Genomic DNA, 570,226 nt, shown 5'->3' with positions numbered 1-570,226 from the left:
AGTGGAAACAGGACGCCCAAACAAACTGTTAAACCTTTTGTAAACCGGGCGAAGGTGCACACGGCGTAGACATGGAAGAATGCAACCGAAAGGAATTGCACCGCAAGAGACGGTTTGAAGGTGTTGCACAAAGAAGAAAGGAAACGATTAACGAAATCTAGCGAGCAAGAAGAGTAGGAGGCAAAAGGAATTTAGAAGCACACCAGACACGAATAACAAAAAAAAAAAGGTGGAATGATCAGAAAATGTGCGAGAATAAGAGCGTTCTAGACAATTTTGATCAAATCTGTTTATTCCGGAATGGCTTTCAGCAAGGGCAATTTGCTACCGGTTCGTACGTTTCGGGAGCATAGAAATGGATAAATTAAAGTTTAGAGATTGATTTGCTCGTACGGTTTTAAATTATGATTGATTTTTGATTTATTGGAATGCTTTTTTGGAAATATCTCACATAATTTTAATTGTCAAAATTAAAAAAAAAAGATGCAAATTTTGATTTGCATAAACGGCATGAATAAAGCATCCCCAAAAATCCCACATTAACCCAATTTTTGCATGCCTTTTGTTTCCGTAACCATGGTTACTAACTACGCACGTCCTAGCGAAGATGATTCGTCCAAACGCGCAGAAAGCTCCAAGCACAACGTTACATCCACCGGACGGAAAAGGTGCAGAAGTAGACCATTTTACACCTTGCGCTCGTTTGCGTGCACACGCTGCGCGAGTGTGTAAAACTGTGTGCGTTTTTAATCAAGCCCGAGAGAGCAGAAAATACTAAGCCACGGAAGTGCACGGCATTGCTACACATCGCCAATGCTCCACACCGCCGTATATACTACATAATACGTCGTGACCTTGAAACGGTAGAAAGAGAAATTCTGTAACACGTTACACACATGTGACCACAGTGACCGAAACGGCTGCGTATCGACCACCGTTTTTCCCCCGTCGACGTCGATCGCCAGCAACAGAAATAGGCGTAATAGTGGTGGTTCGTGGTGTTTGTTGATGATCGTGGTTTGTGCGGCAAACCGTCCGGAGCAGGTGGGTGGGAAAGAGATAAAAAACCTCGGCACAGTGTGGCGAACAGTTGGTTTGCTCTCACGTGGAAAATGAGAGTCACGGCGGTACGGGAAGCAACGCAACGTTTTTAAATTTAGCAAAGCAGAAGATTCGATAAGTAAATCACTGTTAAGGCAAAAGTTGTTTAAAAACAAAATAAAGCAGTAGTATTGGGTTGATGATTTGGAATGCGATCGCCCAAAGCAGAACATTCAATGTGCATAATCGACGTTCAACATTAATGATAGAACAGCCGGCAGTTTCGAAGGATCATACACGTTGATTAATGATGTATGTCCTTTTTTTTAAAGAAATGGGAGCAACAAGTGAATAAAGGAGAAAGTCTTCAGCCGCCGTTTGAAGGGATGATGACTCAATTTATCATTAAACGTACCAAGACGGTGAAAATAGATCGACGGTGGGAAACGAATGTCCTTACACAGGTAGATTCGAACGAAAAGCCGAAAGTCGTCCATTCAACGCTAGACTATCTGCTCTTGCCCAATTGAAATAGAATTTATTTAAATATTCTTTGTAGTTGGATTTAAAGCCGTCATTTGATGATCAAATGTAGCGAACAGTGTGAACCGTTCACTTAAATTTCAATAAGAACTCAGCTTATTTGATTAAGCCCCCTGTTAACGATGGTACTATTATCATTTTGAATTGATTATTGAAATATTAACTTAAAAAATACAATTAAATATTGTTTTTTTTAAATTTAAACATTTAACTGTAATTTATACTACAATAAAATAATAAAATTTAATTTAACAATTGAAATTATCAGTGTCCCGGTTTTCAGTTTCACCCAGTTTAATATAAAAAACTGTGACAAATAAAACAGTAACATCATTCATTGAACAAAGAAAAACGCTTCTTTCTTATCGACGTTAAGCATCAAACGAGGCAGAGTTTTAGTTTCTTTAACAAAGCCCACAAACGGGCGAGGCGAAATTATCGCGGATCGGTAGCAAAAGTGTGTGTGTGCCGGTGGTGGTAGGCGTGAGATTCGATTAGGTAATTTCCTCTCCATTTCTCTGTTTCTTTTCTTCGCCCGTTTTGCTAACGCTGTGAACGACTAAAACAATGAAATTGTACTGCTCGCCCGCCTCACCGTATCCCCTTCCCCAACCAGCCCCCCCCCTCCCCACCGCACCGGTTGCACAATGGACCTTCTTTCCTAATCCGGTTCCATTGCCTAACTGTGCGCACTTTTCCTTCGGAGCGCGGGCTTCGCGTTGCTGCCAGTTTTCCTTTCGCTTTTCTTTAGGAACCCACCGTTTTATTGCGCTCGTTATTGCCTGTTATTGCTGCCGCTGCTTTTAGTTCCACGTGTTGACTGTCAACCGACTGACTTTCTGTTGCCCTCGCTTGTCGCTTGATATTTTTCGTGCACGTTCATGGTAGGTTACGGGTTCGGAAGACATTCTACTTCTCTTCGGAAGGTGTTGGCGCCCATCTATATGTACTCAAATAGGAATGATTTTTTTTTTCGGTAATCCGTCAAGAACCCTCGGATAGGATCGGAGAAATTGTGAAATAGTTAAATCGCACCACAAATCTACCCTGCATCTGTACGAAATGTGTGCCCAGAAGCCCAGAAAACCTTTTGTTTAAAATTTCCCATTTCCCTGCCCAGCGGCACCCGGTGACCGATAGCGAGTGCTAATGGTGCTGCTCTTTTAGCCGTGAGAATGAGTTGCAATATTTGCAACAAAAGCACCGATGGCGTGCGGGTACAATGAATTGTCTTGGTAGATTTATAAACGCTGATTCTGATACAGTTATTGTGAGGCGTTTAATGACTTAATGATGAGCGGGTGTGGGTATGACAAATCGGTTTGTCGTTCGCCCCGATAGAAAAGAAATACTTTGGGCCATATTTAATGGAAAATATTCTTTATTAAAGTTATTCAAAAAAGGCTTGTTTTATCAAAAAAATCAACATGATTAAACCGTACACGTGTTGTTCAGCAAAGATCGTGTACGAAGCAATTTGAAACATTAAACATTTTGCCCATTGCCCTGTGTGCGGTGTAGTAGGCTGCGAATTTTACCCAACACACACACCATTTCACTTATCTCCCTTTCACTTACTACCGAACGCACGCTAAAAAGTGAAAAGGCAACGGTAGCTTCCATCCCTCTCTCACTCTCTCTCTCTCTTTTTGTTGAGTTCGGTTAACGATGCGCGGTCCCTCTCACTTGACTCACGCGCACTCACTCTTTTCGCACGTTTCACTCTCACTCTCCGTTCGGTTTCGGTATCAACCCACTCTCTTTCTCGGTCGTGTTCCGTTCGGTTCCGTGCAAACTGTTCGCTGCTAGAACTGCGGAAACGTTTTTCAATTTGTGAGATTTAGTTTAAATTTTGAAACGTATGTAAATGATGGATGCAATTTACAGGTATAAATAGAACAATGGATAATTTAAATAATAAAACTTACCAAGGAGAACAGTATTTTATTTTATATTAATTGCACGAAATAAGAGTCACACAATATTAGCAGAATTTTACACTAATTCGACACATTACCGTACTCGTGAAACACAGCGAAACGGGCACTCGTTTACCATCACCTTAAGCACATTTCACCGCACGCGCAAGCGGGAAAGGACGACCACTGTGCGAACAGCGCGAGAGAGGAAGAGCGAGAGAGAAAGAGCGAACAGCGGGTGGGCTCTCTCTTCCCCATCTCTCTCTTTCTCTCTCTTTCATGCAAGAGCGGCACTTTCTTGGCAGCTCGCGTGCTGCAGGAAGGGGATGCAACACGACGCTGCCTGTTTTGGGCCGACGCTGTGCGCTGGGGTTGCTTTTTTGCTCTACGCGGGCACTCAGAGCAGTCGAGAGAAAACAGTCGTGATCACCTCAACAGCGGAGTGCGTGCGCGCGCGCGATATTTCACCGGAACGACAACGACGACAGCAGGCGACGAACGTCCGCCTCGAGCTCTCTGCAACTATTCGGTTCGATCGCATCCGTTGGGCTGGTCCTGGTGTTCCCGGTTTTTTGTTTGCGGTGGAAGAAACACACAACACATCCCGACCGAAACCATCCCGATTCACCGATCGCACACGGGACGTGTGGCGGCGTTTTGGCACGGATCGTGCACGGTGTTGGGGTTTTGCGGGGGTTTTTTGCGTGCCGTGGGAAAAACAATGTTTATTAGTGCGTGCGACATCGTCAACACCGGGCGTGCCTCACAGTGGACCCGTATCTGGTGGTAAAACTCGCGTATGGGCAAAATGTGTGCGTAGCTGATCGCGATCTGAAGAAATAATGCATGGAATGCTGGTGCGAAGTGCTGATGTTACTGTCCTGAAAAGTTGCCCGTGGAATACGGTCCTCAAGTAAGGAGAAGCAGAAGAGCGGGAAAGAGAGAGAAAAAATACGTGAAAACCTGTGTGAATTCGTGCAATTGTATTGCTAGCAATCAATAATATATCGCAAAAAAAAAAGAAATTATTAGTGAATTATCAGTGCAAGAATAGTTTGGTGGGCTTGGCTAACTTCGCCAACAACAACAGCTACAACAGCGGGGCCACCCGGTAGATGGTGTGCGCGAAGCACCCACTGCTGCAACTGAACCTGCCGAAACAAGCCGCAATATTGCTCCAGCAAGTGGTGTGCCGCAACAACCATCATCACAGTTGGCGGTGCTAATGATCGTGCAACGTTTGACAGTGCGCGCTTAAGTGGTGGTGCCAGGTTGACATCGCAATCTGTTCTGTTTTTCTGAAGCACAAACGCGACACGCAGTAGGCGCGAAAACACCAGAATCGAGTGCAAATTTCCACCCAACCATCCTCTAATTGAATCGGTGAGTGTACCTTTCGGTGGGGTTTTTTTCCCCCCCGTTGCAGCAATATTGCATGTGCGCATATGAATTTTACTAACACCGTGCGTCGGATGCTGTTAAGTTCAATTCGTCAACAACACTTTTCTTCCCTTAAATGCATCTCATCGTGAGCTTCTCAAGGGGGGAACAAAAACGAAACACAAATTGGTACGAAGTATAGTGCGTACGCGGCTCCCACTGTCCGGTGTGTGTATGTTTTGCTTGCGAAGAAATGGAAATGAAGCAGGGAAAATACCAACGTGCACAACAAAGTTACCGAAGACGATTACGCAAAGCCGCATCGCCATCCGCACGGGCGCGAGCCGGTGGTACGCGAGCGCAAAACGAACGATTCGACAAAAAAACCAGTTTGAAGTAAAAGGAAAAGTGAAGCTGAAAATGTTTTGCTGGCGGGTTTGTTGTTGATGGGGGGGGGGGGGTCGGTCGGTTGTGGGTACTGGTGATCCTTCCACTGTGACCTTTGCGTCCGGTCCCAGACGAGTCGTTGCGGGGTAGCACGCACTTTTCCTTTTGCCCGGTAGCGCAAACTCTTTAACGTTCGGATGTTGCACACCAAATTCTGCTCCCTGCTCCGAACACGTCCAATTGCCTGTCGTACAAAAAAATAAAGGATGCCTCCCCGAGCAAATGGCCGGCGAGCTGCAGGAGTGAGAACGGAAATGATAATGCAAGGACCCTCGTCTGCTAAAGTGTACAAACGGGCCGCGAAATTGCCCAACGCCAGCCAGAGCCTGAGCGGTGTGAAACTTGAAACTGTATGTGTGCCAAATGTGGTACAACGAAAGTGCGGCAATGTTGGGAGGTTGGGATGGAGAGTTCGACATGCGAAAAAGGGGTTGCTTGGCCGGGCATTGTGCATGCAAATGCAGGCAGCGGTGAGCGAAAGGCTGAGAAAGATAAATCTCATACCAGCCCGTTAGTGGGAAGCCTCCGCGGGGTTCAATCTCACTCTTCCGGCTCAAATAGTTCTAAAACACAACGGAAGAGCTCGATTTTCGTTCCCCAAAAGACGTGTGTTGTTGCATTTTGCCTTATCCTTATGGTATTTTTGAAACAATTTCTCCACCATTGCAATGGTTTCCGGCTTCCGATCGGTTGCGCTTGCGATTTGCGTACAACAGCCGCGATACGCAGCCACGAGGCGGGAAGGCACCAGCCATTGTTTGCGCAGCGTTTCTTTTTTTTCTCGTCGATTGCCTTCGGAACGCCTTTCATTCACCTTTACATCTTCAGCGCTGGTTGCGCGTGTTTGTAAGCGTCTCACGATGGTTCACCCTCTGCCCGATGCCTTATTTAATGCCGATTTCATGACGTAACACGGACGCTGTGGAAAATCGGGCTGCTGTTTGGGTGCAAATCGTGGCGCTTTTGGCGTGTTTCAATACTTTGCATTTTGTTGCACGTAAACTAACGCATCGGTTAGAAAACAAGTACTTTATGGAGTGCTCCTCGTTGCTATAAAAAAGAAATTAGTACATTAGTTTATGGTTCAGTAAATAAAATTCGAACCCTACGAATAAGATATCAAATAAGACATTAGAATGAGCGACAGATTTCAGTTGAAACAAGAACCAATCTTGAAGGATACAATTTCTAGTTGTGTTCAAGCTAAGGCATTTGAAAATACAAAACTATTTATATTTGAGCAATATTTTATGGTTAACAGAAATTATGGCGCAAATATCAGAATATTTTAAACACAAAATGTCGTACAACTGCTTAAAAATGACTTATACTAATTGACTGAAGAGGTATTGCTTGCCAAGCCCAACGGTCTTAAAGGTGCGATTCAAGGTGTTTTATAAAATTGGGAAGGTCCTTTCTCATATTTATTCATCGTCAACTGCAAACCTCACAATTTGAGTCGATTTAGGAGCCTTAATTGTAAGGCACAAAATATAAAGCAATAGCTAAATATTCTTATATTTATGTTTGTTAAGCTATATTCACATTAAACCTTTGGAAAACTACATCCACAACAGTTCAGAAAACCATTCTCGTCAAATAATTCAACTATTTAGATAGATTTTTTTCCAACGGTTTTGATTGTCCTTGAGGAGTTTTCACCGTTTGCCACCTGGAATCCTTAGCGCGGGAAGCTATTCCCGTGCCATTGCTCCTGCAAAAAACCTTCGTAACAGTAAGGAGAAATCAACAACAAACAAGAACATGAAAAGTGTTAAACAAATTCACTATCAACCGAAAATTACCCATCCGGACAGTTGTCCTTGAAGGTGTTCGAAACGGCGTCAAAATCAGCGCGCTGGTGGCAACTGCTGTTGCAGTGTTCGTCGCCGTTTGCCCGTCGTTATCGGTGCCGTTTTGTTTATTTGTGTGTTTAATTTTGCTGCTGTTGTACCTTTTACCACAACGCTTGTGGCCCTTTTTGGTGAGAGAGTCGAACCTCACGATGACAGGTGGGTGTTTTGGAGGAAATGGATTACTCTTGACATTATGTTAAAGGTTCCCGCTGTCCCTCACAGCTGGTTGGTAATTGAAAATTGTGGCGTCTAAGTGTTTTAAGCAGCGGAAATAGTAAAAAGCACAAAAATATGATAAAACAACGATTTTTAAGTTGTTTTTTTGAAAGATTTTCTAGTCAAAAGAGTGAAGAATAACAAACGACCTTAAAGAGATGTTTGGTTTTGGTAAATTTGTAAATGATTTTTTGTCTATATGAGCTAATCTAATGTACTAAAAACAACAAAAAAAATCCACAACCAATGTTTTTGCATTGATGAATAATTTCTCTTCGCGTTATGATTTTCGCATTTCGTGCAATCGCTCACAATTCACACAAAAACGCAAAATCTTACTATCGACTTCGGGCACATTTGGTGTGCCGTTGTTGCCGATGCGTTTAGAATTTTGTTTGCTTCGTTCCCTTCGCCTAAATGCACAGCGCTCGATTTGCGCCGGGGCTGTCGCTTTAGCGTTAGGTCCCTTTAGTTTTTAGAAGCGCTGCATGTATGCGTACGCCATGTACATGGGGCCCGATTGAAGGGTAAAAGTGAACATAAGGAGGATAGGCAGGCAGCGCAAGGGATGCAGTTTTTCTCTCCCTTCTTTGTATCTTGCACCAAAAGTACACCACACCCCTTGCATCTTGCACTCGCCCATCGGCTGCACTCCTCCTCCTTTTTTTCCCCCTTTAGCTTTCCTTTCACTTCGGCCCGGCGGGACACTTCCAGGGCACGGTGTGCTCGGCACTAATACACCCTTTATTCGGTGAGCGTTTTGTTGTTTTTTTTTTTTTTTGGTTGCACCGTTTTTGGGACACATCCTATGTTTGATGAAGCGAGTAAAATGAGAAAACGGTTGATAACTAAAGCCCACACACGGCAACAAGGGAATAGCGAGCTGCCCCCCGGCCGCTACCATCATCGCCCCTTCGGCGAACGGGCGGAACGGGAAGAAACCGGGAGCAAACAATGAACCGCCGGGGAAAGGAGAAAATCTAAAGGCGTGTGATTATCTAATGTGAAGCTGTACTGCCGTGGGGTGTACGCTGGAATCGTTTTCCTTTTGCATAGGGCGTTTTTTTGCAGGAAATGGCGGATTTTGCGATAAAGGTTCGTTAAAGATTTCAAACACTTATGCTTGCAAAGGTTGAGCAGAGAAGGAAACGATAAAGGAGAAAACAGAAATGCATTTGCACATCATTCATCTCTCTCTCTTTAGCTCGTTGATATTAAAGAGTGTTAAAGAATTGATGATTTTGACTCTTTCCGCACTCAAAACGATCTAAATAGTGGAGTTATTACATTTATTAAAATATTGTAAAGCTATATTCACTATCTTCATTACAGAATATAATGCATTACTATTTGAGATCGTTGTTTGATTATTTATTGACTTCTTATTTAAATAAGTAATCATCAATTGGTTTCTTCAATAACAAGGGTGAGCGATATAAGGGTTTTAATATTTTGGCTCTCAAATCCTGACATTTTGCGATTGTGCTATAATAATGAATCAGATGCAAGTGATGCATAAACGCATCTAATTCACAAATGCATTTATGCCTCTGCAGTCACTCCTATTAGAACTAAAATTACAACAGGACCTAACCGATTTGATAGAGGACGAGCTCTATCTTGTGACAGTTGTGTCTCCACTAACGGCGTTAGTATTTAAAATATCAATTATAGCTGCTTTTAGTACACGAATTTTAAGTAGTCCTGCAGATGCACGGTGCCTGCTATACGCGAGTTTAATAAGTTGATAGTTCTGTCAAATAATTCAGGCATGAAGCAAAAACATTGGTTAAGAATATCTCATATTTTGAAAAATCTTTTAGAAATTAGTAGCAAGGTTTCTGTTAAAAAAGATGCCTAATATATTGAATATATTACGATTAAAAAAGGACGAGTGGTGGAAGCTCTTGAACATTCAAGTATAAACGATATTGCACACGTATGCGGCCTATGCGGAAATTCGAGATATGTGGATCTATCCTGGACTGTAACGCTTCGCTATAAAAGTATATCTTGGACTACTTCTACCATCTATGATTGGTTGTTACAAACTCTTCGGATAGTTTTGCGTAATATTGCGAACAATTTACTTATTCCTTTGCTGTTTGTGACTAGAATTCTCACCACCGGTGGCGCCCTCTTCCGTTAAGCTAGCACAACTGTGGGGGCGACCGATTGCTTCCAATCTTTGACATTTCTTCTTAGTACACTAAGTACTACCGCCTAAATATGGCATGCTATAAAACCGTATGTGTTGCCGATTTTGCTATAATATCTTCGTCTCTGTTTAGCAACAAGTATAGCTAGAGAAACTTTCCTCCATTGCCCATCTTTACCAAGGGCATGAAGAATTGGGCTTCCCCAACCCGGCAGCCAGGACTGTGCTAACATTGAACCAAATGGTCAACCATTGCGTGCGTTATGTGAGGATCGCACAGTATGCGGCGTTCGAAATACCCCAGAGCAAACCCGGACCGGAAGATGGTTCGTTACGTGCGATAGGGCTCCGATGCGGGGCCTAATGCCGTTACGTTACCGTGACTGTCTGCAGTTTCGCCTCTGCCTGCCGATGTTTGCACAGGCGGTTGAGCAAAAGTAGCCATTTCAAGGCACCCACGGAAGACGCTCGCGGTCCTGTGCGCGAGGTGTGCGAAGAGCGAAGCACACCGACCCCGATATAGCATCGAATTTGCCTTTTTTTTTTGTTTTTGCTCGCTATCGAAACTATCGAAAGTGCAGAGTGCGAACGCCGTAAGTGGCTTAACCTTCGCTAATCCACTTTCACCGCACCGATCTCGACCACTGCGCCAGAAGTAGAAGAAGGAGGAGGAATACAACCAAAAAAACACACACACACATTGCGAGCACGACGCAATTGTATGGAAAATGCGCAGACCGGACGAAACAGAAAGCAAACCGAACGGAACGGAACGGATGAGGCAACCGCGAAATAAAACCGGGCCAAACATAATCAGTTCGGTGCGAACGGCACGAAGAGAACGTTTCTGCGTGCCGCAGCGATGGTAGTAGTGGTGTAGCATACGGGTTTTGCTGTAGTTGGCCGCTTCGCCATCGCTTTCCTTCACCACCACTGCGGTCCCGCTTGCGTTACCCACTTAACAAAAACACAAAAAAAAAAACCGCTCGATCGGTTGTGCGTGTGTGGGGCGCGTAGTTCTCGTGGGGCAATGTGTCACTCTCTTCATTGTGATGCGACTTTCGCTTTCAGCAGCGTCGCGTGAACAGAGTCCACGCACCGTGCGGGATCGCGCGGTGAAAGATCGCTCGATCAGACGCTGTTGCATAAGCGGTGGCGGCTCGTTGCACGTAATCGACAGTTGTCTGGCATTTCGGGGGTCTGGCCGACGCAAACCGACAGATGTGGGTGAAATTTTCGGTTTCGTGCACCGGCTACTTTCACTCGGATGTAATTTGCAGGGTTACATTCGCGTGTGCAGGGTTTGTTGTTAAGCGGAGTGACCATTAAACAATTTCATGCCGTAATGAACGCCATCGGGGAAAAGGCTACAACGCCGTACCAAATGCAAATTCACACCACACACTAATTCGAAAACTAACAAGCGTTTGTCGACCTTGCTTATTCAGCGTCCAATCAGCTAACAATACACAATAGCCAGACACTTCATCGGTTGTTTGCGTAGTGTTGACAGGCGAAAGTATTAGTGTGCCCACCGCGAGAGTGTGGAAGGCACGGAAGGTAAAGGTTTGGAAGGTTAGCGAGCCAAACGGGGAATTCGAAATAAACATGTGGACCTCGTTGTTTTTGTTCCTCTCTCTCTAGCAGCGTAGTTTGGCCCGATCGACAAAACACACATCTCGGAAACAGCCAAAACCAATACCGAGCCAAACGCGTGACAATACGGGTGCACGCACGCAAAGTGTCGCAACAACCTGTGTGACGGGCGGATCCAATGTCATCGTCAAATATCCGGCGATACCAGCTGCGTTCACAAGCGATGCGTGCGTGCGTGCGCTGGTGAGCGGTCCGAAACTCGTCTGCGGCCACTTATGCCGCTTACGCTTACCACGTTACAGCTCAGCTTGGGCCGAAACTCTCGGCACGAAAACAAAACCCGTCATCGACCCAAAACAGCGTGAAAACTTTGACAAACAAAAAAAAAAAAAACCGATCACGAACGCATTGGTGGCCCTTCGGCCACGGTGCGACCCGTCCTTTAGTGCGTTGTTCTCCTGTACGCCAGCCCCGGGGACGGTTTTTTTTTCTCTCTCTGGTGACATACTGACTGACTGAGTGTTTTGCACCTCCCCGCCCGCTAGCGGTGTTAGTTTAGAGCGGGAAGCAATTTGGGGGGGGGTTTAGTTTTTGTTTTGCCAGCGAAGGTCACCGATTATTCGCTTCCTTCCAATGGGGTTTTCCCTCCCACACGGTGCGCGCGCCGCGAACCGATCGTGCCACGAAACGCGCACACGCACCCCAAAAACCCGTTCACTCTTTCCGAAGCCAAGCGCGCTGCCGTCGGCCCTGAATTGGGAAGGTGATTGGGCAATCGGGGGTTTTCATAGATAATCATTGATACGATGTGATCGGGGCACCCGTACGGAGGGTTGTGTTCCCCGTGTGGTTCGAGCCCTACGAGTTGGTTGATTGGTGGCACGCCGTTGACAGCCAAAAAAAAAAAAAACAGCTTGTTGTTGGAGTGTGATAAGCAAACATTAATCGGACATTAATCGTCGCTTGGGTTTTTGACTGACCGGCCAGACAGGGATGGTTCGCTCCGCATTTTCCTACACACGGAACGGTGCCGTGGCTAAAGGTTAATAAATAATAAAGAGTAAGAACGGCGAGCGAAAGTCGAAGCGGCGGTACCAGCAGCAGCATGTATGGGAGGAAACGCATGCCGATGTCGCAACCAGCTGACAGAGCTGATAGTAGGGTCGTGACGCTGGATGACGGCGTAGCACACATACACTCGCGTCCGTTGTCAATGGCCTTGGGGGTGGCGCATGCGACACTTGGCAGTGCGTAAGGATAGGAACTTCGAACGCACCTCGCGTGAAATCACCACCCACCCCCCCCCTTGGAAGGAGTGTGATTGTGAGAAAGCACACCTCCAGCGTTATCTTCCTCCAGCCAGTGTTTGGGGAGAGACTGCCCGGTTGTGGGACTTCCGACAGACCACCGTCTTACGGGTCTGAGCCGATTGACCAGTCCCATTCCCGCACTATCTTGAGGGTGTTTAAGGCGGTTTAAGCAATGCTTATCAACCACCCACCACCCGCCAGGCGTACTCCAACATATTGGTCAAATATTTCCTCCGAAATTCTTTCTTCATCCAAAAGCGCCATCGTCGGACAGGTCGAACACACGCACCGCACTGTCCATAACACATCGAGCTGCACCCGGGAAGGGGAAACATGAAATCAGGGGGGGTTTTCTCCCTTCCTGTGGCCAGTGCCGCACTGCTTCGTGACCTTGGGTACCGATCATTATGCATTCCGGTTGCGCATGAGTTACAACAGACGGGCTGCCGCGCTCTTGAAACCAAGGATCGGCACACTTTGCAAACGCGTCAAATGTGTCATCCGCTGTGTCGATAGGTTTTGGATGAAATTAGACCACGTGTTGAGCTCGAAGCAAAACCAAACCAATAAAAAAGAACAAGATCCCGAATAGTTCACACTTGTTTGATGATTTTGAAACATGTATTTGCGGCTTGGTACACGTGGTGTACGTGTATGCTTGATCCCCCGTTTTTGCTTCTTTCACAAACAACGAGATTGTGGCAGGAAAACGCCACCCGGCACGTGTTACTTTTGTGCGAAATGTATTTCCGTATTATGTTTATTTAAATTCGTGACGATTAGTTTTTGTTTATTAAACGTTTTTAAACGGAGCATCGCTGACCCCTTTTATGGACATCCATAGAGACTCTACGGGGGTTTTTTTTGCATTATAAAATACTATTTTAGTGTGCAACTATTAAAACGTTCCTCACGGTACTATTCAACTAAGTAAACCTTTAACCTAAGCGTGCTATAAAATCCGATAAACATTAATTATTATACCAGCTTTATATCACTCGTCGTTTTATGTCTTCATCTCACAGCGCGCTTCCCAGGGTCTGTTACATGATTTTGTCAAAACCATTACTAAACGACCAGCGGCTGTGCAAAACAGATACACTTTTCACAGCCAGTAGGTTGACCAACCGCTGCCGATGGTGTCAGGTTGCGGCCGCATCGGTTGGAAACCGACACCCCGGTAACCGAACGCGTCTGCCAGTAACGCCAGAGGTGAAAGTGCCTACCATCCCAAACCGGCCCCCTGTGGCAGCATTATGCAACCGTCGGCGAAATACTTGCCCATCGCCTGACTTGTCAACAAGTTCGCATCGGTTCGGCTTTTGGCGCATCTCCCCGGCGCACGTTGGATGGCGCGTTGCGCCTTGCCGCAATATGCAATTGGCACGGTGCACATATCGGCCCGACGGTTTCGGTCGCTCTGTTCCCCACACTGAATGTCCAGGTTTTCAGCCCGATGCTCAGCTACATCAGAGTTTGGTGTTTACGCAGGTAAAATTGCACGCTGAGCTGCGCGCTATCAAGTGTTGCGAATTAGTTTGTGAAAGTTATTTGCTGCATTGCATTAAGTAATGCAGAGATTGAGGCCTTATTCCAATGCAGATAGTGCCTTCGAGACACGCCGGAGAATTGGGTACTTAGAATTTCTGGAAACAATACCGATTAAAGCCGAAAGTATCTTGCATTTTGGACGACATTTTGGAGGTGATCGAGTTAGAAGTTGGTTAAAGATAGTGCCTCCGAGACACCTCGGAGAATTGTGTACTTCGAATTTCTGGAAACAATATCGATTATAGCCGAAAGTATCTTGCATTTTGGACGACATTTTGGAGGTGATCGAGTTAGAAGTTGGTTAAAGATAGTGCCTCCGAGACACCTCGGAGAATTGTGTACTTCGAATTTCTGGAAACAATATCGATTATAGCCGAAAGTATCTTGCATTTTGGACGACATTTTGGAGGTGATCGAGTTAGAAGTTGGTTAAAGATAGTGCCTTCGAGACACCTCGGAGAATTGTGTACTTCGAATTTCTGGAAATAATATCGATTATAGCCGAAAGTATCTTGCATTTTAGACGACATTTTGGAGGTGATCGAGTTAGAAGTTGGTTAAAGATAATGCCTCCGAGACACCCCGGAGAATTGTGTACTTAGAATTTCTGGAAACAATATCGATTATAGTCGAAAGTATCTTGCATTTTTGGACGACATTTTGGAGGTGATCGAGTTAGAAGTTGGTTAAAGATAATGCCTCGAGACACCCTGGAGAATTGTGTACTTTGAAGTTCTGGAAACAATACCGATTATAGCCGAAAGTATCTTGCATTTTAGACGACATTTTGGAGGTGATCGAGTTAGGAGTTGGTAATACCAAAATTGTTTCTTATTTGCTGGAATTCTCCAATGTTGGAACCGTCAATTCTCGGAGCTGTCAAATATCGGCTTTGGCATGTCTTTAATCTGAATCTGAATCTTTAATCAAATCTTCTTCTCAGTCTTGACCTCAATTCTGACCCAAAACAGCTGGAGCTATCTGTGACTTCCAGGAATTCCATAAATAGTCAATGAATTTGACACGATAAAAGTCGAAATTTGAACTCAGAGCTAGACGTGTTGTTGCACCATGCACCATTAGGTATTGCTATATTCTCAAACACACCGCAATACCTTGCCCTCTTCAATAGCTTTTCTCCACCAAAAGTATTCTTCAATGCGACCCCTATCTCCCGATGTCTTCTTAAGGTCTAACCCTCAAAACATGCACCTGCTAAGCAATGGCATCGATGTACATCATCCTTTGCACAATGTTTATCGGAGCTAATACCGGTCGCTTCGGACTTCGTTTCTAACACAGCACCAGAATAACAAGACGGCAACGGAGCCACCAACCAATGTACGCTCCCTAGAATCGAGACGTGGATTCCTTATCGGGAAGTTTAGTAGGTCAGCTACAGTTTGATTAGGCTGTCGCAAGAGCTTATGTAGAGGGGCACGCAATGAAGAAAGTCGCCAGTCGGTATTCGCACCTTTTGCCACTTTCTATACACGCTCAGAACGGACAATTGTTATCAATGTGGAGCAGATGTTCGAGCGCGGTAGAATGAAATCGTACCGCGCGTGGAGTGGACGCGATCAGCATTAATTGACAGTAGACGGGTTTTGAACAAAACTTCGTGGAGTTCCACACGCGCGAGCCTATCCCTCTTTCGCTCGAGGGTCAGTTCGATGGAGAGTTGGCCGCAAACATTCACATAAAGATCAACCAGTGGTTGCTCCGAATAAGGGGGCAATAGGACGCCTAGTACCTGGTGACGTTAGTAAATGTGCTTCATTATATGCTAAGATGACGCCACTGGGCCCCACCCCCACCCCACCGCATAACAACGCCATAAGAACGATCGAGAAGAAAGGGAACAATACGAAACAACAAAAACTCTCGATCCCTTCCGCTCCCTGTACGCTGTACCCATAATGTCGCCCGTGTTGAGGCGCCGCCGCATGCTTACAACACTGCTCCCATACAGCGACACCGATCGTCTCCCGCTCTCCCCTGCCCCCCTCCCCTCCCGTTGCCACCCTCGCGCGTGGGATCGCTGTCGGCCATGTGGAGAGCAGAGCTGATGAATCGAAAGTGAAGCGATTATGCAACGAGCATAAATTTCATATGGGGTCTCAGCGCTACAGTGTAAAAGTATCTTGATCTTTTCCCTCCCCCCATTCGCGCCACCCTCTCCGCCCACTCCGCATGCACTCCCTTTTTTGCTGTCACCCTCGTACCCTCCGCTTCCTCTCGCCGTGGGGTGCGCCACAACCCTTTCGCTTACTTCCACATCATCCCCCCAACGCCTCCCCCCCTCTGCAACCACCCACCCAGTAGCATTACAAAAAAAAAACAACAAAAAACCTCCTTCACTTTCCGCTTGCCGATGAATGATCTTTACCGATTGGCCGTCCTGCTCGAACGATGTTCAGATCGCCCTTGCTCGCTCGCTCCTCACGTGCGTCTGTTTTAAACCACCCCAAAACGCGCACACACAAACACCCCCCCCCCCCCCCCCGCCTCTCTCTCTCCGGAGCATGGAGCATTGAGTCACAGTTGGAGGCGCATACGCAGCCATTGCTGCAACATTTTGCTTCCACAACTCTCTCGGCTCTCACTTCCTCCTTTCACCGCACGGTTTGGTCGATCGTGCCTGTGAGCCGTGTCGTGAATGATCGCGACACTCGATCGTGGGGGTCGATGCGGGGTGGGTGGTAGGGGAATGCGAAGGGGGAAGGGAGTTCGGTTGACCGCGTCGTACTGTATTGCGCGAACGTTGCGATCTATGCGGCTCTCGCATACACCTCCCCCCCCCCCCTCCCCTTTCCTACCCCCTTGCGGGGAGCGGCGTGTGTGGAGGGTTTGTTGAGCATTGGCCAGCTATTACATTTGAAATCGAAGTGTCGCTTGGAGCCGCACGACGATCGGGGGTCGAAGGAAGGGGGGTGGGGGCGGGCGAGATGGATTGGTCGACGAGTTTTCGACTCAACTAGGTTAAACCGCATTTACTTGACTCCATTTAGCCCGGGTACCGAGTCTGATACGTCTGCTACCCCTCCCTTCTCCTGCCCGCACACACACACACACACGTGCGGGATAGATTTTCTCATAGCTCGTAGAATTTCGCTTACTTTACATTTCTTTTCGTCGTTTCCCAAAACCCTGTTGGCTGCGCTATAAATCTCTCTCTCTCTCTCTCTCTTTCTTTAGCTGTTGCTCGCTATCAAACAGTGCGCCCTCAAGGCTTATCAATCGGAACACGCGATACAATGTGTGTCCAAATTCTGTTCGTTACCCTTCCCGCACCTCCGCCATCCCAGCTTTGCTACATTATGCGTGTGTTTCTGCTTTGGGTTTACTTTCGCATCATTTCTCAGGCCCACCGCCAACGGTTGTTACTTCACTGCTGTTCCCATGCGTTTTGGGGAGGTAACGCGGCACATTTGTGCGTGCCACACGCTGCCCGCCGTTGCTTTGGCGTTCCCCCCACCCAGGCGTGCGAACTCGGCCACCGAAAGCCACCGCTTCGTTTCATTCTCACTTTCACACAAAACGCTGGCTGGCTTCAATGCTGGAGCGCCGATGCGCCCCGAACGCATGCACACTTTCTCGCAGCGGGTTCGGTTGCGTCATCGCAAAACTATCACGACCGCCTTTACAGACGGAAGAATCGAAGTGTCGTCATCGAAGAGATTCGAGGCTCGGATGTTTTCGGTTTGCGTCCCGTAGGAGCGTTGCTGTAAGAGACATTTCCCTGGAAGTTTGTTTGCATTAGTATTAGTATTCGAAGCCAAACCGCAGATGGTTGATCGGACGATTTTACGTCATCTATCGCACGTTCCAATGCACCATTTCTCCGGAAACAAATGTCAGATAAGCTCGCGCAAAGCAGCATTACTTGCTGTCACATTGTTCTGCTGGGAGGGGGAGGGGAGGGGGGAAGAGCTCCAATTTTCGTATCAGATAAGATACACCCAAATTCTCTCGCCCTTGTACAATCTTACTCTCCTTGAAGCGGAAGAGAAAAAAAATGGACGTCAACGACCACAATGCTGTTGCTGCTGATTGGCAGGATAAACCCCAAACAGGTTGTCGGCAGAAAAAGAAGAAGAAGAAGAAGAAGACAAATCACCCCTCGCCCCCCTCCCCCTCTCCTCTCCTTTGCCGCAATGAACAAATGAATTGCGAAATGGTCCGAAAGTGATGCATTGCGAACGGGTGACGACCGTACGCCCTTAAGAACCCTGCTGCAGTTTGGCCTGCAAGGGCCAACATTCCTACCTGTCACTGTGTACGTGTGTGGCCGTCGCCATGTCGCCCCAGTCGGGGTCTGTCCTATTATTAATAATTAAAATTAAATTTCTCAAATTGTCCACTGCCGAAGATTCGTGTTTGATCGGCGCGAGCTAGACGCGGCCAAACGGGTTCGGTGCATCAACCCGCGATGCACCGCACGCACGCAGCAGAACCAGACGGTAGCCAGCTTCAATCTAGCCCTGCCAAAAGAAATTGACCAATATTGTGCCTGTACCGTGTGCGCGTGGTGGTCGCCGATCCTTGGCGATCGTTTTGGCGAAGGGGGGTTGTTTTTTTTTTTTGCCCATCCGACGCGACCGATCTGGTCGCGCTTATGGCTTATGATTTGCGAGGTTGTGATTTATGTCACTGCAGACACGGGCCCGGTGGCGGACCTGCACCGGCCTTTGACCAACGATCGGCGCGGTCTTGTAGTGACGATTTTGTACACAAAAATAAATGATATAATTATAAATTACACCCGGGTGACGGATCCGTTGCTGTTGCGGGGCGTCACAGAACATCGTCTGTCCCGCACCACAACCCGCCCTGTCCGAGCGCATACAGAACGGATTCGAATCGGGCATGCAACACCAGTTCGACAGCAAAGAATTGCTCATCTCAGTGCGCTATGGGTGTGTGTGTTTTTTTCTCCTGCTGTTTCTATGGAGATCGTGCAAAACTTTTCACTTTTCACCGCATGCAATTTTGCTCCCTGCGCCCGCTGTTCTGAGACAGAGGCGAAAACAGAGCGTGCACTATTCTCAAGCGTCATCAATTTTATGACAGAAGCGGGCACGTATTTGCGTCACCCGTATTTGCTGCACGCAGTGTATGTGCACCGTGTGTGACATCACTAAGAAACCCGCTCAAGAACTCAATCAGTTCTAGGTTTGCTATAAATATTTATAGCAAAACTTACACCCCGAATATGTACCATGAATGCTGATAGGTCATCTTGGTTACTAACTAGCTAGGTGTCTACTATTTTTACCCCTCTGCTAGCTACTACTTTCCAGCAAAAGCAGTAAGAACACACTGCACCAGATGGTCAAATCCAATTTCGATTAGTAAATGAAGTCTCTTGCCTGTTATCGCGCATGATAACACGATAATTCACGAAAGCAGGCCGAAACCACCCCGGTGCGGAACAGTACATCTAGCCCACGCCGGTGCGACACTTGTGGAGAAATTTAAGGTGAGCTAGCAAAATGTAAAAATACACCAACACACGCACACGGACACGCTGATTATTGCAGCGAGACACAAAATCGAGGCCATAAAATAGCAGTCGTAATCAATCATTCGGTAGCTTTTGCGCGGACAGTGTCCACGGCGCGGAACGCTGGTGGCCGTTGTTGGCCAAGGGAGGGGAAAAAAAAAACGGAGACAAAAATCGACACGTCTGCACATTCGGATGTATATACATGGGCGGTTTGTGATATTGGACGGCGATGACCTACGGCGAAAGTCGTTTACATGCGTTTTCCCGTACGGCATAGCAACAGTGCGCCGGGGGAGCCATTCTAACCATTCGTGTGTCACGTGAGACTGGCAGTGGTTGGCAGGGGCTTGTAGTGCTGGGAGGAAATGAAGAGCTGTTGCAGCTAGAGTTTAAGCTGAACGGAATTGTAAGTTGAAGGGCATGTAATTTGTTTATCATGATGCTTGCAGTATTTCTTCTGGAGTTCTAAAGTTTTGAGCTTCTTCTGAAGCTCTGGAGGATCTCGAAACTACTACTGTTAAGTGTTGACGTTACTGAGTCAGTCAGATGATGAGAACTGGGCTGTTTGATCGACCTTCTGGCATCAGTCTTAGTGAAATTGACCGGAATGAAGGGTTACGAATGAAGAAGGCGATCGTTCGAAAAGTTGATTCATTTGGACGATCTTCTAACACTGCGCGATTAAAAACTATAATAAGAGTATTATACTAAGCTTGGCCACCACCACCACCACCACCACCCCCCTCCCGAACACGCCGAAACGTCACATTCGTCAAACAGTATCATCCAATTATTCTCGTCAGCACGACAGCAGTGCGCGGGGCAACGATGGTGACACGATCGAGCAAATGCATGATCGTCCCTAGCTGGCCAAACTCCCCGTGACCGACCGAATGTCGACATTTGTCCGCCGTGCCAATGAATGTGTGAAAGAATAGACGACGCTCGAGAAAGCCAACGAAAAAAGACGTTGATCGCGCGTCCGGGGCACGCTGCCGGGATGCGGTGTCCCGGGCGCGCTGTCCGCTTGGCCCCACAGAACACACGCCGATGGTCCGATTCTGTGGCGCGCGCGAATGTGTGCGAGAGCGTACGTTATTGGCGCTTTCCGAATCGGACGGGACGCTCCGGCTGCACCCGGAGCGTGAGGGGGCGCGCATCGAGACGTTCTGGTCCGGGCAGGTTCGTAGGTTCGCCGCACGTCAAAAAAAAAAAACGTCACTAGGCCCACCGTGGTTGTGTGCAGCTGGGTGCACTGGTGATCGAATAGCAGGCGACACAGCATATGGCGTGCACAATTTGGGGAATTTAGGTCGAATACGTTCACACACGATCGAAATGCAGTGCTTGGAAGCAACAACAACAGAAAGAAAAAAAAAAGCGAAACAAAGCGACCGGCAGGCGGGGGTATGCTGGTGTTGGAGGGGCACCAATGGGTGGCACTATGGTGCAACCACTCTGTTTGCTTTCTAGCAAAAAAAAAAAAACCAAACGCTCCGTTCGCACCGTTCGCAAGTCGATCACGTGAAAATCTCTATAAGGGAAACTAGAAATGCTCGGTAGCAGTTTCCACCTCCAACCACCTCTTGGAACGATTGGCAATGTTTAATAGCAATGAAAGCGATCTGGTATGTTTATGTTTCTGCTTTCCTGGTAAAGTGTAACGTACGTACCGTGAAACGTAACGAATTCGTTAGAACTTGTCGCACCGAAAAGTTCTCGGGTGTGAAGAGTATGAGTGTTTGCTATAAAGAAAAGTACTGCAATTACTTAATTATATCAGCTGCCATAAAAACGTGGTAGTGGAGCCCCAACCCCTTTTTTTATACACGGCCAACGATGGAAATCGTTCCATCCATCATTCCAATTCTGACGACAGTTGAGCGGAGAATTTTACGATCGAACCACACAAATCAGCTAGCCGCTGCTCGTATTGCGTAGCAGTTGCGCAGACTGACAAACAAACCGCGCCGCTAGAATCACCTTGAAAGATAGTGAAATGTGACAAAACCACATGTGACAGATTACCCCAAAACTGGATGATGAGCACTAGTGTGTGAGCCGTGGTGCGGTGAGTGTCGGAATGGTTCCACACACAGCTGCATACACTCACACCACTGTTGTTTGATTTCTTCCGCTTAAGATCCAAGTGTGCCAAATGTCAATATTGTTCGTAATCGTGCTTTGGAAATTTTGCTATAATTAGCTATTATAGCATAATGTAAGGGGATCTTCAACCCTTGAAGCACCTCTCGGAAAAGGTTACAGTCGTTATATAATTCTTTTGCTTTTAAACGATTGTAATAATCTCACCCCAGCACACACACACACACACACACGAAGAAAAAGAAACACTTCACACTACACAGTCACCCACAATATCTCACTACACCTGCGAGCATAACGCGCCACAAACAAACGATTACACCTTTCAACGTGGGGCAAAGGGAAAGAAAGAAAAAAAAAAACGAGGCGAAAGCATTAAAGGCAGTCAAAATTAAGCTCCAAGGTGAAATGTATTTACCTTTAAATAATCGCGCTATCAACGGCGAGTAAGGTGCGATAAGCGAGGCTAGTGCTGCCACAGCGGCATCAAAAGTCTCGGAAGTTTACCCAAGAAGGTGGGGCGTACTTTGGTTTGGAATGGTTCGCCTGTGGGTTTTTTTTTCTTGCTCCTTTTTTTCCCATCTTACGTTTGTAGATTTTGGTGTGATAATGTTTGTTTGTGGGGGTTTTTTTTTGGGGTTGTTATTTGTTGTTTTGTCATTGAAAATAGTTTTTGAATTGAGAAAGGGTTAAGGTTTTCTTCAAATTCGTGCAAACAGTCGAGAGTGATTGATTTGGTTTGGAAATGTTTAAATATTATTTAGTAATCAGGCAGTAAAAAAACTTCAACAAAAAAGGTACTAATTGTCGCAACAGTTTGTAATTCTGTTGTAATCGATAGTTGGCTTATTTTGGTTTGAAACTGATTGTCTGAAAGTTCATTCGATTCCAATAGAAAAGTTCATCCGAGTAGCTCAATTCATGCTGTTCTAAAACATCAGTCTATATTCAATAGTTGAGTTCCTGCGAATTTCGCTTTTCTGCCTCCATTATTTCATTCAGCTTCTAATACTTTGAAGATTAATCTAACAGAGAGCTTAGTACAAGCGTCACCAGTACACCTTTCGCCTCGAAAACGATGCACTTTTGTGCACCAAACGCTACCTTCCGACTTCGATCGGTGGAGCGTTTATCCGCAGAACGATTACATCACCCAGCGAAGCACACCCTTCTATACCGCCCAATGCTGTTCGCTGTAGTGCTCATCATACGCGATCGTGGCTGTAGTGTAGCCGTGTAGTAAACAACTACCGCATTTTTAAAGGCAACATCACGATCATCTTTGTGCCCTTCCAACGTTGCCGGAGTGTCGGTACCAGCACACTCTCCGCCAGCGACGGGCCGGGCGTACGGGATAAGATCTCGGCTGGTGGCTAGCGGTGGCACACACGACTGTGGCGTCAAATCACGATTCCTTCCGTGAATGTGTTTTAAGATTTCACGTACAGCAGCGTACGTACGGTACCGAAAGGCACCGGGCGCAGAGGAGCGGATATATTAGTACACACATCGATCCATTCACTCAGGGCGGGTGATGCACCCTCGCTCCGAACGAGTGGCCGTTCATACGCGAAACAAAGGTTGCGATTGATCCGACACAGCTCCAGCGACTGTAGGAGCGGATAATTTCCTAACCAAGCACACGGTGGCCTTGATTTCCTACCTAATGCCCGGTTCTTGTATTAGAGCACCGCTATTAGTGCTCCGGCGGGGTGCTTAAGGGTGATTCTTTCCTTAGTAACAATGTTTTTTTTTTCTCCTTCGCAATCCAAAGGAAGCGATGCTAAATGATGCCTCAAAGACTGATTCTCTCCGTTTGGTAGCTGCACCCTGCTTTTGCGTGGCTGCGAAATGTGCATTCGCAAACACGTTTCAGACACGCGCCAATGCGCTTACTAAACCTACGCGATAAACCGACCTCTTTTTCCGGTAAGTTTCAGTTTGCGGGCAAACCGAAACAGAATTACGAAAACCATTAAGCTTACGCTGTTTTTTTTTTACTTTGCGGCAAAATTTAATCTACCAGGTTCGATAGAGTGCCCGAACACGCGCAAACAGCTAGTGCGCGAAAACTAAAAAGTAAAACACACACACAAAAACTGAACTGAAACTCAAAATAAACAATGGCGGATATTTTACAAACGTGTGAGCATCTTCAAAACTTGTGACCCGATCGTTGTCCAAATGCTGTCCATTTTGTTTTTGTTGCCTTCCCTCGTCCATTACGCGAGTTTAACAATTGGGTAGTGGCATGGGATACGTGGTACGTGTTTGGCGGTGGATTTACCTATCACCCGTCGCGCCGCGCGGAGACACTAGCCCGAGAATGTAGCAAAACATGCCGAGAAGACTTCCTCAAACGATGGAGCGCACCGGTGTATCGATTACACGCAGCAAACGGTTGCGTGTGTGGTTTGCGGAATGCAGAAAGTTACGTTCGGTTTGGTGCGTCATGCGTATTAAATCAATGCTGTTACTTTGTATAAATTTCACCAACTCTTTGGAAGTTGTAGAAAGATTGGCTACAATTAGCAAATGGCCGCTTACTGTTGTCTATTTCCATTGTTCTAAAGTCATTGTCATAGGAGTTCGCTTTTAGTACAAGCTTCTTGTTCTAAAAGGAGATCTTGCGTTTAAGCTGTGACATCCATTACTTATTTGAATTTCAAGCGTTCACCAGTTTTTGCCCTGTAAGAGATACACAGGAGTTTATAATGTTTTTATTTCGAATTATTTCAATGTTCTAAACGATCTAGAAGAACCTTTTAATGAACAGTCGCAAAACTGACCGTCTAATTGATTAACCGGCCACATGGTATTAAGTGGTTAATACTACGAGTTCGCTTTTAGTACAAGTACGTCTTGTTCTAAAAGGAGATCTTGCGTTTAAACTGTGACATTCATTGCTTATTCGAATTTCAAGCGTACGCCTCACCAGTTTTTGTCCTGTAAGGGATGCAAAGAAGCTTACAATTTTTTTTTCGAACTATTTCAATGTTCTAAAAGAAGAACTTTCTAATGAACAGTTTCATAGCGGACCGTCCAATTGATTATCCGGCCTCATGGTGTATTAAGTGGTTAATACTTCACACCCCAGAACGAAAGCGAAACGCGACTCGTATGATACACGCCTGGCCGTTATCTTGCTGGCGCTCGGTGTAGATTGGATGATGTTATCAACCATCTAGGGGTATGGTGTACCCGAAACAATGGAAACGCTGGTACGTGTGTTCCAAAATTCCATCATGTCTGAAGTTGATAAAGCAAACAGGCGCGCACACCCGGCAACCGTGAAAGTGTGCGCGACACAGAAAAGAAGCCCGTACCGAACTCCATGATTGGTTTTTGGGGGGGGGGGGGATGCTAGATGCTTTCTTCGCTGCAAAATCGACGTAGTTCGGCTCTTATCGTAACAAATCGACGAAATTGGTCCCAAAAATAGAAACCAGGTGACTAGTGTGTCTGGTGTGATTATGTTGCAGATAAGTACACTTTCGTGCTTTCAATTCCACTGCAGAGGGAGGGGAAAGCTTCACGCTATCACAATATCTCAATGCCACCATGAGGGGGTGTTGGGTAAGCGGGGGGAAGGGAGAGGGGGAACGGTTTTGAAGGTTTTGTAAAGTGCGTGTGCGTAAGAAAAAGTGAGAAGCCAAACCGAATACCAAAAAACCACGCAAAAGACACATCATTTGTGATAAAGTCGCCCCAGGGCCCGCTAGTGGAAGTTATTAAGTCACAACAGACCGGTGAAGATATGTGTTATCATTTATCATTTGGGAAAAAAGAAAAGAAACAAAACCAGTAGAGTACTACGTCTGTTTGAATGTTTGAGCCCAATTTGTGAGACCCAGCAGGGATTTACATGATTCATGTTATTTAATCATTTTGGGACCATTTTTTTCCGGTGCACCAGCTTAAATAGTAACTGTGTCAGTAGAATTCACAAACAACCACCCACACTCGCCCCGCTCACGGAGCGCATTGTGTGCGAGATCGAGTAAAGGTCGAGCGTGATAGTTTCTATATATTTTTTTTCCTGCGTGGCGCGAAAGCGTGCTACATCACGGCAAATCAATTCATTTCCGCTGGATTGTTACATGCCGACCGTTGCATTCGACGGCCAGAGCGATAGAAAGTGTTGTGTTCCTCGTGCAATTACGTAACATGAATAACGCGCACGGGTTGGGTGTTGCCCGGGCACTGATTGTCTGCGCTTTTGCCGAGCGCACGCTCGTAAAGATCGACCTCGCAGTGGGAAAACGAATCGATACATAAAGGTACCATTACCTACCGCACCCTAGAGCGGAAGCTGGCAGCCCGTACGGTGGCATTCTACTGTCCCCCGGGGCGGGTGCTTATGCAATGGGTGGTCGGTGTTGGTGCGCTAGATCAAATTCTACCCCGTCTCCCTTGTGCCGATACGGCTCAACAATGAAGCAAATGAGCTGTGCTAAAATTATTATTGTTCGCTTTATGCGCATCTAAGTCTCCGTGCACGTGTGTCCTCCCTCCAATCTCTGGGCGATTGAAATTCTATGTGAAAACAGTACCTTTCATCTATCGAAATCTAGCCGTGCCGATGTATCTATCGCTATGTTTGCAAAAACCGAGCATACAAGGGCATGCGGTGATGATGCCGCTTCTGAACTACTGATCCAGTTTCTTTCCAATAAAGTGCTGCCTCATGTGCTGCCGTGCAGTTCGATCAATTTTCTACACCACTGCCTACGGACAATGGCATTCCAGCAGCGGCAAAAGCGGTGCTGTATGTAGAACAGATCGAAGCCTGCCGCTTGGCACAGTGTCCAACGATTGATAGACAGCTAGGATGAGACTAGTGAACGATTTTCTTTACTGCCTCCTTGAAACGATCGTAAAATAATTCACATCTAAATGGACCAGCAACTAACCCCAAATTATGTACTATCTACCAGCGAATGTCATCTGCCGGTTAGTGCTAAAACCTTAACAGCAAACCAATCTTACGAAGATTTCGCTTTTCTATTGCAGCGTTCCGTCGGCGGCCTGCAGTGCGAAGGTGTTCGTTAGTGTGGCAACTCTGTCCAAAAAACCCAGCCCAAATGCACGATAAACATCAATATCTGTCGCCTTGTCTACCTTCCCTATCCAACACCAACCGAACGTACCGCTCGGCAGGATTGTCACATTCCCAGCATTATACAACGTCCCAACAGCAATAAGCGTATCAAAGACAACAATCCAAAGATAGCGTGGAAGCGTGCAAATTCTAGTAGTAGTAATAAAAAAAAACAAGGAACCACATTTCGGGTCCGGGTACCGACATTCCACAACGGAACAGCAGCAACCGGTTGTACTAAGCAGCTGTAGTACGGCAGCAAACCAACCCACCGTAGAGGACGCGGTACTGCTGGTACGTGAGCTGTCTCGAGAGCGGGCCGTGCTGTATCCCAGCGGCATCCCGAAGGGAATCGGTTTGGTGTACAAACCACCTTCCTTCCCTCATATTTCAACGCTGTGCCCGGAGTACGAAAAGCAGTGCTTAAATGCTTGGAGGTAAGTGTAATGTTGCTTCTCGCACCACACGTGTGTGAGTTGCATCTTGCCAGTTGGGTATTATCATAAATTACTGTAATCATATATGTTTAACAAACTGAAACCTGTCGGTGGACAACACCGGTTGCATACATTTTGCAATACAAATTCTAGTCATGTGGCATGGATACAGCAGAAGCAAAGTTTTTAGCACAATTTCTTTAGAACAAATGATGTCCTTCATTATAGCAACCCTAATATATTAGTTGCAAATGTTAAATATTATGAAAATTTAGCATAAAACTGAAGTCCAAGTCGAATCTTCATTCGAGGCATTATGAATTCCCTTCATCTGCCCAAAGAACGAGTTGTTTTTTAGCACAATTTCTTTAGAACCAATGAGGATTCATTCATTATGGCAACCCTAATATATTAGTCGCAAATATTAAACATTATGACAATTGAGCATTAAAATTGAAGTTGAATCTTGATTTGAGGAATCATGAATTCATTTAATCTGCCCAAAGAACGAGCTATTTTTTAGCACAATTTCTTTAGAACCAATGATGATTCATTCATTATGGCAACCCTAATATATAAGTTGCAAATATTAAACATTATGACAATTTAGCATAAAATTGAAGTTGAATCTTGATTTGAGGCATTATGAGAAAAAAAGAACGAGCTGTTTTTTTAGCACAATTTCTTTAGAACAAATGGTGATTCATTCATTATAGCAACGTTAGTATAACAGTCAAATACTTAGCACTCTTTAATACTTTGCTTAGTGATTTGTTCTATGACAAAACAGTGTGACAAGAGCACAGATGAGTATGAGAATGGGATTATTTGCACACTTTCACAGGCTGCTTCCCATGTACATGCACGTCCAAGCATTCTTCCAAGCGAAGAAACGATCAGTGGCAGAGAGGATAGGATTTTGTTGTTGTTGTTGGGTTTAGTTGTTTTTCAAACCGTCCCATTAGCCACCCGCTAGTAGTGCTGCCAAGAGGGGGGGGGGGGAGGATAGTCCGTGTTCTGTTCCGTGCGAACGATCTTTTCCCCACCATTTCCATCGGAGCACTAATGACAGCGACGCCAAACAAATACATGAAAAATATAGGCACAACCATTTCTATCTCCAGTCCTGTTTTCTGGCCCCCCATCCATCCCTTCTTACTCCCCCCCTCGGGTACTCAGTAAACGAATGTAGCGAACGAATCATGGAAAAAAAAATCTGCGCTTTTCGCGCGCGCAAGCTCTCGGTACCCACACACAACATCACCACCACCACCACCGAAACGTCTCGCGTTTCTCCGCATTCCACCCAAAACCCGGACCCATATGACTAGCTAGGTCAGGTTCCAATCGTTGAGTTTTGTAATCTTAGTTTCCTTTCTCTTTTCCATAGCGTGGCGTCTCTCGAGTCCGCCGCATCGCGTCAACCTCCCCGCTGACCGTGCGATCGCTTCCACACAAACACAAGTTTCGCAAAGTAAAAAAAACAAAAAAAAGGGAAAAAAGCCACGCGCAAATAGACGCAACGCGCTCAGCGTAGCCGTGGCGTTCTCGCGTACGATCACTCACTCCGCCATTTCGCTCACTGCGGACCGTTTTGCGGGATTTGTTTACAGTAAAGGTGTGTACGGAACGGCTCGCGTGCATCGCCTACTAGCATCGCCGCACAGGTAGCAAACGCGCGGCAACGCGATACTCTGCGGGGTCTAGCATCTCGCTCTCGGTCAGAATCACTTTCGCATCTGCGGCACTCAACGGTACGGCCGCGGTTCTATATTGGCGATGGTGGAAAGCCCTACCTTGGAAGCGTTAGATAATCTTCTGATGCCATCTTTTTTTTCCCCCTCATGAGCTTCACAACCCGCTTGCGTCACCGTTTGGCGGGAAGACTTGCTTTGGGTTGGGCAGGGGGTTCTTGCGGAACCCTACAAATGTTCGTGTTATGATCTTTCACAATGAAGCTTATCCATTTGGAATGATTTCCTTATTATGGACATCGAGTTTTCTAAGTTATATCCAATTCTGAAGTCTAACCCCAAACCAGCGAAGAATTCGGCTCCTTCTTCAATGCTTTCGGCTTCATTCCTTCACCCACCTGTTGTGGTACACAGACCGCTCACACTTCTCCAACGCGTGCAGGTGATGATGTGCTGCAAGCCCGATTGCATGTAAGTGTGACACGAACCTTTCGCTGTGCTTTGAGCGATCAATCGAGCGAAATTTCAAGCACTTCCGGTTGTTTTTTTTTTTATACTTCAACATTCATTCCCCGTCCTGCCAGTGTTTTGGGGCCCTTTTAAAGGCTGAAGGGGTTGAATAAATTGTAATACATTTTGTTGCGCCCGAAACGAAATCCAAACACCGGAAGTGCACCCGATGAAACCGATTTTCTCGTGCTGTCTCGGGATAGATTGGCCCACGCGCGAGCACGCGACGTGCACCGAAAGTTGGAAAGTATTCCCGGCATTGTTTGACACCTTATCAAGTGTCTTTGCTGCTTGACGGTTGAGAATTTTTTATGCCTCTCTGCTTGAACAGTCATTTTAAAAGATGTTGATACTTAATACCATTATAGGATGAAGAGCACGTCGCAGTACGGTTCCGCTAGCCCTAAACTATCCTCGCTGTTTTATGCTGGTTCTGAAACATTTCCCGTCCTCTGCTCGGACTTAATTTCAGCGTCGTCCTTCTACCTATGCGCCACCGTTCTTTTGTCATACGTCTTACGCTGACCTTCTTTTCGTTTGCGCTCTTCGCAGTGGCTAGGGTGGACAGGGTTCTTGGTGGCTGTTTTTGCACTCCATCTTATTTGCTTCTTCTTTTACTCCTCACTTTTGCACAGCCTTTTCAACTTTTACTTTCATTTCGAAGAAATAAAACCGGTTTTTCTTTGCTTCTTTTTTTTTTGTTATTGATATTTTTGCCACAAAGTTGATCCGCATCGTTGTGTTTACTTCACTTTTCATTTCTCCCGCTGTGCAATACACACGCACACGGTGTTTACTAGAGTATGTGTTTTTTTTTTCATGCCTTTCGGGACAAGTTTTTAATGCTATTTTTAACATTTCCACATCGTTCCATCGCTTCCGAACAATTGTATCAAGTTGGAAGAAGGCTTCTGCCAAGGAGACTACAAGTATTTAAACGTACAAAACACAAAACAAGAGAACAGCTGTAAACAGCACATTAGCCCTTCCCCCTTCCCCTCCCCCCTTCCACCCCCTTCCGTATAAGGGTGTACAATTATTAACGGGTAATGATCGTATGCATACCATTCGATCGGAATCGTGCGCGTTGCTGATCCCTGATTTGCATTTGCCACACTAATCTGGATTGATTCAACCTGTTGCCCGCTGGAGAACACACGCCGGAGAACCATTTAGACAAGAACCCAGCGGCCTATTGCATCCCTTTGTTGTGTGTCTTGTGGGTCTTGTCGATGTGAATCATACCAATATCGCTTCGATCGATGAAGTCATTCGTGGGAATCAGATTGACTATTCCGGTTTCGGATGGAGAGGAGGGGGGGAGGAGGGATGGTTCCGGTTTTAGAACCATTTTGTTTTTTTTGTTTTTTGCTGTTTTATCACCAAAGGCCATGCGTCTCCATTTCCTCATTGCAGAGCCATTGGTGCAACATTGTGTACGCAAACAATGGTAGGCAACTGTTCGAAAGAATAACGCTCAACACTTTATGCTCGCAAAAAAAAACACCGAAAACAATGACACTATCGTATTGTAGCTGATGCATTAGAAAAGGGAGATGATCGCATATCGCATTAAACCGTTCATTAATCCTAGCTGCGAAGGATGTCTCGTGTGGTGATGCGCGAAGCCAAGCTGCTACGGCTTACATAAATAAAAGCATTAACCATTCCGTCGGTTCTAACGAAGGGAATGTGGGAAGCAAAGAAGAAAAAAAAACATCCAACGATGGCGTAATCAGCTGGCGAAACGGGTAGCTTTGCCGTCACCCTTCTCATCTCGCACGAAAAGCTTTCCCCCCTCCCCCCCCCCCCCCCCCCCCCCCCACCATCTTGCGACCCGATGCATTTCAATGCACCGAGATTCTGTGCGCCCCGATTGAAGTGAAAGGAAGGGAGCACAATGAGAATGCTTTATTAGAAACCAGCTGAAACGTGATTCCATCTCGTAACTTCCCAGCTTTGCAGGCGAGCAAAGTGGTTTCCGACGAGCGCTGACGCTGAGAGCACCCCGAGGCACGTACTATTACAAACGAAACGGATTCCAATCGTTCGACAAGATGAGATCTGGTGAGTGATCCGCCTTCGCTCGTATGGCTCGTGGAAGGAACGAGGAAGCACACCGCAAAAAGGGGGCTGCAATGCAAAATTTGCATGCGTTATAAACCGGCAGCGCGGCCGAGGATTTGCATGTGTTCTATTCCGAGTGTGGCGATCTGGCACCAACATCGAACAATCTTCGGATTGTTTCAAACGTACTTGTGGGGGTAGTTAAAGTGCGGTCGCCCTTTTCGTAGCGGTGTGAGAGTCGATAGTTTATCCGATCAACCAGGGTATAGCACACTTTACACATTCTGATGTACACTACCCATGCACAGTGGTCCAGCGCACCGCTAACGGGCGGACATATGTCGCGTGCATTTTATTTACAAGCTTTGAAGTTTGATTAATCTTGATTTATTGCTAAATAGCATTGAAAAACACTTTTCTTCATCTTATTAATGTGCGTTGAATGTTTAGATAACTCTAGGGTATGCAAGTGTTATATGACACGGGAAGTAATAATATTCAAGATAAGGTACACATTTTCAAGCTTTTCCGCACAAGAAAAAGAGAAGATAACTAATGAAAAAGTGTTTTCTATTACCTATTAACTTCGTTTTTCTTTCCCTCTTACATGCAAACTTAGAATTAATAACTTAAAATACACTTCATCAACTTCAAATAAAATCAAACTTCTAATTGCATCTAACTAGGAGAGGGACAGCTGCAGGGGCAGTTGTAATTTTCACTGCAGACACAAAAACAGTTAAGCTTTGTTGCAAACAACGTGGGAAGGGCAGCAGGTCACAAGAGAAAAAAAGTGATCTTCATTAATCTTCAAACACAAAACATTACGATAATGGCAGGACTTCTTGGGACAATTTTGATGCTAACGCTAATAAAATCGATAGGAAGGTTTATTCGAACAAAGTTTATAAAAGTAGACTAAAAACCCTTTCCAATGAGGTGCTATATTCAGAGTAAATAGTTTCATAAGTATATGTAACATACAGGCAAAAAGTGTTAAATCATTTCAACCGTTTCGTTCATTTCCATTGAATTTCCATTGAAAAATTGGAAATTGGAGCCAAATTTTGGATTATTTTTTTAAATTAATTATCCTATTTTTAATAAAATTTCTTGGTTTTTAAATTTAGACGTATAAATTGGTTTTGAAACCCTTTGTCCGCCCCTGAACCATAGTGCCGTGGAATGGCGGGAATGGGTGAGAACGGGAATAGAATTACGATAAATAGTTCGCGGCAGCTTTTTGCACTGTGACGCTGGGCAATCAACTCCTGGTAACTCGTTTTACAGTGGACGCTGTAAAGGTACAGTCAATTAGCGTGTAAAACGTGTAGAAATTCCATAACCAGGATTAATTAATTTCCTGAGGACTTTCTCCATGAGATAACCCCAAACGCGGTGGTGAAAGTGATCAATATCGTTTATACTTCACCGGAGCAGTATGCAGCTTTGCATGACTCAACGTAAAGAAAAAAAAACGGCTGCAGCTTCACCAGTGTGATTGTTATACCGTTGCACAACGTTACGTAACGTTCGATACTCCAGGGAACGCCAATGCAATGCGCCATTGACTCGGTTGTTTCCCTTTGGTACGATCGTCGCGTTCCCACGTGTTGCACAAACGATCGACCGGAGGGCAGAGTCAGCGTGAGTGGCAGAGTGAGAACACAAGAAGAGTTACGCCCGGTCGGCGCAGGGAACCACACACCGTACCTGGTCGTACCGGAGGGAGGGAGTTGCTGTTGCCGATGCGGTGGCACAGTGGGCGCTGTCCCACCCACAAGAAAACCCAAACCCAAAATGCCTAAATGGGTTGGATGTGTATGGCTTTTGGCGTATTTGTTGAGTGCCGCGTCGTAAATGCAAACACTACCCCCCCCCCCCCCCCACCCCCCTCCTCCCCTCTCCCCGGGGGTTTTCCGAAACGTCGCGTACGCAAATTGCAAATCTTTCTATTGCGGGAGCGTTTTTCGCCTCATTTTTCTAACTTTGCGCGCCCTTTCGAGCGAGCGTTGGCTTTCATGTTCGGGGCCGCCGCTGCCATCGGGGTTTGCGCGGCAAAATATTTTAATTCCCTTCCTCGTTTTTTTTTTTTTGTTTTGCTTGTTTCTGGTTCGCCAATCGCGCGCTGGCGGTACCAGCTGCTGGATGATGACGGGGATGGTATTACCCCCTGCGGCCAACCACTCCTAGAACTCGGAGAAGATTTGCAGGGGTGGGTGGGTGCGAAAGGGAGCGATCCAATTTTAGTCATTGCAAAACCCGGCGGCGTGATTGCGCTTCGATGCAATCCAATCCGGGAGCGGGTGGACTCCGTTTCCGTCGCGGTTCGGTTCGAAAATGACACAAAATTCTAATTCCATTTTCCACTTCCAGCTTCCAATCAGTCGCCCTATTCGTGGCGCGTTATGAGCACGAGCGCGCCCGCTCAAGCACTCAAGTAGGAATCTTGAAGCAGAACCACCAAACAAACAAGCAAAAAAAAGGCAGGACATTCTTCTTTCGTGGCATCGGCAGGGCGAGAGGGCCGGTTTGCGATATGAAATGCAAAACAATTGCATTCGTAATTGTTCGGTTCCCGGGGGCGGCGAAACGCGATTTTCGATGCGCAACACCGACCGGTCCGGGGGGGGGAGGATTGGGGGCTGGTGTGCTGTCCAAGGGAACTAAATTGACCGTTCGGTGGATGCTGGTCGATGGTCGCCATTACGGGCGGCTTTAATTTTGTGCGTTCATTAGAATGTTTTGCACCGTTTTTGGACGAAAACCGACGTTCCGCGCTCAGCGATGAACAGATGACAGATGTGTATCTGGCAGCGGGAGTTAGCAATAAAAAAAGCAAGCAAGGGCGTTTATAATGATCATCACGATACGGGCTCAGCTCACCTCGGATCTTTTTAGCTGTCGGGAAACGGAAATCAAATTGGCGCGTAGAACACGGCTCTAACAGTCGTGTCGTTCTGGTACCTACAGTGACACTATATCGACCTACGTGGAAGAACAATAGACGCTTTATTTTAAGTTAATTTGTTGTTAATAAAAATTACAAACATCAACAAAAATATTGACAGTCCCTATTACATTAGATTTGTCGGGTTTGTTTCTCTATCGTTTGCTTTTTTAGTTTATCTATTTTAGGTAATTAAACCCCTATTAGTATTGCTTATTTTTTCGTTGTATATTGATTTGAATCCTTTGATTTTTTTTGCCGTTTGCTTTTGTTCTCAGGGGTTTCTACTTATTTTTTTTTTGTGTCCGTTTGTTTTAGATTATGATTTTTCTTGGTTCTTTGTTATTATATCACTTTATTTGCCATTTTTTTCTTAGAGTTGTTGTTAATTTTAAGTTAAATTATATTTTCTTTTCTTTTTCTGTTGTTTTTCGTTTTTATTTCCATTGTATTTACTTTGCCAAAAAAATGCTTCATGTGCTTCTCTAATTCAAGTTTTATGTTTTTATATTCTTTCCTTATGTGTATTTGTATTATATTTGCTGTTAGTATACAGCTTTTTGTTATTTTCTTTAGATTTTCGTTTTAGTTTGTGTACTTTCATTGTAATTTTCGTAGAAATTCGTTCGTTTATATTCGTTTAAACGCCCAGTCATTTTAGTAAATCAAGAATTTACAAAAATTTGTCAAAATTTAAATTTCATCGCTCGCTCAAGTTTAAAACACACCAAACACGGCAGGAATATTTTCACCTCGCAGCAAAGAACGAAAACCGGAGCAGACAATTGTACAATACAAAAAAAAATCGCATATTCAAACTGAGCAAAAACAAGAGAAGGAAAAAAAACACGCACACAAATCCAGGGCAACTCTCCTTCGGTGTGCTTTCCACTGTGCGTCCGAAGCGAAGAAATGTCAGCCGAGGGTAAACCGGTTCCACAACATGCGGTCAGTCTTAAGAAGTGCCTGCTTGCTTCTCCCTGCATTCTCTCGATCATCCGCAACGATCAGAACGAAACCCCACCGAATGGGAAGGAAAGGGGTGGGGTGCGGGAGAGGGGGTCTATGCGGCCAGGATCGGGAAATGCGGCCAAGATGGATAGGTTTTTTGCGCAAACCGACAAAAATCAGCACCGAAATGACCGAAGAAAGAAAGAAAAGGAAAAAGTCCAGACGGTCGGTGCGCAGGAACCGGCGCGAGGACGTGTGTTTTGGTGAGTGAAATAATCGCCGAGAGGCGGCCATAATCTCTCTTGTGCATCTACTATACGCGCATCGGCCACGAGATAAGCGGGCAGGAGAGGGACGGAATGGAATGGATTTGAATAGAAGATTGGCAAAAAAACAACATACATCCACCAAACCCCCGAAACATACGCTCCAAAGTTCTGCGAAGAGCGGCGGCCGCAGCAGCAGGGCCCAGATCGCGCAGCGACAGAAGAAAACTGCGAAAATACGTACCAAGAAAGGGTAGAGAAAGGCCAAAAGAGCAGAGAAGAGGTTAGAAAAAGGGGGGGAGGAAGAGGAGTCTGCTGCGTCTAAGTCGTGCGAAGAAGCTGAGCCCCGTGTCTGAAGGCACGCTGGCCAAGTGTTCGCTTCGTTCGCTGCACATCGGCAAGACCGAAAGCAACAACAGCGAAAAAATGGAAAGACGCGGCTAAAACGAAGCAGCCGAACGAAACAAGAGAATGTGTGACCTTGAAAAGTCGGTGCAAACCGTGAAAGTCTGGTTGTGCGGGGTGCCACAGACCCACAATGGCGGGGTGAAGCAGCCAACAGCCCTCCCCTTCTCCCCCCCCGTTCACTCTCTTCTTCGTTTCGCTTGTGCAACAATCTCACATGTTGCTCGCTGCTCGCAAACCGGGCAGCGTTGCGAAAGGGTAGGGTTTCCTGTCTGCCGCTGCTGATCCGCACACACACACACACCCATGAGTGAGTGCGCGTGTAATGAAGAAATGAAGCAATTTGGGTGTGTGTTGCGTGGAGGGGTTGCGAATGTTCTTTGCCCACCGAGAAATTGTTCCGGCAATAATCATAAATGCATTCGCGAAATGCTATAAAAGTGCTGCTATAAAAAGAGTCGCGTGACTCACCTTCCGCGTTCGAATCACTGGATGCTGGCAAGCCAATTGGGTGACGTCCGTCGTCCAGGTTCCGTGATTCATGTGGTGTGTTCCATAACCCCCCCCCCCCCCCTGATGATATGCGGGCGCTGTGCACCAAAAGGATGAAGAGACCTACATTATATACGCCTGTCTAAATGTTAGTGTGTGTGTGTGTGAGCGTGTAGTGGTTCCGCCAACACCGCCCATCCATCTACCCGAAAGCTGGCCATCACAGCAGGCTGCGATGTGTTAGTCAAATTTAAACAGCCCCAGAGCAAGGGTTTTGCACATCTAAGCACACCGCGATGATGGTTGAGTGCATCTCGCTAGAAACGAACGAAAAAAAAAACACTCACAGGGAAATTGAAGGACTGCTAGGGAGAAACGAATGAAGCGCGAAAGAGAGCACGTTGCGATCAGATGTGTGCGTAATAAACGCACATAAACCGGTTAATAGGTTACCGCAGGGTTGACATCCATTCGTGTGCCCCTTGCGTTCACCGCCACCTCACCTCGCTAATCCGACCCAACACCCAGCCTGCTTGTGTATGCGTCTATGCTAACAAAAAACTGTGCGAATAAATCATGTACCCCCCCCAAAAAAAAAATCACACACACTCACACATAATCATAGAGGAAATCAGATCGCAGACGGCGGCGGCGACGACGAATGTGCAAAAAGGCGCACCGAAATACAATCTCGCGCGCGGACAAAAAGTAAAAGCAACGTCGTGTGTTTTGCCAACGTTCGGGATAGACCCCCGAGGGAGGGGGACCCCGGGACAGGCAGGCTGGTCGGTGGTAGCCTTTCGATGGAAAGTTTTTCCTTTCCCGCGCTGTCCTGCGATGCTGGCGTTGGGTTCGAGACGCTCGCATTTTCAAGCGAGACGCAAACCAATCGTTGTGCCTTTCTCGGTAGGGTACGGCTGCAAGGAGCCCTGCAGAGCGAGTGACCTTGAACGGATCGGTTTCGCGAGACCATCCATTTGGAAGGACTAGTTTTTATTTGTGGACTCTGTTTGTACGATTCCGTACGAAGTTAGAAACGCGACTGCAACTAGTGAGTAGGTGAACGGTGCTGGACAACATGGCGGTGTAGTTGGGTTTTTAGTACAAGGGTTATATTTCATGTTTTGACTTACGACTGATCTGATTTTTGTTGGATTGTTAGAACATACCACAGCACAGCAATGAATTGTGCTTTCTGTTGATCATTTTTTTTTCAATCGCTGTTATAGAAACCTTTGCCACTCTACCAGATTTAGACAAGATTTAGGAAAAACCTCAAGGATTTATCGGGATCTTTTCTATAAAAGTTTAATGTTCAAGATAACTCTTGATTCCAACAATAACAACATATTATTTGTTTATTTAAGTTAGTTTTTATTTCAATAAAAACTTTCGTAAATTTAAGCTTCGTAACTTATAAAAACTTAATATTCTTTCCATAAACCCGAATGCAGAAAAAACCGTACAATTGTTCTAAAAATCCGGTCTCTTCACAACTCAGGAGTACCTTTCTTGCGGTGAGTCCAGGATGCTGGTCACAGAAAGAAGAACAAGAGTTGTACCTTTTATCCGTGTTGTCCGCTGTTTCTCCATCGGTCAAGTCCCGATGAGCACGGATAATCGACGTTCGACTGTATAAGTATAAGCCGTCCCCAAGATAGACGGTTCCTCTTAAACGCAGATTCGGTGATAGGTTAGTTTTGAAAATTTGACAGCTGAGTTAATTTATAGCACACAATTTGGACAAAAAGATAAAAAAAAATGGTTGAAAATCCCCTTCTTTGTCATATAAAACATTAGTTTTTGCGGAAAAGCGAGATACGCGGATGTCTCATAGATTATAGTGGGTTGCTATAATAGTGTATCTCGAGGACTGACTGTATTTAATATAAACGCAAATGAACAAAACTCTTTCACGACAACACATTGCCACCTTCATCGTTTCGTAGAGTGCATTCGGTGAAGCAGTGCACTGACAGTGACATTCACCTACGAGTTCCCAAGCCGCACAGTTTTAAGGCTTTTGCTCCAGAATTTGAATTCCATCAAGAATTGATGTGTGAATTGTCATAACAGAACATGCTAATAACTGCAGTTTTACTTTTTCTCCGTCTCGGACAGCACAAAGAAGCATTGGAGGGCACAAATTTTGTGATGTAAGCACTTCAAGTCTTTCGACTTCTGATATATAATGGTTTGCTATAATTTGTTTTACTATAAAAATATGTTATGATTGTTCTTTAAGTAATTTTTTAAAGCAACTTAGTTTTGAATTTGCACAAAAAAAAGTGCTTTAAGGCACCGAACTCGGCTACAGCACAGACAAAATGTTGTGGATGAATAATCCCGCAATGGTAAAGTGGCTGCTGGTTGCGTGTCTGGAGCAAAAATACCACAGACGTTCGGGCCAAAAACGAGAGGTCCACAACCAAACGGTGGTTGGCGGTGTGGAGAGCGGCACGGTACGGGTGGATCTTAAATTTGGTGTGGTTGGGTGAAAAGATCGGCGAAAGAACACTCACCACCGTATCGTTCGTCTCGCTTCAAAGCATTTCCTCTCGCAAGAAGGTTCATTATGACCTTGGACTTGACTCACCGTACGCTGCCGCAGATCTCGCCCCCTCCCCCCATCCGCATCAGCGAGTACCATACACATACGCAATGTATGTGGGCAACTCGGGGATGGGCGCACCAACAGCATTCGTGCTTTCGTGGCCGTCCTTCTTTCTTGTCTGCCTTCCTGGTCGTTGCCGCTAGCTTTTCGCTTGCAAATGATGATAAAAACTAGAAAGTGATCTCGTCTACCCTCATTCCGCACCCTCGAAGGTCACACACCCGGCTAGGAAGGAAGCTTGCCGACCCACCGATCCGGCAATGTGTGTCATATTGGGCCCTCCGTTTCTGCCCCGCCAGAAATGCCATTAATCGGACGTCCTTAGTGCGGCGTCCTAGTGACAATTTCAGTGACGAACCGAGGCTTGACTGATTGTGGAGTGACTTTCGAATTTACGCACCGTGAGACACATGGACGTGCGTGCCATGTTACGACACCGCCGTAACCGCGGCGAAGGACAAGCGTGTCACGAAGGTGAACGCGCGCGCGTTTGTGCTTCCCTTTTCGTGACGGCAATGCCCAGGACGATGGTGTGCGTTTTGTCAGCTTTCACGGTCACGTTTACCCAACAGCACACGGAGGGGAGGGGTGGTTTTCACCATTTTGGCATCGATGGCCCGCGTTCGATGCGGTGGCAGGTGGTGGATCACGAAGGAACTCTCCAAAATGCGATAAAAACGAACACGCACCGAAGGCCAATGTCGTGTCCCCATCGTGTGCAATCCATGACCATGAGCGGAATGTGATTTTGAGTGTGTGTGACACTCGTACGTTTGCTTTCCTCGTGTGCAAATAACACCGGCCACATCGCGGGTGGAAACAGCGCACGAAACGAACCGCGATCGGGAGCTTGCGCCTCACACAATCTCACCCACCGGAGGGTTCGCACGTTTGCATTGCATAATGGATACACTCGGAAAGGCGTTTGACCTCAAGTCCTTCGGGATAGCAGAGAATGGGGTGTTATTTTTTTTTTCGTTTTCAAGTGTCAAATTTGGTTATTCCTCTGGTGAATATCAATCAACCCCCAAAAAAAGCACTACCCCCATGTGTTGTGCCCGCTGGTGGTTTGCCTTGTGAGTGGCCAAAGACATAATGTACCCCTTACCATTACTGACAACGCTGGCGGTGCGCGGCATTGCGCCACGATGACATTGGATTTGGCATTTGTAGCTGCCGCACTTTGTGCACCATTGTTTGGGTTTTTGTTTGCTCTGCTTGCCGACACATTCCGCACCCATCGGCGTTAGTACGCGTGCGCTTGGCTTTGGGTGTTGATAATACGGCACGCAACGGGAATGCACGAAACGTTCGCCGAAATGCAACGGAAGATACTTACGACTGCCCGATGCACCAGAGTGGAACAAACATATGTGTGTACATACGCAGCCTGTATGTACTAACCAGGTTGACGGCAAATAGATTTCAACGAGCAAATGTGCAGGAATCGCTGAAATTGGTTCATGTCACTGCTAGTCGGGCGCGTCGGCGAAGGCTTGCATCCATTTTATAGCACTTGAGGATCACTGAAGAAATATCGTTTTTCCTGTTTTCAGTGAAAATTGTAACTATTATAGCATTTTTCATATAAAATATGGAAAAAAACTCTTTTATTTACCCATTTACCCATGCAGTTAATGATGCTAATTAGAGTGACACATTTGTGTCATGGTTTGTGCAAAAATTATAGCAACATTTAAAAATTTGCAAAAATTGATGGTAATTGTGAAAATTTTGCACAATTTTTCAGAAACCATTATAAATTATTGAAACTTTTTTCTAGTTTGGTCTGGTGATCTCTGCACTTATCAAGATATCAATATGAAATATTGAGCTGTTTGATAAAATTGTAAAATATATGATGAAATTGTAAACAGCGTAAGTTTTTCCAAAACCTTATAACTTTGCAAACAATTTTTATTATGTATCGCTTAAGATTTTACACGGTGGCTGTGCAATTATGGCACAGACTGCTTTAAAGACTTCACTAATAACACCTGCTTCTGTTGGAGTTTTATTGTCAAATCTATATTTAAAAGAGAGTATATAAAGAAGAGTCTATTTATTATTTATTTTAATGTAAAAAATAAGCATTACATTAACAACAGAGATTCCCAACTACTCTTGAAATGACTTTTATGTTTGACTCCATTATATATTACCGAACTGTCCATCCTAATCTTGCTGATGAAGATAAGAATGTACATTGTTTGAATAAGCAGTATATTTTTAACAAATAAAAGAACGAAGCATTAAAGGTTTGAGCTCGCGTGCTCGCCAAATGCATTAAATAGTGTATCACCAAAGCTAGTAGACCATCGACAATCTATGATAATCGGGAAACCACTTAGAAGAACACTAGGATATTCATTACTCACCCCAAATATCTCCTTTCTTTAACACGGTTTGTTGTCCTTCATTTGTTCCGCTTGCAGTTAGAATGCTGATGCTGCACTATAGCAAACACGGCGAGTGCATACTCCAGGAAATTGGTGCAGCATTTCGCGGAGAGCATGCGACCGATCTGCTACTCATCTGCGATGGCAAGGAGACTGTGCGGGCACACAAGCTGGTACTGGCCGCTGCCAGTCCACTCATACGGTAAGAGTCACCCGCCACCGGACCGAGCATGCGTTTGAATTGTAAATGGAATTTTTGGTTTTGTTTTGGAACTGTTTTACTCTGCGGTGCAGCATGATATTGGAAGAGACCCCGATGCTGGAGGGCGAAACGACCGTCTACTTTCCGGATGTGCAGGTATGCTACTTCCGGCTGCTGCTCGACTTCCTGTACTCCGGCCAAGTGTATGTACCCGCCAACGAGGTGCACCATCTGCAAGATCTCTTAGCGTTATTACAAATTAAGCCGAGCATATGGAAAAACTCCGACTGCTCCAATGACAGTGGTAAGTGGTGGCGGAAGTCAAAGACCAAGGATGTCGAGAACGGAAACAAATAATGTTTTTTCTTCTCTCTATCGCTCTGTAGAATCACAAAAGTCAGAACCCTTGGTGGACATCAACCGGAATGAGGGTATTGGCGCACTAGATCATCGTCGAAGGCGCACGAAAAGCCAGCAGGACCGTGCGGGATCCCGGGACGGTAGTCCCGCCAGCCGGAAGGTAAGGGTGAAACGGGAGCACCATTCCGCGGGCAGCTCGGAAGATGGCGGCGATCGCGAGGATACCGATTACATGGACGAGGTCGAGGAGGCCATCATCAAAAGCAACAACAACCTGCAGCAGATCAATCGGCACGATGAGGACGACGGTGGCGGGAGCGCACCGGGCGGCGGGGGAAGTGGAACCGTCGGTGACGAAGGTGGCAGTACGGTGGGTGAGGCAAGAAGTGAATCGAGCAGCAGCAGAGGAGGGGACGGTACGGTGGACGCATCCCGCACGTCCAACGTCGACCGACGAACCCCATCCGCCCGGCATAGCGGTGGTAGCGCCTGTGATCCCGACCCGGAGGATGACGAAGATTTTGAGCTGGACGTGGAGGATCGCGACATGCTGGACGAGGAGGCACGGGCCGAGGCGACCAGCCGGACGCCCAACAGTGCCGGTGGCAGCGAGACGCGACGCAGCCGAAGGCGCAGCTCTTCCGATCCCGTCAATCTGTCCATCGTGAAGCAACAGCAGCAACACCAGGACGGTGATTCGGACGATGCCAATATCGACGTCGAAACGATAGGCAACGCACCGACGAAGGTAAGGGCCGTCAAGTGTGCCGCGCTGCGCTGGCAGCCTCAGTGCTGGACTGACCTTTCCTTTGCTCCACATCTAGAATTTGCTTCCCACGCGATATTTGGACCCGTTTCGCACCAAGCGGAAAGCGTACTACATACAGTCCGATGCCGAATCGTTGAAACCGCTCGACCACGAGCTGCTTCACGGTTCGCCGGACAACTATGTCGTGACACCGCACCGGAAGCGGCGGCCCGGATTTCACAACTCGCCGGCACAGAATCCACCGTTCGTGCCCAGCTATTTGGAGGATCTGCGGACACGCAAGTGCTTCCTCTCGGCACCACCGACGTACCTGCCAGGTAAGGCCATGGCCACCGCACAACATCCTTGGGCTATTGCCAGGAGCTCTCCCTTTCGCTAGTTAGACAACCTCTAACCGACTCCGTTTCAACTTGATGTTTGCCTTCCACTAGATGCGCGACCTGGGTCACCCGGTACACCCCGTCCCACCGACATTGCGGCGCTCGGTACCAACCATTCGTCCAGCAATAACAACAACAACAACAACACCAGCAGTAACAACAACAACCGGATACGTCCGCCCAGTGCGGACAACAAGCTGGCGGTCGCACCGTTCGTGTACCCTTGGCCGTCCGCTGCCCTGGCGGCACTGCCCGGCGGGCCGGCGGATCTGCTGGCGGTGCCGTATTTGCACGCGGCCAGCGCCAACACCGACACGAGCCCCGCCGAGCTGATACAGCAGATGAAGAACTTCGAAAACAGTCAGGCGGAAGCGGTACTGAGTGCTCGGTCGGGCGGTAGTGGCGCGTGCGGTGGCAGCGGTGGCAGTGCTGCGAGCAGTTTAGCTGGATCCGGGTCTGGCTCCACGGCCAGCGGAGGCGGTGGTGGTGGAGGTGGTGGCCTAAGCAGTGGTAACACACCGGTGCGCGAATATCGGTGCGAGTACTGCGGCAAGCAGTTCGGCATGTCCTGGAACCTGAAGACCCACCTGCGTGTCCACACCGGCGAAAAGCCGTTCGCGTGCCGGTTGTGCGTGGCAATGTTTAAGCAGAAAGCGCACCTGCTGAAGCATCTCTGCTCGGTGCATCGGAACATCATCAACTCGCCGGAGGCGGGCGGTCGATACACCTGCTGCTTCTGTACGCTGTACTTCGAAACGCTGCAGGAGCTGGTGCGCCATCTGTCGGGGCACCACAACAACTTGCTGCTCAGCAAAAACCTTCACGAATGATACGCGATGCCACCGGTGGTGATGGCACTGTCCGGTGCCGATCGGCCCAACGTTCGTCATACGGTCGAGCGGGCTCCGATCGGGTACGAGCAGAGCTATCTGAGGCGTTACTTTCAACGTCACCATCGGTTCGAGCTGTACGCGTCACTGTAATTTCCCGGCCGTTGACGTCGCCTGGTAAAGGTAATCGCACCGGAGCAATATCTTTAGACAAGCCCAGGAGGCGAAGTATCAAACGGGAAGAAGATAGCAACACAACCATGCATCTCTTTCTAATATTTAAAACAAACTAGTGTTGATCGCTGACTTACTGGAGACAGACACAGCCACACACACACACAGAGCAAATACTCCGTCAATTCATTCCACTAAAGATAGCAATAGTGTTAGTGAAGCGAGGTAGTAGTAGCGGAAGTAATCTTTCTACGCACGCGCGGATGGATGCGGACACCGCAAATAATGGGTTTTCGAATTTTGCCTTGATTTTCCTCAGGAAGATTGAACATTTCAAAACTCGCAAACCGTTCGTTGGCCCCGCCGTACTGTGAAAGAGTGCGTCTAGCGGGGTGTTTGGTGTCCGCCATTTCGAAGCGATGTCGTATAGGTGTACTCCTCTTCCAGATTAATACCATTTTCGTCCGTACTTTCGACCGCCGTTAGCAATCGGTTTTGTGATCGCCGAAACATAAGCAACAAAGCAGCGATACTTAAGCGTAAGAAGACCCGCCGGGGCTAAGCCGTGGGAGATATTCTTACCGTTTTGCTGTTGCTGGGATACTAGTGTATACGCTTGTGGAGTGTGCCTGATTTGCAAAAGGGCAGTCAACGCAATGAAGTAGATAGAACCAGTTCCGAGATCCACGATCGGTGGAACGTAAAACATATGCAAAACTATACATCTTACTCTCCCCCGATGTGCTACGTGCCAACTGTTTTCTGCCGTCGTCTATTGTCGCATCAACAAATATCGCAACTCCCTATTGTACATTCGCATCCGTTAGCGTGTTTATGCTTTAATCCTCCACTTTATGCACTGTCCAGAAAAAAGGGGGTCAGATAACTCTCTCCTCTGCTTCGATACTATCTGCTTCTTTTTGTGTTGTTTCATCTGCAGATTGATTGGTTTTGCTCCAGTCGTTGCAATCAGAGTGAACTTGAATTATCTTTTTTTTTCGCACATGTTATCCCACTAAAACAGCGAGCCAAATTTAGGGCGATAAGCTTAAAACTGCTTGCAGAAATATATCTGTTTCTGTGGAAGCTTTTTACAAAACAATCCACTGCAACACTTTGTTGGTGGCATATGAAGCATGTACACACCTTGACGGCAACTAGTTCTCTGCGAGCCAGAGCAGTTTACTTATCCAAAATGTACATTAAAAACAAAATACTTAACCATTGTTCTTAAACGCAAGAACTTGTAAAAGCATTTCTAGCGGTTGAATGTGCTTCCGTGCTAAAAGAGAAAGAGAGAGAGATAGCAGGTCTCACAGAAAGGCTTTGGATATTGTGACAGTTCACTTCAGCAATACTCATACAGCTTGCATCGTGCGCTTTTTTTATCGGTTGCGCTTGTTTAAGGGGTTTAGTACACTCTAGCGATCAGCAAGTGATGATGATTTTCGGGCATGATTTCGTTGTTTTTCAGCTACAAAAACTTAACTATTTGGCGCCTATTTGACAACTCCTTCGACCACTACACCAGGTGGAGTTCGGTATCTCTGACAGCAATTTGCAGATCGGTGGACAATTTTTTGTCTGATTTTCGGATAATGAATGGGCACAATCATTACTAAAAATTTATTGCCACCTACTTTGATGAATCCGGTTAAAAAAGGCCCTTCGGCACGGTATCTCTTGCTTGCATAGATTGCGATCGGTACCGCCCTCTACCGGAACTAGCCGCAACTTTCCTGACGCTCAGGAGTGTCAAACTCGTTTGACGATATTTTAATAGAGCCGCCACTGTCGGAGATCGCACAAAATTAGTATTTTTTCCTTAGTTTCTGTAATATTATCAACCATCGTACGTAAGATTTTTTGATTATGTTGAAAAGTTAAATATTGTTATCGTTTCACTAACAGGGTTTCCCTACACAAACAATGTAACATAGCAGCTTTCTCCGTAGTGTTGAAATTAGCTTCTAGAAACTTGCAGAGTGTATTATCCCCTTAATTTAATGGCAGTTTTCCCACACTTTTGACATGCGGCTTCCTTAACCGGCCGGAACACCCGAATGATGCCATTTTGTTTTGAATGTTAAAATGGAAAACCTCCGTCTCATACTTTGCTAATACTCCTAATGCATGAAACGAACGGTGATTAGTAAAAAAAAAAAACATCAACAGAGAAAAAAACACACAATTTCAACAATTTTAAAGTAAAAAAGAACACCCACAATACACACGAAAGCTGGAACTCAAAGTTTCCGGTGAAACTGTGAAAAGTATATTAGTAGTACGGACTAGTAGCACCAATTATGCTGTTTAAAATTGACATTAAATGACAAAGAAGTAAGAAAAAAAAACGAGAAGAAAAAACGGAAAACAAACCCAACAAAAAACATACTTAAGTGTACGCATATTTTATAAATATACTATCAAACCGCATCACCATGTGTGTGTGTGTTTGGGATTGTATGCGTGTGTGATCTGCGATGGGCCGACTATTCGATGGATGGAGGGGGATTTGTTAATAGTAAACAGATGGTACAAATTATAAGTATAGGGCAAAGTAGTGGCGCTAAATGGCTACTTAAATGGTCGGCAAATCTGGCAAGCAAAAGAAAACGGCAGCATGGCGATGGTTCAAGCGAAAGGATATGATATTTAGCATTAATTTCCCCACTTTGCGTTTGTGTTGCTGGTAACGCCGCAAACCGTTTTCGGGCCAATGTGCCGTTTTAGACATTTCAGACACCTTCTTTCATTCCGTAAATGTTACAACGTTACATGGGGAGGGGCGTAAAAAAATACGAACGAAAAGACATGTTTGTGCCAGATTGGTACAAAGGAAAAAAACAAACAATCCCCGGCACACATTATGCATATAAACGTTCTCGTTATTGTTTCATTATCTTTTTTGTTAGCACATTGTAAGAAAAAAAAACTAAAACGCACGCAATATAAGATAACAAAAAAATCGGTGTCCAGAAGCATCTCCTCGAGAACAGGGATGGCAGCGAAAGGATCTTTCAGCGTCCCTGGTTGTATAGCGTCAATCAGTCTCAGAGAGCCCTGTTTTAGCCGCTTTAAAGAGCAAGCTGGGAAGGATGTGCTCCAAGTACGGTAGTGTACTAGGTGTAATATAGTAGCATATAGTTGATAATCCACCCATTAGGTCTTTTTTCCTCACCCACCCCTTTCCACCACTCGCCGCACTCTTCGACCGAGTGCGTGATAAATGTAAAAAGGCACCAAAAGCTGGCGAATAATGATGCATTCAGCATATGTTAATGCAATTCTTCATGAAATAAGCCTTTCCCTGTACACCTTTCCTTAACGTTACGTTCACACAACAGCACAGCACACACTGTAGGGTTCTATCGTAAGGACAATAATTTATAAACAAAAAAGTAATAACAAAAAGAAAGGAATAACCCAACGGAATCCGCGCACGATCCGGCAGGCCCCTGGACAAGGCGGACGCTTAGACGGTGGTAATGAGGAAAAACTAAGCTTAAATGCCAAAAAATATCATGAAAATATAATGTTTACAAAACCCGATTCACAGGAGGTGTATTTATAGCGTTTAGTTTTGCAAAACTACCGCGGCCCCAGGACAGAACATGTGTGTCCGTGTGCATCTTTTCGCTGATAAAAGCATTGTAGCATTGTAGTAAGATGTACACCGATTTCCACACACACACTCACACACGGAACCCTTTTTTCTAGACGCTTCAAAGACATATTGTGCGGAGCTTAGGTTGAATTTGTGCTAAACGTTGGAGAAGCTGCAAAGAATGATAAGTATTAGTAGGCTCCGCTCATCATTCCGTAAGCGCGAACACACAGAGAGTAGTGGACGCGTGTGTTGCACAGGACTCGTCACGTTACCGTTGGATAGAAATGTTCCGTGTTCGAATGTAAAATTAATCAGCTCGAAACACACACCATGGAAACCATGGCAACGTGCGACACTCCTTTGCCAGAAGCAAAAAGACACTTCGAGAGCGGTAGCGTTTAATTGTAGGTGTTAGTATACCTTCCCCCTTCAGAGCACACCGTCGTCGCTCGAGCGCAATATCGAGCCTCGAGTTTAAATGCAAAACAAACAAAAAAGCAAACCATACCCGATTATACTCGTAAAGAGTCGTGTTCAGTTTATTTTTTTAGCGTTTTAGTGGAATGTAAAAACTCGGCAGTAATAAGGCTTCCGGCCGGCCTTTAGTGTAATGATGGTAGTAGAGCCATTCTGTTTTATATATATAGTAATGCCCTGCACCCTGTTAGCCTGTAAGCGTAGCACAGATCGTTCAAACGCTGTCGACAACAACACCCACGCTTCTTCGCCTTTTCATCCATTCGTGTTTTCTCCTTCCCGCCCTTTCCCGCCAGCCCAAATTCCTCTGACGACAGTTCTAATGACTTACCGTAAGCTCCTTGTAGTACAGCGGCATACACACCATTTTGTTCATAGTAGACGTAGTAGTAAACTCCGGTGTACATATAGCAAATCGTTTTGTTGAACATACAAGAGAATGCGCCGAATGTGTAGAAATGTATTATTTAATAAATGCTTTATGAAACAGAAAAAAAATATACAGAAAATGTCCACGTTAAATACGGTTTTGTTGTTTAGTTTTTGTGTTCTTTGGCTCCGGTGGGCTGGTCACGTCATGAGAATGATACCAGACCAGTCAGAAAAGCCGCGATATCTCTGAATTATTTCTATGTGTCTGACGTCTTGCATTAAATCTTCAGGGAAATTCAGACGGTTCCCACCGCATATCAGTTCCGAACTAAAGTAGTGAAGTCAACAAGTGAATCGAGAACTTGAGAATCAGATACTCTTCGCAATTTTGGTCATTACTAAGATTGCACTTTAGTACACTTGGCGCCTTCACTATACTCCACAGCAATTTAATCTTCAAATCGCCGTTAGTGAATGAATTCCAAGAAATAGTTACCTTGTCATTTGTCTGCTTATGAACAATGACATTACATCAAGAAAAAAAGCTTTTAAAGCTATTCTTTTAATATTCCTTCTTAATTTTTAAAGATCGATTCCCATGAAGTTGGACACTATCAGAGAAGATCCCGAGAAATCAACCACTGATCAGATCAGCAACATGCAGTAGATCGGCAAGAATGTGACAGAGCAGCAAGTCACGAACAATTATCTCTTCATAAATTTAAAGTAAAACCATTTTATGCAATTTTTCAAGGCTAGAATGACAATGATCAACGGCCAGTTGAAGTTAGATGAAAGGATGTTTAGACCCTTTGTTACTACCATCAAAAGAGTTGTCGCCGGTCGTCTTTTCACCTTCGCAATTCAGAGAGTTACCTTAGCTCGGAAGTAGAAACTTCGAAGATCTTCTTCTACAAGTCAATGCAGAATCTGGTCTGCTGGTAGCACCCTTGGACCTTGGACGCTTGGACACATTGGAAATCCTCTCTGAACTCACTGTATCTTAGTGAATTGGTCGTGTTATGAGAGTACTACCTGGGCCATGAATCCAGTACAGTTTGTCACTAATACAGAGTAGGTGTAAGAATCTCCAGTTGAGATGGGCTCGTGATGTGGGTAAATGGTTGCCAGACACTCGATCTCCAAAGGTCCAAGGTGTGGTTTGTATTAAAATGCAGCTCGTCTTACACAGTGATGACAGAGAGTGACTATTGCAGCAACATGGCAATGGAAATTTCGGAATAACACCGTAAGGAAGCTGTAACCAATGCAGGTTATAGGTTATGTATTCACTACACTGGAATATTTCCCTTCATTATGAGGACCATATTCCCCTTTCAACTGGAGACAACCCCACAGACGAATGCCATCAAATTAGTTCAATGTTTCAAGAACCGTTTATTGAGTAGCTTCAATCTTCAATACATTCATCTTATCTCTCTCACTCCCCACGACGATTCTCTTGCACATTCCGTGTTGTAATCTACATGTAATATTTGCACACACTCCTCGTCCAAACGATCCATTTTGTGTGATCTTGATCTGCCGTACGGTAAAACACAACACTGAAGTAAAGGTAATATTTATACTTCAATTTGATGAATCTTTTCGTATATGCACATCCACAGACACGAACATGTGTGTGTTTTTACTTCATGCCTGCAGCTGCCGTTGCTTTATATATTTTTACGATTCAAATATAATGTATTTAATTATTTACGAGTGTTATAACCATCCTTTGTGTGTGTATGTGTGTTTGTGTTTTATTTGTCCCCCCTTTGACCTTGCCTAACATTCTATCTGCGTCCACCCCCCCCATATATGCGCTATCTGCCAGCTAAAAGTTCCACCCTATCTTTTCTGCTACCCTTTTGGTTGCTTCTAATTCTACCGTTTAATTCCACTTAAAGTTGTAAACCTTAAAGATTGTAGTTGTTTTTCGACACCACGCCATAATTATCTTCATTCACATTGTTTCTCCATTTATATTTTACTTTAACAACTATGTATTGTCCTTTAAGATGATATTTCAAAGTATTTTAGTATTGTTTGTTGACTTTCATTCGTTTCGATCATTCACGTGCGACCGATCAGAATTGTGAAAACTGCTCCAACCGTGCCCTAATAATGGAAAAGATGGATTGGAGCAAACTAAACCGGTTTCGTGAGTTGAGAAAACAGTTCGTAAAGCAATGCAAATCATTTCTTTGTTAAATAAACATTGTTAAACAAATATTACACGAAAAGGATTTAAATAATTCAACATCATTTGACTGAACGGCATGTAACAAAAAGGTAACTGTTGGGATACTTTTTCCCTTGCGCTCCACACCTGTACGCATGTATATAGCGTAACGAAGCACCTGTGCAGGGGTTCTCCGCTAAAGTAGAAACAATCAAACTTTAACGGAAAGCTCGAACGTGAAACTAACACACCGATACACCCTGTGTTGCAGTGATGCCATTACTAATGTGTTTTATCGCTATTGGTTTCATAGTGGTTTGATTCATTTGTAATTTGAAGGTGCTTGATTTGTATCCTACGGAAACGGTTACCATTGGGGTATTGCGCTTCTACATCTAGCTCTGTACCGATCAGTTCAACGTAATTGCACTGCATAATTCCGCATGGTTAATTTCTACCGTACTTTCACATTCGTTGGCTACGTGTAACGAAATATTTGCATTAGTGTGAAATGTTGTTTTGTGCATGAATTGTGTATTTATGGTTTTTGTTGGGTCTGTTTTGCGCGATCCTATTCACATCCGCAAAACGGTGTAGAGGGGTCTTACTAATGTACTTATGCAAAGTGTCGGACGCACAAGACATAAGTGTCCGTATGCGTCTCTTCAGTGCGTGGGAGTGTGCTGTTATTCATGAACCCATCCGAAGTATGATTCCATACTTGAAATCCCACTGCTGTTTTATTATGTACACAATTTTATCGTGTCTGTTTTGTTTGCTGCCTTTGCTGGACTTTGCACATTTAGTGTGAATAAAGAAGATCAGATTAACATGTCTTGGATTGCGGAAAACGAGTGTACTAATGAATAGTTTTATCATCACCGTCATCTTCTTCTTCTGCAGTGTTCGTCTTTCTCATGCACACGCTCATGTTCATTGGGCATTTCCTAAGGAACATCCAAAGTAAAGGGTGGAAAGTTTACACAAGAACCACGATTAACAACGATTACGAAGCTTATAAAGCTAGAAGGATATGAGAAAAAAGTCTTAGTTTTAGGTTGTCCCTTTGAAACACGCACAGTAACAGTAGTGTGTCGCGAATAAGAATTGATAACCCTACCTATATCTGCACCACGTTGCCCATTCAGCAAGATAACATTTGACTTCATTCTGATCTTCGAAAGCGTTTGGACATGTAGAGTTTTTGTTGTTTTGTAAATACATATATGTATATATATATAGTTCTGCTATAGTTCCCATCACATCGTCCACCATCACGCCGCAACAATATAGCCGACGGGCACTTGCAATTTTCCGCCGAATCGACGCGCGTACGATTGCGGGGAGCATGATGCGGGGAGCCATCATGTCATTGCTGCTGGTGGTTATCGTTAATAAACTCTATTTCGCGCTTTCGAAGGGTAAATATCTTTGGTTGTATATACTTTAATGTCAATATCATTGCACTAATATTAGTTCAAGAGGATTCATAGGCTTTGATAGTTCGGTGTACGTTAGTAAATAAATGTCTAAGAACTTTCGGGCACTAGTCACTTGTTTATGCTTGTTCTGCTTCTTCGTATTTCGTTCCTGTTTCTTTCTTCATTTCCCTACATTTCCTGTTCAGTTAGCAATATTGGCTTCACCAGTGTTTCCAACTCAAGATTAAATTCTACAGAGAAAAATAAAATACCAGAATAAACAAGTATGAACAAGCAAATGAATAAAAAAAATTAAGCAAAATAGAAGAAATAATGAGCAACAAAATGTATGTAAAAGAAAAAAAACTGATAATGTGATAATTCTCTTCTCCTTCAAGATTAAAGCTGTTCAAGAGTGAACCCCCGCCCAACTCGAGAATGTTATTTCGGACGAATGATTTGTTCATCTTTTACATTAATAACTGAAAAATGAATGAATCAAGAAAAAAAAAACAAACTTAAAACAGCATAAATGCAGATTGTTTAAACATTTTTCACTTTATCATAACTAATGACTCTGAGTTATTATGCTAAAGTAGGACTCTAAAAGTAACATACAAATCGCGTCTCGCTCTGTACAAATAATACTCTAAGCCGGTATCACGTTAACTTATGCATTTCTTATTATTACAACATTAGAGCAACGTATTGGCATCGACGAAAAGGAATACGGCTTCCTATCATCAGTGGCACACAACAACAAAAATATGTTAACCGAAATATTCGTGTGCCAAAATTGCAAAAATAATACAGACACGCAACGTTCGTTCTGCACCAGCATGTAAGCGAAGCTCGTGTACGCGTCCATAAAACTGTGAGGATGGAGGAATTCAGAAATTAAAATTAGTCGTTTTAACGGAAAAGCATGTAACCACGCCATACTATGAGTTTCCCCTACTGAAGTTTTTGGACATTGAGCAATGGTATTTTGTAGTACCAACCCACAAAGCCACTTACTGCCAAAAGGCTCTAATTGAACTGAAGGGATGTAAAAAAAATCCTAACCAAGCACATAGACTAACTAGATATGTGTATATACTTCTTACATGCTTGCTTTATATCAACAGAACAATATTGATACAATTATGGTTACACACGTTGTTCTGTTAGCCGCTCAATAGCATAATTAAAGTTAGCATTGGATATAAAATAAAATAGTAACAATCAACCAAACAAACAACCGCATGCTTGCATTGATTTCTATTGCTTACTCAACAGATATCGGAATAGAACGCTTGCTTTCCATCTGTGTTTTCTACATCTAATGGCCGAACAGTAAGCATTCTACCATGCTGTTTTCCCGCGACTTGCTAATAAGAGAGCTCTCATAACCGTAATGTCTGTAGCAGTAGAACAATGTAACATATTATTTCACTCGAAATACTTAAAACTCAGCAAAACATATACTCAACATGATGGATGCTTTTAACGCGTGGCTGGTGATGTTTAAAATATCAACGATGCGCTCTTTGAACGATTCCTCGAACTGCAATACTAAACAAATTATAACACGGCAACATGCTAATACGACAGAAACCATGGAACAAACGTAACTTTGTCTTAATAATCTCATAACATTCCCATTCCTGTCTCTCTTTCTATATGGCAAACATGGATGTTTCTACTATAAATACAGTAACATCCTACCAACCTCAACCTCAATCACGTCCTAACCCATTGGCTCTAATCAGATGAACGTATATAGGTTAATCTTTGCAGCTGAACTACCTTTTGCCAATGTGAAACCAAACTCGTCTTCCGCTTCACTAAAACAGTGAATTCGGTTATGAAATTAAAATTGTGTGTACTCTTGCGACAACAGTTGTGTGTTCGTTTGCATTTAAAATGTTATGGTTTGCTAAATAAAATGTTCGCCTCGATTTAAAACTTCACTATGAACTTCGAAATTCAGTGGGTATAACGTTTCCTCAGTGAGACAATTAAAATGCGCACTTATTTGCCCAACACATAATGACCGTTACGTTCAATCATGTCTGACTTACGTTACGTTGAATGTTATGTGAATGTTTCATGGTATGGTTAGACAAACCAAACATCGATCCTTTGCTGTCCCTTACTGTGTGTGTGTGTGTGTGTGTGTGTTAATCTCATATGATTCGGTTTAGACGCATCGTCGGAAGTGAGGAACGGTTTTTTTTTTTCGTTTTGTTTCTTTTCTTCATCCTATCAGTGATGCCATTGCAAGTAAACTAGTTTCGTAGATTGAAGACTAAAATTGCTGGAGGAGACTTAAGGTTAATATAGATTGTAATGAATGTTTTAGTTTTCCACTGTGACGATTTGGCGCTAGCTATTAAGATGAGTTTGTGTATGTGGTTCAATCCCAGCTTGTTCGTTGGATTGAAAAACAGTGCTTTGATTTTGTCCTTTTTTGCTTTTTGCTGTTCCTGCCAACACAACTGAGTAAATATACTGCTACCAGTGAACGTGTGAGTCAACTATCCCAACAAATTTTTCGATCGATTTTTTTCCACCGCCCGCGCGAGTGCGCCCGGCACCGTGTTCTGCGTCTTTAAATTAATATTTGTTTGCGGATTTTCTTCTGTCGTAAGTTGAACATACTATTGTTTGAGTAATAACCTTATGTATGCTTCGCTTGGTTGTTGACTTAATTGCTGGGCAGTGGTACGGTCACCTGTACGTACGACTGGGGGAAATAGCCGTTTCTTCCATTCAAACTGCCTTCAAACCAATTCTCATCGACGCGCTGAATGAGAGTAATGACATCATTTTCCTACAAAGTATAACAAATGCAAATCATGATCAGTTCATCCGCAGACAGTCGCGTAAGAAATGGGATGGCTTACCTTGAAACCCAACTCTCCCGGGTTTTCTGGCTCAAAGTCATACAGTGCTGTGCAGCACGGTTGTGTGGGTTTCGTTGGCATTGGCGTTCTTGCAGGAGAGCGCATCGGAGATGGCAATGGTGATGCTAATAAACGTAACAATATACATGAAAACGATTGGTTAAGTATTGGTTCGCTATGGGTACTGGGTCTGTTTTGTACAAACTACTATTAGCCTAGGTTAAATATATCGTAGCGGCATGTACTGGTGCATAATCCTTTGAAGGATTTTGGTTTGGCTATTTATGCAACTGATTTGCCTTTTCTTAGTACGTTAATTTGTTTATGCCTCGACTGGTAGTATACTAAACCAAACAGATGCGAGAAGCTAACAGAGCATTTGGTCGATGTCTAATTTTCTGATGTACACATTTACTTAGACAATGAAGATGTGAAACGTATGACACAACGAAAACTACGAAACAGATGGTTTCTAATTTAGATAATTAACCAAACTAATACAAACTAAAAATGGACGATTCATGCAGTCTTAAAGCGAATATTGCTAACACAATTTTAACGGAATTATATATTCAACACAAACAGCAAACTAAAGTTTATTGTAACACGTGGTAGAGGACTAAGCACAATAATTGATAACAAACTAATGATTGAAAAAACACATTAAAAGAACAACAACAAGCAGGCGTTTCATACAGATTAAATAAACCAAATAAATGCATTGATTCAACTTGTAAACACAGGCTACAAAACCATATCTTTCACGACAAAACAGTGGGACGTTGAGAAAGAGATTCTTGATTGTTTTTTTTTTCTTTTCATTCCACATGTACAGAATACGTGGTGTTATTTTGATTAAATTATGCCAAATTATAATATTACTTATGAGTTCCAAAAGAGATGATTCATTCTTTTTACCATTAGTAGAACGCGCCTGTGCTTGCCCATTGCCCAACAGTTCCAGATGTGTCGGTTTATTGACCGGCGAACTGAGATGTGATGATGAACCGCCTAGCGATAAGTAAGTCGTACAAGTAGCAAAAACACATTTAAGAAGAAAAAAAACAAAACAATGACGACAGTGATTGTGATTGTTTCCAAATCAGAGCGAAAGAGAAAGAGAGAGAACGGGAGAGAAGAGAAAGAGAGAAATATAGAAAGAGAAAGAGATATATAGGAAGATATATAAACAATCATTCAGAAAGACACACATGTTCATACCATTGATCGACAAATAGGGGACAAATAGTACTTCGTATGCCAATAAGTATATCATGTATAAAAGGAAAACTGTAGGTAAATATTCGGGACTGAATAAAAAGGGAGGAAATGGCAAAATTGAAACAAGCAAAAGTTGAAACAAACGATAAAGTTTAAATGTTTGCATCAAAGATTCGTTGCCAGAAAATATCATAGCATGAACGAGAATATTGCAATCTCCGACTTGCACTCGGGACACGATACAATCTGTTCAGATTTAAGGACAAATGCCAGCCAAAATCCACACGTGTACTGTATTACCATGAATAGCAAATACCACAAACGGGATCCAATAGCTGTTTTTCGTAAATTTGATATTTTTTTAATTTAATGACAACTTCTAGGTTAGGACAAATTGGAGCACATAAAGAAAATTTATTTAACGTGATGGATTTTTGCATAAACGCCCATTGTAGGGCTTATGTAAGTCAAATCATTAATTACCAATTATTGATGTGCCGAATAAAAGTATGAGATACAATGCTACGAGAAGTATTATGCAATCAAAATTTAACATACACAAACTACACCACATAATTGGTACCTCTTTGAGAACGAAACTGTTTAGCTAGCCAAAACAGCTAGAAAATTATTTAAAAAAAAAAAAAACAATTCGTAGCCCTTATTATAACCGTGACAAAAGTTTGCAAATTGCCAATGTACCAATAACAAATGATAAGTGTGAAGTTGGTGATGAAACATGTGAAGCAAAGGATTGCGCAAGGACTTCGAAGATCCTCGTCAGGGTCGACAAGAGTAACTAGCTTACAGTACTATAAATGCATTTTACTATAAATGTGAAGCAAATTCCCATCACCAGCATGAACGTTAACAGATAGGTGGTACGGTTCAGGACGGGAAGAGTGCACTATCGCATACTATTATGTCCACCTTCCGTAACATTGGGCGCGTTTTCGAACACATTTGCATCCGTACGAAATAGATCTGGATATTACTTTGTACAAATTCATTCCTACTTCATGCCCTCTAATAGTTTCACTAAGTACATCGCACGTGCAATGCATTTTAACATAGGTCTGTAATATGTTCTTGTCTACGTGAGTACGTTTGTGCGTATGATTCTTTGTATGATGGTAACCGTCTGCCTGCGTTCTTGTACACTACAAGGATGAAAGATGGGTATTAAATAAATTGTACTAAAAATCACCATTAAACTATAAATAGTTGCACCAAAGCACATAAACATGTTCCTTTATAATACATAATTTAAAGTAATAGTAAATAACCAGTGAATAATACGAGTCTTTTGACAAATTAAGGTTTCATTGTTCTATGTTGTTTGTATATGGCATGGCCGTCCTAACGAAAATAAAAAAAAGAATGTAAATTATAATTAAAGGAATAAAGAAATGAAATAAATTATAAGCTTCGACAATTTTATGGTATACTATTAAGAAAAGTTTTTAACTATCAATTATTCGATGTTGTCTTATTTTATTGTAGTCTTTAAATGTATCTATTGTTGATAATATGGAATAAAAAAGTGTGAATCTCAACGAGTTAACTCACATAAATTGACAAGTTTAGTGAAATACTCATTACTAACAGGAAAATCAATCAACTATAACAAACCACTCCCTCCATATGTAATCTACTAAATCAATGTGCCAAAAAAAAACAAAAACCGAAAACAATAAAGACGAAAAAATATCAAAATTTATAATGATTCAAATGATTTAAAAAAACGATTGTTCAAGAAAAAGAAGACAAACTGCATTACTCACTGGTCGAATAGTAAATCGAATAGTAAATAAAATCTTAATCATAAAGAATAAAAACACTAATAAATGAAAAATAACAAAACAAATCACCTGACCAAGGTACACTGAAGTTGTTGTTGTTAGCAAACATGGCGGTGCTATTGGTAGTAGCGGTACTGTACATCGTACTGTTACTGCTCTTATTATTATACCAACTGTTGGTCCCGCTGTTGGTGGCTGCAGTAATCTTGCCCGGTTTAGACCCTGCACCAACAACACTGTTACCGTTTCCGGCAAATTCCCCACTATTCGGCTGATCCCATGCGTTCAACCAGCTGTCTACGGACGTTCCACCGTAAGACGGCGGGCGCATGTCAGACCCATCGGCACTACTAATACTACCAATGCCGCTCGTGTCGCCTGTTCTGCCACCTACACCGCTAAATGCACTCGAGGTGCCACCGCTCCGCGACGACGCAAGGCTCTGCTGGGAGCCGTACAGTCGGTTGCGGTTAAAGTGGCTACTATTGTTGTTGTGGTTGGAAGAGTGGTTTTTGTTATTGGACAGATTTTGCTGGGAGCTGTACATGTGGTGATGGGAATTGTTCAACCTATTGGGATTAAGGAAATGGGGCCCACCGTTCATTCCATCCTGCGAACCGAGCATTTCGATGTTCAGATCGGCAAGCGTCTTGGGGACGAATTCGGACTTTGGCCTTGCTGCGGCTTCTTCACGTCTGTGGAAAACAGAGCACAAATTTCAGCTGCATATCTCTATACGGGTTAATAACATGATGGTGAACTTACTTTTCATTTAGTGTTTCGACCAATACCTTCAATATTTCAGAACATTGAGAATGATAATCGAGCATTCCCTCAGCGAATGTTACCAGCTGCGAGACTTGCTCAACCTTACAAATTAGCGTCGAATGTTGAAAGAACCGAATAAAACACCAGTTCCACACGTCCAAGAATCCACCACAAGAAAGGAATGCGGCATGCGACAAAAAACCCAACAGTAAATAATGATTTTATTACTATAGCATTGTGCTTTCCGTAAGAATTTAGTATAAAAACACCGCCATTATAACATTTCACCACTTGCTTTAAATTTAATCAACTTACATCATTCTCCAACAGATTGTACATTCCAACCTGTGCGAGCTGTAGCGATTCGGCAAATTTCTCCTCAGCGCTCCTAATTTCATCATCTGTAATTTGAGATCCTTTGATTAGCAACATAGAATTCATCGTTTTAAGTTTAACCACACGGGTACAAGGTGTAAAAAAGAAACACAAACAAAAAACAAGTATAACATCGAGGACAATAACAAACCATAGCGGGTCATTAAGCATTGGAATTTGAAACATAACACATATTTAAGTATCAGTTGGTTTGCGAGAGGGGGTAAAGATGATAGTGCGTGTGTGCATTTGCCAGGAATCGATATAGTATCATTTGCATTACATCAGACGACATGAAAATAAAGAGAAAAAACAAAAGAAAATCAAAATAACAAAATTCAAATAAAGGTAAATAATACAACATTATAAACTCGACCCAAACCCTAAAACATAAACCGATATCAACAAAGATTCAGTTTGATAAATTTACCAACTTATCCATTCGGTTTTTATAAATAATTTTGTGGTTATAAGTACCGAAAGTAGCACAATAAAAAATAAGAACATTTTTAAAACAAACAAGATTGATAAGGTTTCGATTCAACACTATTGGATAAGATTTATAAAAAAATATGTAATAACAACGTATATAGGAAACTAACAATTTTTGTAAACAATTTAAAAATGGGTTCCTTGAGTATCGTTCGGAAAATTGGATGTTTTTACATACCTTTGGCTTGTCGCCTTTTCTTACAGTCGAAATCAAGACGTCTGCCTTGGAGTTTTTTACGATGGTGCTGAAGAAAGGTATGGCACAACGTTAGGTTAGTGTTGATAGTAGCATTAATCGCCGCAACGGCAAACACACACTTACCATCACTTCCTTCAAATCCTTCGTCTGTAGCTGATGGAGCGGTTCGAGGAAGTTTTGTTTGATGTTATCATCGAGCGAGTATTTCACGTCAGCCATCTGCTTGAGCGAATCGCCCATTTCAACCAACGCCGACGCTGCAGAGGTTGGAAAACAGGCGAGAAGTTTGCGTAGCCATTTTGTTGCAAGTGTTTTGCCATGGCACCAAGGAACAAGAACGCATTAATCAATTGCACCGGATATGCACATGGGCGGTGGTGTGTGATTGTTGTGAGATGAGCAGAAGAACCGCGCGCCGTGTATCGACAATCGATCAATCGAAGAGTTGTACAGGAATGAAGAAACAAACAAATAGAAGAAATATTAGTTTATCAGAACGCAACACATGTGCCACAACTACATTCAATGGGATAGAAGTGTATGCTAATGTTTTTTTTTACTATCTATGTAATATTCAGTGACATCACGTTTGCGATAAGTATTTTTGTCATTATTCAAATTACAGTATATACACAAAAATGAAAGCTCAATAAGGAAAGTGTGCAAGAGAGCATTGGCATACATCATATACGGAAGGAATTCAGCGTTATTTGCTAATGTCTTGCTTAAAGGGTCATTAGTTTAGAGTAAATCCACCATCTCGTTTTCCATTTTATAACAAACAAATTATTTGAAATGTGTGAACGTTTACTGTAGTTTGTACAATTAGCAATAAAGATTTATTCCATTAAAATTTAATACTAGCCGCGAAGAATACGCTAAAAGAGTTTTATAAACAATTCCATACAACATTGATCGGGTGTGCGTGAAGAACGTTTTGCAAAAGAATAAATAGAGAGATAGAGATAGAAAGAGAGAGGACACACATCTAACAAAGATTGTTACTTTGCTTTTGTTTTATACTAAATTATAGACGTTATTAGATTTAAATACGTTTGAGCATACGTAACTGCTCATAAGCAAACAACAAAATCTTATACAAAGATTAAGAAAGTAACCATAAGTCAATTGTATCGGAGGAAACATACATAAATCTACTCTAATCTCCCTTAAGTCTTGGTTTAAAGAGGTGTAAAGAATAGCAAGCAAAAGACAGGAGTAAATGAAAAGAAATTGGCATACTCCTTTACTCTTCGTTCGGACTAAACGTTTGTGGAAGTGTGCATCAGTGTGGCACTTCCCGTAGTTTTTACAAACTGTAAACTTTAATTGTTATATAGTCCAGTCTCAAACCTCAAACAATGATACTTGTACGAGGAAATAATGAATTTGTGTGTAGGTATGTTTGTGTGTGTGTGTGTTTAAATTAATATCGTAAAGCACATATTTGCCATTGAATGAGCGACTTTTAATGGGTCTGTGATGTATGAATACAAACAAATGCAACCAAAAGTAAAACGAAAACACATCCAACAACAATCTTTGATTTTTTTCCTTATACAATAAGATGTGCAATGTAAAAGATAAGCAAATGTAAAAGACGCACTGTATGCGTTCCACTTACCGAAAATACTGTCCTCACCCAGCTTTTTACCATACGTCAGCATACAGTCAGCCAATATACCTTCTGGTTGTGGATAAGTATTACTTTTAGCCTGACCTGATAATTTAGAAATACCTTTGACCGCTGCCATCTTCGCTCTAGCTGTCGGGTTCGGTTGCAAGTACTCTTTGGTCTTGGCTTGCAACTCTTCGACTAGCTCGACCGTGACGTCCGTTTTCTGTATCCAGACATATTACAAGACATTGCATTAAAATGCGTGTTTACTAAGCTCCGATTTGATTGGGTGAGTGATAATCTACTTACGCGCTCCATCTCCATGAAATCCAGATCCAGTTTGGTGCCTTCAGCACCTCCCATCTTTTCAGTGACATACTGAAATACGGTAAAAGAATTAGTGTGCAAATAATTGGGAGCAAATATCTGCTTTGTTTGTTTGTTAATTAGCACTAAATAAACTATAGCGATAAAAAATCTAACACTCCTTTAGCGTAAAACACCAGGCGTCTCCTTTTCTTGCGTGCTGCAGAGCATAATCAATTTGTGAATCTGTAAACTGTTATATGCTTATGCCTTCTAGTTTTCTTAGCTACACCATCTTAGCTACACCTACACAACATAAGAAGTTCGAACATTATAAACGAATGATTAAGGGCTTTTTAGAAATGTTAACCTAACCCTTGTGCATGCAAATAATCATTTTAAACGTTTTACATGTAAATCCCACTTCAACATTCCCACGAAAAACGATTAATGGGTAGGCGTTACATTGCTCTGAACAGGTAGGTATATGCACCATCTTCAAATCTTGGTCGTGACCTATATTTTACTTTGAACTTGTCCTAGTACATAACACACAATGTAAATTGAAGTACTGTTGTTCGCCCCTTCTTTGCAGCGCATCTCGAACATTAAGTTGAATAGGTGACAAAACTACAGCAGTGTCTTACACACCTTTTACACAACACGTGCGATTTTTACGTACGATAATATGTGCATTAACAAAACAGGTACAATAGTAATGCTAGAAGGCAAGTTTGTTTGAGGAACAATCTCATTAAACGCTTAATGGTGTTAGTACGTTTTTGTTACAAGTGTGCAACGTTTACTATCCTTAAGCTATAACTCTGCTCAACCCCAAAACACGTTACCTGATTTGCTTTATTAATTTGCTTTTTTAGGCCCGCAAATGCCATGTTTTCGCCTTTGGAGAAAATGGTGGAAGATTTTTATTTTCCCGTTAGTGTCTCAAAATGTATCTCTTTCTCTCCCCTGCTAGCGCAGCAGCAACTTCTCAGCAACGAATATGTGCACACTCACGCGCGCACACACACACACAGACACTGGCCAAGAGCCTTTCCTTTCTTTTTGCACCCTTTTGCGTATGTCAAGATGAAACTCAACAATACTTCAGGATTTAGAACGTGATAGTTGCACTGGGAACTATTTTCGTAGTACACGGTTAATTATTATACAACACACTTTACACTGCACTGGTACTATTCACGGACACATTCACCTAAATATCACTTAAATTGGGGCTCCTTCAGGGCACTCTTGAATTACAGGTGATTTGTTAGCCTTTTTTAGTTCGAAAAACGGCAAATTTAGCAGGTGAATTTCCAATTTTCCAATAAGGTCATCCGTACCACCGCAAGTTGATAATTCGACAACGTCCCAGAGCATTTGTCAGTCCCCAATCCAGACGATGACGAGTAGCGTGCACATTTGTTGGACGATGAGCAGAACATGAAAAGAGAAAGAAAAGGGAAAAAACAATGCATTAAATTCGATTCCTAGTAAGTACGGACTGTGAAAAACACTGCAAAATGTATGATTTCAACGGTATTCCTACAGCACTAATTGCGCACTTCCAGCCAAAAAGTACCATGTGACGGACATTGGAGCCATGCCCCAATTGGAAAAAAAAACTCCGAAGCTAGCACCTAAAATTGGAACTTTTTCCTTACTTTGAAGGATGCAACAGTAGCAAATCGGCCGTATTATTGGGCTCGCTCCTCCAGAAGGTTCTCGGTTCCGAATTGCAACTACAGCAGACAAGTGCCTATAGCTGGGACAGCGCTGTTAATCGCTTAAGAATTGCTATCACACACGCGGTTGCTGAAGCGAGTTCAAGCAAAAGTTCACACGAGACGTGACCGAGACGCGTTCGAAAGGACTGTGTGTGTCAAGAAACTTCACCAGACCACTACCATACCAGTAAGTTTGCAGCAGGCAGTTAACGCCACCTTCGATTGAGGTTACGCGGCAGAGCTTTCCGACGACTCGGGGAAAAACTGAGAGCACTGCTCGGGTACAGTAAAGCTCAACATTCTCTCCCAGCAAGAGCCCTGCTACCGTTTTACTACAGTACGTTGATGGTGTTGGAATCGAACGACGCTCGGTAGCAGTGTGCGTGGTGTGCGCTCATTATGCTCGTTTGGTTGTGTGAAACAGTTAGCAGGATTTGCAGCATGAATCAAACAGGCGTTGGAAAGCGTGAAAAGCTTTCGCTTCCCCATAGACACTGCCAAATGTCAAGTCAAAGCTTGCCTGCTGGGTGGGGTGGGTGATGGAAGAACAATTAAATTTATTTGTGTTTATAAAAGGTTGTACGCGGACTCGTACTGCATACAGAACAAAATTGTAAGCGACAAAAACAGAGAGTGAGAAGAAGGATAAACAAATAATAAATATAAAAGTTCCATGTAGCCACACAAAAAAACATTTAAGAAGCCTTTTTACTTGTCTTTTTGGGGTATTCACAGATATTCAACGTTACCAAGAATTACACAAAAAAAAAACAAAACGCATTGTAACTTACACCAGTAAATCACGTGACGATGGTGCAAACACTTTTCTACGCGTATTGTATGAATCGGAAAATTCATTCATTCACGGCTATTCAAATCATTTTCCGGGAGCGTACGCATACCTTCATATATCCTCTCTGCTGGTGCACCTAAAAAAAACCAACCTGCAACGATACCAACTCCCGAGAGAAAGCAGCATACGGGCATATATAGCGCCAGTTACTTTTCCTAGAGCTAGAGCTACCGGACGGGTTCCGTAGGTGACGCTACTAATAGATGGACAGTCCAAACAGTCAATTTACTATCACACCCACAGCAATAGGTTCCGATTCGCACCGACACGGCCGATAGCTTTGAAACACGCGGTTTCGTCACCAGTTTCGTCATTCACTGGAGGAGAACCTTCCTATCGTACGCTTGCGCTCTTCCACGACTTAGAGTGCTCGTGTTGTAGTCTGCTAGTGTAGAATTGCATCGCCACACCAACTCCCTCATATGTTCTTTTCTATCTTATCCGTTAGAAACAGGGATCAGCCGGATTCCTTTTTAGCTATGCGTAGTTGAAAAGATGTTAATACAATAACTAAAACCATTCATAAGACATATTCGGAACTAAAAAATATTTAAAAAAGTAAATTCAGTTGAGAGAAATAAGGCAATCGATTCAAATCGTGGGTTTCATACTTTTCAAAGGCCCGTCTTCAATGCGTAAGAATTGGTCTCTTGGCCGTTTATGGTCGCTCTAGACACTAAAATGTAGACTTTGCGTCGCCCACAGTATTTTTTATCGCTGCTCTAGACACAAACTGCAGACTATTGGCGTACTGTCGCTTCTGGTCGGTACCACAAACCTTCGGTCACTATCGTTGGAAAGGGATGTGCTTGTACGCTGCTGATAATCGTCACGCAAGAAGTTTACCAAGAAGGCGAAACATCTGCGTAACTACGGGGGCATCTGGGGTAGATATTTGTATGTTCCAAATTTCCCTTATCAAAAATGAGCGAAACTTTGCACAAATTGTCAGAACAGTACGCAACGGCAACGTACACACAACAGCCTTGCGGTTCGATGAACCATGAAATCACAAGCGCCGAAAAGGTTACCATCATTGTTCATGTGGAACATTCATTACATTTTAGAATGTGGTACAGCTCGACATAACCCTCTTATAGGTTGCTATTGAATTGGTTTGCCAGACACACAGTCAAATCCGTGCTTGCAGCTCCAATAATGATGATGATGGTTGGGCGTTCAAGAGCACGGGAACATTTAATGTTGTTTGTTCTGTGGTGGAATTTGTTTGATTTTTTTCTGAACTGTTACGAAAGTGCGTAGAACGCCACACACTGTGTTGTTGAACTAATGTAGGAAGGTTTATTTCCGATCCGCCAGAATCGATGGCAAATCTCATCAGGATGTTTTTTTTCGTTTTCCTCAAGGAAATGACAGGCCGAGACCTCCGATATTATACTGTCTCAAAGAAGAGGCCTTTATATTCTTCCATTTTAACGCACCTGCTGTCGTCAATCCGATCCTGTTTAAGAAATGCGCACTCTAAAAAAAAGGTAGTTTTTGGAAATATTTAAAAGAAATCAAACCCAATACGTGGGATGGATAGTGTATTAGTTCAATTGAATCAAATGTTTAGTTTCAGAATTTGTTTGTTTTCCTCTTTTCCGCAATACACCATGCTTATTGATTGTCCGGCCTGAGTACAAAAATTGAAACTTGGTGCCGTGACCAGGATAAAACACGGTTGGACGGATGATTTCGTAGATCCGCTTCGGCCAGTCTGTCAAACCGAGTCCATTTGCACTGTTTGTTTGAACCCAAACAGATAATTTTTCCGTTTAAAAATAAACACATAATGATTTTCGCTACAAGTACTTTACTTTGTGTAAAGAATAGATGATGAAAATTTTAAAGTCAAGTTTCACAAAATTTTGCAACATTCTGAGTAACGTCGAATTGCAAAACGTTGCTTTAACAAAATCGCACTAGAGAACAACGAACATTTGTGATTTTCACACAAGGATGAGTTTTCTCTTTGGACTGTAATTTTGTGAAAAAAGGCTAATTTTGTGTAAGCCATATTTTCTGTAAAAAACACCTTCGAACCTCGAAAAAAACCTGACTTATGGGAAAATATCTTCCCGTAAGATCATCACAGGAATTCATCTTGTACGATGGCCACTTTTGTTGCTTCCCTTAGTTTAATTACTTTTACTTTGCACTCTTTGCAGGAATAATTCTTAACACTAAATATACGCAACTACGTTATAGATTCAATAAAAAAATCTATAATTCATTGGTCGATTCATATGTTTATGAGTTGAGCACGGCGATAGTGTATTAAAGTTAACTAATGGAAGTGCAGATAAGATAATGAAAAGGTATATTCTACAGAACATTCTTTTTCGGTGCAAAATTGGTAACAAGCAATATTTATCTAAAAATAACAAATGTACATCCTGTAGTAAAGGTATTATAAATATCACCAACTGGAAGGCATGTTGTGTGAGAGGAAATAACACTTAGACAATAAAATTACTAAGTTGCTGAGAATTGAAAATCCGCTGCAGTCGCTAAATATGTGCTTCCCTCGCCAAGGTTAAAAAGGCGTCACATTGAATGGAAATCATTAAACGAAAAAACAATCGATCGCAATGCATAAAACCAAATTTTATTTGTTTAAAAAGTTTTAAGTTAAGGTGTAAGCAAAAAAAATCGCTGTTATAAGAATATTATCCTTTGCGTTCTTACATGATACGAAGATAAATGTCGTGGATCTATTTTCGAATCGGAATTCCACCAAAAAGAAACAAAAAAAAAGAACCATACTTCCTTCCTTTCTTTTGCTGGACAATTACAAGGCAAATTTCATGATATTGTGTGTTTCGCCTTCGCGTATTTTCACTTATCTTATCTACGGCAGTGGACATTCTTGACTGTCTTACTTATGCGCGTATGAACACTGAATGCGTTTAGCTTTAGATACTACATCTATTACAAACTAAAGCCTTCTCGTGATGATTTTTAAAACGTTAACCCGGCATCGACACAGGGAGATATGTCTTATCGCCGTGCTTTAGAACGGTATCGCACAACAATGACAGCACTAGCTAAACCGCCCAACAAAGCGCCATAAAGTGTGTAAAACGCTCGAAACTACTCAATGATCCAGCATCGTGCCCGTGTGTACGCGTACGCGAAATCGGCCTCATTCCCACCGACAGGCATTAGCATTGACCTTGGGAAGTATGTGCGCAGAGACGGTTCACGGTTCGTGCGAGGTGCCAAACCGTACAAGAGAATGTGTTGTGTTGTGCAGTTCTCTCGTCTTTGCTATGCGTGTGCAGCAGCAACATCTCCCGAGCACAGCGCCACATCATGGCCAATCGATGCACATTATAGTCGCCCCCAAACCTGTCTATTACCGCGGCGCACAGCTTCCGTCATTCGCGCGCCGCAAATTTCACCTAGCCGTTTCCACACGTCCGTTCCCTGTTCGTGGGGCCCATCCATAGCGGCAGTGTGTTTCAACAAACGATAAAAATAGTGTCATCCGCTTCCTTGCGTTGTCGCATGCCTACTCCTCACGGTGTGGCGTTGGTTCGCTCCCCGCAGTTCACATCATTGCCAATTTTCCATCACCATCTACTTGGAGGTTATCATTCGTTTGCATTGGCCGGAACCACAGAACCTGTGTCGAAATCTCGTTCGCTTTTATTTATGTTCGAGAGATTGATAGACACCGCATCGGACGCCGCTCATTGAAAACCACTCGACATAAATTCGCGTCCGTTTTGCGCTTCTCTCCACGTTTAACCTTCTTCACCCATCCAATTTTGGAAAATAAATGCGAAACGAAAAAACGCACGGAAACGATCGATATTTTCTCCATTACTCGATGTTCCGACTATGTTATGTTTGCTGTGAACAACACACAAATAGCGTCGGCGGGGAGGAAACATACCAGAGCAAGATAAATATAATCCTTATCAATGGTACAACTGGAGGCTTCCTTATCGCTGCTGGTTAATGTTTTGCAGAGTCGATGTGCATTTTTCCCTCGCTTCGTTTGCTTACTAGATCAAAAAAGCGCTTCTTCTGCAAATAATCGATACGTCAGCCGCTCAGAAAACAAGGCAAGCAAACCAAGCTGAGCATGCAATCCTTATTGTACAGACATTAAGACTACACACTTACACTTTGTCGGCAATCGCGCTGTTGGTCCTTGGCAGGAGGTCGTCTTACAAACGGGCAATTGATATGCTGTTTTCCACAAAAGGACAATTCTTGCTTTCAACGGCAAACGGACCATTAATCAAACTGGACTAAAGCATTTGCTTTCATATGTACGTCTCTTGTGAAACAGACAACGCAGAGAAAAATACGCACGGCTCGCGAACTTTTGCACAGCACAACAAATAACACCACACTGGAGGTCGCTCGCGTTTTAATAGCTATGCGTATAATATGCACACGGCAACACTCGGGACCGACGATCTAAGCCAGGTTGGTAACACTTCGATAACTTTGGAAGCTAACCTTGTTGCGAAAATCCAGAATTCGGTATATTCGCGAACATTAGCTGAAATCGACGTTGAAGCTCTTCTTCTTCTGTAGGCGTATGGATTATTATATCCTCCTATGATGGATAGGCTGTACCGATGTGTGGTTGTGGTTGTGTGCTCTGGCGTGTCATCTGTTTGACAACTGTCATCGCAAATGCCAACAATGCAGCTAGTTTTTCGTGTGCAGTTCAATACTTGGCTGCGTGGTTTTTCGCTCTCTTTCCCGTTTGTAGCAGCAGCTCGCACTCACTGCTTTATTTCGGCTGTGGTAAATGGACTGTGGTAATTTTTAGCAAAACAAACAATCGATGTTTGGAATGTGAAAAAGGTATGGCAAATTGATCATTTACTTCTCATCGTTTGAAATACAGAACAGAGCTAAAAGAGCACATTTTCCTTCCAGCAAAATGGACAACTCGGTAACTAAATATTACAAATACTGCGATGATAATATTATCGACTGGACACAGGAAGCCGAAGCAGTGATAAAGGACATTACACAGCACGTTGAAGATATCTCGCTTTCCAACAAACTACCACCAGCACGCACCGAATCGTACATTAACATTACGACGTTGGATGGCAATCAGATGTGTGTGAAGCTGAATGCCGAAGGGTTACAAATTGTGGGTAATGTCCATGATGATAAAACTCAGGAAAGCTCTTCAAATACCCGCTACGAAACACCCTACGCTCTACTTTCGGATGTTTGTCCCGCATATGTTCATTCCTTCGGGAATTCGCTAGTAAATGCTCTAAGTAAACTTGAGCAACAGCTTGACCAAGAACACAACATGTCGGATGTTGAATAAATTGTAATTTATGGTATATTTCTTATGCATAGCTCGCTAACATACAAGAATGATCGTTACAATTTATCCAGCGCAACTTAAACGGCCAATCGCTTAAGATACAACGTTTGAGCTTCTCGCTCCAAACGAGCTAACTCACGTACGACCGGGCCCAGCTGCTCCACGTGGTCCTTGTAACCGGATCCAGTGTTCTTACGCTTTTCTCCATACACCACCTTACCGTCGAACTCGTTCAGCGGAACCTTCATATCCTTTTCAATCTGAGGAATAGTCACCGTCAGATGGTCCTCGATTTCGGCCAGATACATTTTCTCATCGTACCACATGCAACAACCCTTCACGTCAGTTAGCGCAGTGTTCCAACAGTTTTTGCCACGCGACGAGCACCAATTCCCGTGGTACCAAACCTTTTCCGGCACTGAAGCAACGAGCGAAAAAGCCAATCCCATACGATCAGCGCGACCAACGCGGCCGATACGGTGCACATAGTTAGATTTTTCATCTGGCAACGTCACGTTTATAATAAACGGCAGCCCGGTGATATCCAGACCTCGGGCGGCCACATCCGTGCAGATTAGGAATTTTACCTCCTTATTCTTAAACTTTTCCAAATTAGATTTTCGTTCTTTTGGATTTCGGTCACCATGTAAGCATACGCAAGAGTACTTCTGGCCACCCATTTGTCGCAGATAGCGTTCCATGTTATCGCAGTCCAGTTTTGTACGGCAGAAAATGATGGCGCGATCCATGTTATGCTCATCGATCGCTTTCAGTGTGTACTCTCCCTTCAGCATTTTCACCGCTTCGGAAAGTGTTTCCGCGGTATTCGATCCCGGGCGCACATTGTCCCGCGCATGCACACTATCGGTTTGGATGTGCGTACGCATCGACTGCCAGGTGGTGTCTTTCTGGGGATCGACCATGCACACCACATGATGTACGGTATCCGGAACAGCGTCTTCACCCTTCAGATCGACCCAGGTCGGGAAATGCATCAGTCTTTCTGCCATCTTTTTCACCTCGAACGAGTGCAGCGTGGCACTGCATACGACCATCTGTAGCCGACGCCCGTCGGACGTTATCTTCGGGATCTGTTTGTGCAAGCGATCGATCATTTCGGTGTAACCTTGCTTTAGCAACCCATCCGCTTCATCTAGGACGAAAAATCTACATCCATTCAACAGGACGTAGCCACCACCAATAAGATCCTCCAGTCTGCCGGGTGTTGCCACAATGATGTCCACGCCACGCTGCAGCACTTCCATCTGTTCGCGCACATTTACACCACCAATAAGCAACAGTTCGCGTACTTCCGGATCTTTCAGATGCTTCTTAAACTTACGAATCTGGTTAAACGTTTGCTCGGCCAACTCGCGCGAAGGTTCGATGACGATCGCTTGCGGCGCGTTCGGTTTCGGTTTGGCGGCCTCACCTTCGGCACTGCCCGATGGGCCAGTGTTGGGATTTTCCGACATATTATCTTTCACAACGCTACAAACTGGTGTGTATCCGGCTGGCAAAGGGTATTTGAAATCAGTTTGCCCAAAGTTGAATGCTATTTCCGCGTTCTTCAGCACAACGGCCGGGAAGTACGAGTTACTTTTCGCGTCCGACTCGTTCAGCGTGAATGCTGTACCAAGAAATACGCCGTTTTTCGAGAAACCTATTTCTCTACCGTCCAGATCGAGCATACATCCTATAACATCCTGCTTGCCGAACGCTTCCCCGTACACGTCGAACTGCTTGCAGTTTGATTTTCTACCCGTTCCGCCAAATCCATACCCGAAACGATCGGTGCCCAGATCGAGGCTGGCCAGCTCCGTCGACCACCCGACACGGCACAGACCTTCATCCGTGACGGTCGCTTCGTAATAGTATTTGCCTCTGCCGTGCACACCGGTGGTACAACGCGATCCGTGCCATTCCTTCATCTCACGCGACTGACAGCGCAAACCATCCGGTGTGATGGCCATTGCCTGGCCCCGGTCGGTGTATGAAAACGTCCACGGTTGACCTTTGTGGGAAGTGGCTCTTCCTGTTTTACCCTCCTTAATGTCACGCAACGTTTCCCACACGATTTGCAGAATTGGCAAACAAAAGGCGCCGGTTTTGCCGCTACCCGTTTCTGCAGCCATCAGTACGTCGCCTCCGCCAAGAATCAACGGTATTGCTTCGGCCTGCACATCGGTCGGCAGCATCCATTCCATTTCATCGATAGCTTGAGCTATCTCCGGCATTACACCAAACTCTGTGAAACAAAACGGGAGTTTTGAGGAAATTGAAACCAATGCACAAACATCCGAACAGTACCAACCTTCGAACGCCGTCATGCTGCTATACGAAGCACTTTATTTATACACAACTTATTCAATTTTCCAAACTGATTCACCCAAAAACACCCGATTGGAATTGTATTTTTTTCCTCGCATCAAAATCACCACAAAAGAGGTTGTTCAAATGTGCGCCATACCGTATTTGAGTAGAACATGTGAAGCTCAACTGTCAAAGCTGTCAGCTGTCGTTATTTCGACAGAACCATTTCTTTTGCACTCGAACAGACGCTCACAAGTTGCCGCCATTTAGCAAGATGGTAGAAATAACGCTAGAAAATCTAGAAATAAGGTTTGATTTTGTTTGTCGGTTCTGCCTTTCGGACGCTGATTGTTTCCCTGTGTTTCTTCCGGATGGAAATATCAACAATCAACTGCAAAAAGCCTTCGAAATCATTGCATCGAAAGTGGACGAGAACGATGGACTGCCCAACAACATCTGTGGTGGGTGCTTGCAGAGTATAGAAGATTTTGTCGAGTTCGAAGCAAATTGCAGCAAGTCATATGAAATTCTGATGAAAATTATTCATGACGCATCGAAAATTGTATCTGGCAACACAGCGTGTTTGGATTTTGGGTCGGAAAATCAGATCAAGAGTGAACACGACGATGAAATTGTGCTAGAAGACATTGAATCATCGCAGTACATCTATAATGATGGTGGAGAAATTCCGGGATCGCTAGCCCCAGAAGATGATTCTGCTGTTGCTCTGGAGGTTGATTACGAGGAGCTGCTCGATAAAGATGGCGATAAGTATGAAAATTCAACTACTCCTACAGGTGAAAGCACTGCCATACAGGTGGAAAATGTTGCTGATAAATCAGAAAATGAAGAATCCCACACCGACTTTATGGATTTGCCAGATGGATTACCATCGAATGATATGTACATTAAAGCCTGCAACGCCCCAGTGATGGATTATTGGTACCGTAAAAATCGAAAGATACCGATTGTCCAGTGCATGTTCTGTGATAAAACATACCGTGGTCGTAATACGCTGCGAAAGCATCTGAAGATACATTTCCATATCAAGAATTATTCCTGCCCGTCTTGCGAACGGACCTTCTCCGATCGAACTTCACTGCGCATTCACGAGTCGCGCCATTCGAACACAAAATCATTCAAATGTGATCATTGCGACCGGTGCTACTACAGCAAAGCGGAACTGAAACAACATTGTATCGTAAAGCACGGAACCCGGAAGCATATATGTGAGGTTTGTAACAAACCATTTCCCTCCCGGACAATTCTGCAAGACCACGCACAAGTTCATGCATCGGAACGGCCATTTGTTTGCAGCACGTGTGGTAAAAGTTTTAAACGGAGCCGTAACCTTGTTCGACATTACCAGAACCACGAGAAGAGCAAAAACAACACGGCGGAGAAAGAACCGACAGATGCTGGAAACATAGTTACCACCTGCCAGTACTGTAACGATGAATTTGGAAAACCATCCGCACTGCTAGAACATCTCATACAGAAACACCCGGATGAGTATGAACAGAGTCGGGAAGAGTCACGTAGTTGTTCGATTTGTGGGACCACATTTAACGATATGGAAAAATTCCTACTGCATCAGGATAAACATGTCTTATTGATAGTCACTGCGGGAGGCTACCAATGCGGGAAATGCGGCAAACAGTTGCGGTATCGATCGTTGGCAGAAAAGCATCTTCAATCGCACAGTACGGAACGTAGCTTTCAGTGTGATATAGCTGATTGTTTGAAAAGGTACAAGCTTAAGGTACATTTAACACGCCACAAGCGGTTAGCACACTGAAAATAGGCCGAACACGGTTGGTACGAATGATAGCAATCTAAATGTACTCGGTGGATTAGCACATGGAAACCCGTACCGTTGGGAAGAAAAGCTGGACTACACACTCGACCAGACAGGCTTATGTGTCCACAGCGTTCGGAAAGGAGGTAAGTTGAATTACAACACACACTTACTTTGCTATTAATTGTAGATTGTTTACCATTGTAAGAATTTAATCTTTCTCGCTTCGTAATCTGTCCGTTCTCATGTCCACGCTACGATACTTTCGGTGCTAGTCGAAATCAAGCTTCCGAAAGCTGCCTTCAACTCCGAAAGCATTTTTAGTATTACCACTTTTACCACCTGACCCTGGTGACGAACAAGGCTGTGCGTTCATTAGTGCCATATCGAGCAGGTAGCTGCGGTTATCTAGGAGTTTGATTTCGCATTGTTTAGCTATGCTGTCAATCGATTCCAGGTCTCCGCCATACTCCTTGGGAAGCACACTGGGTGAGAAATGCTCATGCAAAGACTTTAGATCGCGCCCATGTGTGTAAATCTACAGTAAAGTGGATTGGGACGTAAGCAATATTAGTATCTATTAGGTGAAATCAGTGTTTCCAATCGTTTTCAAATCCCATGACTTACTCTCTTATGTTGATTCTTTTCCGACAACAAACCGTTGAAGATGTTCAATGCGGTTTGTGCCCCGGGGGGAGGATTAAGTATGTGAATCCCTTGCATTCGCAGCGGCGAAGCGTCCTGATTCAGTATAGCCACCTTCTTCAGAAGCTCCACCTCGAAGTGCATTAAATGGCTGGCAGTTACTCCCTTGAGATCGATTATGAGCACCATTCCGCAGATCACCATTTGATCGTCCTCGCGCATCAAAATATCGTTGATCATTGTGCCGACCTTCATAATGTCAGCAAACGTGCAAATGCTCACCGGAAAGCACCCTACACGTATAAGAAATATCTTGGGATCCGTCGGCTTCACCGTTTTTGGCAGCGGTATTCCCACGCTGAAACCGTGATAATATGTAAGCAGGAGGCACTGAACTCTTCCAACAAAATCGACCACTTACCCCATGCGTATGATTTTGAGCACATCGGCATCATGTGGGTCACGGTTTTGGATAACCTCCGGAAGGTCGGACCGAATTTGATAAAATAGCAAAAGCTTCTTTTTCACCTTTTCCAAACTAAATTTGCAACCACGCAGGAATGCTATTAAAAACTGATCGTCAATAAGGGCCGTCTGGAGGTCCAGTTCGGCAAGCCACGATCTGATCACTTTCAAATGGCTTTCCACCTGGGTCGCATCCTCGTTGAGTTGGTGCTTCGCAACCTCTGCTAGTAGTGGAGAAATCGGACGTATGTGTGCCATCTCTTGAGCAGGATATCTAGACGTCTGGAGTACTACGCAATCTCAGTAACAGTGCCGTAGGTCAGTCAGACTCGAAGTAGCAACTGCCGTAACTCTCCTCCAATGATGAGCCGTTAACCCAAGAATGTCCTAATCTATTGATAAACCATGGCTACCGCGCCAGATAGTAGTTATCAGTGACATTATCCGATTGAACCTGCAAAATTGATCAATCTAAATAGACCATTGTGTGTTTTTTATACGATGATAGGCATTAGTAGGCATTAATTCTTGTAGTATTGCATATAGCCTCAACAACCGGAGATGAATGCACCCAATTTTTTTCGATTCGATTGAACGTACCGTAGCTATATGAATGGTAATCTAGTAGCCCCATTATGTATGTTCTTACAGCTTTGTTTTTATTCGTCAATTCGTTGCACAGTTTAAGTGGTATTCAGTTTATCGCACACCAACCATTGCATTCATAGTCATTCCCAAGTGTATATGAATACATTCGGCCCCCCCTAGCTGGCTATACTCTATCCTAACCCATTAGTGATTTCCACACTTTCCGCATAGTCTAATCAAACTCTAGCGTACGGAACGATCCATCCACACCGAACAGTGTGCTGGCATTTTTCGGTTTGCCTGGCCGCTTTCGCTCATCGTTCCGGTATTTGGCATCTTCCGCGAAAAATGTACGATTGGCAACCAAAGTTTTGCGCCAATCCTCAATGATATCATTTAACCGCCCACCGCTACCGCCGTACTCCTCTGGCAAATATTTCTTGGGCACCACCTTGTGAAGGGCTTCGAACGACTCGTGCACCTGTATGCGCTCTTGAATCTTTTTGCTTAAAAATCCATGAAACAGTTTGAAGAGAGCGTCAAACCCGGAGGACGGGTTGATGAAGTGTATGCCTTTGGTGCGTATCGGGAAGGCTTCAATGACGGAAGTCATTTTCCTATAGCAAAAAAAAAGATATCATTTTAAGTTATCAGCATCAATCGATTGTTGTTTGATCGTCCATTGCTTACTTGATGAACGTGGGACTGAACTGTGATAGTGTGGCGAACGTGAGACCCCTTAAATCGACCAACACCATGTGACCGGCGATGATGGAGGAGTCGTCATCTACCAGCAACAGATCGGTGATCATATAGCACACCTTCATGACGTCCACGATCGAATACTTGCTGGCATCGTACGCACCCATGCGCACCAGCATGAACCGTGGCCCGTCACTCTCGAGTGTATGGGGAAGGGGAAGATTGACACTGTTAAGAAAAAAGGAAAACAAAAGTCTTATCATCAACTGCTATCGAACTGTCCGCTTGGTCGGTTAGATTGCTACCCGAAGGACATGTAGTTCTGCAGCGACTCATTGGCGGGATCACGATTGTCGAAAAACTCCGGTATGGCTGTCTTCACCGTGTAGTAGTTGTCCAGCTTTTCTTTCGTCTTTTCCAAGCTGTACTTGCATCCACGCAGGAAATTCACCAAAAACTGATCGTCCGTGCGTGAGTTAAGGTGCGGTTGCTTAAGCAACCATGCTTTCAGCGTCACCAAGTCGACCGGGATGCGGTTGGGAACTTCGTTCAGCTCGTCGCGTGCTTTTGCTGCCAGTTCCGGCACCAGCGGTCTTAAATTAGTCATCGTTGTACAGCACGGTACCGGTGTCCTTGTTGCGCCAAAGAACTGTTGGGGTAAAATATGTATACTTAATTTATTCTTAGCGAAAAAGCTGTTGTAAATCGGCCGACCGCTGGTAAGACTAATCCGCTATCACCAGCAATGATGGCCAAGTCGATGATAGTTTATCGGTTGGCGGTGGGTAATTTTTGCCATGTCCATGTGGTGCTTGGCAGGTGCATGCGATAAGAGCCGGTGACGCGATAAATAGCACCAAACCAAGATATCACTTATCATTTATCAGGCACCTTTGCTTCATTTTCTAGGGCAGCATTGAAGCGCGTACGCTGATCCGTATTACCGCTCGGATGTACATGCGGCTGTTTTACACAAGTTTCGCCTCACATTGTCGCTGTTTGCTTAACAAGACATATGTCACCACCTTTTGGAAGATGAACTATTACTTCATCTCATTGTAACGAAATACTTACACTTGCTGAAGGTATAATTACACTTAATTGATGTAACTCAAACCGATCAGCTATATATGTTCTACGGTTCAATTTTTCTCCCGATGATAACACGTTCAGCTACTGCTGTGGTTTGTGCGGAACTGATTAGGTACGGTACGCGTGTGTTTCAGCCCAAGCAGCCAACCCCAAATCGCCCGCTTGGATGCACTCACCCATCGATGGCAAGCGGGTTGGGTGCCGAAGCTATCTATCGTCTTGTGTCACACGGCGGCCGTGACGCTGCACACAAACCCTTTCTCACAACTGTGCGGTGAGTTTGTGTCTCGCGTAAAAAAACGGGCTGTTTTGTTGAAGTTTGAACACCACGCAGACCAACAGCTGGCATCAAGAAGCATCAACGGGTGCGAAGAGGAAAAACAAAACCGCGGCCCAATCGCGGGAACCCTCGGTAGCAGACCATACAACGCTCGATAAGCAAACATGTCGTCATATACACGTACGCTAAACAGTTTGTTCCAAATGAGTGATTTTTCCCATGTTCTGATCTGAATGGTCATTCTTATGTTTTTAGCTGTGTATTACATTTTGGGTTATTTGAAGCTAATGTGTACAGCACTGTTCGCTGTTGATAGTGTTTTTAGAAACATATCACTACTAATACTAATGGGCCTCCTCTATCTTCCTGGGTTTCTATCAGAATCCCTACATTTCCGATTGGACTCTATCTACACGAGAATTTGGTTTGATTGTATTGTTAAGTTTTTTTTTAAATTGATATTGACCTTCTCATTGCTCTCATTTGGAGGTAGCTGTCGTATGGTACTGAAGTAGATCTTTGCAATATAGCACCACAATCATTTAATTGTTAGTTCTTGATCCTAGGGTTAACAAATGGGGCATTTGTTACTCTTAAAACACTCATTAAGTATTTATTTGCTAACAGTTTTTATATTGTCTATTAAATCTTTACACAGATCATTTGAAGGTATCATTAGACGTCACTAAACTTTAACGATCTTTCAGCATTGAAACATTTATTTAGACAACTTTTTTTAGCAACACAACATTGGGAAGATTTAACAAATTAATTCATTTGCTTTTCTTACCTTAATTCATCCGTAGTTGGATAGTCCCACACCGGCGCAGCTGTTGGGACTACAAACGATTGGACTACAACGATTGTTGATCAAGTGATCAAACTTCCCGCGCCCGAACAAATGGTTGGTAATTATTTTAGAGTAGAGGACTTTGAAAACGGGAAATCCATTCATGATGAAACTTTCAATATCCGGCAGATTCTGGAGAAAGCAACGGAGCAACAGTTCCACTTCCATCTTATCATCAAGGATTTTAAAGCCACGTATGGTAGTCAAGGTAAAACATTTACTTTGCACTAGTTTAAAACCACGATTGAGCTTATTATGCTCGTAAAAATGGCAAACATCAATTTCTCAAAGTCCTTTGCCCATTACGAAGATGGACTATGCACGATATTTAGACACACTTCGCATCCTTTTCGCTACAGAGCATCATCCGGGATTTAGTGATATGGGGACAACCTTCAACCTTCACGGAACGAATTCATACCCTGAAATTGGATAATGATTGGGGCACGTGCTCTACCAGGAAGGTACTCATCAGCGACCCGCTCGACAGAAGGCGTAGAAGAGAGCATCGATCTCGTTCTCTGGATGCGGAGAATATGTAATACTCCCAGGAGCGGAGAACAAGCTATGTAAGCGCGTTTCCTGGAATCAGACTCTGGTCAACACGACATAATGTGAAATAAGCAGAAGGAAATTATGTAAGAATGTTAATAACCAATTTTTCAAACCCCTTTGCTATTACCATGAGATGGTATGCCTAGATCCTGAGATAGATAGGAAGATATACTCGCTTACCTGCTCTTTATTATAGCACTAAAGAGATCATCCGGGACTTGGGAAATCGGGGACAACATTCTATAAGGAAATCCAGATTTTGGTGCGGAATGACCCTTCGGTCACGACATACTAATCTAATCTACCTGTCTAATCGACTCTCAAACATTGCTTTTTGCAATAGTTTTTTTACTCTTGATTGGGTAGCAGTCCTGCTACTCGCACCTATACGAGGATGATAGGGCGATTCCTGTACCTATTCGGCACTGTGGCGCTGACCTGGGGTCACTGCTAGGGCATTTTTGCACCTATATTATATAGGGGTGGTCCGGCGATTCCTGTAGGTTCAGGGATGGGTGCACGACAGGAAATACGTTGCATATCTAACACATAGCGCAAGGCAATCTCCTTTGGAGAGAGACGACGAGATCTTAATTGTCGGCAAAAAGGTGTAACCGTAGGTGGCACGCTTAACGTTGAGAAGAGTTCTTCCTTCAGTTGTTCCAGGGAGGGAGCACGTAACGGGCAACGATGGTCGCGCATCCTTTGAGTAGCCGACGAACGTGAATTAACTTGTCGAAATCTTCGATTCGATTTAAGGAAAAGACATGGTTTATTCCATCCAGCCATTGGATGATACAACTTTCGTCGTCCCTCGTGAAGAGCTCGATAGTTTTATCGAGTTTCATGTCAGCGAGCGGTGGTAAGATGCGTTCCGGTTGACGCTCCAAAGCCTGTATTTGATGGTGCTACTCCAACAGGTCGTTGTCGCAGGAATCGCATTTCTATTACTATTGTTCGACCCTAGTCTTTTGCTGCAAGCGTTTATCTTGCTGCTGGATCCTTTTTGGTAATCCATTCTTTGGAAGTCTAGTCTAGTCTCTATTCAGTTTTTTTTCTTGTTTCTTTGTTTCTTGTGTTTTGTTCTGAGACAGCAGCGTCCCGAACAATTTTCGCGAACAAGCGACACCATCTTTTCGAAAATATCCACATTTTTAGAGTATATCTTTTCTAGATATGTTTTTATCCTGGCTTTAAAGTTATCTCTATCGTTCCGCATTTGTTCACGAGGGATTTTGAAATATGCGTTCGTTTTAATCGTTTCCTTTGTGGCATCTATGTATAGCTTACCTAAACGCGTGTTGTCTTTTTATCGTGACAATAGACGGTTTTTGCGTGTCGATCAACATGGTCGCTGATCGATTACCATCCTTAATTCCCACAAATGATGATTGGCTTTCCCAGTAGAGCGTTTTCGTACTTATTCATGTACGACTTGAAGTCCACGTTGGAAATATTAGAAGACTGCTCCATTATTTTAACCACCTTAATGTTGTAACCATAAATAGTGGACTATTGTATTCCACTTTGTTAATAGCAAACACATGCTTATTGTCGTGGGCATCCACGAATGATCGTGCATCGCACGTTTGCTTCATTTCTACTACTCCCATCACTGCTACATTTAGTAGTTGAACTTTTTCCAGTTTCGCTGGATCTAATTCAAGCTTTTCCACAAGCTTCCCCCTTATTCGGCTTTTGGGTTAAATGTGTGCTTCGACGCCATATCGATTTGTTGTAATGATGTCAATATTCCTAAAAGTGCTAGATTACCTTCACTGGTGTCGAGTCGATGAGTTTGGTAATTTTCTGTAGCTGGTTGTATTGTTGTTGACTCTTGCATGTCGAATATTTCGGCAGATAAATGAAGAAAATGCGTGAAAATTGTACAAATTGCAGTACTTACTTTTGTCAACAAAACGTTGTCAAAAGTTTCCATTTTTGGCTACTCGCCTGCCCCTCCTCTACGAATGATCGTCCATCGCACGTTTGCTTCATTTCTACTACTCCCATCATTGCTACATTTAGTAGTTGAATTTTTTCCAGTTTCGCTGGATCTAATTCAAGCTTTTCCACGAGCTTCCCCCTTATTCGGCTTTTGGGTTAAATGTGTGCTTCGACGCCATATCGATTTGTTGTAATGATGTCAATATTCCTAAAAGTGCTAGATTACCTTCACTGGTGTCGAGTCGATGAGTTTGGTAATTTTCTGTAGCTGGTTGTATTGTTGTTGACTCTTGCATGTCGAATATTTCGGCAGATAAATGAAGAAAATGCGTGAAAATTGTACAAATTGCAGTACTTACTTTTGTCAACAAAACGTTGTCAAAAGTTTCCATTTTTGGCTACTCGCCTGCCCCTCCTCTACGAATGATCGTCCATCGCACGCTTGCTTCATTTCTACTACTCCCATCACTGCTAGTATTTAGTAGTTGAACTTTTTTTCAGTTTCGCTGGATCTAATTCAAGCTTTTCCACGAGCTTCCCCCTTATTCGGCTTTTGGGGTAAATGTGATTAATCTACCCTAAAGCTGTAAACTGTAGCTGGTAATGGCTTCGACGCCATCTCGATTTGTTGTCATGATGTCAATATTCCTAAAAGTGCTAGATTACCGTCACTGGTGTCAAGTCGATGAGTTTGGTAATTTTCTGTAGCTGGTTGTATTGTTGTTGACTCTTGCATGTCGAATATATCGGCAGATAAATGAAGAAAATGCGTGAAAATGATACATATTGCAGTACTTACTTCTGTCAACAAAACGTTGTCAAAAGTTTCCATTTTTGGCTACTCGCCTGCCCCTCGTCTACGAATGATCGTGCATCGCACGCTTGCTTCATTTCTACTACTCCCATCATTGCTACATTTAGTAGTTGAATTTTTTCCAGTTTCGCTGGATCTAATTCAAGCTTTTCCACGAGCTTCCCCCTTATTCGGCTTTTGGGTTAAATGTGTGCTTCGACGCCATATCGATTTGTTGTAATGATGTCAATATTCCTAAAAGTGCTAGATTACCTTCACTGGTGTCGAGTCGATGAGTTTGGTAATTTTCTGTAGCTGGTTGTATTGTTGTTGACTCTTGCATGTCGAATATTTCGGCAGATAAATGAAGAAAATGCGTGAAAATTGTACAAATTGCAGTACTTACTTTTGTCAACAAAACGTTGTCAAAAGTTTCCATTTTTGGCTACTCGCCTGCCCCTCCTCTACGAATGATCGTCCATCGCACGCTTGCTTCATTTCTACTACTCCCATCACTGCTAGTATTTAGTAGTTGAACTTTTTTTCAGTTTCGCTGGATCTAATTCAAGCTTTTCCACGAGCTTCCCCCTTATTCGGCTTTTGGGGTAAATGTGAATAATCTACCCTAAAGCTGTAAACTGTAGCTGGTAATGGCTTCGACGCCATATCGATTTGTTGTCATGATGTCAATATTCCCAAAAGTGCTAGATTACCTTCACTGGTGTTTAAGTCGATGAGTTTGGTAATTTTCTGTAGCTGGTTGTATTGTTGTTGACTCTTGCATGTCGAATATTTCGGCAGATAAATGAAGAAATTGCGTGAAAATTGTACAAATTGCAGTACTTGCTTCTGTCAACAAAACGTTGTCAAAATTTTCCATTTTTGGCTACTCACCTGCCCCTCCTCTACGAATGATCGTGCATCGCACGCTTGCTTCATTTCTACTACTCCCATCATTGCTAGCATTTAGTAGTTAAACTTTTTCCAGTTGCGCTGGATCTAATTCAAGCTTTTCCCCGAGCTTCTCCCTTGACCGCAGTTCATGCATAGCTTGCTGCGGTCCTCCTTGGTGCAGGCATAACTTAGATGCCCTGTACACCAACACTTGAAGCATCGTGCCATTCGCCGAGCCTGACGAATGTGGCAGACACTTCAGCCTACCTTAAGCTCTCCAGTCTTGGTGAGCTTTTCCGCTTCTGGAACACCCAATTTTAGAGAAGCCGTTTGGGTGCCAGCTTCCCGACCCTTGCGGAGTCGGATCATGCTTTCATCAATGGAGATCTCTGCCTGCTCCTTCAGAGCCTCGGCGATCTCCCCAACTGTCGCGATCTCATCCAGATCGCGTAGCTTCAACATCTTCTTCGGAGCTAGAGGCCGAATAGTGGCCTTCTCATTCAGCGCCTCCGCTAGAACAGGCGCAACTGAATGTGCGGATTCGCCCCGCTTAAGCTCAATCAGCATATTGCCGTTTTAGGCGCGGCGGATCTTCGCCATCTGTTGCCCGACTTGCTTCAAACTCTCGTTTGTGCGGAGGAGGATCTCCGCATAGGAGGCCGAAGCTTCAAAGCCTTTCGCAGCTTGACCGCATCCACCTTCTTTTGTGCTTGTGCGGCTGATTTCGAATGGCCTTTAGGGGGCTTTGGCACGCGCCCCTTTTTCGTCTGTACGACGAATTCGTCTTTCTGCTTTTGCGGCGTAGATGTCTACACCGCTTCGTCCTTAGCGGAGTTTGCCTTCTCCGCTCGCGCCTTTCGCGCTTCTTTCTCCCGGAGGAGATCCTCGAGTAGCTCCAGGACTTTGCGAAGTAGCTTAGGCCGGGCCTCCACTACTTCGTCCGTGCACTGTCCACTAAGACCCGGAACTTCCCAAGGACAACTGTTGGGCTGTCCTTTTTGGGCTTCTTGGCCTTGCGATCCAGACCCATGCTGGCTTTCGTTAAAGCCAGCATTTGCCGGATCAACACAAATAATTTGTGCTTCATTGCGCAAGTCTGCGTTATTCGCTTATGTCCCTCAAATAGTGCCGCTTGCACATGTCTCTTATGCGCATACGAGCATTTGTCTCGATCGCGCTGTGGGTCTGTTTATTTTCAGATTTTTATGATTTACGCTTATCTCTGGGTTCGTGCATCGGGCCTTTCTCAAATATTTTCTTTCGGCCATCGAAGTCGCCTCCAGTTGATAAGTTACAATTTGACACAAACCTAGCCGTTGTGCAATGAGCAGGCGTAGATCGGTATGTTTGCAGAAATATATCTAAAGCTAGCTCTGTTGATGAGATGCCAAATGATATATTTGTAAGAGCTATTTTAAAAGTATCGACAAATCGCTCAGCCTGGTCGTTTGACTGAGGATGAAAAGGCGGAATAGTTTATCTGTAATCGCAGCTGTACCTTCGGCTTTCAAACCTAGAAAACCTCAAAAAGGCAATACGCACAATAATCGTGGTTATGCAGAAATTTATTTTAAGTATAGTTGTGTGATATTAGCTGCGGAGAGCGTTACCGCTGGTATAATGACAAAAGATCAGCACCGAGAACTTGCAGTTTAGAACGGAAGCGGAAGTGGTTTGGCCCTTTCTTTCTCTCTCTGTGTGTTTCTTGATACGCCTGTTAGGATATTCAGATCATTATAGCTCAACAAAAAGTTATAGCTAGTTAAGTTAAGTTAATTTTAGTTTTTTTTTTAAATAAAATGTCATAATTGCATACACTTACTTAAGGTTTCATAGACGTTTTATTGAAAACATATTAATTACAATCTTGTTCCGAGAAAAACGATAAAAACAAAATACTTATGCTATCTTTTTTTTCCGCACATCAAATAGAGTTCTTTTTTTATTACTTTTGCATACCCAAATCCTTAATATAAAGAAAATAGCGCATTTGTTTCGGGAAAGAACTACCGCCATTGAAGTGAAATTGTTCATATAGTATCGACTCTGGATCTTGATTCATTCGGGGGATGGTCCCTCGAGAGAATGAGGGAAAACCTGCTGTTGCCGAACATCGCGACTGCGTTTGTGCGACTCGGTTCCAGATAGTCCGCATGATACGACGCATGCTGACGAATGCTGTTAGTTTTTACTACCAGCACGATTTCATCACCCGGTGCCATCGGCCAACTGTCAAACGTAGAAAGCCCGCGGCATGTAACAATTGACGGACAAGTTCTTCATTTTATCGCTCAAGCACAAAACCATTGTATCCGCGTAACGATTCATTATGCTTCTTATAAGTAAACAAAAGTTATTTTCTTGTGGCCGTTATCACTAGTGGAAAATAAAACGTTTTTTTAAAAGAATAAATAGTATATTGCACGACAGTGTCTATTAAAACGAACAAAAACAAAATTGAGCATAGTTGAGTACGATTCAAACCGACGTCGGCGCATTACCTTGCCCGGTCCGTAATCCTTTGCTAGTACAATCCAGACGGTAAGTCTGTTACTTTGGAGCCACCGATGTTCGTTTGGCTGCGGCTTGCTTCGCGTACCATTCCGGTGCCAATGGCGAAGGTTGGCTGGTGGTGCGTGGTGCCGGTGTTTGGCCGCAGCTTGAAATTGTTGTTCCCGGTCAGCTTGCTCGGGATGGCGCCGTTGGCCGGATTAGGCGGCCCGGTGGCAGCGGTCATGCGCGATTTAGCGTACGCGTTCGCTTTATTCAGTCGCTGTTCGTTCGTCATGACGATGTCTATCATGGAATCCACCCCGTACGCGCCCATTCGGTCCAAATTCTTGGTCACCTTCTTCGCCTCGAGGGCGGCAGTTATGTCCGGCTTCGGATACTTGCCGGCACTGTTCATGTCGGTCATGAAGAACACACCGTTAAACTGCTGTGGCGTTGCAGTCTGGGCGATGTGTTGCTCGCGCTCGAGCGACTGCGCTCTGAGCAGACGCGATTCTTTATCGCGCGCGTCCATTATGACGTTCAGTATGGCTCGGTTTGAATCTTTCGCCGAAGGATGCCGGCCGCGCGTTTGATGCAGAGCCGTAACGGACGCGGTGACTGCTTCCGCCGTTGAGTGGATCACATCCGGTCCTGGGACGATGCCCGCATGCACTTCCGGAGGCACTTCCATGGACGAGGCTGTAGCGGCGATATCGAAGTACCGGCTCGTACCATTCTCCTCACCGAAGGGATGCTTCGCCTTGCCGACACCCGTGTCGTCATCGTCATCAAAAAAGTCAACCTTCGTTTCGTTGTTGACCATCATCAAATCGTAACCCGACCCTTCACCGTCGGACGGGTTCGAGATCAAATGGGCCAACGATCGCGATTTGCGGGGCGGTTGGGGCAACAGGTTAACCGGCACTATTTCATGCTCATTCGAAATTTCCAAACTGTAAAGCGCCTGCTCGGGTATGCCATCCACCTGCTGGAACAAGATCTCGTTCTGGTCGGAAATTTCGCGCTCCGCATCGTTGACAATATTCTGCAGCTCCTCGATCACATCCTCGATCGTTGCGTTCGTATCGTCCTCGCCGTTGCCGTTCAGCTCGTGCATTGGGACGGTACTTTCCTGGGTTAGCGATATGCTGAACTTGTGCGAACCCGCACTAGAACCTCCGTTCTTCGCTGGGTACAGACGGGGCGGTTCCGGCGTCGACGATTGTCCGGTCTCCGAGCTGCTGATACCCTCGTCATCATTCTCCGACGTGTTGTTCCGTTTGGCCTGTGGCGGTACCTGTCGCGGCAAAGCCACCGGTCGCTTTTCCAAGCTTGACGTGTTCGAGCTTTCGTGAGGTTTCGAACCACCGCTCCCATTAGTGTCGGTACCCTTCAGACGTAGCACTTCCCGCTGCAGCTCCGCACAGCGTTCCTGCAACCGTCGCTCCATCGTCGTCAGGACGGTTTTTTCCTCGTGCAGTATTTGTACTCGACGCTCCAGGATGACCAAACGGCTGCGCACCTGCTCGGCGGAACGGGCCTGCAGTTGCAGCTGCTCGATATCGATCCGTATCGCATCCCAGCGCTTCACCTCGAGCCGAAGCCGCTCCAGCCATGGCGAGGTGGACGAGATGGTTTTACACATCTGGGACGGATCCAGCCCGGCCTGGTACAGCTCCGCCTGCAGGTACAACCGTGTCTGCACGTTTTCCGAACTCTCGAGAAACGTGTTGATGAAGCGCATCCCGATCGCTTGCAGCTCACCGGACCCACCGCCACTGTTCAGCATCCCGACCAGCAGCCGGAATCGTACCGGTTCGGCACAGCGCAGACGAAGCGTCGACAGTGCCTCCGACACGGCCGTATGCCCGTGCAGTTGCAAGCGCTGTGTGCCGTCGCCCAGCGCTGACTTGTCGCAGGCGATGGTGAGCAGCTGCAGGGCTACTATGCGCGATCGTATCCCCGTGCCGGTCGCTGCGGCGGCCAGCGGAAGCAATCCGATCGGCGTTGTGCCGAGCCGCGTACCCGCCTCTGGACTTCTCGTGCAGCAGATGCTTAAACATTGTCTGGAATCGGGACGAGAAGTTCGAAATACGTCATGAGGGGTTAGTAATGGGACCCGCATTCGATTTGGACTTTGGACACTACTCACAAGCACGCCAACTCATCCAGCAGAGCCCGCCGCTGATACGATTGATTGTTTCGTGCCATGCCGCCGGGTGGCATCGTGGTGGTACCGTTCATCGGTGCACTTTGGCTGAGCTGAACCGCTCGTAAAACTTCCAACAGCAGGCTGACACCGTCCAACGGGCTCGAGACAAACTCCTGCACAAAGCTGTGAAATGTAGTATGAGCAGTAAAGAAATTTGTTACAATCGCCATTGAACGATTGGGGGGATTTGGGATATTGAGGCAGCCGGGAGGATGTGTACCGCTCGTTAAAGTGTAAAGTGGCCACTTCGCAGCCATTTTGCGTCACCTTCAGGCCAGCAAGGAAAGCGACTGTCACACACTTATTGCGATAACTTATCGGTTCGACAATAAACCTCAACATGTTGCAATGCAATGTTTTTGGGCCTCACCATTGCCTGGAAAGCTATTTCCTCACACAGCACTTTAGTTGGGGCTTTTTGGCGCCCGGCACACCGGCGATGAAACCGATGGATTATTTTTTTGTGAGCAATTGAGGTCAACATTAGGCGAGATTGCTAAACTTTTTTTTTTTGTTCGAAAACCCCATCGTATTGCAACGATGACGGAAGCTCATCACTAACCCCCCCGGGGACCCTCATCGCGGAAACAGCGGCTTGAGAATCTTTTCTCTTTCATTCCGGCTCGGAACGCGATGGAAAATGCGGTATGTGCTCTGTATGCGCCCTCGACTTTCAGCCTCTTTTTGGGGTGTCCGACGGGTGCGTGCGTGTTTGACTTAAGTATGGAAGCACTTCGATTTACCGGGTGCAAGAAATTAGGGTTAATGCGCTCTTCGGTTAGTAACTTCCCTTCGATGAAGCTGCTAGATATCTGTTTTAGAGTATTGCGAACGCTTTCAAAACGGCATAATGATTGATCGTTTTCGTGCGAGGGGGAATTGTACAGCACGGGTTGAGACACCGGACATCTTGGAACGAGAGGGAAGGGGGAGAGAAATCCAAAATGTCTACCCGTACAAACCATCTTCTGACCGTACCTTGGAAACGATGCCCGAAGATCTGCGCGCAGCTTGGTGAGCAGATCCGTCACGGAGCCGAACTGACGCAGAGACATTTCTGCATCCATTTCTGGCGGCGCCGGTATTGGGGAACTGTAGCGAAGAAAAACAAAAGTGGACGCGCAAAAGGTTAATGCCAATCGGATTGATCATCGTTCCGTGCGACTGGTGTTTGCCCTTACCGGTAGTCCGAGTTTTTGTGCGGTAAGGTTTGCGATCGTGCATTATCGTTCGATTTGTCCTGCTTCGCCGACTCCTCATTGACGGTGGTGTCGTAGATGGACTTGAAGTTCCCGTTCGAACCGCGGCGACCGTACTTCTTGAGCGAAATTACATAGTCCTCTGGGTTGAACACCGGTGGTCGCTGGTTTTCCTGCTAATGGTTTTGCGATAATTCAGTGTGAGATGCGGTAGCCCTTCATAGTGCAAGAACCGAATTGACGATCCACCGATGTTCCACAACAACGTACCTTGACATTTGCATTCCATCCCAGCGATGCGTCGTTCGTATCCGGTGGGCCGATCTGCGTCCCACCCGGTGGACTTTTCCCAGCGCTCGGCGCCATCTGGTACAGGCAGTAGGATAAGTCACTGTTTGAAGAGAGACAGCAAATAAGCAAAGAAAAAAAATAAATATTAGACATAAATAGAAAAAATACATACATGGCTACATAAATTGCTACCCGTAGAGCATGAGAGAAAGTGAAAATTTGACCATTTTTCGTGTCTCTGTCGTGCATTTGCATTATGATTCGAAAATAATAGTTCGATTTCTATCCCATTATTATTATTAAAGATTGAAACTGATAGGTTATGCTTGGTGTGACATTAATCTGCAAAAGCTGTCCTTTATTTCGGATGTTTTAATTGTTGGCTTCTTTAAAGATATCTAGCACATAACATGAATGTCTCCTCAACGTATATCGTACAACTACCGACAGTCCTCGACTTACACCTTTATAGCGGACTGCAATAATGCGGGAAAGCCCCGCGTTTCTCGAATTTCCGCTTATGTCAAATGTTAGTGTAACATCGTTTATACCTCAAAGTTGCAGAGTCGACACCCCTCTCAGCACTTTATTCAGCAATACAGGTGACGTAGTGAAAGAAAACGTGAATAAAAAATGTAAAACATCTGTTTTATATCACAAATGAAGGAATTTTCAATCAGTTTTTTACTTTTTTTGTCATGATTTTATGCTGTAAACCTACTCAGCTGTCAAATTTCTACAAACTGTGTATCTCAGGGGCTTGGGGCTGCATAATCAGCTTTGCTATCCTCACTTAGGTCGAGTGTAGGTCCGTAAGAGCATTAAACAGACGAGCGAATGAGGTTTCAATTAAGCCAACAACCAATCAACCGGTCACCATGCGATCGGTCCGTTTAACATCCGACATAATATTTGCTACCGCGCTCCCGGAAGACACGTTCACCTGACGGGCGATAGCTTCCGTGCTGTGGTGCTGTGTGACATCCTCGTTCTACCACTGTTCGCGTTCGTTAGTGGAATTACAAACAGAAGCCCGAATCTCCACCGCCAAATGATGTAAGCAGGTTTGTTAACACGCCCATAAACAAAACCGAAAGCATTAACCATAAATCATCGTCGCACTGTTTGCCGCAGCCGTTTTGTGTGCGGCCGTAGTTAAAACAATCAAAAACGAATCATTCATTGTTGTGTGTGCCGTCAATGTGAACCGATCAAGATTTCCTTTGGCCCGCACCATTCCAACCACCATAAACTTAATTTGTCAAGATGCAATTGAAAGTTTCGTTTTATTTGTAAAAATGTAATGAAGCTACTGTACTGGCTGTAGTTTGCTGGCTGCCAACAAAAAAAAAAGCAAGTATCTGAGAAAAGCGAAAGAAAGATGTGGGGCGCAGGTTCTTTTATGATCGGCCTGAAGAAATTATTCCTCCAGGTACGTGTGTACTTAGGACGGCTTTAGGGGCTGTTTTCCTGTATTGCAGGGCTTTTTATGAGCTGCGTTCATTTAAAGTTCACTTTCACGTCCGCACCATTCTCTAAACATTGGAGCGCAATGTTGACTAATGAAGTTATGAAACATGCGTTTTTCAGAGTTATTTTTTAAATGGAACTTTTTTTTAACGATCCATTTCAACAAAAAGTCAACAAAAACAAGCTATTCGTTTTGAAATTTGTTCTACATTTTACTCTAAACCCTCATAATATTCACTTGTTTTTTCAGAATTTTTATTAGATAGCTACGGATGCTAAAGAATGAGCCATATCGTACGTAAAGTTTTATAGCAACTGATCAGATTTTATAGCAATCTTGCTTAGTACATAATCCGAGTTACACTATTATAGCGGACCGCTATAATTCGAGAAAGATCCAGGTATGTTGGTGTCGGTGTGCATTATCGTTTATACTTCAAGGTTATAAAGTCGGCTTCCTTCGCTGATCTTTATTTATTCAGCATTTTAGACGACAGTTTGAAAGAATACAAAGCTAACAAAAGTTAAAAACAATAGTTTTATATGACAAATGAACGCATTTTCAAACATATTTTCACCATTTTTGTCTAGACTAACTATATGTTACCGGAAAATTACCGGGACTGTGTATCTCGAGGACTGTATTTGTGTTCTTTGTGGACAGTTGATTAATCAAAACAGATCTACTTTAATGTTTTTTTTTATAAATACAGGCAGTACTCGAGATACGCAATTTTTGGAAATTTGCGACAGCTGATTTAGTTTAGAGCACAAAATCTAAGCAAAAAGGTGAAACATTAGTCGAAAATACCTTCCTTTCTCATGTAAAACATTTGTTTTTAATTTATTCTAATGTGTTCTAGCAAAAAGTTACCCGATTTACTTAGTAAATAAAGTGCAGAGAAGGAAGTCAACTTAGTAACTTTTAAATATAACCGGTTTTACTTCCGGATTCGACTTACGCGGACCTTCCTGTATTGCTTTCTTATTTGCAGATTGAATCGTACTCGAATCCAATCCAGAGCCAGAGTTACTAGACTACGTTTTAAGCTTCTGTTTATATTGTTTTCGAGACTAACTAAACTGACCATGCCATTTGATTTTTTGGTTGGGATCAAAGATTAGTGCTGATGAGTCAAAGATGAGTAGACGAGTGAGTTAAATCTCGCAAAGGAATGTATGGATGCAACTCAGCACGAAGAGCTTTCAGGAATGGAATGGCTTTCGTAAATGGGAAATTTATAGTAATTTTGTGCGAGTTCACACATAACACAATTGCTGTGCTGTCTGCTGCGGTACACACCGTGCAAACTATCGGCAAACAGCGACACCGACCAACACGCGGCCATCCAGCTTCTTAAGTCATGTTGTGGCAAAAAAAAAAAACAATCTTCCTCCGGCCGCTCGCTCCCCGTTTGTTTGGCAGAGAATTTTTCTTTTTTATTTGTTTGCTCCACCACGTACACACCTGCGAACGGCGGCAGGCGGGCATGATGCCAATACCGGGCAGATGCGTTGTGGATCGGCGGGGCAGAGTGTTACCGATGCTGGCAAAAGCAAACACAGTTTTTCCTCACTATTGTTTTACCACACCGAACGATTTGTGGCATGTCTGAATTGGCAGTTAGAAACGCGCCACGAAACTATGTGCGGCCCGTTTTTGTTTTCCTGCTTGTGTGCGGTGTATGTGTTTTTTTCCTGCCCGGAAGAATGACAACAATAGCGGGGTAGTCGAGCGCAATAATGTTCGATAGCATTTCACTATTTACATCCAAGGTGCAACGGGGGTCCGTAACGTTTTCCCGAACCGAGGGCGAGTTAAGACCGTGGAGATGTTTCGCTTTAATGTACATCTCTTTTTTTTTTAAACATTGATGCAGATTTTCATGAACATTTATGCTGTCTAGCTTAATCTTTTATCTTCGTGAAGGGGTAGCAAAAAAACCCCAAATCTGCGCTGTGAGGCATTCAAACATGCTTAGAATGCGCTGGAAAAGCACCGATGCGAAGGAGAAATGTTATTTTTAAATTATAACAATCAGTTGTAGGTCAGAAGAAAACCCATAAATATACATGATTTTATTTCGTTTTTTTTTAATAAAACTCATCTTTCACCGCGGCAAAGGTAAAACGAGAAGTTCTTGCTCATCCCCCATCTATGCTACCCCCCCCCCCCCCCCCCACCCGAGAGACGTGGTGGTGGTGGTATCGTAAATCATGATGCTATCGGTTTACCCGGGCGGTGTTTGGTTAGGATTGGAAGTTCCAATACCATCGCCAAGAATGCTTCAACAACCCGGCCCGAAGAAGCCTACGAGTTTTCCCCGCGTTCTTTTACCACCAATCCTCGAATGGTGTAAAGGGAAAAAACGCGATTCGTTCATTATGCGAGGCTCAGTGCCGTTCAACTCTCATTTCCGCCGACTGCCAGAGCCCGGGTGGAAGCGCGCTCGCGGAACGAACCGCCCCAGCAAACAGCCGTTGTGGTGTAGCAGCCATAAATTTCCTCTCGAAAACCGAACGGGACTTTGGGTGCCCGAATCCGATACGCGCGCGGGCTGTTGTGCGCTATTCGCGGGGCCCATTGCGCGGTGATCGTACGGCGTACAGCAGAAGAACCGTCGATCGCGGTCACGTGATTTGGAACCGGGCAGGCTTTCGGGGGGTTTTTTTTTTTTTAGTTCAACCGTTTTAATTAGACAGGGAACGGCACGGATCCAGGTGCCGGAGAGCAAATGTTCGTCCATATTCTACAACCCGCTTGGTTGCGCCGTTTTGCGTACACTCGCATGTTCGGGGATAAAAACATCATCGGCTAAGATGTATCTCCGGTCAACTGATTGATTCGGTGCGAATTGCTGTTGTGGCACGAACTCCTGACGCCAACAACCACAACCAGCGTTGATTGCAATGCTTTCCACTTCCAAACACAAATCAAACCCCTTGCAATCGTCACCTTCCCGCGGAAACAGCAGCAGTGCAGCGTGAGCTTTCATTGAGTGAGATAATAACCATTACCATCGCAACTGCTACTATTAACCGCTTTATGCCACCAGCAAACAATCTCACCGAAAGGTGTTTCGAAATTAGTTCTAATGCCTTGCGTGCACCAGCGAACCAAACTCACACCCACCGCGGTCGCGGGTTACACTATTGCGCGCTCGCTGTGCCCAATTATGGCAGCTTAAAATGGAGGTAATGGTTCCAAAATACTATGGGAACTCGCTCGAACGAATGTTTCAGCATGGTGGGCCAATTATTACTGCTAGGCATTGTTTAAGGTTTCGTTCTACCCACAACAACCACGGGCAAAGGTGGATGATCGCCGGTGTTGTTAAATTCTGGCGCGTTAACAAACGATAACTGGGCGGTGCTATAATTTTAGTAGCTCTTGAACGGCCACCGTGTTTTGTGGTCTGATCTTCAATCGCGGTGAATGATTGTTTTGAACAAATTTTAATCACTTTATTACACTTTCTCCCTTACCCTGTTTATGTAACGTTTTTTGTTTTGTCCTGCGAATTACATTATGGTGCACAACAATGTCGATAGCGACTGATATAGCATTTGCTATAAACACTTCTATTTATAGTAAACTATGCACTAGCGGTAGACTCACACTTTGCGGATAGCAGCACGGGAAACGGAAATGAATTCACCACACATTTGTCGATAGTAATCCACATTCTGGCCACTTTGCACGCCACAATGCGGTGGCCCATGGCGGCGGGTCTGTGACATGTTGGGTCGAACTGTGCGCACCGTGCCGATCAAAAGTGGGACCACCCACCGTGCCGATCACCAAGGAACTAAACAAACCACACATGGGGGTGGTCAGGGGGCCACATTCAGGCACGCGATTTTTTTTTTGCGCATAAATCATCTTATTGCGGGAGGGAGTGACCACACAACACTCCCCAAACATCATTATCGATCCGTTCAAGCTTCGATCATTATGTTAACGCTTGCACTCATCTCTTGGTTGCGGGGGGTTCATGAAGATTTTACACCCTCCAGCCCCCCTCCAACCCATGTTGATCGATTATACAAGCGCTTTTTCTTTGGCTTCCCTCTCAGCTGCTGTATTACCGCCTTTTGGTTCACTTTGTTCTCGAGGATATGGCCCGCAAAACAAGTAGAAATCGACCAGCCAGCCCCCCCTTTCCCATCGGTGGTGGGTAACAAACCAACGAACCGCACCAATGCTACGAACGCAAGCAGTGAACATTCAACCGAAAGACGCCGTGAACTAGTTTCACGTAAACGGTGCAATGTAATTGATCGTCGATCAATTTGAATGACGACGATTTCCATCGTTGAAGGTTGTCGTGGAAAATGCGACCAAAAAACACCCCCTATTTTGGGGGTTTGGGGGACCGGGCGGGGCGCGGTGTGCGTTGTGCAACGATGCGACGCAAAGCTGTGTTGAGAAATTGGGCTGGCCTTACAGAAGAAAAGCTAGAAAATGTACAAACGAAGTTCTGAGCCCGCGGTTTGCGGCACGCGGCCAATACTTAATGGACGATGCAAGAAGGTTGAACGAGCGCAAGCGAGCGCGCAAGGTTTTCCATCGGTTGCTGTCGCTTGTCCACGTTCACAGCTGCAGGGTTTCTTTGGTCGTTTGGGGAGTTCATCGTATAGTTTGCTATAATTTTTGCAGCAATAAAGGGATGCGCATAAACATAACACCTAAGTAATCTGGAGGGAGGGTTTAGCTTTCTTTCTCTCAACACGCACGCACGGCCAAAAATAGATTTACGCAATCGGTACATTTTCAAACATCAAATGCGTAAGGCGTAATCTGCAACCGTGCAGGGGGAAAAATTGAACCGGGCCAAATTAATTGATAACCGCAAGGAATGTGTTTGATAATCTGAAAAAAATAATTAATTTTTGCCTTTCTCTTTGCGCGGGGATGATAATGTTTTTTTTTTTTTTTTGATGAAAATACACCCATCCCACCCAGGGACCGGTGGGTAGGAAAGATACGGGAGGCAGACGACGCGGGTGCTGAGGTGGAAGAAGCAGGAGTGGAGCAAAAACAAAATCAACTCTCGATCGCTTCGTGATCCAAAATGCCGCAGCACCACACGCTGGCTAATTCCCCCCCCCCTTTCGATTAGCGTTGGAATTGCATTAGTGAGGAGAAATTTTCGCTTCGATTTCGGCCGTAATTGCGATTATGAATATTGAATTGGCCGTGCGTACGTTTATGGCAACCAACCACCAACACCTTCACGTTGCACGTGGAAGCGTAATCGGCTCGAATGATTTCGCAGCTACTGGCAACACGGCGGCTGATGATCCTGCTATCAAATCGCACCGAAATGGCGCGCAACTAGTAATTGGGGGAATTCGATTGTAATCAACAATATACTACACGAGTACGGGACGTTACGCGGCGTGCGACTGTAATTGGATTACTATATTTCAACACAGCACAGCAGCAGCACAGCAGTAAGGAAATGCAGTTTTCGTAATGCACTTCCGAGATGGTGATGTAATTTTTCCCCTGTATTACAGACTCCTATCGTATCCTTCATACACCCTAATGCATAATACTAAAGATGCAGGGTTCGTTTTATACAATGTTGTGATGTTGATAGTCTTTTCAGGCCCCTAGTTGCTCATTTAAATTAGAAATATTTTGAAGGAGTTTGGTTCGATTTTAACTGTGAAAGTTACAATTCACGAGTTTTGGAGTTCATGTTGGGCTGGAATTTGGGGAATCTAGAAATTTTTGGGGAATGTTTGGAATCTAGTGGGTTTGTTCTAAACCTTCTTCTTCATTAGCACAACAACCTCAAGAAGACAAAGGCCTGCCGTTTCTAGCTTTGTTTGATTTTATTAAGTACAGATTTTGTGCTGGAAATAACTTTAATCAATGATTTAAGTATTGAACTTCATCGTAGCAATAATTAAAATTTGTACGGTTTAAAACTATTACAACTTCTTCCTTTTAATTACAAGATCTCTTAAGATGTTAGCATTAGCAAAAGCGTCGCGGACCGCACTGGAGACTATCGAGGGTTGTAGTGTGTAGACGACCCCTGTTCTAAACGAATCTCCATTGATGGAAATCTTGCCGCAGCGACAATTTGCAAATCGTTCTCTATCCACTTAATCTTCGACCCACACGGGTCCATTGTTTTGAAAGGATCAAGTAAAAAAAAAAGAAATCAAAATCCACCAGCAATCACCCGTCGACCTCTTGACCTAAGCTATTTTTCAAAAGCACACCAAACACCGTAAGCACCAGTTTAGCTTCCGTTTTGCATAAAACAATAGCTACCATTCCGCTCAGCATATGTGACACGGATTTCCGCACACGAAAACGAAGCTGAATCGCGGGTTTCAAATCCCCAAACACACTCTCCTGTGGTAAAATGCTCTCCCCTAGCGATCTTAATGAAGCTCTTGACGCAGGCAGCTTATAATGGGCCCCTTACTGTGCGCGCACCCCCCCTTCTGTTTTAACATGCTAAGACACCGACAGGCTTAACGAATGTGCAACAGCAGCAGCAGCAGCAGCATCATCACCATGCTACAACGCCATTGTCCGCTAGAACCGTTACCGTTGATTATGAATCTAATAATTACTTTACGGGTGCAGGGGTTTTCTACCTATCTCTAGTGGACTTTTAACAGTATGCACAGTTCTCCTCCATCTGAACCCCGTTTTAGTTCGTCTCTTTCATCGCTTAGCATTACTAAAAGCTCTATCTCCCTCTCTCTCTCTCTCTTTCCCCTCATCGGATGCTTGGATCTTGTCATCATAGTAACAACAATAGAGGTATCGTGATCAAGCGATCAACCGAATGATGAAGTTAACACGTTTTTTTTTATGAGAGAAATGGAATTTATGTTTACCTCTGCCGCACATGTAATTGAGATCGTAAACGTGGTGGTGACGTTAATGTGGTTATTAAAATTAAAATCCTGTCTTTTGATCCGGCATAGTTGAAAAGGGACAAGATTTAAGGTTGGTTTTACAATTAACACAGCTCGGCAGTACGTTAGTTTTGTAAATATGCTTCTTTTCTCAAATAGAAAGCTCAACAAACAGGCAAAATTTCACATGGTGTAATTAAGTCTTTTACACCCGGGCATCCATGTCCTTAGTTGTGGTCTATTCTCTAAAAACCACCCGTACAATTATTGATGGAGAAAGTTCCAAAACGTGTCTATTTTACTTCAACGACACTAATGGAACCATCTCCCCCCCCATTGCTTGGTTTTATTTGTGCTGCCAAACACCCATCTTCTAATTGCACGCATTGGGCGCCTTGTTCCGAAGGGCAATTGCTCTGGAAGCTGCATTGCACCAAGATAGATCGCACGTACCACAGCATTTTACTCGCACCAAATAATTTAGCATAAACGTTAGCGATTATCTTGACAGCAAAATCAACCGTTCCGCCGAACGATGCACCGAGGAAAATCGGACCACGGGTAGGCCGCCTCACGAATGTACCGAGCCGAACGTGAAAACTAAGCGCGCGATGCTAGCGAAAACATAAACCGAACCGAAAGCTAATTGATCGCCCCGGTGGTGGAACGATGGCGGCCAAGTTCATGGGAGCGTTGGTTTTTTCCCCCCCCCCCCCCCCCCCTCGTTTGTCTGTCTGTCAATGTAAATCTGTAAGAAAAAAAAAATCGTTCCAACCCGCGGTACCGGTGTGATGGTTGACATCAGAACAACGTAACAATGCACGTACCTGTATGGGCGTCTAGCGCTAAGCCGACCGACGAACAACGATCGCGAGAAAATTAATCGAACCCAGCGCAAAAGGAACTTGTTTTGGGTTGCTGCAGCATTATGTTTGGATGGCCTCGTTTGAGCAGACCCGTACCCGGTTTCTTGTGTTATTTTCAGTCGGATGATGACGGCCAGAATGCCCTGCCGATTGGCATTTGCCTTCAGCGCGGGCTTGGGCCCGTCCGTCCCGTGGTGCCCGAGAGCATAAGTGGAGCAAATTCCCCGGTTTGTCCGGCGATACCGGTTGTGGGGAGCAGGTTCTTTGGAGTGGAAGGTGATTTTTTCGGTGTTATTTTTAATCCCAACGCACACGCGCATGCTGCGAACATGCAGTTGGTTGGGCCAGATTTAGCCCCATCGTTTCAATCTTCTCGATCGTCGCATCAATAAACGGGGGGGTGGGAAGGGGGGTGGATATTAAAAGCTGTGTAAACGAACATTTCGTCCTTCGGTGATCGGCATCGCTCGTAAAGCAATAAAAAAAACACACACACACAATACACCATCCAGCATCAACGGGGCGACCATTTTTGCCTAATGCTTGTTCACTGCTCAACATAACATACGACGCGACATACTTCCGTGTATGCGCGAACGCAACAAAACAAAACATCTCCACCAACGGCAGCATTAAGAACCGTTAGGTCTTCAGCGAAACCAGCGCGCTCGTACGGGTGCTGGGGGCTGGTGACCGGTTCGGAATTGTTAGGAATTTCTTTCGCTCCACAGACACACACTCCACTGCAGGGAAAGGTGACGGGATACACATGGTCCACATGGTTGGCACCGGTCGCAAGGAAAAGCAGAACGCTCAAGACTCAAGATCGCGCAAGACAGTGAACGTATTCGCTCACAGCTTCCTCGAATGTCCCGTTGTGCCGATCGTTAATTGGTCGCCAATTTCATTCCACACACACACACGCACACACAGCGAAATGCTGCAAATTATACAATACAGTATGCCTACATTGAAGTCCATTTCATAAAGTAAGGTTGCAGCAACGAAATAAAAATTAACATACTGCTTATGCCATGGACTCGATTTTCGATTGCATGTACTCTTGCATGATAAATAAAAAAAATTTAAATAAAAATTCAAAAAGCTCTGTCCTTTACCATTGTCACATGTGCTTCCAATATTATAGAACTATTGTAGGCACGGATTGTTTGAGGTTTATTAAAAATATCATTAGATATTATATCGTTCCTCGAAACTATGTACAAAATTGTTGAAGTCCAGAAACCTTCAACAGTAGTTTTTGCCATAGTGTTAAAGAAATTTTAGAATATCGTTTAACACAATTAGCGACCAAAGATGTCAAACTGTCAGAACACCACTTCGAATGACGAGTGTTGGATTTTCTATCCTTTGTTGGCCTTTCTTTCTTTGTGATCTCCTTTTTTTTGTAGCTATAATTTTATTACTAAACACTAGTTGAAGTGTCTACGAATTACTATAAATGATATTCTGAATATTACTGCATTATTAACTCGTTAAAATCATAGAATTGAACAGAAGACGGCATTGTCATGTTCGGCAGAAGTATTGAGGGACGGTTAAATGTTGCTGCTGGCAACACTGCTTCTAGCAAAGTGTACAGCAAACAGCAACGAAGCTTTTTTTAGCACCATAGCAACCGTGTTACCATCAACAACATTCAACCGTTGCGCATTACTTCTACCGAACATGTTAACGCCATCTTCTGTTGAATTCAATAATGTTCTTAACGTGTCAATTATTTGCCCGAACAAAACAACATCTCGCTGAACTTGTTGATACAAGCGCCGAAAACTCTGTAATATGGTTGTGGACAATTATTCTTTTCCCGGACGATATCAATCAATCTTACAATAGAATTGACTGATGTACAGGATTTTAAAATTTGACATTTCGCGGATAATTGCACGTAAAATTCAATTTTTAAATTAAAAATTTCAAATAAAATAAAAAAAACTTGTTACTCATTATTTCAATAATTATTTTCATTAATTAACTAATTAATTCCCGTTTTTCATTATTAAAAAAATAGTTTTCATAACATTTTACTATAAAGCTCTAAATACACAAAAAAACTGTACAATGAAATGGAAGTAGGTCTAAAATCCTGAAAAGAACTGTACCTTCATCATTATGCCAGAGCAAAGATCTTTAAATGGCCGGATGACGTTAGTTGAGTCATCGCCACCCAAAGAAACACCAGAACCGCTCGACAGCTAGTTCAGGAACGAGACAGATATAAATTATCATGAAACGTCAATCACGACCGGTGGCCGCTGCAGCCAAAGCAGGAAACCGGAAACCATAACTGCATCAACATGCATAAATTAATACACGCCACGCGTCAACCGTTAGATCGAGCGTCCCAAGAATAGCTGATCGTCGGACGATCATGCGTTACGTGACGTACATTTAAATTGCTTCTCACTCTCGTCTCCCGGCCCGCTGACAAGGGCGTGTCGAGAAAGACAAAGCGGTTTTGGGAGGGGTTGGGTCAGTGCATACGGTTACTTTAATAACGCACATTACAATTTCCCGCACTGTAGGTATAACATTGTGTGCCGTAACCGTTAGAACATGCGGCAAATTGAAAGTTGCCCGACGTGGCAATCAGGGCTCTACTATTGTGTTGCAGTTCCCTGCTCCGTGTACCGTCGTTTGGAAGATGCTGGTTGGGTGTGAATGTTATAATATATTTGTTTGGGGCCAGTTTTAAAACACACTTATCCATCATTGCTCGCGATCGTATATTACCTGCCCATTAAGAAATCTCTGTATATTGGAGAATTTACGTTTAGCTCCAAATCGGTAGCGGTGGTAAGATTTTTCTGTCGCTGTTTCTTCATGTTGCGTCGTACTGGTGGAAAATTTTCATACCCGTGACGGATTTTCACTTTGCGAAGCACCCTTTCATATTACACTGCACAGTTCCGCTTCGTTTAGTGCGTATCGATGCGCGGCATTGGTGAAACTTTTCCAAACGATTGTTTCGATCGATTTGGTGTTCCATTCGAAAATTAACACGCATCAACAAATGCCTCGACCAGCTGCTTTTGCCGATGGTTTGTGCCATACGCACAGCAATCCTTCACCAGCGAACGACGCACTAGACAACGCGCGTACTGCTGGCGCACAATCTCCACACTGCCCTTGAACGATCGATCGGTTTAAACGCACCAGACCAATCCACATTCTGGCCGATGCCAAACAAAAAAAAAAACACGTGTCAACACAACGGTAGCCCGGTGGGATTTAATACGGTGCCACGAAATCCTGCGCCGGGTACGGCCACCACATGTTATCCTATTCGAAACCAAGAGTGAACTGAACTCTGCACATCAGCAGCGGTGGCAGCGAACGCGCAGAGACGGAACAACATGCATCCGACAGATCAGTTAACACGCTGGCGGAACGCTGCGCCGTATCGATCTCCGCGCTTCGCAGCCACAATTTCTCTAATCAACGCTCATCTCGCGAACGCACACTGAAGCGGGCGGCACCCACCCGTGGGCTTCAATCGCTGATAAACCATACTGCCGGGAATGGGCGAAATTGTGGAAAATCAATGTCGGGTGGCGAACGGAAACGTGCCTCAATTGTGGCATATTGGGCTATTAGTTTTTTTTTTTTTTAAAGTCTCACCACACCAGGGTCATTGACTACGTGCTTAGACAGGTAATGAGGTGCAGCAGCAGTTTGGGCGGTGATTTTTACTAGTTTGGTTAAATAACAGCGAGTTGAGCGAGTGTGGTGTGCTGTGCACCAAAAACACATAATATTTAATACAACATTAGCATAACGCATCTCCAAAATCAATGCAACGCTTACTTTGACTATTTATTGAATATTCCTTCAATGTGGATTTTAGTTCGTCTAAACACCTCAATGTCTAGACATCACGTATTCACGGATGTGCATTTTACTGTGGTTAGGAAATTTTACCACAAACATCTCCTTAAAAAGTGCTCACTACAAGCACAGAGCAGAGTGCATCTTCAATGTTTGGCGTGCTCCAAATAAGCCACCACAGCATATAATAACAGGATCTTTCGCTCGGCTGTAACTCCACGCGTTTGCCATTATGCATATGCAAAACAAAAAAATATATATGATGCCACTCCCGTTGCAACATTCATTGAACCCTCTCATTATCATGCATTAATACTCTTGCACAAACACACGTACATCAACAAAAAAAAAACGCGATAAATTGCGTCCAATGTTAATGAACGCACCCACACCCACCCACCCATTGCCGATGAAGCCATCCACACACCCAACCCCATCGACAACTCCAAAATGAACAGTCAGTGACGCACGACTCCAGTGCCATGCACTTCCAAAGATGAGCTGTTTTTTTTTGTTTTTGTACGTTCGATGGAAACAAAAGCCAAACGCGTTAAGCCGAAACACATTATCGCCACTTTTCTCGCCTGGAAACTGTCTGTCTGCCCAACCTACGACCGCCGGGGGTTCATGCCGGTGGGTGTGCAATTGTGAGCATTGTACAAAAAAAAACCTCCCAAAACAGAAAAAGGAAAAACTATTCGCAATGCTTCTAATAAGGTCTTTTCGGTGGGGGCGCCCCCCATTAGCGAACGATCATCGTCGAACGGAGAGAGAGGGAGAGGGATTATCGGGAAAACGAAAATTTTTCGACTGTTTCGGATAGCTCGCTTTCGGATTTATGGGCGAGCTTTTTTTTTTTATCATCTTTGTGCCGCGGCCGGCTGGTGTGCGTGACCTTCATGCATTAGCGACGAAACGGCGCACAGTTTGAGCCATATTAAATAAGCGCATCGCTGGGGATGGTTTTTGCAGAAATGCTTTCATCACGCCACTTTCCCGGGCAATGATCATTTCGGGCGGCATCTGCACACGGCAAGGTAACGCCGCTACATTCTATTGCGATGAATACACTGCATTTCTGGATTGTTTGCCGGTGACGCAAGCAAAAAAAAAATCCGAAAATTGCACTAACAAGCATACAATGTAGCAAGTTAGAGCGTGGATTAGATTGGGAACGGTTAAGCGATTGAGATTCGATAGATCTTGGAGGAAATGGCAAAGCAACAGGAACACTCTGACCATTTCAGACAGAAAACTCGCAAGATCTTTTGCTGTCTTGCCAAGCATATCCACCGGGTTTGTCTACTTCTTCAGCAACATTGAGTCAGTGACTAAGGTCCTCCAAGGTTCGGCGCTGTTGATTGTTGAATTCAATGAAGATCTTGCCATATGCTGATGACTTATACAGCATTGATCTTAAGAAGGATACAACGTATCGTGCGCCCTGTGAAAAACCTGGAGAGATAGACGAGGTAACTCAGGATGAAGGGGATACTCTGGAGGATAAATGGAGGATATCATTATCAGACCATCAGGTACCTTACTTATAAATCATTGATCTTAATAAGGATACAACGTATCGTGCGCCCTGTGAAAAACCTGGAGAGATAGACGAGGTAACTCAGGATGAAGAATATCTCAAATGGAAGATGCCACTATCAGACCATCAGATAGCTTGTGAAATCATCCAAAACTTCATCTATTACAGGTTACGATTTAATATTGACGAGGCGCCAGAATGCTCCCAAAGGGTAGTAATTACAAAGAACCAAGTTAAGACTATACAAAATATTTATTGCCTCAGTAAGCATATACCCCTCGCTGAACTACGGAGTTGATGTCCAAAGCTGCACTATGTTTTGCGTAAGGAACTAAGCACGCCAGTCGCCAATTGGCTGATCATGTCATTGGAACGACACCGGACTACCGAGTCGGTAACATCTTTAAAGGTCATTCAATGCCCCAGAAAGGGTGTGTGAAACAATGATGATACACCCGCAGAAGAGGACACGGTTAAGCGGTTCCAGCAGCAGACGGCCAACACCGCTAACCGATTTTGTTTGCTGAATGAGCAAATAAATAAGCCATTCGCAGTCGTCCCTGTCGTTTGCTCGTGGTCAATGGCCAGTGAAAAGTGATCTCATTTTTGCGTACCGAGCTAAACAACAAAGCAACACATGCCCATAACACATCATTAGCCATCATTTTGCCATTGATAGTGTACGCTCATATCCGGCGGGGTTTTGTTTTGACTCGCTCCGGTTGCTGGTGCTCCGTTTTTTTTTTGTTTCTCGATGTTGTTTTATTCGCGAAGCTTTCACCACGAGCTGCATGTGCCGGCACACACCGTGCCAAGTCTGAAAAATGCAAACCACGATCTATGCATGACGAATGTGGCTGCGGGAAAATGGGTTTATGCTCGTTACCCTCACTTGAACCATACTTTTTTGCTATGAGCAACTATTGTAGCACATTTGCGACGGCGTTGAAGAGGGGAGGAAAAGGTTAGCGAACACTCTGGTTGTGACTAATGAGTAGCCATCTTGCTGCTCCGGGTTCGATTATGCACCGCGCTCCGTACCGTATGGGGCATTACTCGCCCGTGCTAAGTACGCGTGCTAGTGTTGATAAAACGCATGTTAATTGGATTTTACAATTGTTTCCAGGCAAATTCAATGCAGAAACGGTTTTCACTTTCTATTTTCCCCCCCAATACCATGGGGTATTGTACATCGAATCAAAAGTAACACACAGGAACAACAACAGGTGGAAGTGCGATACCGATCCACGCTGCATATATTTGTCTCCCATATTGTTTTGTATCTCTTAATGGGGTAGACCATCCCAAAAGTTAGAAAGCTTAAGCTTTAAGCCTGTATCTGCCATATAATCCAGGTACCGGGCTGTATCATTCTGTACAGATTCGTAAAGGACATAGCATTTTGCCATAAAGAATGACACAAGGGATCATTTTTGTGAAACTAAAATTTGAGAAAAATCGATTTAAGTTTAGTAATTTAATTTTAATTTCAATGCAATGAAATAATATACAAGTCTGATTATTAAAATATCCTTTTTTTAGTTGTTTTCGTTAAAAAAAATTTGTTTACCTTTTTCGCACACGGGAAACATGGCCTAACCTGGCTCAGACCAGCTAGCAAAATTCTTTGTTTTGACATTTGTCGAGTTTGGGTTTTGGGTACTTGGGTACTTTCATAGAGAAACCAATCTAATCCTTCTTTCCTAGGCTTGACTTGGCTTGCCATTTGTATGGCGAGCTGTAAGCGGGTAAGCCTGGAAACGTCAAAACGCATACAAAAAACTGGCTTAGAGCGTGATCTACCCCAATATCAGTATTCCAGCAATCATGTTCACAAAAAAAGTATACCACCGGTTTTTTTTGTTTATTGACGGTGTGTGTAAATCAGCACCTAAGTCCAAATGAAACCATCTCTGAAGTAACAAGAAACGCTCTCCGATCCGACGCTGACTGAGCCACACTCAACCTTGGGTAGCATGGGTAGCAATGTTTCTTCAACCGAAACAACTCCAAACCGCAATCTTGAAAATGGCTACTTTTCGGGTGGCACTCGAACGAAACGAAAGACTTCCTGTGTTGTCTCCCACAAAAAAAAAAAACAAAACCCAAGCCTGTCGTGGATTCCACAAGTTAATCTTGAGGGCCCGACAGAGCAGCACACAAAGCGTGAAGAATGTTTCGGTCGGAAAGAGCTTCCCGTTTAATCCAGAACATCTTCACTTGGGCTCGGTCCAGACGCACGTGTCGGTGAACGTGTACGGTCAATGGCAGCGGAGTTGACCCGTTCTACCGTTCTCCCATGCGGTGTGCCCGGGATTTGAATATTCTTTTCACACTATTGTTATTCGGCTTTATCGCAATCGGACACACCATCCATCGTTCGCGTGAACTCTTGGATTAATGAGCCTCCCGCAAGTCGTGCAAAAAAGTTAGTTAACAATTTATGGTCCCACGCTTAATGAAGTTGTCACGGTTCACTGCCGGCTCATCAGTCGTCAGCGGTCGGGTGAAAGAATCCCTGGCGAGAGAAAGAATAGCTGGTCGTGGTCGTAGCAAAACATCCGCCGGACAAGTTCTACCGAATCAGCACCGCCCAACGTTGCCAAGCGTAACTGGTGGTTGTTGTGCCGTGAAGAGCTGTTTTTCTCACTAATTTCTACAGCACGGAAATATAACGAGATGATGGCGATATTATGCCAGCGTCTAAGCGAGCAGCGCTGGGGCGTAACTGGGTGCATTTGTTTGCACAGCTTCATTTGCGCTTATTCTTGCGCTGCACCGAGAAGCGTTACCTTTCTCGGTGACAAATCATCGCACTTTGGAACACCGTTGCTTTCTTTGTTTTACTTGTTTGATTCAATGCCTACACGGAAAAAGGTATAATCCTAAAACAAAACAAAAAAATAGTTTAGAAGCAAACCCAAACAGTTTCGATCGAGTAGCCATTGCGAAGAAATGAAGCAACGTGTTCAAACGCAGGTGCTAGCTGAAGTTGATTTGTCTTCTTCCCGCTGGAGCGATTCCCGAACATAACGGCGCTCAAATACTTCACCTAGATGCGGTTCGGTCTTCTCGGTCAAATCTGAAACCGACAGTAACGCGCCGTTGCTGTTTACTTTTTACTCCGCTGCGCCACGGTTGCTTTTCATTCCCTCATTTCTTGTACTTGCTACAAACGCTCCCCGCACATTTTGCAGCGTTTTTTCTTCCTTTCGTTTGCTTGATGGTTTTATAATCTGCTTTATGGTTTTGTTGTTTTATCGAACAACTTTCATAATGCCAATCGATTGATCAAGGAACTTCGGGGTGTTACTATTGCACCACAAGTCGGGTTGTGTTCCAAACTTATGCCGTTCTTGTAAAGCAAAATGTAATTGATTGATAGAAGCCGCAACAAGTGACGATTTGCGTACGAAATAGGACGAGATTCTGTATCAATTAACCCTTCTAACAAGCTTCCACTGCGAATCCAATTGATCAAATGGGCCGTGAATGTGTGGCGAATATGTAGCTGTGAGGTGTATTAAATGCTACAGCCGATTGAAATTTTTCTTGCCTCATTAGGGCGAGCGAAACAAATGGCTGATTTGTCATTCAACGGTCAAGACAGCATGTTATTGGTTTCCTGGATCTATCAGACAACCAACCCGCCTCTCACCAATATCGCAACTTCGCAGCGCGTTGTTCAAACTCGCTATCATAACACACGATACATAACTGTTTCTGGTTGGAAGTTAAAATTTCTACAAACCCTTTCACTGGTAGCAGGGGAGCGAAAAAAAGACAACGGTATCGCGGTATGAAGTTGTTGCGCTGGATGTGATTTTTTCGGCAGAAACGGGATATATTGAGCTAGTGTCATAAAAAAATGAATCCTGTTCTCGCGACCGGCCCCACAGCCAATCGGGGCAAACATAACTGAATTAAGCTGCGGGTAACCGGTAAGCCTGGCGGGTTATCTGTTGCTAAACTGAGCGCCCCGGAACCCACCAAAAGTGCATGTATGTAAGTTTGTTGCAGGAAAGTAATTAGCGAAAGGGGACTTTTCAGGCGCATTATTTGAAATGGGGCCAGCCGGAGATGTTGCCCCGATGGAAGCGGCTGCTAGTCAACCTGTAATATTACAACATAATATACTGTCTACTTGCTGCTGCTTGATGGCTTTGCAATTGCGCGTCGAAATACGCCAATGGTAGGTGGACGCTCATGTTGAACATTTCCTTCCGCTTTGGCCGCTCATTAGCAAGGGGGGAAATTTCTGTTCAATGAGGTTTTGGAGAAGAAGAGGAGGGGGGGGGGGGGGGAATTATAATTGTTGAATATACCCTTCGGCTTCTTCTTATTTGGGGCTCCGTAATCGTTGTCCGGTTTTGCCCCTAATGACTGACTTTCGGTGGCTTGAAATTGTTCCTAAGTTGAGGCAAGACGGTTGAGTCGAGAATCTAACGGACATGTTTTTTTATTTTTTTTTGGTCGTACATTACCGACTTCGAGATATTTGGACAGTCTTGGATGTCCGGATATTGTCCTAATCCATATCGCACACAGTGTCTTCTTGTTCAAATTCTGAGGCTCCGATCGTGTGGCTAACGATCTAGTGTTGAGCTTAATGAATCTTTTGAGGAGAGTGTCATATGAATCTTTTGTGAATGTCTCTCAAAAGATTGAAGAATCCGTATCCGAACAGTGGTGGATCATAGATAGGGAGGGATAACGGACAAGCTCAAAGGTGGAAGTCATAATTCTTGAATGGATCTCGAATCTTACAGGATTCATTGAGAAATCTTTAAGAACTGGAGATTCAAATTCATTCATTCAGATTCCCCGATTGTGAATCAGATTCACCGAACACGATCGTTTGATGTGCTTCGCAGAAGCAAAACAATTCCCCACCCACACTGTTTATGCTCTCGAAACCTCACAAAAACAAAATCCATCAAACACCGGCTGAACATTCGTCGAAGCGGTTCGTGTTCTACTTTACTGCAAAGTGCCAATCCATTCCCCCATTTCAAACCCAGCGCCGACGCCCCGGCCAACACGCACATCCAAACACGGCCCACTAATGAACAAAGACGCATTGCCCACACTGGAGAAGACAACAGCAAAAAAAAAATCACCCATTTTGAAGGAAGTTACTGAAACGTATCAATGCGTTCGTGGAAGTGAATTTGAGGAAAAAATAACCTTTCAAGTGGGATCGTGACTACCATCTGGTAGCACTTTTTGTACATTTCACAACCGCACCCGCCACACATTTTGACTACGCAGCCGCTCGGAGGGGGGTCTTTTTTCCAAACGGTAGCTTCCAACTGTGTGCTCCATCAAACAATGCCTAGACGCGTTGCCCCTTTACTTTCACGGAAGCAGGAAAATTCACGGCACGGCGCAACAACAAAAAAAAACTGCAAACATTGCATTACTGGGGCTTTTTTTTACCTTTTCTTTTGTTTCCTCTATTTTTGCTTCCTTTTTGGTTAGGAGCGCTACATTTTTAGCGCGCCTACCTTCTTTGCATAACCTAAGCAATTAAGCTAGTTGCAGTAGACGGAAGGGCGAAACCAGAATGGTTGAACCCTGGCTTCAGTACGCACCGAACTCGCTTTCGAACGCATCGAACGAATGCAACTACTTACGATAATGCGCGGAAAAAAAAAAGCTGCAACTCCTAAAAAGTGCCCATGGGTGATATGCGTGGTGTGCAAGCGGTCACCAGCCACGATCAAACGTACACAACGGGGTGGTTGTGGATCGTCTGTGCAAAGAGTGAAACAGTCATTAAAAAAACATATTGATTACAGTCTGCTTAGAGCAAAGGAAGGAAATGCCCCGAGCATATCCGATACAACACTTGAGCAAGGAAATATTAGCACAGGCATTGACGTCTTCATCACGACACTTTCAGTTGCCATTGGGCCCCAAACTTTGAGGATTTCGTGTGAAAAATTGTTCCATAGTTGCTATTGAACGAATTGGTCATCAGAGACTTTAACTTGAAAATTATTAAAGCCAGACCTGAAGAAAATTATCGTCTCCTGAGCTCAAGAATGGAATTAGTCAATCTGTAAAACTATGATCTACATTAGAGTGTTCTGCATCGATCGGAACAAATGGCAATCAATTCGTATCAACTATGGAATATAAGGAGGTTCAGCTGGAATTAGACATCCACCATTCTCCAGGGAGAGTTCGATCAAGTTTCGGGATGTTCGGGTTATGTCCAGTGCAAAGGTGAAACTGAAATCTCGAAAACTTCTTCTCCTTAACGTCAAAACTGTCTGTTTCATGACGTTAGAACCACGACAGTATGGTGGTTGCTAAGGTTGATATAACCTTCTTCCTTTTTCTTCTTTCGCTAGGGGAACTTGACAGGCCATTATTTCTGGCATTCATTTCAGCTTTATTTACTCGGTCTAAGGGACCCAGATGAGATCGGATATTGGCTATGTAGTGTATAGATCGACACCGCTATCACTAAACCATGAGATCGTTTATGATCGAACAAGCTTAATTGTAAAGATAAGTTGCAACCCCCAATAATAATGAGGAAACCCTTCACTTTGCACCATATGAAAAGATGTTATGAAGATGATGTCCAACAAGTTGAAGGTCATTGGAACGTTACCGCTTTCAGGCATAATTTAGATTCGCTTCATGAAGAGTATATCCTCTAAACGCATACATCTGAATAGCCACAACACACATGACACTGGACATCCATACCACCAACGATCGATTTAACATCAAGGAGAACGGAAATTGCTGCCAGTTGTAAATGGCGTGATAAAAGCCGCTTCACTTTATAGCAGTTTAAACTCACCACGGTGTGTGACTTCACTTTGGATGCGGTCTACTAGTCCGAGCAATCGATTATCAAACACTGGCCGGCATTAAGCCTCTCACGCCGGGTGCGTGCGTTTACAGGCCATTTTCATTCCGGTTCAGTTAATTTACGAGGCCCGGAAATGTGCACACTGCACCATGACATCTAAATTTTTGGCGGAACACAAAAACCAGCGGCCAACGAGCAGTCGAATCAAAATCAACCTTGTGAGAAATAAACAAAAAAAAAGGAAGACGAACGAAGGGTTCCGAAGTAAAACCGTGATTGGACAATCACGAAAAAAATGTGGCATTTGGTCTGTAAACTATGATTAACACGTGGAAATGACACCATCGGCGAAATATCGCTTGCTTGAACGCAACCTCTTGTTTCTTTTGTACAAACATGCCATATGTTCACATTGGGTGGTGTCTGCAGAGCAAACATTTGTTCTTCACGTGTACAGAGCGAATCCGTGACAGAGAGGCAGAGGTAGGCCCAAATGTCTATATTGTTGTTGTGTCATTAATTCGACTTTCTTCGGTGAAGGTATTGTCTAAAGCATTATCTATTTAAATCATTGCCTGGCTAGGCCTGGCTGCAGGCTGCTTACTACATTAATATTTAAACGCAAACAGTTTTTTTTTATCAACCATTCATTTATCTCTAGCCTTGGCAAATTTCGCACACAAAAATTCAATTCAATTCTAACATTTTCTTTCCCGACCGGAACACCATTCGGCTGGAGGACCATTTCCTTAACAAGGTTCTGAATTATTAAAATTTAATGCCCCTGATTAGTTGTGACGAAGCAGCAGCACCATAAAAAAAAAAATATCAAACGCAGTTTTTCATTCACAACCCGGCCAGTAGCGGGGCCGTTTGCTTGAACATAAAAAAAAACCGCACCAACATTAGAGCAGCATTGCCGACGTTATAAAGCGATAATTGAAGATAACAAAAAAAAAAATACTAGGAACCAAGGCACACACAATTTACATTACAAATTTTTGACCACTTTTCCCTACCTGCGTCCACCGAAATGGACCAATAGAAATAGGAAAATGGACATTCACTAGGGTCTGCGCAAAAATCAAATGAGAGAAAATCTTTGGATAATGAGAATTTCAATGTGAAAAGTAGAAGCCCACGGGATAGGGGGCAGGTTTGGTACATTGGCGCACGGGACTAATGTTGACACGAGGGGGGGGGGGGGGAAATGTTAATTAATAATGACATTAAAAGTTGCTAAATTAGCTTCTGAATTTATAGCGCTGCGGAGCATCACAAATCTGTGCTGCTAGTAGCTGTATCGTAAATCATATTCTGTTTAAAAATGGTTCCTTTTAAAGTAGGATGAATGTTTGATAGAAATTATAGCCCAAAGCACACATTAAAAATATAGTAATTGTTGTTTAGCTAAATTAATTTTATAAAAGTACATTTGCAAAATATTTCCCAAAGCGACAAACAATAAACAAATGTGAAAAGATTAAAATTATTTAAAATATTTCAAAATTACCTTTTTTCTAACAAAATGTTCGACAGGTTGAAGGATTGTTTAACACCAAGCAGTATTTAAATGTAGTGCAAATTGAACACTAAATGGTATCCAGGACAGCATCGGTGGTGCAAACTTATACAATTCGATCCAACTTCCAATCGTAAACTCTCGATCGTCTCACGTTCCACGATCGCAACCGATATCGATATCGTTTCGCGGAACGATTGTGGTCACTTGCGGGGAGTTTTGCTTGGGGAGCTTTTGAAACGTTTTTCTTCCCGAACCGACTGCCAATAACGGTAATCTGGCCGCAGCGAGCGGCTGATGGAGGGCTAGGCTAGCCGTGACGATTTGGAGCGTATATTTGCTGTTGCACTAACCGAGCACACAATAAATGAACAGCAAAACCTCAAAAATCAACCACCGCAAACTTCAATCTCGTATTCGGCACATGGAGTGCCGATACAGCAACTGTTTTGGTGCCGAGGGTACACTCCGGTTGAAATCATTTGTGGAGCTCAAGCAATCAGCATATTGTTGAGTTTTTCATCTATGTAAAATTGGTCACATTATTTGAGATTTTTTCTCATTGTATACACCATTTTAGTAATACTTTTATGATGTTTTTCTTTACTGGTATTTGCGATCAAATTATTTCATTTTCACATTATTTCAGTGTATTTTACTTAAAACTTTTTTTGTTTTCTTCAAACACCTTCACTATTTGTATAGACACTGCATATCGATACGCACAAGAATGATGTTTATCATTGTTATTTTCACACGAAACATTTATTTACAAGCTTTTACACGAACTGAGCACCATTTCTATCTGGTAACCACATTCTGCACAACGAAAAACCGTTTATGTTTAATATTCGATCTTCAAATGACTTCTACGCTACAGCAAGCGACGAACCCGCAATAACCGTTTCAGCACCCGAAGCGCACACACCTCGTAATGAACAGTTCCGACCATACAGACTGGTGAGGGACCTCCGCACACGCGTCGAGCGGCCAAACTAACAAACTAGCTCTGAAGCTCTCCCCATCGTTACACATCTGCCAGCAGACTGTCGGACCATTTTCCGCCACGAGGAGAGCGAATGGGAGCTCAACTAACGCCGGGTGACACAAGGGTGCGGGGTGTGCTTTTCCACACGAAAGCCTACAGCCGAGCCTGACCGTAGCAAAACAACGGGAGAGTAACATGGGTTCGGGATTGCGAGCAGTAGGTTTCCAGATGCTCAGCGATTGAGAGAACTGGGAAGCACGAATGATGGTAAACTACTGCTACTAAAATGAGAGCAACACGTGCAAAGCGTGCTGCATAGCCCGAGGATGAAAGCTTTACTTGCACGATGTTTTTGAAGCGCAGGCGATGAAAAGCTCTCGGTTGGGGTGAAAAGCTCAACGCAGCAAAAGAGACGAACGTACTGCCCGAACCTTGTTTTGTCTTCAGATTGGCCCACAAACAATTCCAGTTAAATTCGTCACGGCTGTACTAGATTACTTTCCTATTGTTTTTTTGTGTCTTTCATTAATGTTCTTATCAACTAAACAAAGTTTTTCTATCGCATTCTAATTTTGTACTCGTAACATTGTAGTTTAACCATGTGAAGCTTCATAAAGCTTGCCTAATTACGACAGGCGAACAGCATGTAGCATAGTTTCAAGAAATTCTAATGGTTGAAACCATTGTTATCGACATTTTTATTGTGTTTTCGCAGAACTGCCGTGCATCACGTGTGTGACTCAAAGGTTCAACAAACCCAATTTCTTCCTCACGTCGATCAATGCTGACGGCTCGAGTGCATTTAAAAGGCAAACAATACGCCGGGTATGACCTATTCATGGATTACATTGACATCTTCGTGCAAGGTTGTGCTTGCGCTGCGAGGGCGCAGACGAAACCAATTAAATGTGATGCTGCGTTAATTAGTGTGGTTTGCCTCAGTTCATGTTGCATTTCAGAGCTTGGGCTCAGGTGTTTGGTGAATCTCTTGGGTAATTCAACTGCCATCGTAACCTACTGTAGTACTAAGCTATACATACATCTAGAGCGATAAAATAACGTACCTTGCTTCATGCTCTAGCAAAAATAATTACACTTCCACTTTCGTTAAAGGTTTGAATTAAATTATGTCTTCATTTAGCTACGGATATGCGGATGTGGTCTTTCTCTGGTTCTGACATACTTTTAACATCCTATTATTTTGCCTTATTTTTGACATGCATTTTTTGAAACTGAATTATTCCATAATTTCAAGCTAAATAAATCCCGAATTCACTATTTATCTTACATACAGTGCTTACCATAGCTACAAGAACACTCGTTTTGCGATTTACTTAAAATGCAAATAATACTTAATGCTTAATTAAAAGAGTTAGTTCGATGTAGAAACGTATTTTTAAAAATTTTGTTTCAAATATCCTTAACGATTCAAAAGCATGTTGCCTTTTCTCTGATCTGATTCAATGCCTCGATTAAATACAAAGTAACGTTTTTGTGAAGAATCCTTCGGTTAGTTTCATTTACTCCTATGAACTGGTTCATGAATGGTTAACAGCAGCTATCTAAAAGTGTAAGTACAAAACAATATAAGTAAATATTTTAGTACACAAAAGCACAACAAGTACTACAAAAATACTTACCAAAACAATTACTACAACCGCTGTGGAATGACACTAGAATGATAACTAGAACTCACTTGAATGATAACTTACAACTGTGATTTGAGGAGTTTGTCTTGAATTTAATTGATCGGACAGATTTTACACAAAAAGTGGCAGAATTCACTTTTAAACATCACTTTTATCTGCTAACTATTTGCTTCTATTACCTTTGTTAATGACAAAGTAAAATTATATTTTCTTAACATTATATTACTCAAAGAGATACAGAACAGTAGCAAGTAAAACGAGCTACACGTGGGGTAATTTTTCCGAATCGATCATGGTGCACCCACTTGACTCACATACGCTGTACGTGTATGCGTATTGCATAACTTTAGGCTCAACATTGAGGTGCAGATTTGTCTGATTAGCCAACAAAACAGCAATAGATAATCTGCGCGAGTCTGTTATTTTCACTTCAAAAAGACAATTTTGTCTATTACTTTCATTGTTTTGGTTCTTGAACTTTCACTCGATAGATAAATAAAAAAAGCAGAATAATACAGGAAAAAAGAAATGATCATGGAAAAACAAAAAAAAAAAAGAACAGTGCTTACAAAAAAACTTGGTAAAATTCAATTTGAGTGCAAAACTAATATATACACAGGCGAAATAAGAAAATCATTCATGAGACATACCTTTCACAAAAGGAAAATCGATTTCCGGCAACGTTGTTAAAGTGATCGCGTTCCGATTCTTCTTCACAGTAGCTGCAGGTGCAGAATGTGTATTGCGAACCGTACATGCTCGATTGATCGTCCAGATCCGTAAGATTGAGGTCGCTGTCGAAGTTTTCGTCGTACAGACATTTTGGAGGTCTTGAATTTTCCGACTCTGGAAGTTCCAAGCGTGTTCTAAAATGAAAAAAAGATGGTTTGTTGCAAAAGGGTTGACAAAATGTGATTAAAGGATAATAAGTTTTAAATTAATTTTAATATAATATATTATACATGGTTCAGACAGCATTTCAAGGGATTCCATCGGGATACGTTAAAAGTAATAAAATTCATTATTTATATTCGTTAATTCCTTGACAGTTGATATCAGATATGGCAAACCGTGGCCTCTTATCAGTAAAAAAAAATAATTAAGCTCAAAGTCCATTTGTTTTACATTTACAATTGGTCAATTACAGGAACATGTTTAGCAAAGATTATGTGTGTCCTGTGTTTTTCATCAATCTAAATTATCTTATGCCGTGCTTCCTTCGCTTCAAACTCGTTTCAACTTGTTTGCCCATCGATTTCACCACAGGAAAATGAAAACTTCCTGCTCTGGGCCGCATCGCAACACGATATTAAGTCGTAAAGCAGCCACGCAGAAAACAGAGCGAAACATAAGATGATGCTTCAACAGTGATTTAAACAATGTCTTCGCTATATCAATTCCAATTCAACAAATATTGGTTCAATATGTTTTTTTGTTTGTTTGTTGTTTCCTGTTCGATCGAGGCAATGCACTTCCTACATGTTCCGCACTTTCTTTCACCGAATGGGTGTTTGATTGCATTTATACGTGAATTTGCATGCTACATCATATTATCGTGGTAAAGGGCGAAACCGGTTTGCCAGCGACCATTGCCTTACCGTCGTCATTCTCCTGCCCATCGTAACTTTTCAATGTTAGTTTAATCTACCATCGACCGTTTGTTCGGTCGATGCCCAATGGAAACCATTTGATGAATGAAGAGCCTTCACTTAAAATATGCAATGAAAAACCTTCCAACATCTTTTACGCGGTTCTTTGTGTGCGTTTGAGCCGTTTTTTTTTTTCATCGCGCCTAGACTAACCGCTACGGAAGAAAGTGAAAAACAAAAACGAATCAAATCTGCAAGAAACTGAAAGTGAGCAATATATACCAATAATAGAAGGAAAAAATGAAGAACTGCTACCAATTAAACGTTTGAAAGGTGACAATTAATGTGCATTTATTATATTGAACTAGGCCGTCAAAAACGTGGGTTGTTAATGTTTATCTAATTCTTGCGAATTTTAATACTATACCATTAACAAAAAATTAATTAAATTTTTAAAATGCTGTTGACTAAATGTGTTTTTAAAATAATTTAGTACTTCTTAGTACATCGCAGTACTTAGTACTGCATCTTAGTACTAAAAATCATGCATCCAATCTCGAATCATGAACTGTTTACCAACAGCAATGTGAATAATACTTACTTTTTTCCCTTCTGGTCCACACTATCAACCACTACGTTCCACGTCCGATGGATCAGGTACAGCAAGAACAGCATGCGGGAACTTTCCGCATTCGGTGACTGTTGCCGATTGTGGCAAGTTTCATGACTATTTGGCTGACTGTGCACATCATCCTCAAAGTAGCATCGCTTGGTGCTAGTATAGTCCGTATGCTCGCGAGGTGTCGTTCGGTAGCGTCCGCTACCGTTTCTTGTCTGTTGTCTCGGTAGCGTCGAGTCGCTGCTGCTCATAATGTTCCCCATCGTTCTATTAGCACAAAACCGTGCAACGCCAACTGCATGTGCATGTGAGCAGTTTGCGTGTATTATGAGGCTGCCAGATTCGTCAATTAATCAACCATAACACTGCATGCCTGGTTCGCATCAATGCTAATTGGTGGCAATTTGCTTAGCATCGCAACTAATTCTGAACGTACGGTGCAATTATAGCAATCGGTCAATAATTTGCGCTGGGTAACAGTAACCTAAAGCTTATTATTCCTGCAGGAAGCTTCAAACATAATAAGGAACGTAACGAAACAAATTCATCTGACCGAAACCAATTGCGGGTGAGTCTTGGCTGGATTTTTATTCCGTGTGGTGTGTGCACAACCTGCAATGAACGTAATGAAAACAAAAAGCATAAATGAAAATAGTTTATATTTGTACATGCAATGATAAGGAGAAGAAAATATGTTTATAAATATTTACTGCTTGAGCTTTACCAAACACACCTGATCATCTTTGGTGGTGAGCCAAGTGATCCCATGAGATAATAAATGGGGGATCCAGCTCAACACAACAGCAGATGTAAGTGCCTGTGAGGTTATATCACTATGCTTATTAAGAGGCTCAGCCAATTGCAATAAATGCCTTTAGGCTTAAAATTCTTTGAAAAGTCTACTGCATTTCACACTTCACTCAAAGTCCAGGAGGATCAAAACTTCAAGCGCGGTTATGTCTACACCATGCATTCCAAGTTGGTGGACATGATGTTCAAACTTAAAGAAACGGCTCATCCAGTGTGAATCCAGAAGAAGTTGACCGTTGTGGACATTGTCATTAATTTATAATCATCCTTAAAAAATATCGAAAATCTAGTGTTGTCTTTAACGAATCTTTTGAGAAGAGTCATTTATAAAGCCTAAAGCCTTGTACCCTAAACTTATGCAGATATCTTCTAAATATAAAATTAACTGTTTAATTATTCATTAGAATAGCATGAAAAGTAAAACCACAGCCCTTCGCACAGGCCAAATCACTCAATCATTATCAACCAGCATTGGGATGTGATCGAATACGAATTGGTTCGCCGTCCAAATTAATCCAAAACCATCATTCTATTCAGGTCAAAAAGGTGCTATTAACAATTAAATTGCATTGCAAGATGAGAGAAATAAAAACGCAGCACAACTAGTTAACGTTTGAATGGTGCGGATGAAACATTCTTTAATGACCCTTCTAATGACAGCTTCACACCCAACGATCAAAACCCGATGGACATCTTTAAAACTTTCACCAAATTACAACCGGGCGCCGACGGGCACGGACACACAAACTTTTTCCGCGCTGTCTTCTGCCGCCGTTCGGCAAAATCCTAAAATTATGTTAATGGCACAACAATATCAACAATGATGAAAAATAAACTCGTTTTCTACCGCGCATCCCTGCTAGGAGAATGTACGCGCGGGCCTAGTGGCCGTACCGGACGACGGTACCGGCACTGGAAACCCCCACCGAGACGATGGTCATGGCTAGTTGATTACACGTGAATAAGGAGTACGAATTTCTCTTCCGAGATCATATTGGCCATGGTTCACCATTAACATCAAAATAATCGGACTGTAACCGTTGTCTTGATTCGACTTCACTTGCTGTTTCATCATGGAAAATTAAATGCCGGTATCGGCATCGGCGTCGGGCTTCGTCTTCCAGCAGCTTACGCGGGTGGCTTTACGAAAACGTCACACACAAAATTCAAACGACTCAGCTTTGTTTTCGAGTTTGATTTAATTAGGTATTAGAAGCTTGCAGCGGTGTTCATTTAGCAGCAATTCATGACTGTTGCTTTCAACATTGCGCTCAGAAAGGCTCAGTTTTTAGCAGTTTAATAGGGTTGGTTTAACCTGGTACTGTTAATTCACCTATGCAAATCATTTCGTTCGTATGGCTGTTATTTTGCTTTAACGAGAGTCCGTCTGCTAACGAACTTACGGTGATCAATTATATGAAGTATAGCAAAAATAGCAATAATTGCAAATAAGCTTAGACACGCTGCTGCTGACGCCTTCATTCCTTCGTCCGCTCTCGAACGCGGTTAGTGCGTCACATTAACCCACATAGTGCACTATTTCGAGACAGGTTTGCTGCTGCAGCTGAAGGGAAATGAAAACCATTTATGAACAGAATGATGACCTACGCTCATGTCGGGCAGGGAGTACCAAGTCTGCCAAGCCCACCGCAGCGGCATACTTCCTTGCAAAAATGAGCCACACCGCATTGCAATCCTGCTGAATGCTGCGTATTATGATCGTTAACAGTGCTTCCACTCCAGCCCGGTACGCTCTAGTATTATCAGTACAATCAGATGGGATGTACCCCTCGAGATATACCAATGGCAGCATAACCTCTTTTTGCACATTCCACACTGGATTGGTTGACGCTGTAACCTTTCGATGTTGGCAATGGAAAATTGATCGTAATATGCAACTAGAAGGTTCACTAGCGTAAGGTTTCATATATTTCGGCCATGCTTCTGATAAGAAATTTTAATATCAGGAGGGTACAGTGCATAACGTAACTATAGGATTAAAAAATAAGCAAATCGTTATCACCTCAGATCTGAGTCTTCTTCTTCCTTATGGGCACAACAACCTTAAGAGATCTAGAGGCCTGCCATTTCTGGTTTTCTTTGACTTTATTTACCCTTAGCTGGATAGTCAATCCTGCGCATGGAGGTTCGGTCCGGATGGGGTTTTGGACTGGTCCTGTTGTGTGAACCAGAAATTCGTACCAGACCAGATTCTACAGCACCTATTTTTATGATCATTCCACATGACAGTTACATTCGACTATTGAAATTCTAGACCTATTAAACAAGATTTATATCACTGCAAAACGTTTTATTTACTGAAAAATGTTTACAGATGCGTTTCAAATGACAGTGTTTATCAAATCAACAGCACCCCATTTTGATAGTCCACACGGCAAATGTCACAGGTGAGATATATTCCGATACCGATACAACATCATCAATTTCATGCTATGCATCTTTTGTCTTCCACCGTTACAATCCATCACTCAAAATAACGCTACGTTTTCATCGCTAATAAAATATGCAAATGACATGAAAACGAATATGTTAACAGATGGCATCCACCAATGCCATGAGTATGAGGCTGGTACAACGACATTTGGGAAGAAACAGGAATAACGGAACATTAACCATGGTGATCCGATGCAAAATATGTTGAAAGATCAAACAAACAGCCATAGAAAAAAAGACATAGAGGAAAATCTGGAACAAACATCACTATTAAGTTTTATAATACGCTTCCAATTGGTATGCATGTTAAAAAAACCGACGAAATACATTTATTGATACATCCCGGGTTTCTCTCTATTGACATCATTCATGGGACTCCATCATGGGAGTTTGCGTTTTTGGCACCATCATCTGAAGCTGCACGCACAGCTGTGAAACTGTTATAAATGTTTTGCTTCGGGCAAATTGTGGCATCCACTTGTGGACGAAACACGTTACCAGGTCGCCTCAAACCCCAAAAAAAAAAAAAACAACTGTGACTCCTCACAAATGGATCCGTTCTTGGGAATGATAATTAACTCTTTAGTTTATCTTTTATGTCTTCCCATAATTTACGATTTCGTGATCTTCATCTACCCACCTTGAACTTTATTCCTTGTTTGATGTATTGGAATTTTGCTGCGGAAAAATTCTTCAAATTTCATCAGCACTGCATAGTGCTGCCGACAACTCCTTTCCGCACATTGCACTTTCTTATTTATTCTGCGTACGATCACTCACGATCATCGGTGGAATCACATTCGCCAAAAAAAAACGACAACCACGGTTATACGGTGGTCTATACACTTTCGATTGACACAATTTTTCGCTCCAATATCGTTACACTTCCTAGTTTTTTTTTTATTGCTAGCGTCTGCCGACACATCGCACGCGAACCATTTGAGGTCACTTCCGCGGAGATCGGTCAGATCGGCAGAGTGCAAAATCGTCGTATCGTTGATATCTTGCCCGGAAGCATATGAACCACTTTTCATACCGAAGATGACCGTGTTAATGGGTGGATGTGCGTTTTTTATGTGTGTGTGTGTGAGTGAGTTTTTTTTGTCACAATTTCTCCTTTTTATATCTGGTCACTATTTTATTTGGCGGAATTGGGCAACACATGTGATTGCCGATATATAAAACACATCACAATTACAAATGATTGGCTTTCTTCACCGTTTTTTTTTTCAAATGTTGCTTTATTTCCTTTGCGCAGCGCCACGAACACTCAATGAGAAATATTTCCGGTAGTAATTCTTGTTACCTTTAAGTTGTTTCTTTTGCATCAAACACAATTCTTCTAAAGTAATTGTTTGAATAGAAGTTTAATAAAACAATCCGATTATTTTTAAACATACACTTTATACAAAGATTATAGAAACAATCCCTGTTACCGTTGGACAGAATGGTTGGTCGAACTTATTTACATATCGGTACCCGGTCGGCACCGCACAAACTTCTTCAGAGCGATACGAGCAACCCACAACACGCCGCGCTTACGTGCGACCGAGCGAACTATCGCTAAATAACAATCCAAGCAACGCGAGATGCATCCACCGTAGCAACCGGACAGCGTTCATGCCATCACAGTGGGCCAAAGCGTTGCGATCCCGTCCAAAAGCTCCACCGCCTGAACGCGTGGTGCACGAAAGTAGCTTCGAGCTTTGAGTAGATCCATTGGTCGTGATGCAGTGCAAAGTTACTTACAGTTTGCAACACATGAAAAGAATTAATGTAGGTTATATGCTTGTTGGTGTATAATATTGTAATGTATTTGATGGAACATTCTGTCATATAATTTCATAGATTTGTTTAAACACTAAATAATTAAACCAAATATCTTTCAAATATTTTTATATATAAAAAAATGCAAACCCAAAGTGCCAAGTGCCAAGTTCTCATAGTGCGATACCTTCACTTCCCGGGTGTAAACCGGTACGAGAAGTATCAGTGAAAGCCTTTCGCGAACGAAACCTTGTAGCGATTCTGTGTTTTCTTTCGAAAGGGGAAGAGATCACCACGATCAACATAGAAAACGTACGAAACATGTTATGCTACAGTAAGAGAATTGTAAACCAACAGTAGTGCTAAATATGAAAGATTGAGTTGATATTCATTGTAATATGCAGGAGCGTTTATAGAAGAGATATATTGATTGATGACTCTAGTGGTACTACAAAATCTCAAGAGATCTTGTTTGGTATTTTATGGACGTCTGTGACTTTAGGCTTAAAATTCGTCTTGCGTACGAGGGAATAATCCGGATGGGATTTGATACCGGTTCTATCCCGTAAAGACCATAAAGAGTAGCCTAAAGTAAACAAACTAAAGTAATGTCTTCTTTATCGGCACAACAACCTCAAGAGGGACCTGCCATTTCTGGCTTTCTTTGCATTTATTTACAAGGAGCGGGTCCTAAAGTTCTCCTCAATAGTCCCAAAGTAGTGTAAAGCAATAAGAACAATCCCGCGAAGTAAATACCAATGAAAACGAAACATATTTCGCCTCCATTCGACTAGCAGCTTATCTTTCGGGTACTTTTACTATTGTTACACCTCAACTAGGAACGCGGAAATCAACCGAGTTGAAAATGAAACCACAACCAGTTTCATTCCAATGCGCTTCTAATGCACCTTCCAAACTTCAACCAAAAACAACGTTGCACCCGAACCTGCTGCATAAATGAAAGTAGATTTATGCCACCAGCCGGCAGGTTCGCTAGAGTTGGCGTTACCGGTTATTTGCCTTTGGTAAGTGATTCTAAACAACAAAAAAAACACCTCCCGCCTGAGGGACGCACAAGAAATGGAACACATGCTGCAATCAAAAGTGACAAGTAGCGGAGGCCAGCGGAAGATACGCTGGCTTGCATCAGCCAGGTACTGTGTGGCAGGGACGCAATAAAGAAAAAAGCACATTGCAGACTATCACACCGAAGGTGACCGGTGGTGGATGGCACTGCTGATCGGGGACAAGCTGCTCGCTAGCCCGGCCATACGTACGCATCGCCGGCACGATTTCAGCTGCTAGACGATGTAGCCCGCGGGATCGGGATCGGTTCGTAAAATAAGAAAAACAAAAAACCCGTCCTGAAATCCAGCTCAAGACCTCATTCAATTCCCACAGGCACGGCAAATTCATCCGAACGCCGTCCGATTGCAACCAGTCTGGATGATAGCAACTGGGTAAATAGGTTATTGCCATCCAGGAAGCGAGTCGCGGGAGTATGGAATATCGATACCGGTCGCTTTAGAAAGAAGTATTTTGTTTGTAATAGTTATACGCATTTTAAAACAATCAGTGTTGTGGTGAATGAATATTTATTAATTAGTCGTATGAATCTTTAGCGAGGAGTCATTCAAAGCGAAAGCAGACTCTTAAAAGATTAATGAATCCATATATATATATTCATTAATCCGGAAAGATCCTCAAAGATTTGGGAATTCTTTTCAATTCATGCATCCTTATTCATGATTTTAGAAATTTTTTTAAACCTTATGCTTCTAAAATAAAAAATTTTACACAGATAAATAAGATTCAGGTTCATTCATCCGGCTCGACGATTCATTGGAATTCTTGAATCAAACACTAATAATGATTAATACACTGTCAAAAGTTGGTAGGAACTTCATTAAATAGCCTTTTTTCTGATAACTGCCTGAATCTGCAAACAAATTCATACAAATATGTTACAATGTATTTCATGTCATACAATCATGAGACGATCAAATGGTATAGTGATATTGACGACGATCTTTCAGGCAACAGAACCTATCTCATCCTGACCGTTCGCCAGTACGCAAATGCGATTATTCAGTAATAGCTAAATCAAAGACAACAGGAGTCATACATTAGAGACCTTTAAAGCTGTAGTACTATAATAAATAACAATAACTCGTAACTATTGAGCAAGAATGATACGTTCGATGTTCATCACTTGCGATCGTAACGACGGACTGTAATAGGAGTAGCTAATGTGCGAATCAACAACACCTCCGATCTTGTTTCAAGTCTAGACTGTGGCTGCACTGTGTCCCCCTACCCTCCCTCCCCATCCTATGTAGGAATGACTAATGGGGTACGGTTTACCCAATTCATAGATAGTCAGCTGTTCAACGTCCCTTTATTAACTGAAAGATCGATATCAAAAACAAAGAATATTCATTATTAGAAGCGTGCTTGCGGTCCCCCTGGAGGTTCTATAACTTCTATTGTGTATACACAGATCCTGTTGCACACATTAAAAAAAAAAAACACACTAGAAAGCTTGTTCAGATCAGCAAACAAACGTCAAACGGCCCTCCACCTTACACAAAGTCGAGTTTTCATTTGCCCCATGTGAGACACATAAGTCGGTCTGTTTTGCGACATACTTAAAAGTGTTTTGAAGTCCAAATTTTGGACAGATCCTTTCAAGATGTGGTCGTTGGTTGTGCTATCGTTCTATCTCTTCCATACCGTCAGAAGCCGTAAGTAAAATTTTGCAAAAACCGCAGTTTTCCCTCTATAACGCAGAGCTCATCTTGCCCTAGAATGTACGATCAATGTAAAAACTGATCTCACCTTTCCGGAACCGGTGTTTCTGAAGAACGGTAATCTTTGGATACCGAACAGTGGCCAACTTGTTTGGGCAATTGGGGAATCGAATTTTGTGGCATGCCCGAAGAACAACGTCGTCAATAGTGAGTACAAAGACGATTAATCTTTTAACGCTAAGTCAACTCAATTAATCGCATGTATTTGGAAAATGTATCTCTTTTCTTTATAGCTTTACTAGACAAAGCTTTGATCACATGTGTTGGTGGCAGCACATTCCTGCTAAACGGCCTGCCCGTGAATGTATCCAGCATCGTTTGCTCCAAAGCTGTGACTGGCGATCATCAATCGACCAGCGAAGGATGTGGTAACGGTGGTACGGTACGCAACATTGGATTTGATGTATCTGGAGTAGGGTTTGTCAAACATTTTTCTGTGTGCTACAATGCGCAAACAGCGTCTGCCATCTACACGAAACACACCATTAATGGAGATTCGATTTCCGGTAGGCATATATTCTACGTCCGTTAATTGTTTCGTTTGCCTTTTAATCGATAACCATCTTGCATTACACACACACATTATTTCAGCCAGTATAGTTGAGTCCTATCGTCCATCGTTTAAAGTTACCGGAGTTCCCAGCACTGTTCTGGTGGACACTTCTTACACCATCAAGTCGCAACAAACGCGACTAGCGGAACTGCTAGGATCTGCAACGCAAGCAGCCAAGTTTGTTAACACCGTGTCCTACCTTGCGCGAGGACACATGACACCGGATGCAGACGGTATTTTCCGTACGTGGCAATGGGATACCTACTTCTACGTCAATGTTGCGCCGCAGTGGCAGAAGGTGAACGCCGGTAACTGGTTGATCGTTGAAAAGACCACTCGCAACATTGCCGATCGGCTACAGAACGATGTAACAGTGTACACCGGAACGTTCGATACCCTAACGCTGCCACACGCGAATGGCACACAGGTTCCAATCACGCTCAGTGTCAACGGCATTACGGCTCCAAAATGGACATGGAAAGTTATTAAGTCACCAAGCACAAACGCCGCAATTGCTTTCGTCACCAGCAACGACCCGTACCGAACATCTGTTGCGTCAGGTGAACTCTTGTGTTCGGATATCTGTCGGGAGTATGGATGGTACAATGATTCGTTCGATACGTTGGCTAAGGGATTCACCTACTGTTGCAGCGTTCAAAGTTTGATAGCTAAAGTTGACAGTGTTCCAATCGAAGCGGTAGCTGCTAATATACTGTCATTTTAGGTAAACGAAAAGGAATATCTACAATTTATCTAATATCTCTACATCTATTCTGTTGATGTTATTGACATAATAAAAGGATAAAGTGGAACGGCTCTTATTTTCTTCAGTTGATCTTCTTTTTTGGAATCCTCTTTGTTAAATGCCAACTTTCTCTTCTATGAATGGGTCAAGTTGATCTAAGTGATTAAGTGATTATAAAGAGAAGGTTGTAGATAGTACGCAACAAACACAATATCTCTGTGACTGCTGCATCTTAGCATATCTAACTTCCTGGTAATTCATTCTTCTATTGTAGCACTTTTGGTCTGCCACCTCAGACTTTCCTTAGCTGCATAATTGCTATCTTATACACCACAATTTTACTATTCGTTATCGATTATTTATTTTTCATTAAGTACATTCAATTACAATATTGAATCTATTTTTTCCATTCCGACTTGTAGCTTTTATTTGTTATCCAGGCTAGCTCATTTGTATGCTTGTGCAGTGATGTCGGATCTTATTTTGCAGTCATTGTGAAGAAGTTTTTAACCAAGCTGCCATCTAAAATTAAAAACGTATACATGTTACTATCTTCATATGCACCAGATAGTTGAATAGTAAGTTACGAACCTCGGTTGCCTTTTCTATGGATTGGGTTCATCATCCGTTTTAAAAAAAGTATCCTTATAATATTTCATTTCTTTAATGCTCTCTTCGATATCATCCAAGGCTCGGTGAGCTAAAATTTTCGGTGGAGTTGACTTATAGACTTCACCATTCCATCGTTTGCTCAGTTCCTTCACCGTGCTCACATCGATCACACGATAATGAAGGTATTCATTTAACGTTGACATATGTTTTCTTATGAATAACCGATCCATGTAAATGCTGTTTCCGGCCATCGGGCAGCTTCGCTCCGGACAGTACTGCTTAACGAAATCCAGAACTTGTTGTTCCGCTTGCTCTAGCGTGCAGGTCGATTTTTTCACAGCTTCTATCAATCCAGACTTTGCGTGATGCTCCTTGCACCAACTGTTCATTGTATCCAAAACGGAGTCAGGCTCATTTATGATTATATTTGGCCCTTTGGCTATAATGTTCAGCTTGCTGTCGGTTACAATGCATGCGATCTCCAAAATACGATCCTTATCCACTTCCAAGCCCGTCATTTCCAAGTCCATCCAGACCAAGTTTTGCGATGATAGCTGTGACATCCTACGCATATAAACTTTTGATACAGCTACCAAATTGAAGCAAAATTTCTTCAAACATTTTTGATTGCTTAATGAAAGTAAGCTGCACAATAACAAAGACATTTACCGGGGATCTTCCTTCTTCTATTAATGCTGTACAAAAATGATCTAGCTGATAAAAAGGAAGTCTAGTTTCCTTTCCTTTCGTCCTGGAATTATTATATTAAGCTAAAGCTTTAGGATTGAACTACCGTAATTTAAAGACCACTAGCTGGGTTTGTTTGGGGAGAACTAAATTCACGTGGATCGAACAGCTGGTATTGTTTATGTGTACATCTTTCATACGAACTGTGTATATTATCTGATTGAGGGATCGAAATAACCCAGCAAGCGAATAGCCACCCAGCAATATACAGACAGTCCCCGAGATACGCGGTTCCTCTTATACGCGGAATCGGAGATAGGCCGTTTTTGGAAATTTGAGAGACAGTTAGTTTATAGCACAAAATCTAAGTAAAAAGGTGTAAAATTGATCAAAAATAGTTTCCTTTGTCATGTAAAACATTTGTTTTTAGTTTATTTGAATGTAATATATCAAAAAGTAGCCTGCTTTGTTGAATAAATTAGGTGCAGAGAAGGAAGTCAACTATCTAACTTTGAAGTATAGTATACGGATTTTTCCCGGACTATAGCGGTCCGCTGTAATAGCGTATCTCAGGGACTGCCTGTACTCACATACGCCTCTGGGACATTGACTTTTTCCAAAACTGACGAAACCCTCTTGGTCGCGTTCGAGAGGAAGATGCTCAGAAGGATTTTTTGCTCCGTATGTGTGGAACGACAATGGAGCAGCCGGTACAATGACGAACTGTACGGCGAGCTTACTGCTGTACAGCGCATTCGACTCGCCAGGCTCAGTTGGGCTGAATAAGTCATGAGAATTATACTGAATAACCCAGCTCGTAAAGTCCCTTTAGGTCAGAGGCGTGAAAGAATTGCAGAAAAAGCTTTCTTCTCCTGTGCGCATAAACTATTTGTGAAAGGGTGGAATTCGAAAAAAATAAACTCTTCAAACGCGTCTAACTCAATTGTGAATGTTTATTAAACAGCCAGACCTGCTGGTTTCATTTCGGTATTAGTCACCAAAAATCATCATCATCATCTTCATCAAAAAGAGAACGATGGTTCATAAAAGCTCTTCCCCAGACGTCCGGTACGGTGTTTCGAACCACAGGTCGTCTGTTGCTTATTAGGAAAGAGAAAAGCTCAGAGCGATCTATCGATGGTTCTCGTAACCTCGTGGTTCTCTCAATTGTTGGAAGAATAAATGCATTAATGGTAATTCCCTCCGTCATAGGTTCTGCACGCTCTGTTCTAACCCTAGACGCAGCTAAAGCTTCTTCATTCTTGGCCCGTAGCTTTTCTTCCATGGATTGCAAAGATCTGTTCATTCTTTCCAGTTGGGTTTTATGTTCGACAGCATCCATTCGCAATGTTGTCAACAGTTGTTGCTGGTTGCGCGTTTCCAATGTAAGTCTATTAAGTTTTCGCACCAGCGAACCATTCGCATCTCCTCCACCATTCGAACTGCCTCCAGTCGAGTTGGCTTCACTCGTTCCATCGAGATACATTTTGATTAGTCGTGCTGCAGAGCAATCTTTCCGGCATTGTGGGCAATTTGGGGATCTACAAGAAATTGTTGGCACGGGATAAAAGGATGCATCTTCCAGTGTAGCAATATTACTTAAGGCTTACTTACTGTTCTAGCCACCTCAACAGGCAATGGCGATGAAACATGTGGCCACATGGTGTAGCATTTACTTCGGCAGTTGGTAAAAATACTTCAGTGCAGATGGAACACGTTACACTCATGTTGATGGTTGAAATACACCATCCACTATAAATACACTATATACAACGGCTTCCTCAATTTGTAATCAACTTCACAAAGTCTAAAACTGGTGCGACGTTAAACTTGAACCATGCTTATCGACTTTCAAATCGCCACTGATCATGGAAATAGGTGTAAAGCGAATTTTATCTTATCGAGTTCTTTATCATGGCGCGGCCGGAGTAGGTGCTGCAAGATTTGCTTCCAGAAAGAATGACTTTTCGAAAAGTTTCTGCGAAAAATATCAATAAATTTCAAGGAAATAATGAAGCGAGAATGAAGAGTCATCAAAGCCCGCCCACCCATTGTATAAAAACCGAAAAATTTGGCAAGGCTTACTGAAACACAAGATCTTTTCATATGTATTTGTGACCGACAGGCAGTTCTAACAACGTGTGGGGGGCCCCGAAAAAAGCTGTTTACTATGAAAAACTGTATGAATTGCACAAAAATCGTCAGTTTGGTGATCGTAAGTTTTAACATCTTGTCGAAGATCCTCATTAATCGCTTCTTCGTCATCTCTGGCATGTTCTGAATCTATTTGCGTTGAATTTGTTAAAATCGCATGTTGGATCCGTGCAACGCTAGAGACGAAACGTATCATCTAGTAATCTTTGATAGAATGTGTCAGGATTACTACATAAAAAAGTTAGCATCGATTTAGAGCGCATCCTTACTTAATTTCCGAGTAACGGTATTGGAAATTATGCCAATAGTGAAAGAAAAAACTATCCAGAATGATTTGCAGAACGCATTTGAAATCAACTTACGGCGGAAATCCAGTAGAGCTTTTTCAACACATCTTGTTAGTCCGGAAAACCGAACGTAATTAATGTTGTAGTATTATTATCATTGCATTAAAAATCCAAATGTTTCCTGCACACTTCCAGAGGATATTATTTCCCTTCATGAACATTTAACCAAGAATGAATCAACTGAACAAAAACAACAAACAGCTACTATTGAATCCGTCGCATCGTCTGAGCACAATCTAGAACAACAGGAAGATGCGCAAAGCCGTCATGCAAGAGTTGCAGAATTTCAACTCCAGATACGATCACTTGTATCCGGAATTGTTGCCATGCGTGCGACGAAGATCAATGCCAATGACGATAGAATTACTCAAGTAGGTTTATCCTTTTTCGAAGCCGATCGCGGTGCTATGAATGTTGGGAAGCTTGTGCAGCTCATGGCCAGTGCACGGAAAACCCTATCCGATGAGCGAAAGAAACTTTTGCTAGCTATGAGACGATTTAAACGCTATCAAACGCAAAATTTCCAGCTTGACAATCAAATGCAAGACGTAAGCCTGGAACAGTATTATGAGCTGAAGGCGGAAGTCAATCGCATCGGAGAAAAACTCGAAGAAACGAACAAGCGTATGAACAATTCGAGACAACTGTTTGAAAACGACGTCGCACGAGCAACGCACGTGCGGGAAAAGCTCTTTGATTCACAAAATCAGATCGTCGCCATCAGGCAGCAGGTTTCCGAGGTTCAACAAGATTATTATTCGTTCAAGAGCGTCCTGTGTGAGCAGCTTCAACGAAAAAAGCAACTACGCAAGAAAAACGAACGCCTCAAACTAAAAATTCAATTGATAAAGCTAATGCCTTGGTATAGCCAAACTAATCAACAGGTACAGGCAGTGGTATACTATCAAATGGTACAGTCAAAAGGTATCCTTACCGAAATTCCTTTCGTTTCAGATCGAACTCACCAAATCCTTTATAGAAAAATTCAACTAAAAATGAAGTGCGCAAACAGTTTCCACCCGGTATGAAAAATACTCAACTGATACAAACTATTTTTTTAAGTGTTATTTTAAGTGGCTGTGGTACTCCGTTCGATTTTGCCGGATGTTTGAACATTTTGTATTGGTCCCTGGATTGTTGTTTTCCTGCGAACAATGTTGCAAGAAAATAAGACGCTCTGATTGCATTTCAAGAAAACATAACCTAAAAAAGCAAATTTAAACAAAAATTTGGACTATGATATACCTATAGATTTTTCTATTCTAATTTACTCTACATTTTTTCAACTTTTTCACATGGTTTTCCTTTTCATTCCACTACTTTCTCTATCTTTTTGAATAAAGAAACCGATGCTGAAGCGTTCAAAACCTTTTCAAAGCATTTCTGTAGCGATTTGTCAGCTGTCAAACGTTTCACCAAATACGCTCTGTCACGCCACAGAAAAAGACAACGAATGGTTTCTTTGATCGAATTGCGCCAGCATCCAAGATAAAAGGTATATAATTGCAAAATTTTACTCGTCCAGACCTGATCAAGTGCTCCATTCTGTGCAATATACTTCTTCCACGGCGAAGGACGCATAAATCAAGGTTAGTGAAAATGGGGACCGTTTGTTGTTGAAGAAGAGTTTTTCGTTGCACTTTGCGGATGATGACGAAAGTGCAGCCAGCCAGACAGCCAGCCGAAGCAATCATCTTTGTAACATCGACCTAGTTTTATCAATCTTCTTTGTACATTTAGCAACATGAGTGGACCAATATTCGGTAGCAGCAGTGCGCTGGGTGGAAGTTCTGGTGGGAACCGACATCTGGTCGAATTTCGCGCTGGCCGTATGAACATGGTAAACAAGATGGTTCATGCGGACAATCGTAAGGGATTGGTGTACGTGTACCAGGCGGAAGATGGGTTAATTCACTTTTGCTGGAAGGATCGTACTTCCGGGACGCTCGAGGATGATCTTATTCTGTTCCCGGACGATTGCGAGTTCAAGAAGCTCGATTACGTAAAGAATGGTCGCGTGTACGTGCTGAAGTTCAAGTCATCCAGCAGGAGGTTGTTTTTCTGGATGCAGGAACCGAAAACAGATCGGGACGATGAGTGGTGCCGTCGAATCAACGAAGTGATCAATAATCCACCGTCGGGCAATAGCATCGGGTCCGGGGGTAGAAGCAGTGGCACTGATAATGGTGACCTGCAATACATGTTAAACAACATGTCGCAACAGCAAATAATGCAGCTGTTCGGTGGTGTAGGGCAGATGGGTGGATTGAGCAGCCTGCTAGGGTCTATGACGTAAGTAGACTTCATCCGTCTGTGACATGCAATAAGAAGTTGCTTGTTCCTAGCATATAAACACCTAATTTCTTTGCTCCTTTAGCCGTTCAAATTCTGGCAATTCAAGCAGTCGTACCAGTGCAGCGACTCCATCGAATCGAACCTTGTCTAGCAGCAACAATGGCAATGGTAGCAGCACTACGACTCCAACAGCAGCATTGAACGCACCATCGACACCTCGCGCACCGAAGAAAACGAGCGGAACTACGAAACCCACCAGCGGATCCGGAAGTGCTACTTCATCTCCTATGAGCACACCCGTGGTACGAACGGCTGGCAACACCAGCAACAACGCTGCCGCTGAAGGAGGGTCCAGAATTTTGCTCTCAGACCTGCAGAACTATCTGTCCGGTATTAGTGCAACCGGCGTAGATGGATCCGGTTCGAGGCAGAACATCGATTTAGCTTCCGCCGTTAATTCACAAACGCTAGCCTCGATTATCTCCGACCAAGACAAAGTGGATGCGCTGGTCGCACACCTACCTCAGCTGGAAGGTGATGAGAACAAGAAGGAACAGCTGAAAGAAACCATCTCCTCCCCCCAATTCCAGCAGGCGCTTTCCATGTTCTCTAACGCGCTGCAGTCGGGCCAGCTCGGTCCGGTCGTTTCGCAGTTTCAACTCAACGCTGAAGCTGTCGCTGCAGCAAACTCCGGAGACTTGGAGCAATTTGTAAAGGCACTGGAAAATAGCGAAAAATCACCCGCTGATACAGCAGCTGCAACGAGCAAGCAATCGACGGGTTCTGCTACTGCTGCTGCCACTACTACCGAACAGCCGAAATCATCGGAAGTCAGCAAGGAGGAGAACGGTCATGGTAAAGCGCAAAAGAAAGATCAGGATGATGAAATGGCCGGATAGAATATGCAGCTTTGTTCGAACTGTTCAATACAATCAGCACCACACACACATACACAGAATTGTAAGAGGCTTTAGTATGAGTATGTGCCTCTTTTTGTCTTTTTCATGTTTTAACCTTTCTGCCTCGGCTATTCCTTACTATAATCACGAATAAAGGGTTATCCAAATGCATTCTATTTTGCAGATGAACTTGGTCGTACATGCATATCACTCATATGAAGGTGTTCTTCCCCCCAGCAAAAACCAATGAGTACGGCTCCGTTATTGTCCATGCTGGATCGGAACTAGTCGTATTGGTTTACATTGTTTCCAATGTACCATTTTCATTCTTAAGACGCTACCATACACTTGCAGCAAACGTGTTGTGCTAGATTATCTGAGGCGTCCGCTTTATTCATCGTTCTTCATTTCAGTTGGTTCAAAATCACCACAAAGAGGCTTGCCTGGTTCGCTCGTTAGCTCATGCTCTGACAGATTTAACAACTCCACATCAATACCAAGTTTTGCTGGTTGTATCGCATCAACTGCTTCGGGTCCCTTATTTCGTAAATCAGCTAAACTGTTGATAAAATCCGGATTACGGGACAAACTTTGCGAGTAGCTGAGGCAGCTTTTATAAAATGGTTCCAGCATGATGTCGTGTACAAAAAGATCCTGAAGCATTAACAGAAATACGGCGTGTTTTGCCGCTTCCTTCTTTGCCGCGTCGCTTAACGGGCGCAAATTAAAATCGATCTGTAAATATCGAAACATTATATTTTCAAAACTCAGTTGATTGTCAAGTTGTAGGTACATACATTCGCATCGAAGAATTTGTCCGGTAGATTAAGATAATTCCGCACGCATGTTTGCAACGAAACCGAGCCATTCTCCACTGTCTGTCCCGCGGTTTTGCTGATGGCGACATGAGCGACCATTATGTCGAAACATTTTCCCAACTGTACACCAAACTTGTGTCGCAGGACATCGTTCACCAATCGGCCGTTGTGAAGAACGCGTCTGTACCGATCGTTCCTCAATAGATCTCGCATATCGTCCGTTATCTTCATCCATTTGATGTCGAAAATGTAGATCGAATCCACAGTGGCTATCGATAGCAGGGACGATGCGTTAGAATGTCGCCCATTTTCGATGCATTCCATCGCTATCCCGAGAAGGTGTTGTTTCTTGAGAAATTGAATCGAATCGTGATACTTTGCGTCCGTTTGATGAATGAATACGTAGTTGTTTATCTGTTCCAGTGCATAGTTAAGTTTGTCGAGCGAAAGTTGTTTCGATTTGTTAACGTTATCCGTTGGGTTTGTGTTCAGCTTCTGCGGTGTATCATCGGTAGAGGCAATCTGAATATTCCGTACTTCCGAGTTGTAATAAGTTTGCACGCCATAGTTTTTCTTCGTAGCCATATCACGCACATCGGCCAATCGAACAAACGATCGGTCGGATGCAACGTGCAACACTTTCCCGAGCAAACATTCTTCCTCCAGCTCGAGTAAAATGGTTTGTCCGATTTCTAAACATATCTTGTTCATGTTTGCTGCGTTGCACTAACACAGAACACACTGGAATGATTACAGTCTTTGGCGTACCTCGCTACAAAACACAGTCTAGTCTTCCTTGTGGGCGATCTTATCCCCACGATCCCTGCTGCCGGTATCGGGGGTATCGTTGCTAGCCGCAAAGTAGGCCTTGTATATAAACAGAAACAAAGCCACGTGCAGCGCGACTACTGCGCTCACCGCCGAATAGATATTGCTTGTTACGCTGGACAGCTGCAGCAGCCCATCAAACAGCCAATGTTTGGAGGTGAAGAATGTTAGCACGGGAAGCACAATGATTAAAATGCAGTACGAGAACACGGTCTTGAAGGTACGATACTCGGCACGTTGCTCCTGGAGATGCGTGCGAAAGGAAGAACAAAAGTAAAGAGTTAAACTTAACGCCATCTTTGAAAAGATTTCATTATTTTTCTTGTCGCTCTCATACCGCTTTCGAGATGGTGTTTCTATTCAGCTTGGACTTAGACATCACTGTGTAATGGGACACCGACAGGTATTTCCGAGGATTTGGTCTTTTTTCCTTCTTCGCACTAAACACGCCGGTATTGGATACCAATTTACGAGAAGAAAAGCAGACCGGACAAAAATAAACCCGAAGAACGATTGACAAATAGGTACTCGTGACCAGGAGCTACAGGGCTCGTGCACACTTTCGCTAAATTTGTTCACACCGAAGGGCCATATTTCCACCTTTCCATTACAGATGCTTCGATGCGCGATGCAAATCTAATATAGTCATTATATTAAAATTAGTTTTAAAAACATGTTGCACAACACAGTAAAGCTAGAACATTTTTCCCCACTAAACTATTTTCGCCAGTGTGCAATGGCTCATATGGGGGATGACAGCTGAATGGAAGTGAAAAAAGAACGACCGAAAGAAAAACATAAACATTGCAATGCAATCCTAAAGTTTCCCAACAAAATCTATTTTAACTCGCTCGTAATGCCCAGTGAAAGCGAAACAAATTTAATTAGTTGCAGCAGCAAAAAGCTTTGTGATCTAGACGAATACTCCCTGGAGCACGTGTTTCTGTTTCTGAACGTAGCGGACCTTGATCGATGCGTGCTGGTATGCAAAAAATTCCAACACATTATCCAACGGTTCGTTTATCCGCACAAATGTATGCATGCGCTAGTGACTGGTTCGGGGCAAGCGGTCGCCCTAAGCCAGTACGCTTTTACGCGCCGGAAACGTATGAAGTTGGACGAAAATTGGCGTTATGGACGGTATGAGGAAAAGGCTTACTTTTACCACAACGTGATGTACATTTCGCAGCTGGCCATCGATAGGGAATGGGTGTACATGACACATCGTGGCCGGTTGCAGGCACACCGAAGGACCAAAAATCGACAGATGGTTGATACGAAGTGCTCTTGGGCGATCGGTACTGCACGGGACTCCGATGTTACGGGTTTAGTCAAACGGAAGGATGTTTTTTTCATGGGCCGTATGGATGGAAAAATCATGATCATCGATCATCCCGAAGGCAACCCGTATTTGCAAACAATTACCAACGATATCATCAAAGCGGTCGATTTTAATTCGGATGTATATGCGGTTACGACGAAAAATGAGTCAACTTACATACTAAATCGTTCGCCATTAGAGCCAAACCACCTGTCTGCAGATGATGATCACGCATTATTACAACATACCTTTGTTTTTCCGATTGCATATGAGACAATAAAGCTAAATAACACGCGGCTGGCGGCAGGGAAGTTTCATTGCAGCAGAAAACAAGCGCTACAGTTAATAGATTTGCCCAGGTAAGAAGCTGTAAATTCTGTAGAGGAACAAGAAGATAACTGGCACCTGGCAAAATGTACAAGTTAAACACCTTTATGTTTTATCGTTGCAGCTGTACAATGATACAAATGAATTCACCTTCGATGGCGGTTTACGATCTGCTATGGATAGACGAACACTGTATACTATCGGGTAATTTCGATACCACCATGCGCCTGGTCGATACGCGTACCGGAAACGACGAAGGCTGCTGGACAGATCCGTACAACGCATCGGTGTACTGCCTCAGCTACAATGGTACATACGCCGTGCACTGTGGCATGAAGTATCATCACCGCGTAAATCTGTACGATATACGAGTGCCAAAGCGCTGTGTTCAGATGTATTTTCCCTCGAAAAAGCAGCAATACTCACCGGTCTACAGGATAGCGACCGACTGTAGTCAAATGTTCCTTGTTACTGATCATAATTTACGAATACTTAACTTCGATGCAGATTGGGCCGCCATCAAAGATTATGCATCGATTTAATCCATATTGCTTTCGCACACTCAACAGTGCACGAATCTGTTCAGATAGAACCGCAAACCTTCGATTGATTCGTCGCGGCATAGCTGCCCAAAGCCTTCAGCTGTTAGTAAACGTTCACGGGCTAACAACAGCGATATACACTCGAGGCGCGCCAATTCATCAGGGCTCATGGACACATTCTGCTCCACTAATTCTACGGTGCGTTCCGAAACCAGCGCATCGTCATGCGACTCTAGCTGCAGTACCATTGCTCCGCTCGGAAATTCGCGAAGTTTAATAGGCCCCATTAGCAGTCGGCACGCCTCCAGTAAATCTTCGGGCGAAAGTAACTCTAAACCGCGGGCCCGATTTACGCGGCAGTAAACATCGGCTAGCGACATCATGCCGCCTGCTTCGGTGATCGGATCAAGTAGCATCTCGCACAGTTGTCGCGAGAGCTTGAGGAAATATTCCGAATTGCTACGCGTTCCATCCCTCGTAACAGGATCATCAATACCGAGGCTCAATAAATACGACTTGAAACGTACTGTTTCGTCCTCCGATATTTCGCCCTGGCGTTCGCGTATCTTTGCACTAACCGCATTCGTTATGGCCACCATATCCTTGGCCATTCCCATCAGCTTGCCCAGATCTTTGAACGCAAGGTTAATGTTGGCATCCGTTTGTTTTTGTTTTTCGACCAAATTACGCTCAATGCCTACTATGCCGATGCGTAACTGGCGTTGCTTCCCTGCATCTGTGCTGGGCCCGGCAGCAGCTGACGGGTCAGATGAAGTGCTGGATTGAGTTGAATTATCCGATACAGCCCAAATACAAGCCGCCAACGTAGAATGCAGTGCCTGAATGAACGCCTGTTCAACTCCATTGCGGCCGGATAGTTTCACAAAGGATGAGCAACTGTGATCCATGGGACCGGGTTTCTTGTCCGGTGCTAGTTCGCTCAGACGCAAAATGATGCGTTTCTTTCGACCGAACAACATCGAGCTGGCTTCCTCCTCATCCACGAACAGCACGTATTTTAACTTCATCTCCAAACAGTTGCCTCCTCGTGCAATTTCTCCGTTACGGCCCCACAGCAACCGGTGACTAGTCAACACGATTTCGCCATCTTCGTAGTTTGTCTAGAACCGATAGAGCCACACTTGCAATTCTGTCAGATCGTGTTCCTTTCCATCAATACGTACCTTTTCGTCGCCATCGTAAAGCTTTATGTTCCGATCTTTTGCCACAAAGGATTCGCCTTCGAACAGACGTGCCTGACAATATTCAAATCGGTTCATTTTTCCATCCAGAAACTCGTTGGCTAGCTTTTTATGATTGAGAAGGTTTTGTTTTGCAAATGTTTATGTTGTGCATCCCTTCAGAAACGTTACCCGTACTGGCGAAATGTCAAACTTGTTCTACAGTTCTGCAAATCCAAAATAGGCCATTCTGGTGTGTTAGTTTTATCATTTTACAGAATATTATTATGGGTGTACTTTTTCAGTGTCCTGGACGTCCTAGACAGCTTCGATATTATAGTACAGTCTTTTCCCGAGTTACGCGAATAATGCGTGCTCGAGAATTTCGCGTAACTGCACTGAAAAGACTGAACTTTCTTTGCTCTCATGTTTCAATTATTATCTTATTGCCGGATTACGCCTTACCATTAACAAATAAGGAGGGAAACTAACTGAGATGCTGAAAAGCATATGTTCGTTCCAAACCACGTGCTTCATAAGCAGCATGAAGAGGCATTTTTCTTCCTTACCCAGCTCTACGCATTTTTTTTTTATTTTACGAAGGTGTTGCAACAACAATTCAATAGATCGTCAGAGCACCAGCAGACTACAATGGAGTTGCTTCGACTTATAATCCAGGATCAACGCACAATGGCCACGGATAGTTATGAGGTGTACAATGAATTAATGTTCTTTTTTGACAAAGAAGTTTTATTTCAATGAACGTTACTCGAAAAAATGCTGATATTATACATTTCAATAGCGTAATGACCAATGTAATGTCAATGTAACGCTGTCTTATGATATAGTATGTAAAGTTAAAATAGTTCTTGGCAGCGCTCGTCAGAAACACTAATTACGAAATATCATCCTCTGAACATGTAAGGCACTATCGGATAAAAAAAAACTGTTTATGATCAAGATGACATGCTTCTGCCTACAACATAGCGCATATTTCTATAAATTATCCTTTCAATTTTTTTAAAATTAAAAAAATCACAATTCTGCCGGAAACTCATAATAGCCAGGATTTAAGTACAGTTGCTTGAAAAATCCTCTCTGCTCGGTGCAGATGGTCTGCAATGCAGCGGCCTCTGTGCGGTACGTGGCTGCATATTCGCCTACCAGCTTCATTAGAATCTCTACATCCGTATCGTGTGCGTGCTCGGACCAAATTTTGCACATACTTTCGACAAACCATGATCCCGTGTTGGTATCTCGATGTGCGGCAAATCCTGGTACAGTCGCGTAACACACCAGCATGTCACAGTAAGTGGCAATGTTTGACGGTAATGGTTTCTTCAAGTCAATCATACCATCGCGCTCCGTATTTGTTGATAAACGATACGATCCCAAATCGGATTGAACTCCGCTAAAATGCAAGAATCGAATTGAGACACACTATAAATTAGCTCGTCTGCGTGGACTGTAACCTTCCGTATCCACTTACCGACAAATAGAAATGAAAAACAATTTCGGTTTACGGATCAATTTGGTACAGTTAACGGTATTGAACTCCGTTAAAAGATCTTCGACGCGTAGGATTGAATTATCATGCAGGAAAATGTAATCGCTGCCCTTTCGATGATCTCCATGAGAGAGAATGTAAAAGGCAAAGCAATCGCAGGACAAGTATTCGGAATCCTTCAACTGCACCAACAGTTCTTTCAAATCCTGCAAATTGAAACAGAAATGAAACAAAATACTAGAAGAGTACACATATACAAGATAAAATAATCATGCTTACACCCATCGTAATGTCCTCATAATAGAATACAACGAATCCAAGCTGCTGGAATACCGAAATCAAATTCCTTCCATCGATGTCTGCCCCGTTTCTTTTAGGATGAACGTCTTTCACAAAGGTGATCACATTCACAATGAAGGCCACGCCCCGGTTGCGACTCTTCATTGGATATGCCGGAACTTTTGGGTGCGTTTCTGTTGGTCCAGCGGATAGCTTAACAGAGAAAGAGGTTGGCAGGATGTCAGGATAAACTTGCAAGACGTGTTTGCTTTCCTCGACCAGCGTGGTTGACGCGAGGTTGCTAATTTTGCCATCTTCTACATCGCCTGGACCCCGGTATGAGTACACCTTTGGGGCCACATTGCAGCTGACCGATCGTACACGTTGAGGATTGTGCGTGGAATGCATTTGATGGTCGTTCGAAGAAGGTTTCAGTATAGAATAAGCTATGGGAAACATCTGCTGACATATGCTCAGCAACGTATCGAACGCTTTTGGACCACGTTTGGTAATCTTTTCGAACAACTTTTTATGCCGAGAGATTTCATCTTGAGCCATGCTCTAGAAGGAAAACGAACACAAACCGTATGTAAAAACTGTGCAACAAAGCAGGTGCTACCAATAGTTGACTCACCTCAATACGGGACGCCATTGTCTGCGAGAGCATATTTCGTTGTATGCATTCAGAACGCAATGCATTATAGTTAGTGTTGTTCACAAGTTTTTCCAAATTGCTGTAAATAATGGCTCGATCCCTGTTGTTCATCTTACGGCGGTTTTACAGACTTTTATTTCCACGTATTAAATGTTATTCTCCAGCGCGTCCTTCGCTAGACGGATGATTAATTTCAAAAACAACAAAGGCACTGTGGTAGGCTGGCGGTCCATCATCACGGACTACAGTCGAGATAACTTGTTCAGGGGTTCAAAAGTAAACTCTGCAGCACAAGTGATTCAATATAAGATTGATCATTTTACATCAGCTTTTTAATGTTTCTTAGTAAGTTGGCTCACGACACAATACAAAATACTGTATTTTTCCTCAATTCGCTGAAAACGAACCGGAACTAATTTTTGTGATTTTTCGCATTTCTGAAACTAAAAACTACCTTTGCTCTATCGACTTTGGAAACTGTCATAACGCATGACAACTGTCAGTGGATAACGGACATTGTTTAAATTTATTGTTTTGGTAGCAGCGTTTTGTTTTGTGCGTGTTGCCCACCAAGCGATTAAAAATCCTCGCAACGATGAGTAATGCAGCATTTATAGAAGATTGGAACAGCATTGTTCCGTTCAAAATCAAAGCAATAGATTTGGAAAAGCCTACAGAACAGTTTGTGTACAAAGCAATACTCCATTTTTTTAAGCTCATGCATTACGATGTTTCCAGTTACGAAAACGTAAGCAATCGCCATTTTCCGCTGTTTTGCGGAATAAATATAGTGAAAATGTTAACATCCTTTGTGTTCAACCAATTTTCAGATGTACAGCGAATCTACCGAAACTATCACGTCGAAGCGGGTGGAACTAGTGGCGAGGATCAACTACATCTATCAGCTATGCTCAGATTCGAAACAAACTTCCTTCTTTTATATTGATCTCGTAAAGCCAAGTAAGATCGGTTGTGCATCTTCCATAGAGCGGCATTAATTGCCATAAGTCTTTTGCTTACAGCGGGTAAAAAAATAGTACATCTCTTGAAAATACTATTAAACTACCTGTTCTACATCAACATGGTGAAAGAAAGCGTACAGGAAAAGGCCAACCTTTGTACCGAGAAATATTTTGAGCTGAAAGTCAAACTCAACCAGAAACAAATAATGAAGGAAGAAACCAAAATTCGAGCCAACGATGTAGGAAGATTCAACGATTAATGTATAGTTAAACCTTTGTAGTACAGCATTAATCTCCAAAATTTTTCTTTCATTATCAGATCAATCGTCATATAGATGACTTGAAAAATCGGCTTCCCCAATTGAAGTCTCAAATTGACACTCTTCACCAACGCAAAAACGCGCTACAGGAAAGCATTGCTACATTGAAAATGAACGATCAAAATCTGGCTGATCAAATTATCAAACTAAAAGTTGAACACTCGGAGCTAACCGATCAGATTGTGACAGATGAAGAGGCCGCTTCAATGAGGAGTACAAAAAATTCCCTGGAAAAAGAAATCGAAACACTTTGTGATACGGAAAAACAGCTTCAGAAAACGTACGAAATTCATGTTGCATCTATCAATGAGATCAGACCGTGTAATGCGCTTCTGGAAAAATTGTTACAATTTGAATTCGATGATTCTTGCAAGTAAGTTGTACTATCGCATTAAAATTCCCTAGTCAGCATGCTGTATCATATTTGTATGTGTATTTTATATTATCTTTTTGATTGTTTCATTTTTATCTAGAAATTTGCGAAAGGAATTGATCGAATTGAACACCTTGTACGATAAGTTACAAAAACAACACACCAGTTTGATGAACGTTTCAGACGGTTTGCAAGAAAATTGTAAAGAAATTGAAGCACTTATAGCGGAGAAAAAACAAGAGCTAGATATACGAACAAAAGTGTCTGAAAAGAGTGATAGAAAAAACGATCAGTAAGTACTAATTAAGAAAATTACACACAACTGTAGTACAGCTCGTTGAATTAACGAATAATTGTTTGTTTATACTAACCTTCTTTACAGCAAACTTCTAGAGAAGGAGAAACACCTTAAAGCTTTGCAGGACACCAACGAAATTTTCGAACAGATGCTGGCAATTCAACGATTAGAAGTACAAAGAGTTGTTGAAATGACTGAAAAATCTTTAATGGTTATCAAACAAAATTTGATTGAATAACGTGTTCTGATAGTCTTTAGATATCTCACTTTAGATATGACACAATTTTGTGTCTTGTCTTTTTCTACATAAACTTTTATTAATTTAAAAATACATAACTGTCGTTTGCATTCTGTCGAGATTTACTTCCCAAAATTTGCTTTGCACGTGTGTATAATTGGTTAAATTTATTAACCTTCACATTCGCAACATATATCCGTCAAATTAATATTTTTCCTCCATCATCATGACTCTAAATTTTAATTTCAAATAATTGATACGTTGAATTTCATGTGCTTTCTTACGAAGAACGCAAGATGTTTAACAAAACTTTATTTTACCACTTAAACAACGATCTTCGACCATTGAATCGATCGATTCGGTTATTCATAACCTAGAGAAGATGGCCATAAATTTGTCTCCACTCATGCGCGTTACCTTTTGGCCTTCCTCGCTGCTGTCCAACAGCTTCGGTGCGAGTATGTCCTCCTGGGCTTCACTGTCTGACAAACGCGTAAAGCTGGGATGCTCCTCGATATGCTTGCACATCCATTCGTGAAGTTCGCGCACATCGGTCACGGTGTAAATTTTCCCCCCAGGACGCAACACGTACGCGTACTCACTCAGCAACGTGGAATTAATGATGCGCCATTTGTGTTTCGCCTTTTTAAAGTGTGGATCCGGATACAGGAAAAACAACTTCTCTAGCTGATGTTTATGGAAGTAGTTCGGTAAGTATTTCATGGCGTTCGTACGAATGCAAGCAATATTATCGTACTTTCCTTTGTGTCGTTGGCGTAACGCTTTAATTCGGTCCATCACATAATCGGACACCTTTACCCGTATCTCCATACCGAGAGCTAACTTGTCCGGATAAGTTTCGCCCAACGTTACCAGAAACCCGCCGTAACCACAGCCAATATCCGCAAATTCTACGCACCGGTTGCCAACAGTGGGATACAGTTCATTCCAGTTGCTCAATGCTGGCAAAGCAGGATAATCGAAACTATGGTCGGCAATGGGATTCGAGTGGGCACGTTGTCGATAAAAACGCTTCTGCGGTAGTTTCACCTGCTGATCGACGGGCTCTTCCACTGCTTCCATTATACAATTGTTGGAATAATGGTTTTCTGTAAAACTAAATTATATCAAAATGAGTTATCGTTGAACTGCTGGCAATATATGAATAAAAGCTAGATAATACAAATTAATCCACAAACTTACGATTTACATGCAGAGCCGGTATCGCGTGTTTTGTTTTCCGTGATGGTGTTTTGATTGCTGTTTGGACGTCAAAAATCTTATACGACAGGCTACATCGATCAGTTCAATACTTCGTTCGAAAATGTGTCGTTATGAACTTACAAAGTGGCGATCACTACGCTTTGAACAATTTTCAGTTGTCTACTCACAAAATCAATTTAGCCGAATTTAGATCCTTTTAGTCGAATTTTATTTGTTCTTGATTGACAAACTCATTTGAGTATCAATGTCTAACAATCTTTGGTTGTAGGTAAATGCATTTTCGTGAAAAAATGGTTTGCCGCCAGCATCCCAGCGCTTATTCACTTATACCGCCTCTAAATCTAACAAATCATCCGCGCTTTCCTCCTCATCATCGCTTTCACATGCACTTTCATCGTCCGATTTGTTTTTACCTGTCGATTGTTTGCTTCGCTTTCGCTTGCTATCTGTTGTACTGTCGATTACTTTCAGTAAGGATCGCCAAAAATTCATCGGTTTTGCAAATTCTACAAGCGTACGAAAGTTACCTGCAATCGCTAAGGACAGTTCTTCCAACCGTTTATCAACCAGATGCATTTGGGTAGGTGCGATCTTTTGTACATATTTTCTAACTTCCTGCTGGAACAAACAGTACACTGCGATCATTTTTTCCGCAATCGTTGTCTGTAAAACAAAGGTAATAAGTTAACATGTTTGTAAAACAACTTCATAAAACAGTGTGAGCGCTAATTACCACTTCAGTCTCGTGCTGTGTTTGTGCTGCTTTTAAGCGGGATTTTTTCGCTGAGGGTCCTTCGTTGCCGTCTGAATTAGTTGTGTGCGTTTCGTCTTCCGTTGTTCCTGCACCCTTCGACAGTTTGGCCTTATCACGGTTTCTTACACCGCACATACATTTAAATACGTATATTAAGTCGATGAGCGTACCAACACCCTGGGCACACTCGATGTATGTTCCTTTCGATAGCTGTTGGTGGATTTTGTTCACGTTCTTCAACAGTTTCAATAAACTCATGTCGTCAATATTGTGCACGAAGAAATCATAAATAGCACAACGCATCTGCTGCGATCTTTCATCACTGCCGGCCAAATCACAATCCTCATTGTCAAGATCCGAGGCGGGAAACATGTCGCTTGCTGCATATTTCTGTAAGTATTAAAATTTATTGTTAGAATATTGACAGTATTTGAAGTATTAAAAAGTTACCAAATAGTTATTGAAAACGTAAACGCATTCCAAAAACGATACTTTTAATAACTTCTCATTCTTTGAGTTGACGTAAAGTTGTATGACATAGAATGCCTGGGCCGCAATGTGGTCGTCCTCGTCGATGATTAACTTTAGGATGTTCAATAGTACGACGCCGCGCATCTTGACGTAATCTTGCAAGATCAGCTCATTTAGGTTGCTCAGCGCAACACTCCGTACGGCTAAGTAGCGCGAACTGAGCTGTCCGATTACGGTGGTAATGGATGAATCTACCAAAGATGTATGCCTAAAAATATATAACACATGATCGTTAATCGACTGCATGAATTCCAATTGTTCCAACACAACCGTACCTTTTGCACAGATCAGCAAAAGCTGTTATGAGCGTGCATAAAATACTATGGTGGATGTTTTTGAACTTTAAAATTTTGTTAAAGTCAGCAATTACCGTCGACGCCAACGATCCATCGCGTAACCCAAACCTTGCCAGCACTATTATCGTTACATTAATTTTACGCGTTTGACTGGTTTGTACTAATACTGTTGGATTAAATTAAAAAATAAGATACCTGTCGTGACATTTCCGCCATCCAACATTTAACATCGAAAGATTAGTAAACGCTAATACTTACAAACTTTTTCATCAGCTGCAATACGAGCTAAATAGTTTAGTAGTATACTTAGTATATTACTATCAGGCCTAACATTCAAATCGGTCGCTGCCTCAGCGTAAACGAGCAGGCTAATCAAATAACGCTCATTGGACACGTGGGCACTGGTATAATGGGAATGAAAGTGTAACAAATATTCCGCACTGCTATCACGTATCCCTGTGATCCACGTGTCATGTACGGCACCATCGGCCTTTTCCTTTATCATACAGCACAGACTGTATATGTCACCAACAAGCGAAATGTTTGTGCTGCCGGTACGTAATAAATCGCTCAGAATTTTAAACAACTGATTTAATCCAGGGCGCGTAAAGTCAGATAACCAGGATTTTATTACGGACAGGATGTACTGTAAACAGATTGGTGAGTTGTACTGCAAATGAAATTAAAATACAACGATAGTAAGTAAAACACGAAGCACAACACGTTAAATAACACGTTGAACAACGTTAAATAACATACCGTATCTTGTTGCAGAATATCGTTCATAGTCTTGATGACAAGATCAGGGTTTTTGGATTTCATTTTATTTGCTATAATCGCAAGAATAATCCATGCTTCACTACAGTTCACCGTAAAGATGTGGGACTCAATGATGCTAAGGTTTTTGGCCCTATATTTTCAGAAATAAAAAAGAAGGGAATTCCAGGTAGTTACATCTGATCATGTGTATTAAGTTACATTTGTTCCCGACATACACTTACGTCAGAATAGATTTCTGTATCCAAGAATCGACAGCTGATTTGAGAACATTTATTTTTCCTATCACCAGTATGGATCGAACGATCATCCACGGGGTGAATACTTTCCTGGACGAGGAATCTTCATACCGACAAATATTGTCGAACACGTTGGTTTTAAGGCTCTCCATTGCCGATTCCTTCAACTTTTGGTCGACATCGTCGAGGAAAAAGAGCAAACATTTCGACCATAGCTTTATCAGTGGCAAATAGTTTGGATACAGTGCGATCAGTTTGTTGAGCACGTTCAGCGTGGTACGACGCATTAACATAACAGGATCTTTTGCTAGCTTCGTAACGATGTGATCAAATATTGGTTCATCGATGCGATTCCGGCTCAACTCCACAATACACTCCAAACAGGACAGAGCAACACGTCTTATGGCGGACATTGGTGACTGCATGGCGTCATATATTGCATTCGGCAGGGATGTTAAAATGTCTTCAATCATGTTTATGCCTGGCACATCGGACGTTAGCTTTTGAATGGAGAGGGATTCGCTTACACCCGCTAAGCTTTTATCCCTAGATGATTCGTTAGCACCTGAAGATGATGGTTGATGACCAAAATTAAGAAAGTTTCTGGAAATACCTAGCTCCAGCTCGGCTGTTTGGAAAAGCTCCTCGAAGTCGTTCATCTGAAGGTAGTTTTTTTCATCTTCATCTGCGTTGGCGGAGTAGAAAGCATCCCGAAATATTTGCTTCATAGTTTTGTTACCGTTCTGGAGAATTTTCAGCAAGCATTGGAATGCCTTTAGCTTGACCGTGTTGGACTTTTCCATCAGCTTGTTGTGTAGCAATTTAATAAGCTCAATTTCCCGCGGTACGTTCGATATCTCCGACTGAAACAGTTCCCAATCGACGCTACAGTCAACCACTGCTAACCTGGCTATCATTTCAACGATATTAATACGTGCACTAGTCTCTGCATGTGTTTCTATCTGCTTAAGGTAATCGACGATGGAAACGTTACATTTTCTATACATAACTAGCTCGTAGCGTACGGCTGCATCTAGCAGTATCGCATAGTCATCCGGACGAGCGAAAACTTTCGGCGGGTTCGTAAGTACAGCTTTGATGAAACTTGATAACACTTCACATGTATCGGGAGGATTTTGTTCGAGCAATCGCAGGAAAACATTATGCACCCGAAAAGCGGACGAAACGTTTTTGTACTCCGAACTGTAGAATACGGCCGTCTTGTTTAGAATCATGCGTATGGTCGTCGAACATTGGTTGTGATCGTCATGCTCCGGCAAACAAATTATGCTAAGCGTTTTGAATATGTTCTCCGCCATTTGTTCCGCTTCTGGTCGACCATGTGCATGCTTTATGCAGTAAATGAGCAGGTTTTTAAACGTTTCAATCAATTGAATTTTTGACGATACACAGTTTTTTAACGTCATGCATCGGAGCAAGAGTTGCAAATCCTCCAGCATGGATATGTAATCCAGCAGCAGGCGGCTAACTTGGTTGGTACTTTTCATTCGTCCTTGCGATGCATCCGCCGGAAGCCGATCGATAAGCTTGAAAACATCTAAGCCTTTCGCAAACACCTGTTCATTGAACACTGTCGTTTGTTTCTGTCCCGGAGTGCTCAATGAAACGATGTACAATCTTGCCGAGCAAATGGCAAGGTTTCGATGGGTCGTTTCCGTTGGGTAGAGCTCAGCGAGACAAATCAATGCGTAAATAAAGGAAAGAAAATGGTCAATATTCATTTTTTTCGACAAATATTGCCAATTATCGTACTGATCGTATAGGCCAGCGGTGTTGCGAATGTTTTCCACCTCTCGAATCATGTCCCGCATTAAATCCAGCAACTCCGAATCACGTATCGCTCGTTTAACCATCGGAAGGCTTCGGAGATCCTTGGCTATCTTTCTTGGAACGCTAGATTCACCGGCGTGCTCAGCATCGCTTTCGTCACTGTTGTCGCTATTTGCCGGGGTTGTAGTGCTGCCGTTTTCACGCTCTTCGCACAGACGATCTATATGGTCGATAGACACCGAACCATCGAAATAACTGGGCAACTGGTTCAACAATAAATGTACGTGCGTTGGAGCCATTTTCAAACAAAACAACAAACCGTACAAATTTGAGAAATTGTCGGCAAATGAAAGTAAACAAAACTGCTGTCAATTCAGCGACAGTTCGAACTGCCGTTGCAAATGCGTTCTCCGAAATCCGTTGGTTGCACCTTCGAAACTTGCACATGTTTCTTTTATCCAAAATTAATGACACAACCGATGCAAAAATAACATAAACAACTGTGAATTGCTTCTTTGCGTGTGCAATTAAAGTTTTAATAATTTGCAATATATGTCCATTCAATTCTAATTCTCAAGTAGTAGAAGCGCCCCTTGAGTATTCGAACCTACCCTTTGTCAAGCCGGCTGTCAAACGAAGGTGAAAGTTTGATCGGCAATTTGTGTAGCGCACGACTATTTCTGTTATTGTTGTATTTTTTAACAAATTTTAACAGAAAAACTCACACAAAACCAAACCCGACCAACTCGAACACTGCCTGAGAATCTGTGGAAATGAGTTTCAAGTATGAATGCGCCGACTTCTCGCAGTTCCAGGTAACTAGACCGTTCCGGCCTGCCGTCTTGTGGTAAAGGCATCCGCAATTGCCAAGATTGTGTAATCTCCCTCGTTGCCGGTGGAATTCATGATCTTTCTTATCCTTCGCTTACACTTGCAGGAGCAGTTGAAAAAGATGCGAGATCTTGATGACAAAATTATCTACGCGCTGAACACATCCATACCGACGGAATCGTTCAAAGGTCAGGTGGACGCTGAAGCGAAGTGCCGTGAGCTGCATGGTCAGCTTGAATCAGGCTACGGACACCGGCAAGAGGCAATAAAGAAATGTATCGTCGTGTGCGCTGATACGGTCAAAACGCTCAAAGATAAACGCGAGGACAACAAGGACGACGTCACGCTGAACAAACAGTTCAAAACGGAACAACGGAAAGTAAGTAGTAAATGCAGCAGAGTGGATAACGCTGTAGACAGTGCATTCAGCACAAATTCACCTTTATTTTAGCTACGATTACTGCAGGCGGAACTAAGCGTGGAGGATATTATTCGGGAACGAACGCAGAAAACGTTCCGTGAACGTTGTAGGTTATTTTTCCGTTTTGATTCACTCTAAAGCACGGGGAACCTCACGGGAAGGAGGCTGTACAGCAACGTCACAAATGCAGCGCTAGATTTTCGGAGCAGACGATTCGGAAGGTATAGCAGCATTTATTCGCGAGCAGCGCATTTAATGGCAGGGTGTGGTAAAAACTGTGCGTGACTTACAGTCATCGTGGTTTTACCGATGTTTTACAAAGATTTTAGTAGTTTATCCTGATCGTACGAAGTGATCTTATGGGCGAACCAATATCACTTAACTCAGCAAAAATGTTATAAGGTGTTGTTTACTGTAGTAAAGTGTAACAAGTTGTCGAAATATGCCGAAAGCGCTTACGCCGAATTAATTCACCGTTTAGCAATGATCTGGAAAGAATAGTTGCCTCCTTTGATTCGATCGCCAATGGACGAATTATATCTTGTGAGCTACCTTGTATACAAGTTCGATCGTATTGCCTGCAGTGTTGTGTCTTGCATGCGTCGCGATGTATGCAAAAGTTGGCAAATTTCTCAAGGGTTAACGGAATTTTTAAATTATAATTGAATTCAAAACGATATTCCATTATAATCCTAATCAAAATACATACAACGGCGTAGATTAGAGCCAAATCTGTAAAAAGAACAACCATTTTCTTACCATTTTCGTCCGTATCTATACTGTGATTGGGGTTTCATTTTATTTATTTATACGATGATAAAATTTAATCTGTATGGTTTTATTTTTCACATTAGGTAAATTCCTTACAATAATTCAACTTTTTTTCATAAAGCTCTTGGTTTGTTTAATAATATAATAAGCCTTGAAGTTACCGTTCCAAAACGCCACAAACGGATATAGAAAATTTGAATAGCAAACCGCAAAGCCCATTTGGGCGGTTACTTTTGGAATGATAACATATACCCTACTGTTATTTTAAGACGTGGTTCCCAGGATAAACTGATTTCATATTTAAATTTTTTATTATTTTTTAACTCTCCCGGAACTGAATCATATTTATGGTGGTGGGACGTGCTAATAATTATTCACTTTGAGCTTCCCTAACCATATATAAGCATATGAACGATTCTAAACATACAATAATTACCATAATCATCTAAATATTAAGCAAATCTTCCAACACATACAAAAGTTTATTCACAGATATCCAATTCACTTAAATTTATTGCAGTATCGTGTTATTATCCTGTTGCTATGTTTACATTAATCTCATAAATGAAAATAAATCTGAATACTTTATTTCACAATGTAACAAATTGAACACTTTCACAAAATCACTCTTTTAACATTTGTATGTAATACAATCTTTTTTTTTCACAGCACACCATTCAATTTCCCATCGATGCGTATCAATCAATTATTAACTTCGGTATGCTAGCTTTATGACGTTTAAAATACACTCATACAGCTAGATAACCAAAGAGAACATTGACGAAAATGGTTTTGATAAAAATCAGCGATTGTATGTTGTCGGCCTCCGGGTGTCCGCGAGATTCGTGCAGCCGTTTGAAGGGATGTTTTGTTTCCGATGGTTTGCATGATCACGATGCGTACTTACCGGTGTGATCGGTAGTCGACCCGGCGAGAACCTCCCCCATCCTTTGCTTCCGGGCGATGAGGATAAGTGAGTTGGAGGTAGGACAATGGGCGCTCTCCCGTCCGTTGGTGCCAATTTGTATCAATATTTACATTTCAATTTATCGACAAAGCTGCAACGAACTTTTTCCCTCCAGGCTGCCAGATCAAACAGTGTGTGTCGATATATGCTATTGAGCGATAGGGATTGCCGTTCCGTTTTCAACACTATTAAGAATGTTTCGAAAAAATACGCTCCGCTCGAGAATTATCACGAAACGAGAATGTGGTTGGTGATGTAGTACTCGCTACTGTATGCACGAAATTAGTCGACTAGTGTTAATAGTGTTACCGGTTTTCGCATCCGCCTCTCAGAAGGGTCTGAATCGGAACGTGCGATGGACACGTTGCCAAAACCGCCCGCAATCTAACGGCCCCCGGTGTTGTCGATGGTTGCGTGTCAGCGGGATTGGATCGCGACAAAAGCATCGTGTGGCAATACACTCACAACCAACCAACTCGCGCTGTTATTGCCTACCGGAGAGCACCGATAGATATTGAACATCGTCGTCGCACGTCTTATCGCGCTCAGCTAACATTACCACCGCCGTGTTGTCTAATCAATATTCCTTCCAACACCACTCCCCGCTCCGCCGATACGATCGGTTTGATTGCGCGCTCGCATACTGATGCGGTGTGTAAAAAGTACAACAACTGAAAGGTAAAAAAACACCTTGTCAAGCTGATAAAAAAACCAAGCCCTCCACGTGCGCGATGCGTCTTGTATTTATCACCTGGTTCAACGTATATTTTGAATGATACTCCTTCAGTTTTGTTTCGAAAAAAAAGCATATCAAAATGGGTGAATCAAAATGTTTGTTGCAGAACCGGAAAAAGAGCCGGAACCATACCGTCGAACCGATGCGAAGACATTCCGTGTTGGTATAACCTTTACATTATTGTCTGATGAATGAAGGTGCTGTGTCGAGGGTATCGATCTTAACCGATCAGCAATCACATCAATGCAACCTAAAATGAGATCAAGAGAAAACGAGAAACGTATTGAATACATTCGACCGCTACACGAATCCCCTGTGTGAGGCTATTTTCCAATGATATTTTGCGTGTGTGTCGCTTAATGTATGTAAATCAAAGATCAACTAAGGGGAAAAAAAAACAAAACTTGTTCTTCCTTTTGCGGACGTACCGATTACATTTCAACTTTAGCAGCACAAAGCACACGGGGGTAAAACATCCGGGTTTGAGAGATGGAAGTAAGCGCAAACGGTTGTCTGGTGCTGCTTGCCGGTGTGAGTAAATCACGAAGATGTAATGAGTTTTTTTTTTATTCATCAAACAGGGCACAAAAACCCACACAAGAAGCAACGCTTTATTTACACACTATTCTCACATCGATCTTACACGCGCTGGGAAGGCTTCGAAACCGGAACGCAACCTGTAAAGAGAATGAGTTGGTGTAGTTAATTGTTGTTTCATACCCAGCGGCCGGAAACCGAATGCCACATATTCTGTTGACTTGTGGTCGAACTCGAAGAAGAAAAAGAAAGCACATGTGGCTCAACTGAACCGATCGCAGATGGAACGTTTTGCTCGATCGATTTGATCAATTTCTTTGTGGTTGTCGCGGGCAAACAACACATTGCCATCACAGTCCCAACACCGATCCGCCACCACCATGAACCAATAAACACACCGGTTGGATACACCGCCAATGAAGAAATCGTTCGAAACGGTATGAAGCATGTCTAATGCATTCAGCGCCACACGTCATCACGAGGAGGGGTCAAATGTTTCCACTTTTTTCCCTCTTAAATTCCACCATTAGACTAGACATTTCCCAGCAGAGACATACACCTCGTAAAACCTTGAAGTCGGACGTGAGAACCATTCCACACAGCTGACGATCGGACGCTCCATGATGATGGTTGGTCGGGTTCACGTACACGTTCGGCCAACAAACTACAACCGACGAAGAAAATTCAATCTTTTGGGGCCGAAAATTAAAAAGGCTAGCCAGAAAGGAAATACCTCCCCGAAATTCCACCGCATGTGTGTGTGTGTGTGTGTGTGTGGTTGTACTTTCACAAATGGAATGTAATTACCGACACAACCCCGTGAGCGTGTGTGTCTCTGTGGGAAAATGAAACGGTGCCGGGAATGTTTCCATCAGGAAAAGGGAATAGGGGTATTGGGAAGCGAAATGGTTGACTGCTTTTTAATTGACTGGTTTCTCGATTGGCCGGTTCGGTTGGGACGGGGTGGATAATATTCTGAGCATTTGTCACCTCCGCACGGTTCCCCACAGATGGCGCCATAGCGCATCGCGTACAATGTGGCACAAACTGGCTGACACACGACACACTTGCACTTGTCCTTGCCTTATACGTGGACACGACCGAACGCAAATATGGTTTCCCGGGCGGACTCGGGCCTCGAAGTACCGGAAACCGGGACGGCACACGTTTTATGAATCAGGCAGGTTATGGGAAGGCAGTTGCAAATGGACAAACGATTCGCACCAATCGAGGCGTACAGACATGGCCAACGACACGAACACGATGATGATGATGATGGTTGATAGTTCCAGGAAGATCCCCGCGCCAACTTGCTCGGCAATTAAGATTCAACAGCTGTCGTCATCGTTTACACGGAATCGGCACCATTCCAAGGCGGTCAGTACCTCTCGCCTACATTGGGATTGGGTTAAGATTCCTTCTTACTTCATGAATCACTTACCCCGCGCGCGAAGTACGTCAGCTTTTGGGGTTGTACGATTGGAGAGTGACGAATTCACAGCTCATTGCTATAGAGCACACACCAAACTCCGTACAACATGTACATCGAATATCCACAAGAAGATATTGCACAATGTAAGATAATTTGTAAGAAAAAGCACTCGATTGGACACATCAGCGTTAATGACAAAATCCCCCAAACGCGAGAGGTGCGTTAATCTTGCCCAGAACGACTAAATAACTCCCCTTCTCTGTCGCAGCCAATCGTGACCACGTCACATAGAGCACGCGTTTCAGCGTTTGGACACCGCCACCAGGGACGCCAAAACGGAGTGTGATTGATCGAGTGGACTTGAATATTCTTAGCCATTTGGGCACGATTCTTCGTCATGGGTTCGTTGCTGCTTCAGCGTACGGTAACGTGCCGGGGGCCCCTGTGTACACACTGCTGCTCAGTCGATGATCTCCAGCACAGTCTCGTGGTGCGCGTCCTTTTAGCGAGTCCACCGGTGCTTAGCCCACGCGGGCTACGAACGGAGCACCCGTTTCAAGGTACCGTGGGCGACGACGATCGAAAACACGGTCCAACCACCAAACGGCGTGCTGCACGAACTGAGTGTGCCCGTACACAACTCGTGTAGTTGCTGTTCCTGCAAATCACCGTCTATGGTTACGCTTACGTATGCAGATCACAAGAGCTGTTGGCGGTCCTTCTTCGCCATCATTCACCTCCGGCTGTGCAGCTGTGCTAATCGCGGCGCCCATAAAGTGCCGCGAAGACTCCACGCTCTGTTCATTTATAACGTGTTTGCACTACACAGCTTTTGGCCAAACCCACTCTGCGAGAGACTGCGAACGCACCGGCATAAAACCGGGTACAAGAAGCGACAACAGGGGAGAGATATATTTATGACCACCTGGGTCGTTTACCACACCACGGTTCACCTGAGGTTCAATGGACATTGGACTCGTACCGTGACGCAGACGAGTTGTGTACACCGCGTTTTATAGAATTTCTTCATCTTCTCAGATGCAAAAGGATAGCCATAGAGACAACGCTTAGACATGCACTCGCCCGCTATGAACAAATCGTGGTTATTGTCAACGTACCAATTGGAATGGTGGGTTTATGTGCAATAAGCACTGCTTAATGTCTGATATATTTCCATGCTTTCCGTTGTATTTATTTACACCTTTTCTCGGTCGGTTAGTGTACCATTCTAGCGCCCTGGACGTTAATGCCATCCAGTAAGTTAGACACCATTTCTCACGATCAGCTCAGTAAGTTTCACAATGCCCCGACAGCTCAGAGGCAATAAGTTAAGTCGAAAAGTGTCAGATCATCGTAACGAATCAATCACATTGCGTTTGGACGTCTAGACGTCCTTCAGTTACCCACGCATCCTGGGAAAATGGTACCTTCCAAAGTCACTCCACGGTCTAGACCCATTCGTTGTTGTAACGCCGACGAATTCTGGACGGTTCTGGACATCGGTGATCGTAGCAGAAATCTAATCCCTTTTGCAGGAGGCATCCTGCTTGCTTGTTACCTGTAGTAACCAAGTAATAAAAGCGCTTACTGCCGTACCACCGACCGGGACCTCGAGCAGGTAATAAACCAGAAACCCTCGTAGGAAACCTGCAGAATGTACACCATCATCATGATCACGGACTCAAACCGTTCCGGGAACGTTCTCATCCCCGTCGATGGAAATTCAAACTGACTTTAGAAAAAGCGAAAAAAAAGGACCAGGTACTACTCCCGCAGGGTGATGCACAACTCGGAGGGTGATCTTGATCGTAAAGGTTTACGCAGCCAGCAGCCAAGGGGTTCCTCGTTTTATGATCATGATTCCTGTGAGATTTAATGATGCTCGCTTTTATTCTACCTGTTCGTCTGCTCAAATTTTTTCTTTTAGCTGTTGTTGTTGTCGAACATCACAAAGTTAATTTTCGGCCCATTTCCCATTCCATCCCTCAAGGATTTGTGCCTTACCCGCAAAACGCAACGACAAAACAACCTGCACAGAACGGGGACGGCATATGAACGTACGGCTTAAGAGGACCAGGTTCACCGGGGTCTGCTCTTCCTTTTGTTATATTTTCTCATTGAACAATCCTGCTGGAAACCCTTTTTTTGAAATCCATTAGAACCTGGAACTACCTTTACCTTCACCACCACGTTGGAGTTAAGCACAGCATCGAGGTTCTTGAAAGGATGGTTAACTTTTTTTCTGAGCCTGTGTGAGCCGGGAGGGTTTTTTTTTACTCCCGTTGCCCAGCCGTCGCCCATCATTGACGCATCCACATCCTGTTGCACTTTTGAGTTTTCTGGGAACGAACCGCACGGTTGTGCTCACTTCTCTCGCTGCGTTGCCTGTATTTTGCCTCACATTTAACGGCCCCGGTTTACGCATTCCATACACGCAGTGTACCGGTGCGTGAGTACAGGTGAAAACAGCGACAATGGAAAGAGCGGAGCTCATTTTTCATGCGTCCCGGTACCGGTGCATAAGACGCGCCTGCACCGAAATAACGAAAGGTGGGACACATTCTGCATTGTTCTGCATGTGTCCGCCGCTGGCTGCACATTGAAGGTGGTTCACTAGAATGCAGAAACGGGGAACGATCGCACGGTAGGACTCTTGGCATGTGGGACATTTATTTTACGACCAGTTCTATTACTCCCCTGCGGGGCAGGAGTTGCGGATGCGAATGTTGGAACAGAGCTAGGTCGATGCCGGCTGCACAGAGAAAAATCATGGCTGCTCAGGTTTCACTCCAACTCATAAAAGATGTATGGAGGACTGTCTCGCATTGACAATGAGGAATCGTAATCGAGACCCGCCAAAACGCACTCGGCACACACACACGCACACAGAAAGGCACATCTTGTGCGGCACGTCCCCGGTTACACATTATGCATTCCGGATGAGGACTGGACTGGCTGGCGGGAGAGTTTTTATTCTACTTTAATATTTTGCATTACGCAAACACCGTTCGGCCGGCGGCGAAAAAAAAAACCCCATGGGCGACCATGTGGCATTCCCCTCCCCCCCTGTATGCCCGCCAAAATCCATTCCACCGAGACGGTTCCTCGGTTCCTCGGTTTCGGGTTGGACACATTCATGTTGCGAGCACCTGGGACACAATGAATAAGATTGTTGTTGGACATTGCGATTGGAATACTAAACCAAAAAAAAAAACGATCTCCAATCATGTGACCCCAAGTGGCACTACGCGCAAAATCGGTGTGATGTTCAAGCACACTAAACACACCGTACAGAGCGAAAGGGGTTTTGGGGTTTGCGATCCAAAAAAAAAAAAATAAATAAAGCACCAATTTTCATCAATCATTCGATCGAGCCTGACGACCTTTCGCTGCGGATATCTCTTCCCTTTCGCTTCGTCTAATGGGGAAGATTGAATGTAACCGAAAAGACGAAGTGTTCATACGGCGCGCTACTGCTCAAGGTAGCGCGCGTGGAAAAGAGAGCTTACAGCACTGAAACTTTGTACAACCTTGTTTGCGTTGCTGGTGATGTAGCAGTTTTTGGTTTGTTCCACCAGCTACCCGATTACTGTGCGTCGCTTTTCATGTCCCGACGTCGGCCGGACAATTACCAATTAGGTGGCTTAATAAAGACCTTGCAAGGCTCTCCGCTTGGCGCATTATGCGCACCACCGACACTCCTCACCGCCGGTGGCAATATGCCGGAGCGGTGGTCGGATCGATTGATTTTCGTCCAACAAATAGGCACTTCCATCCTTGAGCTGAATTTTGTTGGTTTGTGTAGCACGAGTGAACTGGCGCACGCTACCCCGGTCAGCCATTATAGGGACAAGGCCATTATGATGGTGAGGAAAATTTGGTAGCAGTTCAAGCCAGTGTCCATTTTGAGTTTTTTCGATTATGACTCGTTGAGGTCTCGAAAACGAACCTCTTTCTGGTTATAATTTGGCTCGGTAACCTTTGTTAAAAGGAGTACGTTAAACACCTCGGCTCTTCTGGTGTATTGCCACAGCAACCACAAGAGGCCAGCTATACAGGCCTGCCACATGTCTGGCTTTTTTTTTACTTAATTTTCCTGTTAGCTGGTTAGTCAGTTCTGCGTACGGGAGGTTGGTCCGGATGGGATTTTGGATCGGTCCTGTCGTGTGAAGACCGGCACTGTTACCACCGGACCGCCCCAAAAAAAAAAACCTCCACAGAAAAGGTTGTTCATCATCACTCTTGTTACCAAATAAGGCATGACAGCCGCTTCCAAGCGCGGTCGCTTTGGACCCCTATCTACCGGAGCAGAGCTTCACGCTATTGACATTATCTACAAATTCGATTGAATGTTTGAGGCATCTTGACGCAACGTCATCTACTTGGCCCGAAACCGAAACCAAAAACGCAAAAAAAATAAGGAAAGTGTCTTCATGAATGTGTACTGCATGTACCGCGTTCTTATCATAACTCCGGAGCGTTCCTATTTCCGCCCGATAGAACATACATTCGCCGGGCATTTGCGCCTTTGTCGGCAGGAACCGGCCCCGATTCGTGTACGTGTATCGTTTAAGTGGTTCCATATTGAACCTTTGCGTGCCTTGAAGCTTCTCCGACACGCACACCCACACACTGTGGCGGTTGCGTACCAGGTTTACGCCTACGGAGAGAACAAAAGCCAAACGTGTGTTGTATACTCACCGTTTCGCGGGTGCTAATGGAGGATGTACGCCCATGTTGGTTCTTGGGTCCTCCGCGCAGACGGAACTATCGTCGAAGCGGTCGAGTGCGGTTTGAGTGTAACCTCACAGTTTCGGTTACCAGCTTCCTTTCGTCTCCGCTTACCGCAAACCCGCAACGCTTGACCGTGTGCCTTCCTCCGTGCGTTTCCGTGCAGATGGTTACGGATGAAGAGGTGGAAATCAACACTTTTGTCGAGTCTTTTGGCCGCGTTTCGCTCGGCTTCTATCTCTGCCTATCTCTTCCGGCCATTTTTCGTTGTACACGGTGCGATAGAACAAATAGTTAACGAACAGAAAAAATACCCCCATCTGAGCGGTTGTTTTTTTACCATTCCTGTCCTGCTACTGCTACTACTTCACCTCCAATACTTCCTTCCCACTCGCTTGCTGTTTAGCTGACCTAGCCTCTTGACCATCTAATGACGTACAAAGGTAAGCAGTTCTTTTGCGCTCATTATTGTTGTATCTTCTCCACCTATACATTCCAACCCGACTTACGCACCGACCTGGCCATGGGTGTGAACATCGTATTCTACCTATTTCTATCTCTGTACCTTAAATATTCAACCACCAACAACAACAGCAAAAAAAAACTGCTCTAAAACAACAGGTGCACTGGATTTACACGATCTCGTAGTGTTGGTGTAAAAGCACGCGGGATGGTGTTCGAAAATGGCGCGCTAATACTTAGGACAAATACGAATCTCATCACACGCGTTGAAAATGGCCGCAATGATGAAGTTGGAATCGATCGAGGCATTCTTAACACCAAATGGTGAAAAATGGTGGTACGATGACGATCGTTCTAATTGACACGAATGGCACGTTACTATGCTGAAGGGTTTTACTAACAATTTGCTAGTGTTTTTTTGTTCTACACTCAAGCCATGAGAGTTTAAGTATTTCTAGAAGATGCTAGGACGCGCTACTAAATTTCATGCATTTTTGTACAAGAATGTCTAGCACCCTTTAAGCGGTTACGGTCAAAACTAATATACACTGAATGGATGTTTTTTTTGGATGTCATACCTTTCTGTTTGTTCCTTTACAAAATTCCTTCGAGAACGCTTCGGAAAAGCTCCTACTAGCGTACAATTGTCGTCACTTTCGAACCGAATGCTGTACTGTACCGGATTAACACACTTTTCTTGTATCTAACCGCGTAAGAGTTCTTGAAATCGGAGCAAATATAGATACTGCACTCAAGTTCCCATTCGTTGCGAAACGTTCCGAACGCACAGATGGCCACAGTGGCCTGAAAGTGGCCGATCGTACAAGCAGAAGGCAGTATAACACTTGAACGCTTGATCGGTCGGGATCGGTATTCCTCCTCTGTTCTGTTCTTCACAGCACAAACGGACTGTCACTACTACTTCGCATTGGCCGTGCGATCCAAAGCGAGTCCGGGCACTTGCGCACCTTTCCACAGCCAACAGCAAAATGACTCACACCGCAGCAGATCCGGCCGTTCGGAGCAGCGTGTGTCGCCGACTCTGGCAACCACGCGTGCGGTTTTACGTCTGCCGACCTCCCCATCCGCATCCGACCGTGCGTCTTTCGCACCGTACCACCAATAATCTACCTGGCTCACCTGTACGGGGCGCTGTTGGTGTTTGTGTACGCATTCCAGCTACACACACACACACACACACACGGTGCGACGCTGTACGATCGTAGAGCGTGGTCGTTTTGTAGCTTCCCTCTCCTTCATCGGTGGTGTGTTCTTCTTTACCTACGTACCATCCTTCACACCTGATTCCCTGCCGCTCGTCCTCGTCCCGTTCGCCGAACAACCGAGCACGATGGCAACCGCCAGTAAACGCGATCGTGAAGGTGCGTGAAGGTGCGGGGGCGCTGAGGCCGGGTGACCTTAGGAAGAGAAGCAGAATACAAACACACTGGAAGAGGGAAAAAAAAACCACAGAGCCCCAAAATTCCAATACCATTCGAAGAACGTTTCAGCATGAGCAAGCAGAATCCGACAAAGAACATGCTCAGTTCGAAGATTTGGAAATTGCTATGCACACACCACGTCCCGAAGAAACGAAAAAAAAAACCTGATCGGACCGCATACCGAATGCGCCCTGGTAGAAAATCCTGTTTTGTTTTCATGGGCCTCGTCTCTCATTGCACCAGCCGCCGAGCTCCCGGACAGCGTCGGATGCGATGCTTAGTTAGATCATCATAAATTTTCAAAGCTCGTTTTGCAGCTATCCGCCCAACGGCCACTCTGTTTCACCCGTCCCCCCCCCCCCCCCGGGGACCTCGTGCCGCGTTCCACTCCAGTTGCTGGCGAAAACGTGGAGCGTTTTTCGGTTGGCGCGCTTTTGTCCAGCATTTTTGCGGACATCTTCGTGAAATCCCGCTCCGCTACTCCGGTAGGGGGACGGGTTTAAGGAGACATCAACCGCATGTCAAGACGGTTAGGTGTATGGGTGCAGGCCATGATGGGTCGAGCGAAATAGATTGAAGTTGAACTAGCCGGAGGCAATCCGTTTTTTTTTACATCACTACACGTTCTGCTCGTTTTTTTTTATGGTTGGGTTCATATTTTTCTCGTCTAAATGCCAATACACGGTTTTGGCTTCATGGTAATCGGGAGCCAGGTGCGAATGCGGTGCAGAAGTTTTGCAATATCTCCCAAAAAAAAAGAGCAGAACAACGTCGCACTCTTCTGCTCTAGCGCCGCCATGGTTTTGACGGATCGTATCACTTCTCGAACCGGTTCACCAGCATCCATCCACCCGGACGGGAGGCTGTTTTTTTTTTGGGGGGATGGTAGAGTAAAACTTAAAGCTTTCTCGTCGAAAACAGCGCTGTGATGTAAATTTAAACGACTTTAGGATGTCTGTTTCGGGTTTTTTTTTTAAATACTGGCTTCATACTGGTTCTGCTTTCTGGCTTCCCAGGAGAGAACCGGTTATTTGGTGTATCGATCGACAACGTTCGATCGACGTTGGAAAGCTTCGACAAAATCGACCAAATATGCTATAGGCGTCCAGTTTTCATCCTCCTATCGTCTCCGCTCACACACAAACACACACACACCCAACCGTACAGGTTTCTTGGCATGGTTGTGTTCGTGCGTTGGAAGGAGCGATCGTGCAAAATTCCTGCGCTTGGCATCGTTCGAGATCAGGGCAAACCGAATCGGTGGGTAACGTCATTTTTAAATTTAACGTATACTGCATGCATGGTTGTGTATTTTTACGTATTTTACGAGTTGCAATCGAAGCCCATCGAACAGTCGTTAACTCAACCCGAAAGGAAAATGCAGGATAATCGTGATGTCACGAACCGAACAACACGCCCAATTTGAGTTCAAATATCATTTTCATTTCGATAATGCCTAGCGTGCGGAGGATGGAGAAGAATCTAAGGACAAATCAAAAGCAATAGCGGCTTTTAAAGCGAAATGACAAGAAAAATTGTTGTTAATAATTAACAACTTCCTGATGAAGTTCGCGAAAGTTTGTGAAATATTTTGCAGAACACATTTTCTTTTTTTTTTATTCGAATGGGTCACTGAGGAGCTCAAAACTTCTTATTAATATGCAAGGGTACATGAACTCTGTTCTAGATTTCGACTACTAAAGTCATATGCTTCAAGCTTCTTACTTGTCTATGAATGGAAAATGTCAATAAACAAATAGAAAAAAGTATTATAAAGCTGGGCCATTGTCCTTGTGTATCATTCATTATTAATTTCTTTACCTTAACGTTCTATTAGACAGTTTTGACAGACTTGTGAGACTCTTTTTTAACTCACACACCATTATTCAATTTAACCGATAAAGGGATTTAGCCCAATCAATGTTTCGTTAAAGTATTGAAAATTAAAAACTGGGAATCATTTAGCGTGTAAATACATTTTTTCATAGGTGTTATAGGTCCAGGACCTCTACTCGGGATCTATCAGTGCACTATTATATATAGCATTCAGTTCGTAGTTGAAATTGTACGAAGAATTTACCAATTGAATCTTTAAATTTCCAATCAATTTCTTCTTGAGGATCAATTTTAACGCATCCTTAGTGATACTTAAACTTAAGAATCGGTCAGTTGTTATATGGAAGCTTCTAGCAATCTTCTGTAATACGGATCGCATAAACACCATTCCTTGACAAATGATGAACGATCATATGCCCCGATTCGTATGGTGGTCATTCTGCGCGCGATTAGGAATCTCATGAGTGCTCGTTTTTCTCCCTTTTTTTTTACAAACATCGCATAAAAGACCCAAACGATAAACTCCTTCATTAGGCAAATAATCGCACATCCTGTTATAGAAAAGCTCATTTATCACTACGCTTTCCGTTCTGTCCCAAACAACGAACCGCCATGTCGCAGGGCTCCTTCCATATATGCCCGGCAAGCGCGATGAAAACGGAACATGGCACGCAACCAGCCCGGCTGGCTGTGGCCGATACTGTCCTCATTAGATAAAGCTCCCATCGAGTCGTTCAGCTACGGCGCTCGGAAGGTAGAAGGTATAAGACCATGCTCTACTCGATGGAGGGTGGACTTGCGTGCATAAATTATTCCACCGTATGGCGTCCGATCGAGTGTCATTTTACGATCAACCTTCCCGGCCATTGCGGGAGTGCACGTGTAACCGAATGCCCGCTGTCGTTGTGGGTTTCTGGAGAATTTAATCAAACTACACCCAGCTTTCAAATCGGCTGAGCGCTATCTAGCTGGTCGGGATTTATGTTTGCCTGGCCGGGGGTTTTACCGAACCGTACGGCCGGCCTGAAGTTTGTTCGACGTGCAATAGAGGCGCGTACAAATGTGCATCATAAGCTACACGCTGAGCCGTACCATGACATCGATGGAGGTTAAATGCTGCGACGAGTGACAAATCTATGTACCTGAAGTGCACCGGTGGAACCATTTGCAATAGATTACTCCGGTTTCGGTTACAACAAATGGTGCTCATCAATGGTAATGCTATCCTGGGTTGATCCATTCGTTTGTTCGTTATCGATGAAAGTGCAATAAATTATAGTAACTATTTACACAAACTGTTTGGCTTTCCTTCATAATCCTTCACTCCACAATGAGTAGTTTTCCAAGCAGCGCACGATGGTTGATCATAACAGCAGCAATCAAACAAAGGCTTTCGTTCGTGGTGTTCCTTCTGCTAAGATGCATCACAGCATCACTGTATTTGGACCAGTTTTGTCGATTTTCCCCGCACAAAAGTGGAATCCAGTTTTGGAAGCCGGAGATATTCACTTCGCCAATCAAGCGTGATAAAGATAGCCGATAGGCGAACGAGTAGGTAGGAAAAAGGCACATAATCATACTAATCGTCAACAATCATTATTAAACGAAAATAACCAATGGAATGAAACGAAAGAAGAAACAAAATAATGATAATTCGATTCCAACTCTTCACCGCCCGCTTGTACCTTTGCGCCTTTCGTTGCGCCTCTCCGCCGAATAATTGGTCTCTCTCTCGTTCTTACACACGTACACACAAACACACACAATTGTGGATCCCGGTTATCCCGTTACTAAGGCTCCTTTTGGTTCGACACTCTAAGATACAGTCCATTTGAACCATTCCAGGGGATGGTGGCCAAAGTTCTTTGCAAGATCGGGGAAGGGCCGCACCGAATAGCCTCACGGTCAGGGCCAAATCCTTGGCCTTTTCTTGGGGATGTACAAACAGGGGTAGAGGTTTTTGTGCAGGAATGGGGCACTTCCCAAATGGGGTCTTCTCTCCGGGTGCACACCTTTCGTAGGCAGCGCGGGCACGGTTTCATTATATAATTTATCATCATCCGCACCCCGTTGCGCACGGTGGAACAAGTTTTCTTTTGGGGGACGGAGGGAGGGGGGTCTCGAACATTTTCGAGGCAGCCCGCACTGGGGACGATTATGGCCTGCGGCAGTTCTGCACGACGGATCCGGGACCGTGTTCCGTGTGCCGGCCGGCAAATAAATGAGGAAAATTTCACCACCACTTCTCAGCGGTTTTCGGGGGATTCGTTTCGGGACACGTTCATGATTGGGCCGCCCATTTCGGTGGGGTTTTGCAACGAGGGACCGAACAAAGGGAAAAGAAAATATAGAAACACCTCTTGGTAGATTTCGAAAATTAAGCGTGGATGTTGTGTTGTTTGTGGTTGTTTTGTTTTTCGGTATTCTTCGGGGCACTTTGGTTGCTCTGCGGACAACCATTTTTATTCGCGAATCCGGTTGTGATCGAATATTAATACCTTTCCGCCTTTCGGAATCGGTCCACACTCTTTGCTGCAATCAGCGGGAGGAATGGAAAAATCGTGAGACTTTCCTCCTGATTGCTCGTACCGCGTTGCGACCCGAACCAGTGTTGGTACATCATAATTTGGGCCCGGGGATCACTAAAACACATCGATCGATTCGGGCAGAAATGCTGCGGGATTTCGATAAAGGAAGTGCAGTAAAGAATAGTTTATCGTCCCTAAATCCAGTTTGTAATAAATATGTTTTTATTTTGTTTTTTTAATATGCGCACCACCGACACATCCCGTTGTGAGAATATCGTTAAAATTGAATGACAGTTTTTGTCTATTTTTGTAGGATATAGAAATAGAACAGAAACATCCACACGATCGCTTGCTTAGATTGTAAGGAGGCTCTGTACGAGAGCGTTTGCACTATGGTCTAGGAGCGTACATTTGGTCAAAAATTTAAGATCACAGTTTTTTTAACCCTAATATTCGAAAGAAAAATAGTTTATTTAAAAAAATCCAAATTTTTTGCTCTATTTAATCTTTTAACTTGAACGATATCGTCACGTAATAGGTTAATCGAAATGGTGTCTACTTCTAAGAATTATTTTTGAATAAACGTTCCTTTTATTATAAACAATTCAAAATTTAACAATTCTTGTCCACATGTAAATGTGTTTGTGATGCTGATGTTGAAAACGCTTGTTATTTGTCACAAATATTTCAAATCAGGCAGCTTTGTTCTACTATCGCAAACAGTTTTCAAGGATACAATACAATATTTGTATCTCAAAGTGATTTTTAAACACCCTACGTACATTAGTAAGTTTATCGTGAAAAGTTTGATATCCTTATTTATTTAGTGAAAAGTGTGGAACCTATCGGATGTCCGCTCATAAACCTGAACTGGACCACTGTGCGCTGGTACGGAAAGCGCTTTTCTTCATTTATGCTTTATCCCAAATTTTCTTCCCATTCTTGAATGTTTAGACTTTCTTTATAAGGGTTGTAAATATTTATTGGACGAACCCCCTAGCAGTAGAACTTTTAACGGCCGATCACGAACTGGCCCCGGTAGGTAGCATTCCGTACGCGACACTTCTTCACCTCTCGGTGATGCTGGCTAGTGATCCGGGCAGACAAGACAAGCATCCCACGACGAACGATTCTTTGGATTTGAGCGTGTTTGTATGTGTGTGTGTGTATAGGGAAACAACAACTCGTCAGAAGAATAGGAAAGGCAACCAGGGGTAAAGGGTTCGAAAAAGGGTAAGGAAAATAAAATAAAACCACCGGCCAGCCATAAACACAACACGAGGTTCGGGAAGAAAAATAAAAGCCCCTTCGCAAAAGGCCAAAAATAACACGTACCAGGTTCGGGAAGTGGAATCTCGATCGATGGCCCAGTGGCCCACGGGAAGAAGCAAAAGAGGCAACCGCCAGGCAAACGATTTTCCTTGCGGTAGCAGTGCGCGACCCGATGACCTGTTCGTCGCTTGTCGTCGTTCTCATCGCTGCTGTCACTGATTTTTGTGTCCGTTTTTTCCTGCGTTTAAATTTTCGTTTCGTTTCACAACGATTCTGTTTGCTTCGCGGAACGTTTGCAGAATGTCCGCACGACGCTTACGATTGTCGTTCGATAAAATATGTAGCGCACAAATTTACAATTTTCGAATTTTTCCCTTACACGAAACGGAACCGTGTGGCAAAGATCGCTGCAAAGAAAAATAAACAACACCCGAAAATGGCCAGCGTTCGTCCACCGTTCGATAAGAAGGAAGGAACGCAAGAATAACAAGCCCACCTTGCCAAAACATGAACATCCTTTTAGTGCCCGGCTGCATAATTCCAAAAATAAACGAAATGCAACAAAATGGTTGCACCCGGTGGACGGTGGACGGTGGGAAAGAGCAGGATAACGGCAGGGCGCGTCCTATTTCCGCCTGACCGGCCTGTCGCAACCGCGCACCGATCGCAACAGGAAGGGCCAAAAACATTAACAGGCCCGAAGAACAAGAAGAGGAAAAACACGCCAAATCACAAAGCCTTTTTTGTACAATTTGGCACGAAATGTGGCCGCGGCATTATGTTTTGAAGGAGAATAAATTTTCCCGTTCCCGTTTGCTGCTTCACCTTCACCGTTCCACCGTCCAGTGTGTTCGATTGTCGTGTCCGTTATCCGTCCGTATCGGCGGATGCTTTCGTGCATCCGTGGAAAGGATGATTTTGCGAGATGCCGTTTGGGTATGGTTTAATGTTTTGTTTTTCTGGTACCCCGTTTTTGCGCCATTAAGGAAGGTTTCACTTCTTTCTGTCTCGCACGCACTGGAGACTGCAGTATGGCTGGTCGCCTACGTTGCTTCCAATTACAGCCCGTACGGAATCGGAACAGGAATCGAATAGCTATGAATTTATGAATTAATAAAATGTTTCGTCCTGTCTGTACGAGTTTTTTTTTTTGGTGTATAAATGTAAATGTAAATTGAAAGTATACATTTGTGCTTATCATTTTTATGGTTCGGTAGGACACCAAAGCCCATTTGATTTAACATTTTAAAATGTTGAAAATCAATACCCTAACATGGTGAAGTAATTGTAGGCCATTTTTCACAACTGTCTTTTATTATTCGATTAGTATCTTTAATGTTTTTAATTGAAATTTTATTGCTGTCAGTTAGTCTTTTAATGGTAAGAAAATCTTTTATCATCAACACTGTTACTAACCGACGATTTAAGCGAGGTTAAAGATAAAAGATATTTGTAGACTTTTAAAATAGATAACTAGAAATGTCTAATAAACATTTAATTGTTCTAGCAAAATGATTTTGTGGTCTGCATTGAGTCAGTTTGAGATATATTGAGAACATTTCCACTTCAAACAGTTTTTTAAACATAACAGAAAAACTTTGTTAAATTGTATTGTGTACTACCCCTTTGAGGGTATTTCTTATGCGGAACCATTTAAAGGCTTAACTTTAGGAACCATTTCCTATGTTTTTTTTTTGGTAAATTGAAGTTTGGATTTATTCCAGTCAAAATGGCAAGCATTGTAGTTCTAGTGTTAAACAAGTGTTTTTGACAACCATATATATGAAAAATAAAACGATATCACGGGGGAAGGATCACGCTTAATCGACTTTTAATATCCACATCCTACTCAAAGCAACTGGTTTACCGAAGAAAACAAATGGAATACTACAATTTCACCAAGAAAAACTCTTCCATCCAACACTTTCGGCTTGCCCCCATTCGTGAGATAACGTTTATTGAGTGTAATAAATCATTGACACAATGAAAATGGGATGGAAATTTTATAAACTTTCGTAAGATCGAACGAAAACAAAATGAATTCTTCCTGCCTCGATGCGTTGCGTAGCAAACCCTTCATCAGTGCCTTTCATTAGGCATAATCAATTCCGCTCGTAATTATTCTTTCAGCATTTTATCAAAACGAGATTTCCTTTTCAATTTTATTTCTTGAAAGTGGAAAAGGTGTGCGCAACGGTAAGGAAAACAAAATGTTAAAGAGGAAAAACAACACGCGAAAGACGCGCAGGGGACAGGAAAAAGATAATTCCCTCCCCGCCTTTTGAAACTATTCTGACAGCTTTTTGACAAAGTCGTTACCATAATCGTTTCTACCAACCGCTCCCATCCCGAACGTGGGGTGCGAGGGTAGAGGTGGTAAGGGGATTAGAGGGAAGCCCAACCATGTGGTGGGAAAGAGAGACCGAAATCATAAATAAATGGTCCATCCGTTTACCTGTATGATCATTTGCGGCTTCGATCGCGATCGATCGAACAGTTTCGTGGCTGTTGTCTAGGAGGAGGTTGAATGAACTGTTACGTATCTCTTCGACGGAAAGTCAACCCATTGTTTCTTCTTTTTGGACAGGTTCCCCGCTCCCCCCTCGTTTCTTCCATTCTGCTAGTGCCTTCCATGCCTAGCCTCCCGGCGGGCTGTAGCGTGCAGGACTACACCTTCATACCGTGCTTAAACGTTTATTGCTTCCCGCACGTCGTTCCACGACCACGCGGTTGCATGCATGAGGTTCCGATACGAACCGAACTTTCCAACGTGTCAGGTTCCACTGGCAACAGCGGACGACAGCATCCAACGGGACGTGGACGCGGTATCTGGGAAAATTTTTCCTTAAGGAGATAATTTTTTATTCATGTGCACACCCATGCGCCCATTAAATTGAACCGCGATCCGTTGTCGTTTTTTTGTGTTTGTTTCACCCAGCGTCCTCTTGTTCATTTTGAATATCCATTCTTTCCATGGCTGGTTTTTTTTTTAAATGTAGCATCAGCCAAGCTGGAGAAGGTATCTCTTATCGTGCTCTCTAACCTTTGCCGCCGAACGCCGCAAACGCCGAAGCGGGCAATGCAAACCAAACCGGAGAAAAACAGCAACCAGCGGACAGGCGACGAACCGGCCACGAAAAAATGGATTTGCATGGAATTTGGAAGTTAACATTTTTGCATTTTCCTGCTGCATTCTCCGCTTATCGTTGGATTGTTTCCTCGTTGCCGTTGCGTTTTTTCTGTTCTTTTTCGGATTGTTTCTGGCTTCGCCTTCACCTTATCTGTCGCATTTCTCGATACCGAGCGTTTCGAATAAATGGCGTTTGGCTTTACAGTTTCACGGTGTGCCGCTGCAGGCTGAATTGTATCGATCTGCAGTTCAGGTTGAGTATGAGTATTTTATTATCTTACAAGTAAACAATTTTTTCAATTAAATTTTCAATAATGGCATAGATAAACAGCGGCTTAAAGTCACAGGAGAAACAATCCCAAACTTGAGGTTTTTTTTTTAGTTTTTAGCGAACAGTTTTACTGTTTACTGTTTTTATTCTTTAATAGCATTTATAGTGAGTATGTTTTTGGACGTAAAAAACGATTCTTGTAAGTGAAGTTCGCACTTTATTTTCTGCTTCTTTTACAATATACATCGAAGAGAAACAAAAACAAAAGTTTAATTTAAGTACAATTAGAACGATTTTATTGCTACTCTATCGGATGATCTTTAGTTTGAATTGGAGCAAAAAGTTACGTTACATTTGACAGATTACAGCAGTATTTTAAGTTCTGTCAAGAATTCAAATAAGCTAGAAGCTATCCATCAAACTTATGCTTAAAGCCATTACGAAAAAAATGTTAAAGGGTTTGAAGAAAATAAAATCTTTTGCAGTGCAATCTGAATTCCTATTTTATTTGATGATTTACTGGAAAAGCAAATTTTGCAAACGGTGTGCTAATCGGATCATTTAGCATAGGAGATTAAGAGGAAAAAGGCAACCCAATAGACCGAATCACGCTTCAATGGAGTCCATTTCAATACGCCTTACCACAACAAACGCGCTGATTTCAATCGTAGAAAATAGGTTCCATTTTAATGCCATCACTTTGACAGACTTATCATTCCTCGATCTTCACCTTCCATCGACTACTCTCTCGTAACTCTCGTGTAGCTTAGCGATAAGGACGCCATCATTTTCCACCTGGAAACCCGTCTGCTTGTGCAGTTCGGTACAAGCCAATTGGTCGCATTTCGCATCAGCCAATGGACACTCGTGGTGGCACCGATTTGGGGGGGGGGTTACTCTTAATGAATGATGCTCATTTCTTGCGCATTCTTTCCATCCTTGATCTTGACTCGCTTTGTGCCAACGAAAAAATAAAAAATAAAAGATGCTGCTTACTCATCGTACCGTACCCATCGTGCCGAAATCGGACGCCTTAGCCAAGCGTACCGAGAGCCTATATCTTTATGGGCCTCGCTGTGGTTATGCGCCCTTATGCCGACGCAAATTCATCTAATGGCATGGAATTTTCCACTCCCCTTGTACCCACCCAATTTACCACCAAATAGGTCCCGAAAACATCATTCTCACTTTAGCAGGGCATCGTTTGAAGATGTTGTTGGTTGCGGTTTTATTCGCTTTCACATTCGCATCAACATTGAAAATGGCCAACGGTGGGCTGGAGGGAAGGAAAAAACAACACAGACTTTGTTCATTCATTTGCAAGAGTACAGCGCCCAGATGATGTTCTGATTATATTTTGCCTTACGCTCTGATCGTTTTTTTTTTCTTTACCTTGACAAGCTTAGTTTAGTTAGTTTGTTCCATCTTTTTCATCCACTCATGGACTTTATTTGCTGGCCATGCTGTTTTTTACCTTTCCCTTCACGAACGACCGCAAACCTTCTACGCTGTTTATTCTAGAAGCGATAGTGCTGGGTAGTACCGTACCCAACACCAGTTCGTGTGCATCACGAAATCTACGACTCATTGGGTTCGGAAGTTTCTGTAATGTGTCCGATTATGTTCGTTTGATGGCCAGCTTAAGCCATCTATAAAAGCGTTACGAGCCTGGCCGAACCGCTCCATCCCAGATGATGATGGGCTTCGGATTCGTAGACTTGTGCTTGTGAGACGACCGAGCATAAAGGCACTGCATTCGTAAAACAGAGCTATTTTGTTGGTTAACAATATAAGCGCTAATTTGCGTACGCTCATTCATTTTACTCGATCGTAAAGATTCCCCTTTTGCTGGGGTTTTAGCACGAGTAGTTTAAAGTTCTTGAGTAGCCCAAAATAGTAAAAGCTCTTTTAATACCTCGAGATAAGAATTGTTCGTAGCCAATAACTATTCATTATTAATAGGCTTACTTATTTACAACTTTTTTATGAGATAAAATTCAAAGATGAAATGGAATGGAAAGTTCAAAGTTATTGTAATTCTCGCACACAAAGATTAAAACATCCAATTCATGCCGCAAAGTGAACTTTTCGCCGCATGTCCCAGTAAATTCTATTGATTCTTTATCAATTTTTTCTTCTTCGCAACACCGTCTCGCTTCACTTTTGTTCGTGTTCCAAAAGGGAGTCCTGCGAAAAAGGGTGTGAAGGGGGGTGGCGAAACTGTACAAAGGGCAATTGAACACAAATTGAGCACCATTAAGTGGCGGAACGCGCGTTCCCTTTCGGTTCATCAGCTTAAATGAGGCAGGTTTACAAAAGAATGGCAAAAAAGCGTAAAGGAAACGACCCCAAAGCGCCTTCCATTTTTGCAACAATGTTGCTCACAAGACACCTTCAGTGCTTCGTCAAACCATTGCGAACCTCGCACGATCAGATTGTGCCGTTTTATGGCGACGTGAAGCGGTCGGCAAAATCCTTTTTCCAGTCGAGTGGTGGCCCTAGAGAATTCGCCCGGCTTTTAGACCGGGAGTGTGTGTGAGTTCATCAGTTTGCCGACGAATGGGGAACAGAAATGCAGCTTCCTCTCGTGGTTATGACAGCTATGACGTACGATCATTCGTGTTTGAGGTTTTGGGCTAATTGTATGAAGTGGTGGACCGACGAGAAATCATCGCTCGTGTCTCGACAAATGACGAATCTTTGAAAACAAAAAGATGCTCAAAACAACCACACCAATCGGCGGAAAGATGGCGTCGGTGGACTGTGCGCAAGACTGTTTACCAATGCGCCGGAATCTTGCCAATTCTAGTGGAGTTTCTCCGCGCAGGAATTATGTACACACACCGATCGGCGTTAGCGTTCTTCGCGGCACACACTTGACCTTTTTTTTTGCGCCTCTTTATCTCAAACGCCCTCAGTGTTCTTTTTTGCAAAACAAACGAAACCACTGAACGCGCAACTTGCGAAGATGGCTAGAAGCAACCCCCCACACACACACGCGCGCGCTTCATTTCGCAAAAGAATTTCGCCACAAACAACAGCTAAAAGTGTCCGCTCGGGGAGATGGAACCGTGCGGTCCTCTTGGTGGAAGGGCGTATGGCAGGCAGGGGCTGATGAGAGCTGAAAAGCTGAAACTCGCCGTCCGAAACTGGAAATGACATGCCAAAAAATGTATGGTCCCACTCCACAGTTGCCCCTGCTGGAATCAACCAACAGGCAGGATCGTCGAAACGGCTTCTCAGGATCAATGACCGATCTTTGGTGGTGGTGTGGTTAGGTTTTGTGTTTTTTTTTGGTTGAAAGTTCTTTTACTCACCATCCCGCTCGCACGTCAGGCACATTGTGCCGATCAGTGAATGCAAAGAGCTGCCCAAGAGGGATGCTGTCAGGAAACGTCAAGCGTAAACAAAGCTCCCCACACAACGAATCGAGAAAAAAAAATCACACAACGCCTGCGGTTAAGGCAGCTACATGTGAAATCTACTGCAAAACAGAACGAAAAAGAAAGGTTAAGTGTGCGGTCGCAAACATGCGAGCACAAAAGAGAGTGCAATAGAGCACGGCCTGTGAAAAAAAAACCTTGTAAAACTTTTATTTTTGTGGCGAAGCGGAATTTTTGGGACAATCCCAAACTGCCCAAAAGGAAACAAACAAAAGCGCACCACCGAGTGCAGCGACTCGGGGATCTGCGGGGGCAACAAGCAACGAACCGCCAGTACCAAAACCGCAGCAACCGATCCTACCAACGCGAGAATGGCAGGGGAAAAGAAATAGCGCAAAAATTAAGCGTAAACTGTCACATGCGTTCGTGTCGCCCCGTTGGAGCACCGTCCGTGCGGCATTTCTTCTCCTTGCAGCCGGGAGCTTAAAATTGTAAACTGTCATTTTAAATAGTAATAAAGCAAAACAACCGCTCGCGGACCGGGCGGCCGGATGTTGGCTGTAAAAACAAAAGAGCGTTTGACTACCAGAAATTATATTGATTATCGTAAACTTTATGGCGCCGTTTCGAATGTGATATTAAAATTGGCTATCTTTTTCTTTGTTGTGCAATTTTTGAAGCTCAGTACGATAGGGCTTTGGGTTCGTTGAAATAATGGAGTCACCCGGTGGGTAACTAGATGTATGCGAGGTAACGTAGTACGCAACGTAGTAACGTTCGTTTATTTGAGGGATTTAACTAATTAATGGTAATGTTATTGAATAATTGTGCTCCTCGCAATATTGTCCATCGTTATTAATAGTTTTTTCTTTTCTTTTTGCTAATTCACTGATTTGGCATCAAAAGAGCGAACGTTGTTGTATTGCAGAAACATTCTGTTTCATTAACTCACAATAGCTTACTTTGATCTGGTCCCACCATTACATCATCTTCACATATGTATTGACATTGTCGGCAACGTCGAAATTTACGTTTTGTAAGTGATAAAACCACTCCCGACTCTTTGTTTTACTTAAAGTAATATCTCCAGGATTCACCTAAAGTAAAGCTACATTGTTGACGTAAAGGTGGTTATCGAGGTTTGAGGAGTTGTTAGTCTGAAGTTGTTTCTACGAATCCCTGGACGTGTTGCCTTTATGAAGCTTCCCTGCGATGATTCTCTTCTCTGACAATCTAAACGAAGAAAGAGTCTTCAGATAACATTTCTAAAATAGATGTAAGTGTACATCTCTATGTTTGATAAGCTTCTGATGTTTTTTTTTGCCGCAAATTGATGTTGTTGAATTGAAAATATTGCATCAAAGCAAGTTGCTCCAAACTAAAAAGGATTTTTGTAGTAGGAATTTAACATAAAATCCTTATTTATATGGGAAAAAATTATTTCCATGCTAAGTTTTGTTACAAACGCCATTAAAAAGAGACGGACAAAGCCAAACTTAATCCTAGATCACGCTTCGGGCAATCGAATAAAAGAAGGTTGACGTAATTCGAAACCCTATTAGATCACCCGACCGTTCTAATCCGTCAACGCAAACCTGTTGAAAGGTTCGGACGAAACCGGCTGCCAAGTTCGCCACCCAAAAGACCAAACCCCAAAAATGTTGGTGATCGTGTCCGCAACGATGACGATTTTTTTGATGACCACTACGAGCGCGCCAGCGCGTGTTCTGTGACGATATCTAATGTAAATTAAAAGCAGCTCCACATAAGCTGGTAAACGTGTCGTAGGCGTCGTCGGCATTTTTTTGTCGTTTTGAATGTCAACGAGATCGATGAACGATCAACGATCGACGGCAGAGCAGCCGTATGGGTTGAGGCTGATAGTACGAAAGCAAGAATAATACAGTGAACACCTACCTGCGGGCAAATGTCCGCAGCGAAGAACGCCTGACGTATGTTGCCTGCGAGTGTTTTAACGACCCTGCTCCAAAGCTTTGGGCAAACCGGCGTGTTAGCTCGCTAATGACCGATTGCAATGGTGGGCCTGTTTTTATGTGGACGAGCACCCTTAAGATCAACCGAAACCGCACCTCTATTCGCATCCGTCTGCTTCCTGCAGCAATGGCCGGGAGAGAGTGCCCCATAGACGGGTGGCGCCTCTTAAGTGACAGCAAATTAAAATGGACACAGTTTTTTAGATGAAAAAAAAACAGTCCATTTAATTGTACCACCCAGCGTTGAGCGCAATTTTGCTACCAAATCAAGGACACTTGCTTGTTTTTACAACGCCCACATTTTAACGAGTAATCTGTTGTAATAGTAAAGCCTAGTTCCTTTCAGCAGCACGCATATTGGTATTAATAACTGCTCAACATATCCAACCGTTGCTTAACAAACACAACAAATCAAACGGCTTTAAGCGACAATAAAAAAGACACCGATATGCCAATGCCCCAAAACCTGCTCGCACTCGCACAAACCAGTTACCCAGTTGGTGGTTTAATTAATGCAAATTTCGCAGCCCATAGTTAAGCGTCTGCGAACTGTTTTTTGGGCATATTTTTAAAGCGTTACACCATGCCATTAGGCTGCAGACAGTGGCTAAGAAAAAAATCTGGCTTAAATTCGATCTTTGATTGACGCTCGCAAATGGGCAAGCTGGAGTCTGAATGGAAAGTGTTTTTTTTTGCAAGCTTTTTTAATTATGCATAAATGTGAAAAAGGTTTCATGGTTGGGCACTGAATGTGCAATGCTATAAATCAAGATTGATTGCTTTAATTTGCTGCACCTTTAAAAACATAGCTGCACTCAAAGGTGATGAACAATAAATGATAAAATAAAAGGTAGCTATAATTGCAACGTTGACAATTTAATCCCATCCGTAAGATGTAAGAGTTTTTTTTTATTTAAATAAATTCACACTCATAAGCTTCGAGGTAGCACCGACTGCATTTACTCGTTGCGCCATGCTAACGTGGTCGGTCGTTGACACCATTGGTTTTTTTTAATGCTTGCCTCGATTGCTTACGGGCAATGGGTTTGCCAGTCGTGCTCATGACAACTGCCCACGGCATCCTTGGTTGGAAGATTTGTTGCTTAATAAATTGGTAATAAAACTATACTACAAACCGTGCAATTGTCTCGGATGGCACAAGAGAGCAATATAAGTTAGGGAAATGATGATTTGATGGCCATTTTTATTAACCTTTTAACAGTGTCATTTTGTGATTTGGCATTGCTAGCGATTTTACCACACAGCTGTCAAAGAGACATCCAACTGTATTGCATGATGTCATGTCATGTAATGATGTTTATGTAATGATACTAAAACAAGTGGTTTGAATGGAATATGTTAGATGATTTGTTCGATTTTGTATAACAACAACATTTTCGTTTAGTAAAAATTAAATAAACAGTCATTTTATCACTTGCTCCATAGATGAACTCAACTCCAGCCTTTATCAGCCCATGCAGTAAAACATCGTTTAAAAATCAATGCGAATACTGAAAGGATTTTTTCTAGTCTTCTCTTCTTAGGATAAACACCAACAATAAGTGTTGGTTAAATCTGATTTAGACTCAAGAATCTGAATCTCTAGTCTGAAGATTTTTGAATCCTTCAAGATTCCATGAGATTCATGAGAGATCGATCGATAAGAGTCGATTCCGGATTTGAATGATTCCTCGCTAAATAATTATATCAAAGGCTCTTCTCAATATGTTCACACAACAACATAACACTATCAATTACCTAAAGAAAACAGAACAAAAGTTACTGTAACTTGTAAATCCATCAGCATTTCATCGTTATTTGTTCTGCAAGACAATTAAAGGATCTTTAATAAGTTTAAAAAAATTCCTTTATCCATCTATTGAATGCCGGGAAAATGTGTACCTTCGCGAAGTTTCCCACCAGTCCACACTTGTGGCATAAAATAAAGCTCCATCCCATCCAGGGCACGGTACCGTTCCCGCGCGCTGTGTGACAGCAATTATTGAAGTGTGTGAAGTACGTGGCAAAACAATTTAATTAACATTCACCGTGCGGCCTGAAATCGAAGTCACCCGAAACGAAGGGACAAGAATGTGTAGACTAGGAACGAATCTCCTCCAAACTCCATATTCTTTCACTCGCCAGCCGGTTGGAAATGGCGGGCCGGACTGGAAGCGTAAGAATCGCAATCACGTGAGCGGTATTTTAAATTTTAATCAACTGCATCGACTACGGTCACAATTTACGATGGTCGTGCTAAAATTTATGTGTACCAGCGAACGGGCTGTGTGTTGTGCACTTCCCGGTCACTAAGTGCGACGACGATGAACATTTTCCATGCTCCATGATGTTGCGTCCTGAGGGCGTGGAGAATACCTTTTTTGTATATACCCATCGTACGGTCTGCGCAACGCACTCTTGTTGTGCGTTAGTCACGCACACGGTTGTGTTGCAGGACGGTTGACAAACACTGCACCGGCACGGCATGTATTGGGCATGTCCAGTGCGCTGGTCCGTTCGTTTACTTTTACGGATCGATAGAGTGGATGATTAAAATAATTTGTCTTCCAACAAGCACTGTTTAGTGATGAATGCTTTATGAAGTTGCAAATGTTTTAATTATAAACATAATGATGAATAAGTGAGTTGTACTAAATGAAACCATTATATGAAAATTATAATAAAGCAATAAAACTAATCACTGCACACTAGCGTTGGATGAGTTTGATTCAGGTGCCATGAAACTGAATGAAATATTTCACTAAATGAGTTGCTCTGAATACCATAATAACTATGAATGAACCAAGAATCATTAAAGATTTTGCGGATCTTCGAAGAATGTTGAAGGATAATTACGATTCTTAAAAAGTCATTTGAACTTTTGAGAGTCGAATCATGAGTCGAATGACTCTTCATTGAACAATAATTCTCAATTTATACCGTTTCAGTTTACAATAAGCTTTAACTCACTCTGGTTCACCCTAAACCACTAGGACTTGTTTTACCTTATCTTGAGTTCTAACACATTTAGGTAATTTAATAAATGTTACCATAAAATTTAGTAGAAACTCCATTTGAAAAATGATACTCTCTATGCAGTTGCCTGAACCATCCTTGTTCCTCAAAAAGAAACGTAGTTGGAGCAACTTTTAAGCACACATTCCCAAGTTAATTGGACATTTGAACCACAAATACCAATAACTACATTATCGTCCTGCACGGGAGTTTGTTAATTGCACGCATCGAACTGGAATGAACCGTCAAAACAAAGGCAAACCGCCAGCCAACAACTTTATTCAGGTGCCGAAAGGCACTTGGCGTTAAATTGGGGCCAAACGGCACATCTGACATTGACCGTGCCCGTATAAGGAAATCCCCTTTCGTGTAGCTGTTCGGACCCAATTTACATACAATTCGGCCCGCGCTCCGGGTCCGGTGAAGGTGGTGCAGGTGTGGTAGGGAAATAAACAAAAAAAAAGCATCATCTACGCACCGCAAATAGCTGCAGAAAAGTTCCGCATTATCCTCTTACGAATATACACCTTTTGGTCGGCGGACGCTCGTTTTTTTTTTCTTCCCTCCATTTCATTGCCTTTTAATTTTGCCCACATTCCAAAGGCTACCGGGGCCGACCGTTGGCGCACAGATGTTGTTCAATTAATCTCTGCCCCGGCAGTGCGGCAACCCTGTAACGCACTTAATGTACGCAACGCGAACGCGCTTGCCTAGCGCTACCGACGCATTGCGCCAACCAATCGCGCTTATAAACGCCATCGTTAACGCCGAGAGCGATCTGCCACTTTTCCGTCTAGCTGTGTGTGTGTATGTGCGTTCATCGTTGATCAGCTTCTTCAGCGAGGACCTTGAAATCTACGTGTCCGTGGGGTTTCTTCCTGCCAGGCTTTGAACTAGCCAGGGCCATGGTCAAGGCGCCGCGGGTTCGCGATAAACTCCATCTATCGTCGCCTCTCCTTTGCCTACGATAGAAGCAGTGTGTCTGTGTGTGTTTGAGCGTGTTTTGGCAAGACTTTATCCGAACTCCAGAAGGGGATAGGCTCGAAACGCCTAACGTATCTATCCTCCAGTCTTACGATCCGCGCCGAAGCGCAGATCGCCCGAAGCGGTTGAAGATAATAAAAGAAAATAATCGTACACATAATGAACAAATCGTTAACCTTTTCATCAACGCCTACGATCGCCGGCTTTCAATGCGGATTTTAACGTCAGTCGAGGCTGGGCGAGTCATTCCAGCCATTCTAGCCACCAACAACATCCATCGCTAGCCCCTCCGTGGGAGGGTGTAGTGGATCGGACCTGAGGTTTCTGTCGTCAATTCAATTCGTGCCTACGCACACACGGAAAAAAACGCCTGATTTCTTTTGTCTGGCCAACAACGAACAGCGAACCGCGGATGTGACCCTTGGGGCGGTTCGGAATGACGGTTGGGACGGATTGGATGAGCTAGCGATTGGCTATCCGAAGCGTGGGGTCACACCGGTTTCCGCCGGGTCATACGTCAACGTGGCGTGATGGATGCTGCCAGGCTAGATACTCTTACCGGTTTATTTGTGACTAGAAAGAAAGAGGGAGAGAGATAGAGAAGAGGAGAGAGAAAGAGAAAGAAGAAATTTATGTCCAAATGCTAGAGCCAATGAATGATGGTCATGTTCTAGCTGGCATTGAAGTCTTTTGTTTGATTTTGCATAATTCCTACTTTCGAGTACTAATTCTTCCCCTTTAATGCTCTTTCGCCGCAACTTGAAACTGTCTTTTCTGGAATATTTAAGTAGTACAAATACTACATTTGCATGATTTATTTTTAAATCTTGTCACAAATTATCTATTCCTTTCCTTAAACAACTCTATTCCCAACTACATGCGCTCAACTACTCGCGTACGGTGGTTCTAGAATTGCAATAAAACAATAATTCAGTACAAAAAAAACGAGCCCAAATAAAAAAAAAAAAGATAACGTCAAGTGCGTCCAACGATTTCACGGACATTCATCCCCATTATATCTCGAAGGAAAATGATTAATGCCCGCCCGCATTAGAAGCCCACCATTATTATGTGCCGACCCGAACCGAAGCCACAGAACACGCCAAAACCGATCCGCTCGCCCGCGAATGGTGGCTGGCCGAGCGGGGGGGTTGTGCACGCAGGGCAGGATTGACCCAACCCGAACACGTGTAACGAGTGGGATCTTAAGGAATGCAGAGCGTTTGCTTTAAGTTGACGTCTTGAGTGGATCAACGGGACGTCTCTAGCGTTCAATGTGAGCGCGATGCGATGGGATGCTTCGTGATCTTTGACTGCTCCTAGGGAAAATGTTCGGCTTCATCGCCTCCCGCATTCGGAAAAGAAGCGTCGGAGGGTGTCGTACGGTGTAGAAGACAACAACAGCTTAGCGTGGTGTAGGAGGTTAGTGGAATGTTTCAACCCGGGAAGAACCCAATCGGAGGCTTCACACCGATCCGTGGGGTTTATTTATAACTCTTTTACCACTCCACAGTGAACCGGTAAAAGCAAGGAAAGCCATCTTGCTTTCTCACCCACAAGCACACATACACACACACACAAGGACCACCCCGCCCGCGATGTTTTCTTTTTATTGCGGCTGTCAAAAAGGCGAACGGGTTCGAAAAGTCACCGAAATGCCGTTTCATGGGCCCCCGTACGGGGGGCCTGTACTGTTTGCGGCCCTCCGACAAGAATTCAATTTAATGACGGAATGGAACGAATATTTCTTACGCTTACGAATTGACCGTGTACAGTTCCGACCAGTGAATGGCGGATCGAATTACGAATTACGATCGAATTAGCGGAGCTGCGCCGTTGCGGAATCGATATCCTTTCCGCACGATCATTTCCCGGTCGCGATGAAGGGACGTGGAATTGATATGGAAAAGGTAAGTGTTACTTAAGAACTGTTCAAGGTAAAAGTACACATTAAAAAAGGTTTTAGATGTGTGAATGTAATGTTTTAATATGTAAAAACGATCAATATGAATGACACTGTAACGAATTTACAATTTCCCATGTTACCGTTTCTGCGCGGTCCAACAACACCGTTATCGTTACCCAAACGATCTCCCCATTGACAGATGTAGCAAGATATCTTTCCGATATAATCGATCGCTTCCGTCCAACGGGGTATAAGAAACCTTCCATGTCCAAGTTCCAAAAACTCGAGATAAAGCTGCTGCAGAAATAACGCAAACCGTGGTTTGCAGTGGTGGAAAGTCTTTGCAAAATTCCAACCAACGAATGCACACAAGGGGAACCGAGCAGCACGAATGGCACCAGGATCCTTCTTCCCGGGTTTGCCCGCGAGGAAGCACCCCAAAATCGTTTATCTGGCGAGGTGAAACATAATAAATAACACACATTAAGCTGCTCGCATCCGGTTGGCAGGAAGATGGAGCTTTTTTTTCTGTGCCTTTTCTTTACGTTACCTGATGGTACCGGTTTTCTGAAAACCTGCCTCCCCCCTCCACTCCATCACTTGCTACCTCTGTAGCCCTTTTGTTGGTTTGCTGTCCCAAAAACAAAAAAAAACATGAACCCAGCTTCAAAATGGCGGAAAAAGTTAAAATTTTTGCCATGAAAGTGGATCCGCGGAACTGTGGTGCGATAGTGAAACATGATAGCATTTTCCTTTCCTTTCCCGGCGTTTCCTTTCCATTCGTCGATCCCCTGCTGGATAGCGTCGCAAAACGTGCAACCGATGCAGCCGAAAGTGGCGATGTTGTTTTGTGCTGTTATTTCGGCAGGGAGACGCTACACAATCGAGGCCCACCCCGAAAATGATCATTCCCCAAAAAATAATCTCCACATACCGGTTCGAAAATACGATCACGACAGCGTGGGATCGGGGCTGCTTATTATGCTTGGTTGCCGGGTCGCTTAGCAACAGAACAAACCGTCGAATGCTGCGATTGCATTACGCGCAACCGAGCGCCTCGTGCGCGGATCGTTGTCATCGAACTTGAACCAAAACCATCGTCCCGTTTTGGGATGGTTGCAGCAAAAAAACTACATTTCAGCCCCTTTTCACCCGATACCTACGCGTTCGTTCGGTTATCGCTGAATTAATGCGCCGGTCCCTTCCGCTGGTTTCATGCACTGATTATATCGCGCTCGCTTCACGGTACCGTTCCGTTTTAACTGTCAATTTATTTGCGCGAAACTCCCGTACGATCGGATGCTGTCGCCCTTAAACTTGGAGCAAAAGTATCGTTCCGAATTTAAATTGAATCCCTGTAGGATATCCTAACAACGGTAAGAAGAACAGAAAAAAGCACTTTACCTAAAAAAAAACCACTCGAAATTGCCATCGAACGAAAACGAAAGACTTCAATGCCCGGCTTTTTTTGCGTTACATATGCGCCATAGCAAGCGACGAACCCAAGACAATTTTGCGCTTTTGCCGAATACTGCTACCGGTTGATGCGAACGATCGGCGATCGAACAAAAACCCCGCCAAAACGTTTCCTTAAAAAGCCATAACATGAAATTTCCATTTTAGATCAACTTTAATTTCATATGTTCTCTTCGGGCGCATTAAATTGATTTCGGGGTGTTCCGCTTGCCTTATGCCCTTGGCCTTTGGTGATACATGAAACGGGATCACCAGGCAATCCCGTGACATTCAAGCGCTAGCGATTCGGCAGTGTTGCGCGAGGTATTAAAAAAAAAAACCATACGAAAGGTATCCCGCGTCTGATATCGGTGACAAAATTTTTATCCCATTACGAATGAAGCCAAAAACAAAAATCATGAACGATGAAGCAAAGCATCGAAGGAATGATTCGTGTTCGTGTAGTGAAGGCAGCGAGGAAAAGAACTCACATACACATTTAGCATTCGCGCAAAGATTTTGCACCAACCAACCATAGCGAGAAACGCGAGCCGGCCGGCTTATAAAATTATAATTTCCACATCACATCGTGGCGTACCAACAAAAAAAAAAGGAGCGTGTTCGAATAGTGTGAGCGTCCCACGAGATGAAATCTTGCCATGTCTGTTGCGTGTGAAGACATATTAAGAAGGGTTACGGTGCTAGAGGCTGCAGCGGGACACACAATCGCACGTTCAAGCCCACATACACACACACACAGACAAACAATCGGGATGGTTTTTTTATTATTTGCTCATGCTCTCAAGCAAGTATTACATTCAAGCAAGGGGGTTTGGGTAGGTTCAATCTTAACATCGATAAATAAACAAAGAAAAGATATTGGAACACGTTTGGCCGGGCGAACATGTTCCAAAAAAAAACACAAAGACGCTGTTTGAAGGTATCATCCAGCGTGGAGAACTGATACTAAAGCGGGCGATCGTTGCCAAACTTGTCGGAACTTGATCGCATACTGTATGGTGCTGATGAAGCGCATTGCTTTTGGGAATATGAACTTGATCATTGCTTGAATAGAATTTAGTAAGTTTATTTGATAACTTTGCTTCGTACTACAAAAGTAAAACCCTTTTAAAAAGAATATTTAAACAAAAGACTTCAATGCTTTTGTCTGATACTACAAGTGACAAAAACTAGACGACGAACTCTATTGAAAAAAAAAAGTTTTCATTATAATACTATATAAACGATCACGCATTGTAATCGGATTTAGAGAACATATTCTATTCACCGGGCGCTAATCACACCATGCCAAAGATGCAATCCGTTCGGGCAGTTTATTTGCTGGAATAAAATCTTCTCCCAGTTGAATATTTTTACAACGAAAAACATGAAACTTGCAGCAGCAAAAGAAACCCCAAAATAAGAAACCGATGCAGCAAAAACAAAACAGCATAACAAAACCCCCCCCTCGAACAGAATGTAATGAAATATAAAATTCGGTTGAATTCCCCTTCACGTTCCGAACACACATCGTTCACGTTTCCTGTGTGCGCACACTCTCGAACGACCGTTCCTCTATTTTATGAGCACACAGTCGAACCACTCGAGGTAGTAACAGAACCACCATCGGAACAACGCCACCAATTCGAAGGTACGTACGAGGATGATGTTATGATTGGAACGCTTGCCGCTCGCAGCATCGCTACTTCAAGCCACACGCATCTGAGCGTGGGCACACCGGCGTGCGTGTGTGTGTAGAGGGCGATGGGGCTTGTGGTCTGCATAAAGTGCTGCTCGATTGTCGTAGCATCATCATCAGCAGCATCACCGTGGTTTGCGAGATTGGTTCGGCGCAAGACGTAGCCGCATCACCTTCCCGTCCGCTACCGTCCACTTTCTGGTTGGAGTAGTAAGAACGGTGTTGGATGGTGCAAATGGTAAGATATTAAGTGAAGAAGAAAAACCCAACAACTTAGGCCATGTGGAATTTGCTCTTTTGGCCGCTGCGTTCTGCGTTGTTTACAGATTGTTTTGCCCGAAGTTGCAGGGTTTTTGGGGTGAGATTAATCTAAAATTCGATCATTTGAAGAGCTTATTGCATTGTTACAGGTTCGTCGCTTACAAAATGTAATTTCATTGGAGTCTATTGTGCACGTCTATTGTGCATTGATTTTAACCGTTTAATTTATTGTTTTCCTTCATATGGGATACAAGTACAGCACATAGCACTAGTATTTAGTCAATTTTATTACTTGCAGTAATTTGAGAATTGATCAACAGAATTTGGAGACAGTCATATTGCATTCCTTAGTGTTACATGTATAATGATGTTTCGTTTATATTATTGCTTCTCAAAGCATTACAGAACAAAACAGACTTGAAAAGCTTTTGAAAAGTTCTTGTAAAGGTTCGTCGCTTAACAAGAGATTTGTATGAAAGTACAAGCGTTGAAGCGTTGAAGTCTTTTGTTTAAATTTTACTCGTTGATTTAGTTTTTACAGTAGAATCATGTGTTATTTTTTTCTTATACTCTTTTTCATTAAATTATAATTGATTATTGAGAGAAAAAAAGATACTCAACCAAATTTAGATAATTTTAACCACATTGTACCTAAAGTTTAAAGCTGAATACCCCTGCATTGATCCAGAACAACCAGCTAGTATGGAGAGAAAAAATAGTTAATGATACAACAACCCATACTCTTCGCCTGCAGCATTAAAACACATGGGAAGAGTGTCCCCGAGATCGATTCGATGAAGAGGGGGGAAAGGGGAGTGGGTGGGGAGGTTCTCCAGAGCACCCAGCTCAAGTAAAGCTTGACCGTTGTTCGCTTGTTTTCTTTGCCTTCTTTCACACCCCACCCGTACAACACCTTACGCCCGTACCGTAGTAAACGGCAGCCGTCTAGCGGGCGAAGGCACCGAAAGTCAGTGGTCAGGACCTTCGGGGTAAAGTAGCACCGAGCATCCCATCTCGCTGACTGGTTCAGTTCGGGTGATCGTGCCGCGGGAAAGAACCGAACACACAAAATGGCCGAACCGAGCGGTGTTCTTGGGTTGATCTTCGTCCGTCGATGGTTAAGCCTTTTGGGAGATTTCACCCTTTGTTGTCTTTGGTGTTTGCTGCTTGTTAGGTAAGTGTAAGCGCGCGTGTGTGTGTGTGCGGACCCGGTGGGATGCTGGGTGTGCCTGTTTCACTCCCTTACAACCAACTCTTGCACCAGCTTAATGATTCCTTTTTTTAATGTCTACTTGGGTGCTGCCTCATCGCAAGTATGTTGCGTCTCTTTTCCACTTGTATGATGGTATAGGTGCCTCTTTCTTACGAACCTCCAGCATCTTCTTGACTTATGTTGTAGAAGTTCTTTCTTGCATTCTCGCTTGTGTTTTTTTTTTTGTTTTCGATGTTGCTGTTCTTCTTTACCAACCTGCCCGCACTTCGCTCCGGCTTCACTCTTGCCGAGGCTGGCTCACTGTTCATTTTGATAAAAACCTGTTTTCATACTTTTACATTCAAAAGTCAGTCAATTTATTGTACAAAATCCCAACCCAGGAACGAGTTCCCTTCGTTCGCCGGACCACCGAGCTATCGTACCTTCTAGATTTCGGTCCGCGCGCATTCAATTCGTTTCGTTTTCGATCGGTGAGGAATATTTCTTCTGTGTGTGTTTATTATGTTTAATACTTTTTTTTTGTTTTCATCCCTTCCCGTTTTGTTTGCGCTGCCAATGCACGGCAAAGAGGCATCAGTGTACGGCCCGACATTCCCAGCACAGCCTCCCTTGAGCTTGAGACTCCAAAATGAAGGATGTTGTTAGGGAGGATATACAATAACGAACGTTCGTGCCACAAGTTATCTGGCAGGCGAATCTAAAGGAGAAGTTAACTGAAGTTGAACAATAACAACAGCAAAACACGCAAAGTAGACGAACGTTAAACGCACGTATAAGTTTAATGCTTTTGTTTTTGCTCCATTTATTTATTTTGTACTTGTTTGAAACCCCCGAAGCATAATCGGATTTCAATCGAAGGCAAACAATGAAACTAAGTACGTTCAGCTTCGTTAATCCATGCTTAAGTCACTGTGACATTCACTTTAGAGATAAGTTAAGTAAATAGGAAAATTTAAAATAAAGAAGCAATCTTATGCTGATGATTATGTAAGCGAATTTCTCTAGAAATCAACAGAATTAGCTTGGTTTAGTTACACAAATAATACTTTTTCCCGTTCCACATTCATTACCCTACTAGAGGCTGAATCTCTTTCGCAATATTATGCAAAGCTTCAGGATGTTCAAGGTCCCTCACGCATAAATCGCCCCGACTGACAACTCAAGGTTTAGTTCTCGCGTACGGTACACCGCTGTTAAAAGCTTCTTTCAGATGCTGCATCGGAAAAATAACAATGATGAAAAAGTACAACTCGTCGTCGTTTTTTTTTTTTTGTTAAACAACAAAGTACACGATCGCCGTGGCTCGTGATGCAGGCGGCGATAAGATTTATTCCCTATCTAGACCACTGACACAATCGCCTAGCGATGAGTTATTGCTACACACGATCCCACCTCACCCTAACGATGTATTCCTGCGCCGGGTGTACCACGGCGAATGAAAACGAAAGCAACTCGCGTCGGATTATCTCGCAGCGACATTCAAGGACATCGGTGCAGTTTCCCAATGTACCCCTCCCAAAGGGGAATGGATAATCCTTTGGGACACTGCAGAAGAAGACGGATCATCGTACGATCGTTAAACCAATGCGAAAAGACACTGGCAACGCACAAACACCCCAGGCTCGGAGGCCTTGTCTTGTTAATGGTTTGCAGTAATTATTTATAGATATGCTTAATGAAATTAATGAAACAATTTCCCTGCCAGCGTAGCTCAGTATCCCCTTCTTCCGACTTCTTGGTGCCCTTTCTTGTCCGGAATACCCCTTCGATTCCGATTCGAGTCTTGTTTTTCGTGTCGAATTGGCAATAAAAAAGGGAAACCGAATGACGAAGATAATGGGTAGTTCATGGCGGTGTAGTGAAGAGGTTAATCAGCAGAAGGGAGTGTAGCGATAGGGAGAAGGTTGGTTACCACCCTTTTTGCGAAGAGAAAACAGAACTTACCCCAGCAAAGCAGCAACAGCGCTGCAAAACGGCATAAAGCTGCATTAAGGGAGGTTCGTCGCCTGAAGATATCGAACCGAACGCAGCAGTCGTTGAAGTCGTTTGTTCTACAAACCATCGGAGGTGCTTGCCTACTATGATCAGGCAGCAAGAAAAAAAAAACCAAAGGGATTTAAAGGCGCTCGTTCTCGTACATATCGACACACCGCCCTTTGTCCACCGTCCTTGTATGGTCCCACCAGCCGGCCGTCCCTTTCCCATCCAGTCGGTCGAATGCTCTCTTCTCAACATCTTTTCGTGTCAACTTTTGTGCAAATGAAACGTAACGTGCAGCAACGTTCGCTCGCGTGATTGTTTCACGTTGCTCACGCAGGGGGACACATCGATTACAGCCATCGAGTGCATCGCGTACCGTGTTGCTCGCTGCTGCAGACGGTCAGGATTTGTGTCACGCTCTATGAAATGGCAATCAAGGAGATTTGCATTTTTTTGCCTTCCTTCTCCTGTTTCACCTTTACAGCCTCTGTTTGATCAGGCACCACACACCACCGGGTACCATGGCTAGACGGGTTGGAGATCCTCCTCCTCCTCGGCTACCCTTCCTCCTCTTATTCTTCATCCGCGTAAACAAGATGCGAGAAGGGAAGCTTTTGTTGTCTTATTCCTTTGCTTTCCCTTTTCCCCTATTCCAACCGTTGGGGCTGGCATCACCGCGATATAACCGCATTACCGACTATTTGCATATCAGACCACGACAGTGAAAGGATACAGGATGGTTCGCGGATGGCCTGCGGATGGCCGGTGTCACGGTGTGTGGTGTAAGTAAACAAGCACAAATCCTCCCAAGGCTCACCCCAACCACAAAGGCAAGAGTGTGGTGACGACCCGAAGGGATGGGGAAAAGCGGCAAGGATGAAGGGAAGCTGAGGGGGCGTTTTATTTTCATTTTCTTTTGATTTATTCCTTCACATTAGTAGCGTCCAGCGGGTTCTCGCATTGTCGACCTCACCCGGCCAGCGCAGATCGGGTGAGAGATCGTAATCCTTTGATCGCAGTAGGTAAGGAGTATCCACGGATTGTTCGCGGTTCGGATCGAATTTATTTACGGAGGCCATGCAAACGGTTCGGGGCCACACCGGGAATGAATTACGGGTCGGGGTTTTTATCATCCAACTGCTTGTTCAGGATCTTTCATTGGGCAATTTATTTTGCCATTCAATTGTTTACCAGCGAAGGATCTGGGGTTTATAATTGCTTTTCCTCTGTTAGTTTTGAGAGTACTCCTTTACGGACTGTCTTGCCAGCAAAGCGCCATAAGCATTGCCCTACACATTGCCAATACTCCGTTTCACTAATTAAAAGAACCCGTTTTTACTCTCCGAAGCAGGAAGCGAACCTAATCACCATAAACATCAATCCCGAATGCTTGGGTTTTGTTACCGCGAGACTTTAAAGGCATTGCTATGCGCAAAGCCTGTGCGAAAGAAGTTGCATTTGTTTGGCTCCAAACGACGCGGTTATTTAAATTCTTCCGCCTGCAAGCTATCTGTCGAATGATTTACAGCCGCTTTATGGTCGTGCGGACATTAAAATATGTTGCCGTTTCGTTCGTACAAATCATCGCCACATTTTTGGATGTCCGCCGTCGAACTGTTGTGGGCCTCGATTGATGCAATCCTTTGCCCTGTCAGGATATCGGAACCGCACTGTGGCGCCGGTTCGTTCGTTTATGTTTTACGATCAAATAAAACAATTTTCCCGCCGATCGGCGGTAAGATGATTCGTACAAGGTCGTGCAGAACGTGGCATGTTTTATATGGGATCCTCTCTTTAAATAAAACCTAACCAATCTCCGGAGGGCTTTCTTTGCCGTAAAACTTTTCTTGGAGGAAGCTTTGTTGGCCTTATTTAATTTTTGGAGCTAAACATTTTTTTTCTGTTCGTCGTATGACTTTAATGCAGCTATATAACATAGAACATTAACTTATTTATCATATTAAAATGTTATGGAAAAAATAAACTCGACGGTTCTCTTACGCCACCGTGACTCAACCTTGAAATAATGCAGATAAAGTAGTTTTTTTTATTCGTATTTGGTATAGTAAAATGCAAATTCTTTTGATGATCCTGGTGCTGGCGCCACATTTTACGATCGGATTGTATAAATCCTTTTCCTCCTCTGATGAAGCCAATCCCCCCCGCCTCCCTATACAGGGACATTTTTGCTGGATCAATTTATGACATCAGCTTGGTAAATTGGTGATCCGACGTATCATTGCATACAAAACTCGGTGCTATAAAGTTTATACTTTTATCCCGTCCTGAAGGCAGACAGTTCGTTTACAGGCGTGCCCTTCTTCGGTTGGTTTAATGGTGGTTGGAATTTACAAGCGTTTCGACCTTTTGCGACTGACTTCCCAGGAACACATCCCAGGATGATCCTTTATGCGCTAAATGGCTGTGATGATGGCTCTAATTGGATTTACTTTCGCATGTTTTACGGTTAAACACGAGTTACAATTAGTGGTACACGAACAATTGTTTCCAATGTATGTTGTTTTATGCGTTATTGAATATTGAAATTCGTTGTGTTTTGTCCAGTAGGATAAGTAGTTTTCTACAGTTACTTTACGCGTGTAAAGTTTTAAAGGACGCACAGCCACCGCAGAGTTCGGGAAAGCAACCGGCAGCGTGTCATTGAGCATTAATTTCACATGTCATTTAAAAATGCTTTTAATTATCTTGCCTTGCTATTAACGCCTGACACAACCGTCAAATTATGTTTATTTTTATAACTGATCCTTTGGAAAACTCCCCACCATTAGCGCACCCAGCAAATGCAGATTGTAAGCAGTGAAAGTGTCTGCCATGGCTGGCCCACCATGCAACCAACACGGTCACGATCCAACGAAATGGTGGTCCTCCGCAACCACCCAACAGCTAATCGCTCATTAAACTAATTGCAATGCATTGCCATTGCGCAGAGGACATTTCAAATTCCACTCATTTTCAAATTAGTAACTCGCTTCCTAAGGACTCATCAACGTCAGCGCATACGCACGGAGGGTGGCTATTGCCGAATAGTGATTCGCGACCATCCCCGCCCGCAGCAGCAGCAGCACCAGGTAATGGGAATACCGTGAGTGTCAGCGTAAGACACTCGACGTCATAATTACGCGGGGCAGCGTTTCGTCGAAGACTCGCCGGTCACTGTCCTTCCTCTCTGTAAACATTAATCGTCTAATCGTGCATAACTGTGCTATGAAACGACAATCATCGCCATCCAAAATGTGCCGGCCCGTTTATGGGTGCGTGTGTGTGTGTGTTTTTGCAAATGGCAGAAGTGGCCCTTCGAGGCTTAGGAAAGGCTTCAATGGCAAGCGTTTAGCAATAGAGCCTCCAAATTTGGGTTTGAGCAACGATTGCGATACTCTTATACATTTGCCTCTCAATTCAATATTGCCTAACCGATGCTTACGATTTCGTGAGGATATGTGAGTATAGAAAGGTTTTGTTTCTTCTCTTACCTTATAAGAAACACTAGTTTTGGGGAAAAACGAATTTTAAATAATATTTTAAAGTTTGTTCATAACATAACCATGCTGATATATTATTATACTTACACTCATATATCAATATTACAGCAGTTATTGCTCGTCGCCCATGATCGAATTGTGAACTTGATACGCGGAACCCTATAAATGTCGCTCGCGCTGCGCTGTCGGTGCAGGGGTGTCAAAGCGTTCTTAGAGCTTAATAACGAGGGAGCACAGTTGTGTGTCACTTTAGTTGAATTCTATTTCAACCATAAAAAAATGTTACAGATGATAATAAAATAAATAAATAAATCAAAAATAAATAAATAAATAGCAGTTCTTGCCGCTTTCTATTGGTATTCTCCCTAATGAAAAGGTTGCTTAAACCGTTTAAATGTTTAAGAATTTAATGGAAGTTGCATCAAATCTATACGTGAAAATATTTCACAGGGTTTCAACACTACTCCGAAACACCACAGCATCCTTCAGATTCTTCAGAAAACACCAAAGAAGGATGTTAAGGATTGTAACTGTTATAAAATCAGATTAAAATTGTTAAACAAAAACTCATTGAAAATAAAAAAAATGATGCCTAAAAAAGGTCTAAAAAATATGTTGCAACTTAGACCCTCAAAACCCGATTATGAATCGACACGCACGGTGTCGATGGACGGAAAATCCCATTAACCGATTGGTTAACATTCGAAAAAATACAACACAGCAAAAAAAAAGTAATGCAAAAGTAACCTACCGGCGCCAAAGATTTGACCGGACCAGACCTGGCGGATGGCTGCTGCGTTGAGCTTACACATTCATCGACACCACAAACCCCCCAAACAACTCGCCGGTTGGTAAAAACCCGCCGAAAAATGAAAACTGGACTATGACTAATGCCCTTCCAACCCGGTGACCGGCACCACCTTGCGAGACTTTCGAATCACCTCGACAACCACACCGGAGAAAGAGGTTTTTTGTTTCGGTTGTTGCTCTTATTTGTTCGATTCCATCGCGACCAAAGGCGACATCGTCCAAGGTACGGTGTGTCATGAGGGCTTCCCAGCTTCCTTGCCGTGCTTTGTTAGTATGATGTAGGTAGGAGAGTGTGCGAAAGGGACAAAAGAGGAGACCGAGTGAGCAAACGTGTATGCGATGGTGGGCTCCGAGGAGATCGAAGATTTGGCTTATGTTGTCGCATTTCTGTTTTCGGATTAACGGAAAATGGTTCGGAACGGTAGGCGGGAGCGGTTAGGGGGCTTCCCATTTTGGCTGTGCCCTTACGGTGTGCCCTACGGTCCGCGGTGTATAAATCACCGGTGCTGGACAACGCGTTGCGGGAGGAATTCGATCACGCTCGGGTTTGATCTCGTACACCCGAAAGACACCCCGGCGATCGCAGGGTCCCGATGATCGATCGATTGACTTTTGGCTGGAACAGCCAGACAAAAAGGCAATCCCTGCTTGGGGCCGACACCCTAGGACACGGATTGGTAACAATCGCAGGAAAGGATACCTTTTTGGTGGCCCCGGCAGTGCGTGCCCACTTGAGCGACACACACGCGCAGAAGGTTATCGATTGGAAGCGTTGGCAACCGCAACGAAAAGGCACGAAGTGAAATTTGCAACGGCAAAACCATGAACGTTGAAAAAAAAAACCATGCCAATAAGTTTTGGAGATACCAACCCCGCTACCATGCTCATGCACACATCCCCGCGGGCAGACTTGAAACATGGTGGATTTTCCATCAAGTGACCAACACGCACGCCAGTAATTGATTGGAAAGGCAGAAGGGAACCGATTCCATCGGGCGAAAGCGACCGTACATACACATATCGTACCGATATCCGTACCACCTCGTGCGGTGGCGCAATAACAACAAGGGTGGAAAGTCGTGCTTTCGATTAAAGAAGGAAAACGACAGCTTACGGGACAAAGAGGTGGTGAAATGGCGTTGATTGGGTTGCTTGTCTTTTTTCTCTCCTTGTCTTGTCCTCCTAGTCTTGAACTCGGGTGCGACATGTTATACATAAGGTAGGATCGTGAAGAGGGCGTAGCAATTAATGCTGTAGCGGTGAATGATAAAAGGTGGCTAAAAACTCCTACTTAAGCAACAACAGTTACGAGAGCATGAGATGGTGCGGAAAAGGATTATTTATTTTCAAATTTAATTCGATCGTGTACGCAATTATACCAGCCTGCTTAGTAAGTTGCGCTAAAATGGTATAATAGAGCCCGTCGATTCATCCGTTGACAGCAAATGAACGCCTGGAAGCGATCAGGGCCACTACACACTGCACATTTGAGCTGCAATTTTCTGAGAGCCAGACAAAAGACCGACCAACCGAATGAAAACAGTTGAGATCGACAAATTTGTCAAACACCAGGGAGTTCATAAGAGTATAAAATGGCCGGAGAATTGAGGCTTAAGTCAAAGGATATGGTTATGCTTATTCGTGCAAACTAAGCCATGTCTTGACGGGAGAAGAATAAGTAATCTCTGAAAGGATTTGTTGAGGTCGGATCAAAGTGTAAAGAAACATTTTTGGGACCACTTGAACAGAACTGCTTCAAAACAATTTTAATTTAATTTTCTACATCACATCACAATTCTGATATATAAAAAGTTGAAGATCCAAAGATCGGTAAAACACGCATTGAAATCGAAATATACAGTGTGTCATGGTCCCATTCATAGTGCCATCGAATCAGACTGGCCGTTGTTCTTGAATAAAAAATAATACAACCATCAACTAACAGATCATCCCTATGCAATATGCACTAGATGCCAAATACATTGGTGCCCGGTTACCCGGGTGTCGCATTATCCGTACAACTGGGAAATGACGGTTCCAAAACAAAATTGACATATTCCCTGCAACATCGTTGACGGAAGAAATTAAAGACCATTAAACAGCCCTTCCCATGACACAGTATAGGCCTATTTTTATCATAAACAGGAGATGTGCCTACTATCCGTGTTATTCAATTATCCGCGGATAATCGGATTAAATGAGCACGGATAATCGACGTTCTGCTGTATACCGAAAGCACCGAGTATACTAATTGTTTACTTACAGTGTGTACTATATCTCTAACTTTTCTTAAAATATTCCTTAAAAAAGAATTTAATCGACGAAAATTTAAGATTTACAAGACCAAAACTATCGAATGCTCATAATGTTTGTTAATGAATCGGAAGCCAATCGAGCCGATCTGAAGTCTGAAAGCTCCCAACCCGATTTAACTGCCCAAGCGTTTAGTGCAAAAAGCGATCAGAGTTTTATCACTTTCCTCAATTTCGGTGTCCTTCGGTGTTTTACGCAGGCTAAATGTAAAGTTCTCAACAGCCACGAGCACGCTCACGGAGTAGCATCAAGATCCCAGCTCGAATCGAAACCAGAAGTGAAGGATCCATAATACCAGTTCTTTTTTTTTTCCTGCTCAGAATTAGCCCTCAAGTCATACCATAAACCTTTTTCACTAATTCCTGCCATATCCGGAAGTCGTAAACTTCAGCATCTTGCCCACACCGCAATGGCACCGGTAGGCATCTTACGGCTAGTTTTGTAGCCGTCGAGATTTTACCACCGGCCCACAGCGGAAGGCGGCGGCAGCATCTTGGTGCCGATTTTTATCGTTCATATCTCCCCTATCGACAGCAGCAGCAGTGTGGTGTACGGTTAGCGATGCTAATCCGTCTCGAATGGGTCCCCCCTCGGCGGTACGGTGGGGGCGCTTCACATGGAACATACATTGGTTTATGGTGATGTTGTTTCTCTGTTGTGGTTGTTTTTGTCTACTATTCGTGCTATTCTCGTCGCGTTGGTGTGTTCCGTACATGGCTATCTTATCGTTACACGGACAAACACTAACGACACTCGGGTAGCCCAGCCTGAAGATGACTATCGAATCGTGCGCTTGAATTGTAGCTTATCGATTACCAGCCGTGACTAAGAAATTGATCTTGGTCTCGTACAAACACCCCAAAAAAGAGGCTGCCTGCCTTACGGTACAGAATGATTTAAATTTCATTTTGTCGTTTACATTTCCATATCACATCAGACAATTAGTTCCCACGAGGGACAAATTTTACCAAATGTCCCCACAATAATTTATTACCCGCTTTAAAATCTTCCCAAGGAAAAAAAATTTCCCCCTTCACGATCATTTGATTTAGAGCAAGTGTTCTACTGCAGCAAATCTTGAGACCTACCATCACTGGACCAATTCTACCCAATAATTTGACGGACAATTTTTGACGTGGGAGATAGATTGCATAACATTTTATAATATTTAATTTATGCACCCCTTTAAAATTGTTCAAAAACCGGGCCCGCACGTGTAAACGATTCGATCAACATTTTAGTATCAGCGATCGCTACGAACACGCATCTTGCACGGCCGCCCAGCTAATTTGCGTGCAACCGAAATTGGTACAATTTCTCGCATGCTATCAGTTGCGTACAACTAAATCGCTAGCACACAACGCGTTGTTCTTTGCGACCGCAATGTCGGGTTTCCTCCTTTTTTCTGTTTTTTTTTTATAAAATAACCCTCATTGTACATTGTAAATCGTAGCAGACTGTTTATTTTCCGTTTTTTTTTTTCATTCGATTGTATATGGATGACAAGAAAAAAAAATCTCATAACTACACTAAACACAGCAGAACAACGTTGGAAACTCAAAGTCCATAAATATGGTGGTGAAAACAATCGCTCGAAACGCTCGCCTAAAAACGCGACCCCCGGGTATGCGATTAGGTAGGTTTTGTTTCAGTTTTCCTTTTTTTTTTCGATTAATCTCTCCTCTCAGTTTTCTTTTGCGCACATTGCCTTTAAGTAGAATGTTAGAAGTACATCCGGTGAAACATCTGTGTTAACTTTTTGAGCACCCCTCCCTCGGAATCGGTGTATAGTGGATAGTGGAAGCGATGGATAGTTTTTGGCCTGACAAAGTGAGAGCAAACAGCTACCGAGTGGTTAACATTTTTCCAGCAATTTAACAAAAGTTATTCACCGTACATACTACAGCAGAATATTATATCTATCATCTATCCTGTGCGATATTTGTCCATTAAACTTCTATTTCATTCTGTTTCTTTTTTTTTCTTTTGGAAATGGAAAAAAAACATTCGAAAATATCTTCAAGTAAGACCCTTGTTTCTGCTTACAAGGAATCTAAAATCATTCAAAAAAACAAATGGCGGTGTAGCTTTCCACAACGAAAATGTTCGTAATCCAATGCCACCAACAGCAAAATGCAAAACACTCAACATAATGCTTGGACAAAAACCAAAAAAAAACGGTGATCACGGTACGCATGTCTGTTGGCTGTCGAACGATCGTGATTGTTTGCTGCCAGGTTTTTGCCATTCATTTGTGACTGTTTGCTTGATCTCTGTCGCTCGAAACAAGCAACCCTCCACGATCAACGATCAATATAAGTTATTTTGCTAGCTAATAAAACTTTTTCGCCTGAGCCTCTCGACTGTCTCTGTAAAAAAAGGTGAGGAACGAAATGAGGGTAAGAATGAATTAGTTTTCTTGTTATCGTACTTGGTTGGTGCGGATAAATACTTACCTATACATACTGTAACCTAGCATCACCAGCAGCTGCACCACTATCGCCACCAGGAATGCCGTCAAGCTGAGACAGTTTTGCGTTGGGCACTGTACGGACCCTTGCGCCTGCGGTCCCGTTTGTAGCCTGTCCAAATGTTTCAACCATTAGTGGTCGTTCTTCAAATAAAATAACGTACTCCGTTCCTTACCTTTGAGCCACACCGGCAACACCTTGACGGACCTGGTTCATACCATCGCGCATCTCATTCATCAAGCTTTGCACATCATATCCGCCGGTTTGCACCTGTGCCGTTGGTGCCCGGGCCTGATTGTTCAGTATGCTATCCGTACGTGCGTGTACCTCACCGATGATGGAACGTATTTCGCGAACCGTTTGCACCATCACGTTCTGATTCTGCAACAGTGCGTCTACTTCGTGACGCATAATCGTACTACCGGCACCACCGGCAGCGATCTGTGGCGGTGGTGCACCTGCACCTGCACTTGCCGCACCACCGGCCTGAGCCGATACGGACAGCAAACCCAACGTGCGCTCCTGGCGGCCTATCACCTCATCCAGCTTTGAGCTAAGCGTACGCAACTGCTCAAACGTGTTCGTTTGCGCTTCCCAAATTTGACGCAGCTCACGTTCATTAAAGTCCTCGAACAAGCTGTCCAGATCGTCCTTGTGCTCATCCGGATGCTCCTTACGGTACTCTTCCTTTTGCAGCTCGAGCTTTTTCTGGTAGTCCTGGTACTCTTGCGTTAGCTTAGCCGCATCCTCGCCCGGTGCGGGTTCCTCCTTAAACTGGCCGGGAATGTGTAGCGACGTGGTCAGGAAGTGGAACACATCGTGATCGTCGGCGAGTCCACCGGTTGCCGCCGAAAGGCCAAAGTAACCCGACTTCGGTAGCACCACATTCTCCGCCCGGAAGCACATTTCGTAGTTCTGATCGTTGTTCGTCATGCCGTTGTGGAACAGGACCGTAAGAATGTTATTGTAGTACTCAATCTTTGCCCGTGTTGGGAACGGTTTGTTACGGAAGTCACGCAAACAACCGGATAGAAGTTGTGTTGCACCGTCACTAGAATGGGGAAAATAATGGATAAATAAGAGCAAGTAATCGTATTCAGTAGAGATTAAATTACAAACAATCATAAAAAAGAGGTTATATAATACTTTGAGTATTTACTGGAAATCTGCACTAGCAATGAGGAACAAATGTAAAACAATAAACACATTTGCTATCATTGGGAAACGGAAAACAAACTTGCGTCAGCAAAACAACACCGGAGTGCTTGTTTACATTTTGCTCAATCCTAAATTTGCTGACGGAAGTAGACTACTTTGGTTGCAGTAGCAAAACCAAACGTGACCATCGCAATCACAAACACTTAGAGTTTTCCTTGCGATAGATACTTACTTTTGATGGTCAAACTGTCGCGTACCATCGTTCAAGACGGCCGAAATGTATGGATTGTTGTGTTTGTTATCGTTGTCGAACGAGTCGAAGAAGATACCAAGACCGACCCATCGGTCGGATGAACCGAACACATCGCCCAAATAGCTGCCCTTCTCCGAGGTGTACCAGAAAGCCTAAAAAACATAACACAATGGTTAATACCATTGGAAAACCGTTTTAGTTTTCGGTCCCCGATATTCCCAACGTACCAAACCGTCTGCACCGATGCGTCCACGACCGGATACCCGAAAGACGATCTCCACCTCCCACCAGTCAAAGTTCGTCCTTTGCTTTGTCCAAATGGCTCCCTTCTGGCTGCGCAAGGACGGTGCAATGCGCACGTTTTCTGAGCTGGCAATCGCATCTGTAAAACACATGGAACGAGGTACCATGCATGACTATTCCTTTTCGTGTGCAAATATGTTGTGTCCTGGCTCAGGAAGGGGTGATTGTTTGGACAACCTTGTTACCGAATATCATGAAGACACTTTCACTACTTATACTTTCGTTCAAACCGGTTTTTCGACCAAAAATGCAATATTTTTCTAGCCAATTTGGAGCCAAATGTTTCGAAAATTTAGAAAAATAAGAAATTAAACTTCTGCTTCTTCATTCATAGTGGAATTTCTCCACTTAAGTACACGGTTCATTCCCGTTGTTGTTGGTTAGGCCAAAAAAATAACCCTCTGACGTGTAACTGTTTGCACCACGACCTGCGAGCGCCATCTCGTTCGCACTCTCACAATCGGTACGGATTTTCGGTACGCAGTCTGCCGAAACAATCCCTTTCCCCCTTGCACGGACTCGCTGGAAGAGATACTTACGACCACCGTACTCCCAGAACGGTACCGTGCCATCCTTCTGTGCCAGATAGGGTGGTTTGAAGGAATATTTGTACTCGAATCGCCGGTGCACCAGTCCCACGTCGCCGCTCACGCGGTCCAGGTTGGCGCCGAGGCCAATCAGTAGCCCTATCAGCAGCATAGAAGCCGCGGAGCCGCTACACGTCAACCCTTTGGGAAACATTTTCGGAAAGTGCTCGGGAAAGGGTGCGTAGAAAAATGTAAACGTTTCAATGTTGAGCTGTCAGTTTTGTTATCTTTTTTCATGCTGACGTCTGGCAGGCCGTGCATGAACGTTGTGTTGGAGTGTGGGAATGTTTGTGGACCTGGTGATGACATTTTGTTAAATAAATATGATTGAAATGGTTTTTTTTTCTCAAAAGATTGTATAAATAATTTAAGCATACATTTTCTGCATGAATTAATTTAACAATAATCCAATATCTTTCCGATGTTAAAGTTACTGCAGAACTTAGGCAATGGTCCAAGCCATTCATTTGCATTTCCTTATTGTCGCCGTTTTGGCCAAATTTGAAATCAGGTGAATAGGAAATGGATATAGGGCTCGCACGTCATAATGGTACATTGTAGGAGGTGATTCCTTCAGTATATTTTGTGAAAAGTTGCTGATTATTCACAGTATTCTAGGATCACGATCTGCCCTACATGCTGATATTGGCTTATTTACGTTTCGATTCACCCATGCATGGGTCACGCTTGACCATAATCATTGTACAATTTCTCAATGAAAATTTTTCAGTGGCGGCCGAAGTAGTAGACGCTAGTGACGGATTGTTTCTACCCTCTGCCACAAGCTGACTTTCCCGTGAAGCTCTTATTTTTTCTTCTAAACTCATTAACCCCTTATCAATGATTCGATCCAACTGGTAATACTGTTTGTGCGCGAAGAAATCTTTCACGGCAACAATCGCTGTCTCCATCTGTTTCACCACGGTTTCAATTTTCTCCCTCAAGTGATATTCTTCGGCTATATCCTGTGCTCTCCGATGTACGATATTCAGCTGTAACCACATTTGTGACGTCGCCCGACCAAGCGTTGAATTGGCTATGTTTAACTGAGGCGGTATTCCCGAACGAACGCTTTCCAGTAATTGTTTGTAGAGCCACTTCTTTTCCGGTGGCGGTGTTGGTCGATAGCAGTACCCCTTGCTGTTAGTATACAGCGGAACGACTGCAACACGGTTCAGTCTTACGGTGGGCTGCATGGCAGCGATGGCTGCATCTCCCAGCAGTCTTCTTACCATGTCGTCTATTTTCGTGCTAATAATTTAGATAACGCCAATGAAACTGTTCCCGGACGAACTGAAACTTTCAATCAAAGGTTACTACAATCACTGAAGTTTTCTCTCCTGTGGTTACTACTCGTTTGGCACTTGTGAGACGGATTAGAATATCTTTCAAATTAAAAATTCGAACAATAACCATCGGTTGGATATAGTTTTTGTTTGTTACTCCATCGTTTTCAGTTTATTATGTGTTGCCCGCTACATTATTTCAGAAAGCGTTAAAATAAAACGGATAGAAAAACACAATGAAAAATTAAAACAAGAAAAAACATCGACGACGCGCAAAAGACTACCAACATTTGTTATTCTACTTAAGACTATAGTGTTGTAAAGCAAAGTAAAGGTGTTTCTGATGCTGAGGTGAGCTGATTTTGTTTCTGTTCTTTTTTCCATACTATATTCGTAGTACTATCTATTTGCGCTATCGTGCCAAATGCTTCAGGATGCGTAAACCGAGTTACTAATTTAGCCACCTATAACGATTGCATACTCGAACGTTGCTATGTACAGCTGCAGAGAAATGCTTTACTTAAGACAGAACTGTTATTGATTGTAGATGATAATCTGTAAGTAGTAATTGTTGGCCGGTCGAATAGTATAGTCACATTACACAGTCGACTATTCATATATGGGTAATTCAAGTCACAAGACCGACAACTGCGGTTACAGTCCCCGATGAGAAGAAAACGTTATTCTCGAGTCTCAAAATAAAAAGATACTACGAACTGATGTACAAAAAAAAAATTAAAGTACCATCTAAGTACAACGTTGAAGCTGTGGACAATGAATTTCAATTGGACAATATAAACAGTGCTAAAAATTCTATTTTCAATTAGCATGTGTAAAAAAAAAACTGAATTTAAAAAAAGGTTTCCGTCATCAGTAAAATTCATGTACAATGCGCGCTAGAAAAAAAGTTAACAAAGTACTCAAAACCTTAAACATTATTGGCAGATAGATGTAAGGGGTGCAAAAACGAACTTAAAAATTAAGATAAATCCAATCCAATTAATTCAAATCTCCCAAAAGGGATGACACCGATTGGTGGACCAGCGTGCACTAATGTTGTACACGTTTCCAGATCATCCCATTGTTGTGTATGGTTGTGTGTTTATGTATGTGTATGAGTTTCTATTTTTTGTAGTAACATGCAATAAGTTTTGTAATACTTTTCGTGTTATTTATCTGAGCTTGAAGAAGCAATTCAGTATTGTTTTTTTTTTCTTTGTTGTGTTTAGAAAACCTACCATTCTACATGCTATTGAAGGGAAAATATGAAAACCCTACCAAAAGTTACACGAGCAAGTGTTGGTTTGAGCGGGCGGGAAAACATTTACAACGTTTCCGTCGCTCATCCACAACACGACTGCGGGGATGGCCGTTTTGACAATAACGCCAAAAACCGAAACTCGTGATGATACAGTACTGTACAAGGATCGCCATTTTGTTGACGTTAATTAGTAGTTTTCTTAAGGAATCAGTTCCATTTTTGCTCTTGATTATTTTGGTTAGGGAGAATGCTTCTGATCCTGATTTAGCGCAAATGATCACATTATTCTTAGACGCGGGAAGAAGCTTTCCATCTTCCTTGCACTTATTACTGTATATTGTTGTTTGCCAAATGGATTTCCTTTCTTACGATTTCACTTTTATGCCTTCTGCTAAACCTGATAAAACTGCCGAGAAATAGCAAAAGTAGTAGCTACATTTTTTTGTTTCCCTTTTCGATTTTTACCCAGGCTTATCGTTGCCCATATCTTAACTGTACAGGTGTATATGATGCTAGACGCCATTTATGTCTACGTATGTTATTGGATAGAGAAACTGGCGAGCTTGTGAAGACAAGCTTGAACTACTGCTTGATGTATACTTTCCGTGGCATGCCCCGCAGAGCACGAGGACGACGCTATGCGTCGAGGAACTGATCATTAACCGCTAGGCTAGAGAGGAGTGGTTGAGTTCTCATCGTGCGGACACTGTAACTTTTGCATTGTGCTCTACCAACCAACCCCCCAGATACTTCCAGATACTTAATCGACAAATAGCAGCATAAGATCGTGCTCGTACATAGCTATTATCATCATGATGCTGAACCCAAGCGTCAGTCCTAGGAACTGCAACACAAATTCGGATGTTTTGCAACGTTCCTCCGCACCGTGGGATGAGGTGAGTTCGGGTATCTATATCAACAAGAAGATGATAATTGTTAAACATGCTGGAAATGTCCTTTCCACCAATACTCACCATATCCACCATAGCGATATACAGGAACATGCCGGCCGCAACGGCAAACACCCAAGCGGATGCTTCCGGCTGGTGACCAACAATAATGCCGACCACCATACCGAGTAGGCTGAGCAGGGAGGAAAGCAGATTATAGTACACGGCTTCCTTGGCCGACATGCCCGCCTTCAGCAGCACCGCAAAGTCACCAAGTTCGTGCGGCAGCTCGTGGCAAAACACGGCAATAGCGGTCGAGAAACCGCCCGCAATGTTATTCGCAAACGCTGCCCCAATCGTCATGCCATCGGTGAAGTTATGCAATCCATCACCCATTACCACCATCCAGGCGACAGCCGAAAGTGATCCGGGTGGCGAATGGACGTGTCCGTGCGTATGCGAATGTCCGTGGTGTTTGGTTTCGTGCTCGCGCAAAATGATCGTGTAGTTTTCTGGGCGCAATTTCCCACTCGTTTGCTCCGAACATTTGCTACCCTGCCGACCGGTGTTGTGGTGATTGTTACCCTGCTCGCTCTCGATCGATCCTTCGTCCAGATTGGTCGATACCGTATTATTATCATTCGCGTCCTCCCGCAACGACTGATGGTTGCTTTGCGTGTTATTCGCATGATGGTTGTTCAGCCCGGTGTACTCCGAACCATGATCCGCGGATAGTTCGCCGTTATGATGATGGTTCGCACATTTGGCCAGCGCACTGTTGTGATTTTCGTTCGTGCCATTTGTGTTGTGCTCGTGATGATCGTCCTTCGTGTCCATCGCGATCTCATCGTAGCAGTACGGGTAGGAGCTGTACTTGTGCTTGCACTGTTTCTCACCAGCACTCGATGCATGCAACGAGGTCGACTCCGGATCGCGCATCACACGCACCCGGGACGGTGGTTTGTCCTTTTTCTGTCGCGTCTTGCACCATTCCGCGATCACGGTCAGAAAACGCTCCATAAAGTAAAAGAACACGATCCCCAGCACCGCCGCAAGGCCCTTGTACATCATCGAATCGTGTGCCGCTCGGGCATTATCCAGCGAGGACAGCATGGCGTGCGGTAACAGATGTAGCAGTGCATCCCCGCACAGCGTACCGATTGCGAGCGCTACCAGGAACTGTATCACGTGATGGTAGAAATGTTTTTCCATGCACGGTATGACGGCCACACCGAGCAACCCGCACAAACTCACGCCCAGTATCGCAACGGAAGAGTAGATCCATACGGCAGCCTCAGAGGAACCACCTTCGCGGTGATGGTGATGATGGTGATGATGTTGGTGAGGATCGTTCTGCTCTTGTAGACTGCTCACCTGTAGTGGTGGTACACTGTCCTCACCAAAGCAACCGGACCGTTCCTGTGGCACCTTCGACAGAAGATGACCCAGCAGCATCGGGCACACATTATAAAGATCGCGATCACCCAGCATAACGGTAGATTCAACGCGAGTGGGACGTTCCGATGAAGCGCTTTCGTTGCGGCTACTCCCATTGATCCTTTCATTCGGTACAACGATTTGGTCGTGCAGTTGATCATCAGTGTTACTGCTGTTAGTGTTGCTACCACTGCTATTACTATTAGTGCTGCTGCTGCTTATGCTAATGTTTTGTATATTATCGTTTGATAAAATAAATTTTGCTGTCGTGTCGTTAACGTTAACGTTACGCCCATCAGCGGAATTACTGTCTCCGCTCGACGTGCTATTGCTGCCTTCTTTTCCAAATTCGTAACTACTTTTATCACTTTTAGCTGCATCTTCCCATTCCTGGGACCGTATCATCGGTGGTGTAACGCGCCTTAGAAATTCATTACTGCTAATGCACTGAAAATAGTGAACAAATGTAAGAGAGCATTTCATTAGAGACTTTTGCTACATTCCATGACACGGTACTGGATAAGATACAAGAAACAAACTATACGGAATTGCGCATACGGTTATCATTTGTGTAGAATTTCGTAACCCGTTTGATATCTGAACTTCTTCATGAAATACATAACAATATCAATCGTTTGTTTCTCTGTTCATCACTAAACTGTGCACGCGATTCAATATTTAATTTTACACAATTTTACAACACTAATAAAGTGTTTTGGTGTTTCGGTATCAACTACCGTTATTATCTTATTCGTTGAGTATAGTGTATTCGCTCTATCTTATCTATTATGGAATTCTGGTTTGATTACCTTTAGAGAATCATCCTGCTTCGGTGGTGACACACTGGTACTAGTATCCTGGAGCCTGTGCTCTACGTCACCTGTTACTATGACTCCCGGTATTAGTTGAAACATACCCAATTGACGCACCATCCGTTCGAAACCTTGCACATCCATGGTCATTAATGCCGGATTGCCGTATTCGGTAAAAATTTTTCTCATCGCCTGATCCATCTTGTCTTTCATCAACCGGTCAAACTCTGTTTGCGTTTCGCCAACTGTTTCCTTCTCTTCATCATCATCGTGATGGTGGTGGTGATGGGCATGCCGCTTCATTATCCGATGGCTTCCATCGTTAGTGTTCCAACTATGATCGTTGGTCGCCTGGAATCCTTTGACGGCGTTGGCCACCGGCTCGTACCGAAGATCGATCAGTGATCGTACGTCGCGTATCGTCGGGTCCGACCGGCCAGCGGTGTCGCGCGATTTACTACCATCGTCGGCAAAGTGTTGCTTGCAGGGTACATGATCCGCACAGAGCAGACACACGACACACACTGCCATAAAGTGACGGGCCATCGTTGGTCCGTAGAATTGACTGATCGCTACTTGCCGGCTGGTATGATTCTCGTGTTTTATAGTTATGTTGAATTTAAACAATTTCCTTTTTGTTATGGTGTAACGTAGTGTACGGTATGATCAAACCGATTAAATTGTCTACTCCACTCACGGATCAACTGCTAAATTGGCTGTAAGAACTCCGATGGTACCGTGTTTCACCAAATTGCGTTCCACAAAACTCCACTCCGGACCCTCCGAACACAGCTGCTACCACCAGGAGCTTTCAATTCCATTTATTGTCCTTACTTAGAAGACATTACTGGATATTTTTCAATCTTATTCTACAAAAAAAAGAAGAACAAAAATAAAAGGTTTAGTTAGTACCGCTGCGGGTTGTAATTGATTGAATGCGCGAATGGAATTTAATACAATATGTTGAAACCGTATCATGCTGAACCTCCATTGTGCATGTCTCCGGATCAACAAGATACGGATAGTCTTCGATGATCGATATCTGGTACAAATGAAGGTAATTAATAATGACGGACAAAACTCCCCAACACAATGTGATCAACGCGACAACACAGCACCGCCACAATCAACCGTGAGCTCTCGCGTGCGATGGAATCGATACAAATAGCCTGTGTTGAATAAGTAATGTAATTACGAATTGTTTCGCAGTAAATATAGTTACACTTAAAAATCTATCGAATCAATTGAACCACATTTTTCACTAGCTTCATGTAACGCAACTCCTCGCTCAGACGACGTTGTGTGGAATGGTTTTTTGACGTACACCACTTCATTCGCCAGAATTCGCGCACCCCAAACCTCTCAACGGTACCAAATTTGGTGAACAGTACACATGTGCCAACCGACGACACTAACCTTTCATGGCGAATATGCGGCTAATGAAAAAGCCTGTAACACAGTTGCTCCCCGACAGTGTTGTACTATTAATTTCGGGCTTTTCCCGGGTTTACATTCAACAACTCAATAACCTTGACAGTGAGGAAAAAGCACTACAATGCTTTTGCCCTTCGCAAGAAACGTTAAGACCCCCGCTCCCCCCCACGCCCAACAGCACAAAATAGGAGGTCCCTTCAAAAGGACCCCTTAGTTCTAGCCGATGCCTTACGATGTGCGTGTCGCTGGGAGATGGAGAAATGCTTCGAGTGAAAATAGTATATTAGAGAGGGTTGGAGAAATTTGTTTGATCAAACTTTCACAAACTGCTGTTTATCGTGAACCAGAACCATCATCAGCGAAGCACACGGTGTAGCGAGCAGCAGCAGGTTGAGTATGTAAACGAAATCATTGGTCGTTTGGCCCCCGGGACACCCTTTTCTATGTTCTGACGGTTAAAGGGAAATTACTTTTTTGTTGTTTTTTTTTTTTGCCCTCCACTATAATAACTGCAGTTAATTTTGAATTTTGCTTTTAAGTTTAATAGTGTTCAACGGAACAATGCGCGCCAATGCATTGAAGTTTAGTAATTGAGGTTAGTAACGATCAATTTTTGAGCAATTCAAAGATCATTCAAGCACAATGTTTGCCAAAAGTAATTTTTTAATAGAGAAAATAACGGGTTTACGGAGGTTATTTGAAATTTCACAAATAAAATTAAAATTTGCCTAAAACTTCACTACACGAACAGCAAATTTTAATATCCGAGGGTCTGAAAAACCGCACAACTCATGTCCCAAGTAACACAGCAAAAGACTGTAATTGTTGCTAAAAAAATCGTTACCTAAGAACTGAAAATTATTCACTTCTCACTGTAATAGTATTCCACAAAGCCCAAAAAAAATCCAAAATCAAACAGAGCAATCTCCAGAAACGCCCCAAATTCTGGCCTACCGATGTTTCGTTTCACACTTGTACTACACATACGCCCGGCACTGTAAGCGCTGCTGAACTGCACTTAACGCTTGCCGTTGCTTCCGTTTTTATAATGGAGTGCGAGAGATCGGGTCGGGACGCCAAGAGAACCCACAGTTGAGCAAAGAACAAATCCGAACAACAATAAAACAAACTGACGCTGCGAAAAAATTCTTTGCCGTTAAACGACTCGGACACACAGCATGGACGTATCTTTCGCAACGATTTCTTTTATGTTGCCTTTTTTTAATTCTCTTTTTCCTCGTCCTATGTGGCCCAAATTATTAAAGAACAAATTCTGCCTCATACCGTCGCATTCCCACACATTTCCCGCTACTTAGTTTCTATCTGCTTCGGCAACAAAAGTTTTGACCAATCAGCGTAATTCTTCCGCACACCGTGCGCCGGTAGCGATTAAGTAGAAAGCGTGAAAGAGAGGGAAGCCCCTGCACACGCACACAGTGGGATTGAGTAAATGCGTTATGCGGAATGGTGGTAAAAAAGGGCAATGTGCAACGCCGCTAAACGGCGTTTCCCGCTTTCCAGTGGTGGATTTAGAACATTTGGGCGTTAACAATACAAACGGATTAAAAATAAAACAACACTTTGAGCAGTTGATATGAAAAACCATGCAATGCCTACTGTAAGAGGGAGACAGGGAAATAGAGAAAGAGAGAATAAGGGAGAGTTTGTTGATTGAACAGTGGAATATTATTAGCACTGGGTTTGAAAATGGGACCAAGTTTATTACTTTAAATTAGTAAAACTGTTTGAATTATAACTCTTTCTCACGCAATGATAGCCCTTTAGCCCTGTTTAACGGAAAGCTTAAAATTAGCTTCTAATTCAAAAAAATACTCTTGTCTTAATAGCATTCCAACAAATTCGTTGCTGAAAACGAACTAGAGGAAGAAGAAATTCAAGTTTTTAGACGTATTTATTCTCCAGAATCTGAAGAGCATCGTGCATAAAATCGTCTTGCTAAAATCGGATCTCGAATACAAGCAATCACACCATAGCGCATCATGTGGGGAAGAAATACACGTCCGTTAAGCCGATATGCTCTGCGCTTTAGCATCATGTTTCACAAAATCGACCGCAACGCAATATATGATCGATGCGCAAAATCTGCTGCATTCCATGGCATTTCGTGTGGTTTTTGAACTACCGGCCGAGACGTTCGGAAGGACTTCATGCTGAGCAATTGGTTTATTTCGTTTTGGATTTGGTTTCCTGTTGGAGCATGATAATTTGAATTTATGGTCATTTCAGAAGAACAATTTACTAACAGTGTTGCCTTACCGTTTTAGTACGCTTACGTGTGGATATTTGAGCTACAATTTGTAGTAATTTTTAGTAGAAATTTCGAAATTTGCAATCTGAGGAGCAAGAAGGAGCATAGATTGTTGAGCATAGCAAGATCTCTTACAAACGTTAAATTTAAACATTTAATATAATTATCAATTGACAATTTATACAGCAGTTAACTACATGTATAAAAATATAGTAGTTAAACTGACATAAATTTGATGCAGTACATCTAACGATAATTTAGTGTGTAGTGTGTAACGTCGATTATTCGTGCGCTTCGGAAATAACAGTCCCAAAGGAAATTTGACATATTCACTGTACATCCGTTGACTGAAGATAATACAAACAGAACTCCACTTTAAAAAAACACAAATTTTCTTTGAAAACAATAAACTAAAGAGTGATAATAAATTATACACTTCAAATAAACCCTAACCATAAATGATATGCTAACAATTATAACAAAACCAAAAAACGTGCCTATTTTCCATATTGTCCGATTTTCCGGCAACCGTCGAGTTGCGATAAGCACAAATAAACGGCGTATTATTGAGCAATATAATACAAAATCTTACATACGTACTTATTAGAAAACACTAACACACTTAGTGAAACAATTCGAAACACGAATCAATTCAAAAATATTGTTTTAGCCCTCAAGCGCCTTACAAAATCCACAATCATCCAAAACAGCACTAAACGGTAACGAGAATGTTTATTGTACGCCGTATCCGTTCCGAACCGAATGCCAATTAACAATCTGTAATCCTGATTTCAGGAATGATTTATTGAACACACACACACACACGCTGTTTGCTGAGCGGCGAAGGACAAGCCCGCACGATAAGCACCAGCGGTACAGGCACGCAATATTATATAAAACAAAACACCCCCATGTGCTATATAATGGCAAAAGCGTAATGGGGGTAATGAGTTAGATGATTTAAACCAATTTTAATAATGTCGAACATTTAGTAGGTAAGCTTTCTTATTATTACGGCGACTTTCTTTATGCAATGTTCCTGTGTCTGGTATTGTGCAATTCTCGCTAGACTTCCTCGTGTTGGCGCCTTCTTTTACAACAAATGTTACAACCGCACACACAATTATACGCGCCTTAACCTTACTAATCTTGGGTTTTGCGTACACCATTCATATGCTGCATGGAAGCTCGGCGCAAACACAATGCGATCCTTCATCGCTTCTGGGGGGACACCCCGTCATTGTTGGGTCGGTTTGGTACGATTGGCAAAACGATGTATACTCGGTGGGGGGGGGGGGGGGCTGTGTTTGAGCCACAACATGCGTCATATGTTCGTCACTTTGCCACTTTGATTTGCACAAATGTAGGTCTGCATAAACATTCGCAAACACACAACATAGCCCAACGTTCGCTCGTTCCTGCTAGAGGCACTTGTGATAAGAAATGTGTTTTTTTTTACGTTGTTTCACAGTTGGTGAATGTGTGAAGGTGTTATCGCTGGAAAATGAACTCCACACCATTCTTTATACACCGCTGACAAGTACCACCTTCAAACCGCACTAAGTACTGGCTGCTGATGATGATGGGTCGTAAATAATGGACCCAAACTATCCGAACCGGCCGGGGTATTATGTGCGCCACACATCGCGACCCAGTCAATCGTGACCGGACTTACCACTCCGGTGTACAGCGAACACGTACAATGCGTGTACTGTTGGGAAGCAACGTGGCACCGTCATATATCCTCATCACATAACCACATTAGCGCATGGGACAAATTCACTTCCACCCCACAGTGGATGGGGAGCACGTGTTGCAATTTGCAACATAATTTCCTGCCACCCTTCACCTCACATTTGTCGCTTGCGTTTAATGCGTTATTCATCGCAAAAGCGCGTTGTTATTCTAGCTCCAATTTCGCACCTCGCATGCTAGGCACCCCTTTGCCGGTTGTGCGCATCTAATGTCCGTTTGTTCGTTCCCATGTGTGGAACGGATTGTAGAACGATTTGACGGCTTGTCCACCTCCGCGGCTTACACCGGGACAACTGTTGTACCAGGGATTCTGTTTTTCGCCCGCTAAGCGCATTGATCCAAAACGGGACACAAAACCAGGTAGATCTGTGTTCGTACTGTGCGCGCCACTAAAAAAGGAGATCTAAGCAAAAACACAAATGTTAATGACGCACGTGAAGAAGGAAAAAAAGAGAATTAAACCGGTGACCATTGATCGGAAGATTACAATTAGGGCTGCGATCGTAGCAGGAGCGGGTGATCTTGTGAAGGAGTTATCTCCCAAACGTTCCCGTAAAAGGATCGTAGATCATGTCCAGAGACACGTCCAGCAAAAAGCAATAGATCCGGAATATCGCGCCAGTGACCGGTCGATGAGCCACAACCACTTCTACAATGTCCATCAACTCATGCAAATTCTGTTCCGAAACAATCGCCAATTAACTTCGTTGTGGGGCGACAGCAGGTTGCTAGAAAGTCTGGAGAATTGAATACAATTTAGCTGATAAATTGATAGACAACTCATTTGCCAACGACGTGCCATTGTACTTCGAATATCTCAGCATTTCGTTTTTTGTGCGCTATCGATCAGCAAGTTCAAAAGATCATAAATTTGATTAGGAGAGACCTAAAAAAAATTATCATTCAAACGAGCATGTTCCTAATACTTCCCAACATTCCACGTTCGGCGGACGTTCCACGTTGTTGGCCGTCCTAAAAATTAGATCTTCTAACAATTAACACAATTAGTTTACGAAGTTTAGCCTCAATTCCAACCAGTTCTTCTTCCATTTCTTTGCGCTATAGGAAGACAAGCCATCACCGCGTGAAGAGTTTGTCTGGACAATGACGGCGTTTTCTGCCGTGCCGTGACTCCTAAAACGCTCCCAAGGACGCCGTCCTAAACACGCACGCAAATTGCAGGAGAAGGACGGTGGCCATGATTCAATCGGTCAGTTCCCTGTCCGCTACTCAATTGATATCAACAAGTCTTAATTCGAACGCGTGCACGCGGTATTCCATACATTTATCGTCCTCTTCTGCCGGCCAGCCGTCGGATGCTATTTCCAGCGTCACGCAAAACACTTCGGACCTAATGGGGCATTATAACTGGCCGTGAATGGTCGTGGTGTGATAAGCACCACTCTAAGCACCTATGTGCTTCTCAAATCGGGTAAACACTCTTTCCACCTGCATGGGACGAGATAAGCGACAATCGTGTTGAGATATCACTAGCGGGAATGCTTTCCCATGACAAGGGGACCGGGATTTATTTGCACCGGATCCATTACCATACTAGAACCGGCAGGTGTTCACGCAATATTTAGAGTGATTTCAAAAGGAAAAGGAATTTTCGTTAGGGCTCTTCCGCTTACTGTACGAGGGCCAAGATGATCTACGTAAATCTACCTCTCTATCTCACACGTTTCTCAGATTAACGACCAACTGGGTCAGTGAACAACAAACTTCACGGAGTAAATAGTCCAATATCACTAACCATGAGTTAGTGATAATGAGAAATTTATGTACAAGGTTGTACATTTAACATTCGAAAATCATCCTCCCTTTTGAGTTGATATTCATACACCATGGACACCAGATGTATTGATGCATACTGATCACCGTATGCACATGTGTGTCACACGTGACTGTTGATGAAATGCTGATAGTAGACTGCAGTTTACAAGATCTACAAACAGTTTAGAATTATTGTTTAGAAGTCTTTCTTAACTCTTAAAGTATGTCGTCAACCAAGACTAATCTTGTGAACCAGCAGTGTCAATGTACAGGTAGTCCCCGAGATATGTTGATATATTCAGTATTTTCGACCAATTTTTTATCTTTTTGCTTAGATTTTGAGCTTTAAATGAACTCAGCTGTCAAATTTTCAAAAACCGTGTATCTTTGAATCTGCGTATAAGTGGAAACGCGTTTCTCGGGGACTGCCTGTAGCTACTAAAATTACTAAAATCAAGATTTCAGCAAGTAATGTTTGGATTAATGTCAGCGTAAAAACTAAACTAAACTAAAAACCAAGAATATCCAGAATTGACAGACCAATAGGTTCCCAAGATGTTGTAATGCCAAAACTGGGAATAAGAAGAAGGATTATATTTCACCCAAATTACTGAACGTCTTCTTCTGTCGTTTTAGGTAGGTGGATTAAAGTCGATGCGATTATATGCGATTTTACAGCTCATAATGGCTGTAATGGCATGGTTCCTGCGCTGACCGTGATCAACAAATCAAAAACTGGCGATAGGGATTTATTAAATAGTCCTGAGCAATTGCGTATTCTTTCCTTCCCGCATAAAGCAAGGATTTTCCATCCCATACTCTACCGAACATTTGCATTCGCCCACGCGAAAAGAGCAGTGCAGTTTAATGGACGCGGAACCAATAAAAAAAAAAGAAGCAAAACACATTGCGCAAATGTTTGTTTGTTTGGCTGGCGCGTTTTGTTTGATCGATTCCGGGCCGAGAGTTGGTACAGGTGTGTAATTGTAGGTCATCATCCATTCCACCGACGCAATCCCACCGACACACTTGGTTGTGCAATTTGCATTTCAACCCATCCGTGAGCCACGACAACAGTAATAAAAATAACCCGTGCTTCGAAGCCGAATCACAACGGCTCTTATCGCTATCAGCTGTGCTCGTGCCGAACGAACAGCACAGGAAAACATTGAAACAGTGAAGATATCGACAGTTGATTGCCGGTAGGGCGAAGAGAATCAATATTATACCACCGATTGTTTCGTGCAGGGCACGTGCCGTGAGGTATTTTTCTCACTCAGACAGCATGGCTCATGAACTTGAAAGCGCATAAGCCGCGCACCATCGGTTGTGTGGAGGAGGATGATGATGATGATAATAATACTCATAATAATAATAATAATGTCACAGTCCTCAACTTGACCATGAAATCAATAAACAAGTAAACATATTTATTACGATCGTAAAAATAAACCGGGATAAACAATGTTTTGCCTTTCCTTTCTGCACAGGATGAAATAAGGTACAGAGGAATGAATAAAAAAAATAATCAATATCCACCGGTTTGTTGTATAATCGTTTTGGGACTTTTAAAGGTAGCTTCAAATACTGAAGTATGCGACCAGCACAATCTTCTTTTGATCCCAATCTCTTATCGTTCTGGAAGTTTTGTAGTGTCATTAAAAGTTGATAAATGCCAGGTCCATACAATATATTGGACAAACCCACAACAACTCTCCCGTTAACAGGAGGATTTTTTTTTACTAATCGCTAAAGATCGTAATTTAGTTTTTGATCGCACGGAAACCGACTCATAGTAAACGACGGTTCCGTTTGGTCCCACCAAATACGCAGTAGAACTTTCATGAAAGTTAATCCTGCTTTGTTCGCCGTTTGAGCTACTGCACCACGGTTTGATCAGGACCGTTTTTGCATAATATTGTAAATTGTTCATTCGGATCCATCGTTTTTTCCTCATCTTTCCTTTTGCTCATTTTTTTCTCTCCTCAATCATTTTCGTCCTTAGCATGAAAATTCGTTCCATTAGCTCTGGTCATTGATGTGGCAATTGAATTAAAATTTAATTTTGGGCAAATGGCTTTAAGCTGTTTCGTAAAGGATGTTTAGCTACTGGGCGATGCTGCAGCTACTAATAAACCGATCAACTTCGACTGCAAATGCACATTTTATCAACATTTTCGATGGGTTGATTTTTCTCAGACCAAAGATAAGCCGCGGATCGGGAGGGGGTTGTGTGGGGCGGCTTGGTGGTGTATTGGCACCCGGCCTTCACACGAACAGACCAATCCAAAATCCCATCCAGCTCGATCCCCCTGACGCAAGACATGATTTTTCAGCTACGGGTAAACAAAGTCAAAGAAAGCCAGAAATTGCAGGCCTAGACTCTCCTGAGGTTGTGCCGATAAAGAAGAAGAAAGATAAGCTGTAACGTAATATAAAAAGCCTGGTGCAACCAAGGCACGGGTGTATGCAATCAGCCCACACAGAAGTGGTGCGTTTAATCGACATTTTTAAAAGGCGAATTTAAGCGATCGCAGGCAACCCGCATTGAAGGCTGGTGGTGTATGTCGCGCGCGCACACCGTATGGAAAGAGCTCAAGGTAATCACCATGGTGCGCGCACCATTGTGCCATGTCCCCCGGCTGATAGTTGTAGGTATCACAAACCACCATCTGCAGGCCCGCCAAACGGCATCAACCAGCACATCATCATCATCATTCATGTCCAACATATTGGTCACACCATCTGACGATGTTCAATATGGATAGGTTGTGGGGGTTTGCGATTTGTACGACCGGTATGTGGTATGACTGCAAAATGTTCGACCGAATATGGCTTCTAAAATTGTCCTTTTTTTGTTGATTTATTTATGCTGTATACGTATACGGCTTTTCTTCAATATATTTACAATGCAAAATCAACAGGTCATGTCACACTTTGTGATGCGTGCGCAAGACTTTCCTCCACAGCCTGCTTTTTCGATTCAAGGTTTTGATGGGCATTGGTTTGTTGGTTTTCGTCATCCAATAAATGCTTCAAATCCATGGAATAAAATCTGTAATGAAGTGTTTGACTGTGATGAATATTTAAAAATTGCTGGAAATATTCATTACTACGTTTTGTTGAACTTTGTTTTCTCAACCGAAGGAGAAAGTAACAACAAACTTCACAATGTAAAGAAGAAACATATTGCAACAAGAGAATGGATTTGTTCGCAGTATATCTGCACGTCTTTCCTTCACTTCGTGCTGTACACACAACCATAGTGATAGTTGCTTGCCGTGCTACTAATAACACCGGAAGCTTACCATCATTACCACTTACTAAACTTTATCAACCATAACAAAATGCTCGTACAATGTGTACAATAATGGGAAGGCAAAGCAAAAAAAACAGGGCTGTAATCACCACTTCCTTCGCGGAGAAAAACTATTCCACGCCAGTGAGAGTGAATAATTTATGAATACAATTACCATCCGAGTTAATGCTACATTGTGCATTGGGGCGTATTTTTTCCTGAAATTACTGTTAAAAAACGACTTCATGCATGGACTCATGCAATCGATCACAGTGCACAGGGCGTCTTTCCAGCTGCGACAAGTGACAGCAACACTACAATGAGGAAAATGCTTCCTGTAAGCAGCTGTGCGAAGTACGCAAGAAGAGTACTGAGCGACGAACGAGACAGTCTGCGAGATCCTGATCGGTTGCTTGCATCAGAAGATCAGCGAGAGGGCGCAACAGATCGAAAATAGAGTGACACGGATTTAGCACGCACGCACCACACACACACACATCCCCCGCTTCACCTGTTGTGACAGATCGTTGCCTTTTGCTGTTCAATTTTCCAACACACTAGCGCGGTATAGCGAGAACGCCAGAGTAAAAGTAGGAACTTTGCGCGCACAAATATAACTTCTTTGAGCGGAGGTTTTTTTTCGCAGTAAAACTAGCACTTGCTGGTTGGTAGCATGCAACATAGCCGCTCATCGGTATTCTGGACAGTAGTGGCAAAAATATTTTTAAAGCACGTTGAACATTGCCATCCGTGCGGCGATTATTTTCTCACTTGGATGTCCTGGAGTTTTTTTTATTGTGCACGAAATCACCACTTTTAGACAAAATTAAGTTTAATTCGATACAATTAATTAAATATCAATGCAACAAAGCATCCGATTACGAATTCTTCCGAATCAATAGCGAAAAAAAACTTTCCCACGCAAAGATGGCACACGAAAGCAAAAGTTGCAACCATTTTTGGTTGTTGCTACCACACCAATATGGAGACCCCCACCATCATTGCTGTATGTTTTCGTCGGTGTTGTTCACTTTTCACGACAGTGCTTTCACTTTCCATTTCCAGGCCGCTGATGGTTTTAAAAAATCAATCACAATCGTGTTGCTTTAAACAATGTGACCATCTTCGCGTCTGCTTTTTTGTTTTTTAACGACACAATAATTGACCGGTGAAATTATGCACTCTTGGGCTGGTATTATGCTTTGTGCGCCGTGCAGAACGACATAGCGTTGCTAATGTTGCTTTTCGAACGCATTATCCTTCTCGCACATATTCTATCTCACTTCACGCTCACGGCTGCAATGCAATTTGGTTTCCTTTCCATCAGTAATCACTCTTTTCTTTCCACCGGTAAATACGCATCCTTGCAAAGCGGGCGTTTGCACCAAATCTGACACTTGGTACACGGGTTTTCGTATCGCGGATATTCATCGCACGGCAAAAAAAATAGAAAAAATAAAACATACGGCCGCACTACCACTGCGGAAATTTACCCTTAACCGGAAGCAACAATCGTACATACTCCATTTTTTTCCATTCCTCCCTGATCTTGCACTACCGTTTCCTTTCCGAACTTGGCGCACAGCATCTACTAGGACGTCCTACTCACTTTTGCTGACTCTGTGCGGAAAACAATGACCAGCGCAGCACACACGATTTCACTCTAGACCGAGGCAGCAGCGTGTTCACCGTAGAATATCTGTCACGTTCTGCAGCTACTTTCAACGCATCATTTTCTTATCGAAATTTTATGACACAACCACCGTGCAGAACACGAGGCCATCTAGAAGCGGATGTCGCTAAAAACTATACCGTAATCACCACCGTGATGGAGACAACTCCGGTAGCAAATGGAGGAGACACCTTTGGTAATGCACCGTCTTTAGAGAGGATAGGGTTACGGGATGAAGTTTGCTTACATGCAACCAATCACGCACGCACGAACACCGTTCCACCGAGCAGATAAATGCGTAATGTGTATCTCTAGCGGCAACAATATTTACATCGCACTCCGCGGCCAGAAAACCAATTGTTCAATGTGCAATTATGCCATGTATGTGGGTGAGTGAGCGACTGTGTGTGTGGGGTTCGAAATGTCATTTTATTGACAGTGAACACCCCAGTGGAAATTGTTTAACAATTCTAGGAAATATAATTTGCTTGAAGAAGTTACCGAGTTTGACCGAAAGAGCGAACACAGTGCTGTCAAAATTGTAAACACAATTTACCATTTAACCGCCATTTATCAAACCGTTCCAGCTCGCATGGGCCGAAACTCGTGTTTTTCGCTGGCCTACTATAACAGTAGAGTAAATGAGTGCAAGAAATAGAACCACGAATAGGCCGAGCACCTCGAAACAATCGAGTGCTAACGTGCAGCGAGATATACGTGAAGTTATGACGAATATCAAAGCTATAACACAAAAACGCGCGCAGCATGTACAAAGTGTTCCGGAACCATCTATCGATCCGAATGTCGCCGATTTATCCACTGCTTCGTGTTTATCAAATATATCGCCTGCAGAAGAATTGATGCTGAAAAATGCGTACGCCAGGGATCTGTTTTTCCGTTACACTAACGTAAATGAAGTCTTGGCAAAAATGCTTCCACATCGCAGTGAAAGAACCCGTTTGTACTACGCCAAACGAGTCTACAAATTCTATGTACTGCAACCAAAATATCGGATCCGTGAAACCTTGGAGGATGTTCGGTTCGATACACGCTTCCACGAGGGTTTGTTCCGCATTGCCCTGAAGAAGCCAATTATTAGCGCGAAGGACCACGCCATATACAATCGGAATCTTGCAATATCGGGAATTAAAAAACAGTGCTTCGTTGATATGACACATGATAACTGCGTCCTCGAAGATCAGGCAAAGTTGATAATAACACTGAAGTCAAAATTTAAGCACTGGTCAAGTAAGTTGAATAAAATATCCAAGTACTTATCAATGATTCAAAGGCAACGTGAACTTGACAACGAAACATTTTTGCGCGACTTAGAGCATCACTCATCCATAAAAGGCTCTTATTTGCTAGAGTTGCCTGATGTGGTAGAGAAACTCCTCCAGGATGTATGCCTTCCAAGTGAAAAGCGCGAATATCCGATTTGGATCCAGCTGACGTTTGATGATGATGCGCTAAACAAGAAGTACGGTACTGGTACTTACTCTAAATTCAAATCTACAATCCTAGAAAACAATTCGGCAGAAATGATCGATTGTAGTGCTTTGAACCGGAATCATACCTTGAACCAAGATTTGCCGCTTCCGGATACTATGAGCTTTGAACCATTTATCTTCTCTACACAGAACCAGTCGCAATCGTATATACAACCAATCGTAAATTGCACGGAAGACTCTACTTCCGCCATACAGCCAACCGGTACGAGCGCTACCGTTGTGCCGAGCGACCACTCTATCGGCAATACATCGCCTATAATTAATACGATTAGGACTAACTTCGCTCCTCCAATACAAGTACCATCCAGCTCTATCGTTTCACCGTTACAAGCGGTATATCAGTCCCCAAACGGTTCAACGCCTACTTCCCATAGTGTATCCATGCCAATAAAACAAGAAAATCTCTACACGGCGGCGCCAAACGACCATAATGAGGCCGTTGATCCAGAGTATGTCGAAATTATCACGATTGACAGTTCGCAGGAGGGTAGGTATGACGATACGAAGACAAATTATGCTTACAGATACGAATCGGATATTAATGCAAATTTTTGATTGATTTTAGATTAAATGGACCAGCAAAAGCGGAGTCCACCATCAATCCTCCAAACATCGGACCATACATTACGATCGAAACTGAAAAAAAACGTAAACGGCAAGCATTATTTACCACCACCACATCACGTCTTTGCGATTCAAAATCGCACATGATTTTCCTGGGGTTTATCGACGTACAATCGATACGTTACACGAAAATTCCCACCACCTGGCCCCAATGTAACGTATTTCAACAGAATCAACTAACGTGTCACCTCAATCCGGGCCTTGCGGGCGTCTTTTCCGTTCCGATACGCGACCAGCAAGCCTGTCAGTTGTTGGGACTTTCGGCAGGTGGTAACGGAAGGGAAGCGCTGATTGCGGCACTAGCTAGCGTGGGCAAGTTCCGATATGGACTGAAGGAACCAGCGAAAGAGTACTACCGGCTGTCCGTGACGGAGAAAATATTGCATCTGTTTTTCGCTACTTTTCCACCATGCCCACAGAACGGAGGTTTTGTAATATTCCCCAAAAGTAAATCAAGCCTGCCGGCGGACGGTGATGAGGTGTGGCTCGAATGCTTCAACTATTATGCCCATGCGAAACGACCAAAACGGATAGGCGTTGAACAAAGAGAGGGAAACACAAACAACCGGCAGGATAGGTTGGCCAAACTACTGCTGCCTGGAATTGCAGAGAAAATGAAAACTTTGAGAGAAAAACTGATGCAAGTGAACAAGTCGATCGAGTGATATTTTGTTGTTTATTTTTGTTGATATTATAATCGTTGAATTAAAAACATTTGTTTAATGGTTTCTTGAAGAAAATCTTTTTTGCGAAAACAAATGAGTCGATGTAGGTAATGTATGGTAATTAATTGAATCCAGGTCAAACTTACCAGACTAGCATGAATGACAATACACAACGCCACATACCCTGTGATCTTCAGATACCATCTTTTATGAGCACGCTCTTCTATATACGCTGATGACATATACATCATTGGTCGAAGATGGCACCTTTCCAGTCCTCCAAAATTTCACCAATCTTAGGACAAAAATATATACAATACACACTAGAGAGCTGGCTGACAACCGGTGGACTGGTCATATCATTGAATTGACCATACGACCCAGCCCGTAAAATACTTTTAGGTCGTCCTCATGGACAGAGGCGTGATAGGCCCAATATGGTCGGCATAATGGAACAAAATAAAATAAACAGCTTGTTTATGTTACCCATCCAAAGTACCTTAATACCCTATTTCCATTGTTGCGCACTATTAGCGCCAGTACTAGTCAATCAGTAAACCTTATTTGTACAAGAATTGAGTACATAAAGTAAGAGTTCCAAAACAATTTGCAATCCGTCCGTATTGACCTTTCACAATGGAAACTACGTTACCAAAGTAGCGATTGCTACACGTCCTGAGTTGAACCATAGCAACGCGTATCGTTGCTACCAAACGAACCGTTGACGACAGACGTACATACACACGCGCCTTCGTTCAGCACACCTTTTGGGCCCTTTCTCCTCAAAATTATCCAGTGGCAAAATTGTTGCTGATGTCTAATCCACCGACCAAGGTGAAACCACCAACGCTAGCCTCGATGTTTACACTGTTCGCCAAGTACCGGCCAACGTTGAACTCTTTCCAAGGTGATGGAAAACGCATCCTGCTGTCGCAAAGTGATTGCTGGATGCAACAGGCCGACCTCATCAGCTCCAAACACTTCACGCTCACCCAAACCGGGTTAACATTTTTCGAGTTTAGGTAAGGTCATGGGTACGCTTACCGCCGTCTGTTTGCTAACCCGCGTATATCGCGTGATTACATCGCTTTACACAATTTTCCACCCTTCGAAACGAGACAGACAGCAGTAGGAAGTAGGATGTTACACGTGTGGAGCAAAGAAATAATTACTTTCCCACCTTCCTTTGGTGTGGTTTCTTTTTCGCAGGAAGTCAACGCTGGATTACGAAGAATACTTACAGTTTCTAACGTTGCTTTGCAACGAGAGCCAGGCAGATCTGGAAGAGGTTAAAGAAAAGCTTACCAACTGTGGCCCGCCAGGCATTAACTCATGACAGTTTGGAACGCACACGCTGATGTCGTACCTTAGCAGCATACTGGAAGATCATAAGGCGTACAACACACACGAACGTGATTTAGATGCGAGAAGTTAGATGATAATGTACCCTTATATATTGTGTGCACTGCCAGCGGCTAGTTATTAATTGCGGTGTAAAGTATCGTTCCATCTGGAATTTCACTAATCCATCAGGGTTATTGTATCGTATCTAAATTGCCTTTATTTCTGCTTCATGCATTATACAGCTCGCAGCAGAGCTCGTCACCTACTAAGTGAGAAATGTGGAAAGCGTATATTTATCTTTATCGGTTCGTGTATCAACCCCCTATCCCACCCTTTATCGTCTCACATGTACACGCCTATCGACACACCCGTTTTTTGCTCGTTTGCTCTTAGTTGCACAAATTTTACCAAACCCTTATAGCCCACGGGATCGTTCCATCTGTTTCTGACGAGACTCTGAGATGTTTGGTACGCACATTTGTTAGCTCCAGATGTTATGTGTAAGGTTTTTCATAACTAATATCATTATTAGAACAGCGGGATATAGCGTACATTTCTCGAGAAGATTAACATTGGGTTTAGGGACAAACTTTCTGTGTGTGTGTGTATGTGTGGAAAGGAGGCCTGGCACGATTTATAGGTTCGTGTTTCGATACGTAAATTAACTATGTTTAATCTTTAGTAAAACCATTAGCTAATAACCACTGTGTGTTGCTGTATGTCTGCAATTATGATCAGCTTGATCGACCCAAACACTGAAGGAAAGAACATATTTCGTTCAACTGCAGCATCCCACCACATTGTGAAGCCTTTGCCCCCGTTCCGTATGCTTATGGTACTTTATAGTATTACACATAGGGCATCCCCTATGAGCACGAATGCGTTCGTATGAAAAGTGAATGTGTATGAATGTATGTTTCATATGTATATATGGATGACTCCAGCTTTCGGTTTATGCCATTTACGCCTAACAAACATATCATTCAAGTCGGCATCCCCGGCATTCGCTATGGGCATTCACCGTTTTTTTTTATCCATTGGCATTGTTGCATTCGATCGTGCCTGTTATCAACTACTTCTCATCAATTCGGCTCATGGCCAACACCAGTATTAGTAGTACACAATTATGCGGTGTGGTTTGTATTGCTGCTAACTCACTTCTCCTAAAACGTTAGCAGTATATTATGCCTGTAATGTGGGTATTCATATCGTGAAGATAAGTTTTCTTCACGATCGCATTTTGTTTCCCTAATCATTTCACATTTTATACAATAATAATTAATCATAATAATATATGCTTGGCTATAAGTGCGATAAAAAAAACATCAAGACGGTTTAAACGTTTAAAAGAACAACACATAATGAAGGGAAAAGAGCGGTATCAGTAATCAAACCGGAAGATACATTAATAAACAGAAGTGCACTGCCATCAACGACATGACTGTAGGGTACACCCAAAAACACAAACTACAAGCAGATAAACTGCAAACATACAATTCATACAAACTGCATCATACATTCGGTGGTGTTGTACTCACAACATGTGTCTGTTGCGCATTACGCCACTTTTTGCCTCACACTTTTCGTTTACTATCAACCTAATATATAGTAATGTCTAACGTTTTACGGCAACTGCACGATTTCGCCTAGGTTTGGAGGTGTCGAATCTGTCTGCCCAAAAATTCTTCTACGTAGTTTTTGGTTAAACTTTTCTTGCCGGCGCAACTGTTCCTTCCGATCAGTTCCCTTCTTAAACTCGCAAATTGTTTGCTGACTTTTACCTTGCCTTTTGGTCGATCTTAAAGTGTACTAAACAAACCCTTCCTGTATCTACTTTTCCTCCCAATAACATACACGCCTCATATTTGCATCGGTATTGGTTTGTATGTTACCTACCGTTTATCACCATGCATCCATCCCGGTGCATTCATACACACCTACACCCCACCGGAATACAGAAGGCTTGTGTACGGGTTGTTTTTTTTTTTCATTCAGGAATGTGTCTGTGGTTGCGGCATCCCTTAAGATGCCACATTTGTGAACGGCCCATCAATGTTGCTAATCTTCAGCGAACAGTAGTAAACCGTCTTTGCAAACAGCAGCAAAGAGATGAGATAAAGGCTAATGTATGCCACAAAAATTCCACTATAATCCTGCAATGATAACAATCGCCAAAGAAAGAAAACATTCATTTAGAAGAGCAAATAGTAAAAGTAACCCACATGAATGGCCACAGCCCTTACCCGCACGTAGGTGTAGGTGGCAAATGTAACGCCGATACCGATAGCCAAAAATATAATTCCACCAAGGAAGTGTAGATTGCGTCGCTTACGGCAGAAGTCGGGCCCGACCGAAGACACTTTGCGACAATGCGGACATCTCGCCAGATTGTTCTTCAACGTATCAAACTGTAAGTATGTGATCAACAACAATTACAAATTAAGTATAAGAATGAATGCTGGTAGCACTTGTGATTAAAAGAGAGAGATACACACTAAGAAGCTCAAAACAAGTTTTTTGTTGCGTTGTAAAACGAATCCGGTTTACCGGTATATACTCCGGCATTCGCCATAAACTATCGGAATTTCAAAATTTCTAAATAATTTAAAAAAAGACACTTAATTTAAGTAGGTATCGTATTTGATTGGATTTGAGGAAATCAAAATAGAATTAAAAATTTCGAGCAAGCTGCAGTAAATTACGTGAAAGGTTTCTGATGAAAGTTTAAATCCAATCGCTTACAAGAGACTTGAGATATTCTGGACGCCAATCTTCAAAACGTTGTTGCGCTGTGGTGCATCAACTCCTTATACCGTATTTTCGTTGCTTGTCAGTACATTTACTTGCAATTTTAACCTGTTATTCTCGAACCCTAAAGCTTCGAGAGAATGCTTGAATGTTTTTCGAGACCTCTGACTGCATATCTTCCCTTAATTGACGAGCTACATACCAAGAACGTATCGTGACAGTGACCACAGGTAACGCGACACATGCCGGGCATCGGTAGCAACGGTGGCGTTACCGGACTCGGAGCCAAGTTGATAATACGTTTGCAGTTGGGCCGCGGGCAGGCAACCCGCTGGGAAGAGCTCTTGCAAATCAGCAAACAATTGCACGGGCATCGTACGTACTTCTTGCCGGCCGGTGCATTCCGAATGGGCTACAACAAAAGGCAGAAAGAGAGAATAGTGTTAATTTAGTGGTTGACGAATGCATTTGCTGTAGCATATTGTTTTCTCGAAGGAAAAGGAATTCATTATTCTTCAAGTTAAGTGAATTCCGTCCGGGGAGTTAAGACACATACACACCCACAGCCAAGCTCGAAATGGGCTCAATTTCAAGCCTAATGTTAACTTCTAAGGTTTGTCTTAAAAGTGCATTTATGGAAGGTAGACGCCTGCTCCAACGCAAAGCAAAACTATACAATGCAGTACACTGCTATTCCTCCCCGGAAGGCTCACACGCGCACTCCCCAGAGTCCCACAGGAAAGCCTACATTAAACAAAAATATCACAGCCTATCGTGCCGAGCCGAGACGGACGGTAAGCGTCAAAAGCTATCTCGTTCGTCACCATTCGTCATACAGGTGCAGGCGTGTGTGTGCTAGTATATCTTATGCCTGTCCGGAACATTTCAAACAAACTGGCTGGTCGGGTGGATTAAGTGGATCAAGTTTCATTGTACCACAAAGCAAAAACAACAAAAACCTCGCCGTAGGGATGAGATTCGTGTTTTACGAGCTAAAAAGGCTTCTCGCGTGTCTTTTCTTGAGTATCCATCCCGAAAAGAGATGTTCGTCTGGGCAAAACGGACAACACATTTAAACGCATAACATCTCCAAATGCAAGTCGTACCGTCGCTTCGTTACACTGCAAACACTTGACGACATGTTGTTCCTTTTTCCAGGAGATGTCGATCAGTGCCTGGCATACGCGGCACGTCACTATAATACTATTCTGTTGCTCCTGCTGATACGAGGGTGGCACCTCGTCCGGACCGATGGGAGATGCATTCACGACCGCTAAAAAGAAAGTAAAGAGAGGCACACATTAGAATTGTTTTATTACAATTTGTAAACATTAAATGAGAAACTGCCTTATTCATTTGTTTGTTCCTTCCTTAATCATGTTTAAAAAACAAATAAAGTCGATTAGCTGAAGTTCCAATTAATGTAAACAAACAAAAGCGTTAATCGCATGATGATCGCGGATGTTCTAAGTCGATATATTGGCGTATTTATTTATTTATGCAACAGTTGTATTTAAGTACTAAACATTTGAAGTAACATCTCCGATAGTAGATCTGGAATGATGGGGTGGGTCGATTGCTTTGCAATGTCGGAATGAATGTTTATGGCGTTCACATCCCAGATCACCACCCACGTTTGCAAAAGATCCTCTTCTATTCCGTATATCGCAGTGGGCCCCGCCGCTTGTGGAAATTCACAATCTCTTGGGCCTGTGCGCGCTACAGCTGATAAGAAAGCGTAATGTATAAAAACAAAAGAACTGGCGTTTCTTTTGCTCCATTCGTATGTTTGTTTCTCCCTGACTCATTGCCACTCCTCACGTCACCACCTCGTACCGCATCCTTCCAGCCGGTGGATTTGATTTGTCAAGCCCACTGCCTCTATTGCCCTGCAGCAGCAGTAGGCACGGTTTACTATTCGTTGGAAAAAAGAGACAACACATACACTAGGCTGACTCATCACATAACCACAGCTCGAGGTGGAAGAAAAAATGACAATTCATTCGCTCTAGAACCCCAATCGTTTCAAAACAGGCTACGTAATGCAGATTAAATTTTACCAAAAATTATATTCCAGCAGTTGATAACAGCAACGTCCTACTATTGATTGCTCCAACGGATGTGCATTAGATTCGATCGATCTTCTAGCACGAAGGAAAAAACATTCTTCCGGAAATGTTACGCCCTGTCCCACCTCCGTGTACTTACGTTGCAGTGATCCTGATTCTTGGGATTGTTGCTGTTGCTGTGATTGCTTCAGGAGCGGTTGTTTTTCCGATTCACCATCCATTGCAACTTCTGGACCCTGCCTGCCTGCTTGCCACTACACGATGGAAACTACACTTGCGCCGCTGTTTTGGTGTTGGTGCGACTGTTGCCAATTTACTGCGATTGCAGGCTTGCACACTGAACACCACACCACACGACCCGTCCGTTACCACCACCCACCCGTCGACTGTGGTTACCGTGCGTGCAGGGTAGGGACAGAAACAAAGAGAATTTCTCTACAGCACCCGTTCTATACTGGCCCGTTTGCAGGACAGGCTGTGCACACTGGGCGCACACGGGGGTATTACTTCACCGAACGAATCTCTAATCTAATCTGCGTCTCTCGTTGGCACGCATTCACTTGAGAATCCAGCGGCCCGATAGATGCAGACGGTGGAAGGAAACAAATTGTTCGATACTTTTTTCGCCTCACTTTGACATTTGCGATATTTGCCCTTTCTCGTACGCATCGAACGAAATTTCTAATGCTTCACTTCTTCACGCCCCTGTGCGCTTCGGGCGTTTGGGCAACCTTTTCAAGCTCGTAATTCCTTACTAAAACGCACTTTATCTCCGTACGTATGTAGGAAGCAACAAAACGCGGTTAGCAGCAATGTACCACCATGTTAATGCAAGGGCTGACGGACGAACTAATAATGCAATGGTAAATATAGACTGATGTAGCCGATTGGTGCTGTGGCCAGAAAGCTACAATTGTTTGTTTGACAGGTGCAGAATTCAATACATTGGTAGCAAACGGCAAACGTTTGAAAGGTTTTTACAATTCCGTTTGTAATAGGACCCAATATGGCTTCGCCCACCCGACGTGCAAACTTTTGACATCAGACGTTTGATGGTGTTAATGTTCGCACAATACACTAGATGGCGCAAGCGTGCTATTTGTTTTAGAAATGCAGCCATTTTTGCGCAGAAGCCCACATGCTGGAAAGTCGTTATATTGAATGGGAACTCAAATATATTCCTCTTTCTTTATCGGCTCAGAGGTCTAGGCCTGCAATTTCTGGCATTCTGAGGCATTCTTTCTTCTTTATTTACCCGCAGCTGGATAGTCAGTTCTGTGCATGGGGGATTGATAAAATGAAAGCGAATTTGGAGTTTTACTAGCCTGAAAATAGCAATTGATTTGTTTTTACAGATCTCAACATTCGATATAGAACGCATCACTGGACCAGGCGAGGTTTTCAATACTTTGGCAGCACGCTAAACAAATGTATACACCAAAACATACGCCACAATTGCTGATTACCAAACGGTAAATTCAAAATTTCAAACAAGCGTTGACCAAGCGAAAGAAGATAAACGTCAACCGATTGCGCACCGGGCCGTCAGAAGCTTCACTAGCTTCGCAACCAGCCCTGCACACATTAAAAGCGAAGCGACGCCAACAACAACAATAAACACTGCTGCCGGGATCGCGTCATCTGGGTGGAATGTTTTGAGCGGAATTAGCAATTAGCATCCCCGCCCTAAAACGCCGTATTAAAAGAAAACCACAAAACGGACACATTTGCTGTGCTACCAGCTCTTGCAGAAAGTGTTTAATTTACCACGATGGGTTGCTTTGAGAGCAAACCCGACCAGCAAGTACAGCCGGTTACCGTCCGATCACCTACGGACATCTTCTGGCTGGTGCTGTACGTCGTCTTCTGGATTGCATTGGTATGTAAAAGATCGTCGTACGGAACTTATTCGAAAATATTTGAAATTAATCATCAGTCTTTATGTTAATTCATTTGTATATACCAAACTGTGGCTTTGAAGGAATTCCCGTATGGTTCTATTATTAACCAATATTCAGTATAGAAGCGCGTGCGTGCGGTTAATAACAGTGTAATGACACGGTTGCAACGTTTCCTCCCCATAAGCTTACCCATGCGATCGTGTTTCAAGCCCCTTTTTAGTTATTTGTTTGTACCTGTTAAAACAACATATGGATTTTCCAACCCCTTTTGCCCTGACCTCGGACATCAAATTCAAAGCAAGGAAACGGTGTGAAGATGGCTTCCCGTTTTTTACATTTCAAATGCTCCCCTCCGCATTGACTGCGTGCACTCTTCAAGGTCAAACTTAATGATCCACAATACACCGGCTTTGAATGAAACGATTGACCCCACCCTGGCACTGGCTATTTAATTCCCCTTTACTTTTACGTTACAGATCGTAATCGCAATCTTTTCCTTCATCTACGGAAATCCGCTACGCATCATCAATGGGTACGATTCCTTCGGCAACACGTGCGGCGTCCACAGCAACAATAAGTTCTCCAACTTCAACATGTCCGGCATGAATACGGAGGATAAACCGTACCTGTTCTTTCTCGACATTAAGGAGCTACGCCATACGTTGAAAATTTGCGTCAAAGAATGTCCGCAGCGAGAAATTCTAAACGCGGCCGAACTGTATCGTTACTACGAAGACCGGAAGGCGAAATATTGTCGGTACGATTTTAACATGAGCATGCTGCAAACGCAAGATGCTAATGGTGCGAAGTATTTCGACTTTGCTGGGCCTTGCCCACCGTTTCCGGTGTATCAGTCGGCACCCGTACTGCACCGTTGCATACCGACCGGCGTAAATGCACCGCTGCAGCAGGTGAAAAAGATGTATGCGCTGATCAATTCCTGGGAGGCTACACAGCAGGTGTTTAGCGATCTGTACAAAGCGTGGCCAACGGTTGTGCTCGTGTGTGCGCTAAGCTTGGTATTTTCGATCATAATGATAGCGCTGCTACATTGGCTCGCCACGATCGTTTCGTGGCTGATCTGCATCATCGTCGTGGTGGCCAGCATTGGTATTACGGGTGTGCTTTGGTGGAGTTATTATAAGGCAAAGCACACGCTCGATACCGACCAGCAGCTGTCCTATCTGGAGGAGTTGGTACGCAATGAAACCACCATCTATGTGCTCGCGATCGCAGCCACCTGCATCATGATCATACTCCTCGTGGTGATCTACTATCTGCGGGAAAAGCTGACCGGGTTGGCAGCGCTGTTCGAAGAAGCCGGCAAGTGTATGCTGCAGCTGCCGGGTTTGGCCGGTCCACCGTTGCTAGCATTCCTGGCACTGTCGATCTTTCTCGTGTTCTGGGTAGTGGTGGTCGTGTGCTTAGCAACGGCCAACTACCCCGGTGTGAAACCATTGCTTCCGTTGGCACAGCTTGAGCAAAGCCCGTCGGTGTCGAACGACACGAAATTGAAGCCAGAATTTGTGGGCAAGAATGATACTAACTTTAAATGTGAGTATAGGCCCGGGCAGTCAATCTTCTTGCTTTATCTAACAAACACAATTGAACGAACTGTTTCCTTTTCCTGCTTCCGATTAAACAGCCTTTAAGTTGGTTGAATACCACGAAGTGAACGCATTGCGCCACATGCTGTGGATCTACATCATTGGACTAATCTGGACGAGTGAGTTTATTTTCGCCTGCCAACAGCTGGCCATTGCCGGTGCGGTTGCTTTTTGGTACTTCCGTAAGCCGACCGATTCACCGGTATTGCTTGCGATCGCCAAGCTGGTCAAGTATCATCTCGGATCCGTCGCAAAGGGTTCGTTCATCATAACGATCTTCAAAATTCCACGTCTCATACTGACCTATCTGTATGCCAAGTGAGTGTATGCCACCGTGGCGATAAGAGAGCATTTCTTCAACCCATCATGCCCATTCCTTGTCTTGCAGGTTGAAACGTCACCAGCAGGAAGGGTCCGAGTGTGCTAGCTGCTGTTTACGGTGCTGCATTTGCAGCTTCTGGCTGTTGGAGAAGTTCATCCGCTATCTCAACCACAACGCGTACACCGTGATCGCGATCGAGGGTGTAAACTTTTGCCCAGCAGCAAAGATAGTAAGTTTGGCGACACTGCGATCGTACTGCGCTAACGAGTGTTGATCATTGTGTGTCTCTTTCACCGCAGGCCTGGAATGCACTCGTGACCAATGCGCTGCAAGTGGCCACCATCAACGGTATTGGGGATTTTGTGCTGTTCCTCGGCAAGCTAGCCGTTGCAGCGATTTGTGGACTGATTAGCATTCTGCTGCTGCGTGACAATCCGGATATGCACTTTTACATGGCGCCCGTTATTATTATTACCGTGTTTGCATTCTTTATCGCTCACATCATATTGTCACTGTATGAGGTAAGGAGTACTTTGTTGCTTTCTTCGACCATTTACTTATCAAATTCTGCATCTTTCCACATCCATGTTCGTTGCAGATGGTTGTCGATACGCTGTTCCTTTGCGTGTGTGAGGATCGCACCATCAACGGCAATAGTGGCCGCTGGAAGGAAAGCAATCTGGCCCGGCTGCTGGGTGAAGCACCGGAACCGGACGCGGTTGAAGCACCGATGCAGGAGGTGCAGCTGACGCCCATCACGAAGCAACCATTTTCCGCTCAATTCCTGCAGGCCGAGATGGAAAACAGTAAGGCTTAGGACGTACGCGGCACAACATGAAGGAATGTGCATGCGATTAGAAGAGCATAAGTTTCAAATAGTGTGTATGATACGACGATCCGTATAACTTCACAACCCTCATGAATATTTATCTACATTGGCGTACATTATTCGGCGTAAAATCTGTACTTAGAACGAAGTATTACGACATACGCTACTACAATCTAGTTGATGTATGTTTGTAAAGCGATTACAGGCAACGTAAATCTCATACGCACAACTAAAGACACATACAATATTCATTCGCAGCTCAGGTCATCAGTGTCCAATTTTTGCTACATCTATTTAATTACTAAAAAATATTTCCTCATCATCGTATATTACACGGTTTCGGCATTATAAACCCTGTTCACAAGATGTAGTTTAAGTTTTTCGGTATATTAAAAAATGTAATCGGTATAGCATTTATACATTAAGACCAACGCAACAATCGAACGCGCTCAAACGCACGCAAAACCAATACGAACCAACGATACAATTGATTGCAACAAAACGTTCTTCTCAAACACTAGCGACGACGTGCTTCCCAAGAGTATATTGTGAGGCAAATGCAGCAGAAGGAGTACACAAACACATGTCCACCATTAGGAACGTGCGAACCTATTTACAATACTGATGCTTATTGCAACGTTAATACTGACTGTTGAATGTTTATCTTACACGCAGGATACGCGTTTTGTATTACCGATTTTTTTTTCTTAGTTTTGGATTAACTTTACATGAATTCTACATCACGATGGCGAGGAGAAAGATGAACTGTTTGCTATACATTGCTAAATGAAAACAATTGTGCTAATTGAATTAAGCTGAATAAAACTTTGCACTTGTCGTTGCAGTTAAGTGAGGTTTTTAAAGTAAAGTTTATTCTAATATACAACACCGCCAGTTACAGGTAAGTCGAGTTATACAAGTTTAGCTTAAGGTTGAACATCGGCCCGATGTGCATGTAAGATGAGGTTTTGCAGACAGAGCAATGCGCCTGTACCGTATGCTCCTCACGTTTGTAAAGCACGTGTCTGTGTATTATCGGTGAGCTGGAACCATGCGACGGAAACCAAAAAAAAATGAAGAAACCCGCGGCGCGGTCCAGAAGGTCCATTAAGCCTCGAGGTGGATGGGTACCCACCCACCTTGGCCTGCACATGGTGTTGACCCTCTGTCGGACGCCTTGTCCGGATCACGATTGTTCAGTTTTTCTTCGATCCACCGAACCCGGCAAATCCCATTATGGCGGCCATTTCCGAACTGCCCGCATCCAGATCGGGATCTGCATCATCGTCGTCGTGCTTTCGCTTGCGCTCTTTTCTCTTCTCGCGCTTGTACTCCCGGTACCGGTCTTCCTCCTCTTTCGCTTCACGCACCCGCGACTCTAGCTCGTAGTCTTTCTTCTTTTCCTCGGTTTTCTTTTTGTTTATCTTGAACCGTTCCTTCACCTGATCTAGCGAACTTCGTTCGACCTTCATCGACATACCGAGATTGCGCTGATGTTTCTTGCCATTGATGTGGTCGAGGAAGTTGATCGAATCCTTCACCACACAGTCGCACACGTTACAGTAGTACCCGCCGGACTGGGACGAAGGTGTGCTCTTGTTGATGACCATGCTCTTGCCCAGCTTGCTGTCCAGATCGACTTTGTACTCGCGCTGCTTCAGCAGCTCCTTCGTGACGGGCTCACCTGGTGGGAACAATCAACAGGTTAAAGCACGGCATTACTGGAAGCTGGTACATCGGGGAACACCACCAGTTCTTACCATCGTCCTCATTGCCTTTATCCTTGGAAAGAATACGCTCGTGCGCGAGCCTTTCGTACTCCTTGCGATCCCACTTCCGCCGATGATCGTCCGGTCGCATCGACATCGTGAAAACCTTGTAAAGTACGTGCAGGTTTAGCGTGAAACAATAATGTGATACAATTTTACCTCGGACAACAACTGTTTACACCGTTTCGCATATGTGCGGGGTATCGCAATAACAATAACAAACCAACCGAAGCGAACGAGACGCGGGTTTTACCATTTCGATCAGACTGACAACTGGGTTGTAGAAAAAGAAACGAACTTTTTAACATATTGGTACAATGACAATAAAATCGAAGCAAGACTGTTGCAAGATGTGCATGAATACTTGAGGAGTTCTTTTTATGCATTTTTAACCCGATTGCGGTTAGTAATTGACACCAAGAAACCCAGGATTCGTGTTTGAGTGTTTCCAGAATTTGATGTCAAACAGTAGCAGCAGAAAGGAATAGGAATAGGAAGCGTCCTTGCATCGCTAACTGATTTAGTATTTTACTCGTACTTCAAACTCACCGTCCAGCCTGATGAGTAGCCCGAGCTTAACTCTATCATTTTCCTGCAACGTTCTATTCAAGATCGTCCAACGTTCTTTTCTTTAAGAATTCCTCAACGAGGCCAACAGTGACCAACTCTGCTGAGTGCGTTCATCGAAAGATATTGCCTATTTAAACTTTGTTCTTTATAACATTATTCTATCTTTTCAAGCTTCCGTGTATTCTAATTTCAACCTCGGTTGACCATACACGTTTCGGGCTACTTGTGCACACATTATTCAAAACAACAAACTTTCAAAAATCACCAAAGACAGGGTTCGTTGGACAGTGTTTTGGAGCATGTTTGGTGGAAAAAAATATAGGGTGTTTCTACTGTTGCCTATCTTTCTTTGAAAAAGATCACGTGATGGAACTGCGTTAGTTATTCCGCACGCAAAGTAAGACTCGTTTATTTCCATGTGTGTAATTACGTAAAAAAACATTTAATCATACCTATATCCAGGAGGAATAACAAAAAATAAAACGAAACTTTTTCTCTCGTTCGTAAAATGCCAACAGCGAAATAGATAATAGTACATTTATTACCGATAGATTAAAATACAATAAATTCTTCGTCGTTGTTACCATCGCCGCCGGCACCACCAACGAAGTCACTAACGCGCGCTAGCCATTCTCATCTGATTGCTGGCGGCGGTTGCGAAAAACTTATAACCACACACATAAGACGAACGATAGCACTCCAATGCGCAGAAACCATTGCCAAATCAACTCAAAAGATATAACTAGCTCCAGCACACACGAGCGAACGAAACCGTACGCTTCCAAGATGTATGTGTTTATATGTGGCTGTACCCCTCCACTCTCCTCACCTTCAGATCCTGCCCTTTTACTCTCATTCACTCTAGCGCAAGATCTGTACCTTACTCTCATCTCCGTTGATAGCATGCCTTTTAAATTAGATAAATGATGACGCATATGGTTGTTTAATCGGTCGGTACTCCGGATACTGGAACTTCTGTGTTTTGTGGTGTGGTTGTAGGTCTGCTATTACTATTACCCTTCCCATAATCAATGTACGATAAGATGAATATTGGTGTTTCGGCATGGAATAAGTTATGATGTTAACGGTTTACATGTTTTTGGGCATCTTGTTGCACTGATTGTTCCTTGTTTACGGTACGCAAATCGTAGTAGAGTCGCTGGTTCCGCGGCTGGTTCTAACCGTTGCATCCTCACCTCAAATGTTCATTAATATAGCAATGATCTTTTTTTCGTTTTGTTTTTCCTTTCTGAGTGGGTTATTTTGATTCAATCTCACAAAAGCGTATTTCATTCAACTGAATAAGGCTCATCGACAAACATTCATCTCGGTACCATCCACCCTGCCATAGTCCTCGCTGCTTATTTTTGTCCGTTCAATAGAATACTTCAACAGTTGATTTTTTACCGTGCATTATTTTACCTTTCTGCGTGTGTAGAGTATGTGTGTGTGTGTGTGTGTGTTTGTGTCCGTGTTGTTAAACGATAGCGGTTAGGTTAGAGCGTCGAATCGGGTGCGAAGATCCTTCGGCCTGAACTGTCCCCGCTCGCACAATTTTAGGAACACATCGACAGCGCAATGCCTAGAAAGTCCTCGAATCCGATCGTGATGATGCCCTTTTGCTCGGTATCGCGTACGCGGAACGCATCGGTAAAACGTTGAATCTGAATGCACGTCACGATGAATTGGTCCACCGAGATTTCCTTCCGATTGACTGGATCGTTCTTCGCGATCAGGTACTGTATGAACTGTGGCGAAAAGCGAAAGCCCATCTGCGTCAATGCTTGGGTTAGTTCATTTTCCTCGATGTGGCCGGATGCGTCGCGGTCGAAATTTTTAAACACCTGCAGCCACTGGTTGATGTAGTTGTATAGCTTCTCAAAGTCGTAAATGTCCACCGTGCCGGTCTTGTTCCGATCGAACATGCCTGCAACATGAAGGTAAAAAACCATTTAGCTATACGACCCGTGCCCAATCGTACACACTATTGTATTGCCGCTCACTGATCATCAGGTTACAGGCGGTGTCTGAAAAGTGGTCGCCTCGTCCATTAATGAGTGCCTGCTGCAGTTCCCGGTTGTTGATGCGCCCCGTGTTGTCTTTATCGATGTTTCGGAAGATGTTCTGAATTTCCGGATTGACGGGAGGTTGCTGGGGTGGCGGTGCGTAACCACCGTAGCCACCACCGTAACCAGCGGCCGCCGGGTGTTGTCCATAGCCTCCGTACTGCTGTTGCGGAAAACCTCCCTAGCGGAAACCAACACGCATTGGAGCGAGAGAGAAAGACAGAGAGAAAGAGAGAAACAAAAATCCCAATCAAATCAAGCAAGCGTGCAGCAATGATTCACACCATTCCTGCTGGAGTTTCTTCATTAGGGCACTGAATCACGTAGCCTGGCATTGGCAAACAGCGTAAATACATCACCACAGTGACGGTGCTGTGCCCAGGATTTGCCCAAACGCGGAACCGAAAACAACACGTCAGCTTATCGATAGCCGAAATCTAATGCCACTCACCTGATAAGCCATTGCTAGATTTATATCTTAGTACGTATACGCAAGCACACGCGAATTCAGTACAATAACTTAATCACGATTAGATAAAAACGAACGCGAACAACACCGTACAATTACTTCCAGACGCGATTTTTTTTCGACGTAGCTGACGAACTGCAGCAGCAGCAAATGTCAAAAGATGGAAAAGATCTGTCAAATGAAATTTCGCACAACCCAGCTACTCCACGGACATGCTCTGGATTGAAATTTAGCCAAATGTGGGTTCTACTAAAGAGAGAAGAAGAATATGTGGTCAAATAATGTGATGTAGTGTTTATAAATTTTTCATTTAATGCCATATCTTCAATTTACTCATCACGTATTTGTAGGTAATTTGAATCTATAGAACAATCCTTTCTCAAGTATTTAACCCATGCAGTAAATGGTGATGTTGTTTGACAATTGTTTTCCAGAGAAATGAGAAAAAAAGTTTGTGTTGCTATATAGACGAGATCGCTTGGCGAAGATTGTAAATTGCAAACAGTTCAGCAAAAATAGTCGATTATCTGTTAATAGCAGGCCAGAATGGCAGACGATTTGCAGAACTACAAACTGCAACTGCAGCAGGTAATTTTAGCGACTAGCTACCAACCCAACATTCGAGAAATGCTTCGAAACTGCGATTTCACTCCCTACCCTTTGCCCACAACCGTAGGTCGAAGCTGCTCTGCTTACCGATCCGGAGAATGCGGAACTGCTCAAGCTGAAGGAAGATCTCAACGAGGTGATCGAACTGACAAAGGATCTGATCAAGGCGCAGCAGGAACCGGAACAGAAGAAATCGGCGTACATTGAGCCGGCTACCAGCAGCTACTACGATGGCGTCTCGGGAGCGGACAAAAAGCAAACAAAACCAGCCAAGGTATGGAAGGTGGGTGATAAATGTTCTGCTAAGTGGATTGAAGACGGTCAGTACTATGATGCTACCATAGAGTCGATTTCGGAAACCGGAGAGGTGAGCATCGTGTTTGAGGCGTACCAAAACCGGAGCAACACTACCATTAGCGAGCTGAAGGAACCAAAGTTACGGAACGAAGTTTTTCCCGCCAACAGTAACAAGTAAGTCACATGGACTAATGGCACGCAAGAAAACAAACCAGTAGCAAGCTCAATAACATGATAAATCAATCGTTTTCAGACGCTTGCGACACAATCAGAAGGAATATCTGAAGAAAAAGAAAATGAAAAAAGTTCAGCGATTCAAGGAGCTTGAGGAAGAACGCGAATGCGAGAAGAACAAGTGGCTCCAGTTTACTGCAAAATCGACGAAAAAATCGGGTGTGAAGGCGAAAAGTATTTTTGCTTCGCCAGAAAATGTTAATGGTCGGGTCGGTATCGGTACGTGTGGTGTATCCGGTAAACCGATGACCGAGTTTTCACATGGAGAGAAGTATAGGAAAGGTGTGTAAACACTTCTGCGTATGCGTGTGTTGCAAGATCGTTTATTTCGTTTTGCTATAGAAGCACTCGCCATATTTGATGCACACGTCTTAAGAACTTGTTCTACTGAATACTTTTTCGTCAGCACCGTGGTTCAACTAACAGCCACCGGTGAAGCTTTTTATGTTTTTTTTGGGTACCTCATTCATTCAAGAATTGAACTTAGGACGAGGGCGTTTAATAGCATGAGTACCAAGCATACTTTTGGAAGGGGGAGAAATCATATTAAACTAAAAATAAAATGAATAAGCTAATTATAAAACATTGATGCCTAATTGTTTATTGTGCGCTGTTTGTGATCAAATCTACTTTTCACACTCAACATTGGACAGGGTTACTCGATGGAAACTATACCCAACCCTATAAGTATTGCACTGTGCGTAATAAACTCACACAAGAGCAAATTGACTTTTGACGCAAGGGCAATCAAAACATTCATTCCCAAATAAATCTGCAAACTAAGTTTTCCAACGCATTAAAATGACTTCACCGCTAGAAAACCTGGAAAACCATCTGGAAATGTTCATCGAAAACGTGCGTCAGATCCGTATCATCGTGAGCGATTTCCAGCCACAGGGGCAAAATGTGCTGAACCAGAAGATACAATCGCTCGTCACCGGATTGCAGGAGATCGATAAGATGAAGAACCAGATCGACGTGAATGTACCGTTGGAGGTGTTCGATTACATCGATCAGGGCCGTAACCCGCAGCTCTACACGAAGGATTGCATCGATAAGGCGCTTACCAAGAACGAAGAGGTGAAGGGCAAGATCGACTCGTACCGCAAGTTCAAAAGCAATTTGATGAAGGAGCTCAGCGAAACCTTTCCCGTGGAGATCAGCAAATACAAGGCAATCCGAGGAGATGAATAGTAGTAATGGGAATGCTTTGCGGGAACAGCTTAACGCAGTGCCCCGGTCCCCACTAGAGTATGGAAGTGTGGCGGCAACCGGTTCATACAACACCTTCATCGTACGCAGAGGCCGCTATAATTGTATCATGAAAATTAGAAAGTAACTGTTTATATTATATACGACGTAACTTACTATGTACTACAAAATAAAGTTTTTCTAAAAACTAAATGCAATCCTTCTGAAAGCCTCCCAAATGCATTCACAAGAAGCTATCCGAACTTATATCGTCATCATAAGTAGATTCAGCAAAAGTTCCAGCCACTTATTTCTGTTAGCAAATTTTATGTTACCAGTTGTATTTATGTATCTTTACACAGCGTTAGCTTATCCCGCAATTGGTATGTGAGGGGATGTTTGGTTTGCTTTCATCACAAAAACAATAAAAGGAATCACTTGCATGTTTATTGTTCTCCGTTTCTGTTCGCGACGAAACGAAATGTATATATTAATTAATTTTACTTATCTAAGATTGGTTCCACAGATGCGACCAGGGGATGTTAGGTTGAATTAGAAGCAGTCTATACTACCACAAAATGGCCTTCTCGGTATACGGCTTACAGCGCAAAGTAAGGGGAAGCCAATGCACTAAACAATACTGAATAACTGGGCATTCCACGGCGAAGAAAACTGCCGGTACAAAGGTGTCCGGGTTAGCGGAAAATACAATATTTTGGTAATCTCAAATGTTGCTTCCATTAGAACAGTTTTAATATACAGCATCGTGAGAATTAGTGTGACCCAACATTGGGTGGTACGCGAGTACATTAATAAATTAAACGGGAATACATTATTTAAAACGGAAATTCAATTTACAATTCTTACGCTCTAAAATGTAAGCTGCAACACAATAGAGAAAAGAAAAACGAGACCTTATGTACATAATTTCATTTTGATCCTATACTACTTGTTTGTGTTCAGACGACAAAAAAAAATCGTTCATCGATGCTCTCTGATTCCGATCGGGTGTATCTGCGTGTGCAAACGATACGCACGCACTTTTTTCTTTGTTTTTGATGTGTAATGCTCGATATTGCTTGTTACGATCATTTTCCTACGATGGTCTAAATATGTTTCACATATACCTTGCGTTTTTTTGTGTGTACGATTTTACAACGACTCACTTTTTTTAACCAGTAACCATACACTTTGGCGATCGATTATGATACGGCGGGTTACACATTTAACGAAGAAGGGTTTACATTGTTCACCGCGAGGGCACAGTCACGGTACAACACGGTCTGTGGCTAGTAAGTGGTGTTTAGTGTTTAATTTTCTTCAGGCTACATCGTACCATCTGTACACCGCAAAACAAAATCACACACGCTGGCTCTCCTTTGTGCTTACCTTTCTATTCACACTTCATCAACATACCGTCCCTGAACGACTGCAGTCTGGTGATATCGTCGCCGTGAGGCAAAGTCTTCATTTTCTTCATTCAATTGAGCGGAGGCGAGGTTTACATTCGGGCACGTTTGGGTAACGACGACCTGTTCATAATCGTGCACACGTTTCCTAAAATACCAACCCAAACAGGATATAAATGCGGCGAACTGTTCAAACGAATACTAAAACTTACCCAAAACAACGGAAAACGACATTTTTCAACCATACAAAGAAGCGGAATTCATGCGCCAGCCCTGGTTTCACAGCTGGATTTGCCGTACCGACGTAGAACCAAACGATTAACACCGTGCCGATGCAAATCAGTGCATACACCCAGCTTACAAGCAGCATTACGAGTATTTTCACACCAGCCTAAAATGGGAACCAAAGTAAGCGTTGCAAAGTCTATCTATCGCCACTTGCGTCCAGCCAATACTCACCCCCAGCAATGAAGCCCATCTATTGCAAAAGCCAGAGTACCAATTTTTCGTCTTGGAATGAATTGGTGGTCGAATCGGTGCGATCGGTTCATCATCGGCCTCGCTCAGGGAATTGGCATTATTTGCACTGTTTGTGCCGTCTCGAAAAACTACTTCCGAATCCGCACTGGTAACCGATGCACTGTGAGGTATTCCATTTGGTTGCTGCGATCTTGCGCTCGTAGCGGCATTTGAAGGCACATGTTGTGGTGAGTTAGTTGGGGTCTAAATAAACAAAAAAAAAGAACAAAGATGGTTAATTCACACATTTTTACAGAAAGAAAGACTGTGTAATGTCACGCGTACTTACTCCCAGATTTTTGTGTCGCGTTCGTTCCGGGAACAACTGGTCGAGGTCATTATTTTCGTTGTAATCTCCAGTCGCACCGTAGTTTCTTGTTTCGTACAGTGGGCTTTGCGCCTGTATCCGGAAGCGCTCTTCGCGATTGTTTTGTATGTCGAACGTTTGCGCCAGTGCAAAGTATGAGTAGTCGATGCAGGCGTACGTGAGCAGGAACGGCATTGTGACAATCGGTGCGAGTGTGTTAATATCACCGATGATGATAAATGTAATCGTTACTCCTGCGACTACAGCCATCGCGTACAGCGGTACCTTGTTGGGGCCACGTCCTTTGCCCAGTTTACCGATGCCGGGAATAACGTTCTCGTTGGCAATGCTTTGAAGTACACGTGGCGTACCATACATAGCACCCAGACAGGAGGACATGCTTGAAACGTAAATACCGGCTAGCAGCAGGAACTCGACCGCAGACACTTTGACCGCGATTTGATAATCCGTTAGAAGGTGGCTTCGTTGGCACGTAGCGCCCAGGAACAGTATAAAGACCATGTAAAGGAACGTCGATGTACTAAGCGCAGCTAGCGTACCATTGGGAATGTCTGTCGATGGTGCTCGTAGATCCCCGCTCATGTTGATGCCCGAAAGGATACCCGTGATCGTTGGGAAGAACACACCGAACACGGTAAACCATGACGTACCGTCCGTGTAGGCAGACCACAGATTCAGTCCCATATTGCCCGATCCCCAGCCATCGAAACCATGCTCGGGCGCCTCACCGATAAAGCTGCCCACCATGAAATCTAGCGCGGACATTAGAATCACAATTAGCAGTGCGAACTGCAATTTAACGACCCACTTTACGCCGGCCACATTAATAACGCCGAGCAGCAGGACGGCTGTGATGGCAAAACCACGGATCGCCCACTGGTTCCCTTCCAGCCCGACCAGGCCCGCGATCGATTCACCGAAACCGAGCACATTCAGCGCACAGCCGACGGCCTGGCCGAAGCAATAGAGCAGCCCGAGCGATCCACCGAACCGTGAGCCCAGTGTGTGGGCGATGAGGAAATAAACGCCCCCACTTTCCACCCGGCATCGCTCACAGATACCGACAGCCGACAGTACGGACACCAGAGCAATGCCCACCGCACAGAAGACGATCAGTATGGCGTTCATGATGCCCGCCTCGGCGACGATCCATCCGGAACGCAGGAACACGATCACACCGAAGATGTTGATCAGACAGGATGTAAACACACCGTCCCACGTTCCAAACAGTACCGGCTGCGAGATGAAGAAGTTACTTCGCCACCACGGCTTATCGCCCTGATCTTCGGCAAAGATTTCATCCCGGCCCGAAGCATGATGTCCTCCTGCACCATAGTCGTATTCGTTGCCTAGATCAACAAATCCACCGCTGCCACCACCAGTGCGACCGTGCGCACGGTTTCGTTCGGTTGGTGATGAATCATCGCTACCGAGCCCATATCTGAAAATGGAATTTAAGAAACAAAAAATGTTAAAAACCGCAATATCTTTTTTTCCACACTCTGCCTCTCACCTGGACCAGTCTACATTCGTCCCGTTGGGCATTCCTTGCCCAAGTTAGTTCAGCCACGTCACAAACGAAAATAATAGGACCAGCAACAAGTACTTAGTGGTACAGACCCGTACTAATGGTGTTCGTATAGTGTTTTCTATTTGCTTCCAAAGATCTTCACACCAGTGCCTACAGTGCACACCCACTCTGCTGTTGTTGTAGATTTCTCCTTTCTTTTCCACCCCGTTGTCGCGCGTAATCCGTTGTTTTCACAGCCACAGCCACAATCTTGCCCGCCGCCTTCTTGTCCGGTACGGCGTGTATCAATCGTCGTCGTAGCAGGTTGGCGGTGGTTGTGATGTCATGTTTTTCTTAACACACACCTGCTCCACAAGTATTCCTTCCAGCGAAAATATGTTGCGTAGTTAATAATGCCAGCGATAAGGATATCATGGAGCCCTACACCTTGTGGGCGCGATACTTTCTCCTCTTTTCCAACCAGAAATGTCACTAGCAATAAAAAAACCGTTCTCGTTGTCACAACAAATAGCGCAAAAAGGAGGGTGGGAGGAAAATGCGAGGAAAATTTCTACGGAGTCACTGCGGGTTTGTAAATTGTGGGCTAAGAATTATGTCCATTCCGTTGACAATTTGTTGCATGAATTTGCGGGATTGGGCATTATTGAGAAACTAGAAAAATGAAATAGAGGAGTTGGAATGTTATGAAAAACTACAGTCACTTATGATGCTCACTGTACTTTTCCGAAGTTAGCCCAACGACCTAAAACTACACGTTTAAACCTTCTTCTAATCTAGTTCCATTGTGCAATAAAGTCACGGGTAATCGTTGTAAACGCCCTTTGTGGTTAAGTATTCCTGAGTAGTTCTTTTTACTCAATATTTTCCATTTCGCATTGAAATCCGTTAATTTTTATCGACATTTTATTTATTATCATCGGCCCATCACTAGCGGAATTCCGCTGTTCCCTTTGTTTTGATCAGTTTGACAGTTCTGAAATACAAAAAAAAAATCATATGTAAATAAACAGTTCGCCGCTTAGGAAAATTGTGAGCGAAAGCCGGAAAATCCATGTGTCGTGCGTAGATCGACAAGAGTAGGCAAAAGACGCACAATTCATATTGGCAGAGTGGGAAGCATTAAAAAGATACATTATAATGTATCTGAACTTAAACATCGGTATACTTGGTCATGTGGATTCGGGCAAGACAACGTTAGCGAAAGCACTGAGTGCGATCGCAAGCACGGCAGCGTTTGATAAAAATCCACAATCTCAAGAGCGTGGGATAACTCTCGATCTTGGATTTAGTGCATTGCAGCTAGATGTGCCTGACCATTTGCGGGAGCAATGCATGGAACAGGGGTACGAAAAACTTCAATACACCTTCGTCGATTGTCCCGGGCATGCCAGCCTCATACGTACCATCATCGGTGGCGCACAGATTATCGACATGATGCTGCTAGTTATCGACTCAGAAAAGGGAATCCAACCACAAACGGCGGAATGTTTGATAATTGGTGAACTAACATGTCGGAAAATGATCGTTGTACTGAACAAAATCGACGTGCTGCGAGATCCAATCCAACGGCAGAAAACACTAGAACGGCTAAAGAAAGGAATTGCGGGTGTGCTTTCCAAGATGTCTTTCGATGAAACGCCAATCGTATCTGTTTCAGCAACGACGGGAGAAAACATCACAACGCTAGTGGATGCGATGCAATCGAAGTCTTATGTTCCGCAAAGAAATCTCGATCTGCCGTTTATGTTTGCCGTCGATCATTGTTTCGCCATCAAGGGCCAAGGTACGGTTTGCACGGGCACGGTATTACAAGGAACGTTGAGCGTAAACGATGAAGTTGAAATACCGAAACTAAAACTACAGAGAAAGGTCAAATCGATACAAATGTTTCGCAAAAGCTACCAAACCATTCGGCAGGGTGATCGGGCCGGGATTTGCATCACCCAGTTTGATCCGAAATCGTTGGAGCGTGGTATCGTGTGCGCTGCGAAATATGTCCATTGCGTGTACGCAGCAATAGTACGACTAAATTGCGTAAAATATTACAAACGACCGATAAAATCAAAAGCGAAATTTCACATCACCTGCGGGTACGAGACGGTTGTGGCCACCATACTGCTATTCGCTGGTGAGGTAGAAACTTTTTCTTATGCAAACCAGTACGAATACGTAGAGGAAATGGCGATCGATCATGAAACTAAGGGGAACGTTTTCGCATTGCTCGAGTTTGAAACACCAGTTCTTGCTACGGAAAATGCGCTCATCATTGGCTCCAAGTTGGACAGCGACGTGCATGCAGCAGAATGTAGAATTGCTTTTTCCGGACGACTGGCACTAGCCATACGGGACAGCAAGTACACCGATACGGTACTGTCGGAGCTGCAAATATATAAACGGAAAGCAAAAACTGGTTCCATTCACCGTGTCGTAAATGAAAAGGAATTAATAGCGGTGGGGCTTTTTAAAAAATCGGCCAACAACCGCCAAGCTTTCGTTGGACTCGGCATCAGTTTGTCTAGCGGAGAACGTGGCATTATACAGGACACTTTTGGCGCTAGCGGGAAGGTAAAGTTACACTTTCCGGAACCCGTTGCAGCCGATGTATTGAACAGGATAGGTCAAAAAGGACCATCGTCAGCCGGCGAGGTAAAGGTGGAGCTTAGATTTAAAAAGTTCCTTTTCCGTAAAAATGCAAAAGATAAAAAAGTTGTTCAATAAATATTGTGCAATTTGCGAGTAATTATACGTGGTATTAATTAACGAAGTTTTGGAATATACAACGCCCAACTGTGATACATCACCGACCGATACAGGTTTGTGGAGATACACTCCGCCTCTAGAAATACAGAAGGAACACATTTTCCTTTTCATTTCCTTTATATAGTGTTGTTACTTTAATCATGAATTGCTACGCGACAAAAATATTACTGGGAATTTCAAAAACTTGTCCACACTATTTTGTGTTTTGTGTTCGAACGATGGTCACCCAGGGTTGTGCCGAACTTCCTACCACAGCAACGTCTAGTCGCGGGTCCTTACATCGTTAACGAGGGGAAGACGTTCTCCGGTTCTTCCCTGCTCTTTATCGCCCTGGTTAAGTAGCCGTTTCACCCCCTCAACGTTTTATTGCGGTACACCTACCCACTCACACATACTGCTCAATCCCTTCTTCTTTGCCCGGGTTTTTTTTTGCGTTCTTTGGGATTAATAGATTAAACGACACTCGTATGATAATATAGGAAAATTTGGCTGCATCATAAAAAACATAGTTGTTCGTTCTGAGATATTTAATACATTCCACGAAAAATATATTCATCGATACCTAGTAAATCGACTGTATTTGGTCGCCTGTGTTTCATCTACGGTTTTTCTTATTAATTGTTTATATGTTGTGGTATTTGTTATTTAAAAAAAACATAAACCTGTATCAATCAATATTATAAACCCTAACCAAATTCGAACGGTTAAGTGTATTATTTATAAACTACCTTCATCCCCACTGATTTTGTTTCCCTTTCATATTGTTTCACAATCATTAAACGTTTGTATGGAACCTATGACTAGAACGAATCCTTACGAGTCTCAGTGGAAAAATGAAATGATATTCGTATTGCTGATAATACGTCAATACCATTCGCTGGTTAGGAGTGTTCGATACAAATAGTGTACATATTTTATTATGCAATACGAACAAAAGTGTTCTTTATAGGAAAAATGCAAAATTAGACCGGACTATTAAATCTCTTTCGAGAACATCTCCAACGTAACTCGGTACGATATTTACAATGTTTTGCTATTCGTATTCTACACTTTTTCATAAACTTAGCTGTACGAAACATGCTTGACGTGTAGTTCACACACAACAGAGAATAGAGAAGAGCATAACAATTCAGACACATACCAGACATGTTAGCTTATGGGCGATATGCTTAATGTAAACTATAATAAACTAAATAAATTTACCTATATTTGCACATAAGTTAGGATTTAAAAAATACATCACTACGCTCGCCACTTTCCTGAAACGAACATGGGAGAACGTCGAAGCTAATCACTAATCTACATCATAAGTTATTCAATATTCTCCTTTTTGGTTTGTTTTGCGTACTTGCACAACTTCATCGCTACGTTGTTACGGAAACTAATAAAATATAAAAACTTGCACCACCCGACTACAGCTCACTTCAATACCCACGCGTACCTACGCTTCCATTACCCGAATAATTATTTTTTTCTCCGTACTGATACCGGTAGATATTGATTAGAGAATGATGTAAATAATTATCACAACTACCAGGGCTATCGATAGAACTACGATTGCCGTCCACTGTCGCCGATCTGCAACGAAAAAAAAAGTTGAAACACAAACACATTACTATTTGGTGAGATGCGAGGCTTCTGGTAGGGCGAAACTCGCACAAATACCCTTACCGTTGGACATGTGTAAAACCTTTGCTACCTTTTTCATGGTAGCATCCAACTTGGAATCAGTTTGCTCCAGCTCATTGCCAAACTCGTCTAGCATTCTGTTTGGAGGGAGGGAAAAAAAATAATGAAATCACACACGTTGATGAACCTGGTTATACTAAAACAGTTCCCTTACACAGCCTGTTCATCCAGCTCGATACCAATCTGGCGGGAGACCGTTTTTAGCGTCCCGATCGAATCGCTAATAATGTCCAGCTGCTCGTCCTGCCCGACCAGAATCCTATGCTGCGTCGCAAGCGTATCCTCCACGAAGCGGCTTGAGCTGGAATCGAGCACGGCACCACCGGACGACGATGGTACATAATGGCTCGGACTATCGTCGAGATTATTCTCCAACTTTGAGTACTTTGCACCGCTGTGTCTCGAAGCCATTGCAGCGCCGGCAGAGCTGATCAAATGTTTACCGGTTTCGGCAAGGTTAAGGTTGTTCACCTGACTGTTGTTGTTAAGGTTGCAGTTTAACGAGTTGTTGTTGAGCCCACCACCGACGGTTCCGTTCCCGGTCAGCACGGTCACACCGTTTGATATGATGCTGTTGTTGTTGATGTAATTCTTATTGGTCTGCGGTGACGATTCGACGTTATCGAGCAGCGGCTGGCGTGCGGTTATGTCTTGATCACGGTTCCGGCTAATGCTCATGCGATCCTTCATCGATTTCACCTCATCCCGGGTGGCGTCGATGAAGTACCGTCGGCTCGACAGTTCACGGTTGTCGATCTTAAATTTGTTTGGATTTTTCTCTACGATACGTACAGCAAAAGGAATAAAAAAAACGCTAAGGAAAATTGATCGAGTTATGGTAGAATCAACAATATGTTGCACAATTTTTGCATTTGGCAAAGGATATTAATAGTGTCCTCCAGATCCTCCAAATCCCATTCAATGCTGCGCAGTGAGTTCTTCAGTTCTGTTGTTGTCCAATCGGATTCGGCGGTGGAACCACCGGAATGTGCATCGTTTAGCTCCCGCCAGCGAATATACAGCCCACGTGTTTTATTCAGCGCTTTGAATACTTCGCTACAATTGTGAGAAAAAGAAAGGAAAAATTCAAACATTAATTTTAATAGTTGAAGTATTTAGCCAGTTTAAATCGACGATCGAGTCTTCCATTCTGTAATAAAGCACTGTTTCTTCATCCATTATTTCGACATCTCATGGGTCTTTTAAACATGCTTGTGTTGTGCAATTATGTCTAGCAGCTTTGGTTGTTTAAGCTGGGATGATATGATACGGAACGTGAAGAAAGTGATGCGTCTCAGTTTGTATGTCATGTTGACTTTCTTTCGTAATGTTGTGCATTTCATGCACTAGATTCTCTTTTGAGCCATCTTTCATAGGACGGAGCATAGCAAGATCCAAACCTATAAAACATGAATCGTTAGACAATGCGATGTTTAGTTGAGCCGCATCAAAATCATTCGGTAGAACGGGCAACAATGGCGCTACGATACATCTTTGTAACTGTGTTGCTATCAGCACTAATGGTAACATTCGTCACTAGCCAAGGTAAACCTGTTCGTCGGAAGAGGAATTTTGCTAACTGAATTTATACAAAGGGTATTACATGTTTAATTCTTCCATAGAATGTACCGAAGAGAACGAGGAATACTACAACTGTGCTTCGCCTTGCCGCAGAGACTGCGAAACCCTCGGGGATCCGTTAGATAACTGTGAGACCCTGTGCGTGGCGGGATGTTTCTGTAAACCCGGATATTTCCGCCGGAAGGATAACGCTTGCGTGAAGCCATGGCTATGTGCAAATGGTTCCTTGCTGGAAAAATTTCCCACCAAATTTCATCTAGAACCTCTGAATTAACCGCAAGGTCCAACATCGCAGCAATCTCTCTAGACGTCTAAACCAACGCACCAGATCTGTGCCTCATTGCAATGATTGTTTAAGATGTATGGAAACCCCAACCTGTACAAACAATTCGCTGTAAAATGACACAAAAGTGTGTCGCTCGTTTCGAAATAAAAAAATCCCCGATTTTCTTCTAAATTTCGTTTGATTCACCTTGATGGGCCGCATAGATGATTAAGTTAAGTTTTAGCTTATTCCTTGATGATTAATGAGTTTTCCCCTCTATGCAAACCGCATAATTATACCTTCTTGTTTCTGTTTAACATGTTGTTTGTCGCTTCACAACGAAAATAATCTCAATTCGCAAGAAAGTGACTAAAAACATTCGCGCCACGTACACCACACCACGCACAATCGAATTCGTCCCCAGTTTGTGGTGGAACATCTGTGCAAATATGACCCGACTGTGCCCAGGACGATATAATACGGGCTGGCAACCGTCGTGGAACCTAGTCTATTCCATTCGGTTGCGAAAAGAAGCAATTTCGTACGTCCTTCAAAATGCGCGCCATCTTTGTCTTGCTCGTTGTCGCTGTCTTCGCTTTCTTGGGAGTTTCAGGTAAGTGAAATTCGTGTCTGTGCCTGCTAATTTCTGGCCATCGTTTCTAATCGTTCTTCATCGTTCTCCGCCTCCGATAGCCCAAGGAAAGCAGCAGCAGCCCAAGTGCGGCGAAAACGAAAGCTTCCAACGTTGTGGAAGTGCATGCGAGCGCACGTGCAGCAACGGAGATGATTGGGAGAAACCATGCAAAGCGCCCTGCGTCGACAAATGTTTCTGCCTGGATGGATTCTTGCGTGACGATAGCGGCAAATGCGTCCGTGCCTGGCGTTGCAACCCTTCACTGTAAAAGGTCGGTGAGCTGTCCGCGTTCAAAATGATTTCCAACTTCGCCCCCGGCTAGCGGTGACCATGAGGCCAGTTTGCCTTCCAGCCACCTTGCTGCAAACAGTCCATCATTCTGGTTTTCTTATTACTTGGTTGGCGAAATAAAACATAATTAGGAACCGCATGCACATACAAAACACACACAGCCGTCAAATGTTAACTGTAGATTGTTTTCCTTTCTTGCGTCACTAGTTGGTACACGGAAAAATTGGGGTGATAAATTGGGCTATTGCTACCATACGGTCCGCAAATGTGAGGTAACTTCGCTGGAGGTACTGTTCCACATATGGGAGCCTTTGAGGTTTAAAACAGAACACACAGCCTACTAGCTCTCACTCCGTTACAGCATCATCGTCGATGGCATAGCGTTTTACGATAGTGGATACACGAAACGCCATAATCCACTGCTTTACTATTGGAACGATCAATACTAAATTCGCGTTGCTGACAATGCGAAGCTCATGTATACCTGAACGTAGAACCAAAACGAAACGAAATTTTTCTACGAAGATTTCCCTTACTCCCCACCCACCTTGAATCATTGTATAGCAAAAAAAAAACTTACTCTTTCACCACGAAAAATGGGTCTTCCATTCTAGGACTTTAAATGCGTGGTTGTATCACCAAAAGTTGTGCCCACACACTCGCATTAATGCATCCACCGACGTTGCTGGAACGTTTTCTTTTCTCTGGCACCGTCAACAAAATTTTTACCGATGGCGCTGGAAGTCATTGGACACCTTCTTTCCCCCTAAAAACCGATGAACTTTTTCACGCAATCGTTTGTCCTAGCCAGGCTTCGTGCATCCAGCTATCCAACCACTTTAAAACGGTTTGATTTCACATTGACCAAATGTAAGCGAGTGCGAGGAGAAGGCAAGGCCAACAGCAAAAGGAAGCAATTTGCTAATTTTTTCGCAATCACCTTAACTACAACACCGTCCGCTCTATTTGCATCACGGGAAAAGCTGCTGCGTCGACGATGGACAACGACGTTTGTGTGTGAGAGAATTTTCCTCGCGTCCTTCTCGCTCGGGAGAAGCAAGGAAAAACGTCACAAAACACCATCGGCATCGCCGATTTTCATGATTCCCTCTCGCTTTTCGCTTTTCCATCCACCCATCCCGTTTCCTTTACCTTCCTCTAGGTCGGTCCTTTCGGTGGGAGGGAAAGCCTTCGGTTGTTCACAATGCCGCTTCGCGCACGATTCGGTTTTGCTCCTGAAATAGGTATTTTTCCTCAAGGGAAAGGAAAAGCTTGCATGACAGAAATTTACCCCCGTGTGTTTGACATCATAACAACAATGTCTGTTTACGGTGTAGTGTCGAATGGTTACAAGTGCTGGTCTTGTGTGATGTCGTTTCGGTGTCGATTATAAAAGATTCGAAAGCGATTGAGTTGATCAAATAATTCTGTAATTGAAAAATCATACATTCAATTTTGTAGGCTTATGAAACAGGAGCACAGAAAAATACCTTCTATTCTTTTTCAGATTATGGAACGACAAATGACATTGACATTTTTTATCCATTCGATTAAGTTACTCCGGTTGATTGTGATTAGCCAGCATAACATTGATCATGCACCCGCTGTTGAGAAGTTTTGGACTAAGACCATGTCTCACCGTAACCTAGAAACCATTCAATTTCTAAATGTTTCGGATTCATAACAGCCCAATTTAAGACAGGTTATGATATTTACAGGATATTTCAAATCATCTACATTAACAGATATTCGAAGAGAAGCGATAGAACTCTTTTCAACCAACCTTTCGCGCAATTGTTGTGATATTAAAGATAAATGAACAACTTTTTCTGTCTAAAGTAATTGTAAACTTTTTTTTCTTTAATCGTAACATTCATTCAAAATTCTTATCTAGTAGATCGCAGATGAGTCGAGATAATATAATTCGACCAATATTTACGCTAATAACTTACACTTAGTGCTACTGGAGGCTCGAATATTCCACAAAATGTACCGTCATTTGCAAGTTATATACATTTTAGGATAAAATTTCGGTAAACAGATGAAAAGTGTTTGGTTGTTGCATGTGTGAAGAAGGGAGACAGTTCTGTATTCGCCAAGAAGTTTTAGCTTTCACTTGGTATTGCGTTCCCGTACGGTGTAAGACGGTAGAACGGTGGCTTGCGTAAAGGGGAATAAGGTTTCCTGTTTTAATTCAAACGGCGCTAGGTAAACTTGAAACGTTGTCAAATTGCTATGTACATTGTTTGTTCGCGTTCACGAAATAACGCAAAAACGATAGGATTATTTTCAAATGAAATTAAGTAAGTAGTGCTACCTTTTTTAATTTAAGTAACACTTTCGAAGACACCTAACATAAACAAAACATCGAAATGCAATATTCTGCCGATGTGAAGAAGAAAAACGCACACGATTCATGTTTAGTAGTAAAAAAAATTAAACCTTTCATTGCTCTCACCGTATACGTCCCTAACGTAGGAAAATCTTAAACAATTAACAACAAACTTCATTCTACTAAATTACCACAAACGCACACTCAGAAATTACACCAGTATTTCAGCCCATTTTCACACAAACGTGAGTGAAATGCTTTAAAAACATTAAAATTGCAAACAAAGCATGGAAAGTATATCCTTCAAATCTTTTTTGTCAACCATCGAAGGTTGCGCTTCTATCCTATTCCCAAGTAAATTTACTTCTCTTTCGCGGCAATATGATCTGGTCGTTCGCCACGTGCGAATCGTTCCCACATTTTATAGAAAAGCGTTTCCAAACCCTGTGCGTACTGCTTGCAATCGAACAGTGGACTATCACAACGAGCTACCCACACCTTGGCGCGGATCGCTTTCAGATATTCTCTGTCGGTGCCGAGCTTGATTGCGATGTCCTGATACTCTTGGCGGGATTCGGCAATCAGTTCCGGGCAGCCGAGTGTTGCCAGTTGCGATGCGGCAACTCTAAAAAATGAGGAATATAAAAACAAGAGTAAAAATTGATCGATTATTGATAACAGGCTTTGCATTGTCATCTGTAGATGACCGCTTACCTTGATGCCAATGTTTCAGCAGGAAGCGTTACTACGGGCGTTCCCGTCCAAAGCACATCCATCGATGTCGTGTGTCCATTGCAGAGGGGCGTATCCAGACATACATCAGCTAGTTGGCCACGGCGTACATGTTCCTCCTTGGCGGCAACATTCGAGAAGATGATGCGTCCCGCAGAAATACCCAGCTGCTGGGCGGTGGCTTGAATGTTAGCCTCACCGACCGCCGGGAACCGTAGCAGCCAGAGCACAGAGTTGGGAACGTGTTTTAAAATCGTAACCCAAGACTGCAACGTCAGTGGATCGATCTTGTATAGCTGATTGAAGTTACAATATACAATCGCATCGTCCGGCAAACCATACTGTTGCCTGGTCGTAACGACAATATTCTGTGGCACTTCCTCACCGGTTGCGGCCTTGTTGTTTGTTTGCGTTGTCGCTAGACCGTTCTGCACTACCACACCATTCAGGGAGGTTTGCACCTGACCGGATGCGATCATTGTCTCGATCGGCGTTGTCGTTGGTAGTTCGGCTACCTTATGTTGAATTTCGACCGGCTTGTTAGCAAGCACCACCTCTCGAACCGTCTTCACATCGGTGCTCTCGACCAGCGGTGATAGATCAGTCGCATTGATCACGGCTACGTTGTCTGCAAGGGAATTGCTTTGCGTTTTGTTGCTTACAATTACCCGCTCCTTCAGATGCGGGAACATCTGCCGATGATCGCCAATGAAGTATGTGTGCGGCATGTAGGCCAATTTTTCGCTGTACTGTGCTTCCAGTGCCAATGGCGATGTGACCGCATCCGTAATGATATAATCCATGAACGATGCACCCGACGTGCCCGGGTAGCCGAGCCACATAACCTGCACCGGAGCGGGCCGCAGGGCGAAGATTTCATTTCGCGCTCCCTTCGTGTAGCCATTCATGTTTACCAAAATGTGGATACCGTCGGCGTGGATTCGATCAGCCGCTTTCCCATTGCAGGGCGTTTGCGATAGATCGATAAAGTGTTCCGTTTCACGGCTTATTTTACCACGGAACGTCGTACCATCGTCGGGGCTAAGCGCATAACAGAAGATCTCCACCCGGTTGCGCTCGTGCAATCCAGGAATCGACTGCATCAGATGTGATGTCGGGTGGTTACCGAAGTCGCTGCTTACGTACCCGATGCGCAGCCTACCATTAAGCTCACGACCAAACTTGTACGGTGGCTTGTGCAGTACGTTTATCTTCTCCAGGCACAGATTTGCGTGCCGTGCAGCGATCGTCTTGCGGAACTCGTGTGACAACGGATAAAGCATCGAGTGATGCGGATGTACCGACGGTAGCCGATTCTTATCCAACTGATCGGCAACGATCGCTACCAGCTTCTTCATACGCGCCTCATAGTCCGTCCAGTCGCAAACGATCTGCAAACAGTGTGCAAGGTTGCAGTACGCGTCCGGGAAATCGGGCTTTAGCTTCAGTGCCGTCCGGTACGATTGTATCGCTTCCGGGATGTTACCCGAATCCTTGTGAATGCTCGCCAAATTGCTGTGCGCGTCAGCGAACGCAGGATTTATTTGGATAGCGCGCGTGTAGCACTGCAGTGCACCGGCCACATCTTGCATCTCTTTCAGCGTGTTGCCCATATTGGAGTACGCATCGGCGAACGTTGGCTGGATGCGGATCGCTTCCTTGTAGTGCAGCAGTGCTTCGTTCAACTTGCCCTGCTGTTGCAGCACCGATGCCAGGTTCGAGTGTGCGGCAGCAAACTCCGGGAACACCTCGAGCGCTTTGAGGTACAACCGTGTCGCTTCCTCGATGTAGCCCTGTTCGCGCTTGATGTTGGCCAGATTGTTGAGCGAATCGGCATGGTTCGGGCAGAGGCGAAGGGCGATGTTGTAGCATTCTTCCGCCTCCTTTACCTGCCCCTTTTCCTTCAGCGCGTTCGCCAAATTGCAGTAAGCGTCGGGGAAGTTGGGCTGCAGGTCGATCGCACGCCGGTATGTATCGATCGCCAGATCGATTAGCCCCTGCTCGTAGTATACGCAGGCCAGATTTCCATGCACAACGGCATTGTTGGGTGACAAATTTAGCGCACGAAGGTATGCCGCGACGGCTCTAAAAAGTTAACGAAAACAAAAGCAAAAACAGTTGATCAATTGATGGAAGAAAAATAAGGTACACTACAAATTTTCATAAAACAAGAAGTATTTGAGATAGCAATGTAACCAATGCAATAAATGTCCTACTCCTTATCTTGCTATTTTACGAAGAGTATTAAAGTGAACCCTTAGAACCGTGTGGAGTGTTAAACCACAACGAAAACCTCTTCTTAAACCAACGGTGTGGCTAATTTAACTGGGATTGCTTTCAGCGCCACAATAACGGTCACACTTCACAAATTCAGTCACAAAAACTGAAACCCTATCTTTTTTTTAAACGAAGCTTCTCGCCTCGGTTAGGTTAACAGCGTAAAATTGCTCTTCAAAAATGTCACCACGAAGGGACACCCACATTCGTTCATTTCAATTTGCTCCTTTACCTTTTACCAAAAGGACTAGGAGTTTTCTCTCCTTTATACCCTGTCCCACGCATAGGGCACACGCATACACACAGAGCTTTCTCGCTATCCCAAGTTCCGCAATTGAGCGGAAACATAAAAGTGGAATTGAAATTGAAAACGGCTTTTATCAAACGTTCCCGTTGTAACAGGATTAGAAGGATTATGTGCAACGACCACCACCACCATACTCAACTAGAGACAGGGGCCGCGGCGCGCGGTTTCAAATGCTAAGAATCAGCTTTCAATTTCTAACATCATTTCGTGACGGGAGACGGTACTGCAAGTGAAGCTTCCCTGACGACAGACAGGCATCGAATAGATATTCGTGTATTCGCAAATGGGTCGATACGGATCAAGCCGGAGCATGCTTCCCCTCCTAGCCATGTGCCATTCTGGCGGTGAACGACAGGAAGTTTAATAAATTCCATTACATCAATAAGATTATTTTTAGCAAGCGCGTCCCAACTTCGATCTGCATCTGCTTTTCCAACGACATAGCACAGATGAGACAACGGTAAACGTATGTCCCTGCTTTCGATGGGACATTTTGCTATGTTCGCATCAGTCTTGTGCGAGGCAAAACGTTAAAAAAAATGTCCATCAAACTGTAATAATGACGCTTAGAGTAAACTGGTCATCGCTGATATTAAATCGTTCATCTATAAATTATTGCGGATATTTACGATAAATCTAACGGAAGGGATTTTTAAACTGGAATTGTACTACATAAGCTTTAGGTACTAAAAGGTATTGTTGTAATTGAAAAAAAAAAACATTATTTAATACCGTAAAAGCGGGAGACATACAATCATAATTAATGTTTAATGGCTGTAATTTTGTATCTGTATTTTTTCTCTCGAATAACTTTAGAACCATGAAAACATTTGAAATGATCGTTTTTGAAGGGTTGAATTATTAAAATACACCATATATCATGCGATACATGCTCTGTATAATTATTTCTGACGTTTGAAAATTAATACTTAACACCAAGTTGAAACTTTCCTAAGGCTATTCATATGCAGGCAAATAAAAACCTCAAGTACAATTCGCCATTCTTCCACGGGCAAGAAAGACTGATTGACATCCATTATAACTTCTTCTTTCCAAACGGTAAAGCTTCCATCTCCACTGAATAGGAGAACTCGTGCGGAAGGGAGTCTTGAGACATGTTTTGTGCGTGACTATTGTGTAATCGGGATATTCACACACTTAGATGCGACAAGATGCAAAGAGCACCCTAATAAACGTAAACACAGAGAGAAAGAGAGAGGCACATAAATAGCATCCTCCAACTCTTCATTGAAATGCATCGTTGAACATCTTTCTGTGTGCTCTGTATGTTAAAGTCGCTAAAGGGAGGATAAATCATAACCCAACCGGATTAAACGTGATATGCTAGGCAAAAATGGAGTGTTGTCAAATGATGTGCCTGAAGCAAAGATGGCTCACGTACGTGCAAATTAACGCGCACACAAGAGATGTTGAAAATTATTCTGTAAAGGACGAGCTAGTTGTTGGGTAAAGATCACCATACAGGGTTTTACAATCGATAGGATATGGCGAGCCTAACTTACGACATCGTATAAGATAACCGGTGAATGAAAGTAAAATCAAAATATTATAAAACGTAATTTGGAATTCCTATGCAGTGCATCCTTTGTTTAGGATTTCGTTATTTTATATTTTATATCTCAACGCTGGAATCCTCTTATACGTAAACAACCTGTCCGATTTGGCATTCGCTAAATTACGCACGCGATTCCCGCGATTTCAGTTTTATGTGTTTCTCTATCTATCTTCCAGTCGTCTAGTTCATTTGCGCAATGCAGTAAGTTAAGCTCACTATTGTATCTATAGTAAAAACCCTGTAAAGAGAATTTAGGAGCCACTAGTAGAATGAAAATTGTTTAAAAATGCTTTGTTTTGAAGAATAATCTCTCGTGGGTGGCAGAAAAAGGTAGGCTCCCAGTTATGTGGGGAGTAAAAACTTCGTGGGCGAAAACATGAACTGAAAGCAGCTGATCGTGTACACTGACACACACTTATCGACGATATCGCTTTCATGCATAAAGCTTATATACTATGCTTCAAACCAACGCTCCACTAGCTTAGGTTTCGCCTGCAGAAATAAAACTCATCTAAGCGTTGGCATATCCATATAATCATCATGATGATTATAACTTAAGCGTACGTAGGAGGACGATTTTGTTTTCCCATTTCACTCGCACATCATCATAGACAATCTCACCCGCTTATAACTCTCTTCGGTCGTCCGAAGCACTTTTGCTAACCTTTTGATGTAGAACTTAATCCAATCCAAACATCCTTCCTGGCTCGCTTTCAACTCCGACAGGGAATTATACGGATGGTACGGCGTTATGCGCACAATGGTGTAAATTACAATGCACTGATAATCCATTGCTGCTAGGTGGTGCACCGGCACACGATGAGATTTTATGTAGGTTTACTGCTCTCGTATAAGTGTTACTAGCTTGCCGTTGACCAGCGCCATGGCCGATAGAGGTAATTTGACAAAGGGCGACGATGAGAGTCAGTTGTACGGTTACTTAACCGGTTTCACTGTTCTGTTTTTACTCACTCCCGATAATGCTCGAAGGGGATGATTTCTATTAATTATTCCGCGTCCGTTGCTTCTCTCGTCACGCTCAAGAAACAATGCTGGCAGGCAGATGATGTACGTACATACAAATGAGAACTAGAACATGCTTGTAAACTAGCACAATTTAACAGTTCGCTTGATCCACCCGCAAATTGGCAGCATCCCCGAGAGGAGGCACCTTCTGAATCCTGTTGGATTCTCTTTAGTGGATTGCGCTATTAAATCGCGCTGGCATCGTTAGCTGATGAGATGTTTTGACAACCCATTCACAGGTGCAATAGCTGGCAAATGGACAGACTACGCCTCTTTTTCGTACAGTCCGCAAACCACTATCGATAGAACTGTTGGGCACACACGTCCAGGTGGTGTATTAAAATAGGACATAACAGCAAACACACACGCAAAATGTCAAAGTGGACACCGTAACCGCAACGTCCATTTCCCGGGAGACTCACACCGAAAACGGAAGCAAATAAATCAACTACTTCGCCTTGTGATAGACTGCCGCCCTCCGGCACAATGAAACGCTTCGTTTCAAACACTGCTAGAGCAGTTCTAATTTTCTTCGCTCTTTCTTTCAATGTAATAGCAGACTAGCTTGCCAGGAGCTTTCCATGAAGGAGAAGTACTAAAATAAGATACACATCATCCTACGCAAAGGAATTACCTGCCTTTTACAGGGTTTACAATCGATAGGATAAGGCGTGCGAATACAAGAGTTGAGAAATAGAATGAAATGTTTAAGGAATAAATTAGTTGAAAACCAAGTACAAGTATTCGTTATTCTTAAATATAATTTTAAATTCCTATGCTGTACATCATTTGTTTACAGTTACAAAAAATATTAAATTTCATATCTCAACTCTTGAATCCGTCTATACGCAAACAATCTGGCCAACAATTTGACCATTTGGCCAATTGTGCATTTGGTTGCACTTGCATTGCATGTATTAAGTAAGTTGTGCTCGCTGTATCCTATCCATTGCAAAAACCCTGTACTTCGTGCTTCCCCGTTGCCTTTCTACGAATAAATTAAATGTCGTCAAGTTCAGTGTTAAGTTTGTCGTTAGGAGGCTGTTTTCACCCCGAGGGAGGAATATTTACGCCCGGAGTGTTACAATTAAATTTGCCATACAAATACACCTGTGCTTCTCCGCACTGATAATGATGATCCAATTAGAGATTAGAGAAAAAGGACCCAGCTGATCCGATCCTTACCAGATTTCAGACCAATGCTACGTTTAACAATCATGCCCGTTTGCTAAGGATTTCCCCAACATTTCCTCTAAATTGTAGCTCTCAATTTTGATTCATGAAATATTATCGCTTGAAGTGACGAAAATATAGCTAATTTGGCATGTTTTGCATGAAGAGAGGGAGCAATTACGAACGTGGCGATCACTTCGATCACGACCAAAAACGGAAAGCTGCATCTGTCATATATTAGTGTGTTAGAATTGGGAAATGGGTTGTCTGTCCCTAAATTTGCAACTGCATCTTGCAGTCGGATTCAATTTTCTACGGGCAATCAAAATTATTAGGCGTATCCACATATTGCCGCTCTTGTCGCCGGTTGTCACACTGCCACGGACAGAGAGAAATGTGATGCAGTAGAAATTTAAAATTAGATCATTTCCGCTCGGGACGAGCATTACACATGTGTGGAAAATGGTGTCAAAATGAGAATTAATTGATGTGGGTAAGCGTTTGGCAATGGAACAAAACTCCTAAACAAGGAACGTGTGTATCACTGAATGCACCAAACCATAACTGAATAGTCATAAAAATCGTATTCAAGAATGTCGTAACGAAAAATCATTAAATTGGCTATTGTACACCCACGATGCACACGCATTACTCCGCAACTGATCAGTTCACTGCATACTACATACTGGGCAAATTAACAAATTTGATGACAGAAGTTATAATCACGGAATATAATGATTTTACTGGTTAAATTGTACACCATGATATTGTTCAGCTATTCGGTACAAAACTCATCCAAATAACGTCACGAGAACCAAACACAACACGTGTTTGGATGAACTAAATCCACAATGATGACACGTTACTGTATGTACTTCCCCCACTGGTGGATCCGAACTTTTCAAAAACAGCTTTCCCAATGTTTACACTCATTCATCCAATGACGATCTACCATGTCGTCTAGTTTACGCTTGATAGACGACGAATTGTTCTTCGATATCAAAAAACTTTGAACAACGCCATGTGGAAGCGGTCTTTAATACGCCGTAACAATCAATCCTTCGCGCAATTATTTATCACTTTCATGGAGATTAATTCCGAATTACGCTCCAGCGGTGGATTATCGGCGATGGAAAGGTACCAGTGAATTACTAACGAACTAATAACGAACAATGTAGGATCCGAAACTCTGACCGAACGAAACAACCTTTTCCGGCATTAACCGAATCGACACTGTGCGCTCACGCTGCCACAAGAAAGGGCACAGCTGAATCCCTTTTGGGAAAAAGGACACTTTTTTTTCCTCTCTCATAAACCATTTTCCATGCCACCGGTTAGCTTCTCTCAAACTTTGTCGCGTACACACAGACGGCACGGCACATTGGCCCTCTATTTTGCTCTCAGTTACACCACTGTTCTCTCGTACGTTCCAACACGCTTTCCCACTTCCCGTATAGTACAGTGCGTCGTCGTGTAGGACCTTTTCCTCCCATTCCTCCCTCTTGATCATATGAGCGGCGTTCTTTCGCGCCAATGATGAATATGCGATGTACTCAGGCGATTTGCTACGCAAAGGGAAAAAAACCCAGCGGGACATGAAATAAAAATTGAGTGCTGTTTTTCAAGAGTTTTTCAAAACCTACCGTTAAAACACATCTCCTTGCTGTGCGTCTGCTACCTTGCCACTAGTGCCGGCAAATATGGGAAGTTGGCTGTAAGTAGCAGCAGCACTTCACTGCAAGAACTCGCTGAAGAGAAAAGCGAGCCATCGGGCTGCAGACAACGGCAAGAAGCAAGCAACGCAGCTGTTGCGGGGAAGAGGACTCCAAAACCTCTTTAGAATTCATAGCGAACGACGAATACACAGCATAGAAAAATTTGCTAACTTCTGTCAGGACCGAAGTCGCGGAAAATGGGCACTTGAACGGCTGAGTTGAACCGAATCGTGGAAGCGTGAAATATTTTGCGGGAGGAAATATTTCACCAGACAGGTTAGGCCAGCACCAACGCTATGGTAAACGGATCGCGATACGGATTACCTTTAGACAAACACAGACGAAAGAGAGGATGGCCGCCTCGGAGTGGTACGAAGGAATTGTTTCTACCTTGTTTTCACACCCACTGCTCCTGCGATGGAAATTCCATTCAATTGGATCCGACTTCCCTTTCATTCCGTGGATGGTTGAAAGATTATTGAAGCATGTTAGATACAAAATATAACGCCATCTGTCTACGGCGAATGAATGATATTTTGGATTTTCCAGAGCAGCCGTGGCACATCTAACATAACTCACGGAATCGAATCGATATTGTAAAACAAAAGTAGTACTTTCGTTATTACCCTGTACAACGTTTGGTTGAAAATGGATTGCCACTGTTCAAACTCATAATGCAATCAAATCGGTGGTCTACAACACTACATTCATCCAGCGAAACGGTTATCGAACCATGTGGCGTATGGCAGTGGGACCGCGAACTAAATTATGCAATGGTAGAAATGAAGGACAATAACTCAACTTCATGAACTGCTATCTAGATACAATAGACACATGCAATAGGACTATCACAACACGACTATAGTACGCGACATGTGTATAATGGAATAAAACGTCACCCAACCCAACGGATCTGTAGTAGTACCCGTGTCACATAGTTGATGGACGCACTTAGATAAAACATTATTAAAAATCTACCATTTTCCACATGATTTCCTTGCTTCTTCTTCTTCTTTATTGGCAAACGCCCTCAAGAGGTCTAGATCTGTCATTTATGGCATTCTTTGGTATTATTTTTACTCGTAGCTGAATAATCAAGCCCTGTGAACGAAGGGGTATGGCCTGGATGGGATTTTGGACCGTTCCTGTCGTGTGAAGAACGGCGTCGCTACCAAATGCACCACCGGATCGCCCATTCCATGTTTAATCGTGATAAAAATACGATGCTTTGCGATAGACATTCTACCGTGTCTAGGATATTCAGGCATCATTTTCATGCCATGCATCAACTCCCACATTCGCTGGATCAGAACGGATTCAGTTTCCTGGAAAAAATAATGCTCTGGGGATAAATTTTAACATGCCTATACGCCTCTGATAAACCACAATCCAACAAAGGAAAGGAATGCCGTATATTGTTCGTCTAATATACCACAAAAATAAAACAGAAAAGAAACAGACAGCACGTCGAACTAGATTTCACATATTTCTACATTATCGGTGAGCGAAACTTCGTCACATCGACCACACATCAAACTGGGACGGACTGTCCTAGCAAACCGATGCACAGATATATGTGGCGAACGAATTACGCACGCACGGGAAAGAAGATTACTCAAGTGGCAATGAGTTTTATTTTTAAATCCACACACCATGCCGGGATGGGATGCTAATTATTACCTTCATAGTTTTGTCGAAGGTTGGGTCTTGCCCGACACTGTACTCTTGTGATCGTATCGACACACATCTCGTTCAAACATCAGTCCATTAGAATTAAAGTAGTGCCGAGCATGGCAAGGATGATGCATCGTGGTAGAAATACGACCCGCATACCCAGAGAATCCCTCCTACAGTAACATAATTATGATATGGGCATCCTTCCGAACCTCTTCGTCATACACCGCCAGTCTTACTCACCTGTCGAAGATGCGGGCTTCCTTCAGCACGTTGCCCAGATTGATGTAGGCATCGAGGAAGTTCGGGTCGAGTGCAACCGCCTTCTCGAAGTGATGTATCGCCAGCCATATCTCACCCTGCGCATTGAAGACACATCCGAGATTGCTCCAGGCCACCGCAAAGTCTGGTCTAGTTTCGATGGCTTTCAGATAGCATGCCTATACACAACGGGTATCAAGACAACCGCAATACAATACCCCGCACGACACACATTCCGGGAGGGATGAGTGTGGTGTAGCGTGTTTTGGTGAATTTTGCGTGGGTTATATATTGTTTCAGGTTTACGCACATATCGGAAGTTGAGTTAATATCGGAAAAAAGCCAACAAATAACAGAAAAATGCACAATTTTTGTTCATTTAAAACGTGTAACGATGGAGAAAAACGATCGAAAAAGAACGAGAAAAAGAGAAGACAAAGAAAAAAGATTAGTACTACGGCCGGTTTCGGGCAAAACATTTAATGTGTGTGTGTGTGTATTGAAACGATTTATGGATCATATCCTTTCTATTCTTTTTTTTGTTGATTACTTATGAAAATGTGAACCAATCCGTGTGGTTGGTGTGAGCTTTTAATATTTTTCTTCAATGAACAAATAATAATGAAAATACTTAGAAATTATGACTATAACGTATGCTTTCAATCAAATAACCGAAAACAAACAAACAAACAAAAACTATGAAAGAAAAACGGAAAACTAGTGATTTGTAGAAACGCTTAGTGAGAGTAGAAAATGATCGCGATCCACGCTACATTGTGCTTGGTGGGGACTACGCCTTTTGATTTTCGATTCGCTTAACGCGTTCTTTAATTAATGTTTTCTAATAGTTATAGCCGAAATCAAAAAGAGGACACTTTAATTTTGCTTGCATAAATGAAAGACAAAACAACTATGCCAATTATGAGCAGTTTCTATATGATCTTTTTTTTGTCCACCAATTGCTGTAGAATGTTTGTAAGGTGCTGCAATAGCGGCACATCTAATGTGTACCAAAGCTAATCTAGCATCGGTTTTGTATCGTGCATTGCAACCACTTTCTAGCTCTCTCTTCCATTCCATCAGTAGTCACGTTTTCCCATGAGCAAATTGCGCTCTTATCCCACCCCTGCAGACTTCCTTCATAATCAAAGAATGTAACTGATTCATATTCTCCTTTTTTTTTCCTAGTGTCTGAATGCAAATCCACACGCACGCACGTATCGCGCCCCTTTTCGTTCGGTCGTAGCGTCTCACAGGAATAAATCGTCCCCAGTCTGGCTAGTTGCGAACCACACAGCGGCACATGCACAGTTGTAGCTGAGGTTTCGGGGTTGATTTAGAGCATACGAATACGGGTGAATGTACTGCCCGGGTCGGGTCCCGGTGCTGCTGCTGCTGCAACTGCTGCGAATGCTTATCCGCGAATAGCGACCCCCTTTTTGCTGGCAAATGAAGTGGCCCGGCATCTTTTCTTTATTTTCGCTAAAAGTGCACACACGGCGGGAAGGAAGATGTGGGCTAAAGTGTATGTTATGCAGTTGCATACCCCAAACCCACAGAACGGTTGCACGAAACTGTACATAGAGCAAAAGTGGAAAACAGTGAATGGAAATATCGTGCGCCGCCACGGGTTGTGTTTTAGAGGGCAGGATGTTGCAGAAAAAACCTTTAAAAACAGCTACCTTATGCCTAAGAAAATATTATGTTTGTTTTCCGGTTTTCTATACAATTCTCCTCCTTTTTTAAGCGTTCCGCTCCCAAGAGCAGTGGCTGTTATGTTTCCCGGCTGTTTTCAAAACGGTCGGCGGGTTTTGGATAGCTAATGATTAAGGCTGTGACACGCGGCGAGATTCATCAGCGGTGATGGGCGCCAACGGGAGGAAAAATATTTAAGTTCATAAATGCACTATGTGAAGCAATGTGAAGCGATGTAAAAGGACAAATATTACGAGTTGATCGAAAAGGCAGAACCAACAACTCAGTTAATGAGATGTTTGACAGATTTTCTCTGAAAAAGGTAATAGCTTGTTAATCGTTAAAGTGCATGATGATTTCTTCTTTGTATACAAATGTAGATATTGTGTTAGATAACATAAAATGATGAATGTCAACTGAGATGACAATCAGAAAACGGCACGTAATAATTTTAAACATTATTTTCGAAAACTAGCTCTGATCGACTACTGATCGTTACTTCTAAATGGATTTCTCAGATACTTAGAATAGATTCTTTTAAACATTTTTAACAATTTCGGGTGGCTCAGGACTTTGGATGATGTCCATTACTTTGAGTCGTATTGTTTCCAAAATTTGTTTTAATTCTACAAGAATTTTGTGTCACCTAATTCTATTTCTGTCATTCCTTCTTAAAGTTTGTTCACAGTTTTCCAACTTGGCTGATATCCACAGTCGAATAAATTTTTGTAAAACCATTTGGAAATATTTTCTTACCATCGTGAAGGATTTATCGATAAGGTTTCCTGAAGAGAATCTTGTGAATTCAAAAAGTTTAATGCCTGTGAATGGAATTATTAAACAATTTACTAAATATACAAATAACTGCTTAAAGTCATACTATTATCAATTAGTTTTCTACGTATCTAAGGAGCAATAGTCATTTAGTATACAAAGAATAGGAAATCATCATGTTTAATAGCAATTTAAATCAAAAAAAGTTATTATAAGATGTGAAAATGAACAGATTGTATACTAAATATACAAAGTTATGATTACAATATTGATACAATCGGTTCATTTTCAGAGGAGTAGAAGCCTAAAGCAAAATGCAGCTGCAATTGTTGTTTTCTCTTTAATAATTGCAATAAGTTATAGTACAAACATTTTGCATTAGCCTTCTTTAAGTAGGCACATTAAAAGAGCGATATTTCCTAGAAACTTATAACAAGAAATACATTTCAACATGCAATATTCAGAGAAAATCTGTCAAACAGGATCGGGATTCTGCACATCCTTTCCCATGGCTTCATCATTTGCTGGACTGCATCATCGGCTGCCATCAAACAATAGCTGGAAAATGTCGCCTGCATCTGTAAATTTTCTTAAGCCTAAGTAGCTGTTTAATAGTCAGGTTTTTTCGAAACATCCTACAGCATATCATCAATCACAACCCACATCAGTTTTCGCAAACAAATAAAGGAACGGAACAAGTTTCAATTTGAATTATTTTACGAAAATAGATGTGGGTTAGCAACCGACCATTTAAAATAGGAAAGATATATAGAAATTAAAAGTAAAAGAGTAGAAAAAAGAAACAAAATGCCAGAAAGTACAAATTCTAAAGTTAATCGTATAATGGCTCTAAACTTGACGAAATGGACCGTTGAAATGGCAGGCCGCTGTTGTTGATCGCTTCGACCAGATACTATGGTGGGATGGATACGTAAATACGGCGTGTGGATGCACATTTTGATATAGTTGAATGTGTTATCGAAACATATAATTAGAATAAATAAAGGTGGCTACCACATATATACATATAACACGTTCAACCGATTCCATTCTAAGGCTTCAGATGCTGGATGTAATAGTGTTAAGCCTTTTAACTAGGAAAAAAATGTTTGTTGTTGGGAATAAAAATCTGTTACAGTCTCGGAAGTTGTATGCTAAAAACAAATCTTATACTAAATATGTATAAATCCATGTTCGATACTAATTGGACAAGAACGCTTCTATTGGAATCTTCGTTGGAAATAGGTATTCATATTTCCAGCCAGCATATCATAATGCTCATCATCGTCATCCGAAATGGAAATCCCATAGGAGTTCTTGTCGTTAGAGCATCCAACATGTTACGTTACCTGCCGCGATCAGTGACCCGGAAGATGATTATTAAATTATCGTATCATTTCGATGCCACCTTGTCCCAGGGCCGTAGATATTACTGCAACAGCTACAACGGCTATATTATTGCTGCCCGATCTCTCTGACCGATCAGTAAATGATCGCGAAGGTTCCGTTTTGGAATTGGTACAACAGAAATAATAATGTGACGAACGTCTCAATCGGACACTGTCGACGTAAGGCCAACATTTGCATTTGATTTCATAATATAACTTCTGTGTAGCTCGATTGAAACGCTCACGTCATGCAATATAATAAACTAAAGTTATACGCGTGCCGCATCTCGTGCTGAAATAGTTTAGGCAAGAATCGTATATGATCAATCAGATTAGGTTTTTCCGTGTACGCCTGTCTATTCTTTCTCGGGCCAAACTCGTAACATCCATCTTAATGCCCCGTAACGTTACGATGTTACACATCTGTAGTGGAGGCTAATGCGATTTAAATGATATCTGAACGTTTTCTATTTTTTGTTGTTTGAAAAATGGATCAAAAACATAAAGGATGAACCGTGACGATAGTTGTGTTTAACGTAATGCCTTTCATGGATTTTATTTGCAATCATCTTTCGAACGAGCAAGGTAATGATAAACAATAATTTCAAATTTTAGATTCATATTTAAGGTTTGAGTAGAGAGCATTTGCAATTTCCAACTAATTTCATATTAATGTTTATTCTTTTGCGAAAGATTAGCTTGCAATGGTAAACGTAATCTTGTTCGGTAGGCACTTCTCCGTGGTTAAGCATCACACAACTACCGACACAACACAATCAATGACACGAAAAATGAATAGTGAAGATGAGCTACTTTTTGGGGGATTTACACACAGCACTTACCTTTGCTTCGTCAAGCCGGCCTAGTGCTTTCAACAAATTTCCCAAATCACTTCTCACGCAGTACAGATCCTGATAAAGACGGAAAAGTGGGAAAGTTGATGAGATTTGTAGCCTTGTAAAGTAACACAAATGCTGCTGACACTGTACACTGCAAACGATTGATACTAACCGGGTTGTATTGCAGGGCAGTGACGTATGCTTGGACTGCCTGTTCCATGTCACGAGCTGCAACTAACGCAGCGGCCAGGTTGATGTACCCGTCAATGAAATCGGGCTTCAAACGCACTGCATGTCGATAGTTTTCTAGGGCTTCCTGAAGCTGGCCGCGCTCCTTATAAACATTTCCCAGATTGCTACAAACGGCACGAAAATGTCATGGCGAAACATTCAGCGGAATGAAAGAGAGAGAAAGTTATGGTTTCAGTCATGGAGTGCGAGGCACAATGTTGCTTCAAGTACGGGTACAAATGATGCTCCGTTCCTTACCTGTAGGCTTCGGCGAGCAGCGGGTTTTGCTTGATGGCCAGTGTAGAAAATTGTGCCGATTTGTCCAGCCTTCTGCACTGAAAATGAATCGACGACAGAAGCAAAAGTACTCCCGTATTGTTGCTTTCCTGGCGCCAGAGCTGCATGCAGTGGCGTTCAGCATTTTCGTAATCAACCGCTTGATACTCTCGGTGTGCCAACTCCAACAGGCCTAAAACGTGCGCAAGGAAAGACAACAAAGTTTAGTAAAAAAAAAATAGATGTTCATTCCAATAATAGCACAGCCGGCTGTCACTAAAATAAACTTAGCAAGATGTTCACTTTTCATGGCCAACTGCGGTTTTGTACGGGAAACTACCAAGCGAGGATTTCGTGTTCCTGTTCGATAGTCTCTCTTCACTTTTGCAAGTCTAGAATGGAGTGGGGAATAAACGTGACTATTACATGAAATCTGTTCTAACCAGTAGCTTCATTCCTTCGCTCTGTGCATTGTTACATTCTACCACCACTACTGCGACTATCACTTATGGTTCTGAGTCACGTTGTAGCGAGAAAACTGCAGCAATATGTGCTAAGGAAAGAGCATCGGTACTAGCGTGAAAGAGAGCGCACCGAAAGCGCGTGACCGGGTGATTGTGGGAAAATCAATATGCGCGTCGTCGTATGACAGCGGTCTGTCCTTGAGGGACAAACACAAGGGACATTCATCGACAAAATGCAATTTTTAATTAGCTATTTCCAATCATTTCCAGATAACAAATCATGGGTGTACGCTACCGTTAAAATATGCAACGCAGCTAACCGCTCTCGTTAGTTCACATGATTTGGATTTCTAATCTATTAATCTCGTCAGATAGGCAGAATGCTCCTACTGCGTATTGTTTTATCTAATGTTTTTAAAACAACGTCCAATTCTGGAATTTTCTCAAATCTAAAGCCGACTAACTCACGCACAACACTTACCAGCAGAAGACAGCTGATTCGCTGGATCCATTTTTACCGAAATGCTTTGTTGCTGCTGCTGTTGCTGTGCTGCTAACGCAGCAGCCTGTGGTGAACCGCCCTGGGTCTGTACTGCGCCGGAAATTTGTCCTTGCATCTTAATTGCTTCGATTCTGCGACGCTTCCGCGTAAGTTCACTGTCGACAGCTGCAGTTATCTATGAGATCGCAACCGAACGGAGGTGTGTAGCAGCCAATCACCACATTTTACACCACGACGCGATGAAACGGCACCCAAAATGCAGAACACGGCAAGCGTTTGCGTTGTGTGGTTAGTATCAGTTTGTTATGTAAAAACTTCACTCCAGAGGTTAACACCTTCGTCTTGGCACTGATTGTAACGTAACCCTGCGGTCGGATTTGCAGCAGCAAAAAAGAATGCCTTTACTCTTTCCCGTAATATTTTGCTGAGCGTTTTCAATCAGCACACACCAACTCTAATCGCCATCTTTTCTCGGAATTATCGTCGTCAGCGCGATGCTTTTGCTCGCAGCTGCCGTCCAATAACTCCTTGTCCTGCTCTAATCGATGTGGCTTTCTCTTGCTCGCACGTATTAGCCGCATTAGAACACCTCAACAATTGTTATTCCTCTCTCTCATTGAGTATCGCTCGTTTTGGACGGTGCGCATTGGTGAGGAAACTTGTATGCGTTTATAGTGCTCACTTCAGCATTCCACGTCCATCAAGAGCAATGAACTTTTCATCGCTGCTATCGCACATCGTATCGAATTTTCAACGACGGAATCATTCTAGAACGTTTGATGCACATATGTTCAATAGAACAAAAAAAAATAAATTATGCATGCATCGCTGCTGACGCATTATTCTCCGTTTAATTGTATGTCACATGATTAAAACCCTTTCTTATTTCATGCTAAATTGCTAACAAAGTGTAATTCAACCTTGCAAAAACTAGCACAGCGTGAAACAAATGCTACGTTCGCTTTCACCTTGGACAAAGAGAGCTGGCTGACGAGACCGACCAATGGGTCATTTTTTTTCTTCATTGGCTAATCAGTGCTGACGAAAGGGTATTTCCTCACTTTACATTTCGTCCCATGCAACCCCATAAACCACTCTTACCGCATGTAAGTTTTCAACTTGTTCCGGTTCGCCTTCAGTGCTGTTGTTGTTGTTGGTAATGATGTAGTACACGGTCTGATAAGAGTATTTTCCTACACCGTTTTCTGCATTTTCCACAGAGGACATTGTTTCTTGCCACGATACGCGTTACCGATACGGTGCGATTCTCAGACAGGCTCACACTCCCAAATATACAAAAAAAAACCTGCACGCACCAGACGGTGGGGTGGGTTATGCCACTATCGTGATTGAGCTAAATTTGTCGACTGTCCCTTCGCCCGACGTAACTTCAATTGAAAACTGCAACCCTGTCGATTAGACGGATGACAGGGATGCAAGAAGGTCGGCACTTGCTTGATCTCTTTTCGGTGGACGTATGGAAAATGGAACACAACGGGGTTGGATTTGCAAATGATTTACTATTCACTCAATATCGATTCCTTCCGTGGGGGGTATTCTGTTTGGTCGCGGAGTTTCAACGATATTTCCACAGCAACCTCTATACGCACACAGTTGCTAATCAGGATAGAAGAGGAAAAACACTTGATGCATTCACGCAGCTGATTCCCAAGGAACAACCAATCGCAGCGAATTATGTGTACGCTGTCGGAACTGAAAAATGTCAAATTATATGGGAGAGAAATGTAAAGCCATGTTTGCACTAAAAACAACCAGCGTATTTGTTGAGCAAATTACATTTACTATTAAATTTTAAACAAAATCCGCTGAATATCATTGTATTAAATTGATCAATTTGGACAAAAATACATTTGTTTCGGTAAATTTGCATAGGTTACAGCCAAATAAATTTGTCTTCTATATTGAAAACAATTTCGGTTTTACGTCGTATTAATACGCGATTTTTCCTTTACTTCCGACACTCTCAAAAGTCGACGAAACTACGCCAACTGTCACCGCCGTTCGTCGATTTGCTTATGGTTCTGTTTTTTGATGAATCACAATCTCGCGCTCGCTGTAGTTGGCTTCGAAAAAAGTGCTTATGCCAGTGTGTGTGCGACAGTGTTCAAATGTGTGCGCTGTTTGTTTTCATCACAGATCGTGCCATTGGATTCGAGTGAATAAAATATTCGTTTGTGTGCATTTTCCTAACCAGAAAACAGCTAGGTACAAAGCATTATTAATCCATTGTCCTGTTTCGCATCCGTGGAAGGTAAATATTTTCCACCCAGCGATGCGCCATTGCGTTGCATTTTGGTTTGTGCTTTCCTTGCTGACGAAATCCCTCATCCGCAATGGTGCCACCAAACCGTGTGGGGTGAATGTCACAGTGTTGGCGATCAAAGTGCGCGCAACCAGTTTTGATTGATAGTTTTCGTTTGGGTTTTGCGAAACAATTTCGTCGCGCTTATGTAAGTCCTGTGCAGTGTGTGCGTGTATGTGTGTAGGTTTGCATTAGAATGAAAAGGCATTGATGGAAAATTGTGTTTTCCACAAGGGGCAACAAAAGTAGAACGAGTGTGAGGCATTACAAGAAATGGGGAAAAAACAAACATATACAAACACGCACACACACAGTCCACAAAAAGGCCTTCCTGTTTGACGTCACGTACATAGAGGGCTGACATTTGTAGCGCCTGTAGTGGGGGTAGGGTGAAGGAATACAGGAAAAAAAACAGTCAACATTGTGGATATGCATTAAAATTAAGTCTGTTTTATTGTGGTTGTGTTTACATATGCTCAAAGGCAATTCTGATTTTCCACAACTGTTCACACGAATCTCTGGCTCGCGGAAAAGACAGATGGAAATATTTGTTTCTATTGGCTGCGCAATCCCATAAAAGGTCATCCAAGTGGTCTGGTTGCAGCGGGTCCTTTTCTGGAAATTTCCACTTCCTTGTTCCGCTTTATTATTGCGGAAGTAGATGTGTGTGGCGCAAAACTCATAAGCTTGCTGTTGTAAAGTAGCAAAACCATCGATACCAAGTAACTGGCGTGCTTAATGAATCTGTTGAGAAGAGTCAATCTTATGAATCTTCCGTGGGGTTTCATTCAAATCAGGAGTCGACTCACAAAAGGTTGATGAATCCAAAAAATTCACCTCTGTCTCTATTTTCAAAATAGAGATTCCGTTCAAAGAATCTTCCCGAAACATGAATCTGGATTAGATTCACCAAATACTAATCACAACATTACCAGTATGCATTATTCATTTAATTAACACATACGTTTCCAAATTGTGATCGTGTAGCGTTTTATAACATATTTTGCTCATGTTACGGTCAACTGGCTTAAGTGAGGCAACTAACTGTGCAACTGCAACTGGCACGTTGAATGTGGGTTTTTTTTATAACCAAACTTGGCCTCCTTAAGTTGGCCAATATAAGTTTTCCTTACTTGTTCAACATTGACTTTTATGTGTTTTCTTAACTATTTCAGAATATTTGCTGATTCAGATATAGAACCTAGATACAAATTGTACTTGCCAACAAAGCAACCAAATCGCGACATCAATTGACGGTGATGTGAGATAATTGCTCTTTGTTTTACCCAACATCGTAAGGTAATTGTATAATAACTGCAAATCTTTATACGCTGCTGAACAATAATGGCGAAAACTCCTTTGTAATTGTAGCTTTCAGTAAGAAAAGCAAACACAATGGCTTCCGAAATAGACGAACAAATCCGGCTGGAAGATACGCTCAAAACGTTCCAGCAGCTGCGTGCCGATTCATCGATAAGCGGCAAACCTACGACCGACAATGGAAGGAATCCATTTCGGGCGGAACTGGACAGTGCCAGTGAAACGCGAATGAAGGATCGTCAATTAATAAGGAAAATTTTCGGTAATCGGTGCGAATGTGGTGCCGAACGGGCACCCATCGCTACGGTAGCAATGCACCACGGCAAACATAGCGCCTCGATGCACCTGGAGCACGGTATACGGAATCAACCCACCTTCAAGCACAAGCATCGTTCCGATCGGAAGACGATTGTGCGGGACTCGATGCTACGTAACATCGGCAAGTGTGTACATCAGAATCTTCGCAAGCAACACGAAGGAAAGGGAAACGCTGGTCCGTCCGGTGCCTCGCTCAAGCCATCCCTTTCGGAGACAAATCTCACCAAATGTTTCGCCGGCGAGGCTAGCGATGATATGCTCGATTTTAGGTTACTGATCACACAGTGTAACGATTTGACACTTGTGCCGGGTGCCTCCACCGGTGTGGGATCCACATCCTCATACCTGCCGGCGGGTGAAGAGCAACCGAATTTTTCGCACAACAGCTTCCGAGCGCTCCGCACGACAGACCTTACCTGGCAGCAGCTCAGCCGAACCACGGTCACCGCACGGCACAATCGTAAGCGGCAGCTGAAGAAATCCAACAGTACCTCATCGCTTGACAGCGACGGCAGCAGTGTGGAGGTGAACTTTAGGGGCAGCGGAACGCGTTGTGGTTCATCGCAAGGTACCGTCGCGATCGACGGTGATGGGCTGGCAATGGCGTCACTGTTTCCGGCGTTGCCCTCAGGTAATGCTACGGCCGGTGGCTCATCGCCGACCAGCAGCAGCAGTAGCAGCACGAACGCATCATCTGCTTCCTCGTCTGCTGCGGCTTCCTGTTCCCAGCAGGCCCGCCTTAATGCCATGCCCTGCGATGTAACGATCGACGAAATGGCAAGCTATTTCGAGACGCTCGTGTACATCCCGAAGAAAATGTCCAGCATGGCGGAAATGATGTACATCTAATGCGATACGGAGGCTTACCATACATTACTGTCTCAGCTTGTGACTTTATGGGGCGGGTAGTTTTTGTTCGTAACGGTGTCGTGTCCTGCTGTACATTTATTTCACTCTCCCTTTTGTTTTAGGTGTTAGAATTATAGCATACAACGCAAATGGGTGCCCTGTTTCTAACCAGCCAAACTTATTTGTTGGATGCGCGTTAGCCATGTGGAAATTTTTGAATTTTTTATTTACCAGTAGCAAATATTCATTTCGAATACGGTTTATGCGTTTGCCACTATACAAGCGCACTCCTCAAAATGCAAAGCAGTGCGGGAGAGTTCAAATTAAAGGCAACAATGCACATGCTCTTGAAAGCGTTATATCAATTAGTTTAAAATTTGCTCACAAACACAACGCGTACGCGTACAATAACTTCTTTTGTCGGACCGGATCGTTTGTATGTGACATGTATGTAGTGATAAATGGTTGTTTTTTTTAACAAAATAGTAGCCAAACATTTTCTTTTTAAGTTTTCACACTGAACAAATCGATGCGTGTCTATATTATCATTGCGGAGTCGTACGAGAAACTATGGGAAGTCACTCCGGTAAGCCACCACCGCTCGGTAGTGTGCGTATGTGTGTGTTGTTAGGTTTTTCTATTCAAAACCATTGCTAGTATCGGTGGTGAAAATGTAATACATCCGGTCCTATCCACAGTATATAGACGAAAAGGGAAACGTAAGGACAAACATACTTTATTCTACCCATTAAGCTCCATACATTTCATTGCAAGTAACGCCCCATACCCCATTATCATCGTGATCGTGATCGATCAATTATAGCGAAAGTGTATTTTCCAATACTACCACACTGTATGAGGTATTTTTCTGTCCTTTTTTGATAGTAAGGTTGTACTCCCTAGCTCATGTTTTATTTTTGTAATACCCACACCAGTCATATTATGCGCCGTAGTTACAGAAAAGTGTCTCTCTTTCTCCTTCCTCGGAGTGCGCAGCTTAGAAAGCATGAAGATGATAGTTGTAAGAAAAAGGAATGAGAATTTCGAGGAGAGAAACGGAAATATGTAGATCGAATTTATCAATCGTTCTTCATTTTGTATTGATTGTTTTATCTGAATAAAGGAAGCACATGATTCCAGGTTAAAGTTTGGTAATATATTTGATGTAATTTTGAGCAAGATCTCGACAAAGGAATAATAGAGATCAACGATGAAAATGTAATGTAGGAAACGATAATATCACGTCTAATAGGTATATTCTTGTGTCCCAACTGTATATGTAGCGGCTAAAGACCTGCAGGAAAAATGTCTTATTACTGATGACTTTGGATTAACTGTAACATCGCAGTATTAGACAAAAGGTCATTACAAAGAACCACATGACCCAGCCCATTAAGTCCTTTCAGGTCATTTATACGGACAGAGGAGGTGTAGTTGGGCCAAATTGTGATGAAGTGATAGCGAAAAGTATTGAAAATCTTATAAATTTAATCGATGCAATAGCTACTCCAACTAATACTTACCCGTGTATCGCACGAAAAGCTTAAATAGCTTAAATAATGTATAATGAAAAATCCAATACTCTTCCTTCATTTTTTTATGTTATTATTTATTTAAAGTTAGCTATCCTTTTTTATTTACAAAATACTTTAAACGCTATTAGTTTGCATGTCCCTTTCCAGCCCAGTTCCAGTGTCCCAACGCCCCGCAAAGGACAAGGACGATAATGTAATAACTTAACTCCTGTCTATATGCATTGCTGTCGATACAACAGGGGAACGATTCGCAAGAGCTTGGGGACAGTTTGATGCATGGTTTGGCACGTTTCCGTTTTGCACATACCTTCACGGTTTGGTGCGTATCCTTTCGATCTGTTTCCGTTTCTTCACGACAGTGTGCAAAAACGGCAGTACAAAGGTTCTTAACATGTAGAATAAATATTTTCCACCCATCCCTTCTATAGTCTTTTTGCGACATCGGTGACCACTCTCAAGCGAGCAAGTGTTCACGGGTGTCTCTCTGTTTCTGTTTGGCGGTTAACAGCGTAAACACGGTACGGTCTTGACCCTCGGATCGGAGGTTTCCGGCGTGTCTAGTAGTGGGTATGTTTAGTTTCTTCGCTACAGAAACGGAACTCGGCAAGCATGCGCAGAGACAGTGCCGTCTCGAGTGAGGTGAAATAGGGGTCTAGCTTATGACTTGTTTGTACAGACTTTTAACAACAACAAAAAAAACATTGTCGACATGGCCTTCCACACCGTTGACTACAGTGCGCCGTAGATAGGTTCCGTGTACAGTACCGGTGTTGCGCTACCATAAATGTCGGATCCAACTATTCGCTGCGAGTTGATCGTTGATCGAACCTGACTTTTGTACCTAAAAGCATGTGAAAATGAGACTTAATGTACAGCCAATTAAAAACATTGCACCAAGCTTACCTTTTCGCGAGACAGCACGCCGTCATGGTAGAGGCAAAGGCGGCAAACCCTATCAGTCCCGCCAGTATCACTAGCCAGGTGCCGGTGGACGCGATCAGTGCGGAGGCCGGCGGTTTCTTACCCACCGCACAAGAGTCGATCTTGTGCACCGAATATCGGTGATAAACGTCGGCCAGAGTTTCCTTCATCTCGGCACCATCCATGATGCGCATCATCTCCACGGGTGTTAGTGCCGACCCGTGGCGCGTCAGCTGGAAGCAGGAACTGGTCGAACTGAAGTCGAGACTGTGGTCCGGATGGCTCAGTACCTGTGCGTCGAACACGGACAGCTCGAGATTGGCATCCAGCAGCCGTTCCTGCATGTCGGCCGTAAAGCGATCCAACACACCGCTCACCTCTGTCGGAGGCCGGGAGAACACGAAGCGTAACAGTGACTTGTCGCGTATGACGAAGATCTTCATCTGCGTTTCACTGATACGATCCGCATCGTCCGAGTTGGCCGCACGGACACTCAGCTGGAAGTAACCGTCGACGAAGTTGGACATACTGCGCGTTGTCCGTATCTCGGCGGTGTCCTTGTTCAGGCTGAAGACACCGGTGTAGTCTTCCGTTCGGTTGTCTCGCCGATAGAACTGCGGCACAAAGTGGATGCTTTGGATCGAGTACACAATCGGGCGGGCGGTTGGATCGTCGTCAAAGGCACGTCCGTTCGCTATCGGTGTATCGATCGGCACGTTATGCCGGATGCCGATGGTTTGATTTTCACGCTCGAACCGTGGTGCGTGATCGTCGATGTCTGTGATGTGTACTAACAGCTGCAGTTGGGACTTATCGTGCCGGTTGTAGGTATCGTGCATGAGCGTACTCGGGGCGGTATTGTGTTTGAAGCATCGAACCGTCAGCCGTACCGATTCCAGTGTTTCGCGATCGAGCGGTCGGGTAGTGCGTATGATCGCTGCATTATCGGCCGTGCGTGTGACATTGAACAGACCCAACTCGTTACCCTCGAAGATGGTGTAGTCTATCGCACCGTTTGCACCAATATCTTCATCCAGTGCCGAGACATTACCGACGATCGTGCCGGCCGGTTGTTCTTCCAGTATCTGCAGCTCGTACGGTTGTGATTCGATTTCGCGCACGAACCTAGGCTCGTGGTCGTCAATGTCGAGCACGTTGATGCGTAGCACCACGGTCGATGCCTGTGGAGGTTCACCCATATCGCTCACCTCGATAATTACATTGTAGGCTGATTTTATTTCACGATCAAGCGAGCGGGTTGTAGTTATCAATCCCGTTTTCGCATTGATACTGAAAGACTTCGCGTCCTCAATATCGGATTGAATGCGATAGCGCAGCGTGCCGCTCGGTGTCGCTGGGCTGTCTGGATCGCTGGCGATCACCTGGAAGACTGGAGCGCCAACCGTAGCATTCTACAAGCAGGAAGTACCACGTTTAACAAGAGTTCTGTTCGATTTCTCCTGGAGAAGTGCTACAGGACACTTACCTCAGTAACGTTAGCTGTTTGACCGACCTGCGGTGCAATGAAGAAGGGAATTCCATCGTTCGCACTAATGTCTCCGATGTACAGCGTGAACGACACATCGTTGTAGAGTGAACTCTGCTTCGGCAGTTGATTGCCACTGTCCTGCGCACGGATCACCAGTTCGTATGGTTCAGCTCGTCCCTTACCGGTGAGCATTGCCTTTGTTTTAATTTCTCCAGTTTTAGGATTTATTTGCAGCAGTCCTGCAGGTGAGAATGTTGGAATTATTGCCTTATCATTCGGTTTACGGATGGCCACTATTGGGCCCACCCATTACTTACCGTTGGCTTCACCCTCGTTTAGGATGTCGTACCGTACCTCGCCACCGAGACCCTCGTCCGGATCGTGTGCGGTAATAGCGATCACAAACGTATCCACCAGAACGTTCTCGGGTATTACTGCCGTGTACGAACGCTGCCCGAAGATGGGCGCATTATCGTTCACATCCAGCACGTCCACCATTACCTCGACGGTTGCTTTCTTCGCATCCTGCGGGCGACCTGGTGCATCTTCCGCTACGACAACCAGCTTCAGCACCGACTGTTTCTCGCGATCCAACACCTGACCTGGCGCTATCCGTATCTCCCCGGTCCGATTATTGATAGCGAAGAGGTTCGAGTGGGAGCCGAACAAGCTGTACGTGATCACGTTGTATCCCAGCAAGGTGTCCTTTTCCGTACGCACCACGTCCTGATCGGTAGCCTTCACCGTTGCCACCACGTGCGGATGACGGTCAGATTCGAGGACTGTAACGTGATAAGACGCACGTTCGAAAACCGGCGCATTGTCGTTAACGTTTTCGACCGTAACGTTCACGTAAGCGAGCGAGTGACGCTTCCGGTTGCTGGTGATGGCTTTGACGACGAAATCGATAGTAGTTTTGTTGTACGTTTCGTAGTCTAATCGCTGCAGAAGCATAATTTCGCCCGTGCGCTCGTTTAGACCAAACAACCCGTCAACGTCAGGCATCACAAGCTCAAAGTCTGTGATCGGTACATCCGTTACCGGATCGTCCGCCTCAATGCGGAACACGACACTGCCGACGGGTGATTCCTCCTTCACCTTTACCTCAATCTTCGGACGCACCGTGGACCAACCCTTGTTTTTGAACAGTGGATTGGTGTCTTTAAACGACTGGATGTAAAGCGTTACCTCCGTTTGATCGAACTGCCGTTCCGGGTGTACTTCCGCCATCGTATCGGTGGCCCGCGCGGTGAGCGTTATGACTGCGGCATAGTTGTAGTTGAGCGTGTTGTTGACGAAGATCGTACCATCGTCACGATCGATGCGGAATGCTTGGCGGTAGTCGTAGGTCGAGGTCGTCAGCAGTGGAATGCCTCCCTTGGTGACGGCCGTGATCGGTTCCACCAGCGTGTACTCAATTCTGGAGTTCACGTCCGTATCCTTGGCAGAGACGCGCAGCACTTCCGAATCGATGGGGCTCCGCTCGGACACATAGGCGGTGTAGGTTTGCTGAGGGAATCTGGGTGGTTTATCGTTAATGTCCTGTATCTTCACATGCACCGTTGTGGTGGCCGTCTCGGGGATGGGAAATCCGGCATCGATTGCATTCACGACGATCGCGTAGCTTTCTGGGTTAGTGTCCCGATCTAGTCGGGCCTCCCGTGTGACGGTTATGAGACCAGTGCTATGGAGAAGAACAGAAATAGACGTAAAGAAGATGGATTCGGAATACGCTTGCTTTAGATATCCCAATATACTTACTGATCATCAATCACGAAATTATCGCTGGCACCCACAATCTTGTATCGCAACAGCTCATCCAATCCATCCGGATCGGTAGCAGTGACCTGCGTTACGTTATACCCTGCCGGGGCGTTCTCGGGGATGGTTGCTCGGTAGGACGGTGGCCCAGGAATGTCACGGTTCGTGGCAGTGACATGTCCCCGGAAGATGGGGCGCTGGTTGCCCGATAGTCCAACACGCACCAGTACGCGAGTGTCGTTCTTGAGCGGTGGAACTCCGTGATCGGTTGCGACCACCAGCAACTCGTACTGGCCACGGTCTGTATCCATCGAGCTGACGGGTCTTGTGATCTTAATCTCCCCACTGTCTTGATCCACCGTAAATACATGTCCCGAGATGCTGTTCTCCGATTCAATCGTATACGACACCCGCCCACCGCCTTGCGTTGGCCCGTCCACATCGATAGCACGGACGAAGAACTGTGGCTCAAATTCGGTCGCTCCCTCCCGAATGGTGCGGGTGTACTCGAGCGCCTCAAACGACGGATGGTTATCGTTTTCGTCCATCACGTCGATGAACACATTCGCATTCGTTTCACGACCACCACCATCTCGGGCCACCAGCGCCAGGCTGTAGCTCTTCTGCTCCTCATAGTCTAACTGACGCTCAACGTACAGCCCGCCTTCTGTGGGATGCGTGCGGAAAAACTCCGCTCCAAAGCCTTTTACCGCGTACGACAGCTGCCCGAACATGCCGGCATCGTGATCGGTCGCACTTAGGTCCGCAATCTTGAAACCCTGCGGGGAATTTTCGCGCACCTGCAGCGAGTACGTGGACTGCGGGAAGGTGGGCGAATTGTCATTGGCATCCTGCAATCTCACCGTCACATTGGCAGTCGATTTCTCCTCACCGTCGACCGACGCTACTAGCTGGAAGCGGAACGTTTTCGCATCTTCGCTCGGTACGTCATAGTCTAGCCGAGACGAATCCAACACCTTCACCACGATCGGTGTGCGACCTTCACCATGCGTCGGGACAACACCGAAGACGCCTTCGGAGTTGTGGATGTTGCGTAGCGCGAGGGTGTACCGACTATTGGGGCCAAGATCCCGATCTGTCACAACGATCGCCAGCCCTGGCAGTGGCGTATCCTGCTCAAGGTTCTCGGGAATCGATACTTCGTACGACGGTTGATTGAACTCCGGCACGTGATCGTCCACGTCGGTCAGCACGATCGTGATCTGTGAAGTCGTCGAGTCACCGGGCAGCTCGTTGTTGATCAGCTCCGTTGCCCGTATAGAGAATGTGTACGCACCGCCATTCTGTGTGATGATTGGATCCTCACGATCGAGAGGCTTACCGGTGGTGATCAGCTCGGCCACTCCCGACCGGGGATGGCCAATGTAGTGAAGGCGGAAGTGACCCATCGGTTCATTTTCGAGCATGAGCATTAGCGGATTCGGACTTCCGGTGTCACCGTCGGTTGCGTTGATGGTGAGCACACGCGTACCCTCGATCGTATTCTCCGGAATGGTGGCCGAATAGGGCGCGTTGATGAAGATCGGTGGCTGATCCTGCACGTCCAGGATTGTGATGGCAACGGAGGCTACGGCGCGAAGTGAGTTTGTGGGCGAGCCATCCCGTGCCTGGATGGTGAGAATGTACGAGGGTCTCGTTTCAAAGTCTAGCGGTCGGCGCAGTTCGATCCACGCACCGAACTTGCCCTGGGCGATCTTCTCCGTGTGCACGGTGAATACCTCGCAGATATCGTCCGCACCCTTTGCCGGGTCCTGATAGCAACTGAAGGTAAGTTCCGCGTTCATCCCTTCGTCCTGGTCGGTGGCAATGATATCCGGCGTTACCGTGACGTTGCTGCCCGGTTTCGTAGATTCGCTGACCGTTGCACTGTACGGGCGGCCTATGAATACCGGTGGATTGTCATTGAAGTCGCGGATCGGAATTTCGCGCCGCAAAGATACCGTGTTCGGTTCGGTTCCTAGTATGCCCTCATCTAGTGCACGAGAGTTAGTGGGAAAGTACGTAGAAGGTGAACATTTCAGTTTACAAATCATTGCAAATGGACTAGCGGGACATTTACGAACGATCACTCACCCGTAAGGCTGATGATGACTTCCACCGTGTCCTGCTGTTCGCGGTCCAGCGATTGACGCAACCGTACAACGCCACTATCGCGATCGACGCTAAATACGGGTCCGGAGATACTGAAGCGTAACTTACTGCCCTCGGGGTCAACACCTGGTGCAAAAGAGCAGACATCAAATGATTAGAACACATTGGCACATGAGCGGTGTGTAACGGGAGTTTCGCATTGATCTACTTTCTTATTACTCTCGCCTCTCTCTGCCTCAAAACGACTTTATTGCCATCCTCAAGGCGTGCCAGAATGAAGCAGCAAAACAGTACACAAACCACACACACACACGTCTTTCATCTATTGGACACGTATTGGAGTCGCAAAAAACGAGTGCCACAAAAACAGCACGAGCGTGTGGAGAATTCTTCTCCACACGAGCTACTACAGAAGCGTCGAACCGTTTGTGTGAGGCACTTGTCGGATCATTTCGTTCGTCATTCTGCTTAGCATTCTGAACGGTTCGCGCTGTGGCTCTACGCAGAAAATACGCGGGAAATGGGCGTAACGCACGAGGTGCTGACGATTGGTGCTGAATGTTTAATGTACATCTTCATGGAGGTTTTGTTTTTTTTTTGCACGCACGTAACATTTTAACACCCGCTGGTGCAAAGGTGCATGAGAAATGGCACACTGTCTGCCAAACCGCGTACAATGATACACGATGGCTTTCATCGTTCAGTTTGACGTGTTGGTTTGGTACGTTGGTTGGTAAGAGTTGAGATGTTTTATAACAATTTTACTCTATGTGTTTCAGAAGAATACAATGGTTACTTTCATATTTGGGGGTTTATTGTTTTGATTTCCGGTTGCATCATTCTTTCATTGCGTGTTATAAGAGCATCATTTCTTCTTTGATTGTCTGTTTATTTTACAATAATAATAAATGTATTTTATACTTTATTAAAAATATATTTTTTTATAAAATTTACAAAGGAGTTACTTCTCTTTATCTTTTTAGCAGACAAATTAAATTTTGACGTTAGTTTAAATCAAGTCTACTAATAGCGCTTAGTGTACTGTCAAAATGAATAGAATAGACGCCTAAAGTTAGGCAACATATATACACTATGGGCAGAATACGAACCAAGGCAAGTGCGTACGTATTAACAAGCAAAGCGACGAAATTTAATTTGCAGCTATTGCAGAAAATTTCCTCCTTTTATGTTCCTGTTTGCAGACACTCGCATACGCCTTGTACGTGACGTGATGAAGAGTGGATCGTTTGCCTCGGTCGTTCACGGTTGTTCAATAGCACGTGACTAATGGCAGCTATTGTTTATTTTATTTCCTTTTTGTATCAAGCTTTCAAGACGAACAAAAAGCTATATCCAGCGCTACAGAACGCATACATTAGTCCGATTAGCTTCAGTCTATCAGACAATAGATTTTCTTATTTTTCCTGTTAAGAAAAACTTCAAGAAGAATAACGTTTTTAAAGGAAATAACATTAAGAAAAGTAGGCGTTATTTTTCTATAGATTAATTACATTCTTCCGAATTACCTCGGTTTAACTGGTGGGGGTTTTATTCAAAATTTTTACTTTCAGAAAAGAAAGAGATCACTCTGGGGCAGGAATTTCCGTCAACTCATTCAGCATTGTCCCCCAACTTGGCCGTGGGAACTCAACCAGCAAACGGGTCTGAGTGTGTATCCATTTTCCACCACATAAACCGGCTGGAACAGCCGTGGAGCTCCGATATTTTCCAACGTGTCAGCATGAATAGAAAATACCTCTGGATACCATAGCAACAGTGCAAGAGCGCGAGAGAAACAGTGCACGACAGAGAGCGCGAAACCCGATATGAGTTGGGCTACTTTTTCGCACTGTAGCTAGCGACACCTGCAGTAAAGGTGTGCCTTGTGAGAGGTTTTGGGCCATGCCTGTGCCCTAAAGGCACCAGGCACTGAACTTCACGTTGGTTGTGATGACCTTGGTTGGGTTCAAATGGGTGGGGGGGGATTCGGGAAGGGATCAAATCAGGCCACCTACGATGCAATACTGCTCAACGCGTTCAAGAATGAAACGCATTCGAACTGGCGTCAGAACAAGGCAGTATATAGGTGAGTAGCTTCGAAGGTCACACGTCGCAATGCTACCGATTCTCGAGCGAAAGGAGATCAAGCTGACCGGTAACCTTTCCAGTGTACCTAAACGGCTGCGATGGTGAAAAATGTTACATGAAAAATACGGTACGTGCTACAAATGATCATCGTTTGTAGTAGGGTGGAAGATACATCATTTATATCACCTCCACTGCCCACCATCATCTCATTAAACCACGAGGGTACATGAGGTTCACTTTCGATTTTGTTGGATGAAGCCTTCGTTCGTTTCCTTCACGCCGGGTTAAAGATTGCTCATCAAACGATGGCGGGAAGTTTTCGGCACGGCTCACGGCGAGCTAATGGACATTGACGCAAAGGCCCAACCAGGTGGCCTGATGGATCGTTGGGTAATTCGGATTGGCAAGGTACGGCCACACAAGCAAAAGCCTATTGGTAACGCATCAAAAATCTTCCCTAACTGTAGCTGATTAATTATTGTTTGGAAGATTCTTCACCTTGGAATGCCTTCCTTAGCGTTGAAATTAGAGAGTTTACACGGAAAAGGGTTGGTAAAGATGTTATATTTCTTGGGAAAGGTTTATAATTTGCTTAAGCCCTTAATTAGGCAGCCTTATTACCACAAATTCTATGTCCTCTCTAATCTCCACAGCAATAATAACTGAACTTGACAGCTAATGCCCGTAGCCTACTTAGCATTGACGGAGAGTATTTATTTCGCATCATTAGACACCAATCGCACACGCGGCTACGGAGGTTGTCGCGCAAACCCTGCCCCAGACCGTGTCTGAGGGAGCTTTTTCTTTAGCTTTCGAAAATCCCAAATCCATCGGTGTCTCCGTAGAAAAAAACAACGTCTTGCGACGCAGATGAAACGAAACAAAAGATTTCTCCCGAAACATTCCGACGCTCGTACGAATTTGACCGGTGGAATCTGCCCCATTCCGTTTGCTTCCCGCTATTCACAACAAGTGAAAGCATCGTAACTTCCACCATCTAACCTTCGAGCGGTTTGTCTCCCGCGCAACCGATCCCTCCAAACATCTCGCGCGATCTCACCGAGCATTGTTGGGCGCGCAAAAGGTTCGAGACGCGGACGACAATCAGATGTTGCCAGCCCGTTTTGCTGCAGCGTTTCATTATCATCACCCACCCGGGAGGTGCTTTTTCCACCCCAAATGGCGGAAGCTTTCTGACGTGACCTACTTACGGTACGTACTATCTGCAGTTCGTTTGTTCGGCACGGGTGGAGTTGTTCGTGACAGTTTTGGGACGATTGGTACGATCGATCGTAGTTTCGGAATGTAAGCGCCCTACGAAATTGGCCCAATGGGAATTACAGCGCTGCTAGCAGGAAGGTGGAATGGAAGAAAAAGCGACGATAAACAAACTTCGGTATATTTTTAGAAATTAAAGACACTTCTTCTGAAGCTATTGCGGATGGGTTGCAATCAAAATGCAGCCCCGTCTATTGTTTGTGTCGGAGCCCAGGGTTTTTCTATTTTTCCATCCAATTTCCTGCTGTAACTTTCGTTAGTTTTGCAGCATCGATAGCAACGGGGGTTTAATATAGGCCCACTACCGGTTTTGTTTATTGTTGATCCGTTATTCGATTTTCTATTTTCAATATCGGCTTATGGAGGTATCCTCTCTTCGCATTGTTCGTACCACAAATCATCACTTTGGTGATCAATTATTCGTTTCAATTGTGATGATGGAAATGCAAAGTTTAAATCCAATTAGAAGGACGCTGAAATTGTATAGATCCTATACAGTTTCGGTAGTTACATACGCCTAAGAGCCATGAAATATGTCCAAAGCTGGTGAAGCTCCCTTAGTCGCGTTCAAGCGAAAGATGTTCAGAAGGGTTTTTTGGGAATCAGTCAATCAATTCAGAAGGGGAATCGACTTCGAGCGATTTAGAGTACTTCTGCAGCAGACAAGTCCACGCACTTATGGCAACAGACCAAGCGAGAGTTATAGCTGCAGTTCTAATATCCTATTTTATTATACAATCAGCTCAAGAATGAACGTATCGAATCACACCACAAAAAATCACCGAAAATTGGTTCGCTGTCTAATGGATTTATAATGTCAATAACGGACAAGACAAAGCGCAAAGGAATTTTCAATTTCAAACGCCAAACATAATGCCGAATAGCGTATTTTTCTGCACTCGTTAAGTCGATTATTGTAACCGGTCTATCGCTTGGTAGGCTAGCAGCGGAATGCCAAATTGGTGAGCGTTTTTAATTAGCAAACGGTGTGCAATCTTCCAACGGTTTGCGGCTCCGTGCAATGGTTGAAACGATATAAAGCGCTGAAGCTGATTAAAAAAAGCAAACATTCCATGTTTTGTGTTTTCCGGCAGAAAAATGCTAATTTTCTCTTCAGCGCTTCTCTTACCGTTCCGATGAAACACTTACAAACAAACCCCCTCAAAAAAAAAAAAAAAACGTTCCCTTCGGATCGTTTGCAGAGTGTAATTACACATCGCGCTTCTTTCGCTGTATTTGGCAATACGATTGGGGCAATTTTCCATTTCCTAATCAAACACACCACTAACCCACAAAACGGTTTTCGCTTGCGAGGAGTGTTTTGCCGCTACCAAACGGTCTTAAAGAGCAGGTGTGAAAAGTATAATCCAAAAATGGCTCACCTTCGAAAACATCCCCCGAGTATGGGGTAGCGCTCATTCATCAACCGATCGTCACACAGTTCGTACACAAACGGTGCACGCGCTGTCTAGCATGAAATGCACAATTATGCGATGGGTGTGCGTGTGTGTATGGGCGCTTATGCAACACATTTTCCTCTCGTTTTCGGTGGTAGCTTATCGGAACGAAACTGGACCTGAAGCATCGCCGGTTGGCGCCGAAAATGAAAAGGAAAAATCGTAACGCTAACCGTGCCGTTGCGTACCGTTTGTGGGGGGTTGGGTTTGCGCTCGAAAAATACAAGCTTCCTCCTCCCATTCTGAACAGCTTAATGAGCGGAGCAAATTTTCTGGAACTGATGCACGTCTCGTAACGGATCGGGAGCAATCAGTTGTGCTCGGGGGAGGGGAGGTGGCAGTGTCGGCCGATTTATCCGTACCATTTTCCAGTTTATCGATTTAACTGGTTTCAATCGATGGAGCAATTACTATAAGCTTCCTTCAAGCTTAGCTTGCGGGTGTTCGTTTCGGTTCATCCCATCCATCGGTCCGTTTCGGTGCTTGATCAAGTTTAATCAATTTCCGCTGCAGATTGAGCGATGGAGACGGGAGAATAATTGGAATGTTCTTTCTTTGCACGCTACGTAATAGAAATCTTATAACAATTTCATGATAAAAATGTCACCTCCGTTGCGCTGGTCAAGTCATGCTGGTGTTGACCTTACCAGCAACGAAATGAACTGGCGAATGTTTCCGTTTTTGAAAGCGTCGTGCGGCGCTCGGTTATTCGCTTACAGCTGTAACCACAAACCTGTTGCTGATTTGGGGCAATTTAGGTTTATTGTTTTCATAAGACAATAGTACGAGATGTATAACGTTTTCCTCCTACGGTAAGATGGTTTTCACTATTTTGACATTTTTTGTGTTCAGTTTCTAAGTAATAATCGGAGGGTGAATTATTGGTCACTACTCATTTAAAGTATAGTTAAAGAAATATGAAGTAGAAATGTAGTAAGTTAATAATATGAAGAAAAGTAAAATATTTTGCACACAAATTTCATTTAAATGAATGAATTTTTGAAATTGATTCGAAAAGCTCAAATTGTCACAAGAGGTTCGTCGCTTAGTTGGCTGTCGCAGTTTTTTTCAATAAAGAATTCTTATATAAATATTGGCTTTGGGAAATTATTTGTTTAAATACAATAAAGACATTTAAAAAGTGTTTTAGGTAATTCTTTAGACGACAAATTGTTCATAAAAAGTGTATTGAACTAACAACATGTCATGATCACTTTTCGTGAGAACCACCTTTTGACGTATTCGGGCAGAATTCATCTACATTTAATGTTGATTAGTATATAAACGATACTTCCGCTGGCACAAAATGATGACCATGAACTGTAGGTAGGGTTTCAGTGCAGTGAACGGGGGATAATTTTCCCAGCTCGTTCGCAAGAAACATTTCACTTCCGTTCTCCTTTTCTTACCTGCGCCCGGGACGCGACAGTGTGGAGAAGGATGGCGTAAAGCAATAGTGTGTATCATTGTTTCTTTCGTGAAGAATCATCACCAGACCGTAACCAATTGCCGGACTTTAGGGAGGTAATGAAACAAAGCGTCTTTCCATTTCGTGCGGGGGTGCCAGTGGTGGTGGCACTGTGTGGGAAGTTGCATGTCGAATGAAATGCCACAAACTGGATCAGGTTGTTAGCGTTGTTCAGCTGAATGCAGTGTATGCCAGCCAACTTTAGTCGACGGCTTTGTAGGGTTTGATGTTAACTGGTCAATCGATACGATGAATATTTTATGTTTTTAAATGTATTTTTTGTTGCCATTTTATATTTTTCAACTAAGAAGTAAAGGACAAACGTCAAATAAAGTAGAGGTTTTTTTGGTAGTATTTTGGGAATATTTCGAGCAAATTATAGAAAAAGCGAAATTGTACTAGTATTGTAATTTTACGGACAGCCTTATGGTCCCTTGTTCCCCACAGATCTTGTTCACCTTTCAGCCGATGCCATTAGCAGCTCAGCCGCAGACGGCGTCCTTTTAATTAGAGAAAAAAAGTGAAATGAAGTTTGCAGATTGCTGCGCGTTGCGTCCGTTGATGAACGGCAACAGTCGAGCCAAGAGACCTGTTCCCGATCAATCCGGATATCTAACCGGAATCGCAAAACTGCATAATTAAACGAAATCAAGAGTGGCCGAAATGGTGGTAGCGGTTGAATCATCTGTTTTGGGCGGTGTATTTCTTCTTCTGGGCGCTGAATTTCCACCTGCCTGCTAGGTCGTTTCTTTCGTGTCACCCTTACGCCCCGCGGGGTACTTACCGCGCAACTGGTAGACCACACTGCCGACCGGTGTGTTTTCGAGCAGACTGAACCGGGCCATGTCACCGCTGCCCGGGATAAAGTGTGGCGTTCGGTTGATGATCTGGGCCCGGGACTGCTGCTGCAGCAGCAATAACACCAGCAGGGAAACCAGTTTCACACCCGGGTGCATCATTCTGCTGCACGCCATGGTTGAACGGTTGCGCACTCTTGCCCGCTGTACCGGTTTTTTGGAGGATGTCTGGTGAGATGTTGCTGTTCCGACGGTGTCCACAACCATTCAGTGCGACTGCACACGCCTACCGGAACGATTTAGAGCCACATTCACGGCGATGCGATATTATTTTTTTTTTCTAGATGATCGTACTGCCAGCACTTTATTATGCCTGGAGTTTAAGCACTTGAAAGGTTACTACACTGTAAGCACGCACTAAAAGCTTCACGTCTAGGCCAACGATCATCCGATCACACTATTGCCCACCTGCTGCACTGTCATTCTGCGGGTCAGACTGACAGAGTATTGATGAACTTTTATCCCCTCACTAATCGTTTCGAAGGTTTTGGCCCGTTTTTTCTTCTCTTATCACACTTTATAGCACCGCAGTGATCGCACACAGCTCACGCCGAAACCTTACGAGCATCAAATTGCAACCACACTGATCAAACTTTGGACCGAAGATCGCGCTCGCTACCGATGCGGGTATTTTGCTATTCACCTGGCTTATGCACTTTTCTTCACCATTCCACACTACTTCGCTTCAGCAGGATGCACGTTCGTTATTGATTTCCTCACGCGCACGGTTTTCGCAAGCTGCCCTTAAAGATCGTTGACTCATTGCCAATCGGCGACGATCGAGTCGGTCGGTCCGGTCAGCAAACCGGGCGGCACTGCGTGACCGTCGCTTTTGCCTTTCGCCTTTCGCTCGTCACTACCACCACAGACGCAGCGGTGACCCGTCGCACGGTGGCGTTGAATAACCAAAATCGAAAGAAAGGAGAATTCAGCCAAGGGAGAGAAGAAATAACGCTGCCGTTTGCGTATCGTGTGACTCAGCGAGACCACGGGATGAGGATGTTGAAGTTTCACCGCTAACCGGTTCCTGTGCCGTTCCAACAGAATATGGGCCAGAGTGTACGATGGTGTGGAATTTCGGATGAAGAAGGTTCGTTTCTGGTAGTTCCGTTGAAATCTTTCTGCCGTTCACAACAACGAAATCGATATTAACCACGGTATGTGCTGAGCACGATCTTCGTTCACTGTAATTGTGCTAACCGATGCGCCTGGAATATGGCTTCCTCTTGCCTGCCTGACAGTCGCGCAGGTGTCTTGGCAAGGGAACACACGCACACAGTGCTTCCGATGCTCCGGTCTGAGCACACCACTTACGATCACCGACGAGAAGACGTGCGTTCGGCTCGGACGTCGCTCACTGAATGAGTTTGCCGTCGTGTGTTCTCCGGTCTGAGCATCCTACCCTGAGTCAAAGCTATGCTCCGCGTGAGAATCGGCCCAGTGTGGTCACAGGGAAATTATGCTCGGAGCTAAACGCGCTGTTGACTGTGGACCACTGTGGAGCTAAACATTTTCGCTTGCCGTGGCGATTGTTTTTCCTTAGCCAGAAGGTTTTGTTTTCGTTTACGGGGTCCCGCAACTTTGGTTCGTGCCTTTGCAAGGGAAAACATCGTTCGTTGGTGCGTGCTTCACCGACACGGGAACTCAGCTCATGCGCTCCCGGCGGGCTTTGATATGCCAAATTCCAAAGAGAAGCATACAAATGGGTGAAAAGAGGCGCGGAAACAGCGCACAAGAGCAGACGGGGGAAAGGTTTTTGTTTACTTTTGCGTTCGTGTACCGTGTCGAAAATAGTCGGAGATGCGTACGTTTGCTTCCGCGGAACGGTTTGAGAAGTGTAAATGCGTCCGCTTGATATCGGCACTGGATGTTTGTTGATGGTAAAGTTTTTAAATTTGTCAGGTGCGTCTGAGAAATGGAGAGCAGCTTGTGTATGATGCTGGTGCGGTACGTGGTGTTGGATGGTTCCAAAATTTCGAAATTTTGCATAACTTAATCCATAAATGCGTTTTATGTGGCGTGTGTTGTTATAATCAACTGGTTTTATATCGAAGAGATGTGTTTGTGGCAGCTGGAAGTTGGTTAAGAGAAACATATTTAGGGCACGTACAGCATAGTGGATTTGATGTCAACATACAGTTTCCCATGAGGTTTTAGCTATTTGAAGTATATTTTCAATTCATACTGCTCAAGGAACGTTAAAGAAAACCTTATTATAAATTTAGTTTTCACAAAAAAGGAAGAAACAGAGAAAGAAAACTAGCAGCTTGTTTCATAGATCCTTCTGGTGCAGCTAGTGGAATGTAGAGGGCGCTGTGATTTATGCAAATCGATAAACCTTTGTTTGCTTTAGTGAGTTTAATACACTATGAAACGTTTGTTAGGAAATAATTATTTAGTTAACAAAATTACGCTCTTTGGCGAATAGTCAAATAATGTGTAAAACGTGGTCATTATTTAGTTTCCTTGCCTGCCCTATCGATGAAGTCTTTTATAATGTGGGTTCTGATCGTTTCCAAAGGGAGCTTGAATGCAATTTATTGGTTGTTGTTGACGTTTTGCGCTTTATTGCACGCAAGATGCAAAATTCGTACGTTAACTGCCTGCCTTTCAACATAAATTTGATTCATAAGTCACATAAACGATTGGATGAAGCTAAGCCTCCTTTGTCTATGGGGACGACCTAAATTGACTATACGGGCTGGGTTGCCCGGTGTCATTCTCATGACTTGACCAGCCCACCGTAGCCTGGCGCATCTCATTCGCTGTACGATAGTGGGTTCATCGTGCAGCTTATAGAGTTCGTTACTATAACGCGTATTGTCCATTGTCCTTCCACATACACGGGACCAAAAATTCATTCTAAGCATCTTCCGCTCGAAAGTGACTTAGAGGAATTCGTTAGTTTGTCTGTTATAATAGTAATTTATAATTGACAAAGTATTGAACAGCGTTGTGATAAGTTAATAACTAGTAGACTGTGTATTTTTACACATGGTATATATAACGACGGTTTTTTCAAATTTCAAATTTTTCAAGATCTAGTATCAACGATATTGTCTACATAACCGTGAAGCACCACTTCAATATTATGTTCAGTAATGCATAACTCGATATTATGGGCGGTTTGGACTCCAATGTTGCGTTCTCTATACGCAGGACTGACTATTCCCAGATAGCGAGTCATTGAGCTAGGGTGGTCTAGATCAAAATCGGTAGCTGATGCAAATAAGATTGAAAATCGAGACTAATACAATGTGTATGTGTAAAGTTTTGGAACAGAAGCTATGAATAATCAATTGAATTTTGAATAATCATTAGACAGTAGTGCATAATTCAAGAAAGCAAAAATACCAATATATCTCACTAAATGCAGGTATGTGTCTGGTTTTATAGAGTTTCAAATAAAATTAAGCATTTTCTGTCATGTACATTTAATTTATTTCAGGTCCGTTACGAAACTAAACACTACTGTGGTGTCCGGATGCACCGTTTTCTCTCTTCCTAGCCTTGCCGGTAACCATTGTTTAGATGGGTTTCCTAAAGCAGCAAAGTACCTAAGGGTCATGGTCTTTCTAGCACGAATGAAGAAAATTGAAATGGAAATGAACTAATTAAAATGCATGAAATAGAAATACTTTACCTAAAAACAATCTGATCATCGCAAGATAGAAATAATCGATTTTTTTTAAACCATTTTTGAAACAAATGACATCGATCGTAATTGAAGTGAAAAATTAATCGTTTATTTATCCAATCTCGTGACACTTGTTACACATTTATAATTACAACCTTAAACCACTATCATGTAAAGCAATAATCAGCTGAAAGAAGGCCATCTCGGCCGGTAGAACACGTTGGATTGTTTCGTTTCGGCAGCTTTCCCTCGAAACGGATCGTTCGCCGTAAACTAGTTCGCATGTTAATTGGCTACGAGACAATGGTACAACGGAAGCCATTGAAAAACCTTCAAAAAAAAAAAAAAACAAGCATCATAATATTTAGGCACTTGCACACGAAGTTAATCGGGAAGGGAAACAGATGCACGCTGACCACGTCTTGAGCAATCAAACGGTAATTATAACAAAACGGGCTATGAATCGGCAAAGGAAAACAATACGCCCGAGACCATATTCCCATACTGCGTTTGAATGCATGCTTAATATTTGGCAACGACAGAAAAATTACGACCTGATGAGATGATCATGCCGTCCGTGATCAATGGCTTTTGTTGATGGTGTTCCTCGTCATATTTGTTGGCGCGCGTGCGCGGGAATTCCCCAGGTATGGTTGTGAAATTCATCAGAGCGAAAAGCGACTTGGTGAGGGGGGGGGGGGGGGGTGGGGCGGGGGGTGAAAATTTTGGGGTGCTGACCAAAGAAAAACCCGAACTCAAGCATGAGCAGAGCAGAGCCCTGCCGGACGGTGTGTGCTTTGTGATGATTCTATTTAAAAATGCATCCTCAAGGCTTTGCCGACAGACGACACGGTGTCGTTGATGATTAGCATTTTGGCGCAGATTGCATATGGCATTCTGCTGCTTGAAGGCACTGCGGAGGTCACCGGAGAGCGGGAGGGAATGGGCAGTGGGTAGGTAGGTAGGTTAGAAAGAAGATGAAACAAATCTGACACGCAGCACGATTCCGATGACCGTACACAGAAACGGTTGGGCTAAGTAAGCTCATCGGGGTTCGTCGCTTAGCGCAGTCGTTTGTTTCGATGGCTCATTCGGATTCGGGGCAGGGAGGGGACGGTCAGGCGCGCTTGTAATCTCGCTGCCGATGAGAAAGTGATCACGGACTCGATCGTTTCGTTTAGTTTTATTTTGTGTTAAGTGTCGTGTGATTGCGGTCCGATTTAAAACAGCCCGTTCGTGTAGCGCCGCTGGTTGTAGGCGGCGAGCGTGTTCTGCGGTGGCAGATAGGTCGGTGCACAGAAGGTCTTCGTAACGGCGGGCAGCGTTACGGTGCTGTAGATCGTTTGGGCCTGCGCCTGATCGCGCTGCACCTCGGTCCGGGTGACGTAGACGGTCTGGAAGCCGCCCGGCTGTGTGTAGACCGAGCTGACGGTGCGCGTAACGGCCGGAAGCGTTACGGTGTTGTAGATGGTCTGCGCCGGCACCGGGACACCCGGCAGCGTAACGGTACGCGTATCGGTAACGGTCTGGTAGACGGGTGTGGCCGTTGTGTAGACGGATGTGGTGGTGCGCGTGACCGGTGGTAGCTGTACGGTGGAGTAGATCGTCTGCGCCGGCAGCGTTACCGGTGGGATCGTAACGGTATCGCGCACCGTCTGCACAACCTGACTGGTACGCGTAATGACGGAAGTTTCCGTGCGCGTTACCGGTGGGAGCTGTACGGTCGAGTAGATGGTTTGTGCCGGAAGCGTTACCGGGGGCAGCGTTACGGTGCGATAGTCCTGCACGGTCTGGATGACGGGAGTGGTGGTGGTGTAGACCGAGGTTTCCGTGCGCGTTACGGGGGGCAGTTGGACGGTGGAGTAGATAACCTGCGGCGGCAGCGTTACGGGAGGCTGTGTAACGGTGCGGGTATCCGTCTGTGTGCGGTACACCGGTGTCGCCGTTACAACGGTCGTGGTGGACACGATCGGTGGCAGCGTTACCGTGTTGTACACCGTCTGGGTCGGCTGCAGCGGCGGTGTTACGGTGTAGGTAGCGGTACTGGTGAGGGTCTGGTATACGGGCACGGTGGCCGTATAGGTGCTCGTGATGTACACGGACGACACCACCGTCTGCTCGTCGCCGTACACCGGAGAGGCGACCGTTTCCGTGTAGCGCTGGTAGTTCGTTTCCGTTTGCGTGACGTACACCGTTTCGGGCAGTGGGCAGCTCGGTTTCGGGTAGAAATATCCTTCAAACTGCTCCGCACGTGCACAGCTCAGCACGGCCAGCAACAGGAAGGCACAGAGTTTCTGCAAAATAGGGCAAACAAATCGAAACAGACGACCGGAGCGGTCACTTAAATCATGCTTTTGACAGCGCACGAAACACCTGCTTAATGGGAAGCGATACAGCCGGTGGAGCTGGTTGGGAATTTGAGGCCATCGGGGGAGGTAGAAAGCAACCGCCGAGACGGTAACTAATAACCAAAGGTCTGCGGAGTGATCTACACCAGACGTTTGCGCGAGTTCCTTCGTGGAAGCTTAGCGCGATAGAAAAGAGCCGATTTGCATAAACGTGTCGCAAAGCTCCGGTTCGAAGGAATTTAATCAATACACACTTTTGAAACGGTCGGTCATTATGCTCATCACCCAGCGATTGTAGCGGTGGGCAGATAAGCGAACAAAAGGATAACCATAAATCAACCAAACTCAACCCGCCAGTGTTGAAAGCAAAGCTTCGGTTTTTTTTTTAACTTTTCCAATCACGCAAGTGGAATAGCGCCAGATGATTAACGCCACATTTTAGGTCTAGTGTCGTCCGTTGAAGGGTTGACATAGGATCAACAGGGGGAAAGTGAAAATCTAAAAGGGCGCTGTCCTTGGCCGTGGATTAGTTATTAAACGAAGACACGCCACAGGGATGATAATTAGTACACCATTCATCGATTCCATGCGTAAGGGCTGTCTTCGTGAGGATGAGATTGGTGTAATTAAGATACGGAGTTGTGCGGTCGAGTTTTCAATAGTTCGTGGGAAGATTTTAAAAATTTATCGTAAAGCTTATTTAGTACTAATGTACTAAGAACTTTAAAAAGTGATCTAATGCGTCTTTTTAGGTGATTTATGAATCTAAAGACAGGATCTTCTGGATCAGTATTGATTTGACTTGTTTACTTCGTTTAGTCATATGCTTCTTCGGGTTTTCACCAATTCTACCTTAACTGATGCCTGTGCTATGTCTATTTTGTAATACGGCGTAGCGGCCTGGTCTTCACACGAACGGACCGGACCAAAATCCCGCAGAACTGAATATCCAGCTGCGGGTAAATAAAGTCACAGAAAGCCAGAAGTGACAGGCCTAGACCTCTTGAGGTATTTGTAGACGATAAAGATTCTATAATACGAACTCCAAAGACATTTATAATATAATACAGGTCGTGGAACTACTTAGTAAAAATATCAGGAATGAAAAAAAAAACGCTTAAAACGCTTAGTAGATCTAGTGTATATTGAAATGTATATAAGATATTCCTGATGCCACTGTTACAATTTGATTTTTTCGATTTTTAGGTGCTTATGCAATTGTGATTTGCTGTGGCTGATCGCAAAAAGACACCGAACCGTGGATAGTTCTTAGGAATCACATGCACCATACAGATCTAACGTCTCTCCCATGTCTCTCCACATTCAACGTATGATATCCCGCACGAATTCAAGGACACTCAGTTGTTAATCAAACTTCACAGCACAAATCTACAAATCTGCCACTCTGTGCAAGATGTTCGTATGTTCGCGGGGCGTCGTTTCAAAATTTGCAAAACTTCACTACACGAAAAAGCACCCGATCCTTCGCAGCACCGATCGAATGAGTTGTGCAAACATCGCGTCCGCAATTGCCACTGCCGGGATGCATCCCGTTAAATCGCGACTCACCATTTTCGAGGGTGGGGGGGGGGGGGGAGGTGTACTCGCACTACTAATACTGCACTCGACGCACGTGTCCTAGCACTCACTAGCGATCACTTTCGATTGCAAAACTGCTGCTAGTTTTGGGCAGGAACCTTTCTTCTTCCTGCTGAGGAAAAACCTTTCGTCCACACGGTGCTGTTTATTGGCAACGAGAACGCCAGCTAACCTGGTCAGCGTTAGACTGATCGCTTCTGGTTCGCCGGTCGATCTTTTTATATGACAATGCGGTTGAAGATCGTCGATCGCGAGTGCGAATCTCGGCGGGTATTTCGGCGTGTATATACCGTTTCTGGTGCTCCATTCCGCATCGAGCGGGAGGACGATTCCGAGCGCATCGGTGATGATCGCTGTCGTTGGCTGCAAACTGGGGAGGGGTTGCCTGCGGGAAATATGCCGCTGGTCGTGGAGCCATGAACCGCCGGGAGGAGGGCAACCGAGCTGCCCAAATAATGGACCGACCGAGAGAGTAGAAAAGAAAAACCTCGATTCGGAAAGAAGTTCACTCAGAGCGGTGATCTTAGTGGACACCACCGTCAGAAGAACTTGCAGGCTTTTGGCATCTTCTCGCTCTCTCTCTCTCTCTCGATGTTGTTTGGGGGGATGTACCGTATTTCGAACGCATTCATCCCCTACCCGTTGGTTAGCCATTTTTAAAAGATCGTGTTGATGTTTTGTGACGTACTGATTATTTAATTTTCTGATTCCACCTGACATCACCAACCGGACCCGGGGACAGTTGACGCTGGCCGAAAAAGGGTAGGTAGTATTTAATTTTTTTTTGGTGTGGGAATATTTTTCATGGGGTTTTAACAGCAAAATGTACCGCGCGAAAGAAGCACCCCAAACTGTCAATTCTTCTGTTGGCACTGGCAAAACGGGGTAGCGGTGTATTTTTCCCGCCACCGGTCATAATCGAAAGACACACGTCACGGAATCGTGGTCTGGAGATGATCTGTTTAGCGTTCGCAGGTAGGCACAACCTTTAACGCCAATCGACCCTGATTTATTTCTGATGGTTTCTGCAGCATCTGGTCATGATGGTACGCTATGAAAATGTGTCGTCAGAAAAAAAAAATCCCCACTCACACACACACACAGTGAGCAGGTGGAGCAAAGTAAGCACACAGACGTGTGAACCGACGAGAGTGGCTACCGTGCAGAATTGGTTCATGTTTTCATGATGTTGCGTGCTGTTGACAAATGTTATCCAATAAAGATGACATCTTTGCAAAAAAGAAAAAAAAAACTACAGAAAGCAAAACGTTATGACAAATTGTGATGAGATGCCTTGAAAGTGATGGACAAAAAAAAAACGAAAATGAATTACAAGAGCTTCACGGATTCGACACAGACCCCAACGATCGCTCACTTGCGGAATGGAAATAGATCGTAGCCAAAAAAAAGGCCACTTTTCATCTCGATCGCTTCAAATAAATAGCTTTGCAAATATCAAACAGTACGGTACGAAATTTGTGTGATTTCCGGGATTGATTCATGCAGAGGCACATTTCGCATATGCCTTGGTACGTTAGCGAACGCTCGAACGGTGTGCCGTTTGCGTTTGATGTTACCACATGCTAAATTGGCGTTAGTAAAGCAATGATTTGCATCAAACAAGTGACGTATGCATGGAGTAGATGTACAACACATTGACATGGGAAAATGTCACCAAGTAAAGCTATTTTTGGAATGTTTTGATTCTTAAAAAAAATTGTTCAAAGTATTTAAATATTAGGTAACATCATTTAAAAGGAACGTTCAGTCCAAAGTTACCAAAGATTATGGTTCAATTCCCTTCTCGGTAGACATCTTTTTTAAAACCCCAAATAAATTTTGCGCTTTGTCTGCGAAGTACATTTAGGGATTCCCGAAATTGCGGATTTTACAGGGTTTGCAGGTTCAAGTGGTAATGTTTCGCGGAATCATTTCTAGTTTTTGCTCAGCATGAACTAGAATACGTCGAGGTATACCAGCAATTTGTCCCAATTTCTTAATATGTCACACCACTTGAAATGGTTTCTCTTCAAAGCCTCTAGTGTTTCAGTAGGGAATGCTTTGCGCTAAATGGATTTCAGTTTGAGAATGTTCCCAATGATGGAAAGAATGAATGAATGAAATAAACAACTAGTAGCCTCCCGAATTGATTCCAACTGGCCCTCCAATGCTTCTCCCATTAGAACACAAAAATATGAAGTTGATCTGGTCCAAGAAGCTTGAAGATGGCTGGTCTGCGATGTCTAAAGAATTAATTTAATTTTTACCAAGATGCAGAAAATGGGCAAAATTCCACATCTTCCTTAACCAGTTCCAGTTCCGCTATAAAAGATCCTTGATTTATTTTTTACTTAACATTTGAATACGAAACCCCTGTATTCAGATTACCTACTTAAATTATTAACATAACCTCACATTTCTGAGTCATCATTTGTTGTACTGTAATGCCTGCGAGAGAAAATAATTAAATCTTTTTCAAACTAATATGGACGTGGTAGGCATTGGAATGCAACATATTTGAGGTTACATTTATTTCCATTTCTTAACGGAAGGCTGATCAAATCCACTGCAAGGATGTGAGAATTTGCATAGAGCAATTTTTGCATACAGCGCGTGCCCTGTTTGGCACAAAAGACAACAATACATGGCTGATGTGACTCTGACCGGGCCATTCCTTTCGCCATTTATCGGGCTGGGAACGATCAGCACGCAGCAATGCCGATTCGCTAGCCGTTGTGATGGCATTTTCCCTTACCGAAAGGCGCCCTTCGGTTTCACAGCTGAAGGAAAAACCTTCAGCCACCGGTTCTTCAGACCGTGCACGCACCGTATCAATTATATCTTCATCAAAGCGCACGCCACGGTGCGTTGTTGTCCGGCTGAGGCGAACGATTTTTCACGGTTCCGTCCGCCGCAAACGGGGCGGCCGCTTTGGTGAGGGCTCGAAGAAACCCGGAGGGAACTCATCTGCCGAAGATGCACCGTCGCGAGAGTGAGATCAAAACAGAAAGCCTAGATGATTCGGTCGCATATGTCGCGCATAGGTAGCTGGGCATAGCCGAGTGAGACCCATTAGCGGGTATAATTAGTTTGCCATACAGCTCGGGGTGGGGGCTTGCAAGGGTGGCACACGGTTGCGGGACGTGCAAGGCTGCTGACGTGTGGCCGGCTCTGCACCGTTCGCGCTCGAGCCTATGATAATGTGAAACTAATTTCAATGCTAGTAAACTCGTCCCGATTCAACCCGAAAACCTCCCACCCCCCCTCGCGCTGGGCGAAGGTACACCACTTCGGTTCGGTTTAGTGGTACACCGAATGCCTGCCCACTGTTTGATGTTGCGCAAAGCTGCGCACCGTACGTGTCCACGCGCCAGGAAGATGCTGGTTGTTAAACAAGGTGCTCGAATTTCACGCCACAACGGTGGGGTTGGTTCGCGGGGCGCGGAAGCGTGGCTGGGGATGGGTTTATTTTGGGCGTTTTCTACATGCCTTTGACTTAGACTTTTGTGAACTCTGCAAGGGAACAATGGTAGGAGTGACCTTTCGCAGAACGGACCGGTCGGGGGAAGTACTCGTACTCGGCATGTCAATGCCTGGGGTGCTTCCCTATCGTTGATCGATAGTGTTGTGTGTTTGAGCAGGTGAAGTGTTTAGGCAAGACCCCAGCAGCGTTCTCAAGTGGAGGCGATTTGGCCATGTGGTTGTGAAATACTCCGGAAAGAGGCGCGGTGTGGATGAGCCGAATTGAAAAGAATCTTACCGCGGGCGGCCACACGCACCCTTCTCGCCCGGTGGGGATCCGTTACGCTACATCTAGCGCCAGGCCCCAGACCGCGCGGGGCGGTATACGGACCATCCCGCTAATGAAAGTCAAGGTCGGGATCATTATTATGCGGTAATTTTTGGCATAAGTAAAGCCTCGCTGTGCGCAAATATTTGAACACATCCTTGCGGCAGCACGCGGCACAGGCGGGGCACACTGTTTTGTCATTCGGTAGCGAATGGATGGTGCAAACAAATGTGTGTGTGTGTGTGTGTGTGTGTGTGGATGTACGCGTACGGTGAACGGGAAACCGGGTCCCACACAATAATTGATCGATCGGCCCATCGGGTTCGTTTTCTGTGCGATCGCGCAAATCTTTCGTTTGGTTGGTTTCGATCGTACGAGCAGGCCATCGCTTATCACGCTGCTGCAGGCCTTGGACTGACGTTAGCACCATTGCATTGGGTTTCGCAAATTGAGCATATCCTTGTTGAGCATGTGTGATGGGCTGGTACGGAATGGAGTTGCGAAAATTGTACACCATTTAGCACAATTGGCACAAATGCACTTACAGGCGGAAACCCCCGGAACGTTGTTGCAGATGGGAGTTTATAACGTTTGTATCGAAAACTTCCATTTTTGCTCTTGTTTTTATGCTATCGTTTTTTAGTTCTAAAGTATGAATGGATTTATAAATTAGTAGATAGATATATGGGGTGATATATTAATAGAAATACTCTTATTCCTGCTAAGTAATGTGGTCTTTTCGACCTTCCAATATGTACGGAGCTAAAAGCATTTAAAAAAAGAGTCAAATCAACGTCAAATCCCACACTGTATCCCTTTATCAGCATCAAGTTAAAAAGGGCCACCGATTATCCTTCAATTTGTTCGATGGCCACTTTACTTACATGAGTGCAGTCGCCCGGTGAAAAAAGCGCATCGAATCACTCCAACCGCAGTGGCTCCGATGACCCGATGGCATTTAGCGTGGTCATATTTTTTTGGCTCTCCCTTAGTTGTCGCCGTTCACTGAACAAAAAAAAAAAAACACGCAGTAATTTCATTAGACGCTCAACATTTCGGCTTGAAGTACAATCAATCATAATCTACCGCCGATCGCGGAAGGTCGTGGCGGGCCGGGCAACCATTTAGATGCACACGATACGGAACAATACGATCAAACGCGAGCGGCTAGCTCATCGTGCGGTTTTGACCCGTTTGTTTGACTAGGTGTTGAGCGTGGAAGCAGTTGAGATGAATTTTGGTGTAAGACACGAAGTATGAAAACTTCGCACACGCCGCATGTGGGGAAATTATTTTGACATTTCGAATCCGGGTTGAGTCAAATTTGTCTTCCAATTCGGTGGTTTGGTGTGTTTGTCCGTGAATCGTGCCGGCGTTAAACGTTTAAGAATGATTTATTTAATGTTTGATTTACAAAATTAGGCAAAGCGAAAACTGGTAGAAAAAAAAAAAACTATAATCCCACGGCACGTGAGGATGGCAGGATTTGTGGTTCTTTCGTCACCAACAATCCGGTAAGAATGATTTCTTTTCAGTGTTTAGTGCCGGCCTCGGTGGAGAGAAATATTATTCATTATGCAGACCTAAATCCGGGGAGCTTTAGAATTCGGAATTGCCCGTTGTTACTAGTTTTATGTTTATTTTTACTCTCGAAGCCCGGCCAAATGAGTGGCTCATCAATTCATTCGCTCCGGTGCTGACGTTCAGCCAACCGGAAGGTGTTAAGTTCAAATTTTACTCATGACGGCAAAAACTCGTAAATGAGAGAGATAAAAAAATGGCTGCAAAAACCCAGCGCGAAGTGTTGCTTGAAGTTATGTGATCATCTTCCAGCAGAACGCTATGCTGGGACAGTTGGCAGGACTTTTCACGAGAAAACCAACCGTGCCAAAAATCCCCGGAAGTGCTGGCGCAAAAAAAAAAAATCACTCCGGGGTGGATAAGGCAAACAGCTGAGCATTGAACCGTCGAGCGTGGAGCGAATTGTTTGCGGTGCTACTCAGTGCTCTCTTGACATTTGCGGCGTGTGTGTGTTGGCACGTGCATAATGCTGAATGAAGCAATCAAGAATGCGTAGAAAAGATCCCGGAGAGCATAATGGAGAAGAAGACGTATGACATTTTCGGATGAATTCATCATCCACCAGGAGCAATCGCAGTGTGCGGTGCGTTGAATTGAAGCTCGTCGCATGTACTTTGATGGAAGGCGGAAATACCATCTCGAGAGGCGGTTATGGCGGGATCATCAGGGTTGTGCAGAACGTCGATTTGAAAGGAAATGTTTGGCTAATCTCCAAATAGGCGAGAGAACTCGAGTCCATCTCGTACAATTCCGGCTCGAGTCAAAATTCGGTTGATGGGGTTTCCCAAGGATGGGTCATTTGCATTGCATTAGTTCAAATTTGATTACTTTTGAACTTGATGCCGTGCGCGCGATTTGCCAGCATTAGCTGGGAGTGATTTAGAGGAAGCTGCAGAGTGTTTGTGTTGCAAACGAGGTATGCAAGTAAAGGAGGAGCAGCGTGAACAGCAGCAAAGTTCAAACCAGATTGATTTGTTAATTGATTGCGCAAACGTGTTAGGTATGAGTAATTAGTTGAAATTTAGAAGTAAATGCAATAAATTTGTAGATAGATATTTATACTTACTTTATTTTGCTTTACTTAACAATTAAGCAACGGAATTACCAAATTGTAATTGGCCTATATTTTGATTAGAAAAATACAGTTGAAAATCTGAGGAGCAATTCCAAGCCTCACTGAAGATCAGACCAAAAAGATGTCGTCTATCAAGATTTTTCTTCATATAGCAATTAATTCTGATGTATCCAGGAATATGAAACAAGTGTATGAAAGATAGGTCAAAATATTCGGACAGTCGAACCATTGTCATCAATACCATCGGTTTGAGAGAAGCTCGTCTAAGATGTCCTTTTGTATGGCATGATAAATATTTACGTATACTAGGGTCCATGAGGGAGCGGCCTGGTGGCATGATGGTAGCGGCGCCGGTCTTCACACGAACGGACCGGACCAAAATCCCATCCGGACCACTCTCCCGGACGCAGGACTGACTATCCAGCTACGGGTAAACAAAGTCATAGAAAGCCAGAAATGGCATGCCCAGATTTCTTGAGGTTGTTGTTTCCGATAAAGAGAAGGCAGAGTGGGTCTGTTAAGTTAATTCACACTAGAATAGCGACTGTAACGTACAGCTCATATAGATATGATTAGACTTCCACACATTCTCATGAGCTAGTCCCAACTTTGGACCGAATTCAGAGATGTTAGAGGGGTAAAAGATCAACAAAGGTTTTGAATAGACCTAGTGGCGACCGTCATACTTATACTCTAAGCCAGTTTTTTTGTATGCGTTTTGACGTTTCCAGGCTTATCCGTTTACAGCTCGCCATACAAATGGCAAGCCAAGTTAAGCCTAGGAAAGAAGGATTAGATTGGTTTCCCAATGAACGTAGCTAATCCAAGCTCGACAAATGTCAAAACAAAGAATTTCGCCTGCTGGTCTGAGCCAGGTAAGGCCATGTTTCCCGTGTGCGAACAATGTAAACAAAATTTGTTTAACAAAAACAACTGAAAAAGTATTATTTTAATAATCAGACTGGTATATTGTTTCAAATGAATTGAAATTAAAATTAAATTACTAAACTTTAATCGATCTGCCCCAATAAGGGAAATTGCGGAAAAGAGATTTTCGATGAGTTGGCAGGTAAGATCAAATGTCAGTACTTCTTCTGTATCTAACAGGTATTTAGACCTCCTTAATACTTATTACTTAGCTACTAACTGGCTAATACCTATCCATTCTAGATGCTAAGTTAGTTAAACCGTGATTCAATGGTTCAGAAGAAATGATTGATTTCTCCAGCAAATTTACAGGTACTGGACGTGTATAAGTTTAGGTAACCTTCCATTTCATCGTGTGAAAATGCGCTGTTGCGCGTCGGTAGTATCCTCAAAACCCTAGCGCTGTAGGTCAGCTGCTTATTACGCACCACCCGGTTGGGACATCTTTTTCGCTCAATTGCAACAAATTTGTCCAAAAAGTGTTCATCACATTGCAGCACGCTGCTGTTTGTGAAGACAATTTTCACCTCCGAAACCCAGGTTTGTCCAACCGTATCTCCTCGTAGGGAAGGGTTGTGACAGTATGTCCTAACCCGCGCTCGAAGTATATAAAGTCTAACGGTAAATCAGGGATAGGTGTCACATCCGATCCGACCTCTTATCGGACCAGTACAGTTTTTACCTTTACGTATCCGAACGGTTTTGTTCAGCACCCAGCGCCGACCGCTAGTCACATTTTGCTGCGGATTAAGTGTGAGAAACTTGAGTGCCAAGGTCCGGTTCCGACATCGACGCGCCCGCGCTGGCAGCCGGTGAGCAGGTGTTAATTTGTTGTCGCTAATTGTGCCGTAATCGGTTGGAAAGGGAAATTGAATACGTAAGCAGTCAGCCGTGGCAAAGACGATGGCACCAAAGATGGTAAGTGATGGTGTTCTTGGCGCCCCGGATACAGTTCTACAAAGGATGCGTTTGTTCTTTTGCAGAGAGATCTATCATTTGCGTTGAAGGTACACCTGCTGCTGTTGGTGCTCGGAGGTGCCAAGTGTGTACCACACGAAGGATACTTTTATCCACGGCCAACGCCACAGTGTTTGCCGGAAATCTTTACCGAAACGGTCACGGATTATGCGACCGAAACGTTGAACCACTTCTTCACGGACGTCAACACGGTATACTTGACGGATTATTTGACCTCGACTGTGGTAAACCCGGTACTGATCACCTCCACCGAGTATGCAGTCTCGACGGTGTTTGTACCGCAGCTGGAATATGTGACCGAAACAAGCACGCTCGTGCTGCAACCGAGTCCCGTGGTGCAGTACGTTACCGAAACCGTGGTCTCAACCGTTTTCGCGCAGGGTGACTTTAGTGGGGGTGCGGTGAATACTTATCTGCCACCGGATCCGGTCCCCGTACCGGTCCCGGTTCCGAACCCGGTAATCATCAACAGCGGTCTTCAGGTACAGCATCCCCCGCCACCACCACCGCCACCGTACATTCCACCACCGCAGGTGTCACTCCCACCGGTGCTGGAGCACCCCGTGACCCATCAACCATTTCTGGCGCTTGGTGAAAGCTTCGAAGGACACCGATTGCTCGGTGAACCAAACCATGACGTCGATGAGTTTGGAGGAGTCCACTCGCTACCGAACGTGCATGCAGTACCGCCGACGTACGATGATCATGAGGGTTACCGGTACAAACGCAAGCTGAACGAAGAGACGACGAAACAAACGCCAACTCCGACCACTTCGCCAAAGTCGACGTGAAACCGTGCGATGGTTTCCGATTGCATACTGCCAGGCGTTTGTTACGGTTGTTGTTATCTCATGTGCCTTCTAGTGAAATTTTGTATAGCGATTTTTAACTTGTTTTGAATAAAATACTCATAGTGGGCCTAATGTAAAGGCTAACATTGTAAGAACAAAGGCGTGTTGAATGTATTTATCTCATCTACACTAAAGTGGGTGGTTGTTCTCGGTATCTGGCGTTACATCTTTTTGTGCACGATGTATCATCTTTCCGATCTCACACGATTTGTAATTTCTGAGTAAAGTATTTCTTCAGCTCACTCTCTCTTCGTTTGTTAGCTCCATTCAGAGCTCTTTAGTATTAGAGCAATAATCTGATAGCATACATGTTTTTTTTATATATAGTCTTCAACCTCTGAATTTCTTCAAGTTTGGCCTTTTTTGATACCAAGTTACTAGGACTAGGACTTAGTATATGATTCTAGGTTCACTAGTTCTATATTATTTTCACTGGTACTGTAACGTTCTTTTTGTCTACGTTTACGTTCTTCCTCTGGCTACACCTTAATTGAATGCTAGCAATCGCCTTAAATGTCAAAAGATGACAGTTACTAACGATTCTCTACTGCGTGTTTAAATGTGTATTTGAATTCTTCAGTGGGTACAGTTTTAATTCCTTCTTCTCCTTTCGGTTCCTTCTTCCAATTGAGATTCTCTCTTTCTTTATGATCACGATGCGTGTTGGTAGTATAAAGATAATATTTTCTCAATTTATTAAACTCCTTCGTAAAGCATACACGTGCGATAATTTTCCTTTGATACATCAAAGACTTTATTTTGTGAAATCATTATGAACACCACACGCACACACACTCACACTTACACGCACAATAACTAAAGTGAATCACAACCAGGTTGCTGCTATTGGTTTTCGCTGTTGTGTTGACCTAAGGGGCACAAGCGAGCAGTCGGTGAACGGTCCTGGTGTCAGTAAGGGGGGTTTTGCTTCCGTTTCGATTTTTTGCCAGCGAACGGGTCACAAGTAGAGTGATGTAAAAGGTGAGGATATAGGGATGCAACAACTCCAACGATCTAGTTTTGTCCTCGCCAAGGGTATTTATGTACATTGTTTTTAACGTGTCCTAAGCGACGGTCTTACTACAACTAATCACTGGAATGTGACGGTGGAATCGAATCCACGCTACAAGTCCACACTTAGCAACGAAGGTATGAGTATTTGTTTGTTTTTTTGTTTCATCTTCTCCTCCTGTCCTTTTTCTGAACGTTTGTCCGCTTGCGTATTAAGCGTTCCAGATCAAATTTTGGCGTTCATCGTCCGGCGGCGGTAGCACTTCACGGTGCAGATTCGGCACACGGGCAAACGCTGGTGACAGCTGGTTGGCGGCTACAGTTTCCCTAACCGGAAGGTACGCGTTGGTAGGCGTGCAGGCGATAACGGTGGTCGTCGATACTTCCGTTTTCGTTTCCGTCTGGGTGCGGGTGATGGTCGTAACGCCTGGATCGGGCAGATAGGTGCGGGCCGGCTCGCAGACGGTCTTAATAACCGGTGGCAGTGTAACGGTCGAGTAGATGGTGGGCGTTACCGAAAGCTTGGGCGTTACGGTGACGGTAGTGGAAGCTGTCTGCGTGATCGTACGAACAGGAGCCGTAACGGTGGTGGTGCTCGTTGCCTGCGGCGTTACCGTGCGAGTGATCACGTTCGTCGTGGAAGCCGTCGTCGTGAGCACGCTGGATGGAGTGAACGTGCGAGTAAGCGTTACCGTAGGTACGCTTTCCGTAACGACGAACGATGGCGTAAGAGTTCTGAAAGAATTAAAAAAAGTAATTAATAATTTGCTCCTTATCATCTAGCTACTAGTATGCGTTACTTACCTAGTAACGGTAGCTGTATCGGCCGTTTGCTGCACGACGTAGGTTGGCGTTACCGTGCGAGTCTGTGTGCGTGTCGTGTCGAGCGTAATGACAACGGTTGATGTCGGCACAACAGTCCTATCCACGGTGACCGAGTCGAGATAGAAAAGTCTAGTAGACGTAGGCGTTACGGTACGGTTCACCGTTACCGAGGCAACGTAGAACACATTGGTCGAGGTAGGCGTCACGGTACGATTGACCGTCGTCGATGGCAGATAGAACACATTGGTACTGGTAGGCGTTACGGTACGGTTAACGGTGACCGAGTCCGCGTAGAACACATTCGTAGAGGTAGGCGTTACGGTGCGGTTGACCGTTGTCGAGGGTAAATAGAAGACGTTGGTCGACGTCGGTGTCACCGTGCGGTTGACGGTGACCGAGTCGGCGTAGTACAGATTAGTGGACGTCGGCGTTACGGTACGCGTGATCGTCGTCGAAGGCATGTACGAGATGTACGTCGATGTCGGTGTGATCGTGCGCGTAATCGAAACGCTGCTGGCAGTGATAATGTTGGTCGAGGTAGGCGTTACGGTACGCGTCGCCGTCACAAAAGGCGTTTGGCTGATGACGATCGTGGTGGTCGGTGTGATGGTACGCTCCGTCGTGAATGGGGTCCCGCGCGAGGTGATTGTGGTCGTTGTCGGTGGCAGTGTTTTGGTGGTCGTTACCGGTGGCTGCGTTACAGTGACCGTCCTAGTGTCCGGTGGCAGGGTAGTGGTCGTATCCGGTGGCAGGTAGGCGTTGGTCGCCCCACAGAACGGAGTGGCACTGGTGAGCGTGGTCGTGACGGTGGTTGGAATGGTTTCGGTTACGGTAGCCGTTTCCGTCTGGACGCGTGTTTCCGTACGGATTTCGGTTGTCGTTTCCGTGGTCGTTTGGGCTTGACCATCCTCCCATGGACATTTGGGTGGTTCGTACACGTAACCACACTCGTCCGGTCCACCCTGACACTGGTTGGAGGGTTCTGGCAGTTGTTCCGTGGGCTTCTCTACAACATATCCACCAGATTGGAGCTGTTTCTGACTCGGTGCAACCTTAGTGTCGGTATCCGCTGCGAATGAACCAATTTCGAAGACCGGGATTTCTGCATGGCATAATGCCATCAGACAAAGCATTGGCAACAGTTGGCGTATCTAAAATAAAAGATAAAATTAAAAGAAAAATTACTATGAATGCATGAAGTTATGAAATTGTGTAGAAAATTCATACATAATTTATTTTAACTTGGAATTCTATTTTAGACTTATCACAATCTTGCAATTCCGTATATGTAAATAAACAAGCAATTCACAAAATGTCTTTCCACCATTGCAAATAAAGCTGGTTTGACCTTACGGTAAAGCATTCCAAAAATTCCATGCAAATAACTGACCATAACTACTAAATATCACTCGGTGAAGGTAATATGAAGGCGTTCCGATGTATAATATTGAACAAACTTCTTCACCCTTCGTGCAGCTTCCAACTTGAGCTTGAGGTTAGCTCTTTCATTCCGCCCTGCACCCGACGACATACATATATTGCGCTAATGGAATGCATGTGCTTGCACAAAGGTTAACTCTGTTTGTCTGCTACCGGGTGGACGGCAGCCGAAGGAAACGGTCAATTTATCTATCAATTAGACCCGTGCGAGGATGCGTGAGAAGTGATTGAAATGGCCCCAAAACCGGGTACTGCTAATCACCGTCCGCGTGAATGAATGACGATCGTTTAGAAGATTGTGGTTGTTTTCGGGGTGGGTTACTTTTCTGCAAAGCATGTGCTAGTGTTCAGGGACAAAATTCATTCATTACCATAATCGCAATACAAAGCGCAGGAAATGCCATCGAACAAGCTCAGCAAATAAGATCGATGGGTACAGAAGCATCGTTGCGTCACGGATTGGTGGTGGTTTTGTGTGTGGTAAATCCGCTGACGAGTTTATTTGCACAACTTGATCATCACTTACCGATCCCAACCGATCTGTGCGTTACTCTCATCTATCCGTTTTTTTTTGTTTTCGCAAAGATTTGCTTAGTCTCAATTAATTCTTCACCAATCTTACACTGCGCTCTGCTACATTGTGCGCCCCTGCCGATGTCAGGGTGGTTTTGCGATTGTGTACCGCCGATAGGGCGGTGTGAATAATGCAACTGCAATGCTGCTACCCTCCGTACATCTTCGTTACACCATCAATGACACCGTGTGTACGCATCCTAACAGGCCGCGTCCAGCGTCCGGTGTGACGGATCTACGCATGTAAATTGCACCCCGATTAACCAGCTCATCATCGGCCGAGACTCAAATGGACAAATGGGCAATGAATGTAAAATAAGGGACCCCCGGTGGGGCGTTAGCGTGGTTTGCGCTGTGTTACCGCAACGTTTTCACGCCCCGTTGCCTTTCGCATGCACGAGTGCTTCTATTTTGCCGGCTAGAACAAGCACGGCACCGGTGCGTCCCGAGAGTGACTTATCCGGTTTTGGGTTTCCTTGGGGCGTTGAATGTGGCTGGTTGCAGGTCGAGCTGCGAGTGTGCGATCGGTGCGAATTGATTAAGCACCGGTCCAACCTTGCCGACATCCTTTTCATTGCCGGCGGCAAAAGAAAGATGAACGAGGTGAAGATCACGACGGCGACGGGCGGGCAGCTAGACTCGTGACGGAGCGTTGCTGCATCTTCGATAGACGTAATTACATTTTGCGTGTAACGCAGCTGTAATACACTGCACATTAGGTGGGATAAGTAATTAAGTGGGCAGTAATTACAACCTTATCAAACGTCAAATGAAGCTGTGATGAAGTTGTTTATTTATACAATGTTGGAAAAGTTATTTTTGAGAAGTCAGTTGACTTTGATAGTTTCTGATTACTAAACGCGAGGAGATGAATATTTAATATGTTGAGTTTGAATTTCTGATTTCTTCGTCCGAAGTCGATCGATAAGCAACCATTAAGTGAAACAACCTAATCAACCTGTCTTGGTGGAAACTTCCTTCCACCATATTCTTGGAAGGATATAATGCGCGATAATGGTAGTCCGTGTATCAGCGAAACGTGCAATCAGATCGATGTACCGCACGCTTTATCGCAACATATCCGGGAAGCAGGATCCTAAAATACACAAAGGCCTCCCAGGGTGTAGGGTCCAATGAACTGAACCTGTTATACGTGCCAAACAACCGGTCGCAACCATGCGCGTTAGATGAAACTCCCAAAGTCAAGGTGTATCCTTGTGCCAAAGATGACCCACCTGGGGATGGTTTGAGATGTTTCTTTTTTTTCTCCTCTCTCGCTTTGATCGGTCGACAAATTAAATTTTTTTGTAAACGAGGAAAAAAAAAACAAGCCAACAACCAAACAAGCACCCTGTGAACCGAGTGTCAACCGGTTTTCCGTTTGCATGCCGTCAGCGGCCATATGGTTTTTTTTTGCCTCCATTCCATCCCAGGTATCTGCTCTGCTCATCTCTCTGCTTCGTGCTGTCTCATTATCACGCTTACACCTTGTGAAGCTAGTTCTACGAATGCTTATTTTCATCCGCCGTTCATTTCTAAATGCGTACCTTGCCGGTATCCGATTCGCGGGCGTTCATGCTAAAATTTGCATTTTATTATCACAAAAATAGCTCTTGTTCGGGGTTTTTTTTTGGCACAAAACAATCTAAACGAAACAAATCTGCCAAAAAAAAAACCATATAAAAAACGCTGCCCGGCCGGTGAATGTTTCATTTTGGAGGACGCACAAAACATGATATTTAATGGTAGACATGGGGACGCGATTAGTGCATACGGTTGTGATGGCATTCGCTTTGAACTTGATCGAAAGTTATCTACTGCATGGGAAAGTCCGAAAACCAATAGCAACGCAACTCCACCCAATTCACTGACCATGAAGTAAAAAAAGGGTTCGTCGCTTTCGATTCGGTTGCAGTCTAGTGTTTCGCGTTTGGACTGGGAGGGTTCGGGTTGTTCGAAATGGACGCAATATATTCCCCACACGCGAAGCGGTCGGCCAGGCATAGATTTATGTAAATGGTTCCGCAAGAAGTATAGATCGGAGGGTTTAACAACGGTTCATGCTGATGAGATCATAGAGCGAAGCGAATATTCCAGCGATCATATTGACATTTGAGCACAATCTGTTTGCATATCACCCGGCAGTGGAGTAGCATTTTACGTGGTTTTCAAAAGAAGATTTATATTGTGTAATCAGCACATTCCTTAATGTTGTTTTTTTTTCAAGATGGGAAGCAAAAAAAAAATACAACCCAAAAGGAAATTAATTACTGATGACACGAAACTGGTTACTCCTAGATGTAACAGTTGCTTAACGTCGGCACAAGTGCACACGGTACGCAAAAATGATTGTCTCCGGTGACGTTTAAAATAATTAATACACATTTATCACTGGCAATGTTGCACACATGCATGAGAACGCTCGTGTGCACATGTAATCGGTTCGATCGATCGCGCCTTATTATGGTGGCAGAAATGCAATAAATGGTACATTGTAATTTACCGATCGCCAGTATGATGATTTGCAGATAGGCCATCTCCATATCGTCGCATCTGCATAGCTTAACGCGGTAAGATGTTCCGTGTTGTATGCCGTTAAAGGGGGGGGGTTTCATTTTCGGGGTATGTACCAAAAAAAAAAGCTGCTCTTTGTTGCGCCACAGCGTGCCTCGGGTCGCGGGAACTTTGACCCAAAAGTGGCAACCGGCCAAAGTGTGGCATGGAGCGCGATAAGCACAAACATGTGTGCTCGATGTGTCCTTCGACTGAACGCTTCCTGCCATAGTGGTTGCCGTTTTGTTTTTCGTTGTGCCGAAAACCGATCGGTTAATGATCAATGGTGGGCAACGACGAACGGCTCTGTTGCTATTTCGGGCTGAGCTATTTACCTTTTGTGAGTAGCTTTTTATCATTAACACCAACTATTTTTGAGACCGGTATGGGATGAAGATGTTTAAACAGCTGGTTGTCATTGTAAAACATGTTTGGTTTTCTTAAGCCATGGCTTAACGTTTAGCGTACGTCGTAGTGTTGTTCCAAAAAAAACCTTTATTTTTGGCTGCCAACACACTAATGAAGGAGTAACCACGAACGGTAACTAATCTGCATTAGTATAAATGGAAATATTATTCTTCATACTGCCCCATCGAGTTTAACATTTAAATAATGTATGTATTTTTTGGTGGTGGTGTAGACTGTTATGAAAATATTCGTGTAATATTTAGTCGGATTAGCAGAATTTACTTAAAAACCGGCTCAAACTATTTCGATGAGGAAGATGTGAAAAACGAATTTCCAAACCAAATCGTATTGTTAGTGTATCTTTTAAGTCATCACAATTAAAATGATGATAAATCATCCACCCTCCCCTTTGGGACAACTCGTTGTATCTCTTTGCCCAACACCCAACATATCGTCGCTGGAAGTCGTTAGAATCGTGATAAAGTTTCGTGCCTCAGTCACCCACTCAAGTCGCCGGTGGAGTGGGATTAAACGGTTGACGAGCGGAATACTTCACGAATCATACACACCGCGATGCTTGTGGTATCTTCTTGTATGAGCATAATAGACGAAGAACAAAAAAAAAAAATAGCAAACCAAACGACAACCAATACTTTATTCCCGCGGAGATGACAGGTTGACATTGAGAGTGGAGTTCGAATCGGTTGAATAAATAAGCGCGCAAGTTCATCGGCAGCGCCCGTATCAGCCAGTTGGAGTTGTTATGCGTGAGGAAGCGACCACAGCCCGATTACGCACCCGCCCGGCATCGGGATGGATGGGCAGACGACCTTGAAGAAGTCTCACCTGCCCACGAAACTCTACCGGAAAACCTGTTCCAGCTCGATCGGCCCTCCATAGCGATGGAAGCCCGCTCGGTGGTTGTGTATTGTATTTAGCTAATAATGCTGGGTGTGCTTAGCTTGCGCTCGTGGATCGCAAAAGCTCACATGGATCACATGGATGGAGCATCATTTTATGGCCGTTACCGATGCGCAAGGATGTTTGCAAAATGGTGGGTGGAGGGGGATCTGTTGCATTCCATAATTAGGAGTGTACGAAATTGTTTCTCAGTATTTTTGCTTGCGGGAAGGTTGTAAAAGTTTATTGTTACTGCTGGATAATTTAGTGGCAAGACTTTGCGGTGAGGTAAAAACGTTACTAAAAATCGAGCAAATTAATGATCGATTGACATTTTGTTTGCTAATTTGGATTGATCTTTAGAACTCCGATGCAATTCAGTGAGATCCCTTGCCTTTTCGAAATGATTTTAACGAGTTTCCATTCACTCGCCATGTTTATGTCATAATAAATCTCTGGAATATCAAGGTTAGTTCGCAGTTTTGTAGATTACGATTTGTTTTGCTACAGTATTGGTAAAATCTTTTTAAATCTTAAACGATCTTAACTTGATATTAATGGAATTTGTTTGGAATTTCTATTGTCAGTAGCTCTAAAACTCTACTGAAATAAATTATCCTAATATGTTGACAAAAGAACTTTCACGTACATCGTTCTCAGAAGTAATCGCATGAAGTTTGCCATTTCGTTTTGCCTAATTTAGCATATGCAACTCCACAATTGGTATGAGCTATTATGCCATCTTGTTCCAGGTTGATGCTTTTCTCTAATCATATGCAAGTTTTTTGTTCTGTCTGTACCGTCCATTTCCATCGTGCTACTAATTAGCATCTCAACAAAAAAACACCGAAAACGCATCCGCCTCATAACTCATGCCGCGCGCCGAGAACAGCCAATGACCAGTAAATCAATTCGGGCGTAGTTTATTTTACCGCCAAAAGGGGGCGTAGTAGTAGTACGCCGAACACACCGACAATAAATATGACACCAATCGGACCAACATGGTGAGCAAAAACCCTCTCGTGCACTCTCGTATTGCAGCCTCCGCGGGGATGATTTGTCTGGCTCATTTTTATTGGGCGAAAAAATGCAAATTCGCCCGTTTGATGTATGATGGACCCTGGCGGATGCACGATTGCACGCTGCGTCGGGACACAGCTCGATTCGATTTCCGTGTGTTAGTTTTTGGTTTGTGATAAATTGTAGAAAAAAAGTACCATTCATCATTGAGGACCTTGATACAAATGGGATGGTAAGGTGGTACACCATTGCCGGTGGTATGCTTTTCGGGCGAGAATTCGTCATGCATCCGAAAATAGTGTCTAAGAACTCGAACTCGCTAGATGAAAGTACAAGATTGCTTATAAGAGACTTTCTTCGCCCATTCGAAGACCTCCTTTAGGCGATTGTTTTATATGACTGAGATAAATACCGGCAGATAAAAAGCGTCAGCGGAGACACGAATAGCCATAAGCGATAATGATCGCCGGTGTGTATCACATTTGGAAATGATAAAACATTGTCAGTCATCTGTAAAAACCGTTGTCGCTAAATGTCGTGCCAATTTTTCATCCGAACAACTCACACACTCCGTTAGTTGCGGTAGATGAATGGGAAGCGATTTATCTCTACCGTCTGCGTCCGTCAATTCTTGCGGGTTCTGGGGTGCGTGCTTTTGCAGGATTGGTATGGCGGTTTCTGACGGAAACCCTTGCCGGCGTGTACGTGACCTACCGCGGTGAATGTCGGAACGAATTTCCCTCAGGTTCACCGAGCAGGTTGTCCGCCCGGGAACACAAAAGGTAAATAAAAGCAAACGAAACGAACCCGTCGAACTTGGGAACGGGCTTTCTCGAGTTCGAGTTCAACCAGTTGTGCCGGAGATGATCATTTTAACGTTGTCCAGACTGCGGTTGCATCGGCAAAAAGATGAGGCTTTTTTTTGGGGCTTGGCTCTTTAGCTGCAAGGAATCATCAGCACCCAGGAGTTTGGCGGAGTGTAAACAGTACAGAAAAATAATTGTCTGCAAGGAATTTACGTCTCGGTGTTCGTTTTGCTGCGCTGCGTTCCCAGATGACTTGTTTACCGCGCACCATCCATATAAGGGTGAGTTGAGTGCAGTGCAGTGAGTCGTTAAGTATGATTTGTTTAAAATCACGTTATAGTTTATTTTATCTGACTTGTAGCTGAACGCTCCCTTTAGCACCGCTTTCGACCATTGCCTGACCTGATCTACCTGACCCTGACGGGCTGAACCAAAATAAAAAAAACCCCGAGATGACCAAGATACGGTGAGAGATACATTTCAGCATTGCTGTGTGGTGTCGCCCGCTGAATTAATATGTATGACGCACTGGGCATTGGGAGATTTTGGGACAAACTTCGAGGCTCCCATTGTCCCTACCGTGTCGTACACCACCTGAGGGCTGGAGCGTGATTTAGCAATGGAGCCAATTTACTCACGAGATGCGCTAAAGGTACAACGCCCAACTGCTTGCCCCACTCTGTCCCTCCGCTCGTGCTGTGTATGGTAATGTGAGAAAGACATGGCTTAAGGCCTCGGTCATCATCAGCAAAGGTTGGGTTGGGACCACACGGAGAATCGAACGGGGTTAGTTTTGTGTACTTTTTTTTCGCTTTTGCTGGAACTTGGAACCGTTTACAGTAAGCGTTACCGCCGGTATGACTGTGTCCGTGAATCTGTACAGCAACAACCTGAAGCTGATCGTCATGCAATGGCGAAATTGGCTTATTTGCATGATTTTTACGATTTATAACGTTCGTTTGTTTGACAATAATAAAACTAGCTTTATGATATGTGTCGAAAACTTCACTGTAATCTATTTACACGCATTCGTGGTGCACTAATCGTGTGCACTAAATTGTGGCGAAATATGATGCCGGCATGTTCAAACATTCTCAACACCTTCGCCACCACTCGCTAATGCTGTCCAACTGTCGCATTTTAAATTATGAAAATCCGCTTATTTATTCACCATCGGTTCGGCACGGAATCAAAAAGTGACTTAAGCAAAATGTCTGCGGTGCGATGTGTGAGAACGAACGAATCGTTTACGCCCCGGAGCCGATGGCTCTAGATTAGAGGCCTTGCCAGTGTGTGCGTGTGTCCTCCAAAAAAAGGCTACAGGAGGCATAAAATTAGCAAAATTAGCATCTACCCAAGTGGAGCTTGACTGATAGTCAGAAAACCTGTCAATTGCCATTGACAGCACACGTCACCGATTGATAGTTATCAGCCATCTAGCATTGTGCAGATATTCTGAGCTTCGTTGCACGATATTCGTCATGGGGAATTTATTCAGGCAGATGTCCAGGAAGTAGTCACTTTTTCGGACTGTGCGAAAACTCCACCGCAGTCTCATATTGTGTATAATAAATTTAGAATATTGTTGCACTACACCAGTGTGCTTGTATTCAAGTTCACTCAAGTTCACCCACGAGCTCGAGGTTCGAGCTCTCCGTGACACAGAATCCGTCACCTTAGCTAGTGCGGCTTACAATAGCCAAGGTAACAAGGTAATACTAATTGCCACCGCCTCGCAGGATGACGCCTTTCACGTGCATTTCACGGCCTGCCGCGACCGGTTGCACTTCGCTACCTGCACTCGATGTTAGATGCACGCTGACGTAGATGCACATTCCGCCGGTCTAGCGTTGCAAGACCTATTGACCTTCTCATCTTCAATGGGCAACCGATGCAGAACCCTTTCGGAAGCACTGGACATTTCACTTCCAGTGGTCGTATCGATTTGTCACTCACCATTTTTCACGCAACTGTGTCGTAGTCACCGCTTGTACTACTGCTGTACTAGTCCACTGAGCACGGGTATCCTTATGTTTCGCACCAGCCCTGCTAATATTCGACAACGCTATCGCGTGATCACTTCGCTGTACAATCCATTAAATACGCTACAATTCAAACACACAGGGACACATGGACTGGTGGAAAAGCACTCTCCCGTGTAGGCTGCGTCACGTACTTCGCCGGACGGGGAAAACCGGTCGCGCGGGCAGAACAGATGCGTGTGCCGGACTGTTGCTGACCGAAAATTAAGTGGTAAACTGAAATTTGTTCACCCGGCGCAGGATGCTTATATAGGTGCGCTACAGGTTACGGCGAAGCCGGGTGAAGCGACCCAAACGCTTCTCGTCGACGGCTAGATACTGCCCGCTGATAGTGGACGCACACTAGCGGGGATACTGGAGCTCGGAGGAGGCTTTTGTCACGAAGAAGGGTGTAAAGACAGATTTCCGTTTTAAATTTGAGTGTTTTTCTGTTCAGTCTATCTCAGTCTTGGTTGACAGACAATTACATTGATTGACAGAAATGAGGAAATAAACATAAGTAAAGTATAACAAACATATAAATGGAATATTTAGTTTATTAATGGTTTTTATTAACTAAAAACATAGATTAACGCCGTAATTTAAAGAAGAAATACAATAAACTACGAAAATCTCGGTACTCGGAAAAATAATGATGCCATTTTTCAAATTATTTTGTTTTTGTTTAAGCATTTGTGAACTTAAAAATGATATGTCTTTTAGTATTTTCAACACCTAAAATAACAATTAACAAGAAAAAAACGAATAAGATAGAATGAAGTAAAAAAAAAATTAAGAAGAATGAAATAATAAAAAATTAAAAAGGAATTCATAACATAAATTAGTAATTCTATATAATCGGTAAGAATGTTCAAACTTAAACTGAAATCGACATTATTGTCATATAACACCTTTTTACTAGATTCGAAAGTCTAAAAACATGTTTTAATAAATTTAAACGGTCGTGCAGAGTGATGAGATATTCTAAATCGAGAAAAAATAGTGTGCAATGATGTGTGATTCTCATCATTATACGCAACAAGTCATCACGTGCAACGGCTCATTCGAGCCCCATATCCCTTACGGTCGAAGTAACTTCTCCAACGGGGGTTGATTCTCCCTTGACGATCTTGAACAGAAAAAAAGAACATGTTGCATCTCTTTCGCACAGCTTCATTAATATGGTTGACCATACAGTCGCGTACCCTTTGGCCCCTTTTGAAGCTTCATTCCTGCTCAAGACTTCCCACCACTCACCAGCTCACAGGTGCGCATCACATTTCCAGCGTACGATTCTCGCTTCCCGGGTCGGACTGGCTGTAGGAAAGAAATTCATACACGCATTTTATGCACAATTTGCACCGAATTGCAGTACTTCACAGAGCGAAATTCAGACGACTGAGCATGAATTAACCATCCCTGAAAGGCTGTTGCTCCCGTGCAATCTCAAGGCTTCTTATCTAATGCAAATCGGGTATAAAATTCCCGCACGGGAATGAAAATGTGTCACATCGGTGCGTTTTCCCCGTGCTGATTTTTTGTCACCTGATTGCCAACCAAGAAGGATGAGTCATCATGGTTAACGCCTAGCCAGCAAAACACAGGTAGAGCTGTTCGGCTGATCTTGATATTCGTCGTCGCGTTAGATGGAGAGTGTGTGGCCGCAAACGTCTTCGCCCTGTTGATTATCGCTCAAATAGAAAGGAAGAAATAATTTAATACGCTTCAGGGTTAAGCCAGTTTGAATATCAAGGAGACGGTTAGACGATACGCGGCTGGTTCACAAGGAGCATAAACATTTCCTAGCATGTGCGACACCCAAACGCATGCCGGACTGTGTCATACCGATGGATGTCAAGCAATAGAGTGTGTGAATGCGTTTTTTGCTTCATTATTTTTGAAACTATCATAAAAGATCCAGAACGACCTGAGAGCGAAATGGCACGAGTTGTTGGATATATTATTCGCTCCAAACTTTCTACTTTACTGCCCCGGGCATGACTTTATTGAACGACACTTTCCCTAAAATAAGGTGAGTGCTAACAAAAAAAAGATACTTTATAGTCGAACAACGATAAGAAAGCTTTTTATTTCCGTGTTGAATTGGGCCCGCCATGTTTACGAGCTTCATCCTGTGTGTCCGCTCGTACACGAGGATGATCTTTGGCTGCTCGTCCTTGTAGCAAATTTTGCGTCTAGTTGATCAACTCCGTCGAATCCAGTTCTGGGAGGATGGGTTTAGAAGAGGCAAAATAAAAAAAAGATCACCTCGCCGATGGTTTTGGGGCGCGGAAATTTATGCAAAATGTTTAACAGAGGTGGGGATCTCCTGCCCCTGTTGCATGCCGTGCGTCGCCTCGCCCGTGTGTTCGATTGGGCGAATATCCAGTTTCTACCCATTTGACTAATTTTAACTCGATCGACAACCTCGACCATTTGCTGAATGGATGGCACGGAACAGCGCCCATGGGAAGAACGGCTTAGAAAGGAAACTCGACCCGACAAGGATGTCGTGCCGGATGGAATGACACTGGTCATGAATGTCGTTTGACGAAAAGAAAAAAAAAAGATTGCAAATTCTTCTGCTTTTAAAATAAGTCTCAGAATCGGGTCCGTACCCGGTGGCGTTCTATTTTTGCACCAGAACTGGATCAATCGGTGTGTAACGCCTCGTGCGGTAACGGTAAGCGCGACTCGTATGCAAATCGATTCCGTTTGTTGCGCTTGGTGGTGATGAAAATGGACGTAAAACTTGATAGCTAATGGTTAAATTAAGATTTGCGTTTTATTGTTTCAACCGTCGACGCGATGGAGGAATCGCGATCATCTTTCTTTCGCTCATCAACGCGTCCGAACGCCGATAAGTGTTACTCACCATGCCTATCGATTATTTATCATGCGTTTGCGGATTGTTTTTTTTTTTTTTTGCTTTATGCTGTAATTAACTTCAAAGACAAAATAAAAGATGGGAGGGAAACAAAACAGACTCATATTTTCTGCGTTCCGAAAGGTCAAAGTTGGAATATTTTGGGTGTTTGAGGATGTGTTTTTTCTTCATATTATTATTCCACGACGCTCGATCCTCATATATCATCATTAGTGATAAAGTATAAACGATGTACCGATAGGGAGCTTTAGGCGAACTTCTGCAGGAAGTGAGTGGTCTTCTGCGAGCTACAAAGAATTCGGTGAGTTGGGAACTTTTTTTCTCTTACAGACATGCGAATGACACAATCCTTTAGATCATATAGCAAGTGCATCTTGTTTGTTGTTTTTTTTGTGTGTCATCGGGTGAGAATAAAGATAGAAGCTCTCCGCGACGCTGAAACACTGAAGCGGTCAAAAATGTTTTTGTTTTAAAAATAATATTGATGGATTTCGATCGAACAGTTGACAGTTGGGAGGATAGAATATAGAATATATTATACGCCCCAGTGTTCACTACATAGAACTGAGGGAAAACAAAAGGGATAACCGCTATGAGATTTAGCTCATTAGAAGCTGAAGTTGACTGAAGTCCACGATCAGAAGCGTTCGACCATCATTATCGTTTATCATTAGACGCTTCACTCTCGTCACTTCACTCCATATCTTAAGCATAGTGTTCGTTCGTTCCGACGCAATCATTTCGCCTTCCACTTCATATCAATGAACACACACAAACACCCACAAACACGCCATCAGCCATCTCGTCCCTGTTGAGAAGCAGCAAAGGGGTGTGCATAGGCCGCGCTTGGGGAGGTGATAATTTTATGCGAAAATGTTTGATTATTTGCTCCCGGGCGCTGATGCTGTTTGACATCATGGGTTTACGGTTTTTGGTGCGGCTTTTTACGCGTTGGGGGTTGATTTTTTTTACTCTCCTTCCTGCGGTATTTCAGTGTGTGCGATGTTCCTCGGCAGGCGTACCGAGGGGCTTCGTCCGACTTCGATGCTTCTGCAGCACATGCACCTGAGATCTACAGATCTTGCCGTGGCAGATTCTAATGAACTCATTGGATGCGTGAGACGCTCGAAACGCTAGCCATGCGAACGTGTGCACGGTTTGAAGGTTGTTCCGAGTCGTCGAGCATTTAACGACCGGACAGTTCTGAGCATATTATTTTTGACATTTATAATGCTAGCCGAAACTCCCAAATTCCGGAGGTGCGGTTTGTGTTCAGGGGCACGAATTCTCTTTTGGGGATTTAAAACTCCGATTTGCAAAAAAGTTTGTTAACGCTTGCCATAATTGTTTGCTGAGAAGTACTTACTGACAGCGTTATGCGGGTTCATTTGAAATGGGTGATTACTTCTATGTTGGTGAAATTATTACATACCCATTAAACAGATAGAGAAGAGTATCAACAATAGCGATATAAGTCATTATGAAAGTCCTCCATGGTGAGAGAAGTTACTGTAAAGAAGTGATAAATTTGTCTATAACACCGGGCATTGACGAGAAAAGATAATTAACTCGGTCTTTGTTATATATCTGGTCTTTAGTTCGTATTTTAGTACATTTAATCTGCTCTCCAAGATTTCTAAAACTTCGATTTGTGATGTGGTTTGAGGAAAGATTTGAAAAATAGTAACATTTTGGCTTAACTTGTTCAAAACAATCTCAATCCAAAGTATCTCTAAACTATCTGGACCTTAAATCTAAAGATTTCAAGACATTATTATAAACATATTCCATCGCATACCGTCATCATTGACCAAAAGTCACTACTGTTGCAGTAGAATTTGTTACTCTGGAACACAACTTTTTGAAGGCGAATGTCTTTTAGGAGCTCTTCTAACAGTTGGTATAATCTGAGCTATAAACAAGGAGATATATAACTTAGAATTCCGAACCTCAAATCCTTTATGGTCTTAAGTTCCCAAAACATTGAGGAAGCAAATAAAGACCCAAGAAACTGGAGTTTTATACCATTTCTTCGAAATCCTACGCCGGGAAACGAAGAGCTCTGAGCATTTTAGAAGGATTCCTCCCTAACATCGAATTCTAATTTACTAAAAATAAAATACGACTCTGTAGAATCAGTTTATTTGTTCAAGATTATTATGAGATGGCATCACGTTTTAAAATATATTTAAAGATGTACAAATAACCTGTTCGTACAATTGCATTAGGTCGTAAATGCCGCAATGGTACAAATGGTAGGCGACAACATGAAGTAACGCAATGATTTATGACAAAACAATTTATTCCCTTTCAATAGGAATGCGGTTCCGGGCGGTATCTATCTTCAATACAGCCTGATAATAACGACTTTATTACCTTCACACGCGTAGGTGACATTTCACCAGCACCAACACCAGGATCTTTGTGGATCACTAATTGCACATAGGAATTCTGGAGGTTCTGGTCGAAATAATCGAACTTGTCGAGGTGGTAGTGATCGTGGTCCGCACCACGATGGTGGACGACACAAGGATGGTGCTGGTGGTACTGATCGTCGTTGATACTAGCGGCGGTGTTGAGATGACCGTGTTCGTCGCGGTGCTGGTAACGATCGTGCTCGGTGTGACGGTGGCAACCGTGGTCGATAGCGTGCGGGTGGACATGTCGGTGAGCAGCACAGGGTTGGGTGTGACGAGGGCGTACGTACAGGCGGTATTTGTGACGGTGGCAAAGTCGGTTACCGGAACCGTTTCCGTGACGGTGGGTTGTATTACCGTTCGAAAGCAGGTGAGCGCGGGCGGTCGGTACCCGTGGTGACAATGGTCCAAGTGGGCATGGTGGTACGAAAGGTGCGCTGCGCATCCTAAGCTTTGTAGTAGGAGCAGTACCACCGCAGGTGACAGCTGGGAAAGAGATTCGTTTGTAGTTTGGAAATGTAAACCACAGCACGCAGTACCTTATGTAACGTGTTGTTCGCCATTGTAAGTCGTGCCCTCTGATGTAGCTCGAACGAAGCTTTAAAGGTGACTAACCCAACGGTCGTGGTGCTTTCATCAGAACCCTGCGCACCGGGAATGTGGTTGCACCAGGTCATAAATGGAGAATACTGATTGCATTGCAGCTTTTTGTTTTTTTTTGGTTGACGTTTTAAAACAAATTGGGCTTAAATCCGGTTCTTTTGCTGGAGAACGGGAAAGTTATTGGGATTTGTATCCCCCTGCAGGTGGGTATTTTGTGAGGCAGATCTTTTTTGAGGAGTAAAATGTGAATTAAATGTCTAAGATTTTTGCACAAAGACTACAAACTTCACTTTAAGAAAAAATTATAATTATTTACAACTAAATAAAATAATCAGAATTCCTCAATTTTTCTGTTCTTTCTTATAAGAAACGAATGTCAGAAGAAGTTTTTTTTGACCCACTTCTTTTTAATGACGTGATCCAGAATAAAAAAAGGTCCACCAAGAAGAAGCCAGCAAAGATCGTTAAACTGTTCTGCAGAACCGGCCTCTTGCAGTGCGTTTAGTCGAAATTTGACATTGTGCAAGTGAATATCGTGTCTCACGCAAAATGCAACCCTTGACTCGCCCAACCAACGTGTACAGCTTGTGGAGCGTTTCGGTGTTGCTGCTGATCGGCGTAAAATCAACGGATCTTCATGTGTTACATAACCACCACTTGGTCCATCAACCGTCGGTTGTGCCAGCAGTTTGTCCCTCGACAACTTCCACCCTCGATCCATCGACGGCAACGGTTAGCAGCACGAAAACCGATACACTAACGGCAGTAGTTACGCGGACCGATACTGTCACGCTAGTACCGAATACGCAGCTAACGCTATCACTCTTCACATCGACGGTCCCGATAACGGCCACGTTACCAACGTCCACGTGGACTGTATCGAGTACCACAACCACGACCGTAACGCTGCCAACGCCAACCTCAACCTCCACCGCACGGTTCTCGACCACGGTAACCGTGCCGGTGACTTCCACCTCCTCCATAACGGTGACAAACGTAGTAACGACACGAGTCACCATTACCGTAACGGAGTCTTGCACGCCTACTATGGGCTAGGAATGTTGCAGAAACAATTTTAACACTTTGTCGAGGAAATTAAAGTTTCTTTATTCTGCTTGTTTATTTTGCGAGAGAAGTTTCAGAAAAAAATGTTCAGTTCCGTGTGTCCAATGTTCACCGCAAACGTAACCTCAAAGTTAAGTGCGCGCGATGACGGTGTTGTTAAACTTCACCTGCACCGTGGCCGACTTCATGTTTGCGTTCGGCGTGATAAAGTCCTGGAGCGTGCGCACGGTTTCCGCCGTGCGGCGATCGAACGGATACCCCATCGAGCGACGATCCGGGTACTTCTTGTCCCGCAGTCCACAGAACGAGTGAGCATCGTTACACGGTGCGTTACTGTAACGGGAGTTGGGCAAAGGTTAGTCAGATATCACAACCGTGTTGGTTTGCAAACCGTGCCGGGACTTACGGGTCGAGCTCCTGTTCGACGGAATCCTGCTCAAAGTCGGAAACCATGGCGAACAGATCGAACTGTACGCCCTCGGGCGAACCCTTCGGGACGAGCATGTGCTGTGGCCAGCCGCAACCACAGAAGCGGAACTGGGCCAGATCGTCGTCGTTGGTCGGGGTCGATTTCGTACCGATGGCACGGAACGTTCGCTCGTACGGGATGGTAACGCTCGATTGGTCCGAACGGCGCACGATCGTGTTCATGCCCGGGTTCACTGAAAGAAAGGCGAGCCGTTGGAATCGATCATTTGCCCCGTCAAATGGCACCAAGCGCTCCAACACTTACACGTCACGGTGGAGGTGTCCATCTCGACGAAGTACTGACGCTGCTCGCGGAAGCTAAGCGCCGTACCGCGCTCGTCCACCTTCGGTGCGATCCAGATACGCAGCGTACCCTTTCGGGCCGCGCCCGATTCGTTGTTAACCTCGACGCGGAACGAGAACGGTGCGTGCTGGAGATGGGTGAACGATGCAAACACGTTGCCCTGCGGACCAAAGTCCAGCCCGGCGGCGAGATCGACCTGGGACCGCTGCCAGAACGTCAGCAGTACGTTGGCGGGTGTGTTGGGCCGGGTCAGCTGGACACCGACCGAGCTCACGGTGACACCCGGATTGCCCAGCTGCTGGGCGGTGTAGGGCGTCAGGAGATCCTTGTGCCGGCGGAAGATACCGTCGATCATACCGTGCCAGCGGTAGAAGATTGGATCACGCATGGCCGTCGTCACGTCGCCCATCACACCGTAATCCTCCAGGTACCGGTAGTCCGGGTCGTGGATGTACGAGATCACATTGTGGCCCATGTTGTGCAGGCTACCGTACAGCTGACGGTTGGGCGTGAGGCTCGACGCTTCCACCACATCGCCGAGCACGTCAATGCCCTTCACCTCGTCCAGCTGGATGCGGTTACCGGCGGCATCCAGCACGAAGCCCTGATCGATCGCCTCGTGGATGCGATCGCGCCAACGCTCGAGATCGTTCACCGATACGATCGTGCCGTTGTCGATGCGGTCAATATCCTGCAGCGAGATGTTCGCCGCCCGTGCCGGGTAGGCCCGGTTGTTCGAGCTGCGGATCATCTTCGGGAAGTACCCCTCGACGATCGGCTCGCGGAAGTTGGTGAGGTGGCGCACCTTCTTCAGCTTGGCACAGAAGCGATCCATGTTGTACCGAGCGATCAGCTGGCTGTGCATGTAGAAGAACAGTTCCCCACGGCGATCCTTGCGGACAACGGCGTCCGGGCCGTCACCCGGGTACACCAGATGCCAATGCCAATGGTGCATGTTGACACCAATATCCTCGCGGAAGTACGCCAAACGCTGCTCATCTTCCCGGTCGGAGGCGGTATAATTTGGTGGAATGTCAATCACCATCTACGAAACAACACAAACATCAGTTATACAGATCCGACAGATCGCGTCGGAGTCTCTCTGGTACAAACCCGATTCTCCTGCTGTACGACGGCACCTTCCTCGCGCAGCTTGGGGAAGACGGCCGGATCCACAAACTGGTCCGGGAAGAGTGACACGATCGACGGGATGTTGACGTTCTTCGTGTCCTCACGGTGCTGCACCGCCACGGCCAAACTGTACTGGAACAGCACCGGGTTCAGCCGATCACGGCAGTACGTAGCCACGCTCATCAGCGTCGCTACATCCGCTTGCTGGATGAACAGATTGATCAGCGCAGCGGCCGCATCACGATGCTTCGGCACAAACAGCGAGAACGCACCGCGCCGATCGATGCCGTTCGCGAACGACAGGTCCGGCGTCGTCACCTGTCGCACCGGGATGCGCTGTTCCGCATCGTTCGAGAACCGGGACTGCAGGTCCGCCCCAATCGGCCGGTACCGATCGGTGAGGAACTCATCCGGCAGGTCGATCACCGTCTTGCCGTCATCCTTCGGCAGGAAGGTTGGTTCCAGCGGGCGCTGCAACAGTGCCAGCAGATTGTTTGCATCGGCCATTGTTTGAAGCCTGAAGGGAACCTGAGAGATAGCACCGGAATTGCGGAAAGCACGAGAGCGAAATTCACAAAACGTTGGAGATCACACTGGGAGTCACTGTTTGGAGTTGTGCTGAGCAGAACACAAAACGTTTGACTGATAGCATACCCTCTCCGGTCGGGTGCGTTATATAGTGGAAGAAGTCAACCGCAAGATTTGGTCTGATTAGGGCCGGGTCCTGCCCCTGCCCGCGTATCAGCGTGATTGTAAAACCGCAACGTTCTAACTGTGGCGATAACTCCCACCCATGCTTACACGCCCCACAGTCGCGTACGAAACGAGGTCAATTTTCGGATAGGTCTGAGCAAAGAAGATTTCTGTTTTTATCTCAACTTCAAATGTTTGATTTCCACAGTGCCACACTTTATTGGACTTGCTGGTGTTTGGGGTCAGAATTGTGTTGCGATTCTGCTGGCATCACCGTGGAACCGTTTTTACAGCTTGAAGGTGTCGGTGAGCTTCTTGCCGATTTCGGCGGCCTGATCTTTCGCCTTGCCGGCCGCCTCTTCCACCTTCTTGGTGGCGTCCTTGGGGTCGGGGGTGGTGACGGCATCCTTATCCAGCTTGGGTGCATCCGGGACGGCGACCTTGTCCTTCACCTTATCCGCCGCATCCTTGGCGGCATCGGTCTGGGCGTACACGGCACACACCAGCGCGAACAGCACGAATGCAATTGTGAATTTCATTTTCGGGTTCTGGTAGGTTCTGGACTGCTGTCGGGTTTCTGTAACTGCTGCTGCTGCTGGAGAGATCACTCAACCGAATACTGATGCCTGATGTGGACCCGATCGGTAGCTTTTATAGGGCAGACCTTTCCAGCCTCCAGCGCGCACCAGACCGGGCGGGAAGTTCTCTGTGTGCAAATCAATTCGCCTATCAGCGCGTCGCATCTAGCGGAACTAGAACGATCGTTCATGTCTTACCAGACACCCCTAGGGTTTGGATGCGCCGCACAATCCCCTTCCGACGATTAGAATACAATCGTGTGGGAACGGATAAGAACGCGACCGGCGCAAGTTCGCTCCGATGCAGTGCGATCGCATGCAGGCCGTGCCTTTTGTTTCGATGCACCCATGGTGGAACTTCCTCCGGGATGTGATTGTTTGTTTCGGGTAATCTAACCTTCGCCGCACATTTTTCGACATGTCCGAGGAGCGCTTTCAATGTGCAAACTATGCGCAACAGCACACCCGATCGCATGCGAAGCACAATTAAACGCAACGATGCCGGTCGGTTGTTTCCGTGATTTTTGAATGTGGAAGATTTTCCGCGGGTTTTCATCGGTTTGTTATTGCACGCAGATTAAGGGCGTGCTGGCAGCCGCATGGCATGAAGCGGGTGTACGATAAAAATGGCTTAATACACTGTGACTACAGGTGAGCTAAACACACGGCATGACAAATTGGATAAATACTATTGATACTTCCAATTAAATCTCGTTACCAAAGCGTCTAACGATACAATCGTTGTGAGTCATAGGTTGAAAGATCAATCGTCTTTGTGTGCACTAGACGAAATGTACTCAAACATTACATTGTTGCTGCGCACTTTTAATGTGATTTGCATGGGATGAGTTTGCGGAGCTGTTTTTGTTACAATTACTAGTGGAGTGGTCTTTTCATATTGATCTCCACGCATGTTTCACAAGCCTTTATTGTAAGTTGTGTGTCTAATGACTGTCTTGCTTGTAGTTTATATATCCCTCCCGTTTAAGTTTATTGGGTCACTAGGTCATGCTTGGATCATACATACAATGGTGTACTAGATTTATTTTATCCTCGTCGATGTATTAGATCGAGCGTCAAACTATAGTTTTTTTATGAATTTTGTCAATCAATCAAAGAGACGTCAAAAAGCAGCATTCTACTAATATTTTCAAATATTATCAAAAATTTCTGGTTAAAATATCAAATCAATTGTTGCACAGTTTTTAAAACAACAAAATCTGGATACCGATTTTATACGGCCTTGAAGGTTGCCGACCCCTGCGATATCAAAGTTGTAAGCGCCACCTACATGTCAGCATGTGAACCACCGATTTTAAAATTGGAAAAAGAGTGCGAATTAAACCACATTCGGTTATTTGCGAATAGTTTACGATCAAATTTATGAAAATTTAATTTAAGTTACAGGTTAATGAATATATAGAAATATCTGAAAAGAAAAGACAAAAGCTAAGAAGGTTGAAGTGCCAAAAACCACTGGGTTTTACTGAATAAAATCAATAATATTGAAAATCTCCATAATTAACACACATTTGTATACTGTTTTACAATTCTAGTTTCTCTCTGAAATTAACGCATCACGTTCTAATACAATACACTAAACCCGAAGTCGTTTGTTTATAGTAAGTTCATCTTTATTCTGCACTTTCGTTCATCGTATGTGATATCACTGTGTACATAAACGGTAATAAATAGATATATCTCGTATCAAGCCGTGCTAAACTATCTTCTCTCTTGTTGTTTAGAGTACGTGTGAGTGAGTGTGGGTGCATTGATTTGTATTTGTTACATTCGCATATGCACTCGTTTAAATTCGATCATGCCGGTGTATTCAAATGTGTTTCACACCTTTCCAGCATTGCTAAAACAAACCGCACGAACGGAGCGAAAGGTTTCCTGTTTTGGAAGGAAAACCCTTAAACGTGACATAGAATCTAGAAGTTTGTTGCTCCACATAACGGTTGATATAGTGTGTAATAAAAAAAAGATAACTACTGCTTCTGAGCGTTATGGCGGCGGGCCCGAACGCCACGGTGGGTTTGGTCCCGCTCCAAACATTAACGATCAGCATTGACTAGAACATACACTCGCTTCGCTTGAATAGCTCAAATTTTTCGTGAGCCTGCGGTAATCGATAAACGATCAGTTTGTAGAATATACAATCGCGTAAATATACGTTGATATAGATAAATAATTAAATATGCAAATGTGCTTACAGCAAACACACGATGGGCGATTCAAGAGACTGATTGCGGTGCTCTCAATGGAGGGAGGGGTTGGAGAGGTGGTGGTGGAAGTGATCAACAAGATTCAAAATAAGGGAAAAGAAGGGACTCGATTCCAAGCCGGTGTGTCAGTGTGTAGCATTGCTTATTTACAAAACATTCACGCAATTTCGGCACGAGGTCGGTTGTGGCTGAAGGTCTCATACGTTCCGAGCAATTCTGTGTGTGTGGCGTGGCTGAGAGATACAGCAAATAATGAACGGATCTTTTTTTCTGATTGTTGTTTATCAAATTCTCATTCTCAAGGGGATCTTTACGATCGAGAGCATTAGATGATTAAAACGATGGACACTAGATGGGGTTTCGTATGAAGCGATTACACTATCGCCTCGATGAACATGCTTCGTGGGTACGTGGCTTTGCATGTATGCGTGTGTGGATGTGTGCGTGTGTCAAGCAAGAAATTCGCTGTGCGCGCAAAACAGTTGCCCAGCAGCGCTTAACCGCAAGAGTGGAGACGCTTAGTCCATTTCACTCATGACGTGTAGCATCAAACGTTTGAAGGATCCACTCTGGTGGATCTTTTCGTTCGGTTCACCCATCGAGTTGACCCGGTACGCGAACTCTGGCTGAGGTGCAGGATGATTGGCGTTTGGCTTCTGTTGGCAAGAAAGGAAACAAAATGGAAAAAAAGAAAGATAAAAAAAGGAAGCAATGTATTGAAATTGAAACCATCAATTGTGGCGATTATGCTCAATTTAATTGAGCGAAAAAACCATTTATACCAAAACTTACAGGGGTTTTCAATAGTAAATATAGCACAATCATTATTTATGACAATGAAAGCAGATGATATGATAATCGTATTTCGACAAGTATTTTTGTTATATTGTTGTTGTACCGATGAGTTAGAGAAACATTCTGACGTGTTTTATTTTTATTGTGTTATAATGTGCATCGATTACGATATCATCTGCTAATGCCAGTTGCCAATTAAATAATTTTGTTTGTTTGCTTAGCACATTGATAAGAAAGCTAGCTCATAACCCGTCGGGTAATAATTCAAAATGATAATTAAAAAGAGATATTATTCCAATAAACAGCAGTTAGCTACCTTTGTGCAAATAAATAAATTACTTAATTTGCCCCTTCAATTTGGTTACCATTTGAATGTGATTCACAGGGAATGTTTATTTTCGCGGCAAACCTACCTTTCCAGGCACTAAACGGTTCGGGGCGAAGGTTTTCGGCTGAATCGGATTCGGTACCTCCTGCAGACCTTCGCCGGTTCCTTCCTGCAGCGCGCGGTACGTTTCGCTTTTGCATGGGTCAAACACGACGGTTTTCTTGTAGCTGTAACCGTGTGCGTTAATACGTAATATTCGACCGCCCAAGCGCATGATCGTATGGTTCGTAGTTTTTTTTTTTGCATGCGATGTGTTTTCACCATCACATTACGTTCAGTTTGGCGGTGGCGCGTGTTTATTTGAACGTTGTGTTGTGGTTTTGTTAGTGCCAAATGGAATGAAAATTTTATTTTTGGCAATCAGTATATGTGTTTTTGTTTTTGCGTGCCCACCCCACAGCACCCGCCGGCACGATGTCGAGAAAAGTGGCGAATATTAAGCGTTACATGTTGTTCAGGTGTTTGCAACAGTTTCCCGCACGGTTGGTTGTACATCGTCATGTGCAGTTGGTGGCATTTTGGGGCGGAATGAGACATGATACAATTCGCACACACGTTCAATGCGCAAGTGATCGCGTAAGTGTAACCGTTAATGGAGCCGGACGCCCGGCACGCAAGGGTGAATTGTGTCATAAATGGTACAAATTTAGTATTTTAAATAGTGTGTACGAAGTAGGTTGAATGCCCAACACATTGGCATGGATGGATGGTGGTTGATTTATTTTTGGAGAGCAGTTTGAAAAGAAGAGAAGAAAATGATACTTTGTTAGACAACTGGGTAGATTCTTGCAGACGCCACGGATAAAGGCACGTTTGTACGCTAGTTTAAAACGAGAAAACACGATCAACAGGCAATATTTATTATGGAAATAACAAACAAACGACCATTTCGAACTCGGAAGCTAAAACGGAACAGAACGAACCCACTAATAATGAATATGTTTCATGTAAATGTCACCACAGTTTAGGTTTAATGGTTTAATCATTGGTCCAATTTCTTATATTAATTTCATGCTGACGTACTTCTCCTTTCCGGTTTCGGAGTAGTACGTTATTTTTTGGTCCTTTCGTTTACTTTACTAAGCTTAAGCGTAATAAACTCGTTCGTTCTGTCGCGTTTCTCCTTCATTCGTTTACATATCACACGTAAAACATCACAATAACAAGCATATTGACTCTATTAAGAGTTTTTTTTTGTAGTTCTAATTCGGTCGATATCGGTCCACTCGGCGTAAGACGGAGAGGTCAAGATTATTTTCGACCGAAAGTTTGACACTCTGTCCACGCTCCAAGTGGGACGGTACCATTCGAGTGGGGTTCTTAATTTAGACGATTCGCAACCGAACTCCAAGTGGGCAAACATATACGCGATGTGGCGTTAGCGCGGGAGTAAATTTTTCAATTAGATAATGCAAAAGCAGCTGATGAAAGGTTGGTTGGGAGTATCGGGAGGTGAAGGAAAACTGCACAGTGGGTGGAAGAGCACACGGTGAGAAAACCGAACGATATCTGTCGAATGACGCTGGCGGGAGCTTATGGGAGTTGCGGATCACGCTGGTGGCGGTGCACGGCGGACGATGACGGGTCGACGACCATTTGGTACGAGTCCGGCAGTGGACTGACCGGCGGCGGACTGACTGTTGGCTGACGCGAGGTTCGACCGGATGAGGTGGATGCGTACGATTGGAAGGGATATTGCTTGTGGAGCTGACGCTCCTGCTCGAGCCGGCGCTGCTCGTCCAGGATCTTTTGCTTCTGCTTCAGAAAGGACAGATCGATGAATATGCTGGAATCGAGAAGGCTACGCTATGATATGGGCCTGATAGACGCTTGGTAATTCCTTGGAAAGAGGAACTTTGTTTTCAAGAAGAGCAAGGGGAAAGGTTCTTCAAGAAGGGGGGACGGGTTTTTTTAAAATTATATCCAATGTTCTTAATATTTCGAAAAGGTGCTGCCTTACGATCGTACGAGTCTCAACAAGGCACCAGACATTTTTACTTTCCCTAACAACACCAAAAAGCGACATCAAAAGCAATAATGTTTTCCTTGGTCTTGTTATTAATTTTGTTCTGCATGAGCTACAATCGATGTTGCGTATAGAGGCAACGCTTTGGAACGTTTGGTGCACGGTTGAGGGCTGAAGAAGAGAGGGGAATAGTAGCAGCGGGGGCAGAGACGTGAATGAGCAGCGTGGGTGATGGTTTGAGGCCAGCATGAGATGATTTGCAAAGCTGAACGCGCGAATAAGTAATAAAAAAAACTCGTTTGCATACAGTGCTCCGTTGTAAATTGCAAAGCTGTCACACGAGACATGTTCGAAAAGCAAATCAAACCAACCAGCAAAACACTTCATAGTAAGAAGCGGCATGTTAATGGCAAATAAAGTTGAAGAAATCATATAAAACGTGAACAAAACACCATAGCAGTGCTACGATCCAAACCACAGCTCTATACTACAACCGTAACCGATGCATTACCCTTCAATTTTCGTTGGCCGATGGCGATTGGTGTATCCGTTCGATCTAGTTGTACGCGTGTACGATGGTGCATAGAATAAATTTACAACGTCATTTACTTTGCTTGGGTATATTTCGTATGGGGAATAATTTTAGATGGGAAATAGGTTTATTGGTTTTGGTTAGGGAAGAAAATGTGCTGTCTGGAAAGTTGACGACATGTGGCATGATTTATGAAATACTATGCTATATTTAGAAATTTAAAATAGATATTCACTAAACGAACATTTAATCCTTATTTTGACATTTAATTTCAATGGATTTTATAAGTACCATCGAGCAAGAAATATGCCACAGCAATGGAGGCGCATTGTACTTTACTAGACAGGAGTAACCTTCTTAGATTGATTTATTATTATTTCCGTTTTTATTAAATTTATCATTATCATGTTTATAATTGCTACAATTTCAATATTTTGTTCGATTTGCACAGTAGTCTGGGATCGTTAAATCAACTTTCCACACAACCACTAGGATTTCTGGGATTTTAGATTTTCTTCCTATGGGAACAAATTAGCTCAGCTACGGCTACTTACGGAACGGTTTGTGTCTGCTGTGGAGCACTCTGTCTGATCGTGTTCTCAATGTTGCTGTCCGAGTACAGTCCGATCGGTGAGTTGAACTGCTTGTGAACGACCTGCGAAGAAGGTTTGTTTAATAATTTAATAACTCAATCTGTACGGTTTACTGTTGCTGAAAGTAGGTGAACGATGTAAAACAAGTAGTAAAGGAACGGAACTAAAAAAGTTGTAAGCGGTGAGAAAAGAAAGAAGGAAAACATAAAACGAAAAACGAATAAAAAAACACACACACAAACTAACGCATGTGTGCGTCGCTGTAATGTAAACATAACTAAAACAGATAAATCAGCACAACAGTAAAACACATGATCAAACAGAACAGAAAACGGAAAGTGAAAAACAGAACGGTGAGTGAGAAGGTGGAACATAAAAACGTTGGAGAGCAGTTCGATAACTCGTTTGATATCGGTAGACAACGAAGCGGAAAGAAATCCTTCTTATAAGTGAAAGTAGATAACATAGTAGCTGCACCAGCTAGTTGAAGAAGCACCGTCACCTAGGGATTTATGGAAAGGAAGAAGCAAAATTTGGAATCCATAAAAAAACCCAATCCAGCAGCAGGTACGAGTACGTACAGCAAACAAAATCACACAAACATTCACAAACACACACACATACAGGTTCAATAAAATGGAAGCAAAAGAGAGAAGAGAACAAATGTAGACAAGCACCTTCGGACCGGTCGGTGGCTCTTCGCCAATCACTCGATGAATCACAGTTTCAGCGAGCTGCGTGTATGCGTTCGATCGATGTGAAGGATGAGGATGGATTGTGTTTGGAGTAGACATTTGGTAGATGTGTTTTGTTATTTGTTTTGTTTCATCAGAACAGATTTCATAAAACAAAGAGATAAATATGTAACAGTTCATTCGATCGTTTAATCCATTTGCCGTGTAGAGGGCATTGGTGTGTGGGAGATGCGATACGATTGGTGGGGTTGATAACATTTCGAAAATGAACGACATGACGAGAAGAGAAAAGGGAAGAATAGAAACAATTAAGACACGGATCCATCGTTGTAAACGCGATCTGGCGAGTGTAACGAGTCAGAGTGGATGGGAGGTTTTTTTTTGTTTGGGTGATAAACATTCCACGTTTGCCAGCGTTGTTTCACTGAAAGCGAGTTTATTAAAGGATTTCATAACAACAGCAACAAAAAAACACAAAATCTAAACGATACTTCTTCGGCACTCCTAAAAGACGTAATTTCTAGTGGGGGGACCTCCAAGTGAAAAATCGCTAAATATGATAATTAATATTGTGTGTGTTCAAATCAACCTTCGCAAAGTGCGATTGCACTTCGCGAGATTGTGCATGTACGTCCTGCTAAACGAAGACAGTCAGGGGTGGAGGAAAGATATATGAGAAGGTGATGCAACGGGTGTGTAATTGTATTGGAGGTGGCGGGCAAGCCGTCCTCGGTTGGACTCCGCCGCTAGGTGTACTCGCTCGTTTAACGCCAGTACTGCTGTACCTTCTGTTTCATCAGTGTGTCTGTGTAGTCATGTGCTGGCGGGGCGCGCATGGCCGGGTTCGGGTGGTGTCTGAGGTACGACTCTGTCGGGAGCGTATCCTTCTTCGGTACTTTCGCACCGGGCAGGACTAGTGGCGTGGTACGGTACGGCTGGAATGAGGGAAATCGAGAGAAAGAGAGAACACACGCGAAACGTTTTAGCAAAACACAACAAAAAACAAACACATTCATGGTATTTATAAGGAGTTTGCTGACAGGAGTTGCTATTGTATGTGAGATGTTTGAAAAATGTGTTTTGAAAATGGATTTTTTCTCGAACGGTAGAACAACACAAGTGGCTTTACGATCAAACAGTTAAAAGCTGACAGGCTTGCGATGACACGACAAGAACATGACGCTTAAAGCAATAGCACCAGATGATAGCGCAATTTTGACACTTTGCCACGAGATTATATTCAATACAATTATCGTATCACAAAAAAATTGATTTCATATTGCAAATTTAGAAAATTCTTTTTTGACTGTTACATTGCATTTTAGAGTGCGTTTATACTCGCGAGTTTAAATCGAATTGATTCTGTGTTATTGGCATTGTCATATTAAATGTCTCGATTGTGCTATCATCTGCTGCCATAGTATTATGGATCGTGTTCTTGTCCTATCATTTAAGGCTGATGTGCTGTCATCTGGTGCGTTTGTTTTTATAACTGCTTGCGTTTCTCTAACATCGTAAAAATCCCGTAAAAATGGTGTATTTTTTCGTGAGTGTTATAAAGTGTTTCACAAATAATGTCACTAATTGTAACCATTACTGTCGCTAGAGTCATTTTTGCGTTATGAATAACACTTCAACGTATGAATAACATCTGATGAATCACGATTTTCCTTTTTTTATCAAGAGAAAAAAATATCCCTGTAAATTGTCGTTACGGACAATTTGTTTTGTAATGAACGCCACATGGTATTGCCGTTACGCTCGTGCGACCTCGGCTGATTCGATGCTTGCGTTGGGTAAAAACAGTTCGTTTCGCGCAGGAATGCCGAAAGGCAAACAAAATGTAGCACCCGGTTGGTTGGGGAGGGGGGTGCTTTGTGAGTAAAAGGGAAAGTTCTGCTTAGTAAACAACTGTGGTGAAAAATAAACTTGATCGCTTTGGGCATTACCTTCCCACTCGTGCCAACAATAAACAGAAACACTGCGGCACATTACGCGATTAGCGCGATTCTAGGCGTTATGTGTGTGGATAATATTCTTTAGGAACAAAACCGTTTCGAATCAAAGCAAGCGTTTCGTACACGAATGCGAGCCAAACGTGCTTGATCAAATGAAAAAAAAAAATGGGTTTCAAAACAAGAAAAAGTGAGCGAAATATAAAATGTCCTTGAATCCCCGTGTGGACGCTAAAGGTTTGCCCTTAAGAAACTGAATGAAAAGTATTTTTAGGACTGTAGTTTATGTCGCGTGTCCATACAGCCGCCAGCGACAGGGCGCATGTGACCTCGGACAGGATTTAAGTTTTCTCGAAAAATCTATGTCAATGTCATGCAAGGCAATGTGGTCAACGCTGAGCGAAAGGGCAATCACAATAAATTTAACATTTTTTGCATTAATTTATAGGACAAGAGCACAAAAGGTATGCTTTAAATCTTGAAATCTCGCAGTGGATATATGAGCTATTTTTTTAATACACTTGTTTGTTTGTTTTTTTCAATCGTCTGTACAATGTTTCTTTGTTTTTTATAGTTTAGTTTTAGAAATTTAAAATAGATTGGTTCAATGCATTTGTTTGCTTTTGGTTTCTACACACACGTTCAAAACACTTCCACTAAGAGTTTTGTTTTATTCTGTTTAATAGTATCCTAACTTTTTCATTTAATAGTTTAAACTTTCACACGATTACATAACCATTTCTTCGTGTTCGCGTCTACAAAAGCGCATTTGCCCTCGAAATGGCCACCTCCGTATAAATATATACTTTTTCCAGCACTCATCAGTCCGCCAATCGAGCGAATGGTGAAGAGAGCCAACCGGCCAACCGTCACCGGCGATAAAGTGAAGGAAAAATCTGGCGAATATTTCCCCGCCCAGAACCGGATGGCCACTGGCCATCGACCAAACTCTCGGTGCCTCTCGGTCCGTTGCTGGAGGGCACTGGTAGGGATCCTTATTTTTAGAACGTGAAACCATACCGCCGCAGAGCAACAGACACGAGAATGAACCGAGTGCAATAGAGGGAGAGCGACCGTTGGACGATGCCGCGGTATACAAACATCCGCACGAAATGTAGAAATTGTTGGAACACGGGTTTTCTTCTTATGTCACTCACAGCGGCACAGTGATTTATCGCCATTTGCCCCGTTGTGGCGGCGATCAAGATAAGAAAAAAAAAGATCGGGATGTGAAAATATTTTAGAACGTTTGATAAATTGGATGAGCACGAGTGTTGGCGAATATTTTTCATAATGCCCGGGGAAATGGACGAAATGGCGAATCAGTCTTTTGGTGAACTTTTTTTTCCCCCTACCAGAACGATCAACAAAACTCTCGAAAATATCGTTAAGAAAAGCATTTGATTTACGATCAGCCGCGTTCGATCACTCGCTAGAACACACGCTGACCAACGCGAAGGTGAGTGCGTCAGCATTCACCTTGAGGGTCAAACAACATCCATCGACAAGCTACTGTGCACGGGCCGTTAACTAATCTCCGATCGTGTCCGATGTTTCACAGTTTTAGCTAATGCAGTAGCGCACCGCCTCAATAGCGGCTTGGCTCAGAATGGTTGGAAAATATTTAACGCACTCGTGGTGGAAAACCGTGATCACTTAACACTAAACTCCATAGTCATGAGTCTCGAACACTCCCACACACACACACACGCAAACACTCGGAAGCTTACTTGGTAATCGATCTGAGCCTCGTCGTAGTTTTCATTTCGATGCGCGAAATGAATGAACGCGGGCGAACCACGGTACTGATAGGCGGCGGCCATTTTACAACCTTGCAGCGAGCAAGCAACTGTTGTGTTGGTAATTTATTAGTAAATACAATAAGCTATACAATAAGCTCAATAAAAAGGAGCTGGAAAAAGGCACTAGGCGACAGTAAGGATACTGCGGGTACACGATCTATGCGCACTATGCAGACAAAGCAAGATTCTGATCCGTCAGTGTAGCTTTCCCGAACGCAACTGACCGTACTGGTGGCTGGTCGATTCCAAATGGAATATCTTCGACGCTCTGGCCAAACGATCAATGTTTGGTTCGCTGAGCTGCGATGAGAGAGGACGGGGATAGCTTTTCCCCTCCTTTTCACTCCGATGGGGTTTTCCTAGCAAGGATTCGGGGGTGAGTGTGTGTTTGTGTGCGTCTTTTCGAAGGTGACGCGCGGGTGACGATGACGATCGAGATCGCGCTATCATCGACCGACCGAGGGGTGGTGGAGAGTCGCGGCAGGAGAAAAAATATATGTACTCCCGAAAGTAAAAGTAGACGCAAAATGGTTGATGCTCAATTTTTGTGAGGCGCAAAATCCGACCGACACGACCCCGCAACTAATAAGTTCGCACGCGCAGGAAAAATGCGCGCCAAGCCGCCGCTGGCCCAAAAGTGCGGTCAAGTTTGTTTACGCATTACCCGGCGGGGGGGGATCGGTTTTTTTTCCTGCCCACTCTCCATCGGTTGGGGGGCGACGGCGCGCAATGCTGCCGATGGAGTTTGGGGAATTGTGGTTTTGAGCCTAGGCGATTGATCTCGAGCACGTCTGGTTTCCGTACGGTTGCGGTTGTGGATGTGTGCGAGTGGAAACAGAGCCCCCGAATCGTTCGATGCGCTTAATGGACGGACGTAAAGGGTTGTTTATTTTGACTGCTGGGGGGAAAATGTTGGTAAGTATGGTACATTTTCCCCGTACTTTGTAACGGGGCAGGCAATAATGCAATAGGCAAGACGCGTTGCATAATGATTCGGAGCTGTCGGTTTGACCCACGTGCGGTCGATACAATTTTCCGACAGATCATGGCAGCCATATTGGAAAGAGGCAAAACCTCCATTATGTTGCCTACAACTTGGCAGACCGTTCTTAGTGGTAAGATTATTTATTGAATTGAATCTTTTTTTGTTAAACAAAGTTTTTGGACAAATGTCAAGCTATGAACCAGCTGACAAATAATCCATTAGGCAAATTTAATTGAATTATCCGTCTGTCATACGCCTTACATCATTACTTCAAAGTGTAAAAGATGTAAAAGATCCGTAAACTGTTTCTTTTATTAATTACGAGAGATTAAAGGAAACGAGACGACGCGGAGCAGCAGCAGCTGGTAAGATGAAGGAAAAATAAGTTATTTACCCACTTCTTGACCCAAGTGCATGGAACGGTGCCAAGGAGATTTAATTTTTGTGGAAAAAAAGGTGATCGTTTTGGATTGTTTGAAAACTTCCAGCAAGGGCTTGGGTGAAACGGTGACCATGTTGTCATAATTTTCTTGGCCCGTTATTGCTTTCGGTCAAGGCACAGAAAAGAATAAAACCGTTTAATTACCACGTTGTCACGGCATTTGCTCGCTTGTATAGCGATGCAAAACGAGGAGAAGCGGTCATACATACTAACATCATACGCTCGACGGCCATACGGCCACCCAGTGGGGGGGTTGGATTGTCCGAGGACGAGGACTTTTTCGCGTGACCTCATTTATTCCGAACGGTCGAGAAGGTATTTTTAGCGACCGTGACGAGGAACTGTGCGAGAAGTGCGGGGAGTCTCGGTGGAACGGAACCACACAGGGAAAGTCATCCATCGGAGCCAGTGTGAAGAAGCTGGCTAAAATTATCATCCCTTAACCGTCCGACCACTTGCGACCGTTCAGCGAAGGTGTGGAGAGTTTGGCCTGAACCTGAGCCGAACGTTTTGCATGGGGCGCAAGGTCTCGCAAGGGTGCGCCGGCGGGCCCTGGGATGGTGAAGCAATGGGTTGATTGTGCCGAATGTGTCGCGTCTGGGGTTTGGGAATGTCGGTGATGATATGTCTAGCGCTATAGCGTTGGCACACTCGGGTGCGCCACAGGTGATTGGAGCTTGCGGTCTATAACTCTCCACAGTCAGTCATCCCGTGCACCCGAACCGGCGGTGCAAAGGGTAAGGTTAGTGGTGAAAGTTGAACTTGATACTGGGCAGTGTGATGAACAGGGAGCTGACCAGCATGATGCTTCCAGGTGGGGGGAACGAGGGAGTCACATTTACCCGGAGCACATTTTCCCAAACTCCTTGCGTGACGACGGGAGTTGGTGCACCGGGCGGGGGTGAGTTGAACATCGAACCGAGGAAAGCATCCGGAGTAGACCACATGCTGAACGTACTGCCCTTGACGTTGATAGTTCCCTCCGACCACTCCGACCGATCCACCCTACTTCTGCCTTGGACTCGTGCCACACCGGGGTGGTTTGATGGGTAGTGGACGTTGTTCGATAGGAAATGGCTGCCAAAATCCTGAGTCTCGGCAAGCCAAGCAAGATTTATTTGCCTAAGGACGCCCAAAGTGATAGTTTCACTATCAGTTTCATCTACAGTGTCTGTTTGTGTGTTTGTGGCCTTGAATGAGACGGGTCGCATCATCAAGGTCATACCCAAATAGACCAGTTCGTCTCTACTTGCGGAGCATGATTGAAGTTTTTGTGTTTTTTTTCGGCGATATGAGTAAACATGTTTTCATGTGGCGCAGAAAAACCAAGCATTTGGCGATGGATAACGTGGGCATATGAATATAAACAGCCCGGTGATATGCCTGTGATGCTTATCAACGATGTTTTCATGATAATGACATAACCTGTTTACGTCGGCTGTTTTGAGTATAGCTATTATTTTCGCAGAAATAGGTCGTTTTCAAAAATGTTAAATCTGTTTTGCTGTTAGGATAAAGCAAGAGGATTAAAAGAAGTCTTTAATGTATAAAATTTCTTACAAGGAATAGAATAATCATCGAAGAACGGATAAAAACTAGAACAAGATACATTTTCAAAGAAATTTTATAGTATTTTAATAGTAGTTGTAGTAAATTTACTATACAATTTCATCGAATTGATACTATTCGTTCAGTACAATTTCATAAACCCATACTTTACTGTACTAGAACGTGTGGAAAACTCGGTTACGTGTGAGCACCCCTGCAAATGAGATATACGCCTGGAAGTATGCAATATGAATGTTCCCATAACACTAAGCAAGCAGCATGGACAAACTTGGACAAACAAACTAAGAAGTGTTGGAATTTTTTTAAATTGCCAGAACTTAAACCGTTGATTTTAATTTTTTTTTGTTTAACAATATTAGTACCTTCAACAACAATGATTTTTGTTTCTATGTAACAGTTTCGAACTCTCTTTTCGAGTCTTTTTGAGAGTTTTAAAATGAAAAGCAACATTTATTTGAGCAGGTTCATTTTTAAAAAGTGTTAAAAGTTATAATAAGTGATTCGAATGAAAAATTTAGTAACAAAATACAGTTTCAATGCCTGATGTTCAAATTTATAACTTTTGCACGTAAAAAATCATTAAACAAACGTTCTGAGACTAACCAACCTAATTGGTTAGCTTATCGCTTCATTGCTGATGAGCAATCCAAAAAAAAAAAACACTACAACAGACGAAATAATTTATAGCAGATTGCCAGGGGCTCACGATACTTTCTAAATGCGGGACAAATTTAATAAATCCAAACTTTGCAAACACTGCCGCAAGAGGATATCGCGGAACTTCGCGTTCGTCTTCGTTACTTTCCACTAATTCCACTAATTCTGGTGTGGGTATTTCGATGATGTTCTGCTCGGTCTACCTATTCCCGTCTCGTGTTTCATGCCACTAGTACGCCGTAAAAGGATGAGTATACGAGTGGTGTGTTTTGCTTCGCTAAAGATTTTCCACCGAAAACGCTAAGCAGCACTTGGCGTTTATTTGACGCACGCCTCGCCAGCAATATTATGTATGTGAAAATAATTAGTTTTAGCTGTAGCGCTCACCGTACACCGTACAGCGCCGGCTACGGGTCTGGGTTTGGCTGTAATCCTTCGTTAATGAAATACTAAGAACAGGAGCTTAAGCTCACACTACACACAGGCAGAAAGTTTGCACTGTGGGAATGGGAATCGAAATTTATGAGCACGAGGCTGAGGCGCGAACCCTGAAGCTACGGACGCGAATAGTTTTATGGACGAAAAATTCCACTTTGAAAACAAACTTTTCTGTAAGACGGTGGAAGAATCCCAGCTCAAGTGCAAGTTGTGTGTATGAAAAAGTTGCACCACTAAATTACTCCTCGTCTGCGTTAAGGTGCCGCTTTGCTCGGTGGATTTTGTTCGCTGTCTACCGTGATTGCATTTACGCAGAACGGGGCCCATTGGAAGCCACCATTTTATATCAACTCCCTGTGCTTATTAGTCAAGGAAAACATCCTTCGATAAGTGGATGCTGGAGGGTTTTCTCCCTAATGTATTGTCTACCGGGGAAGCAAATACAGTGAAAGATGTGCTGATGAGGGGACGTAAATGTGTCACAGGTTGACAATTGCTTGCAACACAGGAGCACGCGCGCGCGCACACGCACGGTTGAGGTTAGGAGGCACGAGCCTCATAATGATATGTGCGTGTGTTGGTGTGTGTGTGTATCTCCTGGCCGTGGCGGGATGAGCCTGTTAAAACTCATCTCGAAAAGAGGCTGGCGAAGATGAGGGAAGGGTCCTTCACGCGCTGTCGTTCCTAGTTGAGCTGATGCGTGACAGAGGGGTGAAACCATTCCTTCCACCCCTAGAAGGGGGTTTCGTGCGCTTCACCGGCACTCATCTTCAGTTTGTCACTTGTGCCAGCCTGCGAAGAGCTAAGACGCTTGGCGGGCCGTTTTATGTGTACCGAGCGCACCAAGAGTGCCTTTTCTTTCGCTGCGGGAAAATTTTGCCAAGGACGTCAAGTATGTTTAGCGCCCCGTGCCAGCACACTGCCAGCGGCTGGCGGCAGGAGAAAATTTAATTTATTCATGAAAGCATCCCCGTCCAGCCGCAGCCATCGAACGGGGAAGAGCGAGCAACTCTCGGTCGAAGCAACCTGTTCCGTTGCCGCAGCCACCGTTGCTAGGTGACGTTCGGCTGTCTTGTGCAGTGAAGCGGTACCCGGGGTTTGACGGGTTTGCGGGTTCGTGTGGGCGCGAATTGGGCCCCCGTGAAAGCCCCGAAACAAATGCGCTAGTAGTTTGGAAAATGGTGTGGGTTGATATTAAGATGGATTCTCGAGCACCAACTTCGGCGCAACACAGCGAATGGAGGCTCCCGGTGGCAAAGTTTCCTTACGGCTTGGTAGGAGCTTGGTGGGGTGCGTTGGGGAAGTAAAAGTAATTTAAAATTTTCCAAAAGATTCGCGAAACCACCCATCCCACCCCCGGTCGTGTCGGTTGTAGTGGTGAGGTTGGATGGGCGTCGTTGTTGTGCTGAGAAGGCATGAAGTCGATAGTAGGTGGAGCTTTGTTACATGCGATGGAAGGAAGGTTTCTTCCAACGATCGATCGATAGTGCTTCTGTAATGTAACTCGAATGAAATGGATGAGTTTTGGGTTTTGTTAGAATAATAAAAATTCAGTTGCTTTTTGTGGACAATATTTTGTCATAGACTGTTTTGATCGAAGGTTTCTTGGACAAACATTACAATTTGTAAAATTTGTGTTTAATTTGAAGAATGCACGTCGCGACTGTTTCATTCGACGTTGAACTGTGTATAACTGTTGGTTGATGGCTTGAAATATTATTTTTGTGTAAAACGGAACTCATTTGGCACATTTCACACAATTCAATATAGAAAAAAGACTAATTTTAATACGTTGTAACTGTAACACCATTTAAACATTAAAAGTTGTACATTTAATATCAACTAACAACTACGGATTTGGATATTCAGTTATTTATCTTAATTATGGAGGTTTTATAAGGAATTTAATGTTGAGATATTTACTAAAACAATGTATTTTTGCGTCCAACTTAAGCATTCTTTTAAATCCAAAAATAATTGTGAGCTAATATTTGAAGTCATAAACCAACAGTCATATACATTTCAAGAATGAATGAAACAAATTCAAAATTTGTTCACGAAGTATGAAATTTAATTCTAGTCATGATATTGTGTAAACAAGTTAGATTAAAATGGCACTTTATGTGTTCATGTTGTGTTGTCTTATAACTAATGAAAGAGAATTTAAATTTTAGTATATAATTTAGCAGTTTACAAGGGATTATTTGAACCGAAAACGAAAAGATTTATAATTAAATCAAATAATTTATAAGTTTACACTAGTTATTCACAACTTATGTATACGAGTACTGACTGTTAAATTATGTACATCAGTCCACACAATCTATTTCAATTCGCTCCAGTTATTTATGCTTCTGTATATTTCTTGAAATATCTGTATATTATTTACATGTATTTAATAATAAAACTCGATTGTTTAAATATAGAAAAATAGAAATAGTTATGTGAATAAATATTTTTTCCTACATACATATTTTTCTCAAAAAAGTTTTTTAAAACAAATCATGCATTAGTTAATAATAATTTTTAACATTGATTATAATTAGTGAAGTAATAAACTATGGCCGCTGTATACGGTTTTACATCCACCAACAGTGCCGTTTGTAGTGGTAAAAAAGCAAGTCGAAAAATGTAAGAAATTGTTCTTTCGAAAGCATGGGTTATTGAAGGGATGTCAGCCGATGGCGACTTACCTGATTAGTGATCGCTTCGTTGGCATCGTTCAGACTGGTCGGGGCCGGTGGTGGGTACGGCTGCTTGGGCAGATGGTACGCTCCAGTTTCGTCCACGCCGGGAAACACGGTGTGCGGCAACGTTTCAACCGGACGCTCCAGTGCGGCCGCATACGACTGCGGACCATGTGGCAAGGACGTCGCAATGCTAGTCCCCGGAAGGCAACGGGCCGGTAGCGATTAGTTTGTGGAAAAATTCAACCGTCAGTTCATTTCGCCCCATTCGCTTACCTCGGCAAGAGCTGTGATGGATCCGGTGGTGGGAAATTCTGATGTAGCTGCGGCTTGACCGGCTGTACCGGTTCCGCGAACGGTTGGTACGGTTGCGCAAAGCTGGCGGGCGTCAACGGTGCAACCGGATTGCCATTGATCGGATGGGCGCTCTGGTGCAGTGCTACCTTGTCATCGCGGCGCACGGTCACCTTGATCTGGTTGCCGGCATTACGGAACAGGTTCTGCGCATCAATGTGCGTGAGGTCTCGCGCATCGTACTGGTCGATTTTGGTAATCACATCACCACGGAGCAGCTCCGGCTGGGCCGGAGTGTTGACCTGTACCTAGGGAGGGAGGAAAGGAGCAGGACAAGAAAAGGGGTTAGTTTCTTGGTGTCCTTTGCAAGTACGCTTGACCAGACGTCCCGAAGACGTAGTCCTTTTTCCCACCGAAACCGGACATCGGCCGATAAAACCGGCTCATCGGAGGAATTTTCGATTCGGTCAGCTGAAATGTGACCACCGATAAGATTATTTTAATTTGGGCAATGGGCCATCGTCGCTTCTTTTGGGTAAACTGGATTCGATAACAGGATTTTATGAAACACCTCGAATCCCCCTGCTGATTGGAAGGAAAACACATTCAGGGGAACGTCGTGCTTTTTGGCGATTGAAACAATATAGTTTTGCAGCTAATCGTGAGAATATTTTCCGGTTCTTTTTGGGTGGGTTTCCGAAATGGGACCATCGCTAGAGTAAAAAGAAAATATTGCTCAAGATGTGTTCATCACATTCAGATGTGTCTTTGCCTGATTCCCATGAACAGGTAAACATTACCTATCTTAAACTACTACATTATATTTGAAAATTATTGAACAAAGTTCTTGGTCAAGAATCATTAGGAAATTGGGTATTAAGTCGAAGAATTCAGAAGCACATATTTCTCAAGACGAACTCGGAGCTCTTCTCAGATGGCGAATAAATTATTAAAGAAGAAACCTTCGATCAATAATATCACCGAGGATTATAAGGCTAAGGATACTTGAGAGATGACTTAAACTAAAAATGTGGTGATAATAGAATCAATCTAGCTATGCTATCTACCTGAGTATATCATTAATTCATTTTCAGTGATTAATATTAGTAGACGAGTTCGATATTATTTTTCCCCTAGGTAAAAAAAGCCGAAAACATAAGGAAAACTTACGTTATCTACTAATATGGCAAAACAAGTTTACAAAGGAATGCGTTTAACAAGAGTCAGTCAAAGAAGAAATAAAAAATTATAAAATAATGTAAAAAATAGTAAAATAGTTCAAAAAATTAGTAAAAATGTGTAAAGTGTGTAAAATGATTCAGTTGTTTTATAAAAGATGCTGAATAACCGAAGTATTAAGTGTAATTGATAAGCACAAATCCACATGTCAGATATCTGTTCCAATTTTCCTCAGAATTTCTTAAGGTAAATCCTTGTTCAACAATTGATTACCAAAATTTACATTTTGAATGGATAAAAGATGTCACTTTTCATTAAATCACATTTTAATTATGCTCCTTTATGCCGCGCTTTTAACCGGGTACATTCTAAACATCATTTTTCATTACCAACATTACATTTATTGTGCTTTAGTTTAATATCCATCCTTGTCACTATTCAACTGCTTCTACCGGTTGGGATTTACCTTCGTCAACGATATAAACAGCCTTTACGAGCTCTATCCTTCTGTGGCGCACCGATAACAGATAATGTTTCTACGAATTTGCCCACATCGGTACGCTTGAAAGCCACCCGATAGCGAGCGATACAGTGGGAGAAGGAGAGATTTTTGCTTTTTCCAAAACTATATTGAACGGGATAAAAGTTTTCGTACGCGTCGGCAAACCACCACTGCCAGCTACGCAGCACCCCTTGTTGACATCCCGAAAACCCAACCCCGTTCTTTTTCCCGCCCTGTATTTTGGGTGTTTCGGTTGGTTCACCCCTTATTTCGGTCGGGACGATCGGGACCGGCCCACCGGCGGAGGAACGAGCACGCTTTGTAAACATGTTACGTACGCCACCGAACGACTCTACTGTAATGCTAATGAATGCCGGTCCCAAAAACCCGATGGCCCTGAGCATAAAAGCCAACCCCCTTTTGGCGTGGTAGTGGATGGGTAGGAAAAATTGGGTGTGGCCCCCGACTACCCTGTCCCAAGCTCGACTATCCCGACCGTTCCAAGAAAGGATGTGGCATCTTGAAGGAAAAATCTCAGCATATTTGGAGTTTCGTTTGCTCGGCTCGACGTGCAACATTGGTTCCATTTAATAGATTATGTTGGACAAAATTAGCCGTGACGTGTCTTGTTCCAAATGTGGAAGGACATAAAAAGGCCCCAAAGATGTCTCCGTAGCTTTCTTTTGGTAATGAGATGAGAAAGCAGTCTTTGCATTTGTTTGCGAAAAATAGCAAAACTTTTCTAAAGCACATTGCACCGTACTTTACCTTTGCTGGGTAAATATTTAAACAACTTCACAAAGCTGGGTTTCTGTGGAAATGGAAATTCAATGTCTGGGTCTTCCGTCAGGAGGTTTCATCAATACTGCGAACACTCACACTGGCCGGGTAATCGTACGAATTGAAAGCCTGACCTGTTTGGCCCGTTTTTCCCCATTTTGCAATCTCTTCAAACCAAAGCCGAACACCAAAGAAAAGCGATAAGAGGATCTGTGATTGAATGGAAAAAGGATTCTGCTCGTTGCAAGCATACACAGTTTGCATGTTTCTCTGCCCAAAAGCCGTCATCCTTTGCCCACACACACCGCTAAACCTGGGCCCCTTTGCCCGGGCTTCCATACTGTGCATAGTCTGGCTTGCTTAGATTAAAATAATAAATTATCTAGAAATTTAATATAAATGAAAATCTAATTAAGATTTTCGCATTAATTAAAAATGGCTACCCTTTCCCCCGGTAGGGTGCAGGATGGGTTTGCGTCTCTGGTACCTGGGAGGTTGGTGAGCCGGGGGTTAAGGTTTTGTATCACCGTAAAAGAAAATTGGCAACGACAAAGTTTTTCCCCGTACCGATAAAAGACGAGAAAGAAAGAAGTCGTCCTTTTCTTTTGCAATCCTCCGGTGTTCCGGGGGGGTGTTTTAGGAGTCGTACCCCGTTTCGTTCGGGGCTGGAGGGACAGAACGAGCGAAAAGTCTTCCCAAGAGTGGTGGTTGGTGGGTTTGTAATTTTCTTTTCCAAACTCTTATCTTTTTTCTGCAGTGACAAAAGGCAAAAAGGGAGTGAGTGTGTGTGAACCTTCTCCAGTACTTGGCGTGGAGTTAAGCATTTATATAAGGGTGGTAGAATACTTTGAACATAAATTATAATACAAATGGCAATGCATACTGCCATCCTGCGCAACCGTGTTGGAGCCGGTTTTGCCGGTGTTGTGGGGCGGAAAGAAAAATGAAAGGGTGGCAGTGCGGGAAGCAGGGTGAGTTTTCTTAGCAGCGCAGGAGTTTTGGGCTGGCTGATATGGTCCAAAAAAGCGTACGGGGGACATACAAGTTCACTATCTGCACATCGAAATAAAACGTAAAAAGGATTTCTGGTTGGAAGGATAAAGTTTTCCTTATGCATAAATTAGCACCGAGCAGAAAATTAGATAAGGGAATTGAAGTGATGTGCGTGAGTATGGTGTGCGATGACGTGGTTTTTTTTACGATAAGGTGATCGTAAGAAATCCTAATTTGAGTTCTTTGCCTGCTAGTGCTTTTGGTAATATCTTAAGGCATGGAATATGCTGGATTGGCAAAATGCTAATATTATACTAAAACTTTAACGAGCAAATCTCGCCATAAATATTAAGCTTTGTTAACAAAACGAGAGTGTTTATTTGGAAAAGTGAGAACTTAAATTCAAAGTATGTAAGATCGTCGACATTTTGACAGAATATTATCTAGCGTTTTCTTTATATCAGATCTTGATGTTCTTAACAGCTTACAGAAGATTGCTTTGCTGGAGTAGTTGAAGTATAATATTAGTAATTTTCTCTTTCGGTTTAAATTTACAATTTAAATGTATATTTAGAATATTTCTAATGATTTATCCATCCTCTTCCTATTTGAACTATTTTTTTTATTGTGTTTTATTTTTCTAGTTACCTTAAAGTTGTTAATACATAATTTAATTATGTGTTTGTGTAATTATGTATAATTTGAAGCGCGTTCTGTGATTTTGTTAATGGAAATGCCAATTTTACTTAAAACATGTTAATAATACTTATATCTGGTTCGTTTACTATACTTTTGTTTCATTTTTTAACAGTTTATCAATTTGCCCATGGTGGGAAACTTGTGTTTTTCAGCTCGTAAGCAGGTTTTTTCAATAGTCTACTGATTGTGCTCTAGTAATCAGCATTTTTATTGTTCCTCCAAAAATAATGTTAAGCAACATTAGCCCTTAGCACCTAATTTTATGGTTCATATGCAGCATGGTCAATGGTAAGCAGTGCCATTTCAATAGCAAAACTTCCTGCCCTCTGCAATGTGTGATGTTTGAAAACGAATGTTTTATCATGTCTGGTTTCCTCTAACAACCTTCACAGCTGAACAACACGTCCCGACCGACAAGCGCACCGGTCCGGCCAGCAAGTATAGCTCGAATCTTCGCTGATGTCAATTTTAATTGGTTAACCTAGTTATTAGTGAGGCGATAAAATTTAAACAGTTTGTGACGGCGACGGCATGTTGTAGGGCAGCATTGCTGAAGCTTCAAGGATGTAACGACGAAGTAAAGCAGCATTGTACGTCATTTTCGAGCATATTTCGGACCGTTACGCGACATTGCCGTGTCTATGCAACGCACTGTAAGTGTGAAGGTTAATCGACACGATCGCAGCACCAAGCGATCCAACATGCAAATCCACACGAATGCGCTGACGGTGGAATTATTTACATTTAATTTAGCAAAGGAAATAAATAGCAAAAATCGGTATCGCCTATTCCGTACACAGCGAACGATGAGCAATAAATAACCATTTCTCATCAGCTCGTTAGGAGTGGGGCGAAAAAAAATATACCGTCAAATTAAAAGAAGTAGATACAATTTGTTTCATATTGACGCACCATTTGTCGTTCGCGATGGGCGCTGGTTAGCGTTCGAACAGGGTCACGAACCAATATGCGAAACAGCCGCGAACGCGCGCCCCCTGTTTCGCTGCGTCTGCTTGTTGTTGATGGTTCAGTGAACGGGTACGAAACTTTGTTGGTGTGGTTTATTTATTTCTTGCCCTCATGGCACGAGATGCACGTCACCGAGATGCTCGGAAGTAGGTGCTCGGAAGTGATGCACGCTCATGCGTGGTGCGCTGCCGGGTCGTTGCGAGCGATAGAGAAATCTTAAACGCGTGCCAAGAATGCGGTCCGCTGCGCTATGCGTCACGGCCGTTTCCTCGCTCTCGTGGCGGCGGAAGTGAACCATTCCTAGGTGTCACAGAGATGGGAATGGGGAAAAGTAGGTGGGATTGTGGGGGAGTTTTCAGAAATGAAAACAAACTTGTGAACGATTTTCGAGGCTAGAATTTTGTGGTGAATCTGATTCAAATTCTTGAGTTCTGAATGAGTCTTTGAACAGAATGAATGACATTGAATTTCTATTCAGAAGATGCATGAATTATCATGGATACTCATCAAAGACCAGCGCCGCTATCAATCACGCCAGCGAACCAACCTCAAGAATTGTAAATTCATCTCAGTTATTGAATATTTGTTATACTTTAATGGTTGTTAGTAGGAATATTTCAGATGAAAAGGTCCTCGCAATCGTATGCTGTGGTTATTTCTTCTCAAAGGAATAACTCTTTGGAGAATCGAGAATCTTGGAGGATTCATAAATCGTTAAGAATTCTTGAATCTTTGAGTATTTATGAATCTTTGGACATTGGTGAATCTTTCAGGAATGGATTCATGATTTCCGGTTACTGAGGATTCATACGAATACTTTCCTCATAAGATTTTTAATTTATTTCTTTTAGCGAGATGAAGTCTCTATTGTTTCTACTATGATCTCTAGAACAGTTGAGTGTCCAACTGGATTTACTTAGTACATATTCAGTATCTAGACAACTGCCTCAAGCTCAAGCAAACAACCTTATACAAGAAACGAGCCTTGATTGTAGAGCTTACGTTTACTCTGCAGGTTTGTTTACTCCAATTGATTGGGATTGATTGGGAGGTTAGAGATTGGAATTCCAAAGGAGTTAGACGAATAAACATTTGCACTCCAATGGTAATCCTGCCCTATTATGATCATTAATACTACTAATTACTAATTGTCGAATGTTCAACATGAATTTTCAACTTAAAATACAAATATTGCAAGATTTATATGATTAAGGCGTGCATCAACCTACACATCATACGCAAACAATTCCAATGTTTTGATACTATTTATATCAATAAATTACAATGAACCAAAGTGTACAACAGCAATAAACTACAGCCTTCTACATTGTATCATGCTGTAAACTCAAAACATTTCCCTCAAACGAACGACCAACCGCAACAATGTGTCGTTTGCAAAAGTAAATAACAATGCAATTCTTTTTCGCGTCCATTTTGGGAGCAAGCGAGGGATGATCCTTTCCGTGTTACAGAATCGAACAAACACACCGCCCGCGAATGCAGTGAAACACAATATTTATCCACATGCGCTCAGCTGACCGATCATAATAATGTCTGTCGAAACAGAGCCATTATTCCCCGGTGCGCCTTTGGGGAATGCTTCTATCGCTTACCATATTGCGTTGCAATACGGAGCTTGTGCGGCGGCTGCCGAGAGATTTGCATCCATCGCAATCCGTTGCAAAGTCTTGCAAACAAACCCGCCATTAATCACTGCACTGCACTGTGATGCAACAAAACGGTTCCACAGGCACGTCCGTCGATACGTCGTGGACGACGTTTTCCCCCCACAGGTGACAAGGGTTGGGGGTTGGAAGGGTGTAAAATTTGGGCACACACTGCACATGGTAGGAAAATTTTATTGGCAACCATCAACCATTCCAACATGCGCGGAACGTCAAAGCCAACCGGTCCCGTTTGGTCGGAAGGAAGGAAGGAAGCTGCCGAAACAACAAAGCATATCGAGCGGACGATTGTTTTGACACCGTGCGCCTCCATGCTTCGGGTGGACACTGTTTCCCACCGACAAAAAAAAAAGCATAATGGATGGCGGTGCGATCCGTTTGTCTCCGCTCTATTGCCGTATGTTTTGCATTCCTTTCTTCTCGCGCTCATAAACTTTCCCCGTCCGAACGGTTTCTTTTGCGCAGTGGACATTTTTATTTCGTTTAAAGCTTTCCTTTCTTATATTTGACACAATCGTTCATAACCTTGCGGGGAGAATTTTGATGCTTACCCGTGTGATGATAAGTGGTGCGTTCAGATCGGTACCACCGACGAGCCGAATGCCCCACGGGACCTGCGGCGATGGACGCCTGAGCGTGACCATAAAGTCGTGCGGCTTTGGACTCATCGTGCCTGTGAGGGCTGTGATCACCTACGGGATGTTTTCCCTGGTTTGTTAGTACACTGTACACGTTTCGTTTGCGGGAAACGATTGGTTTTCCCACTGTGCTAGGGTGAGGATTTTTGAATTGTTATATTCTCACCAGCTCACCAGGAATTTTTCACCACAAAACTCACACGATCGCGGTTGGTATTTCGGTGGCCGTGTGGCTGTGTGTGGGTTCGGGAAATGTCGAGAAAATCCACGTAACTGTAAAAATATCGTATTGTCACGAGCTGGGCAAACACTCAATCGCTCGTACACATTTAACCGTTTGCGTATTATATCACACGGGGAAAATGGAGCCACTTGGGGTCCTGTTGAACGTTTCCCAGGAAATGTTTTTTTAGGAAAATTCGTTCCTTTTCCCCCAACGCTAACCCTTAGAAGGATGGGGGTTTTTTATGCAATTTTTGTTTCCCTTATTTCGCTTTTGCACCTCCAAGTTTTCACTAATGCACACACACACACACACGCGCGCACGTTCGCCCGAAGAGTTTGGTTTCCGCGCTGACCGTTTCGAACGGTGTCGCTCGCTTGTCGTTGTTTGCTGGTTGCACTTTTGCTAGTACCCGGGCGGCAGGCCCAGCTTGCTCGGGACCGTTTTTCGTGACTTGTCTTTTCGTGTCACTGCCCCCTTCACCCCCCCCCCCCCCCCCCTCCCCGTTCCGTGTTCGGCGCTGTGAGTTGTCTTGAGAGCGGGGTGGGTGTTTTTTTCTTCTGCTGCTGCGGTCCCGGCACTCACTGTAGCCGAAAACCGGACGGACGGCCAAATCAAATATTTATTTTAATCGCCAACACAAATCGGTCACTCGCCTGGTCCTCGAGCGATGGTTGACCAATTTTTCCTGTCCGTTCGGAACAGCGGAGGGGGTTTGTGTTGGTTGCGATCGGTGGGGGATCGGGATCGTGCTCGGACGCGTCCGCTGATCGTGTCACTCATTTTCACAACTTTGCTCTGCTGAGTGACGCCCGATCGTGTCGCGCGAGTGTGTTGCACTCAGTTTGAGGAACAAAAAGAAAAAGGCACACATCATCCCCTGCTACGAGGGTGAACGATGCATCGAGATCGAGATGTTTTTCTTTTCTTTAGTAATTTAGCTTTTTTTTCCTTACACTCACACTTTCCTTACACAGTGAATCATGATGGAGTGTGTGGTTGAGTGTTTGAGAGGAAAAAATATAAAACCAATCATTCAATTTATAATGGAACATTGGTTTGTTTTCACAGCCCGCTCATGGGAATCAAAGCTTCGAGGAACGGATTGTTTTTTTGACCTCTGTCGACCGTGCACTTCAAACGGCGGTATTACTCACCATGCAGGAAGCACACGGTGCGTTGTGAGTAATTTGTAAAGTATAGCAACTTTATAGCATACTGTACTGGTATACTGATCAGCAGATTACACATAGACCGATGCATCGTTTTTACTTTGAGCGCACTGTTTACTTCGTGCAATTAGACACATGAATCACACACGGTGCGACCTAAGGTAGACATTGGTAAGGGACAGTGGTTAGCAAACTAGCTGAGTACTAAGAACTACTTATCAGTGCTCTAGTAGAATTATAGCATTTGTATACTTAAATAAAAAATCTGTATTGAAAATTCAGAGTATATTCTCTATTTTTTTTACTCTAAATAAGAATACGTGTAATATTTTATGGCAAAATGTCCTTTGCAATATTTTTTTCGAATAATTTAGACGAGTAGGCTTGTTAGTTACCCACTTTGTTATGGTATGTCAGTAAAACTTATGCTATAGAACAAGCCAACAGTAAGCCTATGGTATTATGGCACAATCGTGGTAGAAATAAAAAGATCCACTAGCCTTTTCTGTTTACCACGGAAAACAATTCATGGAAACAGATATACTCAGTTCGTGATTCAACAATGTTGTTCATTTTCAACTACAGTATGTAGTGTAATTTGCAATTACAGAGCCACCAAAAAAGGTCCAAAATATCAAACTTTGCCGACCACTGGTACAGCACACACAAATTGCCAAAGCAACAGTGTTGCAACACCTTCACAGCAATAAGCAACTGTTGTTAGTGTGACCGATTTGTTTACTGGTTCTACGTTTGATTATGCTGTGCACATATCTCGATTGAATATAACGCAGAAAGTTGTTTGGTTTTATTGTTGATGTGGTTAATCTGAGAATTATCATGTAAAATATGAATTATTCCTCATTTTTAGCATACTTTAAGAAGGGATAGGTTTTATTTTAAATTGAGCTGTCTCTTCGCTCACGAGGTGAACCTCAATCCGATACATATTTAGTATGCAATCCGCTACATCTTCACACTTCACCTAGACTGGACAGCATGGTGCAGCTTCAGGACACCTGTTGCCTTGTAGTGGGGGGGCTCTTGATAGTTTCTAAAAATATTTCGTCATACATAATCGGGCCAACCGACGACCACTAGAGTCAGGGCCTAATGCCGTCGGTATGGCGGCTCAACTCATCCCAGCGAATCTTCACTCATCGAAGACGGATAAACGGTAACCTTCTAACGTTTGCGATCGATTGGGAAACTCCATCATTTCACACCCGGGATTTTCTTCATCCTACCCAATTGATGATTTCGAAATTCATAATCGTGGACTCACACAAATGGACTCATAATCGTTATGTTGTCCGAGTGAAAAAAAAAATATACAGCGAAAGAACAAATCGGAAAAATGTTCGTGATTGATGGATGAAGTGTTTCGATTGCAGCATTTGCAGCAGTTCGCTTTCCCTCGGTGTCATATAGCAAATCATTCCTGAAGCCGCATTTGTTTGGTGGCCAGAAATAAAATCTCTACGCTACGACCGCGCACAAGATCGGAGGTTTGTACACTTGAACGCGACGGTGACCCGCGTCCGCGTGCTATGGAATCGTGCAGTAACCGTTTAATGGGGATTTTTGTTTGCTCTAAGGTTTACGAGATCGAAGTGGACATTTCGAGAAGCGAGAATAAAACTTAATCCGGCTCGCGGGGGTAGTTGTTACTGTTTGGGTACGTTTCACAACAAACGTTTGACTCATATAAAAAAAAACAATCGTCTGGCATCTGTTGTGGTGGGGTGGATTAATGTACGCAATGTATTCTTTTGGACTTCGTGCTTCATGAAATGTTTTATCAAATATTCGAATATCACAATTTGTCTTATAATGTTTTTTAAACAGTTTTATATTATGCAGTACTGTTTATGTCATTAAAAACAAATGCTTATTTAAGGAAAGCAATTGTTTCCCTTTTACATAGCCCTCACCATTTTGTTACCGCAAACGCACACAACCGAACAAGAATGCGCGCACCCACACAGCCAACCGAAACTTCGGTCCCAGTCATCGCAGCCATCGCTTGTTGTACTAAAAACACTGCGACACACTGTCGCGAAAAAGATGGCTTCCGGCGAAGCTGCGCGTTACGCAACGCGGTGGAAAATGATTTTTCCATGCCCGGCGCCCCCTACCCCCAGCACCGCGTACAACTTCGCAAGGGGGTTGAAACTCTTCGCAAACAAGCGAGGGGTTGATTGGCTTCATCGCACCCGTTCGACCATCTTGCTTTTCTGCGTAGGCATCACTACCAATACATGCAAAACACGCGTTGCTTGTATGGGGCATCCTTTTATTGGAGCGGAATTGATGTAACATTTAGACTTGGAGGGTTGTTTAAAAGTGGCGGTAATTTACATAAAACAATACATTTTAAAAAAGCAATAAAATGTTAATTTTAGAGAAGTTTTTGAGTACGTAAAGCTATAATTGTTTGCAGTTTCTCTACTGCTTCTACTTCCTCTGAAGCTGCTTGATTTGCTGCATCAATTCAAACTTTTAAATCGTTTTCTATTGCAATATTTTCCAAGCTATTATTTATTAAAAACTTTTTCTCCCAATTTTTAGAAACATTGATTAATTTTATTATGGTATCTACTAACATTTCCTTTATCAATAATTATGGCATGCTAAACGTTTGAAGTTGCACAGAACCGACAGGTAGTATTGCTTCACAGCCTGATTATTTTGTGCGAACTCATCTGAGCAAACAATCGGAAATTCCTCATAAGTGCATAACGATGAGATCATAGTACCATAACCTCATCTCGTAATTAAATGATCGTTTCCGCCAACATCCGATTGCATCAGTTTTTGGACCTTAATGTGCGATTCCATCATTTCGTAACCTTTTCACCTATCTGTCTGGTGGGATACATAGGAGAAACTACCAAGCAGCACACAAACACACACACACACGGTTCCTTTCCGGCCGGATATCAGACAGTAATTATCCATCACCTCACCCAAAAAGGTGCCAGCGTCGACAGGAGTAAATTTCTGCTATTGCCATTGAAACGTTCCAAACAACCTTTCAACAACTGCACCGCATCACACCGTCTGGGATGTGTGTTCGAATTGGATTGATACCGGCCTTAACGGCTGCGGTGACCATTGGCGAGCAGGGTGTAAACCAGACACATTCAATCTGTGCACCATTTCGGCAGACGACTAGCAGATGAAGTGTTGTGACTCGCACCCGGTGCAATGTCGGTGCGGATCGATGGCTTTAAAGAGCACACACATGCGACGGGTGTGTCGGCAAACAATTCGCACCGAGCGGGTGTCTGTTTGTGCTGACGACTAAATATAGGTCAGTTCAAGTGGTTCACGGTAGCACGAGTCGTCCAGTTTGCGGACGAGCAGATGATTGAACCTCCGTCCCACGTCTGATGGACGATTTCAAACGTCCCGAAGTGCTTGTACGGGATTTTATGTCTCATTTAAACGTTGAACGGTTTTGCAACTTGCTCGTTCAATGCAGGAATGTAAATTGATTCACGTATCCCCCGTGGAGCCTGCGGGTTTGGAATCGGTCCAACCTGTACGCGCGTAACTCCGATAAACGCGAACTTGTGCACTGTAACGCGAAACGAACGGTTTCCCGTAATTGAATCGATCGTACTAAACTTTTCCACAGCTAGACGTGCTGCTTCGGGAAACATTGCAAGCGCGTCAAGATGGCGGTGGATTTTTAAAAATTTTCTAACGCCAAGAGTTTTAAACAACCGGCAGTGGGAAAGCGGCCCGGCGTGCTTTCTCAAGTTGGTGGCGCCTTAAGACGTTCGAAACGATTCCGGTTTCGAGCAAAAAAAGGAAGATTTTCGGACAGGTCAATCCTGGCTGACCTGTGGAATGCCTTGTACGGGATGGGTGTACCGTTTTGGGACATATCCATTCAGCGTCCCGGGTGATGGGAGCGAAATTGGGCATTACCTGTTAGTTTGGTTTGTTAGACTTGTACTACTTGTTTTGGTGGGAATTTCGTTAAATGTTGGAAATGATGAAGACTCACTCAAAACTAGTTTCGATGTGGTTTTATTTTTAATCGAGCTCAATGCGATAGAAGTATAGAAGTATTTTTTATACATCACACATTATAAAAGGATGAACCACAGTTAAATTTAATAAAAAAGCATTCATATATGGAAAACACCACGTAGGACTTTTTCATAAAACTTTAATTTTTTGTTCTTGATATGAATCATTTACTTTTTTTCACAGTTTTGATTGATTCTGTAGGTGATCATCATGAGCGGCACGCGTCTTGAATTATCTCAAAAATTAGGGTGCCCAAGACAAGGAAGGGCAAACAAACGCATTAATTTATGCAAGGTACGCCAAGAAGGGTTACAACTGCTACACGGTTTTATCCCTTCGGTAAAGTGTTGTTTGGATTTCTTCTCTGTCTAAAGGATAGAAAAGGGACATGTTGTGTGCAAGAGTACAGGTAACAATCTTTACTATTTCTGCTTTTCTTTTTGATACCACGTGGTATCGACGCTGCGGAAAAGAGACGCACTTTTAGACAATTTTTGCGCTATCCAAATGTGGTCCCGTGCACGGTCCAAAAGCTACGTTTCGATGCGTTTGGGTAGAGAAAGAAACGCTTACAACGCTTGGAACGCTTGAAAATTTGTTGTATGGGTAACGAGCGTGTATGCGGATTGCATATGCGCAAGGGGCTTAACATATTTGAACTGGGGATTGTGAAAACCGTTGAGCATGTATTGAAATTAACTCGCTTGTACGATTGCGATATACATTATACTTGAATTTTTATTTGCTTACTAATATAAAGAGCGTTGGATTTATTAAACTTTTTTAAGAAGAACAATAAATATTCACACACACTAGGAAGCCTACACAAACGCGTTTAATATTGATAAACATGACATCTATAAAGAGGAGAAAACTACATTTTAATTCACGAGTCGCAGTAAAACAATTAACAAAAAATCAAATTTATTCAAATAACAAGCAAGTAACTGCATGCTTCGTAATACAGCTGCTAGCTGAAAATGGTTCCCACACTACAATGATCTCACCACAATCGCCAAGATGTTTATTTTTGCAGGCAAACAATGTAGTGTTGCCTACATCATTGTAAACGATCCAACAGTGTTGTTTTAATACGATCGAAGTCGGTTTATCCATTGATTCTATTGCAGAAATATGGCAATATGTTCAACTGTTTAGGAGAAGAATAAATGCCCTAGACAGTTTAGCTTTCCGATGACGCCGAACAAGCCGAACTAATGACGTATTTTGAAGCAGCCATTACGTAAAAAAGAGTTAATTATATAAACCGGCACTTGACGCAAAAAGGTACAGTATCAGCTGTCAATAGATCGCGATTTGGGCGACAAATTGCACACATTTTGTTACTAAAGTCCACTTTCTGTATCATCATCGTACACCTTGACGATATGCGCAATGGCAATTGTTTGGCTATGGCTGATGATTTGTCCCCGTTGTCATGGTATAAAAATAGGTAAACCGCCAATAATTTTTGTTCTTGAAGCATAATTCAAGGCAAGGACAATGTTTGCGTGTAAGGCTGCGATATGACACACACTCGCGTGTCCGAATTGTGCAGTACGCGATCGTGATTTATTTTAAGATCCCCGATCCGATACAGCATTAAAAACCGGCCAGTATCGTTCACGCAGCCAGGCGATAAGTGGCCAAATGACATAAAAATTCGCTTTCGATGGGAACGCAGAACAACAAAGCACGCGCGTGGGTTGAGAAGCCAACCAAGCCAATGTCGGCATTGTACCTTTCTTTTTTGCACATCTCCGTACGCGACGCACCTGTTTGTCACCGCACCTTCTTTCAACGCAACGTAAAGGTGAGAGAATGTTGCCAATTTACTTTTCATGCAGTCACTACCAAAACAAAAGGTGAGTTCCGTCTGGTGAAGCTGGGAAAAACACTCACCTGCTCACTAAAATGCACACGCTTCCTGCCGTACGGCAGCTCGAACGTTTTCTGCTGTGGAAGTCTCCAAAACGGAGGTCGCTCGAACTGCTGTCGATCACACTCCATCGCTACACTTGGCGGATTCGCTACGGTTTGTGTCACCTTTTTGGCTGCCGTCTGCTGATCGCAGGTGATTGAACGCTTTACGGCGTGCTGTTTGTATGGAACGTATGACGTACTGTCTGCGCACCGTTCAAAGCTTGTCAGTCTTGACCTTCCCACAGAGCGTCTGGTCTGGTACTCCGTTCCGGAGCGCAAGTGTCTTCAGGCAACCGTTCTACTACTGCTCTACTGCTACTCGCCACGCTTAAAGCCGGCTGTACACTTTATCCCTGCCGTTGCAACTACTGAACTGCGACTGCGAACGGGTAACGGTCAGCACACCGATTAGCGACGTTTTTTCGCGTCCTTTTTGTCTCGCTGTCCCATTCACCCACAAACCACAGGAAGAAAATGCACAAACACCAAAAAAAAAAAAAACACCACACACAATCACCCCCAAGCACACGATTGTTCTCTCGAGGTGGCCCAAAATCTACGATCGACACCCACGTTCTATCGGGGAACAACTGAACGCGGTTTCTTCGCGTACGGCATCAATGTCGCACTGCCGGGAAGGGGAGCGAAGTTAACGCGCGATGGTGGCAGGTTTTTTTCCTGCGAGGGGATGCAATTTTCTCAATGGATGGATCGGGTGCTCATATGCGCAGGTTTCCCGTGACTGAAGGGACGCCATGAGTCAGAAACAACGGGGCAGGCCTTGTACTGGCGCGATCAAGTCGGAGATGTCAGATTCTTGCGCAAAACGGTTTGTTTGCAAGAGAGAAAGAGACCAAAAAACCCGAACGAGAGTAAATTAGAGTTAAAAAGCCCCGCAAAACATTGCTCACTGGTAAACGGATAGCTCATAAATGGGGGAGGGAGTTTAACCAGGAAAAACTCGGAAAAACACCACAAGCAGTGTAAATAATTTCCATTTATTTTAACATGCTCGCGGCTGGGAAGCTGACGCGCTGCCAAGGGTGAACCATTTTTTTCTCTTCGCCCCGGGGCTGTAGACGATCGTTTGGGGAAGATTTTTAACGACTAGCGCCGATCGGTGACTCCGTTTCGGGCCGGTTTTCCAACCGTGATTGATGAGCTTGTGATACGGTGCCAAAGCGGATCTCGAGCGTGCACGGGCAACTGTTTATGATAAACTATCTGTACATCTGTCAGTGGAGATGTTCTACTGGGTTGGGGTTGAAAAGGATGGGTTGCAACGAAATCCGCCACCAACGGTTGGGTGTGACAAGCGTTAAAATTAAGTCGCATAACGTTGGAATTTTCGTTTGATGATTTATCGAACATCAAGAATAGCATAGTTAAATGGAACAATAAATGCCTCACAGCTGGAAGGCGGAAATGGACAGTTTTAAGTGCTTTAAATGTCTCCTCGAACCATCAACTCCTCCCGTCAACTGATACTTAGCACTAGGAAGACTTCTTGTATAGAGATTCGAAGGAGGTCCAGGCATTATCGGAGATATTCCTAGACCATGGCGCATTGGTGGGGTGGTGAAGATGTTCGATCCAATCTACATAAGGTTTCGTTCTTCTAAAACAAGCTAACGATACCACTGTAAGTTCTTCACCTCTTGAGCTATGAGTATAACATTGCTCAGCTCATCCCATAGCCATTCCATTGCTCAAGCCAACAGTTGAAATATCTGCTGTTAAGGCCTTTGAATACTTTGTACTCCAACTTCAAAAAAGTCAACCCTCAGCACCTTGTGATGAGCATGATCGTATAAGGTTGTGGAGCTTCAAGTACATAGATCTTTGATCTACAAATACACTCTTTACTTCTGGACATTGGAGTCTTTGGTAAGAATACATTTCAAGCTGTTCTGTCGAATGTATGTCCGAAGCAGGGATGGATCTTCCACTATGCATACTAAGCGGGAGAGGAGGGCCCTGATTCTCAGGAGGACTCCGAGCACCAAGAATTCTTCGGAAAATACCCGCTTCAAGTCTCAGGGACGTTAAGGGACTATCGATTTATATTGACTGTTTAGAGAAAAACTGACAACTAATCAAGCCAGATTTCTTTCCGTTTATTGCACAAAAATCTCACAACACGATCGTTTAATTTATAGTTCTTTTTATTTAAATATCATGACTTTACGATTAGGGCTAGTGAGAAGTGTAAGCCCACAGACAATAGGTTCGTCAGCGATAGTGAAGTTTATCGGACGATTTCTTAGGAGTTGCGTGGTTCGTACACGCATAGACTTTCTCTATCTCGCTCAGGTAGTGTATCGATTGGGATGATCACTGTCAGAAGTGTGCAGCTTACTGACACCCTTCAGTCGGACGGTTAGAACCGCACGAGAACGAGGGTACGGTCGGGAAGTTAGAGAAAGAAACACAAGTTAACCGGTCGGTCTGTGATAGAACCGGATCGTATCCTTTTCCTCCAACACAACGTACGAGAGCATAAATTATGTGATAGCGATGGTATTACACTGTACTAGAGATCCATCCAGCGGGATGTTTCGCTTACTGGTACTGGGCGTACTCCTGCGGTCTCGGTCGCTGCTGGGCCTGCTGTTGGGGCTGCTGCACACGGTACGCACCGTTCGACTGCGGCTGACTAGCGAAACGTTCGTGCTGCCCGGCGGACTGTGGGGCAGGCGTCGGGATCTTGACCACGATGTCCGTCGGCTGACGGCTGACCTCGGCCTTAAAGCCCTCCTTCGGGTCGGCAGTGTAGGTGACGGTACGGATGAAACCGTCGGAGTCAACCACGGAATAGCTGCCCTTGATCACGTTACCGTCACGCTGCTCCTTGCGGTTCTGGTAGTTGGTGAATTCGTCGTCCTTTACGTCGAAACCGAACTGGTAGGAAGGATTGGGCTGCGGGTGAGACAGTAAAGCAAGTACGAAGGTTAGCCAATGCTGGTTATGATTATGCAAATCTTCAACTACTACTCGAACAGCATTAAATGGCACGGCATTTTCGTGACAACTGTGAAAGAAGTTTTATTTTCTCCTTTTTAACTCTCCAAAGAAAATACGACGGAACTCCCGCGACGTTTCAATTAGCGTCTTCTTCATCATCGAAAGAGAATGCGCCATGAATATCAGCGAAGGGGAACGAGTGTATCCCAATTCCCAGGCCACCAGTGCCCTCAGGGGGTAGGAGTAGCAAGTAATCGTTGGAGTTCATGTCTCACGTGACAGCCTCCGTTATGTCATTCGACCGGAGTTCGGGGTCGAGCCGTTCGCCGAGCTGTCACATTAACGTTCGACCCGTGTCCAACATCGCATGCTGGCATTTTTACCACCAAAGATGCAGTTCGTGCAGCGTACCAGCATCTTATGCAACCAGTTGCAGGCACCTTTTTTTTTGGGGGAGATTACTCGTACGATCGCGTCGTACAGATTTGCATGTTGGATGTCTTGTGAGCCAGTGAAAGTTGATTGATTCATTGCCGGTTGGTGGGTTATATTGAAAAGGGGCCCGACAATCTAGGTCTACGCGATCGCAGCTCATCGTTCTCTACACTTTGTAGCAGAGCTGACTCGCTTTCCACCTTACATATGTCGCATGTAATGTCGCAACGAATTTTCACACCAAAGCATATCATTAAAACCTCCACCTCCAGCCCACCGGAGGCACAAAACCGACTTAAAATTCGTGCGATTAATTCACCGCAACAAAGCGACGTTCGCTTTTCTGCTGTTGCTGCCGTCGCAGTTGCTTCAACCACCCAGAGTTCATTCATCGAAAATACGATCACTTTCGCCGCACCGATAATTGGAGCGGCAAAATAGGAGCGGCGCGTGTTATTCAACGCATCAACCGACCCATTACGCGAACCGGCAGCTCGTCATTGCACCGTGCATCGACAAAACCCGGCAAAGCTCACCGCTGCTCGCTACTGCACTCGCCGAAACGTGCATGATTCAATGGATGATGAAAGAAACCCGCAAAACGATGCGGTCATCGATCTCGCATCTGCCTGTATGTGTGTGTGTGTGTGTGTGTGTGTGTGTGTGTGTGTGTGTGTGTGTGTGTGTGTGTGTGTGTGTGTGTGTGTGTGTGTGAGGGTTGTCCGAAAATGGGGAAAAATCGCGGGATCGAGTGGCAGCATCCGCACGAAAGCGTTTCACCCGACCCGGACAACAAGCGCAACCACGCAACAGTAGGTCTCGGTCTAGGCCTCCACGATCCAACCGATTCAAAAATCAGGGTTCCGGTGAGAAAGAAGGGAAAAACCTGCTTCATCTGTAGCCGGAAAAAAATCAGGTACGTGGTGAACACGAAAACCGGAAAGTGTCTGTTTTGGGTGTTGTTGCCATCCACAGGCATGTGGATGCTGGAGTGGGCATGGCCGCGGTGTGTTTACATCAGCGAATCTACATAATTGACCGGAACTCGTCAAACGCGCCATGCCAATCGGCAGGACGTTCATTGACATCGGGGATCGCCGATCAGCACAGCTCAGCTGTGAAGTTCAACGTACACAGCTGGTCGTCGTGTCGCGCGGCGAAGATGGTCCGTCCGAAGAGAACCTGTTCCGATGCAACGGTGCAAATGTTGGGGTAGGATCGCGGTACGGGAAAAAAAGGCATACAATTAGCCGAGGAACACTGCGAGTGAAACACGGAAATTGTTTCACCGTTTGTCTAGTGTCCCCCCCCGAGGGGCGGTTTTTCTGTTTCGACGGTAGGCGTTAAATGCCTCGCTTTAATGTGCCCCATTACACGAACGGAGTTGACTTTCGCTTTCACAGACCGGGGAGATACTTCGGCACCGTGCAGCCACAATGTCATGTACGAACGGCCAAACTTACGTCATAGTCCTCCTGGTCTTCTTCCAGCTGCTGCTTGAGACCACCCTGCTGGTACTGTGGCCGGGGCTTGGATACCTTCAGCTGTGGCTGAGGCTGGGGCTGCTGGTACTGCTGCTCTTGGACGTACTGGATCTGGAAAATGTGAGAGGAAGAAAGGCAAACGCGTGAGGGATGCGGGCGAAAACCGAGTGAACAATCAAGTGTGCGGTCGGCTTCCTGGATCTTTTGGAATGTCTTTTTATGGTACATTATTAACCGAATGAAAGGCATTACATAGTGAAGCGGTGGCAAGGTAACGCATTACAGGAAATGAAGTTACCGCGACTAAATTTCATTATGACTTTCAGCCAGTGTCTACTGGAGTCACTGAGTGAGACTTCTTGGGGAACCTACCTGCTGAGGCTGGTACTGAGGCTGGTACTGTCTTGCCTGTGGCTGTTGGTACTGAGTACGCTGGATCTGGACACGATAGACGAGAAATCGACATTATTCTCCGGAACATTGCACAATGACCTACCGATCGGATCGTCCCTCACCTGATCGTGCACATTATCCTTCAGACGGAGCTGCTGGCCCTGTGGCAGGTACTGCGGGATGTGTTGCTGTTCCTGAGCACCCTGCTCGTAGATGGGCGTAGCATCGGCCCGGCCCTGTGCTGCGTTCTGAGCTCCGGCAGCCTGCGCGATCTGCTGGTAGTACTGGCGCAGATATGCCGGATCGACGGCCTGTTGCGGGTACGCGGACACAAAGCCAACGCACAGTATGGATGCTACAACGAATGCACGCATGATGATGTGGCACTGATCGCAAACACACAGCAAAACACACACACACCCACTAAATCTGTACACCGTTCTGAATGGCTAGCAAACGATTCACTTTCACCGTTTTTGCCGGTGCTACACTCGGTTGTCGCTTGCAATAAAATAAAAGCCTCGTCCGAACCTATCGATGCGACGATCACGATCTACAGTGAGCTACGGTTGAACCGAACGATACGGTTTTATACATGAAGGTGGAGCGACCGTACGCCGACCCAGCCGCGGTGGGGACAGCTTCGGCTGGAATTAAGGTTCGCACCATTTTGTCTGCGGGCGAACCGAACACGATGATGACGTTTCGGGTGGCACCGACGGACGGTGGTGGCATCCGTTTCGGTGGACAGGGGTGATGGTGAGCGTGCAACTCTTGGAGAGTCCATTGCACTAGGACCCTTCACATGGTTGGTTGTGGCGCTTGTTGGAAATCGGTTTGCAAGTTGGAGATGTCTACAATCGATCAGCCAGAAGTCAGGTCTGGAATTGTTTGAAGAGGAGTTCCCAAACACACATTGTCAAGGTAGAACAGGACATTGAAATCTCCTGTTCTCATAAGTTATTTTTTGTAATAAAACTACCAATTAACGAAGTGCTCATTTCTAGCGATAGCAATCTCCAGTGGAGTAACCTCCAAAATAGGACACACCGTCATGCAGTTCCAGCTGCACGCATGACCGTTCCAACAATTGGGTGGGGCCGTCATTGTAGTAGCCTTTATCAATTAGTCACTTTATTGGCACCGCGGCACTAGTGCTCGGACTGGCAAAACTCCCATCACCCATATCCAACCGGGTAAGGTCGCGCAAACCCATCACACCGTTGAGCTCATTCTAGACGATCTCCTCCATCATGTGCAGTACTGGTCGGGTCCCGTCACTTTGACGACGGTGTACTGGAGTGTTGGTTCCACAATCTATGTAGAAGCTATGCCAACACCAGACGCCGCTGGGCGTCGATTGGCTTACTTTCGAACAGGTCTCGGATCTCTATCGCAGCTTCGCTTCGCGAAGGGAACTGGCCCACCCGTACCACAGTGTTTGCTGGTTCTGCAGCTGATCCGGCAAATATGCTAGAAGCTGCCGTGCTGGCTGCGTTCGTTGGGTGTGTGACATTTAATAGTACAAAAAAATAATAATGCCCCCCTCGTAGGTACGCATTAAGCCTACAGCCACGCACACGGTCGCGAGATTAGAAAGAAAGGTTTGCACAGGAGACGGGCCCAATCTACTTGAGTGCGTACCAAATTTTCCTTGCAGAACTGGTTTTTTTTTATTACATAAAAATTGAAACTATCTTAAAACTGTGAGCTGCAGTTATCTTTGTCACGTGGTATTTAAGACTGTTGGAGTTGCTCTTTGAAACTGACGGCGAAATCATAACTGTTATGAGGCTATACAATATTGCAATAAAATCTACAAGTTTGCTGTGTGGAATATTTATCAAACTATAGCGCAACATAATTTATGTTCTTGACATTAAAAAAAATATAATAAGTCACAGATGTGAATAAAAACTTAAGGCTACAGACTTTGGTTTTTCTTATACATTTTTCAACTCTCATTTCTATTCTCCTTTTCATGTTCATTCTGTTTTCAAAGGAGATATATAATTTTGAAGCATTTTTTTACTTTAGCATTAATATTTTGCACTCCAGACAGTCCTTTGATCCGTCGATGGCTATTAAGAAATAGTTGAGATAATTGATATGATTTTCCAGTCGATTTATTGCTTCTTTTAATCAGTTTGCTTGACACATTTACAGCCTTACTCCACGCCGTCGTGGAACGCCGCGGGAACGTGTTTTGCACTCCCACACCGTTTCCAGTCGCCAATTGGAGCAAGCGCTACGTAACCATTCCAGAGGGGGAGCCCTGGCCGATTGGCTGAACTTTCGATTCAAGGACACCCTAACACTTAACGGCAGGGACCAGTTCGCGCGCATTTCTCTCCATTCGCCGCAGCAGCCGTACTCGGCCGCAGTATCGGCGCCGTCGACCGACGGTTGTCATTATTTTCTTTTCCTATCCATCCACCGCCAGATCCCGTCCCGGTTTGGTCCGTAGCTTTCCATGCAGTTCCCGAAGGGGTTTTTATTTCAAGATCTTACGCTTGCGTTTACATAAGTGCCCGGCATCTCAGACAGCGCGGGGTTCGTGAAGCGCTAAGAAAACAATCTTACCACCAGTTTGTGGCGATCTTACCGACGTCAGTGCGGGTCGCTACACCACAGCTCCGGGAAGCCTTTTTTGTTTTGGGCGAATTTGCCCTGTGAAGGTGGCTGCTGAGCATTTGCAACAATTCGTGCAAATGTCAGTGCTGCCGGCAGGAGGTATCCGCTTCGGGGGCGGATTGATCGCGAAGATCGCACCCTCGATCGGGTTAAGATCACCCGCAATCGTCCGATTGCACCATCGCCGGGCGACGCTGATGGATGGATTTGAGCTGCCTGTCTCTCTGTGTGTACTTGGCGGGTCTGCCGATGATGGCGAGCTCTGAGATCGAGCCCGTGAAACACTTCTCAAGACATTATCATCTAGATCCACCACCCGTCGTTTGTTAGTTTTGTTGCTGTTTTTTTTTTGTTGTTTTGCTTCTTAACGTCACCGATTCTCCACCATTCCCAACCGTTTGCGCACCGCGCTCGGGCTCGATCTTGTTTTGGGCAAGCGCTAATTATGTTGTTACACCGATCGATCGATCGGTCGATCGACCCGGATTTTTGCCGCTCTCAAGCGGTTTGGCCGGGTGAGACACCTTCACCGGTGACCCACATGCGCGGGTGCAACCCGTGCAAAACCTCTCCCATGGCTTGACAAAGCACGGGGATGATCTCGGGGGGTCCATCTCGAGTGGAGTATTGGTTGATTGAAAAAGTTTCAAGCCACGAAACGATGGTTAATGTTTTTCCCTGCTTCGCATACTGAGTTGCGGTGGTTCTTAAAGCAGTAGTTCGATTCAATGGGGTTGGCTCGAGGGGGCTTAAGTGCTCTCATTGTAAGTAGTGCGAAGTTTACTTAATTAGTACTGTTCAGCTTGTTTTTGGGCAAAGTGCACCATGTGCAACAATGGAAAGGATTCACAGCAAGAAATTAATATATTTAAACAAGGTGTGCAACAAAATTTATTAACATTTTATATGTTGCTTAAGATTAGATCGTTTCTTCAACATGATATCTAAATATGTTCGTGCAGCAGATCCTGGTCACGGCACCAGGTTTGTTTACAAACAATTGTTGTGCCGTGCGGAGTGTTTGGTTTCGTTTTGGTGGTAAATTCTCCTCAATTTACAAACATTATCCATATTAACATTATCATTCAATGTTATCGAACGAATAGATGAACCATATTTTGTATAATTCCATAAGTTTCATAAGAAGAATATAACGATTGACTGCAACGTAACGTATGCGACACACAAGAGGCCTTACAATATTTTCCCCCAATCGAAGCAACCTTTTTGATAATTGTATTTTTATTGTTTCTGGGTCATTTCCATCACACTATCTTCAGGTGAACCATTCGCAATCAGTTCAGTTGCCGAAACACTGCTCTAAAAGAGACCGTTCCAGATACAGCGCCCGCTTCATATTTCATCTTTCGTACCATAACACACCGACCCCACACGCATCAAAAGGTGCAACTGCGTTTTGTTTGCTGCCTTTAACAAATCATCGCGCAATCGTAATTAGAAGCGGGCACAGTGCACCGAACACACATCGTGTTCGTATCGACCGCAACGAGCTAATTACTCTCGATCTCGACTGCTCGCGTTAGTGCCGATCCCACAGCGATTGCCAGCAAACGGTACCACGATTACGGTGCCATTGGCCAATGAAAACCGCCTCAAAGTGCATGCCCAGTTTCCCACACATGTGGCAGACATACACAGCCGGTGATAGTGAGAGTAGTTTTTCCAATGGCCGAGCAATGGCACCGTGTGGATGGCAGATCGCATTGTCTTATCTTGGGTGGTAGCTGGTGGGAGCAATCTAGAACAGCCTTTCGTAAAGCGGTTCCAAGCGATCGGAGGGGCCCCGAAACGATTGATGAACCAACCGTGCGGACGGTGTTTGGCCAGTGTCAGCTTACCAGAGTGGTCACGATCGATCGTCACCGGCGAGCGTTTGTTAAAGAGCGACTGTTTACTACTGTTCTGCTGCTGTTTCGTGGTTACAGAGCATCAGTGCACATATGATCCGGCAAGCATCATCGCGTAGGCCTAGCCTGATTTCGCAGTCGGCATCGCTTGACTGGCTCGGTTCTGATGGCTTGCGTTACTGGGTCTGAAGCCGGGTCTACCCAGTCTACGCACCACTTTTCGGTGTTGGCTTTCGAACCGGTTCTTGGCGCGGTCTCACGTGTTACGCCGAATCGGTTTTTCGTGCTTGATCGATTTCGGTCGGACCCTGTTCTATGCGCATGTCTACTGGACGGGGGCTGCGAAGAGGGCTGCGCAAAGGGATGGGAATTTCTTTTCCCTCATTGCTTTTCTACGTTTAGCTCGAGTTGTTGTCGGTTGTCGGCCGTCTCGTACAGGACGATGACATAATAATAAAGTACGTAGCAAACCAACAAGAAGAAAAAAACAACATCATCTACCCTTCTCCCTGTGCCTTCCCACCCAGGAAAGGGTGAAATAATAACGAGAGACGGTGTACGAATGAAACCAAAAAAAAAAAAAATGGAAAACAAAATATAACCAAAACAGCAAACCGTTCAATTTCGCGTGCAAACATATGATCGGACGGGGGGAGTTTTTTTTGGGCTCCCCTTTTGGAAATTGCGTTACCACTACGGGGTTTCGTGCGAACGATCGCCGATGGGTGATCGGTTGGCTACAGTGTCTTCGGTGTGTGTGAGTGAAATGTAATATTATATCCAATTTCAGCGCTGTTCGGTTCGGTTTTGTTTGCCACCGTTACACGACTAATGATGCTGATCCTGCCATGTAACGAAGCTAAATGCAGCAAGAAAAACAAAAATTCATTCATGGACTTACGTAAAAATAGTGGCTTTGTAACGATTGTGCACGATTGTTTTTAACTATACCATAAGGGAAGATAAGGGTGATGATTAAGAGAAGATATGAATGAAATAATTACCAAAAAGTGCTCATGAATAGAATGTCATTAATTTATTTGAATTCAATCGTTTGAATTAAGGTACTAGGGATCTGTTAAAACCTGTAAAAATTGTACACACCTAAGAAGAAGTCTCCGAAAAACCCCAAGGAAAAGGAGGCTTGAAAATCCCTAAAAAAAACTGATTAACTCTCGTCGGCAAACCAGCGAGAAACTTGTAAAATTTCAACGAAAAATCCTTGGTACAAGTTGAAAGAAATCTGTTAAAATTCTTACTAACATGTTGCAAGACTCATGCTAAAATCTGAGGTAATAACTTCATAGGAAACTTCAGAAAACCCCAATGAAAGTTGATGGAATTATCTAAGAAGATTGTTGAAAAATAGTTGAACAGTTGAATTTGAATAGTTGGGAAACTCCCCAAACAAATGCTAGAATATCTTCAAAAGTCATGAAAGATCTAATGGTTCGCGAATCATGAATCGCGATTGATGAGTCATAACGAAGCGAAGCATAGTTACCGTTGGTCCACGCTGATCTCAAACCGTCACCTTAATCATGCTCTTTTCAATATTTATTTACACAAATAAATCATCCACACGGGGCTCACTCTGCGCTCGCGTTCCACTAAACGCGCTGCATAAGAACGCTCCACCATCTATTCTTCCACAGCCTGGACGTCGACGTCGTTGGCTCAAAAGGGCATCGCCAAATCGCCTCCTTAAACCGGTACAGATGAAATGGATTCGCGTGCTCAAGACGTGCTCTTGACATTTGTGTTATGTTTTGGCGAGGTTGATTTTTTTATTGCATCTTGTTCGCTTCCTCACCGTGTCCACCCACGTTGGCCTTAATCTGTAATCTCTTCGCCTCTAGATGTTAGCGTTCGGTTGCGCTGGCCTATCGGGCATTCGGTTGGATGTGATTCAGATCCCAGTAATGTTCCCCGAAGCCACCCTTCTTGTCCGCCCATTTGACCTGCGCGTTTCAGTGGACGAAGCAAACAAAACGTCATTATTGGCTGTTGTTGTTTGGTTACGGCTATGGATTGAGTGTTTAAAATAATACTTTTTTCTGAAACACCCCTACATCGTGCGAGCCGCGTTCGAGCTGTTCTAGATAGTGCTGATCGTTGCCACGCCGTGCACCGGCTGTGAATGAGCCATCACCGAATATCTCAGCGTATCTACAATGTGAGGAAGCATAGGCATGCAGAGTGTTAGTAGGCTGTTGCTGTATAACTCAAGAATACATTCGTTTGTCAGATGTCAGATCTTCACGAAGGTATTCATTCTTCAACTTGTTTGTCATAGAGGTATTTTCTTAAACTATTTAATGCAAATAACAGTTGAATAAACTACCCAAAAAGCAAAATATAAACCATAAAATGTAGGAGTTCGACGAGAAAAGAGGACCAAAATGCATCTAAAATGCCCAATAAAGATGAGAAAACTATCCGAAACAACTACCGAGGCCATTAAATAGCTGAAGACTTTACTTTTCCTTGATGCCTGTGGTTCTGATGATTCTGCCGCTCGAAGCGCTCCTCCCAGCCATTATTCGATTCGAACAAGTGGCCAAATTCTAGCTCCAGGGGTGATTTTTGGAATTGAAACGTATCTCTTCGGCCATGGAACAGGGGTTAAATGAAACCATTAGGCAAACGATCATGACGCACCGTTGTAGTACTTTACTTACTGAAAATATTGATCATCCTGTGTAGCTCCTCGATTATCTGCGTCAGCCCGCCCGCTCGGTAATGCGTCGGATCGTTCGTACGCGAATATTTGCGGGTCCGATTCTTCGTACCGTGGCCGTTGCACGTTGGTTCGCGTTTCGTGCGCCGTTCTCGTGCGCCGCCTGATCGGACGCTTTGCCTTGATCCGATTTTCCCGATCGATATCGAACAGTTCCACATCGTCCCGGACGTACCGCGGTACGCCCGTGCCCGCCTGGCGAATTTTCAGATAATTTTGCTCGTGATCGGTTTGCGCATCGACCACGCGCATCGGATCGGTTGCGTGGTGCTTTGGGTACCGTGATCGCCCATTGTACTTCCGCTTTCGTTTCACTTTCCAACAACAATCATCGTCGTGGTCGTGTGCCTGCTGTTGCTGTTGGTTATGTCGCTTCTGCTCAATATCATTCGGACGGTTCGCTTCGTACTCCATGAAATTGGCCGTGTCCACATGCAACCGTCTGCGGTTGTATTCTTCGACCGGATCTTCACCTTTGACGTAGCTCGGATAGTAGTAGACGGTGTTAAGCTCGGCCTGTGACGAGGGACCGATCAGTTCAACATCGCGCAGATAGCTTCCGGCAACGTACCTTCCCGGCGGTAGAACGCAGGCGACGGCATACAAAACGACACAGGACGGTAGGACGTGATGTGTTAACGACATTTTAAGCTTTTGCAAACTGCACACCTGTCACAACACTAGCTAGTACAGGAACACTTGTTCCCGTGAGTGAGCAGCAATCCATACTGGTTGGCAAGGTGAATATGCAAATGATTTTTATATGACAAACTCAGCTAAACGTGACCGGTAAATTGGATTTGAAACATGGTACAACACTTGCACACGGTCTGGGAAGTGGAGCAGAAAAGTGTAACAAATCTGGAGCGATGGTGGCGTTACGGGGAATTACTTTGCATGCGGTTAATGTGACGAATAAATTCGCTCATCGGACTAATCAGGTGAAATAGATAGTGATTGCATAAGATGCCAAAAAGAACGATTAATTATTAGGATAGTTATGTAAGAATACCAAAAAATTATATTTTAAACTCATTTATTCATAATAAAAAAAGAATTTAAAATTATTTAAATTTAAGATAAATGAACTTTTGAAGCAACAAAGGATTTATTGTTATTTTAAGGAGTTCCACTAAATTGATCCATGGTGTACAAAAGAATTTTTCATAAGATTTTTACTAATAAGCAGATCTGATTAGTTTAAAGTATTTGTTTTTTGATTAATGATTCTGATTTGTTAAAAAAATTAATAAACGAGTCTGAATTAGTGATGTGCGTGTCGACCGGCACCTTCGGTTCGGATACACCGATAAGCGACCCGAAGCGATTCACATCGACTCGTACTTGCAATCAGGTCCAGCAGGTTCAACGATCCTGGTTGGTGGAAGATAGGATCGAAATCTAGTCGCAGTAGGTCTAGTGGAATCTCACAGTACTAACGTGTAGCAGTCGCTTATGCTCTCTTGAACCCAGCGTAATCGTTGAGCCTACTGGGACTACTTACACCAACGGATCGGTTCAAACCCGATTCGAATCTGATTGGCTCGCATTCGACTTCGATTCGATCCGCTGCAATGACCCATCACTAGTTCGAATCTCTCAGTTGCCGTGATTTGCCAGCATATCATCAGGAAACGTCCACATTCGTTTAATTACCAGTCCGGTGCCATCATTAGTGTAGTCGTAACCAGCGAAAATGGCAACCAAAACGAACAGCTGGCTGCTTTTTTCGACAGGAAAATAAAAGATCGACCACTAGTCTGGCATTCCTTTTTCACTGGAAAATCCGTTCCATTTGTTTTCCGCAGACATTTTCTCTCCCAAAAACAGAAGAAAACAAATCCATCAAAACGATCTCACCACAATCAACGTTTCATTGCCAGCAACACCACCACCACCAGCTTCATCCGTTTATTTCTTTCTGATTTTCATGTGTTTGTCCATCCGTTTCCCTCCGTATGTATCCTATTGGTTCTGTTTTTTGTGCAGTGTTTTTTATGCTTTGCGGTGAACTCGGTTTGGCTTCACTTTCATTACCTTTCTGCTCGGTTTTGTTTTTTTCGTTACGATTTAACGTATTTTGGTTGCGCTTCCGGTCCCGAAATAGAGAAGGAAAATCACGCCCGAATAGCGAGACGGTCGGTTGGTATGGTGAGGTAACAACAAGCGTCTCTATCGTCGCTTTTGTAATAAACCACTCGTTGATGAAAGCAAAATCAATCATGATCGATGGTGAGAGAACGAGAAGGAGCAATCCAAGATCAAGGGAAATGGAAAAATGTTTAGTTGTTGTTGCGAAATTCGGTTCCAAAGCGGAAGAGAAGGAATGGAAGAAAATGGGCAAAATAATAGAAGAAACAAGATACGGAACCGGAACGCTAGAAAGAAGCAAACAGTAGCGAGGACAAGACACGTGCAGGGAAAGCTCCTGCTGCAGCATCTATAAATATAACGACCCGCCCGTCAAGTGTCTTCTGATTGTGATTGATTGTCAACCGGGGTGGACTTAACTCGCGGACTAAAAGCCAGCTAAAATCACAATGACACGTTCATACTGCTGGTTCGCATTGGTTTCGACGCTGCTTTTGCTGCTGCAACACACGCTTGGCGAACTGCAACGCAGCTCGACAGCGAAACCGATCGCTAAAGGTAAATATTAATCACATCACTTCCGCCTGTTGCACAAAATCGACCACTTGAATAAATCTTTTTTTTTCCCCGCCGCAGCACGGGGTGGATCTTCAGCGCAAGCGGACGACCGTACGGAGCGCATACGGGCCCAATTGGCCGGTGGGTTCATCGACGATGCAATGGTGCATAAAAACGGTGCATCGCAACGGCACGCTTACCACAACGCCGGTCATCAGCGGCCGAATGTTGCCGGAAGTGAACGGAAGATGAGTGCCGTTCATGGTACAAGCGGACCGATTCACACTTACATAAAGACGGACAAAAATGCCAACTTTAAGTGGGGTGTGCGGCACTTTGTGGGGGCAAAGTACGCTCACTGAGGAATGCTGGGGAATCGAGGTGGGTAAGCTAATGGGCGGCACGGTGCTGAGCGGACTAATGGGCAGCTAATGGGTAATTTAACAGGTGTAGTCAAAAAAAAAACACATAAACTGTCTTATTATATTGCGTCGAGTATGTATTAAGATAAATGATTTAGAGCCGCAGTATAAATTACATGCTAGAAAAGTTTTAAATAAACCGTCGATTAGTAATTTTATGATTATTTCGTACTACCTTTTATAACAATTTTACCTTTGTTATAACGAGGGTAATACAATTAAGCGATAGTTTAAGACTTTTAATTCATTACATAACTTGTAATAGATGTAAACAACTTATCGGTGGAACGGATAGCAAAAATTCGTACTTCTTTTTGTGATTTGTTCTGTTATTGGTTTTCTACAGTATTTTCTATCAATTAGCTGAGATTTGGAAATACTTACCAATTTCTTTTATATGTTTCGGACATGTTTAAGATGTACTAAAGTTACCAAAAATAATAAAAAACTCAATACTGAATAGCACATGTATGGACTAAAATTGACTTCAATAATAGTGGTGATGTGCTTTTCAATTTACTGAAAGTATTCCTTTTATTTTATTAATAAACAACTAATCTTAAATTTAACCTTTTTGAATTACATAAACTCATCCATTAATTGTACCGTAATTCCTTAACGGTTTGATGTCGGTTTTCATTGAATAGTTCAACGAAATATTCGTTAATTCCAACTTCATCTACAGACCTGTGACTGAGAGGCTACCAAATAACGAACCCAGTACAGCTGTTCCACTTCGACGTGTGATTGCCGGACCAGCATTCCCAATGTCCCGCATGCAGTATGCAAATGAGCGCAAACAAATAACTCGTTCCGTGAACCGGCCAGAATCACACCGTTTCCCACGATACGCAAATGCTCGGTCATCTCTCCAAAAAGGGATATCTAATGATACTGCTGGTCACATTCGGAAGCACCAAAGGGCGCTAACACGCTACAGCAAAAAGCTAAAAAAAAGAAACCACATCCCATCCTACAGAATCCAAGATGTCCCGAGTGGTCGAAAAGTAGCCAGTCCAGTTTTCCACCCCAGCCGATTTTTTTGATCGACTTTTCCGCGGCACCCATAAGACCGGTTTGGACATATACCCCGACGGTACACCCTTCCACCCGGTGCCGTTCCAACGGGACAGTTCGACCATTCCGCTCCGGGTGCCGGACGACACTGGAAAAAGGGTTGCATGCTGCCGAACGGAAAGAAAATTTGATGGCCCGAAGCTGGAAAGGTCATCAACGAATTTCTGCTACGATGGGCCCTCAAAAGGGTTGTAAAGAAAAACGGCCGAAATTTACGAACCCCGTCTGGGTGCGCGTTTGTGAGGTCCTGAATAGAATAAGGGATTAGATCGTCACGCGGAAAATAGGGAGATATCGGTCGGCAAGGTCGGGATATCTGGCGCGGAAAGGCTTGGGAGTTTAAACATTTGTTTTGATTTGATTATCACAAACGATGCACAGTCTTGGTGTTACTTTTTATCTTCTTTTGAATAAAATAAGATAAGAAATTTATAATACTGATAACACTGAAGAAAAACTATACATAATATTAAATTAAATAAAAGAAGCTCAATAAAAGTTTTTGGGACAAAATCCAAAAACTTCGAAAAATAAGTAGCAAAATCAATTGCAAAACATAAAAAGGCCAATTTATAACCAAACATTAAGCTTTTTCACGTCTTATCTTCAACTGTTTTTTTATACTATTGGCCCTTCTTGACTGGTGACTAGTGTGAGTTCCTTCGTTTTATTTCATCTTTAGTTCCAAATCTTAAGTCACATTTTTTACAGCTTCCGTCAAGCAATGTGACACCCGCCCAGGACGATGTCCAAACCGGTTTATTTCCCACCGGCTATCAGAGGAAAGTTTTCTCACATCAACCAAAGGGTCACTATTGTTACGCCGTTCTTGCATGGACCAGAAGATGATATATTAAGATAAAACCCTCATGAATTCGCCAATCACTCCAAAGACTCCGACAGCAAACAGTTTCCAACGCTTCCCAGGATAGCCTTCCATTTCCTTCCCGAGCCCCGGGGCAAATCCCGATACGGGTCAACCCGATCCCGGTAGCGGAATCTAGCGGGCTGGCCCACCGAATGCGGGCTAGTGTGTGAACGTTTCGCTTCTGGACAACAATCCGACACATTACCGATGGTCGGTATGAATCGAAACCGGTTTGACCGGTCCTAGCACTGGCCCTTCACACGGCATGCCGACGCCGAACGAGGACCCTTGCGCATCACTGCGGATGACCAGAAGGTAACGGAAAGGATAACAGACAGACACAAGACGGGAGGCATCGGACAAATCGGTTGTGCAACCCCTTTTGCGCACCAACAGGTTTAATGCTCGGAAGGGTTGCTGTTAGGGGTAGAAGGGTTACTGGCGATGTCCTTTGGTTTGCCGTGCCAGCAGTTGGCTCGAGAGCTTGGGTGAGGATTAACGAGCGAGCGTGCGAGTGTCGGTACGGGTCCGGTGTCATTGCGTTCACATGCATTCGCAATCGGAAGGTTATGAGATGAGAAACGTGACGGAATTCGAGATCCTTCGGCGATGGTCATATGCATTTGCATGCTTACGGTTTGCGTCGGGCCGGAAGGGTGAGTTTAATGAGCGAAAGTGTAGAGCGTAATTCGTGCGGAATTTATGGGAGCAAAGATTAGATGTTTGTTTTGAGCCGTGATTGTGCAAATCTTTTTCGTTCGTGTGTTTCGTTCGGTGTTTGGAAGTAATGTTATAACGGATACGTTTCACTAAGGAAAAGAAAGAAAACAACACATGAAATCAATGAAACGTTAGGTTGATTCACTTGTTGCTAAGGTGGATCATAATAGCAAACATTTCCAAAGAATGAAGAATTAACATTAATATTATAAAATTTTCATAAAAAAACAAAAAAAATGCATAATAATATGAAAAATAAAGTAGTTAATAAAAGAATCCTGCATGTACAACAACCGAAACAAAACCCAGAAGTTAGTTGGTGGGGTGAACAAAATGAAAAAAAATTGAAAATAACAGTAAATCGGTCAAATCGCTAATAAAAACTAAACAAAAAAATCATTAAGTCCTGTTCAAGAAATAAATAATCAAACAAAACTATTACATTATATAAAACAAAGAAAAAAAATATACAAAGCAGTTAATAAAATTAAACTTTTATACTATTACTTGTAATTAAAAAAACTTAGTTGATAACTCATCAAGAACAAACAAAAAAGGTAAAATAAAAAAATATGATTAACCTCAAATACATCACATTGTGCAAAAAAGTAATAAATTAGTAACTAAATAGCTATTTTTTTCAAAAAAAACAAAATAATATCACAAAATTTTATAAGCGGAACATAAAAATGTTACGTGATGTTACATCTCTAAAACAAAGTTGTTAATAGAGCGATACAAAAACTGTAATAACATCGACATTATTAATGTTTTGCTATTGCCAGGGAATCTTACACTAGTAAAATCAACACAGCTGACTGGGTTTTCTGTGGGACTCGATGTGTGATCTTACTTTATTGTTATAGCATAGTTTTTACAATCATTTTTAGTATGCTTTGATCCTACATATTAAAGATACAGTACTATAAACCATTTCAAACATGGTCAGTAAACGATCGTGTTATGATACCCTATAGGATGCTGCTTGGTTAAGTTTAGCTTGTTAGTAGTTTATTAGTTTATTGTATGCACTGCTTGAATTCCGTTTTGCTTGATTGTTCATCTTCAATTTAGTTCAAACCCGAGAGACCGGTCTCATAATTACATTCACAATCAGCTAAGTACACGCTAGATAAGCAAAGTTAGTGTTGAATATTATTGCACAAAGATCTCACGATCATCAAAGAAGCTAAATATTAAGCATTGAATACTGTCTGTTTGTTAATCTTTTATGTTTGTTTTTTCGTGTCACGCATGTGATGCACATCTGCGGGGGCACAGATATGTGATCACCTGCCTACGATTATTGCCGTTAACGCACACGTTACGCATTCTAGAAGGAACATTTAGCCGCTGCTTCTATTCTCCCGCAGTCGAGTCGGTACTCGACCGAACGGGGAAGTAAAATGTCGTAACTGAAGGAGTTTTTTTTTTCTTGGATAATACGAGTGAAACAATTTCTGCCTTTGACCATTCAATTGGATCGATAATGCTTTAGTAAATGTGTGATTTATTGCGTTAAACACATCCTTATTGCATACGTTGCCTTTTCGTTGGCTAAATACACACAACAGCACGGTTAGTTTAATTACGATCATGTTTAATGTATGCAATGTCTAAAGTTTAGCGTACTTCTACACAATTTGCTGCCAGCTTTTTGCCCCCATTCTGCTACCATTATGCCACAGAAACACACATACACTAATGACTTTAGACAGCGAGACGAACGGTGACGAAAACGGATAAACTGCACAACTAGAGTAGGGTTTGCTGATCGCCATTTGCCGGTTATACCACCAGGATATGTTGAAATCCTTTCAAGAAACACTTACACGGAGGATGAAATCGTATGAAACTGCGCTATCGGGTAGATGGTGTCGGGAGTAGCGATCCATCAGCACACCCTTACGGTACGGTCAGCGACACGCGACTAAAGGATGACCGACTGGAATAGCGTCCCGAGCCGACCGTTCGGAATCAGCAACCCATTCGGATCGGGGGAACGGTCCAGCTTCAGCTGACCGATACGCTGTAGCAGCTGTTCGGCCGCTGGTGGACGGCTGTTGCTCTCGAACAACCAGGCCCGGCTGTAGGTCCGTGTCGCAGAGGGGTACGAAAAATAGGGGTTGACCACAAGCATACGAAATGGGAAGCAAAACCGTGGAGTAAACAAAAAATGTTAGATACAGTGGACATCAGATAAATATTAACAGAAATTCTCTGGATCTCTAGCGAAAAAACAAAGAGTTTAATGGCATTTGATTCTAAACTTACTCTGAGTCACCCGGTTGAAGGGACACCACTTTGAGTTTAACCGTTTTCCATTGTGGACAGCCCATTCTGTATGTGTGTGAGGAGAGATTTAAAAAACAGAATCTCTTCTATTAATAAGAATTCTTTTGAGTTTCATAAAAAAGAGTATTGTCCGTTACACTAACGGACTTTACGATTACCTTTCTGTGCTTGAATGCGCCTTTACTTCAACGGCTTGTTTTTTTTCACTCCAATGGACGCAAATGGACGTGGTAAATGAAAAAAAAACCGGTAAGAAAATCCCACCCAACTCGTAGCGGGAAGCACACGTCCGTTAACGGTTGAAATCTTTGCATAAATAAAACCTGCCAAAAACGTTACGACGATGCTAAGGGGCCAGAAAATCTTGGAATATCCTTTTCACGTCTTACAAACAAATGAACACATACATACACCGTACACACCCTGCCAAACAACCGACCAAACGGTCGGCACATTGTATATTGGCTGTTTGCACACACATCGAGTACATGAACTTTTCGCGCGTTCGTGCGTTAAAAACCTGTGCAGCAGGAGTAGCACACACAAAAAAAAACGTCGAAAAGATGAACCTTCTCCCGAGTCGCAATGGGTAGTGCCCGACACTGCGGTGCGATAGAGAAGGCGCGAAGCTTTCCGGGGACCGTCTTGAAGAAAAGCCGAAAAATTGAGCCGAAAAATTTCCAAAGAAATAAGTGCGCGTAGAGGGACGGCACCCCCGGAGGAGACGCCCGGTGCCGGTTGGTGCTGGGGGTGTTTTCTTATCCTTGTTCGGGCAAGGGCAACGGATACGTTCGTTTCCTTTCGTTCAGGGGAGCGCGTTATGTACCCCACACTGGTGGAAAAGTGCGCGAAAGAAACTACGAAAAGTCGCCACGTACACAGTCGCACACCATGATTCCGGCCATGAAGGTTTACAGAATGATTAAATGATTTTAGAAGAATGTTGGAATTTCATTTAATTATTATAACAATACTTCTTCATTTTTTTTTTTGATAATGTTTATGATCCTGTAACAGTTTCATTAAATTTCGCATTTGAAGAAACCGTTAACAAAGCAACCCAAGCTTTCTTCATTTTCTTCTCGCGCTGTACATACTCAGGCAGGACCAACTTGGATGTTTTTTTTTTGTTGTTGCTTCTGCTCACTCCTTGGTGCATAAAATAAAATGCCGCGATTGGATGTACCGCACCCAATACGCACGCAAACGCAAAACGTCGCGATACCGAGAGCAGGAAAAATCCGCGTTCACCATTACAACACCATCTCGCCGCTCAGTTCCTGGACCCCCAGGTTCGGAAAACCGTGTGCTCCTTGCGATAAAAAGAAACCCTACTCGCGGCTGACAGAGAAGAAGCGCCATATAAACGCACACAAACGCAAACGATGCAAAAAAAAAACATCCCTCCCCATGTAGGCTTCTTTCTCGCGCAAAAGAAATGTGTGTTTCTTCGGATATCCGAAGAAAAATCCCCGCGAATTGGCTACGCGCGCAGCCTCCAGGACACGCCGGCGAAGAAAACAGGCGGAGCTAGTGCAGAAGATTTTAGCACCAGCGGCACGCTAAGAAAGGATCCTTTTACGACTTGGGAAAGGATGTGTCAAGAATACGGAACACGTGTTCTACCCAAGGAACAATTTTTCCCCCTGGCTGACTGCACATACTGAGCGGCTCTCGGTAAGATTTTATACCTATCCCTCTCGCACCTCGTGCTACTTCTTGTACCTTCTCGCTCTTTGGGACCTAGAATATCTTTTTAAAATGACAAGTAAAAATAAAATACAATCGATCAAGCAACTTTTACTTATACTGTATATTCAAAAGATCACAGGAAACTACGGTCAGGACGTCTCAGTGAACTTCAACCATTACAAAAACGCAATAGCCATTCGCAAATGGCATCCAAGCAGCCGCTTAGAAGAGCAGTAAAAAATTGCAATGAAAAGTGAGTGTGTGTATGCGGTAATCAATTTGAATTGTATTCTTACGATCAATACAATCAAATCTAAATTGAAGTATTAGAAAATGTGCATTGAATGATGTAAAAAATGATGCACAGCGTGTTTCTCCTTCTTCCTTTAACACCCGCTCGATGGGTCGAACAAACCTGCTATCCGGCCGATTATCCGGCCCAAAAACGGTCAATCTTTCGCTTCGTGTCGACATCGGAACTGCACGTTAGCGCCCGAAGACGATGGCTCGGATTTCTTCGGGATGGGTTTTTTAGTACAACACGGGCTTTTTAGTACAAAGCACCCTCTACAGCCAGGTAGGGGAATTTCTTAAGGGGTTTCCCTGCCCTGTTTTGGAAGATTCTTGTCCGTTGTTCGTCCTGTCTCACGCACCCGTTGTAATGGAAGGATCCTCCTGCTTTGCGTCCTCCACGCATCCGGATGAGAAAGGAAGGGGCTTTTCTTAACCGTCACCGGGACACCTCGAACCCTAGTCCTCCCTAGTCCTCGACTGCGGTGACGGAGACCGTGGTACGAGACTGTGTACATAAGCCACCACCCTATCCAGCGAAAGTGGGACTTTTAAAATTTAAAAGGATATTCTCGCGACCTCTCGGTTGGTGTGTCTTCTCATTCGCGCGCTCCTGCTCAGGCGTACGCACACACTTCCCATCCAGCCTCGAATGCGTGAGCATTTTAAAAGGACCTCTGCTTTGCCTGTTTGTGTGTGTGTGTATCTATAAACTTTCGGTGAAAGTCACAGTTTGATAAAAATTTAAATCACCCCTGGTTGGTTGGGGTGAACATTCTCGCCCTATTTTCCCGGCCCGTGTCAACGCATAACCGGTAAACGGGGCTGCTGATGGAATGCACGTTCCAGTCTGGTACGAGATTTACTCAAGTCAGCATAACCTCGTTCGGTTGACGGTACACCGAACGATCGTCTCTGGGTACCACTTTGTGGTCGTCCTCTGCAACACGTGGTTACCACCGAGCTGGCGATTGATGACTTCCGGCTTATCCGCCCACTGGTTCCTGCAACAATCTCGACTGATTCTGTGATTCCCTTCGGCTTAACGGACACACGGGCAGGATCAGGCCGAGCTTCGTCCGAGTTTTGTTCGTCCTTCGTCCGAGGCAACCAAGCTACCCGTGTGTGTGTGTGTGTGTGTCCGGTCGTGTCTGTGTTAGTGGTATTCCCGATGCGAACGATTTAAAAGTGTGTGAAGTGAAAGTGGTCACTCTCGGTCAGATCAATCACCACTGGACCGGGTCGAGGTCGAGGTCAGCGTCTGAAGCTGTACCGTGCGGCCTCTGCTGTACTGTTTGTTTGCGATCCGTTTGCTCAAAGCACAAACTTTGCAACACCAGTTAAAGGGTTGCCCATTTAAAACCAGTTGCAGTTCCACAGTGAAGGTAAGAAAAGTTCATTCCTAACTGTTACTCCTAATAGTGCCGTCGATCGTTCTCTAAATGAATTGATTTGTTCACTGTGTTTGTGGTGCTTTAAATTGGTTCGCAGTGTGGGTTTTCTGACAGGTGGTTTCCGACATGTTTATAGGAATTATTTTTTTTGTGAAATTTATAATACATTACTAATTGAAACTATTTTCTTCAAAATTCAAAACTTGCATCTTGTTCCTGCTTGGGTGTTCAACGAATAAGAATATTTCTACACTTCTTCCGTCTTTTGTACATTTAATTACATTGTTTTCATGTTTCGTTTTGTTGCGTTCCGTGGTTTCGTTTTTTCTGTTTTTTTTTACGTTTTGTAAATTTGATTTGAATGTGTTCATTCTTATCTTTTTCTTGCTCTTTTTACATTTCATTACATTGTTTTCCGTGTTTGGTTATTTTTTGCTCTGCAGTTTCAAATTTTCTTCTCTTTAATCTCGTTTTTACCGTTTTGTTTATTACATTAAATAGTTTACATACGCATCCCTTATTTTTGTCCATTAACCAATACTGTTTCCAGGCTGGATTGTGGTTTGTTCTGCAGTTTAGATTTTTTCTCTGTCTATTCTATTATGTGTTATTGTACATTTAGATAAAGTTTTCCCATACTTCTTACTTCTTGTGGATACTTCTTGCGTTTTAACAGTTAGTCATATTGGTTAATCATGCTTTGTCTTGCAGAATCCAATTTTACTTTCTTTTTGTACACTTACTCAATCTGTTTCCTGGGTTGAGCTTCTTCGATATTATAAAATTTTTGTTTGAAAAAAATATTTGTTATCACTTTTTTGTTTCATTATATCATTTTTTATCTTTTTACGATCAGTTTTGCAAAATCTGTTTTTATATTCATATTCTTATCTTAGAGTTAAGCTCAGTTTTAATTGTAGCTTTCAATTATCTTTATCAAGTTTTGTTTTAATGTTTAATCTACTCCTGTTGCACTATTATATCAAATGTTTTGTTCAAAACTAACAATACTCGATATGATGGCCCACCTTTAAAGCGTATAACTATACACATCAGTCCGATTTTTCACATCCATCATTATCACGAGATTCGTTTGCATCTTCTCTACAACGAAGTTAATCATCTCAATCGTTCCCTCTCTAAATGGAATCTAAATCTAATTGAGCAAATACCGGGTGCATTCTATGTATTCTCTGTTTACAAGGGTAGGGATTGCGCTTAAAGCAAGGGTCTTACATTTCTTTCACTGACCGTTGAAAAACAATGCTTCACTTTTTCCCCATCCAGAGTTGACAAAGCAAAGAAATTGTAGATCAAAAACACATAAAATAAAACGATAATAGTTCGCTGATTTTTCTTTTGCTCTGCATTTTGCATCTCCAATTACATAACATAACAATATATCCAAATTAGGTTTATACAAAATAAATACAAACACAGTTCACATCGCAATACGCCGGCACACTCGTATGCACCTGTATTACGAAGTGAAGTCTGTTTTTTTTTTAAGTTAACGCAACTGTTTCCATTGTAACCGTACTGCCATTGTTGGGTGGTTGTTTTCTTGTCTAACAAAATTAAGCTTGTTTTTTTTTTATTTTATTTGCTTGTTGATAGTTCTCTGTAACTGTTTTGTTTTTGTCGCATGTTATATTGTCAATGGAATGGTTTACTTTAGCGAGTTTGCAAACGATATCAAGCTCATCAAGACCAATCGAAACATTGCAAACAATAATTGACTCACTGTAAGGAGCGCCGAAAGCGTTGCCGATGAAAACGAAAAAAATGGTCGGATGTTGCGTGGAAAGCATGCCAACATGGGGCATCCTCTGCACGCCGTCTCGCCATCGCATTCATCTCCAGTTCCTTCGCTGTCACATGCAGTCTTGTTTTGGTAAACTTTTCAAATTCTTCGCTTACGCACCGAAAATAAAACAGAAAATTAAACGTCTTACACTCTAAGGCTGCTGTCGCCTAGGCGATTCGCGGATGGCCGGTTTTCCCGAGCAGTGCAGTGGAAAAGCGTCCAACCGCGAATCGAGCTGCACTAGATTATCTTCGATTCGATTTCGTTCACTTCTGGTGTTTTGTTTGGGGGAAGGTTTAGTTTGTTTGTTTGTTGTTGTTTTTTTTCTTCGTCTTTTTTAGCATTTTGGTATCAGTTGCTCTTCGATTGATCGATCAATTGTGTCCGGGTTCTGCTTTATGGGGAGCCCTGTCCCCCGGTGGTTGTTCCGTGACTGCGCAGTCTTTCGTTAGGACCTCGTGTGACAGGCAATTAATCGATGAATCAAATTTCTATCAGTTTAATAATCGTTCCGTTACTTTGCTTGTTGCTTGCTTTTTTTTGTTTGTGGAGGCTTGCTATCACTCCCCGTTTTTTTTCGTGTGTTTTCTCTTCATATCGTTTTAACGTTAATGCGGAGCACTTGGAGGGCAGGTTGTTCCTTCGCTACGGGGTTTTAAGTTTGATCGTTCCGTGTTAGTTGGCGCATTTGGTGATGAATAAATAGCATCATATCACATGGGCATTGTTACGTGGCTCAGGTATAGTTCACTGCTAGAGTTCCCTAGCCGAGCCCTGGACAGGTCCCTACGGCTCAATTGTATGTTTTTTTTTTACCTTCGAGCACTACACACGCACACTAGGCGCTCTCTCGCTTTCTCCCTGGGGAGTGTATTGGGGACATCAGGCAATTGGGACGGGAATCGCGGGGGAAGCATTAGCATGTATCGTGTTAGCTTGTTTTTTTTCTTCAAGTCGCTCAGCTGGGTATTCGGTGGAGAAGGTGGGCACCACGGGGTGCCCCTTACTGGGCGAAGGGTAGGGGTGAGCGCTGTAGCAAACCGGGCGCGCTTATTCCGGCTCGTTCATCCGCAGGCGGGCAAAGTCCTCGAACACGATATTGTCGTCATCGTCGGCGTAGTGCGAGTTTTCGTAACGATGGCGCTCTATCGACTTCATCTTCTTCAGCGCGTTCACCCGCTCTCGCTCCACGGTTCCTGCGGTAGAGGGTGGGAGTTTTAATTGCCTGCCACTGCCACGTGGAACGAACTTCCCGCGTCACTTACCAGGTGCCGGGTTCATCAGCTTGAACGGTACGTCCGTCTGGAGTTCGCCGCCGAGCGTGCCGCAGTTGAGCTTGACGCGCAGCGAGTACGAGATGACGATACCCATCGCATCCGAGGGACATTTGCCCTCGCCGATCAGCGTGGACGAGGCGAGATTGACGTCATCGTCCTTCAGATGTCCGTCGAGCGCAATTCCCCGGCGGTCCTTGTTGCTCGATGCCAGCGGCACCAGGAAGAAGGATTTCGTGAAGCTGGCCCCGGGCGTGATCGGGCAGCCTTCGCGCGTTTCCAGCGATGCGATGTGCTTGCTGAACTGCGCGTTCACCATCGTGACCTGATAGGCGGGAGCGTAAGTAAGTGGAGTGGATTAAACAAACCGTAGGCAATTTCGCCAGAATAAGAGGGTCGTGTGTCGCCCGGACTAACCTCGCAATGCTGCACCACGAAGCACTTGATGCTCTTGACGGTCTTGCGCGAGTTGTTCGTCACGACGATGTTGGCGGCGATCTTCTCGCCGTGGTAGTAGATCTCCCGGTCGAGCGTCACCTCCAGGTTGATCTTGCCCTGCGAGAACGTGAAGCCCTTGCTGACGAGCGACGAAGGCAGACGGCGGCCACGGGTAGTGGGTGCGTACTGGAGCTTCTTGATGGTAAGCGCCACGGCGCTGCGCTTGTGGCCCTTGTCGCTCTCGTCCTCGCCGACGAACGCCTTGATCGCGTACTCGACACCGAGCGGTTTGCCCTGGTCGTCCTCACCGGCCTGCAGCGTTACCGAGCTGGGTGCCATGCTCGGGAAGTGGAAGGTGAACGGGAACGCGTTCGCGCCCAGCTTCTTCACCAGCCGCTCCTGCATCGGCGTCATCTCCATGTTGGCGTTCTCCATCGGGTAGATCTGGTCCTTGGCCAGTACCATCTCCTTGGAGAACTTCACACCCATCACCTCATCCTCTTCGCGACCATAGCGATAGGTGGTAATGAGCTGGGGAGGAAAACAAAACGGTCCACATTAGCCGAGTTAGGTACACTTGCAGAAAACTGGGGGACAAACTAGTTAATTTGTTAAACGCTCAAACAGCTAACACATGAATATTCGTTTCGACGTCCTATTACTAAATATACCAGGTAAACTTGGCTTTTTGATCATTCTTAATGCACACCGATAAGAGGCAGTCCTATGGACGAGGGCCTCTGCTTTGAGTCTAGCACACGGAAGGTTAGTGGATCAAATCTCATTTAGAAATAGTCTTTCGTAGCGAAGATTTGACTGTTTGTGTAAAAACTGAGCCATTTTTGGGCTCGATCTTTTGATCTTCTAGACGAAATTAGGAGAATACACTCGAAATTCTCACAGTCTCTTTCACTTGTTATGCACAACCTGCTACTTCACACTAATGTGTCCATTCAACTTCCATAAATATGCATCTCCTTCAAATGGCCGCCGCCAATTCAACCAACCTGCCCGAAGATCTTGCGACCTCGCAGGTACTCCTGATCCAGCACGATAACGCCATCGATCGGGTCACAGTAGTCGGTGTGGTCGATGAAGTCACGCTTGCCGAGATAGACGGTCAGCTTGCCATTCGGTGCCGATTTTTTGAATACTTTCACTGCGACAACCATCACTGTTAGCTACCGGTGGACGATAAACTGCTTCAAATCACGGGATTTGCGGTTCAAACGGTGTTTGCGGCTGATGCAACTACGTCACTGTACGGATCGAGATGTGGAATGTAAAATTCGTCTCTCGGTTGCGGTCCTTGCGTTTATTCGCTTCGCAATTTACAAAAAAACCTGTGTTCACTGTTTCGGGTATTTGGTTTGAAAGAACAACCAGAAGTGCGAACGTCCGGGCAGCTGGCGGACGGTTTTATACCTTCCCGGACCGCTGGACAACTCCGGCAAACACCGAAAAGGTTTCCCGGCGCGCTGTCCGTTTTTTTCCTTCTCCGAGTTTCGATCGATCGACTCCACAACGGCCATTAACTGAATTAGGCTCGAACTATGACGGGGCTGTTGCTGTTTCGTGTGCCTTCGCCAGGGACAATGGTTACCACCTAATTCGGGTCTTCCTTTCTGTTGTTTCCTTTCTTTGAGCCCTTCCTTGCGAACTGCACGGTGTGTGTTATGAGGGTACGCGCGCAGAACAGCGCAATTACGAACGGTTAGCACGTCGATAGGGCACGTTATAATCTTATTTGACCGCCGGTTGCATAGAAAAAATGGTTGTGACGTCACGCGCTCGGTGCGTGTGTAGGTCACGTTTGGCCGCAAGTCGTCCCAAAAGAGCATAACCATCATAAAGGATTACATTTGAAAAGCGGAAGAAATACACAAATTCGCATGAGATATGATTCGTTGGGATTGAATTGGGTTACGCATTGCATACTTCCAGGAGCAAGCTTCCTTATGCAAGATTCAAACTTTTCACTCAGTTGACTCATGTTTTGCATAACAACGGAACAGGGTTCTTTTTGTTTGTTATTGTCAATTCAACTGGTAATGGATTGTATGGCTTCATGCACCAAAAGACGGATAGTTATTCACGTTGGGTTGACCAGTGTGTTCGAGCATAGTTCACGCTTCTATTAGCACTGTCCACAAGTGTATCACGAACTGCATCCTTCTAGTCCGCTGTTGCTAGTCCGGCTCGAATGTCAAGGTTGGCTTGACTGGTGCTACCGTTGAGCGATAGGTCAATTGTTCCGCACGATCCGGAGGTGTGGATCAAATGGATCGAATCTGCGACCTCATGATAGCATTCATTCGAACGCATGTAGTTCTGATTAAATAACATTGCCAGGCGAGACTGTAATTACGCGCCCGAGGCAGAGCATGCTATTACAGACAATCCGGATAGAGGCAGCTTAACGTAAGCTGTAAGGATTAAGAATTCCCGAATGGGAGTTATGCAAAAAGAATGTTATTTTCGTAGTAAAAGCACGAGGTAAAGTACTACGAACGAGTAGCAAATAATTTGGCCATGTTTCCCATTTTTTGTACGGCTTTTAATTTTCAAATATCATCTTACGAGATGTAAGAGGGTAGCGAATGTAACTCTTTGTTTTGAAGAAAAATACTATTAATTGAAAAAAAAATACCATACTGATTGAAAAACGAAAGAAAGTATCGAAATTTTTTATTAAAAAAATATTAGAAAGTAATTTACTACTAAAACTTAAGTACAAAAACCCAAAACTTTAAATAAAACAATAAAATAAAAACAAACAAAGAAGATCTAAATGTTTACAAAAAAGAAAGAAAAAGTGAAGAATTAATAACAGATAATTAGAACAGCAAACTATAAACGACAGTAAATAATAGAATAGGAATTTTGAGGCGTTTGCACAAAACGAAAAACACAAGAATGTATCAGAAATATTTAAATGTTCGTATTGAAATTCTTCCAATTTCTGAATGTACTATTTTCCATCGGCATAAAACCATCCCGAAACGCAGTAAAAACTGCGCACTTAAACAACGGCCCGCAAATGTATGTAAAAGAAATAATCTTTTCATCATGCTATTGTGGCTATTCATCCTTTTTTGCACCACCTCCGCTAGGAACTTTCATCGGCTAGGCTTAGTTCTTGCTTAAAGCCTGGTGTGCATCCGAGATGACGAGATACATCCCGGCAATGGAAGAAAATCGATAACGAGTTGCAGAAGTGCGGCAGCAGCCTTTGGAATGGGCTGTTTGGTTTTTTTATTCATCTCGACGCAGCAAAACGCCTCACCGGTCCAGTACGCAAGGACATTCGATGCATCTGTGGTGAATATGATTGTTCAGGATTATGCGTATTATGTGCGTTGTGCTTTAAAAGGCATTTCTTCTTCCCACCTTCCGGTGGGATCTTTTGTTGCCCACTGACCCAGGCAGTTGCTTGCGGTATGGAGCCGATCTTGCCCTCTCGTTCTTTGCACTCGTGCTCTTTCCCACATCCACCCTTGCAGCACCGTTGCGCGAACTTCGCGATGGAGACGCCGGTGAAGTTGAGTTTGGCAACGTTGCCACCCCTCCCCGGCTGGGGGGGATGGGGGCAAATGGGGTGTTATTCCAGATAGAAATTCACCACCCCTGGAAGACGCATTTTGCAAACCCACCTTCGAGGGTGGTGACTGTAGGAAGGAGGATCTTACATCCACCACCCAGCCACCCCCTTTTGTTGGGTGGTCCTGGTTTTGGGGTGGGCTCGATGGCCTTGCACGAATATCTTCACGTTCTTGGCTGACCAGTGGACGTCTGGAAGGCGTTCGTGGTGGTTGGCCTCGATAGCCTCGAGCTCGCAGGATTTGTAGTGTGTACCTTTTGTACGGTGCGTGTACGGTGCGTTCCTTTCTTCCCGAGTGACCCCGTGTGTGTGTGCGTGCGCGTGCTCGGCAACGGCGTGTTTTATTCGAAACAATCCACTAGAGCTAGTTGTTTGTATGATCAATTCCATAATATCATCTACCAAACCAATCTAAAACAAAAGCAAAACGAAAAAGGAAAACAAAAAACGAAACTAGTAAAATCAAACAACTTTTTCTTGCTAAATAAATAACAAAAAAAAATTACCACCAAACGCTTTAACCATCCACCATAAAGGTAGCTCGTTGTTTCTGGTTATGTATTGCAAAGTAAGAGAGTAGAGAGACAGAGACCTCAATAAAAACCAAACACTAACCATGGTAAGCACAACGTATCGGACTAGTTTCATAAAACTTGTCAACTTATTGCTTATTGAAGCTATTATTCACACCCATTATTCCATACTTCGTTTGTGGCGGGGGGGTGGGCGCTTTTTTTTCTGTGCAGTCACACACTCGAACCGAACGCTCACTAAAACGTGCCTAACACTTTCACTATGCCGATTAGTTTTGGCCCATTTTCTATCCTTACAACACTGTGTGGTGCTGTTTTTGTTCGTTTTTGTCGGTGCCTCCATTTTGCTGTTTGCAATTATTTTTATTCCTCACGGGAACGGGAACTAAGCGGAACGTACATTTTCACCCATCGCGCACCGGATCCGAATCTTACCGCCCGTCGTGTTCATCCTTTTTGGTGACAATTTTTCGCCAAAAATAATGCAAAATGCTCCTCCATTTGGTCCGCCTCCCTCCCCCTTTTTCGTGGGGATATTTTACCACACACACACACACACACATACACAAGATTGCATTGGCACACACGCACAAGACACTGTTGTTTCTGCCGACCTTTCCCAAGTGTTGGGCGCTTGTACGAGTCTCGCGCTGTATCAACACGGTCGGTGCCATTTTTACTTCACCTTCTGGATGCTGGATGCCATGTTTTCTCGGCGCCCGCCGCTGCATCTTTTGCGCTGTTTTGCCTAGTTTGTTTCGAACCCGGTTTGAGCAAACAAACAAAAAAAAAGGAAATCCTAATTTTCTAATAATACCTTTACGCGTCCGAATGGTGCGTGACATGGTGCCGGTAAGGGTTGGGACGGTGCGCGTCTGAGTCCCGTGCTAGCCGACGCGTTACGACGCCGATGACGCCGTGAAGGAAAATGCGGGAAAAATTATGCTGCTGCCCCTATGCTGCTACCGTGACACCGTACGGCAAAGGGGTGGTAACATGGCCGGATCGGCGCTACGGGGTTTTCGTCACCGTGGGGAGAGATGCTGGAGCTGAGCGAATGATGATTGCCTGCTGCTGGAGAGCGACCGTACCACTGGCAAAAAAGATCTGCTCTCCGGCTTTTGCATGAGCGCCTGCCGAAACAAACAGGGAAAGCCATCTATTGCCGTTGGGATATTGCGCAGCAGTTTGTGCGTAGCACGTGCTTTTGGATGCTGGGGTTTTCCCGCGCCGTGTTCGGGGAAAATGGCAAGCGGAAAATTGAAATAGAAAATTTCAAACAAAAAAGAGAATAATTCACCTTGAAATAGTACCCAAGTGGTGAAAGATGTAAAGATGTATGTAGATGTATAAATGGCAATCATTAGAGTAAGAACACTTATTTTCCATATTTCCATGTTTTTATTACTTTTTCGAACTACGATGCGCAACAGAACAGGATGGTTGAGAAGATAGATTAAAGTGTAGTTTTACAATTTAATAACAATAAAATAAATACATTCTTGCACAATTTTTTCCTTAGTTTTATACATAATTTATACAGAGTGTTATATATTTTATAACCAGTTTGCCCTACGTAACATGCGGTTATCGATGAATGCAATTAAATGAAATAAAATACGTATTCGATCCATACGTATGATTGTTGTTAAAATCTGTTGAACTACACAAATAGTTCTGAATAATGTAACCCTGAATAATGTAAATATATTTATGATTTTTTCTGATTATCTACTGAGTGTACTGCCCCCTTAAAAACACATTTTTAATTTACTAATTATTTTGCTCTTTTTTATATTTTCTTTTATTCTTTTTAAATACATTTCTACATCTTTAGCTTTTACACTTGAAAAAACTAGTGGCTAGATGTTTTTTGTTACAAATTTGAAGCATTTTATTTAATTTTCTCTCGTTAGAATTTTATCCTGCCATTTTACAATATTTTTCATTTAATTAGTAATTTTGTATTTGGTAATGTAACATATGTTTCAAGTCGTTTATTTAAAAATTTAAATTCCTACTTACTTTTTTTTTGCTTCTTCTAGCCATCTTTCCCTTTTCCAAAAGGGTACTTCAAACTGATGTGAAGTTTTTTGTTTTGTTATAAATGTTTCTCAAAAACTAAGCAACTTTTATGAAATTGACATACATCTTTGAAGAAAATGACACAAATTCCATTTGATATAAGTCTTTACAGTTTTTTAACAACAATATGCGAAATTGGTTGGGTAACTTAAAAAATCGTTATTTTCAGACGCAGTTCTATTATTTCAGTAGTTCTTATTTAGTGAATATTTGCCCAACATTTTCTCTCTGCTGTAAGTTCTATTCTATTGTTGGCTTGACCTACATTGCACTATCCCAGCCACAAAACAAATGAAGACACATTGTATAAAGCCAACCAAATCCTAAGACCGATTCTTTTCCACAGTGACAAACACGGTTTTATGAAAATTTTTATCCTAAAAATAGGAACACGGAAGCTGCAGAACAGATCTCACGGGCAAGGGCCGCTAGTGCACCCGCCCAAGCACGCCCTAACAACGCGCATTTAAAACGGGGGAAGGATAGGAAAAAAAACCGCGTGAAAAATAAATAAACTGCCGGTTCGTTACGCCATTCCACCGCACCAAAGGCACGGTTTTGAAGAAAAGAAATTTCCCGATCGCATGCATGCACATGCACAATATGCAGTTTTTAGTGCATCGGAAACACATTTCCCCGCTGGATGTGCTGGCGGAAGATCGTTGCGCCAGAGGGCAATGGCGCGCAAAAAAAAAATGGGAACGTATGCGAAAATAAACAATTCTACAATTTATTGGTTGAATCTGGCAAAGGAAACTATTTAACGTGGCGATAAACAACCGATTCGCATTCTGTGCCAGATCGCCTGTCTGTTGCTGTTGCTTCAGGATGGGGTGAATCACGCGGTTAACTATGCACCTTGCACAAATGAATTTGTATTAATAATTATAATTTGGGGAAAAAAATCTTATAATCCGTTTAAGAATATCGTTTTCCATGCTCTCCACCCTGACCTACGACGTTTGCTCCATTTTGGGGTGAATGTGAATTTCCCCTGCCCTGTTGGTTCCTTTCCCTCCCCAGCGAATGGTTTATTTGGTTACAGCCCGGCTTCTGCAGCAACGATTTGTGTTTTCGCGCCCAGCTTTACGCGCGCCGAGACTATCTGCCCTGGTGGAGATGATGGGGATCGACCGTACGATCGCGAACCGGAGCCGCATTGCATACGCATCGTAACCCCGGCGTGCCGCGTGTATGATTTTTGTAAGCCACTCGATCGTTTTGTACTATTTTCAGGGTGGTTCTGGTTTGTGAAGCGTTTGCTTTCTTTTTCGTTCCTTTTTTTTGTTGCTGCTCATTCTCTTCTGCCTTGGTACGGAGCATACCGATGCCCTAGTCTGTTGCATTTTGTCTATTTTCTATTCATAAACACAGGCGGCCCTTTCGGGCCCTGCTTTCCCCCCCCCCGGGGGTTGTCTGGTGCAGGATGGAGGTCTGGATGCATCATGCAAGTAGGTTTTCCTTTCGGTAGGCGAAATAAGAAAGAAAAACGACCCCCCCCCACATACACAGAGAAGGAGTTTTTGACGCGGCTAAAGATGAGACGGCTTGTGCCAGTACCGCTGAAGGGATGGGCGGAAGGAAGGCGATACCGAGCCGGCGATACTGCAACGGGAAAAATAAAAACCCTAAACCAACCGGACACACATGGAGCAGCGTTGCTGGTACCGCCAGACACGCGCGCGATTTAGTTTTTCTAGTCGCGTGCAACCGTTGTGAGGTGCATTTTTGGGCAGGCGAAGTTTAGTAGTGGCTGCAACCGTGGTTTTCATCCGCTGGTGAGTGCCATTCGCTGCCGGGTGTCGTCGGTTTTAAAGTCCTGGGGAAAATAATTGGTGATTTGTGTAACAAATGCTGTTGTTACTTGATGAGAGACATTGTGAGCGTGATCTGAGTGGAGATACTGTAGGGTTTTATATAGCAATATAAAATTGCATTGTGAAGTGAAAGTGTGGATTGATCCTATTTATGATGCGATTGAAATTGATTGTCGCTCGCATAAAGGATCTCTGGTTCTTAAGCAGTTGTAATCGGATTTTTCGCATTTCAATAATACTTTTAACAGGATTTTTGAAAATGATGATCATACACTATTGAGGAATAGAGGACTATTGAGTGTATCCACTTCAGTTTGAACAATTAGCGAAAAAGGCGTTATTATAGTGTGTAATCAAGAAAGAATCGACAAAGAATCGCCCAAAGAAAGAATCGATAAACAACTCATTCTGGGTCTTTTGTGCCGCGTTGATGGTCATCATCATGTGCAACTGAACCTATCATTTGTCCTCTCGTCTCCATAAAAACGCTGAATGAATCTTTTGTGAAGTGTCTTCCATATAAATCTTTAAAAAGGAGTCATTCAAATCACGAATCGGCCCTCACAAGATTTATCAAACCTCAGAGCAGTGGCGAATCATGCTCCTTGGCTGAATCAATCTTTTGTAAAGTGTCATCCATATTCAATCTTTAATAAGGAGTCATTCAAATCATGAATCAGCTCTCATAAGATTCATCAATCCTCAGAGCAGTGGCGAATCATGCTCCTTGGCTGAATCAATTTTTTGTAAAGTGTCATCCATATGAATCTTTAAAAAGGAGTTATTCAAATCACGAATCAGCTCTCATAAGATTCATCAATCCTCAGAGCAGTGGCGAATCATGCTCCTTGGCTGAATCAATCTTTTGTGAAGTGTCATCCATATGAATCTTTAATAAGGAGTCATTCAAATCACGAATCAGCTCTCATAAGATTCATCAATCCTCAGAGCGGTGGCGACTCATGCTCCTTGGCTGAATTAATCTTTTGTGAAGTGTCATCCATATGAATCTTTAAAAAGGAGTCATTCAAATCACGAATCAGCTCAGCTAAGATTCATCAATACTCAGAGCAGTGGCGACTCATGCCCTTTGTAGATCTATTTTGGAGGCATGAACCACTAAAACTCTACCGAATTATGATTCTTTTGACAGCTCATTCTTCACTTGAATGACTCTTTACCAAAGATTTCTTATGAATGACTCATTCATTCTTATGCTCAGATTCTTCTGATCACACCATATCAGATGAAAGTTTCTTCGGCCAAATTCTCGTTATGCAAAACTTTGCTCGTTGAAGGTGATAGAGTATTTGCTCACTATGCGAAAAAAAAACTCGTTAAAGAAGGTACACATTGTGTTGACTGAACTTTTAAATAATGTTTTCTTTTCACTGTAAAAAATACGCAACTCAACATGAATGGAACGCATTTTCCAACACAAAACTGTGTTCAAAACTGCAATGTAAAGCATTATTTTTAACCTTAAATTATTGCAATCCCATCTCAGCATTCACAAAAAAACGTCTGTTTTCATTGTGTTGTGGTACGCTAATTTATGTTCCAATTTTACAAAGCTTTTCCTTTTGAAACGACCGCGATTGATTGACGCGTGCTCGTGATGCACTTTCTTCGTCCTTTTGTAGAAAGACGTCCATTTTTTGTTATCGTCCCACACGAAAGGAAAGCGCTCGCTACAGCGGGAACGGGAAAGCATGAAGATTCTCGTTCTCGTGAGAGAATCTTTCTACCACGCGAAATGCGTGAACAACCGATTTTCATCTCAGCAGCATCTGGCTTCGTCGTTAAAGCACTACCTCTCTCACTTACCCGCCTCGCGTAAGAAAGAGAGCTCGTAATTAAAAATTCAAAATTTCTCTCTCTTTCTCGTACGTTTCGCTGCTGGATGCGAATGGCGCGAAAAGTACGCACTTTTTGTTTTACCTTTCGCGCGCAACTATCCGCCGCGATGGAGCGGCCACATCCACACAGCCAAGATGCTGCCACCGAACGATGACAATCATGGGTGATGACGATGTAAATGATGGTGTGGTTGTTTTGATTTGATAGTGTGCCGCACCGTAGTGTTCGCGCGCGTTCTCGCCTTCGCGTGGTGTGCGTAATGCATAGGGGACACCACTACACGGCACAACGCGGCGCGCCGGGTCGGAAAGCGGCGACACCAAGACGATGATTTTCATTCGCGGTCGTATCTTGTGTGGCATAATATCGCGCGCAACCTTCCTGCCCGCGAACGTACCAAGCGACTTGATTACGTGCGCACACCGTGCCGTTTCGCCGTGCCGTATCGCGCGATGGAATTGTTGTTCCATCATCATCATCACCATCATCAACTCCACCAGCACCGTCTCATCATCAACACTTCTACTATCCTCCGTTGAATCTTGCATACTTCATCCGGCCTTCCGATGTGAATGTGTGTGACCGAGCACGGTCGTAGTTCTTCCTGTGCTGCCCCCGGTTTTTCGGTGGTTGTTTAATAAATAATGCAATCTTTTTCTACCATCGTGCGGTGGCGATGCTGCCGCGGTTGTTGCTGTGGTTGTGGACGGACATTTCCCGTCGATAGTTCCGCGGTGTCGGATCGTGGACTGTCTCGCGCGTACGCTGCTGTGAAGGGTTGGGACCGTCGTGAGTTTGTTTTTATTTTCCGACCGATTCTTCTTCGGCCGCAGGGCTCCGGGTGGTCAACAATTCCGGTAGCGGTGCTGGTGTGTTGGTGCTGCTATTTTGAAGATATCGTACGAAATAACACCAGATAGTGTCGTGGCCGTGTGCGTGTGTGTGTATCGAACGTGGAGATTTCGGCTCGTTATCAAACGGGCACTAGCATTCCGCTAGGGCTCGAAAGTCTAAATCTCGCTAATCAACCGTACCGTCAGAGGCCACGCAATGTGTGGTGTAAATAACAGTTGTTTAAGATAGTGCTCCATCGTTTGGTGCGCACAAGTAAGGCTCCGTTTAAAGCCCAAGGGCATTCGGGGTGGCATTTGTATGATTAGAGTTTCCAAAAAAAAAAAAGGAGAACCCACCCCCCCCCCCCCCCCCTGCTGCATACTAACTGGTTTAACCTAATTTCTGGGCCTCTGTCTCTTATTTACAGGAAGGATGTCAACGTTTTTCACCACCAACCGGCACGGGTACAGTGTGCGATTCTCGCCGTTCAACCCGGACCAGTTTGTCGTGGCATCGAGCCAATTCTATGGCCTGGCCGGTGGTGGCACGCTGTACTTCCTCGAGCTAACGCCGGACGGTTGCGGTATCGTCGAGAAGCGCACCCATCACTGGACGGACGGACTGTTCGACGTGGTACGTATTAGGCGTAGGAAGTAATCTTATCAGTGGCGCGTAACGTAATCCCCACGCTTTGTTGGCCGATCGTTGGAAAACAGGACAATCGGCCAAGATAAGCAAGGGGGAGGGGGATTGAATTGTCTCAAGAAGCTGGTTGTTGATCATGGGTTGTGCTGGTTCCAATTTGAAGATATTCTAAAATGTCTCACCTCCTACATCTCACCCCAGACGTGGTCCGAATCGAACCCGGAAATCATCGTGTCCGGCTCGGGGGATGGCAGTGTCCAGCTGTGGAACACCAACGTGTCCAGCAACAATGGACCACCGTCGATGGTGTACCGGGAGCACAAGAAGGAAATCTACAGCGTGGACTGGAGCAAGGTACCGTACGAGCAGCTCTTCATCAGCGCCAGCTGGGACAGTACGGTGAAGATTTGGGATCCGATCCGGAACAACTCGCTCAGTACGTACATCGGCCATACGCAGCTCGTGTACAACGCGGTGTTTGCGGCCCACATCCCCAACACGTTTGCCAGCGTTAGCGGTGATGGATTTCTGAAGATTTGGGACATCCTCTGTTACGATCTACCGATCGCAAGCATTAAGGCGCACGATGGAGAGGTACGTGGGATTGAGACATTCGCTTTGCCGATGCTAGAATTGATGTTCTCTATTGCAATTCTAGGTTTTAACGGTGGATTGGTGCAAGCATGATTCGAACATTCTGGCTACTGGCGCGTCGGACGGTTTGATACGCATTTGGGACCTGAGAAACTTCGGCGTACCGATCACGGAACTGAAGGGCAACGAGTTTGCCGTAAGAAAAGTACAATTTTCACCGCATAATTTCTCCGTGCTGGCCAGCGTCGGATATGACTTTACCACCAGGTCTGTATTTGCTCATATTCAGTGTTCCATTTCGAAGTTTATCCAATTCCTTTTTCCTTAATTTCTCGCGAAATAGAATATGGGACTTTAAGAAGAGCAACGAAGCGATGGAAACGATCAAGCATCATTCGGAGTTTACGTACGGGCTCGACTGGAACAGACGACGCCGTAATCAGCTGGCCGATTGTGGATGGGACTCGCTGGTGCACGTCTTCAAGCCGGATTGCCTTTCGGATAAGATTTAGGGCGCATCGTGCCGGCACAAACAGTTCCTTCCTATATGACTTCAGCAGAAGGATGTAGCCGACTAAGTTGTAGACGTGTGATGTATGTGTCCCCTTCTCCAACTTCTCCCCCACTCCAACCCACAGCACATCCAACTGTCCTAAGGTGTAGTAAGTGCTAAAGCCATGCCCAGCAAAATGCGGGGCGGTGACTTCAGCAAGCCAAAATTTTTAACATTTCGGCCAACGTGTGGAAAGTGGAAAAATTGTGATTTAGATGATAAGTAGACCAAAAAAAGATGCTCCCGGGACGCTGTGACCTGGCGCCCCCTGTAATGGCGGTAGTCGTCACATTGAAATTAGCTATTTGTACAGAAAGCGATCGCGAAAGGCGGTTGGACTTCTAAAACACCGCCCGGGTGGATGGTGTAAAATTTATGTTTCGATGTACAGTTGTAATCAAAACTCGGTGATGGTAGAGCTGCGGTAGATGATACTTACGGTGCGTGGTACAGCTGTAAAAGGATGCTTGGCAGCAGCGAACAATAGGCCGGTGCGCAGTTTGATGGTAGTTTATATTAAACTTTAACTGTTTGTATTATTATTTATTATTCTTCATTGAAGATCGTTAGCTTGGTTACATGGTTCTGTTTCTCTTTTCACAAAGCTATTGGTTTATTACGAGGTAGGGCTTTTGGTTTTTGGTGCAAACATTGTTTTAGGCTAATGGATTATAGTTCTGGATATTATATAAAAGTGGTATAAAAAAAACAGGATAGATAAATTTGTGACGAACCAAACACACAGGAAATATATGCATATGTGTCAGAGAAATTCGAATGCAATTTAGTTATTGAAGGAAATGCAGATGGGTGTTTTAATTTAAGTTTTAAATGGGTAAGTTATACAAATGACGATGAGTGTACTATTTATTTGTTATTTTTTAATCAATTTTACCAAATATAAGTTTTATGCTTATTAAAAGACTTGGCCGGCGGCAGTACGTATGGTTTTCAGCCACGTGATGGTGTCATCCACGTGACTGTTTGAATGCCAGCGTGTGGGAATTGAAAAGTACGCAGCCATACTCACGCAACCAAAAATATATGCTCAAACAAAAAATTACGAGTAAAGTTACTCGTCCAAAATATTATCACGGTTTCCAGGTGGTTAGTATACTATCTTTTCTACTTCATTGTGCGAAACGTTTAGTACGATTATGGAAACAAATTTGTGAACGTAACATTATAAAAAAATGTTCTACAAATATCCCACAGTGCTTCTTTGACATTTGTTGCTGTCATTGACCATTCTAAAGTTGTTTACTTTTCCTTAGACCGGTCCGGTATTGTTTACAAGCGTTGCAATAGCGAGAATAGTGTTTTTTAGGTTTGTAAAATGTTTCTTTAGCCGTGTGCGACAATCAGGAGTGAACAGAATAGTTTGTTTATGTGAAGAAGTTAAGAAATACGAGATTCAATCGGTTATCTTAAAGTGATTTATTGCCAGTTGTGTACAGAATGAAGAAACAATACAAGTGAGCAGATTCACATCAGTGTGCACACCTTCGACGCTCTGTCCTCTGCCTGGATGATCTGATCGTTTTTGGAATACTTTACATCTGCGAAAGGAATTGAGAAAGCAATTTTCCTGTTAGGTGATTCATAGTACAAGGTAAATTTTCTTCCGACTACTCACCATCGTCTAAAACGACACCCGGGTTCTTGCACGATACATCCATGCTTTTCGATTTAAGCTCCTTGAAGAACTTACGCATCTTGTCGCTGGACTTTGTGCTGCCCATGCTACCGTTCAGCTTGCTGCCGAGACTCAGCTTACGTGCATCCTCGTTGCGATTATTGTTACTATCGTTTTTGATACCATTTTTACCATTGTAGCTTTCCGAGTGCTTGCCGGTATGCTTTCCAGTGTCCCCGTTTTCTTCTTCCACTTCATCGTTAAAGGTGGACTGCGATGAGATGCTATCGTTATCGTCATCGCTGTAATCGATCAGCTGACTTATGTTGGGCGTATGGGTTTTCCTCGGACCGACATCTCTATGGGCAGAGAAACGATCCTCCTCATCATCCGCGTCAGCAGTGTCGGATGGTTTCAGGTGGTGGTGATGGTGTCGTTTGTGTTCCCGCTTCCCGTTAGGAGTAGCGGCAAGCGCTATGCTAACTCCGTTATCGATAAACCGCACGTCGGAATCGCCTCGGCCACTTGTTTCAATCGCAATCGATTCATCCTTGGATATCTCACGCTCCACGTGCTCCCGTCGCAACCGTCTCTTTTCGTTGCGGATAAACTCTTGTGCCATTTGGGCATCCCTCTGCAGCTCGGTCGGTATCGGTGTAGCATTGTGCAGTAGCTCGAGCGCATGTGTAACATCCAATCGCTCTACGGCAGGGTAAGCCAACACTAGCGAATGTTCGTTCCCGCTGGCAATGTCCGTAACGTTAAAGTGACTAAATTTCGTTAACTCTTTGAAATGGTCCGACACAGTGAAGGGGCAATCATCATCGTACGTCGTTAACAGGCGTCCGGCATTGGTAACGAACGATACACAATTATTTGCCGATGCGATCTTGATAACGTGTTCATCCTCCGCCAACAATCCATCTAAATTTTCGAATAGATCGAATTGTACATCTTCCACCTTGCGCACCCGATTGGATCGGTACACCTGGCCAGTTGCCAGCAACAAATACACACAATCCCATCCAGTAATTTCGCCTGCAATTACTTGCTCCGGAAGGATACAATTGGTCAGCTGTTTCAACACCGGAATAGTGATCTTTTGAAATTTGCCCACCAGATACAGTGTGTTTGCTGTGGTGACGAACAGTGTGCAGTAGTTGCCACAGAATACCTGGCCGACCGACTCATCCAGTGCAATCCTTTCCGGTTGGGAGAGTATTTTAAGCGAATCAACTCCACCGAGCTGCTGATGGCTGTTGTATCCCCAACCGTAGCAATTACCGATTGAACTGAGCAGTATGAAATGGTTGAAACCGGCCACTACCTCTGTGAAACGCTCTTCTCCAGCTTGGTCCCGAAGGTGACGGAACTCCTGCAGTTCTACCGGAAACGGTGTATATTCACTGTTGTCGGTGGGATTTTTGTGAAGTGTGGTCGCTTCCAGTAAAGAGGAAATCTTAGCGTTGAAAGGGAATACATTTTTCCCACAGTAAAATACCTTTCCAGATTCTGGGAAGATGGATAGATTAATATAACTTTTTTTGTTTCAATTTTAGGTAAATTCAGTACACATACCAGAAAGTATAATACAGAATCCATTTCCTCCGAAACAAAACGATTGGACGCGCTCCTTGAGACGCTTGATTGTGCGCACGCAGGATGGTTTATGGATGGTTTCCGTTTTGCCCAATCCAAGCTGACCGTGTCCACTGAGACCCCAAACGAACAGTCGTCCCGATTCTGGAATTCAAATATTAGGGCGCACAAAAAATTAAGAGAATGATTAATAGAGGGCAAAACAAAAGCGAATGTTTCTACGTAACACTCGCGGACCCTCATTTCCTAGCGCTGTCTGGTCATTCTCTAGGCGCAGTGCGATGCGATGAGTGTGTAAATATTATACCACCGGACCACGTTCTTGTGTGCGCCTTAATTGTGCGATTGCGTGCATCGATGCCGACTCGTGGAGAACCCGTCGTGAATCCGTGGCTGAACTTTCGCCGGTACGTTAATCGGTACCGGGGAAGTGTAAAAGGGCAATAGAATTAACACGAGAACGGATTGAGCTAGTTCTTCATACGTGCACAAGCCAGGTTTGAACGTGATGGTGTTGCGTTTCAAGCCCGGATATAATGTTGTTTTGTTTGTGGGCGATAGATATATGGTTATAATTTACGGTAAAGCACCAGCTGGATAAATACCGATTGCCAAATGCTAGATTAGCTGGGCACCTTTTCTGCATGACAACAAACCCCTTCACCTGTAGTGGAGACATTAATTTTCAGTGTTTTTTTCGCGGATAAGATGTAGAAGGCGTAAGTGGTTAATGAGAGAATATACACCGGGTATCAGGTGGTCGTGTCTTTTTTCAAGTTCATGAACACGCTTAATTGTAGCGAAAGGTCAACAACGCAACAAAGCGCACGGCATCGAATTATTTCGCGAGACCACAAATGAATACATTGGTCTTGACACTAATGGTTTAATTGTGTGAGTCTGAATGCTTGGAGATTTAAGTGTTGAAGAGTTTATTGTTCTTAGTATGCGAATAGAATTACATAGTCGGTAGCGCACGATTTAATAGCTAGAACGATTTGGAACAATTTCTTTGTTGGATAGATAAGTCCGCAAAGCTGGCCAGGAATTTCATGCCCACGAAGGTTAACAAATTCTGCTTCACCATTGTTGTAACGATGAGGTTGCCAAAATCATTTTCAATACCGTTTTCATTTCCGGGTTTTATCGGGACAAAGCGAACTTTAGCCATCAGTTCGACACACTTGTGGAATGGGAAGCACCTAACACCAAAGGAAAGTGCTTTTGCACCACTACACCACCGTAAACAATACGAGACACTTACCGCATATCACTCCACTTTGTTTGCTGCCACAGACAATTTTCACGATCGGATCATTTTTGACAAAGAAGTAACTCTGCTGTCGCATCGGCACATCCTTTCCGCTGGGTTCCGGTAGGTCAGCTTTACCGTTGGTCTCCGATGGGTGGTTTGTTGAGTCGATTTGTGGCGTTGTTTCCTCCGTAATCGTATCATCGAAGAGGTACGATTTTCCCAACGTAAACACTGCTCCCGTGTCTGGAGTAAAGGGGGTTCAGAGGATATTTAAGATTACACAGAGATAAAGAGGCTTGAGAAGCAATCCAAAAATAAGAGTTCATCTTTTGCAAATAAACTTCGCAGATAATCACCTGGAACTTCAATATCCACATGCATGCCACCTCCGTTTTGGTCCGTTGTATTACACATTTATAATTGCATTGAACAAGCTGTTAGGCGGAATTAAATAAGCTTTAGCAAAAGTTCCTGCAGGAATCCTTCTTCGCTTCACATTCAGGTAAATACAATCGCGTTCATTCGTAGCCACTATCCCGATTTGACCTATTTACCAGGTTTGCCACTTCCCGAGCATGATAAACACATTCCGCAAAACCACCTCACGGTACGAGGGCGCGTAATGACGAGAGACTCCGGTTTGGGTAGTTCCCTTATGTTTCGTTTCTATTGCCCGATGTTGTTGATTTGCCTGCGGTCCGTTCGATACTGAGGTCTAGTGAAAGCGTGCGAGCAGGTACCTTCCCATCCAGTCCAAGCGTTGCGTGGCGCGAACTCACCAGCACGGTCACGATTTTAGTAGTCGTGGTAGTGAAGCTTACTACCACGACGAAAAGAAAGTATCCTTCAAAGGGTCAGTCTATGCTCCTATTGCGTCCCAGTGCTTTGCTCTGCCGGACAGTTGGCTTGCGTTGATGAAGGGTAAATGTGATATAAAAAAAAAAAATTGTGCTTCCATGTCCATTCAGTGGTGGGGCGGAAAAACAATACCCTGCAAGTGGGTGACATCCATTTACGGCAAAAGAGGAAAGTGTGCGGTTAACTGTGGAGTAAAGTGTCGCTTCATGTGATGGAGGCCCATTATGGGCCGTAGGCCGGTTATTAAGTGGGCCGCAGGTGAGCGTTATAGAATCTTTGATAATTTAGCTATCGTGTCCGTTATTACACGTATACAGCATTAGTCCGTTAGTCCGGAAATTATTGATTCGCCAGACAATGGATCCCACAAGGATTGATACAGTGATGTCTATTTATGGCCATTTTGAGTATAATCTATCTTTAGATGAGACACAGTGGGCCGGTTTTTACACGTGCTTTCAATGGTTCGAATGTTGTTTGATGTTTAGGAAAGGGTTTATTTATAATGTAATGGATGTAATGAGTTTGTTTTAGCATAGAATTAAAAGAAATCATATTCGAGACGCATTCTCCAACACAAACCAAGGGTATTTTCATGTTTCACTTCCATTACCAATGTTAAGCGCATTGCGAGTTGCATACATTCAGGCGGAAAGGATTCACATTTTCATTGAATGCAGTTTGCTGTGTGCATAATGAATCTTTGACTCGGAGTACAACTGCACCATAAAAACAAAAGATCTCTAGACAAACAAAAGGAACCTTTTTTTTTGCAGTGTTCGAAAATGTAAGTTTAAAAAAACTAGACTGGACACTGCACCTGTCGGTGAAACATCCTTCCTGACACTTGGTGTCCCCGCCATGTGCAATTGTTGTACGTGGAGCGGCAGGGGGGAAACGGAACGTATGTGAGTATAATCGATTTTCCAACCGTTCCATCCAGAGTTGAAAGAACTGTCCAGTCTATTGACCCCTTTCTGTTAAGGTTCATGGGAAGCAAAGGACTCGGGAGAAGATACAATATAGGCCACAGGGAAATTGTATGGATAAACGGTGAGGGTGAAATACTTTTTCAATCCGTCCCTTCCGACGAATAAGTGTCACAGTGGCACAGTGGTATTGGCTGTTGCGTTTCCAAAGAGTGCAGCCATTATAATCGGAATGGTCGAATTATTTAGTAAGAAATGGTCGATGATCAACGGTAGGAAAAACGTTTAAGCCAATGTAAGGTAGGAAATGAAACCCTGCTTTACTACTGCTTGGCCCCCTTTTCTCTTGCCATCGATAAATACTGTCGCCAGTTTAACGATCAGATTGAATCACATTTTTTTTGTTTTTTTTTTTGTTGTAGGTGTTACTTGGTTGTCGAAATATGGAGGCTTCCAACTTTTGTGCCACGAGCAGTACTGATCTGGAGCGCACTGATTTTATACACCGATGTTCACCGATATCATAGCAATGAATATTCAACGCAAGGATAATCATTGCTCCCAATCTGTTCATTCCGATTTGGGCACCTCAAGAACAAAGCACATTAATATGCAGCACTATCGAGCTCGAAGACTAATTGCAGCTTCTCATTAGCAGATAGTAAAGTTGCCCTATTTACAACTTAAACACACTCCCGGACACTGCGTATCAGCATCTTCCTCTCTAACGTTGCCTTTGTAAAGGAAGATGCTGGAAGTATCGGAATGTCTCACAGTTAACAAATCGCCCTTTTCCGGTCGTTCGGCAATCCTTGAACTTGCAGTCAGTGGTATTTGAAACCCCGGTAACTACTGAAGCGGCCGTAACCGTAAAGCACAAGAAGCAGAACCAAACGAAATGACGGCAAATGCTTTCCCCCGGAACCGTATCCACAACAAATCCTTGCGAACGATGGCGTCGTTGGTTGTTGCATAGTTGCATGTTTGTTTTTCTTCACCCGGTGCGGCCCGGTTGGAGCACAATTAAGTGTTCTAGCACTAGGGAAACTTTCGCACCTTCTTCTTCCAGTCCTTTCTTGCGGATGGAAACCGGTGAACCTGTACCGTGTTCTAGTGGAAATGCAAGCGGTAGAAAAACATTCCCTCATACTGGCGCATGCCAATCGGATTTATTTACACTCGTTGGTTACTATCACAGTCAGTTTGGAGCCATCGTTTGGTAGTAAACAGGTGGGTTAATGGAACCCATGGTTGCATGACACCATTTATGTACGGATGTATAGGAATGTATAGACATAAATGGATAAAAAATAGCATTACTTTCCTGGCGTGTAATAGATATAAAGGAAAAACATGGATTAGCTCTCTGATTGAGCGTACAGGATATAATTACCAGTTTATGGTATGATTTAATTTTAATTAATCTCTTTTTGTTTATTATAGCTGTTATTTTTGAGCGAATCCAATAACGAGCCACCAATGCCGTACGCCTAACGATGATGATTCTATGCATTTTTAGTCACCGAATGCACCGATGAATGAATGCGTGCCTGCCCGGAAGCTTACTCTAAAATGTATGAAATGGCACCGGGCCATAATGAATTCATGAGCACCAGCGTGAGCAACAACAAGTTCGCATGATAAAGGCACTAAAAAGAGGAGCGAAAAAAAAATACCCGGCTAAACATATACACACAGGATTTTCGTGCATTGTTTTTTTTTTGTCCTCACCATCACCCGCGGGCGTTCTCATTCCGGAAATCAGGCCGAAATGTGACCGACTTTTCCCGCGCCCAATAACCGATGGGCAGTTTGTGATGGAAATGCATAATTTATTGTCCAGTGTGCAGTTCGAAAAGGAGGGTGAAGGCAGCGAAGCACACGCAACCGAGACTGGTGCGATAGAATTCGTTGCCTCCAAGCGACTATTGGTAGGGAATTGATCGGACATATGAAATATTCAACCGGCGCCCTGTTTATGAAGCTCCAGCGAATGGTCATCGAAGCGTTCGGTTATGAATATCATCGATAGTTCTGAATCGATATGCTAATATTCCCGGTCAGTAGCCGGACGGATTGACGCTGGCCACATACAAACCGCCAAGCTTTTGCCCATCGTTAGCGTTTCAATTAAGTCAACGATTGACTGTAGCGGCTGTGGAAATTGTGCCACACTGTAAATAAGGTTGATTGGACTAGTGGGATGGTGTGAATTGAAAGCTGTTCCGCATTATAAATGCATTTATCGAACATAATGCAGTTGTAAGGATGCGTCACCGCGACGATGTTCCGAGGAGTTTTGTAGAATTGACCAGATGGATTGGCTATATTTTTTGTTAGGCTGGATGGAGGATTGAACTTGTTTTTTTTTTATCTATTTCCTCGGTTTCCAAGCGCTGAGTCAGGTTTTGTGTTGCATTTTCCAGGCTGGTAAATAATCAACAATAATTGACTCTTTCCGTGCCGATTACCGCTGCACGATAACGAGCCTCGGGATAGTTCTATGTTTTAAGGTTTTTGCTACAAGGATTTTCCATCAATTTATAAAAAAATCGTTTTCCAAATGAATGAAATATTTATACTCTTTGGAGAAGCTATCGAAATAGCCCGACGTATACGTGCGAAACTAACTTCCGCTTTTGACTCTTCCAGGCTCGTGCAGCTCAGCTCAAGGATACGTTCGACGGGAACTGACCGGTGTGGTGAAAAGTGTTAAACGCGTCAACATTACCAATTAAACATGTCCGTGTAACTTGTCGCTGTACGTGTGCGGCATTGTTTGAAGTGCCCCTTGCTGTACTGCCTTCAACCGGATGGATATGAGCTTGGTAAAATGACTACCCACCTATCCGCAGCGTGTCAATTAACCCTCACCTACATTCACCCCAGATAGGTAGGGAGGGGCCAGAAATCGATACGAACGTGCGTATTTTATATGAGCTTTCGGGGTTCCATTCATGCGAACTCTTCATGGCATTAATACGCCCAAGAAAGCGAACCGCAGACCGTGTTGGGGAAGGATCTTGCGTCCGGTTCGGTTATCGCTTCGGAATGGAAGCGGCGTTAAAAGCGGGAAAAGCGTTACGTTAGTGGGTGGAAAGCGTGAAAAGAACGGTTTTCCCCGTCAACCTTGCCCTTCTTTTTTTTTTTGGTCGAATGAGTCCACTACGATATGGGTGGATTTGGGTAACCTTGTGCCTAATTGGCGAGAAGTTCTACTGTGACCAGTCGGTCGGTAGTAAACCAAATAAAAACAAAAAACGAAGGAGATTGAAATGTTGTAGAATTTAGGGACCGTTTCGAATGTACCGTGTGAAGGTTGATTTAATTAATTCATTGGGCTAGTGTTTGCGTTTAACTAGTTTTATTGGGGCATAACGAATTCAACCGTTGGCCAGAAAGTTCTTCGATAGCCTGTTTTGAATAGAAAACTTTGAGGGACTCGAGAGCTGTTGCTGTTGTTGTATTGTGGTATTTAAAATTATTATTGACAGTACCATTATTTAATAACGATAAGCTGCTTATTAATCAGAATAAGAGCTATATGTACGAATTAATTGTCCAACCACTTCAAAAGATTCCTCACACAAACTTGACAAATGTACTGACAACTGTAGTGTATCTTATTACATTATTTACTCTTCCAGATGGCCAAACGTCACATACCCACAAGCGTACGCTCGCTGGGTGTCAGCCAAACTTGCTTGTTTTATTGACCTGTGTATCGTGTGCGTCTTGTTGTTCTTTCAGCTCCAAGTCCAGCAGTTCAACCATGTCCAGTGGCGAAAGTGACTTCAGTGAAACACCAATCGTTAGTGCTGCACCGACGATGAGCTCCCGTGAGACGGCGGCCAACGTAATGCTGACCGATTCCGAGAACACAAACAACGAGAACCGGGTAATAGAGATGGAGTCAAATCCGGGCGCGGAAAATACCGAGGATGCTCCGGCGGGCGAAGTGGAAGAAGCGGTGACGCCCTCCACAGAACCGGCTGGCGCGGCTGTCCCCGATGTGGAAAAGATTGATGAGCCTGGGAAGGAGCAACCAGCGAAGTCCGATGAAACGGATGCTTCCAATACGGAGAAAGATCAGTACGCGGAACATGTCACGTACAACGAGACAGGAGAAGCCATTTATACGGATCCGGCCACGAAGTTTCAGTACCGTTGGTGTAAGGAGAAAAGTGAATGGGTTCCACTGGACGGAACGGCAGCGTCCGACACAGCAGGTGAAACACCGTCTGACAATCCGTACGAAAACGAACACTATCGGTGGTGCCACGAGAAGAAAGAGTGGATCCCGAAGCAGGAAATTCCAACCGAGACGGAGTTTCATCGGTGGGATGAGAAGGCGCAAAAGTGGGTTCCCAAAGAGCAGCCGCAAACTGGATCCGAAGAGTACCGTAATGAGGATGGTGTTAATACGTACACGGATAAGGACGGTGCGGTGTACTTTTGGGACGTGGAACGGAAAGGTTGGTTCCCCAAGGTGGATGACGATTTTATGGCGATGTATCAGCTGAGGTATGGGTTCATCGATAACACCTCGGGCGGAAGTGTTGCTGCTGCTGTCACACCTAAGGTACCCACCGGTGAGGGATCGGCAACGGTGAGACAACTCCCCGTCCTCCAGCACGTGGATTCGGATGACGTTGATGAACAGGAGGAGACACAACGGGCCGCTCCGAAGGGCAAGAAACGGAAAGCACCGCCGGAACCACCGAAGTGGTTCGATATGGCACCGGAGCATAATACGAAGGTGTACGTGTCCAATCTGCCGATGGACATTAGTGAGGAAGAGTTCGGTGCAGTGATGGGCAAGTGTGGTATGGTGATGAAGGATCCCAAGACGCATAAGCTGAAGTTGAAGCTGTACCGTGAAGCGGATGGCACTCTAAAAGGTGACGGACTATGTCACTACATAAAGGTAGGTGCATGTTTTTGATCTATTTGCTCTGCGCGTTTCCAGAGTGTGTTAATGGCTGGAAAGATCTTGTTTATGTATAAAATATTAAGCATTTTTTTATATGACGTTGTCGTCTTTTTTGACCCCAAGACAACCATTGTAGGCTTGTATAGGCAATCCTGCTTATACGCGTGCAATCAGACTTTTTTATGAGCTGCGAACTACCGGCTCTAATGTTCAATAATTTTGATCTATATTTCACTAATCGTTTATTTCGTTTTTATACATTTTTGATAGTTTCTTTTTTTAAGAATCTGCATTGAAGTTGTTTTTTTATGATTACTTAATGATTTTAAAGTTTTGTCATTGTTTTATGTTAATTTAATTTGTTTTCTCATGTTTTAAAAAACCTCAACCAGTTATTTTAATTTTTCATGTTAATAAAAAAAAAATGCAGTAAAATAGTAAAATGCAAATAGCGAATGTTTAAATATGTAACAATTACTTACTTTTGTTCATTCGCTATTAAACAATGCAGTAATTTGCAAAAATACTTACCCGATAGTTTAGCTTTCATAAATCACTCAAACGAAAAAGAAGGAGAAAAAAAACACATCGCTCAAGTAATACTTTATTTCAACCAGTAGTATGCTTTTCTTTGTAAAACAATGCAAATTGTGCGCTCTGCCCAATTACAAATGGGACTATTTAACTTCACCGTTGGAAATTGCATGATTGTGGTACGGTGTACCTATACATTTGTTCTGCCGTGTATCTCGAAACCCAACCACCGGCTGCAATCACCTTTTCGTTTTGAAATCGTTGTATGTGTGACCGTTTTGACTGCCGTCCCCTCCTAACGTTTGCTGCACCGGTACATGCGCTTGCCAGTGCAATTCGATCAGGCGATCTTTTAACAAACCCGGTATACAAGTTGCTAATCGTGTAGAATCTAAATCATCTACAACGAATTCTTCGTGCCGTTTACTCCCTACCGATAAAGCGGACTCACGGAGGTGTTCACACCACTGGGGAGGTTATTCAGCAATAATTTTGTTGTTGTGTAGATTTAGCAAATAGTTTGGCGTTTTAGCTTTGCCGTTGGGAGATACGGACACTGTTCCCCGCTGGACACAGGGCTTTTGTTTGTTTGGGCGGGCGGTTCGGTTCCTTTATTTTCCGATTAATATGCCTTAATTCTTCAACTCATGAAATAAGTGTGACCGGTTTGCTTTCGCCCGAAAGTAATAGGAACGAGCAGCGATGGTATTAATAATAGTTATCCTTCATCATCGTAATAGTGGCTGAATGTAGTAATATAGTATTAATAGTATGGCAATTAGAACTAAGCGCTAATGTTAGTCTTAACTTTACATCGACGAGTACATGGTCGGCGATCAGCTTTTTTGTATCTGTTTTATCAATTCCCATTCTAAGTGTTTTTTTTGTTTTTGCAAATTAATTTTATCTTCTCTTCTCAATAGACAGACACACCCTACCGCATGCCTTTTGCTCTCCTTCACTACTTCTGTTAGTACTGATGGTTTAAGAAGGGAAAAAGCGTTACTTTAATCTGTATACGTTTTCTTTGTAAATTTTCCTCTCTTCTCTGCTTCTTCTACTACTTTGTTCTGCCAATGTGTGAAACGTTTTGCTTGTTTCACCCTTTGAGGTTATGTTGCGCAAATGTTTTATCCGCAGTGTGTGTTTTATTTACCCATTCTAACTTGTTTTGGTCGAACTTATTTCCTTACTATACTCTACAGGTCTACGTTTGTTGTTACTAACAGTTGGCATTCGAACGAGATTGTAAGGATTTTACATAATTGCTCGGAAAGACGATTTTTTTTTCTTCTATTTGTTGCACGAGAGTGGCAAAAGTGGTTCTGTTTTGTTTTGATGAACGAACTTATTCAACATTGTTGTTTTGCTTATACGTTCCTAATGCACTAAATGTACTAGCGTGTTAGATACTGTCACTGTGTCACAGTATGTTTACTACCGTTTTGTATGTTTGTTTGTTTACTTCTCTCTCGTGTTGTTCAGTTTTCCACTCCGCACTAACTAATCTGTTCCATCTGAACTGATTGCTACTATGTAACATGGTAATCAGTAGTACCAAGAACGCAATTCGTTATGAGGATTTGTTTTTTTTATATTTCTTAAAGTGGGTTTTAGTATTTTCTCTGTAAGAATGCTGTGAAGCAGCTCGAAAAGAAACAAACCGTCAAATCCGATCCGTTTGTGCAGTGCAGTCAGTAACGAATTTCTCCAAGGTATTGGATATGTTTCTTTTGTTTGTTTGTTTGTTTGATTGGCTGCCAACCCTCCCCGGATCCGGATTGAGGTTAAACGTTTGTTGTGTGTAAGTTAAGTTGGATTGCATTTGAGGTTGTTGGCTTTGTGCGTCCCATCGATCGATCCCACGGTATAGTTTGTTGTTCGCGTATTTGGTGTTTGCCGTAGAAGACCTCCACTACGCTCAGCGAAGGGATTTAAGCTTACCGAATTGTTTCGCCCCACCGATCCCGCACTGTTTGCTGTAGGAACTCCGGCACGGGTATGGCCGGCTTTACTGCACCACCTCATTTTCGCGCTGCTGGTCGCGCAGTTGCTGTTCCTTTAGCTTCTTCCGGTTGGCCCGATCCTGGAAGAAGAGCAGCTGCTCCTCGTACGATAACCGCTGGAGCCGTTCGCGCAGTTGCTCGCGCTTCAGCTTTCTTTCGTTCGTCGACATTGGGTGGGCCGTGTGCTGCTTCAGCATTTTGTTGGTTGTTAGTGGTGAGTAATGGATTCGCTTCGTCGGCATCGGCCAGCTTGTGGTGGTTTGCGGTCGTGGTGTGGTAGTGGTGGTCGTCGTCGTCGTTGCCGGGGTGCTGGTGCTCGGTGTAGTTGGTGGACGTGTCGGCATGAAGTAATGGGTTCGTTTGGTAGTTTTATGCTGGCCCGGCTGGTGCCGGTGTTGATGCGGTCCGCGTGTCTCCATATGGGTCGGCGATCCGTACCCGGGTCGGTAACCGCCCGGTATGATTGCTGCCCGGTTCTTGCCATTGCGTGTGGTAAAGTCAACGTTAAACTGTGACACCGAATGGTACCCGTTACGATGGCCGCTATCGATCGTGTTGATATCGTTCGGTGCGTCCGGTGCATACTGGGCGAGATGTTGCTTGCGTCCGACCACCACTTCCGACGGGATGTAGTACGGTCCGGTAGCAGCTTGAACAGGCTTCTTCTTCAGGTAAGGTTTGCGCCGATGTTCCGGACGGGGTCTAATCGAGGGGTTCGATTGTATCACCCGCTTCCTGCTGTTGTAGATGCGCGGCTTCACATTGTTATTGCTAGCGAAATATAAAACATTCAAATGTAATACAACGCATCGGAAAAGCCGTGCACTATGAGCGTGCTTACCTTTGGTTTCGATCGTTCGGTTCGTCCATGATGTACACCACCTTCTCGTTCGCCTTCTGGTCGGGGTAGGTTTTGTTCCATTTGTCATACAAACTGTACCGTCCATTTTCGGACACTAGCGGCATACGATGTTGGCAGATAAAATTGTTCTTATTCGTGCACTCTTGGGCCGACCATCTACGCGCGAGGGAGTGTGCGTGTTTATGACACGGAAATAAATAAAAAAAAGGAGAGAAAAGCCCGGAATTAGATAGTTGTACAATTAAACCAAATTATGAAACAAATTAAAACTACGCTAAGCCATGTGTTACTGTGTCTATCACCATGCAGAGTGCGTCCAAATATCTACTTTATTACAGTGAACGTGTTAAAAAAAAAAGGTTGTGGATCGTACAGCAACAAGTGTCGCATTAAGGGTAGCATTAGCAGTGGAACCATAACTACATAACGTATTGCATGCTGTAACGTGCAGTGAAAAAGTTAATTTTTCCCGTGCAGTGGTTTTGGGTGCACTAAACAAAAAAAACTACAACCAAAAAATCGTATAAACATATTAACATGTATTTAACAAAAAAAGTTATATAGTCCAGTTTTTACAAGTGGTTTACCTTTAGTTGCTCACACAAAATTTACAAAGAAAAAAAAACGAAGGGAATATTCCTGATAAAAATTTAAATCTAATAATGCTATTAGCGTGTACGAATGGACGAATGAGAAAACAAAATGGAGATAGCAAATGAGCGCAAAATGGTCGAAAACGGCAAGCTGTTTCCTAGCGCGCATCGATTATGCATGTTTCGCTCGGTTGTATTCGAGGAGAGCGTTCTGATGGTTTTATTTATGTCTTTAAAAAAAAAAACAAACTATTTCCATACATTCGCTTCAATGAATAGTTACCTGTATTTGAGGTCGGACCGTAGCAGTGCACAGTTGTATTTCAAATCCTTGCTGCTCCTGCAAAAAATGCTCATAAGTTAATGTTCTCTTTTGTGCGGGGTTTTAGAACCGTGTGTGCCGAGGGCGTTTGCAATGGCGATCCCACATTGGTGGGCCCCTCGTTCGGATGAACGTGCACGGTTGCTGATGGAGCGAGTTGTGTGTCTTTTCTATTTTGTTTTTGGTGCTAGAATCATAATATAAGTGAAATCGTTAATTACCCAGGAACCATTTGGCTGAACGATTGATACTCGATGTCGCGCCCATTGTGGCCCCATTGCCATTTGTTCACCTTCCAGTTGTAGGTGCCGCCAATCCAGAGATCTTCTGACACTGTTTTTTTGTTGGCGAGAAAGGGGTTTTTTTAAGGTAGACAAAAAAATGAAAGGAAAACATTAAGGTGAATAATTATAATTTTTGGTACAAGAAATCTCCAATTATCTACTTTCGATTTGCGATTCTAATAATAATTTGCCCTTACGGTTAATTTTCTGCAGATATCTCCTGAGATGCTTGTCCTCGTACTTCATCGGTTCCGCCAGCTTGCTGTTGTGGTCCTTACACTCGAAGTACGCATCCAGCCAGTTCTGTTTGCCCGGCGAGATGTAGTAACACTCGTTACCGATGCGACTAAACTTTGGCGGGCACATCACATACATGCGCTTGTAGCGACGGCCCGGTTTGGCGTCCGCATCGTGCCGCGTTCCGTTATCAAAACTCTGCACTAGCAGCGCCATGCCCAGCAGACAAACGACGGCTACGGATAAAAGAGATGCCCACGCTCCATTGAAAACACGATCCGCTACGGAAGCAAGGCACCAGCTTCGTCCTCAACTTACCGAACAGTGTGGATTTCGAATCCATGTTAATGGTGGTCGCTGCTGTACCAAATCAGAGGGAAGTGTTATCTTCTCGACGGAATAAAATATCTCGCCTTTTTTCGGTAATTCAAGCTAGTAGTACCGATGGCCCGTTGAAATATCGCCCGAGTGTCGGCCGCAGGATGATTACAAACAACCGTCCTTAACGCTGTGAAGTGCGCTTCGCAGCAGTAAAATGATCCGTTCCGACGGTGGAAAAACTAATTGAAAGCTTAGTACACCGGCCCGAGTGCTACAGTGTCGGCGGTGTTCAGTTCACCCTGAACGTGCGCCACCCGTTAAACGTGCACTGAATTTAATTAAAATTATTTCACCGAACAGAGTGGGTACTAATTTTCTTCCGCCTTTCGTCCTTTCGACCGGTGGTGTATCCTTTTCCTGACGGTTTTACCCACTTCAACCGGTCAAACACGGCGATAAGAGAGAGAGAGAGCGTTGGGATTGGGTGCGTATAATTTCCCACCGCACCCTTTAAACGGATGATGATACGCCGCTGTGTCTAGGGTTCTTCGCTTGCCTCGATGAGCAATAACGGAAGCAGAAAAATGTACGCGAATCAGTTTTTTTTACCGATGGCCCGGTCGGTTTCAGTGTTGAGTGGTAGTGGTACACTTCCAGAAGTCTTTGGAATCCTTTCAACCCGGTATTCCAGTGGGATGGTGATTTCGTTTGATATCGTATCTAGCCGAAAGTGAGACCTGTAGAGAAAAAACATAGGAAAAGCAGAAGAAAAGTGTAAATTAAAATATAGTTCCATGGAGTGGTAGAACAATTAGGCTTGGAAACTGTCGGTATTTTAATGCCCGCTTCACTCGACCGAGTAACAAGGTTGATGTCTTGGATAAAAAAAGATCACTAGCGACCTCTAGGCGTGAAATTGTGAAGTACGCTTAAAGGTGCTTTACCGCACGGAACGTGTGGGATGCCGTTTGGTTCGCTGACTTAATAACGAAAGGAAGTAATAAATAATTCCCAAACCCGTTTCCATCTCCTGTGTCATCCTTTTTCTCCAGCTTTCCCACCCCACACACACACACAAGCAGTTCAGATTTGGAAGAAGCGGCACAGCGCCAGGCGTTAATGATGCTGACAGTGATTGCAAACGGTGTTAAGTGTAATTTCCGTTAAATATCTCTGCCGAGTGTAATTTTAATTGCTCCGAATATGCACAAACCTGCACGTGACGCGCCTCCAAGGAGGCGCACACTAATGCGAAACAGTGTAGGTGGCGGTGGTGATATCATGAAGCAGAATAAACGATAGCACATAAATATGAGACGTCGGGCGCACGCTTACGATGTGCTCTGCCGACGGTAACGTCTTCTTTTCTTGAGTAACACGTAAGCGCTGAAACTCCGGAGGCATTTGCCAGATCAGCAAACCAGATCACCGGGAAGGTGGACGGGGACCGCCGCGATGGTGGAGGCGGAATGTAGATATCGCGAGGTAGTCATCGTTGTCGAAATACTCCCACCCACTGCTGTTGCACCCATAAGCGTTGCCATAAGCGTCGTGACCAGCGTCGGGGTGATTTCGCCGGTAAGGCAATTGCGGGAAATGTATTTTATTTTGTATTATTACCAACATGCACACAGCGGTTTTTTTTGCTTTTGCGGGCGTTGGGCCTAAAGATGGGCCCCGGAAGAAAGCAGAGACCAACCGTTCGGCAGCAAATGAAACAATCGTCCCACCGGGTGGGTGCTAGCGGTGGTGAATGAAATACACGTTGCGTTGTTTACGGATGGCTGGTGGGTGTGTTTTTCGAAGTATATTTCCCCAAGCCCGGGACAACCGCCGTGTGGGCCGCGGTAGTAACGCTCTTTGTCGGGTTTCGTCTTACTCCGTTCGTGAATTCATCACTAGAGAACGACATAATTCCGCATCATTTGCTAGTTTTATTGGTGCTGGTGGAATGTACGCAGGTCGCCTCCCCCGGTGAAGGAGAGTAGTCCCGGATGACGGCGCTACCGTCAGCGTGTCAACCTCAAGCGCGAATGTTGCTATCCGTCCGCTGAGATCGACCTGCTTTGTGCAGCGCTGCATCATCGCTGTCTGATCCGGAAAGTTATGACGGCAAGCTTAAGATTATTGCATCGGTCCAAACTCTGGTGATGTGCATGGTGAAGATTTTTTCTTTCTCTTATGCACGACCAGTAGCATTACGATGGTAGTGGGCTTCAAATGTTAGCAGTAAACTCTCGACGGAGGAGAGTATATTAAATATCTCATACTGTCCCGCGGTATTAGCGATTGTTTTCCAACACTGGAGGGCCCTCTTTAACCCTCTTTAGCGAGCTGTGCATAAGTATGCACTTTTAGCAGACAATGCGACAATGTGCGGGCCCCGGGAGGAGGAGTTCCCATAGACCACGGGTGCGTTTTAAAGGTCATGGATTGGTATCCATGCGGCTTTACATCGGGAGACTCAACAGTACACCTTCACGCAAGGATTACGACATCCAGGGAAGTCCACCGTGCGCGTGTAGCGCGTACGTTTGTCGCGCAGACACCTTACACACGAATCATACCGGCCAAGGTAAACAAGATTGTGGCAAAAGCCAACACTAAAACCCTGCAGTCTGTGCAGTCTTGACGAATTTCATACCAGCGTGTGTGTGTTTTATTCTCATTTTAGTTGACTCTCGCTGGATTAAACCGATCTGCATACCGAAAGCTAATAAATCAAATCAAGGTGCGAATAAGCTCAACGTCGTCGAATAAGGTCACCGGAAAGGAATGGAAATCCAGAGGAATATTAGCGGGCAATTCTTACCAACGACATCAACACAATTCGCACCGTGTCCGTGTGCTTTCATCCTGCCACGAACGTGAGGCCGAAAGTTTTTGCCTTGAGAGTATTGAGAGTTCCGAGGTCGTCTTGGTTGTATGCTGTGATCGGAACTCTTCCTTTGCCACTAACGATACCGACGCAATTGGAACGCTTTGGAGATCGTTATCAGTTTTACTTCAAGCAGCAAGTCGCAAGAATTCGTAGATCGTGTGATAATCGTGGCGACCGAAAGTGTCGCCTGCGTCGTGACGCGTGCGTTGGCGAATGAAACTATTGGATTTCGAGTTTGTTTACCTCCGAGCTTACAGTGATGGTGGATGTACCTGTCCGTACGGCCACCGGAGGTTATTTGGTTGTGGAACTGCACGATGATTAGGTGACAACCTTGCCAGGACAAAGCGTACCAATTGTTGAAATTCTTGAACGTTTGTCGGTGAAGTATGCCCAAGGGTCAACAGTACTGTTGTTGAACCAATTTCATTCATTCGCCTCCTAATTCTTCAATCACGATTGGCAGTCGGTGCGGGGCGGGTAAACGGGGTGGTGCCGCGCAACGAAGCTAAGGGTGCCGCACGGTCAGGTGCGCAGGAAGATGAAGGCATAAAGAGGTTTTATTTTAATTTAATATGAAGAAAACCCTTATTGGGTGCGCATTAGCGCGCGTGTCACAATTTGTCCCTTACGCATTGGCGCGGAACCGGTTATGGCAATTCGGTTGCATGGCGGAGAATCCCTTCTCCAGTCAGGACAGTAAGGCGGTGACAACTCAACTGTTCCGTTGCCGATCGTGACTCGATCTTGCTGTATTTTTTGTTGTTGTTGTTAGCGTTTCGTGTACTTTTTTTTATGTGGATTTTAATCGCAATAATTACTTCTTTCTGTTGACGCACGCCCTGCCTGTAGGGTTCGTGTACAACTCATTCATCCGTTGTTTCCCTTTTCGATCGACCGGACCGAACAAGTGGACAAAAGCGAAGCGAACTCACCACCGTGCAGCAAACTATTCGCCTGCAAGGGGAAGCGAAAAAACATCTTAATAAGCAGCAGCAGCTTCTTTCCAGTGGATGGACATGCCGAAAGGAAGTGGAGCAACGTTTCCTTTCATCTTTTGTGCGCTCGAACGGAATGGCCGTGGTCCGGAGCATCGAGCTTTTGCGCGCATAATGGCGAAGCGTGTAGAGGGGGGGGAAATCGCTTTCTAGATGGACATGGCGAAAGGACGATGACAAAAATTCAATTACCGTGCATAATTTATGCAAATAGTACAACATCATCATGCACAGTGCTCTCGCAACTCGTTCGGCGTTCGTGCGGGTAGAAGGACCACCGGCGAAACTACTACTTCCGCCTGGAATGTGCGTCCGCATTCGCAGAACATGTTCTTTATGCGCTTTCTTTATTTCGACACGATCAATGGCAATGGCGGAACGAATGCCGCCTAGTGCCGGCTACTGGAATAAACTTTCCGGTGTTCCATCTCGTCCCGGCCCGGCGGATCCGTCGAACGGACGAAGCTTATTCGTCCATCATTCTAATTGTTGTTTTGCTTCCAGCTATGGATCTGTATCCGCAAAGCACTTCATCGGATTATCCGATGTTGGAGGGTTAGTTTTGCATCCGAAGTTGGAGGGATGAAAGTAAAAGTAACAGTGACCACACTCTTCTCTTCCTCTATTTTCAGTAAGGACGGGCAGATTTCGTACAAAATTCTTTTAAAACTTTAGCTCCAAGATAATCAATTTCCTATGTGTAGCTGTTTGGTCAAAGTATTACCAAAAGTAGCCTAAAAACTTCACCCAAAAAATCAATATTCTTTAAGAATTTGGGCAAACTACACCGCGGGCGCGAAGTGTTAAATGAAGAAAGTTGTCCTTTTTTCGAACGATTTTGGGTACATCGTGACAGACATCTGTAAAGCATTGGCAAAATCTGCTTTCCCTTGACCGACTTACAATGGCTTACGCCAAAAACTCCGCTCCAACCCGAAGGGGGCGGCAATTAATTGCTTATTAGTCGATGGAGCGACCGGACGTGCGAACTACGAAACGCCAACCAGACAAAAACGGACCGACGATGAAATGGAGATAAATTAAATCCCACGCCCTCCCCCTCCCCATCTGACAGCAGCTTTTTTTCTTTCGTCGGGGCGTTGATGGACGATTTTGGCAGTAACCTTTGGTAGTGTGCAGCCGATTGAACAGTGAATCTATTTCGACGTTTTGTCATGGCTTGCTGAGAGTGGGACCTTTCGGTTAGTGTTGTGCATAATCAATCATTAGAAAAGAGTCATTCACATGAATCTGTAGTGAGGAATCATTTCAATCACGAATCATGAGGACTCTCAACAGATTCATGAATCCTCCGAGCTGATTGGTAGTAGAAATAGCGATTAAGATTCAATCTTTTAGTTCATTCATGAATCTGAATCAGATTATGAATCATAAGCGAGGAGTCATTCAAATCAGGAATCGACCCCCATAAGATTCATGTACCCTGCGAGCAGTTGCGGCCCATTTTTGGCAACTGAAGACCGGTGATGGGGTTACATGTCGGATAACCTCCTAGAAGGTCATACATCTTGTATGATTCATGAGATTCAGCTTCATTCATGCAGTTCGGCGCGAGGTGAATGGGGATGAATAAATTTGTAAACGATTCTCATGGAATTGGGTAAAGTGCACGCTTACGGGCAGCTATTAGCGAAAAAAAAGTGACACACCAATTAGTAGCCGATTGTGCTGCTTCCCCAGCGGGAGTGGATAAACGGGTGGACAAGCGGATAATAATGGCAGCACAATTTAGATAAGCCATCAGCCATCAATGTTGCGAATGTCCCCAAGTGCCGTCAACAGCCGATCAATTTACCCCCCCCGCTGCTTCCTTTGGGGCCTATTTGCAGTGCTGTTTATTAAATTAGCTACGAAGCGCGCAACATTAATAATGCCCGTACCCGATCGTCGATAATTAATCTCATTAATGCCGACAAAGCACGGTGGTGTGTGTGTGTTTGTTTCGCCGGTTGTGCCCTTTGTGCGTCCTTCCTTAATCGCTTCCCAGGTGCTTAGATGTTATGCAAATTGTACGCGATCGCGATTATGCCTTCTTCCCTTCTGTGGGGGAGGGGGGGGGGGGGGGGGTGGGGGATCGAGTAAGGACCACACGCGTACACTGTTGCTTCAGACTCGAAACCCGGTGCACTGGATGCGCCCAGTACAAAGCCCGGGTGCCGACATACGGGGGGGAGGCGGTTTCGTAGTTATTCGCTGACGAAATATTAATTTTCATGCTTGCTTACACAAACAAGCGCAATACTTTGGTTCGGTATGCGCTTATCAGTGCCCCGGATCGATTTCCATTCACGGGGAGGGTGTGGAATACTGCACCACCTTCACCTCCTCAGCCGCTGGTTGCGGAGCGTAATTTAATCAACTCACAAAAGCGTACCGCCCCAAACGGTGTGTTCATCAATGTTGTGGCGTGTCCTGCAAAACGAGGGTTGCAGTTTTCCGAGCTGTGCACGCTGCTGATTATGCAAACTGTGTGCCACACTGAAGAGCGGTTTTTTTGATTTAGTTTATTAAAATAAGCGAACACATGAAAGCGCAATCCATTTGGGGGATTGAGAAACCATCGATGAAAATCCCGTGTTGCCCATTTTGCCCCAGAATTTCCGTGTGTAATGGCAGCAGATTTTCCATCGATTTTAAGCACACGAATTGGGGTGGGATATGCTGGATATTATGTGGAAAATTTAATTTGCCAACATCCGACACGGGAACGTTCGTTTCGTACGGTCCTTTTTTTGCAGTCCCTCTGCTTTTAATCGCGGGCCCGTTGTAGTAATAAATTCGTTATCTTCGGTCCCATTGAAGCGCGCACCGGTGGGGAGTGGAAAGCTCCCAAAAATAGACGCGTACTGTTGCGTCCCACCAATTTTCACTGCCAGGGCCGCTTGAATGGATGGTACAACCTAATTTGCGTTCACACAGTTGCTTTCTTTCGTCTATGTTTGCGATAATTGGTGGGGGCTTTGTATTGCCTAATGTGTTTCCATTCCATTCTATTGATAAGTGGTGTCTTTTGAATGTTGTTTTTTTTTTGCTTTGGAAAATGTTAATATGATTTTTCTATTAGGCAAAGCTATGTTTTATCTCAAAGTAATATTTAAGTGATGCTATTTTATGAAATTGCCCACCTTCTAGTGCGATCAAGTTCATTTCCCACAGCTCCTGAACAGTGAAGCTATTCGTCTTCATTTGAAAATCTACGCGCAAACTGTTAACTGGTCGTGGGAGGTAATTTCCATTAGCTTAAACAGTTTCTACCTCAGTTGATTGTACCGATGGGAAACAGTTCGTTATTTCCTCCCCCCCCCCCCCTCCCCCCTCCTTCCCGAAGGTACTTCCTTTGCGTGAGTGACGCTGAGGAAACTTTTCCGGTGACACACCCGTCAAAGGAACCGTTCAGATAATTCTATCAGAAGTTACCAACCGGTACACAGCCGAACACAGATCAACAATTATTTCAACCGGAAAGTGCTCGACCAAACTCGACCCGCAGCGTAACTTTATCGTACGTTAGGTGCGAGCTGTGTGTCCCTTTGACATCGGGGTACCAGGTTTGTGGATCGTAACCCATCGGTTGCTCACACACCCGGCCCAAGCACATTATCAAATTATGAAAAGCTCCGTGAAAGTTGTTTAGACAACAAACCCGGGAGCGTCGGGAAAGTGGTGGCGCGGTGCATTGGATCGATGCAATTTTTCATACCCCCCAGTCGGGAGGGGGTGGGGGAGCTGGCAGGGCCGGGAACTGATGATGTTGATGGATGGTACCGGAAAGGCGGGAATGCTTGAGAGGAGCAGGGGGAAAAAATAAAACAAGGCCATACGCCGATGATGTGTGCGGCTTGTGTTGATTTACTGCACCTAACAGTGCAGTAATGTTGGCAAATATATTTACTTTGCACATTAACGACACATCGCGGTTCCCGTTAAGTTGAGTGATAAACAAGGAGCAAAACAAAAAAAAAACCTGCTGGTGCGCTTCGCTTTGCGGAAAGGTGTTGCATACGCGGTGAAAAATAGACGCGCCCCACATGGGAAGTCTCTTGGTAGGTGCAATGATTAATTTTGCTCAATCCTTCTTCAGGTGATAAAAAGGGGTAGCGTAGTTAGCGAATCGTTTAGTAAGATGAGAGCAACATAATGTGAGGTTTTTTTTAAATCTATTTTATGTGAAAAATTGAGGATAAATTCCCATTAATTTTATGTTGTTACAGACTCAAAACATTGATAAACGCTCAGCATAACACAACTCTGCCACAACTGATGTGAACATTTTGGAATACCCTCATCGTATTAGCGCACTTGTCACAACAGGGACCAACTTATTCGCATGCGAGGATAATACGATAAACAAACACACGCCATATTTCCCCCCGTTCAAATACTGAGGCTCGGCAAAAGGCTCGGAAGTTATCGGCGGCTTACGGTAGACAATCATCGGGTAGACTCGAAGACGACACGCTAGACACGTCAGCAAGAAGTAAGCGGATTGTTTGGCTTGTTTTGGCCGCCTGAATGGGACCCATTCAGTTAAAAAAAGCACTCCACGCAGCGAAGACCGGGTGGAACTTGAGCTTATGCTTTTAAAGGAGCCTCTGGACGGGAAGCCAGAAATAAGAGTTGGAGGGATTGTTTTAGATTTAAATTAAACTCTCGCGTCGAGTGCGCAAAACCGGTACATTGGTAGACGAATACGAGCAGCTTGCAAATTTCGAAACTCGCCCATCAACCAACGACAACGAATAAGACAACGAATGTCCAATGCCCAAATCCGTCGGAAAAGTGTTTCATTTCGCTTTGCGCAAAACACAAATGACATCAGCAAATTTTTTCGGGGTTTTTGAATGTGTCGCCCGCGGTACTTCGGTACTGAACTGCTGCCGCCAGTAATTGGCTGCTGTTGGGTTGCTAATTTGATGAGATTTTTTAATGTCCAGTGGACGTGCGCGACACGCCACGATTCGGGAATGTGTGCTCGCAAGCTCCAATAGGCGTGCCATCGAGAGGGGCGCTACGGTACACTATAAAACTCAATTTGCTAAATTAAGCGGCCCCGGGAATGTCCGTCGTGCGACGTGACCCCAACACGCAGGGGAAGCATCCAGCATCAGAAGCCTCCCCCGTTTGAGTGTCCAGTGTCCTCAGTGTCCAGATCTCGTCAAACATTGTAGTTTGATGGTTGTTGCGATGGCACGCATCACCAGCAGCACCATCTCTTTTCTCTTGGTAGGTGGTCTTTCGGGTGCGAAAACGGTCACATTCTTGTTTGTGACGAGCCCGGGGGTTGCTAATAAACATACGCGATTGGATGGGAGCGCATGAAGTCATGTGCCGCCTGCACTTAATTGGGAATGATAAATCATAGACCTAGACCCGTTCTCCGTTCCGGCGGGGCCCTGTCCCGGGCCCAACAGTGAGCATGTAACAGCATATGTTCTATTTTGGTTTAATTTTCGGGCACGGCCCGGAGAATGTGAATTTGATTATTGTTTATAAGTGCTATCCCCCCAAAACGCTGTCGCTGTGTGCAGCGGGTTCCGTGTGATGTGATGGATTGGTGCGCAGTCGAAACCGACGCTGGGAGGAAATTTAAAACCATGACTCCCCCCGCGTATTGGGGGACCTTATGTTTGCAGCTAATCCTTATTAGGTTGCGTTTTTTTTTTTAATTTATTTGCCTTCCCCCAGACAAGCTAAACGAAACAAACGCGCACTAAATTTCGCACATGTTTTTCGATCGTTTTGGGTGGGAAAACCCCAAACGGAAAACACCCCACATCCGATTCTTATCCGCAAACGTCGTCGCGTTTCTGGCAGCAGAGAGGATGGAAAAAAGCACAACCACACCGTAAAACCGTTCTCTACCTGGCAAATCAAACAAGACGACGCAATCAAAATTTGATGACACGACCGGATATTAAAACGGGTTTCCCATAATGGAGAGCGAAAAAAAACCGACACTCGTGAGTAACCGTTTCGGAGCTTTTCCTTTCCAACGGCCCGTACAGCTTCAGCTGCTGGTGCGTGTGAGGGTATCTTCGAATGAAAACTTTCCCCAACTCACATCAGCAGGGCTTTATTATTCTATTTCTGTTTTTTTTTGTTGCTGCTTCTTTATCTTGCCAGCCTCAGAATGGCGTCTCGGAAAAGCACAACTTCAGTGTGGAACTGTCAAGCCCCCGGTAGTGGGGAAAACATAGCAAAGATGCCGGCGGGGAAAAAAAAAAGATCGACAGGATGTGAAAAATGTGGATGCGTGTGTACGGTTTGATTATGTTCAGCACATATACACGCACCTCGTTAACCTCGCCCGGTTATTCGCCACAGTACAGGGCCACCCACACACCACCCCACCACCCTGTGTTTTGGGGGGTCAGATTTGATGTTTGATAGGAAACGATTGCAACTCTCCAAAACTGTGGCACTGGTGGCAACTTTGGAAATCCAAAAGCATTAGACATCACCGCCCCACCCCCTCCCCCCTGTCCACATGTCGGCTAACAGAGAAAGCAGGGGGTTAAGCCATACCGAGACGAAACAAACGCGAAAAATTCGGAGAAAGATGAACGTGAAGCTTTTGATAGGTTTGTCCATATAATCCCTTTTGGCCACTGATGATGATGATCCTAGCAGGATTCTGAGCAAAATCTCCATCCCCAGAGGGTTGCCTGGTGGGAATTAGAAACTGGAACAACGGCCACCAACCGCGCGTGGTTAGGGCGGTTCGTCTTCAACTCACCCGGTGACGGGTGCTAATCGACGCGCCTCGCAAATGGTCAAGTGGTAAAATTGCATCGTGTCAGCTAGGAAAATTGGCTCCACGTCATCCACCGTCCACTTGGAGCGTGTTGGTTTTAACACGCTCGCCCAACAATCAGCACCACGCGGACTGCGGATGTGATAATGCAGTTTTAATTATTTGTTAACACGGGACACTGCGGGTAATTACGGGTTGAGGTGTAGTCCCGTCAGCGGGTTGATATGTGCCGCGGAAACTGCAACACGCCAAGCAGCGTTCTTTCCCCCGCACGTATGTGGTTCCGGAATGGTACGATTTTCGGTGCGGATTGGACATTGGTCGCCTGTCTCGCACACTCCGTTGGGCGACTGTAGACGACGGTTCGCTGATCTAGTTACGCCGGTTTTGCTAGTGCCGCTGACATTCCAGGCGTTGCATTCCACACACACGAAGTGACGGAACCCGATGGTTATGGTAGCTTCACCCGGGGGCGATCCTTTTCCAGGTGAATAATTGCGTGTGAACAGCAGCGGATACATTCCATGCAGCAACCGCAATCACTTCTGACGGGAACAACCTGATTGAACGCGTACACACCTGGCCGTTCTTGAGATGGCGCGTGTTAAATTTCATCCATCGAGAGTAAAGTTTCATATTATTCGCCTTCCGAGCACAAGCGACGTGTTCGATGAACTCGTTTCGAGCCCCTTAGAAGAGTATCCAAGTACAAGGTAGACGCTATCGATCGAACATGCCAAATTCTCGGTAGTGATAAAAGAACCGATTTTCCAGCTAACTGTTCCGCCGACTTTTCGGAGCTTTCTTATTTTGATAAATCCACGAAAAAGCCCTCCCCCCCTTCGAATGTAATGTAATATCGCCGTAATGGCTGTTCGGGAAAACATTCGCTGAAGGATATTTCTGAAAAGCGCTCGAAAAGGAAAGGAAAGTTTCCGGGGGTATGGAAAATTGTGCTCTCGTTGTTGCTGGGTGTTGTTGCTTTCCAATTTTGCTTGCCGAGAAACAACCGCTCCGACAGAGAGAGCCAGAAAAATGATTCATAATCATTATCTTCTACTCTTCTCCCACCCCCCCTCGTGGTACAGTTCTTGGTTTGGTGGACGGAGCATAAAATGTTTGCTAATGATGCAAAGGTAATTTTTGCCCGCCCCTTTTAGCCCAATGTATGCCAAAATGTCCTCTCTTCAAAGGGAAATTCATGTTGCACATGAATAAAAATGACTTTCGTCCTTATCCGTTAACCCAATGTCCCCCCACTCCCTCCCCCTCCCCAACCCAGTCCATAATGGGCGGGTGGTTTCGCTTTGAAAAAAGCGCCCAAAATGAAGCTATTAAAATGATAATTTATGTTTTGCCATGCGTTTTGTTTTCGTTTAATTGAATACGACCATTTTCCCTGGAAGGTGGAAAATCTCACTCCCCAAGTGGGAGAGGGGGGGGATTTTTAATGTGACCCAAATCGTGAGTACACGCATAATTACAAAATGACCAGAATGAGACATCATTAACAACGCCCTTGTACTGTACGGTTAGGGTGCGATGGGTGCCCTTTGTAGGGGGGGGGGGGGAAGAAAAACAAAAGGGAAATACGTATATGCGTCCTATTTAAAATTCACTTAAAAGCTCATTACGGAACCTTTGCGTTCGGACGTTTTGTCTAGCGCCATGTTTTTTTTGCAAACAAAACACATCTTGTGTGCTGGTATTTGGGTCACGGTAAAGTGACGGTGGCGGCTTATGTCACGCTCGATACTGAATGGTAATATCATTAGCCGGGTTCGGGAAAGTAAGCGAAACATTTACCCTTAATCAAAACTAACGTTCCGAGATGGATTACTTCCTTCGGGGGTTCGGATAGAAAAAAATTCTAGCCCAGGAGAACATTATGGGAAATTGGTCCAACTGAGGATGATCGGTTGTGGAATCTTTCAGAACATAATATCCTTAGGCACTTTCCAGGAAACTCTTCTTTTCATGAGGCACTACTAACGCTTCGCGATCTTGGACTGCTACAGGAGTCGTTTAAACTTCTCCCAGTCGAGCACCGTCGTCTGCCAAGACATTATTCCGGCCTTTCTGGCGGACGCATCGACGGCATCACTCCACATCAATTTAGGCCTCCAATGCCTCCTCTGTCCATGTGGACAACCTAAAAGGACTTTACGGGTTGGATCATCTGGAATCATTCTTATGACATAATCAGTGACAGAGAGTCATTTTAGCGACTCCTTCCTCATTGTCCTTACTCGCATACGGGGACAACAATTCTTCCCTTCGAATGCGGCTAAGAGGGTTTCGTCAGTTTAGGGCAAAGTCCATATCTCAGAGGTGTATGGGAGTACTGGAATTGAATAAGTTCTATGCCAGCTATGTCCATGTCCTCAGCGTATTCTAAGATTTTTATTGACTTATAAAAGATAGTCCCCGAAGTCTCCGCCTCCGAGTCGCGGATGGCCCTGTCTAGCGCTAGGTTGAAGAGTAGAGCAAGCTATCCCATCTCCTTGGCGAAGACCTTTTGTAGTAGCAAAGACACCCTGAGAGACCATCTTCTGGCATGTGACGTTGGTCCATGTGCTGTGTCTGCTATGCTTTGGCCGGGATTCCAAAAGAGTTCATTGCGTCGCAAATTTTTACCCTGGCTAAGCTATCGTCTGTGGACTTGTTGTCGATAAAGAGATGAAAAGAGTGGAGCTGCTGCTCCTCCATCTGCTCCAAGATCTGCCACATGGTGAAGATCTGATCAGTGGTTGAATTCTCTTTTCGGAATCCCCTCTGATAGTTTCCAACGATCTCTTCTACGTACTCATGATGAAGGGTTTCAGGAATCCTAGCGAACTTCACTACTGATATGCTAAGAAATCGTAGAATATATCGGTTCATTCTAATAAACATGAAAAACGTATTGTGCATCAACTGTCGGAGCTCGAATTTCACGCCAGTTTCATTCTTATCGTTCAGCCATAGACATATGCCACCATATGAAGACAATGCCGTCATCGCACGCACAAAAAAGGCAAGTGAAATGTGTGATAAAAATAAACCAATCGTGCCAATTATGTCTTGCCTTTCGAACACCGAATAAAACAAACCCCAGCGCAGCTACGGATCATAGTTTATTTTACCATTCTTTTTACTACTGTCATTCGAAGGCATTCCGACACGGACGGATCAGACTGTGTCAGACACACCGAATTCGGGCCGCTGCCTCGTATAAACAATTAAACATATCCTGTGTCCGAGAGCGGAGCGCGTTCCTAAGCCAAATTAGTGCCACATATGTGTCCGCCAGGGCCGCTAGGGGTTCTATGGGTCGATGCAAAAACTCGAATTTCACATCGATTCGCACACCTTCGGCCTAATGCAGAAAAATAGGAGGGCATTTTTTTTTGTTCTCGCGCTTGAAACAGTTTCGACCGCGAACGAAGCTTTCTGCGCTTGAAAGATCGTGAAAGATGGTCCCGAAAACGGCGGCACTGGTCAAAGGAAGTAATGGCACGGACAAACACACGCAGACCGTACCCACCCTTCCCCACCCCCACTGATAGATGAAAGTTCCGTTCGTGGGGATGGACTATTTTTAACAAACGCTTCTTCGGTCCGCCGCCCATTACATTAACGGTCACGTGTTGAGTTATAGATCATCGATCCGGCTCCGTTCCGAATGCCGACATCTCGATCGCTCCTTTTGGTAAATGTGCTAAATCATCCCACCGTTCGTTTCCGAGCAACGTTCGATTTTCAAAGTGCGTGTCGTTTCGATTGCAGCGAGATGAGAATGGAGCCCAAACGGTGCGCTTTTTATCGAACTGCACGAAAATCGATCCACGCAAGAATGATTACAGTTTAATTTACCACCCTTGGACAGACAGTACAAAGGAAAGCAAAAAAAAAACCCGGGTTCAAACTAAACATTGCACATTTCTATTCTCACAGTTTGTGGTTTGTTTATATCGAAGGAGGCCGTGGAGGAAAAAAATGACAACGAACATACCAGCAGTCGAAGCGGTGGGTTGATAGTCGCGCAACTCGGTAAGCAAAATTTGTTTAGCTGGTTTGGCGGAATCTTTCGATCCCAATCCATCTAAAGACACACACACACACGGACACACACATTTTCTGCTAATCAAATGTCGTTTTTTTATTATTTGTAGCTCGAAGAACGCGTAAACAAAGTATGGATGGACGATCGGTTTTTACTGCACGATGCCCAGCCAGCCATGAGGTCCGTCCGGTCTCGGAGTTGCGCGGGATGTTTAAAGCTGACGTGACTAAAATTTCGGGTTCAGAAATGTACACACAGGCGTTAGAGTAGCCGGGTTTCTCTAAGTAGACAGCGACCAACCACACGCTCGCATCATGTTCGTGAGGAGTTGCTATGGTTGGCACATTTTATTGGCGTGTAGGGTGTGTGAAGGGTGTGGGGCAGCAAAGTGCTACTTTACTGCAGCACGTTTGTTGTCTCCCCCGCCACCTCATTCGGTCGGATTGCACGGGATGTAAATGTCGCAGCAGGCCGTTTCCGGTGCCTCGCACTGCCGGTGGTAGGAGTTGAAGTGCTGCCCGGGTGGGCAGCTCTGTTCGCAGGCCGTGCCCTGGTTGCAGAGATAGTACTGGTGGCAGTCCGGGTGCGGCAGCAGGTAGTTGCTGGCGTCGGATGGACAGCGAGCGTTCGGACCACAGGCGGCCTGAGCCGAACCGAGCAGGGTGACCATCGCCACGAGCAGCACTAGAACAATTGCCAGTGGGGACTTCATGCTGAATGCTTCACTGTTCACTGACGGACGAAGAACTATTGGTGGTGCTGACGATTGCTTCAAAAGCTTGCGAATTTCGACGAGGAACTGAAAGCAACCCAGAAGTTACCAAGCATTTTACCTCGGTAGCTAAGTGATTACCTTATCTTGCTAGATAAGCCTATCGAACCTGTTAGATTATTGTGATGGAAAGTGCGAAACGTTCGATCATTTCACATTTTCGGGAGCTCGGCAACATCTTATCCCGATTGGCTTATCGCACGGACGTCATCCACTCCCCGACGGTGATGGCGATGGCAGATAGCGTTCCGGGCGGGGGGGGATGCAAACCGTGCCCATCGTAATCGATCGTGCACGTGTTGTAATCGATAAAACGGTTTCACCAACAAATCGCGTGATTTTGCCCCCTTGCTCGTCCCGGTTCGCACAGCTTTCGGGTCCATTAATATTCGCGGACAGGTTTCATTAATCTGGCTCGTACACACCCGCGCGCCGATGCTGTCTAGCGATAAGGTGTCCCACTGCCGTGGTACTCGGCTACACGCCGTGACACAGTTCGCTGCACAAGAATGTATACGCCGGAGAAAGAAGAACGACGTGACGGAAGAAGTTTGCTCCGTCAATCGCCTGTTTGCAAACCACCCTTAGTGTGCATGATCTAATGGCAGAAAGCTGAGCGTGGTGGGCAGTTTCTAAACTCCGGGACACCTTTACTGGCTGTTACCCAAACCGCCGGCCGGTCCGGAGACACGCGGTTAGAAGTTCTTCGGCCGCGCACTGTGCAAACATTCGCGGGTGCCGGTGGATGGTTATGTGGGCCGCGGCAGGTCCGCCCCAGCTTGCGACGTTGTGGTGTTGTAATGCCTAGCAATGAATGAGAATCCATTGTACACCAGGCTGCCAGTGGCCAGATGCATGAGTTCAGCATCGGTTCCCGTTGTGCGCATACTCCACGGCTCCACAAAGCAGTGTGGTCAGCAGTATCGTTTTGGGATGGGCGAGAAATTGTGGAATCGCGGTACAACCCCAGGCAGCGAATGCGTCCACGGACAAACCCGCTAATGGTGGTCATAAAATGGTCGAACAAATAAATTTGTCGACGCGAGCAATATAATGTGGTGTACGCTCGATAATAGTTTGCCTTCCTGACGGCTCCGTCTTCCGGCTGCGGAACTGAACGGCACCGGGCCGGAGTTCCTCTGGATATTCCGGCTAGGAAACGGAGGGGCTTTTAGACGTCGCTCCTTCGTACACACACACACCACAAACTGCAATGGCGTCATCGTCATGGTTAAAACGCGCGAAGGTAACGAAACAATTACCGAAACAAAAACGGATATTAATTTGATAAGTTACGCCCCGGTGAGATGTCGCGAGCGGACTCAGAACGGCAGCAATCACATTAATTATCCCGTCAAGGGGTGAGATTTATTTTCATCTCGTACATCTGTCCGGCTGCACGGACACAGGCATTTTAAAAAAACCCGCGCCGTACAGCCAAGGCGGGGAGGATATTAACTGACCCTTAGCCGTGATGAACGTGCCCATAAACAAACAGCGGGACCAGATCGGGAATCGGGAGCACGTGGAAGTGGACAATGTTAAAAAAACAAACTGATTCAACTTCTCCACGCCACCGTTCTCGGTGGTGCTCGGACGATCTTCAGCAGGGGGACCAGAATGGGATTCAACCGCAAGTGCCCGGTATTCCCACTTGCCCACATGCGCGCTGCACTTAAAAGGAAGGGGGGGGGGGGGCGAAAACTTTTGTTGGCTTTCTTCCCCACGCCCCACGAAGTACATCAGCGATCAAAAACCAGATTACGCTTTAATTTTTATTTATGATAGTTTTATTGGTTTGAAATGTGTTTGCTTCTTCGTTGTACTTGGCGCTTGCCTGCCGATTGCTGGTGACAGTGTGCCCTCGCGTTTCAGTGCCTTGCGATGTTGCTTGTTGCTTGTGGTGGCGGTCATTTTTCTCATCGATTTGATGCATGATGCTGTGAGGGAGTGTTTCGCTCGTTTCCGGTGAATGTTGCCAGCTCGAGGGAGAGACAAGCAGCAAACGTTGCAAGATGTCTAAGGTAATGATTGTCCGCGGGTTGAGAGTGGAGCTCGTTGAGCTTTGATTTAACAAGCTAATGACATTCTATTTAAAAGGCATTATTTATTGCCATTTAGTTCTCCAATCTTCAACGGTTGCTTCCCATGTCATGATGGATGCGTTTCAACAGCGATTGCAAATGGAAGGTGCCATTATTGATTTGCTTTGTAATCGCAGCCGTCTAGCGATTTTTCCATTCTTTTGGTAAATTACGATGGGAATGCAAAAAAAAAAAAGGAACATCTCAGCCACATAAAGAAACTCATCCTACTGCGGTACAATATTTGTCCAACATTAACATCATCAGCGTCCGACTGCCTAATAATGTCTTTTGCTCGCCTAGCTGATCTGATTGACGGTATAATCTTTCTCCAGAACAATAATAAAGTCCTCCAAAAAAAGCGACAATAAATGAAGAGAATTCCCAGCGCCAGAAATTCGAGCCCTGCGCAACGGAACGGCACACACTGTTGTCGTATCGGAACTGTTGTCGGCATCTTCAGAATTCCTGGGGCCATCGGAACGGAAAAGCGAACCCGGAGCCGCGTGGTTTGGAACAATGCATTCTCGGAGCAGTTATGATAATAATCATAATTCATGCTCGTGCTTCATCTTCGTTTCGGGTACTCGGACATCCGGATGAGGGCGAAAAATCTGGCCGGTTGCTTTCCGTGCTGGACGTGCCCTGGTATTAACGAGCGTGCCTACCGGCCGTCTTGCAGCAGCTGGACCAGAGTTCTTTCACGCGAGATTTCTCAAGCAGCGGAACTTGTAGAATTTCGGCGATTTGTGTCCGCGGTCGCGTGCAGTAACCAGTGGGTGGGGTAGACGGAACGTTGGAATACCAAACCGTTTGGGAGTATAAATTTCCCGGCCGAACCGAAACGCGTGCTTAGCAGCGTGGAAGAATTGATTTGTTTTGGTGCTGCCGGAAAGTGAAATTTTCGGCTCATGACTCAATATTGTGGGCAACAATGGACAGGCAGCGGGAGTTGGTGTGTTCGTGGTTTGATTGCGGCTCGAAGAACGTGTCCATCGTACAGGACGGAAGTTTGTTTTTGGTCTGCCGTGATCTGCGATTCGTTAGCCGTGTTTTGCTCCCCATTTGCTCCCCCCCCTCCCATTTTTTTCCGAGTTCGTCGTGAATGAACTCATCTCCTTGCAGTGCGATGGCTTGCGCGAGTGATGATGGCGCCAGCACGAATCCAATGCTCCCACCCGGTGCCCGGTGTTAGCTCGCGTGATCGCAGGAAATGAGATATACGAGCCCGGGTCAAGGGAAAGGAAGCCTGATTGACGTGCTCGCACGAACCAGCGGCCGTGTTTTGGGGTGGTATAAAGGTTCAAAGGGTCGCTTGTTCGGTCACCCCCCCCCCCAGCACAGCTTCCAGTGACCGGTCGGCGCACGGTAACCGAGAGTAGCCGGGGGAAACCACATGCAAGGGTTAATTACTTCAACGCCCGGTTAAAAATGCTTGATTCAATTTCGACTCGCCTTTCTTGCGGGAATTTCGTGAAGGAAGAGGTCATCCACACACACATGCGGGGAAAACTTCTTCTGACGCGGACACAGAATGTGCCAGGGGTTTTGAATTAGCCATCGAACCATTCGATATCATTTGTTGCTGCAAATGCAAATATGTGACTTTGGCGATGAGTTAAATTTCTGCCCCCCCCAAAAGCATCCCCCCGGAGGAGGAGGAGGTGCAGAACTCCGCATGCAGACCACCATTAATTGGCCTATCAGCTCGGGGTCAAATATTTGTCTTGATATTTGCGTTCCGAAACGCCACAATAGAGAATGGCAAACGGAATCTATCCAGAATCTATCCGACGGCACTGGGAGAGATCTAATCGAGGATTTGTCCGGGCCGGGTTTTGTTCGGATTGATTTAGACCTAGGGCAATAAAGTGAGCTAACGCAAGGCTTTGGTTTTCGATGGAGGCATTTGTTGGGAGCAATCATCGAATGATGTGTGGCAAATAACCCCCCCACCGCAAGGAGGCAATGGTTTATCAATTTAGCAAAAGCACCTCAATCAGATCGAATATCGACCGTTTGTAAGCCCACGGCGGGCGGGTTGTTGTTGGGGGTTTTCGTAGCTCGCAACGCACTAGAATCGGCAGAATATGCCGATTCTGTTAGCTTTGCATAAACGGATTTACGGTTTTGTCACACGGGAAATGTGGCCACAAAAAGTTGTCCCAATTTCCGCAAGCAAACTTCCTAGCTGACATGTCCATTTTGTGTTCTGGACTTTTTTCATTCATTCCTGTTTCGCTTCATTATGCAGAAAAAAACGTTCATTTGTGTGGAATGTGAAACGATGGATCAGGAGGAGTAAAAAAAAGGCTCCTCCTTCAATGCCACGTGTTCGATGGGAGCAAAACCTTCCGGGAAGCAATTGTGTGCACGGCTTTGCTGTTACTGTTTTTGCTGTAACCCGGACAGCAATTTAGGTCGCCGTTCTTTTGACGAATATTCTCACCATTGCTAAGCGGCTGCTAGTGTTGCGCTAGGATGCATATAAAACAAAAAACCCACCCCAAGCGCCCCACAAAACTCGATCCGAACGAATGAGAAATGTTGTTAGCCAATGCAACCGGTAGTTTGCTTTTGTGGTATTTGTTCAGATCTGCAAAAAAAATCTGAACCGACGGTGAAACAACTAACACCGTGGCCAAAAGCATACATATGGCGTGTCTAGTGACATCCCTCCTGGGCGAAGGATGAGCTTTTCTGTAGGTTTATTCAATGCCGTTTGTCTATCCGGCTCTGGACGTGCAACTGAGCGTTAACCACCACGCCCGGCTCGGTAGACAGACAGTGGGCCCGCATTTTTGGGCCCACCCTTTCGGCCGATACAAAACCGTTGATGTACATCACCGCAGCAAAAAGTGGTTCATCTTCTGCCAGTTGGATTAGTACACCGAGCAACAGCAGGTTGGTGTATAACGACCTGGAAAGGACTACTTTACGCACGTACACACACACACCACACCACAGCTCACTTTAGTGTCCTGCGAAATGTGGCCAAAGCCGATCGATTTGAGGCTCTATCCATGGTTGAGTTTATTGGAATCTCGCTGGCCGACTGCTCATCCCGCACCGGTCTGGAGCGTCCGGTACGGAAGCAATCGACTCTCCGTCCGTTAGGTGTGCTTTCCGCTGCTTGCTGCCACTCGCAGACGCAAAGGAGCGCTGGACCACGATAATTGTGCGCCTTTGTTCGTGTGTGTACAACCGTGGGCACACGACAGCAAATCCTCACTGAGGATACCGCACGACGGTATGGGGGATCCTGTGATGGGATTTGTTTCCGGGTTTTGGCGTGTGTTATCGCGCGGTTTGCTTTAAGCCGCTGTAATCCCTCCGGGATCCAGCAATTGTTTGCTAGCTGCCACCCCCCTCCTTGGGGGGGACCAGGTTGGATGCGTGCGTGGTGTTGCAAGGTGTCTTCTTATCGCAGCCGGTTAATGCCGGTGACGATCCTCTGCGACTGATGAATTGGTTCCGCAAAGCTTTTCAATTTCCGTGTAATGTGGCACAGATTTGTGTTTGCTTATTAGTGTACGGCCAAAGGATAGTTATGTTTTCGGGGGAAGGGTTTTGGGTGGGTCTAATGTGGCCTCTTTTTTGTATGTTGGAACACGGCACGGCCGGGATTTCCCTAATCACGTGTGTAATCCCGTGGGAACAAGTGTCAGATTTTCGGAGTTTCGGCAGCGGAGAACTCGAGCAGGAAATAATTGGATGCAATGGGTATACAAATTGATCCCTGGGATCGGCAGACTAACGTGTAAAAGGATTACAAATTGGTTCTTTTTTGGAAGTTTTTAAAGAATGTTTGATAAACGAGTATGAATATGTTAAATGTTAAAAGTGAGTCGAAAAAAAGTCAGGAGATCTCGAGGTCTCAATTCTGAAACAGCTCAGATTTTCTAGAGCTTTTTCATGCGGATATAGGAAAATGCAGAACACAACCCCGATAAGATTTGGCCGGACCAATCCGGATGTGTAAAGAACCGGCTCCAATGTCACTGGAGCACCGAGATGTCTAATTCTTCAACATTGAGGAGGTTATTATTAGGATCTTTAGGTCTATATAGCTCTGCTGATTGAGCTTATCGACAAAATAGATAATGTGAGAGTGAAGATTAACTACCGAAACAAATTCCAATTCTATAAAAAAAACAGATTCACTTAGTTGATTTATAATATTTGCGAATTACATGCATTACTCCTGCAATTCTTGGACATTCGCTAGAGCCCCCCGATCAACTGATCAGATCAGTAACACAAATATTACCTTTATTGCATAAAATTTCTCCACACATCGCTCGTTGCGCAATAATTGATTGCGATATGTTTACTTTACCGCACCGTTAACCCATCAGGTGCGTGTATGACGGAGTGCTGTTAATTGATGAAAACCTCACACGCAATTAAAATCCCGTAAACGCCTTTCGCATTCGTCCCCGTGGTTAGGATTCGTCGGGATTCACCGTCGGGCAACGCAAACAAAAGTGCACCCAGAGGAGGTAATGCAGCATAAAAGCATGATCAAATGGGCATGGCCAGCTGTAGACATCGCTTGGGCATCTCTCGGTCACCGCCCCACGGTCGACCAAACCCTCATTAGCGCTGTGTATTTAAAACCCTTGTATTTTTTTATGTTCAACAGCCACCATCGCCAGCTTGTGATGTATGGAATTTTTATTGCAGATGCAGATGCAAATAATGAAGGGGTCAGATGTGCCCCGTGTGCCATTGCCTGATGGGAGTTAATATTATTGACACGGCACGGCATTGATTTTGCCGGGTGTTCTTTACATTTCATTTGTACGAATATTCCCGGCCGGCTCGTTTTTTTTTTCGGGGCTCGGGTGCCCTTTTTGGCACCCGTCCGCTCCACCACCGGGGATGACATCAGCCGACCCCGGGTTGGCATTTCGATAAGCGTTTAATAGGCGTATTTTATTTATGTTATGGGGCCCGTTTAGTGCGCTGTCAAAAATGATGACAGTCCCACAGTTTGCCGCGTCCGTTGATGATAAGTGTCTTCCGGCGTCGGTTGGCGCACGACCTCCACACTCTTCTCGTGTTTGTTGACCATTTTGTGAAGTGTCCGCGAAACAGGAAAGCTTTTAATTTGCCAATCACCGGATCCTATCGAATATTAAATTGGAGAAACAAAAATCGCTAGCTTAACTGCGAAGTTCTTTGATGAGAAGAAACGGTTTGAGTGTCGTGAAAGTTACCTTTTTTTTAATAGTTGTTTGATTGTTTTATTCGACCATTTGGCAATGCCTCCCCTTTGGGTGCCGATACTCGCGGATGAAAAGGTTAATTATAACGTGACTATTTAGTGGAACATTTCGGCTGCCGATCATCCTCGATCACCTTTTTGTTATCTCGTAGCACACGTTCTCTCCCTATTGCATCTGTTTCGTTCGGGAAACGAAACTCGGGATTTTGGAATTGAATGGCATCAAATTAGCTCCCTCATTAAGAAAAGAATGACCACCGGAAAGAAGCGGAACTCTGTCACGGTGCGTGGTGTGGCGTGGAATTTGGCCCGACCCAGTGGGATGCACATTTTAGTCGACACCTTCCTACACCGTGCGGACCGTTTGACCAAACGCGCCAACCGGAACACGACCACGGCCAGAAAGGGGTCGACAGAATACGCGCCGTGTGACATAATTTGAGGTCCGACAGCGGGCGCGCCAGTGCGGTCCGTTTCGGCTGGGTCCTGCTCTTTCCCAGTTCGAGGTTCGATCGAATCAAACAGGTTTCCGTGTCGGTTTTGGCCCGGCGTTTGTAACACGGCACGGTAGTTTCAGCGGCTGCCAAAACGAATTAGCGCATCGGCGGCTGTGGGGTGGTTGGGCTGCTTTATTTAGCATAGCGCGGTTCACTCCACCGCGCTCGGTGTGTTCTGGCGGGCGTGGGAAGTTGCGACTCACAGCAGACGGATTGAGTGATCCGGCACGTACCGCGTACGTGCGTGTGGCGGGGGGACACCCGCGTACCGCGGCACTGGTCGGTGTATGACGAATCGCACATCCGAGGCGTGTGGTGCATTATTGCATCACCGCATAAGTGCATCTGTATTAGCGAAGACCGCGCGTGAACCGTCTGCCATGGCGGAGCGTGAAAATTATTGATATGAATGAATTTAAAGTTCTCGCCAACACGCCAACCGTCTCGGTACCAAGCTGTTGGTGGGAACTCGCCACGAAATCGACCGTGGCTGGGCTAAATGTAAATAACATGTTTAGGCGAAGGTTGCTATTCAAATAAATTTGCGATGATCGTACAATTTGTGCGTGTGTTTTGGCGCCACAGGCAGAGACGTGCCTCAACGGTGGTTGATTTGTATGCACATCTGTACGCTAGGGACGGTTGCAACGATCTCCTGCACACGCTATCCTCGATCGGTACGAATATCGTTCGTTGCCGGTGGTCGATATTAGCGACCGGGAGATTTTCACACCCGAAAAAACCATTCACTGTTCGATTCACTGTTCGGTGGGTGGGTTTTTACGTGCCGTTTGCCAAACCAAACCTAGCCCCAAGCGCTTCATATGCAAACGATCGGTTGCGATGGGGTGTGTTTTTATGGGCCAATTTGTTTACAAATTTTATCGCATGCAATTAACTGCACGTGGTAAGCAGTTCAGAATGGAGGGAATTATCCGAATCATCATATTCGATGTTTGATTTTAGTGCTTAAGTACACTTGTAAAACTTCAAAACCACAGTGTAACGTCGTTTATACCAATCTGAACTCGTCACTGACCGGATAAGCTGAAAACACGGATAAACAGCCACAAGTGCTTTGCTGATAAATATTTGTGTAAAATGCACGCTTTTTGCACGTTTTGTTTGTGTCGAATTTACGTTTTTATTTTATTTTGTTGACCTTTGTTTTGCAAAATAAGTCGAAAAGTTCTTCTCCAACCCAACGCTTGTTTCATTTTTTGTCACATTGTTTATTATTTGGTGTCGCGGGGTTTTTGCAATTTATACGTCATATCTCTTTTACAACTGTCATTTTCGTACAGCACGGATAATCCGAACCCCGGTTAATAGCAAACCCGGATAGACGGTGATCCTCTGTACTTAAAATGAGTAAAACACTTGGTAATTAATGTTTAAAAATAGACATTATTAAATTAAAACATATTTACTACTAATTATGTTTTTAATTATTTAACCTTCTAGCCAAGAAGGAGTTCCTCCCACCCCCAGAAAAGATTTACAACATCTTTATTCCAGCACGAAAGCAAAACATATTTCTCACTATGTTAATCCTCTCTCCGAAAAGGTTATTCGTACCGTCTGCAAACAAGCCATTTGTCTTTCATCGTGCTGAAATATAGCCGGTGCAGGAGCTGTGCAGTAGCTAACATTAGCTCGCCATATAAATTTTCCACCACCATCATCATCATCGTCGTCGTACTATGGACGTCTTTTGCAAACTGCTTTCAAGGACAAAAGCTGCGTTTGCTGCGAGAAGCTACCGTGTGTGTGGTGCTTTCGGTTTTGGTTTTGCTTTTTTTTTTTTGCACCACGCCCTTGCCCTTTTCAAATGCACCTAATCATTATCCGATCGATCATCGACGATAGCAGTAGGAACGATAGGAAACTAAATCCCTCTACTCCGCACGATGCAGCATCATCCCGCCGTGGGCTGGATCTTTTCTCCATCTTTTCGTCGCTTGTTGTTTGCTCGTTTGTGCATTCGTTTGATCCCTTTTAGATTGCGTTTTTCTTTATGCGTGGGAGAGGAAAAACTCCCATCACCCATTGACCAAGGACGGAAATGGGACAGAGATTGCACTGTGCTGCCTGCGATGCAGTTTCCTAGAAGCGGCTGCTAGGCTGATGACAAATGGTTAATAATCTGCGCCGGTGTGTTTGTGGTGTGTCTCGTTGTGTTTCTCCGTAATGGGAGGCTATTTGTCCTTCTGGTCGTTGGGCAATATATTTATACATTTGTCTTCCAGCGGAGTCCTGCAGCTTAATAATTCATCCGAACGATGGACAAAACGAGATCGAATGTAACATAATGTTATGCTTACGTGTAACGGGCTGCATTGTTATCGTTGTTCGTGATGGCATACGATCTCTATTCAAAGCGCCATTACCAATCGTAATCGCACACCATTACTGCATGCGTACCACAATCACGTACAAATGGGAAACATCATGGCGAGTTGCAACTGTTCCAGAACTGATTCGCATCCAGCAGAGGATATGGCACCTCCCGCGTTCTGGCAAAGCATAGACGACAAAACACCAGCTGTTGATATCTGAATCTAAATCCTGAAATTTATAAACACACCAGGGTGTGCAAATCGTTAGAAACGTCGATTTGCAGTCACACCGGGATTTCCTTTTTTTTGTTCGTGTCCGTAGGATTATCAATTTTTTATCACCACGCCAGGCACTGGGGTGTGCTTTTGCGGCGGATCTCTCCCCCGAAAACAGCAAAATGATTCGTTTCGCGCTTTTTATGGTCCATTTTCATGGTGCTTCATGGTTGCCCTATCTTTGCGGCCAACAACGACAAAAAAGCACCAAGAACCTGCTGAACGACGGTCATGAAACGGTGAAGCATAAACACGAACAGCCCATCTATTTGTGTGGCAAAAAATGCGCGGTGGCCGATCCCCGGACCTGCTTTTGTTGCGAACGCACGGCGAAAATCATTTCCATCGATGGTGGAATATGAAATGATGATTATTATCGGAGGATTTAGTCGCCATTTTTATTGCCAGCGGCAAATTCCCATTCCGAGATTGGGCGGCAACAGCAGGCCTCCGTTAGCAAAGTACCGAACAGAACCGAATCGTGTTGCGCCGTAAAAGCGGATGGTAATAAAATTGAATTTAAATAACCTTCAGAACGTAAATGCATTTGCAGGCATTTGGACAGAAAAAAAACGAGACTGCACGAAATTGCATTAAATAACGTGCGATGGTATTAAAGTTTAATTACCTCTCTCGCGTACTGGTATCTTTTTTTTCGACGCACGGTACACTGCACTTTTTAATTATAGCATAATCAAAAACCTCGCAGCAGTTTGTTTATCGATAATCAAAAGGATGGAAGACGAAATACTCACATTAATGAGTGTGATCATTGATCATTAATAAATTTTTACCGCTTTTGAATATGGCACAGTGTCCGCCGGGGGGAATGGAGTTTAATTTCCGATTGGTGAGAAAGGAGTTTACAATTAACATAATGTATATGTTTGCCAACGCAAGTCGAGAGTCAATTATGCCTTGTTTTGAAATGTTTAAAACAATTGTTTCCTCGAGGTCATTTTGTCATTTGAATTTGTGTCGTCGCTCGTCGTCCTTTTTATATACGCGAAAAGAAGCCGGGGTTCAGGTGAGATTCGAACTCCGAGATCATTGGTACAAAAGATCACTAACCGAGACTCTAGGCCATTAGACATCTCATGGGTGTTGAAGTTGCATTTCCTATATAAGCCCTGTGTTCTCACCTTCACTGATCTACACAGCAGACCGTAGAAAGCTGCTGTCCAGTTGATGGTAGCTGAAATGATAAACAGTAAAAATAAAATTATTATAATGAATGTTATGAAAACAATAGCGAGAAATGCTATTAAAAAACCATTTCTATTTTCACTGGCTAAAAAACGTCACACAAAAATAGGTTTTATCATCTCGACAATTGCCTCTCCGTGATGGAATTCCCTTTGCAACAACCGACGGTGCAAAGAAGCGCTAATCGTGTCACGGCTCATTAGGTATGCATTTGACCGTAATGAGCCGCGATATGATGCTGCCATCGTTCAGCACTGCACACACAGTGTGAGATGCGGTAAAAGAAAAATACAACGAATGCATTTGCTTTGCTCTGCGTGCAGTTCTATCTCTGTTACGTGCAATGCTGCAGTACCGGCCTATCTCGTGGCCATATTTTTCTGTCCCCGGGGGTTTTGCTCATTTCGCGACTGTTTGTGTGAATACGCTTAAAGCGAGAGATAAACCTCGTGCATTACCGCCGCGGTTGGTAGGTTGGAGTGGTGCAAAATTGTTATCTTTTGCAGTTTATGGTTATTTTATCACGCCTCGCGTAGCAAAAGTGGCTATTTTGCATTTGGTAAATGCACACCCCGCCGTACGCATTATGATCAGATTCCAGTTCGATTCATGCGTCGTATATGAGGCGAATAATTTTAGCTCGAATTAGGGGGCCACACCGGGGAAAGAAATCGTTACCGTTTTGGGGATGGCACTCGGTACGCTTGGGCCGTATAAATCATAATTAACCAAACTCCACTATCCCCACTTCACGATTCCCTCAAACCACCGTCCACAAACGGACCGTTTTGTCTCACTGGGATAAAACTAATTTTCCCATTCGGACGCCCGTTGTAACGGGGGGAAATTTTGCGTGATTCTTGAGACAAATTCCTTTTCCTCAGATGGTGATTTATGATTTATAACGGATATTTCGGTTTCGGTTGCATGTGCGTTTGTGTTTTGACAAATATGGGGTGCGAGAACAGCCAGGCCTGACGGAGTTGCGGTTTACCGAGTGGACCGAAAACGGCCGACCCGGCTCCTGCTCCCCGGAGTTCTGATGGTAGTTTTGTTTGTGTTTCTCCAACACACACGCCACAAGCAACCCGGTTCGCTATGTAAACAGCAGAACGATGACATGATGTAGCGGCACCCGACAATTGTGATTCACAGTTGCACAGTAGGAAATGGTTTTCCATCGACTAAATGTTTCCGTAATGGATGCGGATAAATTAAACGATCGCTTCGAACCATTGCAGATGATGAGCAGTACAATGAAAATGTAATGATTTTCGCTTTTATTTAATCTCTGGAAAGGTCATGGGGCAAAGGGTACGATTCGATGAACAGCCGAGTTTCGTCTAGTTTATATTCGCAGAGCATTTGAATTGATTAGAATATCGATCTGCACGGATCGAGCCTCAGCGAAAGTTTTGCGAATATGGTGTTTTTTTTTTATTCCATTTTCCACGAAAGAAAATTTCTGTTGCTGGAAAATTGCATCGGAAATTGTTTTGGTTATGTGGAAAATTGATTTTCCACGGAATTACTTTTGAATTTATAATGATGTGCCAACAGTGGTGCTTGCTAGAAATAGAATTAAATGTTGAACTTAGTTGAGGAATTCAGCGCTATGGCTTTTGCACATTAATTTTCTTCCAAAGTATTGGAAGTTGGGGAACTATGATTGGTCAGACTGTTTATATATCTTGTGTGTTTCGTCTAGCAAACTGAGAAGCAAACGTTTGAATTCCCCAACGGCCATCTCGTACCACTATGTCTCTGCGATTCGCTACGAGGGGCGACGACAACCGAAGCACAAATAAAGCAGAATTTTTTAAATCAATATTTTCCTAACACACTTTTCGCCCATTTCGTGGTGGAATTTGCTCATTTGACCGTGGTGCTTTATTTTGTTTTGTGAGAAAGCGTGTAGCAACAGCGGAAAACTTGCCACGGAACAATTTTTTTCCTGTATTCATATGCATCCCCCGGGCCTTTCCGTGGGGTAGAGAGCGTATGTGAAGGTTTTTTTTTGAGTGCACTTGTGGAAGCGTTACAACGGCTGTGTCCGGAAGTGAAAAATTCGTGTGGAGAAATGGAAAAACACGGTTTCTGGGTAAAAATTGTTATTTTATACATATTTCATACGGAGAGAGGTGGTAGTTTTTTTTATGGAGTAGCGCGAGTGAGGGTAACAGCCGTGTCATGAAAAATACATTCTAATGGCGAGAGTTTGCGACGATGAATGAATATTTACTTAACTAATCTAACTTTTGCGCGCACGTCCGTCTCCAGCGGCGACGATAGAATTGGGAGGAGTACGAATAAATCTTCCACATTCGCTTCCCATAGCTGGGGTTTTTTTCCTGGTGGGGTGACTATTTTTCCCCTCCCTTTAGAGTTACTAAAATTGAGCCGGGAGGAAAATGGTTCCATGGTCGGGTGTCTCTTTTATTTGTTTAATTGTTCATCATTTTCGCATCCAGCATCCAAGTTCGCGATCACCGAATGTAAGCTAGCCATCCCACCACCCCCATGGGTGGTCAACGTTTATGTCACACCGAGCATAAATGGATGGAAAACAGCACAGACTGACAGACCGACAGACCCCGGACCCCTGGTAGGGTTGGGAACATTACGGTAAATTGTCGATAATTAAATTTCAATACCATATTTTGCGTTCATTCCACGTTTCGCGATGGGTATGTGTGTCTCCTGATGCCCAGCCATGGCAAACGACGAGCTGGACCATCAATTAAGGGGCTGGCCCCAGAAACGCTGTTGATTTGCTGCAGCAGAAACGTTTAAGGCCGGGGTGCAATAAAATTCGATCACATACAGGTGCGTTCCATGTCCAATTTCGACATGGCCGCGGTGACAACATGGTATGCGACGAATGACACACGGGAGACCACCGGGAATGAGATCCGTTTCGTGCGTTGTTCACGCACATTTGAGTAGGTAGGAGGGGGTGGGGGGGGGGGGAGGAGGTCCGATCTGCATTATCACCAGCCGTCGGTCGTCTCGTATCGATCGTCTGTGGAAAATCAAGCGTGGAAGGCGTCGGTATCTCAAGCGACCGTTTGTTGATTACAATAATTTGCAATGCGCATACGCGAATAACACACACACAAGGTGAGGAGACTGACCGGGGGGCAGGACACCGTGGGTGGAAAGGGTCGAGCCCTTCCTGGGCTGATGATGATTTGCATGATTGCTTGATTGTGCAGAGCGCGATACGCGGCGGAAAAGGTAGTCTTTAATGAGTGCTCCGGATCCTTACAACGCTAAACATAGCATCGTTGGCGCACCGTGCTCGACAGCTCGACATCTTTGCGCGGGAAAAAGAAATGTATGAGCGGCCCGTTTCGAGCCAAACAGTGGGAGCCACAACAGGCTGTCGGGTTTTATTGACTGCTTTCTTCCATCCTCGGTGGAGTGGGAGTTGATGAAAGTGAATTGAGCGTACTTCGCTAGTGTGTTCATGAGTGGTGTTTGTTTCCATCTCATTCATCACCTTGAGTTGATTGTTATGACGGTGTTTTGGGAACAATATTGGTCCACTTTTATTGTCTTAACAATTTCATTTCTTTTAATGCTTTTAACCTTTTTTTTGTAATTTAAACGAATCATTTTCGCCATTTAATATTTTGTTATTTGCTTTTGTTCAGTTTCCTGTTTTGTAAATTAGTTTTCTTTTCCGTTGATCTTGTTTAAACCCCTTTTCCATATTATTATATCACTTTTGCTTAAGTTCTTGTGAAACAATCAGATCTTTTACTTAATTGTGTTCAAGTTAAACTAGAATGTGCTAGGTTAGATTTAGAATTCTCTTCAATTTCTGGAGATTTTCAATCTAAGATCAATTCATTCCAATGTCTCTTAGATAAGCACTTTTGAGTCTTGTGCTTTTTTTTTTGAGTTGAATCAAATTCAACTTAAAAGTATAAAGAATTCCAAATCTATCTCCCTAACTTGTTTAGAATTCTGAAATGATTCCCACTTTGCCGCTTGGAGTCAATACCCCTGTAACTGCAAGCGAATGAAGATGATGTTGGTCATTTCACGGTGACTTGTACATTTTTCGTTTCAATTCGCCTTTCTTTGGTGGCCAGTAATTTGGAGTTCCATTTTAGAAAGGATCTCTCGCTCTCTCTCTCTCTCTCTCTCTCTCTCTCTCTCTCTCTCTCGCGATCTCCACACACCTGACACTCGAAACCACAACCGGAATGAATGGTCGTCTAGCTCAAATTCCCCCCAAAAAAAAAGGAAATGATGCGGGAGATAAATTTCCACACCGAACCGCACGACCATGACCACCGGTGTGTGTACGCAACCGGCGCCTTCGTGTGCCACCATTAACCCCCGAACACAAAACTGAAAAGTGCCTACCCCAAAAAAAAAATACACACGAAGGCCAATCATATCATATGATTTGACACGATCAATCAAAACGTGCGTTTGACTTTTCGATTCACTCCGCACTGCAATGCCCCGGTCTGTCTGATCTGGGGCGGCATTTGATTTTGTGGGCAAGTTGGACAGGATCGTATCGTTTCCATCACCATCACCCGGGATTGCCTTTCTTTGTTTCTCCCGGGGCAGTCATCATCGTCGTTGGGCACGGGTAAGGCGTTTCCATCCCGAAACGTTACAAAAAAAAAAAACAACGCCAAGACAACGCGCGCACCGGACGATCTAGAGAACCTTGAAGCAATCGGGGGGGTTTTTGGGAATGTGTGGTTGCTGCCGATGGTAAAATTATGCTCACCGACACCGACATTTGATCTTGACTTTCCGTCGCACTGCTGCCCGACCGTGCGTAACGCCGGACCGGCAGTAGCAGCCACTGCGTGCGCGCGGTAACGTCTTGCTAGCAGCCGACCATCGCTGTCGGGTCTGACCCATTGATTAATTGAAGGATTTATAGCATTTAAATATGATCAATTCGTAATGGCTGCGTGTGTTTGGTCGACACCGGCACCCACCGAGTATCTTGTCACTTGTCACTTTAGTCGGGCTGATGCAGCGTCTTCTGACACTCCGCTGCTCAACGGTGGCGTACGGGGAGGCACCATGACCAAATGAGCTAATGCTTCTGGTTCTGGCCATTGGGGGACAGTTTTTTTTTGGGAGGGGAATTAGAACAAATGGGATGTTAATTGCACACGCATTCGTTTCGCATTATGTGTTTGCCAGAAGCATTATTCGCTTGCAGACAACCCACTGGCACATGTCCAAGGATTCGCAGAAAGAAGGAAAAGCCGAAATATTCAAAACATTTTAATTCCTTTGCTCCCTTTGACCCGCGCGGTTCTTGGGCAGATGAAACACATTTGCTTTTAGAAGCGAGGCTATTTCTTTTTTCAGGGTTGCAGCAACAGCTAAAACTGCATACTGCTGACGATCGCCAACTATCGGCGCGTTTGAAGATGTTGCCAACGGTAGATTTTTTCCTCCCGCAACGGGCCCATCATGCTCGAGTGACAGTGAAAGAGCTGTTGATTTGGTTTGATTTCTTTATTTTTCCCTCTGCCGCTGAACAAAGGTGCGGTCATAGTCCGATTAGTGAACCGAACACCTTTACACCTTGCACACAAATTGGACACCGCAAGCCGCGAAGAAAAAAAAAACGCGACCGTCGGCTGGTATTAAAACCGACAGACTCACCGATTTTGGCCACTCGGTTGGTGGTTTGATTTGGTAAACTTTGCAACATGATATGCTGTGTGGGGGGATTAGTTTCAGTCTGGCGGCAAAATGCCAAATTTTGAACGAGTGCCAATTTCTATTAAAATCATCCATCCAACATTTAGGCGTCGTGCCGGTTGTGAAGCGTTTTGTTTGGTCTGGGCAGAAAATGCTTTGGGACGGTGGTGTTATTAGTCCGTGTGTTTGATACGGTACTGGTTTTAAAGGTTTTTTTCCAATCCGGAAACTGCCTTGCTCCGTTCGTCCCTTTGCCGACCCTGGGTCTCTTTTGTACAGTCGTGATCGATTGCCAATTCGATATGATGGGGTTTTCCCGGTGGTTGAGTCTGTGCCTGGTTTGTTTACCGGATTTTGTATTGTTTTGCTGCTGTTTGTTGAAGATTTGAAGGAGCTATAACCATAATCGTTGATTTTCCACTTCGAAAAGGGTGGATCGAATGACGCGAGAAATTGAATCAACGTTTCTTATAGACCTGACGATGTTGGAAGGTGATGGAACTTAACACTGCCAGCTGCATGGAGTTTATTCTCTTTTAGCCCCTAGAAGTTAATGTGGGACTAGTTGTAATTACTGAAATTAATGTTCTGGTTGTTTAGACTAAATTACATATGTGATTATACTTCTTGGGCTTGAAGACTTGGAGTATACACTCTTTTTAAATAAATACTTTACTCAGAATCAATGTTTAATTCCAAAGGCTCGAGAAATTTGGAAACAATTTACAACTACCATTATATACTTCAGTTTAAGTTAAAAATAATCCAGAAATGGCATCTAATTTGATTGTTGAACTCGAAAAGTTTGATAAAATTGATAAATATTCTAAATGGACCAAGGAATTTGTATTTTTATAAGTGGAAGTTTTAAGTTTGGAAGGTCCTTCGGGAGACTTTTAAAAGAATGATGTTGTTGGGAAATTGGAAAGTGGATATTGATAAGAACCTCATATTGATAACCTCAAATATTGGAATGTGAATGAGAATTATGATCTTGAACATGTTTATATACTCAGGTTGAAGTTTTTATAGAACTCTTTTAGGGGTACGGTACGAAAAGCTAGGTTAGAAGTTGTGCTGAGATATACCTGCACTTTTGAGCTTCGAGAAAATACATTATAAAAATGCCTTGTATAAAAATTATTTAAACCTAGTTTATTAATTGAGCTTAAGATTTTGTATTAAATGTTTTCCACGCGTATCTATAGTTTTTTATTACTAATTACAATCGCAATTAACCACTCCGCTGGTGAACTGTTTGTAGTCAACCCTGATCTTTATCATCATCAAATTTGTCTCCTTTACTAACCGGTCGACCCCGGACCGCTGGTGAAGACCATTCTGCTTCACACCGAAAACCCAATCCCTACCAGCATCGTCACTATTTACTTTCGATCGCGGACGGCCGATCGCGGCCGTACGGTGGCCGTGGGTAAATTGTGCACTTAACAGGCGGATCCGATGACTCCTCGATGGGTCTCCGTTATTTACCCGCTCACTAAAGCGAGTCGTGTGTAACAAATTGATTTCAATTCCGAACTGTGCCACGGGCTTTTGCCTTTCCCTTCGGGCAGCAGCGCACGGAGGCAGCACGGACAAAAATGCGTAACTACGGAAGCGCAAGCCGATGGACCGTTCCGTTGCATTGGACGCTCGAGTGCAGCAAAGCATAATAATATCTGTGGAAGAAAACGGGCCAGGAAGATACCTTCCGCATCGACAAATTGAGTGTTCGCTCGCCACTGCACTCGAACAAATAAACGCCATCCGATGGACGGGACGGGACTGTTTGCGCAAAACGTAAACCCGGCAGTTCGGACTGCGTGTCACGTGGCCGGTGCCGAATGAAAGTATCAATATTTGCACTGCATTTAGCACCTCCTGGGGGTGCATCGCTCGCCGGGCCCGATGCATGCGGGCTGTGCGGACACGCGATCATGCTGGGGTTCGCTTCCGTGTTTACCCAGATTGTCCTCCTCGCTGTCCGGTCGTGGGTCTCCTCCTGCCCTTCTCGCCCCCTTTTCTACTGATGGCACTACAACGGGGGGAAAGCGCTGGCTTCGTAATCGACCATTATTGACACTGCCAAAAGAAGGGTATGCATAATGTTGATTACGCGGGCGGTGGGTTAAGTACGTCTTGTGTGATGATGCGATGAGCATTAAATGGTTGAGTAACGAGACAGGATAAAGGAATTGGTTGTGTTTGCGTCATTTACAGGGTTTTCGAATGCAAGTGACAAAATTGCGTCCATGTCTCGATGGCTTTCAAGTTGAGTAGGGTTTTAATGTTGGGAAAGAGATCTGGAATTCTTCTCAATTTCAGGGATTTTTTAGGGTTGAAATTGATTATTTTAAAAGCATTCTCAACTAATAATGTGCTAAATGAGATGTCTTCGAACAGAATAGATCTCACTTTGGTAAAGTTCCAGAAATTCCGAATCTACTGCGACTTTTTCAACTTCAACTTAAACAGAGTTCAATAATGATTCCAACTTCGTCTCAAGAACTCCTAAACTCCGTTTCCCTTTTAATTTTCTAATAATTGTTTAACGTATAAAGTATCGTTTCCCTTAATGCCATATTAAAACATTGACAACATTCCATCGCCATCCTCAAAGCACTCCATAATGGTTTCTTCAATTTTGTTTTCTCCCTCCCCTCTTTTCCCCCCTCCCTGATGCAGATCGAGTCCGTGGATTTGGCGCTGAAAATTCTCGACAACTACGATGTGCGTGGCCAGAAGATCAAAGTGCAGCGGGCCGAATTCCAAATGCGCGGTGAATACAATCCAACCCTCAAGCCAAAAATGCGCAAAAAGGAGAAGGAACGTCTGAAGAAGATGCAGGAATCGTAAGTACTAACCGGGGGGCGGCGATTTTTGGGGATAATTTAGCCGGTAGGACGGTGAGTTTGCTTTCCTTTCCATCTCTTTCAACGCGCTTAGTTTCCACTGCTTACCATGTTTAGCATAAATTATGATCATTCTCATTTAGCACCCGGCGGCGTGTTGGGGATTGATCGAGCGGCGAAGCCCGGGCACCGCCACCATGCTAATTGTTCGCGGTGTTTCACTTTGATATCGAACGAAAGTTAAAGTTCGCTAGTTAAAACTCGCTGCTCGTTAGCAAATACGGACAACGCGTTAATTTTAGCCCGAGCGTTGCACGAACGGTGAGGATACAAGGTTCGACCCTCGGAAATCTCGAGTTTTCAAGGTTGGGTTTTCTAAAAAAAAAACGCGGTCAAGGCGTTGTTTCTCACCTTTTATAAAAGCTCTCCCTCATGAGACGACTTACTTACTGCTTAAAATAAAGCAGTTTGCAACCTAAAATCCCGCCAATTGCTTGTAAATTCCCACATTAAAGGCCTGTTGACATCAGCATATGGTACTGCATGTTGACTTTATTTATTAATCACAGCTTAATCTGCCATAAATCGCTATAAAATAAAGCATTCCCAAATGAGGGCTACGTTTATCGCAAACCGGTCCCAAAGGGGAGTTCCGTTCCGAGGTACTCCACCTACTTTGTAGCGTCGCGAATGGCAATCGGCGTATGAGTAAGCGTAGATTCTTCACTGCAAATCACGCGATCAGCCCAAACCCAACACGGTCAGGTATTTAACTGTAACACTTTTTTACTGCCTGTACGTGCCACGCGCTTCGCGTCAGAATTGTGCAATAAATTTACATTACCCTCAAACTGCGCTGAACATCACGCGGATTAATCCTCTGTTTTGCAAATACATTCGGTGCGCGTTTATCTTCGGATTCGGTATTATTGTAGCGTGTCTTATTACCGACGCTCTGCCACTCGTAAATTGGCATACCGGCGAACGGCAATCGCACTGGTGCCGTACACGTCTCAAGTGTGTGACTCATTACGCACGATCCTTCACACAGAAGCACACCAACGACCGGCACCGCGTCTCAATAACCTCATCATCGCCGCGATGATCATGTGCTCCCCATTTTAGACTTCATTACCCATCCCCGTTACGCCCGAGGAGGGTGAAAATTGGCAAACCTTTCCCCGTTGCACCATCGTTCAAGCAGTTGCCTTTTTTGCTCAATTGGTCGCGATTGGCAAACAAAGCGGATTAGGGACGGTTTTGCGTGCCACGCGTTTTCAAACAAACGGGCGCGAGAGAGGCGCCACTTGAAGACGACCGAAGTCCTCTTACGATGGTAGAGCCATTCGCTGCCGTCTGTTGCGAAGTAGTCTGCTACACTTTTAACGAGTTGAACAGTGTGAAGGGCCTGGTTCCGGCAAAGCGAGAACGATTTCACGGATGACCGATCGTCTGCCTTTTCCAATTCAGACACGGACGGCGAGCGGGAAAGGGTGGATTTTCATTTCGTTTCGCCTCTACCGATGGCTAATCGATTCCGTTCTTTCTGCCGGTTTCCGGCTATTCGTACAGGCTGTTCGACTGGCGCCCGGAAAAGATGCGTGGCGAACGGTCGAAGCACGAGCGTATCGTCATCATCAAGAACCTCTTCGAGCCGTCACTGTTCGATCGCGAGGTGCATCTGCTGCTCGAGTACCAGAGCGATCTGCGCGAGGAGTGTGCCAAGTGTGGCACGGTCCGTCGAGTGCTGCTGTACGACCGGCACCCGGAAGGGGTGGCCCAGGTAACGATGGGTGACCCGGACGAGGCCGACCTGGTGGTGCAGATGATGAACGGACGCTACTTCGGCCAGCGAAAGCTAACGGCCGCGATCTGGGATGGGCGAACAAAGTACCGGTAAGCTTAATGGGGAAGGGGAGGCCGAGCCACCCGTTCGTTTGCAGCTTAACGGGGAAGAATTTCATTTTCACACCGTTTCCACGTGACTTTCAATCCGGACAGCATTGCTGAAACTGATGCCGATATTGACAAGCGGCGCGGCAACTGGGAGGAGTTCCTCGACACGGATGAAGGGGCTGAGAAGCGGGTGGAAACTGTGGACGATTCGTCACCGGCTGCGAAGGGAAAGGATGATGGTGTTCCGCCGGAAATGAAGTTGGACGACCGAAAGGAACAACTTCCGGCGGTAAAAAGCGAAGACATCGTGGAGGAGACGGAGATTAAAGAGGACGAAGATGCCGAGGACGAGGCAGCGGAAGCGAAGGATGCCGAATCCGTTTAGATGCGTTTGTAATTGATTTATTTGGGCCTAGAAATCATCGACCCAGCTCAAGTGAATAAAAGCCGAAATGTTTATCGGATCCCGGTTTTATTGCTGCTTCTTGCGGGGTAAAAAAAAAGAACGGACAATGCAGATCCGAAATAAAAACCGAACGAAATTCAATTCACACAAAGAAAATCCGGCCACAGGTATGTAGATATTGTTCAATTAAACTGTTGAAAAGAAGACGGTACTTTGTTAAGTAGAAAGCGAAAGAAAATAAGGCGGAGTGTATGAGTTTACAATACATCATCAGTTTACAGTGCGTAACATAAGTATAAGTAAAGCGCATTCCGGTTACGTTTCGTAATTTATGGTACATTTTAAACAATGTATATCGTGTTTTTGCCACCATTAACTTTACTTTCTTTTATTAAGTTCGAATAATTTAATAACATTTTATTGGATTTAAAATAAGTGCTATTATACTAGCTATTATCTAGTGTTACGCACTGTATTTAGACGGATAGTGTAATTTAGAAATTCTGCGTCATTCCTTTACTTCTTACATGATTTTTTATACCCATTAAAGCATTAACATTGATTATATTGTCTGTTTCAACCACTTTCAGTAAAGGTTTTTTTTTCTTTCTTTATAACCGTTGCCATTGTCCTGTTTATATGGAGCAGCATTTATTTTCGTCAAGTATGAAAAAAGAGCCATTTTGTTTTCCTGTGGGAAAAATAATTCTATTTAACAAATTCAAATAGTTTAACCGTTTGTAGTGTGGTTCATTGCCAAATACCTCCATATCAATATGCTGCGAACACTTTCTTCTTCCCCTTGTACTTCCCCGTGCTGCGAGAAATCGAGCGAACCGAAAGAATGTAGACGGTCGACTGTTTTCCAGTCAACCGCAATGCAAAACCACAAAAAATCGACGCAGTGTCACCACTAGGCTGCGGTCGAATCGTCTCCGACTGCGTGCGGGAAACGAAAGTCCCAGCGGATGGCAGGGTTTGTTTGCCCGTTCATATGTGTTCCTTCAAATTGTGACAGAAAATTTGCAAACAAAACTCTCCGTGCGCCCGCTAATAGCCACCTTTATAATGCTCATCGAGTTCGTTCGACCGGGTGTAGCTGCGCAAGGGTATTATTTTGATCGGCAACGACAGACCGACAGGAATCGTTGCAGAACGCACAAGAGACCTTCGCACGTTCGTGACAGGTACAGGTTGTTGGTGACCGGGACGGGAATGAAGTGTCAAGATTCGGTTCCCCCCCCCCCTTCCCCACCCCCGCACCGTGGCACAAAATGCACCTATTTATTCTCATTTGCATTCTTTCGGTTCCCGCCAGAGAAGTGCACCGACCGAAGGGCAACAATTTCCCGCGTGTGCAAGTGTGTGAACATGAATTCTACCGACATACTTTCTCCCGTCCGTACATAGGGGAGCGCCATTGAATTGCCACCAACCGCATGCAAAGTCCCGCGTACACGGCTTTCGGACACGGTGTTCGAAATTTTCTTTCAGCAAACGATACGAACAACGGTGCAAAGGACCGTACCCGGTGTGAGGATCATTCCTGCGGTCAGCGCATTCATCTACATCGTCGTCGTTGGCATGTCGTTTCGGTTGCCACTTGGCTGAGGGCAAAAGGAAAAACACCTGGTAAAAGTGCCTGCCGCAGCATAAATGTGCACTCAGCGCACATTTTGCGAATCAAGGCCAGGTCGGTATGAAGGCGTATTTGTGTTCAACTTGGTGCCACATCAACGTGTTTTATTCGTGTAATGAAAGTCTTTTGGAAGGGTTTTGATTGGAATGACATGAAGAGCTGGTGTTGTAATGGTGAGTTTATATATTATTGTTAACTCTAACACAAGCAAATACTTGTTATAAGTGAGATAATAAAAAATCAGTTTAGTTTTACTAATAATTTTTCTCTTTTTAGATAGCGCCCGTAACGCAGAAGTGAATTTGGAGCAAGCAGCAAAATATAAACAAACCCACAATCAGGACCATAAACCGCCACCACCAAACAAACGGCTTGAGCACGATGTGTCTAGGTGGCACAAAAACACACCTTGCTGACGGTTGCCCGAAAAAAACAAAACTGCAACCCATTCGATATTAGGACGTCGACCGATCCCCACGCTGTTGCACCAAATGCAGCCCGCAAGCCCTTTTTGCTCCTGTTGCAACAACGGCATGCAATGCTACCTCTTCAGTGTGTTCTATTTCTGCGAACGGACCGACCGAACGGAGAAAGGAATGCAGCAGAACGGAATGAAATTCGAGTACCGTGAGTGTTGTCTTCCAAATAGGTGCCCCCGGCTTCAATAGGAAACAAAAGCACACTCTCGGCGAGAATAGATGCGCTGAAGAAGGTTTGTCTTTCTTTCCTTTTGGTCGGTTGAGTGTAGTGAAACGATCATCAAGAAAGGGAACAGTCAGCAGTTTAGCTCCGTAGCCAAGCGGTCGCCATACAAAAAAAAGGGAAGACGACCGAACCGAAAGGCGATAGGTTCAGGTGCACCGTGCATGCCAAAGCCTAAACCGTACGGTGGTGGTGGCGCTCTCAGGTCGGTGGTTTAGTGCAACACCGTTTGTCCTTCAGGAAGCGCCACGCAGTGGCGTCTGATGGCAGCATTAATGGCGCCCGATCATGGTATCTAGCTATTTACGCGAGAAAAGTTCTCGGTCGTCGGCATCGGCGGTCTGACCTCTCCCCGTCGTTTTCTTCTACAAGGAACAAGTGCAGCAGACGGTGCCGCATCAGATAATTGTTTTTTAAACATAGTGATTACGTGAAATTTGATAGATTTATATGATTGAGCAGTAGAATTTACTTACAGGCGACGATAAGAAATATGGTGCAAGAGAGAAATATCCCACTTTTATTATTATTCATTAAGTCATTGTGAGTTTTAAATTAATTTGAAGGAAACAAAATCATAAACCATAATTTTGTATTGTTTAGTATGGGACTTCATGGTATGGTACTTTAAGATTGATCAGATCATTATTAAATAGCTCTTGAAGTTTCAGAATAAGTTACCAAAAACAAGAGTTAAGTAACTATTGTTACACACTGTATTGGCTGTAGGACAGAGAGGAAAGATGCATTCAGTTGTAGGATGTTTAATGGGAAAAAGTAAAGAAAGGCTTATGAGGATTAGTTCTGCCTCGTTCCGTATAAGTTTTCTTGGTATCTTCTTCTTCATCGGCACAACAACCTCAAGAGGTCTAGAGAACCTGCCATTTGTGGCTTTCTTTGATTTTATTTACCCGTAGCTGGATAGTCCGGCCTGTGTACGGGGGAGTGGTCCGGATGGGATTTTGGATCGGTCCTGCCGTGTGAAGAGGATCGGTGCCGCTACCAATACACCTCCGGGCCGAGAGGCTTCTTGGTATCAGCAATGTTTAAACGGGTTGTTACTGGAGGATTCTATCTCAACCAACGCTAATTACTGCGAATGGAAAGTCACGCGGACTTCTTTCTACTGGCATTCATATAAAACCTTAAATTGACCCTTAAAAAATTTAAACACCTAAACAGTTGAGTGACATAGCAGAATATTATGAAACTCATCTAGTGTAGAAATGTATACAGCCCAAAGTAAACTTCAATTGCCCAACTGTGCTGCAGGTTAGCTTTAGGTTTTGAAGTAATTCTTATAAATTTTTGAATTCAATAACAACATCCTTTTCATCTGAAGGAATGGACAATAAATTCTTAAACTTACTGCAATTCGCTTGGTATCCAAAAACGGACGAAAAGACACAAAACAGCAAAGTGCAGAAATTTCTCATCAAATACTTCATCATTTTTCTGAATCTATCGCTTTTAAAGTGAGTCCAAATTATCAATATTAATTACACCTTGACCACTCATCATGGATTGCATTCGAATGTTCAATGTGGCAAATCAACAGTCGCATCGTATTTCAGTTTTTATGACATCACTCGAACTGCACTTCATTAGTAGCATCTATGAACAGCATTTCATTAGCACCACCACTTGATTGCAATTTAATCTCTGCCTGTTGCACTCATACCACTCGTAAATATGCGTAAACGGTGCACCCATATCATCTGTCTATTTAAGAAGAAATAAATAAAAACCAAGAATCGCGACACGTGTCTGTGCGCGGACTCCGTGACAAATAGAGTGTGCCAAAGGAAGTTCATAAAATGTAACATCATCAGCCCAGCACTAGGCCGGTTGAGCTCATTGCGCGCCGCGACAGTGTAATAAATACACCCCCTCCTGCTGGCATACCGTTGGGTGAGGCGAGTTTTCTAAATTTACATACCTACCGGCTAACGGTCGGTTCTGCGAGCGTCAAAACCTACTTCAGGTGACGGTGGTATGGAAATTTACCAGCTGAGCTCATCTTTTTGAAATGTCCATCCGTATGACACACTAACAAGCAGCCGTAGCTAGGCTTTAGTTGCTACAAGTTTAAGAAAATTAAAGTGTCAATTCAAGGAGGACATCTTCCTCTGGTGCGCTCCATTGCGCTGATTAAGTGTCATGCTTGTGTTTTCCCATGCCCGTGGCCCAATCAATTGTGGAACCGATCCGACAAGTTCATTGACATTCGCATTAAAGAGCAGCATTCGAAATTAAGCAATTCTGTGTGCGCATAACTGCTGCACTTGTTTTGCTATCCGTCTTCTTCGTCCGATCCCCATGTCGCCATTAACATTACATTTTGCGAATTTGGCAGTTTCACACGATCCGAAATGCCGAAGCACATGCGTGTGTGCGTTTTTGTTGTGAGGATAATGGGTAGGACAGAACGAACTACACGCTTACCGTAGGCCAAAAAGCAAACAAAACAGTTCGGAACAAATAAAAATAAACAGGAAAAGTCACAGATAAATGCCGCGAATGTAGAAACGCACCGAAAACCGGGTGTAAGTACCCTCAAAAAAAAAAAAAAAAACATTGGTACAACGCGCCCAACCTCAATACAACGCTGCTCTCGCCGTAAATAAAATGCCGCGTACGCACGATTGCGCCAAAAAAAAGGGCAAACCGGGGGCCGCGTGTACAAAACCGATCGACACGATCGAAAATGGGGTCCGTAGGGGGAAAATGGCAAAGGGAAAGAAAGCGCTAAGCAAACGGAAAGGAAAAATAGAGGTCAATATGTGGATCCAAAGTACGGTGGTATACCCGCACCCCGCCACGATTTAAACGTATTAAATGTAAAAATAAAACCAACAAAAAACCAAACAGAACGCGCAAAAGAAGGCAAGAAAAAAAAACACGCCGGCGACGGTGTTATTGTTAATTGTTTTATTTCGTTAACTAGTTTGTTGTGTGGTTGTTTTGGCTTCCCTTTACCACCACCGTTTCCCCCCCTCCTCTGTTTTCGGCTTGTTCCGTCCGGCATTAACGCTTAATTTAAGGCTCAACTTTTCTTAAACGTTTCGATTTGGGGTTGGACCTTTGGGCCGTGGACCGCTTGTTCGGGGTTCGGGGGTACGAAATTGGAACCGCTAGCCAAACTTCAACGATCGGTTCATTTACAGCCCCTTCACTGATTAAGCATCCAAAAGGGTTTGCTTCACTGACGGGTTAATTTGTCTATTTGTTTGTGTAGTACTTTTACGAGCCGTATAAAGAACTGTACCGAGTGGGTCATGGTGGTCAAATTGGTAACAGGGCAACTCGTAAGTATTTTGTGTTGTAGTGAGTGAAAGGGATTTTTTGTTAAATACATGTGCTAAAAATATATTTTAGCAAGAAGGTGTTATTTAAGATTGTCAATAACAGTTTAATCACTAATTTTGGTACTGACGGCATTTATTGTTAGTTCCTTTAATGGAAAACTTCCTGTATTTTATACGAAAGGTATTTGAAGTTTTGGCCTTTGAATTTTACAAAAAAACAAAATCGACGCGTGTCACTTTTGGTCACATGTTTGAGAACGATGCTATGGTTAAATGGCTTTCTTGCTTTATGAAGCTCGATATCCACACCGGATAAGATGCGATCCGCGGTTTTCCAATTCGAATTACATTAGTTAATTTTTTGAGACGAATCATTCAAATTTTTAGGTAGGAATCATTTTAATCATGGGTAATCTTGCAAAAGAATCGTGGATCTTTGAAGATCACCCTTGAAGTTGGAAGGGATCTTTGAATATCTGAAGATCCCTAAAGAATCATTATATATTCATTAATGTCAACACATTTCTTTATTTTTGAAGATAAATTAATGTTTATATTTTTGGTTAATAACTTATAAACTTTAGAATCATGCGTGGACTTAACAACAAAATCATGGACTACAGCGGAAAAATCCTGAACCACTCTTGATGCATGGAATTGAAGATTCGTGAAGAACTATTCTTAAATAGATAAAGATTGCTCAATCTCCAATGATTCTTAATTTTACACAACATTAAATTATGTCTGAATTGGTGCAACGAATTTGCTATCAGAGGGTTAATAAATGTGTTTTAAGCTTCATGAAGCTTCATAATAGAACCACACAATCGATAATCCATTTGAAGATTCTTTCAGATTAATAGATTTGAATATGATTTACCCAACGTTAGTTTATTGGATGGCGATGATATGTCAACGATCATAAAAATATTCACACAAAAAAAAGCCATCTCAACCACAAAAAGTTCCAAGAAACACAAAATTGATAAGAATTTACAGGGCCCTAGCCAAAAAAGGTTTTGAGTAACCTTTCGGGACAGTTACAGTTTGTAACTGTAAGCAATAAGAAATAAAACGTTAATTGTCGACTGTGACACTGCTACGACAATGTTGCCGCCTCAATTACATTCCATCAATCTTTCGCCCCATAAACCGTTGTCACACGAAGACCGTGTTCCTGACACGGGTGCACGTGAACTGCATTCCGCGTCTTTTGCGATGGCGGCACATTAACAAACCGTGCAACTGTCACTCATCATTGTGGGTTAAAATAAAATGGCTTTTAAGAAAAAAAACGTCACCTACACATGACCGTGCAACGTGTGCGGCGTGTGTCTTCCATTTGGCATTGATCGGTGGAGTAGCCTTGGAGAATCTCCATTAAACCCTCCACGCGAAACGAATCGAATGTGTCAAAAGTTCAGCAGCAAAGATCAAGTGCGGAACACCCAATGGAAGGATGATGCAAATGCAGTCCGCCGCATTTGTGGTGTGGCCCCAAGACAAACTCAACAGGTGGATTCGGCCGTTCGGTGCTTTCCACCTTTGTTGAGTTTTCTTTCACGAAATGCCTCATCCCACCTGTATCCATTTCACTTGCCCATACCGCCACTTGGGGAGGCGCGATTTGGGGCCATCCCTTTTAGATGAATTTATTCGTTATTGATATTAAACGTGAAGAGCTGTTCACCGTTCCATAACCGTCTTGGTTACCAGGCTGCCTGTTTTTTTTTTTTCCACCCGAGATGATAACGGTGGTTCGGAACCATGTTCCGTGCTCCCGCTGTGGAGGGAAATAAGAATACAACGCCGAACGGGCAAACGGAACGGAGAGAACGGCCAAATAAAATCAACCAACCCCGAACGCGTGCAAAACGAAGATTTATTGTGCTACTTTTTATTGACTCTATCCTTTCGTGGCCCCCGAGGCCAACATCCCAACATTAACCCCATCTCCCATTCCCGCTGGAGGGCCTGGCGGTATTTTTATTTATTTATTTCCTTGCGATCCCACGGATGGGCCTGGCGCACAAACCGGCGGGAGGTTATGATGGGGTTTGTGCGCGAATTTCATTTTGGGGAATTCTTTCCCTTTTTTTTGTTGTTTGCCCGCGTGCGGATCGTTGCTGATCTGCCGGTTTTCATGCTTACCTGGTTACCCCGTTTGAGTCAAGCGCTGGAGGTCAAGGGTCAGCGCGTTTGTGCTGGCCACCCGGCGGGACCTGTTGGAACAAAACCCGAAAAGAGAAAAAGAAAGTTAAAAAAAATATCCAAATTGGTTGCAAAATAAAGAAGATGAGAAAGAGAGAGAGAGAGAAAAAAAAACAACACTAAACACTGTGATATGATTGAATGATTGATATTCCATTATGAATTGTGGTAAAGAAAAGGAAAAAATCAAGCTCAAGCGTAAAAGATGCAATAAATTCCGGCCCGGACATGTTTTTCTACTCATCGCGGTTGATGAAGGCAAATTGGTAGTAACAGATCTGTTTACCTTTCACGATTGTTTAGTTTAATCATAAATTTCTCCAAGCTCTCGAGGGGTTTCCATCTATATGGATCTCTACTTTTTTCATATCCTGAGGAAGGCTCTTATTTATATTTTTTTGTTTTCTTTAGTTCATTTGAATTTCTTTAATTTTTGAAGACATTATTAGTTTTTACGTATTTTCTGTTTATTTTTACGCTTTTTCGTCTGTTGTGTTTTGTTTTGTGTTGGTAGTAATATTATTTGCTTTGTTAAACATTGTTTTCTTTTAATATTTTTATGCATAAAACCCATTTTTTCCGATTAACTACTTGGTTTGTTCCATTGTTTTCAAGCTTGTTAAACATAGAAATATCTTCATAAAACCATAAAAAAAAAATTAAGTCCACATAACCTCAAAGAGCGCGAACCACCACACCGAAAAGCATAAAAACCCATTCGAAATTGTATTTCCTTTTCTTTTCAGCGTAATGAAACAGACCGATTTCGCTGATATTGATCCCACCAAATTCAATACCACACTGGGAAGGATGAAGTTGATACCCCAAAATTAACACCATTATTCAATTATTCATCTCGTTACGGAGGCCCTTTCGAATGGGGAAAAAGCAAAAAAAAAACGACGAAAAAAAAGGCGCATAACTCCACCGTGGAAACCGCCTAGCGCGATTGCCGAGTGCAAATTATCACGCTTGTCGATAATGGGTTTCCGGGTTTTGTTTTATTTTTTCACCCCCCTCGCATTTGTATGTGTGTTTGCTGCTTCGGCAAGCAGCGAAGAGCGAAAAGCTACCAACCCATCAACGAAAATGCATCCTGCCGGGTCTGATAAATTCACCCTTTCATGGGTTTCCGTTCGTTTGCTCGAGAGTTCTGAACTGCATTCAGCAGCGGGCGTCGGGCAAGCGGGCTGAGAAATCGATTGCATTTCCGCCGCGAGTTGATACCGGGCGAATGAATGGGTGTACGCTTCGCTTGTCTAGCTTTTCCCCCGTAGCAATCGATAATGTGCTATCGAACTGGAAGCGTAACCACGGAATGGGCAAATGTGTCTGTGTGGTGCCGCTTTGATCGTAGCAGGCCTAGAGAAGAATCGATAGAATTAAAGGGGTAGCCACGTGAAAGTGTTTTGATGCTGAGTGGGCAAACTGGAGGTCGAAGTTGCTACCATTCTTGTTGTGGCAAGTGGTCTCAAATGTTTCTAATTCCCATGAGCACGATTTTTGAGCTAGTGGAAAAAGCCCTCCAGCAATGTTGGAGGGAGTAAGCCGACACGGTAATTTTCCTTCGCTTCCAAGATGTATGGATTCCTTTTATGGATACGGCGGATGGGGGAAATTACCACCTTGTTCAGGTGAGTATTGTTTCCCCGGAGCTCTGCAAGGAACTGGATAACTAGTAACACAAGTTTAAGTAGACAGTGCTTTCGTGCAAAGTTTAGACACGTTGCAGTCCCGTTGGTGGAAAGTTTTCATCGATAATAATGAAGAAAATGGAGGAAACTCTACAGGTTGCACAGCAGTGAAGTTTATGGCTAAACAACACATTCATTATGCGTCGGAAAGCTCGGCCCCTAAAGGTAGCATTTTAACTAAGTTGAATATTTATTTACATTTAAGTAGGAAACATTTTAAGTTAACCAATTAATGTTTGTTATGCGATTTTACATCAACAACCAAGACAAGTTGAGCGTTCAAAATTTATTGCTGTCTTCTTTGCCTGCTAGAAAGAAGCTTGCTCGTCGAAATTCCTCTCAATAATCCTCATTGCTGGTGGCGCCCTCTCCCGGCAAACTTGTAAAGCTGTCCAAGAACCAGGTTTTTGACAGCAAAGTGTGAGTAATTTTGTAAATTATATTGAAGTTCAACCCAAATGTGTGGGGGGGATCTAAATTTCTTCTTCTGGATAGTGTTCAGTGTGAATTCGATTCTGCTTTAAGCCACCTCAAACCACAAATCGGCAAACCTTTCCGTGTGTCAGTGAAGGAAACGGTGGACTAATAATGCACATTTCTTGGACATTGAGTGTTCCAGGCCTGCAAAAAGCGGTCAGATTCATTCATCAGATTTATGTTTTATCAACATAAATGCTAAATAAATAGTGAAATCAGGTATAAAATAATACAATTTCAAATGAAAACTAATTAACCCGCGGGGACGATCAAAATTTCAACACTTCTAAGTATAACTAAAATCAATTTCCTCGTCCATTCTTCCTCCAATTTCACCCAATGCCATAGAAAGTGCTAGCCTTTTCATCCACCGGAACATGACTCAACTGTTTATTGGAACGTTTTTGTGCCAAGCCATGGCGCGCGGAGGGGTGGAAAAATTGATTGAAAGTTCGGCATGTGTGGTGTGTTCATCCACCCGATGCCGCCTGCCAAGCCACAAGATGATCCGTGAAGGGTGGGCACGTGTTTAATAAGACCGATTGCCGCTTTAAAACTGTGTCCCCCTCCCCCCCCCCCCCCCCCCCCCCCCTTCCTTCCCACAGCATGCCGAGTGCGCGCGACCGCCGATAATCGGTTATTGAGTGAGATCGATGTGTGCGCGTGCTGTGCGTCTTCCACTGCGACGTCGAAGACGAGCAGAAGCGCCACCGTACGATGTTCCGTGTCATGCTCTCGTTTTGATTCCCCACACCCCAAACGATGGTGGCGCCGCTGTTGAAAGGTTGCGACCGGCACGAGACGAACGTTACGATGCGTTAGTTTAGGGCAAATCGTTCAGATGCCGGTGCTAGGCGTGCACCTTAATGAAGAAACCTGCACGAACCCATACCAGCACGAAAGGAACGTGATTAATCCTGGTCCGGGAATTGATTTTGCAGCTGAGCCACCGGTTGGGAAAACGGGAGAAACCATTTCGATCAACTGCACTGTTGCATTGTTCCAGGAATTGGGCATGATGTTTCGCTTGGCCAGGTTGAGTTTATTTTGCCGAGGAGTTTTAATTAGCAAATGTGAATCAGTGCCGGTATTGAAACCAATCGTTTTCGGGGTATAAAAGTAGAAACGCAAATAATGGCTTAACGGTAAAATATATCCTGACTGGCTGCATTCAATTCAGAGAATCGTTTAATCCGTGCTATATTTACAATTGAGTTCTTCGAATACCCACACAACTTCGAACTGACAATGCACAATTTTCACCGGAACCAAAGTTCAATTTTTATTACTGATTTGGTGATAAAAATTAATTTCATCAATGTGTTAAATATTTACTCAGAATTGCTGTTGAAAATCCAATTGTATTATTGTTTTTATAAATAAATATACAAAATATAATTCAAAACCCTTTTTCTGTCGCATTCCAACCAAAATGACTTCTGGATGTCAGCGATGTTTTCCTGATCGGTTTGTCCAGGTTTATGTAGTCACGTAATGTCACCATGATGGCGTGGCCGGTGGTGTATTGATAGCGGCACCGGTCTTCACACGACAGGACCGGTCCAAAATCCCATTCGGATCGATCCTCCGCAGCAAGGACTGTCTATCCAGCTACGTGGTAAAATTAAGTCTAGTAAGTCAGAAATGGCAGGCATGACCTTAGAAGGTCGTTACGCCAAGAGGAAGAAGAAGAAGAAGATATTACCATTCATTTTGACTTATAATAGACATGATATTGGAAGCATATTTATCTACAAACTGAATTAAGTATTGACCATAAAGAAATTCTATCCAAACTATTCGCCTATCTCTAACCCATGAAGATCCATTCCCAAATATGCCTCAAGTAATGACTGGAATGGTGTAAAGAATGGATAACTTTACGGCTAAATCTAACACTAGTGACAGTAGACAAACATCATTTACAGCGTCAGGTGTTGCTGTACAGGAAAAACAAAAATCCCACCACTATCATTCGTACAAAGCACGTTTCCCATCACCATTCGGGGTAATAAAAATTCATTCCATGCGATAACAATGACGACCTTGGAAGGAATACGAATGCCATTTCGCCCCGTTCGATAGCATCTTGTTTATCTTGTTACGGTGGCCGGCCGCACTGGAGCAGCCTCCCAAAAGGGGATTTCCTTACACCAGCCGACCAGGGAAGGAACACCAAAGACAAAACAAAAAAAAGGTCACCGTTATCGTTTTAGCGCACCGTGAAAAGCGTATCGAATTTCCACTCAATTTTTCCTTGTACGGTTGAAAATATGTTTCCAATTTGTTGACCAATCCAATGCCGAGGGGCAGGCACACCGGTCAGCACCAGACGCGGTCGGGATGGTTTGATAGAAATGGCCATCAATGTGGCTGTTGGTTGTTGTTTCGACACGATTCAATTTCACTCCCATTTGACCTTTTGCCAACACCCCATCTCGAGTGTTTTGCTCCACACGGCCACAGTTTGTGCGGGGGCGTGGTGGGGAACCCAATCGAAAGACCCTTATTTTCTGTGTGTTCTGTTTGCGAAAAGTGTGTGTGATTTTTCTGTTTGTCGCAACGTAGGGTAAAACCAACCATAAGCGACACACACTTATGCCGTGCGAGTTGTCCTGAACGGATCAACATAAAGTTTTCCAATCGAAAGCAGTGTGTGTTCGTTGCCGATGACCGGGCGATCGACAAAACACGTTACAGAGCCCACTTTGAAAGTCGATGGCACTTTTTGTATTAATATTCGGGCAAAGAATTTCAAAGTGTGGCAGGAAAATGGGTACGTTTCCTCGTGAGATTTTCCTCGAATAATCTTCCCCACACACAGGAGCGTGATACGGTGTCCTTGCTTCGGATCGGAGATGATAAATAAACAAGTAAATTCCGACGCTTCTGGTCGTGTTGCTGCTACACAACCCCTTTTTGCTTCTGCCTTTTACATCACGGTCCCTCATTGTACACCATTTTCCCGCACGGCCGTCATCGTGTGTTCGGTGGAGAATGAGTGATGATGGAAACGAAACGACTTTTCCTGAGCAAGAAAATGACAACGACATAAAACACTTTCAACAAAAAAAAAAAACAGTCAAATGTCGTTGTATCCCTAAGCTGCCTCGGTGGGGGTTGAAGTTGAAGGAATAAAACTGCCGGCAGTCGGAACGGCAATTTTGACTCTCCGGGACATACGATAGCTTCTAAACATGGCTACCGAGAAGCGCTTTGGCTGGATGGTGGCTGGATGCTGCTTAAAAGCACTCGACGGTGATCCATTAGCAGCGGTGACGTGACGCCCAGCTAGGGAGGGAAGGGGATGCATATCGAGTGACGGATTCGGGAAGCCTTGGTACAAACGCTCGAGTTTAAGCTTTCCGGCATTTGTTTTTTGTTCTTTTCAATTGCTAAACAGTGCCGAAGACAACTTTCCCGGGGAAGTGTCTTGTAGTTGTTTTTCTATGGAGTAAAGGGATGTTTCAGTGGAAAAGGACAAGCTAAAGATTGTTTTTTTTTTGCCGTTGAAATGTCAATAATGTTTGGTGTATAACCATTGTGAACACTTTTCATCGATTACGACGTAAAAGTCCTAGCAATTTTCCACAAATTATTTCCTAAAGCTGTGCATTAAAACAGCAAAAGAAAAGTATTTCAAATAGAAATGTATTTCTCCACATCGTAAATTCATCAAAACATCCAGGAAAGAGAAATAAATTCATAGCAGAGCTTGAAATTTGCATTATTTTCGTATATTAAGTGAGCTATGTTCAAATTTTAACTTCTCCTAATGTTTTAACTAAGATCACGTAAAGTTTTGTTTCGAAGTTTTAGTGCCATGATTAGTGCGTTACCAGAATTTATGGAAATACGGAAACATTAATATTGAATCTGTTTCATTCAACGTTGACATGTATATACCTATTGATTCATGGCTTCAAACTAGTGTTGTGCTTGATGGATCTTTTAAGAATAGTCATTCATGTGAGGAGTTATTTTAATCGGAATTCTCAGAGATTTATGAGTTCTCATATGAGAATTCGTGTATCAGTAGCGAAAAGACCAAGACCATGTTTACCAGCAGAGGTTTAAAACTTATGGTTTAAAACCAGAGGATTCATACATTTTTTTTTGTTAGATTAATGAATCCTCAGAGGTTCACAGAACACTTAACTACAATCGTTAAATAGTTTTAATCAACACTTGAACTTGCCGCAGCGGAAATTGCTTGATGATATGATTCATTAATCCGTCCCATTCATTGAACGCGCATTAAGAGCAGTTCCGCCATTGTTTGGAATTTCCCAAAAACAAAAAAAAAGGAAACCATTTCCTAGAACAAAGCATCCCAACCACCTAATGGGCACTTCATCCAGCTGAGTAATTACCACCATAAATGTCAAGCACATGTTGCACTTCTTCCGGTGCCGATTTTCTAACTCAAAACAGCGCTCCGTTTGCCTGCCGGAGAATAAGCCAGAGCGCGTAAGGCACAGAAAAGCTTCGCCCACTATGGACCATCTGGTAAATTTGTGTGGCTTTTGGCAGGGGGCAGCATCCTTTCACGCGCACAAAATCGCACATACACCAGCAATGGCGCATGGTGAAACCATTCCGTGACGTCATCGTGTTTTTCCACCCTTATTTGGCCACACACGCGAGCGCGATCTCAAGATGAAGGCGCACAATTAAGGAATGTATGTTTGGGGGGAGGGTGGCAACTAGCATCGTCTGAGCGGCCCGAATGTTACAGCTTCCTTGAGCGTCCTAAACAATAGAAGGACCGAGAGAACCGGAACAGGTGCTCAGTGGTAGGGGGAGGGGGATGGAAGGAACCAATCTACCCGCGGTGTGTGCTTCCGACGTTTTGAAGCGTTTGTGCGACACATAACGAGCCATAATTCCTACGCGGGGCCAACATAACCGCAGCAAGCTGCCAAATGTTATTGGTGTGAGGCCGTCGGTTGTCAAAATTTCGCTACCATGAAAATTTAATTCATATTCCGGTCGGTTCCTTCGCGTTCCAGCCCCCGTTTCAACGCGAGTAGCAAGGTAATCTTTCACAGCGGGCATATTTTTGATGGGAAACAGGTATGAAAAATATTCATCTCCACCCCCGCCACCCATAAGGGAGGTTGGGCGTGTGTTTAAATAAATGCAAAATTCCTGGTGGGTAATTTTGACGTCTCGACTAAACGGTTTATTTCGCGCAGTTAGAAGACACCGCCGCAGAACGCTGTGTCTGTTGATCTTCGCGAACCGTGTGTGTTTGATTGGCGAAAAGTCTACTAGACAGTGTGTTTCAAACGGGGAAAAAATGGCGAACGTACGTGTGGGGCTCGGCCAATAAGTCACCCATCCATGCGGTCGAGTGGCTTTGGCAAAATACTTTTACCATTTGGGGGTGGCCCTTGTTCAACAACAAAAAAAGGCTTCACATTAATGATGAAACCTCCATGGCAGCAAAGTACACACACACACACACACACCGGTAAGCTCACACACAAATGGACTGCGAACTGGCCAAACTCATTCAAAACCATTCGCTGAAAAGGGCTTAACAAATACAGAAGGGAGAAAAAAAATCCCGCAAGCCCACCCTCACAAAACCCAGACACAAGCTTGCGAAAAGGATTCAATTTCACCGACACGTAACAATATTTTGTGTAATGAATTTTCCGCCGTTGAAAATGGAAAGCTTGAAAAAAAAAACGCTTCTTTTGTGCTTTTTTCCCTTTGTTTTTTCGTTAGAGCGTAACAGCGTACGGCACGGTTCACCCGAAAACAAAATAAAAAGGACTACCGTTGTGTAGTGTTGGAATGAAATAAGGGCCAGTTAATAAGTGGCAGCAAAAGTTCCGTGCCGGCATCCACCCAGAGCGCGCGCCAAGTAAGATAATTAATCTTTGCTCTTTCGCCGACGCTTTTTTGTTTCCGGGGCCGACCACTATCCGTGTGACTTTATTTACGGCACGGACATGATGGGGCTGTTGTTTCTCGGACCATTGCACGCCAGATATCATTTGGGAGAGTGTCTTCTAATGTACTTTTTGGGCTGCGTACCGGTTGCTTAATCGCATTGATAATGTGGCACGCCGTGATCGAACGAGCCGGAACCAGAACATCCCGCCTGGGCCGCCTGGAAGTCATTAACGAACTGCAAGTTCGTTGCTTGTGTCGTTGATGTTAAGCCAAGGGTGTGTTGTGTTTTTTCCCCCGCGAAATCTTTACCCCCCCCCCCCCCCCCCCCCTCTGCTCTCGGGGGCTTCTTCGGTTACTCGGTAGTGATTCCACGGTTGGAAAAGCTTTGCAATGAGCTGTTTCGAGTTCTTGCTGCTGTTGTTCCAAGTGTGCGCTCAGGCAGCAGCAGAGGAGGGAAAGTGTCAAAACCGCAAACGTACGGGTCCATTAGCCGTGCGGGAACCAGTTTCCAGGGAGGCTGAACTTGAGGGAAAGTTGATGACACACTGTTGCTGACCACAACGCCGGGATGATGGATCAATGTTGGAATCGGTCACAGTGGCACAGTGGTAGAACAGTCTGGATGGACAGTTTGAAGGTAGTGTTTTGTTTTTCTTTTGGTGTAATTAACTAATTACAAATGAGAAAAAAACTGAGAACATTAGAAAAAATGTAAAAAAATGTCCAAAAAGACTAATATTCAGGTGTCGCTAAGAAATACGAATCAATCAAATAGTTTTGTCGAAAAAGCATAACGCAACAGTACGCCCAAATTGGTGTTAAATGTTCCATTTTAATCTCCAGGGCATCTTGGACATCTTGGGCCAAGACTCTTACAATTTAATCAACAATGCGAAAAATACTGGAAATTCTGGAAAACGACGTTATATCTGTGTCTATTGAGCAGAAATTGAGCAGAGCCTCAACTACTTCTGTTAAACTAGACTTTGTAGAATCTGTTTGTCTACTGTTCTTTTATTTCATTTTGTTTATTTTTGAATTGCTGCTGCACAGAGTTTCCTCTACTGACACAACTGTCAAGCTTTGCAAATGACAGGTGTGTCATGTCGGTGAGCTGCGGCAAGTGAATGAGTCCAGTAGGCTTTGAGCAGAATCAATTTCAACTTGCAAAATTTGGTAAAGCATGCAAAGGTTCAACTTGAAAAACAATCAGAAATTAATTCCTCTGAAACTGTTAAACACTTTGCTACGTAATTAGCTACACAATTTAGTTAATATTGTGCTGTATTTCAGTTTCATCATGCTTCTTGAGTATGTCATAAGAATAACACCGGACCACCTCGACCACACGATGACGTCCATGTGTCATGTGCGAATTTGTTTAGGCCACTCTAGACGTTAAAAATAGAAAACTCTCATCTCTCTGCACCAACAAATCCACAATCAACCTCATTTCTTCCAATCAGTGCGATTTATTTAATTGTTTACGTGTAACTTTATGTTTACAATTCATTACACATTGTCGTGCTACCAACCAGGAACAAATATTTTTCAATTTTCTTCCCACAAACAGAAAAACCCGCCGAAAACAACAGCACCGTAACAGCTCGTTAAGCGTCCATTCGAAGAGATATGATTACCGTGCGCGAAAAAAACATACACATCCCACACGGCGACGCCTTGCTCCATGGAAATTCCGTGGAAAAACAGCATAACATGCAGCAGTACGGGCAAGGAAAAACCCCGGGCGCGCACTAAATATATACCACCCCGACCCCAACGCCGGGGTGGTGGTGCCGTATGATGCTGTATTATTTCCAGCCGACCTCCGATTGATGTCGTATAATTTTAGTACCTTCATTATTTCGTTTGTTTCGTAGCAGACGGGGCCACACACGTGCGGTCACTGTGTTCCCCGTGACGTTACTGGGCCATAAAGCCGGGCGAAATGAGTGTGAGTGTTGTGGCTACAAAAGCGGATGCTGCAAGCACCGTGAAGCTATTTCGGGATGTAACGTAATGTCCTGTGGGCACCTTTGCCTTTTGCTGGCCAACACGTCCACCCCCCCGGAAGAGTGTGTTTGTGCTGTGCAGGCACAACAGTGGTCGGGTTGTCGAAATCATTACGAGCCATTTATTCGTCCATCAGCTGGATCGGTGTGCGTCGATTGGGATGTAGCCGAACTCTTGCGGGCATTCTGGGTGTTAAGGCTCCTCCCAGAAGGATCATCACTCCAGGGTGGTGGAGGCGCACTAAGGGTGAAAGTCATTCGGCAGCAACAAATGGCCAAACAACGGGAGAGTGCTTTCGGTTGTAAACTGGCACGACAAAGTTAATGTCATCTTCGACACCTCACTGACCACGGTTGACGGTTAGCTTTCGACAAAAAAAACCCATCGTCGGATTTGCCGTTCTCTTCCCTTCCAGCTTGCCATCGCCCATACCACTGTTGGGTGGTGAAGTTTTCCAGTTGTTGAAACCCACCGTGACCTTGTCTCGCTTATCAGTTCGCTTTCTTTTTTCTCGTAAACAGATCTACCGTGAACGTACCAAGGCACTGTCCCGTGCAGATTTGCTCCACTTGCAGTACTTCGTTACAGAAAACAGAAGCCACAGCTTTTACACCTGGTGCGAGAGATGTCCTGGGGAAGGTTAGCACGGTTTAAACCACGGCAGCCGTCGCCGTCACCGTCGCGCTTGCTTGAATAACGCTACGATAAATGACGAAAATATGGTATGCAAATATTTGCCCCAAGTACGCTTTTCCATTGCCCATTTCTACAACGTTCGTGTTCCGAACAAGTCACCCAAACACAAGTTCCATCCGCTTTGGTGTGGATGCTGTTTGAAGCGTTTTCTTCGCTTCGGCTCGGTGTAAAACGGTTCTTTATTTCCTTCCTTTGGCCTGGCGTTGCGTTTATCAACGTTGTCGGACGGATTAAACTTTGTCAACTTCCAGCTGTGTCGGACAACACAAATGTTTAAATCAACTACGGGAAGAGTAAATGAACCCTTTTCAGCTATTGCCAAGGTCACCACCACCTAGGGATGGTAACGATGGAAGGCAGCGATGGCAGAAAAAAAAACGGTTTCAGTTCATAATTTAATTCCACACCATTGTCAGCATCGTTGGGTGATCCACTAGCCGGCAGCACACGAGAGGTTAAAAACTCGCTCGTTGCGGTTGTGTAATGTGTGTGTGTGTGTGGTTTTTTATCATGCCAGCCCTATTCCATATCGATCGGCTCCATAAAGCGGTTGTTTATTGCACTCGAAACGGTGTATGTATCTGGCTGTAAATGAAAAATGGCTGCAACTTTCGCAACCCCCCATCTGCTCCGGTCGCCGCGAATCGATTTCCAATAAACCGTTGGGGAAGGGTTTTTTTTGGGGGGGGAAAAAATATTAAATTTGAACGCTTAGTTCACAATTCACACGCGCACGTGTGGGCACGTTTGCACACATTTGAAAGTACATTAATTATCCGGTATATTATCGTTATTAGCCCCGGCCTATCGGCTGGAATACGGGTATTACTTTGTGGCCGATAAATTAAGCTCGGAACGCCATAATTTCGCTCCAAATATTGCTGCATCAGCTGCTGGGAAGATGTAACACCCCCGATCCCCGACCCGACACGTGGTATACAGTCGCAGCCCGCGAAACAAACATCGCCGCCACTGGTTTAGTGGTAACGATGAAGTCATCCGTCTGTATGCCTTGCTACATTGTGGCGGCTCTGTGTTAGGCTGTGCCTCGGTGGCGATATCGGAAGGTAAATAGCTTCCAGTATTTATTTCAAGGTACGCGTACCAGTGCCGTACACACATACGCCGTGCAAACATAGTGGAGTGTATTGGAGGGCTTTTTGGGAGCAGCGAATCCGTATCCCCCCCTCTGGGCGACCTGGAACGTGTGGAGAAGAGGCGTTCGGCAATGGTACGGTCGGGCCATCCAGAATAGGTATTATTGTACTTTTTTCTACCACTTCACACAATGGGCACTGGGCGTGATGAAGTGGATCACATTTTATGCTAAACAGCTGGCGCACAGTGGCTGAAATTACTCCAATGCACGGGGTAATGTATCTTCTTTTCGGAGATGCTCAGACGTTCCACATTCAACCACAGTCTTACAAAGCACAAATCCGGACAACAAGAAAAATTAACCGACATTGTTGCGACGTGGCTTTTACTATTTGTCTTTGCCTATTCCTTTTGCTCACAAAAATCCTCAAATCTCAGAAGTTGGCAAAAGAATGCAGAACATCAACTCGCTTTCTCGATATACCCAATGGATAAATATGTCATTTTGCAAAATTCCTTGAGGTACCTCTTCAAGCCGTCTGGTATCTCTTGAATAGAGTTATCTTATTGAGTGTTTAAACTAGAAACTACAATGTGTTTGATTAACTTCTGATTAATTGATTGTTCCGAATCATTCCACTGTCCAAGATCTCCAAGATCTTCAAGTCTTTCCAAGATTTGAAGGATATCGCCAAGTGTCGCAAGGAATTTATTCAGGGATTTTGCTAATTTTTCCGCATTTACATTCATTTTTGACATTCTTGTATAAGAACTTATCCAGTATAACTTGAGCAAAATGGAGCTTTACTTCCACTTTACGTCTGTCACCTCATAATTCTATATTAACTGAGCATATTTTGTAAGGCGAGTGGTTTTCTTTGGTGGTAAGTTTTGCTTTCGTTTCATCATCTCTACTTTTCACGTTGGAGATTTTTTCTTTTCTCTTCAAGAATCTTCCATTCAAGCCCAGTTTGAAATCGCTCTCAAAGATCTGTAAAAGCACGAATTTCCCAATATCTGGGGATTTTGTATTTGGAGCTCTGTGGAGGTTTGTATGTGTTCGACTTAATATAGTGTTCCATATATTCTTCATCGTGACTGTCAGGCAGTGGCTTACTTGTAGTTATTTTGGGGAATATTTTGCGACCATGTCTAGACAAGCTTCGGTTCATGCCCGTGGATATATTTAGACCGAACCTCGGGGCACGAGACCATGGAGCCGCCCGGTAGAAGACGGTGCGAAGGTGCTAATAAATGGAGATTGAAGTCAAAAATGTCGATACACCACGTTTCTGGGACAATGCAACCAAGAAGCCAATATACGCGTTATGCCCCGACGGATTGCTTTGGGGGATTGCTGGTGGAAATTGCACAACAAGGTACTTTCACACCAGTGGGACACATTTTGATTACATACCGTGTCCATAGACCATAAGAGGATGTGTGTGTGTGTGTGTGTCTTATGTTCACCAGAGCAAGGATTGGGCTGGTGGTTTAATCGCAATGCCCTCAGTTTCGTTTGAACAATGCAGTGCAACAAACGCCTCCTCCGCATGTCTCGACGCACTGATGTCATCATCCAATCAACCCAGCGCCCGTATGATTGGCCATTGTCAAAAAAAAAGAGCGGGTATCATATCTTGCACCGTATGCACGAAGCATAAAGTCAGCCAGACAACAACAAAAACACCCACCCAACGAACCATGCACAGGATCATACGTCCATCGGGAGGCTGCGAAAGCAAACTATCGGATGCATAGCAATGAACTGAAGGAATGTAACAAAAAAAACCCCTCCTTTCGTCTTCGTCGGGGTTTGTCGCGTTTGTGTGGCGTTTCCCCGGGGCAGTCGTTCGCAATTGCTATGCAGATTTTATGAAAACAACATTACACAACTATCCCTGATTGGGGACCGATGTAACAGCCACAACACGCTCGAACAGTTCGGTGGATGGTAGGAAAAAGAATTTCAAGTGCGCTCGCCATCATCCTTTCTTCGACCCGTGGCTAATAAATCCACCGGACCGACCATGGAAAGCCGAAAAGCAGTTTCACACTCAGCAATTTCGGTGCGCGATCGTTTTTGAAGATTCCACCCGGCCCCCCTCTGGGGGGGCTGTTTTGTCCCGTTGGATGAGATGCAATTTGCATTAGGGGGCTGTTACGGTGAGTGGTTGATGTTTAGGCTGCGATTGACGTTTAGGTTGCGTTGTCAACATGAAGATGACTTGAGCAAATATTTGCAAAAACCGAAGCACAAACAAAGACACAAGTAGGCGTGCTGCGGTAATGGTGGGAAAGCATTTCTTAGTATATCGTTATTTTTAATCCGCTTTGAAGGTTGAAGTAGCCCTATTCTGATTGCAATCTATCTTATACAATCACACGCAGAGTAAACGTCGGCATAATATGCAATTGTTGACGCTACTGGATGGAGGAGCGTATCGCGATCGTTGAAGCATTGCAAGTGTTGGAAATGAGATTGTGAACCGTTCGATTGTGGTTCACGTCGGATGCTAATTTAATTCCCCCTTGTGGAAGCCATACATCCCAAACAGCCCAAAATACCGTGGAATTAATCTCATGGTAGTGGATTACAGTTAATTAGGGGTTTTCGGGTCTCGGGATGGGAAATTTTTGGGTGGCACAATTTTATGCTATTCTCCCGCAAGCAAACACTCAATCAAACCATTGTTCGGAAAGGGAAATAGATTAGCGCATTAATGGAGCAACGAATTGGAAAATCCATCCATGCCAACTTATCCCGAAGATGCCCAATTTGCAAGTTGTTAACGTCACAACCATTTGTAAGCCAAAAAAGCGAGAACCTCGCCACCGTTTGTCCACCCTTTCGGTGCGGCACATTAGCAACAGCGATGGTTGTGAGAGTGGTTCTTTGGTGCAGTGCCCCCGTCCCCGGTTCGTGGGATTAAATCTGTGTCTTTATGCGAGTTTTATTCCTAGAGCAAGGCGACCCTGTCGAGCAGATCCTCTTAATGGATACTCGTTACTCTGCACTCCTCCCAAAGCGATACCGCGCTGGACTCCAACCTTCTTTACAGCTTCCGACCACAACCGTTCGATCCTTGGTGCTTGAGCGCTAGTTACCTAGTTCACTGTTTCGCTTAACCTTTCAACAAGCACCGTTTCGCCATTACAACTTCCTTTAGCATCTTTAGCCGGGTTAGGAGGATGTTGAGTACATTACGGTGACTTTCGGCTGGGGCGGATGATAAAGAGTTGGGTAAAACTATGTTGGCACAAAGCAGAAGCAAAGCAGGAGAGTTGGGAGAAAGGGAGTTTTCGTTTGTTTGTGGTTAGTAACTGCCGGAGCATGTTTTCGGGAAGTTTTGAATAACTTCATCATGGAGGTTCGGTCGACATGTGTGCTCACTTCGAACGTTATTATGGGGTACGATTCTTACACAAATGCCGATAAATGAAGGCTTTTCAAGAATAAGTATTCTACAAATGAAATTTTTCGATGCAATACAAAAGGTTTATCAAAGTAGCGAATAGTGACGAGAATTCAGCCTGAATAGTCTCAACAGTTTCTTGTCTGCTAACAACTCGCAAAGTTTTCTCAACCTCCCACTGTCCCACACTGTATCCATTCGCATTATCCTGGTGAATGGCAGATACGAGAGTGTCTAATTGAGTAAATGAATATTCCAACGAGTGTGAGGAAAACTTTTCACAGTAAAGTTAACTCCTTAGTTTTCGGTGGAAAACCAACTCCCCAACTTACATTCCATCCTAGCAACCGGCAATCTTGCACTGGATGGAATGGTAGGCTGTGTTGCTGGGATTAAAATTACAATTAGCTCGTAAAACAGTAAACAAGCTGACGCCAGGCTCGTTTGGTGCATTTTCTCGTCGGTTTTATGCACTATTTGCTGTACGCCGTTGTGGCAAGGTTACAAATTGTTGGGCAAACTTAGTCCACTGGGTGGCATGTTCAGGACAAGTGAAGCTAGCAGGAACGAGTCAACGAGGCTGTTGATTCACATTGTTGGGAATTGTTTGTTGCGTACGTGAGTGTGTTACTTAACGTCTTTTTTGTTTGCAAAAAGAACCCATTCTGTGTTCCGCGAATAGATTAGTCCATCCCCAAAGCAAGTGGGTGGGCGGTGGTGGAATTAAAAAGAAACACAACCCTTGATTGAACAAGCAAAATTGGTTGCATCCATTCATGTTCGGAAGCATTTCAAATTCTCCTCGTCCAACGGGGACTGCAAACCTTCTACACGCTTCACAACCAACAGCGAACATTGCCTTTTGGGGGTGTAAAAATGGCGTTCCTCAACAAATTCCACTGCCGATGATGGTGGTGGCGGGTGGTGTATGATGGAAGTTCCACTGGAAGAAGGGTTTCGTAGCGCGTTCCTGCCCTTGCTTGTCGATGTGCGGTGTCCATTTTGTTTGTGCCTTTTTTTTTTGCTTTGTGCGCCCCACAACACCACCACACGGCCGGCATCCGGTTCCGGGTCGGTTCGAGCGTTGGTTGTTGTGTGTTGGACGTGTTCGACATTCCAGTACACCCGGCTTCGGGGTTATCCGTACGTTACAAGACGTTACACAACGTTAGACTAAGCGTAGTGCATCCCTTCTGGCCCCGATGTGTGCTGCTACCGGGAAACCTTCATGCCCGGAAGGATCCTTTTACTTTGCATGGGCGAAAGAGGAACGTAACGTGGTGTGCAGTTGTGGCGGGGGTTTCGTATTCTAACCCGACCCAGTTACGGGGACGGCGCAAAGGATGTGGCATGAAAATAAATGCTTCCGCAGGTGAGAATTTCCCTCCCGGATGCAATGGCAGAGTTTTATCGATGCACGGTGAACCACAATCAGTTGTGAGCTAATTGTGCTCGACGTACCGAAACCACTAATTTACGGTGCTTGGAGATGCCGGTTGGATGATGGCATCCTCTGGTCTTTCACCGTAAAGGTCACAGACCTGCCCGAATTCCCGACCTCCGAGGGACTTTACAGTTTTTACTCGTGCAGCGTACCACATCAACGTATTACACACACGGTGACGTCATACGCTTTATATTCCAATAAGCTCCTGCTGGTGTGGAACTCCTGTCGCTGGCTCATTGTTATCCTTGTCAGTTATGGCACAACACTGTGGCACCGGCATACTATTTATAAACGCTTCGCTAGTCCCGGAGCGCATTAAAAGCGACTGCTTTGCCGGAAGTTCATATCCATGACATATGGCCCAGTGGAGCCCGGGAGGCCCCCCCCTCGTTCTGTTTTTTGTTCCCGAAGCTTTAAAAAGGAATCTAGGAGATGCCCTTTTCGGGAGGAAAAGACCGTTTCGAGCCGTTGGTTAATTTATTCATTTGCAGAATTTTCCACCAGCCAGCAACGCCAGCCTTTGCATTCCACGGCGAGGATTCGAAACCCTTTTTGCGAGTTGGACTTAACTTTGGATTGCTTTTTTGAATGTTAAATGTAGTCTCTAGCGGACGGTGCTGGGGACGGTGTAAACCCGGGAATGGGGAATGGGGCGCGAGAGAGGCTTTCATTTTCACAGTGCCGTGAATGGGCTGAGATTTCGTTGGAAAATGTTGAAGATAAAATTAGCATGATTTCGGTTTGTTGGGCGAAACTTTTGGTCGGTTCACATGAAACTGAAGCTGGGCATTGAAACTATTGAAGCCGATTGGAATGCGCCGTGGTGGTGGGGGACGTGAAATTAGTGTGTACAAATAATTGATATGTCTGGTGCGTGGTTGGCAGCGTAGGGTTGTTGGTATTGGGGTTTATAACTGAATGGAACATCGCAAAGGTAAATTTTCAATATTGTTTACTGTTGAGGTAGCCATCTTTAAGTTGATCTTCAGTCTTTAAATTAGAGATCTTGAAAGAAAGGGTAATGTCCAATGTCTTTCTCATGACGTGAAGGGATGAATGGAAAGGTAGTCTTTGTCAGTTTTAAACCGGTCCATTGAGCCCAGAGTCTTGTTGAAAGCTTGGGCAAATCTTTGAATTGCGATAATTGCGACGAGTCTTCACATCCAATGCAACAAGGCACAGGCTTATTCTTAGGAAGCATGTGTGAAACTTGGATGGGCTAAGGCTTATTCTTGGGAGATTATTTATTTTAGACGACTTCAATGTCGTGATACCGAGGACATCCGGTTCTTGTTCGTGGAAAAAAGAAAACAAAGCCAAGATGGCTTTATTATTGGTGTACCACTGATATCAAGATTGAAATACTGGAAGGTGATTATAAGGATCAGTCCCTCCTGCGTCATCTTTATCAAGATCCAATCTAAGCAAATTCTTCTCGGGGAACTGCAACCGCTGGTAGATACTGGAATGCTATTTCTGGCCTTTCACATCATTCAGATGGCCAGTCAATCAGTGAAGCGTTTTCATTTTTTCGGTTGTGATCTATAATTAACTCTTCAGGTTTTTAATTTAAAGAATTCTCGTTTTATGATCCCAATAAAGTGGGCAATTTATAGAACTCTGCAGGAAATTTGAATTTTTAAAAGTGCAAAAGTTAATGAAGCGTGTCCCGTAGCCCCATAACACGCCATAAATTAATTCAACATGCTTTCCTGAACCCCCCCACACGTTTCCATTGTGCTGTCCGCTTCGATTTCGCCACGCCATAACTTATAAAAATTGCATCCACACGAAAGGCGTCACAAAGCAAAACATTTGTTAACTGGTCGGGAATGTGCCAACCCGGTCGACATCGACCCCCCGTAACCAAACACCGTCTTATTACTGTTTTCGCGCTGTTCTATCACCCCACAATGGGGACAGCACGGGTGACGCCACTTCAAGTCGATTTGTGTGCGGAAAACAATACCTCCGGTCCATCATAAAGATGTCCGTCGCCATAAACTTTGGACCGGGCGTCGATCACCCCGATGATGCAGTTCGGTTATGCTTGCTCCGTTTTCAATCAAAACGCACGGTCCGCTTTTCATCGACTCAACACTGCCGCTGACCGCATGTTGACGTGTGCGCGTGAAGGTGGTTTGGTTCTGTTTTTTGGGGGTCGCCGCTGCTTCGAAATTACATTACACGATTATGTTGCTAACGGCGCAACCGCGAGGTAAATATGCAGCGCGTGCATGTATCACATTGTCGTCCGCGCGTCGTTGGGGTTTTGTTTTCCATCTTTAATGGTCCCTAATGCTGGTGTGAACGGTGGAGTTTGGGCGGCGAAGGAGCACGGCGGAAGAATCTTATCAACGATATTTGCACACCGCGTCACTTCCGTGCCGCACGCGTCAATCCGTTCCCTTCCCCGGGAGGGACCGAATTTGTACGCCTTGTCAGCTAAGAGTTGCAAATAAATGTTAGCAGTTTTGTCGGTTGCGTTTCCTCGTTTTGTTTTTTCCTCTTTTCCCCACGATGGCGGCGTGTTTACGCGTGCGTGCGCTTCGGTTTGTTTTTTGTTCGGTCGCTAATTTGTTTATTGTTTGCAATTTTGTTGATTTTATTTGCTCGTTCGGAACGGATTTGCCGGTGCGGATTTTCATTGCCTTAGCGTTCGTGCTGCTTGCGCTTCCTCCCGCGCCCGAACAAACCCATTTGTTAGCGCAAGGTGCGGTACGGCGTTGTTTTGCTGTTGTTTGTTAACTTTTTGCTTTTCACATTTTAACGCTAGCACTTCAGATCGGTTTCTCTTTTCTTCACTTGTTTTTTTTTACAAAGTGCTGCGTGACAGTGTTGCAATCTTTATGACACTCGACCACACTGCAAATAAACTGTACTGGGAGAAAATAATAAAAGTTCGGTCGTGTTCGACAAACTTCATCTAACGGTACCGGGGTGACGGTTTGCCAAAGATGCCAAAGATGCGGGCGGCAGCGGCGTGCCGGTTGTGCTGACGGCCGCGGATTATCTGCGTCTAGACGCGATCAGTCGACAGAAGATGGAATCGATCACGCGTGGCGTCATTTAGGGATGTGTTCAATGAATTGTATTATCGTCTGGGGTTTTTGTGAATTTGCGGAAGAGCTATCAGCGACCGTGAACCAGTATTTGAGGGGTTTGAAGCCCTTGATCTTAGATCATAACACAAATACCAGCACTTTCCTCACATCAAAATCCAGCAGCAGTGATCTTCCAAATATGGCCGAATAGTTCTTGACAATTTTTAAATGATTTTTGACATTTTTAAAAACTGTCAGACTTCAACTCACGTTCACGAATTGCTCACGAACTTTAAACCAAGGTCCTGAACATTAGATATTTCATCTGCATTGTTAACAATTCGCGACTAAACTACGCTTCTGTGACTATTCAGATAAGAGCGAATTGATTGAGGAACGCATATAAGTCTCTCCTAAATTCCAAACTTACTGTAAGATCATTTAAAAATCCTTGGAGAAGAGTTTTATTGCGTCTTTCTCCAAGGAATAGGGCTTGGCTGCAGTTGTCATAAAACTCAGACGAACTAATTGACAGCTGCTAACCGTTTATCGTGAGAGATCCAGAAGTTCAAGACTCCATCAGTTAATTTTATTTTTATTTCCTGTTCATTCCAAACAATATCTCATCAAATATCTGAAAATATAAACCAGAATAATACACAATCTATATAAGCTCAAGGTACACAAAATTGAACCTCATGAAAACCAACATTCCAAACTGCACTTCAGACGAGTTTCATTTTGCATTTTCGTTCAATTTTGGTCACTTTCGTAACTTTTTTGCACAACAGTATGAACTATCCGGTTTAGGTCTGCTTTTTTCCTCCTTTATTTTGCTCCTACACTCACGTGGACCACACTTGGGAGTCAAACTTCCTCCCAGGATGGAAGCAAAAACGAATCGAAATTTCGGTACGGCCCGTCAAACTTCATGATCATGTAAAACAAATATGGTGCACAGGGGACATATTTCACGAGTGACTTACTACAGCACATTTACCCAACAGAGCCCACGTCATGTGCGGGTGCAGACGGAGCGGAAGTACGCAAATCCACCCCACAAAGCCACACACTTTGCGCGCACACGTGAGTGGTGGGGCGCAACGGTTTTGTTTTTTTTATGAGCTCCTGCGAGCCCGAAGCAAAACGGCGATAAAGTAGTCTCCACAGTGCGAGGCAGTTTAGGATGTGCGGCCCGGCAGAGGAAGGCACCGGGCAAGGACACATTCCGTGTGTTACGCTGGTGGCCGAGATTATTTGCTCAGCTCAGACGAGTGTAACTTTCGTTCGTGCTTTTCAGCTTTCTTTCCTTAAGCCGTTGCCGCCCTGGTTCCGGTTTTCCGCGAAGGATGGTCGCTGGTGTCACACGGCCCCTTTAAAACTCCATCCATTTTTGCGGTGGTACGGTTTCGTCCTTCCCGAAAGCACGATGGTACCGGTGTTTTGCTGCGGTCCGCACACCGTATGCATGACCAGACATTTTGCTTCTGCCGCTGCTTTCTTCCGGGCGGACGGTCGGACGGACGGTTATGCGCATTCCTTCGATGGGCCTTGTAAAGTTAAACAATTTTGAGAAAGTTGCAAGATTGTGAAAATTCCCTTCGGAACGTTGGTGGGAGCAAAAAAGCACCTCCCCCACCATCACCAACCTGTCCGCCGGACGTAAAGTTTCCGGGTACGTGAAGATGACCGTGCGAACCAGCCCGATGCCAAGTTCGTAAGTTGGTACCAGAATTTTGTCAGCTGAACATTCTTCCACGGAGCGATGCGATGCGGTACCGGTAGCCATCCGACCGGGGCGGCAAGGCACGTGTTTTTGGGGATAATAGTGGTAGTATCAACATTCCCAAGCTACTGCCACTACCGGGAACAATTAGTGAGGTTTGAGGAATGATTTTAAAATTAAATTTCAACAATTTGTGGATGGAAGGCACATCGGGAGAGTGACGTGAACATAATACTACTCGTGCCGAAGTGTCAGCAGAACGGTATGCGGTTCAACTTTATGAATGAGTTTGGAAGTGGAGTTTGGTTACGTCGGGGGAACGGAGGGCAGGGGCAGGGAAGGCTGCCATTGTTGGGACAAGCATAATTAAAATATCAATTTTAAATTTGTTCTCTCGCAAACTTTAGCCTCCTCAACCGATCCTTTTGCACTGTGAAATTGTTTTTAACATTGCAATTATTGGTGGAACAGAATATTTCAACTTAATCGCTTACCCAGTACCCAAGTAGCGAGACTGATCCAAGTAGCACAATGCGTTTGAGATAAGATGTGTATTAGTTGATCAAGTTACTTCTTACATTTCTTACTTTAATTACTTAGTGAGCCTTAGTGAGTGATTTCACCTGTCTAATGGCAAATTTTGGAGAACTTTATTTGAAGCTCAATTAATGTTACAATCCAAATTTCAGACAAGTGCCCATCCGGATGGCTTTGTTGAGATGGAGCTAGGGAATGAATCCTCCTCGAGCAATCCGGAAGCTCATTATGATATTCTTTTATTCAAATTTGCTAACAGCACTTGACAGATATGCATAAGATCCCCTGTTCTGGAACAATATTAATCTGTAAAGCTATCTCCGGCTAGTTCTAAGATAGTGGCACCCTGGGACATAGTTATCCAACATCGTGTTTTATTATTTTAGACTATATGAGAAAACGAGTTAGAGAATTAACAATCCCCTTTTTTCTTGGATGAAGACTTCGATCATCACCACTTTTCGAATAGAAGAATTGTACTTTAAAAATTCCTCGAATAAAACATGCAAATACCCATACTAGTTGAGAAATGTTTATTATTATTAACCTCCATTGAATAAGTAACATCAACGGATACTGTTTTTTTTTTTTCACGCACCGTTAAACATCTTCGTTTTTTTGTTCTAATGTACGCAAATTAAGTTATAATTTATTTACATTCCTTTTTTTTACGATTGTACTTTCGTGTTCGTACATTGTTTCACCGGTGCTGCAAAACAAGATTGATTGGAGGCCAGCAACCAACACAGGCGTGTATCGCTTGTGCGTACGCAACAGTCTTGCTCACACACGGCAGTTGGAGCCATTTATATCGCAGGCCCCACTAAACGACCCACTCCACTATCGTTCCGATCGAAATACGACGGCACGGAGGCAGCGTGTGACACCGTGAGCCTCAAGCGTCCGACCACAGCCACGGTCGACCGATAGCGACCGTAAGCTCCCGTCGAACGATGGGTTCGTTCACCATCGGCGCCCAGCACGGCTGCAGGAAAAAGCTCCAATCCCTCGAGCAATCCAATAAAAAAAAAAACGGATCAAACAGCAGCTAAAAAGACACTCTCAGGCTGTAACGGAGCGATCCGGTGCCGGTGGTGTTGTGCGTCGTTTTCCTTGTGTGGTTCTATTTTGGCACATAAATAATGACCATCGTACCTTCCCTCACAAAAAAAAGCCAACGAACCTGTGATTGGGATGGTCTAAATATATTGCCACCCATCCCATGGCCCTTCTGTGTTTCCCTCCCCTTCCACCAGGAGAAGGAGAGGCTAGGTTGATGGAAAAAAGGTAGAACCCGTCGGCGAATCTAAGTCCACCCGGGCACACACTGCATGGTATCAATCAATTTTCGTTAGATTTTGATTGATACGCTTGGCCGGCAAACGTGCGCCAACGCAACGGGGTGTCGGACAGGGAAATCGGAACGCCTTTCTATCCACACACACACACGGACTAGCGACACTCACACGCAAGCAGACGGCAAAAATCTGCGCGACCACCCAAAAAAGCACACATTCTTCGGGGGGCCGAAACAAAAGATGAGCGAATGTGGAGGCACAGATGATGATGTTGTTAAAAGTGGCCCTTTTTCCGTTGGGCGGTGGTACCGGGGATGCTATTAGGGGTTGGAAACACTTGAAAACAGTCCGCAAACAACCATTCATTCCGAAAGCGAGAGCGAAGCGCGGTAGCGCGTTATGTTAATTGGTTTAATAAATTCCGTCTTGAATAATTAGCCCAACATGTCAAACTTTAATGCTGCGCTGTCCGTCCGACTACCAGGCCCAGGAACGACACCGTTCGGTAGCGTGTTGTTCACCCTTCGTGGAGCTTTACATTTTACAACCATTTAAACACCTTCCGAAGGTGGAACACACAAGACGCATGTCGCTTCCTTCTGGACACACATGTTTTACTTTCAGTCTTGCGAGGAGTATTTTATTTTCTCGCACCATGGTAAGATGGTCACAGAACTGGCAGCGGTAGTTTTGTTAGATGACATCATGCTTCAGACGCCACGTTAATATCTGGTGAAGGTGTTGTTAAGCAGAACTCACACACTCTCTCTCTCTCTCTCGCTCTTCTCGAACACAGTGTGGTGTAAACTGTGTCACTAGGAAAACAACCTCTTTCCCCCAAAGAAAACCGATCACTCGCATGCATATGTATGGTATAATAATTGTCAGTAATTTACGGCTGATAAACATCGACCGGCATCGGTGGGGATGGGGGGTAATGGTATGATATTGGGAACATACGGGAATCGATTTCATAATGTGGGTGGATGACAAAACGCGCTCGTGGAAGCGGTTGATCGACAGATGTGCGATGAGTACAGCTTACAGCAGAGCCAACAGGTCTGATAAGAAAATTCACCATAATTAAGAGCTTAGGCTTAGCACCTCTCTGCTATTGCTATTGTTTCCGCTATGATTATGTGTGATAACAGAACACCGGTAATATGACATTGTTGTTTGTTATTTCACTGCAAAAAGTAATTAATCATGATGTAATGATATGAATTCTACGATCATTATAAGTCATCCCTGTGCGAGATTATTGCTGTTTTGTTTTCAATTAACCTTAAATAATCAAAAATCGAACAGTAAACAAAAGCAATGAACTATTTTTAAGTTGTTTAAAAAAAAGCTTAATAATGAACGAAAACAAGAGCAAAATGTTTTTTTTTTCATTTTATCCCAACTAAAATCCATCAAATATAGAATGATTCTTTAGCTATTCCGGAGATTACTGAGCCAGGCCAAGTAATTGCCAATTCTTGTAATGTATGCAACGCACTCAAGCAATTTATTGGGTTAAAAGATACACCCTCTGCGAAGTGCACCGATGGCCCACAGGTTAAGCAGCTTTTAGACGCATCACGAATGACACGAGTTCGAATCTCATGCGGACTCTCTATGCCTCCGGGCCTTCTTTTGACACTACCAGAGCTATTATATGAATCTCAGCGTAGAATTGTTACTACAGTAACAACACTTATTCGCTGTGTTATAATTAACCAAAATGATGCGAGTACTTAATGTTTAATAATACGGAAATATCACAAAAGGTTTTTTACCACACGCATATATATGCGTAAGCCAATGGCCGCCATATTAATAATTCCTCCAGAGCAGAGAAAAGATATCTAATCTATTTATATAAACACATTCCAAACCACTGATAAGAGACATATGGAGTGCGTAGGTGGTCAAAACCCTGTATGCGGGAGATGCGTAAGACATCCACCAATACTACCAAAGCACCGTCGTCATATTACGATCACTGGTTGCGTGGTGTTGTGCTCTTTCGTGTGTAGTGGAATGGTTTAATTTAGCATTCCAAATATGTTTGCCCCTCTTATTGAAGAACCTTGTGCGCAGTGCTGTATTGTAAATTAGTTTGTAGTTGAGTTGTAGTTGATTCATAATCGTTATGATTATTCATCGACGCTCACGAAAGTGACCTTAAATTCGCGATGAGCTAGAAGTAGCGAGCATGTGTCAGTTTTCTAGTTTCGTAAGTAAACAGTTCACGCACGCATCAGAACTCCCGTACCACCAGTGTAAACATCTTGTAACATCCATGTTTGTTGCTTGTTGGCTAACTTTTTTTTTTTGTAGCACATTGAACACTTCCCCCGGACGATCCTCCTGCCCGCCCAAGTACTTGCCGTCGAACAAATCGCACAAATCGCACCATGTTTCAACGCCTCTCGCTCACCGAATGACGTTATCCGTTCGCGAATGGGCAAAGCAAGAAGCAGCTCATTTCAGCCTATCGGTTGTGCTTCTATTCTAACACCTGCTAAACAGTTTCCCATTTGCATTTGCAATACCGAACGCCAATTCGCACCTGCGTTGCGAAAAGGGCACGCACACCGCACCGCTTGCCCGGTTAGGTCTGGAGTGGGCCAACCAGTAAGGGTGGAGTCTCATAATGGAACCGGTAACCGAATCGAATGGATGGACGCTATTTTATTTTTTTGGCAGTCTAAAACGTACCGCTATACCCAATACATCATGATTTTGCACGACCAGTTACTTTTTTTTGGCAAACATTGGCCATTCTCCGGTACTTATCGGAGACGGTGCGAGGTTTTACTGTTTCGTTTTCATCTGTCAAAGTTAGCTAATTCCGCCGGCAGAATGTGTGTTGCTCCCTGCGTTGCTCCGGGAGTGGGGATGATGATGCTGTCTACATGGAATTCCATTTTCTATTAACCTTTTCGGCTTCGAGTCAAACGTTGAACTTTTGCAGATTGGTTCCAATGGGGATGATTGGGTAAAAGGGAAAGACCGCCACCCAATTCCATGACAATCCTTACAATCAGTCCAGCGGTTGTATCCTTCAAGGTATGTGTTCCACTTTTTTTTCGTTGTCGCTGTTGCTCCTGTCAAGTATACAAAGTTTTTAATAAGCATGCAAAGCAATGTTGTGTTTGTGCACGAATGTTGGGTTCGATTCGTTCAACTTCGGGCCGTGGGCATTTGTTTTTTGTTGTTGGTTTGTTTGTTCGTCGCTCGCAGCGAAAGCAAATATGTTTCGCTTTTGTATCATCCGCCATCGCGTACCGTAGGGGAAGATGGGAAGGAAGTTTCGCTGTGTTATTTGGAGCTGATTTTCAGCGAATCGCAAAGAAAATATTTATTTCCATTTTCCAACTCCTAACTCAAGTACTGCGTGCCTGGGCGCAATTGAAGAAACTTTCCTCCAAATTTGCCACTGGAAACTTTTCTTTTTTTAAGGCAAATGTTTCATTTGTTGTGTTCTGTTTCAGTGGCACTGGTGTACATGCAAATGTGAGTCCTTCCGGTGAGAAGAACATATGAGTAAATCCTTCCATCTGACGGAAGCAGTAGGCTGTGGTCACGGCTTCCTACGTTACAATCGGTCTCAAAGAAGATCATTGATATGCATAACGGTGGAGTGCTCGCGGTGTTTTATGACAGGCCTTTTCCTTAACCGTTACTGCCAGGGTGATGGGAGCTGATGAAGTCATTGATCATCTCGAGGCACTAATGGGGGTTTGGATTTGTTCCGAAAAACTCTACGCTGGAACGTATCACAGCAAGAGTGGTGACCACACCAAGCAGAGCGTTCTTTATGCGATCGCGTTGAAGGACAGTGTAGGAGTTGTCTTGGGAGCCAACATCAGGGGGGGTGGGGGGTGGGAGACCAAAAAAAAGCATCCATCATAAGTCCCGCCACAGTTCGGTTTCTTTCGGCGGCACCGTGAGCAACAATATTTGTGGCAGTTTTACCTACCACACCAACAAGAAGCGGCCCGCTCGTAAAACTGTTCCGCGGCACAAGGGGGCCAACAACAAAAAAAAAAAATTGAGCTATTGAGCTTCACGCCCAGACAGCGTTTTGGAATTAAGCGTCGTTAAGTTAAGAACTCTTTCGTCTGACGCGGACGGCAACGCGAGCCACTCGGATGTTAAGCTGCGGAGCACCACCAGAAGGAAGTGGCAAATTTCTTAGAAGCCGGCCATCGATTTCGCGGCGTCTCACGTAAGATGCTGTTTCCCGTGGCCTGGAAAATTTCTTCCACCGAAAAGTTGTAAACATTTTACGGGGTTGAGCTTTGGGTTTTTGTTGTTGTTGTTGTTCGCGTGTCCTTGTGATTTTTGCGCGCAGGGGAAGGAGTTGCAGATTATTAGAAATGTTGGAGAAGGATTACAACTCTTAACTGCCGCTCTGGGTGTTTCGCTGCCGGAACCGCTGGCACTGGATGAGTTTCGGTTTTCCAAGAATGTGCACGGCACAGAATGGATTTGTGGGCAGTAAAACATCGCTTATAGTTGCGTGATTAAAGCCCGAGCGCCTTTATGGCGATACCTTGCCGCTTAAGGGTGTATCGTTTACATTACAAAAGCAGTTTAATTTAAATCCACGCGGTGCGCAAGAAATCAACATTTAGAATGTGCATAATATTTCCACTTGACTATTAATAAAGGATGCTCACATTGGACGCTCTCCGAATGCGTCACAAAACCGATGGCAAAATGTAATAAATGTGAGAATAATTTAAGAATTCCCCAAGAATCACCCCGAATCATTCGTCAGTGGGCCGACGGATGGATTGCTTCAAACCGGGGCCAGAACGAATCGATTTCGAGATTGATTTTTCCCATCCCAAAGCAAGCTCCAAGTTGCGGGAAGTTGTGCGATATACATAAGACACACCAGCGCACCGGTTAGCCCACGGTGACCAGCACCACCGGAACACGTGTCGTTCTCTAATGGATGGTGCTAATTTCTTGTCCCGGACTAGAGGAAACCGTACAGCAGCAGCAGCAGCAGCAGTAGTGTGTTTGCGTACCATCTCCCCCCCCCCCCCCCCCCCTGGAAGGAAAACAATTGCGTCACATACGCACACACAGGCACCGGCTATGGATGGATTGGTGGTGATGGCGGGCAATGAAAGAGTCAACATGGACATAAAATCCATTCTTCGCACCGGGAAGGTCGTCAAAACCGCCGGGATAAGGTTGCAAAACATTGGGGCCCCAAATTTCCACCAGACGCGGGCAATAGAACGCGGCACTGCTACGTCACGACCGTCGTGACGATCAGGGTACGCGGGTTGTTGAGGGAGCGGGGGAGAAGATCAATATTTACATTTGGCGTAATCAAATTTTTTGGCCGCCAGGTTTTTTTTTTTTCTCGGGGTGCTAACACTTGTACGTGTGAAGGTACGTGTACCTAGTGCCTTTCTGGGCGGTGCTGTGAACGCTTCCGAGGGTCTTTTTTATCAGCACGTTTGTCTTGCCGATGTTTTCCATCTTACGCACATTCGATGGCGGATGTTTGAGGTTGGATGACTGCTACGGGGAGCGGTTAAGTGTTTGGGGACAGAAACAAATTTCTAGCGCAAGTGAGTGAATAACAGCGCGACAACTGGTGTTAAAATCGTGTCTGGAGATTGTAAGGAGGAATTACTATATTCGGATAAGGGAAGTTATTGCTTTTAATACAGCTCTTTGGACATGATTTGAAGTATTATTTGAGGTTATAATAATACAGCAAGTTCTGGACAAGTAAGAATACTGACAATGCCTACATTATATATCACCAATTTAAAAGAACCAATAATATAAGTAAATGATGCATAATAGGAATGAATTCTTCCTAATTTACCTATTTTGGAGTTGCGACAATTTAATGAAAAAGACAAGATAAAGACAAGATTTAAAACACGTTAAAAATATCCAAATTCTCGAGAAGTGGTTCGAGGGCATAGAAGATAATAACAATTACGAGATAAGCATACAACATTAGCTCAGTAGCAGATGATATTACAAAGATATCAGCTACAGCGAATAAATCGCTAAGCACAACCATATACTTCATACAGAAAGATAACAAAGGTTAACGTATCTTTCAAAAATAACCAATTCAACACTTACACCAAGAAATGCTCTATCAGCAAGAGCTAATCATTTAGCTCAAAACGAGTTCGTTGAAACCAGATCTCCTGAGGATAGGAGATAGCTCAGTAGCTCAGATGTTGAAGATACGATAATAGTTCGTGGAAGAATAGAGGAATTTCCCTACCACCCTGTGGTGAATGAATGTTAACGTCCTCACACGTTTAATGGTATCGATTCCTTGTATTTGGTGGGTGGGAGTGAGTCACAACGTCAAGTTATTAGCAGCTCAGCGACCCTCGTCGGTCTTGTCCTACCTCAACAGGGTTTCTGCGAGTTAAATATAACCAATCGAGTTCGGGTCAGTTCAGTCGTGATTCTACAGCAATTCTTGCAATCCATAGGTGTACTTCTTAGTCATCAATGTTTCATCAATACTTCAAGATTGCTTACGCAATCAATAACATTACGCTACAGCTTCCAGGTATTTGCAGGTTAATCCAACTACCAACCTCAAGTGCAAAGAGCGTACTTTTCTAAATTATATGCCCCACAAGTAACTCCCGGGTCTTAATTTTTAGCACAGCAGAGTTTTTTGTGCATGCTGTACCACCCATAAAGAGTTAAAAAGGTCACACTCACCTTTCGCGTTAAATTAGAACTTTCACCTGTCCCTCCGAGGGAAAAGGCGGCTGGGCAAAAAAAAAAACTGCAACCGTTTAAGAATATATCCAGCACATTGCCTACGTTAGCATGCTGCCCAGTGTTCCCTCGCAGAACCTTGCGGTTCTGCGACATTGTAAAGAACACCACGGTGCGGTTCTTAAATCGACGCACCGACAAAAGGGAACCAAGCGCAAAAAACAACGGCCAGCTATGCTCCCTCTCTCTCTCTCTCTCTCGATTGTAACGATATCAGCCAGTGCACGGTGTGCCTTTTTCTGTTCGCACCTCGCCACGATCACCATCGTGCCGGGATGCTGCGGTATGTTTGGCGATAGAGTCGCAGATAACAACCCGCAAACTCGCACCTTTAAACGCGTTCTGCACCATGGCAACGGTGGTACCGGCACGGTGTGTCTGTGCCTGGTTTTTTTTTTTGGAAAATCATTTTAACAGGAAATCAGTCTCATCCGGTCCCTTCCCTTTTGCGTTTTACCACCCCACCCCCGTGGGTGGGTTGTGGGTGTACCAGTCGCGAGAGGTGACACTTTAGCTAGCAAACTTGCTTATCTAGATGATGGAACCTTCCGTTTTTTTCTCTTTCTCTCTCTCTCTCTCTCTCTACTTCTTTTACGCATCGTGACTTCGCAACTGAACTGCGATAAGTGTCGTCGGCGGTGAATATGGCACTTTCGGGGGTGGCTTTTTTGTGGAATCCTCTGTCTGTTGGGTGCCGGGTGGGATGCTGTTAGTTAGCAGCTGCACACGGTGAAGCAGGTGTCGCCGTACCGACCATTATCAGCAGCAGCATAACTTGACCGTGCGGCCCACCCCCCGGTTGTGAGTTTTCGCAATGGTGCATAATTTCGAATGAAATAAAATGGTAAAGAGGGTTTTGACAAATAAAACAAAACTCACGTCGAGGAGAGGGGAGTTTTGTGAAAATCTGTCAGCTTTTCCATACCGAACGGTTCTGCATGAAGAACATCTTTTTACCGCTCGTTCACTCTCAAAGAACCCAAATTGTGAATGAGCACACATAAAACTGTGGTCAAGCACAATTTTGTTCGCTTCCATTGACGGAGGAGAAAACTCGGCCACCCTCCCATCCCAGGGATGGAATTTTCCCGCTTCGATGGATGGCAGCACGGGGAGGGTGGATGCGCACCGTAAATAGAACGCCTACTCCCTCCCTCCCCACCCAGAAAGTGGAAACAAAACTCGTTCAGATTTTCCCACATCCTGCCGGCGGAATCGTTGCGTGGACGACGACGGATTTGATACGAAAAAGGATATTGACCCATTTTTGGGGGTGAGTTTTTTTGTTTTGTTTTGCCTTCGTCCTGCGGTGAGGTTATCGATGTAATAGAACGATCAGCCGAGCTGTCCTACGTTTTCGATGACACTTTATTTTTATATCTTTTATGATGATCATCCCGCTAGCGACACGTGGTTGGTGGACGAAGCAAAAAAAACCAGGGCAAAACAAAGCCAAGCCAGTCCCAAGGGTGGATTGATTTCGGACGGAATTCCGTTGCTTATGTGTCAGTGTGTTTGAATGTGGTTTTTATGCCGTGATGGAATGCCGTGCTGCTTGTTCCGAATGTTCTTCCTATTTGGTGGGCGCTGGTGGGAAGATGCAAGACTAAATGATGTTTTCATCACCGCTTCCGTTGCCAACCAGTCACAGGCCCGAACAGGGTAGTTTCGGGGGGGGGGCGGTGGCCACATGTTGGTACGCGGACGAGGCATGCTTTATGTATTTTTGATGATGGTCCGCTGGATTCCGTTTCCCGGGAAAAGCGGTTTGATTGATTCCGAATGTGTGCGCAAGAAATGTGGGGTAGGTTTGATTGAACGGGATTTTGGAGTTACGGAAAAGTTTCACGATGAAACTAATCGCAATCGGTTGGTTGATAAATGTAGTGCAATTTATTTACATGTAACGATTGTTACGTCAAGTTTGCTTCTATTTTGAGTGGTAGAACAAAATGTATATGATGTCTTGTTGTAACTAGCAAGTTGTTTGAGTCTACTTCTATGTAAAACTTCACTTAAAATTTGACAACAGCAATGTTGTTTTAAATTTTAATAATTTAATTTTTTTAATTAGCTCCCAATATTTTTTTCAAAACTGGCGCACATTATAATTCAAAAAGGGTTCGCCACACAGTTTAAATATTTAAATGCCACACAATATTCTCTGTCATCGTACGTAGCCGTATTTGTATATTTAATTAAATATTTAAAATGGCCTTTCAGCGCGCACTGTAAAGTCCACTTTTTTTGTAAAAAAAACTTTATGTTATTTTGTAAAAACTCTTGTAAAATTTAAGATTTCTAACAAAATAAAAAAATCGATAAACGGCGACCGGAAATTTATTAGAAATTTGGTGAAAAATATCAATTTTGTATAAGCTTTAACGAGGTGGTCTCGAGGTGGTATACGCCGATAAGAATTTTGGTTGCACTTTAGCAACTTAATTCAGTTGCATGATAAAGCGGGCGTTAAAAGTCCTTAATAACGCTATTTTTTCACATTTCTTAAAGTTAATGAAATTCCATTAAATGACACAAATATAAATGAGAGAAAAAAAAGAGTTGAATATTTTAAACCATGATGTTTTCTGTATGCTACACTCATTCAACCAACTGTTTTCAACCACACACACCTGAATTGAATAGTCTCGAAAAAAAATATCAAATTTAGCATTTCACAATTTTCATTCATCTTAAGGCGTGAAAACACTTCAATTTCGCAACATTTCCCCATTATTTTGGGCCACCGGTTCACATTCTATCATCCGTACTAGAGATGTGCACGCTGAGTAAGAGTGAGTGAGTGATTTGAAACCTTCGAGAGAGTGAATGAATATAAATCAGCACGAAGAGTTTTTATGACTCCTTTAACCACTCTTTTGCGTTTATACTCACTCTTACTCTCTGTGCCGACTAGAAACTCACTCAGGAGTGAGTAAAACTGTTTTATCACTCTTTGGATTATAATCACTCTGTAAGAGTGAGTAAAAGAGAATTATTACTCTTTGGATTATAATCACTCTGTAAGAGTGAGTAAAAGAGTATTATCACTCTTTGGATTATAATCACTCTGTAAGAGTGAGTAAAAGAGTATTATCACTCTTTTGGGATTGTAAGCACCGTGGATGAGTGAGAAAACGTGTTTTATCACTCTCTTTGGATTTTATTCATCGCCCGCCAGGGGACCCCCTGTCGTTTCCAGGACGTTTTCTCACTCATCCTCGGTGCTTACAATCCCAAAAGAGTGATAATACTCTTTTACTCACTCTTACAGAGTGATTATAATCCAAAGAGTGATAATACTCTTTTACTCACTCTTACAGAGTGATTATAATCCAAAGTGTGATAAAACAGTTTTACTCACTCCTGAGTGAGTTTCTAGTCGGCACAGAGAGTAAGAGTGAGTATAAACGCAAAAGAGTGGTAAAAACATAAATGCAGTGTAATTTTTTTAATGAATCTCAAAAGAGTGAGTAAAGGTTTCAAATCTTTAAACCCACTCTTTGACTCCGATTCAAATCATTGAAAAGAGTGATTATTCTCATCTCTAATCCGTACACTAGCGAACGAGATGATGTGTCACCGTGCAGGAATTTCCTTTAACCTACCGGGACCTAAGTACACTGAGCACAGACACATTCCGCATTTGCATGTCGACAGACCGGAACAGGCGCGCTATTGCTATGCTTCGTGATTTTTCAATTCCCTCAAGGGATTGACCTTTTTGGTTGTAAAACAACAAACAAAAAAAAAAAGGGGGCAAACCACCCCGATTGAGTGATTGAGTGGAAGGGAGGCACTGGAAAGAGCTATTTCGAAGATACAAACACTGATCCAGAGGGGGCCATAAGGCAGCGATTCTCGCGCGAGTATCGATGAGTCAACTGCTTCGATTATGTCGCCGCGCACTGTTGCAAACCGAACGAGGTAATCCAGCAGGCTAATTTAAAGCAAGCAGTGAAAGCACAATCACCACACAATAATAGCACCCAGAAAGCGAGTCTAGACGAACGGCCCTTCAAGTATACAGCCCGGGACGAACACCGAACACCGGTCGGAAGATGAACCATGACCGTGAACTTGAATGTTGCCGAATGCGGCATGGTGCTGCATTTGATTGAACAGTAAATTATTCAATGCAAAAGCAGCATAATTTATGCTGTGTGCTTGCTCACAAAACAGCATCTTCGGGGGTGAAATTGAGGAAGCTATTTTGACACACTCGCAAGGGGCGTAACTTGGGCCCACACGTCAAGTGTCACGGTGTTATTTCACTCTCACTATTATCTTCTCATTTCTTCCGATTTGTTAACAATTTATTTACTTAAGGCAAAAATATCGAAACATGCACACGTTACCTTTGCTTTGCAAACGGCCAATGCTTGGACCAAGCCTGTGTGTGTGTCTGTTCAAGGCACAAAACGATCGGAGCCAGTTATTTTGCAGATCGGTTCTGGTTTGATGCGACTGTAATCCGATTAGGATGCTGAGTGGAACACAAGCACACGCACACACAAAACACGCCAAGGGGGAAAACACTTTGGGCAAGATACGCTCCTTTCCTTTTAATTTTCCCGCTGACGCTCGTTGACTCGAATAACTTTCCTCTTTTTTTTTTTTGGAACACTTTTTGCTTCGGGAGCGCGCCAAATTTCGCGCACTAAACGGTGGAACGGTGGACAGTCTCCAACCGAACCCACAAACCAAACACCCACACAATGGCACGGTCTCCCATACACACGCAGAAGGACACGCAAAAATTCACCGGGCGACTTCACCGATTCATTCGGCGTCGGAATGCGAAATCCGCCGGCAAACAAACCGGAACCTGATCCACAGTTCCGGATGCACCGCTGTATCGATCGTAACGCACCTTCACCTGGTCTCTTTGGTCGTTTTCACTGTTGGGCGTTCGCGGGTCGGAGCGTGAGCTGCGAAAATATCGAACGGCAGAAAGCAACTGATTCGCTTTATCTGGCTAGTGCACGTTATAGGGCCCGCACCACGATGACGAGACCAGCGGCGAGACCAGCATCAAAAGCCGTGTGTGTGTGTGTCTCTCGGTTTTGCGTGTTGCGTGTTCATTTTGCCCTTTCGCTCACGCCGGTTCATGCCTTCTCGCTTGCCGGTGTTCACTTCGGCGTTAGCATGTGCGGCGCAACGGGCTTGCATGCGTATACGTACATGAGGAACGACGAGGGAAAGAGAGTGTGTGTGAGAGCGAGAAAGAGCGAGAGAAAAAATGGCAAGGTTCATGAGCAGTCAGACAGATTTTCCCGATGTTGCATGAACAGTGATGTCGCACGACAAGATGCACGACACCAGCGTACAGGGTTACCGCAGTGGGGTATTTTCCGCAAATCTTATTTATTCTTTTGGGCAAATAGTTCACTTCTATACAAAAGATATGCAAGTAAACTTCTTCTGTTTGATGGTGGAATTTTAATCATAAGCGTTTTTTTTTTGTTAACAGCCTAACAGGGTTGATGAAACATTGTCTTTATTGCTAGTGTAGTGGTGCATTTTATGATCGAAAAGGCGACTTTTTTGTATTATTGCTGTTTTTTTTTTTGCTTCAATCAGATTCTTCTGATTTATCCTTGGATTCTTGTTCTATAACCTTTGAAAGGTTTCAACAAGGTTTCTAATGTAGTGATAAGGCAATAGTAATATTAATTATAATTGAGACAATTAAATAGCCCATATGGGGAGCATTTGAATCTAGAGCTGGAGTATTCTAGACCCGTTGACTATTTTATGAGGTTAATTATCTAAAAAACTCCGCTCAAGTAGTTTTTTTCTCCCAGAATCAACATTTCTGGGGGATACAATTTTTTTTTGTCGCTATCATGAAAAAGCACTTCGATTCGGTCGGATTCGTTAAAATTCATCCGATCTTCTCGCCAACCGCACGCACAGAGCACGAGAGAAATCCGTGCGGGCAGAGAGATGAGTGAAAGCTCTCTGTTTTGATTCACTCGTTCGTGCGTCCCTGTACCAATCCCCACCGAATGCGAAGAGAAGAATGAAATGCAGCCTGCTAGCGCCAACACACGCCGTGCAGTACACTTCCGTTGTTGTTCCGGTTGCTGCCCTGCCGTGCGCCGTGACCTTCCGCGAAAGAACCTACCCCAAATCATGCGATCGGTCGGCCGGGAGGGGTGAGATTGGAGGTTTGAATCAACCACCATTTAACCGGCAAACTGCACCGTTGGGTCATCCGTCTATTTATAGTGTGCTTTCTTCATTCACGATGCTTCCGATTGTCTGGCTCGCGGATGGGCGAAAAGCGAACTCTGCCAATGCCCGAGGCGCACCCACACCGAAACGAATCCAAATGGTTCCCGGTACGGCTGAGTCATCATCCGCAATAATGTGACACGAAGATCGAAAAACTACGACGACGATGAGTACGTCGGTCTGTCGATTGGTTACGGCATCGACAAGTGACTTGCGGGAAACCCTGGAATAACACGCCAAGATGGATATAGAAAAAAATAATAACAATCGCAACACTTGCACCTCGGAAGATCGTGCCTAGAATGTGCGCTTTATGCTTCGATTGTACATGAATGCATAAAGCGAAAAATACCTCCTTTTCTTTGTGAGGAGTAAAACTTGATTTAAGTTCGTGAACCAATTCTAACATCCGCACGGTTTTCCCACCCGAACAAAACCGTGTGTGCCCTTGATGGGCGGCTAACACAAGACATCCCGTGCACATGTTTCGTTAATAGGCCAAGAGCAACATAGCATCATCTCGGCCGGCGAACGAACGCCCATAGGGCCATAAATTATTTCTTCTCCAACCGACCCGACTATCAGCACCGCGTATGGGGTCGGGGAGGGGCACATAAAAGGCATTTTCTATGCGATTATTAATTGGATTACATTTATAAAATCGTTCCTTCAACACACCAAATGGGCAGCGGAACATCGTTCGTGCAAAGTGCAACATGTTTGATCGCCCAAAACAAACTCATCCCTTTCGTCGTCCCTATTGATGTCATCGAAAAATGGGGATCACCACTTCCCTTCCATTTTCGATCCATACTGGAAGGGTGGAAGGTGTTGGTGGACATGATTTAAAATCATTTTCATTTCCAGCAACCGTGTCCTGATTTACCTTTGCTTTGGGGCGTTAAAGTGCGCCCCAGTTTTCACCTCACCATCAAAAGGATCACTTGTCTAAACAGCCATTAAATTTAAACGCTACTTTAATTTCACATCATTTGTAACTGATCCGGGGAAGGGGAGGGAGGAGGGAGGGGTGGGGGCGGTTGGAAATTTGTCCGAAGAAAAAAAAAACCCTCAACGATGCGCTCGGTATCGTTATTAATCATCGTAAAATTGTTGCAGCCATAAAATTTGCCTGGCCCACCCGACCAGTCTATGGTCCCGCGAGTGGTACCGGGCGGACCCTTCCACCCTACGATGACGCCATCCGGGAGGATCGGCACTGAACGGAACTGAGCGGAAACCTTTGCTTTTACGCCCAGTCGCACTTCATTAGCGACATTATGCATTCGGAGACTTGGTAAAATAAATCCAAACTCGCCTTCCGTTCCCATACCAGCGGCCTCCCCCCCCCCCCCCCCCACTCTCGGGTCCGTAACTTGATCGCCGAAAATAGAACCACGGTTTCACGGAAACGGTTTTCCTTGGTTGCAGTTTGCAAGAATGTACACTACGGCCCATCGCATCTTCCCCCCCCGAAAAAGACAACAACGCTTGCTATGCTAAACCAAAAAAAAAAATATTCGCCGTGAACCTTAATGCCGTGGCCCTTTAATTATTGCGCTCCAATATCAGCCGCGCGTACTTTTCGGTAGTGCGTTTGTTTATTCAATCGCACGGACGGAGTTACTAAACACACAAACGGTGCGAGATTTCCTAGTTTACGCGAACGGTGGTTTGTACGGGTGGCGGCGGGTGGTTTGGCCTCCGATGATCATCCGCCCCGTTCCGCAAAAAAGGGCTGAACCGATTGTGTCCGCTCCCTCGCACGATAAACATAAACAAATAATTTATCTATTTTAACGCAAACCCTGCCTTCTTTCGCAAATATGTTGCGGTTCGGTTCGAATCGGTTCTAATTCAGGTGCACCCTGTTGCTATGGGGCGATGAACGGAACCATTTTCCATTTATTAACCTTTGTTTACTGCAGCTGCAGCTGTTGTGGTAATGATTTGCTAAGGAACGGAACTGACCTAAGCTTGCAACTGGCATAAGTTATCTAACTGACGATTAGCGGATCTGTTTTGTTTTCTTGTCGTTGTCATACTGTTGCCCTGTGCGATACCGAATTTTCGATCGAAGGTCAACAAGCAAATTTGCAAGCTTATGCAATTTGAAACCGAGAAAAAAAAAACATGGATAAATTAATCTTACATTAAATATGATGATCAACCACATTGTTCAAGCGATGTAAACATGATGCAATCAAGCAAAGTTTCGGTTTTTTTTCTTGATTTTGTGCGATTTTTTTTCCCTCAAAATGGACGAATTTTGAATGACGAAGAAAAAGAAAGGAATAAAGATAATTTAATGCAATGAAGTTAGGTTCAATCTTATGTTTAAAAAAACCTTTAAGACGAACGCATCGACGTCCCATCAGACAAAACATAATTGTTAGCATTTTCGTGACCTTGGCGATCATCTGTCTAGCCGAGATTATTGAAGGGGATCGAGCGATCGGGATGTGGATGCCATTAGAAGAGTCGGAAACCTTCGACAAAACGTTATCCATTCGCAAAAACATGTTTCACCAGATGTTGGGTGATTAAATGTCGCTTCGATGCGACTGATCTCGACCAATAGTTGCACAAAACAAAGTCCTGCTGTCCAGCTACGTCTTCACTGTTTGGCCAATTGCTTAAACGTTTCGGGAGAACGGAGTGATCAGTTTGCACTCGATCTTCACCCTTTAGATTCTGCTCTGCTTTACGGCGAAGTCTGCTGTCAGGTCTTATAAGTGAAGGATTTATGTTTAATATTGAAGGGTTTCTCCAGATGAGAGATCATATTATAGGTCCTTGATCAACTATCACCATCAATTACGGGGGTTTTACGGTGTTGCATTCTGTCTACAAAATATTCTGCCTTATACTACAAGATCGTCTTGTACCAATCGTAGACGAGATCTTTGGAACCTATCAGAGGCGATTCCGAAACGAGAATTCAACCACTGATCAGATCTTCACCATGTGGCAGATCTTGGAGCAGATGGAGGAGCAGCAGTCCACAGACGATAGCATAGACAGGGTAAAAATTTACGACGCAAAGAACTCTTTTGGAATCCCGGCCTAACTTACCAGACTAGCACATGGATCAACGTCACATGTCAGGAGATGGTCTCTCAGGGTGTCTTTTGCTACTACAAAAGATCTTCGCCAAGGAGATGGGATAGCTTGTCTACTCTTCAACCTAGCGCTAGACAGGGCCATCTGCGACTCGGAGGCGGAGACTTCGGGGACTATCTTTTATAAGTCAATAAAAATCTTAGAATACGCTGGTGACATGGACATAGCCGGCATAGAACTTATTCAATTCCAATACTCCCATACACCTCTGGACATGGACATGGACTTTGTTCAAAACTGGCGACACCCTGGAAGAGACTCAGAAGGATTTTTGGCTCCGCATGTGTGGAAGTACAATGGAAATGCCGCAACTATGACGGGCTCTACGATGGTGTAAGGGCTGAACTTACTGTCGAACAGCAAATTACACTCGCCAGGCTCCGTTGGGCAGGTCACGTCATGAGAATGACACCAGACGACCCAAACCGTAAAGTCCTTTTAGGTCGTCCATGTGGACAGAGAAGTAATCGTAATCGTTGTGAAATTGCATCATATTAGACATTAGATCACTTCGCCAGCTGAGGCGAATATATAAAGTATCTTAGTAAAAATAACTTATCCTAGTTGCTAGCATGTTAAACCCACGTCGATCACCGAGTATGCCACAAAGTTGTACAACAGTAATAAATGTTCAATTAATATGTTCCAATATATGAAGTTGTATAATCAAACCACGAGTGTTTCCAGATAAACCGATGATAAGCTTCACATATGTCGGCTTGAGGTGCCTGTCACAAGCTGAAGCGACTCAATAAAGCCTCATTAGAACACAAAAGGCCTCTAGAAAATAAACGAATGCCCCCACTCCCCCACCGATTGATGTGCAATTATTTGATGTGTTCAAGGCAACCTGAGAGTCCCTTACGTAGGCAAACGATTGCAAAACCCACTTCCTTGCAAATCGGAATACAATAAACCGGCACAGTAAAACCCTCTCCATCAAAACAAACGGTCACCATGTTTCAATTGATGGTTTCAATTGAAATAAATATTTGCTCCGCTCACCCACCGGAGCCTTAGACACCTAATTGCACAATTACCGTGACACGGCGTGTGCACCAACTCGGCTGATGATTTGTTTTATTTATTGCACCTTCCCGGGTGCACCGTGGCGTGCTTAGTTCGCACTTGGGCAAGCCGACTGTCGGCGTGTATCATTAGCGTAAACTATTTGCATAAACTATCGGCAAACGACAACGATCGGCAGGATACGTGACGTAGGTGGCGTCCAGGTGCCACTCCAGTTTGTGGCTATATGTTTCGCGGCGTGAACAAATCAATCGTCACCCAACCGGCCAGTGGCGGTAAGCATAACGCAACATTAACCGAACCCGTGCGTCATGATGACCTTCATTTGCCGGGGGTGGGTTCGCTACTCCGGAACACACTGGAAATGGCAAACATTTCCTAACACATAAATTCAATTAAAGGCGAACCGTGCCGCACCGTTACTTTCTTGTCCTGGCCAACGGAGGCATTGTGCACCTGTGTGTGCTGCTGTGCGCTACCAACCGTCGTTTGGTTTCATCTGTTCAACAGACTCTTTTATTCTCCCCAGACAGTTCAATGTGAATTGAATCATTTGGCCCAATTTAATCGAGCAAAATTGAAACCATCTTCCATATCGGTGCCCCCCCCCCACCGGTAGTGGCCCCCTTGAGAACAGGGCATAAAAGAAGGGCTCGCTTTCCTTCGAATGCAAAATAGTCACGTTTCCGAGCATTGATGAAGGGTGCATACGGGCGGGCAAAGGACGGACGGACCGGTGTGGGCGGATGAACCGTGCGGAGTTCGAAATAGAAAGTCCGTAATTACATTATGTGCGAGCGTATGGAAAAGATATTTTATTGAGTTAATTCCAGCAGCATGTTTAGTCTTCGGGGACACAAGCGAACGTGCGTTTAAATTGCAGTTTGAAGCATGAAGCAAATATTATTACTCAACAATACCTTCATGATCAGAAGAAAAGAGCTCCTATTATAACAAGATTACAGACCACAATTTACAGCCTATTGCACATGCTATTAATTTATAAATTTGGATAATAGATACACGGCCCGGCCGTTCTTCAGATGAATAAAAAATAAATAAATTTGGATAACATACTTGCATCAAGTGTTTTTACATTAAGCACAAAACGAAATCACAACATCACGCCAACGTTCAATGCCCGAGTGCAATTTTTGGGCCTCGTTTTCTGACCTGCCATACAGTATCAACCATCAAACGGTACTTGTGCCGTGCAGCCGAGATTTAATTGAATCTAATAACAACCTCCTTTAGTCCATCAATCGTACGCTGTTGTTAAAGAAAGCGGTTAAATTTACGCCATCTTTTGGTTGCGACTTACTCCCGTTAAGGCCGGCTCCAATTCCATTCCATGGCGGCATGCCCCGCTAGTCCTTCCGGTTTTGCTTATTCCTGGCGAAAGGAAAGGATAAAACGGGGAAGCATCAGGGTCATAACCTCACGCCGTCAAATGTTTTATCTTACCATCAAAACCCGAGTGCCGGATAAATCACCGTCAATAAATCATAATGAGTTATGGTCGGTGGTTCGGCGGTGGAAGCTGCTGTTATCTGCGTACTGTCCAGTTCACTTTCGAGTTGGATTTTTTTTTCATTTTTGTTGATTGTTATTTGGTACAGTCCTGGTTTTTTTTCCTTTTTGAAAGAGCTGAAGCTTCAAATTTACCTTGCGTGAATATCCCGATCGGTGCATTTGGTTGCGCTGAACTGCAGCAAATGCATCCGGTTTGCAGCTGGGAAGCGACTGGTGTACGTAAACCGGAACGGTCAAGATTGCTGAGGGAATAAATGGCCACCGGACAGCAAGGAGAAGGGGTGTTGTGGGAGGGAAGTTTGCATAAGAAACGGGAACGCTTTTCGTTGGTTCGCTGATAAGAGATCGAAAGAGTCACGGGCGGGAGGTTTTGTTTTCCCTCGGTGGCAACTGCACCGGAACGGATTGACCGTTGGAGAGTCCGGTGCGAAGAGTGGGCCCAACCCTATATTCCTTTTCCACCATGTAACGCTACACCATCAAAAGAACCGGGAGCAGCACACTATCGGATCGCGAATAATTATCGGGTTTATTTATCGTACCGCGAGCTGCCAAGCGCTCGCAACTGGTACGAGGTTGCATTTTAAGATGCAATCTTAACTGCCGCATTGTTTGGAACAATCGAAAATCGCACCAGTGTGGCCTGGCGAAACTAGCGTAACGGGCAATCGCCAATTGGCCTGTCGGCATGGGGCTGGGGCGGTTTTCGGTTAACCGCTGTACCCTTTGAAGCGTAACCCAACCAAAGCACAGATCAATCGATCTTAAGAAATGTTGCCCCGCATAGATGATGTACGCCTAGACGGTTATCAGATGGTAGACGCATAGCCTGCTTAGAGAGCAACATCGATAATTCCCTGACAGTTGAACGTTGGAAGATTGTGAGATCATTTGAAACTATTTTTCCCACAAAATAACCTCTCCATGGAAAGGCGGGTCAAGGAGAATGTAATGCAGGAGCCATAATCCGAAGCACATCCTACCGATATCACAACCCCACAAGAGGAGTGCAAAAGGTCTGAAGAAACACCATCAGACATAAACGTTCCAGTCGAACTAAGTATTTTGAGGAAAGTGCAGGTGAGACTGGAGGATGCACCAACAAAAACACCACGAGCCTACTGAGGATGATTTGTGTCATAAAAGGGCGGACCAACGATGGATTCGATCAACAAGTTGCTCTGAAACGGAAAGGTACCAACAGGGTATAAAGCGAATGTATCACTAGTGGATATGAACCCTAAACAAAAAAGACCCTCAGCAAAGGTGATTTACAACTACTATTCTTTTTGTATTTAGCCGAATATTGCTTTATTTATATGACATTTGGAGAGTATAAAGGCATAATAAGAAACATTTTTAAACAAAAAAAAATGTAACAATAACAAATGTATATTATAAAAAAAAACGATGATATAAAAACTTGAATCGTATTTCAAAACTGGAGGCATTCAAATACATTTCCTATTAGTCATTCGAAGTCCTGAGTGCGTTTGAGATTAGTCTTACATGATACATGATGTTAATAAAATGAATTGAAGTAAAAAAAGAAGTGGCTTCCTGTATTGCTCTTTGAATTATAACGTACCAGATGGGATTTATGTAACTTCTTTTACAAACTACAAGTGCCGTTGAAATTGATTTTTTATGATAAACTTTATATTGTTGCCATTGTTCTGCAACAGCGTGCTAAGTATTGTATTGTAGTTTTGTGGAATATTACCGAATTATCTTGTCCCTCGAAATAACAGGTATGGGTATTCGTGTGCTTAACGAATGACCATTGAAACAAACAAAGGTGATTTCTAACCGATAGGTTGTTGGAAAAAACAAATGAAAAATAGCATCCGTAATGCTTTAAAACGATTACGCTCGAAAGTGTGAGCCTTAAAAAGTCGTCTTTAGAATTTCCCGCGATAACCGTTCACAGCACACGCGCATCAAATTCTACCCCAAACAGTTCCTGACACGCTTTAGTAGCAGCTGCCTTTCGGGCTCGTTTCTTCGATTTGCCTTTGCCGTAGAAATAACAACCGTCCGTTAGTATGCCTGCCATAAACTCTGGTTTGCCATGTGGGCTGTATAATTTAAGTTCCTGGTATGAAACTTGCGGCCGCATATATGAAAACAGTTGGCCAGGATGATAATTGGATGCGCCGAATGGCAGTTCTTTTCTGATTACCTTCGGCATCCCCGTATGCTTAACCGATACCGATATTACCGGGGGTGGTGGAGCTTCAATCGGCATTGCCACCACTGGCATTGCGCATAGCTCAGCCGATGTCGGTACTTCCGGGAGAGATGGCTTTACAAACGGTGTTTCTCCTCCACTTGTCCATTGCTCATTAGATTCCAGTAAGTTCGGGAAGAATGGTTCTGCAATCTGTTTTTCCCTTCCAGTCGCCTGCGACTCCGACGATTCTTGTGGAAATGATGGCTTTGTAGTTGGCGTTGCTGTTCCACTTGCCTTGAATCCTGGCGCTTTCCATTCGGTCAAAAGTTTATGCATAGCAAACGGTGCCAAATACTCCATCGGTAGATCCTCCGATTGGATGTCCTCTTTTGGGAATGCCAGGTCGCGCAACGCTTGCTCCGAAGCTTTGGCCTTCGCCGAGTTCTTATCGCTATCAACAGCCTCATACGTCACATTGTTTACCACCACTTCAGCTTTTATCCCTTGGGCGGACGGGTAAATGGTCACCTCCGTCTGTGAAGGGGCCGTCAGTTCTTGTAGTGTTGCCAAAGCCGTTTTCGGCAACAACCACTTGCGGAACTGACGGACTCGACGTGCGTTGAGTTGCGTTTGGAAGCTTTTGCGTTGTATTACGTGAGGTATTTTCGTGAAATTATGGGACTTTTTCACCTCTCCACGATAGCTGCAAACGCTTTCCCGCGATGTTTCATTACTGTCACTCATATAAGACGAATCACTAGGCGGTTGATGGCGCCATTCGTAGTCGTTGAATAGACGGTTCTTGTATTGCCTGAAATCGAAGTATTCACGTCCCGGTTCGTTGTCGGATTCCCGATAGCTAGATTCCATCGCCGTTCCGTAGCTTTTTGTTATAGTTTATTCCGAAGTACCGTTGATTAACACAACGTTTTAAGCTTCTTCCTCGTTGCAAACACGAATATTCGCAATAAAACACGTGTTTCGAATGTTAATGATTGGTCGTATTGAGTGATCTAGAAGCGTCGACTTTGTTTACGATCTTGGATGAATTGCAGCTGAAGCAGTTCTAGGAAATGAGGTGTACCATAGCTACGAATTAGCCATTTTGTTCCAGTGGCTCATTTTTCGAAACCGCCGATGTATGAATATTGCACAGTTTAATTATACTTTTACCCGCAAAACTACTATATGCGGTTAGAAACAAATAAACTTATCGAAAATAACTGTTTACAAAGAACACTTTAACGCTAATATATTTTTAATAATAAATAATGCGGTTGAATTCGAGTTGAAAAGCGCCGTTGTTTTGTTTTAAATTGTTCGGCAAATGTCAAATTGCGAAACGTCAAAATTCTGCGTCAACCGTGCCGAATTGTTTATAGTAAACAAAGTAAAACGATTTACTTTTTCACGCTTTGGTACCAGTTTGCACAACAAGATCAGAATAACGTGCTAGTTTTGGCGAATCTTTTGGGGCAGTTTCGAAACAATTGTAGTGTGATCAAAATTATGAACGTCATGCATGTGAGGAAAATGAGCTATCTTTCTGCTAGCTGGAAGCGTTGCACATACTACATTCGTAGCAAACATACTCCAAGCGAAGATCGCTGAACATTGTAGCGCCAAATCTGCAACAAAAAGGTAATTAGAGAGACCATAAGCATTGTTTTAGAGAAGTTAATTGTTGGCATTGGTTGAAATCATTGCCATTAGGAATGATTTGCATTCAGTATTCGCTTACAAGTTGTAGAACATCCATCAAAGGTAGTATAAGTTACACGCAGAAACATGTTTAAACAATGCATGATTTTTATGTTTTCAGAACCGAAACAAAACGTGTTTACCTCACAACACACGAACAACAAATAATGTGATTTGTATACGAGATACAACCGTTTGTTTCATTAGCTACTATCGAATTTTATGAGCTTGTGGAATTTTCACATTTCATCAGTTCGATCGATCGATGCCAAACCCTCCTGTCGGCCTGATCAACATTGGACCAATGCGCAGAGCTTGCAGGTCGATTGTTCGCAGTTTTACAACTCTTTTTGCCTGCGAGTTTTATGATTATGATTGCGATGAGCTCCCAGATCGAGTATCTGTTTGTGTGTGTGTGTTATTGTTTTGTTTTAATTTTCTAGTCTGTGGTCGGGGTGCGCCAAAACGAAGACCAGCCAAGTTCGATGCACAAATGTGATACGTGGACCCTAGCTCTATCAATTCGTAACAATCGATCATAAAACATAAATAATAAAATTCGATTCACCCGATTGAACATTCCCGATATGGTCGGGCGCTGGGTGTGAAAACACTTGTCGCGTGTGATGAAAGAAGAACAGCGCCGCTTTTATGTGGAGGGGAGATTCGGAAACATTGGATGGATTGGGTAACGAATTTCGCTACCAACCTTGAACTTTGCAGTCCCTGCAGCCGAAGACGGGAACGAGTTCAACCAACCGGGAACGGTTGCTCGGGTTTCAGTTTAGAAGAACAGCCGATTGAACGGGTAGAAGCAGAATCGAGCATCAGTTTGAGGACACATTTCTGAGCTATGGTTCAAAAATTGGCACGTTCCCCAGAAGGATCAATGGTGTTTGTTGATGGTAACACAAATGGGTTACACACCACTCACACAGCTTACTAATTGACCTTTTTTGTTGTTTGGCTCTTTCTTCTTTCTGTCATCATAAAGTAGAGAACCGGTGCCATGTCTAGGCGGAATTGGACACTGTTGAACTACGACTTCATAGAGACATAAATTTAAGGGTCGTTTTAAAGCGTCATTTAGCGGTCGGTGACGTCCGGCGCTCGGGAAAGTAATCACGTTCGTACTGTTCTTCAACCATTCATTCTCTTGTCAGTCTGTTTGCTACTTGTTTGGAGAGCTATATTTGATCTCTCGATACATCAGACCAACAACTCAACGCGTGCCTTTTGCGCTGTCGCTCGATTAAAGGGATTCATTGTTTAAGACGTGTGCCTTATTATGGTGAAGTATGATGTATGGTTTAGATGGTGTAGAAAAAGAGGGGAACACTCGACTTTAATTCTATGCTAAAACCGAAACTACAAAGAATATAGAAAAATTATTGTCCTTGAAAAATTTAAACTTTCAATCTGTTTCCTTTTCATTTTAGGCGGGATTACACTTTGTCCGTTGCAAGAAGAACATGTGAGATGGATCCCCCGAAAGTAAACTTTTAATGTTTTGCGTACGAGGATCCTAACGGTGGTTTTTCCTGTATTTCGGATTTAGGTAAGTTATGCATTCATTTAATATGACACCCTCGGTCCTTGTAGATAGGTTGAACAAGTAATTTATTAAACTCCTCAATTGTTTGTATGCTTTTGTTTGCCATTTGCTTGAAGGCATTGCTCTTGGTGATCTTCCTAACCTCATATGACACACTACAGTTTTATATGACCAAAATCGCTGATCAATACTATAGATGCTTAACGGTATCGTTGCTGCTTTTGTTACTGATCCCGGACGCCACTATTGGTCCAGCTTGGCCTCCACCAAACCCCTTTTAAGTTATTTTTATTTCACTACATCCATCATCCCATTGACTCAAAAATATGCTTCTAAGCTGATTGGAATGCAAATCCAGCCCCACAAAGATCGGCACTACTTTTGATAGCGCATGGTCAAACCCCAACCTCCCACGTGCCCGGAAGGAAGTGAATCAGACTTTTGTTCTTCGAAAATCGGATGATGATTCTCTTCCGAAGCGCGTGTATATTGTATGCTAGTGTACCGATTTCCAAATCCTCCCGTTTACACGTGTGGTACACACGCGCTTCAGTCTGCGGGCGATTTTTTAATGAACGATCACTTCTTGGAATCGTACGAATTCATTCATTTGCATACGTGAACGATACGTCGTGGCCGTTTTGTTTTGCCTGGGCCCGGCCGTCTGTTGGGGCCGATTACGTCGTCAAGTGAAACACCGGATCGTGTCCGTCTATTGCGTCATGGGCGCGAGTTCACACAGCTGACATCATGTCTCCATATGAGCAAGATCGCTCAAGAACACGCGACCACGGTGTCGTGTTGAGTTACTGCCCCTCTGTGCCATGCTGTTGGTCATGCTCTCGCTGTTCTCGGTCGGTCGTAATTGGTCAGGGTCAGCAGTTTGGTGTTAAGTCATCGGTTAAAAATTTTCTCCCCAACACCAACCCGTTTGGCCCGAAACTACCGACCCAGTAAAAGTGTGAACAACTTCACGGTAATCATAAATCGTGGCCATGTCTGCAGAGAAGCTGAAATATTGAATTTGGGGAATTCGAGATGCGTTGGGGCGGGTAGTGAAAATCTGCTGTAACTGTACCGAACGAAGCGAGGAAGAAAAAAGTAAACCCCGTTTAAAACACGTACGACACAAATAAATAATAAATAACATCCGCCACACTTGACTGTTTTCGGGATCGTACGCGATAGCGGGGCGCTTTGCTAACACTGTGATGGGTTTTCTGTTTGAATTTCTCCTTTACTTCGCATGTTGTTGCAAGCGTTTTGTTGTGCACTACCTAAAACGTACATCCACACACATGTGTGTATTTTCCGTGAGTTTATTTACCCATCAGCGCGGGTATAAGGGAGGATGTTGTTTCAACCCGATTTTCGTACTGCTACCGCCCTCTGAAGGATGGGACACGGTGGCGCCATCGTAGAACTTCATCGATCATAATTACACGAACGCGCTTATCGCCGTGCCTTGACGGCGCAAAAAGAAATGCGATAATCGAATTAATGTGACAACGCGCTGGAAAGCGAAACGTGTTGTAGTGGATAGTTTAGATAGAACCGTATGTACAAACGATCCGTTTGTACCTACCACAATGCGTGATGGCGAACGTGACGGAACCAAACGGAAGACATTCTTTATCATCAACAACAATTAACGATTAGTCGGAGATAGGGAGCTTGATTTGTTTCGGCGGGAGAAATTAAGTAAGTAACAGTAGAAAAAAGAATTACATAAATCTCCGTTTTCTAACGCATTTGTTTGCTCTTTTAGAGGTTGATGTTGCCACTTGGAAAACCGGAATGATGCAACGCGGGAATGTTGAGTATTGAGCTACGAGCTTACGAGCTATGAACTAATAAATAGCACATTCCTAAAAAAAATCTGGAAATAGTACAGCGTGTGATGAATGGAGTGCATAAAAGCAGGCCAGATCAGAATTGTAAAACATCTTCTATCAAACGCCGTGAAAATGTACGTTAAACGTAAAATACATCTCGAATAACAGTAGGCGACGGTAATGAAACGTACGAAAGCAGTTTGAAATATGACATAAAATTCCAACATGATATTCGTTTACGCATCACTTTATGCACCGGGACAGTGTCTAAACAACATTCGAACCAATAAACGCTAGTAATAACATGGTGCACGAGCAACACTCTGCATTTTTGCCCACCCAGCATGCTGGGCGCTAGAAGCAGGTGGGGAACGGAAGCAACAGTCGGACTATGGCCGGTGGCGTGCTAATTCACCGCTCATCGCATCACGGCTAATCGTGGCCAAACCCGTTGAATCATATGCGCGAACGGACGGACCCGTCTGGTACGGTTTTGCAAACATTCGGTCACATTCGGCCTACGACGAATGATATCATCCCATCCAACTGTTGCACTGGCACACATCTCGTCAACCCCCGGTCAGTGTCGGTCGAAAACGGGGGGGGAAAAAATACATGGCGTACCGTACGCAAATCCATCAAGGCAAAGGCACCAGGCTAGGCAAACATGCAACTGCGTGCAAAGACACAACATGGTGGGATTTTATTTTATTAGCTTTCTTTCTGTTATTTTTTGCTACCGCCGTTTGTTGGTTGTCTCACCCGCATTTGCTAGCGTTGGTATGTGTGTGTGTGTGTGTGTGTGGGGCCAGATGCGGATTAGCTTAATGTGTACGTGGTCAGGGAAAGCGTTGTTGCTGGTTTTATGCGATTCTAGGCCGTGGTGTGATGCAGTCGGAAGGCGGCGAAGAGTGTTTCCTTCGCCATTTATAATGTATAATGCGTTTGCATTCGTTGTTTTACCTTCTGTTTCATGTCATTGGTTCCGTCATCCAGCCATCGTGATCACACTTGACATCACGCGCGCAGCAATGCAAGCCCCGTCGGATTTGGTTGTTTAAAAATACATCTTCAAATTGACTGGAGAACGAAATGGCCTAGTTATTGGATGCTTGGATGGTTTTGTCCTTTCTGCCTTCCCAAACGCGTAGCCAACAGTTTCACAAACATCACTGCGTGTGTAAACATCTTCTAATATTTGCACTCTACTGATAGATTAATCACAGCGGCTGTGTTGTTCTTCAGTCTGGGAGTTTCTGGGAGCCAATTTTTTCCTAATTTGTTTTGTGTAAAAACACAAATCTATTACAAAATGAGCATTTGGAAATTAATAATTCTGAGCGATTTGGAAGAATAGTACTAGAAAAAGAACGTTTGTACATTATAACATCAACTTGAGAGGGAAATTGTAAAATAGACTGCATATTGGTTAGGAGCTTAAATTGTTTGTATAGGAATACATATACTATGTGATGAATTTAATTATGAAGCCATAGTACGTAGTTATAAAAAAAAAAACATTAAATAGAGTTTGTCAGTGATTGTATAGCACCTGACTTGCGTACACATTCCAATGTATTTCCTTCTTCACGGGAAATTTATCAACCCTAAACTGATGAAACGGATACGCATGCTGTATTCTGCACCCAATAAACATGTCACGAAATGCGTTAGGTCAGTTTAATTACGAATGTACACTTGACAACACTTGTTTCATATATCAACGTGATGCGTGCAGTACTGCGTGATCCATACTACGTACGTGATACGGCGACCAATGAAGAACAAATGTAATGAAGGTTAAAATTTGGCGAGGTGCAATTTTGAAGCCACTAAAAATATCTTTTTCGCACTTGGGTTTAAAGTTCGGGTCATCATTATTGTCTAAGTTGCTATGTGAAGCAATAAAAATGTTTCTTTCTTATCTCCGTTTTGGACGGAATGGCTGATTGTATTGTTAAATATAACTATACACATGTTTTTTTTTTTAATGTTTTGTTTTGTTTTTCGTTTTAGGTGGAATTATAAATCGTCAAACAGTGTCGTAAACAAAGTCTGTTCGAATGAAATATTCGTTTGGTTGCAAAAGCGCACACGCTCGTTGAGAAGAATCGGCGTAAGATGGACGGTTTCGTACATGATATAGTAGTTCAGAAGCTCGTGACCAAAGAGTCCACCACCACCGATCTATCTGAACGAAGCGTGACGAACATCAGAAAATCGTCGTCGTTCTAGCCGTAGATCCGCCGATTCGCTGATTCGACATGAAGGTATCAAAGTTTTATATTATGATAAGAAGCTGTCGAAATGTATGTAGAATGTAGTTTTCATATTTCACCCTATATTATAAAGCCTTAGTGTTAGGTTAAATATAAGAATTGTCATGAATAACTTCAATTCTTCGCAACAAAGCCAAACAAACGCATTTAAATATTATCGCACCGATTAGATAAACACGTGTAGGGAAATGAATTCATTTGATAAGGAAGAAAGTGACCCCCTCCGTAGCGATTACGCAATCGCATGTTCTAAGCGTCGTCTCCGTTCCACTGGAATGTGAGCTTCAATCATAGCGATATCAATTAGGCAAACATCAGCGATTGCCAATCGTGCCGCGGTTACGGGCACGAAGACCGGGTGAGCTCACCGTCCCTCCCTGGCAAATGGTGGTAATTTAAGTGTCGTATCACGATGCGAGTATCACATTCACGATGCGATCCTCACATGTTCTCGAATTGACCTAGAACCGTACGGACGAACGTGTCCGCCAGAGTCAATGAAACACGGTCCAGCATGCTTCATGCCCTGCACCGTTCATACTTTCCAGTGAAAGCATCGTTCTTGGCATGGGAATTACATCAGAACGGGAAGTATTGACCAATTGCGCTAGTGAATCAAGCAAACCCCGCATTCCCAACGTCACTGGCTTCCTGCCACTGGTTGCGTTCTGTTCATCATCATTCTGCAAAGAAAAAAATAGTTTACAAAAGCGAAACGTTAACCGGACCGCTGTGAAGCTTTATCTACCGCGCTGTTGCAATTATTTAATGAACTCTGCACAAGTGCGTATGCAAGCAATGTTTTGCCTTTTTTGTGTGTGTTGTTGTGTATGTGCTTGCAAAGTGTGTACGGTTATTGCAGCGAGATGAATTTATATCTCTTTTTAATAAATTAATTGATCACACACAAGCACGATCCGGTCCTTGCATGGCGTTTTCGCGTTACGTACATTGTGCTCTAAGGGTGTTGCAAACGATTAGATACGATGGGATGCACATGCATACGAATGTTGGGAATGCAATTGGCATCGACGGCCGGGAGGAGCGAATCATCACCGGAGGAGTGCTTTTCGAGGGAGTTCCATGTGTTGCCTGTTGCTCGTGCGTTGCTTTTCAGTGGCTTGAAAGACACTTGCCATCAGATTTTTAACCCTTGCAGAGGCAAGTACTGCCTGTGAAGTTTTGAGCCAAATGAAAATAGTGATTTATTAAAACTTTTATAGTTTAGCATATTATGCGTTATCTTATTTTATTAAAAACTCGAACAATTTTTATTCAAATAGTTTAAAAACATAAAATAAAACATTTGTAATGCTTAGTATTCATTATATAGTTTAAATATGCTGTATTTTATTATTTTTCTGGTGTGAAATCAAAAACCCTTAAACTATTATACAAAACTTAGTTTAATAGTTATAGTTAAGATCTAGGATAAGGTGGTTTAGAAAGAGACTACATAAGAAAGTGGCTTACATAACCAATTTCTAAAAATTAACCGTTTAAAATGATACCGCTCTGAAGGGTTTTCTTGTAACAAACTCTTACAGTGAATAATGCGATCGAACAAGGGCACGCTTTGAAAAGTCTTTCAAATAATACTACAAGTTCATTGCAAAATGTTGCAAAAAAAAAAAAAACCCCCAGAAGGAAATAAACCAAATGACTCTCCGACACCGTCTGACTTTTGTCAAGAAAGGCTGGGGCTTGTGCCCGTCAGCACCACCGAACAGAAGTTCCTCGTCGCTTAAGTTAGGTTCGCGTCATTTTATGGGGTGGCTTACAGCAGCAACAACAAAAATAAAGTCCGTTAAAAGCGACGAGATGCTCGGTAACTGCAGCATCACGGCGGATACAAAATGCACAACATTGCCACTTATCAAACTCCGTTCTGCGGTGCAGCAGCACTGCGGGCGCTGAAACTGTGCAGATTGCGGTGCTTGAAGCTGCACGGTGGATTCTAAAACTTCTCCGTTGCACCATGCCGCACTAATAGCGGCACAAGTTCAGGTTCCTAGGGCCAAACATAGGGAAAAGATTGAAAAGAGTGTGCACACTCCTTCACACTTTAAACTGTGGCGTACCGTGTCATACAAAAAAATGCCAAACGAAAGGCAAAACTGGGAACCATATCGGAGCCTCCAGGATAGGCACGGAATCGCGGGAAAGGTTGCCCAAGTTTGGAGGGTAAACCACTTCTTTCACCTGCAATAGAGAAAAGGGATGATAATATCGGCCCGCCCGCTCATCGGCCAAAGTGCCCCGGGACCGGAATCACGAACCCCGCAACGATGGGAGGGGCCGAATGTTTTCTGCGATAATTAAGAACTCACCAACGCGCCCGATAAGAACGCGCGGTGGAACGTGGATTACAATAAAAAAGCAGCAAAAGCTACGGGCAAAAGCCATCATCGCACCGGTTCGCGGTGGAAGGTGTAATGGTTTTTCGCGTTGGCCGTGAAATGTAGCAACAGGATGTGTTTGGTGCGGCGATAGGTTGGCTAGATCGAGAGAGATTCGTCAATTTCTTTTGGCCTTACTTTGGAACCCATTTTCTAACGGTGGCAAGTGATGTAGCAGAGGGATAGGTTCGTGTGTTGGATTGATCAGGCATGGCGAAAGCGCTTTCTATGGCGAATTTTCTTATATATTTATTTATATTTTATATTTATTTTAGTATATGTACATATCAGAAAGTCCAAGTATTATGTGCAACTAGGTTGCAATTTATCAGAGAATTATAAGATGATAATTGATAAATTGGCTATGTTATTGAACAAACTGACTACTTTGACAGAGTTATTCTGGCTATGGTATGCAAATTAGAGTGTGAAGAATGATTAAAATTTCGTCTTTTTCATCTAATTGGATATTATTTGGCTATTTCTACTATACCCTTGTCTACCAATAGACCTAAGCAAAAGGAAATCTATACATTTACTTAAATGAGGATTAAAGCGTCAATTGTTTGAATTACAGAAGAAACGGTCAATTAAAACATGTCTTTTTTTATAAACTCTATTGTTTTTTTTTTGCAGCACAACTGATGGAGGTTGCCGTTGCAGTATCTTAGAGAAAACTTTAACCGAAGAAATTTCTGCTGCCCAAAACCGAAGGAGTTCTGTCTACGAAATCATTTATATACAACTTGCTTCCTCAACCGTCCATCATGTTCAATTCCCTTGCTGGAAGATGCATCTCACCAAGGTTCGACACCTCCGCCACCATCCATCGATTCTTGGCAAAAAGCCAGAACGTTACCTTTTCACGAGGCCACTCAATCGTTCGCAGCAGCGGCACGTTATCCGAAAGGTGTTGCCAAAGTGCTGCCGTCCCAATTATCACGCCGTAATCGGTTTAGATGGAATCTAATAGATGCCATCATCAGCACGGTGCTGCTAGACGCTTTCCACGCTGTTCACTTTAACGATGTGGCAATAAGTGGATTTTGTACTCTGTTACATCTTGTGTTTTTTTTTGGTTGCTGTTGTTGTTGAGCGATCTTGAAGAATGAGATCGCATCTTAATGGGTATTGTTTCAAGTTTTCCTTTTACATTATTGCTTGTTTGTGTGTGTGTGTGTGCTTTGATTAGGACACGGTTCTAGCAAACAGCTATCAAAGTTGTCTGGCGTGTCTTATCTGAAATTTTTATGTGCGCTCTCGGTAAACCATTACAACGTTTATTGGCGAAGATTACACCACAGTGCGGTGGGAGGGATCTACTTTATCATAATTTGATTTCCAGACATTGCCAAAGTTTGTTGGGTAGAAATTGAACCCAAACCAAGCCTGTTTATTCTGTTTCTCATCTGTTAGCGCAACAGCCTCACGCATTCCGCAGGGGTTTATTTTCCGATTTCTAAACGCACCCCATCTGTCGTGCGTCGTTCCTCGGGTCCCGGGACCAATGATAGACGCCTCAATACAGCGCCACTGACATCGTTGCACCGTGGAACGAAACACACGCAAGGTTAGCTGGTAATTTGTCACCGAACGGTACGAACGGCAAGGTGTCGGCATTAATGGACCGTTGCCGTTCCCTGGCGCAAGGATGTCGAGCCGCACTCGCGCCACACGTGAGCTCGGTGAGCTCACGCAATATTTCAAGAATAAATCCATTTTGGGATGCAATTTTTGCTTCATATCCATCGCTCGCTTATTATCGTTGCGTGGCGGTACCGGTGCATTTCCATAATGCCACAAGTGCGCAGCCTGCAAACGGAGAGACGTCGGGTGATTTGCATACGGATCCATTCCCGGCACGAAGGCGCTCCACCGGAGTGGAGTGACTACGTTTCAAGCGTTGCCACGGCCATGGCGTGTTATGTGACGGAACGGCGAGTGGGGCATGTGCACCATACCATTGTGGCACTTCTAACGCGCCCAAAAGGGCCGGTGTAATTATTGCGTGAAAAGAAGGTTGAACATGCCATAGCACTTTGGGATCTAATGCCATTGCCAGCAGTTTTACTGGAAGCGAAATGTTCCGGGTCGGAGAGAATAAATAACGCTCCCCTTCTACCCATCTGGGACATACTTGGGAGGGATGAATGTGACGCTGGATTTGATGTTATCGTGCCACAAAACGCGAGCGCCCGTGTCCCCAGCGCGATATACCGCCATTTAATGGTTGTCTTTGATCGGTACCGATCGGTTGCGCCTGAAGGGTTACAATGTTTCGGATACGGTAGATTATTGTTCGGCCCTTGCACAGGTAGCCCGATGCCGAACATTGGTTGCGATCGTGTGGCCGTGGTGGAATGGTTGATCCTAATCGGAAAGTGAAACCGTGTGGATGACGAACGATCGCGACGATTAAGATGAATCAGATCCGAGTGCTAGCGAATAATTTTCTATCAAAATCGGTTTCGTGACGTGCAATTGGAGTTGTGCAAAGTTTTATACATTGCTTGCAGCTCTAGTTTAGTGCTTGGCTAGACATCAGGCCATTAAGAACCCTTTTGCTGGTGCTCAGTAGAGTATCTTAAAGATACAATCAATAACTTTATGTGATTCCTAAGTGATCGTTAGCTGCACACTAGTTGTGTTTTTCATAACATTTCTGATAGATTTCAGCATCGTTGTGAGGCCTTCATCTCCCCGCACACGCCAGGCTCGAGCGAGATGTTCTATGTTATATCTTCGATGCAATCGAATCTCGAGCCTTTGTCTTACTTTGCTGAGTTAAACAAATTTTTCCCCATTGCCTCATATCAATAACAACGAAGTCTCTGTTGGTCTTTGACAAGTCTTTTAAACACTTTCATACGGGAGCTATCTGAATGTCTGGGTAAGCAGACTCGTGTCAGCGAACTTTCGGTCAGATATCGTTGATGCAAGCGTCGCGCTGTTCTCACTGTCTGCTCAGATGACGTCGGAAATTTCCTGCTCGAGTGTCTCATGTTTATTGCTTCCTGTCTCGCGCAATGAGTCATGGAAAAACGGGAGATATTTCACCATACCCTGAAAGTGGCGGGTTTTGCAGGTTGAAGGCCCTGAGTGGAGTTGAAGTCCTTGGCAGTTGGGAGTAGCTAGGTAACTGTTGAAGATAATGCGATGCATCGCATTGTAATGCAATAGAAGAGAACGAGTTTTTCGGGGTCATTCGGGGTGCGTCCTTTTGTTTGCCTGGAAGTTATTGAATTTGAGTGTCGGTTTGATATTTGTACTTTGTAAAGTTTTGTCCATCGTTCCAGTGTGTTATTAGGAAGGTTTAATCTCCGGTTATTCCAAAGGTTAAGGTTGTTCTTAACCATTCCAGAAGAATTCTAGCACCGGAACGATCTGAAGCTCTCTTTTAGGATATTCCCTGCCGATAAGATACTGCAGGGCTCGATGGAAAAGATGTCAAAGTCCATTCTATTAAGTTACTTCTTAGTTTTTTGGTCGATTGTTTCAACCTACAGAGAGAACGAAGAGATCGCTTAGGTCTTCAACTTTGGATTATGTCACCATAGCAAGACAGCTGTTTGACGCTACTGATCGTTCGCTAGATGGAAAAAAAAAAAATATTGGAGATGCCTGATCAGCAATATCTGACAAATCCGAAATACCTAACCATGGAACACTTGTTCTCTTCGGTAAGATGCCTGCCGTTCTAACAGAATTTTAAAAGCCTGCTAACTGATACAAACCGACTGATGACGTCAAATTTGGACTGTATATAATTTGATTGCTATAAAAGACAAAACTATGATGGGTTGTCCACTAGGCAGACTGGTCCAAGCTGTTCTGGTAGTGTTGGTTAGTCCTATGGAGATGCTTATTATACAATTAATTTGATATTTCTCTCATTTATCTGCAATCGAATGTTATCAGAATAGAGTTTTCTTTAGGACCTTCTCACAGTCTTTCAGTTAAATGATCATTAAAAATTATTTACTCTTGTTGAGTACTTGTGGCTCTCCTTGTTAGCGCTGTTATATCTTGAGATCTTCAACTCTCAAAAATTACTACATTGCAAAGTGTTGTAACTGTGTAAATGGGGGTAAAATAATGACAAGTGTGCACGCAAATACTCTTAACAATATCACTTTATTAGTGCTATGTAGGGCCGCCCGAGCGAGAGTGTCCCGATCCCGAACCGTACAGCATCCCAAAGGATGCAGGAACTCATCCGTGAGAGTCGTGGGGAATGATCCAGGTTGGATCATGTCGGGATCAGCTAGCTCCATAACACAAAGGAACACAAATAACTCGTGAGCTGTTCATGCTTGATAGAATCGAACTCCGAAAACATACATCCATTCCGCATAAACCCGGTAACTGTAATCGGACGTGATTCTTAAAGATGTTTTGTGAAGTTTATTTATGTTTGGCCCCAACAATTTATTTCTCACAATTTTCATAAAAGCGTCCAGCAACACGCGCAACATTGCATCTCTGGAACGAGGGTTCCTTCGGTCTGCTGCATGTGCTGTATCCATGCGTAAGCTGCAAACTGCAACATTTAAATTGTTTTAATTTTTTAAACCTATCAATCATTCCAGTTCCTGTTGCCCGCAGTCGGACGAAACCCGCGTATCTGATGCTAAGCGATGGGATAATTGTTTTCCAAAGCTCATCAACCACGCGTAAACGCTGCGATGCGCGAAACGAAACGAAATGCGTCCGCGGTGGACGAAACGCACGTTTGGTGATTTGGTTTACGCTTCCCATCACGTACCACCTAAGGGTGAATTTGCGAATCAGCTCGCCGGTGAAGAAATATTTTTTTAAAAGCGATCTGTGAATGTTTCCGTGCCATCGGGTTTCGGTGGTAGCGAAAAGCGGAGTCGATGACTAACCCCGGTGGCATGAGTCAACGAGGTTCAAACTGTTTTTGGAGGTTGGTACAAATTAAGCACACAGCCAAACTCTCGCCGCATTGCATGCTTATGACTCGTACGACCCACCAAAAAAAAAAAAAATGAAACCACCGGTTGATTCCACCCAGCCCAGGGGGCATGTCAAAGAACGCCGTGGCATGTTCCGTTCTATTTTCATGCATTTTTCAATACTTCTCCCTCACCTTCCCGACCATCTTTGCGGTAATCTCCACCATGGTCCATCCGAAGAGAGATACCATAACGTCAAGCGCAGTGCTCTGGGGCTGGGCGTTCGCGAATTCCTCCACATAGCACCTCCCCTCCCCGCAGTGTCCCCACACAACTGTCATCCATGCGTCCATCAATCTGCGTGCGTGAAATGGCACGACACGATGTCTGCGGTGCAGTCGTCACCGGTCACTGTCGCGAATTGGATCAGTTTTGCCAACCTTCTTTCTCCACCCTGACCCCAACCCCCCTCGTTTTTGCCTCATTTGATGATGTGAAAAGAAGCGCGACCGTACATGTTGGGTTGTGTGGAATTGGCGACGTTGTGAGCGTTTTGTGCAGCCTTGCGGGTGCATTACGCGAACGTCTTCCCGTTCCTCATTACGCAACAGCAGGGACAGAAGGGACCGACCCATAATTGAAGCATCTGTGCAACGCGGAGGTCAGATGCCGACGGGTTTGATAAAGTACCAGTGCACCATAAAGGAAGGAGGATGAATGCGGAGAAATTGTTGGTGCAATTAGTGCATTTTGATTCGAAAGCCAGATTTGCTTGTGACTAATTGTACTTGTTTGATTTTATTTACCATTTCAGGACTTTTTATACATATTGGTTGAATTTGAAGTCGTTTTTTCATTTCAGAAGCTACTCTTCAAGTTTCAAGAGTTTGTAAAGGAACGATACACGTCATGTTTGGTATGTAATTTTGAACATTTATCGCGTCCAAAGTAATTAACGATTTCAATTCGACTTCCATTCACAGGCAGAAACGTCAAAAGTTTGCGAAATAAAACCTGGAATGCCAACGAAATTCGTTAAAACTAGTTAATCTTGAGGATTCGGACGGTTTTACAGGGTGTTGCTTAGACTTACGAAAGCTGTCTGATTGTTTTTGGATCCTTGAAGGTGTGGACTCCGCCTTTTGTACTGCAGGCAAGTTAGATTTATCTTTTATATCTCGTGAGATGACGTTGGCGGTCTATGTTAAGATTCTCAGAGCAGTATCAGCAATATCAGAAGTTTGAAATGGTTTCGAACTGCAAGAACTTGCCTCAATGGGGTGAAAATGACTTACACGAAGGAAACGATTGGGAAGAGGAATCAAAAATCAGACGGGAACGGAAATGAGAAAAGGCCGAAAGTGCTCTTAGAATCAGGCAACAAAATCTATGTTAAGGTTCTCAGAGCAGTATCAGCAATATCAGAAGCTTGGAATGGTTTCGAACTACAAGTTTTAAAGAATTCCAGATTTAGAGCAAGCCAGCAAGGATTTTTCTGGTAACAGAGCGTCCTGGAGATCCAATAGTCATTTAACTTAAACCTAGTAGATACAGTACAGAGGTGAGTACAGAGTAGTACAGAGGAGACTCTCTTTTCTTGGGATAACGACCTTCTAAGGTCATGCATGCCATTCCTGGCTCATTAGACTTATTTTACTACGTAGCCGGATAGTCAGTCCTTGCTACGGGGGATCGATCCGAAAGGGATTTTGGACCACCATGGGCCGCCCTCAGTAGACAATTCTTGTAAAGGCTCTAGGTTAAAACGATCTTGTAAGGTCGAAGTTGATGCTATCCTCACATACTCTAGCGCAGCTCTATTAACCTTTTTTTGTTTAAAGAGTTTAACTAAAGAAAATATAAAATGATATTGTTCGATTAATTAATCCGTCGCCCATCATCCATTCAACATTCAGTGCCTGCTTGATTTTCGTTTGATTTTCACCACACAGAACGAAATCCCCTTCGTATGTGGATAGATTAATTTTAACACCTTTTAAATTGGTTTGACCGTGCGGAAGCGGAACCTTGCTGAGATTCTGTCCATTTCAGCGATGGTCGCAGATCATTAATAACGCTTTCCACTCGAAAGCGAATGGCGAAGTTCTTTACACCTCTTCATCATCATCATCATCGCTTCTGCCCTTCGCCTCCGCATTCACCTTGCAAACGTAAACACCGCCAGGCCAGCCAGCCGCACACATGTGCGTACCCACGGACCCATTTTTGCGGCACGGAAGAAAAACGTCCGGCGCGAGATTTGCAATCGTTTCGGGTGGTACGGTTTGGATCTATTTTTCGTTGTCGTTTTGTTGCTGTAGCTAACGCTCTTTTTCCCCGCTCGTTGCAGGTCTGGTGAAAGCATTCGTGAGCGAGATGAGATGATGAGCACATCTGAATGCCACATTGCAAAAAAAAACAGAAGTAATGCACTAGCACTGGGCACGGCATACCGCGCGCCAACCCAACGTTCAAGAGCGCGCTCACTCAAGGAAGTGTTCATAACAACCCCCAGATGTTTAGCCGACATTCCGATACCGCCGGGGTCCCTTGCCCCCGCCATGGCAAATAAACATGGCCAACGTAGAAGAACAAACTTTCGCAGCGTAGAACACAGTCCAGCAAACAGACACACCGCCATCTTCCATTTCCCGGCGGAGTTTGACTGCTGATAATCAATCAATTTGTTGTGGTGAGCACGTGGATGGGAAATAGCGCGGCGTAACTAGAACACACAACAAACAAAAAAAAACTTCAAGTTGGCAACTACTCCACGACCGACCCGAGTGTGTCGCATGGGATGGCGCAGTTATTTGAAAAAAAAAAGAGCGGAAAGATTCTTTTCACCCAAGACCATTTATCAAAAGATTTCCATCGGCCATCACCGTTTGCACAGTGGTCTGATTTGTGGCATCGAACGAAGGGCCACGTGGCCCTACTGCAATGATGGGCAACAGGCCACCAGTTCACGCTGTCAGCAGAATTGGGTTAGAATTTATTGCCTTTCGCACACATTGTGTGAGGCGTGCGTAATCGCGTTCACGATCGCGCCCAATGTTCAGTTAGGATCGTGTTTATTTACAATTTCCTATTTTGACAGTCACACGTTCACATACGGTTCTGTTTCCGGTTTCTGGCATTTATCCGTAACCCCCTTGGTACGAGATACGTTCCGCGGTGACATTGAAAAGACACGCTGCGGGTGTCGTCTGTGGAGTAAATTGGAGCGATTGATTTGCGTGTGTGTGTGTGCCAAATGTTGGTCAAACTATGTGGTGCCGAATGTTTTTTTTAATGAATCAAACATTGTTCCAAATCCATCACACGCCATACGTCGTTTTGTTGCTAATGTGGAACAGTATGTATGCACGTTGCATAACTTACGGCGTTTCGTTTTGGTTAAACGTACAGAAGTTTTATACATTACCTACTTAACTGATATAACAGTGTTCGAAAGGGCGGTATAATATTTCACATTCTAAGTTTTTTTTATTGAATAATTTATGTCAAGAATGAATATTTAGTTTTAGATAGTTTGAATCAAACTTGTAACGCTAGCGATTCGTCATCTTTGCTAACATAAAGAATCAACATTGTGCTGTGATGTAGTAGTTAAATTATAATCAGTAGAACTGTTTACTTACCTAATTTATTGCTTGTCCCATGCTTGTGGAAAAACAAACGAAACTTAAAATGAAGTCTCTGTCCCTTCTTCAATCTCACATCTGGCGGAATTCTGCATCCTCCTCTGGGACAAATACATTGTCCTAAGCAGCCGTAAACCGTTTACTAAATTGCATAAGAAAGGTCCTCAAAGGAAGTTTAGAAGTAGTTTAGGAGGTTCATTGTAAAAATAGAAGGCTTCAAGAGCTGTGTGCTGTACTTTACGATCCTCCGAGCAATTAGACTTGTAAGGCTCCATTGGATTGGTATTTCGTTTATTAGCATGTCACTGGCATCCTAATTAGGTTTGCAAGGTTGGGTTGCATTTTTGAATTACGGGAGTAATAACTTATTTTATTATGTTATTATCTGTGACTGTACATACTCGCTAAAAGTTTAATTTTTAAATTTAAAAAATTAAGAGATAAATTGCCATTTGAAATGTTCTTTTTTTCTCAAACAAAGTTTACGAAACGGATTCTGTTACGATCTGCATTTAATTATTTCACATTCGCCGTAGCCCAGATACATCACGATCAAAAATTAAACTCTCTGTTAAACGTACTAATTCTTCATTATTTTTGGTATCTTTTTAGCAAATAATACTACCAAGAGAACTCCCAAACAGTTTGAAGGATCTTCAACTTCGGCCTTTTAAATCAAACCAGCAAGAAATTCGGTTTGATACGACCGCTGTACACATATACGCAAACAATAACACAAGATGCATAAATACACAATACTACTCTGAGTGGCTGTAAACAATAAAGCCATGATGTATTGCTGTTCCTCCCGATGGTGGCGAAAAAAGCATGGGAATGAGGAGGTGATGAGCGATGCAGGCTGTCGTACGTCTAGCGCCACTTAACACTAATGGAGACGCCACCAATGCCCCGTGCTCTGCTGGCAGCCGATGTCAAAAGCTGGCCCAGGTGTAAGAGGATAGGTCAAGTGTGAGATACGGACCGTCCATCTTAAAGTCGCACCATAATTAAACACTCCATTACCCCGTCGCTCACTGTTCGCTGTTCGCACAGGCTGCGTGGTTTGCGATCACGATCATATTCGCGTCTTAATCACCGCAACCCCGACGATCGTTCCAGTGGCCCTCTGGCGGGTTAGGCGTAAAGCGAAAGTAACGCAAACATTAATCACCGTTCGATCGTTTGTTGGTAGACAAAATGACTGCACGTCGTGGAACTCTCATGTGTGTTTGATCAAGTTTGTTTCATGTACAAATCATCACCCCATGCGAGGGTGAGCTACTAGCTAGGAACGCGCAGCTCAGACGGCGGCGGACAAGAAATGCAATTAAACGTTTCTAGTGACTTGAGCGTATCTCGGATGGTGTGCACAACCGTTGCCGCAAGGTGGTACGATTCGCACGTAACGTTCCATTACAACGGTGCTTCTTACCGGGTGTTCCCGCCCAGTACGCGGTTCCATTAACGGTGAGGATGAATAGTTTTTGACTGGTTGTGCTGACAGGCACAAATCGCATCACACCAATAGGCGCGCCATAAGATCAACGCGCAAACTAGTTGACACAATTGATGGCAGCACGTGATGCATACGCGATGGCCAGACCCAGCGCCCAAGGGACGGGGCAGAGGATGAGTCAGGTTTTCGGTGATGCCGGTCTGCATCGTACCGTATTTTGCATACAAACTGGCTGGTCGAATGGAATGCGTCTTTCGATGGCAATCGACGAGCCATTCGTGTGCGATCTGCGTGCTGCAGAACGGATCTAGCGGTATCTTATGGGTATTGACAATGCGGCAGAATGCACGGCTGTTATTCCAGAAGGCAAAACAATCGGTTCAATGTAGCGTGCGGAGATTACTATCTTGCACTTTGGTAAATGGCATTGTTTGCCTATTCGATGTAACACCTGGTGTTTACACACAGCTAAACCTTCTAATATGACGAGCGATAAAGTGTAGCGACGAATGCCATCTTCACTGTTTAATAACTTTTTGTTAAGTATCAGTGTTCGTTCAGACTTCAGAGACTTAAATGAACTTTGCATAAATACTGCAAACTTCCAACCTGTACTGGTGTTTGTCTGTTGTAGTACTAGAGTAGTTTGATTGATCTGTATTGATCTGTTTACTAGAGGAATCGCTGATCGTAGATAGGTAAACATCTTGTTCGATAGTTTAACCTTTAGCAGAGCAATAGAGATCTTGATCTTGATACAAAGAGATTGCGTGTAGCAGTAGTGATTTGGGACAGTGATGAGGTGTTGAAGTCGTATCAGCATTATATGAGTCGAATAAACTTAGAGATTGACCGACGGTAATTACTGGAAGCCAGCGACAAACACAGCTTGAGTCTGGGACCGTCATGCTCCCTGTGAAAGAAGTCCCAAAAGGCGGACCCAATTATGGAGGCGCATAATTTCATTGTTGTGCCTTTTTTTTGGAGAACAGTATTGAAGTCAGAAGATTTTGGAGTAGCTGCGTCGAACAGATCCGAGAGCTGATGATGACTAGGTCTTTCATATTTCCCAAGACGTCCTCGAATCCGAATTGAACAATACACCCTCTTTGGCTGGCTTGTTGTTGCAGACGAGTTTCAAATTTTAGCTTCACATTCGCGAGGGAATGGCAGCTTAACTAAAAAGGGATTTGTTTAAATTAAAATTCTGCCCATGAAGCGTTTTGGCGCTCGAATGAAGTGAAACGCTTGCAGAAATAGGTGGCGCCCTCTAGATGTGATATTTAGCTTCACGCACAACACTCATTTCAAATGCAACGTTTTTTTTTGTTTGTTCACTGAAAGTTTTATTTGTGCAAATGCATAATTTAACGGAAACGCTAACTACCCTGCAAACTCGTGAGAAGGCATAAACATGTCCACGTACTATTAAACGATAAACCCCTCTCACCGGGCGGGATTAGTCACTAACACTACAACAAAGAAAAAAAAAAAACTTATCTAAAACACAAATAGTCGCGCTATCAACCACCGGGGTTACTCGTCTCTACTTATTTGAAATTCCTCTATCGAGAGGGTGCCCGGAAGGCAATGCAGGAGGACCGTTACGTTACGGAAAGATTGAGATACTGAACACAAGACTAGAGAGTAGGTGGTTTCGATGGATCAAACTGGTGGATTGGTTGAATTGGCGGTTTCAATCCGATGAACCGCTTTGTATAATATCCACGGGGCGATACTTATTACCTACGCCCTGTCCAAACGTAACTTTCGAGTGCTGGCGTTACCTATCGGCGCTTGTTGATCGCCGTGATCAGAGCACCAACCGCCCAATGGACACGAAGCAGCAACAGGAAGCCAAGTATCACACCAACAAACATAACATAGCTGGCGATACCTTCGTAGATGAACCGGGGTGCAAATATCTTCCACACCATCAGATGGCGACAGTGCAACGTGCAGGCAAACATGGCACAGAATATCTGCAAAGGAAGCAAATTTGTTACGGCTTAAAGGAGAGGCGTTCAAGGAAATATGGGGCATTGCTTACCCTGAGAGATTGTAGCAGTATTAGCTGGCAAGCCGTTTTGAAAACCGTACCAAGAAACAGTTTCTCATTCTCGTACAGATTCAGCTCACCCTTGGTGATGTCGAAATCGCCCACCGCCGTTGTGACTTCGGCCGATTCTTCCGCCTTATTAACGGTCACACTCCGATACTCGACACTGCCCCCGTCGGAGGTAATTTTGCGCAGAGTACTACTGTTCGGTTCACCTTTCGGCGCTCGAACGGATTGCGAAGAAGCGGACGATGCCGTGGTTGGACCTACCGACGGTGTCTTTGGTGTGATGATGGGCCGTTGCGCTAACGTTGGCCACATGGTGTACACGCAGAACGGTACGAACACGAGCAGCGGAAACAGCACCGACAGTAGAAACGTGACGGAGAACGTGTTGAGCAGCACGAGCAGACCGGACAGGATGTTGCTACCATCGAAGTGATACGTGCGCCCGACAAACGCCGCATTCCAGTCGATCTGCGACAGTGTCGGTTGATGGGCGGTCGCAAAGAACCCGTACTGCTGCAGTATGACCCAGGTGAGAAGGGTCGGGAAGGAGGGCTGTATGCAGCCGGTCAGACTGGTGGCCGATTGTTCGTACTGCAGGATGGAGGCGATAATGCCGTACGCGACCGCGACACTGTTCACCAGTATTAGCCCCATCGTGCCGTGCGAACCGAGCAGTAGGGCCAGCGTTACGGTGAGTAGTGTACCGGCGGCGATGAAGACGGATGAGTATACCGTGCCGAGACCGCATACGATCGGTATCTCTTGCAAGCCATCACCATCGGATGATCGTCCGCGATAGTTTTCCTTCAGCTGGCGATAAATCTCCGGCGCTACGTTGCCCCGTTCGGCGTACAACACATTCAGCACGTCCGTGCGCTTCGGAAGTACGTAAAGTAGCAGGGGCGTTCCGAGCAGGACACCGATCTGTACCAGCAACAGGCCGTAAACGATCCACGCCAGTGCATCGACGTGTAGCTGCGGAATGGCGCTCTGTACGCTCGTTTTCGATACGGTAAAGTGGGCACAGGTGCAAACCACGGCTACGGTGGGACCGTACCGTGCCAGCAGTACGTTCAAGCTCGTCCCGGTCAGATTTCCGCTCACTCGCAGGTAAATCCGCGTGCAGACGATGTACAGCACGAGCGCCACACACGGCACCACTTCGATGTCCGAATCGGTGCCTCTTTTACGCTGTCCCTCCGTAGGTGAAGTTGCGATCGGTACCTTTACCAAATGGTCCGTACAATTTGCCTGCTCCTCCCGACATCGGAAATATCCTCCGGAGATTCGTATCAGTATCAGCGCGAAGAGCGTCAGTGCCACCAGCTTCGCCAGCGTTGATTTTCGCAATGCATTCAAGCGTAATCGCGGGAAGGCGAATCGACCACCCAGCCGGTGCAGTTTGAAGAGCGTCACCAGGAAGAATCCCATCAGCACGTAGGAAAGTATCTTCTGCTCCTGCACGATAAAACTGTTCGCAAAGAACACACACGTGGTGAAGACAAACGAGGCACGCGTTATTATGTTGGCGGAACGCTTCCAAGCCGCCATGTTTTCCGTGATCGCCACCCAATGGCGCATCGCCAGCAGTGCCAGCAGGGCAACGCTGGCGATCGATCCGAACAGAATCACACCGTGCAGGGCGGAACTGAGCCCAAACAGCTCGTGGAACGCGTACCCAGTCTGGGCGGCAAAGAACACCAGCAGGAATGCGTACGATGTGGTTCCTTCCGTAAACATGGCGGCCAGCTGATGGGGGGACGAGTTCACGATGAGGATTGCCATCGCGAAGCAACCGAGAAAGGTGATCAGTAGACCGTGCGAGATGAGCTGTGGGTCGAACTTGACCCAGACGCGCCGATAGCCGTCGAGAATTCCTTTCAGATATTGGCGCAAATCGCCGGAGAAGCTTTGGAAGGCGGCCTCGGTGTAAACGCTGTTGACGCGCTGTGTCAGCATCAGGAACATGTTTTCCTCGTCGTCCAGCTCTTGGTCTTGATCCGGATCTAACGGTGCAGTGGGATCGGTTGGACGCGGTTCTCCGTACTGTTGGAAGTAGTTTTGAACTTGGCGGGCATTCTGCCACAAATGTACCAGTGCCAGCTGATAACGAAGGAACGTATCGACACGTACGTCGGGCAGCAGTTGGAACATAATCTGGCCAAGGTTGGAGTACGGTACGGGGACACCGAGCATCGTGGCCAGCGTTGGCACTAGATCGATCTGTTGCATCGTATCAACTTGTCCATCGTATCCGCGAGTTAGCAGAGGGCTTCCTTTGGAGTAGGCGAACAGCAACGATTCCACCTCATCTACCGTCTCACCACCGTGGTCACCCGTTTTCGTCATCCCATGGTCACCGATCACAAGCAGCGTTGTACCGTCCGCCATACGCTCGCTAACGTTCCGGATGACGTCGTTCATTTCCCTCAACTTGCGTCGCATTTCATCATGCGCCGGACCGTACCGATGTCCGCAGTGATCCACACCGAGAAAGTGAGCAACGATGAGATCCCAATCGTTCCGAGCCATTTCACGCGGAAGTTGCTTCTGGATGGCACTGTCAACCGTATCGAGATCGTATATGTTAAAGCTCGGATGCGGGTACTCGCGCGTAAACCGGTTCGGGAACAGTTCCGTCCAGGTGTTGTCACCGAGGAAAACCGTTGTGCGATTAGCCCGTACCAACTGATCGATCAGATTGTCCTCGTTGATTTCGGGCGACGCAAAGTTGGATCCGATATCGATGAACGTGGGCAAACTGCCGGTGGTTATGCCTTTTAGCCGTTGCATCGTTGTGGTGGGAGGATCGGCTATGAACTTTAAGCGCCTGCTATGATCCGGATGCTTACGTAACAACTCGGACAGGATGGGTAGATTGTTTTCGTACGGTGCCGGATGCGCATTGTCCGGATTGTACAGGCCGAAATCGTACCGTAGTGCGTCGATTACGAGCAGAATGACGCGGGCCTTCGGTGGAAAGCAGATGCCCGCGGCAACGTCGACATCCCGCAGAATGGAAGACACTTTGTCCGCTCCGCTGCATTCGCTCTGTAGAAAAGTAAACGGGAAACGATTAGCAAAACGTTCCGACGTGTGATTTACAAGCACAATTGTGGGCAACCTTCTGTGTGGAACCATTTTTCCCATCACTTTCGCACCGATACTGGTCGTAATTGATGCAGCTGCTCACGTTCGTCTGCGCTACGCGTGTTAGCAAGAACCCCTTCGAGAACAGATGTATACCGGCACTTATCAACAGTGAAAGCCACACCAGTACGAACACAAAATTTCTACTCTTTGCCATCCCTGGATGCCGGATTTTGCAGGGACTTTCGCTGTCTCGCGGAACCAACAACAACTAACCGCAGCGAATCATCTGCGAACCAACACACGGCGCCACACGGTGGATTGCACAACGGCCAGTAGATGATACGTGGTGTATGAGTGCAAGGTTGAGATTTGCTGGCGCAATCCACTATCAGAACAAACAGCACCACGCACGAAATGCGCTAATTACGGTGATAATAAAGATATTAAGGTTGACGACTGACGGATGGTTTCCTTGCGGTTGCGTTTTGATGTGCCTGGTATCTCTCTCTCTGTTTGTCGAATGTGGTTGAGCGGAATGTTTACTAGCGGCGATGGTGTCTTTGTCTGTCGCGTTGTGTATAAAACAAGCTGTCAATATTATCACGCGTTTAGGCGCGTGGGCTGAAAGATCGAAAACAGTGATTTTGTACTGTGGGATGTGGAATGGCCAAAAATAAATTAAAATAACGGTTCCGGAAAAGAATTTAATGATAACATACAAGGAATAAAAAGTCACGAAGCTCTAAAGGCATTATTTGGTTTTAGACATTATTTCATTTATTTCGTGAAATACAAGAATGTTATCGGGCAGCCCGGTAAGGATGTTATCGGGCAGCCCGGTAAGGATGTTATCGGGCAGCCCGGTAAGGATGTTATCGGGCAGCCCGGTAAGGATGTTATCGGGCAGCCCGGTAAGGATGTTATCGGGCAGCCCGGTAAGGATGTTATCGGGCAGCCCGGTAAGGATGTTATCGGGCAGCCCGGTAAGGATGTTATCGGGCAGCCCGGTAAGGATGTTATCGGGCAGCCCGGTAAGGATGTTATCGGGCAGCCCGGTAAGGATGTAACAATCGGGTAACAAAATTAATTCAACAACATTCGATCAGACATCATCAGACCTTTTAATCTAACTGTGATAAGTAAAATAAACCCAAAAGGCGTTACTTAATAGTCATATATTTCTATATTTTATTTCAGTTTTTCGCATCGGACTTAAACGGGAGATGACGTGGGAGCAGGAAGAATGGGAGGTAGGTAAAAGGGGGTAATTCCACATTTGATCGTGTGTTCATTTGTATTTGTATCCCTAGCTCTGTGTGGGTGTGTGTGTTTGTTCACGTTATTTATCATTTATAATTATTCAGTGTTTCATCCTCTTCATCATCAGTTTGCCACGTTAAACACATTTACACTTAAAAACAAAAACCTATCCATAGAAGGTGCATCATATTCGACTGCATCATTCGTCTTTCGTTCACGAACAAAAAAAAAAAAGAATTATTAACGGTGAATGGTGCTAACCGTGCGCTAATGTTGTGAGCCCTAGTGCATTGAGAGCGAGATATATTTATATTTAGATGTATATGCATAAGAGATGAAAAATTTGCAAAGCTTTATACAGTTTGTTTCGTGTTTTTTTTCTTCTTATGGTCAGCGTAATGCAGCGTAATCGATAGCAAAAACGTTTGTCAACTCCGTTGTCCCTTTCCCTAACTCCCGGCATTGTCCGTTTTCCTACAACATACACACAATTGGCCTTTACACCGCTTTCCATATATGCAAAAAACGTCGTACAATTAGCTCTCCCCTTCACAAGATTACAGTGAGGCTCGAACACGTGTTAATATTAATATCGCATGCATTGATTTGGCCGATTTGAGTGTGTTCCAATGGGTTTATTTTTATGTTTGTTAAATACAGCATTGTAAATATTTTGTTGTTTCCATCATACACAGCGTGGGAGAATTTGTTTCATTATGTTTGTATCTCTGTGCGTCTCGTCCACACATTCCGACATTGAAGATCATTTTGTGTTGCTTTTTTTTGCAGTTGGTTCCGAAACGATTTCCACTCGAATCTCGTACATCTCCGTACCGGGGGAGGGTCAAGTCATCGTATTGGTTCGTCGGGAGAATGGATAGAAATAGAATGCTAAAACCATTTACCTTAATCGCGGTGCTACAATAACTGGGCCAATTATAAGGGGAGACGTTTTGTTTGTGCACTCTGTTACCTCCGTACCTGTGTTCCCACACGTTATCGTTCACGCTCCTACACTACTGCCTGACGGGGAGAAAAAGGGACTGTACGAGAGTAGGATTGTAACATATTTACACTTACACTTATAACATGCTTTCGTTTAGATCCTTTTTTTGCTAAATCTGTGTGTCTGTTTTGGGGAGTTTGGGGACTGTAAAGCAACGGAAACTACCAGCTACCGGATGATAGCAGAGAACGATTCTTTAAACACACACGTACAGCGTTTAAATGTAAATGCACCCGCATTTTTTTCTCGTGTTATCTAGAGCCGAAGAGACGCGTCTACGCGAGTCACAATTCGAAGTCAAAACACACTCTAATAAATTGATTGTTCGTTTCGTTCACTTGCCAATGCATCCGGCTAATCGATATATCTGGGCAAAACTCTCTCCCCCCACAAGCGTACCCTTGGGCGCATTAACTAACTGCCCTTTTTAATCTCGTTGTGTTCGTCTTAATGTTTTTGGGGATCAAACAGGAAAAAAAAGAGAACGAAAGGAATCTTTTAAATCTCCACTGGGGAAGCTACCTGTAGCAGATACTACAGGGATCTTTGCTCGATGTTGTTCGATGCGCGGAATGATACGTTGGACCGTTATGCTTCTGGTTTTTCTTCTTCTCTCACCCCCTTCCGGACGCACTATCTCTAAGCTTAGGCCTGCCAGCTAACACAAATGGGGCATCGGAGCTGCCCGAGAGAGGAGCAACAGTGTGTGCCGTAAAGTAAACTATTCGTCATAAGGGCAACAAACCAGACACAACACCCCACAGTGGAAGAATACACATGAAAAATTCGGCATCCCACTCTGCCGTACCGATCGTGTGATGTTCATAAACTAACAGTGAGTACGGTTCGGTTAGCGATTACAAACGCTCGCAGCAAAACATTTTCTCCTTCATGAAAGTCTGAAAGTTCATATTGGAAGTTAAGATGCTAGATGCTTCGCATTATATCAAGCATAAACGACACTTCGGCGAACAAAAAAAAAGAAAGATCATCAAACTAAATTACAGACAAATAATGGGAGCATCTACTACGTGTGTATAACAAAACAAAACATAAACACAAAATACCTAACCAGAAAATATGTAGTCTCTCACGATACACGCACACGCATTTGCTACGTAACTAGTGTGTCCCTTCCCGCATGATTGGCCGCGCACACGATTGGCATCACCACCCCTCCCCGTAATATGCTTCGTCTTCAGTCCGATTTCGTGTCACTACCCCGGGGGGGACAGTTTGGGAACGGGGGGTAGGAGCGAAAGATTACAATCCCCTAACCCGTTAACCACTTCCTTTCGAGCTTCGAAATACGCACACTAACTAATAACACGCCGATTGTGCGCGACTTCCGTGACACGCGTTCTATACGTAAACCTATTTAATACGCATTACATATGTAAATGTATGAGAGCTAATGTGACTGAATGTATATGTATGTGTGTATGTGTGTTTGTCTACGCGTGAATGCAATCGTAGAAACCTAAATAAATAGCCAAATATACTGTGCCCACTCTGCTGCAGCAGAGAGCGAGAGAGAAAACTATGCTAACCCGAGTGAGTGATGTTGGTAGCAGCAGTATCCAGGAAACAGCAGTACACCAATCGAGTACGAACGGAAGTACAGCAACGGCAGGTGTAGTAGTATGGGATAGAAAAGTGACAGAAGAAAAAAACAAATGGGAACCAAAGCCGCCGCTTTTGTTACTTCCTCTTCCGGCGGGTTACTATCCCACTGTTGGCTTTGCTGCTGATGACGGTTTGGATGTGAGACGTGGTTTCTGCTCCGGGCATCGACGGTAGCGACGATGGACGATCGTTGGCGCGGCAGGACATTTATCAGAAGGGTGCGGCCTCCTTGTATTCACTTGGGTCCATGGTGAAGAAATCTTCCAGCTTCCACTGGAGCGTTTCGAACGTGGGCCGCCGCATCGGGTCCTTGTTCCAGCACTCGAGCATAATCTCGTACAGCGGTGTGTTGCAGTTCTGTGGCTGTGGCATACGGTACCCGTGCTCGACCTGTGTCAATACTTCGGCGTTTGTCATGCCTGCAACAACAACAAAGGATTCGAATTAATAAACCGAATTCGTTCGGTAATCGTTCCCAAGGAGGGTTGACTTACCCGGATACGGTATTCTGCCGTATGTGACCAGCTCTGTTAGCAGGATGCCGAAGCTCCACACGTCGGATTTGATCGAGAATTTGCTGTAGTTTGCCGCTTCCGGGGCGGTCCACTTGATCGGGAAGCGGGCCCCAACGCGCGCCTCATATTCATCTTCTTTGATTAATCTACAAATGAAATTTCCATATAAGTAACGTTTTCTGGGAAGTATCAAACAGGGCCTCCTACCTAGCTAATCCGAAATCGGCAATCTTTACGATATTATTATCACCGACCAGCACGTTACGTGCGGCCAAGTCACGATGGATGTAGTTCTGGGACTCGAGGTATGCCATGCCGGCCGCAATCTGGGCCGCCATATCGATGAGCTGTGGCAACTTCAATGATCTGCCTTTACCTAAATGCGAGAACCAGGTTGATGATCAGGACGTTACAAACGGGAGGGAGTTCGGTATCGTACGGTTACACTTACCCTGCAGATAGTCTAGCAATGAGCCGTGCTTCATGAGCTCTGTGATGATGTAGATCGGTTCCTCCAGCGTGCAGACGGCGTACAGCTGGATCAGCTTGGTGTGCCGCAGCTTCTTCATGATCTGTGCCTCGGCAAGGAAATCTTTCGGATCCATCGTGCCTGTCGTAGACGGGTGAAAGATACGTTCGGATGAGGATGATCATTACTCTCTGCTCTGATTTACAACGAAAGGTCTGCTTACCCGATTTGAGTGTCTTGATGGCGACCGGGGTCGTGTTGTTCCAGAGCCCCTCCCATACATCGCCAAACTGTCCGGAGCCGAGCTTGCGCACGAACTTCAGGGACGTTCTATCGATTTCCCACTGATCGCGTGTGCGATGAGATAGACCATCCGTGACAGGTTTCTCGATCTGCGAATAGAAGAGCAAGAGAAGGTTAGCGTTCTGTGGTACTAGTAGCATAGAAATAGAGCGTACACATTGTACAGGTTATTTAAACAGGGACGAGCAACAGGGAGTAAATACTGTCTAACATCGAATAGAAACAGGAACACATCCAAAATACACTTTTAACGAAGGATACAAGCAATAAATGCGATAGGAACAGAAATAAACGTCAGTTAGATGTACGAACATAAAGTAAAAACCTACATCTTCACACCTCTTCGTTTTGACTTCAAAACTGTTGGGAAAGAACCTCCATTTTAGGGTTTCCCCAGTAAAAAAAATGTCAGCCATTTCATAATACTCGTCTATACCGGAGAATTTCCGGAACTCAAGGACCAGAGATATTTTCGTATGTCGTGGAGTCGTGGCCCAAAAAAGATCAAAGAATCATATAATAATTCTCTAATGATGCTTTCTGATGTGAGAGACCTCTTCAGGAAGATCACGGAGTACTGGAACGGAATTCCAGAAGAAAGGATCAGCTCCTTTCTGTCGATCGTTTAACAACGAAGAATATTTGTCTGTAACCATAGATCGTTAACGTTTATCTCATTGGTTCTGAATGTAAAATTCCCGGAGTTCAAGACCGGCGTTGCCAACTACTGTCAAGTAGATCGCGATGTTGCGCTTCCTTAGAATGCATTCTTCAACTAGCAACTTCAACCGCACGTTCAGACACCTCCGGAATCGATCGACACTTTCGCTTATCAATTTCTAGCACGTCCGAAGACCTCCAAAACGTTTGACCAAAACCGGAACCGGACAACCTGCCGGAAGTACAATGAGGAAACATTTGCCCTCGATCTTCACCTTCAACTTCAGCGGCACTTGACGATCATATCGGGTTGTCCAGGGGCCTTGAGTAAGGTTTATGTTCAATGCTCTGGTAATTTTCCAATAATTGAGAGGATATTATAAGGGACATCTGGGTCTTTGTGTCTGGAGGATGCCAAATATTTCAAGATATAAAATCGAGTCGCTCCGTAGGGAGAACTGGACTACGAACAAAGTATGAAAAGCATTAAGATTACCCACTCTTGCCAGAAGAACGACTCCACTGTGAAGCGTCAACCAAAGACAAGACTATCGTTAGCCACGACCGAACCGGCGTAGTTCATGATTGGATCGTGCGTTAGCATCAATAAACACTCTAGAACGTTCTTGGTCATCCGAAGTACTCTGGTCAATGTCCAGCAACCAGGTCACACAGTCAGTCCCCACCCTCGCACCATTGGCAAGAACGCAGAATTTGAATTCTATTTGCAAAACAAAAACGAACGGAAAGGTTCCGTTGACAGTCAGACATTCGTTAGATGCTATCTTTCGATCACCGATGCGGGCCACCACTACGACTAGCCAAGCCAAGTGTGCAATTAAACTTGCAAACGGTCCGGTGTGCGGCGTGTGTGTGTATGTGCAGAAGGCGGTCGGAAGAAAGCCGTTTGAATGCAAATGCCGTGTGTTGGGTACGGCAAAAGATGGTGTGTATCTTTTACAAACCGCTCGTCAACACACAGCAACAAAAAATCGTGCGTATGTTGGATGAGGCAGAGGCAGCGCATGTCAACTAAAGCGCGCGCCCAGCTTGTTGGAGAAAAAAAAAACATCCGCTCACCGTCGTCGTGGTCCGCGTGGTGCTGCTGTTTCTTCCGGTAATGGGCAAATAAATTCGTATAATCGCGCCTGAGAGGACGTGCACGGCAGTGGATGCCGCATACCCTTGGTGTCTTTCTAGGCGGTGGATCGTCTCCTCCAAAACCCAGGTGCCCCCCCATCGGTTGGAATGTGCACCGTCTTCGGTCTTGAAAGTGCGAATTTCCGCAATCATTCGCCCCCCACCTGAATGGCCGGCTGCGGTTTGTTTCGGCATTCTGACGTTTTGTAACCGGCAGCACTATTTACTTGCGGAATGAAAGTGAATGTGTCGCACTAGGGTGGGGGAAACACTGCTGCACACCGGTGGTCCGGCGGTATAAAGCTTTCTGACGTCACAAAACCGTTTATCAAGCTGCTAACTGCTGTTCTTCCAACGTCCCAATTCTCCCACCGCTAGCGGAGCGCAATTTCAAAACAATTTACTTAGCTCATTCTCACGGAATTGTGGCATGCTTTTTTTTTTATTTGCATGCACCATCTTGTTTGGGTGATGGCGATCGGTGATCGGACGATCACGGTCGCTAAGCCGTTGCATTTTTCGCTTTGTTTGCTCGCCGCTGGCACGAATCTTGTTGCGTACGGGCGATGGAGATGCATTTGAATAAACGTCCGTTTCCGGAGTTTTGTGACAGCTTTCCACCGGTCCGTGCACATCCCCCCCTTCCCCCCCCACACGGTGATCCTCGGAGATCGTGTGCTGTACGTCAATTGATGTTTAAAAGCTCGATCTCCAGTGGTGTGCTCAGTGGTTGTGTGATTGGAAAAACAAAAAAACACCGAGCATGTTACTCTTATTTAAAGATGCAACAAGGAAGAAATCGATCATACTGATATATTGCCAGGAAAATAAAGAAACAATTGCACAGGAATGATATGCGATTGAAGTGGCAAATGAATCATATTTTTAAATTCCAGCCCGGTCATATGCGGTTGCTGAATGTGCATAATTGATTTTTATGATAAATTGCACTACATTTCTCATTGGACGAATGCTGCAGGCCACGATTGTCTGACCGGTACGCGAAACGTTCGGTATCAATTGAATGGGAGATACATTGCGAGTATTGCTTGATGCCGTTTGCACGATTTATGTTTGACTGCTTCCGTGTTTTGTCCGCCGACTGCTTCCCTTTTCCATTGAAACAAATAGCACATTACTCTTTAATATATGCAAGAAAAGAATCGAGAATACATAAGTTATGGCTTAATTAAAAAAAACCCCAACTGTTGTTAAGTTAAAAAAACGAACATGTGTAGAACATACTGGATTGGCCCTTTAAACAAGAAATTGTTCTAGGAAATGAGCTCCACGATCATGCGGGGAGACATTCTGGTACAGGTTTTACCCCGATCGATAAACCACAACGGCCGGGCCAGTTTGGCCGTTAAAAGAACCCAACCCGAACGCAACCCCCCCCCCCCCCCCCAAGTCCGATATATGCACGATGCGTGTATTTTATACCCCGAGTCAAGCATCGCATCGCAAATGAGATCGATGATGCTCCACCGAAACGGTCCAACCACAAGACGTATCGTGTGACAGATCGACCGTCAAAACCATCCGCAACGGGTACGAGCACACACCCTTGCCGGGGGGCGAACCACCCCTAAAAGACAACGTGTGCAGAATTCTGTGTTTCTGTCCTTCTTGCGCCGGCAGATACATATTCAGCCCGGAGCCCACGGAGAACCGAGCCATTGAACGCGGGGTGGTTTTTGTGTGTGTGCCTGTGTGTGTTTTTTGCTTTGTGTTGTGGCTCAGTGCAGTTGATCGGCTGCTTTGCCCGTTAGGATCCAAGGACGTACGGCGGTGCACGGAACGCGATCGTCATCATTTGACGTTACGGGGTGAATTGTTGGCGGGCTGTGCCAACCGGTACCGTTAAGTTCGAACGGCACTGCACAAAAACGAATTATTAAAAAAAAAACTCCTCTTCCACTTTAATACGATTTTCGATGGGTATGTTTAGCAACGAGAATTGGCCATAACAATAATACTCCTCGTATGGATGCTACTATTTACGATCGAATTTGCTTCAGCGAGCAATAAGCGGTGACAAGTTATGTACAAACTTAAAGAATAAAATTATTGGTTAACAGATCTTTATTAGTCTCCTTCCTCTACAGGGCATGAAGCAACCCTGAACTGTTTACTGCCCAGCAGAAGGGTCGTTCGATCCATTGGATCACAAATGACACGAATGAATGAGTTTATTAGATCGGAGGTTGATGTTTAAACCATAGCAAATGTGATTAACAAATTTCTATTTAAAACCATTTATTGAACCTCTGCATGAAGCAAGGACCATTTTGAAGTGAAATTTATTTAACTATTATGAAACTATCGTTTAGAAAAGCGTTGTTAATTTAAAAAAATAATAGAAAACTAAACCACCCTTTTACCCATGCTGCAAACAGTTCAGGGTTGCTTCAAACCCTGTAGCGGATGGACGTTAACAATCAATTATAAAATAATTAAATACATTATATAACCCATTCGGCACACTAGAAATGGAAGTAAAGACACTAAAACGAACTATAAATAAACGGGTATATAAAGCACATCGGTACGATTTTTAAACCAGGGGGGGCCAGGGTTGAAACGAACGTCGAGCTTTGTACACTAAGGTCATTTACTATTTACAAACAATCGAGGAAGATTAACCAACATGGGATGGTATTGCCTATTTTTTGTGTAGCACTGTACCAAAACTTTTGATTCTAAATGGACCAAAGGGGGGGAGGGGAGGGGGTGGTACATATGATATGGAGTTCTATATATTTTTTTTATTGACTTTACGTTTAATTATCATCACCGTTGGGAGTGTATGATTTTGTGGTCATCAAACCTGTTTCCTACCTCAAACAGCTGATAGTAACGACTTGACTGTACACAAATGATTGATGTGATGTGGCGGTAGTCAGTGATGAGATCGCAATGTTGGGTTGATTTAATGGTTGGTTTATCGTTTGTTTTTTGTTGTATGGGATTTGCCCAGAAAAGAATATTTTAATATTTGTCGTAAATTGATTGTCGTTGTTGTTGCAATTAAGAACCCCCTCACGGGATTTGGGCGAATGGTGCAAATGTTGAAATCAATGAGAAACGCGAGAGTGGAGGCACAAGAAAATGAAGACAAAAAAACCACCCGCCACCGAATGTGATGAAGAGAGACAATAAAAAAGAAAGAGAAAGAAAGAAAAAGACATCTTGGTTAGAAGAAAGCGGATGCCCTTGAAAGGACACGAAGAAGGGAGAAGGGATAACGCTGCCGATTTGGAGCCGCATTACTTTAAAAACCGACCTAAGAAAGCGGTACCCATTCATCCCTCCCCCACGGTTCGCTGAACAATCTCTTTTGCAAAATCTCGACGTCTCCCGCTTGACGTAAGATCAACCGCGCGCGCGTGTTGGTGGTGAGACGCCGAACTGGAAATTCGCGAACCATTCGGTCAGCGGGCGACAGCGGCAACTAATGGCGGATCGGTTCTTCGTCCCACCAACACCACACGCACAGGTGTTGGATAGTGTCAGTTTTATGATTTGCCTTAATTGGATTTTTATTTTGGACAAGATAGGCGGGAGGGTTCCCGAGCGACAGGTCGATTAGGGCACCCCGGGTCGAGCAAGGCGAAACGCAGGATGGGGAATTTTTATAGCGTCTAATATAGCTATCTCTTGATGACAACCAATTGGAGGCTGCACCGCGCAAGAAGGTTGGATGGAGACGGTTGGGTAGAAAATGACATCCGAAAAGAGATTTATGATAGAAACAGCAACAACAAAAAAACCATCCGCAAAAAAACCTAAACTAACGAAACACCGGTAAGAGAAAGAAACCCCAGAAAATAGACAACCATGCGCTGTCTACACGAGCCTCCGGGGAACGAGAAAATTTCGTATCTGGGTGTGAATTCTACGTCTGTTGCGGGGGACGTTTGCATGCTATTGTCAAAGCAGCAAGGATTGGGGAGCTCCCGAAAGCGGGGGAAATCATGAAACATTTCTCATTCCCTTTGACCCACACTCAACATGGAAAGCAGTGTTTGGAGTACGAAGTACACAAAACTATCAAGAAACGATGAACATGAGAAGCTCAACAAAAGAAACTGCAAAACAACACACTAAACTGCAATAATAATGGAAGAAAACCTATGGCAAAACTCAAACAATATGCTTTCCGTTCGACAGTCTAACACGTAAGCAAATGATTAGAAAGAAGAGTGATAAACAACGTAACGCTCGATGCAGCGCAATTCAGACAACATCTGGAAGCGTTTGCATATCGATTAAGAATTTCGGGGAGCGAAGATGTAAGCATGCGAGTTCGTTCTTACCTGTACGCACGGCTTGCACAGGTTCACGCATAAACCGTCCGAATCCTTCGAGTAGTGCTCCACTAGCTCCTGCAGCGTGCGGAATGTGGTCCTTCGGGCGATAAAGAAACCGCCCTCGTCCAGCTGCCTGATGCGGTAGTGCTTAACCGTATCGCCATCGCGCACTGTGTGCAGAAACGAAAAGGTGGAGTAGAGTGGTTTAATACAATTTTGCAACAATTTTGTCAAGCTGTGCAGTGAGTTTAGTGCAAAAAAAACGGAAAGCGAAATCCTACCGGATAGGGAATAATCGTTGTGACGGCTTTCCGAGTCGCGGATCAAGAATGCACCGTGCTCGTTCTCCGGCAGCAGCAGCTTCTTCTCCGCCTCTATTCTTTTGATCTTGCGGAAGTACCATCTGTGAAGGGGATGAAAAGAGGTTCGTCAATATTAATAGAACGTTTCGCATGAAGATGTTTGTTTGTGAAGTGTTTCAAATGATGTGTTTATTTACAATTTGGTCTCTGTTGGGAGCTGTTCTAAATACTACTCGGTACCCTTAAAATGCCTTCCGAAATGTGGAATTCATTGCGAACGACTTACTAACGCATACTCTATAACCTTCAAATATGATGGTTATTACACCAGGATTGTACATATTCAGAAATTGAAGATGACGGAGATTGAAGAAAAGAGATGTGCGATTGACTCCAGTTATTGAAGTCCCTCTTTGGAACTTGAGTTGTCCAATGACCCTGTTCCTCCAAGACATGCAAAACTTCTCTCAATTATCTGTCGAACTTCTGTAAAACTTCGGATATCTTAGATAAAGAGGGGGAGAAACAGAGAGCTTCAAAAAGTCCACCCAATGATAAGAACAGGTGTCTTCTCCTCTGACGATTTTGATGATTGTAGGCAATCAATAGTAGACGATTCCAGTGTAGGCATCTGGTAACCCATATAAAGAGTACCCAAGATATCTTGAACATAATCATTGCATGTCAAGAGTTCTTCTTAGAAGATTAATTACTCATCTATTCAATTTTACCATCGACTCTTAAACATCTAATTGTTCTAAAGTTATGTTCCAGACTATGCAAAATATAGTTAACATTTATTGAAGGTCCTAGACCAACATTATGGATAAAATCACAACATAAGAAGGGCGTAACATTCCTCCGATGGTCTTAGAAATTAGATGTCAGTTCAAGCTCCGACATCGTCTGGCTAAAGCAACCGATCAACCCAAGTGCAAAACCCCCATCAAAACGCCAACTCTCCGAACGCGCTGGGAAAGTTAATTATTGCCTGCCATGGCACGGGCCACCGATATTGCCACCGCTACCGTGTTTGCTGGAAAATTGTCCATTTTCAGACGGGTGACTATCATATGCAGGGCGGACATGGCCAATCTGGATCGCCGATGTGCCGGGGCCGCCCTTATACGGGTGACGATGGGTTTCAGGTGGTAAGATGGACATTTTTTCCATCCCCCACCTCCTCTGTCACACCCTGAAGGGATGCTTGTTACGAAGAAAGTCTATAATTACACTGTTGCCCATCTCTCTCGATGCCGGCGGTGGTAAACTTGTACATTTCCCGTAAAGCTCTCCCTTTACACCTTTACCCCTTCGTTTGACACCTAATGTCTAATACTGGTAAGGTTAAAAAAAAAAAACACACACACACACACACACCAACCGGAGCGGGAAATCTGCATCCCGACGGTACGGACGCGGTTAATAGTTAATCACACAAATACGGTTGATGCATAATTCGCAGACGATAAGGCCGCAGCAGTGGTGGGACCCATAATTGGCATCAGGGCAGATGCATTTTTGCTCATTTCGCAACAAAATTGGCCCCCACGGTGTGGTGACATAAGTCGGCCCCACCACCTTGGTCAATTCGTTCGAAGCAAGCATACGCTGCTCATGGGTGACTTGCCGCCCGAAACACAGAACGATGCACCTCGTCTTCATCGGCACAGACCGAATCGGAAGGGAAAATTGTTGCATTTAAACATTAAACAAATAAAAAAGCATGATGGTAGCGTTGTTATGGGGCTGTTAGGTATGGGTTTTTTTTTTAAATTTAGAAATAGATATCGTTTCGCTCCCGTATGTTCACATTGCCATTCCATTTAATTGGAAGCGAGTCACATTCGGAGAAGGCGATAAGAGTGCACGTTACGAATGCGTTATTCAGGTGACAAATTCTGGACCGCATCTCGGAACCCCCTGTCGTGCGGTGAGGAGTTTACATCTAACCGTACCAGGGAGGACGGTGATCGCGGAAGGGTTGAAGTATGTTTGCGAACGGTAAATGCGAATGGCAGAAAAGGGTTTGTACCGAGCAACAGCCAAGCGACGTTCGATGTGAATCGCATCATATTCATGTGTGTTTCTCACGCACGCCATGTTACACGAACACATTCTTATCGCTACCGAATCAATTATCGACATAAACAGGTTAGAAATAATGCCAGCGAGGATGGGATGCGCGCTGTAAAAAAACAGCCAAGAGTTGCAAACAAATTCAGAGCTTCCAATGTATCATCCATCCGGTCGTCGCGTGCAAATAGTGCAGTCATGTAGTAGCGCGCGAACCCATAATAAACGCACTGTTGCTATGAGAACACTCCACGGGAACAGCGTTTTAGATACAAATCGTGAACGAATAATGCAATGCGACTTGATCTGTTTGCACTCATCCGCAATTTCAGTCATTTATCACAACCTCATTTGTGGTAAATTATTCCAAATAAGCGCATTAATTCGTCCCGTCCGATTCGATCCGATGCGTCGAAGTGTTGCAATTAATATCTTCTTCCGCTGTAAACTAACGACTTACGAGTTACGACGACAAATTGTTTCTCTCGCCTCCGCCGGGGAGACAGTTTAAGACGCAGTTGTTGGAGTTAATAAAAAGCCTTCGATTCATCGCACAAAATCGTGACTGGCTGGTTGGTAGGTGATGGAGCATAAATTCGCCAACCCGATCGCGAACGGTCCGGGATGAGTCGCACAAGAGTCTACTGTTTATTTAATTCAGTTTGTTTCAATTTTTTTTATAACGACCGCTACATTGCTGATAGAGGATGAAAAATACATACACAACAGCCATCATTCATAGGATTATTATTTCTTGTCGGATGGTTCGTCACAGTCACCGGTAATTATATATGTCCCGAGTGGCATTTAGATGCTGCCATCAGCATCTAACCGATTCGATTGTAAAATTTAGAAACAAACAACAATAATATAAATGATATTAAACCTTTAAAATAAACGTATGTAAAGGTTTTTTTTATTAATTGTTGTCTTGTACAAACCTCCGCTAGACATGAACAATATGGAAGATCCGATGTTCTTATAATTAGCGCTACTCTATTACATGATGGCGAATTTCCGTTACTCAATAGTACACGAGTAGAAGTTGATAAGAATCAACCCAACCGAACCCCAGAAAGCAAGTGACAACATGCGGTTTGCAATTTTCCACTTATAAACGATTCACCGTCCGTATCGGGTGGGGTAACGAAATTTTGCCATTGTGAATTACGGGCCACGAGTCTAAAAATAAAACACGCAACCCGCATGCAAGTGGACGTTGTTCTGCCATCATTCATCATATGATCGGGCGTGGCACGATCGTCACCCGGCGATAAGGCGTGAAAACTTTCCACTGTTTTTCCAGAACATTTTACGCCCCAAACACGCAGATCGCAGATAACGCTAGCGCACTGTCGAGTGTTGTGTTTTGCAGCAAGGGCTTTACGGGTAACATGGAAAACAGGCCCGCATATTGCGGTGGTTGTTAAAACGGGCATGGCATGTCGCAGATTTTTCTGTTCTGGAAAATGCTACAACAGTGGCCGAAGAATTTTCCACACGCGCACACTTGCGACTCGTTCGGATGATCTTTTGTTTTTTTGTTTTATTGCTATTACAGCATCACTCGAAACGGATGTCAACAAGCAGCAATATTAGCTTTAAAAAATACTTAAATTCCTATTTTGATCATTTGTTGTACAGATGCCTCACTCATTACATCATCGACATGGAATTAATTTATTATGAGCTCATAAACAGCTTTGCAGATCAACAGCAGGAAGCGCAATTTTGAATCCGTTTTTCTACCAACCGGTTACCACCGATTCTTTAAGACTCATCACTCGATTCTGGTGCGAGGTTCCGTCACATTCGGCGCTGTTTGCTTTTTGGCAACATTCGACAGCCATTGCGGTGCGAAATGTTTTGCATCCGTCTTGACGCAACTGTTTGTCCGAGGTACATTGGGCCTGCGAGGCAAACGTACGGTAGCGACTCCGCAAAACCGCAACAGGATAAAGAAAGAGAACACACATTTAAAGCAGCTAATTCGAACGCGAAGGAAGGAAAACAAAAAACGAAACACGGAAAACGTGCTGGCAAAAGAAACATCAGGGACAAGATCGTCTGAAAGCGTCCATCTACAGGCCGGGATGGGATGATGTACGAATGGGGATGAAAAAAAAAAACAGTAGTAATCATGTTAGCCGATTAGCGGAGTTTGTAAAGATCATTCAGTTTAATTGAATTGTCGTGCATTGAGGTGTGGCGCAGTTCTTTCCGGGATTTCCAGCGATTTAATGCCGCCGGTATATGGTATGATGGTGGATAGCCACACATTCAAGACGCTAAAACATTCCTTTGGTATGATTTGTCTATAATATGAAGCTAGACGGTTGGCACTAATCACACACTCCCAAAGGTAGCTCAGCGAAGCAACATAATTTGGTAGTTTCGCCGCAATTCTCCGAGCCGTTGCAAGATTGCCAGCTTTGTCGTATCCTTCCTATATGATACTTCAACCATAACGGGTGAATTTTTATCAATTTTGGTAAGGACCATTTTCAGTATAACTCTTTCATGTTTGTTTACGTCACATTTCAACTAAATATAAATTTCAGTTCCATATCGACTAAATCAAGAAAGCGAATACATTGCGATCAAAGATGTCCGAATTAACGCTCTCTAGCGGACGTTTGCATTACTACGATCAATGTGACTCCCTTGGACGATCGCGCTGTCACTTGACTGCGACAAGATGACGTTTGTGACTTAACTGTCAAATTTCCTCAAGATCGCGATAACATTTGACAGTTACGTCACAAATTCGTTGTTGGGTGATGGGTTCAGCACAAATATTCGCAATCTCCAACGCGATTATCGCTCTACGTCTAGAAGCGCGGTATAGTTGTGAGGAAATTTATACCAAAAAATGTATTATTATTTTTTTATAAGTTTAGACATTTAAAAATGTAAACGGTAGACACCTTATTACAACTTCAAAATCAAAATAATTGATCACTTTATTGCGGACGAGCGACCAGATAATCACCCTAATGAAGTCCAGTAGAAACCCATCGGAATGATAGAACGACTGTATATAATAGCTTTCGCCATCCTGTTGCACACAAAAGAAATTGTGGCCCCGGGAAGCTAGCCAAAGAAATAATGGGCCGAGAAGAAAATAGACCCACCGCCGGGAGGACAGCATAATCGAACGGAACTGTCCGTCGGTGGGAATAACCCGTTGAAGTAGAAGCCAAAAAATGCCACACCACTCTAGGCGCGGTGTGCAACTGGCGTCATAATTCACCCACAGCTCGGTGGGGAATATACTCATGCCCAAACCCATGGTAGCTGCAGGTGGATGTGCCAAAAAAAACAAAACCCCGTAGTCACGCACGTGCAATTCGTTCGTTAGGTTTACCAATGCCAACCACATAACAGATAACAAACACAAAACGAAAGCCCAGCAACAGATCGTGGATGGGGCGGGAAAGGGAGGTGGGGGTGCATTGGTTTGGGGTTTGTTTCAAGTGCAATTGCAACGGGCACGGTTTGGCACAGTTTTTTTCGTTGGTTGCAAACCATCCGATGAGGGTTAAAACAACGCACAGCAACAACCATTTGGAGTGATGTTCGGTCCCAGCGAAAGAGGCCACTTCAGTGACACGATGGATTGCCTGTTTGTCTATTTTTATGTTTCGAAATGGTGGTGAGGTGGGAGGAGGAGGAGGTTGAAACAAATGCTTTGGTGGTCGGCAAGAGGAGTTCAACGACGCGTGAAACATTTAACGTTTCACCCATCTAATCTCCTTTACACCCCCCCCCCCCCCCCCCCCCCAACCCCCGCCCCCATCGTGGGGGTGGTTGTTTTCCAATAGAAATATGAATTATTTTGACAGCGAGCGACAAAACAACAGCGCCCGACCGACGACCTAGAAGCGTACCGGAGAGCATTGTGCGTTGACCTCGTTTTCCATCGTTGCAGTCGCGCAGCAGTAGTAGGGGAACCGCTGCCGTAGCTTATGTGCACTTTTATTCTGCTCTTTTTTCCCATCTATTCGTTATGCCATTCTTTTTGCATATCAGTCGACGCCACGTGGACGATATGAGTAATGGCACAGTGATGAGCTTGTTCCCCGCGCAAGAGGCCATAAAGCGCGTTGGGCCCGTGTGTGTGTGTGTGTATGGTGATCGAGATGGTGATCCGTAGGGTAGCGGGAAAAAAAAATGGAAGGCTCAAAATAAAGAAAAATGTAGTGAAGAGGAAATAAATGTTCCTTCAGCAAATGCTGCACCATAATTGCATCACATCCCCCGGTTCTACCCTGCCATTGGTTGAGCGTAAATCGAAATTAAACGTGCCGTTCGAGGCTAAATTAAGTGAACGTATGTGTGCTTACATTACCAAAAGGTATGCGTCGTTAATCGATGTTACAAGCGCCGCTAATGGCACTGCACTTTAACTTTGCAATGCCACTTTTTGCCGATAAAAAACACGACTTTCAATCGCGTATGGATGAGCGATACCAACAAAAATGCGTTGCAATGTTTACACTTAACAGTACTGATGGGAAACCCGGAGTGGATTTGAGATTCCAATTGGATTAAAAAGAAATCCCAAATCGAATTCTGAGTCCAGTCTGGGATGAAACTTGGAAACGAATACCAAATCAAATCAGGAGTCAAATTCTGAGTCAAATCGGAAGTCGAATTTGATGTCAAATCCGGAGTCGAATTTGGAGTCGAACCGCGAGTCAAGTCCGGAGTCGAATCTGGGGTCAAATCCGGAGATGCATCCGAAGTAGAATCTGCAGTTGTTTATGGATTACTCTGACCTCCGGACGTCCGGAGTCGACTTTAGAGTTGATACTAGAATCATAGTCGGAGTTAAATCCGGCGTTCAATATACAGTTGTGAACCTCGGATATGTCTGGGACAAGTAAGAAAAGGTAAGGCCCGTTCAAATACTGTCTGGAGCGAATTCTATATCGATTACGGAGCCAATTCCATCCAATTCCAAGAATTTAACCCCACATGACGTAAAAGGAGCTACAAGAACGACGGCCACATTGGTACAATATTTCAAAACAGCTTAAAAAACATTTCATTATGTGATTTGAAATGTTTGCTTCATGAATTCATCACACACATCACACGCTCATTAGCAGAAAAGGTTAGAATAGCGACAAAAAAAAAACTAACTAAAAACATTACCGCTAAATCTTGCCAGCCTGCGATATGACGCAGACGCGGTGTGATTGGCATTCGCGTGCAAAACCCGTATGATGAAGTTAAATCAATCAAATCAACACTAACCTACTATTAGTGCACCGTCGCTAGATGATGATTCCACGGTAAAAGGGATGAGATGCGGGAACACAAAGCACGACGATACACACCGGCTAATAAGCAACACACACGAGCGACGTTTGGTTTAGTTTTGTGCAAATGCAAGGAAAAAATACAAACAGCGCTCAGATTGCCAAAGAAGAAGTTGCCCGTGCCTCGGCGAGGATGAACCAAAACGATCGTACAATAATTGCACACGAAAGTCACATTTTCAACCACGTTTTGTTGCTACCGAGTCATAATTGGATTTAGCGATCTTCAACGGGGCGCACCGTACAAACCACATCGCCCTCTGGCGGGTGGCGGTTTTTCAATGCGTCGTTTCAATCGCAATCATCGATGGGCGATGGGAAAACTGATTCGCGAACAAAACAAACGACCACCCCCTTTTGTTTTTCTTCCTCCACCCCGTAGGATATAATCACCGGCACAATCGCACACCAACACACCGGGCGGCTGCATGTGCGTGATAATTGGCGAAAAATATGCCCGACGCGTAATGTAATTGGAGATGCACCAGCGCACCGGCGGAATAAAGTGTAACATTGCTCTCACGATCGGTGGAAAACAGGGCACGGAGGACGAGAGACACCTGCATCCGACACCAACTCGATTTGATCGGATTTGATGCGTGTGAATTTAATTTCGCACTGCTGTTCGATACGCCTGTTTGTGTCGCTTTTTTTTTGTTACCGCTCAACACGCCCATTCACCGCCGCCCGTCGCCATCGTCGCCGTGACGAAGTCAAGGTTGACAATGTTTTGGTTGGTGGATGAGATTTGTGATCGTGAAAATGAGCCTACGCCGTTTAACCGCACCGTAGAACCTTACCAACTCCTCAACATCTCTTCAAGTATCAAGTTTCCGACCCGAACTGATGTGCCAAAAAGAGGTGTGTTCGAAAGGCTACCGTATGACCTCAAAGAAACATAAAAAAAGACATCACCACCAACGCGTGACGCCAAGTCGTCAGGTCGCCGTTTCAGCGTGTCTCTCGATCATCACATCAGTCTGGAGTGGGTTGAGAGAAAATGTATTCAAGCATTTTATCGCCTCAGATCAAAACACAATACGGGAGCAATCGTAAGGGAAGGTTGGAAGGAAAAAAAATCGATCCCGCTTGGCATCACATCCCGGAGGTACTTCTAGTTTATCGATCTATTCAAACTGAAATCTGAAGCGGACCGCTGTTGTGTATCTAACGCGTTTAAGCGGTGTGCCTATTTCGTGTACCCAGTTTATAGCACTCAGCGGACAATCGACAATACGCACATTAATCCAAGGGGGAGTACTAGTTTCGATCGTGCCAGTCTCAACGGCGGCCACAAATCGTACAACGCAGACTCAATCATATGATCAGATGGAAATAAATTCCTTCATGCTGTACGGCAATCGAGCAAACGGTACATCGAGCTATAGGTACACAATGATGCAAACGTCGTCTGCATCGACCGATCGAGCGAAGAATGGTCGATAGAAATGAGCAGATGAACAGATTTATTGATCAGTTAAAATGCGACGCATCAAATCGAAAGGGAGGAAGAAAGTAAGCACAACATCTTACCGATTGTGGAATAAATTTATGTTGAATTTTTATAGAAAATCGAATTAAAGAACACACACTAAAGGTTTTGCGAATAAAATAACAGTACGATGTCGATTATCCGGGTATCTCTGGGACGGCTCCCAGTTGACTGATTGCTCCACGTCAACTTCTATCTTTCAACCCATACTCTTAAACTCACATAGCATCTTAGATATTTAAGCTTTTCCTGTTGCATTTTTTTTAGTTTGAAGCTTTTTTTTTGATGATAACGTTGCAAATTATTTATTGTGGCTTTATGTTGGCTTTGACACCAGCTTTAAATACTTTTTTAAATAAATAATCTGAAATTAGTTACTTAACACTAGGCAATCCAAGCGTTTTAAGCGTTTTTCACTGATCCTTTCTTTAATTTCTTTTTTTATAAATAATTTCAAAGATCTGGAATATGATTCAACATCTTCATGGAGTTCGTACTATATAGTTGATGAACTCCATAAATTAAATTGATGAAAACGGAAGCGTACTAGTCAAAATGACTGATCCGCGCAATTTTGAACATAGTTAAGTAGTTGTAGTTTTAAGGTTCCCGGACATTTATCAAAAATAAAAAATAAAATAAAAGAGCGAATTTTTAGGCGTATTCGCATAAATAAGTAATTATTATACTTAATTATACACATTCACACTAATCGATTAACCAAACCGTTTCCAAAAATTCCTAATCTTTACGGAATGACAATTGATGGGAAAGGTAAACGTTGATTTTGTCGCTTTTCGTTGTGTCAAATAAACAAATCTTCCAAACGGAACACGCCGTCCATTTTAATCGATAGCACGGTAAAGAGCCAGAAGTAGCGGCGCGACACATGTTTACTAATGTTATTAATGCTACCCCGCCACGGCACGGATTTAATGACTCTCTTCACGCGCACGAGAAGCTTGCACCAGCAGAGGTATTCGTCCGGCAATCGGCAAGAACCGCATGCATAGCTGTCAAGCGAACGATCAAACGCGCGATCTTCACACATTCGAGTTGGTTAGATGTGTGTTTTGAGCGCGTGTTTGCCGCAGAAACATCGAGCAGCCGATCGTGCGATCGGGAATCAAGAAGTTAGAAGGAAAGCAAAAGAGCTACCCGTGGCTACTCGCCCGTTTTACACCACTCGAACACTCTCCATATTTTCGATCAAAACTAGGTTACGTTCACTTTTCTTCATCCGTATCTCGGGTCGGAATGGTGCGCGATACATGGCTTTCCTGCGAGTGTATCGCGACCACTACACAACATGTTGCGTCTCTTGCAGCAAACTTCTGACCGCTTCCGGTGGCCTTTCGGAGTAAAAATTTCGAGCACGCGTGTACACATTGAACGCGCATTTTTAGCGCAGAACACTGTATGCAACTACCAAGGGGGAAAAAACCGAGCTAAATCACTTCAACTATCTTACAGACATCGTGCTGCGCAAATCCACATCCTGGCATACTTTGTTACAGGTGCGAATTGCGAAATTAAACCCAACACACAAGCGAAGAAATGTCGCAAAGGAAACGAAACTGTCCGCGATTAAGATCGGCAAACGAAGCGGTCGCGCGATCGCGGCTGTCCTGTTGTGAAGAAAATGCCGCTCCGATTGTGGCCTCGGGGCAGGAAGAAAGTTATATGATTGCGGGAGATGAAACGGAGATGCTGTTTTGAGCTACGTCTTGTCAGCTGAGCGAAAAAAAAAGAACACAAGACTGCGGGAAGGAAAAAGATGGCAAATACAACAGAAAATATGTCGCTGGCGGACGCGTGGATGCTAAAAATAGCAAATTGCATACGCGTGTGGAATCGCAACAACGAAGAGCAGAAAGAGTGTCGCACAGACGGGAAGGGGATGATGGTTTGTTGTTGTTACCGTGTGTTAAGTAATGTAATTTGAATCTGTCGCGCTGATTGGTTTTCGGCTGCATGATCTGCCTTATTCGTGCTTCCAGTGTTCCTTCAGTGATAACCATTTATCGCAACACAACTGTAATTGCGGAGGACAATTATGCGCCACCGTCACAGACGAAATCACCACTTCCCAGCCAGTATCGCGATCGCGGTGATCAGCAGAGGAGTTGTGTGGCCCGGGCAAAAGCACCGTTAGCTGTATTGCATTTAATGCTTCACATTCAAACATTCGCGACCAGTAGGCGACTCGATTATTAGGTTTTTACACCGTGTGTGTATGGCGGTAGAATTGCACAATCGTAGCACTAATGGTTTGCGGGCGAAATCAAACTAATCGGCCACGAGTAACGAGAGCCGCCCTCCAGGCGGACAGCTCGCCAAGCGCCCCAGACTCAAAGAGAAACACGCGGATGGGTCGTTGTGGACGTCGGGAAAATAGGCCATCGAAGGTGCGCATCGGTAACCCGGCCTGTATCATGTTATCATCATCATGACCGTGCTCTTCTGCCCTGATATGGGACGGCAAGCTAACGCTAACGCATTCCGATCGCGGGCACAGAAATGAGGTTAATGCGCAACGAAATAAATCCTACCCAACGCGCCGTTCCTGTTTTTGGACGGTTTTCGCATTCCCCGAGGGAAGAATGAGTTTGCATCTTGCTAGATGAAACGAAAAAAAAAAACAAACCCTTTTTAGAACAAAGTTCACCAAAGTGAAGGTTCGTCGCTTAAAGTCTTTCGTTTCAGGTTCGTCGCTTGAAGTCTTTCGTTTCATTGTGTGGAATTTGGCTGCGAAGTGTTGCTAGAACTGTTGTCAATCGTGTTGTTATTTCCAATTTTTGTTAGATGATGAATAATGCATCCAACGAATCAGCACAGAATCAATCGTCTTTCGAGAAGGACGATAGAAGCTGTGAAAAAAAAAAAACGTTCCCAACACCACTGGACGTTCATCAACATCAACCGTACCCTTTGCGTCCCGTTCGCTGTTGACGCTAATAGTTTCTCCCGAAGTATTCCTTTGCGGGAACGCTGTGTGTGAAAGCGCCTGGCGCCACACAGATAGTCGGCCAATCGGTATGAAGCAATAGTTGGACGACTGAAAGAAAAAAAAAAACCTTGTCCGGGACATTGGGGCGTTTCCCGAAGGCCGCCTGTACACACTAGAGAAGGCCGGAGGAGGTTGTCGATGGTGGCACCAGCCGACAGCAGCTGGAGTTGGCTCGTAATTTTGCTGCAAATGATATGGAATCCCGCACATGAATCCCACCCCGCGCTCCACAGCTGTGATTCTCCGTTTTTTTTCCCCCTTTGCGATGATGGAATCTGCACGCTGCACAACACCATGGCCAATGGCTAGTTTATTGAACGTTGACCGATGATCGTCAGGGCCGTGTTACAGCGAGATGGCGCCAAAGCAATACGAAGGAGTGATAGGAGGGGGGTGAGTTTGGGATTTTTTTTTTACTTCGCCTCACCGATGGCGGCACGGTGGCGATGAACTAATTTCTCGCGTTGGGGAAATACGCCAGCTGGAGCTTCGCGGAATCGACTCACCGCACGCGCTTACTGCAGATAATGATTACGCTGAAGCTGTCAGCGACTGAACAACGGTGTGTTAGAAGCCGAGAAGGTCCGGTTCAGGAAGGGTAATCAATCGTTCAACCGTTTCTGTTCCGTTTTGGAATGGAAGCTATGAGTGAAGGATAAGCCGTTTTACCCAACATCATCCGGTGGATGGATTTGTAGACTTTGTTGATTGAATTATTTGACTGCCTTATTGTCAGCTGCATGCGAAACAATGCAAAGGGCCTGAGTGTGTGTCATCTTTCCTGATGTGTTTTGTCCCAAATAAAGTTCACACCAACAGAGAGAAAGTGATTTACATCGGTTGTACGCGGTACAAATCACTGTTGGGAAGTCATTGGTGGTGTTTCTTCCTTCAAACGTTGGTTTCTTCTACCATTATTTGTCTACCGAGCGGACTAAACATTTACAACTATCGTGACACTACGTTTGGCACTATTATTATCCAGGTGACGATGCCACTTTCACGCATGAACCGAATGGCAGCGGGTGCTCATTATAAACCCATTTGCTGCCACGGCTTATCCGTGCTGCACCGCGGGTTGATTTGATGTAGCTGCAATTGGCAAAAATTGTTTCTCGTTGCGCAACACAAAATAGCAGCAAAAACTGCTTCACGCTGCAGAAACGCTAAAATTGAGCATCATACTGTTTGGTTTGATACAGCGCTCCCGTCCATTTTGGTCCACTGGTCTAAACAATACAAACCTCCCCCCAGCGCAATCTGTGCGATCTTGTGATGGTTCAATGTTTCCATCTCATGCCCATTCGTGGCTGTTTTTTGCAGCACCGATTTACTCGAACGCAGCGTGTTTTCTGTGTTCGGTCGTAAATTTTCTGCGAGCGAAGCTCTTAAATACCGATCTGCGTCTTCTGGTGGTCCTTGGAGAAACAAAACTTGCAGCAACCCGGAGTGCAAGTGCAATATCATGGCGCCACAAACATACTGTACCGTTGCCTACTTTTGATGTGTATCGGCGAATTGTCCGGGGGTTCGCCTGCATTCACAAGCCAAGCGGTACGATCCATCCATGTATGCCGCATCTCGGCTTTCGGTTTGCATGTCGTTGGCGACGGAATTTGGCTGAAGAAATTGAATTTCTACACATGCAGCGTGAACGATCGTGATTCGCACTACTTAAAAGCTAGCAACGAGCGGGTATGTAACGATATAAAAATAATCAAACCAATACAAATCGTAGCAATGGCCCGACGGTGGCCCACGATGAGGCCTCGGGCGTACTTGACCAAACTACGCCAGACGGGAAGACCGCCGAGCGAGGCACGAGGGCTCTCTCGGTTGCGTAATGTATATTGCGAGGTGGATAAATTTATCAACCTGTCAACAGTATTGATAGCGTTGTTGCTGCTGCATCGCGATGCACTTGAACCGCAAACCGCAGCGACATTAACAGGATTAACTGTCACTACTTAATGTTGGTGTGCTGGTAGTTAAAGTAAGAGTTGTGACATCATCACACGGTTTTAGGTTTTGGTTTTAATATGTTTTTTTTTTTTTTTAAGAAACGCTTAGAAGACGTAACTGATTTGTGTATTATTTAAATAAAAACAATCTACCAATGGGGCGCTACAATGTGTATTAAATAATATCATTAGTAGACTTCAAAGCATTGAGAGGAGTTATGTCCAATGGTTTTAACCATTTTTGACAGTAAATAAAAAAAATATTTAAAGAATGTTTGATGAAACTTTCAAACCCTTCTGTGAACCGATCTTCGAAGACAACTAATCCAGCAAAAATGTGGCAAATCCCTTCGATCTAATTCACATGCTTCGAACTAATTAGCTCACTGAATGTAAATGACAAAGTGTGCTTCCTCGCTGGTAACTCCCATTCGAGTAGAATGAATGAAACTTCCACAGTAGCCCAATTGAGTCTCTTTCCACCCGTACTGGCGTCTTTTAAACGTTTCATTCATAAAAGTCGGACCTGTTGCACGCAACCTACAACCATGAGTAAACCCACAGCAGTTGATTTCTCTATCGGAAAGCGGTCACGACAATACCCCGCACGCTGGAAGTTTGCGAGCCATAAATTAGGTGGCGGATAGTGAACAAAACCTTCGATGAATCACAAACTTGAAGCTCAATTAGCAGCACTGCGCGATGTACTCGATGAGCAAAAGGTGATGATGATGATGGAGACGATTAGGTTGATATTCTTCCCGCACTGTTTGCCAGCCACTTTTGCTTAACCAAACACGCGATCGCGAGCGTGAAACGCTGGATTTCTGTTGGAACTCTCCCCTTGCTCCATCTCGCAAATGTCGACAAATAACCCTTTGTTCCTGTAATAGGGCTGCTCAAACCGTCAGTTGCATATTTCATACGCGGGTCGGAAAGTGAAACCGATTGTTGCTGGCGACACAAACACCACCGCGGGTTGAGAGAAACCGTTCCGAACCGGCGACCTTCGTGACGCGTGCATGATAGTTTCGCGGACAACGAGAACAAAAACGGTTTGGAATCGCGAAAACAAATCTACTTCCACGACCTTACTTTTTTTTTTTGGCAGAGTGCGGTACCATAACAGTGCAAAGTTTTACGTTAGACGAGGGAAAAAAAACACAAGCAAAACAACTCCACTCACGATAGATCGCTCTGTCCCTTCACCTTTAACTAATACAATCGAGACAGTTTCATGAGGTTGTGTTTCTACCGCGTCTAAACATGATCTTTCCCAGCCACACTCGCTTCCATTCCAGGTGTCAGTCAAATCAGCTGACTTGCCGTGTCTGACGACTTTGACAGCGCTGCTGCTTGTTGATGGATCGCGCATAAATTATTCTTCTCTAACGCTGGGCGCTTCTGTCGCACCTCCCGAGACATTCGCTAAAAGCACACTAGACGATTGATTATCCTTTACAGTCGGGCCGGGGATGGCGAACTGTTTATGATACCATCTCGTCCGAGCGTACCCAAACAAACCAGCAGCCTGTTAGTGAAGAATGCGTAAAAAGGAAAGTTATTGATATCGACGTTTGATGTGACGAGCAGCTAAAGTGTGAACCAGTTTCCATCTGCAATCAATTTGCTGAATATAAAAATAGCAAATAAAATAAATTTCTTCGCATAAACATGAAGAGTTCCTAATTTCTTTATAACTAAACAACACATGTCTGAACCTTGGGTTTTTTTATCTTCGCATAATACAACTGTCTGTCTACTGCAAGTCTTTAAGTAGTTTCTGCGATTTGCCACAAGAGGGCGCTGTTAAGGAGGATGAGACTATTTTTAGTCACAATCCGTGAATAAGAGAGCTATATATTTCTAATATTCGTCATTAGTTATAGATATTATTATAACCTTCATCGGGCAGCATAACCAGGATCACATCCATTAATTTTATCCCACTTTTCCATTTTAGTAAACAAATTTAATAACAATAAAAAGGGTTTTATCAACACTTTTTGATCATATTGACAAAAAAGTCAGATTGATCTGGTTCACATTGCAAAAGGTCATTCGCTTTACATCCGCAATTGCGCACGATGCAACACACACATCAATTTCCGTTTTCACATGGGTTTTTTTTGTGACCACAACTGGGCGGAATGCACCGTTTGAGCATATTTTAAGCGCTCCACAGCAACTCCCGGCGCGCCATAGTGAAAATTGTTTCTCTGAGACGTATTCCCTCCCATCTCGTCAATCATCAGACCCTGTCAACAATCCAGAAGGAAGTGTGAAGGAGGGTGTCCAGAAGCCTCCAGAGAAGAGGAATAGCTTGGTATCGCCCGAAACCGGACCACGAAGATGCATTAAAAAAAACACATCCACCGCCAGGTCGATAAATATGCAATAGATAACTAATAATATCATCCCCCCACGGGTCTTCTATACGGGCGCACGCGAACTAAGGGCGCCACCGATGGAGACCCTCTCCGGTTTTCGATCGAACGCTTCACAACAAATCGATCTCCGACCACCACCATCGTGTGATCCCTCACAGGACCCGGACCCCGATAGAGCTTGCAAAGGGGTTCATTCACGCGCAGTGGAGAAAGGTTGTGCAGCGAATGCGTCGCCGAGGCGGCAAAGCATCCCGACTGGCTGGGTCCCGCGCCCGGCGGTAGCTATTTTTAGCGATGCATTTTTCTAATTAAAATGCAGCAAATCGCCGTGTGATAAGCGCCCGGCAGGAAATGAGGTGTACAGAAGTGACATATGCACTGCAGCGGACCGGAGAAAGACGGGAGGGAATGTGGGCTGGATAACTGCATGTTTATAGTTGCAGATAATTAAACTGTTTTATCTTCAGCCTACTGCCTTGGCCGGGCATGGCGATGGGTCCCAGTGACAGGGGAACGTGTCATCTATCTCTCTCTCCCTCTGCGTTTAATTTTACATGGCAACCCGCGTAAACCTCATTCGGTCGTACCGGGACAAGACACCTTCACGCCTTCTTTGTCCGTGGTGCTGCTGAGGATGTATCCACCGGCCCAGCAATGCGTCTTCTCCTCCGCTACGGAGAATTATGCCCATTAAATGAAAGATTAGCCACGTCGATCGGTGCCGCGACTAGCAACAGAAGAAGCAAAAGGCCAACGCGAACGGGGCTCCTGCACAACAATTTTTGTTCCCATCCCGGCCCAACTGATGTGGGGAAAAACGTGGAACACTTCGTCATAAACAGGCGTCCCTTTCTTTGCATCCAATCTTCTGCAACACTCCGTTCCTCCCCATTCATTCACTCCATCTAACCCACCATCTAGCGCGATAGAAATGCTTCCTCATCCTAACATCCTGGTTGGTGTGCGGATCAGCGCATGCCATTTCTAATTACCCATCAGCCCGTGGCCCTGAAACACGCCTTGCGCCCGTGTTGGCCGCACCGCAAGGTCCCATCGTTTGCCTCGCAAACTCTGCTATTTTTAGCCAGAATGGAAAGCAAATTCTGCAAATCACATCCACACCGTCGGTGCGATCGGTTGTGCGCGCATCGAAAATGTGCAGCAAGATATCCACCACCACCAGGCGGTGATGTGACGGAAACTGGTCGCGTGATCGATCGGTATGTATGATCGGTTTGCGCTTTGCGAGACGAGCTAGATTTCCGATCGGTTTGGCCGATCCATATCGGGTGTGGATGCTGGTGTCCGGTGGTTATTTTTAGCGGCAGCACCCCAAGCCCTCTAGGTGTGGGGCGTTTGACGATGGTCGTTATGGAAAGTTGGTGCCGCTGTCCTACATTGCCATCTTCACGATACGCTTGTGCGGCGTTATGCTGATGTGGACAAATGTTAATGACGAGGAGATGGCAAGCAGAACGACTTAACGTTGATGTTTATTTTCTTGCTATAGAGTTTCGTTTGGTTAAGCTTACCCAACAGAGCCACACTGAAGGTACACAAAGGGATGAAGAAGGTTTCAAACTTACCTGGAAAAGAAAAGAAATAGACAACATTAATACATCATTTATCAACATCTAGTGGAAATGCATATCAAGTAATAGTAAATTCTTTAACAAATATTCTTTTAAGCTAGGCTTTTCGTGCATTTTATTATAAAATTATGTTAAAAACATTAGAATCATTAACATATTTTTGAAGAGAGAGTAATTCCGTACTTAAAACACGCGTGAACATCACATGAAGGCGCTTGGAAAAAGAAAGTATTGAAAGAGAACAACCATCACCGGAGCTAGTCGCGGTGGATGAGGCTACCGTAATAAAGTAGCTACAAAGTATTGCCCTCTGATCATTATCCTGTACGGCTATAAAGTACATGCGTGTAACGTCGTGCGCATGTACGGCAATTAACATAAGGATATTAACTTATCCCTATCAGCTTTGTGTGCGATGGGTATGAAGAAAGAAAAACCGTTCTATTCCTGGAACGCGCCAAACGCTGCTAAAGTTCGTTTGCCCTTGGTAAGGGCAAGAACACACACTCTGCGCTGCACGCCCATCTTCGCATCCAGTAGTGGACGCTTTTTTTCTGTTGTTCGTCCGCAAAAGGGTCGAGATTCGTTTTCGCTCATTGAGTTGAGCGACTGCATACTGACACCGTACCTAATGCTTATCGAATGGAGGGCTGGTATGGTGTGCGCGTTATAAATTATGATTCGTTTAATGTGATCTGATGCCCTCCGATCGGCGCGCTACAAAATGAGGACGATTCCAGGAGGCCCCCCCCCCATTCTGCATTGCATCATTCTGTCCCGGGGGGGAAAAAAACGATCCGCGAACGATCACCATACGGTGATGTTCTTGACCGGGAAGGAGGGGTGGAGGGGTTCTGGATGAGGAATAGGCTGACCAGTCACCATTAGCAAAACCCAAACAGAACACAACGGCATCATGTGTCCGAGGATGGTGCAAGAAAATATCATGCACCGCAACAAAAACATTGCCCGATGCAGCAAGCGACGAACCCAACCTGACGGTTGTTACTGCACTCACCAGCGCACGGCGCTCCATTGTGCACCGGCGAGTGGTGCGGGGCAAAGCGCTCGTGTGCTGCAACTGGTTTGATGCAGGGCTAAAGTATGTTTATTGGCCGTACTCCTTGCCGCGGGTGCGTGCAAGAAAATACTGCTGTCGGCTGTTGTCTTCCCCGGCGAACTGCATCGTCCGCAAGTCGATCGATGGCATAACCTTTTTTCTTCACTGCCCGGTGTCCCATCTTCCCATCTGCGCTTCCCTCTTCTTTTCCTTTCACTGCACGGTGCTTTTATTTTAGTGTTGCCTCCAGGGTTGGACGTGAAGGCTTTTGCTGCTGCATCCGGAAAGAGTTCGGTCGCGGATGAAGCCACACAACAACCGGGGCCGGGACGGGACGAAGGGAACTGAATCTGTTTTGCCATTGCATAATAATACCATCTCCTTGGCCTCGTACCGGACGACTGCAGCGGGCCAGCTCGTGTCTCGGTCATCGATACGTCGATCCGGTCATTCCGGATGGCGATACAATAGGCGAGCAACGATGCAACAGCACACACCGGTGCAAGCAGCATAATCATAGTCGCGGTTGAAAAATCAAAAGGGAAAATAAATTCTCCCGTTAGGGATTGATGCACTCCCCGGGCAAGGAGATGTTGCTGTTCGATAATTTTATTCTTAGCGCTCTATTAAAGAATAATGGCTACCGCTTGCCCACGGAATAGGCCTTTGTGGTGCATTTGCTGATTCAATCGTCTGACTATCGTGCATAACAAGAGAAGCATACATTCCAACTCTCAGGAATTTTCTGTAATAAATGAGTTTGATAACGTGTATTGTTGAAGGAGGAAAATCCCAAACCGCGCCGGCCATAGCAACAGCACTCATTAGAATAAAATATCCATTTGGCTTGGATCCGAAGCATTTTAAAGGTCTGGAACTGTGTTGGCTTGGTAGTATTTCCAGTTTATCGGCTGCATACCATAAATGTGAGACTGTCGACGCTGATTAGCATAAATAGTCAAAGAAAGAAAAAAACGTTACATGATATTAAGAAGCGCTGCGTTTCCGGACATACGATAGAGGATGAGCTAAGAAGCAGGGAAAAATGCATCGCTCCGTTTGCCGCTCGATATTAGATGGCCTAATTTTGGTGCATTATTACACGTGACGGCTAGGAATGTCGAAAACAAATTGGATCGAACGCACTGAAGATCGAACCTCGCACAACAGCGAAAGTGTAAAAGTGGTTTCATGAAAGTCCGCCATCATTTGTGTTTTGTAATTCGCAAGATGGATGCGAAAGTGCAACTAGTTTTGCACCACATTTCTATTGCCTTTACTTGACTCTTGCAAATGAGCATGCATTTGCAGCCTTACAGACTTTAAGAATGAGAGTCATTTTCGTTTAACCTACATCGTCGCATCATTATACGACCGGAGATGTTGACACTACCGAGCACAGTGAAAGCGTTCCATCCTGCCAATGGAAAGTGATTAATCTCCGACACACGTCTCGGCGCGTTATGAAAGCTTCATCACATTTTAAAAAGACCGGCAGCTTTTACTATAAATGATCATGCGGCGATGAATGCATCATTCTTGGTCAACGAGTTATTGCTCAACTTAACGCATCATCGACTAAATCATCAACTTGACGCATTTGTTACAATCAGCACCAACGATTCGGAGATGTCTCTGGGACCATGGGCAACCAGTAAACCATGGAGTAAACCCCTGGATGGAAGAAAATAGCTTTCGCTTTAAATGTTTCCAAAAATAGCCTCGTCTTCGAAAAAAGGGAAACCTTCATTCCCTCAATAGAGGGGTTAAAAAAATGATTGCTCACCATTAGCCAGCATAAAGAAAACATACTCAAATTAAACCAACGACTGAGCGTAGTGAATTGTTACAAAATCCTTGACAAATCGATGATCAGCTTTAGCCGTCCGGCCTGCCGGAGAATTTCCATTTCCGCACGGATATTCGCCGTGTGCAAGGTGCAGCACTGGGGAGAATGTTAAAAGAAAAAAAAACGCTTCCAACCACAGAAAGGTCACGATTGCTTTTCGCTTTGCGCTGATTGGTGGCAACGCCACCCAGTGATTTCGCTTCCTGCAGTTGAATAATCGCCACACCGGAGGACAGTAACGACTCTTCCAGGTGATTGTGCCGTGGTACACTTTTCGGTATCGGTGTGCAGTTGAGTGCACTCGGGGCAAGAAAACCAGCACAACTTCAGCTCTGGTAAGAAACGCAAATAAAAGAAAAAAAACATGACAGCAAAACTCTCTTTACCTTTGGTTCGACCACGGTGCCCACAATATGGGAAACCCCTCAAGCGAACAAGGAGAGTTGCTTTTTGGAAGAAAAACCTGTTTGCTGCCGAAAAGTTGCACACCGGCTTGCGGATCAATATTCACTTGGGCTGGCACCCAGATGTACAGCACAAAGACAACCAAGTAAAAGTCATCCTCTCGCAAGTCCGGAAGGCGTTTTCAGTGCATAAAAAAACAAGCAAAAAAAGGAACAGCCAGACGGTTCACCCCAACGGGTGTGGAAGTGGAAAAGAACGTTAAAAACGTTTTCGTGCCTTTTTGACACGATCCTCCTTTTCGGACAACCCCATCGAAGGCAAGGCCAAACCGATGTACGCCTGCCCATGAAAGAGCAGACAACCAGGGCCAAGATCATGTTTTATCCCTTCTCAGAAAATTAATATTTAACAACTCGCGCAACCGCAAGAGCACGAAATTCTTCTTGCCTGGCAACACAGCCGCGATCGAGAACCGCTGTTTTCGCATATTTTCTCTATGTCCCACTTATAGTGTGTGTGTGTGTTTTTTTTTCATTCTTTTTTTTTGCACTGTTTCCATGTTTACCCTTGGGCACCAATTTCGCAGCCAAACCACGACGTCGCGGAGAAAGAAGCAACGATCGGAACCTGCCAGAGTTCGTTGTCAGAACGGAGGTTTTTTTACAAATATCAATATGCTTGTCCAAAAAAAAAACGTCCTCCCCCAGGCGGGAGGCATACAGTTTCAGCAAAAAAAAAACTTGCATTGAAGGGCCTTAATGTTCTTTTACACACTAATGAACGAAGCGAAACAGGGCTGGGAAGGTGCTAACGGAGGTTACCATTGCCTTTGGGATTATTTTTAAATTTTCGCGCACCGCCAGAAGGGTAATAACTTTTCATTTCGTTTTGGAGCGTATATTTACGACTGTGTTCCGGTTTGGAAGCGTGGAAGGGAACGCCTCCCGGGCAGAGTGCATTTTTCATATTTATTTTCGTCTGGAAGATGCTGCACACACCGAAACAGCCGGATAACAATAGGCAGCGCGAGCAGGATCGCAAAGAACCCCTGCAGGGATTTTGAGCAGTTTAAAATAAATGCATCCGGAGATGTTTCCAGGCATTGGCATCTGCTTGATGGTTGGAAGCTTTGGACCAGCAAAAAGGTCATAGCACTGCACGTTTGGAAGATTATTCGTTTGATCGCGCGAGAGTGCTTAAAATAACTTGAACGTGATATAAATTGGTATTCTTGACAATGTACCATTCAACGCAAATACTTTGTTGTGAACGAAATTGAATGCTGATGATTATGAAACTGAATATATATTTAATATTTCAATGCATCACAATTAATATTTTTATATTTTTAATTATTATATTAACACGCGTGATTTAAAAAACACCATGCGTCTCCATGAGTTAATTTAATAAAAAATATTCCAAATTAAAGTAACATTTCATAAAAAAAGACAAATTGCCAATGAGAAATCGCATAAAATATGCAACAATAAATTAGACAAATTATTTTTTTCGATTTTTCGTAAGGATTTTTAGATACCTGGTCACTAAATACCCTTCAAAATTTAGATATCCAACGCTAGACCATTATTTCGCAAGAGAGCCTCAAGAGTTTTAGTTGAGTATTCGTGACAAGGGCTATACTTACAGTTTCTCGTTGAGAAATTCACCCCGCGTGAACTCGGACAGCCGTCGGGTGCTCTTCTTTTGATCACCACCCTTTTTCATCGGCATTATCAATGGCGACAGTTTGCGAATGGGTCCGCTCAACCCATTGGCCGCATCGTGCATGTGCTTACTCCAACGCGCCGTTCTCGACAGCTTCTTGGGCGCGAGCATATCCAACGAGTTCGATTTGAAGATCGTTCCCGGCTGGATTTCATCGGCCGGCCCCCGTTCACGCCGGTCGGGCACGTTCAGATGGTGCCGCGCCCGGGTAGGCTGCAGCGGTTCCAGCACTTTAACGGGGTCTGCCAATGTGTCGCCACCCTCCCCGACGACTTCATCGATTTTGGTGCAAAGCGCGGACGAGACGGTAGCGGACTTTCGCAGCTTGCCGATCCGCGCGTACAGCTCATCCACCGACAGCTGATGGCGCTGGACCTGCTGCTGGGCGGCACGCAACTTTGCCGTGGCACTCTTATACAGATCCTCATCACTAGCCGCTATCTGCTTCAGACGGGGACTATCGAGGCGAGGTTCGTCGATGGTGATCGGCGCGATGCTGGCCGCAACGGCCGATGCCTTCGGTGAAGTTGAATGCGAGCTGTACGAGAGAATGTTCGAGAAACGTCGCGTACGTGCGGGCTTTCTTGCCTGTCCGACCGATTTCGGTGTCGTGTAGTCGGGCGATGGTGGCCCACCGTCGGCGGCAGCGTCGGAGACCTTCGGTAAGCTACTCGGATCGGGCACTCCTTTCGCAGCACCCGTCCCAGCGGCCAAGTTCAGCTCGTTGCGATTATTTTCGTTGCTGAGGTGCAGTTCCTCTTCGGTGATTTTCTTCACCAAAAAGCGATTCTTCGAGCCCGTCTTATCCTTTGGCGACGACGGGTCGGCCGCTTTCTTCGAGTGAATAATGTCGTAGATCGTGGAAAGCGTCGCCGGTGGTGGTTCGTCCGGGCCCGGCGCGGACTTCTTCCGCGAGCTTGCATCAATCTGTAGCTGCTGATGTTTGCCCTGCAGAATGTCGTAGATCGTGCCCAACTTTACCGACCCATAGTGGGAGGCGGTACCGACCTTACGCTTGGCGTACTTTTCCGAAAGGGCACGCTTTCGCAGAAACACGTCCTCGGCGGCGTCCGATTTGCGATGCAGGATCTCGTAGATTGTGCCGTACGTCATGTACTTGTCGTATCGCTTGTAGGCTTTGCTGCCGTACGAGATCAGCTTGTCGTAGATTTTATAGTTTTTCCTGTAGATTTCATCCGCCGTGCGGGTGAGCGCTAGCTGGCCAAGATCCTTGATCAGCGGACTCGACACCGGCGACTTCCGATCGCTACGAAGAATGTCGTAAATGGTGCTACCCTTCACCACCTCCCGGCCCGACTCCGACCGCTGGATATCACCCCCGGTGACGGCGGAAGGTTTCTTCAGGCTGAGGCGTCGCGAGTTCTTGCGCTTCATCTTGAAAAGGTTCCCGACGGTGTTGGTGCCGGTGGTCGGTGAGGCGGGCAACGTTGACGATCGTCGCGTCCGCATATCCCGCTCTGGTGCTCCCTCCGCTCTCTGCTCCTTCTCCGGCTCCTCCTCGGCCGTCGTTTTCAAACTGCTAAAGCTAGTATCACAAATTTTGACTAACGCCTTGAACTCCTCGTATGACTTGCGTCTCGCCTTAACGCTTTCCTTCTCGTCCACGCTCGGCAGCGGTAAACCGGCCGTGTTGTTGGTGCGTCCAGCGTGTCCAGCAACTTCGGCACCGGTGGGTACTTCCTGCCGGAAGAGCGACTTAAACTCTTCGTACGATTTGCGCCGATTGCGCGACTGCGTCACCAGGCACTCCTTGAGCTGTACTTGCGACAGATCGTTCAGCCGGTCACTACCATCCTCTTCCTCCTGCTCACTGGCACCAACACCCCCGGGCGATTGTTCCCCGGCCGCGCCGGGACTCACTTTCAGCTGTTGCAGTTGCTGTAGCTGCTGCTTGAGCTGCTGACGTTGCTGCTGATCGATAAAACCCGAATCCATCGAACTGACCGTACAGGTGGAGTCGAAGCTCGTCTTTCTACTGGCGCTACCCAGCGGCTTTGTCTGCAATCCGGACGCACCCGTGATGAAGATTTCCGGCAATGGAGTGGCAGCTTCCGGTACAACAAGTTCCTGCTTGTCCGCCTTTTGAAGCCGCGCCGCATCACGGCTGCTGCCGCGCAATCTGCGTCCGCCGGGACTACCCTCCATCGTGTGGCCGCTGCGCCGAAGTGCATCGAGGCGTGATTTCAGCTTCAGCTTCTTGTTGACCGTCGCGTACACCGGAGCACCGTCGGCGTAATGCTTCTTTTTGACCCCTCCACCACCGTCCGGTGCGGTGCTGATTCCTCCTCCTGCCGCATCGCCACCGGACGACCGGTCACTGCGGCTAGAGCTTTTGCGTATCACCGGGCGTCGGCTTTTGGTGATTTTGTAATTGATGAAGCGCTTAAAGTACAGGTTTGAAATGCTATACACGGGATCGCAGTAGAGGCGCGCCTTGGCCCGGCCATTGAGCACCCGGGACAACAGTTTGGAGCTGTTGTTGAGCGCCGTCAGACTGCGCGTTCGATGACTTGGCATGTTGGAGCAGCTGGACGACGGGTCGTTCATACATTTGGCACAGCACAGAAATTCGTACAGGAGTTCGGGCCCGGCCCCTCCCAGCGCAGAACCCATTCGCTCTACCGCGCCGGGCTCTTCACTTCCCTCCTGCTCCTGTCCCTCCTCCTCGCCCTCCGCATCCAGTTCGTGCGGACGCGTTTGCTGCGCGTCTTCCTCGATTGGAAAATCAATCTCCCGCTCAGCAGCACCCGAACGCACATCCAGCGCATTCTCAGCTCCACCATTATCACGCTCCGCACTGCCTCGATCTTCCTCCTCAGCCTCCCGCTGCGATACCGTTGCATTTGGCTGATCCGGATCAATGTCCCCACCGTCGAGCTGTTGTTCGAGCATGACGCGCAGCTTCTCGGCCGCTGCCAGCCGCCGTTGCCTATCACTAGTGGCTATTCTATCAGACTCATCGCTACTGCTACTATTATGATTATTACAGTCTCGCCCGTCGACCGGCGACGGTTCACAATTATTGGCCGCGGCCGGGCGGTAGGGCAGAATTGATTTATGATTACCGACAGCGTCGTCCGCTGCTGTGGCGGATGCCGCCGCCGCCGCCGCCGCCTCCTTGCCCGCCTTCCCCTCGATCACCATGCTGCCGATGCTGAGCCCGCAGTCGAGCAGGACAATGGCACCGTCGGTCGGTAACAGCAGACGACCTTCCGACGCAGCGTTGATCAGTTCCTTCATCGCGAGCACATGCTTCTCGGTGATGTTGCCCTGCAGCTGGATGCCCTGCAGCGCGAACGGTTGCTTCTTTTCCGAGGAGTTCGGATCGGAACACCAAACGACCGGTACCGCCGACATGATGGGTGTGTATGTGTGTGAGCTTTCCTCGATAAAATCGTTATCGTCGAAGGGCTTGGCGTGCCCGGCACACGCGCGCACCGTATTTCCTCCCCCCTTTTGTTTCGTGCACTTTCCTATTCACGCTATGGACGGGACGGTGGTATTCCACGCAAAATTACACTCTTTCATCGATCGGCACGCAGCGCTCAACGAGTCAGTCACATTTGAAAGGGTCACAGTTGATCCGAAACGCTCGAATCGACTTATGTTGCACTGATGAGCAAGATCACCTTCTACGCGACCAACACAAATTACGCACTAACAATACACGCGCACCCAACACGCTAGGAACAACGGGGCAATTCCTTGCAGGAACTACGGCTAATGGCAAGATGGTTACAGGATTCGTATCACGAATGCCGCTCGAAGCGTCACTGCTTCAGGATTGTACACTCTTTCACACTATGGCCGTGGCAGAGGGTTCGTCGCTTATCGTCGTTGCAAGTTGTTTGAATTGGTATCACTGCACTTTCAATCTCGATTCGATTCACTCTAGATCTTGTCGATGTTAATGTGGGTTCTGGGCACATTTTTACGGAGGACAGAAAAAAGATTAGTTTCGATGAACACAGAGTAACACTGGGAAAGTTTCTCGCATAGTGTGTACGTGTCGGTGTAAACCTAGTTTTTTTTTTCTCCGAGCAATATCCTTCTGGCACCTCCATGTACATGGTATTACCATACCAAACTATCAACCTACTTTTATGTGCATTTAAGTGCGTGAGCGTGAGGGAACCATGCTCAATCTAAATATAGATTCGTGTTCGAAGTAAACAAATTGATATGCAAACGACTCCGTCGACTGAGGCAACCAGTGTACCACCCGCACTGGCCAGAGGCAATTCGGGCACAATTCATTCATCCGCGATTTTTTGTTGCCGTTCAACCTACGCGAACGGACCAAGCAGGTGCGCGGGGTTTGGTGCGCTCAATTGCCAAAAATTATCTAACAATACTAATTACGTGACACCATCTCTGGCAATAAACGTAGCTAAACAGCATGGCGCTTTGGCCGGTGGGTGTGCCACATGCGATCCTTCAGTAAAGACATGCGTTAGTTGAAATTCAGCAACAACTCTTCGCGATTATCGTGTTATTGCCATAAAGATGTATTCTACGTTTTTATGGGTACAGGCAGTTCCCGAGATACACTTTTATAGCAGACCGCTATAATCCACGAATGTCCAATCCTGGTGCAAAACCGTTTATACTTCACAGTTACGGAGTCGACATTCGTCTCTGCTCTTTATTTATTCAACATTTCAGGCTACTGTTTTCAAGTAATCATCAACAAAAATATAAAACAAACATTTTATATGACAAATTTGAAGACATTTTCAGCTAAATTTCTACCTTTTCGTTTAAATCGTTTGCTATAAAATAGCTCAAATTTCCAAAAACCTCGTATAAAAAGAACCTCTATATCTCGGGATTGTTTGTACTTTACTATTTTACTACAAAAAGTACGTGAGTTTATCATAAACAATGTGATGAGTTTAATAAAATTTATAACTGGTTTGTTGAGTCTAGTTTAATGAATCGAAAAAGTATTGTTGGAAGCAATTAAATAACCACTATTCGGTCGGTTCAAACTCCTGACATCAACAACATAAACCCCACAATTCAATCAGCTCACAACTGGGGACGACGCTATCAATCCTCAACGGATGATCTGTGCACGGATCGATGCACATTTCCATTGTGATGCCATTATTTTGCCTATCGGTGCGATATAATTGGTGGCGTGTACTGCCTTCCCAAAATGCCACAGCTCGACTACGGAACGCGTGCGCCCCGCGTGATCGAGTGAAACCCGCGATTGTGATTCGTGCACTTAGTATTCCAACGATGAGTTCTACCGAGTTCGCCCGCCCACCCTCACCCATAAGCGTACTCCGCTCCGGTACCATTATTAACCCAGCAGTGCTCCGATTTGGCATTGCAATGCTACCACACTTGTGTCGGTTTGCTTCTTCCTGCCCAGCGTTACAGCGATGCGCAATCGGTGCGATCGTACGCCGGGTAGTCGCTGGAGCTGGCCGTGGATTGCTAGCGATTCGGCCAGACGACAACGCTACTCACCCCTTC

The 570,226-nt window shown here is 44.3% G+C and overlaps 54 protein-coding genes across 54 annotated transcripts; 21 read left to right on the top strand and 33 right to left on the bottom strand.

Moving 5' to 3' along the window:
• Positions 1–41,559: 41,559 nt before the first annotated feature.
• LOC128714128 (transcription factor Ken 2) lies at positions 41,560–44,059 on the top strand. The gene is made up of 5 exons (XM_053809003.1): positions 41,560–41,720; positions 41,813–42,024; positions 42,107–42,828; positions 42,905–43,166; positions 43,281–44,059. The coding sequence occupies exons 1-5, from the start codon at positions 41,560–41,562 to the stop codon at positions 44,057–44,059; spliced, it is 2,136 nt and encodes a 711-aa protein (XP_053664978.1).
• Positions 44,060–54,987: 10,928 nt separating this feature from the next.
• On the bottom strand, positions 54,988–62,860 carry LOC128716230 (endophilin-A). The gene is made up of 11 exons (XM_053811149.1): positions 62,816–62,860; positions 61,971–62,039; positions 61,668–61,884; positions 60,167–60,300; positions 60,023–60,089; positions 59,293–59,393; positions 58,975–59,078; positions 58,279–58,904; positions 56,105–56,197; positions 55,187–55,311; positions 54,988–55,113 (listed from the first exon to the last, which is right to left on the bottom strand). The coding sequence occupies exons 1-11, from the start codon at positions 62,858–62,860 to the stop codon at positions 54,988–54,990; spliced, it is 1,707 nt and encodes a 568-aa protein (XP_053667124.1).
• Positions 62,861–69,462: 6,602 nt separating this feature from the next.
• Positions 69,463–69,867, top strand: LOC128715146 (GSK3-beta interaction protein). The gene has a single exon (XM_053810026.1). The coding sequence runs from the start codon at positions 69,463–69,465 to the stop codon at positions 69,865–69,867; it is 405 nt and encodes a 134-aa protein (XP_053666001.1).
• Positions 69,868–69,944: 77 nt separating this feature from the next.
• LOC128711577 (ATP-dependent RNA helicase Ddx1) lies at positions 69,945–72,197 on the bottom strand. The gene is made up of 2 exons (XM_053806459.1): positions 72,182–72,197; positions 69,945–72,115 (listed from the first exon to the last, which is right to left on the bottom strand). Exons 1-2 carry the CDS (start codon positions 72,195–72,197, stop codon positions 69,945–69,947), a joined length of 2,187 nt encoding a protein of 728 aa, XP_053662434.1.
• A 257-nt stretch (positions 72,198–72,454) lies between these two features.
• LOC128713078 (zinc finger protein ZFP2-like) lies at positions 72,455–73,978 on the top strand. Its single transcript, XM_053807942.1, has one exon. It carries the CDS (start codon positions 72,455–72,457, stop codon positions 73,976–73,978), a length of 1,524 nt encoding a protein of 507 aa, XP_053663917.1.
• A 271-nt stretch (positions 73,979–74,249) lies between these two features.
• Positions 74,250–75,346, bottom strand: LOC128714317 (alpha-tocopherol transfer protein-like). Its single transcript, XM_053809193.1, has 3 exons — positions 75,045–75,346; positions 74,606–74,981; positions 74,250–74,516 (listed from the first exon to the last, which is right to left on the bottom strand). Exons 1-3 carry the CDS (start codon positions 75,344–75,346, stop codon positions 74,250–74,252), a joined length of 945 nt encoding a protein of 314 aa, XP_053665168.1.
• Positions 75,347–75,908: 562 nt separating this feature from the next.
• Positions 75,909–76,985, bottom strand: LOC128716413 (alpha-tocopherol transfer protein-like). Its single transcript, XM_053811333.1, has 3 exons — positions 76,684–76,985; positions 76,367–76,606; positions 75,909–76,293 (listed from the first exon to the last, which is right to left on the bottom strand). The coding sequence occupies exons 1-3, from the start codon at positions 76,983–76,985 to the stop codon at positions 75,909–75,911; spliced, it is 927 nt and encodes a 308-aa protein (XP_053667308.1).
• Positions 76,986–85,313: 8,328 nt separating this feature from the next.
• LOC128711536 (uncharacterized) lies at positions 85,314–117,062 on the bottom strand. The gene is made up of 7 exons (XM_053806417.1): positions 116,782–117,062; positions 115,242–115,457; positions 88,964–89,084; positions 88,676–88,869; positions 88,473–88,586; positions 87,435–87,617; positions 85,314–87,348 (listed from the first exon to the last, which is right to left on the bottom strand). Exons 1-7 carry the CDS (start codon positions 117,060–117,062, stop codon positions 85,314–85,316), a joined length of 3,144 nt encoding a protein of 1,047 aa, XP_053662392.1.
• Positions 117,063–123,057: 5,995 nt separating this feature from the next.
• Positions 123,058–125,917, top strand: LOC128713077 (uncharacterized). Its single transcript, XM_053807940.1, has 5 exons — positions 123,058–123,103; positions 124,512–124,574; positions 124,638–124,787; positions 124,874–125,146; positions 125,232–125,917. Exons 1-5 carry the CDS (start codon positions 123,058–123,060, stop codon positions 125,915–125,917), a joined length of 1,218 nt encoding a protein of 405 aa, XP_053663915.1.
• A 626-nt stretch (positions 125,918–126,543) lies between these two features.
• Positions 126,544–127,188, bottom strand: LOC128713076 (oligoribonuclease, mitochondrial). Its single transcript, XM_053807939.1, has one exon. It carries the CDS (start codon positions 127,120–127,122, stop codon positions 126,544–126,546), a length of 579 nt encoding a protein of 192 aa, XP_053663914.1. The 5' UTR covers positions 127,123–127,188.
• Positions 127,189–129,689: 2,501 nt separating this feature from the next.
• On the top strand, positions 129,690–130,731 carry LOC128715075 (uncharacterized). Its single transcript, XM_053809958.1, has 3 exons — positions 129,690–129,792; positions 129,874–130,622; positions 130,693–130,731. Exons 1-3 carry the CDS (start codon positions 129,690–129,692, stop codon positions 130,729–130,731), a joined length of 891 nt encoding a protein of 296 aa, XP_053665933.1.
• Positions 130,732–131,482: 751 nt separating this feature from the next.
• On the top strand, positions 131,483–132,932 carry LOC128711682 (proteasomal ubiquitin receptor ADRM1 homolog). Its single transcript, XM_053806564.1, has 2 exons — positions 131,483–132,030; positions 132,116–132,932. The coding sequence occupies exons 1-2, from the start codon at positions 131,483–131,485 to the stop codon at positions 132,930–132,932; spliced, it is 1,365 nt and encodes a 454-aa protein (XP_053662539.1).
• Positions 132,933–133,322: 390 nt separating this feature from the next.
• LOC128713075 (uncharacterized) lies at positions 133,323–134,461 on the bottom strand. The gene is made up of 2 exons (XM_053807938.1): positions 133,730–134,461; positions 133,323–133,667 (listed from the first exon to the last, which is right to left on the bottom strand). Exons 1-2 carry the CDS (start codon positions 134,459–134,461, stop codon positions 133,323–133,325), a joined length of 1,077 nt encoding a protein of 358 aa, XP_053663913.1.
• A 75-nt stretch (positions 134,462–134,536) lies between these two features.
• On the bottom strand, positions 134,537–134,957 carry LOC128714765 (vacuolar ATPase assembly integral membrane protein VMA21 homolog). Its single transcript, XM_053809645.1, has 2 exons — positions 134,916–134,957; positions 134,537–134,821 (listed from the first exon to the last, which is right to left on the bottom strand). The coding sequence occupies exons 1-2, from the start codon at positions 134,955–134,957 to the stop codon at positions 134,537–134,539; spliced, it is 327 nt and encodes a 108-aa protein (XP_053665620.1).
• Positions 134,958–135,434: 477 nt separating this feature from the next.
• LOC128714556 (F-box/WD repeat-containing protein 4) lies at positions 135,435–136,768 on the top strand. Its single transcript, XM_053809430.1, has 2 exons — positions 135,435–136,258; positions 136,351–136,768. The coding sequence occupies exons 1-2, from the start codon at positions 135,435–135,437 to the stop codon at positions 136,766–136,768; spliced, it is 1,242 nt and encodes a 413-aa protein (XP_053665405.1).
• Positions 136,769–136,788: 20 nt separating this feature from the next.
• On the bottom strand, positions 136,789–138,048 carry LOC128713774 (vacuolar protein-sorting-associated protein 36). The gene is made up of 2 exons (XM_053808640.1): positions 137,953–138,048; positions 136,789–137,889 (listed from the first exon to the last, which is right to left on the bottom strand). Exons 1-2 carry the CDS (start codon positions 138,046–138,048, stop codon positions 136,789–136,791), a joined length of 1,197 nt encoding a protein of 398 aa, XP_053664615.1.
• Positions 138,049–138,984: 936 nt separating this feature from the next.
• LOC128712075 (caspase Dronc) lies at positions 138,985–140,501 on the bottom strand. Its single transcript, XM_053806970.1, has 4 exons — positions 140,370–140,501; positions 139,736–140,296; positions 139,439–139,662; positions 138,985–139,360 (listed from the first exon to the last, which is right to left on the bottom strand). The coding sequence occupies exons 1-4, from the start codon at positions 140,499–140,501 to the stop codon at positions 138,985–138,987; spliced, it is 1,293 nt and encodes a 430-aa protein (XP_053662945.1).
• A 484-nt stretch (positions 140,502–140,985) lies between these two features.
• On the top strand, positions 140,986–142,581 carry LOC128714857 (coiled-coil domain-containing protein 186-like). Its single transcript, XM_053809738.1, has 6 exons — positions 140,986–141,138; positions 141,221–141,350; positions 141,413–141,591; positions 141,672–142,045; positions 142,146–142,337; positions 142,428–142,581. Exons 1-6 carry the CDS (start codon positions 140,986–140,988, stop codon positions 142,579–142,581), a joined length of 1,182 nt encoding a protein of 393 aa, XP_053665713.1.
• A 366-nt stretch (positions 142,582–142,947) lies between these two features.
• LOC128713890 (tRNA (guanine-N(7)-)-methyltransferase) lies at positions 142,948–143,664 on the bottom strand. The gene has a single exon (XM_053808762.1). The coding sequence runs from the start codon at positions 143,662–143,664 to the stop codon at positions 142,948–142,950; it is 717 nt and encodes a 238-aa protein (XP_053664737.1).
• Positions 143,665–144,129: 465 nt separating this feature from the next.
• Positions 144,130–148,492, bottom strand: LOC128713073 (condensin-2 complex subunit D3). Its single transcript, XM_053807937.1, has 7 exons — positions 146,388–148,492; positions 146,146–146,296; positions 145,645–146,056; positions 145,366–145,552; positions 145,010–145,298; positions 144,539–144,949; positions 144,130–144,468 (listed from the first exon to the last, which is right to left on the bottom strand). The coding sequence occupies exons 1-7, from the start codon at positions 148,490–148,492 to the stop codon at positions 144,130–144,132; spliced, it is 3,894 nt and encodes a 1,297-aa protein (XP_053663912.1).
• Positions 148,493–148,966: 474 nt separating this feature from the next.
• LOC128713999 (protein MIX23) lies at positions 148,967–149,583 on the top strand. The gene is made up of 3 exons (XM_053808874.1): positions 148,967–149,008; positions 149,131–149,403; positions 149,476–149,583. The coding sequence occupies exons 1-3, from the start codon at positions 148,967–148,969 to the stop codon at positions 149,581–149,583; spliced, it is 423 nt and encodes a 140-aa protein (XP_053664849.1).
• A 46,822-nt stretch (positions 149,584–196,405) lies between these two features.
• On the bottom strand, positions 196,406–198,999 carry LOC128712138 (protein ERGIC-53). The gene is made up of 6 exons (XM_053807034.1): positions 198,798–198,999; positions 198,183–198,337; positions 197,935–198,107; positions 196,720–197,595; positions 196,530–196,655; positions 196,406–196,442 (listed from the first exon to the last, which is right to left on the bottom strand). Exons 1-6 carry the CDS (start codon positions 198,997–198,999, stop codon positions 196,406–196,408), a joined length of 1,569 nt encoding a protein of 522 aa, XP_053663009.1.
• A 3,153-nt stretch (positions 199,000–202,152) lies between these two features.
• LOC128714171 (zinc transporter foi) lies at positions 202,153–205,077 on the bottom strand. Its single transcript, XM_053809047.1, has 3 exons — positions 204,529–205,077; positions 202,367–204,166; positions 202,153–202,302 (listed from the first exon to the last, which is right to left on the bottom strand). Exons 1-3 carry the CDS (start codon positions 205,075–205,077, stop codon positions 202,153–202,155), a joined length of 2,499 nt encoding a protein of 832 aa, XP_053665022.1.
• A 13,550-nt stretch (positions 205,078–218,627) lies between these two features.
• On the top strand, positions 218,628–219,535 carry LOC128713072 (uncharacterized). The gene is made up of 2 exons (XM_053807936.1): positions 218,628–218,695; positions 218,812–219,535. The coding sequence occupies exons 1-2, from the start codon at positions 218,628–218,630 to the stop codon at positions 219,533–219,535; spliced, it is 792 nt and encodes a 263-aa protein (XP_053663911.1).
• An 813-nt stretch (positions 219,536–220,348) lies between these two features.
• LOC128715091 (tubulin polymerization-promoting protein homolog) lies at positions 220,349–220,871 on the top strand. Its single transcript, XM_053809973.1, has 2 exons — positions 220,349–220,557; positions 220,745–220,871. Exons 1-2 carry the CDS (start codon positions 220,349–220,351, stop codon positions 220,869–220,871), a joined length of 336 nt encoding a protein of 111 aa, XP_053665948.1.
• Positions 220,872–222,900: 2,029 nt separating this feature from the next.
• Positions 222,901–225,917, bottom strand: LOC128712018 (type 1 phosphatidylinositol 4,5-bisphosphate 4-phosphatase). The gene is made up of 5 exons (XM_053806912.1): positions 225,836–225,917; positions 224,734–224,900; positions 223,830–224,039; positions 223,123–223,287; positions 222,901–223,032 (listed from the first exon to the last, which is right to left on the bottom strand). Exons 1-5 carry the CDS (start codon positions 225,915–225,917, stop codon positions 222,901–222,903), a joined length of 756 nt encoding a protein of 251 aa, XP_053662887.1.
• A 1,550-nt stretch (positions 225,918–227,467) lies between these two features.
• On the top strand, positions 227,468–230,343 carry LOC128713022 (choline transporter-like 1). Its single transcript, XM_053807886.1, has 6 exons — positions 227,468–227,575; positions 228,074–229,151; positions 229,243–229,522; positions 229,593–229,755; positions 229,826–230,047; positions 230,125–230,343. Exons 1-6 carry the CDS (start codon positions 227,468–227,470, stop codon positions 230,341–230,343), a joined length of 2,070 nt encoding a protein of 689 aa, XP_053663861.1.
• A 1,208-nt stretch (positions 230,344–231,551) lies between these two features.
• Positions 231,552–232,221, bottom strand: LOC128713620 (zinc finger matrin-type protein 2). The gene is made up of 2 exons (XM_053808482.1): positions 232,116–232,221; positions 231,552–232,039 (listed from the first exon to the last, which is right to left on the bottom strand). Exons 1-2 carry the CDS (start codon positions 232,219–232,221, stop codon positions 231,552–231,554), a joined length of 594 nt encoding a protein of 197 aa, XP_053664457.1.
• A 1,956-nt stretch (positions 232,222–234,177) lies between these two features.
• LOC128711276 (peflin) lies at positions 234,178–235,223 on the bottom strand. The gene is made up of 3 exons (XM_053806143.1): positions 235,212–235,223; positions 234,698–234,941; positions 234,178–234,621 (listed from the first exon to the last, which is right to left on the bottom strand). Exons 1-3 carry the CDS (start codon positions 235,221–235,223, stop codon positions 234,251–234,253), a joined length of 627 nt encoding a protein of 208 aa, XP_053662118.1. The 3' UTR covers positions 234,178–234,250.
• A 552-nt stretch (positions 235,224–235,775) lies between these two features.
• On the top strand, positions 235,776–236,659 carry LOC128711700 (survival of motor neuron-related-splicing factor 30). The gene is made up of 3 exons (XM_053806583.1): positions 235,776–235,817; positions 235,906–236,309; positions 236,389–236,659. Exons 1-3 carry the CDS (start codon positions 235,776–235,778, stop codon positions 236,657–236,659), a joined length of 717 nt encoding a protein of 238 aa, XP_053662558.1.
• Positions 236,660–237,170: 511 nt separating this feature from the next.
• LOC128714685 (mediator of RNA polymerase II transcription subunit 10) lies at positions 237,171–237,563 on the top strand. The gene has a single exon (XM_053809560.1). It carries the CDS (start codon positions 237,171–237,173, stop codon positions 237,561–237,563), a length of 393 nt encoding a protein of 130 aa, XP_053665535.1.
• A 1,394-nt stretch (positions 237,564–238,957) lies between these two features.
• Positions 238,958–241,361, bottom strand: LOC128712282 (solute carrier family 12 member 8). The gene is made up of 5 exons (XM_053807177.1): positions 241,330–241,361; positions 239,778–241,257; positions 239,429–239,692; positions 239,182–239,360; positions 238,958–239,117 (listed from the first exon to the last, which is right to left on the bottom strand). The coding sequence occupies exons 1-5, from the start codon at positions 241,359–241,361 to the stop codon at positions 238,958–238,960; spliced, it is 2,115 nt and encodes a 704-aa protein (XP_053663152.1).
• A 1,123-nt stretch (positions 241,362–242,484) lies between these two features.
• Positions 242,485–244,065, top strand: LOC128715949 (selenocysteine-specific elongation factor). Its single transcript, XM_053810873.1, has one exon. The coding sequence runs from the start codon at positions 242,485–242,487 to the stop codon at positions 244,063–244,065; it is 1,581 nt and encodes a 526-aa protein (XP_053666848.1).
• Positions 244,066–245,608: 1,543 nt separating this feature from the next.
• On the bottom strand, positions 245,609–249,176 carry LOC128715950 (syntaxin-6). Its single transcript, XM_053810874.1, has 5 exons — positions 249,148–249,176; positions 246,683–246,852; positions 245,951–246,584; positions 245,779–245,873; positions 245,609–245,685 (listed from the first exon to the last, which is right to left on the bottom strand). Exons 1-5 carry the CDS (start codon positions 249,174–249,176, stop codon positions 245,609–245,611), a joined length of 1,005 nt encoding a protein of 334 aa, XP_053666849.1.
• LOC128715951 (chymotrypsin inhibitor-like) lies at positions 248,198–248,544 on the top strand. Its single transcript, XM_053810875.1, has 2 exons — positions 248,198–248,255; positions 248,336–248,544. The coding sequence occupies exons 1-2, from the start codon at positions 248,198–248,200 to the stop codon at positions 248,542–248,544; spliced, it is 267 nt and encodes an 88-aa protein (XP_053666850.1).
• A 2,083-nt stretch (positions 249,177–251,259) lies between the features above and the next one.
• LOC128715799 (UDP-N-acetylglucosamine--peptide N-acetylglucosaminyltransferase 110 kDa subunit) lies at positions 251,260–269,036 on the bottom strand. Its single transcript, XM_053810716.1, has 8 exons — positions 268,911–269,036; positions 267,789–267,984; positions 266,826–267,036; positions 266,509–266,692; positions 266,340–266,408; positions 261,623–261,819; positions 251,614–253,716; positions 251,260–251,524 (listed from the first exon to the last, which is right to left on the bottom strand). Exons 1-8 carry the CDS (start codon positions 269,034–269,036, stop codon positions 251,260–251,262), a joined length of 3,351 nt encoding a protein of 1,116 aa, XP_053666691.1.
• Positions 269,037–271,527: 2,491 nt separating this feature from the next.
• Positions 271,528–272,619, top strand: LOC128714834 (uncharacterized). Its single transcript, XM_053809715.1, has one exon. The coding sequence runs from the start codon at positions 271,528–271,530 to the stop codon at positions 272,617–272,619; it is 1,092 nt and encodes a 363-aa protein (XP_053665690.1).
• A 2,264-nt stretch (positions 272,620–274,883) lies between these two features.
• Positions 274,884–287,702, bottom strand: LOC128713071 (protocadherin-like wing polarity protein stan). Its single transcript, XM_053807935.1, has 7 exons — positions 287,513–287,702; positions 280,420–280,563; positions 278,326–280,318; positions 276,882–278,248; positions 276,562–276,803; positions 275,058–276,487; positions 274,884–274,995 (listed from the first exon to the last, which is right to left on the bottom strand). The coding sequence occupies exons 1-7, from the start codon at positions 287,700–287,702 to the stop codon at positions 274,884–274,886; spliced, it is 5,478 nt and encodes a 1,825-aa protein (XP_053663910.1).
• A 4,740-nt stretch (positions 287,703–292,442) lies between these two features.
• LOC128713070 (mucin-2-like) lies at positions 292,443–295,476 on the bottom strand. Its single transcript, XM_053807934.1, has 2 exons — positions 295,342–295,476; positions 292,443–293,516 (listed from the first exon to the last, which is right to left on the bottom strand). The coding sequence occupies exons 1-2, from the start codon at positions 295,474–295,476 to the stop codon at positions 292,443–292,445; spliced, it is 1,209 nt and encodes a 402-aa protein (XP_053663909.1).
• A 7,969-nt stretch (positions 295,477–303,445) lies between these two features.
• Positions 303,446–304,311, top strand: LOC128713069 (inverted formin-2-like). Its single transcript, XM_053807933.1, has 2 exons — positions 303,446–303,460; positions 303,526–304,311. The coding sequence occupies exons 1-2, from the start codon at positions 303,446–303,448 to the stop codon at positions 304,309–304,311; spliced, it is 801 nt and encodes a 266-aa protein (XP_053663908.1).
• Positions 304,312–305,594: 1,283 nt separating this feature from the next.
• On the bottom strand, positions 305,595–321,795 carry LOC128713068 (mucin-2-like). The gene is made up of 5 exons (XM_053807932.1): positions 321,772–321,795; positions 321,295–321,718; positions 321,192–321,247; positions 306,187–307,358; positions 305,595–306,117 (listed from the first exon to the last, which is right to left on the bottom strand). The coding sequence occupies exons 1-5, from the start codon at positions 321,793–321,795 to the stop codon at positions 305,595–305,597; spliced, it is 2,199 nt and encodes a 732-aa protein (XP_053663907.1).
• Positions 321,796–323,031: 1,236 nt separating this feature from the next.
• LOC128712287 (phenoloxidase 2) lies at positions 323,032–325,310 on the bottom strand. The gene is made up of 4 exons (XM_053807181.1): positions 324,786–325,310; positions 323,634–324,717; positions 323,307–323,562; positions 323,032–323,233 (listed from the first exon to the last, which is right to left on the bottom strand). Exons 1-4 carry the CDS (start codon positions 325,308–325,310, stop codon positions 323,032–323,034), a joined length of 2,067 nt encoding a protein of 688 aa, XP_053663156.1.
• Positions 325,311–325,783: 473 nt separating this feature from the next.
• On the bottom strand, positions 325,784–326,035 carry LOC128715143 (uncharacterized). The gene has a single exon (XM_053810024.1). It carries the CDS (start codon positions 326,033–326,035, stop codon positions 325,784–325,786), a length of 252 nt encoding a protein of 83 aa, XP_053665999.1.
• A 2,785-nt stretch (positions 326,036–328,820) lies between these two features.
• LOC128715764 (LIM domain-binding protein 3) lies at positions 328,821–351,575 on the bottom strand. Its single transcript, XM_053810678.1, has 9 exons — positions 351,459–351,575; positions 344,083–344,408; positions 343,813–343,999; positions 334,057–334,206; positions 333,254–333,310; positions 332,538–332,638; positions 331,963–332,007; positions 329,511–329,652; positions 328,821–328,958 (listed from the first exon to the last, which is right to left on the bottom strand). Exons 1-9 carry the CDS (start codon positions 351,573–351,575, stop codon positions 328,821–328,823), a joined length of 1,263 nt encoding a protein of 420 aa, XP_053666653.1.
• A 9,894-nt stretch (positions 351,576–361,469) lies between these two features.
• Positions 361,470–364,557, bottom strand: LOC128714059 (putative mediator of RNA polymerase II transcription subunit 26). Its single transcript, XM_053808937.1, has 4 exons — positions 364,306–364,557; positions 364,163–364,228; positions 363,770–363,901; positions 361,470–361,826 (listed from the first exon to the last, which is right to left on the bottom strand). The coding sequence occupies exons 1-4, from the start codon at positions 364,555–364,557 to the stop codon at positions 361,470–361,472; spliced, it is 807 nt and encodes a 268-aa protein (XP_053664912.1).
• Positions 364,558–370,568: 6,011 nt separating this feature from the next.
• Positions 370,569–372,070, bottom strand: LOC128715213 (uncharacterized). The gene is made up of 3 exons (XM_053810095.1): positions 371,367–372,070; positions 371,167–371,290; positions 370,569–370,646 (listed from the first exon to the last, which is right to left on the bottom strand). The coding sequence occupies exons 1-3, from the start codon at positions 372,068–372,070 to the stop codon at positions 370,569–370,571; spliced, it is 906 nt and encodes a 301-aa protein (XP_053666070.1).
• A 1,895-nt stretch (positions 372,071–373,965) lies between these two features.
• LOC128713066 (uncharacterized) lies at positions 373,966–374,436 on the top strand. The gene is made up of 2 exons (XM_053807928.1): positions 373,966–374,074; positions 374,153–374,436. Exons 1-2 carry the CDS (start codon positions 373,966–373,968, stop codon positions 374,434–374,436), a joined length of 393 nt encoding a protein of 130 aa, XP_053663903.1.
• Positions 374,437–385,690: 11,254 nt separating this feature from the next.
• On the bottom strand, positions 385,691–394,780 carry LOC128715391 (arrestin homolog). The gene is made up of 5 exons (XM_053810284.1): positions 394,768–394,780; positions 387,360–387,526; positions 386,332–386,883; positions 385,906–386,239; positions 385,691–385,836 (listed from the first exon to the last, which is right to left on the bottom strand). The coding sequence occupies exons 2-5, from the start codon at positions 387,522–387,524 to the stop codon at positions 385,691–385,693; spliced, it is 1,197 nt and encodes a 398-aa protein (XP_053666259.1). The 5' UTR covers positions 387,525–387,526; positions 394,768–394,780.
• A 2,734-nt stretch (positions 394,781–397,514) lies between these two features.
• Positions 397,515–398,833, top strand: LOC128715390 (peroxisomal targeting signal 2 receptor). Its single transcript, XM_053810282.1, has 4 exons — positions 397,515–397,715; positions 397,929–398,321; positions 398,386–398,588; positions 398,665–398,833. Exons 1-4 carry the CDS (start codon positions 397,515–397,517, stop codon positions 398,831–398,833), a joined length of 966 nt encoding a protein of 321 aa, XP_053666257.1.
• Positions 398,834–400,359: 1,526 nt separating this feature from the next.
• Positions 400,360–403,778, bottom strand: LOC128714887 (X-linked retinitis pigmentosa GTPase regulator). Its single transcript, XM_053809769.1, has 5 exons — positions 403,721–403,778; positions 403,374–403,607; positions 402,089–402,253; positions 400,511–402,022; positions 400,360–400,433 (listed from the first exon to the last, which is right to left on the bottom strand). The coding sequence occupies exons 1-5, from the start codon at positions 403,776–403,778 to the stop codon at positions 400,360–400,362; spliced, it is 2,043 nt and encodes a 680-aa protein (XP_053665744.1).
• A 5,145-nt stretch (positions 403,779–408,923) lies between these two features.
• LOC128713065 (HIV Tat-specific factor 1) lies at positions 408,924–453,173 on the top strand. The gene is made up of 4 exons (XM_053807927.1): positions 408,924–410,078; positions 450,726–450,892; positions 452,465–452,788; positions 452,894–453,173. Exons 1-4 carry the CDS (start codon positions 408,924–408,926, stop codon positions 453,171–453,173), a joined length of 1,926 nt encoding a protein of 641 aa, XP_053663902.1.
• LOC128711547 (uncharacterized) lies at positions 412,630–415,265 on the bottom strand. The gene is made up of 6 exons (XM_053806428.1): positions 415,241–415,265; positions 414,883–415,158; positions 414,623–414,734; positions 414,363–414,419; positions 413,466–413,642; positions 412,630–413,395 (listed from the first exon to the last, which is right to left on the bottom strand). The coding sequence occupies exons 1-6, from the start codon at positions 415,263–415,265 to the stop codon at positions 412,630–412,632; spliced, it is 1,413 nt and encodes a 470-aa protein (XP_053662403.1).
• Positions 453,174–526,860: 73,687 nt separating the features above from the next.
• LOC128714105 (GPI ethanolamine phosphate transferase 3) lies at positions 526,861–530,448 on the bottom strand. Its single transcript, XM_053808981.1, has 3 exons — positions 530,266–530,448; positions 527,124–530,192; positions 526,861–527,055 (listed from the first exon to the last, which is right to left on the bottom strand). Exons 1-3 carry the CDS (start codon positions 530,446–530,448, stop codon positions 526,861–526,863), a joined length of 3,447 nt encoding a protein of 1,148 aa, XP_053664956.1.
• Positions 530,449–534,336: 3,888 nt separating this feature from the next.
• LOC128715455 (uncharacterized) lies at positions 534,337–568,096 on the bottom strand. Its single transcript, XM_053810357.1, has 8 exons — positions 564,639–568,096; positions 541,808–541,929; positions 541,533–541,696; positions 535,334–535,502; positions 535,093–535,251; positions 534,849–535,017; positions 534,621–534,787; positions 534,337–534,545 (listed from the first exon to the last, which is right to left on the bottom strand). Exons 1-8 carry the CDS (start codon positions 568,094–568,096, stop codon positions 534,337–534,339), a joined length of 4,617 nt encoding a protein of 1,538 aa, XP_053666332.1.
• Positions 568,097–570,226: the final 2,130 nt, after the last annotated feature.

Source organism: Anopheles marshallii, chromosome 3, assembly GCF_943734725.1.
Source record: "Anopheles marshallii chromosome 3, idAnoMarsDA_429_01, whole genome shotgun sequence".
NCBI lineage: Eukaryota > Metazoa > Arthropoda > Insecta > Diptera > Culicidae > Anopheles > Anopheles marshallii.
The sequence above is the reverse complement of the archived record's forward strand: the minus strand, read 5'-3'. Positions and strand labels throughout refer to the sequence as shown.

Bases quoted from the DNA above. Each gene is read 5' to 3' on its own strand.
- LOC128714105 (XM_053808981.1), bottom strand. From the start codon at position 530,448: ATGGCAAAGAGTAGAAATTTTGTGTTCGTACTGGTGTGGCTTTCACTG. The intron at 530,193-530,265 runs GTTGCCCACAAT...ACTTTTCTACAG, and splicing joins AAAATGGTTCCACACAGAAG to AGCGAATGCAGCGGAGCGGA. The intron at 527,056-527,123 runs GTAAGCAATGCC...CTTCCTTTGCAG, and splicing joins TACTGCTACAATCTCTCAGG to ATATTCTGTGCCATGTTTGC.
- LOC128715455 (XM_053810357.1), bottom strand. From the start codon at position 568,096: ATGTCGGCGGTACCGGTCGTTTGGTGTTCCGATCCGAACTCCTCGGAA. The intron at 541,930-564,638 runs GTAAGTATAGCC...TCCCCTTCACAG, and splicing joins GAATTTCTCAACGAGAAACT to ATGGTACTTCCGCAAGATCA. The intron at 534,546-534,620 runs GTAAGTCAACCC...TTGTTGTTGCAG, and splicing joins CGGCAGAATACCGTATCCGG to GCATGACAAACGCCGAAGTA.
- LOC128713890 (XM_053808762.1), bottom strand. From the start codon at position 143,664: ATGGAAGCAGTGGAAGAGCCCGTCGATCAGCAGGTGAAACTACCGCAG.
- LOC128713068 (XM_053807932.1), bottom strand. From the start codon at position 321,795: ATGGCGAACAACACGTTACATAAG. The intron at 321,248-321,294 runs GTTCGATTATTT...ATGTGCAATTAG, and splicing joins GATCACTACCACCTCGACAA to TGATCCACAAAGATCCTGGT. The intron at 307,359-321,191 runs GTAATAAAGTCG...CTTTTATTTTAG, and splicing joins TGTCACCTACGCGTGTGAAG to ATACGCCAACTGTTGCCAAT.
- LOC128714834 (XM_053809715.1), top strand. From the start codon at position 271,528: ATGGCTTCCGAAATAGACGAACAAATCCGGCTGGAAGATACGCTCAAA.
- LOC128712075 (XM_053806970.1), bottom strand. From the start codon at position 140,501: ATGAACAACAGGGATCGAGCCATTATTTACAGCAATTTGGAAAAACTT. The intron at 139,663-139,735 runs GTAAGCATGATT...TTCAATTTGCAG, and splicing joins ATGAGGACATTACGATGGGT to GATTTGAAAGAACTGTTGGT. The intron at 139,361-139,438 runs GTAAGTGGATAC...CTTGCATTTTAG, and splicing joins TTTTTCATTTCTATTTGTCG to CGGAGTTCAATCCGATTTGG.
- LOC128713077 (XM_053807940.1), top strand. From the start codon at position 123,058: ATGGCACTGCTGATCGGGGACAAGCTGCTCGCTAGCCCGGCCATAC. The intron at 124,575-124,637 runs GTAAGTAAAATT...ATCTTGCCCTAG, and splicing joins CTTCCATACCGTCAGAAGCC to AATGTACGATCAATGTAAAA. The intron at 125,147-125,231 runs GTAGGCATATAT...ACATTATTTCAG, and splicing joins TAATGGAGATTCGATTTCCG to CCAGTATAGTTGAGTCCTAT.
- LOC128715091 (XM_053809973.1), top strand. From the start codon at position 220,349: ATGTCTAATCCACCGACCAAGGTGAAACCACCAACGCTAGCCTCGATG. The intron at 220,558-220,744 runs GTAAGGTCATGG...TCTTTTTCGCAG, and splicing joins TTAACATTTTTCGAGTTTAG to GAAGTCAACGCTGGATTACG.
- LOC128716413 (XM_053811333.1), bottom strand. From the start codon at position 76,985: ATGACTAATTTAAGACCGCTGGTGCCGGAACTGGCAGCAAAAGCACGC. The intron at 76,607-76,683 runs GTAGCAATCTAA...TTTTCTTAACAG, and splicing joins CAGAACTACATGTCCTTCGG to TGTCAATCTTCCCCTTCCCC. The intron at 76,294-76,366 runs GTAAGCAATGGA...TTTTTGCTATAG, and splicing joins TTCAGTCCCACGTTCATCAA to GAAAATGACTTCCGTCATTG.
- LOC128714556 (XM_053809430.1), top strand. From the start codon at position 135,435: ATGCCCAGTGAAAGCGAAACAAATTTAATTAGTTGCAGCAGCAAAAAG. The intron at 136,259-136,350 runs GTAAGAAGCTGT...TTATCGTTGCAG, and splicing joins CAGTTAATAGATTTGCCCAG to CTGTACAATGATACAAATGA.
- LOC128714171 (XM_053809047.1), bottom strand. From the start codon at position 205,077: ATGGCCCGTCACTTTATGGCAGTGTGTGTCGTGTGTCTGCTCTGTGCG. The intron at 204,167-204,528 runs GTAATCAAACCA...CACTATTTTCAG, and splicing joins AGCAGGATGATTCTCTAAAG to TGCATTAGCAGTAATGAATT. The intron at 202,303-202,366 runs GTGAGTATTGGT...TTGTTGATATAG, and splicing joins ATATCGCTATGGTGGATATG to ATACCCGAACTCACCTCATC.
- LOC128713066 (XM_053807928.1), top strand. From the start codon at position 373,966: ATGACACGTTCATACTGCTGGTTCGCATTGGTTTCGACGCTGCTTTTG. The intron at 374,075-374,152 runs GTAAATATTAAT...TCCCCGCCGCAG, and splicing joins AGCGAAACCGATCGCTAAAG to CACGGGGTGGATCTTCAGCG.
- LOC128712287 (XM_053807181.1), bottom strand. From the start codon at position 325,310: ATGGCCGATGCAAACAATCTGCTGGCACTGTTGCAGCGCCCGCTGGAA. The intron at 324,718-324,785 runs GTTTGTACCAGA...GTTGTTTCGTAG, and splicing joins TCGTACAGCAGGAGAATCGG to ATGGTGATTGACATTCCACC. The intron at 323,234-323,306 runs GTAAGTCCCGGC...CTCCCGTTACAG, and splicing joins GTCGAACAGGAGCTCGACCC to TAACGCACCGTGTAACGATG.
- LOC128716230 (XM_053811149.1), bottom strand. From the start codon at position 62,860: ATGGCATTTGCGGGCCTAAAAAAGCAAATTAATAAAGCAAATCAG. The intron at 61,885-61,970 runs GTAAGTAGATTA...GTCTGGATACAG, and splicing joins ATTTCATGGAGATGGAGCGC to AAAACGGACGTCACGGTCGA. The intron at 60,090-60,166 runs GTAAGTGTGTGT...ACCTTTCTTCAG, and splicing joins AGGATTTGAAGGAAGTGATG to CACCATCGTAAAAAACTCCA.
- LOC128715951 (XM_053810875.1), top strand. From the start codon at position 248,198: ATGCGCGCCATCTTTGTCTTGCTCGTTGTCGCTGTCTTCGCTTTCTTG. The intron at 248,256-248,335 runs GTAAGTGAAATT...CGCCTCCGATAG, and splicing joins CGCTTTCTTGGGAGTTTCAG to CCCAAGGAAAGCAGCAGCAG.
- LOC128713070 (XM_053807934.1), bottom strand. From the start codon at position 295,476: ATGGAGCACCAGAAACGGTATATACACGCCGAAATACCCGCCGAGATT. The intron at 293,517-295,341 runs GTTAGCTGGCGT...CCTATTTTGCAG, and splicing joins ATCAGTCTAACGCTGACCAG to AAACTCTGTGCCTTCCTGTT.
- LOC128713999 (XM_053808874.1), top strand. From the start codon at position 148,967: ATGAGTTTCAAGTATGAATGCGCCGACTTCTCGCAGTTCCAG. The intron at 149,009-149,130 runs GTAACTAGACCG...TTACACTTGCAG, and splicing joins CCGACTTCTCGCAGTTCCAG to GAGCAGTTGAAAAAGATGCG. The intron at 149,404-149,475 runs GTAAGTAGTAAA...CCTTTATTTTAG, and splicing joins TCAAAACGGAACAACGGAAA to CTACGATTACTGCAGGCGGA.
- LOC128714857 (XM_053809738.1), top strand. From the start codon at position 140,986: ATGAGTAATGCAGCATTTATAGAAGATTGGAACAGCATTGTTCCGTTC. The intron at 141,351-141,412 runs GTAAGATCGGTT...TTTTGCTTACAG, and splicing joins TATTGATCTCGTAAAGCCAA to CGGGTAAAAAAATAGTACAT. The intron at 141,592-141,671 runs GTAGGAAGATTC...TTTCATTATCAG, and splicing joins CCAAAATTCGAGCCAACGAT to ATCAATCGTCATATAGATGA.
- LOC128715390 (XM_053810282.1), top strand. From the start codon at position 397,515: ATGTCAACGTTTTTCACCACCAACCGGCACGGGTACAGTGTGCGATTC. The intron at 397,716-397,928 runs GTACGTATTAGG...ATCTCACCCCAG, and splicing joins CGGACGGACTGTTCGACGTG to ACGTGGTCCGAATCGAACCC. The intron at 398,322-398,385 runs GTACGTGGGATT...TTGCAATTCTAG, and splicing joins TTAAGGCGCACGATGGAGAG to GTTTTAACGGTGGATTGGTG.
- LOC128713620 (XM_053808482.1), bottom strand. From the start codon at position 232,221: ATGTCGATGCGACCGGACGATCATCGGCGGAAGTGGGATCGCAAGGAG. The intron at 232,040-232,115 runs GTAAGAACTGGT...TGTTCCCACCAG, and splicing joins TAAAGGCAATGAGGACGATG to GTGAGCCCGTCACGAAGGAG.
- LOC128713022 (XM_053807886.1), top strand. From the start codon at position 227,468: ATGGGTTGCTTTGAGAGCAAACCCGACCAGCAAGTACAGCCGGTTACC. The intron at 229,523-229,592 runs GTGAGTGTATGC...CTTGTCTTGCAG, and splicing joins CTGACCTATCTGTATGCCAA to GTTGAAACGTCACCAGCAGG. The intron at 230,048-230,124 runs GTAAGGAGTACT...TGTTCGTTGCAG, and splicing joins TCATATTGTCACTGTATGAG to ATGGTTGTCGATACGCTGTT.
- LOC128711682 (XM_053806564.1), top strand. From the start codon at position 131,483: ATGAGTGGACCAATATTCGGTAGCAGCAGTGCGCTGGGTGGAAGTTCT. The intron at 132,031-132,115 runs GTAAGTAGACTT...TTGCTCCTTTAG, and splicing joins AGCCTGCTAGGGTCTATGAC to CCGTTCAAATTCTGGCAATT.
- LOC128715799 (XM_053810716.1), bottom strand. From the start codon at position 269,036: ATGTCCTCTGTGGAAAATGCAGAAAACGGTGTAGGAAAATACTCTTAT. The intron at 261,820-266,339 runs GTAAGTGCTGTG...CGTTGTGTATAG, and splicing joins GCCGGCTTGACGAAGCAAAG to GCATGCTATCTGAAAGCCAT. The intron at 253,717-261,622 runs GTGAGTAAGACT...TTAACTTTTTAG, and splicing joins GAAGCCCGCATCTTCGACAG to AGCCGTCGCGGCATACCTTC.
- LOC128713075 (XM_053807938.1), bottom strand. From the start codon at position 134,461: ATGAACAAGATATGTTTAGAAATCGGACAAACCATTTTACTCGAGCTG. The intron at 133,668-133,729 runs GTATGTACCTAC...CGATATTTACAG, and splicing joins ACAAATTCTTCGATGCGAAT to ATCGATTTTAATTTGCGCCC.
- LOC128713076 (XM_053807939.1), bottom strand. From the start codon at position 127,122: ATGCGTAGGATGTCACAGCTATCATCGCAAAACTTGGTCTGGATGGAC.
- LOC128715213 (XM_053810095.1), bottom strand. From the start codon at position 372,070: ATGTCGTTAACACATCACGTCCTACCGTCCTGTGTCGTTTTGTATGCC. The intron at 371,291-371,366 runs GTAAGTAAAGTA...CCATGGCCGAAG, and splicing joins CAGGATGATCAATATTTTCA to AGATACGTTTCAATTCCAAA. The intron at 370,647-371,166 runs GTAAAGTCTTCA...TGAAACGCGCAG, and splicing joins ACCACAGGCATCAAGGAAAA to GTCAAATGGGCGGACAAGAA.
- LOC128714059 (XM_053808937.1), bottom strand. From the start codon at position 364,557: ATGCGTGCATTCGTTGTAGCATCCATACTGTGCGTTGGCTTTGTGTCC. The intron at 363,902-364,162 runs GTAGGTTCCCCA...CACATTTTCCAG, and splicing joins CTCAGTACCAGCCTCAGCAG to ATCCAGTACGTCCAAGAGCA. The intron at 361,827-363,769 runs GTAAGTTTGGCC...TCTCACCCGCAG, and splicing joins AAGACCAGGAGGACTATGAC to CCCAATCCTTCCTACCAGTT.
- LOC128714317 (XM_053809193.1), bottom strand. From the start codon at position 75,346: ATGGCACACATACGTCCGATTTCTCCACTACTAGCAGAGGTTGCGAAG. The intron at 74,982-75,044 runs GTAAGTGGTCGA...TCACGGTTTCAG, and splicing joins CTCAAAATCATACGCATGGG to CGTGGGAATACCGCTGCCAA. The intron at 74,517-74,605 runs GTAAGTCATGGG...ACTTTACTGTAG, and splicing joins AAAAGAATCAACATAAGAGA to ATTTACACACATGGGCGCGA.
- LOC128711536 (XM_053806417.1), bottom strand. From the start codon at position 117,062: ATGGGGAACATTATGAGCAGCAGCGACTCGACGCTACCGAGACAACAG. The intron at 115,458-116,781 runs GTAAGTATTATT...TTTTCATTTTAG, and splicing joins GTGGACCAGAAGGGAAAAAA to AACACGCTTGGAACTTCCAG. The intron at 87,349-87,434 runs GTGAGTAGTGTC...TCCCGATTCCAG, and splicing joins CTGGATGAGTTGGCGTGCTT to ACAATGTTTAAGCATCTGCT.
- LOC128714128 (XM_053809003.1), top strand. From the start codon at position 41,560: ATGCTGATGCTGCACTATAGCAAACACGGCGAGTGCATACTCCAGGAA. The intron at 41,721-41,812 runs GTAAGAGTCACC...TCTGCGGTGCAG, and splicing joins GCTGCCAGTCCACTCATACG to CATGATATTGGAAGAGACCC. The intron at 42,025-42,106 runs GTAAGTGGTGGC...ATCGCTCTGTAG, and splicing joins CGACTGCTCCAATGACAGTG to AATCACAAAAGTCAGAACCC.
- LOC128715950 (XM_053810874.1), bottom strand. From the start codon at position 249,176: ATGGAAGACCCATTTTTCGTGGTGAAAGA. The intron at 246,585-246,682 runs ATATCCTTTGCC...CTTTTGCTGTAC, and splicing joins GGATCTGGAGGACACTATTA to GTATCGTAGAGAAAAATCCA. The intron at 245,874-245,950 runs GTAAGGGAACTG...CCCTCCAAACAG, and splicing joins GAGCTGGATGAACAGGCTGT to AATGCTAGACGAGTTTGGCA.
- LOC128711547 (XM_053806428.1), bottom strand. From the start codon at position 415,265: ATGGATTCGAAATCCACACTGTTCG. The intron at 414,735-414,882 runs GTAAGGGCAAAT...ACAAAAAAACAG, and splicing joins ATATCTGCAGAAAATTAACC to TGTCAGAAGATCTCTGGATT. The intron at 414,420-414,622 runs GTAATTAACGAT...CATTTTTTGCAG, and splicing joins TTCAGCCAAATGGTTCCTGG to GAGCAGCAAGGATTTGAAAT.
- LOC128712018 (XM_053806912.1), bottom strand. From the start codon at position 225,917: ATGGATGGTGAATCGGAAAAACAACCGCTCCTGAAGCAATCACAGCAA. The intron at 224,040-224,733 runs GTACGACTTGCA...CTTTTGTTGTAG, and splicing joins TGCAGTGTAACGAAGCGACG to CCCATTCGGAATGCACCGGC. The intron at 223,288-223,829 runs GTATGTAGCTCG...ACATACTTACAG, and splicing joins ACTGTCACGATACGTTCTTG to TTTGATACGTTGAAGAACAA.
- LOC128711276 (XM_053806143.1), bottom strand. The intron at 234,622-234,697 runs GTGAGCGGCAAT...TTCATGTTGCAG, and splicing joins CGCCTGTAACCTGATGATCA to GCATGTTCGATCGGAACAAG.
- LOC128712138 (XM_053807034.1), bottom strand. From the start codon at position 198,999: ATGTTTCCCAAAGGGTTGACGTGTAGCGGCTCCGCGGCTTCTATGCTG. The intron at 198,108-198,182 runs GTACGTTGGGAA...TATGTTTTTTAG, and splicing joins GCATCGGTGCAGACGGTTTG to GCTTTCTGGTACACCTCGGA. The intron at 196,656-196,719 runs GTAAGGAACGGA...ACATTTGGACAG, and splicing joins GTTGCCGGTGTGGCTCAAAG to GCTACAAACGGGACCGCAGG.
- LOC128713072 (XM_053807936.1), top strand. From the start codon at position 218,628: ATGCCAATAAAACAAGAAAATCTCTACACGGCGGCGCCAAACGACCAT. The intron at 218,696-218,811 runs GTATGTCGAAAT...GATTGATTTTAG, and splicing joins AATGAGGCCGTTGATCCAGA to ATTAAATGGACCAGCAAAAG.
- LOC128715764 (XM_053810678.1), bottom strand. From the start codon at position 351,575: ATGAGTCCAAAGCCGCACGACTTTATGGTCACGCTCAGGCGTCCATCG. The intron at 334,207-343,812 runs GTAAGTCGCCAT...CCCTCATTCCAG, and splicing joins ACGAAGCGATCACTAATCAG to CCGTACCGTACCACGCCACT. The intron at 328,959-329,510 runs GTAGGTTTGCCG...TCTTGCCAACAG, and splicing joins ACCGTTTAGTGCCTGGAAAG to AAGCCAAACGCCAATCATCC.
- LOC128711700 (XM_053806583.1), top strand. From the start codon at position 235,776: ATGGCAGACGATTTGCAGAACTACAAACTGCAACTGCAGCAG. The intron at 235,818-235,905 runs GTAATTTTAGCG...CCACAACCGTAG, and splicing joins ACAAACTGCAACTGCAGCAG to GTCGAAGCTGCTCTGCTTAC. The intron at 236,310-236,388 runs GTAAGTCACATG...AATCGTTTTCAG, and splicing joins TTTCCCGCCAACAGTAACAA to ACGCTTGCGACACAATCAGA.
- LOC128715391 (XM_053810284.1), bottom strand. From the start codon at position 387,524: ATGGTTGTCGCAGTGAAAGTATTCAAAAAATCGGCACCGAATGGCAAG. The intron at 386,884-387,359 runs GTTGGTTGAATT...TTTCCTCCCCAG, and splicing joins GTCGCAAGATCTTCGGGCAG to CTCATTACCACCTATCGCTA. The intron at 385,837-385,905 runs GTAAGTGACGCG...CCTCTACCGCAG, and splicing joins GCTGATGAACCCGGCACCTG to GAACCGTGGAGCGAGAGCGG.
- LOC128715075 (XM_053809958.1), top strand. From the start codon at position 129,690: ATGCCAATAGTGAAAGAAAAAACTATCCAGAATGATTTGCAGAACGCA. The intron at 129,793-129,873 runs GTCCGGAAAACC...GCACACTTCCAG, and splicing joins TTTTTCAACACATCTTGTTA to AGGATATTATTTCCCTTCAT. The intron at 130,623-130,692 runs GTACAGGCAGTG...CTTTCGTTTCAG, and splicing joins ATAGCCAAACTAATCAACAG to ATCGAACTCACCAAATCCTT.
- LOC128712282 (XM_053807177.1), bottom strand. From the start codon at position 241,361: ATGCCCAACGGGACGAATGTAGACTGGTCCAG. The intron at 239,693-239,777 runs GTAAGTACGCGT...TTGTTTATTTAG, and splicing joins CGCGACACAAAAATCTGGGA to ACCCCAACTAACTCACCACA. The intron at 239,361-239,428 runs GTGAGTATTGGC...TTCCCATTTTAG, and splicing joins GATGGGCTTCATTGCTGGGG to GCTGGTGTGAAAATACTCGT.
- LOC128714685 (XM_053809560.1), top strand. From the start codon at position 237,171: ATGACTTCACCGCTAGAAAACCTGGAAAACCATCTGGAAATGTTCATC.
- LOC128715143 (XM_053810024.1), bottom strand. From the start codon at position 326,035: ATGAAATTCACAATTGCATTCGTGCTGTTCGCGCTGGTGTGTGCCGTG.
- LOC128714765 (XM_053809645.1), bottom strand. From the start codon at position 134,957: ATGTCTAAGTCCAAGCTGAATAGAAACACCATCTCGAAAGCG. The intron at 134,822-134,915 runs GTATGAGAGCGA...ACGCATCTCCAG, and splicing joins GAAACACCATCTCGAAAGCG to GAGCAACGTGCCGAGTATCG.
- LOC128713774 (XM_053808640.1), bottom strand. From the start codon at position 138,048: ATGAACCGATTTGAATATTGTCAGGCACGTCTGTTCGAAGGCGAATCC. The intron at 137,890-137,952 runs GTACGTATTGAT...TATCGGTTCTAG, and splicing joins TTTACGATGGCGACGAAAAG to ACAAACTACGAAGATGGCGA.
- LOC128713073 (XM_053807937.1), bottom strand. From the start codon at position 148,492: ATGGCTCCAACGCACGTACATTTATTGTTGAACCAGTTGCCCAGTTAT. The intron at 146,057-146,145 runs GTATGTTATTTA...TTTCATTTGCAG, and splicing joins ATATTCTGCAACAAGATACG to TACAACTCACCAATCTGTTT. The intron at 144,950-145,009 runs GTAACTTTTTAA...TAATACTTACAG, and splicing joins ACGTTTTCAATAACTATTTG to AAATATGCAGCAAGCGACAT.
- LOC128715949 (XM_053810873.1), top strand. From the start codon at position 242,485: ATGTATCTGAACTTAAACATCGGTATACTTGGTCATGTGGATTCGGGC.
- LOC128715146 (XM_053810026.1), top strand. From the start codon at position 69,463: ATGGACAACTCGGTAACTAAATATTACAAATACTGCGATGATAATATT.
- LOC128714887 (XM_053809769.1), bottom strand. From the start codon at position 403,778: ATGTGTAATACAACGGACCAAAACGGAGGTGGCATGCATGTGGATATT. The intron at 402,254-403,373 runs GTAAGTGTCTCG...TTTGAATTCCAG, and splicing joins ACAAAGTGGAGTGATATGCG to AATCGGGACGACTGTTCGTT. The intron at 402,023-402,088 runs GTATGTGTACTG...CCATCTTCCCAG, and splicing joins ATTCTGTATTATACTTTCTG to AATCTGGAAAGGTATTTTAC.
- LOC128713065 (XM_053807927.1), top strand. From the start codon at position 408,924: ATGTCCAGTGGCGAAAGTGACTTCAGTGAAACACCAATCGTTAGTGCT. The intron at 410,079-450,725 runs GTAGGTGCATGT...TCCCTGATGCAG, and splicing joins GACTATGTCACTACATAAAG to ATCGAGTCCGTGGATTTGGC. The intron at 452,789-452,893 runs GTAAGCTTAATG...CAATCCGGACAG, and splicing joins GATGGGCGAACAAAGTACCG to CATTGCTGAAACTGATGCCG.
- LOC128713071 (XM_053807935.1), bottom strand. From the start codon at position 287,702: ATGGCGTGCAGCAGAATGATGCACCCGGGTGTGAAACTGGTTTCCCTG. The intron at 278,249-278,325 runs GTAAGTATATTG...TCTTCTCCATAG, and splicing joins AATTTCGTGATTGATGATCA to CACTGGTCTCATAACCGTCA. The intron at 276,804-276,881 runs GTAAGTAATGGG...TCTCACCTGCAG, and splicing joins AAACGAGGGTGAAGCCAACG to GACTGCTGCAAATAAATCCT.
- LOC128713078 (XM_053807942.1), top strand. From the start codon at position 72,455: ATGGTAGAAATAACGCTAGAAAATCTAGAAATAAGGTTTGATTTTGTT.